Source organism: Myotis myotis, unplaced genomic scaffold, assembly GCF_014108235.1.
Source record: "Myotis myotis isolate mMyoMyo1 unplaced genomic scaffold, mMyoMyo1.p scaffold_m19_p_3, whole genome shotgun sequence".
In the NCBI taxonomy this organism is placed as follows: domain Eukaryota; kingdom Metazoa; phylum Chordata; class Mammalia; order Chiroptera; family Vespertilionidae; genus Myotis; species Myotis myotis.
In genome coordinates, this window is record NW_023416335.1 from 176607834 (window position 1) to 177184549 (window position 576716).

General features: G+C 38.5%; 2 protein-coding genes and 3 pseudogenes across 7 annotated transcripts; 3 read left to right on the plus strand and 2 right to left on the minus strand.

Annotated features, from left to right (window-relative positions):
* Window positions 1-109082: 109082 nt before the first annotated feature.
* LOC118652322 lies at window positions 109083-109228 on the plus strand (annotated as a pseudogene).
* A 21464-nt stretch (window positions 109229-130692) lies between these two features.
* CCDC91 (coiled-coil domain containing 91) lies at window positions 130693-411222 on the minus strand. 6 transcript variants are annotated; one of them, XM_036299629.1, is made up of 13 exons: window positions 411088-411222; window positions 354677-354719; window positions 352447-352525; window positions 318053-318213; window positions 316496-316699; window positions 315462-315566; window positions 267223-267300; window positions 239955-240062; window positions 210741-210833; window positions 210585-210653; window positions 206667-206843; window positions 179959-180072; window positions 130693-131733 (listed from the first exon to the last, which is right to left on the minus strand). In XM_036299629.1, exons 2-13 carry the CDS (start codon window positions 354704-354706, stop codon window positions 131623-131625), a joined length of 1329 nt encoding a protein of 442 aa, XP_036155522.1. In that variant the 5' UTR covers window positions 354707-354719; window positions 411088-411222; the 3' UTR covers window positions 130693-131622. The 6 variants fall into 6 exon arrangements, with proteins under 6 accessions (XP_036155522.1, XP_036155523.1, XP_036155524.1 ...); XM_036299630.1 differs by lacking the exon at window positions 411088-411222 and adding an exon at window positions 410298-410380; XM_036299631.1 differs by lacking the exon at window positions 411088-411222 and adding an exon at window positions 356818-356841.
* LOC118650701 lies at window positions 355555-359206 on the plus strand (annotated as a pseudogene).
* On the plus strand, window positions 381339-411144 carry LOC118650702 (pre-mRNA-processing factor 6-like). The gene is given in 5 exon segments (XM_036299019.1): window positions 381339-381568; window positions 396687-396885; window positions 397736-398507; window positions 398510-399100; window positions 410498-411144. Coding segments are annotated over 5 exon segments (2439 nt in total).
* A 69733-nt stretch (window positions 411223-480955) lies between the features above and the next one.
* Window positions 480956-481864, minus strand: LOC118649634 (annotated as a pseudogene).
* Between the last annotated feature and the right edge of the window lie 94852 nt (window positions 481865-576716).

Genomic DNA, 576716 nt, shown 5'->3' on the forward strand with positions numbered 1-576716 from the left:
AGTAACTTAAATAAAGGAAGACTGTAAGACTAAAGGCAAAAGAAAGTATGCACAAACACTGTGCTTTAGTTGGTAAAGTTGTTTCTACTGGGAGTAAGAGCTAGGAATTCTGAAACCACTCTACACATATATGAAAACTGAACAATTATAAAATAGAGGATGAATGATAAGAGACAGATTTCAAGAACAGTGCAAACAATACTGGATCACTTTTTACATCTGTAGGACAAGATACCATTTTGGTGGTATATTATCCAAGCCTGATGGGAAATAAATGGGACACTCACACAGGGTGGTTGAGCAGAGTTTAATGGACAGACTTTCTCCAGGGGTGATATCAGGTATAAAGAAAAGAATATGAGGAGAAATACTAGGAGGCCAGCAACCTCAGGAGGCCTCTAGGCCTGAAAGGGCAAGGGAATTGCAGATAGAGCTGTGGCGGATAGCCAAGGCTGTAGAAGAAGGCTATCAACAGAAATAGTGCTGTCAACCCCTGGCCTGGACGAGAGTTCGTTCAAGGGAAAATATTCCAGAATCCTCCTACCCTCTGACCTCTTGCCAATGGCTCTCATTGGCCAAATGCAAGTGAAAGTCTAACAGTAAGAAAGGATTCCAGCTGATGAATTCCAGCTATGTCCATCTCCCGGGCCCAGAGAAAAGTGAAAAAGAGTAGAATGCAATCTTACGGAGCAAGTGGAGAAAACCAAGCACATTGGGTGGCTAAGTATAGAAAATTTAGCTGAACATATGAAAGACCAATTTCATTCATTTTATAATTTTTCTCAACTACATATTCCCATTTATCTCTGTGTCTTGAAAAACAAAAGCTTTGTACGGAGGTATTTTTGTGTTGAATTGTCATAGCATAGAAGACACAATGCCTAAATAGTTATTCTATGATGGTGTGATGTGGGATATTAAAGGAACCTCCTATTTGCCCCAAGTTTCCACTCACAGATTCTGAGTTTCAATCCCATGAGGTTTTAATAAAAAGACAAATACTTCTCATGACCCTGACAAACAAAACTCAATCTGATCCTTTATAAAAAGATTCAAAACCTATTTGAACTTTTTATTAGCCATAAGGGTCTGGCCAAGCCTCCATTTCTCACCACTACTACCACCCTCCCTTGTTAGAGTGGGATAGAGGGAGTGAAACTCTTTAAATTGATCTCTTTTGATAAATACCAAAGACCTTGATCAGGTTTCTAATACATCCAAATTGGCCCACATGTCTCAGCTTAGTCTCAAAAGAGTTGAAGTCAAATTTGCTCAGCATTTAAAAATGAATAACCACTTGTTTTTAAGCAAAGTTGTTTTTGTTTCAGTCAATTGCCCTTTAAGCTCTAAACTCTAAGGAGAGTTCGGATTTCAAAAGTAAAAATTATTCTGTCTATAGTATGCAAGACTTCTAATTCTCCTCTACCAGTTTGCCTAGACTTTCATTCTCTCCTTGCCCTTATGGAGAAAAAAAAAAAAGAGGCGGGGAGGAAGAGCTGAAAATATACCTCTTAATTATATAGGGTAAACTCCATCTCTTGTCACTTGAAATCTATAATTGCCTAATAAACACTTACATTTTCATATTTGTATTTACCTGCTTGTTTCATTTTTTTTAACCAACCAAATAGATGAGGGCAACAGTCACTGTGCATTCAAGCAGATGGGTGTATCATTATACTCCAAAGAATGCTTTCTCCCAAAGACAGAATTTTGCTGCTGCCTATTCTCACAATCCAAAGAAATTAAAGGCATTTGGCCTTCAAATGTTCACTGCCTCTCCATCATCTTTATTGAATTTGACTGTTCACTCAAGAAACACATATCAAACTAGCCTATTTACATGAAGCACATTAGAGTAACAATCAGTCTGCATCAGGCCGCTCAGAGAATTGAAGGAGAAAAAAATAAAGAAGTCAACAAGTTTACTCAAACTTTTGTGGAAAGTGTAATATTTGAGAATAATTATAAGGCAATGTGGTGACCTGTGAAGAACACTGAACTCCATTTAAGGTGATCTCAACTCCAGCTCTCCACTGTGCCATCAAGAAGCAGTGGAACCAGAGGCAACCTACTTAACTTCTAAGATCTTTAATTTCCTCATGTATAAAAAAGATTATGTGTATGAAAATACTTTATGTAGTATATATATGAACATGGTATAGAACAAATTCCACGGAATATGTAATCAAGCCAACATAAGATGATTCTTAAAAAGAACAATAGTCCAGAATAGCATTATAAGGCATAAGGAGTTCTTTGGATCTGCTCCCCAGAAAAACAACCATAAACTGGTGAAAATTATAAAAATAATGATTTAAAGTCTCTGAAAACTGTACTAAGGGTGTTCAGCAAAGGGAGAAACATTTATTCAAGACATTTAATTCACTCTTGGTAAAGCAGGGAGAGTCTGGCATTTCAGCCACAACCTGCCCTCTCCCTCACCCTCAACATCATAGAAGTTCAACTCCAGTTGGATGCAATCAAGAGCAATCCCTCCATCACCACACCTTTTGGTCTAGAGCTATGGTTTCTCTTCAGGAGAAGCAAACAGCCAGTATGTCTTCTTAGTCCTTGCTCTATGTTTCAGAAGCTCTATATCAAGCAGGTGCAGCAGAGAGGTGCACTTCCAATATGCATTCTTGGCTAGATACTTAGCCTTTCTGAGCCTGTTTCTCCACCTATAAATGAGGTTAGTAACAGCATACCTTAAAGGTTTTTTATGATAATTAGGTAAGGTAATGCATATGACGCAGGTAAGGCAGTACTTGGCTCATTATCAAAAGTGTGCAGCAAATGATATTTCATTTGTTTGGTTAGGACTTCCATAACAAAGTACCACAGACTAGGTGGATTAAACAACAGAAATGTATTGTCTCGCAGTTCTGAAGGCCAGAAGTCCAAGATCAAGCTGTTGGCAGAACTGATTCCTTCTGAGGGGTATAAGGAAGAATGTTCCTTAGCCTTCTCCTTGGCTTGCAAATGGCTATTGTCTCTCTGTCTTCACACTATCTTCCTTCTGTGCCTATTTCTGAGCCCAAATTCCCCTTTTTATAAGGATACCAGCCATACTGGATAAGGGCTTATCCTAATGACCTCACTTCAACTTTACCACTGTAAAGAGCCTTCCTCCAAATAAGGTCACATTGTGAGGTATGGGGCTTAAGACTCCAATAGATGAATTTTGCAGGGACACAGTTCAACCCATAACATGCACCTTTCATTATTATTCTCTCTAAATATTCCCATGAAATAGAGGAAATCATTGTTTTAAGTTAGGTCAACACAAGGCCAATGCGGTAGGGAAAAAGAATATGGAGATCTGAGACTTCATAGAGCAATTCCCTGCCTAACTCTCTCATCATCTCCCCTCTGTCCACAAAACATTCTGCTTGGGACACCACAAAACCAAGGAAGGCCACTGTTGATGAGAGTCCCTGCCCAGTGCAGATCTCAGGGCACTTCTCTTGAGTCATCTCGGTAAAGGCTGGCCCTAATTCTATTTGTACATGGCTCAACCTCAAACACCAGCTATAGATGAGTACTTTAATTCAGACTGTTGAGTGGCATTTGTGGTCATCCTCCCCTGGGAAAACCTGAAACTTCAGTTTCTGGCAAACAGACAGCTATGAGTGCGTCTTTACTGAAAAGGTTTCCTTAGCAAGAGAGAGTGAGTTCTTTCAGAAGAGAAAGATCATTTAAAAAAATCTAGGCAATATTAATATGTAAAGAAGATTCAAGATATATGCCATACCATTTGTTTAAGAATATGTCTCTCTATTGTGGCAGCCTTTTAACCACAAAATCATAGAGAATTAAGTATTTTTCCTGTGACAATGTACTCATCTACTATGAGAAGAAAATGGCAAACCCTGGTGATATTGATAATAAACTCTCTCCTTTTCCATAAATGATCTGAGAAATCTAGGGCAAAAACTGCAAATGAATGCAATGAATTCAGACAGACTTAAATTTCAGATCTGCCCCGGTGGCCAACATATGAGCTGTCTGTATTGAGGGCGAGCCTTTTTTGCTTCTTTTTTTTGGCAAGAATACTGACTGTTGGATTGTTTTCCTTGCATATTTTTAATACCTGAACGAGCTCATATAGAATATCTTTAAACAGATAAGCATTTATCTTCAAAGAAAGAAGTACTCACTTGACTAAAAAAGTAGGGGATTGTTTAACTCTCAACTCTCCCAGTTGTTAGTAAAGATTATGAAGATTTTCTTTATCCTGTTTTCATTTCTTTGGCAGAATAAAGCAATGTATGAAAACCTCTCCCAAACTGGGCCTCTCAGTGTGAGTGCTCCTGAAATCTGGCTTGCTGCATGGACACCAAACTACAAAATCAGTTTTCCGATTAGCCTACCTCTTACATGTTATACAGATACAGGGAGAGAATGGCTGGAAAGAATGCAGACTTTGACAGATGGGCTCAGGTCTGAAGCTAACATCATAAATTCTCAGCTGCACCCTTTGGCAAATTATTTAACCTGTCTGAGCCTTTTCCTTCATTTCTAAAGTGGTGTTTGGGGAAATGGAAACAACTGTGAATCCCTAAGAGCAAATGCTACAGTGGAAAAGGAGAGAAAATTCTATTCCTAAGGAGAGACAGCTAGAGAGTAGGTGAGTTGGTACTTTGCTCTCAGAGGGAAATTTTGTGCAAAAGCCAAAGGGTGGGCCTTGGAACAAGAGAGAAGGAAATGACCATTTACTTGCATTGCTATTTCCTGGAGAGCATCACAGGCCCACTCACATAACAGAGCCCATTTGATTCTTACATTAACCCCAGGACAAGATATCACCATCCCCTTTGCACAGAGGCTAAGTGAAGTTAAGTAAATTATCCAAAGCCACAGAACTTATAAGATGTGGAGCCAGAAATTAAAATCGTGTCTGTCTGACTCCAAAAACTGTGGTTTTCTGTAACCCTAGACTGCATTAAATAATAATAGCAATAACCACAATCCTGTTCCTGCAGAGTCCAAAGGGAAGTTGGATGTATGTCCCTAGGTCAGTCTTCGTTAGCATAGAAACTGTCACCTCCCCAGCTTCTGCCTGAATGCATGTCTTGTTATTGCCTGCTGCCAGATGCTGGTAACACTGTGCTTTTCCATCTTCCCAGATGGACCCTTGCCCTCTCCAATCTCCTATCTGGACTTTCAAGTCTCTGTTTTGCCTTCACGACCTGATCATTTCTATTTGGCCTTTCACATGGCCAACCGAGTCCTGCTTCAGACAAGGTATCCATGGAAAAGTGAGAGAGTGAAGAAAATACTTTGATCCAGAGAAAGCATTCTTCATTCTGCTCACTATATCCTCCTAGAGACCTCAGTTTTTTTCAGCAGCTCTTCCATGAGCACCAAGTTAGGAATCAATCTACAAGTTCCCACATCCTACCTGCCTATCCCTATCACAGCCCTTTGCAAACCCTGTTAGATCCCGCTAATTAATGTGCCTGTCTCCCTCACCAGATTATGAGTGCTTGAGAAAAATTAATCTATACACCTTACTCATCAGTTCCCCAGCACTTAATATGGCGTTCCACACACAGTAAGCACTCAATCAGTACTTGTTGAATAAAGTAGATACCACAGGACATTGAATGATCCAGTAGACAGTTATACAATTAAGCTTGAGAAACATTATAATTATATTAGTACATTATGGCTTATTCCCACAGATCCTTGGTGTGGTAACAAGTGAAGTTATTTAAGACAGCTTTTGGTGATTACATTTAAAATAGTTTAAAGATAATAATCTAAATGTGAAGAGTATTTTGTAAATGACAACACAAGTTAGAAAACAGACAATTTGTTGCCATCTTATTTCCTTCCCATCTTCTATCTAGAGCTTTCTATCACTGCCTTGGATGTTCTTCAAGTAATAGATGCAACATCATCCAAAGTTGATTCAAACTTATCTGAACCTTTTGGGGCTAGAAATTAGGTGGGAACTGTTTTCTTCATGAGATTTCTAGTGCTTTTTGGCTTTCAATGGCTGGAAATATAACAAGAATAGCTTTTCTTGCGGTATTTTGGTTTCTATTCCCAACCAAAATCAGGAAGTGCAGAGATGCACAAAAATTAAAATAAAGGGGAAAAAGTTAACTCAACTTTTTGAACCTTAAACAAGATTCGGGTTCAATTTCAGTTTAAGACAAAGGTTCAGCTAAGATCTTGTTTTATCCAAACCACTTGGCCCTTTCATTGAAAGAACTGGTAAACTCATATATGGGATTTTTTTTCCTCCCTAATGTATGGATAAAGGGAATTGCTGTTTTGTAGAATGACTATGTCAACAAAATATTCTGTTATTGTCATTATAATGATAGAACTCCATAGGGCAGTGACTGTGGTGAAGGCAGAGAACCTAACAAGTGCATTTTATTTCTCAGAACTCATTTTTGTTTTGTGATATATATATAATAGATTGTGACCCCAACAAGATGTGTTTTGTACATCCTGAGTTTTTCACTTCTTTGTTTGGGAACAGCAAGATAAAAAGAGGTTACTCTATTATAATGCCTATTTAGAATGAAAAGTTGGCTTCTGAATTATCTGATTGGTTAGTGAATCAATCAGGAAGACTGAGAATTCTTGCCTAGATAGTCAAGGAAGGATAAACGAGGTTTAAAAAGCAACTAATCAAACTGATAGGAGAGTGAATGTTCAATTCCTTGAAATCATATTTTATTTTTTGAGATGCTGATATTTTAATGAGCAACAAATCCTATCCATATACAGCCCAGAACAGTAAGAATTTATGAATTAAAAAAACACACAACTAAGTTTTCTATAAACTGAGTGGATAAAAATGAGAAGATGAGATTTAAACACTCAGAGATAATTGGTATCCTGAGAAGAGTCTCCAGGTTAGATTTATTAGTTGTTCTATTACTGGAGAACTTGACTACAGAAACTTATTTGCCTGATAAGTTCCAAAGGAAATAAGTGGAACTTTTTTTCTCCTAGAACAGTGTCTACATTAAGAAAGAAGTTGGCCAAACAAGCCAAGGCAGTCAATTCACTTAAAGAACATCCATCAAACCAGGTGGTTGGTAGTAAATGCTCATGTTTCAACTTGTTGCATTGGTGTTATTTAGACGCTACCATAATCAAGTGTCTACACAGAATAAAGTTTTAATGAATTTGAGATCTGAATCTTCATTGAGCTTTAGTACTCCTGCAAAAGGATGCTACTAAGAACAATTGCCCTAATTACTCAATGAACATTCATAGCCTCTTAGTACAATTGCCTACCAAGATGATTTTGTTTTTATATTTCTGATATTTTGACCTTGGTCATAGCTCCAAAACATTAAGTGACAGATATTTAATGTATGTTTTGGTATTAGTACCTTGTGTTATGTGGCTTTGAGTAAGGGATCTCTACACATGTTATTTAGTACAACATGAAAATAAACTTTGAAATATTATATTTTTCAGGCCAATATACAAAGATGTTTGATTGGATAGATATAGAAGTTGCTTTATCAAATATCATCAACATTTTCAGAGTATTTGCAGAAAAAGTTAGTGATGTTTTGAGAAAATTTTTATGATTCAACTAGAGGCCCAATGCATGAAATTCATGCAAGAGTATACCGCCCTTCCCCCGGCTGCTGGCACCAGCTTCTCTCTGGCACCGGAACCCGGGCTTCCTTTGCAGCCCCAGCTTCATCCAGAAGGTCGTCTAGAAGGTCATCCAGAAGGATGTCCGGAAGGCATTCCAGTCTAATTAACATATTACCCTTTTATTATTATAAATATGTTCATAATATTTCAACAATCTTTGAAGTGCTATAACATTGTAAAATTAATTATTAGCATCTATTTTCTCCTATTTGAATATACTATAATAATCTACCCAATCCAGTTGGAGAAAACACAACAGTGCCATATTACAAAATAAAAAGTGAAATAATTTTCTAGGGGAAAAAATGTTGGTATTGGTAAACAAGAGAAATCAGCCAGTTTTCTCAAGTTATCACACAAAGATAAAGGTCTAAGTATGAGTTGGGGTTGACTCAAAAATATATGTTATATTTTACTATATCTAATGCAGAGAGAATACCAGGTAAGAAGAGGAAGTTCCCAAGGATATCTGAGCAGTGGACAAGTTGGGTGCATACTCTTCATTTCTTAATGGCCCAGGTGTTCTGTACAGCTATGGCTTTGAACTCACTTTACATTTCTCTGACACTGTGTGGAAATGGAAATTAGACCTTTTGTAGAACTTCCTTAAGTGCCAGGTTAAAAGATGCCAGATTTTTCAAGGAAAGTGGATTTCCCTTGTGTGTTCTGGCTTATAAAGCCTGTCTCTTTCATTTAAGGAATAAAATTATCGTACCTTCTAAAGAGCAGAATAAGCCAAATTCAACAATTCAAAGTCTTGTTTTTCTGTGAATGATCTTGGCCAGTCCCTTGAGAAAGGGAGTTGGGTGGGGAATATAAATGTATAAAGAAGGAGCATAAAAATTGGCTCATAGTACTAAAGTAAGCATTTCTTCTGTCCACTATCTGCCTGTACTGTTTTCTAAAAAGTTGATTCGAGATACAAAGTGCTGGCAGGAGTAACAGAATCTTAGATGTCTCTTTATTCAGAATGGAAAATAGATAGGAAACAATCAAGGGAATTTCCCCACCCAAGTATATCTCAAAACTAACTGGAGACAACCCCTTAGCAGTGAAGAACATTTGAGTCTCCTAAAGAATCAACTTCTTTGGGAGACCTAGAAATAACATTGTGCAGTTATATTGGTGACTTTGTGATATTGATATCTTCTTTCTTAGGGTAAGGCAAATCGAAAGTCCCTACCCATAAAAATCAGCCACACAGTAGCAACTTGTTATGCTTCACATTGTAGCTGTTCTGAGTCATCTTATCATTCATGTATGTATACATATTTTTGTACAGATTTTTGTTATCAGAATCAATTGACAGTAATCTTTAAACAATTACCTGCCTTTACCAGGAATATGGCAAAGTGTAAGACGTTAATAAAGATAGAAATGTTAGAATTATATAAAACCAAATAAGACATCAAATTTGAAATAAAGAGCCTTTTAATATGTAGTTTATCTTCTGCCAGGTGAAATCTACACTGAGTGGCCAGATTATTATGACCGGCCAGATTATTATGACCACCCCATCAGTACTTCATTGACACTTCCAAAAATACTGAATATTGAAAACTTCCTAAGCAAATACTCTTAAGGTTTTATTATTATTATTATTTGCATAACTAATTCACTTCATTGTACTGATGGGGTATCTTCCTTGAAGATAAAGACTGCATCATAAATTTCTATTTGATGGACCAGTGTCTGTCTTCACAGGCTACATACTGAAAATGTATTTGGTGAAAAGAATTTAACCCTATTTTCATATTTAATTGTTATAGATCACTGTTCTCAAAGTGTAGTCTGGCCCCTCTGAGGCTCCCAAGACCTTTTCAGAAGTCTACATGGTAAAAAACAATTTTCATGGTAATCCTAAGGCATGATGTACCTTTTCATTGGGTTGACATTTACAAACAAAATGACATGTTGCAAAGACCATGGTGGATGAAACTGCTAGTGCCTTAGCATGAGTTAAAGCAATGACACCAAAACGTGCTAGTAGTTGTGGTGCTCACCTTTACACAATGGCAATTAAATAATCAAACAAGTCAAAGCCAGTTTCACTGAAGAATGTCACTGATTAAACAGTAAATGTTTTTAATTTTTGAAATCTCAACGCCTCAGACTATAGTTTTCAAGTTTCCCCAAAATGATCGCCCCACACTTGAAAACTTCAATATGCTGTGAAGGAAAGCCTTGAGGGGCATGAATGCACCAAGGAGCACAGGGTTATAGGTCACTGGCAGGCTGGAACCACTCCCCTCTGCTGCACCTACACCTGGTTGCCTCCACCTTCCCTGGGCCCCCTCCACTGGTTCTCTGTGCATATAGGAGGGAATAAAGTGTCTACTATGATCATGAAGAGGAAATATATGGATCCTGTTTTCATACCTCAAACTTGTACTTACTCTAAATCAATATGTAGTTTTAGAGATTTTAGTTAAAATAACTCACAGCCTTAGTTGTTGGCAATGCTCGTACATACCTGGGAAATGCTGTCTGAGAGCCAAATGCTGAAAAAATCACAGCACATTTCAGGCCCACTCTGTTTCATATGGCACCAGCAACAAATACGGTGGGAAAGCATTTTCAAAGATCCCAGATTCTCTTAAGGGCTCCAAGTCTAATTACCATGCTAGCGGGAAGGCCTAGAAATACTTATAAATATTAATTCATGACATCGTAATTTCAGCTAGTTATAGTATAATTACACAAGACCTTTTGTTTCTGTACCTGGCAAATGAACGTGCTAACTGCTACAAAAAGGGTGGGGCAAAAGTAGGTTTACAGTTGTGAGTATGTGAAACAGAGTTTATATTCTTATGTTATTATTTATTAGTTATTATATATTTTTTCATATAAACATATATCGGTGAGCAATGGGGTGTGTTGTGTGGTGTAATAAAAAAGCATTCCCTTTGCATTTCTTCTTCTTTTTATTTTTTTTAAAACACAACTCTTGGCCAAGGAGTCATCTTTCTGAACTACAGCAGGAGCCTATACATAATCTAATATTCCTTCCCCATTTTCCACTTCTCTCTGAGTGCTCAAAGTCATCAAACCCGCAGAGAAGCTTGCTGCCCAACTCCAGCATCACTGTTTGCTACTAGGACCATTGAGCATTTTTATTCACCATAATCCCAAAGCAGTACAGAGGGAAAGGCAAGAGTCAACCAGCTATGAGCAACAGGCCACTATGACTCCCAGAAATCACTCTTCAATAGACAGATAGAAGTCAGTGGAATTGTTTTTTGATTATTGGCTGAAATAGGGTTATCAGTCTCATGCCCCTCTCTCTGAAGACAGTTCATGGCATCTTGGGAAAAATAAATTAGAATGGAAATGGAAACCTGGTCCTGCCTTTGGGCACAGGTAAGGCGTTCCTCTTCTTCAGGGAACATTGCACAGTGGGGGATGACACTTAGGACAGGGATTTAGATAAACGTGGGGCCAAATTCTAGCTGCATGAGCTAGAGAAATATATTCAACCTCTCTGAAGTTCAGTGTTCTCCTCTGTAAATTGAGAATTGAGGTATTTTCTCCAGGGAGTTGCTGTGAGGGTTAAATGGGTGAATGGGAAGTTATCCCTCTTTTCAGGTGTTCCCTGCCAGCTCTGTGAACACACCCCACAGGCGCATTACATTACCTGACAGCTCCTTCCGCCACACCTGACATACTGCCCTGTCAGGGGAATCATAAAATAAGATTTCAATAATAGTTGATGCCACGAGTATTTCTGTGTTTTTAGTATAAGAAATCATCCCACTCGGTTTTAACTTAATCAGACAAATAGTTACTGAAGACCTACCAGGTGTGAGGTACAGAGCTTAAGCTCAATGAGAAAAACAATCAATGAGAAAACAAGTGCTTGTTCTTTAGAAACATGCAAGAGGGAGTAGTGCTCAGCATGCACACACACCACAGTTACATGTGGTGGGATGAGGAACTGCCTCCAGAAACATGTGGTGTTAAAGGAGTCATGGCTCCTCTAATTTCATCTTTGTGCAACTCTTCAACCATGACTACCTTTGAAGAGTTTCTATCTGCGGTGATCACACATATAAGAGTGAGGGCTCTTGGTGACTTTATAAATATTTTATAAAACACTTCATTCAAAGGGAGGCTCTGTAGTTGATAAATATGATAGAATCCCACCTCATTGTTAGCACGCAGCACATGTGTGGCAAGCCTGAGTTAGAATGTTAATACACATTAACACAATGCTATAGACCTTTATCCTTTCCTGGAGTCAAAACAGTTTGTCTTCCCTTGAATGTAGAGGGAAAAAGTTGGTAAATCTATATTGCTCCATAAACAGTACAGCACAAAGTCTGTTGCAATTCTGTGCAATTTTCTGTAATCATGTATACTTAAGTGAAATTTACATTATCATTACGAGCTGCACTATGGAAATGATTCTTATAGCCTACAGCTATTAGAACCACTCCGGTGCCAGCACCAAGTTGTCAGCACCAGAGGAAGCAATTTCATCGGGTTTCTTTTTACATGGACACACGGCTCCTATTAGCGCTTATGCCTCCTATTTTGTTTTTATTCCCCCCGACTCATGCAGTTGGCCTCTTTGGGTGGAAATGAAAACATTTTCAAGAATGAAAAGTTTCAGCTTGTAGCTAAAAATATCCCCAATCATCAGCAGGGGAGGCAATTCCTCAGCCACTTGCAACAAAGATGACCTCTTTGCCAGGCTTGGCCTACAGCAGGAGGTGTCTACTCATGAGCTCCTTTTACTTGGGCTCAAAATAAACAGCCAGTTCCTCTGGCTGGCCTCCCTCCTTGAATGGAGGCAGGGAACATTCTGTATAAGGAAAACTTTCCCCATCAAACTAGGGGCCAATTCTAACCAAGTCAAGTGAAGCATCTGCTGTATGTTAGACAGCAGTTTTTAATTGCAGGTGCCCAAGTGGACCAATTTAGTGTTTTTCAACCCTGAGGACTCAGCACATTTAGGGTATTCACATTACAAAGGTAGTACATCATGCTATTTTCTAAAAACTAAAATCAAAGACTTTTTTTCCCCACATAAGCCTCTACCTTGAATACACATCTCTCCCAAGGTTGCAGGAATACATTACCTTATTATAAGGCACCAAGTAAGCATAAACTATCAAAATGAATGCCAAGTCCAGGGAAGCTCATACTTAAAATTCCCGTCCATTTTTAAGACAGACGATGAAACTTACACACTGAACCAGCACTCTGAAAAATTGAAACCACATGGTGTCCTTACCCCAGGTAGCATTATGTATTATGAGAAGGAAGCATGCCAAATTTGCTTTTACAAATAGAGAAATTGAGGCAAAACACCATAAGGAGCTGGTAGAAATTTTAGAATTATGACCCATAGATCTCTCTTCTCAATGTCTTTAAGCTGGTAGCTTAATTGACTTCCCAGAGTAGAGGTACAAAGTGCAGAGAATTTTAAGAAATGTTTTTAGATGCTCAAAACTTTAACTTAAGTTTTTATAAATCAATTGGATATCTACTTTGACTCCCCATTGCGCCTGGTGTTAGGAAATGTAATCTTTAGCAATTCCAGCTAAATTCAGTAATATAAGATTTATCATTGGTAAATTCAAATTTTCCCCTGTGACTCCTCCCTAGTATGGTACCCAAGTCCTGGTATATTCCAGTTGTGCTGATGGAGTTCAGGTCAGGCCAGGAGAGATATCCATCATCTTCTGATATAGACATTATTGAATCTAGTTGCTCAATATTACTCTTTCTCCATTTTTGCATCCAGTGAGATGTCTGAATTTCCATCCACTGAGAGTGTTTTCTTATCCTGACCATGAGACTGCCATGTTTTCCAATTCTCAGCATCACATCTTAACATTAACCATGGTAAAATATTTGGCTATGCCACATCTTTGGGGGAGTGGATACCTAAGTTCTATCCCCCTTATACACACCATGCAGCTGTTTCACTTCTCTCCCATGCCATGATGGAGCAGGGAGCTTGAGAGTTTGCCCACACTCGACTCCTGGAGGCTACTTTGGGCAGAGGGGAGGGCATAAGAGAATGAAAGCCTAGTTCAGAGATGTGCATAAGGAGCTTATTATATTTCTTTCTGTCCAGATCTTCTTCCCCTCATCAAAACTTAAGGATTTGGGGGTTAATATATTTATTAATTTCAGAGAGGAAAGGAGAGGGAGAGAGAGATAAAAAGATCAATGATGAGAGAGAATCATTGATTGGACGCCTCCTGCACACCCCACACTGGGGATCAAGCCTGCAACCCAGCATATACCCTGATCAGAAATCAAACCATGACCTCCTGGTTCCTACATCGATGCTCAACTACTAAGCCAAGCTGGCCGAGCAAAACTTAAGGATCTTGATCTAAGCTGAGGGGCTGAGAATACACATTCTCAGATATTTTAATTAATACTTCATAACATTGCCTTACCACAGTTAAAAGAGGTCTAAGGTCATTAAATAAAAAAAAAAACAAACAAATACTTTCTCACTTTTCTCAAAGAACTAATATGATAAAACTCTACAGAAAAGTAAGGAGATGAGAACACTGGACTGAAAATTATAGATTTAAGAATTTAGAAACTATTATTTTTATTTAAAAGACATCCTCTATAGTTTCCTAGTTTTTTCTTTTCTTTCTTTCTTTTCTTTTTCTTTTCTTTCCTTTATTTTCTTCTTTACTTCCCTCCTTTTTTTTCTTTTTGAACAGATGATATTAAAAATAGGTATTATATTTGTACAGTGACTGGCCTAGATGTCGTTCTACAATCTCACAACTCTTGACTTATCTGAGCTTTCTCATGATGGCACATCACAAACTGTCTCTCTCCCCTCTATTCTGGACATTATTCTCATTTGCTTTTCCTGTACCTCATTTTCCCTTTATCCTATCCCACGACTCCACAATATTTTCACTTCATAAAACATGATAATTATTTGACACTGATGGATAAGTGGATGGTTTGTGGTCCCAGGCACTCTGAGTGGGAGGACTGATATCCTAGACCAGTGGTCGGCAAACTGCGGCCCCTTGAGTGTGGCTCTTCCACAAAATACCATATGTGGGCGCACATGTACAGTGTGATTGAAACTTCATGGCCACACTCAAGGGGCCAAAGAGCCGCATGTGGCTCGCGAGACGCAGTTTGCCGACCACTGTCCTAGACATACCTCATACATTTTGTAGAACACATCTGAACCTCAGTACACTAATTAGAAATATTTGATCTAAGCAAATCCTCTCTACTCATCAAAACCTTACTCTTCTCATATGTCACCCATGTAGGCACTTATCTACACTAATAAAAGAGAAACATGGTAATTGGCGTACGACCGCTACCCTTTTCATTGGCTAATCAGCGAGATATGCAAATTAACTGTCAGCCAAGATGGCGGCCGGCAGCCAGGCAGCTTGAAACTAACATGAGGCTTGGTTGCTTCAGTGATAGAGGAAACCAACGTTCCCCGCCTGTGGCTGCAGGCCTCTGAGCTGGCAGTTTGAAACATTGTAACAAATACCGCCGGACTTCAGCCAGCAGATTTGCAACATTGTAAGCAAAGGCCAGAAACCTACTTTCAGGAGCAAAGGCCTAAGAGCTGGAGCCAAGCCTCAAGCTAAAGCTGGCCCAGAATAAACATAACAAAAAGGAAAAAAGGAGAGTTTGGGAGTTCAGTCACCCCCAGCCTGAAAACAGCCCTCAGCCCCTCTCCCAGACTGGCCAGGCACCCCAGTGGGGACCCCCACCCTGATCCAGGACACCCTTCAGGGCAAACCAGCCAGCCCCACCCATGCACCAGGCCTCTATTCTATATAGTAAAAGGGTAATATGCTTCCCGGCACCAGGATCAGCATGACAGGGGGCAGCACCCAAACCCCCTGATCGCCCTGCAGCTCTGTGTGTGACAGGGTGCAGCACCCCAACCCCCCCCCCCCCGGGCCCTGCTCTGTGTATGACGGGGTAGAGCCATAACCTCCCCATCAGCCCTGCCCTGAGTGTGACAGTGGCGGCGCCCCAACCCCCTGATCGGCCCTGCTCTGTGGGTGATAGAGGGTGGCGCACCAACCCCCCCCCGCCCCCCCCCGGGCCCTGCTCTGTGTGTGACGGGGTAGAGCCATAACCTCCCCATCAGCCCTGCCCTGAGTGTGACAGTGGCAGTGCCCCAATCCCCTGATTGGCCCTGCTCTGTGGGTGACAGGGGACGGGGCCCCAACTCCCCTATCGGACCTACTCTGTGAGTGACAGGAGGGAGCTCCCCAACCCCCTGATGGGCCCTGCTCTGTGCATGACAGGGTACGGAGCCCCAACCCCCCTGATGGGCCCTGCTCTGTGTGTGACAGGGGGCAGTGCCCCAACCCCCGGATTGGCCCTGCTCTGTGCGTGACAGGTGGTCGCGCCACAACCTCCCCATCGACCCTGCCTTGAGTGTGACAGGGGACGGTGCCCCAACCCCCCAATCGGCCCTGCTCTGAGCCCAACCAGGGGCTGCACCTAGGGATTGGGCCTGCCCTCTGCCACCCAGGAGCAGGCCTAAGCCAGCAGGTCATTATCTCCCGAGGGGTCCCAGACTGCTAGAGGGCACAGGCCGGGCTGCGGGACCCCCCCCCCCTTCCCCCCGAGTGCACAAATTTTTGTGCACCGGGCCTCTAGTCAATAATGTTAGCCTATATGATCTCTTAAGAAGCACTTCAAGAATACCACTTAGCAATAAAAAGGGATCAACCACCAACACATGTAACAATGTGGACAAATCCCAGATGCACTGTGCTAAGTCAAAGAAGCCAGACACAAAAGGCTGCAGAGTCTATGATTCCACTCATATGTCATTAGAGAAAAGGCAAAACCTAAGCAACACGAGTTAGATTGGTGTTGCCAAGGACTGGAAGTTCTATCAGTATTGCCTCACATGTTTTTCTTTTTTTCTTTCTTTTTTTTTTCTTTCTTTGTTTCTTTGTTTCTTCCTTCCTTCCTTCCTTCCTTCCTTCCTTCCTTCCTTCCTTCCTTCCTTCCTTCTTTCTTTCTTTCTTTCTTTCTTTCTTTCTTTCTTTCTTTCTTTCTTTCTTTCTTTCTTTCTTTCTTTCTTTCTTTCTTTCTTTCTCTTCTTTCTATTTAAACCCCATGAGAGAGAAATATCATAATTATATAATCTCTGTACTTCAAAGGTGTGAAATCTAGTTAAAGAGATAAAGATAATATGTAATGCAATAATGATTACTATAACTATACAACCATAAACTTAGTTGCTAAATTACAGGGGGAAAAGATCAGTGAGGGCTGCCATAATCACTTAAGTTTTTATAGAGAGAGGATCATACTGATCAAACTTTTCACTCGTTAATACAACATTCAACCACAGAAATTGATACCTAAAATAGTAATTTGATTATTTTTCTTTTTTTGAGGGTAAGATTAACATACATCTTTTTATTGGGGTGACGTTAGTTAAGATGATCATATTGGCTTCCAGTGTACACTTCTATGATACAGTGGGGCCTTGACTTACGAGTTTAATTTGTTCTGTGACGAAGCTTGTAACTCAAATTACTTGTATGTCAAATCTTAAAGTGAACGAGTGAGATATGTGATGCTGGGCTGATGTTGTGGCATTCACTGTGACGTTCGCTGTGCCAACTAGCAGTGTGGTATCTGAAGCTGGCTCGTAACCCGAATTTTAGCTCGCAACTCAAAGCAAAAAATCGGCCGAGAGACGGCTCATATCTCGAAAAACTTGTTAGTCAGGACACTCATAAGTCAAGGCCCCACTGTATATGATCTATATATTGCATTGTGTGCCCACCATCCACAGACAAATCACCTTCCATCACCCCTTTGCCTTTAACTACCCCATTACCTCTGGTAAACACCATATTGTTGTCTGTGTCTGAATTTCAGTTTTATAGCATACATATGAGTGAAATCATATGGTTCTTACGTTTTTCTGACTAACTTACCTCGCTTAGCATAATATTCTCAAGGTCCATCCATATTGCAAATGGCAGTATTTAATCTTTTCTTAAGGCTGAATAGTATTCCATAGTATATATGTACCACATCTCCTTTATACAATCCTCCATCAATGGACACTTTGATTGTCTCTACATCTTGGCCACTATGTATAATGTTGAAATGAACCCAGGGATACATATATCTTAGCAAGTAAATGTTTTTGAGTTTTTTGGGTCGATTCCTAGAAGAGGAATTGCTGATTCATATGGTAACTATATTCTTTATTTTTTACCAGAACATTCCCATCAGCAATGGATGGGTTCCTTTTTTCTACAACTTTTCCAACACTTGTTATGACCTGTCTTATTGATAATAGCCATTCTAGCAGGTTTGTGATAGTATCTCATAGTAACTATTATTTGCATTTCCCTAATAGCTAGTGAAATTGAACATCCTATATAATTAAATTCTAATATGCAAATTGACCGAACAGCAGAATGACCGGTTGCTATGATGCACACTGACCATCGGGGAGCAGATGCTCAATGCAGGAGCTGCCCTCTGATGGTCAGTGTGCTCCCAAAGGGGGAGTGCTGCTCAGCCAGAAGTCTGACTCACAGCTGATAAGTACAGCGGCAGTGGCGGGAGCCTCTCCCGCCTCCACTACAGCAGGCAATAAGGAGCAAGGGGTCCTGGACCGTAAGAGGGCTGTCTCACTGCCGGCTTAGGCCCTTGGGGGGATCGGGCCTAAGCCGGCAGATGGATATCTCCCAAGGGGTCCCAGACTGTGAGAGGGCACAGGCCGGGTTGAGGGATGCCCTCCCACTCCACTCCAGTGCATGAATTTCATGCACTGGGCCTCTAGTCTTTTCTTATATCAGTTGGTCATTTGTATGTATTCTTGGGAGAGGTGTCTGTACAGGTCTTCTGCCCATTTTTTTAATGGATTGTTTCTTTGGTGTTGAGTTGTAGGCGCTCTTCATATATTTTGGATATTAACTCTTCTCTCATTTGGTTCACTGACTTTTGTTATGTTGGTGGTTTCTTCTGTGTGCAGAAGTGTTTAAGTTTAATATAGTTCCATTTATTTTTATTTTGTTATCCCTTCCCTTGCCATTGTGGTCAAATTCATGAAATGTTCTCTAAGACCAAGGTCCATAAGTTTAGTACCTATGTTTTATTCTATGTAATTTATTGTTTCAGATCTTACATTTAAGTCCTTGTTGCATTTTGAATTGATTTTTGTAAATGAGGACAACCTGTAATCTAGTTTCATTCTTTTGCATGTGACTTTCTAATTTCCTCATCACCATTAAGTGGAGAGGCTTTCTTTTCTCCATTGTGTGTTTTTGGCCTCTTTGTCAGTTAGTAGTGGCATATACAGTTAAGATTTGCATTATGATTAACTCTATATCCTCTTCTTGCTAAATATCAGTTCATTCCTAATAACATTTCTTCTTTTGAAATCGACTTTGCATTCATTAATATAGCCATTCAAGCTCTCTCTAGATTATATTTTTCATGAGATATCTTGTCTTTTCCTTAATGTTTAACCTATTCTGTGCCTTTCTATAAAGTATATCTTTTGTAGACAGCACTTTAGTCAGGTTTTTATTTTTTATCTAATCTGACAATTTTTGTCTTTTTTGTGGTATGTTATATATAACAGTATATTGGTTTCAGGTGTATAAGAGACACTTAATTGAAGTGTTTGAATCATTTACATTTTATTAATCATTAATAATGTTGGATTTGAGTACATCATAGTGTAGCTATTTGTTTTCTCTGCCCCATCTTCTCTGTTTCCTTTTATCTACGATCTTGCTTTGCTTGGATTTAATTACATTTTTAAAAGATTTTATCTTATCTTTATATTGGTTTATTAGCTATACTAGAGGCTTGGTGCATGAATTCGTGCATGGGTGGGGTCCCTCAGGGTGACCTGCAGGGATTTGGCCAAAACATGCAGTCCAACACCACCTGCAACCCAACACCACCTGCAGCTCCTACCTGATGCTCCCACTCATCCCAGCCCCACTGTGCCTGCCATGGGCTTGTGCCCAATCAGTCCCTATCAGGAAAGTCTCGCTCCACCACAGCAGCACTCACCAGCCATGAGCCCTGCATCTGACGCCCTCCTGAGGGGAGTGGCCTGTGGGATTGGGACAAAACTGGCTCTCTGACAACCTCTGAGGGGTCCCAGATTGTGAGAGGGCACAGGCCAAGTTGAGGGACCCCACCGGTGCATGATTGGGGCCAGGGAGGGACTGCTGGAGGGTCCCTCCCATGGTCCAGCCCATCTGCTCAGTCCCAATCAGCCAGACCCCAGCAGCAAGCTAATCTACCAGTCAGAGCGTCTGCCCCCTGGTGATCAGAATATGTCATAGCAAGAGGTTGAGCAGCCTTAATATATCATTAGCATATTATGCTTTGATTGGTTGAAAATCAACTGGTCACCAGATGGCAGGCAGGACACGGCATATTGGGCTTTTATTATATAGGATATTGTCATTCATTTGGTTGGTTTGTTGGTTTTGGTGGTGCAGTTAGATTTAAAATATACATCTTTAATTTATCAGAGTCTAATTTTAAATAATATTGTACCTCTTTACAGACAGTATAAGAGTCTTACAATACTGTATCTTCATTTCCTCATCCTGGCTATTATACTATTGTTGTCATACTTTTTTACTTCTACATATGCTACTAATTCCATAATACATTAATCCTTTTGCTTTAAACATTCAAATATCCTTTAAGTAAACTTTAAGTAAAAAGTATTATTTTTACCCACATATCTATCATTTCTGGCACTATTTATTCTTATGCTCATATGCCAAGTCCATGTGAGCATAAGAATAAACTACCAGAATAAACTACCAAAAACTTTACCACAAGCAAGCTGGAAAGGCCCCAACTAACACCCCAACTAACAGGCATTTTTTCTTTCATGCAAGCTCAGGTTAGTACTCAGCAACAGACCGGAGAAGTCCCACCTGTACATATAGGAGCTCTCTTTCTCTTCCTGTGCAGCTCCCTTCTCTCCAATTCTCTTCCCCACAGATTAACTGACTTGGTCTCTACAGATTCTATAATCTGTCTCTTCCATTGAAAAGGATCATCAAGCTCTGTGTAGGTTCCCCATCTGTAGGTTTCCCAACTTGGAGGGTGTTTTGGAATGAGATTAACATTTAAATTGGTGAGTTTTTCCCTAGCCAGATAATTCATCTGGTTGGATTATTGTCCTGATGAGCCAGGTTGCAGGTTCAGTCTTCTGTCGGGGCACACACAAAAGGCAACCAATGAATGTGTGGAAGAGTGGAACAACAAATTGATCTCTCTGTGTCTATCTCTCTCTTTAAAAAAAATCAACCTAAAAATGTTTAAATTAATAAATTGGTGGGCTTTGTGTAAAGCAGATTGCTCTCCATAATGTAGGTGGACCTCATCTGATCAGTTGAATGACTAACCTCCCCAAGCAAGAGGGATTTCTCTTGGAGAGTGAGTGCCTTCAGATTTCATCTTCACCATCATCTCTCCTGGGTCACCTGCCAGCCTTTGTACTGGAACTGGAACATCAGCTCTCCTGGGTCTTAAGCCTTCAGGTACACACTATAGATTTTGAACTTTCCAGCCTCCCATAGTTGCATGAGCCAATTCCTTATAAATCTCTTTCCATTTATATACACATCCCATTGGTTTTGTTTCTCTAAGGAATTTTACTAATATATTGCCTTTACCCTGGAACCTGTAAGCTATTTCTATTTTCTTACATGTCACAGTTACCACCAGTTGTCTCATATCTGAAAATCCTTCTTTCATATGTATATATTCACCAGTTTTTTATTTGTGTAAAGTAGGCCAGTTAACTCAGTCGCTGTTACTCTATCCTCACTGGTAATATAATCTTCTTGCATTTTTTAAACCCCATTCATCACTCATAGATTCTCAGGATGATCCTAGTTGGAATTTGAGAAATTAATCCTATCACTTGATATTATAAATTAGAACTAAAGCCTATTCATTTATTTTATTAAGCCAACAATAATTTATTGAGCACATTTTAAGGACTTGATATAGACAGATAATATACTGGAAATTAATAGGTTGGTCTTTCTAATGAGGGAGCAAGCAAATCAACAGATAATTCTGATATGATATTGATATATACTGAGAAGGTACAGGTCCATTGATTATTTTTTTTTGCCAATTGTTGGGATTTATGAGGTCAATACAAAGCATCTTTTACCACCCCAAGTTCAGACAAAATTAATAGAAAGAAGTAGAAATGTCTGTGAAGGTAAATAAGATAATCTACTGAATGTGCTAAACTCACAGTGCCTAGCATATAATTGCTCAATACACATTAATCAATAGTAATAAAACAGTGGTATTAATTGAGCAAGACAACAGAGATTTCTTGATTTCTGATCAACAAAGTAGAATAAGTATAACTCCGTTGCCTTTCTCAGTTTGTTGAGAAGATCAAATAAAATGTTCATAAAAGAGCTATATGGATATAAGATATCCACATTAGATCATATTTTTAGGCTCCCACTGCTCTTCATTTTCTGATGACCCTAATAAAGTTGTAGGAAGCTAAATGTATTAGGCGTGAGGTAAGTGTTTCATAGGCTAAGAGGCTTCTCTGAGCCCATCTGCAAAGCTGCTGACAGTCTTTTAATTGGTGAGGGCTGTGCCTCTTAAGGAGGCTGTCATCATTTCTTTCCCTAAACTGGGTGTGGGTGGGGGGGAACCAGAGTTGAGAGGCAGCCTCTCTGGGTGGGCTGTCTGCTGCTGCTCAGGTTGGTGCTGCTGTTATTTCTTAAATAATCATCTTTTCAGCTGTTGTATGACCTTGACCTCTCTTGCATTCATTGATCTCTATTGCAGATTATACAGTTATTATACTATACTAGTAGCCCGGTGCACGAAATTCATGCACATTGAAAGGGAATTAATTAGAGTAACATAATTTGGACTCACTATCTAATATCAATAATATGTGAGCATGAGGCAGTCTGCGTTTCTGAAATTCAATGACATGAATTTTAGCTATTACTTTGCCAAATAAATGGAATTTACAGATATCATTTAAAAGAGCATTCAGCTTCATATTAAAAACTCTGGTTACCAAGTCAGGCCTGTTTTCAACTTTTTGCCAGCATTGTAAATTGTTGGTAATATCTGCCCATTTGGGGTTGCATGTCACGGTTATGAATAAAGGCTTGCCATACCTTGTTACAATTGCCATAGCATCCTGATATTGCTGCTGCATATTTCTGGGACGACCCTCACAAGATGATGGAAGTATTATCATTTTACCAATTGGCACATTGTCCTTTTCAGATCTAGATTTGAGATAACCTATCACACCACTATATTTTTCAACTCTTAACTTAGATTGGTTTGCTTTGATGAAATTTATCCGATTGGCCTCCATTTTTTAATATGAATCCATGATAAACTGTTAATTTTTCTGCATTTAAAATAGGATTTAACATGTCCTGCAGAGAGATTAAATCCATAATACTGCATTCGTGTGACTGGTGTCCTTACATTTTGTCTAGTATTATTGTTGATTACACTGTTGTCTCTGAGTCTTAATGCAATATCTGTTCCCCAGCCTTTTTCACCATGTGGAAAAAGAATAGGATGTGTCATTGCATCTAATATAGGAAACAAGATATTGATTTGTTTCATTTTAGTGGCATTTGGATTATTGGAATCTGGTTTATGAATGAGCAAGTCCCTTTCAAAAGGAGGTTCTCCATCTTCATTTCTGAATATAACAGCAATCTCGGTTACACGGGGAGAATTATATCTACCTGGGTCACTGTTACGATCGTATTTAATCGCCATTGTTACCTCTTGGGAGCAATACCTTTTGCTGCTGCTCCAGATTGGGCTTCGTTTTCTACCTTATGTAGCATCTTGTACGATTTTGTTAATTTATTTATGTCATGCATGAGGTTGTTGATGTTGATCATGAGTCTTTCTGAGCAGCCCTGGTTTACTGGCATTGCTAATCTTTTTATTGTAGCTTCGGCTGTATCCAAAACAGAGAGTGGAGCAAAGTTCTGAGAAACACCATCCGAAGGATGTAAAGTTCCAGTGTGGTGATAAACTTGTCCGTGTATTCTAAAACAGTATGGCCCATATCCTGATGGTGATGCAATATTTGCACCCATGGAAACAAACGCAAAAGAACTATTTATGGAACAAATATTTTCCATTAAATTTTTACTGTCAGACTCTTCATTTGTCATTAATCATTTTAAATATGCCGGGTAATCTGGAAAATGTATATCATTTGGACAGACTTTCCCTTTGCTGCAACATCGAGTAAATTTCCCATTGGATGGTTTTTCATCAGAGAAGTTTAGTAATAGGCAAAATTCACATCGAACAGTCATTCCACCACAACTATGTTTGAGGATTGCATCCTCATGTACTCCATTTTTGCTGAGAAGGCAGTTCCTACTGGTATTGGTAGTACTTGTTGATGACTGTTCTCTAGACATATTCTGTCGTCGCCACCGCCTTCTTTCAACTTCAAAGGCACATTGGTTTTTAGACATTTTCTGTAGATAACGCCAGTGTTTTTCGGCATCAGAGCAACATTTTTCCAGTAGCTGGTGTTCAGATACATCCTGTCACAGGTGCCGCCTTCTTTCAAGATCAGACGTACACTGCTCTGCAGACACTTTCTGTCTATAACACCGGCATCTTTTGGCTGCAGAGCTATGTTGTATCAGCAGTTGTTTCTTAGACATAGTCCCACCTCTCTACTGTCACGGTATGAGATGCAGATGAATGAGAGTCCTGGCTATCAGACCGCTGAGAGCTGTCTGACCAATGGCTGATTCTGGCTGATTCTGTGAGGGTGGGACTTTCTCCTCCCTGCTATCAGTTTCCACAGCTGTGATGAGGAAGCTGGGGTGACAGAGGGAGCTGCGCCCTCCAAGCCACCCTCTCTCTCACTCTGCTCTATGTCCAGCAGTCTCCTGCTCTTCCAAGTCCTCCAAACCTCCCTCTCTCTGCCAGAAAGGTCCCAGGAGTCCGCAGGCATGGCTAGGCACAGGCAGCCATGCCTCCCCGACCAGCAAAAGTCCTGAAAGCCCATGGGTGTGGCTACAGCTTCGCCTCCCAGGGCTGGTGAAGGTCTTGGGAGGCCGCAGCCACAGCCGCCGTCACCTCCTGGGGCACCTGACAGCTGCATATGCAAATTAATTGCCATCTTTGTCGGGTTAATTTGCATAGTCACTCTGATGGGCTTGTGGGAGTGGCTTGAGCATAGCAGAGGGACAGTTAATTTGCATGCTTCTCTTTTATTATATAGGACTAGGGCCCAGTGCACAAATTTGTGCACCTTGAAAGGAACTGTGGGCCAAGAGGCTATGGTGGGCACAGGCGTGGATCTAGGCCCATCCTCTGTGCCCCTGTCTGGCCTCTCCTGCCATGGCCCCCGGGTCACTTGTCTGATGGCAGCCCCACTCTGGCTGCCGCCGCTTCTACACACTGACAGCGCTGGTCCTGCTTCATTCAGCTAACAGTGTGGAGCAATTGGGGCCAGTGCCAGTAGCGAGTGCAAGAAGGGCCAGCACTGGCAGCAGGTGTGAGCACCTGGCAGAGCAGGACCGTGGCACATGGGAGAAAAGAATTTTCAGTAACCATCAGAGGCTCGCCTTGATGACAGCAACTGGTGCCCTACCTTGGTCTGGTGCCCCTGGTCACCTGCTCCACCATCCCACCACAGCCAACACCTGCCATGCTCCACGCACACCCCCTGGTGGTCAGCACACATCATAGAGACCGATTGTTCAGTTATTCGTTTGTTCAATTGTTCCACCATTCAGTCTATTTGCATATTAGGATTTTATATATATAGATTAGTTGCAAATATTAATAGTCAAATAATTCTGAGAGCAGGAAACAAATTTAAAAGCACAACTTCCCAAATTATGTATATATATTAAGAGCAAAGCACATTTATTATAAGTGTGTGGAAAGAAAAAGAGCATTATTTCAGTATAGTGAATTGCTTGATAAAATTTGCACTCTTAAAACAATTGTGACCTGAGATTATAACTTAGAAGATATTGAAAATTGATTAGTCCTTTGAGAATGATTCCTCTCAACATGAATCATCCCAATCTGAGTGACCTTATTTACTTACAATTAACCATTCCTGCTTATGGTGACACTCCTGACATAGCCACACAATGTCCTCAGTTGTAAATAGTAGAACCAGCGAAAGGGAAGATGCATAAGAGAAATTTCAGACACAATAGCCATTCATCAACTCCAAGTAGCTTCAAGTGCCTGCTTTAATCAAGGCTTTCCTAGTTGGCAGTTTCCAAATCCCACACCACATTATTCTAAGAGAAAAATACACACAGATCAGAGTGACCACTAGTCCCAGTTCACCTGGAATTGAGATGTTTCCCAGAATGCAAAGCTCTTTGTACTAAAAGTGGGACAGTTCCAAGAAAATTGATATGGTTGATACCTCTAGCACAGGTGTTGCTGGGTAGGGTATATTGGAAAGATATTTGGGTATCTGTGAAGTTCAAGAGCAGGAAATACAGACTGGCTTCTTAAGAATCAAGAACAAGAAACAGGATATCCATCAGGAGTTACACAGCCATTCTTTCTTTCCCTGTCTTATCTGTATACTAGTGGCCCAGTGCACAAATTTCATGCATGGGGGGGTCCCTCAGCCAGGCCTGCACCCTCTCCAATCTGGGACCCCTCAGGGGATGTCCGACTGCAACAGGGATCGGGCCTAAACTGGCAGTTGGACATCCCTCTTGCAATCCGGAACTGCTGGATCCTAACCACTCACCTGCCTGCCTGCCTGATTGCCCCTAACCAATCTGCCTGCTGGCCTTCTTGCCCCCAACTGCTCCCCCCCCCCGCCGGCCTTCTCGCCTCCAACTGCCCTCCCCAGCTGGCCTCATGGTCCCCAACTGCCCTCTCCAGCCCACCTCATGGCCCCCAACTGCCCTCCCCAGCCAGCCTGATCACCCCCAGCTGCCCTCCCTGGCCGATCTCCCAGTCTAATTAGCATATTACCCTTTTATTAGTATAGACTCTAGTTCTCTCTGTGAATATATATTGTGTTCTCCCTTTCCCACCTTCCAACCCTCCCCCCCACCCCAGATTAGGTCATATTTTTACCCTTAATAAGAAGGTATAGGATATAACTTTGTGGAATTTAAGGGTCCATATCCTTATAAATATTATCTTCATGGATTTCAAGCAAGAGTAAGTTCTAATGTGTTTCTAGGAATGTTGTTCCAATGACTAGAATCCTAAAATCCTCATATTGTCTCAGAATTCATAGAGCACAATATGAAATCGTTCCTCAATTATCATATTGTTTATTAATTAAATAGTTGAGAAAAGGCTACATAAGATTATGGTAGTAACTTTTTCCTGATCAGTGAATTTTTAAGTGTCCTTAAGTGGAAACACTTTTGTCTTCTCAGAGCATATTCTAACCCTTTATTACAGTTCTCTTTAATATTTTAAACATTAGACTAGACTCAGCCTAGAACAATTATTTTATTAATTGGAACATTTATCTTAAAAACATTAGCCTCAAATCTCACCATTTGGGCTAAACCTGTAGATATTTCAAAGACATGTCTCAAGAATTTGTTTGCATATCTGAAATTCTCACTATGAGAAGGATTCTCTAAGTGGTTAGTTGAGTTTAATTAAAACATGGTGTGTTCAGTATTAGTAAAGTTACCCTCAAAATTACAAACAGAACAAACCAATTTATTAGCTCATTGCGTGCTAGCTACTGCTCTAAGGCAATTAAGTAATTCAAATTTCAATTTTCTGTAATGAGCTATTAGCAGAACCACAAAATTTTTTTTCATCCTATATAATAAAGAGCTAATATGCTAATGCTCATGACGCCCTCACACCATGATGACTGTTCAGCAGGAGGCTACGTGCGAAGCGGAGCCTCCGTGTTGCATTGCTCCAGAGATGGGGTGGAAGCAGGGAGGCGTCCGGGAGGAGGCGGGACCATCCCGTGGTGGGGAGGGCAGGAGTGAGAGCCTGTAGCGCCCCCCTCAGCAGTCCTTCACCACCCACCGCTTGCACTCAGCACACCCATCACCCACCTGACGGGAAGGAGCGCAGCATGCGTGCTGCCAGGAAGCAGCGCTCAAAACTCTGCAGCAGGCGCGAGGCTTCCATGCTCTCCTCTGGCACCATGATGGGGCTGAGGTGCTGTGTTGTTCCAGAGATGGGGCGGAAGCAGGGAGGCACTTGGAGGAGGCAGGACCAGCCCAAGTGGACTTGTGTGACCGAGGGTGGGGCTTGACGCAGCCAGAGAAGGCTGGAGGGGTCAGGGGGCAGGGCCAGGTGCACCGAGCTCTGGGTGGAGAGGTTAGGGTGTCAAGGCGGGGCAGTGGGTGGGTGGGTGGGGCCATGCAATTTCACACGCTGGGCTTCTAGTTAAGTTATAATTGAACATATTCCTCTACCATTGTTTTACAAAGTAACAACACTTTAACCAGTTAACTTGGTGAATTCTAAATAGATTTTATTCATTGATTGGATGAAATTGTTAAGTTTCCCCTAAAAGTTTAATGATTTTGTCCTGAAGAATCTGAAGTGCTTTATTACCTATAACATTTTTATTAATTCCTATTTTTTCTTATAATATTCCTTCACTGATTTGAGTACTGACCCTTTTCCACTGATTATATCTTAAAATTTTCCTACAAATTACTTGTTGGACTAACTCAGCTCACATATAGATTATTATAGCACTACCCTCCTAATATAGTGCTTATTTTATACATGTTCCATATTTATTACATTACTACCAATGCACAGTTTAAAAAGTCCAATGGTTCTCTGTGCCTTATGAAAACAAGCAAAGAGTAGTCTCCTTTTCCCACCCCTGCTCACCCACAAAAACCACTTAAATTCTTTTAGCTGTTCCTTTACATTTATATGCTTAAGGATATATAGCATGATAATACTATTATTTCTTAATTTTTTTAAAGAAATTTTTGTTTTACTTTGAATTCCTATTGTGGAACATAAGCATTTAGAAGTCTTAAATCTTGCTTTCTACCTCATTCTCCACACAAATCTTGTCCTCCCTTGTATTTATTCAGTGTAGATATGATTTGTGGTCCAATCAATATGTCAGATAGTTTTATGAAGATTATGTAAATATTATATTGAGATGAGCCATGTACCTGTGAAATACTCTCTCTCTCTCTCTCTCTCTCTCTCTCTCTCTCTCTCTCTCTCTCTCTATATATATATATATATATATATATATATATATATATATATTTCTTATCCTGAAATTGGGAGTTAATAGTTGCCTAGGATTATTCTTTATTCATTTTTTTAACCTCTCCTACCTACCTATGTTGGATTGTTCTGTTAATTTGGCAAATCTGGGTCTTGTTTTCCAGAATTTATTTTTCCACATTGTTCCAGGTTAGAGTCAGCTAAAAGAGAAACTTGTGCAGGATCTTAAATGTGGAGATGAAGCACTGAGAACTAGTTTTCAAAGGTCCTTTTATGGACAGAATTATGACAGACAAACAGAGGTGCCTGGTAGGTTCAGGTTGGGTTTGCTTTCTTCTGCTCCTCATCCAGTTCTTCTTTTAGATTGCTGGATCTTCTGACCAATAGTGACGTCAGGCCCACCATCACATGAGTTATCTACACAGAATAACTTCCCTTAGACCTCTCCACAACCTCCCTTCTTAAGGACCCACTTTACTGGTTGGATGTACTTGGTTTCTCAGATTTTCCTACAAGCTCCAACTTGCCCACCTGTACCATGATTTAGGAGGGCTGGCTATTCACTTAATTCTCTGATTCTTCTATTGACCCTTCTAGACCTAACATTCCCAGATTGTCCTACAATGTGTTGGCTTAATTCCAATACAATAATGCACCACATAATGGTGTTTCAGTCAACAGACCACATATACCACAGTGGTCTCATCCTATCTAATAATAGAGAAACATGGTAATTAACTGTAACTTCGCTACCCTTCCCATTGGCTAATCAGCAAGATATGCAAATTAACTGCCAACCAAGATGGCAGCCGGCAGCCAGGCAGCTGAAGCGAACAGGAGGCTTGCTTGCTCCAGTGAAGGAGGAAGCCAAGGTTCCCCGCCTGCCACTTCTGGGCTCTGAGCTTGCACTCTAAGAAACAATGTTGCAATTACAGAAGCTAAACAAACCCCAGATACCTGCTTTCAGCCATCAGAGCTGAAGCTGCAACAGTGTTTCAGTTATAGAAGTTAAACAAAGCCCAGATACCTGCTTTCAGCAGCCGAGGTCTCAGAGCTGGAGCCGAGTCTCAGAGCTAAAGCCAGCTCTCAGCTCCAGTGACAGCCATAGAAGGTAAATAAATCCCAGAATTAAAAAAGAAAAGAAAAAAAGGAGAGGTTGGGAGCTTCAGTCACCCGCCAGCCTGAAAACGGCCCTCAGCCCCTCACCCAGACTGGCCAGGCACCCCAGTGGGGACCCCCACCCTGAAGGGGGTGTGACCAGCTGCAAACAGCCATCAGCCCCTCACCCAGGCTGGCCAGGCACCCAAGCGGGACCCCCATCCTGATCCGGGACACCCTTCAGGGCAAACCAGCCGGCCCTCACCCGCGCACCAGGCCTCTACCCTATATAGTAAAAGGGTAATATGCAAACTGACCCTAACAGCAGAAGGACTGGGAATGACTGGTCATTATTATACACACTGACCACCAGTGGGCAGACACTCAATGCAGGAGCTGCCCCCTGGTGGTCAGGGCATTCTCACATGGGAGGAGCTCTGCTCAGCCACAAGCCAGGCTGACGGCTGCCAGTATAGTGGTGGTGGTGGGAGCCTCTCCTGCCTCCTCAGCAGCACTAAGGATGTCCAACTGCAGTTTAGACCTGCTCCCCGCTGGCAAGTGGACATCCCCTGAGGGCTGCCAGGCTGCCAGAGAAATGTCTGATTGCCATCTTAGGCCCAATCCCCCCGGGGAGTGGGCCTAAGCCTGCAGGTGGTTATCCCCTGAGGGGTCCCAGACTGCAAGAGGGCACAGGCCGGGCTGAGGGACCTCCCCTCCCCCGCGAGTGCACAAATTTTTGTGCACCGGGCCTCTAGTCCTATCTAATAAAAGAGTAATATGGAAATTAGTCATCACTCCACAACAAAGATGGCGGTGCCCACAGCCAATAAGGAGGAATATGCAAATTGCTGTCACTCCTTGACAAAGATGGTGGTGGCTGGGCCGGGATGCTTGCAGCCGACACAGGCGTTCTGCCCCAAACCGCCGGCAGAGGGCCTCTGGGCCTGCTTGGTCACTGCTGCCCTGGGGCAGAGGAGCAGAGACACAAGCCTTCAAGGGGGCCCGGCACCCAGCAGCCCCAGGCCCAGCAGCCACGGTGACGCTGGGGCCGCTGGGGTTGGATGAGCAGATACACAGCAGGGGGGCCCAGCACACAGCAGCCCCAAGCCCCATGGTGGCATTGGGGCCACTGGGGGCCGGAGGAGCAGAGACACAGCCCATGGGGGGCCCGGCACCCAGCAACCCCAAGCTCCATAGCTACAGCGGCACTGGGGCCACTGGGGCTGCAGCGGAGACACAGACCCACAGGAAACCTGTGGAAAGGGAGATAAACTATCATAACTTTATCTCCCTTTCCACAAGATGAGAAAACTGACCCTGATTTATTTAGTGATATCGCCCACACCTTTCTACAAGCACAGGGTATGTTATGACCACTCCCAGGAAGGTCTGGTCAGAATACTGTCTCCAGGGAATAACGCTACTGTAGCAAATCATTTAAGAGAGGAAACAAGCTTTTGTTGGGTTTATTCTGAAGGTCAGAGAACATGCCACCCCAACATATGCTGTGTTGTTATATTGATGAACTTGAGCTGCAGATGCTTGAAAAACAGCAAATGCAAGGAGAGGCTTTCACTGAAGTCTCCTGATCTGTCTAAAATTGGACCCCCCAAAAGGAGCTTAAATGTCATAGGTCCCCTTGATGGGAAAAATGTCATCAACCAGCGAAGACTGACTCCTGTCACAGGACAGGAGACTAGAAGTTGACATCACACCCAAACTTTGTTACAAACTATCTCCCTACACCCCCATTCATCTTTCCTAAAAATCATTTACCTCTAAGAGGCCTACATCTCCCATCCCCTTATCCCTAGGAAGAAGGCATTTAAATCTGGGTTCTAAGCCACCTTAAAGAGTTATTCATTTTTCCCTGGGATCTCCCACATATACACGAGGTACACATGTTAATGAACTTCTGTTTTTCTCTCGGTAATCTGTCTTTCATTACAAGGGCCTCCACTGAGAACTCAGAAGGGTAGAGGAAAACTATTTTTCCTCCTCCATAATTCTATCTCAGGAAATCAAGTCCCGGGCTGAAGAGTGAGGTTGACTCAAGTGCCAAGCAGTCCAGGCTGAGGGGAGGGAAACTTCTAGGGGGAAATCAATGATATTGGCATCAAATTAGAACAGAGGGCACACCCATGGTTGCTGGTGGGAGTTTAAAGTGGTTCAACATTTTTGGAGGATAATTTGGCAAAATCGATAGAAATGTTCAAGGTACATCCAAGAGTCTTCTAGGAATCTCATTTGCTGAGATACAGCATGAGTGCATAAGCCCTGGTCAGAACCCAGGATGCTACTGCGGACTCCCCTTCCATGATAGGAAAACCTGCTAACAACCTGCATTTTTAGGATTAGGTGGCATCTATACTAATTAAAGGGTAATATGCAAATTAGACTGAACATCTTCCAGACAACCTTCCAGACGTCCTTCCAGACAAAGCCATGGTGGCAGGGTTGAGGCAGAGGCAGTTAGAGGTGATCAGGCAGGCAGGGGAGAGCAGTTAGGGGGATCAGGCTGGCAAGCAGGTGAGCGGTTAGGAGCCAGCAGTCCCGAGGGGTCCCAGATTGGAGAGGGTGCAGGTCAGGCTGAGGGACCCCTGCTCCTGTGCAAGAATTTTGTGCACCGGGCCTCTAGTAAGATTATAATGGAGCTGAAAAATTCCCATTCCCTAGTGACATCATAGCTGTTGTAAGGTCATAGTGCAACTCACATGTTTGTGGGGATGCTGGTGTAAACAAATCTACTGCTCTGCTAGTCATTTATTTTATTATTTTTTTAAAATATATTTTCTTGATTTTTCACAGAGAGGAAGGGAGAGAGACAGAGAGTCAGAAACATCGATGAGAGAGAAACATCGACCAGCCGCCTCCTGCACATCCCCCACCGGGGATGTGCCCGCAACCCAGGTACATGCCCCTGACCGGAATCGAACCTGGGACCTTCCAGTCTGCAGGCCGACGCTCTATCCACTGAGCCAAACCGGTTTCGGCTCTGCTAGTCATTTAAAAGCATATATGATACTTTTTCCTTAGTGATTCCCTTTTGGATCCCTCTGTCTTTATCTATGTGGACCAGTCACATAGAAGTTCTGATGTACTTATATCTGGAATTCCCCTTCACCTTTATCCTGGGAATTCCCTTCATGTCTCATGGATAATGAGGTTTTCTGTTCCTAGATTCCATATTTCTCTGTCTTGATTTGGACCTTTGTCTTGTTGAAGCAATATCTGGAGTAGTTTCCTGGGAAAGATGCATGATGATACAAATATTCTCATACCTGCATCCATTCTACATATTTTAAATCAGACTTTGTTTTTCATCTCCATGACTTTTTGTTCTATTTTTGATGAAATCTCCTCAAATTTATGTTTCAAACTTCATTTTTTTTTCTCTTTTGTGCTTTAACTTTCTAATATTTGTTGTTCCCTAAATGTTGGTCTTGTATGGTCCCCTACTCCTATGTTTTTAGTGTAATAACTATTATTTTCAATATGAAAACATTAAATTTAAAAACTGTTCTGCTTCATGAACTGTGCCCTTTCTTCTGCTAGTTTCTTTTTGTTTCTGTTGTGTTGGAATAAAGCACCAAGAAGTTGAGTGGATGCTCCAGGCATATGAACAGAGCATATCTGTAAGTAAGGTTCCCTGTATGGTAACTGGGCAGGGATAGCATTTTGTGACTTTCCTTTTGTTTATTGGTTGTTCTGTTGTTGTTGTTTTTTAATTTGCTTTGTTGTCAGAGACTCATATATAGATTTGATATATCAGATTTATATTCTGAGTGATTTCACTTATTTCAGGGAATATTTACTCATTTTCTTATTGATGAGTGCCTCCGAATCTCTTTCAAAAACTTCAGATACTAGTCAATAAAAAAGCCATATTTCACTTGTATGTTCTACTCAAGATAAAACAGATAATTTGTTATGTTGTTGGGGAAAAATTAATTGGAATGTAAGCAACACAGGAAATAAAAATATCTGAAAAGAAAAAGATGTAAATAAAAATACTGAACCTTGACTGAGAACATAAACAAAATAGTACTTTTTTAAAGGAAAAAATGACTCTTCTCTCATTTAATAATTCCATTAAAATGTAATATTGTAAAAAAGGCCTCAGAATCCATATTTCTGAAAATCAACAGAATCTGTGTGTTCTGACCCAGATATTATGACAGAGTTCCTTTGCATATTTAATTTTTTATTTTGAACTTGTAAAAAGCTAACTTTTCATTTCTGGTTGGGATTAAAGTCTAGAAATCTCCTTTAAGAGAAAGAGTTTATGAAATTCAGTGTTTGTAGAAAACTCCAAAATGACATGTTCTTTTGTGGGTTTAGTTTATAATTAGCAACAGTGGCAATAGCTAATAATAATAATTTTATTTCTTTCTAAAAATTACTCTTTATTAGCACTGCTTGAAATTTTACATATACTATTTTATATTTTCCAGATGTCTTAGGTAATCCTTATTAATTTTTTATGTAGTGAATACTTAATGAACACTGTGTGCCAGACAAAGTCCTAGGCACTGGGTTTACACAATGAGCAAAATACAATCTCCTCCTCATCCTTGAGGCCCTTACAATTTGATAAAAGAGACATTCAAGTTCAAAGCCATCACAATTTGTTTCACTACATTATGATACATGCTAAAATACAGGCTGATTAAAGGGTCCTTATAGTGCATGAATGGGGAAACACAAGTCTTGGGGTAAAAAACGCTGGTCAGAGAAAATTGAAATCAAAGGAAGTAGACAAATCTAAAGGATGAAAGAAGGGGATCAGCAAAGCTGCCCTAGATAGATGAAACAGCCTTGCAGAGCCACAATGCTGAGAGGGATCACTAATGTTTGGAGAACTAATTGGTTCTAGTAAAATGTAGAAGGTGGTGGTGATGACGTGGCTTAGAAGATAAGCTAAAGACACATACGAAGCCTCTTATAAATCAACTGAAGGATTTGGGTGTTTTGAGCAGGGAAATAACTTGATCAGATTTGGGGTTTTTTAATATGTATATTTTATTTGTTTTTTACAGAGAGGAAGGGAGAAGGATAGAGAGTTTGAAAGATCGATGAGAGAGAAACATCAATCAGCTGCCTCCTGCACACCCCATACTGGGGATGTGCCCACAAACAAGGTGCATGCCCTTGACCGGAATGGAACCTGGGACCCTTGAGTCCGCAGGCCAACGCTCTATCCACTGAGCCAAACTGGCTAGGGCAGATTTGGGTTTTTTATTATTCTGGAGGCAGGATTGAAGGTGAATCAGACTAGAGGCAGGGAGAGCAGTTAGATGATAACTGCAAAAATCTAGGGGAGACAAGATGATGACCTAAATTAATTTAATATCAGTGAGAATGGTGAAAAGTAGCCTTCACCTAGAGTAAGAAAGATGATTAGAACTTGGTGATTGATTTGATATAGAGAGTGGATTGTTCAAAGAAGCAAAGGCTGACAAGAAAGCTCTGGCCTTTGCATCTGGGGAAGTGGGGAAGAAGAAATAATGAGCAAACTTAAATATCTATGGGACATCTGAGTGTAAGTGTCCAAGTCAGCATTTGGTCGTGCTGGTATCAAAATCAGAAAGTGATCCATACTACAGAAATCATTTGGGAACCTTTAGTAACCACATAGTAATTAAAGTTGCAGAAGTAGAGAGTATCACCTAGAGAGAACAAATAGAGTTGAGAAGAGAACAATTGTGTGAAATAGATTGTTGTTATACATGTGACAAAGTTCATTCCACAGAAGAGAACACCATCAGAGACAAACTTTGGCCTAGAGCAATTAGCAAACTATCCAGTTCAGAATTTATATATCCTGCATTTCTGACCCATTGATTCATTCACAGGAAGGGCTGATGTTAACAACTGCAAGTCAACAAATCTGAGAGAATCTCTTTCAAGACAAATTCAGGGGAAAAAAACCCTTCCCAAAACATATGAGAAAACTCTTAAAAACAGCTTTGCCACAGCTTGGAGTAGCATTTCTTAACTGAGAGATAAAGAGAATATTTCATATTAATAAAATCATTTGTTCATCAGGTGCCAAGAGAATGCTCATGTATATAAAGATTGAGAGCACAGCAAAGAAATAAAGTTTAAGGAATAACATAATCTGTCAATTGTTGTACAAAGTATTTTTGAGGTGTTTGTCCTGCTCTCAAATGGAGATTTCAGCAAAGATTGGGAAATCTGAGTTGGATTTCTGTAGGTCAGGGGTCAGAAACGTCTGGCTCCTGGGCTGTATAAGGCCCTCAGAATCACTTGGTCTGGCCCTGCCAAGGCGTGAGGGTGAGCTATAAATGTTTAATCAAACATAGCAGGCTAATTTTTAAGTTCATAATTTTGTATGACCCACAGTTAGTGTTATAAATATCCAAATGGCCCTTGACAGAAAAAAAGTTCTCCACCCCGGCTGTAGGGAAATCAATGCCAGAAATGTAGATTGGGAAGTCATCAGTGTTAAAAATGATTGTAAAGAAAGTTAGAAAAAGATGAACTTACCATAGAACCTGAACAGGAAGACATGGTCTGTGCAGTCCACATCATTCATCAGGATAGATGTTTTTAGTCTCTTTTAAAGGTTGAGTCAAGACAAAAAAAAAATGTAGGTAACTGGCTCAATAAATAATAAATGGTGAAAGATGAGGTTGAACCCCATGTTCCTGCCTATAAATTTTGTTATTTCCACCTACAGTAATAAATAATAAATCTTATAATATAGTTTGGTAAACTATAGACCATGTGAGCAACTAAAATGCAGAAACAACTGTAATAGAAATGCTCAATTGGTCAGTTGGTATTTCTATGACTTTCATTCAACTGTTATTTTATAAAACCACACCAAAAAAAAAAAAAAAAAAAAAGTAAGAACAAAAAGAAAAGAAAAAGGAAATCCAATTTCTAGAAACCTTTAGGTTGAATCCATTTCAACAAAAAGAAAATTGTCTCTTTGGAAAGAGAAAGCTCAGAGACACACAAGTTGGGGCTCATTATCAAGAAAAATGATCTCTAAATCATGTCTTTCATTATGAAGAGGGAAGTTCCATGAAGACAAACATTTCAGAAATGCAGCCAGCGGCATTTAAGCATTTTTTTTAGCAGTTGAAATTTTATTATAACAAACTAAAGAGTTCCATTCAATTCAATATCATGAGTGTTCTTGTATGTATTTAGATCTAAAATAAAAATAAGAAGTTTAAAAAATTAGAAAGATAGAGCCAAAATATTCACTATTTGGAAACAATGTAAATAAAATGGGCAGTAAATTTTGTCATATTAACCATTATAATTTATTTTTTTAATATGCTTATTTATTCATTTATATCAGAGAGAGGAAGGGAGAGGTAGAAAGAGATAGAAACATCGATGAGAGAGAAACATTGATTGGCTGCCTCCTGCAGGCCTCCTACTTGGGGTCAAGCAGGCAATGCAGGCATGTGCCCTGATGAGAATGGAACTGGTGGCCTCCTAGTGCATACTGGTAGGTGCTCAACACTGAGTCCACACTTGCAAGGCCAATATAATTCTTATTGGCTATTGCTAATATATAAGTTGATTTATTTTTGTAAGCTAATAACCTTGCTAAACCCTTTTAGTTAGTTTTTCAGTTAATTCTCATGGGTCTTCTAAGCTTAATCTCACATATAATCAGAATTATACAAATTCAAACAATAATGTGGGATGTTTTACCATTAAATTAGCAAACTTTAACAAGTTTGATAATATCAAATGTTGGCAAGAATTTGTATCATCTGTTGAGAGAAACTAAAGCTCCAAGAAATAGAATTATGAAATTTGTTAAGGATTTGCTAGGCATTATGGGTGAGAGAGTAAATCAGGATAGCCACTCAGGAAGGCAAATTAACAATTCAGTAGTATCTACTGAAAGCCAGATGAGCATGCCTTATGATTCAGAAACTACACTTGTTTGTTCCTTTGCTGGATAAAAACTCTCAATGTGTACCTAAGGCGATCTGTATAAAGATGTTAATTTCAGCATTGTTGACACTCGTGTAAAATCAAAACAATGTAAGTGTCCATTTTATGGGAGTATTTAATTAAATTTTGATCTTTTGCTCTGCATTGATCATTTAAAAATGCCATGGACCTAAATGTATTAGCATTTATATAAGTCTAAGTACATTATTGAGAGTTAGAAAGTGAGGTGGAGGCCACACTTCTACTCCTGCCTGCAAGCACTGACACAGTATTTGCTTCTCTGCCCAGTGCCCAGTCATCAGCCTTCATGGACCTAAGAAGAAGGGCATGGGCCGTCCGATGTGCTGGCGTGAACCATGGTTGCAGCAGTGAAGTCCTAGAGCAACAGTTGTGGCAGCAGTTTCCTGATACCCCAGTTCATTAATCACGGCAGAGGTAACAGCCCCTTGGCAGGGAAATAGTGCACTATTCTGGGAGTCCTTCCTAGAAGCCGAGCCTAAAAACTGCTTTTCTAGACTATCTAATTATTTTGGAAGCATCCAGTTTCCTGTATTATATCCTTTTTTTTCCCCCCTGAAACTAGCTAGAGAGATTTCTGTTATTTGAAAATAAACCTTGGAAGATGCAGTATTTGGTACCAAAACTGGCTGTGGGCAGATTTTTAAGGTTGAGTATCTGAGATTTTTATGTCTCTGCTGGTTAGTTTTGAGCAGTGACAATCTGGATAGCATTTAATGACAGGATATTGATAATCTAAGGAAACAGTATTACCTGTGTTCACCTGGAATAAAATACCAGCTGAAGGGGTGGTGTTGGCAGATTAAGAGGTGACTGCCTTTGCATAATACATATGGCAGGTGAAAGACAAGGATTGTGGGAGGGGTGGAAGCTTCCACAAATCCAAGAGAACATTTTTTTAAAAAAAATTACAGAATTAGGGTTTTTAGTCCTAAGTCCAGAGAATGAGAAGAGAATTAGGAAGTTTAATATGACTGTCCTGACAAATCCTTCCCTAATGGCCATAGGGCTGATGTCAAAACTCAGAGGCAGAGACAAACCTTGAAATACCTCAGCTACAATGAAATTTTAATTCTCTACCTCAGTCAAGCTCTCATTTGAAGACTGTGAAAGTTAGGACATTAAGAACAAATGAAACCCTGATGAGCAGAATTACAAAATTTTATCAGATATGGGAGACAGAGAGTATGTCCCATCCCTAAGTCTTAGCTCTGCCTAATGAAATGGATCCTTCCCAGCTAGAAGACACCTACTGATCTCCCTGGAGACAGTTACTCCTAAGGGAATGTAGCTTCTCTCAGAGCCTAATCTCCCTGCCTATCACAGCCTCCACACCCAAACTGAGAGTCAGATGCTAGCATTCCTCACAGGACCAATTTGAAAGTCAAAGGCGGGGTAAGAGGGTGGGAGGAGAGGTGGAAGCAGTCAGGCTGTAAAGGAAATGTAAGGATTTGCTCATTTATATCAGAAGGAAAACTGAAGAATATGTGCAGAAATGTCTAAGGATTTAGAGGAAGAGTGGAAATATACAATTTTGTTTCTGGCTGAATGTATCAGAACATACACATGAGATTCTCAAATCCATGGCCTAACTGAAGAAGCCAGGAGTGTCTCTGTTTGTACGGGTGATTTATCAAAACCTAGCCTTCAATGGAAAATATATGCTTTACATGTTACAGCATTTATTCTCAATGATCGTATAAGGTATCAACCAGATAAGACTTTACTATTATCCAGAAAGAATACACTAATTCTACTGAGGTTTTTTACCCACAGCACACCTTCCTATAGAAACACTATATTACAGACATTAGTAAAAGCAAATAATGCTGTTTTACCTCCCAAGTAAAGTCACCTAAATGAAAGTAAACAAACAACAAAAAGGAAAACAATAATGAGAAAGGCTTCTAATGGAAGCAAAAATAATTTAAAGGGGAACAAATATGAAGAATAGAGGCCAAGCCTGACTGGCATGGCTCAGTGGTTGAGCATTGACCTATGAACCAGGAGGCCATGATTGGGATTCCTGGTAAGGGCACATGCCCAGGTTGCGGGCTCGATCCCCAGTGTGGGGCATGCAGGAGGCAGCCGATCAATGGTTCTCTCTCATCATTGATGTTTCTATCTCTCCCTTCTTCTCCCTTCCTCTCTGAAATCAATAAAAAACATATTTTTTAAAAAATGATAGGAGCCCAAATCATAGGAAGATATAAATAGGATAATAAAGGTAAAACACATGAACAAAAAGCATTCTTAAATGCACTTTCCTTTAAAATAATAATGTGAATGAACTAATAATAATAATAATGATAATGCAGCTGTATAAAGTAGAAACTCAGTCATTAGGCAGGAAAATGATAGGACAATGCCCCTCACCCTTTCTTTTTGAAAGTAAATTTGGGTTTGCTATTTGTTAGAATTAAAAAATCATAGACTTATTAGAATAGGAAAGGATCTCAAAGGTTATCTAACCAAACCCACTTTTGATTTGATAGTTTATACGCCAAAGTGTTATATAAAGAGCTTTCTAATTTGTTTTTACTAACCTGCTTTCATGTACTATCAAATAATGTGTGTGCTGCTCAGGGAATTCTCAGACTGAAGCAAATCAGTACCATATAATCCTGGTCTTTGTGTCAGAGTCAAAATAACTAATGATATTTTTCAGATTAGGAATTGTGATGAGATGGATGTCATAAGTTTAAGATAAAGAGATGATCTTGTCTTGATGTTGGGAGGAATAGCAACCTAGAAATATGCTTCCTAGAGAATGTGGAGAATGGTATAAAATGTCTAAGAAAAAGCAGACATTTCATGGTTATGAAGACGTTTGAACTATAGGCATTTCAGAGAAAGGAAGAACCATTTATTTTGGCCAAGGAATAAATTGGCCAATTGTTCAAATCAGTGTCTGCTAACTTAGCCATATTGGTTTTTACTGGTTTCTCAACAAAACAGATTCCAGATTAATTTTGACATGTTTATTATGTCTGGTAATGGAAGATTAATCAAGAAGATGTCACTTTTTTTCTTAAGACTGCTCATTTTGTTTAAATACCAGCTGGCATTTAGCATTACCTTATCACTCTCATCTTTCACTCTCTAGATCATGTCTCATTTCCACATAGTTTATGGTTCAATTAATTATAACTAACACATTGTCTGAAAACTGTTTCATGAAAATATGATTATATGGTGTCATAAAAAATTCTCTAAATTTGTCAAGAATATATTATTTAGCTGAAGAAATCCTGTATTTAGATACAAAGTCATGATTATTGTAAAACCATGATTAATGTAAATCATCAAATTGGACTCAGTCTTTCTCATAAAGATGTCAATCAAAAGACAAGATGATTAAAGAATAGTTTTGACCTCAAATGCAGAATAATGAGAAAGATGGGTGGTTGCACTGAGTAATGTATATTTTGGATCTATGTGTCCTTCTTGTCTAAAAATATGGAATAAATATGCATTTGGAAAATTTTCTGAAGAAAAATAGATTTCGAAAATTATAATATATACTATTAAAATTATGTTAAAATTTATATGAAAAGGATAGTTTTTGAAAACTGACTCAAAAAGACAGATTAAACCCAGTAAGACAAAAACATTTAAAGAAAATAAGTCACCTTATCCCAAAGGAATCAGAACCAAATAACTTCAGAGATGACTTTGACCAAACTTTCAAGAAATGAGAAATTACCATATGCAGATTTATTTCAAAAAATAGAAACATTGGAAAAGCTATTTTTATTTTATAAAATTAAAATAAACTTTATGCCAAAGTCAGATAATTTCAGTTCAAGAAAAGAAAGTTATAGGCCAATTCATTTATGAATATAGATGTGAAGATATTGAATAGAATACTAAAGAACTGATTTTGGCAGTGCAAAAAAATACATTTAAACCAAGTGGGGTTTATCCCAGGAATCCTATATAATAAAGAAATAATATGCAAATTGACCATCACTCCAACACACAAGATGGCAGCCCCATGTGGACTCAAGATGGCTGCCACAAGATGGCCTGCAGGGGAGGGCAGTTGTGGGTGATCAGGTCAGCTGGGGAGGGCAGTTTGGGGGGGATCAGGCCTGCAGGTGAGGACAGTTAGGGGCAACCAGGCCGGCAGGGGAGGGCAGTTAGGGCTGGTGGGATCTGGTCTAAACGGGTAGTCAGACATCCCTCGAGGGGTCCCAGATTGGAGAGGGTGCAGGCTGGTCTGAGGAACATCCCCCACCCCTTGTGCATGAATTTCATGCACCAGGCCTCTAGTATCTTATAAACTTTTTTTTAAGACAAACCACACAGTAGAGAATGAGCAAAGAATATGTACAAGCAGGTTACAAAAGAGAAAATCTAAATGACCAATAAACCTGTGCACGAAACTGTGGCCAACTAACTTGTTGAATTATAAAGAGAAAAATATCTCTGAACCTTCACAGGTCTTGACAACATCTCAATAGCTAATAAAACAAGCACTCGAAAATATCACTAAAGGTATAAAAGATTTGAAGAAAACAGTTAACCTACTTGACTTAAATACAGAACATGACATTCAACAACTGAACAAATAAATACAGAAAGTAGATGTTATTTTAAAGCTTATTGGGTGCACTAGCCATTTTGGCTCAGTGGATAGGGCATCAGCCTGAGGACTAAAGGGTCCTGGGTCCCATTCTGGTCAAGGACAAGTACCTGGCCCTGGTTGGGGCACGTGCAAAAGGCAACCAATTAATATGTCTCTTTCATCAATATTTCTGTCTCCCCACCCCCTCCATTCCACTCTCTCTAAAAACAAACAAACAAACAAGTAAATAAAGTTGTTTAAAAATAAAGTTTATTTAGGGCCTTTAAGCAGGTTTCAACAAATTTCAATCTCAACACATTTCAAAGGATTGAAATTGTAAAGTGTGTGTTCTCTGATTAATATGCAATTAAATTGAAATGGTTGAAAATTAGGAACATGCTTCTAAATAACCCACATATTTAAAAAGAAATCACAAGGCAAATTAAAAACTATATAGAACTGAATGATAACAAAACCACAGCATATTCATATTTGTGGGATACAGCAAAAATAATGCTTTCAGTACCAATGTCAGAAAAGAAGAAAGATTTAAAATCAATGATCTATACTTCTAATTCTAGAATTTAGGAAAGGGGAAGCAAATTAAATTCAAAGAAAGTAGAGGATAAAAGTAATAAAAATAAGTGGTGAAATCAATAAAATAGAAAAATTAACAAAACCCTGGCTTTGGTTCTTGGAACACATAAGTAGCACTGGTTAACACAGCAAGAGAGAGGGAAGACAAATGACTAATATGAGGGATAAAAGGCATCCCAACAGGTTTCATCCACATAAAAAGGATAAGAGGATGTTATAAACAGCTTTATGCCAGTAAACTTGACAACATAAATACAGTGCACAATTTCTTGAAAAATACAATTTACCAAAGTCACCCAGAAAAAAAAATAGAACATCTGTACAGTTCTAAATATATTAAATAAATCATATCAATTATTTTTAAAAAGCTCATAAAAACTCCAAGGGCAGATAATTTCACTGGTGCTTTCTTCTTACTAAAGAGATAATAATACTAATCTTACATAAATTCTTCCAAAGAATAGAAAATTTCTTAACAACTCCCAACTCACCTTATGACCCAGCAAAAACCCTGAAACAAAAACCTGAAAAGAACTTACAAGAAATAAAAATATGAGCTAATATTTCTTATTAAAACAATATTTCATATTATTTATATAAAAAGGATAATACATAAAACTAAGTGAGATTGATCTGAAAATTAACCAGTGTATTTCACCTCATAAGTGAACAAGGAAAATAAACCACATGATCACTTCAATGAATACAGAAAATACATTTGATAAAATTCAAAATCCATTTATTATGTAAAAGAAAAATGCTCAATATGTTAGAAATAGCCAGGAATTTCTTTAACCTGATAAAAGGTATCTGTGAAATAAAATCTAAATAGCCAGCCTAACATGAAAAAAATACGGACCATTTTTTTCCCTCTAAGAGTAGCAAAAAAAACAAAACAAACACAAGATATCCACAACTACCAGCTCTATTCAAAATTCAACATTGAAGTTTTCAATTTAAAAACACACACACATAAGATCCAGAGACAAGGTAGCACTGATCCGATCGTCCAACCTCACTCAGAGAGAAGGCAGGGGAGGGGGGCAGTTAGATCAACCAAAGGACTTGTGTGCATGTATATTAGCATAACCGATGGACACAGATACTGGGGCAGTAGGGGCTTGCCCTCGGGGGTGGGAGTGGGGAGGGTCAATTGGGAAAAAAAGGAGACATGTAATACTTTAAATAATAAATAAAAACATAAATATTTTAAAGGAAAAGAATGAAAAATAACTAGTAAAACATTATTCAGAGGTGATAGCATTGTACATATAGAAATTTCAAAATAATTTACCAACTATTAGAAATAATTAGTGAATAAAGGAAGGTTGCTTGATATAAGGTCAATATACCCTGCTGTGTTTGCTCCAGAAAGGTAGGGCGTGAGCCCTCCCAATTAATAGGTACAATAGTGAGGCTGATGACTTTCCAGATGCCTAGAGAATTTGAAAGAAATTGTATTATTCACAAAGGAGATTCTTAGGGAGGATGTGGAGGGCACACGCAAGTTCAGGCAGGCTTGAGGGAAGTAGAGAGAGTGGGTTGGGTCGAGAGGGAGGCCAGGTTTGAATATCCCACAGGAGCAAAGGGAGGGGCTTGCTTGGGCTTCTTACCAATTCTGCCCAGATGTGAGCAGAGGGAAATAGGAAGGGAGGGCTTCTACGAAGTCAGGAGCCAACCATCAAAACGTGGAGTTAGGTTCTACGATGTAACTCAAATCAATTGGCTTTCTGTATGCCAGTATAAAAACAGCAACAAACAAACTAACAAAAAACCCTTGAAAATGAAATTTAAAAGGAAAGCTATTTATAAAAGCATAAAAGTGCATCAAACACCTAAAAAATATCTAGTGAAAAAAAAAGTTGAAAGAACTTTATACTATGAAAACTACTAGATAACTGAGGAAAATTAAAGAACGTAATACATAGAGAAATATGCGACTGTTAACTGACTGAAAGAGTCATGGTCTTTAAGATGTGGATTCTCCCTGAACCAATCTAAAGATTTAATGAAATCCTAATAAAAATTCCAGCAGGCCTATCGTGGAGACTGGCAAAACTGCTGAGGAGTATGCAGACTAAGCCTGAAGGCTGATCATAATGGAAGGTACCATTAAGCTGAAATCACCTGATGAATTCAACCTATGATGGGAAACAGTTTCCAGAGGGAACAATACTGTTGCTTGTAGATCTATAGCTTTATCTATAAACACTGCTGAAGATGTTTTCTCATGCTTGCCTCTTTTCTCTTCTTCCATGGTGCCCAATCTCCCAGGTGACTGACATATCAATACCTTTTAAAATCACTACGTAACTCTCCATAAACTCAGGGTGCAAATAAGGTCATCTTGAATTCCAACTAATAGCTCGACTTCCTCCCCCATCCCCAAACTTATTAACAAGAAAAGAGTCTTTTCTCCAAGACTCTTCCTCTTCCCATCCATTCCCAAATTGTCTAAGAACTTTGGGGCTCACGTTATGCAAATAATTCTGCTTCCGAAAGCAATGCAAAGCAGGGAGGAAACGAGAGATTTCCATCACTATTGCCTCTAGCTGCCATGTGGTGCCTTCATTCACAAGTCGCCCTGCAGTCAACATGCCCATTATAGCTGGGGAGCCATGGGAAGATTCTCCCTTGCCCCCTCTAAGCCCCCCGATCCCCACGCCCCGCGCTGCAGAAGATCCCATGAAGAGCGCTGTCTATTTAAATCTATAGCCCAGTGCTCGACTACAATTCCCCAAGCACAATCACTATGTCGGACAATTCATTTGGAGAATCTTCCAGCCTCAGACATAGGCTGTGCTAAAATCAGGCCCCTCTGTCAAATCTGTGTACCTGAAGTGAGTCTGAGTTACCCACCTAAATAAATACCTACCTAACCCCCACTGTTGACCTACTACCACCTTCCTTCACCCCCTCCTTCCATTTTCTTGAACAAAAGCAATGTTTTAAGGAAATGCCATGGAGAGTGTGAATCAGGAACCCACAGCATTAGTTAGCTTCATCTGGGAGCTGGCAGAACAGGCAAAGTATCACCCCTACCTTCTGACCTTCTGAATGAGAAACAAAAGGTAAGAACCTAAGAATCTGTGTTTCACAACATTTCAGGATGATTCTTATGCACAGTACAGTGTTACTCACACTGTTTTAAGGTGTTTTTATATCTCTGCCTCTACTGAGAACAGATGTGTCAGTGTTTTTAAACAGATTACAGCTCTCACTTGTCTAAGGAGCCATTCTGTTTCTCTCTCTTATTTAAATTAACATTCTATTTCTTTAAGTGCCTATTTCTACTCTGTATAATTCCTTAATTATGTTATTAGTAGTTGGAAGATTTGGAAAGTACAGCCATTTTCTGAAAGGAAACCCTAGCCTTAGACAACGCGTACAGACATGGATACCCAAGGGATAGTACAAGAGAAAAGTCACTTGTCACACGAGTCACCTATCGGCACTGAGTCACAGGGGTATAAGTGATGGAAGCCAAGGCTCTTGATTGGACTGCCACACTGCCTCTCTGCTATAATCCCCTGTCTTTTTTAAAATCCTCATTCTTTCTGCCATACCCTGTTCTTCTTGTCATTCCATGTGCATTCAAAACTATAAATACATTGCATAATACAATTTTCCCCTAAGGAATTCAGGAGTGCTTGATAAACCTAAAGCTGGTATTTCTACTTCTCTCCATATTCTGCTCTTGGCTTTTAGAACATAGCATTTTGGACAGCAACATGCATTTTAAAATAATTAAGGAAGGGATATAAAGATGCTCAGACTGTGAGGGTATAATATAAACAGGCCACCTATAAAACTGCAGGCTGTTAGGGATGCAGAGGGGTGAGGATGAGGAGAAGGGCACCGGAGCCCCCTTAGCTTGAACTGTAAATGCTCATGAATGGATGTTCCTACAACATTCTTGGGAATAGCCGCCTTCTCTGTGCATGGGGAAGCACATATTTCTTGAACAATGCATTCTTCTCCCTCCTCCCTTTTTTCTAATGCAATTTAGAACATGGAAAAGCCCCCAAATCCATGGCCAAATAAAGCCACTATGCATCCACATGAAGTTTAAAATGAATTACATTTTTCTGTTTAGATTACACTAATGCTTTAGTTTACAAAGCAAAAGGAAATTTTTCACAGACTTAAAAGGTTTGCCAAAATGTCCTCATTTTCCTACTTATCCCAGGTATAGAAGTCATATCAGTGGCCACTGCATTTCAGACACATCCCTAAGTGAAGCCCAGCGCCCCCACCTCCAGCCCTCATCCTCCTCTGCTCTCCACCAGAAAGCTGGTAGGCAAATTACAAAGAAGAATGTGGTCTTTTCTGACAGTTTGGCTTGGGAGCCCCGAATATAAACTCACATCCCTGCTCCCGATGAATGATTTTATTCATTTTTAGGTACGTATTTTATTTTATTCAAATATACTTTTTAAGACATGCAATACTCCAAGAGGAAGTGGAATAGGTCTCTTTCAGAAGGGAGAGACTTGCACGACAACCTCGACATGAAAAATATTAAAAATGACTCTTTCTAAATCTCCCATTGAAAACGGTATTCATTTGTGCATATTCCACCCCTAAAACATCAAGGTGTATGTGGGTGTGGGTATGTTTACAGTCGTGTGGGCCTGGTTTGTTTAGGGAGAGGTTCCACTTCACCATTGCCACCCACTCTGTCTCAAAACCCAAGGTATTCTGAGGTGCCCCTGGGTTACCTGGAAGGGAATTCACCATACTTCAGTACCAGCACGTCTCTCTTCAAAATGTGGCTCGGGAGTCACTAAAGGAAACCACACAGTGTTAAGACCAAACATTCTTGAGTAAGCCTCAGTTATGGCAAGTTCAACAGCCAGGCTGTTGAGAGAGCAGTTACCGAAATTTTCCAAATAAATAAAGCAAACAAGTTACTTCAGGAAGAAGTTCACATCCATATGATTTATAATGCTGGGAGTTGGCCCATCGAGGCAGGAGGAACCCAGTGAACCAGCAGTAAACCAGAGGCCACCCAGGCTCTCAGGGAAGCCTCCAAGGTTTTAGTTCCTGTTCAATCACCTACTGAATCCTCGCTAGGTGTTGCTCTGTTTGGGGGAGGCGATGGCGTCTTACAACATCCTGCAAGACTTACTGGCTTGAAATTTATCATTCAGCCTCTAAATGGGTTAATATTAACAGGGGAAAAAAATAGGGATCCTATTTAGAGGCTCCTGGCAGCAAGCAAATAGAGAAAAAAATACTCCTCCAAAATCAATGTTTGCTTTGCTGAGGGCCTCCTTAGGTGTACATTGGAAACAATTCTGTCTGTCTCCCGCAGTTAGGTCACCCTGCAGCCTCAGATGCCAGCCAGGAGGACTTAGCAGTCCAGAGTCAACAGGTTGCTGATGTTGAGCAGTACCAGAACCCAGGGGCAAAAGAGAATGGAAAAAGTGGCACAGCGGCTTTGATGGATGAGGATGATAAAAGATGAGAAGTACCCTGGAGAGTCCCGTCTCTCGTGACCCCCCACCCACTAACCTCAAACAGGACACCATCTTTAAGGATCATTTAAGCCATTAGGGTGAAAACTGCTGCTCTGTAACTGGCCTCCACGTCATTCTCAGGTACTTCCAAGACACACACACACACGCGCACACACACACACACACACACACACACACACACTACATACTATGTATTGTGTGTAGGAGGACATTATGCTTTGATGGAGATATTAAAACGTACTTTGAATTCTTGCCATCATGCCCATATATCTCTCTGCTTGATATATATTATACACATGTAGAATTAGACAGTAAAGCACATAGAGGGCATACATTGTATTTAATTTAATTACCCCATATATGTTCTTAGACTGAGGCCTAAACTCCTGCAAATGGACTAGGATTGAATTAATAATATTCAATTGTTCAACCTCAGTATTTCATTCAGATTATGAACTGTCTATTAAATTAAATATTTCTATAATTTACATATGTAGCTCAAAACAGCCAGTAAACTATATTGGTCTAATGCCATGATATAACTTTATAATCAGCAAATTACACTAGTGATTTATCTCCTGGTTATTGCTATCAGGGCAATAACAGACACATAGTTTTTACACTCCCAGGTAGGAGTGTTCTGTTCTGGGTTCATCATTATATAACTGATACACAGATGCCGTCTTTACACAAACTATATATAACCAAACTATAGGTCCTACCTCTAAATGGGCTAAAAAAAACAAGGATCCTATTTAGAGGCCCCTGAGAGAGAAATATTCGGTGAAACCTTCTTTGAGCATGATTAATATATGTATATATCTTTGAGAATGCCATATATATCTATATCTATCTATATATATATATCTATATACATACATGTGCATTCATACATAAGACATTGGTTATGTATTATTTTTTTCATGACATTATGATTACATGACATACAACAGGCAGGGAGAAACAACGGCTACAAAGATGGAAGAAATTATTTTTTAAAATAGAATTAATGATCATGAAGAAAAAAGTAAGATCAAATAATAAAGCTAAGAAATGGAAGCCAATCATGAGAAGGAAGTCTAAGTATCTAACAAATTTTAGAGTAGCCGAACACTCTTTAATGGCACAATATATAGGACACAAGCAAACTTGTTCAAATTAGAGTAAGAATGTGGAAAAACTAAAACAAAATACATCTCCTCAAAAGGGTATAAATAATGAAAAAGTATTTATAGATAAAAAGATTGAGAAGCAAACATTGTGACAATGTTGAATATTTCATAAATTTAATGAACTAATGATTGTGGGCCTCCTATTAAAACGTAGATTCTGCAATTTCAAAAAAAGAAAGAAAGGAAGGAAGGAAGGAAAGGAGGGAGGGAGGGAGGAGGGAGAGAGGGAGGAATGGAGGACCAGAGGGAGGGAGGTAGGGAGGGGAGGGAGGGAGGGAGGGAGGGAGGGAGGAAAGGAAAGAAAGAAAGAAAGAAAGAAAGAAAGAAAGAAAGAAAGAAAGAAAAAAGAAAGGAAAAGAAGAAGGAAGGAAGGAAGGAAGGAAGAAGGAAGGAAGGAAGGAAGGAAGGAAGGTACCGGCCGTCCTTCACTTCCTACCTTCAAGCCAGGGTGAAGTCATGTAACAAAGGAAATGAGAGCAGTCCAGATATAATTCAAGAATTCAAGCAAGTGTGTGCATGATGGGTACAATCCACAGAAGAGGGCTCAAAACAAAAAGAGAGAATAAACAGAAGGTGCAAAAGCAAAGGAGGAGATGAAAGCACATAATAACTTTCTCATATGAGACCATTTTCATTCTGTTAGAAATCTGGGTTTCATGCCCCCATGAGTTTGCCTAATTTGTCTGGAAGGCTTAGGTCTCCAACTCCAGCATCCAACCCACAGACACTGGTGATGAGTTGTGGTGAGAGAGGATCAGAGAGATAACCAAGGGTGACCCTGGAAAAGAGTGCATCCAAGAGATTCCAGAAGCACAAGCAGAAGCAGATTTTTTTTTGTAACCAAAAGTAAAGAAGCTCAACAAGTGGTCAAAGATACATTCCTGGCTTCTTGTTTAATAGGTGAATGAAACAGCATTGGGCCCCCTCAAATCTTTTGTGGTTAGTTTTGGTTGGAAAGTTGAAGTGTATGCTGTTTGTTTATCCCCTACTCATTTCCACAAATAATTTAAGTGCATAGGAAAACGATACCCACCCACTGCACTGGTATCCAAGTTAGTGAAGGACTTTTATATTTTCCTTCTATATGTTTCAGTAGTATTTGAAATTTGTACAAAGGGCATGGATTTTCCAGAGCTCTGTGCTAAAATAACTTAAGCCCCAAAAGATAGTAACATCTATTTAGACTTACTGGTGAGATGGACAGTGAAGAAATATAATCAGGGGAAAAGGCAGCCAAGTAACTCATATACAAAAACCTATACAATAGGAGATAGATACCAGGTGGGTTCACCTGAATACACGGGTGAAGCACAGAGGGTCACAGCTGAACTCCAGTCCGAGCATTCTTTTTAAAAATATATATTTTATTGATTTTTTTACAGAGAGGAAGGGGGAGGGATAGAGAGCTAGAAACATTGATGAGCGAGAAACATCGATCAGCTGCCTCCTGCACACCCCGCACTGGGGATGTGCCCGCAGCCAGCCAAGGTACATGCCCTTGACCGGAATCGAACCTGGGACCCTTTAGTCTGTAGGCTGACGCTCTATCCACTGGGCCAAACCGGTTATGGCAGTCTGAGCATTCTTGTTTAGAAACATTTCTTACCACACATCGGTCTTATCAGTTACAAGTGTATGGAAGCAGATACTGGAGGTGGGCAGATCTGATGTAAAACCCACTTCTCTACATTCTAGCCATGAATCTTGAGTAAGTGATTTGAACATTCTGAATGTTTCTTCTCCTAAAAAAAAATAGAGATACTAATACATATCTTGTAGGACCTTTGTGAGGAGCAAATTTGTGCTGATAAATAGAAAACAGGGAGAAGGGAATCAACCCATGGTAGCAATCCATGAAAAGGCCTCTTTGAAAAAGAAGGATACAATTATTAACAAGTTATGCAAGGATATAAGAAAGCATATGACTGTAAAACCCTACATTTAAGTCTGTTTGGATTCTCTAGAAATGCATTGTACAGCTTAAAGCAAGAAATGAATTGTGTGGCTGTCAGAGTACTTAGTCCTAAAGCCTGCTCGACTATGCCAACTGTGGGAACACAGGTCCTCTGCCAGGGGCTGTACCCCTGGGGACATTGGGTATTAGAAAGAGAAGACATGAGAAGTTGTCATTGGGATTTAAAAGAGGCTTTATTTTAGACTAAGTAGCCATTGCTAACAAGGAGCCATCAGATAAAACAGTTCTGCTAAGTGGCCTTACTGAGCAGCTGCAGTAAACAGGAGCCTTGCTGTACAGTAGCAAACATGAGCCAGCACAAAGTAGCCGCTCCCTAACTGGCCAGTCACACATCTTTCTATCAACTTAGACCAAAGAGGCTTTTTGCCAAATAGTGACATCAATATTTGGGTTATAGAAAGGTATGCCTGCCCAGTGCATACAGTACAATCACTGTGTCTTGCTTTACACCTGCATATGGCAACTTGGCCTTGATCATCCGGCGGACTCTGGACAGGGCCCCCGCACCCAAATTGGCCTTGAACATCAGGCAGCCTCTGATTAGGGTTCCCACAGTGACAAAAGGGGAAAAAATGAAATTATCTAATGTGGAAAAAAATGGCTAATCAGGAACCCTAATTACTCTCAAAATAAATAAATCAGGTGGGAAGGAGGGATGAGGAGCCATTCTTTTTGTCCATACGAAGAAGTCAATTTCAGCAGAGGGCGAAGAAAAGCATTTCTGAGCGTGAGAAGCTCTGAGCCATCTTATTGAGTAAGGTCACGGGTCATTCTCTAGAGAATTTTTGGAGTAGATCGACAGCTCTAGCCTTGATGGCATGCATTTTGCTGAGCTCTGTGCTAGAACATCTCAAGTCCAAAGATAGAAGTGATGCAATGGAAGGAGGGTGACTTTGAACAGCTTTGGGAGGAAATGAAGAGAGAGACCAGAGTGTAGAAGAGGAGACCACTTAAGGAATCCAAGTAGAAGGAAAGATGTCACAAAAACCAGAGGGACAGTGAAAAGGATTCAGACATGTCTCTGTCTGTTAAATTCATCTGGACACGTTAGGTAGAGGCTGGTGGACAGAGCTTTGACACGGAATTTAAGGCACAGAGTGTGAAGGCAGCGATGTCCCCAAGGGTATTTCTCGCAGGGTGACAGGGTGACCCAGTCTCTAAGGGCAGTGAATGTTGCCGTTAAGTCCGCTGCCAACCAAAAGTCCACCTTAAAAGTCCACCCTGCCATCTCCCTGCCCCCACCTCCAGGACAGAAAATTACATTTTCTTCCTTTTAGCTGTTTTTAATTGACCTCCATTCGTCCACTTAGAGAGCCCGGGGATGGCAGGGCCATAACTCAACTTGACAATCATGTGAAGCAAGGTGATGGTTTTCTCAACGCTGGAAAATCTAAGAATTTGTCTCAAACACAGAACTTAGAGTGCCTGACTCTATGAAAAAAAATGGACGTTTTTACCTAAAATAACTTCAAACTGTACATTTGCTACGTTTTATAAACACCAGAAGGGCACCACTGACACCCAAGTGAAAAATCTCCACCTTTGCCAAAATGGTTTCACATGAAAACAACTTACCTACCAAGTAAAACTTTCTGTACCCCTTGTGCCCAGGGGAGTTGGGGGCAGGAGAGCATGTGCCTACCCTGCAAAGAAGCGAAGATTTTAACCCCCAATGGGAAAGGTGCTTTTAGGTTGAAATGCGGCTGGCTTGAGCATCTCTTTTTCTCTGGGGACCCAGTAGGTACCTCCTGAATTCACTCTTAGAGCAGCCCCACATGGCGATTTGCCTGTTCTCCACTTTTTACCTGGCTCTGTATAAACATTTCCCCCTCTGCCCGCAGACAGCCGCCCACCTCTGCCTGCCTCCCTGCTTGCTGGGCTCCCCTCCCCAGGCTCGGGCTGGAGGAGTGCCTTGCAAACAACTGGTGCTTTGGGGCTCAATGTTCCTCAAGCCTGCCAGTTCTTTCAGGAGGTCGTTTACACGCTTGGCTCTGACTTCAATGAGCTACTCTGGAGCAGCCACTGAAAAGTGCTTTTGCTCCTGAAAAACATGGGGAGAGCTTTGTTGCAAATGGTGGGTGAATCCATGACCCCAAGTCTTAAAGGCAATAGCCAACCTGATAGAACCAGTGGCTGCTGGAAGGTTATTGTATTCCCCTAATGATAAGGTACTTTGAGCTCCCAGATTATATTTTGTAAATAATTTGCTATTTTCTCCAATTCATCAAACTTCTTTTGGCCTTGTCTACCTGGTCAACCTCTTGTTTGTAAATTGCCATGGTGCATTACTCTTCATGGGCCAAAAAAGACACAAAGCTAACATTTGCTCATTACATCCGCATAAGAGTGTATGAAGAAAAATGCCCCCTTGCACATACCCTTTAGAAAGACATAAATTTTGACAGGAAAAATATTTCCAGGGGAGCTCTCTGTGGTTTTTTTGTTTGTTTGTTTGTTTGTTTGTTTTTTACTCAGTTGTAAGGGCAATATTATCAAATTAGTTTGTACTGCTTCCAGCTTAATATTTTCATTTGGTTCTTTTTCCTCTTAAGTGTTCTATAAAAAGTCAATTAATAAAAAAAGGGGTTATCTTTGATTAGGGTAGTTAATGATGAGTGGCTGACTTGATGTGGGTGGGAGGTTTCACTCAGCCATTTTATTTTCTTCTCCATGGGAGAGCTAGAAAAATGGGACCATAGGAAATATCACTAAGAATGAATCTCTGGGGTAGACAGACCTTTAAAGGAAACATCACCTTTCATTGCCATCATCAATAAGCAATGCTGAAAACGTTTCTTTGTTTATATCTTATTGAACATCTAAGGGGCCCCTAAGTGCTATACAAATATTAAATGTTTCCAAAATCCCATGATGGATTATATTATAATCACCATAATATTACACCCATTTCATGAAGGGGAAGTTGAATCCATTTGAATTATAAGAAAAAGAACTTTCATTATTATTGAATTTGCTCTTGGAGTCCCACAAAAAAAGTATTTCAGAAAAGGCAGGGTTGAGAGCTGTGTTTTGGAGCCAGAATGCTTACGATAGATCTCTGGTCCTGCCTTCTTGCTAGATGAGTGAACATGTGAAAGTATTTAATTCTTTAAACTTCCATTTTCCCATCTGGAAAATGGGGATAATAATGGTACCCACTATCAAGAGTTTGTTTTAAAGATTGAGTCATTGTATGAAAACTGGTTAATTTTTATATTTCAATTACATTTTCCATTCCATATTATTCTGTGTTAGTTTCAGGTGAAAAGCATAGTGGTTAGACAATCATATACTTTAGGAAGTTGTCCCCCCATATTTCCAGTATACACCTGGCATCATACACAATTACTATAATACTAGAGGCCTGATGCACGAAATTCATGCAAGGGGCTCAGCCCTCGCAGCCGCAGCAGCTTGCCTTGGCCTGCACAGCAGCCCCAGCTTCGTCCAGAAGGTCATCCAGAAAGACATCTGGAAGGCCGCTCGCCTGTCCAGTCTAATTAGCATATTACCCTCTTATTATTATAGATTATTGACTAAATTCCTATGCTGTGCTTTATATTCCACTGACTCTTTTGTAACCATAGTAGGTGTTGTACAGTAGCAGCTGTGCTTGTTGTTATTGCTGTTATTATAGAGGCCTCTTAATGTATAAATGATAAATGAAAGGAACAATGGTGAACAGAGAAAGCACACATGAGGCTGGCATTTAGCCTCCTCAGCTCCAGTGCATTTCTGTATGTGACTGGCCAGCCAGCCTGCTGCGTGCTTCCTTGGGCAAAGAGTGTGCCCCAAATGGAAGTCACCTTTAACTCTCCCTGAGTCCCTCACTTCCCGGGCATGCTTTTCTGGTGTGCTGGAGAACATCTTTGGTCACATTCTTGCTCCTCTTAGAGCTGTCCTTCTACAAGGCCAGTGGAAAGAAAGCTTTTCCCAGTTAGAATACATCTCACTCTACCACAGTTGCTCCATCTTGGGTAGGATGAAGGAGAAAACCTGGTGGCACAATTTATTCTGTGCCTTCTGGACTGAACCTAAAAATGGAACCACATTTCTGTTTCTAAAATTTGGTCTCTGGTCCCAAATCAGGTCCTGTGCCCTTCACATCCAGTGACCTCTCCTTGTGGCCTGGAGAACTAGGGTATAAATGAACTTGGCACAAACCAAGTGGACACATTTTCACAACAAACATTTCTCTTATGTGTCCTGATGCTCTCCATCTGGCTGTAGTCTCTGAAGCATGGTCTGAAAGTCAAAACCAAATGCTCTCTAAAGCTACCTTATTGACTGCCACACTTGGCATGTCGCTTTAAGACTGTATCTACATTTGTCATCCACGTAATAGTGGATGAGTGACTTAATCTTTCTAACCTTAGTTCTCCCATTTGTGAGAAAAAAAAAAAAACACACAGATAAAGGCATCCACCTCAGTTATTGTGGGAATTAAAGAAAATAGAGCATCTTTTATATTCAGAACAATATTTTAAATGCTTAGTAAATACCTAATAAACGATAGCTACTGTGTGCATGTGATGGAGTTTGTTTGAATGAGTGTATATTTTGCATTCTCAGATCAGATTACAAAGTTGGTTAAGGCAGGATCCATATCTTCCAGCTTCTTTGTTTTCAACCAAAGTAGTTTACACTATCATCCTGTGAGGAAATAATGTCCATAGTTTCCTATTTTTTTCTACCTGGAATTAACTTTTTTAGATATTTTGGTTTTGTCTGTAATCCCTGCTCATTCTTTAATTTAGTTGTCACATTCTACAGGGGTCAATATGGTGTCCTTCAGGTTCTCTTAGTGCAGTTTTTCTTACTGTAGTTCTTGTGACAGGGTTTGAATGGTTTCAGATATTTATCTATCTATCTATCTATCTATCTATCTATATATAATTTGTGTATATAATTTGTGTGTATATATATACATATATGTATATATGTAGAGAGAGAGAGAGAGAGAGAGAGCTCTTTTGCTTTTCTTGAATTTCTTGCTACATTAGAGTGAAATACAAATATTAACCCTACCTCCTTAAAAGATTTAAAAAGTAACTTCCCCCTCCCCCACCCTAGAGTCAAGGAAGCAGGTTTTTCAATTGGTCAAGATTTGACTCAGGTTTTAAGGAATCTTCAAAACCTTTTATAAAAGATTCAAAAGATAATAGAGGGTACACAAGAAGGAAACAGGAGGGGCAGGGGGAGATTCCCCCCAAATACCAGAGGAAAGGACAAGAATTAAGGAGACAACCAGAGGATTCCTCCAGATCCCAGGAGGGTGTCCGCAGAGGCAGGGAGCTGCAGCCCAGAGAACATCTTTCTGAAGGACCACTGTGGGAGGCATTCTTAGAGGCCCCAGGAGCTCACAGGTCCCGAGTCATGGCCCACTTACCTCCCAGCAGTGACTGGAGGAAGAAGGCCCCGCCCTGAGCATTGTCTTTACTCAGGGTGAGCTTGCCCTGGCAGCAGAGAGAAGGCCTAGCTTCATGTCCTCTCTTCTTGCCAGGTCAGCAAGAGTGACTGCCCCACATGCCTCCAAAGTTCACTCAGACAGCACCTGATGATGCCACCCTTACACCCCTTCCCCACCTGCACCTCAGTCCCAGAATCCCAAGATGCCCATACACTTAAAGGGGAAAGCAGCCCGAGAGGTGGGGGACTCTCACATTTAGGAATGTGACTGAACTGAAGGGGCTAAAAACCCACTAGCAGGGACAGTGCTGAGGACACTTCTGTCATTATAATTATTGGCTTGCCATTTGTTCTCTGTCCCCTCACCCACTGACTTGCAGGCATGTAGGGGTGAGGTGAGGTAGTGAGGTGAGGCATGGGCAAGGCGATAGGCTTCCCCACTCCCACCTCTCACTCACATCTGTATATTCCCAGTTCTAGCACATTTGCAGACCCAGAGCAGGGTATTTTAGTTATGCTGTTTCGCTTTTGGGGAATAGGATCACATAAACTAACTCAAATGAAGTGCTACCAGCCTTGCAACTGTCTCCAGAGAGAATCCCTTCTTCCTGTGTCATTAGTTCCAGGTTCAAAACCCCAGGTGGACACATCTGATTGGCCGATGCCTATAGGAGCAGGTATATTGGGGTTTCTTTGCATCCCATTAAGATTTCTAGGGAGATGACGTTCCCAAGCATAGTAGTAAAGAAGTTCAGAAGGAGAGAGAGAAATAGACTGAAAGAAAGAAAGAAAGAAAGAAAGAAAGAAAGAAAGAAAGAAAGAAAGAAAGAAAGAAAGAAAGAAAGGAAGGAAGGAAGGAAGGAAGAAAGGAAGAAAGGAAGAAAGGAAGAAAGAAAGAAAGAAAGAAAGAAAGAAAGAAAGAAAGAAAGAAAGAAAGAAAGAAAGAAAGAAAGAAAGAAAGAAAGAAAGAAAGACGGAAGGGAGGGAGAGAAGGAGGGAGGGGAAAAGAAAGCCTGAGTATGCTTTGTGAAAATGGCTCCTACAAAAAAGCGATACATGAGCTAAAGAAAGAAGAAAAGATTGCATCTTGCTCCCCAAACCATAACCCAGGGAGCTCTCTCTCCCTCCAGCCCCTAGATCCTAGTGTAGTATAGGCAGGAAAGCAGGTGGTACAGTTGCTTTGCAGCCATATTCCCCAAGTGACAAACTAGCTGTCCTTGGCTTCCCTTCTGTGTCAGTTAGGATTATGTATGACTGCATAGATCAGGAAAACTCAAATAGCAGTGACCAGATAGAAGGCCATCTCCCATGTTAGTGGCAGTTTTACTAGTGTCGGCTCCTTTTCACTTGCTGCTCCACCATCCTTAGCACATTGAAGGTCCAGGAGCACCTCTCCTCATGGCCCTTGCCTTCCAATCTTTACATCCACATTTCAAGGGGGCAGGAAAGAGGTGGCCAAGCAGTTCTCATGCTCTCCTTCTCCTTTTAAGAAGGCTTCCTGACACCCCACACAACAGGAACTTATGTATCTTACTAGTCAGACTTAGTCACAGGTGCACACCTAACTGAATGGGGGGCGGGTACTGGGAAATCTAGACTTTTAGCTGGGTGAAAAGTCAAAAAGAATGGCTGGCTGGATATTAGAGTAGTTAATTTTCAGTGCACTTTAATGACCAAATGTCTGTGAAATGCAGTAACACACCTACTGGAGAATAATTCATCACTTTCAAAACCATGCATCAAGTTGTCTCAGCCAGCTCCCTGGAACAATTCATTCACTACTATCAGATTCACCAACCAGCTATAAGCTGGATTTTTAAGGCTACTGTTAGCCTTCTTCTTCTTTTTCTAGATTCTGTTTTCCCAGAACTGTAGGAGGTGACACTGTTAAGTCTGACTCTTTGCAACCCAATCAAAAGGATAAAAAAGAGTTTGTTTTAAAAAAGAAGATGAAAACTAAATTAACAAATATGAAACATGTTTATTTCATCTCATTCTCTGCCAGAATGTACATTTGCTGTGGTGTAGATAAATGGTTCTCAAACTGTGATCTCAGGGCCACTGGTGGTCCTGTATGTCCTAGGTGGTCCTGTGGCCAATTACAAATATTTCTAAATATCAGCCTCAATGTGTGTTTTAAATTTATTTTAGCTTATTTGTTGAATTTAAATCAAAATATAAGAATCAAGATTTTTAAATCTTAACCTCAGCAATGATTATTAATTTAAGAAAAGATTTCCCAAGATTTGTGTGTGTGTGTGTGTGTGTGTGTGTGGTGGTGTTGGTGGTGGTGGTAGGGTAGGTGGTCCAGTAGACTTTTGCCCAGACTTTACGTTTTACAGTTTGAAAATTGAAAGAATAGAGTCTATCCTCTTTAGCAGAGGGTGAACCATGGGGCCGTTAAACTAAAATAACCAGTTATAGAGGACTCAACAGTAGACTTTATGTCACAATTTGGGGTCTGTTATAAGAACCCATGTAGGGTCTATGGGATGATAAGTTGATAAAGTCAAAAAATGAAAAAACATATTTGAAAATAAGAAAATCCTAGGTTTATATAGGTTGGTTTTTTTTTTATTTTTTCAGAGAAACTCTATTGTTCATGACAGGTTGGTCTACTTATTAATCATTGTTTGCTTTATGTCATTTCTAATATTTCCCAACTCTATTCTAATTCCGATTAATTTAATTTCATAAGTGGATAGCAGTCCCTGATTGACACATGTATTGATGTAAGCTTGGCATATGGACTTTAAAATTGGCTACTTTTAATTCATTGTTTTATTCATTCATGGTGCTTTACTGAGCATCTACTTTGGGCTAGATGTTGTGTTAGGTACTAGAGATTCACTAGTGATATTATAGGGGACAAATTCCCATGGATCAAATTTACATTACTTGGATAAATAAAAATATGTGTCTGAACCATGGATGACCAACCTAGGTGGTAGTATTCTGAAAAGCCCTTCCTAACATAGCTTTCCTTGCCTTACTGTTTGGCTTAGACTTGGTTCCCTTAAAATCAGGTACTAATGTTTGGATGTGACTTTAGAAAGTAGCAATAAAAAGGCAGGAGTAAACTAGGGTAGGGAAGGATAAAAAAAAGTCAATGGGATGATGCGTTAGTGAATTGGCCGCCAGTATAGTTAAATGGAACTCTATTCTGTGGAATTCTCTGAAGGATCTTAATGAAATAAATATCTTCATGGCCTGCCCAGGGGAAACAATCGGAAAGCTTTTATCCATCAGTTTACATCCCACTATGGTAAAGGATGGTTCCACAGGTATGAACTTCCCTGCATTCCTGGAGTCTGCATGTACAAGTGCCAGAGGTCCATGAGTATCGCATGCATCCATGCATCAGAGAAGCCGTAGGTCAGGAAGCAGGAAGTATGCAGCAAGGATCCAGGACAAAACAGTCCAAGTTACACCTGGTGAAGTGCTTAATTTAAACTTCTCTGATTGGTAGTAAACTAGGGAGTCTATTTTCATGTTTGTTGGTTGTTTGAAAGTCTTCTTTGTGAATTACTTGTTTTACTGTAAAGTGCTTACTTTGACCTTCCCTTTTTCCTCTTAGATTGTTTATCTTTTCTTCTTGACTTATATGAGCTCTTAATATAGTCTGAGTATTAATCTCTGTTATAGGATACAGATAATTTTTCCAACTCAGTCTTGCATTTTTATGTGTTGAATACATAATTCTAAAAATGTTATGTAATTAAACCTATAGTTTTATTATATAGCTTCTGGGTTTTGTGTTTGGGAGGAAAGCCTTTTCCCCAAATTATTTTTAAAATATTGCTGCATTTTCTGAATACGTCTATAATTTGTTTTTGACATTTTACACTTGTAATCCATCTGGATTTTTAAAGTGAATGATGTGAGCTAGACGATAATCTTTTTCCCCCCAATGTATTTTTGTTGATTTCAGAGAGGAAGGGAGAGGGAGAGATAGAAACATCAATGATGAGAGAGAATCATTGATTGGCTGCCTCCTGCATGCCCAACACTGGGGATCGAGCCTGCAACCCAGGCATGATGCCCTGACTGGGAATTGAACCACAACCTCCTTGTCCATAGGTCAATGCTCAAACTCTCAACCATGCCAGCAGGGCTAGATGATGAATCTTAATATAATATTTTCCAAATAAAACCAGTTTTTTCCATAGCATTATTTCTCCAACTGATTCATAATCACTTAATACGTATAAAATATTAATTACTGATTTTTGCTCTGTTTCTGTTCCTATACCAGTACTCTCTATTCTAATTAAGCAAGATCCCATAACTGTTCTACAACTACTTGTTTTTATTAACTATTAGAGGCCTGGTGCACGAAATTCATGCACTCGGGGGAATGGGGTCCCTCAGCCCAACCTGCGCCCTCTCACAGTCCAGGAGCCCTCAGGGGATGTCTGATTGATGGCGTGGGCCTGCAGGGAGCAGGCCCAAGCCATCAGTCGGACATCCATAGCACTGCTGCGGAGGTGGGAGAGGCTCCCACCACCACTGTTGTGCTCTCCAGCCATGAGCCCAGCTTCCGGCTGAGCGGCGCTCCCCCTGTGGGAGCGCACTGACCACCATGGGGCAGCTCCCGCGTTGAGCATCTCCCCGCTGGTGGTCAGTGCACATCATAGCGACCAGTTGTTCCACTGTTTGGTCGATTTACGTATTAGCCTTTACTATATAGGATTCTTGCAAGTGTTCTCTTCCAGATAAATTTGAGAAACAATTAGTCAAGTTCTATAAAATATCAAATAGAATTTTGAAATTATATACAGTTTATAGATTACTTTGGAGTAATTTGACATCTTTACAGTATTTGCATCCAAGAGCACAGGATGTTCCTCCACTTCTTTGTCTTCTTTTATGTCCTTGGGAAAGATTTATTGTTTCTTTCATGTAGTATCGTACATTTCTCACTCCATTTATTAACGGATTACTCTTGACATCTTGTTTCCCAAGGTATAAGACAGAAATGAAGTCATTAGACCCAAGCAATTACTTCAGTTCAAATGCCCTAATTTCACTCTAATATTTAAGGTTTAGAAAATGTCTACTTATTTCTTTCTGTCTACTCAAGCAAAGCATTATCTTTCAGTTGTGACAGTTTGGAACAACCCATTGCATTTGACCTGGACATTTCCTTTCATCTCTGATCCATATATATATATATTTTCCTGCACGACTGATGACAAGGTAGTTGATCCCAATTGGCTCAATTCAAATCAACCAAATGGTTCTTGCATTCTTATGATATTTTAAATAATGGCTCCCTCTAAATATGTTGCTTATTAAATCACAGTGAAATTCTTTGTGCATAACATGATGTTACATTTATATTAAACCCTTGAGGGCAACAGTATAGTACATATTGTATCCATGGGCCTGCAGACACAATTTAAGGCCTAATCATGTATAGAAAATGAAAGATTAGGCTCCTCTTAGAAGAAGAGACATTGGCATATCTTGTTAAGATCCAACGGGTGAATTAGTAATGGTGAAACAGCCATTATGGAGCCCATTCTCATTCATCACTGTGACACTTTAACTGCTAGGTTTTCACGGAAAACAGAAATTCTAAGACTTGCTTTGAATTCCATATTATGGCACAAAATGCTTTTGAAATGTTTACAATGATTTTTATTGAGAAATAAAAATCACTCTTCTACCCTTCATATGAGTATTTGCTTCTGTGTTTTTGAAGTTCTGTAAATTGAAGTAGAATATTAAGGCTTGGTTGAACTGATACAACATCTGTGATAGCAAAAATAAAAAGTGAGAAGTTCTTAATTTTTTATAATTCCCATGCTTTTTTTTTCCCCTTTTCTCTCAATAATTAATTTATTGTTTCTTCTCATTCCTTTCATTTTTTGAATCTAAGTAATAGGAGACATATTAATTCATCTGTAGCTCATTGGAGATCAGAATAGCTCCAGATTCAAATTGGGTGGTGAAGACTTGGGGAGGGGATGGGTGGTGGGATGTAAAGGGGAAAATGGTAGCCATCTGTAATACTACGAACTATATGTATACTTGAAAAAATAAATTAGGGCTGCACAGACAGAAATGTGAGCTTTCCTGTCAGCTATGACATAACTTACCAGAGGTTCCTGTGTTCATCAATGACTTTGTTTTATAGATTGAATCCCCCTAAAAAATACATAGAAGTCCCAAACCCCAGTACCTCAGAATGTGACCTTATTTATAATCCTATATAATAAAAGCCTAATATGCTAAGTGTCCAGTCAGCTGGTCATCCATTCAACCAATGAAAGTGTAATATGCTAATTATATGCTAAGTCTGCTCAACCACTCACTATGACATGCACTGACCACCAGGGGGCAGACACTCCCACCAGTAGATTAGCTTGCTGCTGGGGTCTGGCTAATCGGGACTGAGTGAGATGGACCAGACACACCCTGGAGCCTTCCCACAGTCCTTCCCTGGCTGGCCAATCTTCTGCATCCCTCCTTGGCCCTGATCGTGCACTGGTGGGGTCCCTTGGCCTGGCCTATGCCCTCTCACAATCCAGAACCCCTTGGGGGATGTCAGAGAGCCAATTTCAGCTCAACGCAGGAGCTGTCCCTGGTGGTCATTGAGCTCATACAGGGGGAGCACCACTCAGCCAGAAGCTGGGCTCATGGCTGGAGAGCACAGAGGCAGTGGGGGGAACCTCTCCCACCTCCGTGGCAGTGCTAAGGATGTCTGACTGCCAGCTTAGCTGGGAGCGGGCCTAAGCCAGCAGTTGGACTTTCCCTGAGGGCTCCCAGACTGGGAAAGGGCGCTGGCCTGACTGAGGGAACCCTTCTCACAAGTGAAGAATTTCATGCACCAGGCCTCTATTTACATTATAAATGTAATTAGCTAAGATGAAGTCATTCTATTGTATGTTGGGCCCTAACCCTACATGACTGGTGTCCTTATTAGAAGGCCACCATGGGAAGCCACAGAGACATGAGGAGATACCCTGTGAAGATGGAGGCAGAGAGTGGAGTGATGCATCTACAAGGCAAGGAATGCCAACTATTTCCCCTGTCACCAGAAGCTAGGAGACAGGCATGGAGCTGATTCTCCCTCGGTGCTCTTAGAAGCAAATGACACTGCCATCTTGTTTTCAGACATCTAGTGTCCAGAATTATAAAAGAACAAATTTCTATTGTTTTAAGCCATCAGCTTGTGGTACTTTAATACTAATAAACCCTTCTTAAGAATGTAAATATTGGTTCTTCTCTTTAGTGTGCAAATTTGGAGCCCAAGTTTGGTTCTTCTCCAGTATATTCTAGAACCAGACATTCTGAGTGTATATTGGACTTTACAGCAGTAAGGAGCATTTAGGAATGAAAATATAAACCAACAGATGAGCTATAGGTACTCATTTTGCTATATTTATAACTTGACACATAATATTAGCTCTTATAGTTAGAATCTCCATTATCTCCCAATCCAACACCTACCTCCTGGAAAGAGCTTAGGCCTTTAGCTTTCCTCCAAGCACATCTCAGCTCCATGTTGACCTACCCTGTCCATACCTATGTGACCCACTACCTGGATTACCTAGATCTGGGCCTAGAATCCTGTGACAAGTCTCTCTCCCCTTAGGTACCATAGGGTAAACAGAAAGCCATTAGTCAGGGATCATACCTTGAATCACTTTGTACAAAACCTCACTTTTGCTGCACCTTGCCCTGTTCTCTGTCATCTTTCCTACCTGCTGACCTTCTAACTGCCTGCCTTTACCTCTATTTTTATGGTCTCTTTTATGTATATGTGTGTGCATACATATAGAGGGTGTCCCAAAAATGTATACACACACTTTGAATAATTATACTGGCAGTATTTATTAAAATGCATTTCATTTCAAAATTGAGCTATCAGCTATTAAAGTGTGTATACATTTTTGGGATATACCCTGTATATATACACTTTTTAACTTATGTAAATTTAACCTTGCCCCCACACCCCACATTCTTCTTTGGAGTCTTTTGAACAGCCTCACAGTCCTATGTGTAAGTTCACAAGGCATAACTCTTCTGGCTCACTATGAAATTGATACCTTCAAATCCCTTATATTATTCAACAAGCTTAAGATTCAAGGGAAGGGGGCAGGGGAGAGATGCTATTCCCTCTAGCACACATAGGATTGAGAAGTATCTTCGTCCCTGGAACATATAAATATTTCATGTGCAAGCGTCTCTGTGGAAAAATTATTCTATGATATATATCAACCCATGAGGCACTGTTTGATCTAACACACACGTAGCATTTTTAGTGAAGTCAGTGGAAATCGACATGGGTTCGTGATGGAAGGAATTAAACTCAGATAGGGTGAGATAATTTCACCAGATGCCACGTATTTCCCATGTAAAACTGAAAATCGTAAAATAAGAAGATTAGCAAAAGGGAAAAATAGTTGCATTATCTGACATCCTTCACTAGGAGCCGTTCGAGGATAAGCAATGACCTTTCCTGTCGGTAGAATCTTTGAGAGAAAGGAGGAGTTAGAGCATTGTTTTGAATTATTTACAGGTTGTGTTATCGAAGTGTTCCCCATCTATGACAACTCAGATTACCAGCGTTTTTGTGTTTTCTTTATTTCGAATACTTCATGGATGGAGCAAGAAACTCACCACCAGGCAACAACTATCCTGGGATGGATTTCCAGAATTTGCCTCCAGGCATAATGTAAGAAGTATATCATTGTTCAGGTAGGGTAACTGACAGGAATGGCTCCCAGCCCTGAAATGTAGTGTCTGTGCCTATTGCCGTAGGTTTCTAAAAGGAACGGGAGGCTGACCAAACGTTTACCCAAGGCTGTGTATCTAAATGACTATGCTTTAAAAAAAAAAAAAAAAAAAAAAAAAAAAAAAAACAGGCAAATGCTTCTTTTTTAAAAAAAATATTTTTTATTGATTTCAGAGAGGAAGAGAGAGGGAGAGATAGAAACATCAGTGATGAGAGAGAATCATTGATCAGTTGCCTCCTGCATGCCCCCTACTGGGGATTGGGCCCACAACCTGGGCATGTGCCCTTGACCAGGAATCAAATCCAAGACCTTTCAGTCTACAGGCCGACACTCTATCTACTGAGCCAAACCAGCTAGAGCTGACTATGCTTTCTTGATCTGCCTCTCATCTTCTCCAAACCTTCTGAACACTAAACCCTGATTTGCTGGGTGATCAATTCTAGAGCTCAAATGGGTGAAAGCATTCCTTCCTGACACACCCACTCTGCCACACACCCCTGAACTCCAGCCTCATCTGTGACAGTGGGGACTTTGCTCTCAGCTTGATTTTTTCAGCCTACTGGGTGAGACCAAGTCAATATCAACAGGAGCTTCAGGTCCTCATTTTACCTAAACTAAATGTAAAAAGGGCTGGACTCTCACCTTTCAGATAAAATCCAGCCAATTCAAATATGAAGGTGTTATTCTTGGGGGTAGGGAAGTATAACCATAATTTTACTTTATGAATACATGATAAAGTTATTTTATAAATTTAAAGATGCATTGCCCTCAGGACAATGTTCAAACTCATCAGCTAGGCCCTCCCTGCCTTCCAGCTCGACCTGACTGCTATGGCCCCTCCCACACTACTCTTCAGCCAAACTAACCCCCTGGCAGCTGACCACACCTAACTTCAGCCTTTCCTGTTCCCTCTAATGCCCATCTCAAGGCCCACTCCACCTCCTCCCCACCTTAGGGAATTCTTATTCTTCTTTGAAGGTAAGGTTTTCAGCTTTACATTCTCCAATGTCCTCCTAGAGCCACCCACAACTTGGAGGGAAGTTCACTATCTGTGTTAACTCCAAGCCCAGCCCCTGCCACGTTATAATTTTCTGTTAATTTGCCTACTTCTCCCATTAATCTGAAACCTCCTTGAAGGCAGGAACTGGATCCCAGTCACCATGGTATCCCCAGAGACAGTACATATCAATTATTATGTTTCAAATAGAAAAGCCCTTTCTCTTCCCCTCAGAGCATTCCTGCAAACTACATCATCAGACACATGTTCTCAGTATATTGTCCCAGTTGAAGAATGTTGTGACTGGCAGATGTCTGAGTCACTGTGCTTAAACCAAAAGACTTGATATAGAAGCAACAGAGGTGAGGATAATGTCAGATTTAAACAAAACAGCAACAACACAACAACAAAAAAAACCAAGAGTTTCAACTGTAATTTCATTGCCTGTTAAATGGGATTATTGTACATAATGATATTTCTTTTCCTCACAAAGGCATGGTGAAGCTAAATGAGATAACCCATAGAAAGTCCTCTATTAGCATACCTGGTACACAGTAAACAACAAATGTTAGTTTAGGGAATGATGGTATAATAGAGTCTCAGTAGTCATTTAACACAGCCTCCTCCAGCCCAAACCAGGAAGGGCCTTGGCTGAGGGTCGGGCACCAGCCACTCAGACCACCCAATGGGCTTAAGGCAGCTGGTTCTCTCCATGAACAGTCCTTGTTGTAAGAAGTCCTTGTTAGAAAGTTCTTCCAACTGAGGTGAGTCTGCACACACCAATGTACTATTCTCTCTGTGAAGTCAGATTAATTCTCTTTTTAAGTGATTTTATCTGTGTAAGTAACATAAAAACATGGTTTCTTCTTAAAAAATTTCCCCACAGCCCTTTTAGCCACACAACCCACTTACTTAATACGTGCCAATTTCCCCAAAGCTACCCTTCTGTTTCTCTCCCTTTCCCTGCCTCCTCTGTTCTAAGGCCAAATTCCCATTTCTTCCTTATGTTACAAGGTTTCTCTTATGATAGTCTCTGTCATCCTCGTGGCCTCCCTCTGACAATACAAATATAAAGAATGTTAGTTTTTTTCAATGTGTTGTCATTTCTTAGGGGTGTGAGCGAAGAAAGGGGTTCTATGGAAAGTAACCTTATAGGTGATCAGATCATAAATTCCTAACTGGGCAGGTCAAGGTAGGTAGTCACACCCCAGAAATGTAACTTTTTTAGTAAGCCCTGTCCATCGTCTTTGTGCATCTAGGTTAACACACCTTTGAGATAAGGGTGACCACCTGTAAGAGAGCACACAATTTTAACTACCCTGTAATCCAATCCTAGCCTTGCTCTCTCCCATCCTCATCTAATCTTTCTTCCCCTTCTTAATCTCAAATGCATAAAAGAAACTGCAAAACTGTCATTCTCCACAGCATCTGAGATCTTAATCCCAGAAATTGTTGTCAGTTTGGCTCAAATAAAATCTTATAAAAATTCTTTATAGGCTTGGACATTCTTATATCAACAGCCTAACCCAGGAAAAGGGAGAAATAAAATTAATGCTTAATACAACCTGGCAATATTAATCAAATCTAAAGTGCACAAATCCTTTGACCCAGCAATTCTACCCACAAACACTGGAATAATACATATCTGATATAAATAATGAAGTTGATATATTTGGGAATATTTGGGAAGGTGGTCAAGACATATTTTAAAGGGAAGAAAGCAATTTGAAGAAAATATTTTGCCTACTCCCATCTATGTTAAAATTTTAATGTAGACATAAATATTTGCTTGTATTTGAATAGAAAATGTCTAGAAAACTACAAAAAAAAAAAGTTAAGAGTTGTTACATTTGGGAGAAAGAATGAGTTAGAAGGGGTAAACTTTTCCTTTTCATTTAATATCTTTTTAGAATGTTTGAAAATTTTTAAAATTTTTATTGAATTCACTGGCATGACATTGGTTAATAAAATAATATGGGTTTCAGGTGTACAGTTCTATATATTGTATTATGTGTCCACCCTCAAGTCTCTTTCGGTCACCATTTACCCCCAATCCTTACCCTTTTTTACCTCTCCCTCTATGAGTTGTTACTGTTGTTGTTTTTGATTTTTTGTTTTTTGCTTAACCCCTTCACCTTTTTCACCCAGCCCCCCAACACCACTCCCCTCTGACAGCTGTCAGTCTGTTCTCTGTATCTATGAGTTTATTTCTGTTTTATTAGTTTATTTTGTTTACTATATTTTCATGTAAGTGAAATCATATGGTACATACTACCTAAAGCAATCTATAGATTCAAAGCAATTCCTATCAAGATACAAATGGCATATTTCACATAACCAGAGAAAATTTTCCAACAATTTATATGAAAACACAAAACACCCCAAATAGTCACAGCTAATCTTGAGAAAGAAGAACAAAATTGGAGAAATCACAAAACCTGATATCAAATTATACTACAAAGCCATAGTAATCAAAACAGCCTGGAACTAGCATAAAAGCAGACATATAAATCAACGGAACAGAACAGAGCGCTGAGAAATAAACTCATGCCTTTTGATCAATTAATATTCGACAAAAGAGGCAAAACATAAGTTGGGGAAGTTAGATTCTTGCAAAAAAACATGAAATTAGACCACCTTTTTACACCATACATAAGAATAAAGTCAAAATGTATTAAAAGCTTAAATGTAAACTCAAAACCATAAAAATCCTAGAAAAAAACAGGCAATAAAATTTCGGACATTTCTCATAGCCATATTGTTTTCTGATATGTCTCCTTGGGCAAGGGCAATAAAAGAAAAAGTAAACAAGTGGGACAACATCAAACTGAAAAGTTTTTGCACAAGACCTAAATAAACACTTCTCCAAAGAGCACATACTGATAGCCAATAGACATATGAAAAGATGCTCAAAGTCACTAATCATCCGAGAAATGCAAATTAAACCACAATGAGATATCACCTCACACCTGTCAGAATGGCCAACATCAATAAATCAACAAACAGCAAGTGTTGGCGAGGATGTAGAGAAAAAGAAACCCTCATGTACTATTGGTAGGAATGACTGTGCAGCCACTATGGAAAACAGTATGAAGTTTCCTCAAAAAATTAAAAATGAAACTGCCTTCTGACCCAGCAATTCTACTCTTGGGAATATATCTGAAGAAACCGAAAACATTGATTCAAAAGAATGTATGCACCACTATGTTTATTGCAGCATTATTTACAACAGACAAGATGTGGAAGCAGCCAAACGTCCATGGATAAAAAAGCTGTGGTACATTTACACACTGGAACGTAGCCGTAAAAAAGAAAGAAATCTTACCTTTGTGACAGCATGGATGTGTGGTAGGCAGTAAGGAGCAGAGCACAAACGGTGGGCCAGGTACGGAAGGTCACCAGGGTGGAAGCCCCAGGTGCCTACCAAAGGGCAATTGAGGCAAGACCTTGCCCACAGGGTGATCTTTCCTCCACTACCATATCACTGGTCATCGTTTTGGGCCCCCTGATCTTTCTTCCCTAGAGATAACATTTAGGCCTCAGTTGTATTTCAGTTCCGGGCCCAGAAAAGCAGCAAAACCAGACCAGTGACTCCATGACTGACATCAGGACCAGCTGCATTGGATAATGACCTGCCTGGTGCCGACCAATCAATCAGTGGAGAACTAGACCCTGAGAGGACACACCTGGAAAGCTGCTGAATATTCTATTGAGATCTTCCCCTGGTGCCTCCCCTAAAATCTCCACCCTTAAACTCTGAGGAGGGAGGATGCTGTGCACTCACCCTCCAGGGAGGAGGGCTGCACTTTCCCCCTCACTGTCCCCCCAGGCAGGTTACTATTAGCTTCCTCATCTCAAGCTCCAAGGGCCCTTCCTTTACCCCTATAAGTTGTTTCCTAAGCCCATTTCTTCTATGAATTACTTCTTCCACCTCTGTGATTTTATAAATAAATATTCTCTTATAGTTTGAGTCTTGGCTCTGAAGTCTTTCCTAGCCAGAACTCAGGTACCGAGGTTGCTGAACCCAGGTCCAGTCTGACCCCACCAGTCTAACCCTTGGTGCCTTTCCGAACGCCTACAACAGATGGATCTGGAGAGTATTATGCTAAGTGAAATAAGCCAAAGAAAGAGTGCTTGAAAATTATTTTTGCCATGAGCATGTATTAATTACATAGTTTAAATTAATTCCACTAAAAATTCCTTTCTTACTATTAAAGTGTAAGAATCGAGTGTTGCCATAGCCGGTTTGGCTCAGTGGATAGAGCATCGGCCTGTGGACTCAAGGGTCCCAGGTTCGATTCCGGTCAAGGGCATGTACCTTGGTTGCGGGCACATCCCCAGTAGGGAGTGTGCAAGAGGCAGCTGATGAATGTTTCTCTCTCATTGGTGTTTCTAACTCTCTATCCCTTTCCCTTCCTCTCTGTAAAAAAATCAATAAAATATATTTAAAAAAAAAAAGAATCGAGTGTCATTAGCAAGAGAGCATCCCCAAAAGGAGTCACTCACGCATGTTTGTGGCTTTCCATGATGCCAGGTTTATTAAGGGAGACCTCCTAATAAATGCAGGTTACACACAGAAAGAGGGAGCTTAAGCTATAGAAGCGAGCAGAGCGAGGGTCCAGAGCAAGGGAAGTCTCCGTCACTGGAGGCATCCACAGATGGAGAGGTTGGTCTGAAGCCAGGTGGCTGTGTGGCAGTACATGCCTGTGAAGTGAAAGTCCGGCAGGGCTCCCAGAAGGGCTCCAAGAGTGACCTGTCTACAGTTAAGCTCTATCATTGAATGGTCAAATCTCTGAGTTCTCATAGCCCACAAGGGTCCCACTCGTATAATCCGTGTCCGGATGGAGTTCTTACCTTAGTGTCCAGACATGTGATTTTGGGTGTTTCGGGCTGACAGTGACTCCATACTGGATTGTAAAAAGTATTTAAAAAGTCAGCTCTGCTCTTGCTCTATATAAACAAGTAAGAGATTTGAGCAAAGAGTGCATTTTCTGTAATGGCATATAATCTGATTAAATTGATGAACATTTCTAAAGGACTATCTGTCCCTTAGAAAGGGGAGGAGAAAAGTCAGCCAAAGAAGTTCCCCCAAAAAATATCAAAGAGACAACTGATTACAATGAAGATCCAGCCACAATCAAAAGGAAATGAAGCCCAGAGAGTGGCTTTAAATAGCCCACACCCATTAGTAAAGCCATCATCATCATCATCATCATCATCATCACCATAGTGATGGTATTGGTGCCGTGGATGGTAGATTTCAACTATTTGGTTCCATTAGCAAGACTTTCTCAAGTCTGAGGTAATTGCATTAGGTTATTTTCCGTTGATATCATAGAATTCAAGGATTGTAGAGCTACAGTGACCAAGAATGAAGGGTAAAAATATTAAGAAGTAAAGCATATATGCTCACTTTGGATTTGGATGAGTAAAAAATTGAACTAAGATGCCTCCAGAATGATAGCTAATGCAGCTGTCATATTCCCTTTTGTTTTGAATTAACATGTGTTTCATTTCTCCAGGCATAGTGCATGTTTCTTAAAAGAAGAGGTTACATGTGTTGAGTGTCTGCGGATAACTTACACAACTCCTCCATAATCCTTGCATTGAAGACCTCCCAGTGTTCCAGAGCTATTTTCTGCCATGGTCTGTGAAGGGTCTGATGTTTTATTCTACTGGGAAGCTAACACGTTAGCTCTTTACTGTTTCATGGATGCTGGCATAAGATATGAAATCATGAGTCAAAAACAAAGGATTTATTACTCACTGCACAGCAAGCAACATTGAATTCCGATTAGTTTGCTTTGATTCCTTGTGCTCATCCCATGGATGAGCCAGTGGCATTAGATGGGCTTCTGCACAGGCATTTTGTTGCCAGATAGTATGGGAACAATGAATGATATATGCTTTTATAGGTAAGTAAGCTTGCTCTTTGACTACAAGGAGACCCCAAGGTTGCTACTGCAGATACAACTGGAGACTGCGCTCACTACAAATAGAACTACAACACCAGACTATGAGACTGAACCCAGGGTCTTCTGAGATGGAAACCCCTGTTGCCTTTCTGCCAGTGAATCCCTTCTATGTTTTCTCCTCTCTGGCGCCCTTTTCTTGGGGCTTACATTCTCTTGGAGGAGCTCTGGTATAACTTTGGGTAGATCTTTATCTTCCTGTCTACTACACACACATTGAAGCTTGCCCTGAACATTCTGCTAGTAGAGTATCTCTAACACTAGTTCTTTTTTTTTTATTATTAATACATGATTCTCATCCCTCAGAACATAATGATCCTCCCAGTGTACTGAAAAGTAAAATCTTTGATCTATTTTAGGTGCAGAGACTTTTTTTTCAAATGACTAATGTTATTAATAACAGTAACCCCAATAATAGCTAGCACTGAATGATGCTTGCTATGCCTCAGGAACTTTTCTGTAAGCTTTAATCTTCCCAGCAGCCAAGTAATATAAGTATTATTAACATCCCCATTTACAGAAGCACTAGGATGTGAAATAATTCATAGGGACAGAATCAGCATTTACACTCAGTGAGTTGGGCTCAGGGTCTGCAAACTTACTGTTAAGCAAAATTTGCATTATATTATTTCCTCTAATTTTTTGTTATCATTTTCTCTTTTTTTAAATAAAAAGTGATAACAATAAGATTGGTGAACTTTCTGCCTTTTCCATGTGAGTCAAGTTGAAAAAGCTTCTTGAAAACACAACACTTGGTAATGTGATGTTTGCAAACAGCATAGATGTCTTAAATCTCTACCTCCCCCATGTGTGGTAGGGTTCTGGCCCATAATAGAAGCTCAGGGAAGGAAGAGGGAGGAAGGGGAAAAATGAGAAAGGAAAGGGTGGAAGAGGACAGAAAATGGGGAGAAAAGAAAGGGTGGCAGTGGGGCAGAGGAAAGAAAATGCAAGAGGAGGGGGTAAATAATCCCAATAATCTCCATGCATTACTGACAATATTTGTTGACTGATCCAGTATCAGTAATAAAATGACTAGATAAGCAATTTGGTGCTCCAGAAAAGGAAGTACTCGATGCTTGGATGCTATTTGGCCATGGTTCCAGGGCCCTTTCATTTTATTTGGATGTCACAAACTACTTTTTTCTTTATCTCTTTAGCATTTCCCCCCTTCTCTTTCTATACACTTAATTGAAAAAAATAGAAAAGAAGGTAAAAGATGATATCCTACAAGATTTCAATACCTTGGAGTCAGATCATTATGAACAAGGTCAAAGGTATACACAGCAAAACTAGCAATAGAGCCTTTCTTTATACTGTGCTTTATACCATACTACAGGCCCGTCCAGTGCATGAAAATTGTGCATGGGGGGGGGGGGGGCGGAGGGGAGAGTCCCTCAGTCCAGCCTGTGCCCTCTCACAGTCTGGGAGCCCTCAGGGGATGTCTGACTGACGGCTTAGGCCCGCTGCTCCCCAGGGACATCCTTTGCACTGCCGAGAAGGCAGGAGAGGCTCCCACCATTGCTGCTGTGCTCACCAGCTATGAGCCTGGCTCAGGGCTTCTGGCTGAGCGGCACTCCCCCTGTGGGAGTGCACTGACCACCAGTGGGCAGCTCCTGCATTGAATATCTGCTCCCTGGTGGTCAGTGTGCATCATTGCAACCGGTCATTATGCCATTCGATCAATTTGCATATTAGCCTCTTATTATATAGGCTAGCCCAAGTTTTATTACACACACTAGGAGCATAAACCAATTTTATTCTAGATATATTTTTAAAAAGCAAACAAGTCATTCTTAAAACACACACACAATGCCAGCAGCCTAACATTCATGAATAGTCCTATAATAACAAATGAATGTGGGAAGATTAAAAATAATTTTTTTGCAAGGAATCTAATTCATTCCCAGAGTTTTCAAGGCTGAGTATAAAAAGCAGTGACTACATGTTTTGTTAAAACAAAAAATTGTCAGTGTTTAGAACTATTTTCAAAAGGAAGTTTCATGTCCTAATGAACTGTTTCTTGGATTTGAATTCAGGAACTTCAATTTCTGCTCTTTCTCAAACACTGTCTGGCTGTGTGGCCTTGGGTAAATTACTTACCCTCTCTGTATTTCCTTTTTTTTTTTTAAATGGGAATTATACTTATGGTACAGAAGAGGTATTGTGTTCAGTAGTGAATTAGTAACTAGAATGAATCATTCAAATATGAACAAAGAAGTGCTATGTCTAACCTAAAACACATATTTTAAAGGAGTTGGGAACTGTTCCCCCATTAGGTAAATAAAGCAGTTCAACTCGATTCCAACTTTAAAAATTAAATTATCCTAAAAGCCATATTTCTAAAAATAACACCAGAAAATTCAAATTTACTTTTGATATTGAAACTGTCTCCCTTCTGCAGTTTCCAAATGAGGATCACCTATTTTTTAAAAAATGTTTTCATGAAACAGGATGAGAAATTACTTCAGCATCTGTGTCCACTTCTACTCTTAGCAAACCTTACTAACCTTTGGAATTCTGACTCTGATTTATTAATGATCCCACAGTAAATAGTCAAGTATGATAGAGCCTAAGAAATCTTTTACATTATCCAATGAAAACCCAACTTGGATAAGCCCATAGTGTTTTGTACATACTTTCTGATGTTATCTGCTTAGGTGTCTGTTGTTCCATTGCATTTATAATGATCAGGGTGGAGACTTTCTCTCACCCATCTTTGCACACACAACATCTATAATAATAAAAGCATAATATGCTAATTAGACCAGCCAGCCAAACAACCTTCCAGATGTCATTCCGGATGAAGCCTTGGTGGTGGGACCTGAGGCAGAGGTGGTTAGGGGTGATCAGGTGGGCAGGCAGAATGCTTAGGGGGAATCAGGCAGACAGGCAAGCAGTTAGGGGCAATCAGGCAGGCAGGCAGAGGGGTTAGGAGTGATCAGGCAGGCAGGCAGGCGAGTGGTTAGGGGCAATCAGGAAGGCAGGCAGTTAGGTGCCAGTGGTCTCAGATTACAAAAGGGTGCAGGCCAGGCTAAGGGGTCCCCCCCCCCCACACACACACACACACACACAAATTTTGTGCACTGGGCCTCTAGTCTAGGATAATGCTTACCACCTGGACATTCTTAAATAAATATTTGTTTAGCAAAACTGAATTCAGAGCAGTTAAGTTGGTTTCTTCCAGAGAAATGGATTGGAAATAAAGTTCTTGGCCCTGGCCTGTGTGGCTTGGTTGGTTGAGCATTGTCCCATGCCCCAAAAGGTTGCCAATTAGATTCCTAGTCAGGGCACATGCCTGATTTGCAGACTCGATCCCTGGTAAGGGGCATACAGGAGGCAGCTGATCAATGTTTTTCACATCAATATTTCTGTCTCTCCCTCCCCCTTCCTCTCTCTCTAAAATCAATAAAATAATCTTTTTTAAAAAATGTTCTTAAATTGACAATTTTCTAACTAATAGAACTAAGAATTACAGAGAATAACTTCAGAAGTTTCTTCTATCAAATGGCTGGATGATGAAGTATAAAGAGGCATATATAGGTGATTTAATAATTTCAATAACTTCCAGTAAGGTTCCACTACTCAGATTGTGTAAACTGAACATGATTCTTGGGGCCCATGAGGCTCCATCACCATCCTTTTTGGTTAAAAAAAAATCTCCATCTTCGCTTTAACAATGGCAAATCTGTTCAAATCAGGCAGCACAAAACCAGAAGTAGTTAGAAGCTCTCCACACACAGGAGAGAGGAGCAAGGCTTTTTATAGAGAAAACACTGAGGTGAAGCAAGGAAATGGATTGGCTGAAGCGTACGCAGCTGCCTTATTTGAGAAAGACTCTGTTTGTCAGTGGTTGCCCTAGGTTTTGATTTCTTAAGCATGAAGCATTACAGGTTTAGCTTTTGGTTTGTTTATTATGTAGGCTGCTAGGGCATTAGAACCACCTAGTCTAAATTAACTAATTATCTTCATTTTGCAGATAAAAAAACTGAGCGTTAAAGTCACACAGCTAGGAAGCTTGAGTGCCATAATTCAAACTCAGGTATATCTGCTATCACAGCAGTCCCTTCTTCACACCTTATTGTTTCTGAACATCTCTGCTCATTGTTGGCAATCTTGTCTTTCTGCAGTAAATTCAGGCCTATCTTATGTGATGCTATTGAAAATGTTTGAAAAGCCAGATGCAACATCTCTGTCATGTTCAATTCTGATGTACACCAAAATCATGCCAAAGAAATCCACATGGAAAATTCCTCTAATTCTATCTGCTTCAAAAATGATGGATCAAAGCTGTTGGCAATAGAACAGAGCTTACAGATCATTCAATTTGGCACTTCTTAAATTTTACTTGCATTAGAATCAGTTTGAGGGCTTGTTCAAACAAGACTAATGGGCCTCAGTTTCAGAGTCTCTGATTCAGTCGCTCAGGTTATGAAGCCCTAAATTTTGCATGTCTCTCAAGTTCCAGATGATGCCATTGATCTGGGACACACATGTTGAGGGCCAGTGACCTAACCTCACCTCACTTAATTTTCAGGTGAGGAAACTGAGGACTTAGGACAGTGGTTCTCAACCTTCCTAATGCCGCAACCCTTTAATACCGTTCCTCATGTTGTGGTGACCCCCAACCATAAAATTATTTTCGTTGCTACTTCATAACTAATTTTGCTACTGTTATGAATCATAATGTAAATATCTGATATGCAGGATGTCTTTTCATTGTTACAAATTGAACATAAAGCATAGTGATTAATCACAAAAACAATATGTAATTATATATGTGTTTTCTGATGGTCTTAGGCAACCCCTGTGAAAGGGTCGTTCGACCCCCAAAGGGGTCGCAACCCACAGGTTGAGAACTGCTGCCTTAGGAGATGAAGGAGGTCTTCCAAAGACACTTGACGACTAAGAAGCAGAGGCATAATATAATCTAGATTCTTACCCCCTCATTATTCAGCCTCTGAAAATAACTGACAATAAAAAAATAGCATTACCTGGAGGGAGGAAATTAATATATTGACAGTGGAAGTATAAATTGCTACAAGGCTTACACACACACACACACACACACACACACACACACACACACATCTTTGTGCAAAAATATATAAAATTTATATATATATATATATATATATATATATATATATATATATATATATAAAATATGTTTGTTAGGGAGGGTGGGAAGATTGGAGCTAAGATACAGCCTTCTTCCCCTCAGAGGCTCACAGCAATACATTTAATGTTTACAATTGGGACAGTAGGTGTCTCTACTCTCCTTCCTCTACTCTTACTTTGTTCAGGGTTAGGGGCTATCTCTTCATGCTTTCACCACCTTTCTGAGTGTTCAAGCAACTCTTTCTCTTCCAGGGAACTACAATTATTTCTTGGCTATTGTACAAGAAATGTAAGAAGGATAAATAGCCATTAATTCAACCTCCAATGGAATTGACAATGGAACATGAATTTCAGTATTTCATCTCATTCTCATGTAGGAAGGTCCTTGTCCCTCATTTTCTTCATTAGCACCTGGGCATTTTTTTTAACCTGCTCTCCAGAGATTTAAAAAAATAAACAGACATAACTTGTTCTGCTGATCTGACCCTAATTTTCTTACACTTAGAACTGTGTCTATTAACATTAATAAAAGAGTATTTGCAGCTTTTTTTCCACCAAGTTGGTGACTTTAAGTTTAGTGTAGGATGGTGGATGGAAGATTTCAGAGAAGGAGTCTGTGCAAGGGGAAGGGAGGGAAAGTGATGGGCTCTGGGGTAGAAATATGAGCACAAAAAAAGGGGGAAACAGTCTAATGAATACTTCAAAATAAACCATACTGCCAAACAAGATATATATATTCAAGAGTTTAAACGATATTGATGAATCATTTTTTTAAAAAAATGTTTTTATTGATTTCAGAGAAACGGAGAAAGAGGGGTAGAAACATCAATGATGAGAGAATCATCATTCAGCAGCCTCCTGCACACCCCCTACTGGGGATAGAGCCCACAACCTGGGCATGTGCCCTGACCTGGAATCAAAGTGTGACCTCCTACTTCGTAGGTCTATGCTCAACCTGAGTCGTTTTTAAGGACAAAAGTTTCTCACAATTCCCTTTCCCAGAGGTGAACTGTTCAACCTCTTCAATCTTATTATCACCTCCAGGGCCAGGTTTGGGTTTTGTGGAGCCTGAAAGGTGTTCACTCTATTGGATTCTTTAAAAATAAAATTATTCATACATTTCCAGGCTTTGGAAGAGGCCTGGATGAGTAAGCATCCCTGAAGTTTAAATTTTATGAGTTTTGTGCTTAACCTCTTCTAGGCAATTTCTGTAACTCCAAATAACCTCTCCTGCTTGAAAAGGTTTGGGTTGAGTTTGCCCAAGATAATCTCTGCCTCCTTTTCTCCTCTATTGAAATATGCTACTTATATTTTTAGTTCTTTGGGATCATTTTTATCTTTAGGTAATATACTGAAGCCTCTATTGCTACTTCTTCAATAAAGTTAGATATAAGATTAAGAAATTAATGTCTGAAACTTCTCTCTTTTCTCTGTCCCATCTCTGCTATCTCTGAATTTCTGTCAGCTGCACCAATACTCTAAAATATCAACCTCGACAAAACACATATTTTGATTAGTATCTATAGGTAAATCCTCTCTGTCTGTCAACAAAATGATTTTAAAGGCTGAAAATCAATAAACAACATTAATAATATTATGATTGTGCAAGTATGAATGACTGAAGAAATATGTAGTGTGATCAGAACCTGGGGAGAAAAGGTAATCCTATGACACAAAAACTGGGCTTTTAGAGGAACCTACCTCAAACATTCCATGCAAATAAATTCTCTTTTATAACATTCCATTATTTGCTCAAAATTTTGTCATTTTTAGTTTCATTTATATTGAAACCATGAATTTCTCATACAGATTTTTTTCTTAGTGTTTCTAATTATGTTTCTCTTTTTTATAGTTCCCAGGATAATAATCTTCTAATGACCACTCAGCACACTAGCTTTTTCAACATGCTGTTACAGTAAATGCTTTCTTCTTGAAGACATTATGCCTAGAATTCTCTGGCTTCCTCCTCTAATTTTGAATGATTTCTTTCTAGGTCTGTGGCCTAGTAATCATTGGAAGAATTCTTTTCATAATATTTCTCTGCGAGAGCAACTGGGTCTTGACTCTCATGCCTTTCCCTCTCGTGGATCTCCTTTTGGTTCTCCAGTAGCACATCCTCAAGGAACATCTTCTACAGAAAAAAGAAAGAAACATTTTCTTAGGCCATTCATGTTTAAATATGTCATTACGTTGTCTTTAAATTTGGCTGATAATTTAACTGAGTATAAAATTCTAAGTTTAACAATCTTCTCTCAGAACTTTGAAGACATTGCATCACTAGTTCTGACATCCAGCATTTCTGAATAAAATGTTTGATGCACATCAAATTCTTATTCCTTTCCATATTGCCTGCTTCATTTTTTTCTCACTCTGTAGATTCTCTAAATAACTTCTTCTATCATTGGTGTTTAAAGATTTCAAAAGTCTATGCACAAATACGGCTAAATATTTTTTTCCTTGGGTGTTCTATGCTACCTTTCAAGAAAATGATTCATGTCTTTCTGCAGCTCAGGAGAATTTCCTTCAAAATTTAAAAAATTATTTCCTCCCTTATGTTTTCTCTGCTCTTTGATTCTAGAATTTCTCTTAGTTACTTAATCTCCTGAATTAATCATCTATGTCTCCGAGTGTTTATACTACATTTTCTTTCCTTGTCTTTTTGTTCTGAATTCTGCTTAATTTTCATGAGACTTCTTCCAGCCATCTACTGAGAAATTTGGCAATTATACTTTTAAATTTAAGTAAATCTTTCTTTTCCTTGGATTTCCCAATTTGTTCAAAATTTCAGTATCCGGAATTATCTCTATTTTTCCCAAGGTTAATTGCTGTGTGTGTGCCTTCTCGGTCCTTCTCTGTGTGTTGCTGACTCTCCTTGGCTATCAGGTTCCCCGTTCATGTCTGGAATAAAGGACTTAGACTGGATGATATTAGTAGCTTGTGCAGACTCCCTCTAATACAGGGGTCCTCAAACTTTTTAAACAGGGGGCCAGTTCACTGTCCCTCAGACCATTGGAGGGCCGAACTATAGTTTAAAAAAAAACTATGAACAAATTCCTATGCACACTGCACATATCTTATTTTGAAGTAAAAAAAACAAAATAGGAACAAATACAATATTTGTATTTGCATGTGGCCCGCGGGCCGTTGTTTGAGGACCCCTGCTCTAATAAGACATAGTATGTGTCCTTGTCAGAACTCTCTACTGAGTGGAGGCTCGTTCTTGGGCTGTTCGCTGGTCAGGGTAAGTCTCCTGTCACCAGGAGGGAACTGGTAGAGCAGCCATCATCAGAGTGAGGAAGGATTTTTGTGGAGCAGGTACATTTCACACCCAAAGCCTGTTGATGTCCAGGAAGCTTGTGCAGCTTCCTCAGAGAATTTCTTTTGCTGTGGCCTGCGGGTAACAGTCACTGTCCACTGCTATGTCTGTGCAGAGGTGGATGAAGGAAATAGAGGATGCGTAGGCAGGCGGATCGGGTGTTCCACAGCAGACCTGCAAGTACTGCTCAGATGTATGCCCTACTTTATACTCCTACCTTTTTAAAAAAACATATTTTATTGGTTTTTTACAGAGAGGATGGGAGAGGGATAGAGAGTAAGAAACATCGATTAGAGAGAAACATCAATCAGCTGCCTGCTGCACACCTCCCACTGGGGATGTGTCCACAGCCAAGGTACATGCCCTTGCCTGGAATTGAACCTGGGACCCTTCAGTCTGCAGGCTGACGCTCCATCCACTGAGCCAAACCGGTCAGGGCGATACTCCTGCCTTTTTTATTCTCCATTACCAAGCTTGGGATTTATTGGGGTCCAGCTGGGGAACTGGATTTCACCTTCACCAATTTCTTCCCCTTTCTGGCTGAGGCATTCCACAGTCCACCTGTTTTCGATATTCCAGAAATTCATCAACATATCCTGTCTGCTGATGATTCTTATCCATTCCCTCCCAAACGGTTTTGAGTTTACTTTATTTTGTGCTGCTTTGGTGTCATTTTGTACTATTTTGTACATTTTAGGTGTCATTTCAGTGATGTTTAGAAAAATCATAAAGTAAAATCTGTCTTCAAAGGCTCATTTTGTCTACTAAAACTTTGACCTTAAGAAACAACTTTCCTCTGAAAAGAGTTAGGTCTGTACACACACACACACACACACACACACACACAGCACACATATAAAAAACTGGAATTAAATTACTCTGAAGTAGGAAGAAGGGGAAAATCGTTAAATGCTCAAAAATACTTAGCTGCTTGATTTAAATACCTTGCTTAATAATAGACACTAGTTTTATAATATTATATGAAAAGAGAAATGTGGAAAATTGTTACACTACTGGCCACTAATTATCTAAGTTGTTTGGTGAAAACTCTGGGTAATGCTTGTCATTACACAGATTTGATGAATGATTTCAAAGGCGGCAGAATATTCCAGTTGATGAATTAGAACATAGCAATGTGCTCCCGATACTTAAAATGGAGCAGCTATAACCACTTTCTCAGTTTCACCTATACGCATGGTCATGAAACATTTTGCGAGGTTTATTGCAAATATGTCTTGTAAGTGAAGTTACATGAGCAATAAAATGTAGTAGTCCTTGCTTTACTAGGCCACTCTGGACTTTACCAAAACCCTCTTTCTCTCATACAGCAGCCACTAAGTGGGGAGCCATAACTTTGTGTAATGTAATTAAATGGTAATGGACTTTTAACAATTTTTATGGGCTTATGAAATATTATTCCCCTGGATCTTTGAAAACAGCGATGCATTGGCAACTTACAATATTGAAGATTCTTTTAATTAAGCACCTGACTTTGAATGAAGAAACCCTGTAAGGAAACATTTAAACAACCAAAAATGCTTTTGTTATTTTCTTAAGTATTGTGCCATGATAGAGAAGATTGGAAAATGTCACTTATGTTTAGGTTCCTTATCTTTGTGTCATATATATATATATATATAAAGCTAATATGCAAAGTGTCCCCTCGGGAGTTTGACCGTGAGACTGGGAGTTCAATTGCTCACTATGTTGTGTGCTGACTACCTGAGGGTGGTGGGGAACATGGTGGGTGACCAATGGGGGCAGCGTGGCACTGAGGGAGTGAGGGAAGGAGGAGACGGGGAGGAAGGGAACCTGATCAGCCCTGATTGCTGGCCAGGCCTAGGGACCCTACCCGTGCACGAATTTCATGCACCTGGCCTCTAGTACTAGTAAAATATAATTGTTGGCAAGATTATCTATTCCTGCTATCCACCCCACATCCCTTTCTCTCTCACTTTTCTTTTTGGAAATTTAAAAAATAGAAACAAGAACAAAGAATTAAATGGAAAATATTGTAACTCTTTCGTTGATAATTAAAATTATTAATATTTTGCTTTATTTGCTCCCAGTTTTTCCCCCTATGAAAACATGTTTAAAGGAAGTACACTACAAATGAAAACAGAAGTCCTCTGTAACCTGTATCCCTTATTCAAGATATTCCCCATTTCTGAAATAATCACTATAAATTGGTGTATAACCTTAAAATCTTTGAAAGTTACTTTTATATATTTTTTAAAATGTATCTTTATTGTTAAAAGTATTACAGATGTTCCCCCCCATTAACTCCCTCCCAAAAAAACTGTACTACACTTACACAATGGAATACTTTTACATATTCATGTACATATCCCTTTGTATGATTTAAAAACTTTGTACATGTTTTTAAATCATACAAAAATCATATCATAATTTTCATTTGTTATGCAACTTTTATTCATTAAATATTATGTTGTTAAGATCTATCCTTATTGGTATACATAGCTATAAGTCACTTGCTTAAATAGCTACAGTACAGCCAACATTAACTTCCATTTTGGTGGATAATATATTGCTAATAACTGATATTTTTGGTTCATATATATGCCATATATATCCTTTTATTTGCCTTTTAGTGTCATTTCTTCTCAATTAGATTTCTTATCAATACCTTAGAGCTAGGTAGTTCAATATAAAAATTTTCCTTCTCTAAATAGATAAATTTATCAATTGCATTTATTGTGATTCATAATAAATTCTAACTTCCTTTCACTTTACTTTTGGTTTGTTTTTCATTTACCATGGTTTCTCTTTGTTTTTCTTTAAGTCTTTCCCCACTTCCAATCGAATGATTGTGGTTACTTGTATCCATTTTTCCATTGGCTGATTTTGAATTTGTAATTCTACTTCCTACTTTATAGTGATTACTCAGATATTTAACATGTATTATAACTTGTGTTTCCATAGAAAACTCTCATTCATTACTATTGCCATCTTCTTATACAAAACCTGCTTGTACTTCCTTCCATATTCCCTCTCTCCATCTGCTTTGTTTTTTTTCAGAAGTGTGAGTTTACTTTTGTTATCAAAAACATAAAATAAATATTGGGATTGTTACTGTCATTACTTTTCATGGTCAGTATTGGTTTCTTCCTGCTGCTTTGGATCCTGGGCTGAGGAGCAGTTTGTATTTTGTCACTGTAAATTCTTTGCGGGCTGAAGGCATCGGCACCTTCTTACTGGCCTGGCCAGTGACCAGGTACACCTACTGAGGCTGTACTGTGCAGCCAGATGTGTCCCTTTCAAAGAGTTGGATTAGAAGGACACATTTGCCCTCATATTGAAGCTCCATTCTACAATCTATATTTCGCCAGAAAATTCCATGTTGGGGATTATGCAGTGCTAATCTGGATTAATAAAATTAATATTTGTTTGTTTCATGGATAATAGATGAGTGAGGGCACAGATAGTCTATTAGGATATGATTATGAAAACTATATAATAAAGTTAAAAAGAAATCAGATGATCACAGGCACTGGAGTGATCAATATTTCTCTTTGTTGGAGAGGTCACAGACAGCTTCTCGGTGAGATAGGTTTCGATTTGGTCCTTGAGGTGTGATGGAGCATGAGCCAGGCCAGGCATTGGAGGCAGAGGAAACGGCAAATGCAAAGTCCTGGAGATGTGAAAGAGCAGGGCCAATTCACCAAGGGGTACAACATTCCACAGAGAGACTAGAGAGAAGGACATGAGAAGAGTGGCAGAAACGAGATGGGAGAAATGAGAGAAACCGGAGTTAGGTGCTGACGTCCTGGCATGTTACCTAACAAAGTCACATCCAGAGGTGCTATGTGCTGTGCCTGGGGACTACCGGCACATGGGCTCACCTTCCCTCCCGCATTCCTTGAAACTGAACTAGTCATCCCAGTTTTGCCCACTGAGCTTAGGCACAGCCTTAGAAACCTTTTCAGCAAGACGCTCTAAGGCAGCGGTTCTCAACCTGTGGGTCGCGACCCCTTTGGGGGTCGAACGACCCTTTCACAGGGGTCACCTAAGACCATCGAAAAACATATATATAATTACATATTGTTTTGTGATTAATCATTATGCTTTAATTATGTTCAATTTGTAACAATGAAATTGGGGTCACCACAACATGAGGAACTGTATTAATGGGTCGTGGCATTAGGAAGGTTGAGAACCACTGCTCTAAGGCAAGGCAATGGTTTCCTGTTAAAAAGAAAAAGCACCTCTGCCATCTCTGATGTTAACAATGAGGAGCCTCTAAAATAATTGATTCAATTTTAGAAAAACAGCTTCGATAAGGGATGGACATAAAAGTGGGGCGGGAAATGATTGGAAACCAGAAATGACGAAGGTTGGCATTCATAAGCAGGGGTGGGAATGTCCTTATACGGCCTGCAAAATCATTTGGTCTGGCCCTGCCAAAGCATTAGGGATGAGTTGATTAATTGTTTGACCAAATATAGTAGGCTAATTTTTAAGTTGATGATTTTGTATGGCCCTTGAATGATGTTATAAATATCCAAATGACCCTTGGAAGAAAAGGTTCCCCACCCCTGATATATGGTAACTGATACAGACTAGAAGAAATAAATTTGAGAACAAATTTAACAGGTGGGCTCAATCCAGATTTGGCAACAAAGAGGGGGAGAAAAGAAGAGGGAGGAACAACGAAGAGGAGGAGTAAAGAAGACGGTGAAACTCAAGGGAAAATATGAGGAGAGCTCTAAGCTTTTTGACTTGGACAACTGGGTGGGTGAGTGGCTCCTGGTTCCACATCCCCCTGGCCCACCTGTGACTTCAGCTGCAGCTGTGGTGAGTGATTCCTATGCAAGCTGCCAGCATCCCACTTCAAATACCTGCCAAGTGCCTCTGTTTTTCTGTTTCATGGCTTTGGACATTCCTAGCACAGAAATAGCTCAGAAACGTGGGAGAACTTATGATCTCAGGAGTGGGGGTAACATGAACCAAGGAGGATTCGAGTTGGTGGATAAATATCCCAGCCTACTGTCCTTTTGGGGGGACAAATCTGAGATTCCTGAGGATGTCCCATAGGATAGAACTTGAGCTGCCAATGGTCATAATCAGATCAATAGCACACCTTTCATTGGCCTCACCGCCTTTTCTGGATTTTCTCAACTCCACACTCCTACTCCTGGGAGGACCCCTCAAATAAGCTACTTGCGCCTAAGTCTTGGTGTCACACTATGCTTTGGGTCATCCAAATAAAGACTGAGATGAAAATGTCCTTATTTTGAAAGGGAGGGGGACTTTAAGAGAAAGCTGGGAGTGGAGATCTTAGAGGGGGAAATAAAGAAGTTAGTTTGGGAAAAGTTAAATGTGAAGTTCCTATAGTGATTCCAAGGAATAAGGAGCAGAGAACGGCATGTGGGAGGCTCTCAGTAAGTATGTGATGAACAGATAGTATTTGAAGTCTAGGCGGGGATGAAATCTTATGTCAAAAGCTAATTAATTCCTTCATTGACTGGCTTATTTCACTTAGCATAATGCTCTCCAGTTCCATCCATGCTGTTGCAAATGGTGAGATCATGCAAATACCACATGATCTCACTCATTTATGGATAATAAAGACCATTATAAACTTATGAACAAAAATAGATACAGAGGCAGAGCAGCCTCGAACAGACTGTCAAACTACAGCGGGAAGGCCGGGGAGGGTTGGGGGGCAGGAGGGAGGGTAAGAGATCAACCGAAGGACTTGTATGCATGCATATAAGCATAACCAATGGACATAAGACACTGGAGGGTAGGGGAGGCCAGGGGATTGTCAAGGGAGGGGAAAAAAGGAGACATATGTAATACTCTTTGTAATACTTTAAGCAATATAACAATTTTTTTTAAAAAAAAATAAAGCTAATTCATCCTGAAAACAGACCAAAGGCATGAACTAATAATCCAGGAGAGGTTTATGGAGCCTGTGCTCTGTCCACTCTCTGTACACTAATTGGAAAATTTATAGGGTTGCTAAGATGGCAAGTTTATGGGTAAAAAGAAATCATATTTTACTAGAAAATGTCATCTGTGTTGTATTTAAGTTGCTTTTTTTTTTTTCTTTGAAGACAGTTAAGCTTTAAAAAGTTAAAAATTACAGGAAATAATTTGTAGATTGATGGCATTTGTGGAAACTTTGAGAGACCAAGAGAGTGAAGGTGGGACCCACTTCCTTTCTTCCCATTCATTGACTGTCATTGGCTCACTGGGGAGAATAGTTTCTGTATGTTGTTGAGCTGATGGGAGGTATAGTTTATGAGTAAGTACCTTTATTTATAAAGCTGAGCTATAAAATACATTAGCTACATGAGGACTTGAAATACAGCTAGGGCAACTGAGAAATGTTTTATTTTAATTAATTTAAATAAAGAAGCTGAAGCATCATAAAATAATTTTCCATGAAACACTATGTTTTGGTAGGGCTATATTATACTTAATTAAAAATTCAGCATCTGAATGGATATTTCTAAGACTTAATATGATAATAAAAAAATGTAAAATGTCTCATTAATGATTTTTAACAGCTTTGTTAAGGCATAAGCGACATGCAAAGAACTGCACATATTTAAAGTACACAATTTGATGAGTTTGGACATGTGTATACCCAGGGAACCATTACCACAATCAGGGTAACAGACATGTATCACCTTCCAAAGCTGCTTTCTTTCTCCCCTTGTAGGATGTGATAAGAACACATGAGATCTAACCTCTTAACAATTTTTTAAGTTCACACTACAGTACTGTTGACTATAGGCCCTATGCTATACAGCATGTCTCTAGAACTAATTTAGTTTGCTAATTTTTATGCAGTATTTTGCAATGGGAATTCTTTGGATATGTTGGATTTAATAAAATATTACATTTAATTTTTTTTGTTTTTGTTACTTTTTAATGCAGGTATCCTATATAATAAAGAGCTAATATGTAAATGGTCATCACACCCTCACACTGTCATTACATAACTTCTCAGACACTCAACACTGGGGAGAGAGGAATGGGGACCAGCCCGGCACAAATAAGCTTGCGAGAGAGGAATGGGGACCAGTCAGGCTGCGGCCTGGGAGAGGGACAAGTCACTCACCCCAAGGTCCCAGGCGCCTGTGACTGGGACTGCAGCCCAAGAGAGGGACAAGCCACCCATCCCACTGTCCCAGGCACCAGCGGCTGGGGCTATGGCCCAGGAGAAGGACAAGCCGCCTGCCCCATGGTCCCAGGTGCCAGCACCAGTGCCTGTGGCTGTGGCCCAGGCGAAGCTGCCTACCCACAGTTCCCTGCAGCTGCAGCTGGCCCAAGTGAAGCTGGCCCAGACCCTGGGTGCCTGCAGCCGGCCAGAGGGAGGGAAGCCCAGGTCCCAGGTGCCTCTGCGACCAGCCAGAGGAGGGAATCCTGGGTCCTGGGTGTTGGGCAAGGCAGAGGCGGTTAGGGATGATCAGGCCAGCAGGGGAGCAGTTAGGGGCGATCAGGCAGGCAGGCAGAGGTGGTTAGGGGTGATCAGGCAGGCAGGCAGGTGAGTGGTTAGAAGCAGCGGTCCCAGATTGCAAGAGGCAATCCCCCAAGGGGTCCTGGATTGGAGAGGGTGCAGGCTAAGCTGAGGGACCCTCCCCCTGGTGCATGAATTTCATGCACCGGGACTCTAGTTAAAAAATAAAATTATATATATATATGGCTAATCAACATTTTATGCTATTGACAACATGGGTGGAAAGTGCACTGAAAGCATAAGCCTCAAATTCTCTGGTTAATGAAGGCCTCTTGTGGGAAGGATTGTGAATGGGGCATCCTTCAGCAGGCTCCAGTTGGCCTCATGCCTCTTGTGTATCTACTACTACTATTAATATCCCTTACCACATTGGGGACAGGGTGGGGGGAAAGGCACAATTCCTATAACAAAAGAAAAGTATTCTAGGGCTTAGTTTTTTAATGTTTTAAGTTTTGACCCAGACTTTGACTCTTTAATATACTTGTCAGTTTGTTTGTTTTATTGAGGTCCAGAGCACTGGATTTCCTTTCAAAATGGCAGGAAGAGGCTGAGGGTGGGACCTGAGAAGGAAACAAAACAAAACAAAAACCCTTGGCCCTGCTGAGAAATGAGTGAGGAGGGTGTGGCTGGAACTGAACTGGCACCTACTCCTAGAGCCCAGGGACATGGGATCAGGTGGAGGACAGCCCGGGGTGGAGGCCTAGATAATTGGTGAGAGGAGGAGGCTAAGCCAGGGGAGCAAATGTTGTTCTGGAGACGGGGTCCAAGAGAGATGATGAGGCCAAAAGCAGCTGGGGCCAGGGGCTCACAACAGAGGCAGGGACCTCGGAGATTGGTGAAGGTCTCATAGATGAGCTGCTAGAGAAAACAAGGGTGGGGGGCAAGCCAGATGGAGAGTGAGGAAGATGGAGGCAGGGGCGGAGTCAGAGGTGCCCTCCCACAGTCCTCATCATTCTTGCAGGTGGAGGGATTGCTTCATTGCAAAGCCCGCATCTGGGACACTCCAACAGCCAGGCTGCTGACAAACATTTTATTTCCTTGGCCCTGCCATTTAAAGCAAGATCAGTTGGATTCTCTTCAAATTGATTGGTATTATTCAGGGATTTGTTTTGCTTTGTTTTGTTTTGTTTTGGCTCCTATACATATATCACACAAAATCTACCTTAATTGTTTGTTCTGTGCTCTACTAGCCTCCAATTACCTTACCCTTTTCTCTATTGCCCATGCCCAGCACCGTTACTAGCTATGAGCAGGTAGCAGGAGTGGTGAGCCATGGAGGTGGACTTAAATGAGAAAACAATGCCACTCGCCGATATGTCAATCCCAGCACTTTTTTAAAAAAGTTCCCACAAATTCCTTTTTGGAAGCACAAACACATATTACCATATTCACATGTGTACACGTATGAAAATCCAGTGTGTGAAATAACACCTCCATTTGGGTGTCGGTCTAGGCGAGGGGCCCTACTTTTAGGAGGGGCGGGGGAGGCTGTTTGCAAGAGCTATTCTTTGCAGCGGGATTGTTCACTAACTCGATGAAGCTAAAACCCTCCCAAAGAAGTGAACTGTCCTCACGGAAATAGCTGAGAGAAACACACCAAAGTTTCTTGGCGTGATGCAGCCAGGCAGGCTGCAATAGATTAGCTCTGCCCTTAACAAGTTTCACTGGGCCGATGAGAGATGTTATGGAAACATATCAAGGGAAAGAGGACTCCAGCCTCAGCTGGCCAGCACACCATACAGTAATCACTGCAATGAAAATACTGAACCAGCACCAAGACTCACAGAGGGGCTTATTATAAGAATTTAATATACAGTATTATGGAGAATCTAAATTGCTCTTGTAATGGGATATGGAGCCTTGCTCTTCTCAGCCCCTGGTTCAAATTTGGATTCAGTCCATTTAAACTAAAATTAGTTGCCATTTGAGATCATTTGAAGGCCTTGGCAAAACAAGTTGGTCATCTCAGCTACCAGGAGACCTGACGACCTCACACACAGGGGCTGCTCCTCAAAAGTAAAAAACATCCCAACGGATGCACGTTGCCACGTTATAGCTTTACTTTCAAAGCAGAGCTAGAAGTCCCCCTCGTGTATTCTAAGGATGCCCCCAACCTGTGACCAGAAGGGCCCTCATTCATCTCCGGAGAGTCAAGATTGCAGAGGTTAAAAAAAAAAAGAACTCTTCTAAGGTAAGTTTAATTCTTCAACCAGACTTCTTTTAAGAAAGCAACATGATGGTTGTTAAGTGTAAGCTACTGTAGATGTCAGGACATTCTTTCTCAGGGACCAAGTCTGCACTGTTTTCAAGGGCAGTAAGGAATTCCTGAGAAGGCATCACCCAGACCTACGTGCTTTCATTAATACCTACTCACCCTGGATCCTGTTTATCCAACTTTAACCAAATGGCTGAGTTTGTGAGGCAACAAGAACAAAATTAAGCCAGCAAAGGCTTGCTTTCTATCTTCCTCTGTGAAGAAGCTAGTCTCCTCCCAGCTACATGCCACACCTTAGTTTCAAAGATGGTTAGGAAATAAGAGGTTATCAGAAAAGTGCCTGTGAGCATCATGGTGCCTCTTTCCCTTGATATGTTTCCATGACATCTCTGTGAGCATCATGGTGCCAGAGGGGACAGTGGTTTAAGGGACACTGAGGTCCTTTGAGCACCACTGTTAGGTCCACAGTCCACTACCAGCTCCAATCATTGATTCAGACTCTCTCCTGCATGGCCTCAGTCAGAAGAATGGAGTTGCAGGTAGAGCTGGAGAAAAGGCTGATGTCCCTAAAGTTTGTGGGCTTCCCCCAGCCACCCTCCTGGGTTTTCCTGCACTCACTGCCACCATCTGGATTCTTTCTTGTAACTCTAGCTCCACAGCATATCTTCTGTGCACTAGTTACAAATCTAGATTGATACATGCTTTTCAGGATTGTGCAGCCTGACCATTGCATACAGATGAGCAGTCACACTTTCTGTATTCCTTCAGGAGTCTGGGTTACTTGTCAATCTTCTTAACCCAGACTCCTTAAAACTGGGTAAGAGAAGACTTGAAAGCACCTTTACCTAAACAAGTAGCCATTTCGTGGGCAGAGCCACAAAGATTGTTAATTGAGGGACACCATGAAAGGCATTCTTACACACCAGAGAGGAGGAATGGTACAGTTCTCCATCTGGCCTTTGGGATCTTCCTTCACACACCAATCACACACCAATCAGAAATGAAATTCATACATAAAATAAACTATAGTTATTCATTGATCCAAAAAGTCTATAGTGTCCTAACATAATGGAGTAATATAAAGAATGCAATTCACATTTTAGAAAGGATTGCAATGCACCTCTATGCTCCATCTTCATGACTGAGACAGCTCTGAATGTAACCTGATAGAGTTGTATTTTATTGGCAGTATTGGCACCAGTGGCATGCTTTTATGAAATTGTGGACAGCGCTTGTTAAGTTCTGAGTAAAACAAATCGTAGTCTTCACATTAGGTGCATTCCTTGAACATTCCGTTTATGTTCAAACTGGGCAAAAGATACTTCCTGTGTATCTACAAAACAGAGTGAGAGTCTAGGCTCAGGTCGTTTACTTTTAAAGGAAATAAAGGGGAAAAAATAAAGTATTTCACCTTTGTGATTGTTACAAATCAAGTACGATGCCAGATAATTCCTTGTATTGAGGGGAATGGGGGTACAAGGCAAAACAACCAGCCACCTTGCTTGCTGATACCCAAAAAGCCAGTAGCTTCTTTCCGGCATTGTAACAACCCAAAATGTCCCCACCACTTTCCAAACTACCCTTGCCAAGAACCACGGAGCAAGCTAAAATGTCAATCTAGGGATTTGGTTCCTGGTGAGGCTGTGGTGTGTTCCCCCATAATTTACTGTAAATTCTATTTCAATGTCTATTTCACACCCACTAAATTATAAGTTCTGAGGGAGCCAAGGCTATGCCTTTCCTGATCACCACTGCATCTCTTGACAAGGAGTAAGCATGCAATAAACAGTCTTTGAATGAATCAATGTGAACATGAATGAACGGATGAGTACTCTAGAGTCATCAGACCTGCATCCATTTATAAGCACAGTCTAAGTCTATATGCCAACACTTAAGAAACTTGCCTAGAAAGATTTTACAGGTGTCCTTGAACAACACAGGTTTGAACTGTGCAGGTCCACTTCTACATAGAACCTGCCCCCCCCGCCCCTGCCCCAGTAAATACAGTTGGCCCTTCATATTCACAGGTTTCCTATCTGTGGATTCAATCAACCATGGATCAAAAATAGTATTTCTTTTGCATTCCCAACTGTGGTTTCCCAATAACAGATTCACAAATGTGGATAGAAAATACTGTTTTCGATCCATGGTTGGTTGAATTCACGGATGCAAAGGGATGACTGTAGTTAAGTTTTAAGGAGTCAAAAGTTATCTACAGCAAAAAATATGTGTGGGGTTCAGCACCCCTAACTCCCATGTTATTCAAGAGTCAGGTGTACTTTAGGATATTTACTTACATTAGGTTTAAATGTAAGAAATCCCATGGCACCTCATATGGACCTAACAGCACTCTGAGCTCAGTATCTGAAGTGTCAGGGGCATTTGTTCCATCAGGACAATGGCACTTTGCCCCAGAGAACCAATATTTAGAGGAAGCAAAGAAGGATGGCCTCAGAGAGCTAATCTCCCACTTCGCCTGCCTTGTTCCTTGCTTTGAGGCTGCATTCAGCTCTCTGTCTGGAGTCCAGCAGTGGCATCTCAGGGACGATCTCGTGTCACGGTTACCATGTGGATCCCCACTTAGTTGGACTGGCAGTCAGGAAGTAGGTTCTCATCCCAGTTTTTGTCATTAACTAGCCGTGTGACCTTAGTTACTTCACTTCGCTAAGTCTCTGTGTCCTTGTTTATAAAATGAAAGGATGGCACTCAAAGTTTCCGACTGTTCTTTCCAGCTCTAACATCTAACATTTCCGTGATATCTCATAACTGGAATCAACAAAGACAGGTAGGCCCAAAGTTATGAAAAAGCTAGAACATGGTTCAAACAAACAAGCAATAAAAAGGCAATGGTTGGCAACCGAGCTTTGCCCAGTTAAGTCACAGAATATCTTTGGAGCTTAATGTAGGGCAAAGAAGAAACACATGTGTGTAGAGATTGCATGGTTTCCATAAAATGAATTTACCTAATTTCACTCTCCATCAGAAAGAGTTTTACATTTCCTTTTGCATTAATTAGTTGGCAGGTCTGTTGCATGATGCATTCTTATTTGCCTTTACTTTCAATGTTCAAAGTAGGCCTTAATAGCAGGTCCTAAACTGTTCAAGACAGGTTCCATATCATAACAGTGGCTGCTACTTATGGGAAATAAGAATCCAGGTATCTCAATGCTTATAACAGAAAATAAATAATTCTCTCCCTTGCAGGATCTTTAAAATGCTGGGTTTCAATTTAAAGATCAAATCCTGTAAATTCTTATTCAGGCCTAAGCACATATAAGATTAATACTGAGATTTTAAAGAGCTATAATTTGAGGTTCTAAGATCATCTTATGGTTAGCCCATGAAATCGGGAAATTGCTTTTTCTGGAAGAAAAGGAATTGAAATGCATTTATGTGGCTACAGGATTTTATTTGAACAGTAGTCAGCCTCCTGCCAGGGTTGCTTTCAGAAGGGTTATCACCTGCATTGAGGCACAGTGACTGCTGGTTTACAATTCTCATTCTATCGAGAGCTAGTGGGATACAGAAGCATCTCAATGCTGTACTTAGGTACCAGGCTATGCCCACTCCTTGTAGCATCTCCAGGGGTCTACTGATCAACTTTTCTCCCAGGTGCTAAGGAATACTGAAGCAGTGTGAGAACTATATGTGCATGGCAGGGAGGGAAGTCTAGCATGCATTAAAATAGCATGAACCGCATGAGGATCAGTCTTACTTTTTGTACTAAAACAATAAAGAAAAGAGTTGGCCTGTGTTGTTCAGTGATTAGAGTGTCGTTCCATGCACCAAAGTGTCACAGGTTTGATTCTGGTCAGGGCACATACACAGATTGCAGGTTTGATACCCATTCAGGGCACATGTATGAGACAACCAACAGATGTTTCTCTCTCATATCAATGTTTCTATCTCTCTCACTTCCTCTCCTTTCCTCTCTAGAATCAATGAAAAACATATCCTCGGGTGAGGATTGAAAAAAAAAAAAAAGAGTGGTGATTATTCAGCACTCTGTATCCACCTGCCATAGGTTCTAGAGTAAGCAAATGGTGGATAATTGTATTCGAAGCTTTATCCTTCTTCAGTGATTTGAAATTTGGCATGAGAGGGAGAGATACAATAGTGTGTGCGTGTGTGTGTGTGTGTGTGTGTGTGTGTGTGTGTGTGTGTGTCCAGGCAAGGCCCACACTTATGGATAGTCACCACTCATCTCCAAACTCCGAGAGCATGATACCAAACTGTGAATACTTTAATATGGAACAACATAGGAACTTCCTGGGTGCTATTTAAAAGACTCATGCTAGTCCTGGTCAGATAGCTCAGTTGGCTGGAGTATTGTCCCCTACACCAAAAGGCTGTGAGCTCAATTCCCGGTCAGGGCACATACCTAGGTTGCAGGTCCCATACCTAGGTAGAGCACATGTGGGAGACAATCAATTGATGTCTCTCTCCCACATCTATATTTTCCTCTTTCTCTCTCCCCCTTCCTCTCTCCCTAAAATCAGTAAAAACATATCCTCTGGTGAGGATTTAAATAAATAAATAAATAAATAACCCAGGCTACATTCTTCTTCACCTTTATTATACCCACTGATTGTCAGACACTTGGGCCACTTCCGCGCTAGGTTATAAGTGCTAGAGGAGGAAGACATTGTAGAAATCATATGGCATGTGAATCAATAGGCCTATCTTCCAAATCCTCAAAAAAATGGAATGAACTGTTGGCCAAGGCTGCTAAAAGGCCAAAGAAACAGCCTTGTCTCTCCCTCCATTAAAGTCTTTAAAAGCTTAACATAGTTTTCATTTTCAGCATTAAGTCAAATCTAAAAGTCTTTCCCCTCCCCCCAAGTCTTTCCTCCCCCCTCCTTGAATCGGCTGCTCTAGGAGCATCTTCCCTGCTATTATTAGCGGATAATTGCTTAACATTTTCTAGAGGTGATTAACCTGCCTTTAAAATGAAAGAAATCCCTAAATTGGGCAATCTGATGAAAGCCATGCTTTCATGTAATTTAGTCCCATCACCCAATACCAACCATCAGGTACATCAATTTCCAACTCAAAGGAAGTGCTGAAGAATAAGCAGTGACAATATTTGAAAGAAAAAACTCAAGGTCATAACACTGTCAATCTCAATTGTTTTCAGAACAGCGTTCCCCAAGGGGCAGCCTGATTGCAAGAAGCCAGTGGTTCTGTTCTAACTCCAGTGACCTTGAGAGGGCATCTGTCAGAGGGAGTCCTGTCCAGTTGACAGCAGTGGTGTAGGTTTTGTGTGAGTACCTGAGACTTTGGAAGCTCCCCAAGGACTTACAATTCTGTGTTAAATTTTAAATTTTCTTAATGTTTTTAGTAAAATGAATCTGTTGTATTGCAAAGAGCTCTGATACTCTACAGCAGGGGTCCTCAAACTTTTTAAACAGGGGGCCAGTTCACTGTCCCTCAGACCGTTGGAGGGCCGGACTATAGTTTAAAAGAAAAACTATGAACAAATTCCTATGCACACTGCACATACCTTATTTTGAAGTAAAAAAACAAAACGGGAACAAATACAATATTTGTAATTGCATGTGGCCCGCGGGCCGTAGTTTGAGGACCCCTGCACAGAGTCTGTCCATCCCTGCCAGCATTTGTAGGCATGCCTATTTTGTAATTAACTGGGTAAGATTCTCCTTTAAGATTATATGTTTGGGGTTTGTGAGATCACACAGACATGTTTGTCCCCTGTCTCCACCTAAGGCTGTGCCCCCAACTGATCTCAGACTGGTGGATATCAGCATTTTCCTCTCGCTCGAAGAACGATTTCCAAGATGGAGACTAAACAACATCCCCTGGTATCTCATTCCAAAGGTTGGAAAAGTTCTGTGCCAGCAAACCACTTTGTGGTTGCATTAGACGCTCTCTGTCGCCCTGCGGTTAACTGGAAGTCAGTTTACCGCAGAGCTTTTATCACCCAGCAGCTGCATTTAGCTTTCTGGGTGACCATGGCTCACACCCCAAACCAGAGGAAGGCCCTCAGGGGCTCTTTAAGGACCATTCAGAAATCCTCAGAGATGCAGGGGGTCAATGCCAGATCTACAGAAACATAGTTTGAAGGGGAAAAAAAAGGAAGAAAAAGGCGTGATGATCACTTTGGCGCCCTCTAGGGGCAGCACTTTGCCATCTTGTAGATTGTGAAATAGTACATTTGGGGAATTTCATGTCAGTATAGAGACAAACATCTTGTTAGTGATTTCCTCAGATGGCTTACCAGTACCCTGTCCTACATTCTTTTTGTTGATTATTTTACATGACCACAGGATCCCTTTTCTCATGGAAACTTCATCATAAAATCCTGTACCCAAGTGGGGGAAAACCAACAACAACAAAATTAAAGCCAGAGATTTTGATTGTGTCTATCAGTTCTGTTTATTTTGATGCAAGCACCAAAGGCAACTGTTCAGCTATCCTTTTTAAATGTTTCCCATTCACAAACATGTGATTGGAGCTGGTTTTAGCTCCCTATAACAAATAGGGCAACTCTGGTATGATGCATAATATTTAAGAGCATGGTGTTTAGAGTCTGACTGACTATAATTCCCAGACCACTACTTACTGTCTTTGGGTAAGTTACTGTCTCTGTGCCTCAATTTCTTCAAGTATAAAATGGGTCAAAAAGAATACCTTCCTCATAAGATTGCCAGGAGGATTAAGTAAAATAATGCCCATAAAGCAAGTCATCATCCTTCACAGGTATCCAGAGTTTCAAGGTGTGTGAGGCAAGAGAGTGGAGGAGGTTCAGGAGTCACATAAGAGAAACACCCACCTCATAGAGTGGTTGAAGGCCTTAAGTTAGTTAATAAAGGCAAAACACTGGAATAATGCTAAGCACCTAGTAAACACTTGAAATGGTTTGCGGTTGTTGTTTTTCTTGTTGCTATCTTCATCGCACAGTTGAGCAAACTAAAACGTACAGAGGTTCAATCATTTGCTTAGGAAATAGACAATTAGTAGGCAGCGGGATGAGGAATCCATCTCACTCCATGGCCCATGCTCTCTACCATTACACTCTCTATGCATAGTAACTGTTACTGCTAGCATTATTTTGACAGGAAAGACACGTTTCAGGCAGGCTTGCTACCTTCACCTGACTAAGGAGAAGTTCCTAATTCATCAGCCTGCAAAGTATGCACTGTAGCATGAGCCTTCTTATACTGAGACAAACACTGAAAATTTAACCACCCATTATCTGGTCTTCTGGTGGCACAGGGCTGACATCCTCAGCTGTTTTAGAGTAAGGAGCAAAAATCTGAGTAGGTCGGGGAGAGGGGAGACAATTGATAGATATGTGAAGAAGGGGTGTTCTGAGGAGAGTAGGAAAGTGTTCTTTGGGAGTCTTGCTGTCCAGGTAAACTGAGTCAAGTGCCTGATAAACTGACCTTTCTCTAGAAAAGGCCCCCAGCCACTTCACTTTCTGACTGATAGATCAGGAATGTCTAGCATAGAGGATGCTGCCTAGTTCTCTGAGTAGTGTCCTGGGATTTTCATAATTCCTACTGAACCTGGATAGAGACGGTCATCAGCATGTTCCTAAGGCTGTCCTAATAAATGTGCTTGCTCTACGGTTTTCTTCAGCTATCTTGCCAGCATATTACCAGCTCTGCTATCTAAGTTGTGAAACCTCAAGGATTTCCCATTGATTTTCACTTCCAAAAACAGATTTCCAGTGGGGCACTTATCACCGGATTTTTACCGTCGGTGTAAAGTCTCCTGCTAGTCAGCTTACTGTCTACAACTGCTGAGGCTGTGGAAACTCAAGTCTGAGGTCTCTAATTTTCCCTGAGGGCAGAAAGCTGAGCAAAGATAGTTTGTTGTTTTAGGGAAGACAATCACTCCTTAGACATTTTCTAACTATTGAGCAGGGGGAAACATGTACTGGAAAATACTGAGTTTTCCTGATGTTGAGATTTTTTTAAAAGGTATTTTTAAAAGGTGCTTTGCTCAGGGGTGTAGCCAAGGCATATGCCTACCTCTGAGTTCAATTGGCCATGAGACTTCCTAGAACATTTTTCCATCTTTTAGTTAGGTGGAGATAAGTGCTATTGGGAAAAAAAAAAAAAAGCAAAGAATTAGGGAATGCTGAGCATGTACCCAGGTCTTGTTTTCTATAGCATGGTCAAAGAAAGCTTCCACAGGTAGGTGGCATTTGACCAGGTACCTGAAGGAAGCGAGGGTTCTCTGAGAGTTGTTGAAGTAAAATTTTCAAAAATTCAAAAGGTGACTGTCACATAAATAAAAACTGAACATACATCGAAGATGTATTCTACCCAATAATCAATAAGGCAATCAATAAGATGTGAAGACTGTTTTGAAGAGCATTTGAGGACCCAGTATTCATGAGAAGTTTAATAACAGGGTTAGGCTAAGAAAGAGTGTTGGATTAGAGACAAAATTGGCTAATCTCCTGCACAGCAATAAACTAAATTCTTTGGGGTTATCCTTTCTACGGACATAAAATTGTTTGGATCTCTCCTGGGGGGTTGTATAAATTAACAAATAACTTCACTAATCTTGGACTTTTGATTGATAGTAAACAGAGAGTCAAAAAAGTACTTTGCCTTAAATAATTCTGTGTGAGTCTATTAAACAATGAACCCACAGGACATTGACAGGACACACTGCTCATAGATCTTTTCTTTATGTTCAAGTTTTCCTTTTTTTTTTTTTTTTTTTTTTTTACTGAGCCATGAATATATCTCCAAGAAGAACATTGCAGGCAGAGAGACTGTGGGTAAATTGGCCCATTTCCCTCCATTCATCACTCCAATAGCTAAGGAATGCCCTTCCCACACACTCACACACACACCTGGCCTTATGATGCAGTTGGGTGCAAGTAAATAGCTGGGGGTTATCTAGAGAACTTGGAAGGTTTCTATGGGAGGAGAATGGGAATTGAGGTTGGAATTTGTGAGTGATGGAGAGGCTTAAAAAGATATTAGAGAATGGTGAATATGAAAAATAGTAAAATAGGGGAAGAATGGAGTTATAAAACATTTCCCTCTTTTTCTATGGCATAAAAATGTACTTCCCCTACCCCAGCCCTACCTCTATCTCCAGAGAGGCTGATAAATATATGAATTAGTTATAATTACATTTTGGTTGCTTGTTGGACTGTGCTCTATATGAGATAAAATCATGTTGCATGACCTCGTTCTGTCTCTGAAATAATTCCATGCATTAGGGTGTTTCAGCAAGAAACACTCTCAGTGGATGCTGAGGAGAAGAGGGAATCGGAAAGTTTCCCACTTGGGAGAAAAAGTGTGCCTCACCCTCCTCCCACAAAAGGAGAACCAACCCTCCTTTTGCCCCTCTTCCCTTCCTTCTCCCCTCTCCAGCCAAACTAACCTCTCTTCCAAATTTCCTCCTCCTCCCACACTGTTCTATAAACCTCCCATGCCCTCATGATGTCTTAACTACCTCTCAGGAAACCAAGGATCCCCAGACTTTTCACTTGGCCAACTAGGTGTTGATGCCATAACCAACAGAGGTCCCAAAGGATGAGGAACAGGTATGGGTGTAAGAGAGGATGTTTCCAGAGTGTAATTTATAGGCCCTCTAGGACATCCAAGTAGAACTGTTGAGTAGGCAACTTCCCTTTTCTTCTATCACATATACTGAGGGATGAAGTTAAGACAAAACAGACACCAGACAAGAATCAGATGGAAGAGGAAGACAGCGGCACCAACAGACATCCCTTATCCCAGCCAAGAATAATATGTGGAGGGAGGTGGGGAGGTTTGGGGAGTAAGAAGATTTGTGACCCCAACCTCCCTGCTTTACTAAAGAGGCCCTGGCTCCCAAACATTTTCTTCACACTACCTGAAAGTCTACCGATTAGAGATACATTTGAGTTAATATTCAAATATCCCAAAATGATTAAGAAGAGATCATCATCCTTCCATCCCGTTCTGTAAATTGGTTAAATTTGTTTCCTTCCTTGCTTTATCTAGTTTTTTGAGAGGTGGAAGAGAACCTCACCTTTGGGACCCTAGATTATGAGGACAAGCACACAGTTGATTGGGATAAACAGTAATTGAAAAGAAAAGGGTGCTGACCATTTTTGTTCTTGTCTCAACCCAGAGTGATGATGCCAAAGGAAGGCCAGGCCAATGATGCAAACCGTGCACCTGAGCCCTGTCCTTGGGCATTAGCTCCAGGGTTTCCAACACTGCAGACCAGTGTTCTCTTAGCAGCCGTGGGCAAACTACGGCCCGCAGGCCGGATCCAGCCCGTTTGGCTGTTCTATCTGGCCCGCGGAGCCGAAAGAGCGGAGGGTTCTCTTGCTCTCCCCTCTGCTCCTTCACCAGCAGCAGGGTTAAGATGTATTAGTTCACACAAACACTCCATCCATGCTTTTGTTCCGGCCCTCGGGTCCAGTTTAAGAACCCATTGTGGCCCTCAAGTCAAAAAGTTTGCCCACCCCTGGTCTAGAGTCTCTGGCTATCAGCTCTGAGTTAGTCCTAGATGTTGGTAAAAACAATACAATGCCCAAGTATGTCCCCTTATTTATCCTGGGGGCATTTTCAAATGGCACCAAGAAGCATTCTGGTCTCTCTCCTGTCTTCAAGGTCAAGAATTTGAGTCCCAGTTGCTGAGAAAGGCCAGACTTCTCCTAGGAAGGGAATATCTTTGTTAGAGAAGTCTGTGCCGAATTATTTTGTCTGTTAACAGCACAACCAGAAGATAACAAGGACTATTTGACAAAGACTAGCATTGACAAATGGTACACATTTTTGGACTCATTTCAAAGTACAAACTCCTATATCATTTCATTTTCTAAAGCTCTGAATAACTTATTAGACAATTTAATTGCCTGTATTTGGGATAGGGAATTCCTAAAATGCTGAGTATAATATTTGGATTTAAAGAAAAAGACACCATAATAGAGGCCATTGTTCAAGTAAGTAGACACAGGTTCGTGTATTTCAAACTTTGGATAAAATATAAAGAAGATCATTGAGTTCTAATTTGAAAGAATTTCACTGAAAGATTCAGAAAACAGTTCACTGTGAGACTATGAGACAGAATTATAATATTTACTGGACAATTGTTTGCTATGAAGCATTTATTTTATATCACTTTTAACAAGACGGAACTGTCAAACTGTTTAAAATTCCATTGGAAAAATTTGGATTAATACTAAAGTGTTTACTCTTTTATCCTCGCCTGTATATTGAATTACTCATGGAAGACAATGGAAAGAATCTGAGAAATGCTAGTTTTAGCAACAACTCAGGCTGCATTTCAGAAATATTATAGACTATGTAAATGAAGGTGACTTTTGGACATGTATTAACATAGCTGCAATACTACTGGTGCGATGTAAGACACAAGAAATGAAAAATTCCAGCACTATCAACAGAAATGATCCTTTGGAAGATGATGGTACCAGTTAAACATCCTCCCCATCTAATGACCATGCTTACATTGGAAAAAGAAAATCACGTTCATCTGGTTGTGCTAAATGCCATTGTTAACTCCAGTGGCTGTGATTCATAACCTGTGCCACAATATACAACCTTTTAAAGTCATTCTGGAACTATGGAATTATTACCTATGAAGATAGTGTATATATATCCTAGATCACTCACTGAATGTACATCCATGTAAAAACCGTTTAGAACAGGGGTCCTCAAACTACGGCCCGCGGGCCACATGCAAATACAAATATTGTATTTGTTCCCATTTTGTTTTTTTACTTCAAAATAAGATATGTGCAGTGTGCATAGGAATTTGTTCATAGTTTTTTTTTAAACTATAGTCCGGCCCTCCAACGGTCTGAGGGACAGTGAACTGGCCCCCTGTTTAAAAAGTTTGAGGACCCCTGGTTTAGAACAAGGACTAATTTGTCTTGGTATTACAATCACTTTGGCTAATCCCTTCACCTTCTTTCATCCAGTCCCTTCCTCCCCTTCCCACCCCCCCTCCACCCCCGCCCTGCCATCTCCCGGACAGTTGTCAGGCCCTTCCATGTATCCATTCCTCTGTTTCTATTTTGTCCATCAGTTTATTTTGTTTGTTAGATTACACATATAAGTAAGATCATATGGTATTTGTATTTCTCTGACTGATTTATTTCACTTAGCATAATAATCTACAGGCCCAGCCATGCTGTCACAAAAGGTTATTCACCCTAATACTCAATGGCATTTCCACCTTCCTCCCCTTAATGCAGTGGTTCTCAACCTGTGGGTCGCGACCCCTTTGGGGGTCGAATGACCCTTTCACAGGGGTCGCCTAAGACCACCAGAAAACACATATATAATTACATATTGTTTTTGTGATTAATCACTATGTTTTAATTATGTTCAATTTGTAACAATGAAAATACATCCTGCATATCAGATATTTACATTACGATTCATAACAGTAGCAAAATTACAGTTATGAAGTAGCAACGAAAATAATTTTATGGTTGGGGGTCACCACAACATGAGGAACTGTATTAAAGGGTTGCGGCATTAGGAAGGTTGAGAACCACTGCCTTAATGTTTGAGTTCCAGAGGCACAGATCACCTGCAATGATGCACTGTTCTTAGCTGCATGAGGATCACCTGGGGAGCTTGTAGCCACCTCCTTTGTTTACAACTCCGAAGTTTCTGACTCAGTACAGCTGGAGTGGGACAGAGAATGCATTCTAACAAGTTCCACATGATGCTGATGCTGCTTTCCCAGGGATCCCACTCTGAGAACCACTGCAGTAAAGGATTCTGGGTAGGAGGAACTAAACGCAACTTTAGGAAGAAATGTTTATACAGTGGGTCCTTGACTTACGAGTTTAATTCATTCTGTGACGGAGCTCGTAACTCAAATTACTCGTATGTCAAATCAAAAAGTGAACGAGTGAGACAGGTGATGCTGGGCTGATGTTGTGGCGTTCACTGTGATGTTTGCTGCGCCAACTAGCGGTGGGGTATCTGAAGCTGGCTGGTAACCCGAATTTTAGCTCAAAGCAAAAAATCGGCCGAGAGATGGCTCGTATCTCGAAAAACTCGTTAGTCGGGACACTCGTAAGTCAAGGCCCCACTGTATGTGGGTCAAGCTGGTCTTGTGCAAAATGAAAGGAAGTCTAAGCTTCCCCTAAAGGTTCAGCCCCTGCACACAGAACCCTCTGCCTCCTGTTTTTCCAACTTTGCTACCTCCATTTCTCAAAAGTGCTTGCAGATCTCATTATCTTCATTTACCCTAAAATAGATTAATCCTGGCAGTAATTCTTCTTAGGGACCTTCCAGTATTAACATGGACCAAAACTTTATACCCAATAAATGAAATTCAAACATAAAAAGGCATTAATTTGAAATGGGGAAAACATTGTTGTATTTCTACTCTATCGCCTACATTACCCCAGAATGATCAAAAGCTGCATCTGTTCATGCTACGTTTTTACTCAAAGTCATCAGTGACTATCCTTTTCCTACAGGCAAATTCTAAATATTTAGAAAGACTTCCAGGCCTTTCAATATAGGCCCCTACTTATTTCTTAAACCTCATCAGCCACCTCTCCCTCCCTCCACTTAAAACACTACAATTTTGAACTATTTCAAACTCTCAGAAAATGTTCTATTCTCAACATCAGCTACATAGTTTTAGGGACCCAATAAAATATTTAAAAATGCAGGGCCCTTTGATGAAAATTTATTAAAGAATTTCAAGTTAACAACAGTAGAGCATTCATCCAAAGGAGGGGCTCCTTAGCGTGGGCCCTGCGTGACTAGCCACAGCCCACAGTGTGGCCCTGACTGTTCTAAGACAGTAACCCCAAATACCTTGGCACTTGTCTTGAGGCAACACAAAGAAACCAGTCAACATTTTTTAATTTTCTTTTGTTCTGAATTAGTATTGTTATATTTGTTGAACTTCAAATGCAAGGAAGCACTTGAGTCTCACCATGCAGTTGTTCATTTTCCAGGGAAACTCTTGCATAGCCAAAGAGCACAACATTTCACTTTGACCCGGGCACCACTGCTATAGATTCTCCTTCCAGGGCAAGGTACTCTTCCCTCTCCCTGAAATGCCATTTACCTGTTTCTTATCTGATAAACTCCCACTCAACCACTGGCTGCTCAGTCCAGGCTCCTTCTCTGCTGGGAGGCCTTTCCCCACATCCCAGGGTTCCCCTCGGCACAGGGCCACTCCTGTACTTTAGTGACTAGTTTACCATGTCTTAATCTTGTTTGCATGAATATTTTATTCACTAGACTCTAAGCTATTCCAGGGCATCTATACGCTTTGGTCTTTTTATCAGCAGAATCTAGCACAGTGCCTGGTCTAAAGGAAGGACTAAAACATGCTTGTTAACTAAATGGATGGGTAGTCATACATTCTAACATTTTCCACTAAATCAAAAAGAGTTTCTTATAAGAAAAACATTTCTCAAGCCAAGAGGTAGCTTAACTGTGATTCAGTCTTCTGAAGTTACTAGGTGAGATTGTAAATGAATCTCTAGTGTGCACAAAGATAGGACACTCTGGGGGCAGAACTGCACTTCGTAGTCTCAAAAATCTAATCAAAGTGCACTTGACCTCACCCTCCAGAGATGTGTTCAGTCCTGCTCAGTGGAGGAATCTAACACTTAGGGGAGTTCGAGAAATTCATCCAGAAGGCCTTTCCTAGACTGGTTTCATATGGGAACTTTTATTTTAATTCAAATATCAGAAACTGTTTGAAGTCTACAGTCGGTTTTCCAGGGCCAATGATCTAGTCTATGGTTGATTTAGTCCTTTGTGTCTCTCCCTCCTTCATGACTTCTGGCTCTTCTAATGCTGCTTTATCATGGGTGGGCGGGGAAATACCTTATAAGCTGAAATTCAAACTAATAGAGTCTGCTTTTTGTAAACTTGTGGTTTATCTATTAATTTCATCTACCCAAGCTGTCTTCATCCTGGCTAGCACATAAAATTTGAGCATTGGCAGGATATCATATTTACTTAGGTATTTTTCTCCAACTTGCATATACTGTTTGGTCACATTTTGAGAGAGAATCCAAGTACAATCTTTGCATGTACCTTATCCTTGGAACTATCTAGGAGGGAAGCAATGTCTGGTTGTGTTTTTCTGGCCAGGCCATGGAGAAAGGAGAGCTAGTTATTCCCGATGTTTTCACTAAATTGCTGCTTCTCTGTCTTTTTCTCTTCACTTTTGTTTTCTTCTCTCTTGAAGCTGGGGGCTCTCACTCCCTCAAGGTGCCTTGAGCCCTGTGGACATCACTAATGATCTGGGACAAAGGGTGGCCAGGTCCATGTCTGAATCTTAACAGGCAAAAAAATCCTCAACATGTTAGATCCATCTTCAGGCAGGTACATTTGCCCACCTGCTCTCGAAGCCAGTCCTGGGCTGCCTAAACCAAGCCACTACTTGTTGAGTAGCAGGAAACACATGAGAAAGTCTGAATTGAACCAGAAACTTGTCTCAATGGCAAGGCAACTGGATCCATCTCTTGGTTAATAGTTTAACCTATTAAGGTAGATTCCTTATTTCTTCCTTCACTCTGAACGTTTAGCAGCTGTGCATTCCCAAATCCAAGTCCCATTTGTGTAGATACTTGATTTATTTAGGAGTCTTAACATTTACTTCTGGACTCTCAGGATTGGGAGGGAGTTTGACAGGTTATGTATACAGGCTGTCCCCATCTTACACCTGAGCCCACTTCACCACTGCCATGCCTCGGGTGTGCATTTTTTCCTAAACACTACCAGGGATGGGAAATTAACTGCTGCCCAAGGCCGTTGACTTAATTCTTGAGTAGCTCCATTAGAAATAGCTCCTTTTCACAAACCAAATGTCTGCTAAAGTCAACATGCCCTTTCAGATTTAAATGAAATTGTTTTGAATTCTCATGCTTTATGAGGTTAGCCATGCAACAACTGTTCCAAGCCCTCTGTTAATTTTTGACACGTGGGCAGGAGGTTGTTTATAATTGTCCTGGCCACCTCAGAGTAAGGCCAAATCACTCCATTTATGGATCCTCACTTTCCTATGCTTATTCTCCCTTCTTTGTCACCTGTCCCTCCACACCACACAGTCCTCTTCTTCCTGTCGGGATAGCCACTGAGCCTGTCTCAAACACAAGGTTGTGTAAGTGTGTGGGGCGTAATGTTATAGAAAAATTGGGATACTTGCTGGAGTTTACAGTGCAGAAACCAAACAAATTATAATTAAACATTAGACATTCCTATTCTTCAAAGCCTCTCAGCCACCTCACCCGCAGGGACCTCACTCCCTGGTCACTTTTCTGTAGCTGCCACCTCCACCATGGTGCTTGGCCCTTCTCTTTCAACTCCCCAATTCTGTCTACTTTTTTTGCTTATATCCCAAATTCCAGTTAACTTTTTCTCTAGACAAATTTGGTTTTGCCTTTTACTAGACCTTGACCTTAGGACCTAGCATCCCACACTCACAGAAGTTTATCAATGTTGTCCTGAAGATAGTCCACTGCCTGAGAGTCCTGTGCCAGATGTTACCATCCCCATGGAACCACATAAAGCCCAGCTCTGACTCCCATTGCTTCTATCCAGTTCATTGCAACTTGCTCTCTCTTGCTCTGGAGTCACTGACAGAAAGGATACAGATCTACTCCTCATGAGGACTGTGACACCGGTCAGTCTACCTTCTGAGACCATGTTCGTCAGCTCTGAAATGGTGATAATGATACTACCTGAAGGATATGTGTAAGAACTTGATTGAATAATACACAGTATCTAGCACATAGTAGGCCCTCAGCATGTTATTTTCTTTAGTTAAAATAAAATTGAGAGCAGGCTTGAAATCTTCAAAGCAGACAAAACCATTTAAGCCATGAAAGCAAAATGAAATCTAGCTTATTACTTGCAATAGGCACAAGTACAACTTCACTTAGGTTGCTTCTTGTAAATGCCTCTGATAATGATAAAAGAAGCTTAAGTCATCTTCTTTAAATGGTAGAAGATAATCACTTTCAACCAATCCCCTGCCTTCTGGAAATCCATGTTGAAATAACCAATCATTGTAAAGGTTAAACAACTTCCTCACTTTATAAGCCATCTTGTAAAATCATGCCTCTGAGCTTCATTCCGCTTTTTGTTTGAAGTATCCCTGTTCGAGAACATTTTGTCTCTCACTTAACAAAACATTGACATTAAGTGCAGCACTCTAAATTTTCCTTAACACATTCTTCTCCCCCTGCCCCCTCCCACCCCCAGCCTCAGTCTTCAGCACTATTGTGACTGAAGCTTCCCCAGCCTGGTTGGATCTGCTTGCATTGACCTCTGACCCCTCCTATTTGATACCTGGTTCTCCTGGGCATTGAAGCTGGTCCCTGCTTTTGTCTCCAGCTTTCACTACTCTATGCTCCTGAAGTCTGGAACCACTCAGTGTTGCCAGACTTACTCTTGCTCATGTCTGGAGTCTTGCAATGCTATTCTCTACCTTTTTGCATGAGCAGCTTCTATTCAGCTCTCACTCAAACACCACCCTCTCTTCCAGAAAGCCACCCCTGATCTCTCCAGACAGAGTTGAATGTCACCACTGTCTGCTTCTTTAGTGCCCTATGATTATCCACATGGCATCCCCCATCACACTGTTCTGCTATACCTGGTGACTGGGCTACGCCACAGACTGTAAGCTTTCTGAGGCAGGGAGATAATCATTAAAGTTTTATCGTAGGCAATAGCATGTAGCAACCCTTCGAGCATGTTTGCAGTTGGGTACATGCACACTGCCTCGCCTTCATGTTGGGGACTCTCAGTCCTGACACTACAGACAATAAGCACCACATTTTAATTGCTTAAAAACAATTTTCCTTCTCCCTTGCCATCACCCCCTCCCAAGCACATACACATTACCAAGGAATGCATTTCTCTGAGCAATAATTACTGAAGAATGAGAAAATATAAGAGCTCTATTTTACTTACCTTTGATAAAGGAATTGCGTAACTTGGGTGAGATCTCTAGAGTTTTGTAAGTGCAGGTAAAGAACAATAAACTGCAAAAAAATCTGGCGAACAAGAATCAGATGCTATAGTTAAGTGGCATTTGACAATTGATAGACAACTGTGGAAAGAGGAGACCACATTTAAAGAAACTTCTTGTGTAAAAGACAAATTTCTGAACACAAAAGTGATGAGCCCACCCATGGCAGGCACTGGCCCAAAAGGCTGCCACAGAAACACTGTGGTGCATGGGCCCTGACCCCCTCTGCTGGGCCTCAGGGATAAGTTTGGCTACAGACATCAAAAAAAAAAAAAAAAAAAAAGTGATGAGGGCTTTTACATTCATGCACACAATGTGATATGTTATCTTTGTTGTATTCTCAGTTTAAAAGTGCTTGAATTTTCAGAAAGAAAATAAATTTCTCTTCTTGCCCCTCCCTTTGTTTGCCCATATGATTCCAGCTAACTTGGAAAGAGATGATTGGCATTAAGTTATGGATTATAGATATGACTGAGCTGTCTTACCTCTGTAGTTCTTAGATCAAGACCAGAAATTTCCAAATGGCATTAGAGCTGCTGAGATCACTTTGAAGATGCAGAAGAGCAGAGATAACTGAGGGAAATGCTGACGGTCACACCTCCTTTCTGGCATCTCACAAGTAGACCCTCAATTCCTCTGAAAAGACAATCATCAGAGAAATCATGATAGCTCTCACAACCCAAATCTCACTCACATACAATATTTAAAAATTTTAGATGAACAGATAAAATAGCGTGGAACACATCCTCTGTTTTGGTGCTAAACAATGTTGTATTAAATATATCAATTTTCAATCATAAGCCTTTAAATGCAAAATGCTAGTAATCAAGTTAGTACTAAGGGAGGATGATTATTTTTATGATTTATTGACCTACCATATAGGTTATATGAATCCCAAACTAACTCAGCCTCTGATGAGGTTGGAGTCCCAAGAAGGAGGTTAACATCTGCTCCTCCAGGCATGTGGTCCAGGATGCACATTTGGTTCAGACTTGGGCATTCCATTGGCGGGGAGAAAGCCCTATGATTTCATATCGGAGAGGAATTCTAAGAGAAAGAATCATATTTGAGCTGCTTGAAGGGCCTTCTCTATAAGCAGTTTCAGGCAAATTATTTGTCTTTTGAGTCTCAGATTCTCATTGCACAATGGGTTTAACAATGGATACTGGTATTCATTAGTAAACAGGTCTGGCTATTGTAACAAAAGTCAAAATAATTGTGGCTTCAAAGAGGCAGGAGTTTATTTCTCTCTCATGACACAATCTGAACATCGCCAGTGCAGAGCCCAGAGGGCAACTTGACAGTTTGAGGCCATTCTGCTCCTATTCTGTTTTGCATCTTCAACACTCAGCTTTCATCTCAGAGCTAAACTCTCTCTTTCCAACTGTTGCCTTCACATCCACATTCCAGCCAGTGGGAAAGGAGATGAAGAAGGGGAGGGCATACTCCTACCTTTTTAAGGGCATGAACTGCAAGTTGTTTATATCTCTTGTGCTCACATCCCATTGGCAAGCCTGGAGTCACGTGGCCACACTAATCTGTAAGACAAACTAGAAGAAGGGGTCTTTAGCTGGGATGTCATGCACCCTGTCAAAATCCAAGACTTAACTTGCTAACAAAGAGAGGGAGAATACATACTCAAGGTCAGCTAGCAATGACCCATAGGATTGTTTATAATCTTCTAAAATAATATGTAGAACACTTGACACAAAGTCAATGTTCAATTGGGATAGCTAACCATGTTTTTATTGTAATAAGCAAACATTTCAATCAGTCCATTTGATTTTGTTCTTGATAAGGAGATTTAAAAAAAAGGGTGTGTGTAACTCTACATAGGGACTCACAAAGTGGGTCGGATTAAGCAGGAGTGAGTTTTGGTGATAGAGTAACTCACTGCCTTGGCCTACTCCTCCTTCTTCATTTTAGGTTGTAAATCCTTCATCATGGGCCCGGGCTCACCCACTTCCTACAGACTATCAGTCATCTGACAGTTCTATGTTCAGAATCTGGGGTGTCTTGGGTAAATCCAAATTGCTTCCCTCCTTTAATGCCTGATTCATTCTTTCAGTTCATGCACCTGAGCTCCTGTTGCCTTTCTTCCCATTCTTCATTTGTCCAACCATACCTCATAATCAAGCCTACTCAACACATTACACAGGGATTGTTACCTACAACCCTGTGTGCACTGCTATACCATTAACATTTCCTTTAATGCAGAGATTCCCCTACCCCACCTCAAGGAAAGAACACGGAAGAGAAGGAGGAGAGAAAGAAAGGGGAGGGGAGGGGTGAAATGAGGAGAGGAGAGAGAATCAGAAACTGAGTCTGTAGGAAACTATGAGAGAGAGAGAGAGAGAGAGAGAGAGAGAGAGAGAGAGAGAGAGGTATCCAGATAGAAACCAAGATAACAAGAACACATTATGGCCCTGGTATTCTACAGTAATAAGTGGTCACGTGGCAGTGCTCCATAAACTTCAGATCACAAATATAGGAAAACATAGGACCAGTCTTACTATACTGGGGGGGAAGGATTGTGGGTGGTAGGAAGGGGGAGGAGGCTGATTCATGCATCATCACTTGCTCAGATGATTCTCACATTTAGCAGGATAGCTAAAGAAGTACATACCCACAAAGCTGAGTGAAAAATTGCTGGGCCACCTGGCAAAGTAACTTTCTAATATATTTCAACTGAGAACATTTCTAATTAATCTGTGGAGGGGTCCCTGGTGGATGTGTAAAAGAATAACATTTTACAATAGGTGTCTTTGGCTTTCTCTGTCAATTTACAATAGAACAGGACTCAAGGGGAGAAATCCCATATACTAGCAGATGAAGCAAGAACCCAGCTAACTCGACATGAGAGCTTCAAGGGCTCTTAGTGGCCACTCAAACATGATGCTTTATAGTTGAGAAAGCTATGGACCTGCCTACCCTGGGTGGTCAGATTGGGGCTCAGTCCAGTGAACTTCATCAGGGACTCTCTGACATCAGAGGAATCTGTTATTCTGAAAAGAAAATATCTCTTGTGGGAACTCTTTAATATGTTCTTAAAACTGTTTTTATAAAAAAGGACAAGACTTAAGATGGTGAAATAAATTCCAAGTATATAAATATCTAACTGTTGTATCATGGCCACATTCCTGAGGAGTTTGCCGAGTGACAAAATGACTTCAAACAAATGCTTGGTTGGGGCTGCACATTTTCTAAGTGGCTTTAGGGGAACTGTTGATTGAAGAATTCAGGAGATGGGTGAGCTAAATCAGCTGGGAATGAGGAACATCCTGTGCTTAATGAATGGAACAGAGAACGAGATACAGAAAACAGCCCTTCGTATCTGAGTGAAACAATCCGGACCCACTGGATGGAAGAGATGCCCCTTTAAATGAAGAGCTGCTCTGTTTGACTCAGGACACACTGGCAGGGGTCAGGGTGCAGGAGGGCGGGAGAGCAGCAGGCAGACCTTCCCATCAGCAACTAAAACAGGCGGGAGCTGGCAGGTGGGTGGGGGCTTTGCAGGCAGAAAGTTAGGTGAAAAGTGCACTGCACAAGGATTCCGAGGACCTGGGTTCCAGTCCCAGCTCTGCCACCTGGGCTTGTCCCATCCCCTCTCTGATGGGCTTCGGTTTCCTCCTCTATAAGGGAGAGGGTTGTGCTACACCTTCGCCAGCTCCAAAATCCTCTTTCCCAGGGATCACTACTCAAATGCCTACAGCAGTGGTTTCCAGTCAAAGCAGTGTGGCCTCCCAGGGGACACTTGGCAACGCCACACTGGCTGTCACAAGGAGGAGAAGGTGCTACTGGCATCGGGTACATAATGGACAGGGATACTACTTAACATCTAAAAATACACCGGACAGCCCCAACAACAAAGGATTATCTGTACCCAAATGTCAACAGTGCCAAGGTTGAAAAACACTGAGAGAACAATACAATCATGCACTCATTTCAGCCAATTATCATCTTGATTCTGAACATCTTGATTTTTATGTAAAATATCCACAATTTAAAATATAGCAACAGGTCAATTTTTTTACCAAATAAAACAGGTGGCCAAATAAAACACGGCTTTGGGACAACTCCTGTCTGCAGGCTGTGAATTTGTGAAATTTTATTTAGCCACATACTGTTAAGTAACTAGTATAGTTCAGCGGTTCTCAGCCTGTGGATCGTGACCCCTTTGGCAGTCGAACGACTCTTTCACAGGGGTCACCTAAGACCATCCTGCATATCAGATATTTATATTACGATTCATAACAGTAGCAACATTACAGTTATGAAGTAGCAACGAAAATAATTTTATGGTTGGGTCACAACATGAGGAACTGTATTGAAAGGGCCAGAAGGTTGAGAACCACTGGTTTAGCTGAAAGCGCAGTCTTTCATCTGTATCGGTTATCTGAGCCAGAGCTAAGCAGAGCAAGTTTCATCCACGTGTGTGCTCACACATGTGTGTGATAGAGTGGAAGAATGCTAGATGTGGTGTCCTGAGACATTGCACCTGTGTAACTTTGGGGTAGGAATTAGTAAAATTTCCAAATAGCAGGGTCCCCACTTTGTAGGAGCATAGCAATATCCTTGCTGTCTACTGCTCAAAATTGTTACAAAATAGTAGTATCTTGGCACTGAAAAGAAGTTTAGAAATCACCTAATACATGATTATACCCTTAAAAGTGCTATGACTTTGCCCTTGAACTCAGTCAGTAAGAGGAACGGGGCTTAAAAGCCAGGTGTTGTACTCCCTGTCCTGAGTCCTCTAAAGAGAGCGAGAGGAAGGAAGGTGGTATGGGGAGAGCGCCAGATGTGTCTCCCTGACACACACTCTTCCAGATGTTGGCCACCAACACTCGGTCTTCCAGATGTGCCTGAGCAGCACCAGATGCAATACAAGGACTAAATGAGAAGGGATGGGAAAGCATGCTGGTGCCTGTAAACTCTTAACCTGTGCCCCAAATGTAAGGTTGGTGTTGATATTAATTTTTTTCTGATGTATGACCATAGGCAGCTTTCTGGCTAATGGCTATGTAAATGCCTGATGTTGGCCAGAGGGAGGTCAGAACCAGAGAGTGTGATGGCTCAGCAGACACAACCACTCCTAGAAAAATGGTGCATAGATCAGTTTCACCAGTGTGGCTGCTGAAAGGCCCTGCTGCTACAATGCCTAAGGACAGAAAGTGAGGGAAGTTGCCATTATGCATTCATAAGAGCTGATGGCATCAGAAAATAAATCTCCAAGGCTAACCCTGGTTTATAGGCATCAAAAACTCTGCCCACCTCGATGCCTTTCCTGAGCACCTGGATGCTTCCCTGACTCAGCTTTGCTCTCTTACCACCACCTGTTGGCATCTTGCCCTGTGCCCTCTGCTTATCTAAGAGCCTCCTCTCTCTCTCCCTCCTTCTCTCTCTCTCCTGAACCCCCGGACTGCTTAGAGACTTTGCCCTAATGCAGAACGTGTCCTTGTTAATGCCGGCTCTCCTGGGTGTGGCCAGGCAGGGTCTGAGCCCACATTAGGCTCTGATGAGGACATGCCAACTGCTACCTTGCTGTCTGGCTTCATGCTCTTAGAGTCAGTCATCTTTCCTTAGCATGCTCTTTAGGGTTACATGGGAAATGCCCAGATTTTTGCATGAGCATTCAGAGATTTTTCTTTCCTTAAATGTCATGCTTGCTTAGTGCTAAAATGTCTCCGAAGTCCACTGTGAACATCATTACCTGTTGTGCTGTCTGTGCAGCAGGTGAGATGGAACCTGCTGCTGCTGCAGCTGTTGCCGTGGGCTCAACACAACAGGTTGCACACTCTTTAGTGCAATGATGGAGGTTTCAGTTACTTACAGGATGTAATTAGAAATGCATATTTACCTTAGAACCAGTTTGGTGTGCTTACTCTTCTATTAGGAAGACACTGTGCTTTCTGGAACGTGTGTACTTCCCTTTCTTTAAAGCCCCTTACCTCCCTATAGGCTTTCCAGACAATATCTTTACCTTCTGGTTTTCCTTTACTCATAATATAAAAAATAAAATAAGCATACTATGATATTGTTATGCTTACATTAATATATTATTAATCTAGTAATAAGATCAATATATTGATTATTATATTACTGTTATTATCACAAAGGGAGTGGGAGGAAACTTTGGGAGGTGGTAGATATGTTTATGGCCTTGAAAGTGGTGATGGTTTCATGGGTATATACCTATCCCCGAATTCATCCAGTTGTATATATTAAATATGTACAGCTTTTTACATACCAATCATATCTCAAAGTAGTTTTTAAAAAAGACAGAAACAGCCTCAATAGGAGTGGGCCCATCATATGTTCAACTATCAGACCTTGACCGTGTCCTGTTCTATGAACCCTTTGAAGAGGCGACAGGGACACACCAGGGAGGAGAGGAAGTGCAATAAGCGGTGATTTAGTAACAGAGATAAACTTAAATTCCCTCTCGCCTTTCCCAAATGTACCACAGGGAGGTGACTCTGAATGGGACAAAACCCTGACCTCTGGTTATGTATGGGAAAGTCACAATTGCCTTCATAACACAATTATGTTGTCTTTGCATATTAGAGAAAGAGCCCCTCTATTTCATCTGCATTTTTAAAAAGAAACTAACATCCATGCTAACCATTGGCCACGTAAGGGATGCTCAGTGATTGTTTTTCCTTTTTCGGTGATTCTTTAATCACAGCGTATTACAGAGCTGCTTCCTTTTCCTAAATTGTTTCTATAAATAACTTACAGAGTTGTGCAACATGCAGATGACACATGGAAATCAGAATCACGGCTTTTATGGAGACCACGTATTTTGCCTGTAAATTGCCTCCAAATGTCTTGGAAAAGACTCTTGCTTTATATGCTTTCAACCAAAAGGAGCTACCTGAGGGCCCTTACAGCTACTATTCAGTGGAGCCTGTTTCTGTGCTCCTCCATCCCACCTTTTGGATGGGACTATGTCAGCTGGTGTCCCTTCTGAAGGAAAAATCCCACCGGATTGCAGGAGAACTTAGAATTCTTGATAAAAAGATAAGACAGTACCAAAGGCAACTGTTAGGATCAAATCTGGAGCATTCTAAAAGTCATCGTAATTAAAACACAGCAGTTTGTAATTATCCTAAAGGGGAAAAAAATTATACGTAAGGCTCAAAAACACTAATGTGGTTACCCAAGGCCCTGCCACATTACTTCAAATTGACTTGGACAGATATGATATCCCCAGATGGACTGAACTCTAGTTGGAAGGCTTAAAACAAAAGAAAATGCAGTATAATTAGGTGGAAAAAGTAGTGGGTTTGGAGTCACTGGTGTATGGTCGGCCTGCCATTGACTAACCAATTGACCTTTGGCAGTTCATGGAACTTCTCGGTGACTCAAATTTTGAAACTGAAAAACAGGATACTACCACTTAACCTTGGGCTGAAAGAATGTGTGTGAAGGTTATTTCTGTTTCCAAATGCTGCCCTCCACACCCCTCTACCTGCCTCTGTTTCTCCTCTCTCACACAGTGAGAGACAACCTCCGGCCTAACTTCTCCACCAGCCACCTGCTTCATTTTAAATTTTACATTGAAATTCTTCTTTAGCATAAGCTCCTAACTTACAAATGTTTACGTTTTCAAATATTTCCTAAAGTCAGCATTCAACACATTTTTAAATTAAGCCATTAGTATATTCAGGTTCAGTATTTCTTTAAATTACACTTCAAATTCAGGAAAGGGGTATTCCTCCATCACCCCTCTGCTCTTTGGTTGCATTGCACTCCTTGACTCCTATTAGCAAATCTTTATTCACTGGTCAGATTCTTGGTGCAAGGGAAGTAGTCAAGCATGAAGGGGCTGATGGAAGTATTCCTCTGACAGAGCCAGTCACCTCTGTGATGGTTGCAGTGGTTCTCAACCTTCTGGCCCTTTAACACAGTTCCTCATGTTGTGACCCAACCATAAAATTATTTTCGTTGCTGCTTCATAACTGTAATGTTGCTACTGTTATGAATTGCAATGTAAATATCTGATATGCAGGATGGTCTTTGGCGACCTCTGTGAAAGGGTTCGACCGCCAAAGGGGTTGCCACCCACAGGTTGAGAACTGCTGGTTTAGAAACATTCCCCCAACTTCCCGGGACAATGATTGTAATTATGATTCAGGAGGAGTTATCCGACTTGGCTGTGTATGAGTCACCCAGGAAATCAGTTTAAAATGAAGAGTTCTGGTCTTCTGCAGAAGATTCTGATCTGAAAAGTTTAGGCAGCACACGGGATTCCTGCAGCTTTAACAAGCACCAGGGATTTGGAGGCAGGCGGCCCGTAGGTATCCCTCCTGAAATTCTACTGGAGATTATTTCAGCAATTTCAAGAGTGATCTGGAGCTCTGAATCCTTGTGGTTTAAAAGGAATATTTTATAAAGAGACATATTAGCCAAAGAATTTTTATATTAAAAACTGTGATGACAGCACTAACAGGTTTGGCTCGGTGGATAGAGCAGTGGCCTGCGGACTGAAGGGTCCCAGGTTCGATTCCAGTCAAGGGCATGTACCTTGATGCACATCGCCAGTAGGAGGTGTGCAGGAGGCAGCTGATTGATGTTTCTCTCTATCCCGCTCCCTTCCTCTCTGTAAAAAATCAATAAAACATATTTTAAAACAAAACAAACAAACGAAAAAACTGTGATGACATATGTATCAAAGCCCAGACTTGAGTTTGGATGTTAATTTGTTCACTTGTGTGTCTAGAGAGTTAATCTTACTTTCAGAATATGTAGCATCATAATAGCAGAAGCCACTCCAAGGAGGTACTGTAAAAATGAAATGCATGTAAAAAAGACAAACAACAACACAACTTAGTCATGAAAAGTAGGAGAGAAACATTAATAATTACCTCTTTAACACTGATAATTTCAAAACTAGATTGTTCAACTAAATGAAACTAAGTTGAGGCCAGATTTCCCACAGATTCCTTTCCCATTATAGTGTTCCCACCCACATGCAGCATGAGGCATGTGTTTGTCAGCACTCAATGGCACACCTAGGCCAGAGGCAAGCCAAGGTGTAACCATGAAACAGTGATGATTGAATAGCAGTTATCTGGCATTAACAGTAATTCAATAAAATCTGCATTTGATTTAGTACAAAGAGTTGCTACTAAGTATAAATACAATGTAACAGCAAAAAAATTTTTTTCTTATTGTCCTAATTCATTTCACACAACCCTGACCCATTCTGCAAAAGAAATAAAATAAAATTACTGCCCGACCAGCATGGCTCAGTGGTTGAGATTGACCTATGAACCAGGAGATAAGATTCGATTCCCACTTGGGACACATGCCCAGGTAGCCGGTTTGATTCCCCAGTGAGGGGCGTGCAGGAGGCAGCCAATCAATGATTCTCTCTCGTCATTGATGTTTCTGTCTCTCTCTCCCTCTCACCCTTCCTCTCTGAAGTCAATGAAAAAATATATTTTTAAAAAGAAAATTACTAGTTGCAGGTGGACTGGAGGAGAATTTTGTGATTTTCCTGTTATCTGGAAGTCATTTTTTATTGTGTCAAGTTGACTACAACTGCACTGATTATTACTGTATTCTGTCTATATTTTGGAATTTAGTGAAAGACCAGCTAAAGAACGTGGTGCCTTCTAAAATCTTTCTCTCCTCCTATCCCTTCAAATGTGTGTGTGTGTGTGTGTGTGTGTGTGTGTGTGTGTGTGTGTATATATATATATATATATATATATAACATTCGTACAGACCGAATGCATAATAATGCATAACATATACACATAATGTGTGTGCGCATGTGTCTGTGTGTGAGCATGCACCATTTTCAGTTAAATTTTTTGGTAAGAGAAAATGTTTTCAGTAAATTTCCCCAACACTGAATGGCTCAACATAACCTGGGAAGTACTTTTATAGCAATCTGAAGGCACATGTTTTATTCTCATCTTTGTATCTCAGGGATCCTGTGTGGTGCCCACAAACATTGGACACTAAACAATAGCCATTGCTATGGATGTGATTCTTTTTGGACTAGTAAGGTTTAGGTAGGTCTCAGTGAGTTTCTCAAAGAAGTGATAGTGCAAACAGGCCAGGTTTTCTCCCAAGTTTTGTTTTATCTTGTCTGGTTATATTAAGATAGATCAGATTACGCTGCAGTAGTAGAAAACTCCCAGATCTCAGTGACTTACACCCCAGAAAGGTTTCTTTCTCATTCAACTACAACCATCTGTGGAGATCCTCGAAGCCGACCATCCTTCACGTGGTCGGTCACTCGGTGATGTAGGCTGTTTCCATCTTTTCTCCGGTCTCAACACAGAGACTCCTCTACTCTCACCAGCAGGGGAAGAGAGTTTGGGCTGGTGGGTCTGGCAGCATAATCAAATGTTTGTCTTGGAACCACACATCACTCTGATCAAAAGCCATTAGTACTGGTAGCTCTGCTCCACCTAATTATAATCCCTCCTACAGAGCAGAGCTGGATAGAATAAGTCCAGAAGTCTCTACCATAGAGTTCAATGATTTTCAAGGAAATAAGCAACAGAGTGGTAAGCTTAACAGGGGGAGAATAATTAAAAATCTTGATGTATTGATTGATTTGTTTATGAAGAAACTATGTAGTCATATACAGTGGGGCCTTGACTTATGAGTTTAATTCGTTCCGTGACGGAGCTTGTAACTCAAATTACTCGTATGTCAAATCAACAGTGAACGAGTGAGACACATGATGCTGGGCTGATGTTGTGGCGTTCACTGTGACGTTCGTTGTGCCGACTAGCGGTGGGATATCTGAAGCTGGCTCGTAACCCGAATTTTAGCTCACAACTCAAAGCAAAATATCGGCCGAGAGATGGCTCGTATCTCGAAAAACTTGTTAGTTGGGACACTCGTAAGTCAAGGCCCCACTGTACAAAATTAACAGATCTTAGATTCTGGCTGTAAAGAATTCTGAAGTTTTAATACATTAAAAAATCTAATTGGTCTGGCAGGCGTGGCTCAATGGTTGAGCGTCTACCTATGAACCACAGATTTGATTTTCAGTCACATGCATGCCTGGGTTGCAGGCTCCATCCCCAATAGGGGGCATGTAGGAGGCAGCCAATCAATGATTCTCTCTCATCATTGAAGTTTCTATCTGTCTCTCCCTCTCCCATCCTCTCTGAAATTCAATAAAAATATATATTTAAAAAAATCTAACTAAAACTAACTTTAAAATTAATGTGAATTTACTTTACATGCTGCGTGTCTAATATTTTAAAGCAATCTATCTTTCCTTTGTCAATGTATAGCTGAATAAACAGTTCTAAATAATAATAATAGAAACTGATGACATAAAGCCCAATCAGAAGCTGATTAAAATGCTTTGTTCTAAAATAGATCCAGAAACATGGAAGCATGAGCAGACTGAGGAATCTCAGAGGGAAGGGGCAGGGAGAGTGGGTGGGAAGAGATTAACCAAAGAATTTATATGCATATATGCATAACCCATGGACACAGACAATAGGGTGGTGAAGGCCTGGGGTGGGTGGCCGGTGTAAGCTAGAAAGGGACAATGGGGAAAAAAGGAGACATCTGTTAACACTTTCAACAGTAAAGATAAAATAAAATAAAATAAGATGCATTGTTCTGAGGTAAATTTTATTCTGTCACTAAATATGTGCTATCAATCATTGGGAGTTTGATTAAAGAGATTTCTCCTTCCTTTGATCATGTGCACTTTTTTTCTTAGGGACTCCTTAGAAAAATCCAATATAATGTAATTATTTAAATTCATGCTAGGCCAAAGCTTGAAGTATTGTGCAGTATAGTTATAGTTTCTGGCCATCCCAAAATCTCTTTAAAAGTGTTGCTAGAATTGAGTTGATTCTCTGAGAATTCTTTAAAATAAATTTTCTCTGGCACTTTTTCAACACTGGATCACAGCTGGATTTAAAAATTGACCAATTTCAAGCCTGACATATAAAACTGACACCAAGAATTTAGAACTAACTTGCTAATGTAATTGATGATATTCAGCTTCCTCCTCACAGAAGTGTGAGTAAACTTACTGGTCCAGCCATTGGAGTTGGCTGGGGAGCCATGAACAAGAAGAAAAATCTGTATGAATTTATAAGAAATGGAAGCCAAGCTTCACTTTAATTTTTGTGTGAAAGAGTCTTTAATCATATAATTAATTTTCTTGTTTGGATGTCTTTTAGCTATGGGAGAGCTCAAACGCAGTGCCTTTTGGATGTGCTGGACTAGGTGAAGCCTGAATTCCCCTCCAAACCTAGGATTTGATGTGTAGACAGAGCATGCAATTTTGCAATCAGCCGAGCCAGAAGAGGATTTAATATTACATTCAGAACTGTACTCAAACTGTCAAAAAATGTTCAATAAAATAACATTGCAAATCATACTCAGCTAAACTAGCTGGCAAAGGCAGTATGACAAAGCAGAGAAATAAAGCATATGGGACATAGTGTTATTTACATGTTTTCAGAGCTTACGCCCTGGGTGGCTCCCTGTTTACAAGGCACCAGTTTCCACCCTTCCCCTCTGCTTTAGTTTGATACAAGGCCAAGTCCTTCATCTGACTTCATATGACTGTGGTCTAGCTCAGATTAGCATTTGTCACCACTCTTCACAGCAGTCAGGAATGCAGCTGACTGGGGTGGTGGGGGTGGTGGTGGGGAGGCGGGTAGAGAAAGTGGGGAGACCAGAAGGAGGAGATTAAGGGACCGAGTCTGTTCAAAGCAAACATACCTGAGACAATCACAACAGTGAAATATGGAGGCTGCTCACAATTGAACATTTTAGACAAAAGATGAAGGGAAAAGCATTTTAGAATTCTCAAAATAGTTACTGCCATGGGGGAGGAAGGAGTCATTCAGCAATGCACCCTCTCTGAAGATGTTTTACACAATTTGAGCCTCTTACTTAGAAACTAATGGGACAGCTGGCCAAAAGATGACAGGTCACAAATGCTTTTCAAACAAATGAAGACATGGTTTAATGGAAGAGAACTGGGCTGGAGATACAAATGTGGTGGTCTTTAGCACATGGGCGTACATAAAGTCATGAAGTTAGATGAGAATATAGAGAAAGAATAAAAAAATGAGGACACCAGCCCTGTTGCATTGAAGGTTAACGCCTATGTAACACTACCTTTTTAGTAATATAGAATTTTTCGGCTTCCCTGGTAGACTACTTAATATGTACAATAGAGAATATACATCTCAAATTCAAAGGAATAGCGATAAAACACATTTCTGAACAGAAAATTTTCATGTGGGGAATGTAACAAAAGTTTTATGTTAGGTAGAATCACTGTGACACTGAAAGAACTGCATTCATATAAAAGTGAAGACATCTTACTCTTCAGTGACTATAGCTGGATTGCTTGGAACCTACAGAGCAGAGTTTTCTAAACAATCTGATTTGATATTTCTACCTGGTTTACCTCATCTATACTAATAAAAAGGTAATATGCTAATTAGACTGGGAGACCTTCCGGACAAAGCCATGGTGGCAGGGCCAAGGCAGAGGCGGTTAGGAGCGATCAAGTCAGCGGTCGGTGGGGGTGGGGGGTGGGGGTTGGAGGCAAGCAGGCCAGCAGGGATGGCAGTTGGGGGCAAGCAGGCTGGCAGGTGGGGGCAGTTGGAGATGAGCAGGCCAGCAGGGGCGACAGTTGAGGGCCAGCAGGGGGGTAATTGGGGGTGATCAGGCTGGCAGGGGGGCATTGGGGGCGAGCAGGCTGGCTGGGGGTGGCAGTTGGGGGCGAGCAGGCCAGTCGGGGGGGGGGGGACAGTTAGGGGCAGGCAGGTTGGCAGGGGGCAGTTGGGGGTGATCAGGGTGGCAGGCAGAGTGGTTAGGGGCGATCAGGTAGGCTGGCAGGTGAGCAGTTAGGAGCCAATGGTCCCAGATTGTGAGAGGGATATACGAGGGTCCCAGATTGGAGAGGGTGCAGGCCGGGCTAAGGGACACCCCCCCCACATGTGTATGAATTTTGTGCACTGTGCCACTAGTTTTATATAACTGCTACCAAAATGCCAGCTTTGATTTGATACAAAGAAGAAAAGTCTTTACCATGCTTTATGAGGAAATTATAAGAAAAATAAATTGTGTTGATTATCTTTATCTAAAAGGCCATGAACATAAAAACATATTTGCCTATAAAATTATAACAGAATTTTAAGAATAGCTCACTGATTCACTACCTGAAATATTACTGAGTCACTGTTTAATTTTTTTTTTAATCCTTACCTGAGGATATGATTTTTTAATTGATTTTTTTAGAGATAAAGGGAGAGAGGGAGGTAGGAGGGAGAGAGAGAGAGAGAGAGAGAGAGAGAGAGAGAGAGAGAGAGAGAGAGAAAAGAAACATCAATTGGTTGCCTCCCGTATGCATGTGCCGTGATCTGGGATCAAACCTGCAACCTTTTGGTGTAGGGGATACTCCATCAAACTGAGCCACCTGGCCAGGGATGTTTAAAATATTTATAGTTTAAATTAAACATTTACATTTTGGAAGTTCTGGAAAGCAGAAAAATAAAGATAAAGAACACTACAGGAAAAAAATACGTTTCTAAAGGTAGTGCTTTCAACGATGTGGAGAGGTTACTAACATTTTCAGAAAAGAATGCCTACACAGAAGAGCAAGAGCTCAACATTCATTACGTATACTTTTGCCACAAGGAATTTTCTATAATCTGTTTCAGTATCAGAGCTGTGTTGGTCTTCTGTGGCTTCAGTTTTTCCTTTTGAAATCAGCTCCCAGACTTCTGAGAACTGAATGTTTGCCAGAACTGAGTCAAATTTTCCTACCTTTTGAATTAGTCTATTTCTTGATTTCTGTGTGTATTCCAAAAATACAAGACTAGTTTACATCGAAATTGGGAGACTATCAGATACTCCTTGGCATCCTTTATCACCAGAGCTCTCACATGACATTGCTCTGGACATTCCCTGATCCGGACACTCCCAAACACCTCTCCTCTCTTCACCCACAACTCCCACAGGATCACCCACTCTGATCACAAAACCATATGCATACAATCTCTCCAAATTTTCTTCTTTCCTCCTTGTAATAACTAAACCTGATGAACCAGGACCAGTGAATTTAACATATACCCTGTGGGAAACCGCCTATTGTCTTCACTGGCAGAGAAGTGTAAACAGAGCACCCGGAAGGCTGGTGACCTTTGAAGCCCTAGCAAAGGTCAGAGCTGTGCACCACCTCTGTTAATCCAGATAATGGTAGCTGAAGCAACTTCCCCACCTTTAATCATGTAAATCCTTATTGATAAGATAGTCTGTGTGTTACCGGAACATCCCTGCCTAAGGGCTATACTATGGGTGGATCCCAAACCAAATAAAAGGTTGGTGGCCTGAGCACCAGTGGAAGTCCTTCCTCTTGAGTTGGACTTACCCGCCTGGCCCCCCAATATTTCCAAATTATCTCTTGTCTCTTCTCTTTCATTTGTGTGCGGCTCCTCTTCCAGATCCTGAACCCTGAACCACGCGGGATGTGGAGGGAAACATTTACCACAATACCCTAAAGACCACTCTGTGGGATATTTCTTACTCTATGGCAGGGGTCCTCAAACTTTTTAAACAGGGGGCCAGTTAACTGTCCCTCAGACCGTTGGAGGGCCGGACTATAGTTTTAAAAAAACTATGAACAAATTCCTATGCACACTGCACATATCTTATTTTGAAGTAAAAAAACAAAACGGAAACAAATACAATATTTGTATTTGCATGTGGCCCGCGGGACATAGTTTGAGGACCCCTGCTCTATGGATAGGTACCTCTTGGCACCCTAAGAAATTATTTCATACATAATTTTTCCATGTTTTCATACGTTCACTCTTTAGAGGATCTTATAATTTGGGTAGCACATTTCTATCAATTTAGTAGCATCCTAGTAGCTACGATTTACTGATTTAGTTATTCTAGTAGCTTTCTGAAATGTGAAGTTCATTTCAATGTCCAGATGTTTTATTGATTCATAGAAGGCCAGTTACTGTTTTATGAGAGTTCTTTTATGAAAATACTATTTAATTGAGTTCTTAGAGGATCTCAGTTAGAAACACAGCAGTCTTAGCTATTTCTTTAAATTAGTAGTCAGAACTATTAGCTGGAGATTAGTTGGGTTATAAAGAGGTGCAATGATTGCTTAATTCAATTATTTATAAACTCACAGTTATATACTAAGTCCGCACCACCGGCTAGATACAGTAAACTGCCTTTGGGATACAAGAATCAAACCAAATGCGGGCTCTTCCTTCAAGAGGAGATAGATCTAAACAAGAACACATATTATTAATTATAAACGATAATTAACACAAGATATTAAATTCCATAAGTACTCCATAGAAAAAACCTAGTATGTAATCCCTGGGGAAGGGGGAGAGGTAATATAAAGGCAAGTAACTTGCTGAGAATGGATACTTCAGGGAAAAAGAAAACAGAACTAGATAAGAGCAAAGAAAATTTTACCCACTATTTTTCTTCTATTTACATGTACCCATGATTTATGCCCACATAGTCCCTGCATTATGGCAGCCTGCGTGTAGGCAATGTGTTTGTTTCTCAATTAAATAAAGGGCACAGTTTTTGTTTTGCCTGGATTGTAAAGTTCTGGAAGTCAGTCACAGCTGTAAATCCTCATATCTTGTTTCTACCCACTCACTATGATGCTGGCGGTGATGCCTACAAGTAAGTGCAGATTCAGAACACGCTGGCTTTCTGCTTCCTTAGTAGAGTCTTTGGAAACACAGTGGTTTAACTGGTTTGTAAACAGAAGACTCTGGCTAAGTGCTTTGATCCAACTCTCCTATTTCTCTTGGAGTTTTATGTTTTCCAGGTCCTTATATGTTTTTTTCCCAAATTCAGATTTTATTCTTTGCAAATAATATCTTTGTAATTCAGTGAATGAATAACTACTGTTTTTTAATTATTTAAAACATAGATAGCATTTCCTGATTCCATTCAGTTTAACTGTCATATTTTTTAAAAAGCTATAATTATAGATACTTGACTCGTGCAGAATAACACCAATCATAAGGACATTGTTCTGGTTTTGATTTCAAAGCAATCTTGAGCAAGACTCCTTTGAATTGGAACATGAGTCAGCATTTAGCAAAGCTGAGTTTAAACCTATACTCCAGATTCTAAGTGACAGAGAACTTCAAAGTAGGGCACTGTTTGTTCATAGTTTTAGGTATCTGTGATTTACTTGGCTTTGTTAGACAATAGGAGCTTTGGTTCTGTTATATTTTTAACATTCCTTAAAATAAGTCAGAGTGTTCCCATTTTGGATGTGGATTAGTATGGCGGAGGAAGTGAAGCACTTACAAGAGCTGAGTATCCAGGGATTACGTGTGCTCTGTGCTGGATTGCCTTGGTTAATATTTTTTTGGTTGCATGTAATAGAAACTGGCTCTGGCGAGCTTAAGGGGAAAAAGTAAATGGTGCTGGCATATTAGAAGAATATTTGGTTATCTCATAGAATCCAAGACTCAGGAAAGACAGGGATCAAGAGACTTCTGACCTCAGAGTTCCTGTCTGTCTCCCTAGGGGAAAGTAGTTGGAGTGTCTTAGCCTATGACAGGAGGCCCAGTTGGGATCAGACCTTCATCTGCGGATTAGTCAATCAAGGTCAGAGGGGCAGAATTATACTGTTTAGCCAGTTGTTTGTGGGCTACCACACCTGTACTTTGTGGGCAATTCCCAGAGAAAGGGGGAATTACTGTGAACTGGTAGCCACACCAGCGAGGTCTACCATGTGGGGTATTTTACAGGCTTAATTTAATTTGCGCAAAAAGCCTATAAAAGTCACTATTTCCACCTCACAAATGAGAAAATTGAGATGCAAAATGGTTAGGCAACGTGTCCAATGTTCCACAATTAGCATGTGGCAGACCTAGAATTCCAACTAAGCTTCGAAGGGGGAGGGGAATATTCTTCTCTTAAAGGATTCATGTGATAAAAGACTATCTGAGATAGAAACTTTGAGATATTTTCTCATGGAGAAAATGTTAGGTATCTCCAGAGTACTAGAAAGAGTGAAACTGAGTGTTGAAAGCTCTGGGGTTGAATCCCAGCTCCACCCTGCCATCATGGGCAAGTAAACATCTAATCCTATCCACTCATAAATGCTGAAATATCATCTACTTCACAAGGCTATTTTAACTTCACAGGGTTGTTGAGACAACATGTGAAAATACCTGGCACAAAGCAGAAACTCATTTTTTGGTGGGGGAAAGAACTTTTCTATAAATGAATCCTTAAGTATGCTACCAAAACCGAGTCACAATTTGAGATTGGCTTTCTCACTCAAAAAACTGAATGGCTATCCTACTCTCACCTTTCAAGATGACACCTTCTTCACCTAAACATAACAGTAGGAAATGCTACAGACAAAAGTTAAGGAAATCATACAATAGGCAAAGAAAATTTTACATTCAAAACATTTGACTACTTTGCTTTAAGACTTTGAGCTCACATTGCAGGAAAAAAACTCTTACTTCCGGTCATAGCATATACTTAATCACCCAATTCTCTTAGTAAATACTACCGGAGGCGGTAGGATAACCAGAGCAAAAGGTGACTTCAGTTCTGAATGTGGTAATCTCTGAACATCATTAGCTAATTTGGTTTGGAACGATTAATGTATTCAAACATTCTAAGCCCAGATGATAATTCTCAGTTACCTTTAAGAGCAGCTCTGTGGGAAAGCAAGCACCACAACACCCGAGAGTTTATTATTGTGCACGGTGGGTGTTCTGCACATACTCAGAGACTGATTGGTATTAATTTGTTCCAAATTACTTCAGACAACAATTAGTCTATGTCAACAGTGAAGTTGGGAGCTTAAATGAAAGAAGAAAAAAAATCTTTCTGTGGTGGTAGGGATGAAAGAGAGGTGTGGACTATTATATTCTCTTGATGTTTCCATTATCTCTGGATCTTAGTCTCCCTGGATCTTAGCTTGTGACCTTTGATGCTGCTTCATTTTCATATGAATCATATCTGAGTTAAGTTGTAAAATACCCTATCATTTTAAATTTGATGACAAATGGTCAAGTGGTTTTAAATATGACCATAACATTGTTATTGTTCCAAAATTAAACGCCTCTTCCATATTTTTTAAATATATATTTTTATTGATTTCAGAGATGGAAGAAGAGGGAGAGATAGAAACATCAATGATGAGAAAGAACCATTGATTGGCTGCTTCCTGCATGCCCTAATTGAGTGAGCAATGTAGGCATGTGCCCTGACCGAGAATCGAACTGTGATCTTCTGATTCATAGGTTGCTGCTCAACCACTGAGCCATGCCAGCCAGGTGCCTCTCCTATTTTTTCTATGCTGCAATTCAAGTCAGTGGCCTGCTTGCCTTAATTCCTCATTTAAATTTGTAAGAGGAAACTAGTTATTCACATTTAAAGATTTTTAGTAAATATTGTAAATATTTAGGGCAAGCATGTCAAACTCAAAGGCTAACATGGGCCAAATAAACAAGGTTTAAGTTTATGTGGGCCACAAAAAAAAGCTTCAATTTTCATAGAAATGCAAGTTTATTTCGATAGAGACATGCTGAACACAAAGGGCTGAAATAAATGAGTAATTGTTAATGTTATAGTTATGATTGTATTAGTATGTAGTGACCCCCGTATTTCAATATTAAGTTGTAACCCTGTGTGAGACCCCCAAGACCTGAATATACTTTCCTAAATGAGTGAACGCCCAGAACTTGTACCCTAGACCAGCGGTCGGCAAACTGCGGCTCGCAAGCCACATGCCGCTCTTTGGCCCCTTGAGTGTGGCTCTTCCACAAAATACCACGTGCAGGCGCACATGTACAGTGCCATTGAAACTTCGTGGCCCTGCTCAGAAGTCAGTTTTCGGCCTGGGTGAGTCTATTTTGAAGAAGTGGTGTTAGAAGAAGTGGGGGGTGTCGGTCGGTCGGGCGTCGGGAGACAGGGCGCAGGCGGGCCGAGGGATACGCAGCGCGGGGGAGGCGCAAACGATTCATGTACGAGTTGAGTGAGCCAGTCAGCCAGCAGTCTCATGGTGCAGTGGTTAGTGCTAGTCGCGTCCGCAAATCACGCGCGGGTGACAAAAGTAAAGTTTATTAAGTTAATTTTAGGGAATGTTGTGGAGTGAAAGAAGATGTAGTGTGAGGATTGAGAAAGGTATGTTGAGATGGTTTGGACATATAGAGAGGATGAACGAAAGGAGATAGACAAAACAAGTATACAAGACGAGTGTGGATGGAAGAGTTGGAAGGGGTCGACCTCAGCGAATGTACCTCAATCAGATTGAGGACGTTTTTAGCAAAGGCCAGCTTAGGAGTACCCTAATTAAGTCAATAACAATGTACCTACCTATATAGTTTAAGTTTAAAAAATCTGGCTCTCAAAAGAAATTTCAATCGTTGTACTGTTGATATTTGGCTCTTTTGACTAATGAGTTTGCCGACCACTGCCCTAGACCATATCGCACCAGTACAGCACACCACAGCCGCAGCCACCAATAAGGACCATCGTGTTTACTCGACCACATACAAACCCCGGACTTTTGACACACAGTGTCTCCTGCCCCAAGAGAGGAGGACTCCGCATAGCTCTGTGAGAGGACCCCGAGACTCTCCGCCAAGACCAAGCCGCTGCTGCTCCCATCTTCATCCTTGTCGGTGTGCATCGCCCGGTGGCTGCGCTGGTGCTAGGATCCACTAGGAACCGGTAATAAACCCCTGTGTGATTGTATACTAATGTCTGTCTCTGTGCGTTGATGTTTATGACTTGGCTTGGTTGCCTTAGGCCTTAAAGACCCAAGGGGAACGCCATTATCGCTGACCCTCGGACACCTGCGCTTGCGCCGACCAGGCTAAGGCAGAATAAGTAATTAATAGAATTTGGGGTCAACTGGGACAGTTAACATACAATAACAGAACATTTTAATAAAAATTAATATTTTTTCTTGAACATTAACTTACCAGACACTGAATAACTGCACAAATTAATAAGAGTAAGACAAATAAACCTACTTTTCTTGTTCTCTGAAAGCGAAATATTTCCTGTTGCGCACACCAAACAAGTCAGTACAAGACTAATGACGTAGCAATCGGCTGCTAAAATATTCCCTGCTGGTATTAGTGGAGAGAAATGGTGCGCCTGCGTGTAAGGCGCATAAGGGAAATGAATGCAACATGATTATAGTAATCAGTCATTAGCGAACATTGTAGTTATTAATAATTATGTAACAGGATATTATAAAAATTAAGTTAGGAAATTTTTATTAAAACGTTTCTTACATACTGTTATATTGGCTGGGCCACAAAAATATTTGTGTGTTTGACATGCTTGATTTAGACAGTGGTTCTCAACCTTCTGGCCCTTTAAATACACAAAAATATTCGTGTGTTTGACATGCTTGATTTAGACAGTGGTTCTCAACCTTCTGGCCCTCTCATGTTGTGACCCAACCATAAAATTATTTTCGTTGCTACTTCGTATCTGTAATGTTGCTACTGTTATGAATCATAATGTAAATATCTGATATGCAGGATGGTCTTAGGCAACCCCTGTGAAAGGGTCGTTCGACCGCCAAAGGGGTCACGACCCACAGGTTGAGAACCGCTGATTTAGGGTGTATGTTAAAAAATCATCATCCATGGATATATAAGTTTGAGTAAGGATTTTTTTTTTAAAGGAAGAAAGAATTAACTTAAAAAAGAAAGGCTAAAAAATGACCAAATAAGTTTCTGAAGTTCTTTTTATTACACTGATGAGTCCCATAAAAGTACAAAGCCCACAAAAGTAGAAGCATTTCAAAAACAAGACAAAATGTTTGCATAATTTTAATGACAACATTGAGTTTTGATGTTAAAAAAAAAAACCTCATGATTCTGCATTGAAGCACACTGCTCATGAATTAAGTACATTCTGAAATTCTGGGAAAGAATTTCATATCTCTTATTTGAGCCTGACTTCATGTAAATGGTTATGTTACATTCCTTTTCTAGAGATTAAGTTCATGATATGATTCATTTAAAAATGAATTTATTGATTCACAGTGACTTTGAAGAAACAGGAACTAAGCATATGTCATACACATACCCCTTTAAGTGGTACATTAGATCAAAGTGGAATTAATATAATAATCTTTAGTGTTTTCAATTGTTACCAACAAAAATAGATCCCACTACAGAAAAGAAGTGTGGTAATGTCAGACGGAGATGTTGAAATCTATGCTTTTTTATCCTTAAAATCAAATAAATGCATGATTACATTCTAGAATCATATCAAGAGTCACTGTCAAGCAATCAGTAAAGATATTTACTGCTTCTGCCAAATACAATATAACAGGCCAGAGGCTATAAATTTTACCTAATTAACTTTTGGTAATGTGGAAATTTTCAATGTTTTTTAAGTCACATTACACATTCTGTTGCTGCTGCTGCTGCTACTACTACTAAAATAATAGTAAACATAAAGGAGTAAATAAAAGAAAATAAATTAGATCTCTTGATCATTCTAAGTATTGTTTTGGTTTATCCTTGAAGTGGAAATCAGTTACCAAGGTTTGGAAAGAAAACAAAAGCATCTTTGTAATTCACTGCATGTATTATTTGAGAGGTCTAATGATTTATCCATTGCCAGTGTGGGTTAGCTTGTCATGTCCTCTTTACTCAATGTCAACCGGTTCCGTAGCTATCAAAGCACTTAGCTGTTTCTGAGCACAGGAGAGGAACAGTTCCAAACTGGACAGGCTCCTTTGGCGGATGACTTGATCAAGCTGTCATTTTTTTTTTTTTAAAGAGAGAGAGAGACAGAAAAAAATACACTTAGTTGGGGGATAAAGAATGTTATGTCATTGAAGGCCACTTGAAAAACCTTTTCAGATGGTGACTTAGAAAATCAAGTAGTGCTTTAAACTCAGAGACAATGTAGTAACTATTTCTGGGCTATTATCTAAGATGAGAAGATAAATCATTACAATTTCATAGTTGATGTTATTCAGTTTTTGAAGAAATACCATAAGTTCAATCAGAATGATTTAAAAATATATAAAATAGTATAAAATTCCAGTTCTTAAGGAATATACAGATCAAACATCCACAAAGATCACTCAAAACACAAAAGAAATATACAGTAGAGAAAAGCAGCATAGTTGCATCATGTATAGGGTTTAATGGGGCAAAGAATAAGGGAGCAATAAACAATTTTCTGAAATTAGAGAAAGTTCTTGGAAAAGGTGTACTTTAAGATTGTTGAAACTTATTTGACTTGTTCTTCCTGCTGAGTTAGAGGTTTTTTCATTAGGATTTTTTAAATGTTTCAATAAAAGTTAATATAGTAAGTAAGAGGTTAATAATGAGTCATCCTACATAATAAAAGGGTAAAATGCAAATTGACCCTAATGGCAGAACGACCAGTCACTATGACGTGCAGTGACTACCATGGGGCAGACACTCAACACAGGAGCTGACCCCTAGTAGTCAGTGCGCTTCCACAGGGGGAGTGCCACTCAGCCAGAAGCTGGCTCATGGCTGGCCAGTGCAGTGGCAGTGGCAGGAGCCTCTCTTGCCTCCGTGGCAGAGCTAAGCCGTTAGTTGGACATCCCCCGAGGGCTCCTGGGCTGCCAGAGGGATGTCTGACTGCCAGCTTAAGCCCGATACCCCCGGGGAGTAGGCCTAAGCTGGCAGGTAGACATCCCCTGAGGGGTTCTGGACTGTGAGAGGGTGCAGGCAGGGCTGAGGGACCCCCGAGTGCATGAATTTTCATGAACTGGGCCTCCAATATATAATAAAGAACTTTCAGAATGTTAAGGATTACTGAATACATCAAGGAAACTTTCTAACTCTTCTTCCCTAAAAAATTTGTTCATGGTGTAAAAATTACTATTAACAACACAATGAAGGGACTCAAAAGAAAGCCAAATAAATTCCATTTCACAATATATACTTGTGATTTTTATGCAAAAGTTAAAATATCCTTCATACAAATTCTTGCCAACATAAAAGACAAATCCAAACAAAAATTCTGTATTAAATTACATTTCTATATTAAAAAATATTAAAAAATGACTGAAAAAAACCAGAAGATTAAAATTTTGAATTATCCTAAGAATTAATATAAAAGAATATTATATGTAGTAAATGCTCATGTAAAATGATTGAACACTCCTAATATTCCCTTAAATGTTAATATTTTGAAAATTTAATATATTTACAGAAATAGGATTCGTGCTTATCCCTTTTCATGATTTTATTTCCTTTTCCTCTGAAATGATACCATTTGGGGAATATACACATTCTGCTTACAAGTGTCTATTAAACAAGCCAGTTCTTTGCATTATAATTCCCAGGTAAATGGAGATCTTGCCTGTCTTGCTGACTAGTGTACTCCAGCATCTAGAAAAGGCATGTTAGACACATAAAATATCTGCCGTGATTGAATCAATCAATACATATTTAAGCCTAATAGAGTAAGGCAATCTACTATGAAATGATAGATGCACTTTTAATCCTTAAAGTGAAACATGCTTGACCTAATCTAAAAGATAGGTAGAAATTAAAGTCTTAAAATTTTTATTTTAATATATGTAAAACAGATTGAAATCTAAATATTTGCAGTTTCAAAAATTATTTTGTACTTGGTCCAAATTCAAATAATAGAGAAGACTGTACCAACAACATCTACTTCCAGTCCACATCCAGTGGTTCCTGTCTACTTTTGGATGTTTTCACACATTTAAGTCTGTTTTTTTAAAACACATGGTCCAGATCTTATAATCGTAACTATGGGAAGAATCATACAATCAGTTAGTTTTATTGTCATTACTGGAAATTTTTCCTATCTCATTCTTAAGAAATTGCTTGACTATCTTCCATGATTTATTTAACTATATTACCACTGACAGACATGTATTTATTTCAATTTTGTCTTGTTTTTAGAGCACTAAAGAAATTTACAACCTGAGTACACTCCCTTCAGAAGATGGTCAAGCATTTGTCTTGGACAGATTCTAAATATGTGGAATTTCTAGGTCATAAGATTTGCATATTTTAAACTGTGATAGATATTTCTAAATTGTTTTTCAGAATGAGGGTACCAATTAATCAGCCCCATCTACGATGTATAAGAGGACCACTTTGCTCTGTTTTCTTCTTTTAAATGCTGGCATAGTTTTTCATTATATATTTATAATTTTACATATATATATATGAATAAAATGAATGTTATTATTTACTTTTAAGTTATTTTATTAATAGACTTTGGATTGTTCCTAATATTTTGCTATTATAGTTAATGCTATACTAAATACCCTTCAACACCGACTTCTGTATATTTATGCTAGCATATCTTGTAGAGGTTGTTTGAGCCAAAGAATATGTCACCTGCAACATTACCTCTATTATAAATCAGGTTTCCAAATCAGAATGAATATGTCTTCGGGCTCCCTATTCAGTTCCCATAGACCAGTGGTTGGCAAACTGCAGCTCGCGAGCCACATGCGGCTCTTTGACCCCTTGAGTGTGGCTCTTCTACAAAATACCATGTGCGGGCGCACATGTACAGTGCGATTGAAACTTCGTGGCCCATGTGCAGAAGTCGGTATTTTGTGGAAGACCCACACCTAAGGGGCCAAAGAGCCTCATGTGGCTCGCGAGCCACAGTTTGCCAACCACTGCCATAGACAATTCACCTACCCCTACAGAAATATATTACTGCACTTTATAATAAATTTTAATATGTCACATCTTAACAACCATACTGACAACCATACCATCAAATATTTCAGATGAATGGAAATTAGTGAACACTTATAATAAAGCATAAAATCCAAGCAAAGTTCAGAAGCAGATTCTTTGGAGAAACTTTTCTCCTTTGGGAGAATATGGCACAGACTCACAATGTGTATGGACCTAGCATTCAACCTGTGATTGTTGCTAAGTAACAATAATCATCTGGATTTATGCATTCAGCATGAATCTGTGATTTTTAAAAATGCAAAAACATGTATAAGGACAAAAAGTTTAAAAGATTTTTATTTAAACATACCAAGCGCTTTTCTCTTGCTTGTGTTAGGGGTCAACCTAACTTAGGACATACTGGTTTTGGGTTAGGCAGCTGCAAGGCTCACTTCACTTCTCTCAACATGCTTCCCTGAAATGTCTGATGGCAAGAATCCACTTAATAAAGAGGAACTCAACCCTTTGAGAAGCAATAAGGTGACACTGGGACTCTGTGACGAGTAAGACAAATTGGGCCATCACAGTGCTGAGCTTCTGATAAGTTGGGTCCTTCCTGGGCACAGTAGGGAAGACTGTCTGTGAGGGGGACACTTGAGACCTTTCTCTTAAACGGTGAATTCCTCTCCCTGAAACAAGTACATCAAACTGATGTTCTTGGCGAATTACTGAATTTCAACAGTTTCTGTTTTATTAGGCATGACCTTATTATCCTTTATTGAGGCAAGAAGAATTTCAGCAAAATATTCAATTCCTTTTGCCCCTCCAAAAGTGGGGCTTAGTTCTGCATTTGTGGCTTTCATTTCAAAGTGAATCAAAGATTTGTATTCTGTGACTTCACATTGGCAGTATCATGCGGAGAGTAGTGGTGGCAAACATTTTTGGGTATGGGTTTACAATCTCGTCTTAATAGTGTAGCTCTAACTGCTTTGTTTTCCCTTCCATTTTCTGTTGCTTCAGCTGCTCTTCAGCTCTTTCAGATACCTGGGGGGAAAAAACTTGGAAATTCTAAAGTCCCTCAAATGGACACTGGAGCTTTATAAATCTTTTTCTCCCCTCTTTATCATCTCTTCAGTTTTCCGGTATCCTGCTGAAAACAATTTGGACGCATACAACTTGCTAAAAGTTAATATTTATAAGCTTAGAGAAAAAAAAAGCACACAAATTCCCAATTATTCCCTATCTTAGATTTATCTTTTCATCAGTATTTCATGTCACAGCAAAAGAAAAAGAAAAACAAAATATCTCTAGACCTTTGCTTTTATTCCCTCATCACCAAAACACAATATGATAGGTGGTAAATTTATACTGATCTAAAGAGCAAAATACAAAATCAATTGTAAATATATAGGACTTATTTTAATGGGACTGTTTATAACACTGTTTACATCCCAAAAAATCTGAAACATTGTTTTTGACTATATATATCTTATTATATGTTATATATACATTTGTAGTACTAATTGTGATTTCAATATCTTTTGGGCATCTACAAAGTACAACAAAATATGTGAAAATATTAGGTTTACCTTTATCAAACTTACTTTTACAACCTATCCTTCTGAAATTTTAAACATGATTAAAAAGTGATATAATTTTTCAAAGAAGCTAGAATGGCTATTTGGCAAATCCATGATAGAAACTGACTCATAAACAAATGTTATCAGCTTAGTAATAATACGTTTTATGGATTCACTAACAAGCTCTTTCATGGGCATTGAAGAAAGGTCAAATATCATGATCCAGAACTATGACTATTTAGACAAATTTTCCAGTTAACGTCATCCTATTGAGTAAAAAAGGATTGTTTACCTTTTGATAAGAAATAAAATAATTCTTCAGTCTCTTATTTATTATAACTGCTATCCTTTGAACATTGCTATTTGGATATGAATGCCTCTTTTTTTCTGACTTTAACATCCTCCCACAAAGGAATACACTCAAGCTGTTGTTTCATTTACATGCTTGATACTGAGACAATCAATTAGTCAATTAGTCAACCAGTTGATCATAACAAAGTCAAGACTGCCACTATTTCTGTATTATTGTTCTGAGGCATGGGCAAAAAAAGTATGTCACAATGTCTTTGTCCTTAAAGCTTTATACTATTTTTTGAGAGATACATATACAACAATTAAAGAACAATTAGGTGCTGACATGTATAGTAATGACTGAGTCCATGAAAGATCAGAGAATGGGGGAGTTCATGGTGGGAGAGGATAGCAGAGAAAACGTCACAAAAGTGGAACCTGAGCCCTGACCAGTTTGGCTCAGTGGCTAGAGCGTTGGCCTGTGGACTGAAGAGTACCAGGTTTGATTCCGGTCAAGGGCATGTACCTTGGTTGCGGGCACATCCCCAGTAGTGGTGTGCAGGAGGCAGCTGATGGATGTTTCTCTCTCATGGATGTTTCTAACTCTCTATCCCTCTCCATCCCTCTCCGTAAAAAATCAATAAAATATATATTTTTTTAAAAAAGTGGAACCTGAACAGACACTTAGAGTATCAAGAGCATTTCCTTGGACAAAGAGGAGCAACATATGGAAGAAATCCTAGGAAAGCAGATTAGCAAGAACAGACACACAGATACGGAGGAAGGAGACATTATTTAGAGACACTGAGGATGGAGGCTTGAGTAATGGAGAAAGTCTGCTAAGAATATTCATATAGCCAGCTGATGTGGCTCAGTGGTTGAGCATCAAACTATGAATCAGGAAGTCATGGTTCAATTCCTGGTCAGGGCACATGCCCAGGTTGCAGGCTTGATTCCCAGTGGGGGATATGTAGGAGGCAGCCTATCTCTCTCATCATTGATGTTTCTATCTCTCTCTCCCTCTCCCTTCCTCTCTGAAACTATTAAAAACATTAAAGAATATTCAGACATTCTTTCATGTTCCCATTTATTCAATATTTATTTAGTACCTTTTATGTGCCAGGCACTGTTTTAGGCACTAGAAGTATAGTGGTGAATAAGGCAATCTCTGCTTTTATATAATTTATATTTTAGATTGAGGACACAAGTTAATAGAGATCAGCACTATAAAAAATAAAAAAGTAGGGAAAGGATTTGACAGAGACTAAGGGTCTATCTGTTGGGGAGGATGATTAGAGAAGACCACTGGAGACGGTCATAATGATGAGACCTGAATGAAGTGAGGGAGGAAAGGCACGATGCAGAGACATCAGGAAAGACAATTTCAAGGTAGATGAAACTGCAAGAGAAAAGTCCAAAATGTGGGTCAGACTTGGGCTGACTGATTATTGGCAATAAATAAGAGAATGGAGCAAAATGAGCAAGGAGGGAACTGATGGGAGAGAGGATCGGAGAAGTGGATGGAGGCCAGAGCATGTAGGGCACTGCAGGTCATGGGAAGAGTTCCAGCAACTCATGTTTGACAACTGTCACACTTATTACTGGGAAAAGCAGACTGTAGGAGCACATGAGTAGAAGAAGAAAACCCAGTGAGAAGACTTTTGGTCTGGGAAAGATGTAACCTTAATCAAACTGCTGGCAGTGGAGGCTAACAGCAGGTCAGATTTGGACATATTTTGAGATAGGACCAATTTAGATTGCTGATGGCTTAAAAGTGTAGATGAGAAGAGAAATGAAGGTGATTCTTAGAATGAGATATGATGAACTGGAGCTAGAGTGAGTTGGCTAGAGGAAAATTAGAGTTTTGTTCTGAACATGGTTAGTTTGCCCAATTCTAATAAACTAGAGGCCCAATGCATGAAATTCGTGCAAGGGACTTGGCCCTCGCAGCCTCGGCTGGCCCTTGCAGCCCCAGCTTCATCTGGAAGGTTGTCTGGAAGGATGTCCAAAGGCTGTTTGGCTGTTTGGTCTAATTAGCATATTAGCTCTTTATTATATAGGATACATAGGATATGTCAGAGAGATTGGATTATAAGAACCTGCAATTCAGTGGATTGATCAGGGCTAGATACAAATTTGGAAATCATCTGCATATAGATGGCATAGGTGAGATTACCTAGGGAATGAATGTGGATAAAAGAGAAAAGGTCAGAAGACTAAGCCTGGAGGCACTCTTATACACGATCTAGCAAAGGAACATGGGATATGAGGTTTGACAGGCAATTATTGTAATGACTGACTTATGTCCCACATAAGGATATCTTCAAGTTCTAACCTTTGAACTTATGAATGTGACCTTATTTGGAAACAGGGTCTCTAAAGATGTAATTTCAGATGAGTTCATCATATGGATTAGGGTGGCCTATAAATCCAATCATTGGTATCTTCATAAAAAGAGACCCAGAAACACAGACACAGGAAGAACACCATATAAGGAAGGAGGCAGAAATTGGAGCGATGTGTCTGTAAACCAAGGAATGCAGAGAGAATTTCCAGCAACACCAGACACTGGAGAGAGGCATGGAACAGATGTGCCCAGAGCCTTCAGAGAGCATAGCCCTGCCAACACCTTGATTTTGGACTTCTAGCCTCGAGAACTATGAGAGAATGAATTTCTGTGTTTTAAGCCATCCATTTTGTGGTACTTTGTTACAGCAGCCCTGGGAAATGACTAACAATAATTTTTCCAGATTGTTGAGGTCCTTATTTATATACCAGAGTAGTGTTTTCCACAATGTGAAAAACACCACTTCTATGCAGAAGGTGTTTTGTTTAAAATAAATACCTAAAAGGTTTTTTAGTCAAATAAGTTTGAGAAATGCAGGATTAAAAAGTTTCTTTTCCACCCGGCTGGTGCTGCTCAGTGGTTGAGCATTGACCTATGAACCAGGAGGTCACGGTTTGATTCCCGGTCAGGGCACATGCCCAGGTTGCAGGCTTGATCCCCAATAGGGGGCATGCAGGAGATAGCCAATCAATGATTCTCATCATTGACATTTCTACCTCTCTATCCCTGTCCTTCCTCTCTGAAATAAATAAAAAAAAATTATATATATGATTTATTTTCCATAGAACTTCCCAGACCTTTTGTGCTAAGAAGCACTGTGGATTACCAAAATGGCTATACAGTACAGGTAATGTCTGTCAGACTTTAAACCTTGGAGTCATGTGTGCACATGTATGTATAGTATACTTTGGAAAATGCCCCACAAATCAATTTCTCTTGACAACTCCTCTAGATGGGAAACAAATTGTTAATGCTGGGAGAAGACCACACTGCCTTTTATAACAAGTAATCATGAGGCTGTAATGGAAGGGACTTTGAGACTGCTTAGGCAAACATCTACATTCTACAGTTGTGGCAAGTGGATGCTACCAGTGGTTAAGAGGCTGACTTCACAAATCCAGTATGTCCTCCTACATTAAAAAATATATACATACTCCTTTAACATGTATTAACTTAAGTTTATCTTTGTTTAAGAAACCCTACTATGTATTATGGCCTCACTAAGGTTTTGACAATGGAAAGATAAGATATCCCAGGAGGACCAGCAGTATGACCAGAAAGGTGAGATATGACTACCCTTACTCTTGCTGTAGACATGAAGCAAGTGGATTATGAATTGATTTTAAAACTTAATATACAAATATAATTGTAATGGCCTGTTTCATTGTATGAAATCACCATATGAAGGACTGATAAACATTAAGAAGAGCAAGTCATTTTTGAGGGCTGATTATTTTTATTATAACATTTAAACATATTCCCTCTAAATACCACCATCTTTACTTTTCTCCTGTATCCTCAAATTATGCTTCTCATCATTTCAGCCTCAGAAAATTTAGACTTATCTATAACATTACTGGTTGTATTAATGGATATTCTATAATATCTATTTTATTACTGGTACACTAACCATAAAGAGTTTCTCTTTTAAAATAGTCTTGTCTTTATGTTTTTCAGATAAATAAATTTGACTGCAAGAGGGATATATTACATATAAAACTGAAGTTTAGCCATGAAATCCCCTCATTGGGAATATAACTATGCCATACCTGTAAATCATGTTGAAGGAGACTTTGAACCAACTCAGGATAATAGTATTACATGAAATACATGTTTAGAATGACTCCGACTATAAGATTCAGGTAGGGCAGTGGTTTGAACTAATGTGGTGCCAGTTGCCTCAACCCTGAACTTCAGAAAATACAGGCCTAACCGCTTTACCAGAATATGTATAGGCCATCATTCACATGCCATAAAGACTTTCAATCCAGAGTTCACATATCCTGTTCTCTTTGAGAATACTTTTCAACTCAAAAGTATATTTCAAGTCTATCTGACTATATAGTTAAAAAATGTCAAAATATAAAGAAGCTGTGTAACTTTCTAGCATGCACAAGATGAATTACAGATGCTCTTTTGGAGTAAATGAAAAATGGGCATAAAGAATCTTAAATCCTATTGGCCACAACTTAAAAACCGTGTTATTTTTTTTTCCTTGTTTTTTTTTTGTTTGTTTGTTTTAACATGTCTTAGGGTAAGTAAATTCTCTGGTTTTGAATCATCTAAAATAAATTCTACATTTTTGGGCAGTTCTTCCATTTTATTCCAAACTACCACAGAATCCACTGGGAAATGGGAATATGAATTTTTGCTCTTAACTAAATTATCTGGGCAGAATAAAGCAATATGTATTCCAGACTCCAATGTGCAGACACACCACCTTGGATACAATCTTATTCGATATTACAAGTTAAGCAACAGCAGTTGGCCAGGAAAGGATTCACCGTAGTACTGAGTCAAGATTTTACTTGTTTGATAGCAGGCACTACTCTTTCTAGTATAAACTTCCATATGTGAAGTTTAATGAATGTGAAAAGAAAATAATACTGTTAACAACTGCTTTACTCCTAATTCAGACAATTTCCAAAGAAAATCTAAAAATTCTAAAACACTTAAAAAAAAAGCTTTAGATAGAGGAAACTTTTAGAAAAAAAGTAAATTCAGATGAAACTATATTATAGTTGCACAGAAATCCTGCCTTCGTGCTAGGATCCAAGGGTTATACTTACCTACTAATACATTCCTACTTACTAAGTGTACCAGTTAATAATTCAGATTTTTTTTCAATAGATGGAGTTACACATATGTTGATATATATGCGATTTGCTATGTATGCTATTTTGTTGTATTGACAACAAGCTTCAAAACTTCATATGTCAAATTTGCTGAAGGTGTTAACACCATAGATACTTTTACACTTAAAAATGTCGAATTTCATGCCAAAAAAAGAGCATTTGCGGGAAGTTTTAATTCTTTACTTTATTTTGAATAAAAGTGCTGCTGAAAGTTATCGTATACTTCAGGAAGCTTACGATGAATATGCTCCATCTCAAGATACTTGTGAACTCTGGTTTAAACACTTTAAAAGTGATGATTTGATGTGAAGACAAAGAAAGTCCAGGTCAACCGCAAAAGTTTGAAGACCAACAATTACCGGCATTATTGGATAAAGATGCATGTCAAACTCAAAAACAACTTGCAGAAAGATTAAACGTTGCTCAGCAAACAATTTCTGATCTTTTATAAACAATGGGAAAGATTTTAAAGGAAGGAAAATGGGTACCACATAAACTGAACGAAAGACAAATGGAAAACCGGTAAGTCATCAGTAAAATGTTGCGTCAACAGCACGAAAGAAAGTCTTTTTTGCATGGAATTGTGACTGGCAATGAAAAGTGGATTTATTTTGAGAATCCCAAATGCACAAAATCATAGGTTGATCCCAGTCAACCATCAACATTGACTGCAAGGCCAAATCGCTTCGGAAAGAAGATAATGCTCTGCTTTTGGTGGGATCAGGAAGGTGTGGTGTATTATGAGCTTCTAAAACCAGGTGAAACCATTAATACTGATCGCTACGGACAATAAATAATCAATTTGAATCAAGCTTTGATTGTGAAACAATCAGAATGTGCCAGAAGACATGGCAAAGTACTTTTGCTTCATGATAACGCACCATCACCCACTTCAAAACCAGTTAAAGGCACGTTAAAAGATCTTGCCTGGGAAGTATTAACCCACCCGCCGTATTCACCAGATCTTGCTCCTTCAGATTACCTCTTGTTCCGATCAGTGGCACACGCACTTTCTAGCAGCACTTTAAAACGTACGAAGAAGTAGAAAATTGGGTCTCTGAATGGTTTGCCTCAAAACAAGAAAAGTTCTATTGGGACGGTATCCACAAATTACCTGAAAGATGGGGGAAATGTGTAGCTAGCGATGGACATTACTTTGAATAAAGCACTTCTGATGTTTCTCTTGAAATTACTGTGTTTTATTTGATTACAAAATCCGCCATTATTAACTGGTACACCTAGTACTTTCGAGAGTTCAATCAGAAGTAAAGAATTTATTTCAAATATAAGATGCATTGACTGTGGCAAGGGGACTGATTTTAATATGACATTATACATGAAAATTTTAAGACAATTTGTTACAGGCTCCCAAACCATGAACAATCTTTTTGTATGTTATTTTTTTGAGATCTTGTTTAGTGCAAATATTGCAATATGTAGAATGGTCTTTCACAAATTAAATTAACATAAAGATCCCAAACAAATAGTATTAATAATCTGTTCACATAATAAACTGTTGTATTTTTATCAATTTTATTTTTGAAGATTTTAGCAATTCTTTTGTGCCCATCTAAGGAATGATATCTGAAAATTACCATCTACCTCCCCCTTTGGTTTTGACCTTTAGTGATATAAATATTATCTTATTCTGGAGTAGAAGAAAAACTTATATGACCTCTTGGATTCTTCTTGTGCTATCTTAAAATTCTCAGATATATTTTTTCCTTGTAAGTTTCAATTTACAAAAACAGGCAAGGGAGACTGTCCACACGGCTTACTCTTGCACTCTCTGCACACATATATAGTGAAGCTGATTTACAGAGCACAATGAATAATCCTGTACTGCTGGGTTAAATCTGGTCTTTTCTTGTTTTGAACAGTGTTACTAATTCTTGATTGGCTGTGTTTGCTACCTCCAAAGCATAGGTGAACCTCCTTATGTGTTGTATTAGTTATCTATTACTGCGTAACAAATCACCCCAAACCTAGTGGTTTAAAAAACATACAAATATTTATCATCTCAGTGTTTGTAGGTCAGGAAACTGGGTGCTGCTTAATTGAGTGCCTCTGGCTCATTGTGTTTCCCGAGGGGTTGCAATCAAGTTGTTGGCTGCGATGTTGTCAACTCAAAGTTCAATTGGGGAAGAATCTGCTTCCAAGTTCACTCAGGGGTTGTTGATGGGCCTCAAGATGTTCACTTCTGACAGAGCTCGTGGAAGCTGCTCTGCAAGGTACCTAATAATATGGCAGCTGACTTCAATTCCCCCAAAGCAAGCAATCAGAGTGAGAAAGAGCAGGCGCACACCAAGAGAGTGAATGAACACCCAACACAAAGCCACAACCCTTTAGTAACCCATGTCACTCAGTCCAGCCCTAGCTCAAGGGAGGAAATTATATCCATGCAGGGCATCATTGGGAAACATCTACTATGTACTATCTCATTTTTAGTCTCTCAATACTCTATGAATGAGGCCACTGAGACTTAAGAGATGTCATAACTTGCCCAAGTGGCAGGGTCAGGATTCAAGTCCAGGTGTGCACGACTCCAAACCTATTCACTAAACCACATTACTACACTGCCTTCTCAGATAAGAACTTCAGTTATGGCTGGGGGCCTTGGCACAATATCTGTTTTGCTATAAATATGTAGGGGTTTCTTACATTTATACACTAGTACAAAAACCTGTCCAGATGCCAAAAGCCCTGTAGATACAGTCAATGAAGCATGTAATTATCTTCTCTTCCTAAAAAGTAGGTTCAGGAAAGTTTCTGTTATATTAACATACAAATGGTTCCCTGAAATGCAACAGAAGCATTTAAAGAAAAACTGGCATGTTAAATACATCATTCCTTAAAGCAGTGGTTCTCAACCTTCCTAATGCTGCGATCCTTTAATACAGTTTCTCACGTTGTGGTGACCCCTAACCATAAAATTATTTTCGTTGCTACTTCATAACTGTAATTTTGCTATTCTTATGAATCGTAATGTAAATATCTGATATGCAGGATGTATTTTCATTGTTACAAATTGAACATAATTAAAGCATAGTGATTAATCACAAAAACAATATGTAATTATATATGTGTTTTTTGACGGTCTCAGGCGACTCCTGTGAAAGGGTCGTTGACCCCCAAAGGGGTTGCGACCCACAGGTTGGCGACCCACAGGTTGAGAACCGCTGCCTTAAAGAATCTATAAACATCAGTGGCTGTATATAAAAACAATAGGCTACTTTCTTTAAGGTCCATACGAAAAATGGGGAAACATTCATAAAGGCAATGTGTGGTGCAGATCTCACCTTGTGGTACCTCTGAAGCTTAGACAATCATTGCTTGCTTACCTTCACAGTTCCACTGCTGACAGAACTGGCTAAGTTCACCAGTGTGAGCTGCACCACAGCTGGGATGCATACCTGATTCCCATTAGGAAATCCTCAGGAGCCAAAATTGAACCAATGGAACAAAGCACCATTTACTCAAATGAAAGTTAGTGTGACTACCGTTTTTCCTCTTCATTTTAAATAAACACAGTTGCTCCTCCTCATCACTCAGGATTTTATGGTGTGTGCTTGATTATGGAAGCCTTATAAAAAATACCATCTGTCTGGCACATTTTAAAACAGATTTATCCTACCAAGGGAACCAAATGGGAAACACCCTGTCAGCCTTCTAAAATTCACTGCTGCCTACCAGCTGGATCAGGAAAGTCAGAAAATCCTAACCTTCTTCCTTCTTGTAGGAATAAAGGAGGTGTGCTTTCAATTAAGAAAGCTAAATGTGGCTATTATTGCCTAAAAATGGAAATAGCATCTACTCAAATAAAGAGACTAAAAAATAATTAACAATAAACACCTGTCAAACAGAGGACATAAGAAGTCAGGGATTATGGCAAAGCCCTAGAGTTCTCTCCCCAATAGCCATCCTTCATTTCTTATCAATAAAACTCCAGCTTAGTTTTAGAAGCAGTGTGAACATGCTCAAGCCATCATTCCTAAGACTCCCTTGCAGCTAGGGGCAGCTCAAGAGATGTGAATGAAATTACTGGGTAGGATCTCCAAGAGAGCTCCTTAAAAGTGAGATGGACATCACTCCTAAATTCTTTTTTCCTTTTTTTGCATATTTCATTCTTCCTTTTCCCTCTTTCACATATGTGTTTAGTGGAGCTCTAACTGCCATCCTGTAGCCTTAATGATGTGAGCGAGTGCTAAAGACAGAAAAAGTGCAAAGACAGAGGATCCTGAATCCGTTATGACCTTGTTAAGCTTCCAAACGAGCTCTCCACTGTTTACCTTTGGGCTTGCTTATGCCATTGCTATTTCTAGTTTCTCTTACTAAGAGGCCAATGTAAATCCCAGTGATAAAGGTACAAATTTTATACTGTGAATATCTACTAATACACAGAAACCAAAATTTACTTTTTAGAGTATAAGCTCAAGAACTTGAGAATAAGCTCAGAATGTTAAGTGAATGAGATAAAAAATCCAGGCAAGTTGAAAATTTTAATTTTAATTTGGCTGAAAAAAACAAACCTAATGGAATACAAGCTCCTGTAATAGCTTACGAGTATAAGAATGGTAAATGATAAAAATAAAATGATCAGAATGATCAGATTATGCTGATCACATGAATGTGTGAGTATGCAGGCTATACTGGCAAGTGCTTACTTTTTCCCTCTGCTACATGGAGTATTTGCATTCACAAACTAGCAGACTTAAAAAGAAAAAATGCTTTAAAAAACTCCATATAATTGGGATGGATTTCAAATTGTAGCAATGAATTTTACCTAAGCAGACATGTTAGTTTGCGAGTATGGAAAGAAATAAAAAGTTCTTAAACAAAAATTATAAATATTATTTATAAAATATGATACCTGGGAAACTCCAATCTGAATTTCAGATTAACTTTGATAAGCAGACATGACTTTATGGCATGTGTATATTTATATTGAATCTCCACCGGTTTCACACTCAATAAATGATGCTCATTTCCCATTCACCATGATTTTTAACAATACTAGTATATATACTTTAAGCTGCCATAAATCACTTGTCAAAAAAGAGGTATTTTAACTAATAAATATTTCAATGCAGAGTGGGTAGAACCAAAATATTTTGAGCAAGATAGGAAAACTCATCTCAACAATAAAATAACAGCATTGATAGCTAACACTGAAAGTGAACTTTTTATACATTAGGAAATACTGTGACCACTTTACATGTGCTAAACCATTTAATTCTTATAACAATCCTATGTGAAGTAGGCCTTATTATTTTTTAATTTATTGATTTTAGAGAGAGGAAGGGAGAGAGAGAAAGAGGGAAAAAGTACTGCTGCTCCACTTATTTATGCATCCACTGATTACTTTTTGTATGTGCCCTGACTGGAGATAGAAGCTGCTCTAATTAACTGAGCTAATTACAGGCCAAGGCGATGTAGGCACTATTTTTATATCCAGGAACAAATGAACAAAATGTGGCCCAAAGAGTTTAAAGTACTTTCCTGTGTACATATCTAGTAAATAACAAAGTTTAGTTTTCATCCTGGAAATATGATTAAAAAACCCACACTCCTAATCATATACTATACTCTTTCACTAATATAAAATTTTTACCTGTGGCATGCTAAAATGTTAATGTTGAAAGGCTTTTCCATAAAATGGAAATATCTAGTAATATTAAACAAGAAAGGGCAAACCAGGTTTCTCTTCATTTCTTTTAAAATTTGTGGAAATTTGCCAAGCAGAATTGGTTGCATTTTGGGTAGAAATTTCATAAATTGATAGTGCACAGGCCAGAGACATTTCTGATCCTGGTATAAAAGCTATTAAATAACTTTTGTTTCTATTTCAGTTGCTCACTTTCTTTGTCAAGTAAGGAACACTGACCTACTGTATTTGCTTTTTGGGGATCCACACAATTCCTAGGGAATTGATTGTTTTTATCAATTGATTAAAATCCCCATTTAAAATTCTCCTTTCTCATCTATATTTCTAAGTAAGAAAGGTTCAGAAGAAAATCTAGCAAAGTTACTCTAAATGTTTTATGTAACCAATCTAGAGATTATAAAATGCATTGGCTGGTTCTTTGGGTAACCGAAGAATTTATATGCATATATGCATAACTCATGGGGACACAGACAATAGTGTGATGAAGGCTTGGGTAAGGGTGGAGATGTAGTAGATGGGGTTAGTGGGGGGGGGACATCTGTTATACTTTCAACAATAAAGACAAATAAAAAATAAGATGCATTGGAACTAGGAAGTAAGAAGAATGAAGGTTGGAGGTAATTTTTTTCAAAAAAGAAAACAGTAGTTATCCATAAGTGTACAGTTGAGATGCCCCTGAAATACCATATGTAGTAGCAACACTGGCCCATTACATCTGCTCTTTCTCTTCTGCACAGCACCTGAGGACCCAATTCATCAAGGCACAAATGCGCCAATGCATAAACACCTTTTTTTCTTGTGTTTTAATGTAAACAAATGACATTATACAAGGGAGTGGAAGGATCAAGTAATCTAAATGATGTGTGGTAAATCAAATACAAACTATATATATTTTCTGGTTGATATATTTTGCTGCACCTTTGGCAATGGGTTGTGGGAGCAGTTCCTCCAGCTGGTGTAGGGCCTTGCAGAGGCAGTTCAGGCCAGGTCTCTGTAGCCAGGAGCCAGATTGGACTGAGCCCCAGCGCCTCCTATGGAAAATGGCACAGGACCGGCCATTTTTGCCTGTGATTACCAATAAGATAATCATAACAAAAATAAAAACTCTCTGTTCTAACAATTCTTTAGGTTTTCCTGCTGGAGCAGAAGTATGCAAAGCTGCTGAAGTACATAAGCAGAGTTTTGTCTCAGCCTTAAACAGTACTGTCCCACTTTCCTTTGATAATTTGCTCAATTCAGCCAATGAAAACTATTATATAGAAATTCCATAGGTATGACCTATCCAAATGACTTACCACCTCATTTACTTTATAGGTATTACTACACTTGAATGAAAAACTAAGATAATTTGCCCAGCTGGTGTGGCTCACTGCTTGAGTGTTGACCCATGAACCAAGAGGTCCCAGTTCAATTACTGGTCTGGGCACATGCTCAGGTTGCAGGCTCAATTCTCAGTAGGGGGCATGCAGGAGGCATGTCTCTGTCTCATCAAAATTTCTCTCTCTCCATCTTTCTCTCTTTCTCTCTCTCTAAAATCATAAAAACATTGAGAGAAAAAAAAGAGGCAGCCTCTCTTCACCTGTAGTCAATTTTGCCAGATGGCTCAAGATTCTAGTTAAAAAACAACACCACACACACATAATAAAAACAAAAATACACACAATAAAAACAAAAACTAAGACAGTTTGTTGATGTATATCTAGATTTCTCCTAATAAAAAACACTATGGACTTTAAAGTCTTCAGGAATATCAATATATTGATGCTGAATATAACTATATGCATTAAAAATCTGTGGAATGTAAGTAGACCAAACTAAAACTAGAATCATGTTCTCTGAACACTTGGCTACATGTGGGCCTCCCCATGTGGGCCCTCCACATAGGCTAGCTTGAATTTCATCACAGGATGGTGGATAGATTCCACAAGTGGGTTTCAAGAAAGAAAAAAAGATAGGAGGAAGCCTTACTGCCTTTTATGATCTGGCTTCAAAGTCACACAGTGTCATATCCATCACATTCTATCTGTTGAGACAGTCACAAAGTTTAGCCCCAGATTCAAGGGGAGGGGGAACAGACTGCTTATTGACAGGGAATGGCTAGAAAATGTTGGACTGGACACACTACTGTGGCCATTTTTGGAAAATACAACCTGCCATAGGTCCTAATTAGATATTATTTCTTAGCAATCTCAATCTCCTGAGGATGTTAATCCTATCTCTGGTTCAGATAACTGTGGCAACAAGTCACACCCTTACTTCTAAATTCACCTAAATTACAAGAGGTAATATGGGTCTCTTAATTGTAGTCAGGAAGAATGACTTCAATCTTTATAGGACTCAGACGTAGGAAAACTCAAGGTTGAGAAATAACATATATGGAAGGATTAGCAAATGATGATGAAGACAATATATTTCAGGGACAAATTATTTTCCATATTAGTCTTATTTTCAGCAAACCGCTTGCAATTGGACCTGCTTTACTTTTTAAAAAGGTAAAACTTCCTTATAAATGCATCACTCTGTGTCTCCATGAAAAATATGCCCTTGCCTACACATAACATTTCTGTCCCCACTGTCTCAGGGTGCCTTCCTCAGCCAGTAGAGAACAAGGAGAGACCGGGAGCATGCACTCATTTTACCTACTGACTTTACATAAATCCCATTCTTAATCCTGTGTGTTTATATTGCTCTGAGAGTTGAGCAGTATAAAAACTTTCCTAAAGCCTCAATGTAAATGTTTCCCTAATCCTATTAAAGCCACAAAACAGACCCAGATGAATGCACAGGAAAGTGAGCTGAAGAACTCTCCCTGACCCTGATACCATTGTCAGTCTTGGCATTGGCTTCATGGGTCAGCCTTTCCCTCTGAGCATGGCATGGCTCAAATGGGAACCCATCACTCCTGCCTAGTCAAACCTCTGGAGAGGATTTGGAATATAACATTTAAAGAATAAGGGTTGAAATACTGGACATATAAAAGAAATAAAACAACAGAGCAGTCTATTTAAATTGCTTTTCTTTTTTTAAAGCTAAGACATAACATATCATATATTTAAAAAAAGAAGTATAAAACAGGAAGCAAAATTTCTCCCATCCCACCTCCCAAAGACAATCACCTTTGTCTTTCGCTATTTAAATATATTTTGTAATGCAAAATACACAAAGAGATACATAATAAAATGTACTTATATACACAGGATAATATGATTCAGAATATTTTGCAATTATATCAACAAATGCCGATAAATATTATTCTTCTTAATGGATGAACAGTATTCCACTGTAACTTAATTCATTTAACTAGTCCCCTATTGGTGGCCATTAAGGTTGTTTCTAATCTTGAAGATATAAAAACTAAAACTCTGCTGTGTGAACATGTGCCACAGAATACCAAAAACAAAACTTCAAATCTGATAAGAATTTACTGTTCAACTTTCTGTAGTTGCTTAAAGGGCTGTGGAAAGGGACTCAAGGGTTGTTTAAAGATGTACACATATAAGATGATACTCTTTCATAAAACAGAAGAGTCAGTTAAAATGTGTTGGTAGTAACTTTTAGTGCTTGGCCTCTCAATGAGACCTTGGGAATAATATAAGCACCCGTCCGTATTCAGATCTCGAGCCTACCCACCACACTCCTGTTTTCACTTCAGCCTGCAATGGAGGCCTCCCATCAGAGGCCAAACTAAACACGTGGGAGCAAAATTACAATGACCTCCTTTCTGTTTGTTTGTTTTAAGTAACGTAAAAAAATACGACATGAAGTAAAACAAAGAAAAATTAGGATGTGGGAATACCTCTTAATAGAAAAAATCTTCCAAAGCTTTTTTTTCCCCTTCATACATTTATTCAGAATAGGTAAGAAACTGCCAGTGTAGATTAGCATGGCCTTTGAAGCAGAGAAGAAGAAAGGGGAGATATGAAATCTCTCATAGATATTAGTGAAAACCCCTTCATATAAAATGACCCAAATGCATGGGCAATGGCAGAACAAAGATTCATTCAGATTCACTTTCCACATCTCCATGTCTTGCTAAGTTTGCATGACTGACTAATGGGCATTCTAGTAAAACCTCAACAGATTGATTGCTGTTGTTGTTTTTAATCATGAACTTTTTCATGTAGTTAAACCCAGTCTCACTCTATTTTAAGAATAAAATAATGGTCTGTCCCTGAAGGCTTTCATATGAAACATGTCAAAGCACATTAATGATGATGTAAAAAGCACTTTGACATGTTTAGCATGAAATACTTCAGTGTTAGAAGACTATTCTTAAAATGCCAGATTGTTCTCCAAGGCATAAAGAAGTCTGCGGACTTATTAAAAGAACATGCTAACATCTCAATTAGTCTTTACAATATATGTTCCTATTGCAGGAGAGGGGTTCCTTTCGGGGGAGAGCAGTGATTGGAATGAGGCCCGGGGAGAGGGTGGTCTCGCATGTTGGAAATAGTCTGCTTGACCTCAGTGCTGGCAACCCAGGTGTGCTTCCTTTGTGAAAATTTATTGAGTGGTATTCTTAGCATTTATGTTAAACTAAAATAAAAATTTTAATAAAGGAAAGCAGCTTAGTAGAAACAGCTTCATGTATTACAGTTAATTTCTCTTTGATATTTAAAAGATATTAATGGGATATTACTGATACTCAGCACATGGTAATAAAAAAGTGTTTCTACACTGATGAAGTGACAGCTAGTTTTACATTACTGTGAATGCCACTATTACGCATTTTCTAAATATAAATATTTTCTTAATACTTGAGAGAGTGATGCAATCAACGGTCAACTTATATGCTTTTCTTATTTTCATGTGCATCAGCATAGCTGGCACTATAAAAGGACATATGCAATTTCCTCTAAATAATGAAAGTGAAGATTTATTAAGCACTTCTCATGTGGTTTACATACCCACTACCATCAAATAATGAACCAGTATCTTTCCTGCTGAGAAGCATCATTCTAAGGTGGCACACTATGTATACGTAGTAACATTAGCTATTATTTGCACAAAATTTCCCTTCCTTTATAGTTTGCATGACCTTTCACTTACTCAAACACAGTTGAGGGGAAATGGTCTGAACAATACTGCTATCTTAAAATCCTGCCTACTTCTCCAGTGCATCTCTGTGAGGGAATTATGGAGGACACAGAGCTGGGAGAAGCTCTGCTAACAAAGTTTTGAATATCTTTTAATTTTATAACATAGCTGGGATTTGACAAAGATAAGCACAGAAGAAAGGGGAAAGGCAATACAAGAAACCTTTCTGCACTTCAACATAATCAGCCCTTCTCTAAATTACATTTATTTCCCAACCAATAACCCTTCTGCAGTACCTATTCCCTTCCTTATACTAGTACAATTTGGCACTTATTGATTCATTGATTACTTCATGTTTTAACAAGCAGTCCCATTAATTTATAAACTTAGGAGAATGGGGGTCATGCTTTAGATCCCAGGGATCAGCAAACTATTTTTTATACAGAAAACATTTAAGTCTTTTGGGGCCATACTCAACTCTGTTCTTACAGCATGTGACCAGCTACAGATAATATTTAAACAAATGGCTGTAGCTGTGTTCCAATAAAACTTTCTTTTAAAAGCAGGCTGGATTTGGCCCCTTAGTCATGTTTGACGAATCCTGCTTTATCCCACAATAGCTTTTTATAGTGCTGGAAAGACATCTTGCTGGACAGAGTCAATGGCACTGGAAAAGGAAATTCAGGAAATGGGAGAGAAGTGCATTAATTCTGAGTTCTCCAAGAGAATATACCCATATTTCCTCTGCTTCTAACCTGAAAAGTACCTTTTCATCTCTTAAGTCATAATCTAGAGCTACAGAGAATATTCTTTCTACTGACTTACAGAGTTTTCTCATATTAGGAAAAGAAAAAAACCCTGACAAGAAATTCAACTTCATAGGGAAGCATAAAACTGGTGCTCAGTGTGGTATCTTCTTTCTTGCAGGTAGAAAACAGACATTTGTAGACACGGTAGAAAAATACACTGGAAAAAAGAACCCATTCGTAAAAGAATGTATAGAAACCCAAATATGGGTGGTCCAACCAGGCAAAAGTGGTTGGCAGTGGGATTTAAAAAATAAGATTAACACAAGATGTTAAGTACTGAAATCCATCTAGTCACAAACATGTGTCTTTTTAATGACATTCAGAGCCATTTCCATAAAATGAAAGAACAGAGGTTATTTTATTTCATTGCAAACATTATGGAAAATCCTAGAGTACCCTAGAACTAGGAACCTTTTATTATTTTCTCATGGCTGAAAATCATATTCATCTGCCAGTGACAAGTCATGCTAATGGTTATGGTGGAGACAGAAGCCTTCTAGCATAAGATGACAGCCAGAGACCACACCAAGACATTTTATTTTTCAACATAAAACTAACATGTGAGATGCAGACACAGTGCAGGGGGTCCTTCATAAAACAACACAACAAAGTAAGCACAGCTTTTTCTCAGACTCTACTAAATAAAACAACTATTTCAGTAAGAGATCAGCCCCAGGCTCAGTCCTTGCTGTGACCTCCACTCTCATTTATTCAGCGACTATTTATTGAATGCCTACAAAGTAGCAGGCACAGGTGTATGTATTGGAAATACACAGCTTTTTCTCTTTTAAGGCATGTCATTTTCTTTGGAAGAAACAGACAACAATCACTTAAAACACTAAATAAAATAATTTTAGTTAAAGATTGTTTTAGGAAAAACAATCAGGCATTGGTAACAAAGCAAGGCAAAAAAGGTAGGAAAGGTTAGAGTGATTTTAGCTAACATGAACAGGAATAGCCTTTCTGAAGAGGTAATTTTTGGGAAACTTTTGGAAGATTTCAATTATGGTAATGCGATGATCTGATTTATGCTTTGAGAAGCATATCACTGACTGCTGATGGAAAATGCACTGTAGTAGGGGGAGGGGGGACAAGAGTGGAAACAAGTAGTCCTGACAAGGATGATGGTGGCTTGATCTTGTGATATAAGAATGAGACAGTGGAAGGCACATTTGGTCTGCTGACAGACAATGCTGACATGGGCTAGACAGGATGTAATGGGGAGATGATGATAAATTGATCAATTCAGTATTATTATGGAGTACAATAGTTTTTCTTGCTGTAAGACTAGTATGTGTATTATAGAAAAAGGATGACTTCTAGGATTTTGGTTTGAGGAACTGGTGCTATTTATTGTGGTAGGAAAGACTTCTAAAAGAGAAAAGCTGGCAAGAGGACATTAGATGAGATGCTATGATGGCTCTTGGAAGCATACAGGAAGCAATGGCCTTCATAATGTGAGGTAGAGATGCCATTCCTGCTATGGCAGACAGTAGAAGTCCTATTACAGGGCATACCACCCAAAAGCTGCAGGCCTAATAGAGGGAATGGTTTATTGAAGGTACAGCTGAGATTCCACCTTGGAGATGATATCCTGTAATCCATTCACTAGGACATAGAATATGCCCTAAATCAACAACCATTATATGGAGCTATGATCCCAAGAAGTAGAATTCATAGTTCCAGGAAAGGTGGCAGTAAGAGTAGCCCTACTCCTATCTAATAAAAGAGAAACATGGTAATTAGCGTACGACTGCTACCCTTCCCATTGGCTAATCAGGGCGATATGCAAATTAACTGCCAGCCAAGATGGCGACCGGCAGCCAGGCAGCTGATGCAAACAGGGAGGCTTGCTTGCTTTAAAAGTGATGGAGGAAGCCAAGCTTCCCGCCTGCCTTGCCGGCCTCTCAGCTGCACTCTAAGCAACATTGTAACAAATATAGAAGCTAAACAAAACCAGCAGGACCGCAACATTGTTTCAAATACAGAAGGTAAACAAAGGCCAGAAAACTGCTTTCAGCAGCGGAGGTCTCATAGCTGGAGGCTAGAGCTAAAGCTGGCCCAGAATTAAAAAAAAAAAGGAAAAAAGGACAGGTTGGGAGCTTCAGTCACCCGACAGCCTGAAAACGGCCCTCAGCCCCTCACCCAGGGTGGCCAGGCACCCCAGTGGGAACCCCCACCCTAAAGGGGGCATGACCAGCTGCAAACAGCCATCATCCCCTCACCCAGGCTGGCCAGGCACCCAAGCGGAACCCCCACCCTGATCCAGGACACCCTTCAGGGCAAACCAGCCGGCACCCACCGGTGCACCAGGCTTCTATCCTATATAGTAAAAGGGTAATATGCCTCCCAGCACCGGGATCAGCAGAGCAGTGAGGCCTCCCAGCACCAGGATCAGCGTGACAGGGGGCAGCGCCCAAACGCCCTGATCGCCCTGCGGCTCTGTGTGTGACAGGGTGCAGCGCCCCAACCCCCTGATCGGCCCTGCTCTGTGTGTGACAGGGGGGAGGTCCCCAACCCCCGATCGCCTTGCGGCTCTGTGTGTGACAGGGGGGAGGTCCCCAACCCCCGATCGCCTTGCGGCTCTGTGTGTGACAGGGTGCGGCGCCCCAACCCACCCCCCATCGGCCCTGCCCTGAGTGTGACAGTGGCGGTGCCCCAACCCCCTGATGCGCCCTGCTCTGTGAGTGACAGCGGGAAGCTCCTCAACCCCCTGATCGGCCCTGCTCTGTGCGTGACAGGGGGGAGCTCCCCAACCCTCTGATGGGCCCTGCTCTGTGCGTGATAGGGGGCAGCGCCCCAACTCCCCAATCGGCCCTGCTCTGAGCCCGACCAGGGGCTGCACCTAGGGATTGGGCCTGCCCTCTGCCACCGGGGAGCAGGCCTAAGCCAGCAGGTCGTTATCTCCCGAGGGGTCCCAGACTGCGAGAGGGCACAGGCTGGGCTGAGAGACCCCTCTCCCCCCCGAGTGCACAAATTTTTGTGCACCGGGCCTCTAGTTCTTAATAACTGACTTGAAGAACCTGCACTTCCCAATCCTGCAAACTCTGGGCTTTAGACATCCTGATTCCGGATATAGTGATGTTCTACCAAAGGACACAGCATAAGTCCCATTAAACTGTAAGTTATTACTGTCACCTGGTCACTTCAGGCTCCTTATGCCAAGCACTGTAGGCAAAGGAAGAAGAGAGGGGTAACTGATCCTGATCCAGAAGAGGAGATGGCATTGTTAAATTACAGGTAAAGGCAAAACTATGTTTGACATTCAGGTGATCCAATATGGGCATTTCTTGGAACTCTCTTGCCTAATTTTGACTGTGAATAGATAAGTTCAGCAGCATAGTCTGAAAAACCATGGCAACAGAAACCTTAGAGGTCTTATGTATGCAGGTCTGGGTTATCTTGTCAGGTAAACTCCTACAATAGCAGAGTCCATCCAAGAGTAAGAGGAATTCAGAAAAAGGAGCATGCCTTTAACACCCTTTCAATAAAATCCCCTTTTCTAAACTTAAACTGACCCAGTTTCTACTACTTGTAACCAAAAAATTCATTAGCTATATCTCATTAGCTATATCAGCCGCAATCAACTAATCTATTTGATTAAATTATGTGCAAATAAGATATAGTGACCTCTCTGCTTTCAGAAATATTTTTAATCATTCATTTGTCTTTTGGTTTTAGCCCTAATGCATATCCACACACAGTGAAATCTACATAGGAACTGAAGATTGTTTATCTAAAAGAAAATTCTCCTGTGGAGCAAAGGTGCTGCTTAAGCAGCCATCTCTGTTTGCTCTCTGTTGGAGCAGCTCTTGGGAGACTTCAAGAAATACAAGGCAAATAAGAAGAAATGGAATGTCTGATTGATGTCTGATTGCCTGGACCCACAATTCTATAGGCTCACCTGAGATCTTAAATAAGAATCTTGCAGACACCGAGGCTTTCATTATTTTTGGCTTTGCTTCTGGGTCTTGGATGTGGCTGCTCTTGGGGTATAGCTATGGGTCAGACTCTGTGTGGTAAGTCTGAATCTGCCATTCCTGGCATCAGAGTTGAAGGCAAGGAGTGGAGCAGTAGTATAACTGCTTGTTTCTTAAACAAGGAAAAAAATGAATCATCACTGGCTTTTGCTTTACAGATGTTTTGACCCACTTCATTTTTTACTGTGGGGAGGTAGAATGGCAATTTTCTGAGTTACTTTAGTATTCACTACCTAGAATAACTCTTTGAAGGCCATGGACTATTACACTCTGTCAATGGCATTCCAGTGCAGGGCACAACATAAGTTCTTTCCCACCACTTGAAATACAAAATTCAGTGTTCCATTAGTTTTCCCACAGTCCTGGTTAAAGGATCCCTCAGGCAAACAGGAACAATTCTTTGAGCAGAAATTTTGAAAAACTAAATACATACTTACGAAGGTCAAAGACTCTTGTTGAATAATATGCCAAATACCAGATTGTTGTTAAAAAATATTAGGAGAAAAGAAGTCCATTAGCAGACACTACTATGGGTAACAGTTCTCATATTCAGTATGACTAAGCAGCTTTAACTAGTTACAATGTGCTTAGTTTAGGTTGTTCTATGTCACCATTACCCCTGTCATTTTACAGTAAGTTTCTAAAACTGAAATGGCAACTCCAACATAATCTTACAGATTAATTTATAGCTATAGAGAAGTTGTTCTTCTGTGAAACTGCACTTAGGTCAGTCATCTGCCAGACAGTGCATTTTTCCCTGATCTATAAGTGAGTGAAACATATGCACAGGAATCTTTTAAGTCACATAAGCATTTCAATGTGTATAATTTAATAATTGGTTCAAAACTTTCCTGAAAAAAAAAATACAGGGAATGGAAATATTTAGTTATTATATAATTTATCCTTTTTCCTAGGAAATATTTTACCTTCTGGTGGTAAGGAGGCAACTGATTCATGGTGATCTTTTGACTATTCTTTCTTCTTAGTTGTGTGCCCTCTTTTTAAGCCTACTAGTTAGCAATTCTACATTTTGTGAGAAGTATAGGACTCTGGTGAAAGATTTCATAATATTATGGATTATGCTGTACTGAACCCATAACAGAATTCATCAAAGAACTCTTTAATTATCAAAATGACATTTTGACTTCATGTCTTATAACACTTTATTCATAATAAACATTTCAAGTATCATAAATTATTTCAGTAGTTGCTGTTTAAATCACAACCTAATTTTGTAATTTGCAGCCTAGTTCAAAGCATGCTGTGACATTTAGAACACACTAATTTGAACCCTGGAAGCAGAGTAAATGTTCCTCCATGTGTAGCTGCACCTGCTAATTCATTCATTTCCCATGGGGAAGAGAAGAATGTGGTATTCCAGTGATTTCCACTATTTCCCACATAAAATCCACTAGCCCTATCTCACCAGAGACAAGCTGAGTGCTAACTACTTTTATTAAAGTATAGGATTTTAAGCATTTCTCATTTTATAAGACTGACATTTTTCAATTCAAACACAATTGAGCTAACATACTCACTGCCTTACATATTTTATTATTTTTGAGAATTTTCTTTTCCCTTAGTTTAAATCAGAGACTGATGTATTATACCTAGAAAACTATCAGATGGGATTATACTTTAAAAAATATGATTCTTTGAAATAATGCTGGTATCAATCTTTTATACAGATTGTCCCTCCATCACAATGCTGTTGACAAACTCCATCCAGGTCGGGAGACTAACTCTTCCCTGGATATACCGTGTCTGTCATGTAGACTTGTTGGACATAAAGGCAAACTTGCCACAGTGCCTTATCCTTGATGATAAACTAAGGTCTATAAATAATGGGAGAAGTGCGAAGAAGTCTATAATTGACAGATGGACTACTGAGTTTTTTAAATGCAGGGATCTATGTATTTCTGCCTTTGTTTAAGAAAACTGGAGAGAAGAATGACAAGTTCTTTCAGCTAATTCACAGATGACAAATAAAACAATTAAAATACTTCCCTAAAGTAATTAAGGCAATTTATATATTTAAAAGTAGTTGAATTAATACAAACGTCATTCTAGGGGCCTTAGTCTCTACCTTCTACACAGACAAGTAGCATCCACTCTGGTTATGAACAGTGTTGATCTCTCTGGTGACTTGATGCTTTGTTTCTTCCTTCGCTTTTTTACTTTTCAAATCTGAACCATTCCTATCAGCCAGAAGTGTATTCAGTTCTGGGTAACAGAAATCTGACAAGCAGTGGCTTAAACAAGCATTTATTATTTAATGCACTGGGCTCTGGGGGAAGTAGCCCAGAGCTGGTAAGCACTCCAGGAGCCAGAGCATTTTCCTACATGGGTATCTTTAGTGCGCGCGCGCGCACACACACACACACACACACACACACACACACACACACTGCACTTTTAACTTTGGCCATAAGATGATTGTTGCACCTTCAGGCATCAGTCTATGTTCAAGATAAGAAAGAAGAGAAAGGACAGGAAAATATACTTGCCAAAGGACTGTCTCCCTTTGAACCAGGAAAACAACTTTTTAAGAAGCCTCATTCAATATACTCCCTTTGGCATCTCAGTGGCTAGAGCTAAGGCTGGTTGCAGGGAGGAGTTGTGTGTTGGTAACTGTGTACAGTGCTGCTTTTAATAATTCTGGGTTCTAGGGAAGGGCAGAAGACGAGACTTTATATTATGTAGGTGTCTAGCACTGTGTGTCATGATTCTTCAACGCTAGAAGAAGAACTCTGGTCTATACATAGTCTTTCCTGTTACCGTTCAGTCTCTCTTGGTGTTCCATTCTCTAAATGCTCAGAGAGGTGATAAGCTGAGTCATGTATTATAATAATTATGTACTATCTTACAAAATAAAAATATATATTTAGACTCTTCACCCAAAAGTCCTTAAAAATGAGGGTTGCATTTTATATTACTTCCATATCATATAAATATATGGATGACTGACTAGTGAATTTACTCATGGATTACATGTCTAACCTGCTCTTTAGAGAAATACGAGCCTCTCATTGCTGCTTTCAACATTATTTTATTCTTGATTATCCCCTAAGCAATCTAGTTATCCTCTTAATTGCTTTAAGTCTTATTGGCTCTCTACTGTATTCTCTAAGCTTATACTTTCCTATCAATTTTACAACAATAAAACAACACAAATGAAATAAATATTGTCTTGTATTATATCAAAGGTCTTAGGGAATGAGGTATATATTAAAGTAACTTTATATCTAGTATTGAAACAACTAAGGTACAAATCAATTATGACAACTCGATTTTTTCTTTCAAACATGTCTTCCAACTAAAGGAAGTGGGAAAGCAGGCTGAATAATTATAATCTTTAAAAAGACAGTGAAACTTTCTCATGTGAAAGTAAACATGTAAAAGTACTCCCCTCTCTCTACTGTCTCTTTAAAAAAATGTTTACCTGTGCTTTTTCTTAGACATAAGTATGAAGAAAATCATTCGCTTAAATAGAAACTTTGTACTCCAAAGAAATATTTATTTATTAATTTATAAATATTGTATTTTATACTAATACTAGAAGCCCAGCGCGCAAAATCACGCAGCCCTACCCATCTGTACATGCCTCCTGGTGAGTCCGGTCTTGGTCATTCCGCATTACAGCCTGATGACCACAGGCCTTTTATGATATAGATGATATACATATTATGAAATATGAACTTTTTAAGAAGGTAGACTAATGCAATTGAATAATGCTACATCACATTTCAAAATCTTGATTTAGTACTGTGGAGAGCAGCTACAGCATTTGGACAGGTTCAAGCCCCAGACTAATGAGAGGGCACGATCCTCTCGTGGCAAAGCCACGTGCAAATCCCAGCACAATTATAGCTAAAGGCTCTAGTTTTGTAAGCTTGACTGAGCCTGTGGTCCCAGGGGGCTAAGTGATATGGGCTGTGGGAGGTGTAGCAAGTAAACAAAGCTTGATCAGGTACATGTAATTCAGTAGATTCGAAACCCATGAGAACGTTGTAAACATCTAGACCACACCCTCACTTTGCCTCGTGGAATCTGGTTATAAAATAAAGACTCGGCTTGCAGGCCATGCACTCTCTCTCTAATCAGAGGGCAGCATTCCACCTAGCCCCAGCTTTATTCTCTTGTCTGTCTTCTTTAATCCTTTACCACCCTTCCTCAGGTTCACCCATGGCTGTGCTGGCACGGCACATAGTACTTCATAATAGAGCAATTTGGCTCTCTATGTAGTTTAACATTTCACTTTAATGGCTCTCATAGCTGAAGAAATTTACCTGAAAATAATATGTAGGTCAATCAGAAACTGCGTACATTTAACTGTATTTATTAAATCGTGATTCTCATTTTTCAATTTCATCCACAGATTAAGTTTAGTAAATTTGTAAAAACACTGAATTGAATATTATATGACACTCTAAACCTGTGAAAAGAGTAGTATTTTACTGTTACGACTGGTGTTTTCAGGAGGTGAGAGAAGAAATGGGGGGCCAATAATGTGGGGCACCACAGCCCACTGCAATGACTCCGGCTTTCACGCTGAGCAAGGTGGAACCATTCAAGGCTTCTAGCAGAAGACTGGTATAATATGGCTTAAATCACAAAAAATGACTTTGTGCGAACTCACTTTTTTGGTTGATTTTTCTTTGTTAAATGGCATTTAAATATATAAAATAAATATCAAATATATAAATCTTTGTTTTACCATGGTTGCAAATATCAAAAAATTTCTATATGTGACACGGCACCAGAGTTAAGTTAGGGTTTTTCAAAATGCTGACACGCCGAGCTCAAAAGGTTCGCCATCACTGACTAGGAGGACACTTGTGCTGAAGTCTAGACCCGTGGTCGGCAAACTTTGGCTCCTTGAGTGTGGCTCTTCCTAAGTACCCTAATTAAGTTATTAACAATGTACTTACCTATATAGTTTAAGTTTAAAAAATGTGGCTCTCAAAAGAAATTTCAATCATTGTACTGTTGATATTTGGCTCTGTTGAATAATGAACTTGCTGACCACTGGTCTAGACAAAAGATGATAGTGGCTTGGAGAGTGGTTACAGAAATCACAGTGGTCAGAATGTGGATATGTTTAAAAGATACACTTTCCTATGTGTTGGATACACAGAGAGACAGATAATTCTTGAAGTTTTAGCTTAGACATCATTATACTGAGATGGGTTTTGTGACCTCTGGGGACTTCCTTAGGTCCTCATTTCATGTGCTCCTACAGCACCCTGTCCCATGTCTCCTAGCACTGTCATAGGTGTGGCAATTCCTATTGTTTTCCCCATATCCTTAATAGGCTATAAGCCTTGAAGGTAAGGATGATGGCTACCTTGCTTATAGTATATAATTAGGAGTATATAAGTATTCAATAAGCATTTGTTAATGAATGAATAGGATAAGAAAAATTTATCCCTCAGAACTCAGTACTCTTTTGGCAATAAAAATATTGGGAAATATTTTCTTGGTAAGATTTTACAAAATCTTCTTTGTTATTTTCAACAGTGCTGCATTATCAATTCTATAAAATATTTCATAATCACATATTTTATTATGAACCACTATATTTACTTATAGTATATTCTTCAGCCAGTGATGATATAGAACTTGGATGACTATGTTAATGACATCAAATTTTTTTCATAGCCTAGAGAATGAAAAAAAATTCTAAGAACCTAAAGTATATATGAGAATTGGTATGTCTAGTTTTGTCTGAAATGTGAGATTGGTCAGACCATATACTATCAGACACTAATAGGTTTAGAGTAAAAATAAAACAATTATAGCTTCAGAGATGTTGGTGGGGAACATTCCTGGGTTGACTATTGATAATGCAGTTCAAATCCCTATGGAACAGATCTATTTGGACAATCTTTTGTTAAGTTTTTGCTTGGTTTTATATAGTATATACATGCTCTGAGACAGAGTTCTTTAAAAAAAATATGTTTTATTGATTTTAGGGAGGGAGAGGTATAGAGAGATAGATGAGAGAGAAACATCAATTGGCTGCCTCCTGCACACCCCCTACTGGGGATGGAGCCCACAACCTGGGTATGTGCCCTGACCAGGAATTGAACCACTGATCTCTTGGTTCATGGGTTGATGCTCAATCACTAACCAACACTGGCCAGGCAAGACAAAGTTCTTGAAACAGAGCTTTAAAAGCCCAAAGCAAATGAGTAGCATGGATTTTCAAGTCTTAAAACGTAGCAATGTTATCTATAAATGAATTTAGCTCTTCACCAGACTCTTTGTACTTGCCATGTATAAACCTAACAGAAAAGGACTAATCCTATCTAATAAAAGAGAAACATGGTAATTAGCCATATGGCCGCTACTCTTTCCATTGGCTAATCAGGGCGATATGCAAATTAACTGCCAGCCAAGATGGCGGCCGACAGCCAGGCAGCTTGAATCTAACATGAGGCTTGCTTGCTTCAGTGACAGAGGACTCCAACGTTCCCCGCCTGCCGCTGCTGGCCTCTGAGCTTGCAGTTTGAAACATTGTTACAAATACAGAAGCTAAACAAAACCCCAGAAACCTGCTTTCAGTGAGCCGGGATCTCAGAGCTGGAGTTGATACAGTGTCTTGATTATAGAACCCAAACAAACCAGATACCTGCTTTCAGCAACAGAGGCCTCAGAGCTGGAGCCAGAGCTTAAGCTGGCCCAGAATAAAAAAAGAAAAAGGAAAAAAAGGAGCAGTTGGGAGCTTCAGTCACCTGCCAGCCTGAAAACAGCCCTCAGCCCCTCACCCAGACTGGCAGGCACCCCAGTGGGGACCCCCACCCTGAAGGGTGTGTGACCAGCTGCAAACAGCCATCATCCCCTCACCCAGGCTGGCCAGGCACCCCAGTGGGGACCCCCACCCTGATCCCGGACACCCTTCAGGGCAAACCAGCCAGCCCCCACCCGTGCACCAGGCCTCTATCCTATATAGTAAAAGGGTAATATGCCTCCCAGCACTGGGATCAGCAGAGCCGCGAGGCCTCCCAGCACCGGGATCAGCGGAGCTGAGAGGCCTTCCGGCACCGGGATCAGCGTGACAGGGGGCAGCGCCCAAACCCCCTGATCGCCCTGCGGCTCTGTGTTTGACAGGGGAAGGCGCCCCAACCCCCTGATCAGCCCTGCTCTGTTCCTGATGGGGGGAGCTCCCCAATCCCCTGATCGCCCTGTGGCTCTGTGTGTGACAGGGTGTGGCGCCCCAACCCGCCCCCCCTGCCATGGGCCCTGCTCTGTGTGTGACAGGGTAGAGCCATAACCTCTCCATCGGCCCTGCCCTGAGTGTGACAGTGGCGGCGCCCCAACCCCCTGATTGGCCCTGCTCTGTGCGTGACGGGGGTGGCGCTGCAACCTCCCCATTGACCCTGCCTTGAGTGTGACAGAGGGCAGTGCCCCAACCCCCCAATTGGCCTTACCCTGAGCGTGACTGAGGGTGGCATCACAACCTCCCGATCCGCCCTTCTCCTCTGTGCATGACAGGGGCTGGCATCCCAACTCCCCAATCGGCCCTGCTCTGAGCCCAACCAGGGGCTGCACCTAGGGATTGGGCATGCCCTCTGCCACCCGGCAGCAGGCCTAAGCCAGCAGGTCATTATCTCCCGAGGGGTCCCAGACTGCGAGAGGGCACAGGCTGGGCTGAGGCATCTCCCCTCCACCCCGAGTGCACAAATTTTTGTGCACCGGGCCTCTAGTATTTAATAATCAAAACTACTGTGGGTAGAAATCTTGAGGCAAAGAATATAATGTATCTAAAGTGAGCAGAACCTTATAATACATTGGGTGTCATATATTCCATGTAAAAATGCATTACCTTTAATATTCTGTACTATTTACAAGGAATTAAATGTATACTTAGCCAATGGTGTCTAGTTCTTAAGATGTTTCTCAGGATGGTTTTACCTTGGTGAGTTCACTACATATAAGGATTGGTTTTCAGCTGTGCAGGTATCAATCCCAGGTTTGCCAAAATACTAAGCATAGATCTTTCCCTCAAGAGAAGACTTGGAGTAACTCAAGTTCACAAAACTGACTATAAAAACTCCCTAGGTTGTAAACAAGTCACAGACAGAAAGTTGCTTAATGAGCATGGGATCTCAGAAAATGGATTAGATTATATAACTGTTTAATGACATTCCTTCATTCCTGAAACAAATTTTATTGAACCTGTGCTATGTGCCAGGATTATTCTAGATACTGAAAATAGAGTAGTGAACAAAACAGAAAAGGTCCTTTCTGTGTCAGAGCTTATATATTAGTGGAGACAGACAGCATGGACTTTTGCCTTACTTCCCGATTTATCCCTATTAGTAGAGTACCACCTAACACACATTAGGTATTTGATAATATTTGTTGATTGATTGAAAATGTAACAAACTATTAACATAGTTTCAGATAACGATAAGTGTTAAGAAAAAATAAAACAGAGTAGTAATATGCTAAAGTAAGGGTGTAGGAGATAGGGTAGCTAACTTAGATTGGGTGGTATGGTGGAGTAAATTATTGTTCAGCAACTACTCATCCATTCTTTCTCCCTATTTCCAAGAAAGGAATAGACTTTTCCACTCTATTGACATTACATTTGACCGTGCAACATGCTGGCTTCATGGTGGGTGGAATGTACCTCTCTGCCTTTTGACCTTGGGTTGGCCATGAGACTTGCTTTGGCTGACAGATGTCAGAGACATGACACAATCAGAAACTGGCAAGTGTTTACATGCTTGGGTTTTCTCTCTTCTGCTTCTCCCACTAAAGTGAGAAGAACATACCCTAGGTAGCCTATCATAGATTCCTTCTGAGGTATAGAAACTGTTCAAGTGGCTTAATTTCTTTCACTAAATTCAAGGACTTAAAATTCTTGAATGCCATGCTACTTTCACTATCTCATGACTACTGATGTGGGAGTTTTAAATATAAAGAAATCTGAGTGGACAAGTTGCATTTGGTGAGAGAGGTGAAAGGAAAATATTTTTACTATGAAAGTATACAATAAAAAAGGTAGATGAAAACTTTTTTTATTAACATGATTTTTCAGTAATTTAAGCACTAAAATAAACTAAGAGCAGAAGGAGAGCTTGTTTGTTTAGTCCAGTGGCTAAACTCCATCCCAGACAAGATATTTTCATTTTCAGCACATGATATATAAGAAAAGGAAAATGTGAACCACAGGAATGGAATAAATATTGAGGACAAAAGCAAAGTGCTGAATATGTTATAGTCACACTAAATTTTAAGTGAATAAGTATACTAAACTATAAAGGAAAAACTAAACAACAAAGGTATTTTATATGCCAAATATCTTCACAGATGAATAAAAATCAGACATTAAAATTCTTGTAAAATGGCAAAGAAACTATGATAAATATGTTCCTGATATAAGGTAACAATCACATCATACATGTACAAATATGAAAATATGAAAAATCATGGTGACAAGAAAGTCATTAATTATTTAATGATTCAATCCCAATGTACACTGAATGCTAGATACAGAATTTATCTTAAAATACTGTACTTCAAATCACATGGTTAGAAAGTCATCTACATTAGAAACTTCATTTGAAAAAGACTCAAATGGGTTGGAGAGATCTAATGTTGAAACTTACTGATATAACAATGTACTAGACCAGTGGTCAGCAAACCACGGCTCGCGAGCCACATGCAGCTCTTTGGCCCCTTGAGTGTGGCTCTTCCACAAAATACCACGTGCGGGAGCGCACGTACAGTGCGATTGAAACTTCGTGGCCCATGCGCAGAAGTCGGTTTTCAGCCTGGGCGAGTCTATTTTGAAGAAGTGGCGTTAGAAGATGTGGGGGGTAGACATATAGAGAGGGTGAACGAAAGGAGATAGACAAAACAAGCATACAAGACTAATGTGGATGGGAGAGTTGGAAGGGGTCGACATCAACGAACATACCTCAATCAGAATGAGGACGTTTTTAGCAAAGGCCAGCTTAGGAGTACCCTAATTAAGTTAATAACAATGTACCTACCTATATAGTTTAAGTTTAAAAAATTTGGCTCTCAAAAGAAATTTCAATCCTCGTACTGTTGATTTGGCTCTGTTGACTAATGAGTTTGCCGACCACTGTTCTAGACTAACAACCAGGTTTTAAGCAACGGTAATCTTCGTAACAACCCAAAATCTCAAAGGAAGACAGAAGTGAAAAGGACCAGTGAAAACAGTCATAAGGACTGAAGCCTCTTCTTTTACAGACTCCGAACATATATGACTTAATTTGATAAACAGTACTTTGCTATCTAGTTTTTCAATGTTTTCTTCAGTCTTACACTTGGAATCAGAGTTGCAAAAACAGCAGATGCTATGGATAACAGGGTGAATAGTAAGAAAAAGGAGAGGAGGGTAGAAGAAACAGACCCACTTATAAGAGTGTGAAATATAGAGAACAAAGAGGGTGCCAAGGACACAAAAGACAACTAAAATTTAATTTAGGCAAATTCAGTAGAAAAACAGGTATTGAAGCTCTTTTTTCTTTGCTAACCTTTGTGGCCATAATTCTATAAAAACTAGTGCTACATCCAATGTACATAAGATATCCCTGAATTATTAGGGGCAAACTGATATTGACTCACAACAATTTAATAACTAAAACACAAGTACTTTAAAAAATATATTAATATATACCTTCTAAAATTATCTATTTTTAGCATGCATACATGGAAACAAAACCTTACCTACCCAAAATATTGCATGTCATTTAAATAGTGTCACATAATTTAGGCATAACTGCACAAACCTCAGATTATTTGTAAAATAATGAAATAGTGGTGTCCAAATGGCAAAATTTCTGCAAGATGACACATGAACCTGGTGGTTGCTAAAACCCCGCGTTAGTAAGAATGAAACTCATCTAGTTTAACTTCAAAGGTATTTTTTTTAGAATTAGCCAAGAGACCAAAAAGCTGGAAAAATATTTCTACAGTAACCATAGCAACTAGGAAAAAATTCTCAAAGTATGTAGTGGCCATTTGTAACATTCTCTAATTTTTGATACCCTTTCTAGGTTTGATGAATGTCTAGCCTTATGAGGTAAGACTTCCCTAGGTAAAACCCAGAACACAGAGTTACCTAGCCTGCTCTACTCCCAAGGATCCACTAATCAGTCAACGAATCAGAAGTAAGCAATTAGAGGAAGGAGGCTCTCTACAGCATCCGTTTTCTTCATAAGGATGAGAAGCATTCGACTGTTGGCATCACAGTGTTAAGCAGAGGGTTCTCATAAAGCTTGATGGGAATGTTGCAGCAAAGGGAGACGTAGCTTTAAGCAAGTTTTGAGGTGTAGTTTTTGGTATTGTTTCTGGAAGCTTAACCTTGATCCTAGTTCTCCAAGTCTCAACAATTTGGTCAACTACTCAATTTATTTTTAATGAACATTTCTGCTGCACAACTAACCAGAGGCATCTTTGCTGCTTAAGGGAAGAACCTTGGTGGATATTAAATGGCTGCTAGAAGTTGCTGAAAGCAATATAACCTTAGGAAAATCAGAGAGATCTCTGATTAGTTATCAGATTCTGTAAAGGCTGATTATCCCTTTTCTAAAAAAATAAAAGGTATAATCTAGCAGCCCATTATATGTAGTAACAAAGTAAAGATTATTAACTCTAGTCTCCTGAAATGAAGTGACCAAAGAAGGCAAGCAATGTAGACAACAATGTGAAGAATTCAAAGACAACATTAGTTGCTTCTAATTGCACAGGGCATCTTTAGAACAATGAAATGCTCACAATCCTAAATTCTCACTTTGAGGCAAGAACCACACAGTCAAGAGCTGCTCCCTAACATGTTCCCTGGGAGGGAAAAGCCAGCATCAGTGAACAACACTGTCCACCTTCTGTAGGCCAGGAGTGCTCATGGGTAATGCTGTTTCAATGTAGATAATGGGATGCTGAGGTGGCAGAGTCAGGTAGCAGCACTTATATGCACGAGGCAGGAGGAAATGGTTACTGTTATTGCAAGCAGAACTAAGCTGTAATCAAAATTCTTTGACCTGCAGTGACCATTGGCTTTGGCTACTTGATCAGATGATCCGTATGGACCAAACATATAGGCAGGCAAATTCTCCAATGTAGTAAAGCTGTAAGGTTTAGGTTTGAAAACTGGAGGCCTGACTTGAGCCATTGCAACAAAAATTTGAAATGTCTTTTCCAATTACTAGTCATAAGTCAATTCAGAGACCCAGAGTTGTTGTTTTTTATGAGTGAAGGAAAGAATGCAAGTCCTTGTGATGACATCATAGGTATCAACTGTAAACCATCAACTTCGCCTTCCTCACAAGGTAACTGTACTGGAGAAAGGGAAATTCTGGGTCTTTTGGGCACTGTTGTGTAACTAACACTAAAACTGGGAATCTAGAATACCACTGTGGACTAGTGATCAGAAAAGATGCCTGTGGGAATCAAATGATGAATGGAGTTTAACCGAATCTGCCTCATATGCAGCCCAATAGGGCCCTAAACACACAGCTGGCACTGGAGAAGGAGAATAGATGGCTGGAGAATTAATCAGACAGTGATGTCAAACACAGCTGCGGTTGCAGAGGTACATTCTTTACTAGTGCTCTTAGCACCAGGTGTATGACTATTAATCTGGAAAAAGCTTTTTTCTCTTCTATCCCAGAGATGGAGAACACCTATAACAACTGTTTTCATGACAGGCAGAACAAGAAACTGTTTTATCCCAGGGTTATATAAATTATTTGGTTCTGAACAACAGTGTATTTCACAAAGACCATTACTGTCTCACCATCACACAGGACAACTACATGGAAGACATATGTCGCCAGGACCTGGAAAGCAGGAAGTAATAAGTACTCAAGATTTTTTTTGTAAAGAAAAGGTACATAAAACATATTTATGAGTCCCGTGTGAGTGCAAGAAGGTGTGAGATACATCACATGAACATTTTAGAACTACTCCTTAGTGAAGTTCTGAGGGTCCAGTAATCCTGAGCATGGCTACAAAGTTAAAGGTAACTTTCTGCACTTGTACCTCCTGCAGCTAGGAAAGAAGCAATAGTGCTCTGTGGACCTTTTTGAAGGTAACATGTATCACCTTAGCAATCCTGTTTTGATCTACTTATGAAGTGCTCTTTAAGCCTCTAGCTGTGAGTGAAACCCAGAGTTAAAAAAAGAGGCTTCCTAGTTAGTCCAGGCTACGGGTCATCTACCTGGTCTTTGTGACCAACAGATTCAATTGGTGTTAGAACTATTGTATTGATAACTTATCAGGATGCGCATGCATGTCAAACTTGCAGCTGGCGGGATGCGAGTTTGACACGCTTGCGGTGTTGTCTGTGGTAGTTGTGATAGAGGAATTGCAGCAGAGATCTCTAAGGTTTAGTAACAAAGTCATCAGACAGGAAATTTTGGTCCCTTTGAAAAGCAACATTTATCCCACTAAGTGCTATTAGAGTTTGTATATTTGACTGTAAAACAAATGTGACCTGTCTAAAAAGAACTTGGTTTTAGCTGATTCACCTGACTTTTAAATATATTTTTATTGATCTCAGAGAGGCAGGGAGAGGGAGAGAGAGAGATAGAAACAATCAATGATGAGAGAAAATCATTGATAGGCTGCCTCCTGCACACCCCACATTGGGGACTGAGCCCACAGCCTAGGCATGCGCCCCACCAGGAATCGAACTGTGACCTCCTGGTTCACAGGTCAATGCTCAACCACTGAGCCACGCTGACTAGGCTCACCGGACTTTTAAATCAGGCATGCTCGGTAGCAAGCTATATTAAGTGACTGCGACATATGTGAAGTGAGACACAAGAAGGTTCTGACAGCAGATGTTGCAGGATCAGATCACTCACTAGTACACACTCTGTAGTTGGATGCCACAAGAGACTTCAGGCCAGTCACTCTGTAAGCATGTTTTGTTTTATAAAGATAGTTAAAGTGTTTTATTACTATTTTTGTTGATGTTATTGTTATTATGTTTAAGAATGGAAGAAGGGTGTACTTAAGCCTTTAAGTATTAGCAAAAGGTGTATATTGTTGAATCGCCATGTATGGCAGTATACATTTCTCATATTTTCTTCTTTTGGCACTTTTTGAAAACTCTTAACCCATCAGGGGGATTACTCATTGCAAGCTAGCATGTGAGGGTTTTCTTAGCTTCTTTTGTGCTTAGTAGGTAGGCATGTGATCAAAGTTCTCCCAATCAGGGTTTCCCCAAATTTGAAGAGTGAAACTCATGTGGGACTGTCTTTGCTGGTGAGGGTGGTGGCAGTGACTTTGGCCTTTGGGAGAAGCAGAAGTTGTGAGATGGAGTGACAGACAGGTGACAGGAGTGGGGAAGTAGAAACAACCACAGTTTTCTTTAGTGGTTGGTGGGGAAGCAGCAGCAATGAGGTTTCCTCATCAGGTTTATTCTATGTCATGATTTGGGTTTTGCTTCTAGAAGCTGAGCTTCAAAGCCTGTTTCTCCCATATAAATAACTCCCCTTTCTGTTTAACCAGTCAGAGTCAGCTCGTTACTTAAAATTAGAATTTCAATCTGAATTTAAAAACAAAATCTACAGTTTTCAAAGACCAACAATCTGTCAAATATTTTAGGATCTTAATATGAGGTTAAGCAGAAATTCTCTGATAAAGGGATGCAATGATAAAAATTAGTACTTGGGGGAAAACCGATGTGAATATTGAAACCTTACGCATAAAACCGAGGATTATGAAATCTCAATTGAACCAATCAATGATGACAGCAATGAATGAAAAATTGCTAGGAAATTAATATAGGAGGTTAAATATCTTTAAAAAGAGAAAGAACAAGAAGAGATGTACACTGCTACATCAATTCCAGAGAAGGAAAAGAAGTGCTGGCAAAATTGGTCTTGAATACCCATTTTTTAAACAATATTCCTTGTTTAAAAAAATAAATATAGTCTAACAATTTAGTCAAAGTCTGACAATTTAGTAAAAGACTAAGTCAGACATGTGACTCACCCATAAGCTAGTGGATTTCATTTAAAAACAGTGTGGTGATAATAAATGATGTATCTTCTTCCTCTGTTACAGGCGAGAGTTCACATATATTAAATAATTGGCCTTCCTTTAAAGAGTGAGCAAGACAGGGGCACAGAGAGGTCATGGTGGTGCATATGAATCAGCACTGAACAGAATGCCAATAAGGTTTTCTCTGTTTTCACATGAGAAGAAAAATACCGCATCTCTTAGAAAATGATTTTTTTTCATGCTGTTTCCAAGACGCTATTAGTTACAAACCAAATTGTTATTTTTTCAAAGGAAAGATCTGATTGCTGAGGAGATATATATGATGAAAAACAACTATACAATAAATCAAAGAGATCAAATTTAAAAACTACCAAGCGTCTTTTAGTAATAATACCATCTCCTTTCTATTGAAAGATATTTTGATAATAGAACAAAATAAAAGTCATTTCAAGAGTTTCATTGAAAAAGCACAAATGTCAAACAACTAATTTCTTAACTGTTTATATATTTGAAAAGTAAGTAAAAAAATGGGGAGCAACAGATATTCATAAGTATTCAGGATAGTTTAAAAGAATATTAACCAATTATGCAGTAAGCCTACCATCCTACAGACATAATTTCTATAGTCCAATTATTTAAAGTATGTAAGAGAAAGTTTTATTTATAAATGTTTTATAAGAAATTTTGATAGATATTAGTGCAAAGCCTGAATTGTTATTTTTTAATTATTGCATATTTCTTACAAATGACAATTATTTCTTCTTTCTACCTAACAGACAGTATTAAGAACAGAGACTCACTAAAGTTAAGTGTCAGACTGGGGTCATACTGTTTAACTCTATGCTAAAATAGAATAAAATTAATTTTAAAATACTTCTGAAAACCAACATAACTTCAAACTTAACAAAAAGAAAGGTTTTCAACAGAAAATTTTGGGATTATGATTCAATCTTCTTAATTTGCTATGTACAAAACTTGTTTGTAATAATGACTTGTGTATTTAGATATATTTTAAAGGACAAAATAATTCTGACATGTTATTTTTTTAAATTCAAGTAACTGTAGAACTGATCAGAAACTAGAGTTCATTTTGGCCAAATATTGCCTATTAATAAATAGTTTGAGTTGTAAACACTCAAGAATATTGTGACAATATTGGATTAAATGAGTCCTTTTACAATTAAGAAATTCTGATAATGCTTTGACCATAAGACCTTTCAAGTAAAAGTGGTAATTACATATCATTCCTCTCTAAAGATCTAAATTAAAAGGATCCTCTAAAATGAAGATTATTTTCCTGGAGGTGATTTTGAAAACACAGGCCATCATTCAGGTTCTTAAGAGGAAAAATAATAATCTTTTATTACATTTGGACGAGATTTTATTTTTTAGGAATCACTGCTTGGCTGTGAGTTGTTGCTGCTTGCTGAATGTTATTCACACTTCCTCTCTCATAGGAAGCTCATGTATAACAGTCTAAACTTGTGGGATGGATTGAAACACTTCATTCTAATCCAAGGGCCATAGGTCATTATGAACCACAAATTCTTCCTCCCTAGGGAAGTGTCAAGGGATGTGGTCTTAACCCATATCGTATGTTTTTTCCCTACAATCTCCTTCAGTCTAAAATAAAGTTTATGGCACTAATGACTAGATTTAATATATTATAATGCCCTATCTGGCAATTAGTATCAAGAGAGAAATCTTTTATAGAATAGCATCTAAGGAATTTCAATTGTCTCCTTGTAATGAGGCATACTAAAAAAAAAATATTTTAAAGGGCTGTGGGCCCAATGGTCTCTCTCAACTACTTATTCTGCTATCACAGCATGAAACCAGCCAAAGAATAATGCATAAATGAATGGATGTGGCTATTTCAATCAAACTTTATTTATAAAAAATAAGCAGCAAGCCATATTTGACCCATGTGTTATCGTTTATTACCTTATCTAGATGCTATAATATTCAAGGGAGTATGAAACCAAAAGAACTACACTTGCAGGAACCTATGTGATTCTCAGACAAATTAAATATATTTTAAAATCTTTATAGATTTTTGTGTTTAACTTTTCTTCTGTATTGTACAAATTATATTCTAAATTCATTAAGGAATTGTGCATTTTCCATTAAGTGATATGGAAAACTTATGAGAGTAGAAGCTGCAAAATATTAGCTTTTTAATTTCATACTAAATTTGTGTATTCAATGTAATTTTTTTCCCCTGGATAAAAGATAAGGTTTTACAGAGGGATTTTTAAAAACCTATCATTTAGAATACTTATAAGAAAGGAACTTTTATAACTGAAATTGATCCATTATTAATTTGAATTATTTTTTTGGTTGATCATTTAAGAAGTTCTTGATACATGCTTTGATTAGATACTAATTTTTGGTTATTATTTGATTTAGACTAACAGTACAAGTACTATGTATTCAACTTACTAAAAAAACTTAGGATGCAATTTCAGTGTAAATTATAATTCAATTAATTAATTAATATACAGGTAGCTACTTTGATCTCTCCAAAATATGTAGACCCAATGAATAGTGTGTATTTGTAAAGATCGGCGACACCCCTATTTCTTTGATAGAAAAAACTGGTAAATGGCATTTAAAAGTAAAACATTTTTTCAATACAATTCTAATTTTAACTCTAATACAATCTTAATTCTAATTCTAAGTGTAATTTGAATATTCACAAGGAGGGTAACTGATTAAAAACTTGTTAATTGTGCTCTTGCCGGTGTTTCTCAGTGGTTAGGGTGTCAGCCCACAGACAGAAGGGTCTCTGGTTCGAATACCGGTCAAGGGCAGGTACCTGGTTGCAGGTTCAATCACTGGCCCTGGTTGGGGAGCATGCAGGGGAAGGCAACCAATTGATGTATCTCTGTCACACTGATGTTTCTCTTTCTTTCTCCCTCCTTCCCTCCCTTCCTTCCACTCTCTCTAAAAAAAAAAAAAAAAAAAAAAAAAAAAAAAAATCAATAGAAAAAATTCCCTTGGGTGAGGATTAAAACAAAACAAAGAAACTTTTTGATTGCTAATAAACAGAAAAAGGTATGTTATCCTTTATGATTATCTGTGATTCCACTGCATATGGAAGGGTAAAATGTAATTTATTTGAAAAGTTAGGCATTTTTGTTCATTATTTTTTTTTTATCTATTTATTTTTATTTATTTTATTTATTTTTTTAAATATATTTTACTGATTTTTTACAGAGAGGAAGGGAGAGAGATAGAGAGAGTTAGAAACATCGATGAGAGAGAAACATCGATCAGCTGCCTCCTGCACTTCTCCTATTGGGGATGTGCCCGCAACCCAGGTACATGCCCTTGACTGGAATCGAACCTGGGACCTTTCAGTCCGCAGGTCGACGCTCTACCCACTGAGCCAAACCGGTTTCGGCTCATTATTTTTTATCTATTAAAAGTGAAAGACTGAAGGAAAAATGCAGGAAAAAAAGAGTCTTCATTTCAGTCTTTTAGAGAACTTGTTAAGGGTAAGATGATGTCAAAGGCAAGAATGTTAAGGACAAAAGACATGTAAAGACAGGAACTAACACAACATTAGATTTCTTCCTTCAAAGATCTCTGAAAACTTCAAGAGGAGATTACTGCACAGACTGGAATGTAGGGCCAGTTGGAATCATGGTCTATAGGGCTGTTGATGTGTCTAATGTTGAAAATCTCAAGTTGGCTCTTTAGTTAAAAAAACTGGAGAGAAGAGAGGAAAATTTTTGTTCTGGAAAAGTTCTCTGATGCAAAGAGAAATCCATTTTACAAAGGAAGAACTAGAGATGAGCTGCCTTAGTTTAGTAGTTTAGAAAGAGATAAGGGGATTATGCATTTGATAAAAAAACAAAACAAAACATTTGTTTCTTCTAAATATTATTTTATATGCTTTGAAATGTCTTATTTTTTGTGAAAAATTTCCAAACCCCCAAATTAATTTGAAACACAGAAATCAAGAATATATAGGTCTTAAATATATATTTGTAAAGTCTAGTAATTATTTGGTGCTTTCATCAGGTATTTTATCCCGTTTTCTTTTTTAGTTGTTATTATTAATCCTCACCCAAGGATATTTATTTCCTCTACTGCGTTTTTTAGAGAGAGTGGAACAGAAGGGGAGAGACATGGAGAAAGAGACACATCGATTGGTTGCCTCCCACACACACCCTGACCAGGACCCTTCCACCGGAATTTGTTCTGTTATATAATCTTTTGTCTAAAAGCAAAGCTCAAATAAGGACTGGCCGTAAATTATTCAAAGAAAAATGATGAAAAGGGTACATCTTGATCCCAAATAAACTGTTGAGAATATATATGGAAAGAAGAGTTTTCTGAGAATATATCACTTCCTGAGATGTTTTATACAAACCTCATGGTAACCATACTTAAAAAAACAAAAACAAGCCATCTAGAACAGAGACATAAAACATTAAAAAAAAGAAAAAAACTGAGGAAAAACATCATAGAAAACCACCAAACTAAAATGACAGACAAAAATAAAGGAAAATGAAACAATGGAGATACAGAATAATCAGAAAACAAAAGATAAAATGGCAGTAGTAAATCTTCCTGTACCAATAATTACCCTACATGTAAATGGTTAGAACTCACAATACAATAGCATAAAGTGCTTGAATAGTTTATAAAACAATACCCAACTATATGCTGCCTTCAAGAGACACATTTCAGGTTTAAAGACAAACAGGCTTAAAGTGAATGGGTTAAAGATGATCCTCCAAGCATATGTTAGCCAAATGAAAGTGGGCACAAACATTCTTATCAAAGACAAAATAGACAACAAGCCAAAAAAAGGTAACAAAAGACCAATATGGATATTATATAATGATAAAGGTGACAATCCATCAGGAAGACATATTCATTAATACAATGCACCCAACATAGAAGCATCGAAATATATATAAAGCAACTATTAAAAGACCTCAAGGGAGGAATTGACAGCAACACAATAATAAGAGGGGACTTTAATAGCATTTACATCATCCAGACAAAGTATAAAAGGAAACCTCAACCTTAAATGACAAATTAAACCAAATGAACTTAATAGATATAAACAGAAAATTCTATTCAAAAAGCATCAGAATATACAATTTTCCCAAATGCACACAGAACATTCTCAAGGAAAGGCCATATGCTAAAATAAAACAAGTTTCAATAAATTTAAGAAGACTGAAATCATATCAAGTATCTTTTCCAATGACAATGGTCTGAAAATACAATCAACTACAAAAAGAGAACTGGAAAAATCACAAGTAGATGGAGATTAACAATATGCTACTGAAAAACAATTGGTTCAAGGAAGAAATCAAAGGAAATAAATAAAATGGAGACTAAAATATGATAGAAAAAATAAATAAAAGAGCTTGTGTTTTGAAAAGATAAATAGACAACCTTTAGCTAGACTCACTAAGAAAAAAAAGAGAGAAAGCTCAAATAAATAAAAATTAGAAACAATAGTTACAACAGATATTACAGAAATATAAAGGATCACAGCTGACTTCTATAAACAGCTATAAGCCTTCAAATGAGAAAACTTAGAGAACATAGATAAATTCTTAGAATCATACAACCTTCCTACACTGAATCATGAAGAAATAGAAAATATGAATAGAACAATCACTAGAGTAAGAAGATTAAAACAGTAATAAAAAAATTTCCCAGAAAACAAAAGTCCAGAACCAGACTGCTTGATTGGTGAATTCTACTAAGCAATCAAAGAAGATTTAATACCAATCCTTCTCAACTATTCCAAAAAATTGAAGAGAAGGGAATGCTTCCTTATTCATTTTATGTGGTCAACATTACCCTGATAACAAAGCCAGAAAAAGACAAAACATAAGAAAAATTACAAGACAATATTTCAGATGAACATATGAGATGGGCAAAAGTAGGCTTACAGTTATAACACAAATAAATAATACAATTACAGACCCACACGAATACAGACAACTGATTTCCAGCAAAGGATCTAATAACATACAATGAAGAGAGGAAAGTATTTTCAAAGAATGGTGTTGGGAAAACTGAATAGCCACATGCTAAAAAATGAAATTAAACCACTATCTTACATCATAAATAATAAAAATATATTAAAAACTTTTCTTCTATGTATTTCATAGAAGAAAACATGGGTGATAAGCTCCTTGACATCAGTCTTAGTGTGTTATTTGTAGATTTGACTCCAACAGCAAGGGAAACATAAGCAAAAATAAACAAATGGGACTACATCAAAATAAGAAGCAAAGGAAAGCATCAGCAAAATGATAGGCAACCTAGTGAATGGGAAAATATATTTGAAAATTGTACATCTGAAAAGGGGTTAATATACAAACTATACAAAGAATTCATACAACTCAACAACAAAACAAACAATCCAATTGAAAAATGGGTACAAAATCTGAATGTAACAGACACATGAAAAGATGTTCAACATCACTAATACTAGGGAAATGCAAACCAAAACCACAATTAGATATCCTCTCACACCTGTAAGAATTACTCTCATTAAAGACAGGAAATAAAAAGTGTTGGAGAAGATGTGAGAAAAAGGAAACCCTCATACACTGTTGGTAGTAATGTAAATTAGTACAGCCACTATGGAAAACACTATGAAGATTCCTCAAAAGAGTAAGAAAAGAACTACCATATGATCCAAGTATTCTGTTTCTGGGGAAAAAATCCACTAATTCAAAAAGATGTATGCACCCCTATGATACCTGCAGCACTATTTATAATAACCAAGATACAGAAACAATCTAAGTGTCCACTGATGAGCTAATAGATAAAAAAGTAATAGTCATAACTGACTGTTGAGAATAATACAGGTTTGAACTGCTTGCGTCCACTTGTACACTGATCTTTCTCAGTCAATACTATAAATGAATTTTCTTTTATGATTTTCCTAATAACATTTTATTTTCTCTTGCTTAATTTATTGTAAGAATATAGTATATAATTACATATAACATACACAATGTGTTTGACTGACTATTTAGGTAATCAGTAAGGCTTCCAGTCAACAATAGAATTTTAGTAGTTAGGTTTTAGGGAGTCAGAAGTTATACACAAATTTTTGTGCAGAATGTTAAGTGACCCTGACCCCACCACTGTTCAAAGGTCAACTAGTATACACAATGGAATACTACTGAGCCATAATAAAGTCTTGCGATTTGCATCAACACAGATGGACCTTGAAGGTACTATGCTAAGTAAAATAAATCAGATAAATTCAAATACCATATGATTTCACTTATGTAGAATGAGAAAAGTAAAAGAAAATAAAACAAAGACAAATAGAGAGGCAGACAACAGATTGGTGGTTCCTAGCGGGAAAGAGGGGTGGAGGAGGGTGAAATGGATAAAGGGGGTCATATTTATGGTCATGGATGGAAATTAGACTTTTGGTAGTAAACTCGTAGTATATAGACATATTGAATTATAATATCTCACACCTAAAATTTATATAATGTTATAAACCAATGTTACTTTAAAAATAATCTAAAACTACCATCTTTACTCATGTGTAAAGTTAAAATGGTGGCAAGAAATTATTGTATTGCTTTTTTGTTGACAGATGGGATTTATGTCTATAGATATAACTATTAGAATATATATTGTATCAGAAAATAATCATAGATAGATATTCCAAATTACATGGCAAAGGACATTTTAAATATGTATAGATGCTCCTGCTTCTGTTTATGGAAGCACAAATCAGAACCCTTCAGGAGAAACTTACCCTTTTCTGTTCTTTTATGTACTCAATCAGTTCATCTCGTGTTCTTTTTACTGCCTCTTCCACAGCCTTTGCACTGCGCTTTTGCTCTTCTATTATTGCAGCCTTAACAGTTTCCTGTTTGTGGGAGGAGGAAAACAAGTCATGTAAGTATGCACTATGACAAAATTTGTGTCCATTTTATACCAACTAAAAATCCTCTTCAATGGTTTGAGCTCATTCTGTGCAAAATGTGTCTTTAAATAGGACTAGGAACTGACAAAATATTTTGAGATCTGTTAGAGATTCCACAGAATGCACTTTTCTAAACTGAGTGAAAGGGAAAGCAATGGAATGAGCCATTTATTGCAGGGAGCGCCTGACAGACTCCAATGGCTTCCTTACCAACCTTTCATTTGATGTTTACATGATTGATTGCCTTCCTGTACTTTGCACTATCCACATAAGACTTCCAACTTGTGTTTATTCTTCCAAGAACACCCTAATGCTCTAGCTGTTTTATTCACGTTTAATTTTCCCATCGTACAATAATCAAGTGTGGTCTGGGCGGTAAGATTTACAGCTCGTTTGGTTCTCCTGCCAGGTTAAGATGTTGAGAGCTGGACACCATGAATAAGAGGTAAAAATTCCACCCTCTGTGCTAATATTTGAAATGAGAAATCTAGGGAGAAAATTGTACACCCCGTTTTACTGAAATAATAATCAGGTACCCACCAGATTTCAGAATTTCAGACAAGGAGAAAAAGGGCTAAAATTTTGAAAAAGAAATATAATACTTCTCAAACAGTGGTAATATTTCCTGCTAAAATATTGTTTCATGACTGGATAAATGTCACAAAACAAACTTCCTTAAGTTCTATTTATCTATATAGGTAGCATCCTTTTTAAAAAAATATTTTTATTGATTTTTCACAGAGAAGAAGGGAGAGGGACAGAGAGCTAGAAACATCGCTGAGAGAGATCGATCAGCTGCCTCCTGTACACCCCCTACTGGGGATGTGACCGAAACCCAGGTACATGCCCTTGACCAGAATCGAGCCTGGGACCCTTCAGTCCGCAGGTCGATGCTCTATCCACTGAGCCAAAACGGTTCGGCCTTTTTTTTTTCTTTTGGACAGGCAATCAATGACAAAATGTCTTGAAATTTCTCAGTAACATTTCCTTCATTTTGTAGCTTTTCCAATTAATTTTAGACGTGTATATATAACTCAGAAAATATAAAATATTAACAATTTCCTATTCTGAATATATTTACTGTAGAAAATTTGCAAGTATAGAAAAATATGAATACAAAACAACACACATATACACCTCATAGTTGGAGAGCAAACTGTAAATACTATTTTCTACAGTTAAAACTGGCATTTTTCAGTTAAAATAGATTTGAATATTTTTAAACCAGTATATATTCTTTTATAATATGATGTATATTCCATACAGGGATATATAACTTATTTCACCAATTGTTACTCATGGATATTTTGGTTGTTTTTTTAATAGAATAAATCAGTGATGAGCATTCATATATGTATCTTTGTGATGCATGTTATATATTTTCTTAAGATCACTTCAAGAAGTAAAATCATTTTGGCTACAGAATATAATAGCTGTCATAGCTTTTGACATTTTGTTTAATTTTTCCCCCTGAAAATGGCTTTTTTATATCCTTGGTTACATTTAGGTTTACCAGATTTTGAGGAAGAATGACATCTAATTTCATTCTGCATTTTAAAAAGATTATCATGTGATACTCAACATTTTCATAGCAATACTGGCAATATATACATTATCTCTTATCATTTCCTTGATCCTGTCTTCTTCCCACTTTTAATATTGCTATCACCTTCATTTTGCTGATTTCTTTCCTAAATTCAGTAAAAAAATCTGAAAATCCCTCTAATGGTGACTTTAAAAATTAGTATTTTATTTTCAACATCCTTTAGTTCCACTGGTAAAATGATAAAACAGTCAGCTGCTTCCATAATTTTTAAAAGGTTGCAAAACTACAGTAATTTTTAAAAGAAATAAATGAGGACAAGTAAGATTACTTAAAAGCATCTACAATTAAAATTTCTGAGTTTTATAGTTGATAATTTGGAACTTAAAAATTTTCAGATTTTTATAAGGCAAATAATATTTCATATATTAATAAGGCCCTTGAAAAACATCACATTAATACTTCTGAAATGAATATTCACACTATGTGGATAAATTAAAAATATAAATAACTTCACACCAGTTCAGGTTTTTGCCAATAACTGAGTTACAAAAATCCTTAGTTTTCAGAACGTTTAGAATTTTAGAACTGCAGGTAAGGATTGTAGACTTGGATTATCTATATATATAAAACCCTAATATGCAAATAGACTGAATGGCGGAACAACCGAACAACTGGTCACTATGACATGTGCTGACCACCAGGGGTTGCACACAGAACATGGTGGTCATTGGCCGTGGTGAGATGGTGGAGCAGGTGAGCAGGGGTGCAAGACCTAGGCGGGGTGCCGGTTGCTGTCATCGGGGCGAGCCTCTAGTGGTTACTGAAAATTGTTTGCTCCCATGCACCACAGTCCTGCCCGGTGCTTAAACCTGCTGCTGGTGCCAGCCCTGCTTGCACCTGCTGCTGGCACTGGAGCCACTGCTCGCACCCGCTGCCAGCGCCCAGCGCCAGCTCCAGTCACTTGCCACCATCAGCAGGTGTGAGCAGCGGCTGCTGGCCCTGATCGCCCCTCAGGGCTTCTCCACCTCCCCATACTCCTGAGGGGAGATCAGGGCCAACAGGTGCAGCTCACACCCGCTGATGGTGCCAGCTCTGCTTGCACCCCCTGCTGGCATCAACCCCACTCCCTCCGCACCATCAGCGGGTGTGAGTGGAGCAGGTGTCATCAGCGTGTGGGAGCAGCGGCAGCGGGAGTGGGGCTGCCAGCAGACAAGGGACCAGGGGCTGCAGCAGGAGGTGCTGGGTGGGGGTGTGGAGGATGGGCCGAGACCCACCCCTGTGCCCACCACAGCCTCGTGGCCCACAATTCCTTTCAAGGTGCATGAATTCGTGCACTGGGCCCCTAGTTTGAAAATAAAAGATCTGTCCTCCATTAAATGTCAATCAGAATTTCTATCTAGCAAGGGTTATCTCGATAAAATTGACCAGAATTCTTTGACTGTAAGCAAATGCTCGATTTATTTTTTATCTTATTTATTTATTTTTAAATATATATTTTTATTGATTTCAGAGATGAAGGGAGAGGGAGAGAGATATAGAAACATCAATGATGAGAGACAATGATCGATTGGTTCTCTCCTGCACATCCCCTACTGGGGATCGAACCCACAACCCAGGCATATGCCCTTGACCAGAATTGAATCCAGGACACTTCAGTCCACAGGCCGATGCTCAATCCACTGGGCCAAACCAGCTAGGGCAGCAAATGCTCAATTAAAATAAAAAGAATACATCCAGAAAAAATATGAAGTATCTAATATATTCTTCAAACTGACATTTTTGGGGTGTGTTAGAGTTTCTGCTACATGTTCATCTGTCACATTTTTTAGATCTTCCTCTCCTAATTTCTGAGCTGACAACCATTTACAAAGAAAGTTTTTCTTGATTCTCTTCTCTCAAATGGGTGTTAGGTGAGAGTCAAGTTTTTGCAATCCGTCCTTAAAGAGTACTTGTCAATAAACAAATTCCTTTAAATACTAGAGGCCTGGGGTACGGCATTCGTGCACTGGGGGGTGGGAGGTCCCTCTGCCCAGCCTGTACCCTCTCAAAGTCTGGGACCCCTCAGGCAATGTCCACCTAAGCTGGCAGTCAGACATCCCTCTCGCAGTCTGGGGCTCTCGCAGTCCGGGACCCCTCGCTCCTTACCGCCCACCTGCAGTGGAGGTGGGGAAGGCTCCCGCCACCACCACTGTGCTCTCCAGCCCTAAGCCCAGCTTCTGGCTGAGCAGGGCTCCCCCTTTGGGTGTGCACTGATCACCAGGGGGCAGTTCCTGCATTGAGCGTCTGCCCCCTGGTGGTCAGTGTGCATCATAGCGACCAGTCATTCTGCTGTTCAGTCGATTTGCATATTAGGGTTTTATTATGTAGGATGATACAAAAGGAAAGTTTAAGTCTTCCATTTTCTTTTTTTAAAATATGTTTTAATTGATTTTTAGAGAGAGGAAGGGAAAGGGAGAGAGAGAAACATCAATGTGAGATCTGCTGTCTACTGCATGTCCCTTACTAGGCACCTAAACCACAATGTAGGCATGTGGAATTGAACCAGCAACCTTTCGGTGCACGGGACAACACCCATCCAACTGAGCCACACTGGCCAAGGCTGGAAAAGCCTTCCATTTTCTAAACCAAATCAAATTCTGGATTGGAGATAAAACTTTTGTGCACATTTATACAAGTGCTGTGAATATCTGCCTGCATGCTTTACTGAATTCCATGAATAAACTATATTTTCCCAATGAGTCATAATTAGTCCAAAATAAAATATACCTCATAAGGAATGAAGATTTGACACAATGAGCATATTCAAATAAGCAATTTTGCAAAACTATATTCCAGCTTATTTTAGTAATGGCCACACCATTGGTATATTGGAACATGGAATATTCTCTAAGGAAAGGTTTCTCAACCTCAGCACTATTGACAATTCTTTATTTGGGCTGGAGATGGGATGCCTTGTGCTAAACAGCATATTTGGCATTTACTCATGAGATCACCACCAGTTGAGAAGCACTGCTCTAAAGTAGTTTGGGGGGAAAAACAACCATTTGCATATATCTTATGGTTTATTTGTTAAAATGTTTAGTTACATTTCTAAACATATACTAAAATTTTTATCTAAAAATATATGTAAGAAATCATATAGTGGGAGGTAATCAACCAAAGACCTTATCTATAATAAAAGCACGGGTCAGCTGGACATCTTTCTGGACATCCTTCTGGACGAAGCCGGGGCTGCCAGGGCCAAGGCAAGCCACTGTGGCTGTGAGGGCCGAGCCCCTTGCACGAATTTCATGCATCGATGCATCGGGCCTCTAGTATGTATATATGCATAATCCATGGACACAGATAATAGAGTGGTAAAGGCCTGGGGTAGGGGGTGGGGCGGGCCAGAGGGAGGTCAATGAGGGGAAAAAGGGGATATATGTAATACTTTCAACTATAAAGATTTATTGAAAAAAGAAAATATTAAAAATTATTATATAGCTAGTTTTAAGTATGGAAAAGAGTTTTACATACTAATTTTTTAAAAAGTGAATGACTGGAATCAGTTTCTATACTGTTACAATTAAACAAGTCATGATAAATGTCATTTAGGGCTAAATGCTTATGTGATATCTGTACAAGATTTCTTAATTTCTCTTTATTGCTTAAAGTATAGTTAGGCTTTAGTAACCATTAAATCTACCATGCATTTCAGTAACCACATGATCCTGAACAAATAAATGATCGGTGGTTATTTGTTTTTATCTGTATAATTTAGTTAAGGATTGTAAACACAAATTATTTATAGACCAAATCTCAGCAATCAACTCAATTCTGGTTTGTAAACTATAATCCATTGTAGGCTGTAATCCATTTTCTGGGACAACTGTGTACTTTAGTAATTTTTTGTTTCTATACACAGTATTCTTATTATCTAATTGTGTATTATATAAAAAGTTTCACATAGTTGTGAAAATGCACCTTAGAAAATGAGTATTGGAATTACAAGTAGTCTAACTGTGTTATACAGTTCCTGTGCATCAAGTTAAAAAGAGAAGTAAGACTTCCATGCCTACACAAATTTATGAGCTCAAATTACAGTTCCATCAGTGCTTTTCAGATACTGATGCAAATATAAAATGTCCATATTTCAAAATCCATTTACTGTGCAACTGAAACACTTTCCTCTAACCTTTAATTGGAATTAATTGGCACTGTAATTATATGCTAAAAGGAACATATTAATAGAACCTAATTCTAAAAATGCTTGTCAAATGATGAATATGCTCAATTAAAGTCATGCTCATTGACTGATATCAAAATTTGGCAATACCTATCTTAAAAGACATATTAAAAGATGAAATATGTAGAATCTCATTCATATCAGCATTAATAAATGAGTATTTGCAACCATTTGTCTTAGTTAACTGACTTTCTATTTTTTTAAAATCTTTATTGTTGAGAGTATTACAGATGTCCTCCTTTTTTCTGCCCCATTATCCCCCCTTTCCTGGTTCCCACCCCACCCCAGGCCTTCACCACCCTATTGTCTGTGTCCATAGGTAATTCATATCTATATATATAAAAGCCTAAGCAACTTTCCGACTGGTAGCTATGATGAACAATGACCACGAGGGGGCAGATGCTCAAGACACAGGCATGGAAACATGGAATAGATTGATGAATCTCAGAGGGAAGTGGGGAGGACGGGAAGAGATTAACCAAAGATCTTATATGCATACTAGCGGCCCAGTGCACGGATTCATGCATTAGTGGGGTCCATCGGCCTGGCCTGCGGGGATTGGGCCGAAACCGGTCCTGAATATGGATTCGTGCACCAGTGGGGTCCCTCGGACTGGCCTGTAGGGATTGGGCTGAAACCGGCTCTCTGACATCCGAGGGGTCACAGGCCAGCCTGAGCAACCCCACCGGTGCACGAATCCGTGCACCAGGCCTCTAGTATACATATAAGATCTTTGGTTAATCTCTTCCCACGCCCGCCTCCCTTTCCCTCTGAGATTTGTCAGTCTATTCCATGTTTCTATGCTGCTGATTCTATTTTATTCACTAGTTTATTTTGCTCATTAGATTTCTTGTTCATTTGTTTTAATAGATATATATTGATTATCATTTTATTATTTATATTTTTTCTTTTTCTTCTTCTTCCTCTTCTTAAAGAATATCTTTCAACATTGCACGTAATACTGGTTTGGTGGTGATGAACTCCTTTAGCTTTTTGTTGTCTGTGAAGCTATTTATCTGACCTTCAATTCTAAATGATAGCTTTGCTGGTTAGACTAATATTGGTTGTTTTCCCCAAATACAAGGTGACTGGTTGGAGGTCCTTGCTATTCATCACTTTGAGTATTTCTTGCCACTCCCTTCTGGCCTGCAAAGTTTCTATTGAGAAATCAGCTGACAGTCGTATGGGTGTTCCCTTGTAGGTAACTGCTTTTGCTGCTTTTAAGATTCTCTCTCTGTCTTCAATCCTTGGCATTTTAATTACGATGTGTCTTGGTGTGGGACTCTTTGGGTTCCACTTGTTTGAGACTCTGCACTTCCTGGACCTATAAGTCTATTTCTTTCACTCAAGGATCTTAATGAGAGCTGGGGTTGATTTGGCTACTATTACTAGAATGGAATCAGACAGTATAGCCTGTTTGTCCTTCCTGTGGTCTCCCGTTCTCCAGCAGACTAGCTCAGGATTTTTCACATAGTTGCTGGACAGAGTTGCAAAAGAGCAAAAGAACGTAAGGTCTCTTAAGATTTGGGTTCAGAAATGATACAGTGTTACTAAAGCCACATTATATTGGCCTGAGCAAATGTGTGCTATCAATTGATTTCCAAATTCTAATTGTCTAAATATGTACTCAATATTTTCAAAGATATCAGAAATTATATTATGTTTATCCTCTTGGAGATGTATCTCCAAACTGGATTTGTTGTTCTCCAGCTGTTATATAGCTGTCTATTTTGGGATCTCCCTCATGCATACTTCTGGGTATTCACTATACCTCTCTCAAATACTCTCTCCATTTTTCTAAATACCGTGGGATTCTTCTTTTTTGGCTTACTCCTTTGTTTTGATAAAGAACCTCTCTCCATATTTCTAAGAAAAGGCACATGGGAAGTAAAGTTTTAATATCTCCTTTGTCTGAAAAATGCCTTTATTCTACTCTCTCATTTGATTTATTCGGTTAAGTGTGGATTTCCAACTTGGAAATTTCTGCAGTTTTAAGTTGAGTTCTGACTACATTCTGATTTCCTTATCACTTGCGTAACCTTTTCTTCTATGAGAACATTTATGTATTTAGCCCTCTTTCTCAAAATATTCTTGACAAACCTAGTTGTAGTCCTATCTAGAAATTCGTATCTTATAATCCTGAAGCTCATGTCCTTCAATTCTGGGAGATTTTACTTTAATAGTAGTAATCATAATAGTAATAATGATTATAAATTATTTCTGCATTCCATTTAGTTCCCCAAATCCTATTATTCAGTTAATCAACCACCTGAGTTGAGTGCCTACTTTTCTGATCTTTACACTCATGTTTTCCATTTCTTTGTATTTTTACAGCCTTTTCTCTGGAAGACTTCTATAACTTTATCTTCTGATTATTGTTTTAGTTTTTAACTTTCTACCATATTTTAAATTTCTAATGTTTTCATTTGACTTAAAAATAGCACTCTTTTCCTGTTTCATAGATGTAAAATCTTCTCTTACCTCTGAGGAAATTAATGATAACTTTTTTAATGTTTCATGTCTCGACATCATCTGTTTTATTCTGCTTTTCATGAGAACGTGACTGTTCTACTTGACTACTTGCTCTTGGTTACAGAGTAGAGCCCGAAAGTGCTGAGTAACATCTCTGTGCTTGCAGCTGTGGTTTATGGACTGTGATCTGAACAGCAGAGTAATATGGCTGGGTTGTTTCCTCGGGGCAATTTTGATACCAATATGTTTAGGTCTCTTTTCTTGAGTGGCCTAGATTCCTCAGAAAAGAATCTTCCAATTTCCTGTCTGGTTGTCAGCACTCTGAGAACTGGGATGGGGAAAATAGCTAAGGTTCTCAAAAATCAGCATAAAACTTTTCACTTTGCTCTCATCCCAACCCCATTTCATTATAGCACCTTTGCCTTCAACTGTGCCTAATGGTCCCTGGTTCAGATATTCTGCATTTTATTTTTGTTCCCAGATAATCTCAATATTCTGCCAGGATTGGAAAAAATGAGTGGAGATCTAACCACTTATTAAACAGATGTTTAAACTTTCCTTCCATTTGAAGCTTCATCTTCATTCTCACTTCCAGAGATATCTGGTGCCACAAACTAGGAAGCCCTTGGAGTTTGTACAATGTATATTGATATTCTCAATTGTCTCTAGTTCTAGCTTAGGCTTCCATTTCAGATTTTTATTTCAGTGGGGTTTTAGAAGGGAGTAGGTAAAAATGAGTATTTTATCTACTCTTTTTAACTAGATACGTTTCAGAAAAAGTAAATCAAACATTATTTGGAAACAATTTTATATTTACAGAACACTTGCAAAGATAGTATAAGAGTTCTCAGATACCTTTAATCTAGCTTCCCCTAATATTATCATACTAGAGGCCCGATGCACGAAGATTCGTGCAAGAATAGGCCTTCCTTCCCCGGGCTGCTGGACTGCCTTTGTTCTGGCCTGGAGCTGCCTTTCCACCTTCGCTCCGGCCAGAGCCACATTCCACCTGTCACCTTGTCACATCAATTTGCATATTCCCTCCTTATTGGCTGTGGGTGCTGCCATATTTGTCATGAAGTTATGGACAATTTGCATATTCCATCTTTATTAGATAGGATAATATTAAAGTGACTACAGATTTTATTTGTATTTCACAAAGTTTTCCCTAATATAGTTTTTTCTGTTCCAGGATTAATCTAGGGTAAAACATAGTACTCAGACATTATATCTCATTAGTCTTCTCTAATCTGTGACAGTTTTTCAGTCTTTCCTTATTATGATACTGATACTTACAAAGAGTGCTTTTCAGGTTTTTGAAGGAATTTGGATTTATCTCTCTTTCCCCCTTGTAATTAGACTGGAGTATGGATTTTGGCAAAGAATCCTAAAAATGAAGCAGGCTTCTCACTGTATCATATGAGGTGGTAAGTGGCATTAAACATAATTTATCACAGGAGATGCTAACCTTGGTCATTTTGTTAAAATGGTGTCTGCCAGATTTTTCTAGTGTAAAATTAACATAGTTTCCATTTCTACAATACATTAATTTGAAACTAGGTCCAGCAAATACTCAAGGGGAGGTAAATTAAGTTCCATCTACTGGAGAGGGGGTATTTACATTTATTTTTTATAGAGGCATGAATGTTTTTAAACTTCAGATACAATTTATTCTACAGCTACAGAACTATTCAGCATTTCTAATTCTTCTTGCATCAATTTTGAAATTTATGTTTTTCTTGGAAGTTTTTCATTTCATCTAAGCTTTACAATTGATTGGTATTATTATCAATACTGCTTATGTAAGTTTAAAATTTGTATAGCATCTATATTAGGTCCCTTTAGTCATTCCTCTAATACAGTGGTTCTCAACCTTCCTAATTCTGCGACCCTTTAATACAGTTCCTCATGTTGTGGTGACCCCCAACCATAAAATTATTTTCGTTGCTACTTCATAACTGTCATTTTGCTACTTTTATGAATCGTAATGTAAATTTCTGATATGCAGGATGTATTTTTATTGTTTGCGACCCACAGGTTGAGAACCACTGCTCTAATAGTATTAATAACATCCCTCTTTCTTCACCAATCTTGTCAAAGATTTGTGAATTTTATGTGTTTTAGAAAACAAAGTAAAGTATTTTGAAACTTTCCAATCTATGTCATGAATATCTTTTTTTCTTTTTTCTAATTTTTATCCTAGCTTTTTTTTTAATAATTAAATCTTTATTGTTCAGATTATTACATTTGTTCCTGTTTTTTCCCCCCATAACTCCCCTCCTCCCAGTTCCCGCCCCACCCTCCGTCCTCACTCCCCACCCACTGTCCTCATCCATAGGTGCACGATTTTTGTCCAGTCACTTCCCGCATCTCCCACACCCCTTTCCCCCCCAAGAATAGTCAGTCCATTCCCTTTCTATGTCCCTGATTCTATTATAATCAATCACCAGTTCATTCTGTTCATCAATTTATTCACTTGTTGATAGATGTATGTTTGTTGTTCATAATTTGTATCTTTACCTTTTTCTTCTTTTTCCTCTTCTTAAAGGATACCTTTCAGCATTTCATATAATACTGGTTTGGTGGTGGTGAACTCCTTTAGCTTTTCCTTATCTGTGAAGCTCTTTATCTGACCTTCAGTTCTGAATGATAGCTTTGCTGGATAAAGTAATCTTGGTTGTAGGTTCTTGGTATTCATCACTTTGAATATTTCTTGCCATTCCCTTCTGGCCTGCAAAGTTTCTGTTGAGAAATCAGCTGACAGTCGTATGGGTATTCCCTTGTAGGTAACTGAGTTTCTTTCTCTTGCTGCTTTTAAGATTCTCTCTTTGTCTTTTGCTCTTGGCATTTTAATTATGATGTGTCTTGGTGTGGTCCTCTTTGGATTCCTTTTGTTTGGGGTTCTCTGCGCTTCCTGGACCTGTAAGTCTATTTCTTTCACCAGGTGGGGGAAGTTTTCTGTCATTATTTCTTCAAATAGGTTTTCAATGTCTTGCTCTCTCTCATCTTCTGGCACCCCTATAATTCTGATGTTGGTACGCTTGAAGCTGTCCCAGAGGCTCCTTACACTATCTTCGTATTTTCGGATTCTTTTTTCATTTTGCTTTTCCGGTTGGGTGTTTTTTGCTTCTTCGCATTTCAAATCTTTGACTTGATTCTTGCGCTCCTCTGGTCTGCTGTCTGGAGTCTGTATTATATTCTTTATTTCAGTCAGTGTATGCTTAATTTCTAGTTGGTTCTTTATCACAACATCGAGGGTCTCATTATATTTCTTGAGGATCTCACTACATTTATCGGCAGTTTTTAGACAATTATTGAAAGACCTTAAAAGTGTGGTTTTGAGGTCTATATCTTCCATTTCTGACATGTGCGTCCTGTTTCTTTGTCTCAGCATTTTTTTATGCTTTCTTGGTGCACCCCCTAGTGGTCTTTGTGCGCAATCTTGTTGTAGTTAAGCTTTGAATTGTTGTAGGTAATACTAGAGGGGATTTGAGCTCCAGGCCAAGTGGCTGTGAGAATCAGCTGTGTCTGCAGTGGGAGAGCTTCTGTGCTGGATCTCTAGGGCGGTGCTAATCTAGCATTTGCCTGAGGCTATTCGGCAAATGGCTCTGCGCAGGGCTTGGGCGGGGCGGGTCCCTGGGGATCTACAGGGCGAGCGGAGCAAGCAGTTATGGCTGCTCTCAGTTCTGTCCCCAGGGGCTCTGCCTCACTGAGTCCCAGCAACCGCTGCAAACCTCAGAGAGAAAGCTGCCTTCGATTTCCGACCGAAGCCAGACAGTCCCGCTTCTCCCGTTTGAGTCTGGGTCCCTAGAGACTCGCCCGGATCTAGAGCTCAGAGTCTGAAACTCCCTCCCGATTGAAAACAACAACCGCGCCCTCCGCTGTCAGCCTGCTCCGCGAGCATTCCACACCTCAGTATTTCACTTCAGCACTGCGCCTCCTCTGAGTCTGGGTATGATATTCTCTTTCCTCCTAGTTGTAGAATTTCCACTCAGCCAGCCTTCCTGTGGTTCTGGATGATGTTCATTCTGTCTTTAGTTGTTTTTTGAAGTGGTTGTTCGAGGCAGCAATCTCTGGTGTTAACCTATGCTGCCATCTATGTTCCTCCTCTAGTGTCTTTATTGGTGTATTATCTTTCTAATGTAATGCTGGATCTGATTTGCTAGGATTTTGTTAAGGGTTTTAGCATCTATGTTCATCAGAGATATTGGCCTGTAATTTTACTTCTTTGTAGCATCTTTATCTGGTTTTGGGATTAGGGTAATGCTGGCTTCATAGAATGAGCTTGGAAGTGTTCCCTTCTCTTGAATTTTTTGCAATAGTGTGAGGAGGATAAGTTTTAGTTCCTCTTTGAATGTTTGGTAGAACTCCCCTGTAAAGCCGTCTGGCCTCGTGCTTTTGTTTGCTTAAAGTTTTTTGATTACTGATTCATTTTCCCCTGTAGTTACTGGCCTATTCAGATTTTTTTTTATTCTTCCTGATTGAGTTTTGGAAGGTTGTCTTTTTCTAGAAATATGTCTATTTCTTCTAGGTTGACCAGTTTGTTGAAATAGAGTTGTTCATAGTTTTTTGTTTGTTTGATCCTTTGTATTTTTGTGAGGTCTGTTGTTATTTTGCCTCTTTCATTTCTGACTTTGTTAATTTTGTTCCTCTTTTGGCTTTTTGGTGAGTGTGGCTAGAGGTTCATCAATCTTGTTTAGCCTGTCAACGAACCAACTCTTGGTTTGACTGATCTTTTGTAATTTTTTTTTTGGTCTCTATGTCATTTATTTCCCCTCTGATCTTTATTATTTCCTTCATTCCTGTTCATTCTGGGCTTTTCTTGTTGCTGTTTTTCTAATTATTTCTGTTGTAGAGTTAGATAATTTATTACCAGTTTTTCTTCTTTTTGGAGGTAGTCCTGTAATGCTATGAACTTCCTTCTCAGGACTGGTTTCACTATGTCCCATAGGTTTTGCATTGTTTTGTTTTCATTATCATTTGTTTCCAGGATGTTTTTTTTCTTCTTTGATCTCTTTAGAAACCTAATCATTGTTTAATAATAACATGCTACTTAGCATACATGTGTTTGAATTTGATTGTTTTTATTGTAGTTTATTTCTAATATTATGCCATTGTGATCTGAGCAGAGGCTTGATCGAATTTTAATCTTAATGAATTTGAAGAGACTTTGCCTGTTTCCAAACATGTGGTCTATCTTTGAAAATGTCCCATATGCACTTGAGAAGAATGTACATTCTGTAGCTTTGGGGTGAAATGTTCTGGGGATGTTGATTAAGTCCATCTGATCTAGTGAGTCATTTAGGATTGCTGTTTCTTTGCTGATTTTTTTTGTCTAGCGTATCCAGTGATGTCAATGGGGTATTAAAATCCCCTACTATGATTGTATTGCTGTTGATCTCTCCCTTGATATCTTCCATCAGTTTTTTTATGTATTTGGGTGCTCCTGCATTGGGTGTATATATGTTTACCAGAGTTGTATCCTCTTGTATCGATCCCTTTAGTATTACAAAGTGGCCTTCCTTATCTCATTACGACCTTAACTTTGAGGTCTATTTTATCAGATGTAAGTGTTGTTACCTCACCTTTATTTCATTTCCATTTGCCTGGAAAATATTTTTCCATCCCTCCATTTTCAGTCTGTATGAGTCCCTTGTTATGAGGTAGGTCTCTTGTAGACAGCATATATATGGTTCATGTTTTCTTATCCATTCAGCCACTCTATGTCTTTTGATTGGTGCATTTAGTCCATTTACTTTTAAGGTTATTATTATTTTTTTTAAAATATATATTTTACAGAGAGGAAGGAAGAGGGATAGAGAGTTAGAAACATCAATGAGAGAGAAACATCGATCAGCTGCCTCCTGCACACCCCCAACTGGGGATGTGCCTGCAATCAAGGTACATGCCCTTGACCGGAATTGAACCTGGGGCCCTTCAGTCCGCAGGCTGACGCTGTATCCACTGAGCCAAACCGATCAGGGATCAAGGTTATTATTGATAGGTACTTGTTTGTAGTCATTTTTATTCTTTATGCCTGTGTTCCTGTTTCCCTTTCTATACTTCTTTTTACACCAGTCCCTTTAGCATTTCTTGCATTGCTGGCTTGGTAGTGATAAACTCCCTTGGGCTTTTATTGTCTGTAAAACTCCTGATTTCCCCTTCAATTTTCAATGATTGCCTTAATGGATAATTCTTAGATTCAGTCCCTTGCTTTGCATCACTTTCTATACTTCATTCCATTCCCTTCTGCCCTGATGTGTTTCTGTTGAGAAATCTTTTGATAATTTAATGGGAGATCCTTTGTAGGTAACTCTTTGTCTCTCTCTTGCAGCCTTTAAGATTCTTTGTTGTTAATATTTTCCATTGTAATTATGACATGTATTGGTGTGGGTCTTTTTGGGTTCATCTTGTTTGGTATTCTGTACTTGTATGACTTTTTTCTTCCCCATATCAGGGAAGTTTTCTATCATTATTTCTTCAAATAGATTTTCTAATCCTTGCTCCTCTCCTTGTCCTTCTGGCACCCCTGTTATATGTATGTTACTTCATTTCATATTGTCCCAAAGATCCCTTAGGCTCTCCTACTACTTTTTAATTTTTTTCTCCAATTGCTGTTTAGATTGGGTGTGTTTTTCTGCCGTATCTTCTAACTCACTAATTCGGTCCTCCGCTTATTTCAGTCTACTGTTGAAACCTTCCATTGTGTTTTTTATTATAGCTGTATCATTTTTATTTCCTCTTGATTCTCAGATATGTTGATTGTCTCATCCATCTGGCTTATGAACTGTATGACCCTTAATCTGAATTCTTTTTCTGATATATTGCATGCTTCTGTTTCATTTAGTTCCTTTTCTGGGGCTTGCACCCTTTCCTTAGGGGGTTGTTTCTTTGTCTCCCCATTTTAGCTGTCTCTTTCTTGCTCTGGGCACCCTGCTTGGGGTTTCAGAGGCTGAAGTCCAGAGGCTAGTTCTTCCTTGAGTCTCATGCCTTTATTGTCTTTGCTCTGAGTTGTATCTCCTTCTCCCATGGATCTGGTCCCTCAGTTGTCTGCTTCAGATGTTCAGGGTGGTGGAAGCGCATGCACAGTCCCTTTGCTGTGTTACTCCTTGTGAGCACCCAGAGCCTCTGGCATTCAATTCACTGTGTGGCCCTAGAACCTGTGCCAGGGTGGCACCTTAGGTCCCTCGGGCGGCACACTTCCAACACGGTCCTGTGGCCCCTGGCTGGGCAAACTAGCTTGTTCTGGGTTACCCCGGCAGCACTCTCCTTCGGCCTGGAGTGAGGTGTGTGCTGGGTTGCTCCAGGTAGCCCCTGCAGGACTGTCGCAGGGGCTGGAGAGAAGTGGGTGCGGGTTGCTCTGGGTCACACAGTCAGAGCTCTCCTGAAGTCTGAGTGGGGTATGTGCTGGGTTACTCCAGGTTGCCCCAGCAGCAAGTCCCTGGGCTCGGGGTGGAGTGGACACAGGTTGGTCTGGGTCACACAGTCCTCACTTTTTTGCAGCCCACAGTCAGGTGTACACTGGGTTACTCCAGTTTGCCCCTTCTCAGTGTGGAGCGGGGGCGGGTTGCCCTGGGCCACTCAGTCAGCGCTCTCCTGTTGCCCAGAGTGAGGTCCGCATTGGGGTGCTCTGGATAGCCCCAGAAGGACCATATGGGGGCCGGGGTGGAGCAGGCATGGGTTGCTCTGGGTCGCACAGTCAGAGCTACCCTATGGCCTTGAGTGAGGTGTGCACTGGGTTGCTCTGGGTCACTCCTCCCGGGCCTGGGTGAGGCAGGCATGGGTTGCTTCGGGTCACCCCAGCAGGGCTGTCCAGGGGGATGGGGTGGAGTGGGCACCAGTTGCTCTGGGTATCACAGTCCCTGCTCTCCTATAGCCCAGAGTGAGGTGTGCTCTGGGTTGCTGTGGGTCGCCCCAGCAGCAGGTCCCAGAGCTTGGTGTGGAGCGAGTGCCGGGTGGCACTGAGTCAGGGTAGCAGCACAATTCTGGGGTCCAGGGTGGAGGTGGGCACAGGGTTTCCCCTGGCTTGCACTCACTGTGGGGTATTGGAGCTGGATCCTAGGATGCTGGGTCAAAGCGGGCTGGTGGCGGAGGCCTGGTGCAGGAGCTCACTCTGGTGGTGCATGCTCCCTGCAGACATCTGGGAGCCTGCCAGGAGGTACTGCACCCCTCACTGCTGGGACATGATGGTGGTTCCACGTGGGTTATGGCTGGAAAACGGCATTCTCTATGAGTTCTCTACCCTTCCTTATTGAAAATTGTCTCCTCAGTAGTGTCTAATTTGTTAATTCAGGGTAGATGTTCTCCAATTTAGTTGTTTTTCTGGCCTAGCCTTAGGAGGAGGTGCATGACACTGCTGCCTATTTGGCCTTCATTTTCTGAGCTACACAGTTTAAATAACTATTTTATTAATGATGTAATTATTTTTTCTTTGTGTTTAGCTTTAAAAAATTTTTGTACATAGTGAAATGCACAAACCTTAAGTGTATGACTCAATGGATTATATACACTATACAGATGAGGAAAAAGCCCATTTATACGCCTCAGGAACTTTCCTAATGCTTCTCCCCATCACAAATAACTACTATTGTGATCTGTATCACCATAGATTATTTTGTCTGTTCTTAAAGGTCATAAACATTGAATCACAATGTTTTTGAGATTCATCCATATTGTACAGTGTATCATTACTTTGTATTTTTATTTTGGTGTAGTGTTCCTTGTATGAATATACTGTAACTTATTCATCCATTCCACTATTAATAGTATTTGGAATGTTTCCATTTGGGATTATGATGAATACAGCACTTTTTATCATTCTATTATACATCATTTAGTAGATGTAAGCATTCACTTTTGTTGAGTGTACAAGCATACCTCTTTTTATTGGGCTTCACTTTATTGCACTTCATAGATATTGCATTTTCATGAACATTGAGGCAAGACCCTCCCCCAGCAAAAACAATTAATGTTTACTGAAGGCTCAGCTGATGGTTAATATTTTTTAGCAGTAAAGTATTTTTAAATTAAGGTATGTACACTGTTTTTAGCCATAGTGCTATTATATACTTAATAGACTATAATATAGCATAAATATAACTTTTATGTGCACTAGAAAGCCCAAAAATGTGCCTCACTTTATTGCAATATTTGTTTTGTTGTCATAGTCTGAAACTGAATTTGCGACATCTGCAACGTATACAATTATACACATAATTGTCGAAATGGGGGTATCAGAATATACGTGTGTTGAGCCAATTAGTAGATACTGCCATACACTTAAAAAAAATGGGTAGGCAAATTTACACTTCCTTCAAGAATGTAGGAGAGGTCCAGTTGCTCCACAACATCATCATCCACATTAAGTATTGTCAGTCCCTTGAATCAAACTCATATCCAGGGAAAAGCTATACTGGTAACTAACTTTGGCTTTAATTCACACTTCCTGGAAGAATAATGATATGAGCACCTTTTCACATGCTTATTGGCCATTTTTACATATTCTTTTGTATGTTGCTCATACTTTAGGTTTTTTTTATGAAGAGTAAAGCCCTTTGGGGTTCTCAAATGAAAGCCCTTGATTTACTAAAGCCCTTCCACCTTAGCTTCCAACTTTATTTCCCCCAAAGTGTCTGGTCAGCTCTTTAGCTTCCCAAATGTTTTTCTTGTTGTTGTTGTTGATGGATTTTAAGAGCCTTCCCTCTGCATCTGCTACTTTAGATTTGGCCTCTAACTTGTGGGGTGGGCGTATATCTGAACAGTCACTTGTGTAGTTCTAGAATTTGTTCTGAAAGTCTGCTTCTTGGTAGGCCTAAACTTCTGCCTCATCAACTTTCTAAAACTGATGTTTTCTACTTAAACTTTAATCCTACACGGGGCCAAATAGAAGATGCTTTTTAAAGCCTGATTGTAAAGTTCACCTTGAACATTTCCATTTTTCCAGTCTCAAAGTTCCTCCAATTCTATCTGCATTTGTTGCTCTATAATGCTTTCATAAAGCTGTTTTATATACATGGTACAGCTTTTATAGGTTTGTGTGTGTGTGAGTGTGTGTGTGTGTGTGTGTGTGTGTGTGTGTGTGAAAGGATTAGTCTTACATAAGTTATGTTGTGATGGCTAGAATAATAAGTTCTATTTATTAAGTTTTAAATTCCAATATTATATCTTTCATTTCTAGAAATTAACTTTGGTCTTCTTAAAAATTTAGCTGGTTATGTTTTCACAGCCTCTGTATTCTTCCTTACTTACAAAGATATACTTATAAATTAAAGATATTTTCCCCTTTAAAGAAGTTCTACAAATATAATTTTTATTTTCTATATAATGATACATTTGTTCCTCTTATCATTCAACATATTTTACTCTCCTCTCATATGATACATTATTGTGGATAGGCACAATGATATCATTACACAAAGGATTCAGTAAAAATATGTAGTAGTATGGTAAAACAACTTGCATTGAAACTTGTAAAACACAGATATGAATGTATCTATGGAATATAATGACCTTCAACCACATCTGTGTGAAGTAATGTATACAATTATAAAGCTGATAAACCAAAGGAAGTCCGAAAGTACTTAAATATTCTGCTTTCCATAAATATAGTGTAAATAGAATGAATATTTGTTACTTGACAGTTTGGTAAAATGTGTTTATTTTTGTTTACTCACTATTACTTAGAACAGGATCACACTGAAAATTATCAATTATTTATTGTTTGTCCCAGATATAAGGTTGTATAAATTCTGTCAGTCACTAAAATTTCATGCCTCAGACACGTTTGATTTCAAATACTGTTTCCAGTCACTATGTTCAGACTTTTCTCCTCCAAAATGTTTGTCTTTTCTTCGCCATTTTAACTTCCATCACTTAGGCTAAGCTGCTCATTTTTTGCATGCCAAGTATTCTAGCAAGTTCCAAGGAGTATTTTTAACTTCAGACTCGTCGCATTTAAGGCTGCCAAGGTAATCTTCCATAAAAGATATTGAGCCCTTGTCACTTATGCCAGTGAAGTCTGCAGTGGCATTTTATTTTTGCTAGCAATAAACCTGAGTTTGACTATATAACTTCAAGGTTCTCATAGTCTGTTCAAGCACATAAATTCCATCTTTGTTCTATATTACTTTCCTAAGAGACATTTTCAATTTCTGTAAAATTGATATCCACCACCCACTGTGCATTCCTCCTTTGTGTTTTCAATGCTTCAACCAGATGTGCTTTGTCATATCTCATTCTGCCTCACACTAGGACAATTTATGGATCTGACATATTTCCTAGTCTATTATAAGATCCTGAAGACAGCAGCAAAGTCTCATTCATGTTTGTAATCTCTGGGGAAGCTACCATTTTGTCATGCAAATAGTGAGTATTCAATATGGAGTTCCCTGAACATGCCATGCTCTCTCTTAGAATGATTTCCCTCATCCTTTACTTCTGATAACCGAGCCTTCTCCTTCTCCTGCACAATGGAGTTTGAGCATCACCAGCCCTACAAGCCTTCCCTGAAATGTTCCCGACCTTCCACATCTCCTCACAGTGTGTGTGGGTGGATCTACTATTGTTTGTATCTGCTCACAGAGCACCTTACATTCTATCTCTAAAAGCATTCCATAACTCAGATTTAACAACCTCTTTAACTGTCCATCTTACCAGATTGAGATCCCTTTTAAGTCAGGGATTATATTTATCACAGCTCATATTCCTTATGACTAGGACTCTAGCATAGTAACTGCTATTGAGTGTACATATATAATTTATCTTCAGTGAATGAGTGATTTGTTTCCCCAATTCAAGGGAAATCTATTTAAGGGTAAGGACTGTATCTTACGTTTCTTGTGTCACCCAGAAAACCTGATAAAGTGGGTACACACTAGGTTAAAACTCCCCAAACTTTCTCAGTTCATGGCTCCATTGCTGCCTGAGTAATGTTTTATGATGGCCTGTAAGCCAAAACAAATACCTAATTTTCCCATTTATTAATTGGATCATAATGTAGCAGCTATTTATGATATACAAAAATTGAAAGAAAAAGACTTTTATTTAATCCTCAACCACTTACTTATTCATGAATTTATCTACATCCGACATTGCACAACTTCTTAAATCTTGGCATAAAACTGGACAATAACAATCTTATTTCCTGTTCCACAATGACATTTGCATGGTATTTGCTCTTTATCACAACAATCCCTAGACCAAACCCTAATTCACTATGATATAAGAAAAAGCAAAATAAGACAAATTAGTATGGACAAGATAGTAGTTTACCTGGTTTCCATGAGATCTCAAGTATTCCTGTGTTGCCCTCTAATATTAAAATACCTACAGCACCTCTGAGAGTTCACTGCAGCATCACAGGGCACCTTAATGCAGGTTGGAAACCACAGCCTTAGGTAATCACAGTGATCATCCATTCACTCATGGTTTAGTGTGCATGACACTATACTGGGTGTTAAAATTACAAAGTGATTAAAAAGGTAGTAATAATAACGGATCAACAACAGCAGCGGGCATCTCAGCAACAACACATCCTATGTTCCAGGAATTATACTAAGTAAGTTAAATAAAGTTATGCCAGATTATAAGCTTGTTAATGATACTTACAATTAAAGATTCTGTCAACTAACAGAGATCTGTGTGAAAGACACAGTACATTTAAGCAAAATATAAAGAATATTAAAAATATATACATAAGCAATAATGTTTGGTGTTTAAAGCTAACAAAATAGTTATGTGTATTCTTAGTTAATTCTCAGAATCATTTTGAGAGGCAGGCATACTCTGAGGTTTAAAGCAGTCAAGCTATTTAACTAATGTTATATGTTTTAAAAGTGGCAATATTTTAAATGTATTTTAAAGTGATTTTATAGTAATTATTCCTGAAAGAGAATGTTCAGCAATTAAATTATAACAATGGTAGATTTTTAGAATGTTAGTAACTGAGGGTATATCTGTGGAGGTTGATGTTGCCATGTACCGATAATGACAGGAACAGGGATACTTAAAGTGAAAAAAATGACAGCAGAAATTATATCCTCTACACATACATTCTTCAGTCTCCCACCTGATCCATTTTTCACAATCCTGTATAGAAATGATATACTTTTTGCTAGAGAACTTGTGATTTGATAGCTTCATATAGCACTGAGTTAACATTTTTCACCTGCGTTTTCTAATCTGTCCCTTTTCATCCAAACCACATGGCTAAGAAGTAAAAAGTATCACTTTGGGAAGAGGAATCGATGCTGGGGAGGCACCATTAAATGTCTAAAATAGCCCCGTCCTGATTTGGAAAAGCCTCTCTGGAAACATGGTGTGCGGAGGCGACCATGCTCTCCCACGGGACCAGTGCCAGGCAGGGCACCACTTCACTGCGACCTGGAAGGACCGCCGGGACTCATGTAGCCACTAGGACCTCAGAGTCACCCATACCAGCTGTTCAAAGTAAAGATGCGTCTGAAGCTGGTAGATTACTTTCTACGTATTTCATTAAGAAACAATAATAATCATGTCAGTTTGGCACCCAATAAAAAATACTTTTTTATAAAGGGATCATAACACAGAACACTATTTTTGCACACCCAACTTTTGTTGAAATGTTCCATTTCAAAGCAACCAAAACTCTACAAGAGTCAAACTGTATTGTTACAGATCAAGTCTATTTTTAAAAGATTAATCTGTCTCAATAAAACAGTGCTGATCTCACACCATTTTATAATCTATTGTGGTTTGTTCAAGACTCAGTTCCTTCTTTTAAGGTGCCGATAATCTAGTGGAAGAGACACAAAGCAGATCCTTTAAATATAATATGGCTGGGCAGTGATACGATATATACTGAATACCAAAGAAGAAAGAACAGGTACTTTAATCTGAGAAGCGGAATATAAATTTTCTGGATTAAAAATTGCTAAATTATTAAATAAGAGTGGGTTTTTCAAGTTAGGAAAGACATGTCATCCTAGGCTGAAGGAACAGTATGACTAAAAGCCCAACAACCTGAAACAGCATGGTATTGTGCCCGCAGTGTGGTACTAAAAGCATGAAGTGTGAAACGGTGGCAGAAGATGAGCTGGAGTGGTGGGACCAGGCCACTGAAAGATTTATATCTCATCCTCTGAAAGATGTACAGGTCATGCTATGTAGCTTGAATGTTATCCTATCGGCTACAGGGCAGCACTGGAGAGTTTAAAGTAGGAAAACAACATTCTTTTTTTTTTTTTATTCTAAATTGAAAGAGGACAAAATTGGAAGCAAAGAAGTCAATGTAGGAGGCCAAGGTAAGCAATAAGAACCACAATTAAGAACATGGTAGCTGGTAGGAAGGAAGTGTATATGTTTAAGAATTATTTATCAAGTAAAATGGGGAGGTTTTAATGTTTAAAAAGGCATGAGAATGGGGATGAGAGAGAGAGAGAGTCTAGGAGAAATTCTAGTTCTCTGGGCTGGATAACTTGGCAGACAATGTCTCATCTTATGAAATGAGAAATTTAACAAAAGGACAAAGTCTCAAGAGATGAAAAGGTAAGTTGATGTACTATTTGCTCTCTTGTCCCTAGATAGAATACTTTTGGTAATTAAAATGTAATTATGATTTTTCCTATAATTAACTAGGTTACTATAAAAATTTCATAAATACAAATTTAAAACAAACCAATGAATCAAAACTAAGAAGTCAATACAGAAAAATTATTTCAGTGTTGTGAAACTATCTGGCCTGCTAAGCTAAAACAGAAATGCTGTTTCCTTTATAAAAAGAAGGGCCAGGTAGCAATACTAAATTTCTTAAAGAAAATATAACCACTGATTGTAATGTCTGTGGCTTTGGGGGAAAACATAACCCAAAATTACAGTGGCTGTGCTTATAAACTATTATGAAGAGCATTCAACGTCAGAAATAGTTTGTCTTGTATGCACTGGCGTCCTTTTATAGGACTTTTCTAGAACAGCAAAATTAATTACTCTCTTCTTTTTGTCCATGTTGGTGTCAATAACAAGTGTACTTTCCTTTCTTTAACAAAGATTTTCAAGGCACACAGAATTAATCTAATATGATAATCATGTAAGTCAGAATCAAACGTTCTACTTGATATCTCAGAGAAAACATAAAAATCTATAATCAACACTATGACTTAGTCTTACTTTATGACCAAAGTTAGACAAAATCATCTTTCAAATAAATTCGAAGCTATATGTGACACATCCTTAAGTATTGCATTTTCTGTCATAGTTTAATGTTTATCTCATCAGTTAAGCACACTATCAAGATAGAGGGGCTGTTTTATTTTCCTTACTTTCTCAGGAGTAATTTTGCTTGCTTAAGTTTACACTGATTGCTTTTTGCTTTGCCATATTCTATCCTTTCCTAATTTCTAGTGTGACTTGGTGGCTTAAGATGCAAGTTGCTACTAATTACAAGGTTTACTTCCAGAATTCTTTTTATTAAAGAAACATCTGAGTGCTGTGAAGTGACTTAAAGCTTAGAATTCAAAAACAAGAGCTTCCAGGCTTTTCTAAATCAGCCCCTTCATTCAGTCTGCAGCAGTTTGGCGTTTCCTGGACAGTAGTAGCTCTTCAGGATGTATGGCTCCCAACTAGCTGCCCAAGAACTAGAGGTCATGATGAATATTGGCCTCTGTAACTAGACAGGAGGTGGGCACACGGTGGCAGAAGCTACTGTTTACGCTGGTGACACTGAGCCTCCTAGAAAAGGCGCATGAAGCCCTGGCCTCTCAATCTTGGACAATAGTGTGATACAGAAAGCACCAATAACATTAATACTTTCACAGTTTCATCTGAAATACTGCATCTGTTAGTGTGAGAGACTACCTCCACTATTATACAGTTAATCTCAAATGGCCACATTTTTTCTAGATAGAAGATGGCCACATTCCATAAAAAAATTTCATGTAGAGGTCTGACCAGAAATTATTTTTCTTTTTATTTGTCTTTACATACCATTTCCTCAATCCCAAATTTTAATCTCCAGCCCTAACAAATCACCTGAACTCCAGAACCATATTTTACCTGCCTACTCAACATTTCCTCATTCTAGGATTAATAGGGACCTCTAATTTAATATGAACAAATTGGATTTTTTTGTGCCCAAGAAACTCGACCCTTCTTCACCATAGTAAATGAAGTCACCTTTTCAGATCACCACTTATCCAATAATTTATTCTGGTAGGCATTTGTTTTTAAAAAACAGCTTTATGAAATATTATTTGCATGTAATAAAATTCATCACTATGAAATAGATATTTTGATAAGTTTTGTCAAAAATCACCAAAACAATTATAATTAAATAGTTTCCATCACCTTCAAAGTTTCCCCCACCCTTCCCAGGCAACAACTGATTTCTTTCCCCTCAAATTAGTTTTGTCTTCTCCAGAATTTCATATAAACAGAATCATGTAGCATGCAAATTTTTTTGAGTCAGGCTTCTTTCTTAACTTCCTTATCTAAACAAGTCTCCTATCCCCCATTCTCAGATAAACACATAATCCTGATTTTTTTCTTCACAACTTATATCACTATACGGTATTACCTTATTTATTAGTGGGTTTTTTACTTGAATATAAGCTCCAGGAGTGCCTACGGACCTTGTCTATCTTGTTAGATGCTATACACCAAAATCTTCCAACAATTGTCAACGGTGCCAACACATGGTAGATGCTTAATAAATATTACTCAGTGAATAAAGAAATTAAAATAACCCATTCAAGTTTTTGCTATTGAAATTATACATGAAAGGATCAGTAAGCTGAATTCATGCTTTATTCTAAGATGAGAGCATTGGGAGGGAGAATAGCGAAGTGGCGGGCTGCACGGCCTCTGGAGTGAGGCTGCCTGATTTTGGATCCAAACTGTTGCCTTTTCCAAAGTCATTATAGCCTCGAGCAAGTTACATAATCTTCCTACGCTTTAATTTCCGATCCTGTAAAAATAGTTTCTGCCTCATAAGGTGGTTGTGAGAATTAAATGAGATCAAACATGTAAAACAATTAGAAAGTGCCTGGTACTTAGAAATAAATTAATGAGAGCTAACACTGTTACAATTATTGTCAGCCCTACCACCACCAGCACCAGCACTACAGCTACAATTTTCTTAGTATTTTTCTATAGCCAAAACTGAAGAACAAATTCCATAAAAATAGCTTTGTAGCAAACAGCCTGAAATATTTGTCTAGAATAAAGCCAAGTAAATGAAACTTGAACATGAAGGGCTATTATTACTTTCTTTATTGATATAAGTGATGATAACTTTCTGTCAATTTTTGTAATGTCTAATATTCCAGGTATTTTCCTGAAAGGAGTAACAAGGATGTGAACAATGAGACTGACAGTTAAAATCCTCAAAGGTATGAACAAGTTCAAGAGGCAGGATTTCAGAATCCCATCACTAGTAGTCCCTGGGTAAAGTATATTTACAGATTTTATCTCTGGTCCTGCAATTTAGTTAATTGGCATTATTTAATTAATGGGATTTTTACAAAGCAATTTGTAATACTTTATTCCTTTTTTAAATTTGCTTTTCTAGGGAATGAATGCAATCAATGGATGAAGGATGTCTATAAATGTCCATAAATTGGTGATTCCCTAAAAAGTCAATATTAAAATGTTAATGCAGTGGTTCCCATACTTGGGAGTTGATATGAATTTTCTTCCTATCGAAGGTGTTCCTCTAGAAAAAAATCATATATAGACAAAAATCTAAGAATATACATATTGTGATTTGTTCTATAATAAGCATACTCTTTATGATAATCAACCTGTCTAACTTCTCACCTACCTATTTATTAAAACTTTAAATTTTTTTAACTATATTTTTATTGATTTCAGAGAGGAAGGGTGAGGGAGAGAGAGATAGAAACATCAATGATGAGAGTCATTGATTGCCTGCTTCCTGCATGCCCCACACTGGGGATTGAGCCCACAACCTGAGTATGTGCCCTTGACTGGAACCAATCCTGGAACCCTTCAGTCCACAGGCCAACACTCTATACACTGAGCCAAACAAGCTAGGGCTAAAATTACATTTTTAATGTAGTTGCAATGACTAAAGATAAATTTGGATTGTGGTTTTTTTTTAAAGTAGAATAAAAAGTCAAGGTTAAAAGTATAAGGAGATAAAAAATATAGTTATATTAAGAATTACTTGTTTACCAAAGGCAAAATTATTATTAATACTGATATGTCCACTAAGTTGATTTCAAGTAAGATAAAATAATACTAAGAATACTGCATTTTGAGAAAAATAAGAAAAAATATTCACAAAGAATTAATTTTACTAACCTGACTAATTTTTCTTTGTTCTTGTATAGCTTTTTGAATTGCCTGAGATACTTCTTCTTGATCTTTTGCATGCTCAGTCTTCCATAATTCCCTTTCCTCAGCATGGACTTTTTCCAAAGTTTTTCTTTCTTCTTCTATGGCTTTTAAAACTACATCCTTCATTGCTTCTTTCTCAAGCTTCAAAACAAACAATGACCAAAACAAAAAGAATTGAAAGGATGACTGCACAATATTTCTTTGAATAAGACAAACTTGGATTAACCTAAAAAACACTCAACTTCATTTTGATTCCACATGGTTTAGTTCTGACACTGTTGTTTTTATGCATATTTAATAATTTCTGAAAAATAAAATCAATTATTTGTTTTGTACAAATAATAAACTTATTTCCTTGGCATTTCTAAATGCCAAAGAAACCAAGCCTTAGCTTAAAGGGCAGTGGTTAAACTATTTAGTCTTAGGATCTTTTTACATTCTTAAAATTTATTACAGACTTCAAAGAGCTTTTGTTTTTGTTGGTTATACATATTAAGATTTACCACATTAGAAATTTAAACCAAGACAAAATTAAAATATGTATTGATTAATTTAAAACAAATGACATTAAATGCATTGCATACTAACAAACACTATATTTTATAAAAAAATAACTATATTTTCTAAAATTAAAAAGTGAAAGGAATGTATGTAAACCTCCTTAATATCTGACTTAATAGAAGGTATCTAGATTCTAATATCTTCTTCTGTATGGATCTATAATGATATTATTTGGTTGAAGTATATTAAAAAGAAGAAACCCAATCTCACACACATAGGTAGTAGAGAAGGGAGAAATATTTAGTAGCCAGGTCAGATCACTGTAGATATTCTTGATGATTCCACAATTAAGTAGTAGTTCTTAAAAGTTAGTTGCAGCAAAGAAAATCAAATCATGTCAAATTTTTGTACTCTTACATTACAATCCTTTCTAGAACTTTGAATGAATCCGTTATCTATGCATGGTTTTAAAGATACTTTTTACTTGGGAAACATTGAATGAATGAGTTATGCATCTCCTCCAGATGTTGACAAATTTCATTAAATCATACCTTAAAAAGTCACATTTGTTAATCCCATTGTCAATTTCATCAGAAAAGTTTTAGGTATTAGAAAGCAGATAGAAATTTTCCAAAATTCTAATATTTGCTCCAAAGCTTGAATTTTATCATTAGCAATAAAAACTCTTAGTTTTTTTCTTAATGTGCTGGGCTCACTCCACCTTTTCAGAGTAAATGTCTGCCAAAAAGCAATGTAACTGTAACACTAGTTACTCAGTAAAATGCAGTCCACCCTCCAACAATGCCTACACTTCAGCTACAACACAAACAACTACACATGAATTTTCCTCAAGAAAACCATCCTACTTTTATGCAGTAAAGCCCAGGGACTTCCTACCCTAGTCCCTGTTGCTTCCAGTTCATGACCATTTTGACAAAAGTTATGGAAGTTGACCGTTACCATTTTCTGACCTTCTATTTTACTCCACTATTCTCTTAAACAACTCTTACTATGCTCACCAGTATCTTCCATGTTGTTTAATCCAAATGATATTTTTTGTTTTAATCCTTATTTTTGTTGACTTCAAAGCAACATTTTACACAGTTGCTTATTTCTATTTTCTTGAAGCTCTCTCTTTTCTTGGTTTGCACGACAGCATGAAGTTTATATTTCCCCTATTAATCTGGCTGAGTCTTTTTAGTTTTTTGTAACTTCTTCCTTTCTCTGGATTTTAAATTTTGTTGTTCTTTCAGGGCTCAGACTTTAGACTACCTTTATGTTACACTCTCCAGAGAAGTGATTATATATGACAGTAATTTCCATGGCTACCATTACCATCTATCTACTGAAAAACAAAACCATTATTAGTATCTTTAGGTCACTCCTTTCTCCTGAGTTATAAATGTCAGGTAGAGTTAGTCATCTACTTGACTTTTGTCATCTGAATATATCACAGGCACTTTAAACTCCATACCAAAGAAATAGTATTATTTTCCATGTTGCTGTTGAATCAATATTCAGAGAGTTTACAGCTTGCTCACCTCTTATATCATCCAGACAAAACATGTAAGTTGATTCCACCTTCGACTTCTAGAATTTTCCTTTCTAAGCTACTACTACTACTCTATTTCTGCCATTCACTATATCTACACAGACTTCTGATGCACTCAATCATTTCTCTGCTTCTAGCCTTTGTTGTCTCCAATTTCCCAAAAGTTCATGTCAATTACCATTATGTCACACCAATATTAAAAATGTCCATGTGTCTACTCTTACCTATGGAATAAAATTCAAACTTAAAATTCCAAATGCAAGCCTTCCTTCAACTCCTTTCAAAGTGATTTATTTGTTAAAAACTCCTATGACATGGAAATACTGTTTATACACTCATAATAATTTAATGCATTACTCCTTGTCTTATTGGTAAATGAATATTTTTTCTGTCCTGATGTAAGTTCTTTAAGAAAAAGAGAAAATTATAGTCACCCTTGAACTTCCATCTTGGCATAGTTATCCTATATAATAAAAGCCTAATATGCTAAGTGTCCGGTTGTCTATTCAACCAATCAACATGTAATATGCTAATGATATGCTAAGGCCGCTCAACTGCTTGCTATGACATGCACTGACCACCAAGGGGCAGACAGTCGACTGGTGGACCAGTCGCTATGACATGCACTGACCACCAGGGGGTAAATGCTTCGATTGGTAGGTTAGCTTGCTGCTGGGGTCCAGCCATTCGGGACTGAGCCAGACAGGCCAGACATGCCCTGGAGCCCTTCCAAGGTCCCTCCCTGCCTGGCCAAACTCCTGTGTCCCTCCCCAGCTCCGATCGTGCACCAGTGGGGTCCCTCGGCTTAGCCTGCACTCTCTCGCAATCCGGGACCCCTTGGGGGATGTCAGAGAGCCGGTATTGGGCCAATCCCGCTCAACGCAGGAGCTTCCCCGTGGTTGTCAGTGCACTACCGCAGGGGGAGTGCTGCCCAGCCAGAAGCCGGGCTCACAGCTGGCGAGCACAGCAGCAGTGGTGGGAGCTTCTCCCACCTTCATGGCAGCCCTAAGGATATCCAACTTCCGGCTTAGGCCCGCTCCCCATGGGGAGTCGGCAGTTAGACATCCCCCAAGGGCTCCCAGACTGTGAGAGGGCACAGACTGGGCTGAGGGACACCCCCCCCCCCACCCCCGAGTGCATGAATTTCGTGCACCGGGCCTCTAGTTTACATATAAGAGACATTTGTTTAGTAAATTTAAATGCAAATCTCAAAAGTCAGTATTATATATGTATTTGAAGGTATATATATTTTATATCTATGAATCATTACTGAGATTAGCTATTTCAAAATTGGCTTTAAAAATCACATATCTTGCTAAATAATTAAATACATATATACACATATAAATACACACTCACATATATTACTTGTATGATACCCACTAAATACCAAGTGGAAATCAGTGTCCACTGATTTTTACAATTTTTTTTTTAAATTCTTTTAACAATTAATTACTAATCTAAATGGAAAGCATTTCAGCATCATCATAATATTGTATAATGTGAATTTAATAAGAATATGAGTGTAGTATCCTAGCATGAAAGGAAAAATAAGAAAGAAAAACAATCATTTTTGTTTTTCTGGAATAAAATATTTTACAAAAGTAGATTAGTTGTACCACTAATTAACTGTTTTTTAATTCCACTTACCAAAATACACCATTATTACAGATGTGTTTATACCAGGCAAATAAGTGATAAATACAATTTTCATATGAGAATAAAAATTTCAAATCTAGGCTTTGATGTGGAGGTAAACATAACAACAAACAGAACAAATACAATTTATTGGAATTAGACTATATAATAAACTTCTCAGGTGGAAATACCTTTGCAGCAGATACTAATGAGTCTTTATTTCTTTGTCTTTCTTCCTCCAAACATTTTTCCAATATTTCCTATAAATGATAAAACAAAGACTAAATGTATTATTTGCAGTAACAGAGCACATTCTTTTCCCACTCTGAGCAAAGTTAAAGCATTACCTTCTGTTCTTGAGATTGCTGTACCAAAGCTTCCTTTATTTTTTCTTTTAACAGATCCTTCTCTGTATCTAGCATTTCAAGGAGCCTCTGATGCTACAAGGAAAGATAAATGGATTATGATTATACTCTGAAATCTATAATCTCTGAACAAGGAAGACAGCTGGTGGAATTCATTTGCCCAAAATATTGTATTTAACTACAGATTCAAAAGATGAATCTAGGGAAACAGTACTAGTGAAAAAAACACTAGTGAAAAAAACACTCAGAAGCATCAGCCAGTAATAATAAACTAAGCACTTAGATTTTGAATGGAGTTTTCTTATGGGGAAACACAACAAAAGAAAATATATTCCTATTCTCACGGATTTCTCTTTCATTTACAAAGGGCAAATAATATATTTTCTCAGATTTATAATGCTATTTATATAGAAGTTTCATTTAAATAGAAATTAATTCTGATACCCAATATTTAAAACCAGATCTATGTCTTTCAAAATAGTTCTGATTTAAAACTGGTAACCTCTACTCTATTTTGTCTCTATGAATTGGACTATTCTAGATATTTCATATACATAAAATCAAACAGTAGTTGTCCTTTGTAACTGGCTTATTTCACGTAGCGTACTGTTTTCAAGATTCATCCAAGTTGTAGTATGTATCTAAAGATCATTCCTTTTTATGGTTAAATAACATTCTATTATATGTATATGCCACATTTATCTGTTCATCTGCTGATGGACACTTGGTTTGTTTCCACCTTTTGGTGATCGTGAATAATACCACTGTGAACATTCACATACAAATATCTACTGGAATCCCTGTTTTCAATTCTTTGGATATAAATCTAGGAATAGGACTGCTGCGTCATATAATAACTCTGGTTAACCTTTTGAGAAACCACCAAACTGTTTTCTATAGCTGCTGCACCATTTTACATTCCCATGAACAATGTGAAAGAGCTCCAAATCTCTCTCTATCCTCTACAATATTTGTTACTTTTTTGCTTTTTAAAAAATAGTCATTTTAGTAGTTGTGAAACTGTATTTCATTATGGTTTTATTTCCCTAATGATTAAGCAAGTTAAACATCTTTATAAATGCTAACTTCTACTTCTGACACTAACTACTACTACTCCATTAAACTATTACTAGTATTATCTTCACAAAAAGAAAAATGATTAGAGCTCTTTTTGCGGCCTTAAAAAAGAACTATAGTAGAAAGTGCACTGGATTTGAGGTTTGTTCACAGTCTGAGATTCTGCCAGAAGTAGGGATGCCTTTCCTCTCTGGGCTAGAGATTATTTTAGTTATTTTACCAAAATAAACTAGAAATTATTAAGTATTAAGAGAGAGCTTGGTCCCCAAAATTTCAGCCTCCCCTCATTCTATCTAAAATAAATTATGGAGCTATTTGAAAATTGGCTATATTACTTCTTCCTTTTGCGTCAATATAGAATTCCTTAATGGTCCAAAACGTCCAGCACCTGGAAATGGTTCACGTGATTTGTGAAAGTATGAGGGATGGATGGTGAATACATTTTTTGTACCTTATTAACTGATCATTCCAAGGTAGGGATGTTCAGAACTGCTTTTGTTACATAGAGGCTGAAATTGAACCAGTGGCAACATCCAACCATAAGACTCTCTTTCAAATATTTATAATATTTAAACAAAGAGAGACTTTCAACAAGATTTGCAGGACATAGACTTATAGCATTTTAAAAATCATTATAACAATTAATTGAAATCTATACAAATACATCTCATTCAAGAACAGTGAGAAGTTTGCTACATTTTACTTATCCAAAATATTCTACTGATTGCTTCTTAAATTATATTGTAATTTTAGAAATTTTTTTAGCTAATGAAAAAACAAATGCAAACTATAAAGTTCTATTAATCTTAAAGAGTACTTAATGCAAGGGTGTCAAGGACAGTCCTTTGAAATTTAGCCTAAAACAAAAGGCACTCAGAAATAGGTTATTCCGTTTTCCCCCTTTGCAAGAAATTATTCCAAATGAAAAATGTTTGATGCAAACTCAAATATAAATATAGAGGTTCTGTGGTTTTTACTGATTCCTGTAAAAAAAAAAGAAATATAAAAAAGCTCTTTTTTTCCTGGAATATGATTCACAAGAGATATTGTAAACAGATTTAATCACAATCACACATGCACAGTTTTTTGTCTATTAGATTTTAGATAAGCAGTCATGGAAGCTCATGCTCAGTTATACAGTTATCCATGTATCACGGGCCCACAAACTTCACTTTACTTTGTATGTGGGGTGTGTGTGTAGTACATAGTCTGTAATGCAAACTCAAGAAGCATCTTCTCATACCTTCTATAAATCACAAACATTGAACAAGATCAAGCGATTTGGCAGGATAGTCTTAAAGCACATGCTCAGACATGCCTCCATTTAATACGATTTGAAAGAGGCTACATAAATTTAATAAACATCCTAACATAAAGTAAGTCACAGATATTTCACCCATTCATGGGCCAACATGAATTATTATTTGGAAAGAAAACCTAAAAAAGATAAACTATAAGATTAAATGTACTTGAAGCATTTACCACAAGCCCAATAATATCAATAAACTTTTTAAAGTGAATAAAATAAAACTATAATATAAGCTACACTAGATTTACTTCACCCAAATAGATATATTTATAATAGGCAAGAGAAAATGTAAGCAAATTAGTCACCCTTTTCAAATAGGCATTTGACTTAAGGGAATGATATAAAGGAATGAAACAAAATTGGGAGACACATCAGCTTTATTGAAAAGGCAGGGCTAGTTTATACTTCCATAATGAGATTTCCGTATTTGTATTATGTATATTTTAGTAAATGCCAAAGATATGTCACAATCCTGAACTTAAGCAGAAGAGTATTTCTGCTTCAATCATTTTCAAGGGAAATAGCTTTTAAAAATGCAACTCAATTCTGCTATTCCGTTTGCCTAAGCACAATGCAGTAAATGTGTTTCAACATAACAGTATCCTTCAAAAGGTATTTGAAATGGGTACTTGAAATAAATGACCCATGTATATAAGATAATCCCTTTAGCAAGAAGGAAAAAAAGAGACAGAGTTGTGCACTTCACGAAAAATGTAACATAATAGTGTAGTACTTTTCAGAAAATAATTTTTAAAATAATATATTTTTTTATTGATTTCAGAGAGGAAGGGAGAGAGAGAGTGATACGAACATCAATGATGAGAGAGAACCACTGAATCCACACCAGGAACTGAGTCCACAACGTGGGCAGGCACCCTACCAGGCATCGAACCATGACCTTCTAGTTCATTGATTGACGTTCAACCACTGCGCCACGCCAGCCAGGCAATAATTTGATGCTATGCTTAACTGTTATAAAAATGTTCCTGGTCCCTGCTTCCTATTCCTAAGAATTTATCATCAGAAAACACTATATAGAAAGCCCTCTATTTTTCATGCTGGTGGATCTCATAACCTTCACTTTCAAACTTTACACAATAATATTCCTATATCAGTTAGCATAAAACATTTTTCTAAAATCAGTTGACAAAAAAATATTCTAATTTATTGCAGGGTAAGGATCTGGTAGATAAGAAATCAGTTTTAGGAGCAAAACTTTTACTGTTTATATTGTTTCTTATGTTAGAAACACAGTTGTCCATAGATATATATATATATAAAAGTACTGATGCAAGTGATAGGAGACATGGGTGTGATAAAATGAATGCAATTATAAGATAGAAATAATTAAACTTGTTGAATGGATTATCACAATAACTGGATACTCACTGAACCAAGGACAGTCTATCTAAGGCCTATAATACTGAAGTAACTTAACTGAAGGGTCTAACAACAAAGGTAAGGTATAATTACTCACGTCTAATTTTAGCTGCTTAGGAAATGAAAACACAAATTATGTGTGTTTATTAATTAGTGTTAGCATATTTTCAAAAAAGCATGAAGTACAAAGGTAGGGGGCTGGATATAATTTAAAAGAATAAAACATCATTATGAAGATGTATACAGCAACATTCCTTATAAAAATGCAAAACCCCAAACATTTTAAATGTCCAAAAAGGGGGTACAGTACAATAAACTATGCTGTATCAACTAAAAGAAGTATCATGTTGTCATTAAAATAAATATAAAAATATGCATCAATATAGAATTATGTTTATAAAATAAAATTACTTGAAGACATTAAATTATTTAAAGCCATCATCATTAATGTAACTATATATACTATTGCAAGTATAAATACATATATGTATAACCATGCATATTATAAGCATATATAATGTTACATATATCTGAATTAATATTGAAAGGGATCACAAAAATAACAATGCTTTATTAGGTAACTGGTGGGTGGAATACTCTTTTTTAAATTTAATAATGTTTTTATAAAAATGCAAAAGTAAAAGTATAGAACAATTTCACTGAAAATGGCAGTAAGAGTATCAGGATTGATCTACAGTGGAAAAAAAAGTAAACAGGATAAACACTTGCTTAAAATACTTTAAAATAACTGAATAATTAAACATACATTTTTTTTTGTCCACATTCTAGGGAAAAAAATTAAATTGTTAAAATTAAGAATGTCCCACAAACAATTTACTCTTTTTGGCTAAATATTATAAGTACAGGGAAACACAGGCACAGGGGAAAATTAGGATTATTTTCCTGGGAAAAATATAAATATATTTTCTCAAATCTCATCTATTGGCCTATCGTATTAAATAAGCCATTTGGAACCCAAGACTTTCCATTAACTCTAACATACCCTTTTAAAATCTAACTTATCTTTGAACTCATTTCACCATATTATGGCTAACTTATTCTCTTCTATATTTCTTTGCTATGCCACAATGTCCATATTTCTTTAGATATTTAATAGATTCTTCCTATCAAAAATATTTTATGGATCAAAGAAGACTGAATAAAAGCTATGTATTTTTCATATAGAACCTTTAATAAGCTAGTGAACATTTTCAAGCCCTAGATAGGAACAGAGTATACATGGCTTCTTTAAAGTGTTTCATTATCATGTTTTTCCACAGAAACACCTTTTTAGATTTTAACTCTGAGCTGTGGTTTGAGAAGTGGTGCTTTAAACCATTATTATCTTTACTGGCTGTTTATTTATGAACTGATTTTAGCAATTTTAAATTAATTATGAATGTAATTAATATAAGCTCACTAAAACATTTCTATAATGTTTATATTTTCATAAACAAAGGGGGATAAATAAAAATGAATTTTATACTTTTCTGGTTACATGACAGGTATATCATGGAAAACCCAGCATAAAAATGTTGGATGGAAAAAAACAAAACAGCTCTTTAAATATTGCTGAGCTGGCAAGAAAGTTAAATAAATAGACAAAAATGATGAAAAGCACAAATTCCTAGAGGTAAGCAAGCTTTGCATCCAGTAACTGTCCTTAGGAGATCTGAAGAATGCTGAAATATTGGAGTTTTGATTTTTATGGACCATGCTTGCAAAAAGAAATCAAACTCTAGGGGCTGAAAAAGAAGTTAGTTAGGAGACTCTTGCATAAAACTAAAATGACTGAAAGGCAACACCCTAAGTGGGTGAATGAGAAAAATACCTACCCAGCAAAGAGAATCTAAAAGGGAACTTGTTAAACTAGGTTTTTGTTTTGAGTTTGGAATGGAGGAGTAGGGGGGTTTCCTGACAATTCATAATCACATGCTGCTACCTCTTTTGCAGGTTTGGGGCCAAAATTCCCATAAACTATGCTTTTCAAGAACTGAAGGACTATCAGAAGCAAAACAATTCTTTTGTGGAAGAATAGACCTTAAACCCAAGCACCAAAGACGATCACAATTAAAATTCCAATGAGGGTGATTTCAAAAACATAAAACAAAATATCTGAGGAAACAAGTTACTATCACTGTAGAAAGGCAGGTGTGCAGAAACAGCCCTTAAAAAAAGCAGACACTAGAACAACTCATACAGTGTATTTGCAGAAAGTACATTTAACAAATTTGTAAAGTGTCAAAAGTATGAGTAAGAGAAAAGACATTATAAAAATAAACGTATATTTGTCAAATAAAATGTGGTAATAAAATGTATATTAATTGAAAATTGAGGCTCCATGTTTGACTTAAACTTCAATTTAGACAAAATAAAAAAAACTATTAACAGAAAGACAGATCTGAAGTGATTATACAAAATGCAGAACACAAAGAATTTAAGAATATGCTACAGAAGAATGAGAAATCATTAAGATGATTTGACATATTAAATTAAGAGTTCTGGAGAAAAATAACAGAGAGAATGAGGTAGAGGTAATTTTCCAAAATGAAGAAACACATATATACTCAGATTTAAAGCCCAATACATAATAAAGAATTAAAAAACACACCAAATAATATTATGGTGAAATAGCATAACTCAATGCCAAAAGAGATTATATGTCATCAATCATAGAGAAAAGATTGATACTTATAAAAATTGTAATTAGTATTAACCCAGAATTATATATATAGTAAAACTACCTGAGGAATAAATCTATTTTAGTAAAAGCAAAAATCAAGAGTTTACCTACAACACACCTTCACTAAAAAACTATTCGTGCCATCCAATAGCACTTTCAATTTTACCTCATTAGATACAGAAAAAGCATTTGACAAAATTCAACACTGTTTCATGATTAAAAACTCAACAACTTGGCTATAAAAAGTATGTATTTCAACACAATAATGGCCATATATGACAAGCCAACTGCTAATATCATATCCAAAGGTGAAATGTTGAAAACTTTTCCTCTAAGATCATGAACAAGACAAAGGTGCCAAAGCTCTCCATTTGTATTTAAAATAGTACTAGAAGATCTCTAGCCAGAGCAATTAGGCAAGAGCAAGAAACAAAGTCACCCAAATTGTAAATGAAGAAGAACAATTATTAGTGTTTTCAGATAAACATAGAAAATTCCAAAGACTCCATTCAAAAACTGTTAGAATAAATGAATTCAATAAACTTTCAGAGTATAAAACAAACATACAAGAATTAGTTGTGCTTCTATACACTAACAAGGAACAAAAGAGAAATAAAGAAAATAATCCCAATTACAACAGCATAAAATATTTAAGAATGAATTTAAACAAGATAATGAAAGAATTGTATACTAAAAACTATAAGGCACTGATGAAAGAAATGAAAGACAGAAATAAATGGAAAGATACCCTGTGTTCGTGGGTTCAATTAATATTTTTAAAATGTTCATAGTACCCAAAACCAGCAAAAGATTCAATGTAATCCCTATAAAAGTTTCAAAAACATTTTTCATAAAAATAGAAGAAACAATACAAAAACTCATATGAAACCACAGAAGACCCTGAACAGTCAAAACAATACTAAGAAAAAAGAACAAAAGTGGAAGTATCACACTTTATAATTTCAACAACAGTAGGGTACTGGTATATAAATGGGTACACAGGCCCATGGAAGGAAGTTAAGAGCCCCAAAATAAATCCATTCAACTAATAAGCATATATAAATACGTTCAACATCCTATGTCATTAGAAAATCACAAATTAAAACAACAAAATACCAATAACACCTATTAGAATGATAAAAATCAAAAACAGATACCAAATGGTAGTGAGGATGTGGAGCAATAGGGTCTCTCATTCATTGATGGTGGAAATGAAATGAAAATTAATACAGACACTTTAGAAAACAGTTTGGCAGGTTTTTGTTTTTTTTCTTTTCTTTCTTTTTTTTAAAAATAAAACTACATATACTCTTAACCATTTCATCTAGCAAAATAGTTCTTGGTATTTACACAAAAACCTAGGTCCACACAAAAACTGGCACACAGATATTTATAGCAGCTTTATTCACAATTGCCAAAACATGGAAACAAACAAGGTGTTTACAGTTAGTGAATGTATAAATTGTGGTATATTCAGACAATAAAGTATATGCTAAAAGGAAATGCATTATCAAACCATGAAAAGACATGGAGGAAATCTAAGTGCATATAGCTAAGTGGAAAAAGTCAATCTGAAAAGGTTACATACTGTATGATTCCAACCATATGACATTCTGGAAAAGGTAAAACTGTGGAGACAATAAAATGAGTAGTGTTTGCTAGGGCTAGGCTGGAAAAAGCTATGAATGGGTGGAACACAGGATTTTGAGGACAATGAAAACATGCTGAATGACACTACAATGGTGGATATACACCATTATACATGTGTCTAGACCCACAGAATGAACAACACCAAGAGTAAAACCAAATGTAAATTTTAGACTTTTGATGATAATGATGTTACAGTATAGGTACTTCTGTGGTGTGGGATGTTGATGGTGAGGGAAGTTTGCATGTGTGTGGTGGGGGCTATATGGAGACTGTACTTTCTGCTTAATTTTGCTGTGAATCTAAAGTTGCTCCAAATAATAAAGTTTAAAATTAAAAAAGATCATCAGGCCAAATTAACAACAAAAATTCAGTTATATGTTGTTTATAGTAATTGTATCTAAACCCAGAAATACTGATAATTAATCAAGGGTAAAAGCTTTGGGCAAATTCTAACCAAGATAAAACTTAGTGATATTAATATCAACAACAGATTTAGGCAAAGGCATTCTTAGAATTAAGACATCACAGAAAAATGATACCAGGAAGATAAACATAGATTTGTATGCACTTAATAACATAGCCTCATGATATATGAAGCAAAATGGACAGAACTGCAAAGGAAAACTAACAAGTTCCTTTATCTGAGTACCAAAAAATCAGTAAATTAAAATTGGAACATAACTCATAGGTTTGATTAATGGATATATAAGTAACACTACACCAATAGTGGAATAAACAATGCTTACAAGCATGTATGTGGATTTAAAAGGAGCCACATACTAAATCTGACAAACTAAGGAGAGGCCTGCATGGCAGCTTTACAAATTCAGAGACCAAAAGTAACCACATAGGATGGTCTAAACATAAAAGTTTCTAACTAAAAGCAGCTCATGGTGGGTAGTCACATCCTAGGCCTGTGGCTTCCTTGATAAAGGTGAATCTTTACCTTAAGTGAGTTTGTCTATTGTCTTTTTGCATCTAAGATAATACACCTTTGGAACAGGGGTCCTCAAACTTTATAAACAGGGGGCCAGTTCACTGTCTCTCAGACTGTTGGAGGGCCGGACTATAGTTAAAAAAAAACTTTGAACAAATTCCTATGCACACTGCACATATCTGATTTTGAAGTAAAAAAACAAAACGGGAACAAATACAATATTTGTATTTGCATGTGGCCTGCGGGCCATAGTTTGAGGACCCCTGCTTTGGAATGTCAACCTACTTTTCCAGATCCCTCAGGGCAGAACAGCCCATCAGAGCAGGATACCACAGAGCACCCTCATTGTCACACAGTTTCCCACATACCATTTCTATGTGCCTGACAGGTTAATTATTAACATCCTGCACCTACCAATTTAAAAGAAGTACTTGCGTGTCACTCCATTTCACTTTTTATCCAACCCCAGAGATTTCCATGCTTTGCTCTCTCCTGTCTCATTTATCTATCACCAATAGATTTCATATAATCTTCCTAACATCTCCTCCTTCATTCTAATGTATAAAATAAGCTGCAAAATTGCATTCTCCAGAGCATTTTCTAAATCTGTTGAGATTTTACTTCCCGAATACTGTCATTAATTTGGCTCAAATAAACTTATAAAAATTCTCTAGGTTTGGACATTTCTTTCATCAACATATGGAACATTTATGAAATTTTCCAAATTTGTTGGTCATTTTTACAATGAAAGATTCAGTGAAATTTAAATATTATTCTCTGACCACAATGTAATAATTAGGAATCAATATTTAACAGAGATTGAAAAATGTCATACTTAGAATCTTAAACATTCTAAAGATAATTTTACACTGAATTAGATACACATTTGTCACAGTCAACTACAGGACTGAGCAACTAAAAGGAGTTTTTAGGAGTAAAATAGGCAGGTTTAAGGAGTTCTAGAAATAAAGGGGGGTCCATGGGGAAAGGCTGCATAGCTGGGGGGCTGGGAGCTGCCAAAAGGCATATATTCACAGAATAAAGGGAGAGGAAGACACTCATTCACAGAATAAAGGGAGAGAAAGACACCCATTCACAGAATAAAGAGATAGGAAGACAGAAGATAAAGGGAAAGCCAAGAGAGTAGAAAAACAAAAGGGAGAAAGAGGAAAACAGATTTTCACAGGGAATAGAGAAATTCTACCACAAAAGGGAGAGAAAAGGAGGGGGACATCCCTGGGGTCTGAGCTCTGAAGCCACTACAGTGACCAATCAGAGGGGATTATCAGGACACAAAGAACTGCAGCCTTTATAAACCATAGGAAAGAGGCTCTAAGTGGACTGCCTCTTTAGAACACCCTCTCCTACATGGGAGTCTGTGCTTGTTTCCCAATAAAGTTCCACCTTTTCCTATGCCACCTTTTGTCTGTGGCTTCATTCTTCAAATCCACCTGAACAAGGACCTGGGAAATCACCTTTGCATCCTGCCCAGAAGAAAACCACGCATTTCAGTTTAATTTCCGTGTTTGACAACTATAGGACATTCCCGGCATGGGCAGAGCATTCCTCTTCACAGAGAAACAAGTAGAGTATGAAATAAGTTTGACCACAACACATAAGTATGTACTTCATTACAGAGGAATGAAATATCTATCCAATAATGGAGTTTATTATCCCTTAACTAGTAATTTTTGATGATATTTCATGTAGAAAAATTTAATTAAATCTATATACAACTTTTTAAAGTTTCTTTTCAATATATACACAATTTCTTTATAGGAAATTTAATAAAATGTCTACTTTTTCTAAATAATCCTATCTAATAACCGACAAACATGGTAATTGACCATACCTTCGCTACACCTCCCATTGGCTAAGCAGCTCGATATGCAAATTAACCACAACAAAGATGGTGGCTAATTTGCATATGTAGGCACCAAGCAACGGAGCAAAGCCGGCTGGCCCCGGGCAGGAGCAGTGAGCGAAGGCCGGTGTGGCGAGTGATGAGCTAAGAGGGAAGCCTGCTGTGCCAGCCTCGCCCCCGGGGCCCGAGTGGCGAGCGAAGAGTGAAGGCCTGGGTTCTGGGCGCCAGAGGAAAACTGGTGCCAGCAGCCAGGGGAAGGGGCCCCCAAGGGGCCCCAGACTGCGAGAGGGCACAGGCCGGGCTGAGGGATCCACCCGAGTGCACAATTTTTTGTGCACCGGGCCTCTAGTCCTATATAATAGAAGGCTAATATGCAAATCGACTGAATGGCGGTATGACTGGTCACTGTGACATGCACTGACCACCAGGGGACAGACGCTCAATGCAGGAGCTGCCCCCTGGTGGTCAGTGCGCTCCCACAGGAGGCGTGCTGCTCAGCCAGAAGCACTGAGCCAGGCTCACAGCTGGCGAGTTCAGCGGTGGTGGCAGGAGCCTTTCCCGCCTCCGTGGTAGTGCTAAGCCATCAGTTGGACATCCCCCGAGGGCTCCCGGACTGCAAGAGGGAGCAAGCTGGGCTTTGGGACCTCCCCTCCCCCGAGTGCACGAATTTCATGCACAGGGCCTCTAGCATTTTATATAAATGTATATAATGTTAAAAATCAGATTCCTGCCCTGACCAGTTTGGCTCAATGGATGGAGCATCAGCCTGTGGACTCTAGGGTCCCAGGTTCGATTCCAGTCAAGGGCATGTACCTTGGTTGCAGGCACATATCCAGTGGGGGGTGTGCGGGAGGCAGCTGATCGATGTTTCTCTCTTATCAATGTTTCTAACTCTCTATCCCTCTCCCTTCCTCTCTGTAAGAAGTCAATAAAGTATATTTTTAAAAAAATCAGATTCTTATTTGAAGCTATAAGCTTCTTTAGAGAAGTAAAAAAAAATACCTGCTTTTACAAATTATATAAGAATGTGTAGAGAATGATATGGACAAAGTAGAATATATCCTAGATATTTAGAGTACTGCTTTCATTAATTGCATTAAGCATGTCAAAACACTCTCCTTTTCTCTGTTTTAAAATCATCAATTTGTCTTTTTGCTATGCCCTGGCCTTGATAAAAATCGCAAAACAAAGCTGAGTATTTAACATTGTTTTTTAATCACATTATTTTCCATAATAAAAATAGGTACTGTAATTTAAGATCTAAAAAATACATGCCTATAAATTATTAAACAATTAACTTTTATAATAGTTTTTCCTGAATTAACTTACTAAGACACCTATTTAAATCTAATACTCTTAAACTTCTGGCAAAATGTACCATATACAATGAAATTATTCAATATCACAAAAGTAAAACAAAACAAAGTTTTCACTCAAAATTTCTATATGATATATCTTAAAAATACATGTACAGATTGACTACAAAAAGACATTAGGAATTTGGGGGGAATGATGAAATGATTCTTAAATATTGATTTCGGTGGTAGCTGTAAAACTAAGTGTCAAAATTCAAAAAGTGGTACACTTAAAATGGGCGGTTTTTACTGTATATGATTTATGCTTCAATAAACTTGAAAAAAAATACACATATACTATTAGTAAGTTATTTTTGAACTTAGATTCAATTTAAGTTTATGATCTTATGGATATTAGTGTTCAAGAGAAGTCCTTCCAGTTATAATTGCCCAAAGATATCTTTTCTAAAAAAGAGTATTGGATTAATATCTGACTCTGATAACAGCAAGCAACTGTCTTTCTCTGAACTATGGTAAAAGAAAAAAAAAAAAGGTAGTGGTCACCTAAATACTGTACACAAATATTATTGGGAAACTAATTAAATAACTCTCCTAAGTGCAACCTGACCAATGCTTTAACAAGGTTACAGTTTGAACCACACTAATCATCTGGTTTGCAAGATTTCCTGCTGGACATCAACACTAACCACTCGTTAGACCCAAAACCACCTTGGGAAATAGCTGTGGCTAAGATTTACACAGACCAGTAATGGACTAAATTACTGGTTCAGTTGAAAAACAGGTCATAAGCATATATAACATGACAGAAATTGAAAAGTCAATAAAAAGAATTATGTATCAGACTCCCAGCCCCACTCCTCAAAATTTAGCTGAGAGTTTTAAGACTGAAGTTGTAGGAAGTCTTAAGTCTAACAATTTTTTCACATAAACCTTATAATTATCATGAAATGCAGATTTGGTGAATAACACCTTAGAAAAGATGACCACATTTTTAATATCTTTTAGATAGGAAATAAAGTAATCCCATCAAATACCTTTAACATATTTTCTTCAAAGATTATACATTAATCTAGAAGAGAACAATGTAGAAAAAAGCCTCTTTTTCCTATGCAAGATTAACATATTCCTTAGCTAAAAAGGATAATTTCTTCAAGCAGAATATATTATTTTCTACAGTCACATAAAATAGCTATTTTAAAATACAACACATTCCATTCTCCCCCCCCCCCCCAATAAACTATATTTCTATGAGGTATATGAGGGTAACACAGTAAACATAGGTAAATGACGAGTAAGCATATTATATAATTAAAAACGTAATATTAAGTACTAACATAAATAAAAGATAGGATAATTAACAAAAAATCAAAAGAATATTCATAAGGGTTTAGTTCTGATCAGTTTGTTTATAAAAGGGACCAATAGTTTTCAAATTCTGTTCTGCAGAGAACTAGACATCCCCATCCCCATTTCAACTAGAGTCACTATGTCTTTATTGGTCTTATTTGTAAGGAAAGTTTTCAATAGACACTTTTAATCTAAGGAAAGTTTTGATGGATAAATTTGTAAAGTAGATAATAAAACCATATAGTTACACTTTTATTTTCAGCTTTGACATGTAAAAATCTTGCAATATCACTCCAATTCTTAAAACAAGTAAAAAGCTGAATAAACTAAGATCAATGATGTGCCTTAGATCCATCAAAGAACTCTCACAGGGCCAACTGCCACCCCAAAATCTACCAAGATAGGAAAATCCAGTGAGACACAACCAAGATCTTCCTCCCAGAACAGAAGCTGCTGGAAACATAAACTGGTAGGAACACTTACATGATAAATTTGAAGAATCACTGAAGACTGAATGAGAGTAAGTATGAGAGGAAGAACTCATGGGGGTTGATGTCATAGGGTCCCCACACTCTTATGAGTTTTCTCCCCAGAAATCTGATCAGGATCTCAATGTGAAGAGCCAAGAAATTTCCCCTCTTAGTTCTGGCAAAGGGAGTAGAAAATATAACCACTGTGAATTATGCTCAGAGCATTCTCCATAACAAAGGCCTATTCTTTAAGTAAAAAGACTTTAATAAAGCCTTATAAAACCTTCCACCTCTAGGAAAGGCATTACCAAGATTCTAGCTCCCTCTAGTCATCTTGTGTCTTATAAAGTGGGGGAGGGTGTGTGTGTGCTAACAAATACTTGTAAAGGACTGAACCCACTAAAAGACGAATATTTATATCATATGAGAATAGGATGCTTCCCTTCCCCAATGCCTTACTTGCATAACAGTGGATAATAGCTGACAGCTGTAAGGTGCAGACTCGATCTAAGGAGGAATTCTTAGGGAAGCCAAAGACAACAAGGGAGATAAGAACAAGGACCATTGGACCTTTAGGAATCTGAATCCTGTGGCAACTTACAACAGAAAACATTAAATACAGCGGCTCAATCCTGACAAAATCACAGAACTTTCCACTAAAAGTCTACCACAATTTCTATTACAAAAAAATATGTTCATATTTTTGAGGTATAATTGACATATGACATTAGTTTCAGGTAATGTAATGAATCAATATTTGTATATACTGTAAAATTATCACAATAAATATAGTTAACATGTCATCACACATAGTTACAAAATCATCTTTTAGCAAAAAAATTATAAGGCATACTAAATAAATGTCTCAAGGAACAAAAAAAAGCATCAGAACCCATTTCAGATATGACAAAGATTTTGAAATATAAGACTGGAAATTTAAAATAAAAATGATTAATATGTTGAAGAATCTAATGGAAAAAGAAGATAACATTCAATAGTAGATGATTAATATATAGATGGTAACTCTAAGAAAGAATCAAAAGGAAATGCTAGAAATCAAAACAGCAAGGAAGAATGCCTTTGATGGGTTCATCAGTGGAGTCAACCTAAGCAAGGAAAAAATCATGAGCATGAAAATAGGCCAATAAAAACTTCCTAACCAAGCATGTCAAACTCATGGCCTACAGGCTGCATGTGGCCCACAACGAATATTTTGCAGCCCAGTCAATATAACCGTTTGTAAGGAACATTTTAATAAAAATTTCATAACTTAATTTTTACAATATCCTGTTATACATAATTAATAATTAACTACAAGTTCGCTAATGACTGATTACTATAATCCTGTTGCATTCATTTCCCTTACCACAGGCACGTCATTTCTCTCCACTAATACTAGCAGTGAATATTTTAGCAGATGACTGCCACGTCATTGGTCTTATATTGACTTGTTTGGTGTGCGTAACAGGAAATATTTCACTTTTGGAGAACAAGAAAAATAGGTTTATTTGCATTATGCTTATTAATTTATGGTTATTCCGTGTCTGGTAAGTTAATGTTAAAGAAAAAATATTAATTTTTATTAAAATATTCTATTATTTTATGTTAACAGTTACTCATTTATTTTAGCCCTTTGTATTATTCAGCATGTCTCTATCGAAATAAACCTATGTTTCTATGAAAATTGAAGCTTTTGTTTTTTGCAGCCCACATAAACATAAACCTTGTTTATTTAGCCCAGGGGTCCTCAAACTACGGCCCGCGGGCCACATGCAAATACAAATATTGTATTTGTTCCCGTTTTGTTTTTTTACTTCAAAATAAGATATGTGCAGTGTGCATAGGAATTTGTTCATAGTTTTTTTTAAACTATAGTCCAGCCCTCCAACGGTCTGAGGGACAGTGAACTGGCCCCCTGTTTAAAAAGTTTGAGGACCCCTGATTTGGCCCATGTTAGCCTTTGAGTTCGACCTGCTTGCCCTAGACTGAAGTGCAAAGAGAAACAAAAACAAAGAGGAAAACAAAACAAAATCACAGAGCAGAACAACAAAAACTGTGAGATAATTTAAAAAGGAATAATGTGTGTAATATTTGAAGTGATAATAGATATATTTGAATAATAAGAATTAATATGATATATTTAAAGTAATAACGGGAAATTTTCTAAAATTAATAACAAACATCAAACCACAGATCCAGGAAGCACAGGAAAAAAAAACAAGCAAGTTAAATATTTAAAAACCTACACTTATGTATTGTATTCAAATAACGTATCAATGAAAAAGTGGAAATCTGAAAAAAAGCCAGAGCAAAAAAACAAAAACTTGTAAATAAAACGTATATGAGGAAAACCATCAAGATTACAGTAGACTTCTCTTCAGAAACTATGCAAGTTAAAAAGTGGAGTGAAATATTCAAAATGTTAAAAGAAAAAAAAATCAAGAAGAGCAGAGATATGTCATACTATAAGGGCAGTGGGCAGTGTAAGGGGGGTGTGGGTGATTGTAGAGACAGTGTAAGGACAGCTTAACCCAGCCCCGGCAGTGACAGGCTGCTTGCTTATCTATAATCAGTCTAGCCCTCGCTTGCTGCACTGTGCAGACCCACATCTGGAACAGTAAGTTTGCAGAGGCTTTGAACCAAAACCAAGTCCCCAGGTATTAACAGCTAATGTCAGCTAGGGGACTTTCCATAACCTACTTTGCAGCAAAATAGCTTTTAGAAAACCCCATACAAAGACCCAGAAGCAAGAAACAGAATCTGGGGACGTATAAAACTGGGTTTAGGAGAATAGAGGCTGCTCAGTTTTGGGTACTGACCCCCTGAGTCAGCAGCGCTGCTTTTGGAATAAAGGTGAATTTCTGTATCTCCTGAGTGCTTGAAGGTCTGTTTTCCCATCTTTGGTTACTCTGCCATAACAATACCACATAAGATATACCACACTGTAATAAACAGGAATACAAATAGTATGGTACTTATATAAGAACAAACAGATAAATTAATGCAACAGAATAGAGAGCTCAGAGATAGCCCCATGTAATATATGAGAACTTAATATAGGATAAAGAGGCATCGCAAAACAATGTGTAAAGGGTACATTGTTTATTAGTTCAGTGGTTCTCAAACTGCTGCATACATCAGAATCAGCTGGAGTACTGAGATTGATGGGCCCAAGAGCAGAGTTTCTGATTAAGTAGTCTGGGATGGTGCTAGAGACTTGCATTTCTAACAAGCTCCAGAGTAATGCTGTTATTGAAGCTTCCGGTCCAGAAACAATACTCTGAAAACACCACCTTAGTGCTGTCAGGAACTCAGCTGAACTGGAGAGAGCAAGCTTGCAGGTGTGGGAGTTGCTGATTAAGCAACAATGAGGGAAAATGAAAGTAAGAGAGAAGTCTTTAATCACTTATGAGCAAGTGATTAAAACTTGGGAAGCACTGATTCCTCCCTATTCCATTTTCCCCACAGAACTGTGCACAGGTGCAGGTCATATGAAGTAGCACAGAAGTGAGAGTCATCTTACTACTGTTGGAATCCTGACCAACAGTCTCTGACAGTTTTATGGACCCTAGGGTGGGGGTTGAAAAAGGTAGTCTGGAGGAGGAGTGTGAAAGTACTGAATACTGAGTCAGAGTGGGGAAAAGTATCTTTAAGGTTTCTCCCTCCTACTCCCAGTAAGGAGGCCTAAGCAGAAGCACCTCAAGAAGACCGCTGTCCAAAGTTTCAGATAAAAAGAAATGGGAATGAAGACCCCTGAGTTAGGAATGCAGCTATGCAAAGAGCATGGCCAGCCACTGGGGCCTGAGTACTTGAATGCAATCCATTGATTGTGTACCACCTCTAGTTTGGGAAGAGTGTTTTTTCCCCTGAGGCTTGACAGGTAAAGCCTTGGTAATTCCCTGAAAAATCACACACAGGTTTTTAACCAGAAACTGGACTGAAACATATGCTACTAGGAAAAGTGGCTCATTTTAGGGAAGAACATACAAGTGGACACTGGGTCTTTATCTAATACTAGAGGCCTGGTGCACAAAATTTGTGAACTTGTGGGGGGGTCCCCCAGTCTGACCTGTGCCCTCGCACAGTGCGAGCGCCGCACGATCGATCGCACTAAAGTGGTAGGCCCCACCCACCCATCCAGGGCTCCTCAATGGATTGCCCCAAAGAGGTAGGCCAGAGCCGGCGGTTCTGCCTCTGCGTCACACATGCAGTCAAGCCTCCGCCCATCTGTGTGCACACACAGCCTCCTGGTGATTGCTTGTTGTAGTGTGAGGGCATCACGGCGTGAGGGCATGACGACCGCATAGGCTTTTATTAATAGGATTATATGCAAAGTTAGACTCTATAGGGAAAAAAACGTGAAATATACAGTTAGTAGAAAAAAAGTATGCAGATAAGCCTTTGCCTGTAAGAATGGTAAAGGAATTCTTTTTTTTTTTTTTTTTAAATATATTTTATTGATTTTTTACAGAGAGGAAGTGAGAGAGATAGAGAGTTAGAAACATCGATGAGAGAGAAACATCAATCAGCTACCTCCTGCACATCTCCTACTGGGGATGTGCCCGCAACCCAGGTACATGCCCTGGAACGGAATCGAACCCAGACCCTTCAGTCCGCAGGCCGACGCTCTATCCACTAAGTCAAACCGGTTTCGGCGGTAAAGGAATTCTTAAAGTACAAACCACAAGGCAAAAATTATAAATTGGATTATATTGGAATTAGGGATTTATTAATTTTTTTAGCAATAAACATTAATGACGAAGTTCATACTCCATTTACAGATAAAAGATATTCATTTTATCTAAAACCCTTTAGGGATTAATATTTAAATTTACAAAGAACTACTGGCAAAAAATATAGATCAACCTCAATTTTAAAAAAGACTAATGAATAGGCAATTAATTGAAAAGGTAATCCTATAAATTAACAAATTTATTATAAGAAATGCAAATTAAGAATGATGTATCAATTATTAAAAGAGTAAAAATTAAAAGCTGGATAATGCCAGGTTTGGGGGATGTAGGAATCTATATATTGCTGGTAGGACTGTAATCTGTCACCACCATCCTGGAGAACAAATCGGCAATATTTACATACATGCATGGCCTATCACACAGCATTTACACTCTTGTATGGAGATGATGATCAACAACTGATGGACAAATGGATGGACAAACATTTTTTTTCTTGCACTTAACTATAAGAACACATAAAAGTTATTGGGTTGGTTAAAGAGTTAAGAGACAACCTAGAGCTCCACAATGAGAGAGTGGATAGAGAAAATATGGAGGCTACAACTTTGAAAAATGAATTAGATTTACATAGTAACAGAAAGGTGCTAAATCATGGGAAATCATGTACATATTCCAACAGTTTTGAATTTTAAAAGCACAATGTATAGTGGTGGATTTTAGAAGCATAGACCTTAGTGGACAAAAGTAGGAAACAGAATGAGTTCTAATATAATGCCATTTTTGCAAAATAAAAATATATACATACAAAATAATAGCACATAGATTGCAAAATAAAGGCACATATTAAAATGGTTCCCCCAATGAAAGGGAAGACAGTATGAAAACTGGAGGATAAGGACAAAAATTTAATGTATGTGTACATACACACACACACACACACGAGACCCAATAGGATAATATGCCATGAACTAATGAACCGGGGAGTATGATTAACTCCCTTTACTTGAGGTTAAGTCAGAAAAAGATTACAATTATCATGATAAAGTAAAAGACAATATTACTGACAACTAACCCAAGAGGGAGAAGTATAAGCGGGAACAAAAACCACATTTTGCAAAACACAGTTGAGTCACAAAATAAATAAACTGTGTTGGACTTACCCATGATGTGCATAAAAGACTATCGGAGGTTAAATCTTTATCAATACTTCACTCAGACCCATATATTTTAAGCTAAGGGCACAGAAAGAAACTAATCTAACAGTAATTCTAGACAAACTCACGTGTTCTAAAGATCACACAGACTGTTCCAGTCAACTTTTTAAATAAATTCTTACAAATCTCTGCAAGACCATTCCATTACTAATTCTAGCCCCCCAAATCCTGTAATATTCTTCCCTACTTGCCCTTTTAAGATATTCATAGTTCCCTTGGTGTATATTATCCCTTGTGCAGCAACCTTATAAACCAAACTTTGTTAGACTACAGGTGGGTTTCTGGTAGCCTTTGATTTATGGGCTTTAATAGCGCTGCATTATGGGGTACACAGAGGAGCTGCCCTGGAACAGCTGGAGGCTGCTGCCACTATAAAGCCCTTCCATTTACTCCAGGTCCCTTTTTCTTTCTCTCTGAGGAGAGCTGACAGAATTACTATTTTGGGAACAACTATACACTCTTCGTATAGCTTTGTTCTAGGTAGTCTAATCTATTTGTTTCATTCCAGCAATATCTAAAGTGAAATGTATTAAATGAGTTAATACAGTAAAATGCTTAGAGCATGCACCTATAATATCATGTGAATGCTTTTTTAGACATACTACTTATAGTAAATCTGGTAATTTCATAATCTGAACTTCAGTCCTCACTTTACTTATCTATTTATTTCCTCTTTTACTGCCATTCATACATACAAGAGTTATAGGCTCTATAATAATTGTTAAGTCACAACAGGAATAAATGGAGAACTCGTAAGTACCCATAAAAACATTTTTGAGATACCTAATAGGTCAACATTTTTGTTGTTGTTAATCCTCACCCGGGGACATTTTTTCCATTGCTTTTTAGAGTGTGTAAGGAAGGGTGGGACGGGGAGAGAAAGAGAAAGATCTATGTGAGAGAGGCACATGGATTGGTTGCCTCCTGCACATGTCCCGACCAGGGCCTGTGATCAAACCTGCAGCCCAGGTATGTGCCCTTGCCTGGGAATCGAACTTGTGACCCCTCAGTGTGGGGGCACTCTAACCATTGAACACACTGGCCAGGGTGCATCACCATTTCTTGAAACAGACCTTGAAAGTAATGCAAATGATGAGAACTTATTTTTTTCAAATGATAAAAATTTAAATGCAGAATATTTCAGAGTTCGATTTGGTTAATCCTTGTGACCAATGAAATAATGCTGAATTTTGAGTATACAATAAAACTATTTTCATCTAACACCATCTTCTTATTCATGAGCTTTAATTGTAAGATACCAAAAATAATAAATAGCTGTCCAATCTAAATTATTAAATTGCTCATGTGATAGATAAGCTATTAAATATAAAGATCTTCCTCATGCCTCCTTTTCATCAAAATTGTTATCATTTAAAACAGAACATAAGTTATTTTAAACATCTCAAAGCAGCCCCAGTGGCTCAGTGGTTGACTGTCGACCATGAACCAAGAGGTCACTGGTTTGATTCCAGGTCAGGGCACATGCCTGTGTTGCAGGCTTGATCCCCAGTAGGGGGCATGCGGGAGGCAGCCAATCATCGATGTTTATCTCCATCCCTTATCCCTATTCCTCTCGCTAATATCAATAAAAAACATATTTTAAAAAATCTCAGAGTAAAAAAAAAGAAATTTAGTGGGTAGATAGGTTTTCTATAATAAGCAGTTATTTTACTACTAAAATACTAAATTCATGCACTGAGGGGGGCGAGTCCCTCAGCCTAGTCTGCCCCCTCTCACAGTCTGGCAACCCTCAGGGGATGCCCTACTTGCCTCTGCAGGAGGCAACCAGGCTGATCAGGGGAAGGTGCCACACCCATCACCCCACTGCAGCTGCCAAGGTGTTTTCATCAACACGGACTCCAGACCCTTCACCACGAAAAAATGACAACTTTCTCTAGGCATTTTCAAGATATCTCTTTCATAGGATATGACATTTCTTTCTTTATTTCTTTTTTTATTTCTTTCTTTCTTTCTTTATTTTTTTCTTTCTTTCTTCTTTCTTTCTTTCTTTCTTTCTTTCTTTCTTTCTTTCTTTCTCTCTCTTTCTTTCTTTCTCTCTTTCTTCCTTTCTTCCTTTCTTCCTTTCTTCCTTTCTTCCTTTCTTCCTTTCTTCCTTTCTTTCCTTCCTTTCTTTCTTTCTTTCTTTCTTTCTTTCTTTCTTTCTTTCTCTCTCTCTCTCTCTCTCTCTCTCTCTCTCTCTCTCTCTCTCTCTCTCTCTCTCTCTCTCTTTCTTTTTCTTTCTTTCTTTCTTTCTTTCTTTTTATCCCCACATGAGGATATTTTCCCATTGATTTTTAGAGAGCGTGGAAGAGAGAGGGAAAGACAGAGAGAAACATCAATGTGAGAGGCACACTTCTATTGGTTGCCTCCTGCATGAGCCCTGATGTGGGCCCCAGCCAGAGAGGAGCCTGCAACCTAGGTACATGCCCTTGATCAGAACTGAACTGGGCCTCGGGGCTGAGACTGGGGGCCCGCTCCCCTGCGTGTTGTTCTCTCTGGCTCCAGGGCCGGGCACGGGCCGCCCTGTCTGTTGTTCTCTCAGGCTCTGGGCCCGTGCCAGGCCCCTCCTCCTGAGCTGGTCATGACTGTTAAGGTGTTCTGGCCTAATTTGCATATTACCTCTTTATATATATTATTTTTGCAATCTACTTTCAATACTCTATCTTCTATAAGTTAATAAAAAGTATTTCATAAGAAATTTTTTCTACCCAAGGAATTAATTTTATCTGGAGTGATATTTTTAAAAAAATATTAATCTTTCTGAAGAAAAATACCTAAGATATTGGTTTATAGAAATAAAATCATGCTTTTAAAAAAAATTGTCAATGTAAAGGTAGAAATTTTTTTAAAAAATATTCCCTTTAAGGATTGAAGTAAACAGCCTAACATTAAATAAAATATTTTATCATGTCCCTAAGTATAGTAAAAAGTCTTTATGTATATAGACAAATGAGGAAATTCTAAGGCAAGAATGGTAATGTCAGCTATACTCATGCCCATGTCTATCTGGATCTCCATTCAGCAAATGCCCAGGTAATGCAAATTAAAATCAATGTTTAGAATCACAAAATCTTGGGACCAGAACTTAAAGAATACTTAATCTGACCACTCAGCCAATGCTTAGAGCCCCTGCACAAATTATCCACTTAATGACTGTCATTGTTGTGACAAGGTTATTCCAGAGAAAAGTAATGTGCTACCTTGAGAAAACACTAATCACTATCCCTTTATACGTTAAATCATATGAAATAGAAATTATTTTAGGTAAAAATGGTCTAATATTGCTAATTTCATATCAATCTATACTAATAAAAGGGTAATATGCTAATTAGGGTAGACGTCTTCTGGATGTCCATCCGGGCAAAGCCACAGTGGCTGCGAGTCCTGGAGCTCAGGCAGTCGTGTGCCCCAGTGGCTGTGAGGCTCAGGCATCGCACCTGCCACGGTCGGCAGTGGCAACAGCAATGGGGTGATGGGGGCAGCGCCTTCCCTCTGATCAGCCTGGTCGCCTCCTGCAGAGGGAGGCCAGATTGTGGCTTAGGCCCGCTCCCCGGGTGGGAGCGGGCCTAAGTCATCAGTAGGACATCCCCTGAGGGCTGATGGACCCCCATTCCCCCCCAGTGCACGAATTTTCATGCACCGAGCTTCTAGTGTAATATAGTTAGGTGAACCCTAATACATCTTTGCGTTTTTGTGTTGAGTTAAAAAGTTTCTCTCTGCTTTCAATACACTGACCCTAGAATGATCCAAAATAAGTCAATTATTTTTTCATATAACACACTTCAAAATAGGTAACTTAATTCAAGTAGTGCCTTTAATTGTTCTTCATACTATATGTTTTTATGTCCCTTCAACTCTATATTCACTGTCCTTTAAATATGTTCCAATTTGAAAATAATCTTTAAAAAAAATGACACCTAGTACTAAAAGGAACTATGTGATATAAGTTCAAAAAGAGTGGGACTCCACTGTTTCTCCTCACCTCCCAATGCCCGTCCCCCCGCCCCCCCCCCCCCGCCCCTTTGGAAAGTTGATTTCAATTATATTAAAGTAAAATTATATTAGTTTTTAAAACCTGCTTTTAAAACTTACTAAATAAAACCCCTAAATGTGAAATATATGTTATATGGCTAGGTTGGGATCCTAATCCTCCACTGATGCTTAAGTTTTAAGTATAAATGCTAATATTTATTGCTTTTGAATTTCACTTTGGATACAGCCCAACTATGCCAGTCTCCAAAAAATGTTTTGAATACCATTTCATGCCATACACAAATGTGAAAAAATGCTTTCCTTATTCTCCCCCAAATCATTAATAACATTACTGAGCAGAATAGGGAAGAAGATAGTACCCTGTGGCATTTCACTACAGACAATTCCACAACTTGACATTACTCCATATACTTATATATGTGGTGTGGCCACTTACGTAGTCAATTATTTATCTAATGCCCTTTCCCTCATATGTATGTTTCACACTTTTGTTCCCAGTGATCTTGTGAGAGACTTCATGTATTAAAGTTTAGATAATCTTTAACTGACTGACTAGCCTAGCAAATCTCTCCCCCAAAAGGGTAATTTTAGCTGGACAATATTTTCTTAGCCAATCAATTTTGGTTCCAGAAGTTACCAGTCTTCTTTAGCAATCCATCTGGAATCAGGCCCGAGACCATCATTACAATCACCAGTTTGTGAAACATTCTTTTTGAAAGTTAGGAGTACTTTTCTATTTCCACTCTCAGGTACTTAGCTCATTTTTTTTTTAAATACCTCAAAAGATCATAGGCCATGTTTCACCATATTCATTTGTAAGCTCCTTGATCAAAATTTGCCTGGACAGGCAATCATGCAGATGTTATTGGCCGGTTGGTGCACAGTAGCAATCTTTTCACTACTCTAGGGCTTCTGTTCTCTTTGAACATGTCCTCTGTCAAAAAGAGTAATCTTTGTACTGAGGGAGAGCAGTGACAGGGAAAAAGCAAAATAACGGAATTAGAAAACACAGAAAAGTTACATGGGAATTAGGAAGTTCTAATTTCTCCTTATCATTACAAATTTTTCCTGAAGAATTGAGTAGGACTGTTCTTTCTGTGGCTTTCTTCTTAATGTAAACATCACATGTTATTTTAAATGGGGATAACAATCTGTCTATTCTCTCAGAGAATATATTCAAGAGAAATAGCAAGTAACCTCATTATTTTCTGTTTAGTAGATTTCAATGTAAAATTTCACTGCTTTATTCACTCTCTTAAATTTACTAAATATGGAGAATAAAGAAAAGTGAAGTATGTGGTAAGAGAGAAAAATAATTTTATGGCTAGCCACAACCTGCCAACATATCACTATATACCTTTGGGGCAATAATTAGCAGGTAGTAAAAGGTGTTTTTCCTCTCAGATAAATAGTCTCAAGGCACACTTTTTCTGCCTATTTTATGAAAATGAGACATAAGTGATCCAGATGGTATATTAAGAATGGATTAGAATAAGAACACTACAATTCTTCTACAAGTAATAAAATTAGTGTTGTTATTGTTTTATAACAATTACATATAAAGTTAAGTAAAACAAAAAGAGTAATATTTATCATTAATTCTTGTAAAATTTGGATTTTGATACCTACCCTTTTACTTATTATCCCTATAATAGTATGAAAAAAATTACCAAAACACTGATGTGCTGCACCAGCACGGCCAAGGGGGTGAACCTGGGGGGGCGGGCAGTGAAGGATCATAAAAGATAGACAAGAGAATAAAGCTGGGGCTAAGTGGGATTCTGCCCTCTAACCAAAGGGTCACAGCTTTGATTCCCACTCACTGGTATGTACCAGTGAACTGGGTTTCAGGTTCAATCCCGCCGGAGAGAGGCAACCAATCAATGTGTGTCTCACACATGGATATTCTCTCTCTCTCTCTCTCTCTCTCTCTCTCTCTCTCTCTCTCTCTCTCTCCCTCTCCCTCTCCTTCCCCCCCCCCCCCTTCCCTTCTCTCTGCCCCTTCCTCTCTCTTTAAATATCAATGGGAAAAATACCCTCAGGCAAGGATTAACAAAACAACAACAAAAGATGATTCACAAGAAATGTATTACAGGCACTAGAAAAAGTTCAGAAAATTAGGGACCTGGAGGCACAGCCATCTTCCCAACCTCAATCTGTAAAACAAACAACTGAGAAGGCCTTTGAGGAACAAAGACCAACGAAGTTCAGCCTTGCAGCAAGTATTAAAGCAAAGTTTATGTTAGTCATACTCACTGCTAAAGATTAATCGATTAAGGTGTCTCCAATCAAAGAACCAATAAAGCTGTGACTATCCTATATAATAAAACCCCAGTGACCGAAACAGCGGAACAACCAGAACAACTAGAGACCAGAACGACCCCGCCCCCCAGCGAGTGGTTAGGGGCGATGAGACAGGCAGGCAGAGGTGGTTAGGGGCAATCAAGCAGGCAGGCAAGTGGTTAGGGGCGATGAGGCAGGCAGAGAAGGTTAGGAGTGATCAGGCAGGAAGGTGAGTGGTTAGGGGCAATTAGGTAGGCAGGCAGAGTGGTTAGGGATGATCAGGCAGGCAGGCGAGCAGTTAGGGGCGATCAGGTAGGCAGGCAGAGGCAGTTAGGGGCGATCAGGCAGGCAGGCGAAGTGGTTTGGGGTGATAAGGCAGGCAGGCGAGAAGTTAGGAGCCTGTGATCCCAGATTGCGAGAGGGATGTCTGACTGCCGGTTTTGGCCGAATCCTGCAGGGACCCCTGTGGGATTGGGCCTAAACAGGCAGTCAGACACCCCCTGAAAGTCCGGGATTGTGAGAGGGTACAGGCCGGGCTGAGGGACCCCCAACCCCATGCACAAATTTCATACACTGGGCCTCTAGTATTATATATATATATATATATATATATATATATATATATATATATATATATATATATATTTTCATTTGGACCAAATGGTTTGAGAAAAAGAGGTTATTGGGATTTCTTTAAACCAGGTTTTGTAAATTAAGTTATTTTTAACCAGAAAGAGACAGACGCACAGATAGACAAGAATGAGGAGGAAAGCATTTAAACACATTAAATATAGGAAGGAGGTCTCTGAAACAACTGTGAGTTTGATTTGCCTTCGCTAAATGAAACCAATTGTAATCAAACAGATAAGAAGCTAAAATAACCATTGCCCTGAATTGTGACTATTTACTACTTAAAATGATCATGGCTCCCAATTTTCTATAGACAGAAAGCATATTGAAAAATGGTATAATTGCCAATACTAAATTAGATATAGCCAACAAAGATACTAAAAAATTTAAAACATACAAGAGCATAAAATACAATGGACTAGAGATCCTGCCCTAAACCCTAAAAAAAATCATGGTAAATCAGAGAGCAGTCCTATCCCCATTGCAGAGATTCTTATTTAATCTGTTCACTGAAATGTTAGAACTGCTACATGTTAATAGCTATACATCTCTGATTCTTAATATTTGCTACTGAGAGTAATTAAATGCCTTACCTTTGTCTCACTACTCTATACTAGATTTGTTGTAGGTTAACAACATATATTTTGGTTGCTAGTTCTTCAGTTCAAAAAGAACTACATATCTGGACCAGATAATATGGAAACTGCAGCACATCATTCCCCATCTACCACTCAGAAATCCTGGACTTTTTCAGCTTGAGGCATTGGCTGGATAGAACTTTCATATTTTCACCCTCAGGAAGAGGATAAGCATATTTGCCTGTGAGATGGAGACTGAATATTTGGTGACCAAAAGAGCAGACTGTGGTATATTAGTGCTGTTTATCATATACTTCCTGTTCTTTCCCTTCAAGGTTCATGGTAGGATTTCACTACCTGGCCCATTATGATTGTGAAATAAATTGGGAATAGAAGTGTCATTTCCAGTGCAGAACACTGAATTACTGGTAGTAAATCTGACTGGGCTTGTTTTCACTCTGCAACAATAACAGGTAATGTTTTACATAGGAAGGATAATATCAAGGCTATTTCCTAGGGTTAGGACAACATGAGACCAAGCTTCAAGATAATTCTCAGTGTATGTGTAGCATGAGTAAGGTATAGATCTTGTTATCTGAAGCCAGAGAGTTTGGGGCATAACCTAGCCAGTGGTGGGCAAACTGCGGCTCGTGAGCCACATGCGGCTCTTTGGCCCCTTGAGTGTGGCTCTTCCTAAGCCTTAGGAGTACTCTAAGTTAACAACAATGTACCTACCTATATAGTTTGAGTTTAAAACATTTGGCTCTCAAAAGAAATTTCAATCGTTGTACTGTTGATATTTGTCTCTGTTGATTAATGAGTTTGCCGACCACTGAGTCCTGGCTAATACATACCTTATGCTGTTTTCCAGTTCTATGACCTTAATTTTTCTCGGATTTTTCTGTTAAATTATTAAGTCATAGAAACTTCATTCCTGAGAAACCTAGCATTTCACCACCCAAAAGAGTACAACTATTAGATCAAATTATAAAATTCCCTGTGTATTTCCTTTTCTAAATCATTTATTAAAATGACATTGAATAATATTTAACAGGATTGACCTCTACTTTGGGGATGCAGTGGCATATTTATAAATCTCCATTTAAATTTACTACCTAATTCTGTTTTCCTAATTCTTAGTATATTTTCTTCCCATGATACAAAATAGGTCCTTTAAATAAAGTTTATTTTATTTTCACCTACCAAGTTTTGTTATTCAAAAGTATTGTTGAGAATTTCTTGCATTATTATTTATAGTATGACACATCCATTAATGTTTGATTGATTAATATAAATCAGCTAATAGAGTCTTTAATGCCTTCTAAGACATTAAATCAAGGAAGAAAAAAAGTGGAAAAATTCAAATAGAAACCAATGTCTTTATGCAACAAAAGGTAACTCAAGCATAAATAGTTTTAAAAATGCACATATTATTTATAAATCTTATACCACTAAAAATCATTACACATTCCCTAACACATTTAAATCAGCTATTTGCTTCTCTTATTTGATAAATAATATTATGACCCAGAAAGTAACATAAGAATTATCATTAATTTGAGAAAGTCGCATATATTTTAGTCCTTTAGCCCTATTTTTAGTCCATCATAAAAATCCCCTAACTTTAATACTGAGTTTACATAAACATATTCTTTTGCTCCAAAATACACCAAGGAAAGTAAATGGTTCAAAACTAAATAGTTATAAAGTTCTCCGGCGAGGAGAGGCAGAAGAAACGTATAAATAAGTAATGGATGTGCAATTTTATTACCTGAGTATTCAACAACTCCTCACACTTGTGTGCTTGTTTCTCAATTGCAGAAATGTACTGTTTTTCAATAGCTTCTACTTGTTGCTTAACTGAAGACTGTAGCAGTGCCTAAAAATAAACAAAAAAAGTAATTTGGATCAGAGACAAAACTTGGACTCTACTGTTGGCATGAGAATTTTTTTGACAGTTGCACATATCTGAAATATGATCCACTTCTGCATTAGAAAATTCACATTTGTGAGTATTGAAGCACAATCATATATAACACTACTTTAAGCTTTTGGATTTAAGTTTTCCTATTACCAAGACTACAGTTTTTTTGGCCAGATGTTCCTTCCACACACCTCTCCTTAAAAAGGCCAAGTCATAGAAGATGATAAAGAGAGTGAGTAGTTCTGTTAAATATAAATTCAGTTTAGTGAAGACCACACAGGATGAGGAGCGTATGAAAGCTGCTGAAAAAAAAGAAGAAGAAAAAAAAAGAAACCCCAGACATATTTCACTGGCTGACAAAACTCTACATCCTCTCGGCACACTGTACTATCCCATGGGCCAAGCATGATCTTCAAGACCACAAGTCAAGTAAAAGCAGATGGAAAGTCTGAGCAATTTCAAACATAAAAGAACAGCCCCCCAGGAAGTTCACATCCTTAATGTGAAAAGGTATAAGTCAATGTGTGGAAGTCAGTCGGAATGTCAGGGCAGTTTTCGTAAAAAGTAATAAAACCTGGGAGACTGGACAAACTTAAGTGGGTAGTGTAAATGCTGGAACCTCAATCAAAGACCTGCTGTTGTAAGAGAAGCAAAATCAGCATTTGAAGGCGTTCCACCCACTCACTTCCTTATTAGAGATGCTTAGAATATTATCATATTTTCCCTTCCTTTTTTTAAAGCATTATATGTTATATTAAACATGTTCCCAATATTATCTTACATGCTATTTATAAATCCCAAATCATTCTAAAATATGCATTCAACCATATATGTAAGAACTCTTAAGCAAATATTCTATTTTTGAAGGTCTATCTGGATAATAAACTACTCATAATCAAAATAGTAAGTTGAAACAGACACATGTCTTATAGAAAACAGACGTTTGGCACAGTTGCCAAAAAAAAAAAAAAAAAGCCAAATCTCTTAAATAATATCTGTTATGAAAATAAGATTTACGTGGTTGAAAACAATATGCATCAAGAAGCTAAATAAATATGCATGCATTTAAATAACATTAAGATAAAATACTTTTTGAACCTCTGGATAAGCCTCAAATTTTCAGATAATTAATTTTCACTTGCAAATGTTAGACTGTCTGATGATGCTACCACTCCTATAATTCAATAGTCACCACTCTGAAGCTGCAGAATTAGTAGTAAATTTAGTAAAGGAAATAGAGCTCTGAATGAGGTTTAATCAAAATACAAAGAACTGCTGCCCTAGCCAGTTTGGCACAGTTGGATAGAGCATCAGCCTGAGGAATGAAGGGTCCTGGGGGATCCATTCCGGTCAAGGGCACATACCTTGATTTCAAGCTAGATCTCTGGCCCTGGTCATAGAGCTTGTGGGAGACAACCAATCGATGTGTTTCTCTCACATCAATGTTTCTCTCTCTGTCTCTACCTCTCCCTGCCACTCTCCTACTCTCTCTAAAAATCAACTGAAAAAAATATATATCCTGAGTGAGGATTAACAACTATATATATACTAGAGGCCCGATGCATGAAATTCGTGAAAAAGTACACCTTCCTTCCCCCAGCTGCCGACACTGGCTTCCCTCTGGCACCCAGTTCCCGGGCTTCCCTCGAGCACCCAAGACCCAGGCTTCCCTCCCTCCACCCAATGGCAGGACCCTGGAACCCGGGCTTCACTCACAACCTCAGCTACATCCGGAAGGATGTCCAGAAGGATGTCTGGACTAATTAGCATATTACTTTATTATTATTATTATAGATATATCTATAATAATAAAAGGTTAATATGCTAATTAGACTGCACATCTTCCAGATGTCCATCCAGACAAAGCCACAGAGGCTGCAAGGGCCCAGGGGCGCAGGAGAGGCGGGGCAGCGTGGGAGAGGTATGGTGGCACAGGAGACACCTGGTGGCATGGGAGAGGTGCGGCGGTGCGGCCTCTTTTGCAGAGGCCACAGGAGAGGTGGTGCGGGAGAGGCAGCGGCGTGGGAGAGGTCTTGGTGCAGGCCGGTCCAGTGCTGTGGCCCCTTCCACAGAGGCAGTGGGAGAGGGGCCTGTGTGGTCCCAGTCCCAGTGCAGCCCCTTACGCAGAGGCAGCAACAGAGGCAGCAACAGAGGCAGTGGCGCGGGCCCACTCCTGGCACCATGCCTCTGCAGAGGCTGGACGGGGTGTGACCTGCTGTGCCTCAACCTCCCACAGCCACTTCCCCAGCTGGCCTGGCCCTAGATTGTCCCCCACCTACCAGTGGGCAGGGGTGGGGCCAGCGCTAAGAAGCAAGGGCTAAGGGCTGAGGGTCGGAAGCTGAGACGACCAGCATTGGCAGCAGCAGCGGGGTGATGGGGGCGGCGCCTTCACATGATTAGCCCAGTCGTCTTCTGCAGAGGGAGACCAGACTGCAGCTTAGCTGTCAGTAGGACATACCCTGAGGGCTCCTGACTGAGAGAGGGGGCAGGATGGGCTGAGAAACTCCCCCCGTGCATGAATTTTAGTGCACTGAGCCTCTAGCCCTACTTTATAAAGAGGGAATATGCTAATTGACCCTCACACTGTTGCAAAGATGGTGGCGCCCACAGACAATAAGGAGGGAATATGCTAATTAATTGCCCCACCCTCAAAAATGGCAGCGCCCAGAGCCAATAAGGAGGGAATATGCTAATTGACTGCCACATCCTCAAAGATGGTGGGGCGGGCCCGGCTTCTCCGTATGCCTGCCTCCAGAGACTCCCAGTCCTCTCAGCCCCGCAGCTGCCCAGGGCCTGCCCAAGGTGCAGGCAAGCCTAGATGGCAGCTGCCCAGCCTCCCAGGGTCGCCCGAGGCTCAGGTAACTAGGGCTGGCTGAGGCTTGTGCTGCCAGCAGTGACAGCAGCAGAGGTGTGATGGGGTGTCGCCTTCTCCTGATCGCTGGGTCACTTCCTGCCCCTGAGGGCTCCCAGACTGTGAGAGGGGGCAGGCCGGGCTGAGGGACCCCCCCTCCAGTGCATGAATTTTCATGCACCGTGCCTCTAATCCTATACTAATAAAAGATAAACATGCAAATTGACTGTACTTTTGCTATGCCTTAAGGCATGCCCACCAGCCAATCAGAGCAACTATATGCAAATTAACCCAACCAAGATGGTGGACGGCAGCCATGGAGCTGGAGCGAGCAGGAGGCTTGCTTGCTCCAGTGGTGGAGGAAGCCAAGGTTCCCGCCTGCCATGGCCCAGTTCTGAGCTCCACTGAAAGCAACAAAATTTCAATTATAGAAAGTAAACAAACCCCAGATACCTGCTTTCAGCCAGCCGTGGCCACAGAGCTGGAGCGAGCAGGAGTGGTTGCCCCTGGTGATGGAGGAAGCCAAGCTTTCCACAGGCCTCCGCTAAAGGCAACTAAGTTTCAATTATAGAAGGTAAATAAATCCCAGAATAAAAAAAAGAAAAAAGAAAAAAAGGAGAGGCTGGGAGCTTACATCACCAGGGTGTTGGCCAGCCTGAAAACGGCCCTCAGCCCCTCACCCAGACTGGCCAGGCACCCCAGTGGGGACCCCAAAAGGGGGTGTGGCCAGCCTGAAAACAGCCATCAGCCCCTCACCCAGGCTGGCCAAACCTCCATGGGTTGAGGGTCCCCACTGGGGTGGACATCCTCCAAGGGGTCTCACACTGCAAGAGGGCATAGACCGAGCTGAGGGACAGCCCCGAGTGCACAAATTTTTGTGCACTGGGCCTCTAGTATATATATGAAAGAACTGCTTTACCCTTTCAGTATATGTCCTTTAAAGATGCCATAATAATTAATTTATATAAGGCACCAAAATGTAACCTCTTAAACTGTGACTAAGTAATGCAAAGCTGCAATTTACATTTGGCAAAATATACTATATGTTGGACTTCAGAATATTTAAAGAACAGTATAGTTAGAGACAATTTCCTTGGGTACAGTCACTGCATCTTTTATATAGAGAAAAATGACAGTCTTTTTGTGGACTTGGGATATGACAATTGTTTTAGCTTAATGGTAAGAACTGTTTGCACTTCCCTATTTGATATGGTTCCAAATACTACCACATTTTAAATACCCAATTGTAATTTTTAGTAGATTATATCCTTTGGGGGTACAGGTAAGTTCATGAAATAAAATATTTTCTCATTGTATTTAAGAAACACAATTGAATATTATATTTTTTCCCTCTAGTGATTGATGTATACACCATATAATCATTTTCTTTCAAACTTAAAAGAGGCAAGCACTATAGGATAACAAGCCAACTAAGAGCCAAAACTGTGGTTATGGGCCATGGAGAAAAGCTATACATAAGTAACCAGCCTTTCCTATAGTTCAAACCTCCTGTTTTAGTCCCATTCAGTTATTTAAATCCAACCATCTACAAAAGAGACATAAAGGCAGGTCCTGGGAACATGAATATTACAAAAATATATGTTCTTACTGAATTATTTCTTTTGTTAAAGAGAAACAATCTCTAGAGAACCAAACACTATAGGTATATGCAAGGTGTGTATCAGAGAAAGAAAATATGCCCAAAGCCTGCTTATAAGGTTCACTGTTACACACTGAGAACATTAAACAGATAAGAGTAGCTTGACTAAGAGTGGAGGCAAATAGTAATGCAAGAAGGTACAAAGGGGCAGGTAGCAGATATCAAAAGAATTGTGTGCCATAACAAGGTCATTTAAAAATGTGTCCTATATTATTCAACAGTGGGATTATTAGTGCCATACTCTAAAAAGTATCCTCACAACTAGAATATTAACCATTTTGGACATACAGTACACATCTGGTACTAGCCACCTGCTTTTATGGCTTGAGATATCCTATATAATAAAAAGCTAATATACAAAAAGACCGAATGGCAGAACAACTGGAACAACCGAACAACTGGTCGCTATGATGTGCGCTGACCACCAGGGGGCGTGTGCGGAACATGGCAGGCATTGGCCTCAGTGGGATGGTGGAGTAGGTGAGCGGGGGTGCCAGAACAAGGTGGGGTGCCAGTCGCTGTCATCGGGGAAAGCCTCTGGTAGTTACTTAAAATTCTTTGCTCCCACACACTGCGGTCCAGCCCAGCACTCACACCTGCTGCCAGCGCCGGTCCCGCTTGCACCCGCAACCGGGGCTGGAGCCGCCACTCGCACCACTGCCGGCACCCAGCACCAGTCCCAATCACTTGGCAGCAGGTGTGAGCAGTGGCTGCCGACCCCAATCGCCCCTGAGGGCTTCTCTACCTATACCTGCTCCTGAGGGGCTATCAGGGCAGCAACTGCCACTCACACCCACTGACGGAGCCAGCCCCGCTCACACCCGCTGCTGGCACCAGCCCCAATCGCTCCGTACCATCAGGGGGTGCGAGTGGGGCTGGTGCTGTCAGTGCATGGGAGCAGCGGCAGTGGGAGTAGGACTGCCAGCAGAGAAGGGCCCAAAAGCCGTGGCAGGAGGGCCGGGCAGGGACACGGAGGATGGGCCAAGACCTACCCCTGTGCCCACCGCATCCTTGCGGCCCACAGTTCCTTTCAAGGTGCACAAACTCATGCACTGGGCCCCTAGTCATTATATAATTGGATATTTATTTTCCAATGTAAAACACCATAATAATCACCTTTAAATTTCTCATATATTGTAAATATAAAATAAATGTTAATCTTAACATTTCCCTGCAATTTACTAACTTTTTGTCTGTCATTTCTCTACAGATATCAAAGATACAAGGAAGCCTTTCCATGGGCTTATACAAGAATATAGAAAGATATATCAAATAATTTTTTTCCTCTACATGATATTTTAAAACTATTTTAAACATACATAAAGCATTGAAACTCACAATGTGTAAAACCAAGTAAAACAAAGATGTATTCAAACATTGTATAATGAAAGAAAATGCTGCCAAATGCAGGGAATGTCTTATTAATTTTCAACATATTTAGGTTTTAGCCAGAGTTCTTTCAGAGATTTTTCTGTATCATCCCAGGGAATTTAATTTACTGAGGAAACTGAGGAAAGCTATTTAGCATATTTCTTTAACAATAATTTTACAGATGTGAACAAGATTGTAGGTTCCTTTAGTATAGGAACTATATATTACTCATTTTATTTATCACACACAATTTCTTATAGAGTTCCTTGCACACAGTAGTAGTAGACACACGCAATAGCTATTTAGTAATTAATGATTCCTGTATTAAGATTAGTATTTTTTAAAAATCACAGTATGAATGGTACCAATATTCATTGAAAAGTTCACTAAGCTTCAAATTATAACTGCCAAGTTCAGTTACCAAATTTGTTGCTGAGTGTATTTAATCTCTACCAAGGATTTCAACATTTTATGTTGTTATTTTAGACTGGAAATGTCCATTCTTTCTACTCTACAGGATAAATTTTGAGTAAATAGAGTGTGTGAAGGACTACAAACTCCTTGGAAGGGAAAATATGTCATAAATTCTACAATTATTAGATTCACAGAAAACAGATATTAGGTCAAACACCACCCAAAACCAATACATGACGGAATTTAAATGAGTAGAGAAGTAGAGCCACAGCAGACTACTGCAACCTAAACTACACCCCATGTCCCAACAAATAGTTTTTTTCTTGACCTTGAGAGTATCATGCTAAGTGAAGTCAGTCAAGTGGAAAAGGACAAGACCATATTATTTTATTCATATGTGGGATATAAAATAGAAAGTAACAAATGAACAAATTAAACTCATAGACACAGATAACAGTATGGTGGTTAGGATGAAGAGGGTAAAGGGGGTCAAATATATGGTGATGGAAGGAGACGAGACTTTGGGTGGTGAGCAGATAATGCAATATGTAAATGATGTATTATAGAATTGTACACCTAAAACCTATATAATTTTATTACCCAACTAGAGGCTCGGTGCATGAAATTCATGCAAATTTGGTAACTGAACTTGGCAGTTATAATTTGAAGCTTAGTGAACTAAGCTGCCTTGGCCAGCCCCCGCAGCCTCGGTTTCATGCAGAAGGTTGTCCAGACCATAGTTTGGCTGTTTGGTCTAATTAGCATATTAGCTCTTTATTATATAGGATGTCACCCCAATTAATTCAATTTAAAAGTAAATATAAGTATAGTGTAAAAGGACTAGAAAGTATAATTCTCTAAGGCAGTTATTTTCAAATGATGTGCCACAAGAATTATTAAAACATGTTATACTACATCTCTTTTATCTGCTTCTCTACTGATGGGCACCTGGGCTATTTACAGATCTTGGCCATTATAAATAACACTGTTATAAACATATGGGTGCATATATTCTTTCTGACTGATGTTTTGGGATTCTTAGGATATATTCCCAGAAATGGGATCACTGGGTCAAAAGGCATTTTGGGGATGCATAAATTCTTTCTAATTGGTGTTTCAGGAAGTGGGATACTAGGTCAAAGGGCAGTCCAAATTTAATTTTTTTGCAGAAAGTCCATACTAGTTTCCAGTGGCTCTACAGTCTGCATTCCCACCAGCAGTGTACTAAGGTTCCCTTTTCTCCACAGCCTCACCCATACTTGATTTTTTATTTACTAATGGTAGTCATTCCGGCAGGTGTGAGGTGATACCTCACACAATGGAGTACTATGTAGCTGTAAAAAAGAAGGAACTCTTACCCTTTGAGACAGCATGGATGGAACTGGAGATTAGTATTATTATTTTTTAATATGTTATTATTGATTTTAGAGTGAGAGGAAGACAGAGGGAGAGATAGAAATGTCAATGAGAGAGAAACATCATCAATTAGCTGCCTCTTACACACCCCCTACTGGGGATTGAGCCCACAACCCAGGCATGTGCCCTGACTGGGAATCGAACCAGTGACCTCTTAGTGCATGGGCCAAGGCTCAACCACTGAACCACACTGGCCAGGCTGAAACCGAAAATTATTAAGCAAAATAAGACAATCAGAGAAAGACAAATACCATATGATCTCCCTTATATGTGGAGTCTAATGAACAAAATAAATTGATAACCAAAACAGGGCCAGAGGCATGGATACATGGAACAAACAGACCTCAGAGGGGAGGAGGGAGGGAGGACTGGAAGAGATTAGCCAAGAATGTATGTGCATATATGCACAGCCCATGGACACAGATAAGAATGTGGTGAAGGTTGGGGGGGGAGCCTGAGTGGAGGAGGGAAAAGGGGGAAATGGAGGACATCTGTAATAGTGTCAACAATAAAAAAAATTTTAAAAAACCACCACCCATACTTGAGTACTTAGTCAGGGGTACTGTCTGGCCTGTTTTCCCTTATATTGGCAAATAAAAAAAATGACAACAGCCAATATAACAACAGCTGTCTGGTGTGAATAAATCAAAATTACACCTAATGATTGGTAAAAAATATTTTTTTGTGTGTGTGACACAGAATTACAGTAATTAGTTTATATGTGCCATGAGATGAAAAAGGTTAAAAATCGCTGCTCTAGAGGGGAAAGATTTCAATCCAGACTTAAGGCTTTCATTTACTTAAAACTGTTTCCAAAGTCAAGTTCAAGTTCCTGGCCACCTGTTACCCAGGCTGGCAAAACTAAGGCAACATTCAGACCCTGTAAATTCAACCCTTGGGGAGAATGAAGGTACATGTTTCTCTAGACCAAATTTCAGATATCTGAGGAGGTATGGTAATGGATTTGGCCATATTTCTTTTTAGAAAACAACAAAGACATTATGACCAAAAATTATGGAAAAATGAATTCAAAAAAGATTTCTCCCTTCCTTTTTCCTTAATTTAAAAAAGAAAAAGTAACAAGGTCATGTTGAGGCTGCTGAAAAACGACCCTGTTACAGATCTCAAGCATCTGGATTTGCAGTGACCCCCAGGTTGTTCTATGTATTTGAGTTACAGTGCAGAGGTACTATACAAGTCAAAAAAGAAAAATGTTAAATTATGGGTGTAGATCTAAACATGGAAATCCAATACAGTCTAGCCATGCTATAAAGTGTTTTGGAGGCTCTGAAAGCCAAAGAAAATCCTCAGAACTGAGGGAATCATTCCCGTTGGCCTTGTTGTTAAGGGATTCTAGTAACATAAGAGTTGTTACCTCAAACACCACAAAAGTCTCCCAGTGAAAATTTCTTTTGTGCCATGGACAACACATTAAAATTAAGAAGTTTCTAAAATTAAGTACAGCACAAAGCCTCTGCATGTCTGCCTTCCAGATACTTTAAACTTCTGAAAAGCTGCCATATGGATATGCCTCTCCCTCAGATGCCACAATATTGTTCCTTGTGACTTGAGTAAGAGTGGCAGTTTCATTGAGAGAGAGAGAGAGAGAGAGAGAGAGAGAGAGAGAGAGAGAGAGAGAGAGAGAGAGAGAGCGCTAAAACAATCTTTACACTTTCATAGGGTTAAATGAAACACCTGGTTTTTAAACATTAAAGATGCTTGCATCTCATTTTCAGAAATATCAGAGACCATGGAAAAAGAGAAGCCCATCAGGATGTCAGAAATATTTGGCCTGCATACACATGCATTAACATTCCAAGGAGGCAATATAATTTGTTGAATAGAGCCCTGAATCACGCTTTGAGGGACCTGGTGCTTACTTAAAACTCCTCCTCTGTTTATACGTGTTTGATCAAGGCATTGCTTCTCTATGTCTCACATTCTTTATCTAGTCAAAGAGAATAAAAGAGTTTCTTCACTGCCAATGATGAAGGAATAAAGGACTTCTGTGAAATTATAAGTTATTTTAAAATGAAACTCATGTTGATTTTTTAGCTAAATTCCTCACTTGTTCATGACAAATGAAACTCATCTAAGTTAGGATTAACATCTTTTAAATTACTAGATTTAAGACCATTAAAGTGAAGAATTTTCCTCCAAATTAAGCAAGATCCATTAGTCAAATAGGGATCAAGAAGATTAGAAGGAAAATTTTTTTCATACTGAAAAGCAATTAACATTGAGAAAATTTAGTTTCATTTAAATCAATTTTTTAGAAGACAATTGAGAAAGTTTAAACTTTCTTCTTTTTTTTTAATGATAAAGAGAATAACATTGTGAACTTAGATGATAATGTAAGATACTTCAACTGGTTTCTTTTCCAGATAAATATTAACCATAAAATCCACTGGGGGTTGGGCACCAATTAGAAGTGCCATCACCTGGATTGGAGCAGGTGCCAGAGGTCCCTGCAGTGCTGGCTCTAGCAGGGTTGTGTGGGGTTAGGCAGAAGCCCCCGGGGGAGGGACAACACCATGAGAGTGGCTCAGAGGACTTGTTGATATACTAGCTGGTATGGAAGTATTTGACTAGTATAAGACGGCACAAAGTGGCGCTTCTGACTGAATAGTAGCCCACATTATGTTGTTACAGTGGAATAATTACCAAGAACATTTAGTCATGTGAATATCCTGCTAAACATCAAAACAAGATAACCTTTGAACTTTTGCTTTTGATTACATGGACTAAATCACACTGTATCTGGATTATAGATATAATTCTTTTCTCATTGCTATAAAGCGATTTGACAATCAATGCACTGAAAATTGGACACGTGATAACTTTAAGTAACTTATCTCACCTCTGGAAAAGATAAAGCCTGGGGACTCATACCCAGACAGCAATGGGAGAAAAATTTATTTGCAATTCATACTTGCATGTCTTTTGAATTATGTACTGAATATACATTACCCTGTCAAAATTAAGGTATTCTGAAAACATTACAGAAAATCATTCTATTCTCTCATAATTTATCCTTAGTATAAAATTTATATTCTCATATATCAAGATTCCCCAAATCTGAATAACTAGATCTTAAGGATAAAATCAAAACCAGCCTTCTATTTTGATACTGGGTTATACACTAAATAGAAAATGCTATCTTCCCAAATGTTGCTGGTTCTTACATCTCTGCTTTCCTTTTTCAGAATCTGTGTTTTATAGTTGAGAGAAAATAATAAAGTTAACCATTCCACTTTTATATCATTTCAAACAGGCAAAAAAAATTAAAAACTTAAAAGTAGTTTTTGCATACATAACTTTTCTGCCTTAAGAACTATGGTATGTATCCTTTCACTAAATGGAAAATTGGTGGCCAATAAAAAAATGAATGCTGGTTCGGCTCGGTGGATAAAACATCGATCAGCCTGCGGACTGAAGGGTCCTGGGTTCGATTCCGGTCAAGGGCACATGCCTGGGTTTCAGGCTCAATCCCCAGTAGGGGGTGTGCAGGAGGCAGCCATTCAATGATTCTCTCTCATCATTGATGTTTCTATCTCTCTCTCCCCATCTCCTTTCCTTTCTAAAATCAATAAAAATATTTTTAAAAAATGAATAAAAATATATCTGTAACACACACTAAAGTTTTTTTCCCCCTAAAGTCTAATTATGAAACACATAAGATTATTTCAGGCAATATCTAAAACTAAAAATGCCTGAATCCAGATAGACCCTCATGACAATTCAATTCATTAAGATTGAGATCCACATACTTGATCTATTACATTAACTACAATAGTTACAGAAATGACATTCTTTATAGCTACTACTAATCACTCTTCTAGCATTATTATTAGAGGTAAAAACCTGTTGAATAAGTTTAGATAAAAAGAAGATCTGAAAAAACTTTCAACCCCAACAGAACAGGTCAAACCTCATTCTGGTCAATATGGAGAGACAGTATTATTAAGAATAAAGATATTTATGTTAGAAATGACTGAATTTGTATGATAATAAGAAGAAAGCTATAATTAATAATAATTTCTAAGTGGGACAGAGCTGCTATTGATAAAATTTCCAAGTTTGATCAAAATTAATCACAAAAAAGAACCCATAACATTTAAAGAGCATTTCACAAGATAAGCAAAAAATAACACGTCTTAAGGAACTAATAACTAAATAAACCCTAATCACTTAATATTTCTTTATCAATGAAGGGATTTTTCAAGGTCTGTTCTGAAACAGAAATTTGAAATTTATATCCTCAATACAGAATAAAGACTTGCCCTTCACTCCTTTAATTATCAGGTTGATGATCCAGTCACAATATAAAGGCAAGTCTTAAATCTATATTAGAACAAGTTTTCTTGCAAGGTTTCCAAAGCCTTTTGGTTTAGGCCCAGCTAGAAAAACCACAAGAATAGCCTTGCATGCAAAATTCTGGCTAAGCCCAGGAAACTCAGAGCATACAAGAACTATTCTCAACTACCAAACCTTTCTCAGTCCTCTGCTGAGGTTAAGTTTGGTGGGAGGGACAAGATTGGACAAGCCAAGTCGTTATTTCCAAACCAATCACTAGTATCTAGCATGCAGTTAGGCCAAACTCTATTGGCAACAGTAAGTATCTTTATTTGTCCAGGAAAAATCTGATCATACGATAAAAGCTGGAATTTATGAGAATCCTTTTTCAATCAAATAACTAAAACTATAAATTAATTTCATACTTTTGGATGAACAAAATACTGAAATTCAAACTAAAAGATATATGACAAGTTTCAAATATCTTAATTTTTACTTCTTCCACCCTTTGCACAAAAAAAGTTAGCAATCTCTAATCAAGGGGAAATATAAAGAGAAGAGAAAACAAAGTTGTTTCCCCCTCCTTGGAGTAGAACTTCATACAATGCAAGTAACTCTACACCCTGGGAAAAATTGGTCTCTTAAATGCAATATGTTCTCCCTTATATAATAGTACAAACAATTCAAGAGTTCAAATAAAACACTAGCAAGTGGCTGCTTTTGAAAAATGGAATAGAACAGGCATGTGATACTCCAAGCTGGCATTTAACATAAGGTGCACTGCTAAAATTCAAAGTAATCCTTACCAAAGCTATTTAAGGCATACTTAACCTTTACAGAAAATGCACAGAGGACCATGACACTCAAAAAAATCAAGGTTGGGTAACATGGGAAATGAACATATCAATAACTTAATCAAGATAATTTCAGAACAACTTAAGTTTATGTAGCAATTTCACATCATTTTTCATGACAAGTAGCAGAAAATTTACATGCCTAAAAACACTAATTTATCAGATTCAATATTTTGATACTTAATAGAAAAAGATAAAATATTAATATTAAAAATTATTATTATAAAATGTACTAAGACTTTAGAAAAAAAAAATCTGCCATCCTTTACTTTATCATTAAAACAGTCAAGTATTTATAAGCACTATTCATGTAACTAGCACTCCTTGGTGTTTGGCATCTAGGTTTCCATACACAAAGTTAAAGATCATCAATTCATTCCAGCTTCAGAAGCAAAGAATATAAGAGAGAAATCAGTGTGTATGTCTATGTTTAGTTTAGCATAGAAATTTAGCATAGAAATCTTGAGAAGTGTAAATATATGTATGAATGGATGATGTTTGTAAATATACTCCACTTGGCCAAAATCATGTACACAAAGGGTAAGAAAAGAAAGCTCTAAGAGTGTGAGAAGAGGGTATACACCTTAAATCATTATAGTTATAAATTATTTGGTGTTTGCATATAAATAAACCAAATTGCGTTTTCTTCTTTTGCCTTTTCAGGCTATTTTTCTAACTAATCACCATTTTTGCTAATCTGTCAACTGTCAAAATTCAATTATGTTATAATACTTCTCCTATCTGCTATGATTTGAAAAATGTATAAATCTCTTAAGTTTAAACAACAAAAACTTATGGAGCTTGATCTTAGAGCAGATTTTATGCATTTGATCCCCAAAGGCAAGGGAAGTAAAAGCAAAAATAAATGAATGATACTATATCAAACTAAAAAGCTTCTGCACAGCAAAAGAAAATGCCAACAAAACAAAAAGGCAACCAACCAAATGGGAGAGGATATTTGCAAACAACAGCTCTGAGTAGGGGTTAATATCCAAAATATATAAAGAACTCATACAACTCAACACCAAACAAACAATCCAATTAAAAATTAAGCAGAGGGCCTGAACAGACACTTCACCCAAGGAGATGTAAATGGCCACCAGTTATATGAAAAGACTAGAGGCCCGATGCACAAGATCTGTGCACTGGTGGAGGGATCCCTCAACCAGGCCTGCGCCCTCTGGCAGTCTGGGACCCCTCGTGGGATGTCTGGCTGCTGGCTTAGGCCCATTTCCCATGGTGCTCACCAGCCTTGAGCCCGGCTTCTGGCTGAGCAGTGCTCCGCCTGTGGGAGCACACTGACCACCAGCGGCAGCTCCTGCATTGAGCATCTGACCCCTTATGGTCAGTGCGTGTCATAGTGACCAGTCGTTCCACCGTTCGGTCTGTTTGCATATTATGCTTTTATTATATAGGATGCTCAATTTCACTATCTATTAGGGAAATGTAAATCAAAACTATGAGACACTACCTCATACTTGTTAGATGGTTATAATTAACAAGATAAGTAATAACAACTGTTGGAGAGGAGGTGGGGGAAAACGAACCCTCTTTGACTGCTGATGGGAATGTAAACTGGTAAAACCACTGTGAAAAACAGTATGGCAGTTCCTCAAAAAATTAAGAATAGAGCTACCCTATGACCCAGCAACTTCTCTTCTGGTTTCTACCTGAAAATTTTGAAAACGTTTATTCTCAAAAATATATGCACCCTAATGTTCATTGCAGCATTATTCACAGTGGCCAAGACATGGAAACAATCAGTGTTCTGAGATAGAGGACTGAATAAAGAAAATGTGGAACATATAGGGTGTCCCCTAAAAAATATATACGCACTTTAAATGATTATAAAGTCATTGTTTAACAGTTTATTTTCAAAATTTAAAAGAATCTACAGAAATTAGTAAATTTTTTTGTCAATGCCTGTTTTCAAACTGATGACCGTTCTGGTCCAGGCACTGCTGAAAACAGAAAGCAATGAAATGGCAAACATCAAGAATCATTTCATTTTTTATTTGGGTGCCCTCAATACGTCAACTGTTGCCAGTTTTGTACTGTAAACTTTATATTTTATGCATCCCCATAAAAAAGTCTAGTGGATAAATTTTCTTGTTTAAAGCTTAGACTGGCTTCACCCATTATTTCAAATCAGTTAAACCTGAAAAAGAGTAAAAATTAAGTGAGGTATCAGCTGTTTAAATGTGTATACACACATGATGGGTTGTGGGCTCGATCCCCAATATGGGGCGAGCAGGAGGCAGCCAATCAATGATTCTCTCTCATCATTGATGTCTCTCTCTCTCCCTTTCTGAAATCAATAAAAAAAGTATACTTAAAAAATATGTATACATTTTTGGGACACTCTTTGAATAATTACAAAGGCAGATTTTGTACTTCAACTGTGTTTTCAAACTTTCAGCAGCATTTTAGAATGAATGTCCTTTATTCAAAGCTTAGTCTGGCTGAAAAGAAAGAAACACCAATTGAGTTGTCAGTTGCTAAAAGTGTTTATACAGCCCTAGACGGTTTGGCTCAGTGGATGGAGCATTGGCCTATGGACTGAGAGATCCTGGGTTCGATTCCGGTCAAGGGCATGTACCTTGGTTGAGGGCACATCCCCAGTAGGGGGTGTGCAGGAGGCAGCTGATCGACGTTTCTCTCTCATGGATGTTTCTAACTCTCTATCCCTCTCCCTTCCTCTCTGTAAAAAAATCAATAAAATATATTTTTTAAAAAATAAAAAATAAAAATAAAAGTGTTTGTACATGTTTTGGGGACAACCCTATATATGTAAAGGAATAATACAAAGCAATAAGAAATGAAATACTGACATTAGTGACAACATGGATGGACCTTAAGAATATTATGCTAAGTGAAATAAGTCAATCTGAAAAAGCTAAGAACCATATAGTCTCACTCATATGTGGGATATAAAACTGAAGTTCATAGACAACAGTATGTTGATTATCAGAGGACAGAGGGGTGGGGGATTGTAAAGGGAGCCTAATATATGTGAATGGAAAGCAATCTGACTTTGAGTGGTGGGCACACAATGCAATAGACAAAGCATCATCATAGAAATATATGCTTGAAGCCAACCTACTCATTAACCAATGTACCCCAATAAACTTAATTTAAAAAAAGTCTAATTCAATTTTAAAACTAAACAAGTTGAGCCAGAACAAAGAAAATATCTTGCAAGTGTAACTTCAGGATGAAATTAAAAACTTTATATAGAAAGAGTTTCAAAAGGGAAAGCTCTTTCATTATCTAACTGATCTACCTTAAGCAAACACTGCATTAAAAAAAAAAAAAAAAAAAGGAAGGACAGAAGGAAGGAAGGAAGAAAGAGGGAGGAGTTTGTTGTCATTGCCTTGGAAAAAGAGTCTGTATATAGTAGAACAAAAATGTTAACCAAAAAATATGTTCAAACCTTATTTGTGTCAAATTAGATTTTTTAATTAAGTAGGCTCAAAGTAAGAAAATAAAAACAACATGTTGAGCTTAATTTCTTGAGTACTTTCAACACACTGTTACAGCACATTAGCAAAAGTTTCAGCTTTGAACTTTAACACAGTGTCAACTAATACTTCCTTTGGAAAATTCTACCCCAAAATTATGAGGATTAAAAAAAAAGTCATTTTAAGGAAGTGTCAGCATCTAAAATGGCTTTACCTCAAACACATACAATGTGCAGGGGTGGGAAAAAGTAGTTTTGAAGTTGTAATCTATATATATAAAAGCCTAAGCGACCGAACGACCGGTCAACTGGTCGCTATGATGCACACTGACCACCAGGGGGCAAGCGCTCAATGCAGGAGCTGCCCCCTGGTGGTCAGTATGTTCCCATAGCAGGAGCGCTGCTCAGCTAACCGACGGGCGCCAGACACAGGGCTCACACTGGCTGCCGCAGCCCAGAGACCGCAGCGGAGTGGTAGCAAGCCTGCCAAGTAGTGGTGGTGGCAGGTACAGCGGGGCCGGGATGAGCAGGAGTGGCAGGCAGGAGCATCAGGCAGTATTGGACTGCCGGTTTCGGCCCGATCCCCGCAGGCTACGCCGAGGGACCCCACTAGTGCACGAATCCATGCACTGGGCCTCTAGTATGATAATAAATAAATAATAATACAAGAATAAACTGAGTATTTCATGTACTCACAACTGTAAACCTACATTTGCCAAACTATGAATTAATCTAACTGATGTGTATAGACATAATTCTAAAAAGAAAAACAAGAAGCAATATATTACACCTATCTTAGCAAATATGCCTATATTTTTTTCCATGTATGACTTTCTTTAATTATCCCTCTGTGCCATTATACCAATTCACCATTATAATTAACTTTTTCTTACTGGGATCACTTATCCCATATTAAAGAAAGGAGTAAGTCGTATTTAAAAATCTTAGGTGGAGAGTGATTGGGTAGGTGAGAAGAGATTAACCAAAGAACTTTTATGCATATATGCCTAACCTATGGACACAGACAGTAGTGTGTTGAAGGTCTGGAGCTGGGGGGTGGGTGTGGGCTAGAAGGGGTCAACGGGGAATAAAAGGGGACATCTGTAATATTTCCAACAATAAAGATTTTATAAAAAATCATAATGCAGCCCGGCCAGCATTGCTCAGTGGTTGAGCGTCGACTTATGAACTGGGAAGTCATCTTTCAATTCCTGGTCAAGGCATATGCCTGGATTTTGGGCTCAATCCCCAGTGTGGGGAATGCATGAGGCAGCTCTCTCATCATCGATGTTTTTCTCTCTCTTTCCCTCTCCCTTCCTCTCTCTGAAATCAATAAAAATATATTTTTAAAAAATCTTAATGCCGGATAAATGTCTCAGTCAATTAAGTTCTGTTAGAGTATCTCTCACTTTTCTTGTCTGGAAAAATTTCCCAGTGATTTCAATGAGAAACTTACATGTATGCGTGTGCATGCATCCAGTCACATGCACACACACACAACTTTGACATGTTTGATATTAGGTGATACAACTGGGAAAATATGACAAGGAAATATAGGCAGAATATATTCATAGACAAATAAATATGAAAGGAAATTACAGTAATGGTTAACAACCCCTTAGGAGTAACAGAATGACTTCTAGAATTTTAAAGAAAATACAACCAGCTAGATCACTCCTATATCAACTGATTTAGAATTTTCAAAGAAGATACCTGCCTTATCATATGCATCTTTAAAGACAACACAAGTAATTTCTTATACACTGCAAAAGATGAGTGAGAAGCAAGGGGTTAAAATATGCTTATCTATGACAACTGTTGAGGGAATATTAAACAAACAAGTATCACACTAATACGACTAGTTACAGTCCTTAAAAAAATATTCACATCATGGATTGTAATCTTCAATAGTGAAAACTACAGGCATAAAGAACAGTGAAGTCTGATCCAGTGTATATACTGGACAATGACACTTGCAAGAAAAAATGCCCAATTAAACAAGTAAAGGAGAATTCTTATGTTACTCGTAATAAACAATCTTAGATGTGGCATGCTCCTATGGAAAGCTTTCCAAGATCTACATTTACTTTACTGTTGTTAATTATCAGGATAAAAGATTTTTTAAAATCATGACATAAAAGAGAAAAAATAAATAAACAAAATTAAGTAAACATTATGGGCAAAGTTGGCATACATAGCACATTAGGTTAGTTTTAGCTTTGTTTTCGTCTGTACTTTAACAGAATTTCACATGTCCTTTTCATCAATGTGGAGCAAGCTATTTATTTTCTAAAAGAACAAAAGAATACTGTCTTTTTAAGGGGAGTTCAGGGCTGGGGGCCACAATCTCTTTCACTTCAGTGAATATTTCCAAATATCGAAACAAGAATCCACACTGTATGAATGTAGTAAACTAATTATAAATCAGCTATAATATATTGACAAGGCATTGAAACCGGGATGCTAGAAAATTGGTATGTTAAGTATAAAAAACGATAACTACTATAGCTAATACTTATTAATGGCATTATTATTAACCATGCAATATTCATTACATGGATCCTCGCAACACTCCTATAAATAGGTTATATGGTTTATTCTCTAATTTACATATAAGGAAACTGAAATTCATATATAAGAAACTGCCCAAGGTCACACTGTTAGCAAGTACTTGATCCAGGTCTGTCTGACTTCAAAATAATCAATCATCTCTACTAACAGAAGTCCTTCACAGAATAGGATTTATAAGTTATTGTATATCATTATTAAATGTAGAAAAAGATAATAAATAATGATAGGACAAAAAAATTTGGCATTTAAAGTTGTTCAAATATGGGTTAGGTTTCAGATTTTTAAAAAAATATATTTTTATTGATTTCAGAGAAGAAGGGAGAGGGAGAGAGAGATAGAAACATCAATGATGAAAGAATCATTGATTGGCTGTGTACTGCACGCCCTACACTGGGGATCAAGCCTGTGTGTATATTGAATATATATTCCACTGGACCAAGGACTTGTCTACTTTGTTCAGTGTTTTATCTACAATAGTCCCTGGCATAAAAACAATGCCAATTCTTGAACTAAGGAATGACATGCAAAGAGAATATACACACTCCTGATGTTCTCATAGAAGGTATATTTTGGGGTTTTTTTTGAGTTACCTAATGATTAATGAATCATTCATAAAAATGCTTATATATTTTAACAAAATAAAACTTCAAAAGATAATAAGAAAAGTAAATTGCTGTCTTAAAGAGAGAGAAGTATAATAAAATAATTTCCACATGAACTTCTCATGCTTGAATTTAGAATTGAAAAAAACATCCCTATTTTTCTTATTTTATAATGGGACACAAATCCACACTTAAATTACAGACATATAATCTACCAGAAAAACATTACCTATTTTTCTTATTTGAATTACATTATTTTTTTCTCCATACTACTATGAAGTTGATGATCAGTGTGTTTTTAGATCACCAGGATTATAAAATTTTATGTGACGATTAACATATTAGATGTTATTCCTCCTTAGAGTATTATAATATAATTAGTGCCCTAGTGCACGGATTCGTGCACATTGAAAGGAAATTAATTAGAAGGTGGCCAGCAGGGTGGGACTGTGCAAGACGGGCTGGACATGCTCTGGAGCCAGCCTACCACAGTCCCTACCTGGCTGGCCTCACCTCTGGCAGGTGGGGTCCCTCAGCCTGGTCTGCGGGGATCTGGCCAAAACTGGCTCTCAACATCCCCTGAGGGGTCCTGGAGTGCGAAAGGGTACTCTGCAATGTTGCCATTGTACAGGGTGTGGAACGCAAACCCAACTGTGCAATAAACCAGATTTGAGGCCGACAGTGCTCCAGCAACAACATAACCCATGGCCAAAGATGGAATCAAGCTCCCTCCTCTCTGGTTCCGGGGTGCGTCACCTGAGAACCACCGCTGCCAAGTCACTGAAGTTCGGCAGCTCCTGCAGTGAGCATCTGCCCCTTGGTGGTCAGTGCACGTCATACCTACAGGCCGGTCTGACGGTCGCATAGCTTTTTATATATAGATAGATAGACTGTACCAAATGTAAAGCTTATCACTAAATCAATATGTAAAGCTATATAAAATGTATTTACACCAAAGTTGCTTGCTATAAAAGAATTCATCTATTTTGCATGTTAACTGACGGCAAGCATAATATGACAAATAAAATATAACTCTGGAGGCTATCTGGTTTAATTCGTAATCTTTTTCAGCAAATCATAATACTTAATGCCTGATACTTTTAAATCCTCTATATTTAAATGAGTGACAAATAATGATACTAGACAAAGAAGAGATAAAATGAGTAACTCACAACAAAATTTCTTTAAAATACAATTTGCAAAATATATTTACAAAGTTTTAACATATGATTTTAAGCTCATTAACTGGGAGTACTGAAAGTAATACACAATAAAAATGTTTTCAACAAAGGAAATATATGAAGCTAGAACCAAAAAAAGATTTAATATATGTATTAATTATTGAGCTGTTCAGAAACATACATATAAGTACAATGTAAATACTTTCAAAACATTCAATTTAAAATTCATAAATAAAAGACAAAATATAAATTCAACCAAGAATATATCACTTGATACTCCAGGAGAATTATGTAAATTCCAGTATTTAATAATTCCCATTAGCCTTAGTGAGAAAAATGGCTTAAAAAATAGATCCTATACTTTTCCCCAAATCAATAACTAAAGCTGGCTTATATTAGCAGAACCAAAAAGTCACAACATCACAAAAAAAGCCAATAATCACCGCTGTAAAAACCAGACATTTTTTAACGACCTTCTCAACAGAGGCACCAGTTTCTATATTGGGCATAGTTGAAAAACATGCTCATTCATGTCCCAAGACCTATCTATCAGACTCCTTTCTGGAGAGGAAAGCTTTCCACTTAAAGTGATTTTAGATCTTCTTTTTCTACTTTTACCCAAATGACTTGTTATAGGAATCTTTTACACGTTAAATTACCAACCAACTAAAATGACATTAACTTCTATCAAGTCTATGGATAAAGTTAACCAACAAAATATTTCTATATTCCATATATAGTCAAAGGATTTTTAGAAAACATTTAGTGTAAACCAAACCTAAATTCCTATCTATACAGGTATAGTTAAACCAATTATATCTATGTACTGTGGAATACTATAGAACAGTGAAAAAAATAAACTAAGTATATATAAACTAATATGAAAAATATCTCTAAGTTATACTGAGTAAATAACAAAAAATCTCCAAAAAAAGACTGAGAAGAAAAATATTTTCATAAAATCAAATCAAAATTACATAGCATAATATGTGTGTGTGTGTGTGTGTGTGTGTTTGTGTGTGTATATATATACATACTAGAGGCCTGGTGCACGAATTCATGCATGGGTGGGGTCCAGCCGGCTCGCTCCGATCGGGGCCAATCAAGCCAGACTGGCCAGGGGGAGGGGCTGTGGGTGGTTGGCCAGACGGCCCTGCACCCTGGTCAAACTCCCGGTCAAACTTCTGGTCGAACTCCCAGTTGAGGGGACACTTTACTTATTAGCCTTTTATAATATATATATATATATACACACACACACACACTAGAGGCCCGGTGCACAAAAATTTGTGCACTCGGGGGGGAGGGGGGGGTCCCTCAGCCCGGCCTGTGCCCTCTCGCAGTCTGGGACCCCTTGGGAGATAATGACCTGCTGGCTTAGGCTTGCTCCCAGGTGGCAGAAGGCAGGCCCAATCCCTAGGTGCATCCCCTGGTCGGGCTCAGAGCAGGGCCAATTGGGGAGTTGGGGCGCCGCCCCCTGTCATGCACAGAGCAGGGCGGATTGGGAGGTTGCGATGCCACCCTCAGTCACGCTCAGGATAGGGCCGATTGGGGGGTTGGGGCACCACCCCCTGTCACACTCAAGGCAGAGACGATGGGGAGGTTGTGGTGCCACCTCTTGTCACGCACAGAGCAGGGCCAATCAGGGGTTTGGGGCGCTGCCCCCTGTCACGCACAGAGCAGGGCCTATCAGGGGGTTGGGGAGCTCCCCCCAGTCACTCACAGAGTAGGGCCGATAGGGGAGTTGGCGCACCACCCCATCACACACAGAGCAGGGCAGATCAGGGGGTTGGGGCACCGCCCTCTATCACCCACAGAGCAGAGCCGATCAGGGGGTTGGGGCGCCGCCACTGTCACACTCAGGGCAGGGTCGATGGGGAGGTTATGGCTCTACCTCATCACACACAGAGCAGGGCCCGTGGGGTGAGGGGGTTGGGGCACCATAAACTGTCACACACAGAGCCGCAGGGTGATCAGGGGGTTGGGGAACTCCCCCCTATCAGGCACAGAGCAGGGCTTATCAGGGGGTTGGGGCGCCTTCACCTGTCACGAACAGAGCTGGGCCAATAAGGAGGTTGTGGCCCCGCCCCGTGTCACACACAGAGCCGCAGGGCGAACAGGGGGTTTGGGCGCTGCCCCCTGTCACACTGATCCCGGTGCCGGGAAGCCTCTTAGCTCCGCTGATCCCAGTGCTGGGAGGCATATTACCCTTTTACTATATAGAATAGAGGCCTGGTGCATGGATGGGGGCTGGCTGGTTTGCCCTGAAGGGTGTCCTGGATCAGGGTGGGGGTCCCCACTGGGGTGCCTGGCTAGCCTGGATGAGGGGATGATGGCTGTTTGCAGCTGGTCACACACCCTTCAGGGTGGGGGTCCCCACTGGGGTGCCTGGCCAGTCTGGGTGAGGGGCTGAGGGCTGTTTTCAGGTGGGACTGAAGCTCCCAACTGCTTCTTTTTTTCTTTTCTTTTTTTTTATTCTGGCCAGCTTTAGCTCTGAGGCTCCAGCTCTTAGGCCTCTGCTCCTGAAAGCAGGTATCTGGTTTGTTTCGGTTCTATAATCTAAACTCTGTATCAACTCCAGCTCTGAGATCCCAGCTCGCTGAAAGCTGGTTTCTGGGGTTTTGTTTAGCGTCTATATTTGTTACAATGTTTGAAACTGCAGGCTCAGAGGCCAGCAAGGCGGGCGGGGAACGTTGGAGTCCTCTGTCACTGAAGCAAGCAAGCCTCATGTTAGTTTTAAGCTGCCTGGCTGCCGGCCGCCATCTTGGCTTGCAGTTAATTTGCATATCTTGCTGATTAGCCAATGGGAAGGGTAGCGGTCGTATGCCAATTACCATGTTTCTCTTTTATTAGATGGATATATATATATATATATATATATATATATATATAAATAAAAATATATACACACACACACACACACACACACACATACACACACTAGTGGCCCAATGCACGCAATTTGTGCACATTAAGAGGCAATTAATTAGAAGAAATATTTTAATATTGCTATTTCCCCTTTCTGTATAATAGAAGTGTCAGAGATGAAAGAAAATTAATAAAATGTATATAAAAATCTCCCTCCTGTCAGAGTTTGGGGCATGCCGGGCCCAGAGTCAAGTCCCCGCGAACCCGCATGCGCCTTGAAATCGTGCAAGACCCAGACCCAGCTGGTCCCACCCCCATCAAGCCCCATATGGCGGGAGGCACAACCTTAGCCCCCCTGGTCCAGGCACTGGTGCAGGGGGGCTTGGCCTCAGGTCCCCCGGCCCGGCCTCAGGTTCCCCAGCCACAACACCAGGTCATGGGGTGCAGCTTCAGGTCCCCAATCAAGCTCCACAGGTTGGGGGGTGCAGCCTCAGGTCCCCCGTCAAGCCCTGCCAGGCAGTGGATGCAGCCTCAGGTTTCCCGGCCTAGCGCCAGGCAGGGGGCGTGGCCTCAGGTCCCCTGGACGGCGTCAGGTCCCCCGGCCCTGGCATGAGGGTGCAACGACCATTTGCTTGTTAGCTCTTTATTATATAGTACTAGAGGCCCAGTACACAAAATTCGTGCACTCAAGAGGGGGGTGGTCCCTCAGCCCGGACTGCACCCTCTCGTAGTCTGGGAGCCATCAGTCAGACATCCTTAGCGCTGCTGCGGAGGCGGGAGAGGCTCCCACCACAGCTGCTGTGCTGGCCAGCCATGAGCATGGCTTCTGGCTGAGCGGCACTCCCCCTGTGGGAGCACACTGACCATCAGGGGACAGCTCCTGCATTGAGCATCTGCCCCCTAGTGGTCAGTGTGTGTTATAGCGGTCGGTCGTTCTGCTGTTCAGTCGATTTGCATATTATCCTTTTATTATATAGGATAATGTATTATTATGGGCAAGGCCTCTAATTCAATTTTTTTTAGGTAGTTAAAGGGAAGGGCAGAATTTTCACTTGAGCCTGAAGCTAAAATTGTCCTTAACTCAAAAATCTGCATACCAGTGAGACACATCTTGGTGAGGCTCATTCTGAACCCTCACACTGTCCTATTGTGTGTATAAGTATTGGGAACCATCTTATCTCTTTAGTGAAAGGAACCTTTTGTTATGTTTCAATGGCTAACTTTATCTCATGAGTTGTGTTTGGCTTCAAGCTTGTATCCAGTATTCATGCAGCAACTTCAGCTCTTCTGTTCAATATTTACCTGGCATATCTTTTATTTTATTTTCTCTAAATCTTTCTAGTTTTTTATGTATTAGATAGGAATAGCCTATGGCCACAGACAATAGTCTGGCAAAGGCCTGGAAGGGGTGGGTGCAGGGTGGAGGAGATCAATGGGGGGGAAAAAAACTAAAACAAAGGGACATCTGTAATACTTTCAATAATAAAGATACATTTTAAATAAAGGAAAATATCTTAGCTGAAAAGAGTTTCATGTGAAATAATATAAGTAATTTCTCTACACAGTACTTTATATTCTCAAGTCCTCAAAAAGAGATATTAATTGACCCTATGTTCACTTAATGTTAATTGACCGTATGTTCATTGAATGCAGGACTGACTTCCACCATGCCGACCCAGCACTGACTGCTACGGGGGCTGCGATCAGACCCTGCTTTTCTCTCCCAGCCTCTGTCTGGGCCTGACTGCAGCCCCCTTGGCAGTCAGTGCTGGGTCACTGAGGCTCCCGCAGCATGGCAGTCAGTGCTGGGCCTGACTTCTGGTGTTTGGTTGAGCCTTAGGTCATTTTGGACATTATGGACCCTGGCTCTTTATATATATATACTAGAGGCCCGGTGCACAAAAATTTGTGTACCTGGTGGGGTCCCTCAGCCCGGTCTATGCCCTCTTGCAGTCTGGGACCCCTCAGAGGATGTCCACCTGCTGGCTTAGGCCCGCTCCCTGGGGGGATTGGGCCTAAGCTGGCAGTCAGACATCCCTCTGGTAGCCCGGCAGCCCTCGGGGGATGTCCACTTACCAGCAGGGAGCAGACTTAAGCAGCAGTCGGACATCCTTAGTGCTGCTGAGGAGGCGGGAGAGGCTCCCACCACCACTGCTGTGCTGGCAGCCATCAGCCTGGCTTGTGGCTGAGCAGAGCTCTCCCTGTGGGAGCACACTGACCACCAGGGGACAGCTCCTGCATTGAGCGTCTGCCTCCTGGTTGTCAGTGTGTGTCATATGGAGCAGTCATTCCCAGTCATTCTGCTGTTAGGGTCAATTTGCATATTACCCTTTTATTATATAGGATAGATATCGAGGGGGGGGGGAGAAATCGCCCCTCTAGAAGTATGCACATCAAACAACTAATAGTGATTATATCTGGGAGAATTATTTAAATGTGATTTCAACAAGAATGTATTCCTCATTTGCTTTAGGGGAAAAAATATTTTTGTCATTAAATATTATTTGCTTCAAATGATTAAGCTTATACAGGCATAAAAGCAAAAGAATTATACTGTGTATATCACTGATGTTGACATTTATCATAATTTCTGTCATTACTTAAATATATTGAAATCTATTTATTTAAGAAAAGAAAAATATGTAACACTATTTTTCAGGCTTATATTATACCTTCTTTTTCATTCTTTTTTTAAAATATATTTTATTGATTTTTTACAGAGAGGAAGGGAGAGGGATAGAGAGTTAGAAACATCGATCAGCTGCCTCCTGCACATCTCCTACTGGGGATATGCCCGCAACCCAGGTACATGCCCTTGACCGGAATCAAACCTGGGACCTTTCAGTCCGCAGGCCGACGCTCTATCCACTGAGCCAAACCGGTTTCGGCTATATTATACCTTCTTTTTCTATAAGAAGTGGAACCATAATGTATTCCAGTATTTAATTCTATAGTATTATTTTTGAACCTCCCTCTGCCAATCCTATATTCTCAAATATTCTGCAACTTCTCAAATGCAGAACAACATCTGTATTACCAAGTATGCTTTCAATGGACAATTCATTGATCACTTGAAAATAATTCTATACAAAATAAGACTACACTAGAATTCTATAATCTGTGTAGAATATGTCTGTTATAATTTTTTTTTTTACTAAAATTTGTCAAAGTTTAAAAGAATAAAGAGTACTGGCCAGTGTTTCTTGATGGTTAGAGTGCAGGCCCATGAACCGAAGTGTTGTGGGTCTGATTCCCAGTCAAGGACACATACCTGGTCCAGGCCTAGAGGGAGGCAAATAATCTATGTCTCTCTCTCTGTGTCTGTGCCTGTGCCTGTGCCTGCGCCTGTGCCTGTGCCTGTGCCTGTGCCTGTGTCTGTGTCTGTGTCTGTGTCTATGTCTGTGTCTCTCTCTCTCCTCCTTTTTTCCCCTTTCTCCACCTTCCTACCCTCCGTCTCCCTTCCACTCTCTCTAAAAATCAATAGAAAAATATCCTCCGGTGAGGATTAACAAAAAAATAATAATAATTTGGAAAAGAAAAGAATAAAGAAAATAGACTCTCAATCCTCTACCTTATATTCATCCACAATAATGCTGAGGGCTTCATGACCAGCTTTCCTCATGTCTTCCAATTCTTGTTTATGTTTTTCCTGAAAAAAAAAAAAGTAAACCATGAAATGTTCTTTTGTTTACAAATAATAAAACCATTGACTTTTGCATCCATGAATAATTGAGTGGTTTCTGAAAACACAATGTTGTAGGTGAAAAGCTTTTTTTTTTTTTTAAGTTTTGTTTAAAAGCATTCAGATTTTCTTTCCTTGAGTATCATAATTATATTATTTTTTGGTATGTTTTTGAAAGTCTGACATGGATCTAATTTTCTCTACCTTATAATTAAGTTGATTATATAATTTATGTTCCTCATTATGTCACCTTTGAGAGTAAAAGGGGTTAATTACACTGGAATAATGGACATAAATATTACTGACTGTCCTGGGCAAATGAAAAAGCAAAGTCATTGAATTTCTAGATTTCTGAGATGTTCTTTAAAGCCAATAGAATATGTCTCATAATTGACTGTCTGGGTCTATTTTCCCAGGTACTCACATGCACTTCTAAATTATAAGGGTCCTAGCCATTTATTGTAAGTTTACTGAATTTTATTTTTGATACTTCAAATCTTTGATTTTCTTTTTCAGGGACAACATTTATCTACATACTGGATCAGTTTTCCTTGTTTTTTTTTGTAATTATTCCTTCCTCTCAAATCCTTCCTCCATTATTTGATATTTTTTCAGTTTCCCTTTTGCCATGCTTTTTCTTTCTTTCTATAGTATTGTTGCTATCAACAATTCAGTTCTATCAGTTTGTGTTCTAGAATTCATGTAAACTGTAAACTATCTTTTTGTTGAAGATGTTTATGGATTATTTCTTTAACTATCTTGGTCTAATATTATATGAGATTCTGAGAATATTCCCAAAATAATGCAGCCTCAGTTGCTGCCATCATCATGCCACATCAACCCCTTCCTTCCTTAAAAGACTCTTTACTTGGTTCTCCTCCTATCTACTCAGTCTGTTCTATTGGCTTCTTTTCATTGCCCCAACTTCACAATATAGAAGTTCCCTGGTGAAAAGACTTCTTCCTAACTTGTCCAACCTCTAATTAATCCTAATATTAATTCTATTACCTTGAATATTATCTTTGTATAACTTCTTATTTTATATCTCCAACCCTGCCATGGCTGATTCCCAGATTTATATAACTGCCTAGTAAGGCCTTCATATGGATGTGTGAAAGGAATGTCAAAGTTAATATGTCCAATGTCAAACTTTTTATTTTCCTCTATCAAACTTCCAATTGCTCACACCAAAAAAATCATGAAATCATTTTTAGTTTCTCTCATTTTCCCTCACAATCCACTTGCAATACTTCAGAAAATCCTATTAACTTGATATTCATTTTTATTTCTTTAATAAACTCTTAAATATTACAAGTGTGCTAAGTACTGTTCTAAACCCTTTACAAAATTGATTCATTTCTTTTACTTACTTAAACCTCCTATCATTCCCATCTCATGATCCAGAATGTGAGCACTTGTCAGTATCTCCACTGCTACTTCTTGTCCACACCACAGTAATTTCTCAATAGGACTGTAATAACATCCTTGCCTCAAAAACAACCACCAAAACAATCCTTTAAAAACTTTAAGGCAATCATAAAATATGTAAGATGTAACCTCTATGAGGGCAGGAATTGTTCACTGCTATATCCATAGCAACTAAAATAGTACCTGGCACAATGTGTGTGCTCAATGAATATCCGAATAATGAAACATATACATCTGATCAAAATTCCCAACTAGCTTCCATATGGTAGTGCAAATAAATTCTATAATCTTTCCTATAGGCCAAAGCTATACCACTCTCCTTCTAAGTCCCTCCATCTGTTGTCATTGTTTTTCCTCAAATCATTATAAGTACATTCCTGCTCTAATGTTATTGAACTTGTTATTTGCTATGTTTGATATACACTTTGCCCCAGCTATCACACTCATTTCCTTTAAATACTGCTCAAAAATCATAATAGAGAGAAGTTCCCTGACCCACCCTACATAAAATAGCACACACTCATCATTATCTACTAATCATGCTTTATTTTTATTGTTAATCCTCACCTGAGGGTATTTTTCCATTGATTTTTAGAGAGGGAGGGAGGGGGAGATAGACAAGAGAGAGAGAAAGAGAGAGAGATATACACCGATATGAGACACATTGAGTGGTTGCCTCCTACATGCACCCTGAATGCCTGACTGGGCCAGGGATTGAACCTGCAACTCAGGTATCTGCCCTTGACCTGGAATCAAATCCATGATCCTTCAGTGTACAGGCCAATGCTCTAAACACCTAGCAACACCAGCCAGGGCCATGGTTTATTTTTATTCACAGCACCTATCAATTGTCCATTACCTATCTTCCCTTGTTATATTGGGAAAAACAATGATGGTAATCTCTAACACTATGCTACTTAAAAAAGTGAGGAAAAGACAGACACTAGAGAGATTTCAATTTCTGAGATTAAGTTCAATTTGGGAAGATGAAATTTTACTTCCATTAAATATATGTACCTCAAATGGTGCCTTATATGTCAGCCTTATATGCCTTATAATGTCAGCTCAATTAAAAAGAACCGCATAAAAAAGTTGTGAGGCCAAAAATATTTGGGAAGTGAGAAAGGTGTTTCATTCTTTATCAAAGAGACGGTTATTTAACATCATAATAAAAATGTTAGAAGTGTATTTAAAACCTAGTCTTCAAAAAGGAGGCTAGTTCACATACACATTTGTTGAGTCAATAAGTGAAATTATGGTCAATGTACTTTATATTAATCCATATAAATTAACAAATATTTTATACATTTTTAATCTGTTAATAGAGGGAGTAAGATTAAAACATTTTAAAAAACCCTTCCAATGTTTCTAATGCTATTCTATGAAATAGTATGCTAAAACTAGAACAATTAATTCCCCTTTGCTTACTTCAAAATTACTGGCAGTACTCATATAACCACATTGTAACACACCAGACTGCCCAGTTACTGCACCCCCCACCATAAAAAACAAAAAACAAAAACAAAAAAAACCTCACAGGAATAACCAAATAATTATCCACAGCCTGAAATTTTTATTTCAAGAATATAGAACCAAACATTTCAACCTATCTTCAAAGTAGTCAAAACAAAATTTGACCACAATGATAGCTTTCTTTTAAAATGTCAAACCCAAACTATCATTAGAAAGGGAAGATTCAGAAAATGTTCTCACCTTAAATAAAATGACATACTTTTTAAACAAGAAGAGACTTTAAAGTAAGCTATTCCAACATATTTATTTTATAAATGAAGAAATTCATGCCTAGGGAGGTCAAGAAGATTGTTCAAGGTCACTGAGTTCAATAGGGCCATCAGAAGCCTGAATCACATAACCTGATAGCCCAATGTTTATTAAGAAATATCCAGTCAAAGACTGAACTATTTGAGTATACTCCCAACTCATCAAAGCAGATCCATTTTCTATGTAAAATTCATTAATAGATAGAATCACATGTCATGCCATATCTTCTGATGAAATTAAGATACAAATTGGTCACTCTTAGATAAAACTTGAAATAATAATTTATCAATTCATTACTGTCAACCAGAAAGTTTGGTCTGATAAAAATAATGTAAAATAAGGTGCTTCTTAAAGATTATCAGAAGCACAGTCCAACCAATTATCCACCACCCCCTCTCCAATACCAATTCCTTGCCAAACTTACTAAACACACCCAGGTCTAATACCCTAATATGCCTAACATAATTGACATTAAAAATATTTGTTAAATACATATGTAAATAAGAATCATATGATTAAAAATATAGATACTTCACAGGAAAAAAAAATTAGCAAAATTTTTAAAGTAGGCATCATTTGATGATAAAACTCAATTCAGATATTTAAATCAAGAATGATACACAAAAATATTTTAAAGCCCATTTATGACACAAACTGATAAATATTTCTCAGTTTACATTATATTATTGTTGGTCATTGCTAACAACAGAACCCACACTAATTACTCCTAATAAATTAATCCATACATAGTAATAGGATCCTCTGCTACATAAATGGTTAAAAGCCAACATTTAATTTAGGTATTTGGAATTAATTACTACAGCACTTAAAATATAAAAGAGAGAAGAAATGAAAGAGGGAAGAAGGGAGGGAACTCGAAACATTAATCAACCATTATATTCCACCTATTAGAAAGCAGCTACTTCTCACTTTCTAAATTCTTTGGCTAAGGCACATCTATAATTAAACTGAACATAATTAGAACATAATTAGTTACTATTGTCTGATTGAGAAAGGTTTTCCAATACAGGCTTCGCCACCACTCTCTCTGAAGTCACAAGATTATATCCCTTTCACAACAACTAATCAACTATATTGGATAAGGCAGCACAAACACCTCCAGATATTCCAAAAGGCAATCTGCAGGGCAAGAAATCAAAATAAAGATAGCAGGAAAACATCTAACCAATGCACTGAAAGGTTCTAACTGTGAAATGGTATAAAATCCCCCCACCAAGATCTAAAGAATCAAATGCACCAAAGTGGCCTAATTGTAAATGTCAAAAAAGCACAAAAATTAGATTATCCTGTATGTACCTACTTTGTCAAAACAACAAAACACCACCTCTCCATCACATTTGACAGCTGCAACAAGCCTAGCTGGTTTATAAAAGAGAGTACCTTTCACTGTCATGACAATTATGAAACAAGAAGTCTTTTCCACTGAATAAATGTTTAATCTTTACCTCCTAGTTCTATGTGATTTCTCAGTCTCTCTGTACAATTGGTAACAAATAACAGCACATGACAGAATCCTTCAAAATCTTCAAGCCAATTTCACAGACTAAGTCAAATATTTAAGCAAATATAAAATGAGAGAAAAAAAAATGACACAAGCATGTAAAAATCAGTCTAAAGGTATAAAGTAATATTGCATATGGAAATAAAGCATTTTTGCCATAGTAAATACTAAAACAGAGACCCATAAGTCTGCTCCTTCAGTTTAATATTTCCATGATCTTTCAATGAATTAATTTTGATCTCTGGCCCTATTCCATTAATGGCTGCCTTAATACACGGCATGGATTTCATCAGCACATAGACTCCAAAAGCATCAGCTTTACTGAATCTTCTCAACCAAAAACAAGATAACCAAACAAACTCCTGGATGTTTCCTAACAGATAAAATCATAAAGGAATGGAGAGAACTCCGTAATTTGTTCACACCAGCAAAGAAGTAACTGATTTTGTTGCTATAAAAAAACTCAGATATGACAATATCACATCTGACTAAACTAAAACCTTATGAATATGAATTAGTAGTTAACAAATGAAAAACAAGTAAGCAGGTCACATGTAATTCATCACTCTGAAAATGAAAACAGCTATTTAAGTCAGTGGTTCTCAACCTTGGCTGCACATTAGAATCACCTGGGAATCTTTTTAAAATCCTGATTTCTGGGCCTCATCCTCCGGAAATTCTGTTTCTTTGTTATGGGGTGGGGCCACAACATTAGTAACAAAGAAACAGAATTTCCGGAGGATGAGGCCCAGAAATCAGGATTTTAAAAAGATTACCAGGTGATTCTAATGTGCAGCCAAGGTTGAGAACCACTGATTTAAGTAACTATCAACACAAGATATGTTTACAACAGTGCCATTTTTTTGTAATTATCGTTTCTCCATTAGCAAATTATCTCCTCTCCCAACTACAACCTGTTACAGAATAAAGGGCAATCCAGCACAGCCTGAGGATATGGCCTTTTGTGTAATCCTGACCAAAATCTTGGCTAATGTGTTGATTGGATTGGACCTGTTCCAACTGCTACTTCAATGTCACCTTATTATTTGTTCCAATAGAAAAGGCAGACACTTCACTCTGGGCCAGATTTAAAAGAAATTACTATGTATCTTTAACTTTGTTGAAGTCTTCAAAGGCCAACTGCCTTGAGAGGTAGATGCTCAAAACTAACTCAAGCCAAGCCGGGGGCGGGGGGTGGGGGGGTAATCAAAGGAGAAAATGAGGAAAAAGTAAAGAAATAAGGGAGGGAGGAAGAAAGTAGAACTGGGGGTCAAGAAGAAAAAAAGAGAAGAGCAGACAGTTTGCAATTATAAAAAGGGCTGCAGTTATTTGTATCAGGATAATTACAAAAAGTCATTCCTACCTTGAGGTTCACTACTTTGAGAGTATCAAGGAACAATTTCCAGCCTGCTAATGTTAAACAATAGACTTATGCCTTATAAATACAGTAAATATACCTATCTCCATCAATAAAGATGTATACCTCTCAAAAATTCCAATAATTTCTTATGACTTTTTCCATTTTAAGCCTCTCTCCTAAATTTGATTGTATTTTATCTCTGATAACAGAAAGGGATATTCTAATAACATAGCTTCTCAAAATATTTAATACTTTGATCAAAAAAAGAAAAATGGCTTAATAATAAAAATCTCCTTTTAGTTTTGGTCACTTGTCAGTTGAATTGCAACCCCCCCCCCCCAAAAAAAAAAAAAGATATGTTCAAATCCTAATCCCAGGTACCTAATCCCTAATCCTAATCCATGGTATCTATAAAGGTAATCTTATTTGGAAATATGGTCTTTTCATATGTAATTAATTATTACAAAATAAGATCATCTGTTCTAAGATTACTTTCCTTATACAAAAAGGAGAATGAGCCTGGCCAGAGTCACTCAGTGGTTGAGCTCTGACCAGGAGATCACAATTTGATTCCCAGTCAGGGCAAATGCCTGGGTTGTGGGCTCAATTCCCAGTAGGGGGTTGCAGGAGGCAGCCAATAGATTTCTCTTTCATTGACGTTACTATATCTCCTTCTCTTTCCTCTCTCTCTAAAATCAATAAAAACATTTTTAAAAATTCAGTATGAAATAAAAATGTGACACCCTTGCTCAAAAATTAACAATTTCAAGATGGCAACAGCAGACCATTAAAACAAGCATCAGTGCCTTATAATCACAGAGTCCTGTGCAAATACACAAATTGTGTGCCCATGAAGCCAGGCCTGCCTTAAGATACAGGTAATGAGAAAGTGTTGACAATCAACAATCTTATCAGAAAACCCTACAGTAAAGCCTCCCCTACACCTTGCCTCACTTACCAGCAGAGCTTCCAATCAAGCTTTTTTGCCCTACTCCTAAAAAAAGAGATAGCTATGGATAACCAGGCATTTAAACAAAGCCTCTAAATCAGCGGTTCTCAACCTGTGGGTCGCAACCCCTCTGGGGGTCAAAGGACCCTTTCACAGGGGTCGCCTAAGACCATCGGAAAACACATATATAATTACATATTGTTTTTGTGATTAATCACTATGCTTTAATTATGTTCAATTTGTGACAATGAAAATACATCCTGCATATCAGATATTTACATTATGATTCATAACAGTAGCAAAATTACAGTTATGAAGCAGCAACAAAAATAATTTTATGGTTGGGTCACCACAACATGAGGAACTGTATTAAAGGGTCACAGCATTAGGAAGGTTGAGAACCACTGCTCTAAATGAAAAACAAAGGCCAGAATACAATAGTAGAAAAGAAAAAAGCTTCTTGGAATAAGTCCATTATAGGACTAGAGGCCTGGTGCATGAATTTGTGCATGGGGAGGTGGAGGGTCCCCCAATCCAGGATGACTGGCTCCTAACCACTGGCCTGCCTGATTGCCTCATAGCCCCTAACCACTCTGCCTGCCTGACTGATCACCCCTAACCACCTCTGCCTTGGCCCCCGCCACCGCGGCTTAGTCCAGAATGACGTCCAGAAGGTTGTTTGGCTGTCTGGTCTAATGAACATATTATGCTTTTATTATTACAGATAAAATTAATAATAACATAAACATACTCAAATAAAAGCTCTTGAGAATGCAAAACACAATAACACATATGAAAACAATCCATAGAAGCTTTGGAAAATAAAGCAAAAAATATCAAACAGAAATTTTTAATAGGAGGGGGAATAAAGAAATAAAAAATAGATACAATAAGACAAACAACCCAGTGGATCCAGGATCCAAATAATAGGTGTTACAGAGGGTAGATAATAGGTGCTATCATTATCCAATTAATAGGGAAGTAATTCACCAAAAATAGCTCAAGAAATTTTCCACATCTAAACATTATACACTGAAGGGATGCTTGGAGTTCCAACAATTGGTCAAATGTAGGCCCGAGGACTGTGTCTTCAGTACCACTGCATATTTAAAAGGGCTTCCAGTGAAAATACAACTATATCATACTCACAGCTTAATGTTTACAGTATTGCTTGGCTTGCAGGACTTAAGAAAAATTACTGTAGACTATCCCACCCCCCAAACAAGAAAGAAAGAAAGAAAGAAACTGAACTGAAACCTAATTTTTAAATGGGAAACATTTCTAAAATTATCAGAACAAAGGTCATTACATAGACTTTTCTATCAGAAAAGCAAATATTACTTGGTCCTGGGGTGGCACCAAATAAAAATGACTAGTGATTAGACAACTACACAATAGAAATCCTAAAAGTATACCAGTATAGTGCCAGGACAGTTAATACTCCTAGGTCCCCAAAAAAGAAAGCACAAAACACCAGTGTGAGACAGAATTCTCAATTAAGGCCCAATAATTCAATTAATTAAGATTAAACATATATGAGTTCACAACAAAAATTAAAAAAAAACTGCATGGAAAAAAATCATGATTAGTAAGGATATAGATAATACAACAGTCACTTAAGATAAAAAGTTTTCAAGAAGGGAAAATAATTCACAATATATTATGATTCAGGTGTCAATGGTATTTAATATAACCTTTATAATGTACACAACTGAATGCTGATCTAATGAAATCTATTATGTAACTACTAGAGGCCTGGTGCATGGATTCATGCACTTTTAAAGAAAATTAATTAGAAGGTGGCTGGCAGGGTGGGGCGGGGAGGGACTGGGTGAGACAGGCCGGACACACCCTGGAGCCAACCTCCCACAGCCCCTCCCTGGCTGGTCACACCTGGGGTGGCACTGGGGCTCGAAGGGAGTCTGCGGAATGAGTGAGGTCGCTCCAGCAGGTGGGGTCACTCGGCCTGGCCTGCAGGGATCGGGCCAAAACAGGCAGTCCGATATCCCCTGAGGGGTCCTACAGTGTGAGAGGGCACTCTGCAAAGAAGCTGTCACTCGGCAGCTCCTATATTGAGCGTCTACCTCCTGGTGGTCAGTGCGTGTTATAGCTACCAGCCAGTCGGCTGGTCACGTAGCCTTTTATATATATAGATACTAGGAGAATGAAGGGACTCTAAGTGTGACTAGAGGTATAAAAAATTTTTAATCTGAAAAATCAAGAAGTAGTAATATTTTATGTATGTTATTAAAAAATATGGGATAGCCCTAACCGGTTTGGCTCAGTGGATAGAGCGTCAGCCTGTGGACTCAAGGGTCCTAAGCTCAATTACGGTCAAGGGCATGTACCTTGGTTGCGGGCACATCCCCAGCAGGGAGTGTGCAGGAGGCAGCTGATCAATGTTTCTCTCTCATCGATGTTTCTAACTCTCTATCTCTCTCCCTTCCTCTCTGTAAAAAAATCAATAAAATATATTAAAAATATATGGGATACATATTAATTTAAGTAGTTGAAAGTTGTTGCTTTTGAAGGCTCTAAAAAATGGCAGAAGCAGGGAAAGGATGAGTGAATACTGTTTTCCATAACAAGCCATTTAGCATTTAGAACTATATGACTCTTTAAACTATGTTAATATATAATTTTAATGAAAAATTTTAAATGAAAACATTGCTTGTAGCTTTGATATTATACTCTGCAGTAATTGTTGATAATGAATGAATAAAAATATCATAAAACCTTAGACTTTCCATATTAGTTACAGTGTCTAAATGCTTAAGAATATATGTACAAGATTACTGAAATAAAAGGTCAGAAACCACTGACCTCTTCATCATGGGGAACTTGTTAAATAAATGGTAATACATCAATTTAATTGGTTATTAAGAAACTCTTACTATACTGACATGGAATAATCTAAGCTATGTTCTTAAATGAAATCACATGAAACCTTTATTTTTAAAAAATGAAAAAATGAATATATGTGTATGTATATGTGTGTATATGTATATATAGTTATGTGTGTATATATATGTGAACACATATATAGACACATATGTACACACATACACACACTGTACATGTGTAAGTACCCCAAATATCTTCAGAAGAATATGTAAGAAACTGCTCATATTGGCTGACACCAGGAAAGAACAGTGGGTAGCAGATATTGTCAAAGGATACTTTTTGCTTTATATATCCTTTTGCACTTTTTAAAATGTTGAACTATATATATTGCTATTACAAAAAAATGAACTTTTAAAATAATAAAATGCGAAGTATCATAGATATCTAACAACAAATAAATGACTAATGATACGATTTCTGATGCCAAAGCTGAGGACTAAGAGTTGACATTTTGAGGGAGGAAACAATAATTCTACCTTCCCTGCAACTCTATATTGGCAGGTGCCTTCTCTGCTTATTGGCATCTGGTAGGCATTAGGCAAACCAAATATACAAACAAATATTTACTAAATATTTACTGAGAGAGAAAACAGTGAGTCTAGAAGAAAGGCCTCATTCAAATACCAATAACTAACTTTGAATTTTCTCATCTATAAAAAAAGAAATGGTAACCTTACAGGATTATTGTGAGAATTAAGTAAACATGCTCATAGCATAGTGACTTGCACATAGTAGTCAGTAAGTAAATATCAGTTTCCTTCTCCTGTCTCATCCCTTAACTTTTGATAAAAACTGGGAGGAAGATAAATCAAAGAGATTTTATGTTAAACTTCCTCTCTCACAGCGAAGACTATATGCACTGATAAGGTTTGACATTAAATACAAATAAGCATATTACACATACAAAAGAAATATCTTTTCAAGTGAAGGAAGAAAATATTCATAGAAATAAAGAGAAAGCCTATACATATAAGGATATTTCTTCTGTTCTCTATTCATGACTGGAAAGATGATATCTTTCCTAATACATATTCATTTATTGGAGTTCAAAAGTGCCAAAAGGACAAAGAGAAACAGGCAAATATATCTGCTGGCACAACCACCATTAAAATTCATTTACTGCCCTAACCGGTTTTGCTCAATGGATGGAGCATCGGCCTGTGGACTCAAGGTTCCCAGGTTCGATTCCGGCCAAGGGCATGTACCTTGGTTGCGGGCACATCCCCAGTAGGGAGTGTGCAGGAGGCAGATGATTGATGTTTCTCTCTCATTGATGTTTCTGACTCCCTATCCCTCTCCCTTCCTCTCTGTAAAAAAATCAATAAGATATATTTTTAAAAATTCATTTTATTAAATAAATATAGTCACATAATGATTAGTATGTGATTTTATTAACGCCAAGTTAGATATATTCTTTTAAAATTTGCAAAAGTTCCTTGACTTAATTTCTACATTTCTTACTATAACTTTGATTTCTTCCTGCCATTATACTCCCAAAATTTCACACTGACCTTTATTCCTTTTGTCAAAATAACTACTGTTTCCAAAGTATAAGAACAATGATTATTTTAGATATTGGAATTTAAAATACTAGAAGAAATTGTGACTTACAAAATATAACTTACATTGTTCAGATGCTAAATTATTCATGGCTGGCAAAAGCAGCCAGCGAGGACCAAAACATTACCTGAGCATAGAAAAGTCATGACAATTTTTCTGACATTAATATTAGAATAATGTATACTATTTGTCAAGAAACAGAGGCATCAGCTTTGACAGGGTTATAAAATCCTCAACACATAAAAATGTGAACTAACACATATTTCCAGAGTTGTTGTTTGATAAAATGAGAAAAAAAATAATCTGATAAATACTTGCTATAGTACAGAAATTGCCCTAGTAGTGAATTATTTTGTTTCATAAATACAAACCTAAAAATATTATAATGATGAAAAAGACATACTCCTTCTCCCTGCTCTCTATTTTATTAAGGATGAAACTTTAGGTGATGATACCAAGAAACTATACTGTTGGGAAATACTCTTCTGTAAGCTCATTGTTCTACCTAAGAGAAAACTCAGTAACTCTTTTGGCCTCTTGCCCCACCCACCCAATTCCTCCCTCCCGTCTTTCACACAGAGGTGAGATTCGTATAATCCTTGAGTTGGTAAGAAAATGTGCAACATTTGTGACTTAGCACCCATACTCCCTCCCTCAATCTCTTTCCTTCAATCTCTCCCTTTCACCTCCATATAAAGATATCTATATATATAAAAGCCTACATGATTAAACAACCAGAATAACCGGTTGACCAGTTGCTATGACACGCACTGGCCACCAGGGGCAGACATTCAAAGCAGGAGCTGCCTCCTGCTAGTCAGTGCACTCCCACAGCCAACCTCCTGTGGCCAGCCAACCTCCCATGGCCCCTCCTCCGTGGCCGGCCAACCTCCTGCAGCCCCTCCCCCTGGCTCCGATGGGGACTGGGCAAGATAGCCCCAATCGGCCCTGATTGCTTGCCAAGCCGAGGAACCCCACCTGTGTACGAATTCGTGCACTGGGCCTCTAGTATTTATATATTTATGTATGTATGTGTGCATGTACTGGTATATAGGCATAGTCATCCACAAACAAATGCATATGTCATATATGTTTTATATTATATATGAGAAATTAATAAGGATATTAATGAGGAGATATAAATGTATATTATAAATATATACACTGAGTGGCCAGATTATTATGACCACCTGAGGTTTGTAGGCAAATTAGCTATAATTTCACGCTGAAGTTACTAGAGCGCCAGACCATTATAAATAGGGAAGCAGGTTGTTTACCACGATAGAAGTGATTTTTTTCTGAAGATATGGGTAAACAACGCGATTTAACAGCCTTCGAATGTGGGAGATATATATATATATATATTGAGTGGCCAAATTATTATGACCACCTGACGTTTGTAGGCAAATTAGCCATACACTGCATCGTGTGGGATATGGAAGCTGAAGGCCTGTTAGAACACCTTTGCTGTTTGCAGTTACCAAGATAAAACGTCTCCAGTTCACACAGGAATACAAGGATTGGACAGTCGAGCATTGGAAAAAAGTCATGTGGTCTGATGGATCACATTTCCAGTTGCATCATGCAGATGGCAGAGTGGGAATTTGGTAGAAACAGCATGAAAGTATGCACCCCACATGCATAAGTACAACCCTTCAAGCTGGTGGGGGCAGTGTTATTGTTTGGGGCATGTTTTCCTGGCATGATTTGGGCCCTTTAATTTGTGTGGAACAATGTCTGAATAGCACAATATACCTAAATATCGTTGCTAATCAAGTTCATCCTATCATGTTGATGGCGAATTCCAATGAAGATGGCTTCTTCCAACAAGACAATGCGCCATGCCATGGTGCTTGGATTGTGCAGAAGTGGTTTCAAGAACATGAGGGAGACTTTACCTTGCTTAGGTGGCCCCCACAATCACCAGATCTCAATCCAATTGAGCATTTGTGGGATGAAGTTAAAAGAGCCATCAGGCAGCTGGTTCCACAACCATCAAATCTCACAGAACTGGACAGTGCTAATCATCATCGAATCTCATAGAACTGGACAGTGCTATTCATCAGACATGATGTCAGATTCCTCATATCATCTTTCAACATCTCGTGGAGTCAACGCCAAGAAGAACCGCCGTGGTATTGAAGACAAAAGGTGGCCCAACGAAATATTGATAGGGTGGTCATAATAATCTGGCCACTCATAATAATATATATATCCCAAGTTCAAAGGCTGTTAAATCGCATTGTTTATCCATATCTTCAGAAAAAAAATCACTTCTACTGTCGTAGTAAACAACCTGCTTCCCTATTTATAATGGTCTGGCCCTCTAGCAATTTCAGCGCGAAATTATAGCTAATTTGCCTACAAATATCAGGTGGTCATAATAATCCGGCCACTCAGTGTATACACACACACACACACATACATACATACATACATCCATACATATATTATTTACTGGAGGCCTGGCCCAATGCATGAAAATTCGGGCAAGAATAGGCCTTCCTTCCCTCAGCTGCTGGTACCGGCTTCCCTCTGGCACCCACGGCCTGGGCTGCTTCCCTTCTCTGGCTGCGAGCAGGCACCCAGGACCCGGGCTGGCTTCCCTCTGGCCCCAGTTTCGTCAGGAAGGATGTCCGAAATGACATCGGAAGATGTCCGGTCTAATTAGCATATTACCCTTTTATTATTATAGACTGTATATATGTGTGTGTATCCCCTTCTATCTGTATCACTCTCAATTTCTCTCTCTAAAGTGACTTCAGGAAAAATTCATTTTCTACTCTTCAATGCCTTAAATTTGCAGAGCAAGGTTCCTAAATGGAAGTCTAAGGTAGTACAGCAAAACACACAAAAATAGGCAAATAAATCCATTAAATTCAGACATGTAATATTAATAATCCTGTCTTTCCACAAACCTAAGCCTATTACTTCACACCTTCTCTTTATTGTCAAACCCCCAGTATCTCCTCAACCCTCCTTACTCAGTTCTCATAAAATGGAAGCTGACATATTCCTATTATTACATGTACTAACTAGTCTATCTGTATCTGTACCTATGCATAGTCTTCCCTAATCTATACTAGAGACCTGGTGCACAAAAATTTGTGCACTTGGGGGGGGTCCCTCAGCCTGGCCTGTGCCCTCTCACAGTCTGGGACCACTTGGGGGATGACCACCTGCTGGTTTAGGCCTGCTCCCTAGGGAATTGGGCCTAAGCTGGCAGTCAGACATCACTCTGGCAGCCCAGGAGCCCTCAGGGGATGTCCACTTGCCAGCGAGGACCAGGCCTAAGCTGCAATCGGACATCCTTAGTGCTGCTGAGGCAGGAGAGGCTCCTACCACCACCGCTGTACTGGCAGCCATCTGTCTGGCTTGTGGCTGAGCAGAGCTCCCCCTGTAGGAGTGCACTGACCACCAGGGGGCAGCTCCTGCATTGAGCGTCTGCCCCCCTCATGGTCAGTGTGTGTCATAGCGACCAGTCATTCTCTGTCTTTCTGCTGGTAGGGTCAGTTTGCATATTACCCTTTTATTATATAGGATAGAGGCCAGGTGCATGGGTGGGGGCCCGCTGGTTTGCCCTGAAGGGTGTCCCAGATCAGAGTGGGGGTCCCGCTGGGGTGCTTGGCCAGCCTGGGTGAGGGTCTGATGTCTGTTTGCAGGCTTGTCACACCCCCTTCAGGGTGGGGGTCCCCACTGGGGTGCCTAGCCAGCCTGGGTGAGGGGCTGATGGCTGTTTTCAGGCTGGCCACACCTCCTTTAGGGTGGGAGGTGGGGTCCTCACTGGGGTGCCTGGCCAGTCTGGGTGAGGGGCTGAGGGCCGTTTTCAGGCTGGCCAAGCCCCCCAGTGATGGAAGCTCCCAGCCTCTCCTGTTTTTCTTTTTATTCTGGGGTTTATCTTCTATAATTGAAACTTTGTTGCCTTCAGTGGAGCTCAGAGCTGGCCTGAAAGCTTTGCTTCCTCCATCACTGGAGAAACCAAGCCTCCTGCTCGCTTCAGCTCCGTGGCTGCCTGCCACCATTTTGGTTGGGTTAATTTGCATATAGTCACTCTGATTGGCTGGTGGGCATGGCTTAAGGCATAGCGAAGGTATGGTCAATTTGCATGTTTGTCTTTTATTAGTGTAGTTATATAAAAGGTTAATATGCTAAGTGTCTGACCATCCTACTGGTCGCTATGATGCGCACTGACCACCAGGGGGCAGATGCTCACCACAGGAGCTGCCATGATGTGCACTGGCCATTTACAGAGAAAGGCACCGTGACCTGGCACTGACAAAGCAACACTTGGCTTCCCCCAAGTGGGACACAGACCCTGCCACCACCCAGAATGACAGCCCACCAAATCGCAGCTGATGCTGCCGAGACACCATGGCACAAGATGCGGCACACAGCCCGGAAATGGTGGCTGTGGGTGCTGGGTAATGACGTCACGTAGCAACGCCCAGCTTTCCTCTCCTTACTGCCTAGCCTCCTTGTAATTTCTTCAATCCAGGAACATGACTTTTGCTTTATAGCCAGGTGAAAACATTTTACACTTTAACCAAATGTCTGTGAAGCATTTTCCTGTGCCTCATCTCTTGATCCTCACAGGAGTCTTGGGATAGTTAGATAGAAGACTCAGTGGAATCCTTTTTTTTTTTCATTAGCTGGAAAATGGAGATTTAGAAAGCTTAGAAACTTGACCTGAATGAAAAGAAGTAAGAAATGTTGGATCTTGGAAATGACTTCAGGTTTTCCCACTGCATAGAATATAGTCAAACACTGCTGCAGTTAAACATTTTACCCTTTGTTCTCCCTGCATGATCTATAATATTAATCTGCTTCATGTTTATATTTACTGCTGTGTTGCTGACAATTACCTGAAAGAGAAGTTAGGGTGCTTCACTGGGCTGCAAAAAGTGTAGCTAAATCAGAAAGCAGGTCTAATATATATATATATATAAAAGGCTAAGTTAATTCATGCATACGCGTTACATATAAAGCTCTTGCTGGCTCCAATAGCACATGTGTGTTTCGAAGTGTTATTGTCAATTGTGAATTTGGTTGACACTTCTATTAGTGAGAAAAGGCGAATAGCAATATTAAAATACTTCTAATTAATTTCTTTTCAATGTGCACGAATTCATGCACCGGGCCACTAGTGTTATTATAAAAGAACTGAAGATAACAGTTCTATCTGAAGATAATACTTCTACCTATCTACTAGAATGTATCAAGTTACATGGCAAAGAGGATTTAAGATAGCAAATGGAAGTAACAATGCTAATCTGCAGGCTTTAAAATAGGGAGATTATCCTGGTGAGTCTAACCAAGAAACCTTGAAGGTGAAAGACGGTGGCAGAAAAGTCTCTGTTGGAGTGATGCAATAGGAGAAAGCCACAACCAGCCATTTCTGGCTCTGAAGATTGGAAGAGGGCCAAGAGCCACAAGGAATGCTGGCTGTTACAACAGCAATAGAAATCAAATTCACGGAGTGTTCCTGCGACCCTTTCAAAAATTCATACTCAAAACTATTTTCATAAAAATACTAAGATGTTATTTGTTTTTCTCACTCTCATTCTCTCATGCATCTGAATATACAGTGGGTTTTTCCAGAGGAGGTAGGTCCTATGATATCACCAAAGACTAAATAAACAAAGAGATATGAGAATGAGAATCTAGCTGTCTTCCATGAAGCCAGAGTAGAGAATTGAAAAAATATAAAACAATGCTATTCTCACTAAATTTGTTTTTGTTTTGGAAAATACACTTATGTTTTCATTAAAAATGTTATTTAACATGTAAAAGGCTTATTATTATTTCTTAAATGAGTTAGTAAATACTTTTAAAATTTGTTTTATATTCTAATATGGTAAATATCAATAGAGATAGCCTAATCTAAAACTCTTTGAGACCCACAATAATTATTACAAGTATAAAATAGTCCTAAACACAAAAATGTTTAAGACCTACTGATATAGAGCTTTGTAAACGCCAAATGTAGCTCTAAGTAGTATGTGTATGCATGTGTGTATATATACAGTAAGTGAATCTTCACAATAATCCTGACAGATAAGTACAATGTTTATCTTGGTTTTACAGATAATAAAAGTCAAGTTTATTACAAGCAAGCAACATGTCCAAAGTCACACTAAACAGCTGAGATAGGATTCAAACCTCACCAGTCTGTGGTTGAACACAGCCTTCCCATTGTCCATATTTCTTTATTGACTCTTACTCTGAAGGTGATTTCATCTAGTTGCATGTTTAAATACTCCAGCCCCAAGTCTCTAACTCCAGACTTCTGGATGACTAAAAGTCATCCCAAATTTAACCTTGCCCAAACTGAACTAACTGATATCTTCTCCTCCTCAAAGAGTTACTCACCTCAGATTTCCTATGTCAGCAAATGGGAATTGTTCCAACTTCTCAGATCAAAGCTCTGAAGGGCTCTCTTTCATGCTTCACATTAGTGTATCAGAAATCCCAGTGAGCTATGCCTTAGAAATATACCAGAATCCAACCACTTACCACCTCCATTTGCTACTATCCTAATGCAAGCCTCTTTGGGACACAGTAATAACCTCCTGCTGGTCTTCCTCTAACTACATAGTATATTTTCCCCAAAGCAGAAAAACTGATTTAAAAAAAACAAGGACCAGTCACTCTTTTGCTCAATATAGCTTCCCATGTCAACCAGAGTAAAATCCACAATCTTTACCTTAACCTAGAAGGCCTTATATAATCCAGCCCCATGGTATCTCTCTAATTTACCTGATTATCTCGTCCTTGCTTTTTCTAAGAACACATCAAATACAACTTTACCTCTTTATACTGTTTCCTCTACCTGCCCACCCTCCCCAGTACGCTCCCAAGATCCTTAAGGCCTATACCTTTCTTTCCAAAGGTTTCTTGTCCGAGGGGCTTTCCATTATCACCCTATCATATCCTATCATTTTCAGCTCCTTCATCTTAAGTCATTTTTCTTTTGCACTTATCATGGCCTGAAAAAGTACAAATATATATTTTTGTTCCTTGGTGATACCCCCACTAAAAGATAAACTCTATAAATTCAGGACTTTGTCTCTTGGGTCCAGAACTTTCTCCCCTAACAATGTATAATGAATTGGCACTCATTACTTATTAATCACTCATTTAGTGATTAACTAGGAAAAATATTTACAATAAAAATAATGCCCATAAAATGTTATCTATAGAAGTTTATAAGAAATATTGCAATCCTTTGTGTAGCGGTACCACAGGGTTGTTTTTTTTGTTTGTTTTTTTAAGATATATCTTATTGATGTTTTTACAGAGAGGAAGGGAGAGGGATAGAGAGTTAGAAACATCGATGAGAGAGAAACATTGATCAGCTGCCACTTGCACAACCCCTACTGGGGATGTGCCCGCAACCGAGGTACATGCCCTTGACTGGAATCAAACCCGGGACCCTTCAGTCCGCAGGCCGACGCTCTATCCACTGAGCCAAACTGATCAGGGCTGTACCACAATTTTTTAACCCACTCATCTGCTGATGGGCAATTAAGTTGTTTCCAAATCTTAGCTATTGTAAATTGTGCTGCTATGAACATAGGGGTGGGTGCATATGTCCTTTCTGATTGGTGTTTCTGATTTCTTGGGATATAGTCCTAGAAGTGGGATTATTGGGTCAAATGGGAGTTGCATTTTTAACTTTTTGAGGAAACTCCATACTGTCTTCCACAGTGGCTTCACCAGTCTGCATTCCCACCAGCAGTGCACAAGGGTTCCTTTTTCTCCACAACCTCACCAGCACTTGTCATTTGTTGATTTGTTGATAGCCATTCTGACAGGTGTGAGATGGTATCTCATTGTTGTTTTGATTTGCATCTCTCAGATGATTAGTGACTTTGAGCATGTTTTCATATGTCTCTAGGCCTTCTGTATCTCCTCTTTCGAAAAGTGTCTATTTAGGTCCTTTGCCCATTTTTCATTGGATTGTTTATCTTCCTTTTGTTGTATGTGTTCCCTGTAAATTTTGGAGATTAAACCCTTTTCGGAGATAACATTGGCAAATATGTTCTCCCATGCAGTGGGCTTTCTTGTTGTTTTGTTGATGGTTTCTTTTGCTGTGCAGAAGCTTTTTATTTTGGCGTAGTACCATTTGTTTATTTTCTCCTTCATCTCCATTGCCCTAAGAGCTGTGTTGGTAAAGATATAGCTACAACATGTGTCTGCTATTTTGCTGCCTATGGAGTCTTGTAGAATTTTTATGGTTTCCCATCTTATATTTAAGTCCTTTAGCCATTTTGAGTTTGTTTTTGTGTATGATGTAAGTTGTTGATCTAATTTCATTTTTTTGCCATGTATCTGACCAAATTTCCCAACACCATTTATTGAAGAGACTGCCTGGACTCCATTGTATGCTCTTGCATGCTTTGTCAAATATTAACTGAGAATAATGGTTTGGGTCAATTTCTGGGTTCTCTGTTCTGTTCCATTGGTCTATATGTCTGTTCTTGTGCCAGTACCAGGCCGTTTTGAGAACCATGGCTTGGTAATATAGCTTGATATCTGGTATTGTGATCCCTCCAACTTTGTTCTTCTTTCTCAGGACTGCTGTGGCTATTCGGGGTCTTTTTTATTCCAGATAAATACCACATGACCTCACTCGTATGTGGAATATAATGAGCAACATAATCTGATGAACAAAAATAGATCCAGAGACAAATGGCAGGGGAGGTGGGGTTAGAGAGCAACCAAAGGACTTGTATGAATGTATATTAGCATAACCAATGGAGACAGATACTGGGGCAGTGGGGACTTGCCCGGGGTGGGAATGGCTGGGGGGTGGGGAGGGCCGTCAATCAGGGAAAAAGGAGACATAAGTAAATCTTTAGACAATAAATTAAAAAAAATATTGCAATCCTAAAAGGAAATTATTATATAAAGTATGGAACTAGGTAATTAGTACAAACAAACAAAAAGCACCTGATGAAAATATGTTCAAGTCCAACACAATAAATAATTTTTTAAAATTCAAATTTAAAGTAGACATTATTTTATACATTGCAAACAACAAGACTCTTTAAATGTAATGTTGAACAATAAGGCAAGTATGAGACAAGCACTTACTTGGCTCAAACATTCATGACACCAATTTAACTATGTTTATATTTTCATTCTCTAATCCAGTAATCTCTCTTCTAATAATTAACACACACACACACACAAAAAAAAAAAAAAAATCAAGGCAGCCTTTTCTACATAAAGATCTCTACATTTAGAGATAACATGATTTTAAAATAGTAAAAGAAAATAATAGTAGCAATCTAGATATACAACAATAAGGAGATGATTTTGAAAATTATGCTTTCTTCCTAATAGAATATTACGGAGTTATACTTGTAAATAATTTATTAGAATATGAAAAATGTCTAAGTTACCTTAGATGGATAACAGCATACAAATATTATTCATTTCACCACATTCAAAATAATCATTAAAAACATATAAAATGCATGTTATTGTTTGGTAGAAATATTATAATTTTGTAATTGTTGGCATAAAAATACTTATCTCCAAGAAACAGTGATTAAATTCAAAATTATGCCATAAATCGAAAGAACTCTAGTAAAATTAATAATTTCAAATTGGGGACAATTGACCTAGTAAAGCTACTTGATACTGAAGCTTTAATAAACACTCAGTTACTTGAACCAACTATTATGCTGGATAAGTATTTTGCATACTATCCAGATAAAATACCACACATTAAAACAAAGATTTCCCTACAGAAGGAATTAAATAAATACATTAAAAATGGAAAATATTTTCTTCACTTAATGGTAACTCTTTTTAAAAATGAAAAATTACATGCAATGATCCAAATAAATATAAAAGTTAGAATAGTTATCAAACTGTTGTTCTTAAAAATATTTCCCACAAGGTATTCTGGCAAGGGCTATTTTTCTTCTTCTTTAAGGTGATAAAACAATGTATTACCTATGGTAATAAAAGCATAAGCAATGACAGACCTTCCTGTTCTCCTGTCTACTTTATGTTTGTAATCATTCCCAAAATGCCTGTTCAATTTTCTAAGAATAAAAAATATCATGCATACCAGAAAAACTATTTTTTAGGATTTGAACAAAACTCTTCAAACTTTTGAAAATATATTAGTCACCAATGGACTTAGCCTACCCTGCCAAATATTAGCCTAAAAACAAAATTTTAAAGTTGAGTTATTAAGTCCTTTACAAGTTTTTTTTAAAGAGATAATGTAACCACAACTACAAAAATCACCACATTCTAACCACTGCTAAAATGTCCACTGTGTGTAATAATACACAGTATAAACCTTGTCTGGTCCAATAGGACTTAAGAAACACTTTCAAAAAAAATCTCATTTAGCAGTTAATAATATGGACATGTCCCAATTTTCCAATAATTATTTTTCTGATTAGTATATCTATGAATCAGATTCTCTTCCTGCCCTGACATAAATTACTAATCATTTTCTGCTCACAGGCTAACCAGACTAGACGAGGATAAAATATTCCAACCAATTCCACTCTGGGAGTATCCCGTTCTTTTGAATTAGGGCCCTAGTGACTGGGAGTTGCCTGTTTAGTTTTTTCCATTTATTACTAAGAAATTAGATAAAACGATCTATTTGTATTTCTTTGAGGAGAAGAGTTAGGTAAGAAATAAAACAGAAGAGCTGGTTTTTTATAATCTACCACTCAAGGTAGCTCTAACATTATTCTAATAATAAATCGAAAATCATATCTGAAAAAACTTAAAACCTATGCAAATATATCTGCTGTAGATGAGATGAAGAAAAACACTGCCATATTTTTCTCTTGGTTTTCTTGTAGAGACAAATGGTCCTAACTCCTCTACAGATCATAACTGTCCACACGTCAGCAATACTCTCCACATGTCAACAAAAAAACTGGTGCTCATAAATTGGTGCCTACATCGAACACCTGGTGACAGAGTTAATATAATCTCTAAAAACAAAGAAACACATAAAGAAAAAAGAAATGAAGATGAGAAGATGTTTGCCATATGTTGGGGTTTTATTTTAAATGCTCAAACTATTTAAATAAAATACTTCTAAAATTAAATGATGAACAAAATAGTAATATTTGGCATCTCTCTAAGTAAATAAGTACAGTAAAAATTCACCTCCAATCCCAATGTAGTAAAAAGAGCACATATGGTCAGGTCAACCCAGTTTTATATCCGAGGGCTGTAACATACTATGTAACCTAGGAAAAGCAATTTACTATTTCTATCACTTTCTTCACCAGTACAATGGGATTAATAATGCCAATCACACTGTCTTGCAGTGGAAATTAGGTGAAAGAAACTATATTGAGTGACTGGTGTAGTACTTGGTGTTTGGTAGACAATCATATACTGAAGTGAAGAGGTACCTTATATGAAAATTGGGTTATAGTCAGAATACATGGAGAATATTGTATGCCATAAGTCACTCCTGCAAATTGCTTGGAAAATTACACATAGCAGACCAACATACTGTATCTCCTCTCTTTACCCAATATTGCTAGCTTCCTTAACACCAGGAATAAATCACTCTATTTCTGGGTAATTACCGGATGAACTAATTGACTTGCATTAGGGGTCATGTTTTATAGGAGAAAAAATTTAAACATTAGAAGCACACATTTTACAGTGTAATGACAACCAGTATAACAGAGACACTGTGGCCGTAACCGGTTTGGCTCAGTGGATAGAGCGTCGGCCTGCGGACTGAGGGGTCCCAGGTTCGATTCAGGTCAAGGGCATGTACCTTGGTTGAGGGCACGTACCTTGGTTGAGGGCACATCCCCAGTCGGGGGTGTGCAGGAGGCAGCTGATCGATGTTTCTCTCTCATCGATGTTTCTAACTCTCTATCCCTCTACCTTCCTCTCTGTAAAAAATCAATAAAATATATTTAAAAAAAAAAAAAAAAAAAAGAGAGAGACACTGTGATAGCCTAGTCCCGTGGTCGGCAAACTTCGGCTCGAGAGCCACATGCGGCTCTTTGGGCCTTTGAGTGTGGGTCTTCCTAAGCCTTAGGAGTACCCTAATTAAGTTAATAACAATGTACCTACCTATATAGTTTAAGTTTTAAAAATTTGGCTCTCAAAAGAAATTTCAATCGTTGTACTGTTGATATTTGGCTCTGTTGACTAATGAGTTTGCCGACCACTGGCCTAGTCTGAGGATACAGCACAGCTATACCTTCCATTTCACACTGTAGGACATATGTTAATTGTGTTTGTCAATTAGAGAGAGTATTGTTATTGCTATGTTTGTTTGTTCACTTTAGGGACCATGTGTTTTTGCTTTTGCCAGTACATAAAGTAAAATTTCCTATAAGCTAAATATATATGATGCCACACCATTGCTTTCCTTACATTATTAGGCAAACTGGAAAAACATTTTTTCAAGTAAAAAAAAATAAAACAAATGCATGACACAAATTTGTGCTCCAGAATTTATTTATGTAAAGAAGGATGTCCCCAAAGCCTAATATAGAAGCCACTTACCTTCATCAAGCTCTTCTACCAAAGCTAGTTATCTTGTTTCTAAGTCTTCAGCAGATTAAAAGGGGCAAGGGAAAGGGAATATTATATGGAGGAACAGAGAAGAAATAAAAATTGATGATTTTATGCCAACTGATCCCTTTACAGAAAATAAACTACACCATCAAGAAAATAATGAGCTCATGCTTATGTGCTTTAAAAATTGCTTTAAATTAAACCTGTTTTCCTTTTGAAATATCATTATTTTAATTTACTTGAGGCAATCAAGCTAGGTAAAGAACAATAGAAATATGCCAACAAACTGACACCCATACTAAATGTGGAAAAGCAATTATCCCATACGGAAGAAAACTTGCTGGATACCTTTAGCACCTCACATTCCTTATGCTGAGTTTTGACAAAATAAAGCTAGTAAACAATTCCGCACATTTAAGACTTTAAGACACACACACACACACACACACACACACACAAAGACACTGCCAGAAGTTATTTCAATTCCAATAAAGTATAGAAACAATTCAAAATAATCACCAGGAAGTTGCGTTTGTGGTATAGTGGTGAGCATAGCTGCCTTCCAAAATAATCACCAGGTATATATTTTTAAAGGTAATAAACTAAGTAATTACAGAAAAGGTGTTCTACAGAAATGTTACTACAATAAACAGGAAAACATTTTGGAAAATTTATAAGTCATATTACAACTTAAAAAAGCAACTATACATATGAAAATACAGTCTATATGCTCTGAGGTAAGAAAAGGCTGTACAAAAAATGATTCCAGTGATTCCTAAATTTAGAGGCAATAAAGAATAGATTTTAAAATGTAAAAAATAAAATAATAAAATATTTTATTCAAAATTCCTTGAAGAATATCTCCAGAAATACAAAAAGAGTTGAAAGTGAAAAGCAAATGATTAGACATCGATAGAGCCACACACACACTAGAGGCCCAGTGCATGAAATTCATGCACTCGGGGGGTGGGGGTGGTCCCTCCAGCCCAGATTGCAAGAGGGCGCAGGCCAGGCCAAAGGACCCCACCGGTGCATGATCAAGGCTGGGGAAGGACACGGGAGGTTGGCCAGCCAGAGAGGGACTGCGGGAGGGCTCCATGATGTGTCTGGTTTGTCTCACTCAGTCCAGATCGGCTGGACCCCAGCAGCAAGCTAACCTGGTGGTCACACGTCATAGCAAGTGGTTGAGCGGCCTTAGCATAACATTAGCATATTATTTTGATTGGTTGAATGGATGACCGGACACTTAGCATATTAGGCTTTTATTTTATAGAATGGAGAGACAGAGTGGGGGGGAGAAAATGAAGAAATTTGAGAACTTTTCTGAACTGAAAAACTCAGCTTAAAAGGGGCCACCAAAGGGAGGTCCCTTTTCCAACATTAAAGAAACAACAAAGGGAAAACAAGTCTGAAAATATAAAAATCTAAATTAAGTCTATTGCAGTCACCGTCTCAATTGTTCATATCTCCCAGAATCCATGCTCTTTTGGTAGTGACTTTTAATGCTGACTCTGGACACGGTCATGAGTTTTACTTGGGTCAATGGGTTGTGAGCAAACATGATGCAGGCAGAAGCTCAAAAACTGCTTGCACACTAGAGCTTGCCCTTTTGATGTTCTTGGAACCCTTCCCAGCCACCACAGAACACATTTGAACTATCCTACTAGATAATGAGAGACATGTGGCCTATTTACCCTGTCACCCTAGCCAATAGCCAGCCAACCAATACACATGTAAATGAGGCCAATCTAGATGTGCCTGCCCCCAGCCTATCCAATCAACTGACTGCAGATATGTGAGAGAGCCCAGCTAAAATCAGCTGAATCTGGCCTAGATTAGCAGAACCAGCTGACCCGCATGCTCATGAACAGCAATAAATGTTACTGTTTCAATCTACTGGTTTTGAGGTAATGTTATTCACAATACCAAATTGACACACGTATATATAAACAAAATTAGTAACAAGATGGCAAATAAATTATACCATACTAGAGGCCCAGTGCACAAAAATTTGTGCACTCGGGGGGGAGGGGGAGGTCCCTCAGCCCGGCCTGTGCCCTCTCACAGTCTGGGACCCCTCGGGAGATTACAACCTGCTGGCTTAGGCCTGCTCCCGGGTGGCAGAGGGCAGGCCCAATCCCTAGGTGCAGCCCCTGGTCGGGCTCAGAGCAGAGCCGATTGGGGAGTTGGGGCACCGCCCCATCATGCACAGAGCAGGGCAGATTGGGAGGTTGTGATGCCACTCTCAGTCACGCTCAGGGTAGGGCCAATTGTGGGGTTGGGGCACCATTCCCTGTCACACTCAAGGCAGGGTCGATGGGGAGGTTGCGTTGCCACCCCCTGTCACGCACAGAGCAGGGCCAATTGGGGGGTTGGGGCGCTGCCCCCGTCACACACAGTGCAGAGCCCATCAGGGGGTTGGGGCACCGCATTCTATCACCCACAGAGCAGGGCCGATCAGGGGGTTGGGGTGCCGCCACTCTCACACTCAGGGCAGGGCCGATGGGGAGGTTATGGCTCTACCCCGTCACACACAGAGCAGGGCCCGTGGGGGGAGGGGGTTTGGGAGCTCCCCCCTATCAGGCACAGAGCAGGGCTGCTCAGGGGGTTGGGGCCCCGCCCCGTCACACACAGAGCTGCAGGGCGATCAGGGGGTTTGGGCGCTGCCCCCTGTCACGCTGATCCCAGTGCTGGGAGGCATATTACCCTTTTACTATATAGGATAGAGGCCTGGTGCATGGGTGGGGCCGGCTGGTTTGCCCTGAAGGGTGTCCTGGGTCAAGGTGGGGGTCCCCACTGGGGTGCCTGGCCAGTCTGGGTGAGGGGATGAGGGCTGTTTTCAGGCTGGGAGTGACTGAAGTTCCCAACCGCTCCTTTTTTCCTTTTTTTTTTTTATTCTGGGCCAGCTTTACCTTGAGGCTTGGCTCCAGCTCTTAGGCCTCCTGGCGGCTGAAAGTAGGTTTCGGGCCTTTGCTTACAATGTTGCGAATCTGCTGGCTGAAGTACGGCGGTATTTGTCAAAATGTTTCTTAAACTGCCCGCTCAGAGGCCTGCAGCCGCAGGCGGGGAACGTTGGTTTCCTCCGTCACTGAGGCAAGCAAGCCTCATGTTAGTTTCAAGCTGCCTGGCTGCCGGCCGCCATCTTGGCTGACAGTTAATTTGCATATCTCACTGATTAGCCAATGAAAAGGGTAGCGGTCATACACCAATTACCATGTTTCTCTTTTATTAGTGTAGATTATCTTCCTCTCCTAATAACTAATGAGATTTGTTTTCAAATAGTATAGTTTGGTTTAAAGAATTAGCAGAACAGCAACACTGGAGCAACACAAAGAAGCATATAATGGCACTGCCCTCACCACTATTCACCTAAACCCCACTGGGCAGGGGAGGTAGGGGTGGGGGGTTCCTGAGAATTCTCACAATATTCTCAAACATTAATACAGCCAAATCTTTATTAACTTTCACAAGATAACAAAAGACATTTTATAGAACACATTTTTTGAATGAAAAATTGAAACAATCTAAACAAGGATATTTTCATTATTAATTTAGTCCTAAGAAAGGTAATATACAGGAATACAAAAGTAGTATTTTTAAATCATTATTAAAAAGAAATATTCTGCCGAAACCGGTTTGGCTCAGTGGATAGAGCGTCGGCCTGCGGACTGAAGGGTCCCAGGTTTGATTCCGGTCAGGGGCACGTGCCTGGGTTGCGGGCACGTCCCCGGTGGGGGATGTGCAGGAGGCGGCTGGTCGATGTTTCTCTCTCATCGATGTTTCTGACTATCTCTCTCCCTTCCTCTCTGTAAAAAATCAATAAAATATATTTAAAAAAAAAAAAAGAAATATTCTAAAAAATTCAAGATAAAATTCACCATACGTTTAGGTCTTATTTCCCTTTAATTGTTAAGGAGGTTCTCTTCTGATTCCCCTCCATGTTATTAATGTCTTTCTTAAAATATAAACTGTAAAAACTAGAAAAGTCATTTTTCAAATGCTCAAGAGATGTTAAGTATATCTTAACTCAAGGTAATGTATCATCATCTTACAATCTGTAATTTTTATTTACTGATTATTTTTGTCATTCCTGGAGGAATAAGTTTCATCTGATTTGACTATACTTTTTCAATATTTTATTTACAATATCTGAACAGTTTAATTATACATCTTGTATGTGTAATTTTCAAATAAGCATAAACTAATCACAATGAATCTTTTCTGAATAAAGGATACAAATTTATATACATTTTTACAAACTGTAATGAAACATTCAATTACATTAAGTGTTTTCTCATTATGAAAGAAATAATTCCTTTAAGGAAGGATTGGAGCTTAAAGTGTGGCCCCCTCCTAAAAGAATTATTAAACTCTACCTCTATCTTATAAAAATTATCACATATTTTATCTCCAATTTTAAATTTTAATAATAGGTACCATCTCTTATACATTTTTAAATCCTTCATAACTCATCCCTAAAACAAAACAAGAACTCAGTTGGTAAGAATTTTCTTCTCAAGAAATCTGTTCCCAAAGAGACACATTTCAAAGGGCAGAGTTTATAATAATGATCTTTAAAGGCACTATACCAATGAAAACTTTTAACTTCTGATTTAATAGAATGAACATTTGATTCTACTTTTTACCTCTCTTATGCTTACTAAATATGTGTCTCAGGGCAAATATAATTGCACAAAAACAGTGAAATGTCACCTAGCTCAGGGTAAAGAACTGTGGCACACTAAGTAATCTTTCCAAAAATAGACTAATGTGTTATGACTATCATCCTCATAAAGTTCCAGGCTTCAAAAGAAGGGGAAAATATATTTCAAGATCTGTTGCATTTCCACAGTGTTTTAAAAATGATTTTGCAAAAAGTCTTATGACAAAAACTACAAGACCATCACTATTGTCATAGAATGCCATGCTTCTGCTTCTCTTTTGTACTGTGATCACAGTCCAAGCTGACTTTTTCCTCACATGAACCTCTGTTACGAGGACGCTGTGTTGGCTGCAAATAACCCGTCCACAATGTTCATCCTGGAGATTACTGACAACTCAAAAACCACAAGCACAGAGTTCAGATAGTACTTAAGCTTGCCTTTGGATTTAGAAAGTAGTATTAGCCCATAGTTCATCAGTTTTTATATGACCAAGGTGAAATAAATAGAAGGAGAAACCTACGAATGACTGTCTTTGATTCAGAGTACTTCCTGATCTTTTTAAATAAATTTAAAAACCATCAGATCACAGCTTTGACAGATGCCTTTGAGCTGGATACTTAGTTCAAAACACAAAAAAATAAATTGTAATCTGGAAACATGAGCTTTTTGTGCTGAAATAAAAAAATAAAAAAGAATGGACTAAAATCAATTTTTGTATCCTTAGTAGTGATGACTAATATTCTCTTTTCAAGACTCCCCTAAGATTTTGTTTTTGTTTTAAAAGATAAAATTTTGAAGCACAGGAAGTGGTAGTAGCTAAATACCTATAACCCATCAGAGTGTAATAAGCTTCACAAAAGCAATAACCTTGGCTGTCTTATTCACCAGTCCAGCTGCAACAAATACTGTGTGTCCATCAAGGCAATCAATTCAACTTTTTTAGTAAGTAACTCAATATTAGGCTAATGTTCTTAATAATGCCTGGTAATTTATATTGTCTATATATACTTTCTATAACTGTCATCTGACCACTAACTACTGATTCAGCTACTGTGCAATTAAAAAGTGAGCCATCTCATTTATATGTGGAATCTAATGAACAAAATAAACTGATGAACAAAATAGGACCACAGACATGGAAGCATGGAGCAGACTGACAGATCTCAGAAGGGAGGAGGATTGGGTTGGAAAAGATTAACAATAATGGAATAAGGGACTGAGAGGGAAGTGGGGGCGTGGGAGGGGGCAAAGGGGAGAAAATGGGGACCATCTGCAGTAAGGTCAACAACAACAAAAAAGTGCACCAAATATATATGAATTCATTGATATAAAATAAAATGTAATAAATTTAGGTATGTGCAATGAGGTTTACAGAACATGAAAAAACAGTTTAGCTTATGGACTGTATCTTTGGGTTTTAAATTCTGCATGTCCACATTTGTGCCAGGGATGCAAAAGGAAGAATTTAGTCGGAATGAAATAAATGCCATGATACTATAAACAAGTACTCTAAAATGAATAAAAAGAGAGTCAACCAAAGGACAGAGACTATAAAATCCAACGCAAACACCTTGCTTTAGTAATACTTTCATAAAAATTATTGGCCCTTGAAGTCAAACACTAAACTGAATCATTATTTGCATAACAGAGAACTGATTCACAATTTAGCTTGCTTTCTTCAGTATTATTTCAGGAAGAACTCTTTATTTTCCATTCAAAAACATATGTAGAGTCCAGGTATGAAAAATACATTTTTGTTTTTTTAAAAAGACCAATTTTTGAGGTTAGTGGAAAGTAAATGGATATAATTTTTCCCAAACACCATTATTTATCATTTCTTTTCCATTGTCTGAAGCTTATCATTTGCCTCTACCATCAAGACATGAACTAAAAGAGAATTACCTCTTTTAAGCATCTATTTTCAATAAAATTATCCTATAGCTGAATGGCCTAAAGAGGAAGATAAAGAACATACTTCTTATGGAATTTCATTTATAAACAAAAAGGTGAGTAAAACACACCCAACAATTTAACATCTGTGTACTTCATATTTAACACCTTCACACACAAAAACAATAATAACAACTCTTATTAGTTATTGGAATATGTGATGCCTCTCCCATTAAATGAACAACAGAACATCATATGGGTAGAGGAAATGATATTATCCTCTCATTACATCTTTTGCTCACTATAACTATACTGCTCCTAAGCACAAGCTCTTCACCCAAATCCTAAGGCCTCATTACTACAACGTCTACTCAACTTCTTCACAACTTCCACCAAGGAAGTAGTAAGCTTCTCTTTACAAATTATGATGTTGCTCTTTCTGTTTCATACAATTAGTAATCTGAGAATAAAACCTATAGCTCAATTTTAATAAATGTTTAGAAATAACTATGTATAGATATTCCTGATTTTTCTCTTGGCTTAATAGTCATTTTATTCATTTCTAATCTATATATTCTCTAATCCTGATTTTTTTCAAGTTAACAGTTTTCTACTTATAATTTTCTATGTTTAAAATCAAAAGAGACACACAAAACTTTTATAAAAATAAATGAGTTGCAAATAATTAAATGTAAAAACTACAGTAAAAAGATTTTGCTCACAGAAAACAGAAGCCAAAGCTACAAATAGCTGAAATAGAGAATTTGAATTGTAATTCAGTCTTTCTCTAGATAATAATGTAAGGTAGATGGAAGCATCTTTAAGATTCTTTGAAAGGTTCATAGCAATAGAAACATCAATTAAATTAGGGATGCCTTTGAAAGGCATAAAAATGTAAAAGTACAATTACAGGGTTTAAATTAGCAGAGTTTCTCTATATTATCAAAGATATATGATAAAGGGCATCCTTTGAATGCTACATACAATAACATCTATTTCATTTATCAGCTCTCATTTCTTTAAAAAGAACTGTCTGTGAAATTTTCTATAAATACATGGAAATTTAAAATTGTCTCATAAAATGGCATTAAAAATCATCAAAACATTAAATCTGCTAAAGGTCTACAAAAGATGTATTAAATAAGAATTTTCTGAAATAGTACATCAAATCTAATCTTACTTAAAGAACTCATCCTTGTTTGAGTCACAGCCATGCCTCACAATTGTAGAACAATAAAAATGGACTTTTGAGTTTTACTGCTAAGCAGATGCAAGCATCATGTTTGTAATGGCACAGAGAGAAAAATGAGAGAGCTACTGGAGAGAAAATACAGGCTCCCACAACAATAGTTTATATAAAAAGAGCTTAAAGGAAGAGTATGGTGAGGCATGTTTGAGTCACCCATAAAGTACAAGAATGTTACTACTGCTGACCAGGTTTCATTTGCAAAGAAAAATATACATACTATGAAATGACAATAGATCTTCTATCTTGTAGAACATGAAGTCTATTGTTTCAGTACTTCTTACTGTAACATCCTCTTTAATCACAATTTCATTATATCTATACATTTTTTAAAACTAAAATTGAGCATACTTTCAAATAAAGCAATTTTCCTACCTAAAAGTCAAAGTTATTAAGCCCTTCCAATTACCTACCCACCTCTACTTTAGGTGACTTCATCTCCTCCTAATTTCCCTCTCATTCATTCTGCTACAACCACACTAGTCTTGTAGGTTTCTACTTCAGAGCATTTTCATTGGCTATTCTTTAAACCTAAAATCTTCTCCTCCTCCCCATCTTCAAGTCTCTGCTCAAAATTCAACTTCTAAATCTCTTAAATCCTTAGTGCTTTTTCCCTCAGCGATGCCCTTATCCCAGCCTAGAGAGCAGTCATTTTTCACTTGGATTATCCCAGTGGTTGGCAAACCGGGCTCGTGAGCCACATGCGGCTTTTTGGCCCCTTGAGTATGGCTCTTCCACAAAATACCACGTGCGGGTGCGCACGTACAGGGAACGTTGTGGAGTGAAAGGAGATGTAGTGTCAGTGTTGAGGATTGAGAAAGGTATGTTGAGATGGTTTGGACATATAGAGAGGATGAACGAAAGGAGATAGACGAAACAAGTATACAAGACGAGTGTAGATGGGAGAGTTGGAAGGGGTCGACCTCAGTGAACGTACCTCAATCAGACTGAGGACGTTTTTAGCAAAGGCCAGCTTAGGAGTACCCTAATTAAGTTAGTAACAATGTACCTACCTATATAGTTTAAGTTTAAAAAATTTGGCTCTCAAAAGAAATTTCAATCATTGTACTGTTGATATTTGGTTCTGTTGACTAATGAGTTTGCCGACCACTGGATTATTCCATGCTGTTTCACTTTGCTCCAATTCAATATCCATGCTGACCCAGAATAATTATTCAGATCTGATCATTTTTATCCTCTGTGTTAAAATTCTCCAGCGGCTATCTATTTTTCTTAGGATTAAGGCCAACATTTCAAAATGTCTTACAAAGTCTCATTTTCCTTACTTGTAAAATAGGAGTAGTAATTATGATACTTCCTCTTTGGATTATTGTGAAGATAAATTGAGTTCATATTCTGAAGTATTGAAGAACAATGCCTGGCAGCCAACACTGTTATTTTTATTACTTGTTTAATTTAGTTATCTTAACTTTTTATCAAACTGTAAGGACCATGAGGTTTGAGATGATGTTTGTCTTTCTTTGGTATTCTGTTGTGTTCAGCACAGGATATAGTAATATAGGGTGTCCCAAAACTCACGCAAGATTTGAATTTTGCGTGAGCATTAACAACAACAACAAAAAATAAAAGCCTAATTTTACTTGGTTTATTGAATCAGATTCTAATATCTGTTGCCCTTTGATTTCAATCCCTTCGATTTGATAAGCATTACCAAGTACCAATTATGGCCCAGGAGCAAAGACAATGAAGACCAATGAAGACCACGGCTTTGCGTATGTGCCAGCAAAGCTGTGGAGGCCATTTACCCAATGTGCTATTCTATACATAACCCTATACTGTATACATTATGAATCAATAAAAAATTTACAATTTTTTAATTATAAGCCTGTGTTTTCTATCAAAATTACTTCTTGCGTGAATTTTGGGACACCCTATATATTAAGTGCATAATACATAGCCATGTTATATAAGAGTGAATGAATGTCACCTGGAAGCATGATAATGAAGCATTCAAAAACTTTTCAGCACACAAGAAACTGTACTATTTGTTATAAAGTACTAGAAGAATGAATGTTCATAGTATCCTGCGGTGCTGAGAAAAGGACCAATTGCACTAAGTTGCTTCAGTTGTAAGATAGCAGTTCTGATTTAATGATTAAATACAAGTAGAGATTATGTAGCCACTTCTGACAGTCCTTTACCCCAACAATTTTATATCCCATTGCCATTATTATTAGGTTAATAATAGGATAAGTAAAACAATATTTTAGGAAGCATTCCTTTAAAAAAAGATATATGATACAAAGTTTATGAATTAAAGCCTAAATAATTTCTCAAAGTTGAAAGGCAAGCCATCTTGGATTCCTTACTCTTCCTCACTCTCAACATTTACATTTCTACATATCTGCCTATATATCTTTCAATATGTCTCCTTCCTTCCCATCTTTATTTATAATTTTCCACTTCATTAAGACCCCCATCATGTTTTTCTTGTACTAATTAATGCATCTGGATCCAATTCCCTCATCTCCATCAGACTCATACTTACCAACTGCATGATGCAAGTATGCTCAGTGTTACTTCATTACACAACACTTTTTGACAGCTTCCCTCAACATTTTCAGTCAGATTCAGCTACTAAAATGCCTCCATCTCACATCCTATGCTAATATACCAAACCAGAAACCTTCACTACTAAAACTTTAGTACTAGTGACTTTCCAAACAGGTCATGCTATTTCATAACGGCAGGACTTTACACATATTGATCCTGCTATAAGACTCTTTTCCCCAGTTGACTACCTGAGAAAAATCTGTTCACATGCTGAGTATAAATTCTAATGACTTTTCCTTCTCTGTGATCTTCCATACTTTGTACACTATCTCCATTCTAAATTTCATCAGACTGTATGGCAATTGTTTACGTTTAGTCTTTCATTCATTCCTCCAATGAAATTATATGTTTCTATCTCCATTGTATGACATAGCTTCTGGGAGAGTACATGTATTTTAGTTTGTTGCCCTAAATTTAGGAACAGAATTAATAGCAAGTTTAGGTGCTAAAGAGCTTTCCACCCTCCAGACTGAAAGGTGGAGAATGATTACAGGAAATTTGATTCTTAATAAGGAATGCATACAGATCTGAAACAAACAAAAACTCTTTAAAATTTTTTAGGAACAAGGTAGTAATAAATGTTCATGAGCTATAAGAGGAAAACTATAAAACTCAATTGAGGAATATTTATAGAGTGTGGAATAAATGAAGAAAAACATCTACTAAATAGAAAGATTAAATATGGGGAATAATGACAATTTTCTATATTTAAATCTAATAATTTAACAAAATTTCTATCAAGATCCCAATAGGGTTTTCTATCTAAATTTAAAGTGTTTAATGTTTTTAAAATTTAGTTGGAAGATTAGCCGATTAAATATCTAAATATTCTTTCTCTTCCCAGCCTCCTTCCCTTCCACTCTTTCTGAAAACATTGGAAAAAAACATCCTCAGGTGAGGATTAACAACACAAAAAAAGAGGAAGGGAGAACTGAGTTCTTCTAAGCAACTATTATATGTTTATACACAGGTATTCCTTAAGTCACGTCTTTCCACATTAAATGTTTCTACCTCAGAAAAATCCAATATAAAAATCCATCAAGTATACACAAAACATACGACCCTGGGAGCCACCTAACCCTGTCCCAAACTTTCTCATATTTGAGGCCTTGGGTGTGTCTTCTCCTTCAACATTCATTTCTGGCTACTTTGAGTGCAAATACAGACTTTCTCCTTTACTTTATACTCAACTGGCTGCTTGAGACAAAGGTTCCATTACTTACCTACCATATAAAGTGCATGAATTTTAGAAGAATTTGCTTCAAATCAGTCTTTTCATTTACTGCTGAGGTCTGTGGCTTTGTTCTAGAATGGTTGAGGTCAGAGTTTGACCTCAGATAAGTAGGGAAATACAGTAAATACATCCCTTGAGATTGTAAACTAGAGTATTCAAAAATAACAGGTTTCCTCACCACTGGAAGAGAGTAAGGCTTAGCCACATTATATGTTCATGTTTTCCTATTTTTTTGGCAATACCATTATGCACACACAAAAATCTATCAATAAGCACTTCTCAAAACGTTTACTGGGTGCAAAATAATATATGTGCATTCTAAGAATTCTCCTTGGGTAATTAACAATTTAGAAAAGAAGATAAAATGCCAACCCCAAAAGTGATAAATATACTTACAAACATCATAATAGCACCCAGAATAGCTGTAAATAAACATTAAAATTATATTTGACCGAATTATATGCTTCTGAAAAGACAATTTTAAAGTTATTTAAATTTATAAGAAAAGTGCAAAATCAAACTCAATGCCATAGAATAAGTATCATAATCTTAGCATTTCTGAAATATGTTCACATAAACCTTTGCATTAGTATAAGTAACAAGTGATCATGCACTATCTCATTTTTAAAGAAATTATGGCTATGAAATTAGCCTTGGATCACTTGCAATTAAAAATAAGTAAAAATGTTAAGACGAAGTGAATATACAGAAATATTCACTTATTGCAAGAGAGAGGAAAAACATTCTCACAATGGCCCATTAGCCTATAGAATTGAAGATGGTATTCTTCTAATGACTTCAAAGTAGTTCAATGGCAGTTTTGACAAATGAAAGAACTTGATTTTCTGACATACTAGAACAATAATTTTAAAAATCAAATAATGTCTTCAAAATAAACCAGTACAAAATCCAACTACACACACACACACACACACACACACACACACACACACATTTTAAATCCGCACCCGAGGATATTTTCCCATTGATTTTTAGAGAGAGTGGGAGAGGGAAAGACAGAAATATCCATGTGAGATAAACACATCAACTGGTTGCCTTCTGCATGAGCCCCCACCAGGGCTTGAGCCAGGAAGGGACCTGCAACCGAGGTACCTGCCCTTGACTGGAATGGAACCCAGGACCCTTAAGTCTGCAGGCCAATGATCTATCCACTGAGCCAAACTGGCTAGGGCTATACCTATATTTTTTCAGTTCTCAAAAATACCCCCAATATTTGGCATTTTTTTGTGAGGAAAAGGTCAAATTTCTCATTACTAATGTTATTTAATAACAAAATATCCAATTTTTGAAGTATGCAATTTCGCCCAACAGGTATGGTTGAGCAAAGGCCTATGAACCAGAAGTCCATGGTTCAATTACCTATCCGGGCACATGACCATGTTTCAGGCTTGATCCCCAGTACGGGAGATGCAGGATGCAGCTGATCAATGATTCTCTCTCATCATTGTTTCTATCTCTCTCTCCCTCTCCCTTCCTCTCTGAAATCAATAAAAATAAGTATTATTTTTTAATTTATCTGTTTAAAAAATAAAAATAAAGTATGCGTTTTCCCTGTTGGTTAGAAAAATACTAAAGAAATGTCTTGCTTCTTTTAAAAAACTGCCTATTTGAATGTTAAAATTGGAAGAGTGCTTTCTTAAAATGTTTCTAATTTGGTCATTGTTTAAACTGTATCCAACAAACTGACATTTTTATAAACAATAGTTTAAGCTGTTTTCATTTTGTAAAATATATAATTTTTATTTTCTAAAAATAATCTTTTTTTTTTTTTTTAAGTTTCTAACCGCCAAGTTAAGGAAATGTTGCTAACCATTAAGTAAGGGAATATGATGGTGAATAAGGAGAAATAGTATTAAACTAAAGTGTTTCTTCTCAACATAATATTTTTGGGAGGGTAAGGGGAACGACTTAGGTCCTTATTAGAAACATCAATCTTGGTGTGACACATATCTGCAGATACAGGTAAAAAGGTACAAATACGAGTTATATGTTATAAGACAAAGAATTAAATGAGAAGGAGCCCTATAGATGTGCTTATAAATACATTCCCCCTCAAATTAGTTTAAAAATTGTTCTTCACCTTCACTTAAGAAAATGGGATAAAGCATGTGAAATTCAATGACTCTCAGCTAAATGTAATATAATTGACTCTCTACAAAATTGAAGATGAAAACAAAAATAAAGCAGTATTTTTCCCAAGTAGTCCTTTTATTTTCCAGACATTTTCTTCTTCATTTCAACAATTATCATAGGCACTTACAAATACCAAATAATAGTATACAAAAATAAATAAAACATGTTCTTTTCCCTCAAATTTTATTAAACAATATTAAGACCTCCAACTCCTTATAATGCACTACTAATTCAGAAAGAGGTAATATCCTGAGGGAAAGCACATATTTAACCCTTACTATCTCAGATTATTCTCTTTAATATATATCTACTGAAATATGGTACCTATCTGCTTTGTTTAACAATGGACAGGTTACTTTGATTTTCTAAATTGTATAAGTCATCCCATTCGATTGCATGCCTTATCGATTGAATGACTATTCCATTGATTGTTATCATACTGGTCTTAGAGAGCACATTCTTCTGTACCTGGGAAACAGGACAGCACAATTACCCTAAATTATTTTAGTGGCCACAGGTGGTGCGTTCCAGCTACCTCAGTGGTCCCGAGACCAGGACAGCACAATTACTCTAAATTGTCCTGACAACTCAGTGGTCGGGAGACCCAAGGGTTCTAGATAATGTGTTTCTATCAACTCAGTGATCCGGAGACCCAAAACTGTAATTTAGATAACATGCCTAAGTTTAACCCAGGTTACCCAAGGGCTCTAGATAATGTATTTCTGTCAATTCAGTGACCCCGAGAACCGAAACTGTAATTAACATGCTTAATTCTGCTTCTGTAACCTGCTTTTTTGCGAGACAGGTGCCTCATTCCAAACCCTGAGATGTAATCAATACCTGTGTGATTTTTTTGCCTATATAATCCTGGAACTGTGACTAAATGGTTGCTATGAGATTTGGGAATGGCCCCTCATATCCCAGATTGCAATAAATGTGACTCTTTAATTCGACTTCTTGAGGTGTCCTTCTGTGATTCACGGGGTACATTACAACACTACATATCTCTATCTCTATCTCTATCTCTATCTCTATCTCTCTCTCTCTCTATCTCTATCTCTATCTCTATCTCTATCTCTATCTCTATCTCTATCTCTATCTCTATCTCTATCTCTATCTCTATCTCTATCTCTATCTCTATGCCTAGCGACAGTTACGACCAAACGACCAAGCAACCGAACAACAGGTCACTATGATGCGCAATGACCACCAGGAGGCAGACACTCAATGCAGGAGCTGCTCCCTGATGGCCAATGCGCTCCCACAGCCAACCTCCGGTGGCCAACCAGCCTCCCACGGTCCCTCCCCTCAGCAGGCCAACTTCCCATGGTCCCCCTCCCAAACCCTCCCCTCACGAATTCATGCACCGGGCCTCTAGTAATAAATAACAGTGAGAGGATACTGGGACTATGGCAGAGGTGGCGTGATAGTCTTCTGATCTCTCAAAGTTCCCTCATCAAAAATATACAGAACACATAAAAAAATGGAACCAACAACTCACGGTCAATATACATTACAAAAAAAAAAAAAGAAATTTCAAACTCTACATTTATACTGCAAAGTCCGCTAAAAAATATTAGGAGAGTAGTGACAAAGGAGATTAAAGAAAAATATAAATCATAATTAGAATAGATGTGAGAAATTTCAGAAAATAATTACAACAGAATAAATCATTTCAGAAATGATGACTAAACTAAAAAGAACATGATGATCAAATAAACTAATTGAAAGTACCTAAGAGAAATATAATAAAAAAGTGAAACAGGTTTTATATAAAAAAATGAAGAGATGAAAAGGATCCAAGAGTAAAGGCAAATATAGAATATAAAGATTAACACACATTGAATAAGAGACACCAAAAAGAAAAAAAAAATCATAGTAAGGAAATAAAACAAGTATTAAAATTAGAATTTAACAAACACTTCTTGTAATTTAAAAAAAAGGAATTAAAACTATATACATTAAAGAACACATTGTAAGTCTAGGGAAATCAACACTGAATGACCGATATCAGAACATATTCTAATAAAAAAAATATTTTAAAGAACAAACAACTGGAAGAAGAACTAGATTAAAACTACTCACTGACAGCAATACTTCATAATAGAAGAAAATGGAATAACATACTCCAATATCAAGAAAAGGAAAAATAATAAGGAATCTCTTAATGAACCGCTATGAAAAGGCCTCCAAGAAATAGTCTTAAATAAGGAAGGGGAGAGGTGGGGAAATTTAAAGAAAATAAATAATAGAAGTGTATTTATTTAATACACTACCATCTGTATAGAAAAGAGGAGAGGGGAGGGAAGAAGGAAAGGAGGGAGAGAGGGGAGGAAGTTATAGTTGGTTTTTGTATGCATTATAAAAGACTGTAGAAGCATAAAAATAAACTAACAGGGAGTAGGTGGATTACTGCATAAGATAAGGAGTAGGCTTTCATTATACATCGTTTTCTTGCTTTGTAGTTTAAATTACTTGTAAACATTACTTAACTGGTGTGGGAAGTACTTGGGCATTTTAAAACACACTCTTCTAAAGCTTTCCCTGGAGATTCTAATGTGAGCCAGATTGAGGACTACCGCTTTAAAATTTAAAGGGCATCAGATCATTGAAGCAAAACAGGTAAAATGAAGAGATCAGTGAAAACTATTACATAAAACTACTACAAAATTTAAAAATGTATTACGTTGACCTAGTCTTATTTAACAAATGTACAACTGACATATTAAGTAAAATACCCTCAAAATGTTGTTTTTTTTAATATAAAGAATTCTACTAGTTTGTTTTGAATAAACGTTAGAATATATAAAAGTGTTATTTCAATGTTTATTGTTCTAATACAGTTTGATAAAGAGGTTTTCCAAATATTAGTATTTAAACTGAATTTGGTAATGAAAATTCATTTTGGAATAAGAAAAAAAAAAAAAGACTTATTTCTCACCAAACTCCCCCCCATAATGACTCCTTAACGGGTTGTGAAGAAGATGGGTATCCTAACAACTGAAATTTATCCATGTCCCATTATCTAATCAAATCTAAAATATCCTATATAATAAAAGCCTAATATGCTAAGTGTCCAGTGGTCTGGTCATCAGTTCAACCAATCAAAGCATAACATGCTAATGATATGCTAAGGCCCCTCAACTGCTCGCTATGACGTGCACTGACCACCAAGGGGCAGACAGTCGACCAGTTGCTATGACATTCACTGACCACCAGGGGGTAGATGCTCCAACTGGTAGGTTAGCTTGCTGCTGGGGTCCAGCCGATCAGGACTGAGCTAGATGGGCTGGACATGCCCTGGAGTCCTCCAGCGATCCCTCCCCAGCTGGCCAACTTCCCACATCCCTCTCCGGCCCTGATCATGCACCAGTAGAGTCCTTCAGGCTGGCCTGCACCCTTTTCCAATCTAGGACCTCTCAGGGGGGCACATTGTCTATCAGGTAGTTCCATCTATAAATTAAAGGGTAAGCAACCACTATAGTGGAACGACCAGAATGACCAGTCACCATGATGTGCACTGACCACCAGGGGGCAGACGCTCAATGCAGGAGCTGTCCCCTCATGGCCAGTGTGCTCCTACAGGGGGAGTGCCACTCAGCCAGAAGCCGGGCTCATGGCTGGTGAGCACAGTGGTGGTGGCGGAACCTCTCTCGCTTCCATGGCAGTGCTAAGGAGCAGCAAGCCGAGCAGTAAGGAGCGAGCAGGCAGGCAGTAAGGAGCAAGGGGTCCCAGACTGTGAGAGGGTGCAGGCTGGGGTGAGGGCCTTCCCAGCCCCCCCCCCCCCAGCCAGTGCACGAATTTCGTGCACCAGGCCTCTAGTATTATTAAATGAAAGGCATATGAGACCAACCAAAACATAAGATCCTTATTTTCCTTTAATTGTTTTCTCTCCTTCAGAATGTTAATCATTCTTAAAGATAGCTGAATAAACAAATATGATGCCTTCAAGCTATTCTTAATTTATATTTCCTTCAGCTTTATCTACTTCTAAAAAAGACTGCAACTGTACTTTGAGTTACCCATGTAGAACTGGTTAATTTCTATTAAGCAGTAGCCTCTGGCTGAGGGACCAATGTGCAACACTTGACCAGTATTCCTTTGAAATAGTACACAAACATATTGAAAATAGTATCTACTCATATTTAAGTAATGTTACCAGTGAAACCAACAACAGAACATGGGCAGTCATCTGAAACAGTGCAACTCCATTTATGAAATCAATTTAAGATCCTCTGAAACACCACATTTTCACATAACTTTTTAAAAATAAAATTCTCAAACAGTAAATCAAACTACTATAACCAGGAGACATTTCAATAGGAGATGGCATTTGGAAGAATTGCCCAGTCTTTAAATATTCATACAGAAAATTCCAAATGCTGGCTATAGGTACCCATACTGACAACTATCAGAGATGACCGTTTAATAATGAGCTGTGACGTTAACTGAATTTTTAAAAATGTGGTAACATTATGAGATGTGCATTTTAATAAGCTGCCAAGTTTCTTCAGAGCTCATCACAGGTGAGATGGGTGAGAAAGAAGACAAAAGAGTTTGGTATCCAAGTTGTACTAAGATGAGTTCTCTATTCAGGTTTTATGAAGAGCCCTTTAAATAGCTGCCTCTAACAAATACAAATGACGCACTTTTCTTCCTCCAGTTAGCTCACACACCCTGGACAGAACAGGAAAGGAGACGTGTGCACACCCCCATTGTACTGCAGAGCTCACAGTATTCGTTATTTCCTTCTGCTATGGGCACATTCACAAACCTCCACCTATCCTGCTAATTAGACCATATCATAAAACAACACTGTCAGAAATCACTGTAATAGTTCATGTTGTTTTAAGAAAAAGTTTGTTTAAAGGTTTTACAAACATTCCATTTATTAATTACTCTTTCTCTGGTCAGACTAAAATCTTGACAAAGGCACACCCAAAACTAGCCTAAGTAAAGGTAGATGAATTTATAAAATTAAAAATTCAAGCCCTATATTTTGATAACACATGAAAAATCTTGTGGTGGTGAATAGGTATAAATTTTGTTTTCCTTTATTGTCCACACTTCACATAATATATTCTTATAAATATATAAGTATACAAATAGTTTAAGAAAAGAGGCTTCTCAGTTAATTTAGTCTTGTCAATATGATCTTTTCATATTCCTAAATGTTTTGCTTTATTTAGGATACCACAGAGGGGCAGGCACCAATATATTATCCTTGTCATCATAAATAGCAAAAACTTTTTTCTATTTTATTAAGTTCCACAAATATTTGGAAGACCTGTATGTTACATACTCCTTAATATAAAAAATATGTACATCTACACAATGGAATACTACACTACGGTAAAAAAGAAGGCGTTCTTGCCATTTGCAACAGCATGAATGGAACTGGAGAGCACTATGCTAAGCGAAATAAGCCAGTTAGAGAAAGATAAATATCACATGATCTCACTCATTTATGGAATATAATGAACAACATAAACTGATGAACAAAAATAGATCCAGAGACAGAGAAGCATCGATCAGACCATCAAACCTCAGAGGGAAGGTAGGGGAGGGTGGGGGTAAGGGGGAGAGATCAACCAAAGGACTTGTATGCATGCATATAAGCCTAACCAATGGACACAGACACCAGGGGGGTGAGGGCATGAGTGGTGGGGTGGGGGGCAATGGGGGGATAAGGACACTTATGTAATACCTTAATCAACAACAACAACAAAATATGGATTGCCATACTCTACAGAAGAAATAAATGATAAATATATTTACTTTCAAGTATCTGAGGAATGATGGGCAAATCACTAATTCAAGCAAGAAATTTAATATATATTCACTATTTAAAAGCTCACTTTTGCTAATATTTCATCCTATATATAAATTTAACATACAATGGCCTCCTTTGACACTCATGTATTTAATCACATCTTTCCCTAAGAAATTATTAGATAGAACTTGTACCAATTTGGGGGGGATCAGGGGGAAGGCTATATCCACAGAAAAAAAATGGATTATAGAAAGAAGGTCAAATAGTAAAGCCCAAGATTTTCTAAATTCTTGTTGAATCAATTTAAATATTTTTATTGAAAATATATTTCCAGAAAGACTAACACACATATCATGTGTACACAAACTAGGTAAATACAATACAGATTGAGATTTATAGATTATCTCCCAATTTATCTGCATTTTTATTTACTTCCTATAGCTACAATGACTCCATGAATTAATTTTTCAAACTGTGTTCCTTTAAAAAAAATTACTCAAAATACTTGCTTTAAAATTCTATCTAAAGATTGAAATTAATTTTCTGCTGTGGATACAAAAAAAAGGTTATTTAAATTTTTAAATATTCTTTGCTATTCCATTTCCAGAGTAAGGTGAAGTAGATGCACTCCTCCCTATGTTTATCAAGAAGTACAGCTAAAAGGCCTGGACAGTATAGTTAAAACAAATTTAAGAAGATTCCAGAAGGTGGTGGAAAGGCAGACCACCGAGGGACCTGAGGACCCAAGGAATGACATAGTGATAAGTTCTATGAGTTTTCTTTTAGCCTCAGAAAATGGGATGGCCAGCAACCATGAAATGCCAGTGAGCACTAACAAAAACAGCCCCAAGAAATGCCATCCCTCTCCACCCAAAGGACCATGAAAGAGGGAGAACAGAAAACTTTTAGATAAGAAGCCAGGCCCAATGGTTAAAAAAAATAAATTAAAAAAAAAAAATGAGCTCACTTCCAGCTCTGAGAGCAAAGGCCAGAGTGCTGAGCACAGACCTCCCCCTCACCCAGCTATAAAGTGCTGCCCTGGCTGTCCCGGAGGGGGTAACTAAGAAAACGTTATGGTTTGGAGGAGTTTTGAAGACTTGCATCCCCACCCACGGGTAAGGAGACTCCATCTTCCCCTCTTTTCCTGTGTCAGAAGAAGCTGAGTGGCGAACCAGAACTCTTACAACCACTCAGAAGTAGCAAGGCCACCTGGCTCCATGGTGCTAGTACAAGCACATGGGAACTGCTACCAGGTACCTCTCCTCCTCCAGGCCAGGGTGGTATCAGCTAAAGTCTACATGGGGCCTGACATTATACTTTCTCTCTGGAGTAAGGGCATCCCTTCTGCCCAGGGTGTCAAAGGCGGCTGAGTGGGAAACTTGCAATTTCACCCCAACAACTGACATTAACAAAGTAGCCTCCACCTTTCCCCAATCTGTGTGGTGTCATTTAAACAAGATAGAAGGTGTCACACAAAACACCCCAAATGTGTAGGATATAATTAAAAATCACTCATCATACCACAACAAACATTGAACACTAGCTTCACTTTTTGCCTTTTTTAAAAAAAAAAATAAAATCCTTTGGAAAACAGGTACTAATGTAGATCTTTCATAAAAGCAAAGTGACATAAAGCGTACTTTTCAAAAACCAGAGGTTACCTGTGCCAGCTAAACAGCATGCTTGCCTTTAAGTTCAATTGAGCTATGAGACCTCCTAGTACATTTTCTATCACTTAGCCAAGGTGATAAGTTCATTTATTCTTTTAATCACATGGTATAAAAAGGGAGAGAGGCCAAAGTAAAAGTGCTGAAAAAAAAAGTATCTGAAAAAGGTTTCTTTGGATAAGAAAGAGCTTCTTAAACCGAATGTTAGTTTTGAAGACTCAAGTTGTAACTCTTAAACTATCACTATTAAAGTAAAAGTAGAAAGACAACGATAATGCCCCTTGGCATTTATTTAAGTCTTTACTGTGAAAAACTCAAGTACTGTATGGCCCCAGATGATTTCTCAGGTATGTTATTATTCCCATTAACAGACTGAAAAACTAAATTTTCAAAGGTATATGTCACACTACAGGGCCCAGAATAAGTTACTCAACATAGACAGAAGAAACACTAAGTTCTGTCAGTATTAGGTACTGAGGCTTCTAATAAGCACCTTAATTCCAAGTATGGGGCTGGTGAATGTGACCTTACACAATGTGATGAGCCCTTGGAGAACAGGGTGCACAATATTAGTGCACACTCATTCAAGAATATTGAGCCCCGTTATACCCACATTACATGCCAGGTATTGCTCTAGGTACTAGAAAGGAAAGCTCCTAATCTCATGGAGTTTACACTTTGGTGGGGGGAAAACAAAAAAATAAACACATAAAAATAAAATAACAGGTGGAGGTAAGTGCTATGAGGGGCAAAAAAGCAAAGAAAGGGGGCTAGGGCATGCTGAACATGTACACAGTTCTCATTTTATAAAGCATGGTCCAAGGAAGCCTCCACAAGAGCACGCATCTGAAGGTTCACTGAGACTTACTAAAATACAATTTTCAAAGACTTAAAATGTGACTCATATAAATATCAACTGAACTTACATCCCAGATTTATTCTACTCACTTATTAAGACTCAATAAATCAGAAGTTAAGACGGGTTCAAAGTGCATCTGAAGATATATATATATAGCTATAGATATTTATTTATATATTTACATTATTTAAATAACGGGTTGTTAAACAGGAAAGAGTGCTAGGTTAGAGACAAAACTGGTGATTGTCCCATGGGGTTATCTTTTTGAACAAACAGGCATTGCCTCTGGGGAAGAAACATAATTAGCATGTAATATCAATAAACCATGAATCAAATAAAGTACATTCTCCTAAATAATCCTTGGGCAGGTCTATTAAACAACGTCCCCCTAGACATCGAAAAAACACACTGCTCAGCCTTTTCCTTATTTTCATGTTTTACATAATTTTTAACAGAGCCATGTAGATATCTGGAGGGAAGGCATTCCAGGCAGAGAGACTGTGACTAAATCATAAACCATTTCCCTCCACTCACCACTCCAACAGCCAAGGAATGCCCTCCCAGACAGGCTCACACATTCACCTGGACTTTATTACCAAGCCTGCTGTAAGTAAATAGCTGGGGGTAAACTGGAAAAGTTGGAGAAGCCAAAAGATTTACACAGGAAGGAGAATGAGAATTAAGTCTGGGAAATGATTTGACTTAAATTTTAAAAAGCACTACTCTATCTGCTGAAATAAAGATTCATTAAGGAGAAGAGCAAGAGCAGAAGCTAGAAGACCACTTAGGAGACTATTAAAATGATCTAGGCAGCCCTGACCGGTTTGGCTCAGTGGATAGAGCGTCGGCCTGCGGACTGAAAGGTCCCAGGTTCGATTCCGGTCAAGGGCATGTACCTTGGTTGCGGGCACATCCCCAGTAGGGGGTGTGCAGGAGGCAGCTGGTTGATGTTTCTCTCTCATGGATGTTTCTAACTCTCTATCCCTCTCCCTTCCTCTCTGTAAAAAATCAATAAAATATATTTTTAAAAAAATGATCTAGGCAAATAAACAAGCTGGTCAGATGGAAAAGTGTTATGGAGGAAAAAAGCATCATATGGGAGGGTTGGTAGGGGATGTCAGCATTGTCTGGAAAGGTCTCATGGAGACCTGAATGGTATAAAAAAGAAAATTAAGAGATAGAGGGATATAAGGATAAAGCAAAATGAGGAGAAAGAGGCAGGGAAAAGACAGGGAGAAAGGATAAAGAGGAGTATAGGGCCTTGCAAACCATTTTAAGGACTCGCTTGACTTACTTTGAGTGAGATGAGAAGCCACTAAAGATTTCAGAGCAGAAAAATAACAAAATCAACTTAAGTATTGAACAGATCACAGTGGCTGCAAGGTGGAGAATAGCCCATAATTAGGCAATGACAGAAGCATAAAGATTGGTTAGAAATAAGGAAGGCCTAGAATAGGTTGGTAGCAGTGAACATAATGATAAATCGTGGAAACCTGGATATTTTGAAGGTAAAGCCAACAGGTTTCCCTGAAGGAACAGACATGAGTAAGTACAAAAAAAAAGGATAAATGCCGTTTTCAGACTTAGGGAATGGAAAGAGAGCACTGCCATTTACTGAGATGGGGAAGAACAGAAAAAAAAACAAGTTTATTAAGGAAACTTGAGGAGGCAACGAGGAGGCATTGATTACAATATATAAAAAAGATTAAATATCTCAGTTCAGAGGTTACAGGATTCTAAACTCTTTTAAAATATAATCACAAATAAGAAAAATCAGAATGTCCAAATTCCAAATTTTATCCATCAGAAACAGAGTATTTTTCACCAAACTGTGTCTCAAACAACTAACCCTCACAGATTCACATTTTTTAAAATTACATTTATGATTAATTTCATCCATGTTGGTGAATATTTTACATACTGACTGATTGTTCATTCATAAAATATTTATTCAGCACTATTTGAAATCACATTACATGCTTTATCAAAAGGTTACACATTAAATTGTAAGCACAGGCGGTTTACCTGAAGTTCTTTGTATCTATCTTGAAAAGAAATGGCCTCTTGCTCTTTTTCTTTAAGGAAATCTTTTTCCAAGACACTATGCTTTTCTATCAATGATTCCACATCCTAAAGGAGAAATCCAGGCACAAATTATGTCATGGCATGAAATATATTTCATTATTTCAATGAACATAGCAGAAAATGTTTGGTAAGGAAAAAACCCACAGGAAGTATGATTTAAAGTTTAACAATATTATAGATTGTATGCTTCACTCTTATTTCCAGACCAATACCAAACATTGCTATAACACCAAAATTATTCATGCTAATAAATGAATAAAAGCACCTAAGTCAATTATAATCAACACAGTCTATATCTACATACACTTTCATAAATTTGCTAAGGCCCTTTTATAGATATTTTAAGGAAAGAGAAATGAGAACATAAATAAATAATTTACTAAAATAGCTGCATATGTAAGTACTCTTGTCAAATATCCCATGATCCCTGACTTTATACAGCAGTGGTTTTCAACCTGTGGGTCGCGACCCTTTCACAGGGGTCGCCTAAGACCATCCTGCATATCAGATATTTACATTACAATTCATAACAGTAGCAACATTACAGTTATGCAGTAGCAATGAAAATAATTTTATGGTTGGGTCACAACATGAGGAACTGTATTTAAAGGGCCAGAAGGTTGAGAACCACTGTTATATAGGAACAAGACAATGTTACAAACCTTCTAAACTATGTAAGAAACACAATACTACCTACTTTCAAGATAAATAAAAATAAACCAGAAAAAAAGCATTATTTAAAGAAAACAAACATCTAGTAAAAGATGATCATATATTTAAAAGTACACATTTAAGACCAGAAATTTCTTATCAAAGAATTCTAAATGATAAACTCAAATGACTGGTTTAAACCTACAGCCAAGAAAAGACAGTCAGTGTCTTCTTCCCCTGATGAGTTTTTAATCAAACATAGGGATTTTATCAAATTTCCAGAATGTATAATTTAAATAGTTTTTAGGGAAATGTAAATATACCTTTTTAATTCTCTGTTTTTCTTCCTCAGAAACTTTGAGCTTAATCTCCAAACTTGAAATTTTCTGCTGAAGCTGTATGTTTGATACATTGGCTACAGGATCCTCAGAATCATCCACAAGAGCAATTGTTCCATTACTTTTCTCATCAGTTAAACCCAATGGAAAAAGTGAGATATCCAGATCAGTGTGTGTTGATTGCTGAATCTAAACCACATTAAAAAAAAATATACAAGAGGGAAAAGTTTACACTGTACCAATAATGAAAACATCCAAAGGGCACCAGAAACCACATTTGGAAATGAAGTTGTAGCAAGGGTTCCGAAATTATTTCACCCTTTAAGTAAATCAACAGAAGACCTCAAACTATTACAACAACCTGATCTTTGCAGTAAGACACAAAATTTCCTCTAAACTTTAGAGTTCAAAGCATTTATTATTTTGCAAGCAAAGCACTAAAAACTTAAAACTTTTTCGTATGTCTGAAAGTGTATAATTAAGAAGAGGCATATCTGCTATCAGTTCTTAAATTTACACACACCAGAATTTGCTTATATTTTAAATTGTAAATCAGAATTTGAAATATATGTGTGTGTGTGTGTGTGTGTGTGTATAGATATATATATATATAAAAGCCTAAGCGACCAACCAACCGAAAAACTGAACAACGAAACGACAGGTCACTATGACATGTACTGGCTACCAGGGGGCAGACACTCAAAGAAGGGGATCAGTGTGCTCCCACAGTGGGAGCACCACTCAGCTGACAGAGGGGCACCAAACACAGGGCTCACAGCTAGCGAGCACCAGGCAAGCGCCACTGTGGCGGCACAAGCCTCTCCTGATCAGGACTGACTCAATGAGAGCCTGTGGCAGGCGCAGCGGGGCAGGCATGCACAGGAGCTGTAGGCAGGAGCGGCAGGCAGCATTGCACTGCTGGTTTTGGCCTGATCCCCATAGGCCACACTGAGGGACCCCACTGGTGCACAAATCCGTGCACCGGGACTCTAGTTTATTAATAACCTCTAATCAATCATCACTTCCTAGTAAAGATACCAGATAATTTGAGATTGTGTATAGCACCTGGAAAATTTGGATTAAATTCAGCATCTAGCTGCTAGCACAATGCCTGAGTCAACAAATATTTGAATGAATAAACTCTAAGACTGCAATCTTTTAAAATGTTACTATAAAATTGAAAAGAACACTCTAATACCTGAAAACATACAATTAGCGTCCTGAAAACAGAAATGATTATTCTTTATTTGTAATTATTTTCCCTTTTGAAGTTCAAGATTTGAAATAAACGAAGTCAATTTTAATAACAGGACACTCAAACCATATTTTGGTAACTAAGGTTACTTAAATACCTTGCAATTGTTCCCCAAAACAAACATATTATTCAGAATTCTAGATATTGCCTCAAAGTTAGAGTGTCTACAGAAATATTTTTCAGAAAGTTAAGAAAAGGAATCAGAAAATCTTTAAAAGTTAATTCAATCAGTATACAATTTTTTTTTAAAGCATGCAGATTTCCTATAAAGATAGGCTTGTCCTTACCTGTGCTTTAGGAACAGTTTGACTGACAATGGTGGTGTCTGCATGTGTAATCTCTGGTGATGAAATGATGGGCTCAGAAGAGAGGCAGCCAATGGTGGGAGAAGAGTGGTCATGGTCTAGTATAATCGCAGGAGAAGCTGGAGAAAGATGGACTCCAGAGACTGAAGGAAAACAAACAAAAAGATGATTGAAGAGAAAATAACGAACAGGTTGAAGGGAAGAAAAGAGAGTACAGAGAGGGAAAGGGAAGTAAAAGCAAAATGACTGAAAATGAGAATTCTATAACTATTCCTAAAGGGCCATTACCTGAAATCTAAAACTAGTGTTTCTAAATTTAACATGGTATTTCCACATGAGACTCAGGCAAACAAGATAATAATGTCTTAGTGTTTACATATAACATATTATCATTAGAAGTGCATTTCTAACTCAGAGAAAGTATTCAAACATATTACCTAACTATCAAGTTAGTTCAGAAAGAGCTCTAGCATACTTACTAGTGCCAGGCACAGGCACTCACTAGGCACTGAGAAGACAGCAGTGAGCAAGACAAGTCAGGCATCCATGAACTCAATGGCCTGATGACCCATATCCAAGTCAAATCAATTATTACAATACAGTCAGCAAAGGGGAAGAATAATTACTTTAAAATAATTACTCCAACTGTCTCAGTGTTAATTTCTTTTTCAACAACAATAGATTTTTCATATTGAAGTCAGTCAGTATGCCAACTTGTTTTTAAAGAAAAACAATGTTGAAATACAATTCTGTAATTAATTTCCCAACAAAACATTATTAGATTGTGATTAGATTTCAAATACAAAGGTCACAAAGGGAAAGCCAATTGCCAAGCATGAAATAAAACAAAAATATTGATGAGGGCAAAATAAACAGGTTATATATATTAATTTATTTTCATAGTAATATTACAATTTTGACAAAGGAAATAATGATATTAAAAAATTACATATCAATCAATGGGACACATTTATAGCAGTGTTTAGAATTCTTTCTAAAAATTCAAACACATGTATTTATACTATGCATTTTAAAGTTTAAGAAGAGTAAATTATTTTTAGAAGTAATCTATTTATATGTTCTGAATTTCTAAATTATAAAGACCTTTATTCCACATTGGCATTAGTGGCAACGTCAGCGAAGTTCTACCATAAATTCTGGAAGACAGCTCACAATGGAAATTGCATTTTTGCCTGAAGAAAAATATTTATAAGGTTAATAGGTATTAATAAACTAAACAATTTATCAATTTCTGATTGGTATCCTACAGCTATCATTTAGTTATCTTAGATATACTTTTACTTCATAGCAATTGTGTTTATAAAATAGTATGTGCCATACGTGAGAGGCATTCTAGCTTCTCACATAACGCATTTCTGTATTTAATGAAATACAGAAAACTAGAATTTCAACTCATATTTTTACTTGATATATCTGTCTCAGAAATGACTTTTTTCTAATCTTCATTATTCCATATGCTAAGATTTCTCTAAAATGTCAAAATAGAATTTCTAATTCTAAATTATAATTTATGAAATAAGTATTATAGCATAGTAGAGTGAATACAGCCCTGGTATTAAGACCATAGATTCTGGAACCTAATTGCCATGCCAGGTATAAAGCAATAAGCAAGTTTACTTCTCTCAGTTTCCTTATCTATAAAATTGGCAAAGATTTGCCAATCCTATATAATAAAGAGCTAACATGCTAATTAGAGTGGACTGCAGAAGGACCATCCAGAAAGACCAGTGGGTGGGGCCGCGGGGCCACGAGGCAGCCGGGCAGCAAGGGCTGAGGAAGCCGGGGCTGCGAGGGCCAAGCCCCTTGCATGAATTTCATGCATCGGGCCCCTAGTGAGGTATAAATTGACTAAATATGTATAGGTTTTATTATTGTGCTTATATTATTTTCATTATTATTTCAAAGATTAAAATTTGTTAGACAAGTATGTTTAATTCTGGGCATAAAAGTGACTATGATCCTGGATTCAAGAAACTCTTAAAAATATCATTCTGATCTAATACCTGAATATTTTTAAATCTCTATGTTTTTATATTTATAGCTAAAATCTGAGACAAGATTTCATGCTAATAAAAGTTAAATTCTCAATCCATAACATCATATGAGGAAAACAAGTAGGGAAAGTGGTAGAATAAAGAAAAGGAGGAAGAGAGGGAGGACACAAAGAAAACAGATAAATACAGGGAAGGGAAAAGGAAAGAGAGAGAGGAAAGTAGGAAGAGGGCAAGAGAGGCATCCTCAATTCAACCTCACACTTTCCACTAGCTACTGCCACCTATCACACTTTACCTTCATACCCAAATGTTTTATCTCCAAATGATTCCTGCCTCAATTGTCTTCTCACCTAACCCTCATCACTCCACAATTAAGATATTAATTTTCCTTTCAATTACTATTAAATCAAATGAACGCTCTTATCTTTCTTTAGTTCTTCAGAGCACTAATACTAATGACCCTCCTTTACCTTGAAAGTTCCCTTGGCACCTGTGAACCACTTTATCCTAGACTTCCTCCTAACATTTTGACTAATTTTTTTTGTTCCCTCTCAACCTTAAGATTCAGTTTTTTTCATGTTCTGATCTCAATATTCACATTATTCTGACCACTTTCAAAACTCATTATTTAAATTTTCACCTATAAGCTCCACTCTGCAGAGGTCCAGATCCATATATTCACCTAACTACCAGACAGTTCCATGTAGCTACCTAGTAGGTACATCAAACTTACCCATCATCTTACAGAAACTTGCTTTGTTTCACGCTCCCCATTTTAGCTAATAGTATCTCGATGAACTATTTGTCCAAGCCAGAAATGATACTACTAAGGGCTGACTTTATTCCAGTCACACTGTGCTACTAACAGTTACTGATTATGCCATACTGTTAAATACCTCTGTGACCTCACAATATTACTGCTTAAGTAAAAGCCATAGCTACAGAGTCAGAAATGGAATTTAATTTCAATAATAACAACTTACTTGTTACATAGCCTTGGGAAAATACGAATCGATATAAACCACTGATTCAGTATTCTGAAAATGGGGAAATATGTACCTCAAAATGACATTACACAGCTTGAATTAGGTAACATAAATAAGCTGCTTGGCTATACCAGATTGGTACATGGTAAATATTCAATAAAAGGAAACTGTCATTAAATTTCTTTGATCATTTGACAACATTCAAAAAAAAGCCTTTTTAGGACTCTCTTCACCTACTCCATTACCCACCCAACCACAAAATTTTAATTCCCCCGTCAAAATATTACAATTTTGACAAAGGAAATAATGATATTAAAACATTACATATCAATCTATGGGACACATTTATAGCAGTGTTTAGAAAAGTATTTATAGACTAGAACACATCAATTTTAAAAAACGAATTAATTCCCAACTCATGAACTAAATAGAAACAAAAAGGAAAAGAAAGCACAATACAAACAATAAAGATAATACAAATCTAAGTAAACTTAAAAAGTAGATCTAATTAATAAAAAATTCTGAATGTCTAAAAAAGTAAACAAAATAGTAGGTAACTGATTAACAATAAAAGAACAAAAGTACAAATATACAAATTAAATGACAAATGGAACATAATAATTACAACAGAAGAAGTCTTTAAATCATAAAACTCCTCTACAGAATTCTCAGTAAATACATTTTAAATTCTATTTTTCAAAATGTGTAATACATGACCACAGAAATATAGTTTATAAAAGCTGATTCGATTAGAGCTAAAAAAAATTAACCCTAGCTGGTTTGGCTCAATGAATAGAGCGTCAGCCTGCGGACTGAAGGGTCCCAGGTTCAATTCTGGCCAAGGGCAGATGCCTGGGTTGCAGGCTCGATCTCCAGTAGGGGACGTGCAGGAGGCAGCCAATCAATGATTCTCTCTCATCACTGATGTTTCTATCTCTCTCCCCCTCTCCCTTCCTCTCTAAAATAATAAAATATGTTTTATTAATAAATAAATATAAAATAAAAATAATTAATGCTCTAAAATTGGTCCAAAGCATTAAAAATAAAGAAAACTTCCTTAGCTTACATAACAGTAACATAACATTAATAGCTAAGCCTGATAAAGACAGTACAAAAACAGAATAATTAGAGATTATTAGAGTATCACACAAAAATAATGAGGCAAAAGTTCTAAATCAAATGTTAGTAAAGAAAGTCCTACACCATACTGAGAACATGTTTTGAATGAACAAGTGAGATTTGTTCCAGGAAAGGATAGTTCATTATTAGGGAATTCATTAATACAACACATCATACTGATAGGCTTAAATAGAAAATGATGTTTTATCTCTAAGACTGAAAATACTTTTAGTAAAAATGAACACTCAAGAAAATAGGAATTGATGGATACTTTCTTGACATAATAAATATAGACCCTAGTCCTAAGTCAGCATGTTAATTAATGAGAAAAAAAAAGATCAAATTAGATTAATTCCTCTACGGTCAAAAACAAGACAAGGATGGATGTCTACTATCTCCATACCATTTAACATTGCACTAAAGGCATAAGCTAATGCAATTAGGCAAGATAAATTAAATAAATGTGTAAAAATAGAAGAAGAAAAATTATCTCATGTTCCTACTAAAGTCAAACCGTAAACACAATCAGTAAAGAAGAAAGATATAAACTTCATGAATAGAAATGAATAGCATTCATATGTAAAAATAATAGGGGATTTAATGTTAAAGAAAATACTACTTTCTATAGCCACAAAAAAGATAAAATATTGAGGAATAAATTTAGCAAGAAGCATGAGGAAAACTTTAAAACACTTCTAAAAGACTCAAAGGTATACCTGAACAAAGGTAAAGATATCCCTTGTAATTAGTTAGGGAACTAAGTATCATAAAGATGTCAATCCTCCCTTAGTTATTTTACTTTATTTTTAATTTTTAAAATTATTGTTGAGAGTATTAAAGATGCACACTTCCCCCCCCCCAATACCCTCTTCCACCCAGTTCCCAACCCACCCCAAGCCTTCACCACCCTATTGTCTGTGTTCATAGGTAATGCATATATGCATATAAATTCTTTTGTTAATCCCTTCCTGCCCCACCCTCCTCCCTTCCCTCTGAGATTCATCAGTCTGTTCCATATTTCCATGCCTCTGGTTCTATTTTATTCATCAATTTCTGTTGTTGTTGTTCATTAGATTCCTTGTTCGTTTTTGATTTTTAGTTTCAATTGTTGATAGATATGTATTTATTGCCATTTTATTGTTCATATTTTTTCTCCTCCTCCTCTTCCTCCTCCTTCTTCTCCTTCTTCTTTTTCTTCTTCTTCTGATTCATCTGCTGCTGCTGCTTCTTTTTGTTACTCACTGCTTTCTCTTGCTGCTTTTAAGATTCTCTCTTTGTCTTTAACTTTTGGCATTTTAATTATGTGTCTTGGTGTGGGCCTCTTTGGGTTCTTCTTGTTTGGGAATCTGTGCTTCCTGGACTTGTAAGTCTAATCCTCTCACTCAAGGATCTTAATGAGAGTTTCATGGGTATTAATGAGACTTTCAAGGATCTTAGTGAGATTTTCAAAGACATGAAAAAGGACCAGTCAGAAATTAATCATACACTAACTGAAATAAAGAATAATTTATAGGGGTTCAACAGTAGAGTAGAGGATTTCAAGAATCAAATCAATGATTTGGAATATGAGGGATAAAAAAACAACCAATCAGAAGAGCAATCCAAAAATATGAAGATAGTGTAAAGAGCCTCTGGGACAACTTCAAGCACACAAACATTCGCATTGTAGGGGTGCCAAAAGGAAAAGAGAAAGAGCAAGACTACTGAAAACTTATTTGAAGAAATAATGACAGAAAAAAATCCCTTAATTAATTTATAGACCTAATATAAATCCAATAATAGTATCAATAAGCTTTTTTTTATAATGGAACTAGACAAATGGACATTAAACATCATATGGAAGAAGTAAAAATACAAAAAAGACAGGAAAAAACAAAAAAAAAATATAAGGAGGGTACTAGACCCTCTTATTAAAATATACTAATTTAAAAACTATACTAAAACATACTACGTACCTTATTAATATAATACTGCATTGAATTACATAAAAACATAAGATGCACCCTTTATAATTTAAACAGTTTGGTGCAGCAATTAATAGACTAGAAAGTCCAGAAATAGACCCATGTCAGTGTGAAACTTTAGTATATGGTAGGAGTGGCATTTCAAGTAACTGAGATAAAGATGGGCTTGTTTATAAAAAGTGCCAGGACAACTGATTAGTCATTTGAAAAAAGATGAGATAAAAAAATAAATAAATAAACTCCAAATCGATCAGAAATCAAAACAATTTTTAAAAGAACAGGGGAAATATGAGTGAGTTCCTCTTTACCTTGGGTGTAAAAACAAAAAAAAACAAAAAGAGGAGCTTTTTAACTATGACTTGATTCCAAGTACAAAAAAAAAGATGTATACATTTGACTCTAGGACAAGTAACAATGTTTTCTTCCAAAAAATATCTTAAATAGAATCAAGAAAAAACTGACAAATTAAGAAAAAAGATATGTGTAATTCATATCACAGGTAACGGCTAATATTCCTAAATAATAAAAAGAACATTTAAAACTTGGGGATGGGGGGGGAGGGAGGGCGCGGATTGCAAAAGAACAGCCTATAGAATAATGGGCACAAAAATGTAAACAGTTAATTCACTAAAAAAGAAAATCTACAAATAGGCCTTACATCTGTAAAAAGATGCAGATGTGCCTTACCTGGTTTGGCTCAGTGGATAGAGCGTCAGCCTGCAGACTGAAGGGTCCCAGGTTCGATTCTGGTCAAGGGCACATGCCTAGGTTGCAGGCTTGATCCCCAGTAGGGGATGTGCAGGAGGCAGCCAATCAATGATTCTCTCTTATCACTGATGTTTCTATCTCTCTTTCCCTCTTCTTTCCTCTCTGAAATCAAAAAGTTAAAAAATAAAAAGATACAGATGCATGCATCTACTCATTTGTCATAAAGGAAACACAGAAAAGATAAAACTAATGAGACAGATAGGTGGAATAAAATGAACAGGCAGAAGGAATGAATATTGAGAAATATCTCTTCACTGAATAGTTGTTTTAAAAATGGTTCTGAGTTTTAGAACCATGTCAATGTTTCACATACTCAATAAAATAAACCAGCAGGGAAAGAGGGGAGTTAAATCCTAAAATACAAAGAGCAACAAGTGAATTAAACCATATTTCAAATGAATAACTTAAGCACAATTACAAGTGTGGGGGCAGGAGGGTAGGATGTGTGGAACTAATGTTAAGTTACTTTCGGACACAATATTTTAGACTGCATGGCCTCAGTATAAGAAAAAAAAGAATGTTAAATAAACATTGAAACAGAAAGAGGAAGAAGAAAATAAGGAAGAGGGGGAAAAAGAATAAAAATAAAGCAAATGTAAAATGTTAACATCTGAAGAAAATGAATAAAGAGTATATAAAATTATTTGTTCATTTCTTGCAGCTTTTTGGTAAGTTAAAATAAAAAATATCAGAGGAAAGAGGTAAAAGGGAAAATATATAACAGACAAGAGTTTCAGAAATTACTCATAAGGGGAAAAACCTGATATCAACAAAAGTCTTTCCCATGCAAAGTGCTAAAGAAACACTTGGTATTACTAAAAACGTGTATAAGAATACTCCTAGAAGTACTCTTCAAATAGTAAATAAGTGACAATAGCCAAAATGCCCACAGTCCAATAGTTAAATGAGCAGTGGCATACATTAGAATAGCTTTTAGTCAGGAACTACAGGTTCCTGCATAAATATGCAACAACATGGATGAGTCTTAGAAACATACATTAAAGCCCAGCTGGCATGGCTCAGTGGTTGAGCATTGACCTATGAACCAGGAGGTCTTGGTTCAATTCCCAGTCAGAGCACATGCCCGAGTTGCAGGCTTGATCCCCAGTAGGGGACATGAAGGAGGCAGTCGATCAATGATTCGCTCTCATCATTGATGTTTCTCTCCTCTCTCCCTCTCCCTTCCTCTCTGAAATCAATAAAAATATTTTTTTAAAAAAAGAAACATAAATTTGTGTAAAAAGTAAATTGCAGGAGAGTTCACACAGTATTAACCCATTTTATAAGTCACATAAACAAGCCAAACTCTTTAGAGATATATGTACATATACAAAAAATGATTTTTACAAAAGCAGGGAAATAATAAATATTTAGGACAGTGGTTTCTTCTGGGGAGAAAGCAAGAGGGAAATGACAGAAGGGAAGTACTAGAATTGATAATGTTATATTTCTTAAGTTAAATGGTAGATTCACAAGTGTAATTTTGAAATATAATGAAGAGACAATAATTACACATGCTTAAAAAAATAATGCTGAAGACTTCTTGTTTAATGCCCTTACTGGTTGTAGTGCCATGTTGGGCCATGTTTTCTCACAGATCAAAACTTGCTCTGGATAAATAAGTTAGAAAAAAAAAAACTAATAGGGACCAATAAATTTACTCAAAGAAATGATGCTTTTGTGAGAAGACGTCAAGAATCAATACTAGCTGGCAAACAAGATTTGGAGTTACAAGCCTTTCTGACATCCTGCTTATCACATCAATTCTTATTTCAGACATAAGGAATGCTGAACCTAAAATGACTATAATTTATTTACATGTGCTTTCAACTTATGAATAATTAGTGGGATTTTCAGAAATTTGTTTGACTTGATAATATAAATGATTACTAAATATATCATAATCCACATCCTATTTTTAAAATAAAATGAAAAAACAAATGAGTAGTGCTATGAAATAAAAGAAAAAATAAAAACGTATCACCATCTACATGAAAACAAGATTTTTTCCAGTTATTATCTAAGTTTTTAATTATGCTGGAATATACACATCTTCACTGAATTTTAGGTGACTGTCTAATAACAAAAACTCACCCTCAAAATATCAACATCAGTAAATATTGTCCACATATATAGACCCAAAATATTAATAATTTTTATTGTATACATGTTTGTGTGTTTTTGTAATCCTCATTTGAGGACATGCTTGGAGAGAGAGAGAGAGAGAGAGAAACATCTATGTGAGAGAGAAACATGGACAGTCTGACCCAGGAATTGAACCTACAATGCAGGTATGTGCTCTGACTGGGAAAGGAACCAGCGTACCTTCAGAGTACAGGACAAAGCTGAGGACAAAGCTCAACCAACTGAGCTACTCCAGTCAGGCAACTGTATACATGTTTTACATATGTTTTTGTAATATATAGGGAAATTTAAGCTTAATAACAGAAAAGTACAAATTCCAATATGTAAAATATAATTATCTCTTCATCTAACCAAGAAGATACAATTTAAAGTTTCAGACTTCTATAGTATTCTTTGATCTATTAAAATTTGACAGCTGTCAGTTTTCATGCTCAAAATCTTTAAACTAAGAAGATCAAATGTACCCAACAGGAATAAACTCAGTCAAAAATTTTTTAAGAAGTAGAAATTTACAAATTTGTATCTTTGGAAATCTTATTTGTTTGCTGGATTTTAAGTCTTAAGCAAGAGTACAGAGACAGTGTGCTTCATTTCAAATGAAAATTCCTTGATTTCCTAACACTTGGATACAAGGTCAGTATACACTCCTTTACAACTATAATGCTAATCTAAAGTGCAATTAATGGCAGTTTTCCATCTTTAACATTATAATGGTAATTCAAGTTCATTGGGTGTATCATTTTTCATTGATGGACCTCTTGTAAAACACAAACAGCCCACTACGTCAGAACACCAGACAAGCAAAGGACACTAAGTTTCCAAATAGTATGCAATTTTTTTTCCAGTAATTCTGCTTGTGGTCAACTCTGTTTTGTTTCCATAAGAATAACACTTAAAAAGTCTAAACTAGAAACAGGTGTAAACACCCATGCATTTAACTATACACAAAGAAATCTGTTTATCCCTGTTAATGGTTAAGTAATTCAAGAAGATAACACCAATAAAATGATAATAATTTTTACAACTTTTTACTTAGAAAATATTTTTGGTCTTTAATTTTCATTCAAACACTTTCTTACCCAATCCCTGCCTCTCTTTTTCAGAATTCTCCCATCTCATAGGTTCATTAGAGGTTGGTGATTATCTTTCAGAATATTCCATCTTACTCAAATCCTCTGTTACCTTAATTTACTGGTATACTCAGGTCATTACATGAACCCACCTTTACTATTCAATACTCATTCATTTTTAAAAATAACTTATTGACTGAAATCACACATTTATGGAAAACAAAGAATATGAATGAATTTTGGAGGGTCCAAATAGCATATCTAAAATTTAAAAGAAGATTTTTAACTCAATACAACATGATGAGATACTTAAGGGAAAAGATGCTTGTACTCTTTCAGGACTCCTTTAACTGTTCATTCATTAAAAATACAATTGCAGAGTAACAACATATTCGAGACACTATGCAATGAATGATACAACACAATTCCTTAGAAAATTTGCCCTAATAATATCATACTGGTATTGCAAACAAAGTATTTAGTAGTTAGATATTATGAAAAGACCTGTTATTGTTAGTAGGGTTGATATTACTATTGGGACACCCCAAATATCAAATGATTAAAATAAAATACCAGTGGATTTGCAGGAAATAAGCATTTAATAAGCCAATCTTCTCTTGAGGATGTATTTAAACACTTAATAGAAATTATTTTAAAAATTAAATACTTAAAATATAACATAAAAATACATTACTGCTCCTCAAATAAAAGGTAAAATTTGATTCTCATAGAGATATAAAGTGAATATATGGGAAAGATGTATTTTTTCTATTCATACAATAAGGGAACCAGGCAAAAGTTATACCAGTTCAAGGAAAAGTCAAATTAGATCTAATTTATTGGGAGTAGAGCAATGTTGAAATAAATTGCAAATGGAAGTGAAACATTTTTCCAAAGGGGAGAAGAAAGTTAATCAATATTGTACTAGACACCACAGAAGTTATATGTCTACCTACAACACATACATAAGAGCTCAGAGATAATGCACAGAGCCAGAAGGAGATAACTCTGAAACTTGTGCTGAATGTAGACAGTGCATAGTTTTCATTAAAAAACTATTTCAGCTACGAATAGCTCAAATTATTTAAGCTAAAAAAAAAAAAAAAAAAGGAGAAAGAACTGTCATTGACTGAGTGTAACTTTGTACCAGGCATTATGCAAAATGTGTTTGTGTGCCAAATTATTTGATCCTTACAATAACAACCATTTTCCAAATAAAGAACCTATTGCTTTAGGTTTAGTTATTATGTTCATAATGTCACAGCTAGAAGATTGCCAAGTCATGATCAAAATCCATATCCATTTGACTACAAAGCTCACACTCCCTACTCCACAATGATTAAAAATACAAGTTAACACACTGGCTGGTGTGGCTCAGTGGCTGAGTATCGACCTATGAAGCAGGAGGTCATAGTTCCATTCCCAGTCAGGGCACATCCTGGGTTCCAGGCTCAATCCTCAGGAGGGAGTATGCAGGAGGTAGCCAATCAATGATTCTCATCATTGATGTTACTATCTCTCCCTCTCACTTCCACTCTGAAATCACTAAAAATATATGTAAAAAATGTCATTATATAAAAAAAAAAAAAGAAACACAAGTTAACTGCATTATTTTCTGTGTTCATGGGTCATGCATGTATGCATATAAGTTCTTCGGTTGAACTCTTCTGAAGGCCAGGAAGAAGGTGGGAGTGAGGAGGAGAGGGTCAATGGGGGAAGAAGAAGGGAGTGGGGGGAATCTGTAATACTTTCAACAATAATGATAAATTTTAAACAAAATAAAAATTTAAAAACACAAAAAATCAGAGTTTTGTGTTTGTTTGGCTGTGTGTGTGTGTGTTTTCTAGTATATAAACAAACAATTAAAAATGTAAATCAAAGAAACAAAATATAGACCACTTAATAATAAAAGCATAAAGAAAAGGAAGATGAAAATTTAAAAAGAATTTAATAAAACTAAATTTCTCAATGAAATCCATATATAAATGATACCAACCACTAAAGTTACCGGTTATTAAAACTTAAAAAGAAATAAAAGCATGCCTAACTAGCATACATACAATAATTTAACAATGCCAATTAAAAGACTAAAGTAAAACCAACAGTCCTCAAATAAATTACTATATTCTACTACCAACTGAAAGCAAAACTAATTAAGGAATCAAAATTAGTTGAAAATCTACTTCTGCCCTTCCAGTGAAACAAATGGCAAAGGAAATAATCATAATGTGTGAATATTAGCAAAATGCAACTCACAATTACTTCTTTCATCTTGTTTAAATCTTCAATATAAAGCTTACCACAATTTCCATTCTCTTTAAGCTACAAAGATTATTTCCTATTCTCTCTTCTGTGTGTGCTAATCTTTCTTCAATTGCTGTTTTCTTCTCTTATTCTACTATTCTTACTATTTTCTTTCTATCTGTCCGAGCCACTCTTGCTATAAAGTTTTTATAAAGTATATTAAAACTTTTGACTTAATTACTACGTTTCTTGAACTTAAAATATCTTCTTTTTCTATTATCTAAATCATAAAATAGAAACATCAAAAAAAATGTTTTACAGCAACATACTGACAGGTATTAGTAGATTACAATGTAAGTCTCATTTGCCAGAAGCCGACTCACCCTATCAAAATGAAATAAAAAGCCCCATAATAATTTTCAGAGTTTACACAAGTATCATTGTATACAAATGGTACTGTTCAAGTTAGAGCCTTCAGGGTATTTTGCCCACATTTATGTCTGAAGCATCTACCAAGAATGTCAAACTTGTGGCCAGTGGGCCTCATGCCTTGTTTATTTAATACTATAGACCCGGTGCATGAAAATTTGTGCACTGGGGCGGGGGGGACGCGGTTCCCCTCAGCCTGGCCTGTGCCCTGTCACAGTCCAGGCAACCTCAGGGGATATCCGACTGAGGGCTTAGGCCTTCTCCCCCCCCACCCCCCAGGAGGCGACCAGTGGGCTGATCAGGGGAAGGTGCTGGCTGGCGAGCGGCCGATCGCTCCTCTGCCACCACTCGCCCATCGCCGTCTCCTCCCTATGCCTGCTGGAACGCGCCTTGGCTGGCCTGGCACCGCCTGCTCACCAGCCCCGCTCCCCCACTGACCAGCCGTTCCACCATTTGGTCAATTTACATATTATACTTTTATTATATTAATAATAAAATATATTTTATTATATTAAATACAGTACTATATTTAAGTATTCCTATCAAAGTTAACCAGCATCTACATACTATATATATGTAACCATCTATGTGGCTGTTTTTTGTTGTTAATCCTCTCCTGAGGATATTTATTCCAGGGATGGAACATGCAAGCCAGGTACATGCCCTTGACTGGGAATCGACCCCAAGACACTTGAGTGCACAGACCAATGCTCTAACCACTTAGCTACAACAGCCAGGGTAATCTATGTGGCTTTTATAAACTACTAGAGGCCCGGTGCACGAAATTCATGCACAGGAGGGTAGGTCCCTCAGCCTGGCCTGCACCCTCTCCAATCTGGGATTCCCAAGGGATGTCTGACTGCCTCTTGCAATCCGGGACTGCTGCCTCCTAACCGCTTGTCTGCCTGCCTGCCTGTTCACCCCTAACCCCTCTGCCTGCCTGCCTGATCGCTCCTAACTGCTCCCCTACCAGCCTGATCACCCCTAACTGCTTTTGCCCTGCCCCACACCCGGGACCCAGGATTCCCTCCTCCGGTTGGCCACAGGCACCCAGGATCCAGGTCAGCTTCATCCAGGCTAGCTGCAGTCACAGGGGACCATGGGTGGGTGGCTTTGCCTGGGCCACAGCCACAGGCCCCTGGGACCACAGGGCGGGCGGCTTGTCCCTCTCCCGGGCTGTAGACTGTCTGGTCCCCATTCCTCTCTCGCGAGCTTATTTGTGCCTGGCTGGTCCCCATTCCTATCTCATGAGCTCATTTGTGCCTGACTGATCTCCATTTCTCTCTCCCCAGTGTTGAGTGTCTGAGCCGTTATGGCGTGAGGGCGTGATAACCATTTTCATATTAGCTCTTTATTACACAGGAGGATAATCATAAGAGTTTTCAACACTAGGAGGCCATCTTTTTATCAATATGATAAAAATACTATTCTTTAAAAAACTAAGCATACCATCATATTCTTAAAATTAGATCTCTAAGTACATCTAACAACAAACAAAAATGGGGACTCAAAAGCAAAATTTGAGCAAACTACATGTTATAAAACTCTAAATTCTGCTGGACATCATTATATCCTCTTTGCCAACAATTTAAAAGAGCTATTAGCCACCTAGTAGCCAGCAGCAGCTGTTAGACAACTAAACTCTTAGAATTACCTCCAAAAAATTTTATATACCCAAATCCCAAAGTATGTAGTTTAAAGTTCTCTTACCATTATATTTATTAAAATTAATGAACCATGTGGTTAAAATAAATGGAAAATTGTGTATACAACCTGCAGATCTCAAAGTAAAAATAAAATAGGGGGATATCCTTTGTCTAAGGAATGTTTGTCAGAAAAGAGTGCAGTGAAATGCTAAAATCGTATTTTTTTTAAAGCATAAAAGACTAAAACAAGCAAAAATAATACAAAATTTAATAAATAATACCAATGCTGTAAAACCCTAAACTTTTTAAAAACGAATTCATGACTGAAGCTTTATAAACTGCTCATTTAAGGGAAATCATGTGAAGTTTAAAATATTCAGTATTTAACTCACCAAAAAAAAGAGTGACAATTAACTGCAATATAATCCTACATCTATAATTGACAACAACAAAAACCCACACACAGTTGGCTTATATTGCCTTGATTAATACTCATTTTATTGATTATAAAGGTATAATTTAGAAAAGAAAAACAACTCTGTGATCAGAGGTGCATCAATAACTTAAATGGATACAGGGTGTCGCAAAATCATGTATACATACTTTAACAGCTGATTGCTCAACTGATGTTTCTTTCTTTTCAGCCAGACTAAGCTTTGAACAAAGGAAATTCATCCTGAAATGCTACTGGAAGTTTGAAAATGCAGTTGAAGTACAAACACTGCCTTTGTAATTATTCAAAGAGTGTCTACATTTTTTCAAGGGGACACAGGATACCCCAAAGAAATGTATACACACTTTAACAGCTGATAACTCAATTTTCACTGCCTTCAGGTTTAGCTGATTTGAGATAATGGGTGAAACCATGCTAAGCTTTGAACAAAGAAAATCTATCCACTAGACTTTTTTTATGGGGATACATAAAAGATAAAGTGTATGGTACAAAACCAGCAATAGTTGATAAATTAAGGGCACACAAATACTGAACGAAAGGATTCTTGATGTTTGCCATTCCATTGCTTTGAGTTATTAGTGGTGCTTGGACCAAAATGGTCATCAGTTAGGAAATAGGCATTGACAAAAAAAATTACTAATTTTTGTAGATTCTTTTAAATTTTAAAAATGAACTGTATGTTAATAAACACAGACTTTATAATCATTCAAAGTATATATACATTTTTGGGACACTCTATATTTACTCTTCTCACTGTACCCTTTAAGGTAACTGAAGCCATTCCTCACAGGAAGGCATAGAAGAGCAAGGAAAAACTGAACTTTAATAACTAGAAACACATCCCAGATCTACTCTTAGAATTCAGTCTTTCAGTACAGTCACTGGGCCTTGATGTCCTCATTTAGAAAACAAACAAAATAACACTATTTTACTCAAAAATTTTTTAGGAATATGACTGGGAACTGTTTTAAAAACAAAGTTATTAGAAAAAAAATCATCACATAAGTGATCAAAACATACAGATATGAAGTCTCCTAAATAAGAGAAAATTATTTCAAAGATAGAAAGCCGGAAATATAAAATCTTAATTTATCTTGTTAACATATTTAATGAAATGATGCAAATAATCAGAAAAAAAGATTGGTTAATCTGCCACCATAAACTTAAAAAGAAAGTTTAGACAAATATTGGCAGAGTCTGTCTATGTATTATCCAGGGAAAAGGACACTTAAGCCAACATTTTAAATATTACAATCCTCTTGGCAAAACAATCTCTATAATGTAAAAGGAACATGCATTCTCAACATAATGTCATTAAACTCAATTTACTTAACTCTCTTTATTCTAATCCCATGTTCACCACACACGTTTTGATCATAAGGTGGTTTACCATGTGTTCTGCCTATGGGGAGAGAATGGTCTCTGAGTATTCCATTCTCTGGCAGAGAATTTTCTCATTGTAAGTTAATAAGTTAACATTGTTTTTATATTTACATTTAAAATTCACAAACTGAGTTTGTCTCTGAGATGAATATGTTCTCAATATATTGACAAAATTAGATTACTGAGTCTGCAAGGGCAGTTCCCAACCTTGAACAGAGGCAAATTTAACAAGAAAATAACTGCCCATCGCTAAGGCCTCTTTGGAGAAAATGTGCCAAACTTCTCACCCGGTTACAACATCCCAGTGTCTGTAACCAAAGCAGTAGATAGAAAAAATTTTACATTTTACAGTTAATGAGATCTAAAAATTTCATGTTTGTTACCTTTATTTTCCTGCTAAACAGTTACAGATTAAGACTAAATGGACCTTTCCTGATTTCCTAATAGCAGTTCTTTCCATCCACTCTCCATAATCATAATATAATGCTATTTGGGGGAATATTCCATAAAACTTTTCAAATTCTTGGAAACAGAGATTAAAAATTGTTGCTTCTTTAGAGGCTATTTACAGGAGGGGATAGTTAATATATGCTATTTCACAAGGAGTAGTGCAAAGACCAGGCAAAAGGGAAAAAAAAAGAACACACCATTTTGGAGTAAATAGCCTACTTCTTTAATCCTCATTGCTAACCATGAATAAAATTGTGCTACTTTAATCCCAGGACACACACAATTCATAAAAACTAAGTAAAGCCTGGCCATGTTTATGGAGATGAAAAAGGACAGGCTGACAATTACTATGACTATAGATAGACATTAAATACAAAAAGGTATAATAATCACAAAAGGTGATAGAAGGAAGTGTTAGAAAGTCCAGAAAAACTAATTTATATCAGACATACATCCTCAAAAGCTATCTGAGTACACTAATTTTTTCATCAAGAAAACAAAGTTTATTAATACTATAACAAATATGTGCCGCGAAAATACTACCCTAAAATTTGAGTGAAATGTTTGTCTCAACATAAGTTTTTTGCCACAAAAAAAGTTTGAGAAACTTCTGTTGGCCAATTTAGAATTATAAACAGTGATGACCTATGTATTAAAGGCATCACTGTAGTAGCTGTGTTAAGAATAGATTGCTGTGGGGAAGAGTAGAATAGATGAGATATATTCAGTATGTTTTCTTTTTTTAAATTCTTTATTGTTTAAAGTATTACATATAGTATTACATATGTCTCGGAGCCACTCAGGGAGGTCAAGGCAGAGTGCAGATAGGACCTGGGTACATGCATTTATTAGGGTCCCTGGGTGAAGTGCTTTGGGGTTCCTGGGCTAAGGCTGGATTAACCACTTCAAACCAAAAGAGCAGGGTTTTGTTCAGCTCCACAGGGTTCTCATGTAAGGGGCACAGGAGAGGAAGGTTCTGAGAGGCAGACTGTTGATCACCAATGCTGTTGGAGAGGTCATAACTGCACAAGAGCCAGAGAAAAAATTATTCAAGTTCAAATGTTCCACAGTCCCTGTGTGTATTTTTCAAGAGGAGCATTATATTGATTTTCCTTAAGCTAGTAAGTTAGAATGATAGTTAAAGTTTCTGGGAAACCCCAAACGAAGAGAAACAGAGTATATAACTTTGAAACTGATAGATCATATGAAAAGAAAAGAAGAAAATCAATTTAAAAAAAGGTAAAAACAAAAAAGGAAAACATAAAATGGCAGTATAAATAGAAAGGCAAAATTATGATGGTGTAAAAAAGAACCATATATGTATGTCAGCAATTACATTAAAATATAAATGGACTAAGTATTCCAATTTAAAAACAGAATAGTCACAGAATCTAGCTTTATGCTCCCTTCATATGTATAGGAAGGAGTTGCAAAAATTTTAATTGAAAGATATATTTTCAGAGATAGTAGGAACCTTCTAAATATGATAATTTAAGATAAAAATGTATATATAACAAGTAAGAGATAACTAAAATATGAAAAATAACTTTACTCAGAATATTTATAGTGAATAAGACAAAGCTGTATGTACTACTACTATTAGGTTGGTAATTTTTTTCTACCTGTGATAATTTCCATTATCCTTTCAGTACAAAACAGTCTTTAAAATTGCAAATTAAATCTAATTATTGTGATTTAAGGATCACTGTAGTATAATCATGCTATTTACCATAGAAGTTGCAACATATAAAAGAATGGAAGTTGTAGATAATTTTACTAATCTTACCATAAGATTATTCTGAGTTGCTTCTAACTTTACAACTTGATTACAGAATATCACCTTCATCTTATTGCCACTTTTGTTTTATATTTTAAATTTAAAATGTATATATGGCACATTTTTGTTTTATGAAAATTAGTGTTTGTTTACTGGTAAAGTTATGTCTCTCTAGGGCAGCGGTTCTCAACTTGTGGGTCGCGACCCCTTTGGGGGTTGAATGACCCTTTCACAGGGGTCGCCTAATACCATCATAAAACACATATATAATTACATATTGTTTTTGTGATTAATCACTATGCTTTAATTATGTTCAATGTGTAACAATGAAATTGGGGGTCACCACAACATGAGGAACTGTATTAAAGGGTCGTGGCATTAGGAAGGTTGAGAACCACTGCTCTAGGGTACAATAAACTCTTTTTGTTGTAGATAGGGTGGGGACACTTTAGAGCCACATTTTGATTAGTAGTCAAGCTACATGTTATTGATTCAATTGTTTGTTTCTAGGATTACTATTGTAAATAGATTTAAGTCTAGCTGCTTTAGATTCTTATAATCTACAGATCTCCCAATATTTCCACATATTAGACATTCAGAATCAACATGCCCAACATAATTGATGTTGGGTTAATTTTCTGGCTGTCTTCCCTTGGAAACATGATGAAATAGAATGTCATTCTTGTTACCAGGCAACATTGATTATGTATAAAATATGATCCTGATAAATAAATTTTGTCCTGTCTAGGTGCTCTGAAAATGAGGTATGTATACTTGTTTGGAAGTCAGAGTTTGGGACTTTCCTAGATCTGTTAATTCTTATAACTGAACGTGTTTGTTTTGAGACCTGGTAGCTTTGCCTATAAGATTGTTTCAGAAGATAATGACTCTTGTGGAGCATATGGCTAGCTTCTAAGCCAAGATGGGCTTCACCCTCACCTCTGAAGACTATCTACTTGCACATGAGTTGTGACTTGGATTGAGGTCAGAAACTAGCCCCTTTATTGTTGCGAGGACTTTCTTTTGAAAGAGAAAATTTTGACATTGCTTGTATGCTGTGTGTCTATCCTATGTTTTGTAAGTGAATCTGATGCTCCTTATGGTCTTGGGTAGTTTAAAAGAGTTCAAGTGTCTAGTTGGAAATGAAAGACCTTCTTGTAGGCTTTGCAAAATCCAGATCTGATCTCTTCCTTTTCTGCTCCTGCCCTTTTCCACCAGCAGCCTTCCCCATCTTAGTTGTTGGTGTCTTCATTCTTCCATTCACTTAATACCATTGGAGTCATCCTTGATCTCCTTTTCTCCTCTTACATGCTACATCCAATCTGCCAGGAAATCTTGTTACCTGTCCTTTCAAAATATATGCAGTATTTTGTCATTTCTTAAAACAGCCACTTTTACCATCCTGGTTTGACTCATATCATTTCTTGACTAGATTACTAAAAATCCATACTAAAGGAATTAAACATAAAACAGGAAACCATAAAAATCTTAGAAGAATCCATAGGCAGCAAAATATCAGACATATGTCATAGCAATGTCTTTACCTATACAGCTCCTAGGACAATGGAAACTAAGGAGAAAATAAGCAAATGGGACTACATCAAAATAAAAAGTTCTGCAAAGCAAAAGAAACCATCAACAGAACAATAAGAAAGCCCACTGCATGGCATGGGAGGACATATTTGCCAAAGTTATATCTGATAAGGGCCTAATCTCCTCAATTTACAGGGAACTCATACATCTTAACAAAAGGAAGATAAACAATCAAATCAAAAAATGGGCAAAGGACTTAAATTGACACTTTTTGAAAGTGGACATACAGAAGGTCACGTGACATATGAAAACATGTTCAAAGTCACTAATCATCTGAGAGATGCAAATCAAAACAACAGTAAGATACCATCTCACACCTGTCAGAATGACTATCATCAACAAATAGACAAACGACAAGTGCTGGCGAGGATGTGGAGAAAAAGGAACCCTTGTGCACTGCTAGTGGGAATGCAGACTGGTGCAGCCACTATGGAAAACACTATGGAGTTTCCTCAAAAACTTTTATGTCAGACAAACTTTCAATAGGATTAAGATTTAGTAAAAACTTAATTATTTATTCATAGTTCTAAAATATGTCCCCAAACATCTTCCTGTTCTAATTTCTATGTGCTTTAGGTAGTCTCTGTGTTGTTTATCCTGAAATTACTTGGCCATTTTAAATGTACAGTTATCTAAAATAATCCCTCTGAAGGTCCACCACAATGAGTTATCACCTCACACCTGTCAAAATGGTTATCATCAATAAACTATCAAACAACAAGTGTTGGCAAGGATGTGAAGAAAAGGGAACCCTCCTGCACTGCTGGTGAAATTTTAAATTAGTGCCGCTGTGGAAAAAAAGTATGGAGATTCCTCAGAAAATTAAAAATAGAGCTACTATAAATCAAATAATTCCACCTCTGGGTACTTATTGAAGAAAACAAAATACTATATAGAAAACTTTTATGCACCCTATGTTCACTGCAGCATTACCAGTAATAGCCAAGATATGAAAGCAACCTAGATGTCCATCAATAAATAAATGGATAAAGATGATGTGGTGTGTGTATATATAGATATACACACATGTGTATATATAGATAGATATAGATATAGATATAGATATAGATATAGATATAGATATAGAATATTACTTAGGAATAAAAAAGAATACATTTTTATTGATTTAAAGAGGAAGAGGGAGAGATAGAAACATCAATGATGAGAGAGAACCACTGACTGGCTGCCTTCTGCACACCTCTATGAGGTATTGAGCCCACTACCTGCACATGTGCCCTGACCAAGAATCAAATCATGACCTACTGGTTCACAGATTGACACTCAACCACTGAGCATACTGGCCGGGCTAAAACCTTGCCATTTGTGACAACATGGATGAAACTAGAGGGTTTAATGCTAAATGAAATCAGTCAGAGAAAGACAAATACCATATGATTTCACTTATATGTGAAATTTAAAAAACCAAATGAATGAATAAACAAAACAAAATCCTATATAATAAAACCCTGATATGCAAATTGACCAAACAGCAGAAAGACCGGTCGCTATGACATCAACTGACCACCAGGGGGCATATGCTCAATGCAGGAGCTTCCCCCTGGTGGTCAGTGTGCTCCCACAGGGAGAGGGACACTCAGCAAGAGCTGGGCTCACAGCTGGCAAGCACAGCAGCAGTGGCAGGAGCCTCTCCCACCTCCACAGCAGAGCTAAGGATATCTGACTGATGACTTAGCTGTGAGTGGACATAAGCCGTCAGTTGGACATCCCCCGAGGGCTCCGGGACTGCAAGAGAGCACAGGCCGGGCTGAGGGACCCCCCTGAGTGCACGAATCTTGTGCACCAGGCCTCTAGTAAATGCATAAACAAAACAGAAATAGACCTACAGATATAGCTTTTGGTTGCCAAAAGGGCAGGGGTTTGGGCAATGGAAATTTAAAATAAAAAAGGAATTCTATGACTCCAAACAGAGGCTGACCTTCTAGACTTCACAGATTCCAACACTAGGACTGAATTATAGAACAGTTTATCAATTGATACTTCATACTAAACTCTTAAAGATAATGTGAGGATAGTGTATATGTTCATGAGATTCTTTCATGTTATGTGTAGTTACAGTTTGTTCATTTTCCAAGTGTACAGTGTTCTATTATATAAATATACCCCAAATATTAAACTTTCTACTTTTCATAGACATTTGGGTTACTTCTAGTTTGGAGTTATACATACAACATTGCAATAAACATTATTTTATAGATTAAAAATACAATGTGACAACTAAAGAGCATTTGAACCTTTCATGCTACCACTAATTTGCCCATGGTCAGCTAAAGAATACTTTATTTTCAATGTACTTATAAAATTACCATCATCTTCAATGTAGCCAACATTGCCTTAGGTGTGATCATATAAATATAAACTCTGACATTATTTAGAGTTAGAGAAGATGTTTGTCCTATAATTATAATAGTAAAAACAGTAAGTGAGGGAGAAACCAAGATGGCGGCATAGGTAAACACCGGAAATTGCTGCCTCGCACAACCACTTCAAAAATACAACTAAAAGACAAAACAGACATCGTCCAGAACCACAGGAAGGCTGGCTGAGTGGAAATTCTACAACTAGAAGGAAAGAGAAAAGCATGCTGAAACTCAGAGGAGGTGCGGAAGTAAAGTGCAGAGATACGGAGGCGCACGTGGAAAGGGCTGGCAACTGAGGACACGGTTGTCTTTTTCAATCAGGAGGGAGTCTCAAGCTCCCAATGGTTCTGAACTCCAGTTCTGGGTAAGTCTCTGGGGACCCAGACTCATACGGGGATAAAATGGACTGTCTGGCATTGATTGGAACTCCAGAGCGGCTTTCTCTCAGAAGTGCTTGCAGCGATTACTGGGACACTGAGACCCAGGTCCTCTTAGGGTAGGACTGAGGATCAGCCATAGCTGTTTGCTCCGCCCTGTTGATTCCCTGAGACCCCGCCCCACCCAAGCTGTGCGCAGAGGCTTTTGCATATGAATGCCCTGGCCCTTTGCAATCTGAAAATTACCTACAAACTGCAGCTGGGTCAGAGAGACCCAGAACTTCCAAAAGAAGGCCCAAGACTCCACAGCAGCCTGCATTGCTTCACAGCTGGGTCTCACCTGGGCACCTCCAAACTCCAAACAAAGAAGAGGAATCTGCAAATCTCTCTGTACTTCCTGCTGGATAGCCTCAGGCAGAGGCTAAATTAGCACCTCCTTACAGATCCAAGAGCCAGTGTACCCAGTGGTCAGAGTGGGACCATCCAAATTATAACTCCTCAGATCCATAAGGGACACACTCAGGGGGCAGACTCAGTGAGCACCAAAGCCCTATTGAAGCAAGTCTTGCCCCATAAGGGTGTCTCCAGCATAGAAGTTCTCCCACCATAACCACAGCTTATTCTCACAGCCAATTGGCCTGGAAGTCAATTCTTCCAAGTGATACCAACTACAATCAAGGCTTAACTATAACAAGACTGTGCACACAGCCCACAGAGGGATGTACCAAGAGTGTCCACCTCAAGTAATTGGGGAGGCTGAGCCACTGGGCCCTATAGGACACCTAGCACACAAAGCCACTCTACCAACACAGGGAAGCAGCCAAAATGTGGAGACAAAGAAACAGGACACAAATGACAGAAATGGAGGAAAACAAACTACTGGATATAGAGTTCAAAACCACGGGTATAAGGTTTTTCAAGAATTTTCTAGAAACCACCAATAAATTTAGTGAGATCCTCCATAAATCTAGTGAGACCCTCGAGGATATGATAAAGGGACAACTAGAAATTAAGCATACACTGACTGAAATAAAAAATATTATGCAGAGATCCAACAGCAGACTACAGGATCGCAAGAATCAAGTCAACGATTTGAAATATGAAGAAGCAAAAAACGCCCAACTGGAAAAGCAAAATGAAAAAAGAATCCAAAAAAATATAGTGTAAGGAGCCTCTGGGACAACTTCATGCATACCAATATCTGAATTATCGGGGTGCCAGAAGAAAAGAGAGAGCAAGATATTGAAAACCTATTTGAAGAAATAATGACAGAAAACTTCCCCCACCTGGTGAAAGAAATAGACTTACAAGTCCAGGAAGCGCAGAGAACCCCAAACAAAAGGAATCCAAAGAGGATCACACCAAGACACATCATCATTAAAATGCCAAGAGCAAAAGACAAAGAGAGAATCTTAAAAGCAGCAAGAGAAAAAAAGACAGTTACCTACAAGGGCGCACCCATACGACTGTCAGCTGATTTCTCAACAGAAACTTTGCAGGCCAGAAGGGAGTGGCAAGAAATATTCAAAGTGATGAATGCCAAGAGCCTACAACCAAGATTACTTTATCCAGCAAAGCTATCATTCCGAAGTGAAGGTCAGATAAAGAGCTTGACAGATAAAGAAAAGCTAAAGGAGTTCATCACCACCAAACCAGTATTATATGAAATGCTGAAAGGTATCTTTAAGAAGAGGAAGAAGAAGAAAAAGGTAAAGATACAAATTATGAACAACAAATACACATCTATCAACAAGTGAATCTAAAATTCAAGTGAATAAATAATCTGATGAACAGAATAAACTGGTCATTATAATAGAATCAGGGGCATAGAAAGGGAGTGGACTGACTATTCTTGGGTGGGATAGGGGTGTGGGGGATTTTTGACTAGACAAAAATCGTGCACCTATGGATGAGGACAGTGGGAGGGGGTGAGGGCGGAGGGTGGGGTGGGAACTGGGTGGAGGGGAGCTATGGGGGGAAAAAAGAGGAACAACTGTAATAATATGAACAATAAAGATTTAATTTTTTAAAAAAACTGTGGTACATCTACACCGTGGGATACTACGCTGCTGTAAAAAACAACGAACTCTTAGGATTTGCAACAGCATGGATGAACATGGAGAGCATTATGCTAAGCAAAATAAGCCAGTCAGAGAAAGATAAATATCACATGATCTCATTCATTTGTGGATTTTAATGAACAACATAAACTGATAAACAAAAAATAGAGCCAGAGACATAGAAGCATCGAACAGACTGTCAAACTTCAGAGGGAAGGCAGGGGACAGTTGGGGGGAGGTGGGTAAGAGAGCAACCAAAGGACTTACATGCATGCATATAAGCATAACCAATGGACACAGACACTATGGGGGTGAGGGCATGTGTTGGGGGTGGGGGTGAGGGTGGCCGGGTAGAAGTCAATGGGGAAAAAAGGAGACATATGTAATACTTTAAACAATAAAGAATATAAAAAGACTGTATCATAAAATACTGCAAAAAAATAAGTTTCAACAGTAACTGATAAATAAAATATTTAAAAAAAACAAGTTTCTCTTCAGTATTATAATTCTTCACATTAATATTTGTGTTCTATATGTATAATTATGCTTTTAGAGCAAATGTAATATATTAGGTTAGGACTGTGACAGTTGGACCATGCAGTTAAAATCAGGTACCATGATTCACCTACTGGAAGCTATTCATATTAGACACTCATTAATGAAGATAGGAACTGAAATATATTACTGAGAATCAACGTAAAGACCAATACTTACATATACACTAATAACTCACAGCTTTATAGAAGCTATCACCTTAACTTTAAAAAACTGGCTCCAACTGAAACCAGTTTGGCTCTGTGGATAGAGCGTCGGCTTGCGGACCGAAGGGTCCCAGGTTCGATTCCGGTCAAGGCCATGTACCTGGGTTGCGGGCACATCCTCAGTAGGAGATGTGCAGGAGGCAGCTGATCGATGTTTCTCTCTCATCGATGTTTCTAACTCTCTATCTCTCTCCCTTCCTCTCTGTAAAAAATCAATGAAATATATTTAAAAAAAAAAAAAAAACTGGCTCCAAGTAAAACAAAGGTGAGTTAGTAACCTGGGAGTTAAAATAAAACAAACAAACAAAAAGACAAGGTAGCAAAAAGAAGCTATCTGCCATTCAAATAATTGGTGCAAAAATATTACAAAATTATTTCACTACAGTGGAAATCCACTTTAAGTCCTGGCAAAATGTCTAATATAGACACAAAATAGATGTGATGGAAAAATTTTAAACAGTATAGTATATGCTGCCTATTATAATACAGGTATGTAAATATATAGTGTCGCCTTAAATTTCTACCTCAAATATAGATTAAAGTAAAATTCAATTAATGTTAACTATTCCTATTTTTCAGATTAATCTGAAAAAAAATAACAAGTTTTTCTCAAACAAAAAAATGTGGACTCAGGTTCTGAACTCTTGTAGATGTGTAACATAGATTCGACTGGAAAAACAGGGTTAGCAAGGAGAGTAATGGGATATTAATAAAATGACCGATTTGTTGTCCTAGGTTTTCCTGGCCAGGAGAACGGAGAATGGAAAAACTGAACCATGAAATCAAAAAGGCATCTGTTTTCCAGGTTTCTCTCTGCCAATGTCTTGAGAAAAATGTTTGAACTTTCCTGTTGGCTTTGTATGCAAATAGCTCCAGATGCAAAGTGAACCACATCTAAGTTATTTGATTCAACATCTGCTGGTCCAATTCCCATTATTCCTTCTAAAGGGTCGGCTTGTGACAGACAGTTTAGTTTGCCTTGTGTATAAGCCGTTTTGAATAAGCTAATTTGGATTAAAGTATCTATCTGGACCACTTCTTTTTCCCTTTGATGGTCAATGCATTCTAATGTGGTCTGTGTAGTGCTACAAGGAACTTAGAAACATATTGGAAAGGACAGTATTCAAGGTTTTGCCTCCCACCTCGCTTTCTAGACAATTTATATTTATACAGTTAAAAGTAAAAAGTGAACAATCATTTGCCTCTAAAACAGCACCACCCACATTGTACACGATGGTAACAGGGCAAAACTTTCTGGCCTCATATTTTTTTCATGCAAAGATTTGAAGCTAAAGTTATTGATAAAAGTGCTTGCCAACATTAACAATAAATTTTGTGAAACAATCCTGTAATTTATAATGATAATTTTCATATGGCATCACTGAAAATGGAATGGGGTCCACATCACATAGCACTTAGTGTCTGAAACACAGTATACTTTAAAAACAGAATAATGAATGAATTTGTGAATAAATGAATAAATACTCTAAAATTAATTTAAATAAATCCCAAGGATTCAGAAACATTGGGTCTGCTGCAACCAGAAAAGAATCAAAAGCATACTGAAACTAAACTAATTGTGTAATGCTCCTAGAATCTGAAAGGTCAAGTAATGATAAACTCCTTCCTTCCAGAGGGTATGGTAGGAAAGAGAACTTGTATTGGAAGGCAAAAGTGGAAAAAAAGGAAGAAATCATAACAGCTGTCTACCTATGTATGTCTACATTCTGTATATATTTGCATTTATATATACATACACATGTGTTGTATCAGAAGATAGACATTCATTTTGAAGTTAGTTTCCTAAAAAGGATAGCTTTAACAGTCTTAGGAAAATTTATAATAAAAGATAGAAAATTATTTAAAAATGATGTAAAAAGAAATTTCTTAGCAAAAAATAAAAATCTTTCTTACAAAAAGTATAGTCCCATGAGGTCTCAACTCAAAAACTTACTGATATAAATGCTATGCAAAACCTGAAATAATTTTCCTTTAAAAAATGTTTAGAAAAATAAACAGAAAGAGAGGCAAAATATATAGATACTAATATTATTGCTTTTAGACCCCAATACTTTGAATTAAACTTTAGTCTAACCTCTACTATCTTATACTATTCCTAGGTGACACACAGTAGGACCAGGAAAGATACTAAACACACACACACACACACACACACACACAGAAAAAGAAAAAAAAAAACAACCAGGAAAACAGCTATTCTCTTTTATTTAGACTCTGTGACAACTCTTGTTAATAATTATTTCCAGTTCAGTTGTCTAAATTGGGAATGACCATGAAAGGTAACTGAGACCTAGAAAAAAATAGCTTCTTAGCCATCTTTGAGTAATTCTTTAAGCTTTCCAAATTATATTTCTTAAGTAACATTTAGGTTTGCCTTTCTCTAACTTGTGACTGAAAGACTACTTGCCTCCAAAGAATTTAAAATAATAAAAAAAATTACTTTAAAGTAAATTTGTTTTATTAACAATAAAGAAAAACTACTGCCCTAACCGGTTTGGCTCAGTGGATAGAGCGTCGGCCTGCGGACTGAAGGGTCCCAGGTTTGATTCCGGTCAGAGGCATGTGCCTTGGTTGTGGGCACATCCCTAGTAGGAGGTGTGCAGGAGGTGGCTGATCGATGTTTCTCTCTCATCGATGTTTCTAGCTCTCTATCCCTCTCCCTTCCTCTCTGTAAAAAATCAATAAAATATATTTAAAAAATAAAAATAAAAAATAAAGAAAAACTACTGTGCATTGTTTATGAACAAGGCACAAAGCTAGGTACTTAGGATTCAAAAAGATTCAAAACATAGTTTTTGCCCTCTAAGGCATGTAGAAATGGGAGACATACTGATAACATGTCAGCTATGGGTTTGTCATAGATGGCCTTTATTATTTTGAAGTGTCATTACTTTATTCTCACTTTACTGATAGTTTTTGTCATAAATGGGTGCTGGATTTTGTCAAATGCTTTTTCTGCATCTATTGATGTGATCATATTATTTTGTTGTTGTTAATCCTCAGCCTAGGATATTTTTTCCATTGATATTTAGAAAGAGTGGAAGGGAGGGGGAGAGACAGAGAGAGAAACATCAGCTGAGAGAGAGACACACTGACTAGCTGCCTCCTGCATGTACCCCGACCAGGGCCAGGGATCGAGCCTGAGTACCCTTGACCACAATGGAATCCGTGACCCTTCAGTCAGTGGGCCTATGCTTTAACCACTAAGCAAAACTGGCCAGGGTTGACCATATGATATTTATCCTTCATTTTTCATGTGGTGCATCACATTAATTGATTTGAGGATATTGTAGCAACCTTGCATCCCAGAAATAAATCTCATTTGATCACAATGTATAATCTTTTTCAAGGGTTGTTGAATTTGGTTTCCTAATATTTTGAGAATTTTTTTTCTTTTCAAAGAACCAGCTCATTGGTCATTTGTATTGTTATTTAGACTCTATTTCATTTATTCTGCTCTAATTCTTATTATTTTCTTCCTTCTATTCTCTTTAGGCTTTGCTTGTTCTTTTTCTAGTTTCTTTAGGTATAAAGGTAAGATTATTTACTTGATATTTTCCTTGTTTCTTGAGGTAGGCCTACATTGCTACAAATTTCCCTCTTAAGACTGCTTTTGCTGTATACCACTGATTTAGGGTTGTGTTTTCATTTTCAATTGTTTCAAGGTATCTTTTAATTTCTTCATCGATCTCATGTTAACCCATCACTGTTTAGTGGCATGATATTAAATGTCCATGTGCTTGTGTGTTTCTCATTTTTTTTCTTGTAATTGATTTCTAGTGTCATACCGTTATGGTCAGAGAAGATGCTTGATATGATTTCAATCCTCTTAAATTTACTGAGACTTATTTTGTGGCATAACTTGTAGTATATCCTGAAAAATGCTCCATGTGCACTTGAAAAGAATGTATATTCTGATATTTTGGGGTGAAATGCTTTGAAATATCAATTAAATCCATCTGGTCTACAGTGTGATTTGAGGCCACTGTTTCCTTGTTGATTTTGTCTGGAAGATCTATCCATTGATGCCAATGTGGTGATAAAAGTACCTTACTATGATTATATTACTGCTGATCTCTCCCATTATGTCCATTAATATTTGCTTTATATATTTAGGTGCTCCTATTATGAGTGCAGAAATGCTTACAAGGCTTACATCCTTTTGTTTGGAATGATCACATTATCATTATGTAATGTCCTTCATTGTCTCTTATTACAGCCTTTGTATTAAAGTCCATTTTGTCTGATAGAAGTATTGCTACACCAGAATTTGTGTGTATGATTAGTGGTATGTATGTATGGTCATTTTTTTTTTACATATTTATGCACCCCACTTTTTTTCTTCTTAAAAAAAATCCCTTTAACATTTCCTGTAATACTGATTTGGTGGTGATAAATGCTATTACCATTTATTTATTTATTTGCTTACTTACTTACTATTTTGGTCTGGAAAGCTCTTTATTTCTCCTTCAATTTTAAATGATAGCCTTGTTGGGTAGAGTAATCTTGTTTGTAGGTCCTTGTTTTCACCACTTTGAATATTTCATGCTAATCTCTTTTGGCCTGAAATGTTTCTTTTAAGAAATTAGCTGAAAGTCTTACTGGAACTCCCTTATAGTTAACTATTTTTCTCTTGTTCCTTTTAAGATCCTCACTTTGTCTTTAAACCACTGCCATTTTAGTTATGATGCATCTTGGTGTGGGCCTCTTTGGGTTTACTTGTTTGGGACTCTCTGCACTTCCTGGACATGTGTGTGTGTTTTTCCTTCACCAGGTTAGGGAAGTTTTCAGTCATTATTTCTTCAAATAATTCTTGATACCTTGCTCTCTCTCTTCTTTTTCTGGTATTCCTATTATGCTTGATATTGTCCCAGAGATCTCTTAAACAATCCTCATTATTTTAATTCTTTTAAAATTAGGTGCTTTTTGCTACCTTGTATTTCAATTTGCTGATTCAAGCCTCTGCTTCATCTAATCTGCTAATTCCTTCTAGTGTATGCTACACTTCAAATATTATAGTCTTCATTTCTGACTAGTTATTTTTTGTGGTTTCTATGTTCTTTTTATGCTGTTGAAGTTCTAAGTTCCTAGAGCATTCTTATAACTATTATTTTGAACTCTGTCTCCGGTAGATTGCCTCCATTTAGTTTAGTTCTTTTTCTGTGAATTTCTCCTGTTTTTCATTTAGGACATATTTCTTTGTCCCCCATTTTGGCTAGCTCTCTGTGTTTCTTCTGTATATTAAGTACAGAAGGCCTGTTATGACTCCTAGTCTTGGTAAGGTGGCCTTATGTAGTAGGTGTCCTGTAGGCTCAGTGATGCAGTCTCCCTGATCACTTAAGCATAATGGTATCAAACTAGAAATCAATTACAAGAAAATATCCCTTGTGGGGGTTAGGTAAGCCCACCTATTATAGTTTAGTCTTGATTACTGTTGGCCCATCTGTGGTGGGGTTGACCCTTATGTTGCCTATGAGGATTGACCTCAAACAACCACAGTGTACAAGCTGCTGTGCAGGGAGGTTACCCCCAAACATGAATTCTCCCTAGCAGGTTCTGATGTCTGCTGAGATCTCCCTTTGGGTGGGCCACTTATGCAGCTAATCAGGTCATGCTCTGATGAAGTCTCAAACCAGCCACTTGGTATGTTGATTCTCAGGTCTCTTGGGAGAGACTCCAGTGCAGGTCAATGTCAGATACTGCCCATGAGTGGCCCTGGGGTATACCTGTTAGGAGCCACAAAGCAATCCATGGATGTTGGCTGCCTGTTTTGGGCCTGGGTGAGTGTGGGAAGGAACAAGATGTATACCAAGGCCAGTGTACACCATTAGTGAGCCTGAGGCAGATTAGCAAAAGGCCCAAGGCACCCCAAGATCTGGCTCCACCTGACAGCTGCCTATTTGACTCAGCCATTAACAATCCCACATCAGTACACAATTGGCATGAGGCAGGTTTGAGGTCACAAGTTAGGGGCAAGTATTGTTCACCAGGTTGATACAGATTCAAACTCAGTGAAAGTACTGTGTCTGTGCACACTCAGCAAAAACCTCAGAGTACACCAAGGCCAGCCACCACCCAACTTGGGCCTGTAGACCTTTGTGGTGGAGCATGGTTTTGGGGAGTCATCAGGGTGAGGCCAATAGAGTTCATCAAGATAAAACAGATTAAGATTTGGCTGTGTGGAGGCAGGGCTCTGCACAGAAACAGTGGCACTAGTTGGGGCATGCAGGATTAAAAAAATGACACTTGCCCCAGAATCACACACCTTGATTTCTTCCTGTACATTTCTGTAACCCCCTGAATCTGCCTGGACCTATTTGAGAGCCTTCCAAAAATGACTACAGCAAGCCCATCCTGCTCGCAGCTAGCTGATTTCTCCACAGGACACAAGCTTGGCAAGGCAGGAACACAGGGAGTTTAGGAGTTGGGGCCAGTGGATCTCCCCAGGCCAATACCATATGCAGTGGAGTGCTGATCCAGGAATAATGGCATCTGTAGGTGGTGTGGGAGAGAGACTCAGCATAAGGACAATGATGGCTATTTCTTCAGCTCTCTCCCCAAAGCCACACAACCAATCTCTCCCTGTAACACTCTAGTCTCCTCTGAGCTACTGTACCTTCACCAGAGTCCCAGATAAGTGCCCACAAAGGCAATTTGTGTGCTGGCCCTTTAAGAAGCTGCCTGGGTTCCTAGAACACTCCCATCTCTCCTTTGCGAACAGAATCCCCATTGGTTTTCACAGTCAGATGCTACTTGGGATCCTCTTCCTGACTCTGATGATCTGGGTAGGGGAGCCTGGCATGAAGTGGAGACTCCTCACTACTCAGTGGGGTGCTCTGCAGCTGAGACATCCCTCCAGATTCTCAACCACTGTACATGGGTGCAGGGCAAGCCCTTTTCATGTCCCTGTCTTTCTTATTAGTCTCGATGTGGCTTCTTCTGTATGCCCTTAGTTATAAGACTTGTTCATCTAGTCTTCAGTTGGTTATTCAGGTGGACTGTTCTATAATTTAGTAGTAATCTCAATTTGATGCTGGGAGGAGGTGAGTGTAATTTCCACTTACTCTACCACCATCATGGATCCAATAGAATGATATGTTATGTTTTTTAAAAAACTTTTATTATTGATTTAAGAGAGAGGAAGGGAGATGGAAGGATAGATAGAAACAACAATGATGAGAGAGAATCATCAATTGGCTGTTTCCTGCATGCCCCCGACTGGGGATCAAGCCTAAAACCTGGCTTTTTGTGCCTTGGCCGGGAATCAAACCATGACCTTCTGGTTCATAGTCAATGCTCAATCACTGAACCCTACCAGCAAAGCTAGAATGATATTTTAAAAACACAAAGTAGTTCACCCATGCTCATAACAGAATTATTTAAATAGTCAAAGGAAGCAAGAGTCCACCAACAAGATGAATGGATAAAAAAATGTGTACTATACATATAGTGTAGTATTATTCAAGCTTATAAAGGGGGGAGGGGGGGATTCTGACACATGCAACAATACGAATGAACCTTGAGGACATTACGCTAAGTGACATAAATCAGCCACAAAAAGACAAATACTATATGATTCTAGTTATATAAGATATGTAGGATAGTCATATTCACAGAGATAGAAAGTAGAATGGTAGCTGCCAGGGACTGAGAGAAAGAGAATATAAGTAGTTATTGTTTCATTACTATAGTTTCAGTTTTCCAAGATAAAACAGTTCTACAGATTGGTTGAACAACAATGTGAGTATGTTAACAATAGTGAACTGTACACTTAAAATAGTTAATATGATAAATTTTACATTACATGTATTTCACCACAGTAAAAAGAAGTCTTTAATTAATGAACTAGATAACTTAAGAAAATTATTTGCACCTTACCTTCCTAAAACTAGGATAAATTAGGAAATGTAAGTAGTAATTTAATTTCATTTAATGCTCATGATATTATTTTTTTTTCTTTTTTTTTATATTTTATTGATTTTTTACAGAGAGGAAGGGAGAGAGATAGAGTCAGAAACATCGATGAGAGAGAAACATCGATCAGCTGCCTCCTGCACATCTCCCACTGGGGATGTGCCCGCAACCCAGGTACATGCCCTTGACCGGAATCAAACCCGGGACCTTTCAGTCCACAGGCCGACGCTCTATCCACTGAGCCAAACCGGTTTCGGCGATATTATTTTTTTTAATCATGTCTCAGGCCACCACTGCAGCAATTCATAATTTGTTATGAAAAAACCTAGATTAAGTCTGGGTCATTCCAATTTCAGACCACAGAAGGCCAAGTGCAAAGGTAGAAAGAAGTTTCCAAAGAAAAGGCAAAAATCCTATATAATAAAACCCTAATATGCAAATCAACCGAATGGCAGAACGACCAGTCACTATGACGCACACTGACCACCAGGGAGCAGACGCTCAATGCAAGAGCTGCTCCCTGGTGGTCAGTGTGCTCCTTCAGGGGGAGCGCCACTCAGCCAGAAGCTGGGCTCATGGCTGACAAGCGCAGCGGCAATGGCAGGAGCCTCTCCTGCCTCCGCAGTAGCGCTAAGGACCTCTCAAGGGATGTCCTATTGCTGGGGAGCGGGCCTAAGCCAGCAGTCAGACATCCCCCAAGGCGTCCCAGCCTGCGAGAGAACACAGGCCAGGCTGAGGGACTTTCCCCAATTCACAAATGCTGTGCCCCGGGCCTCCAGTATAAATAAGAAAAAAAAATTCTGAGTTATTGTATACTAATACCTGTAGGAAAAGCAGCCCAAGGAATAGCAGGAGATGTAGTTTGGGTTTCACCACTTCCACCATCAAAAATCTCTGCAGCCTAGAAAACAAAGGCAAAATTACTTTAGAATGCCTGGAAAATAGAAGTGCTATTTAAGCAATCAAGCTTCCTGGTTCTACAAGCATAGTCTCTGTAATGTACCACTCATCTTCAAATTCCCTCTGAACACTCAATTGCTTTTCAGTCTTTATTACTACCAGCCCCCAATACTCACTACCCCCAGTACTCATGTTCTATTATCTTTAAGCAAAAATTTTCCTTACTTACTCAAATATATCTCCTGGCAATAAATCTTTTATTTTATATATCCTTAATCACATTTCCACTTGTGAACTTCATATCTATGTACTTTAAGCTAATTTACCACATTTATCATGTACGTAAGAAAAACAGGTAATTTTTCTTTAAAAGTCTAGAGACCAAATCCTTTTCATTAACACAAGAGCTAATTAGAAATCCATCTAAAGAAATAGAATTCATCTATATTTTTTTTAATAATCTACCAGCTGGACATGCTTATTCAACATTTAGAGAAGTCCTAAAGCTGGCATTTTAAATTAACAAGCCCTCCTATTAAACAGTTGTAAAACTATGGGACAATTACTAAAATGTTAAGGTATGTGTAAGAGTACAGCATTTTCTGTTTTAAGTGTCCAGGTCACAGTAAAATTATTACTGAAAAAAGAACCATAATGTCAGTTCAGATTCTTCATTGAGTTCTCAGCGAAAGAGAAGTCAACTAGGAAAATCTACCACAGGAGACACATGGTGTAGAATTACTACTCTCTACAAACTACGAAAAATGACCATGGTTTATATGACAAGGACAGAGACCTTCCATATTTCTACAACAGGATGTGGTAAGAAAGTACCCTAATAACCACAATTAAATTGGAATGGTTGGCTAAAATTGTACCTATATAATATTGAAAGTAATAGATCCACTGACTATAACACTGAAGTGTAAATTTTACTATAAGGAGCACCATCAAATCAATTTTTTTCTAATATAATAAGTCAAGCATGGTCTAAAGGAGACTATACTAAATTTTAACTTTCAAATAACTGACAACTTCTAAACAATAAACTAATATTATATCTAAAACATATATTTTCCTTAAAATAGAATAAATTTTAACAAAATTTTAAATGTTTCATTTTGTAACATAAGTAAGATTCAATCACCTAACAAAACCCAAAATATTATAGAAAACATACAAATGTGCTAAACAAAAAAATACTTTTAGATGAAATGAGGAAAATAGGTATGTTCATATTCTAAATATTTTCATATTCTAAATATTTTCATATTGACAGAAAATGATCCTCATCTAAAAATTTCATACCATTCTTACATGATATTCAGAACATTGAATATAGACTTAATATATTATATTTCCTGTTAATGTCATTAATTACATTCTCTATTTTTAACAATCTAATTCTACCAAATTCCAAACTAGGTGAAAGTCTTACTTAAAAAAAAGAAAAATCACAGAGCTCACTTGATGGTAGTTCCAGGACTTGAGCTCAGGCATCCTGCCTCTTAATCCAGAGATTTTCCTGCAAGACTATACTGGCTCCATAAAAATAACTGGGTTACAAAATATTTCAATAAAATGAACACTCACTGAAAAGGATTAAGGAAAAGACAGTGCTTCTTCAGCTAACAATTTCCACTTACAAAATACTAAGTCAAACCTGAAGGAATACTCAAACATAAACATACTAATTAGTTGTATAAGCCACCAAAAGGCTATGTAGATAATAGTCCAAATTAACTCATTACAGGTGTAAACATGCAAATATGTGACCGATCTTCAAGGCTCATCTCTCATCTCACAAGTATTTCCTAACTGACATGTATCACAACAAAATCATCTGCTGACAATTTTTAAAACCCCTTCTCTAGTGTTTCTACTAGTAGCACTTAATTATCTTAATTTAAACCATTCCTATGGGCATGACCAAATGTTCAATAATAATAAATCAGTTTAACTTTCAGAGGGGCTATATTTTTATTTGCCTTGATTTCATTTTTTATTCTAAAGTTACATTCAAAATGATCAAGAAAAAGATCATGAATGCCAATGATAAATAATACATTTTCAAAACAGTAAATACTCCACTGTAATCTCACAAAATTAAAACAATTACGTAAGCAAAATTAAGGTAAATAATAGCACATACCTCAAAACCACCAAAATCATCATCATCCATTGTTCAAGTGCACCTGAAAATAACAGAAGACATTGAAACAAGCCCACACACAGTCAATTATGTCAAAACACTCTCTGACTTAAAGGTATATACAGTTTGATTTGTAAATTAAGACTATTTTATTTGGGTTAAAAAAAAAAAAACTTCTTTAACTATGTGTGCATGCATTTTTAACTTAAAAAGACTAGACCTTTTTTTTTGCAAAATTAGTCTTTCTGGCAAAATTAGTAATTTCTGTGACTTTTTCAGCAACCATGTATTTTGCCATTTTACATTGAGATGCCAGGAGTGGAAAAATATTCTTTTACATTTTAATTTGCTTTTCCCAAATTGGCGCTAGGACTCAATTCAATAATGCTTCCTGCTTTTTGCATCTATTCCTCAGTTGTCTGGCAACATCAGCACAAACTCTAGCTAAGAACAGGACTGTGGTGAATTTTTGGAAATCTGTCCCCCACCACAAAGGTTCTTCCCTTGGTTTCATGGCCGAGGTTGATTTAGATTTTCAAAATTGATCAGCATTTTTGAGCTGTGGCCACAACTTCTGGAGCATTTTGATATGTGTATTTTTAGCTGAAACTGCTTTGCACTTTTGGAAAAATGTGGAGCAAGTTACTAGGCTGATCAAGATAAATCAAGTCATGTATTCATGGGAGACCAGGGAAGAGAAAAACACAAGGGAATATTCAGAATTCCACTCTCCTTTATCCTTAAGGAATGTAAGAGGACAATCAGTAGGATAACACATTTTATTTTATCTTAAGTGTATATAAGTAAAAACAGAAGGAGAAAACATGAGTACTTGGACTTTAAAAAAAGAAATAAAAGAAGCTTTTATCTAACAAATCATGAAAGAACTAAAAGTTCTAGAAAGGTAAAACAAGTAATAGGTGGTATACATTAAAATGAAAAAACAAATTTACATTAAATTGTGAATCAGCAGCTGCAAGTGATACTCTGGCCAACGATAACGTGTTTCCTTTTCTATATTTCAAAAGTGAACATATCCACATATATGTATACACATTTAACAGCTGATAGCTCAATTGATGTTTCTTTCTTTACAGATTTAACACCTTGGAATTAATAATTATTCAAAGTGTGTATACATTTTTGGAACATTCTAGTTTCCTTGAGTCAATAAGACAAGATGGATTTATTACAAAAAAATATATTCTCCAATTATTAAAAAAATAGCTAAAACTAAGCAGTAATTAATTCTAAATGCATTTTCTAAGATATTTTGCTCTGAGTGATGAGGCTGTTGTCTATATAAACATGGTTATCTATATCTATGCTTTGCCTTCTAACTGAAATATTAATATTAATGCATTCAAAAATAAAATACAGTAAAAAATAAACAGTAAAAAAATCTCAAGGATTGTTTTGTTTTAATAAGCAAAAAAATTATTTTCATAGAAACTCAGAGGTAACGGCACTAAAAAAATGTATGTAGACAAAAATACATTATATAAAGAAAGAACATTAAATTAACCAAAATATGATACCAGTATTGTCACCATTACCCACATTTTAACAACCTGATGAAAATATTTTTAAAGATGTACTTTTCCAAAAATCAAAACTAAGAAAGTCATCCACATACTGCACTTAAAAAATATAAACCAGACTTTCAAAACTTTTGATGGTGGTTAGTTTGCAATGGAATTCACATTAATTTTGTGTTGCAAGCGAATAGAAATCTGTATGTGATTACATTTTTTCATGAAGAAATTATGAAAGTGGAGCGATATGGATACAGAGAATTAACCAAGTCAAACTATAAACACCAAGTTTGTCTTTTCCACATGTATCCCACAAGTCTCAGGAGACAATTAAAAAATATTTTTAGCATCTATGAACACTGTACCCAAATAATATGGTTTCAAAAGAATGGAATTTTTAGAGTAATGCTTCTATGTGTTTTCATAAGTCATATCCCAATAAATTATTTGTAAGATGCCAGAAAATTTAAAAACAAAAACAAATACCTATGCCTAACAATCATTTCTGCTTCGTTTGCCTGTGGTAATGAACCAAATACCATCAGTTTCCTAAGTACTGATTTAGCTCTATGAAAGAACATATTAGTGACCACTGATGTTCCATACCTCAGCAACTTCTACATGTTAAAATGCAGATGATATTCTTCCTCTACTTTGTTCTCAAAGAAATATTAATACACTTTAAAAGACAAATGGGTCATGAGTTTCTTAAAAATACAGTACCGGAAAAATAAACATTATTTTAAAGCAATAACCTTTCTCTGAATAATTTCGTTTCAAACCCTAAAATAGTTTCCTGCAGAATATTTAAAAGATCAGGAGGAAAAAAAATTACAGCACTGATTTGTAAAAATCAATTTTACAAAATACACACACACAAACTTAGTTTCTAAATGGAAAATTACAAGTATGGACTTCTTTATGAATTTAGTCTCTCTAATACATTAAAACATTATTTTATCTAAAGTGCATTTATAAACTTTTTGGAATATTTCTAGGCACTTAACATTATATCTCATTACTATATAAATATAATATAGCAATACCAAATATATATGTCATCTAAATTATAGAATCATGAGCCTGATTAAAAATTGATAGATCATGTAGTTCTTTCTTCTCTATCTAGGAAATAAGAGATATTATATTTTGTTATGATTAGGTATCTACATTGAAAGATTTCATAATATCCAAGTTTAATAATTATCATACTTCTTTATATCTGAACTTAATCTCTTTGCTGCACTGTTGTATTAATTCCTTCTTTTACTATTCTCAGTATTTAATACATTGCTAATATTTTGCAAGAACAAGATATATACAACACTTAATGTAACAAATTTTTATTGGGCAAATCTGAAGAACACTCAAGGCCCTCAAGTAGTTATGGTCAGGTGTCGGGGGAAGGGCAGAGTGTAAGAAAAGTATGCAAACACAAATAATATGAGATATAAAAGAGCCATAAAAAAGAAGAAAATATATCCAAGGTGGAAGGATAGATTTTCCTAAGGTGATATATCTAATTGGAGCATCATTAAATGCTTCAGGTGGGAACATTTGAGATCTATTTCAATAGACCTAATGGAAAATTTTAAATGGCACATTAAGAACATGCAATTTCTTCAAGTCTCTTGTCAAAAGTCTTTTCTTAAAATATAGCAAAGAATAGTTTCTGATTGTTTGCTTCCTCATAACACAGGGTCAAAGAGAATGGGCAATAAGAAAACTGCAAAATTTGAAAGTAACTACAAGGAAGTTGAATCTTAAACTACCAGTGAGAAAATGAGAATTACATCTATATTATAGAATCCACAAAAAGCTCCAGAATGGGGGCACTGAAAGCTGGGTAATGGTGAGATTCAAAATAACAGTCGCAGACAAATCCAAGATTCCCTCTCAGAATCTGTGCAACTAGGAACTTACAGCTCCTCATCCCTGCAAAAGATTAAACATGTATTCTCTGGACTGGAAGATACCGAGACAGGTATTTTCTTGCAACAGAAGTAGATGACATGTGCTTCAACTATGCAAAGAAAAATGTGGAATAGAATAACTTATCTGATCTTATAAAAGCTGTAAAAGTACCACAGAAGATGCTTCTGATGGATGCTCTTAAAGAAGAATCTGAGACAACCTATGACTTTTGTCTGTGCGATCCTCCTCTTGCCAATCAGATGGAAGCCCAGGGAGTAAACTCTTGAAATCCTTGAAGACCTCCATCTAGTTCAGTAAATATAGGAGGTATCACAGAGATCATGGCAGAGGAGGCGAATTAGAGTTTGTTAAAAGGATCATCCATGACAATATACAACTTAAAAAAAGACTGTGGTGGTATAGCTATATGCTGGGAAAGAAATGCAGCCTTGCTCCCATGAAGGAAGAACTTCAAATACAAGGGGTTCCTAAAGTCACCTACACTAAATGCTGTCAAGGTCGGACGATGAGATGGGCCTTAGCTTGGAGGTTTTATGATGATGTAACAGTACCATCACCAACAAGTAAGCGAAGAAAATCAGAGAAGCCAAGGAAACCCATCACATTCGTAGTGCTGGAGTCTGTGATGGAAGAATTATCCCTCAAACCATCACTTTTGGGCTCTGAGACCGTGGGAGAAGGCAAAGTAGTTGTGATGACATGGATTGAAAAAATTCTCACTTATCTAAAGGTCCAGCATAAATGAGTTCTGTACGGAAAAGTGGAAGTTAGCCTTTTCCTAACAGCCACAGAAAACTCCTGGTTTCATTTCAGGAGAAACAAAAGAGAACAAGTGAGATAATTGAGAGAAGTTCCTGAAGACATCATCCAAGCCTTGGAAGAAAAAAAATGCACCCCCTAAATCTGGCAGTAGCCAAGATTTGGCCAAGGGCCCCCGGGTGTCCTGTGTGACCCTGCTCTACAGGAAGGCAAGTCAGCCACTGTTGAGGGCCATGGCGCAATCCAGGATTTGCTTTCCCAGGAAGGAAACCCAGAACCCATCTATATAATAAAAACCTAAGCGACTGTTATGGCAGAACAACCAGAACAACCCATCACTTTGATGGGCACTGACCACTAGGGGGCAGACACTCAACGCAGGAGCTTCCCCCTGGCGGTCAGTGTGCTCCCACAGGGGAAGCGCTGCTCAGCCAGAAGCCAGGTTCACCACTGGCGAGCACAGCGGCAATGGCAGGAGCCTCTACTGCCTCCACAGCAAAGCTAAGCAGAGCAGCAAGCAGAGCAGAGCAGCAAGGAGCAGCGAGCAGGCAGGCGGTGAGGAGTGGTAAATAGCAGCACTATTTACAATAGCTAAGATTTGGAAACAGCCTAAGTGCCCATCAGCACACGGATGGATTAAAAAACTGCGGTACATCTACACAATGGACTACGCTGCTGTAAAAAAGAAGGAATTCTTATCATTTACAACAGCATGGATGGACATGGAGAGCATTATGCTAAGCGAAATAAGCCAGTTGGAGAAAGATAAATATCACATGACCTCACTCATATGTGGAATATAGTGAACAACATAAACCGATGAACAAAAATAGATCCAGAGACAGAGAAGCATCCAACTGTCAAACCTCAGAGGGAAGGCGGGGGGGAGGGGGGGGGCGCGGGGACTGGGTGGGAGTTAGAGATCAACCAAAGGATTTGTATGCATGAATATAAGCATTACCAATCACTAGTGGGGTGAGGGCATGTGCTAGGGGGTGGGAGTGGCCGGAGAGAGGTCAATGGAGAAAAAAAATAATATTGTAATAGCTATGTATGAGCTGGGGAGAGGAGTACTTGAAATATTAGGGGAAGTACTCTGTAAAGTATATGATTATCTAACCACTATGTTGTGCACCTGAAACTAATACAGAATAATACTGAATGTGAAGTATAATGGGGAAAAAAGATGGAAAATTATGTTATATGTTTTCATCATCATCATCCTAATAAAAGAAATTAAAATATCTGCATAAAAAAGGGGGTTGTGGTGCCTATCAAAGTTTTGGGCTTTGGGGAGTGTTTAATAAATGCTTGAGTGGATATATTTGCCACTTTAATAAAGGAGTCAGATCATTAAAAGTTAAAAAAGAAAAAAATGATAACTGCAGAAATGAAAAACTGCAGGGTGAAAAATAAAGCTGAAGAAATTTCATTTAAAAAGAAGTATAAAAGAAAAAAATAGAAAATCAGAGTAAAAGCCTAACAAATGTACAAGATCCAGTCCAGAATATGCAATATCTAATTACTAAGAATTCTATAAAGACAGAACAGAGAAAACAAATGGGAAGAAATCATCAACAAAATAATTCAAAGAAACTTTTCAAACACCAAAGGATATGATTTTCAGATGTAATAGTCCCATAAGTGTCCAAGAAAACAGAAAAAAAAAACACATTATGGCACACTAGGGACAAAAGAAACATCCTACAAACTTCTAGGAAGATAAAATAAGTTTAATTTAAAGGATAAAATATATATGGCAATAGATTTCACAACATCACTGGAAGGCGAAATGCAAAGGAGAAATGTTTTTAAAATTGTGCGGGGAAATTATTTACAGCACAGAATTAGATAATCAGCCAAACCTACAAATAATTCAATGAAAAATAAAACCATAATCATATCTGTAAACTCTCAAAAAATTATTTCCCAAATACACTTTCTTAAAAAGCTATGGAGTAACCCAAAGGAATAAGACAAGAAGACATGGGATTAGGAAAGAGATCTAATTGAAGTGGGGGGAAAAGGGGGAGGGGGGAGGATTCTTCCAAAATAATGGTGAAGTGAGCTCCCAAGATAAAATCTATGTAACAAGAATCATGAGCAACCAGTCTGCGCTGGAACATATCAGGAAGCTCCTGGGAGATATATTCAAGCAAATGAAATTGATAGACTTTCTCATGTGTTTTACCATCATGAGGGTAATTTTAAATAACTTAGGCTTGAATTCGTGATTACAAAATTAACCAAATGAAAACAAGAGAAAATACTATGATAGACAGAAAAAGTACACATTATATATTGTATTTCTCAGCTGTGAGTAGTATTTAAATAGCCATAATAATGTAAACAATAAATAACTAATTGTACCAAAATTATAACCATTTGGGGAAGGTAAGACAACAATGAAGTATGTAATATGAGATACAGGGGGTGGTGTATAGTCTGATCTTCCACATTTGCAAGCTGAGAGGTATGAAAAAGAAACATCAATAAGTAGCATAATTTCACTCATTTGTGGAATATAATAAACAACATAAAATGATGAATAAAAACAGATCTAAAGATAGAGAAGTATCAATCAGACCGTCAAACCTCAGAGGGAAGGTAGAGGAGGGTGGGGATAAGGAAGAGAGATCAACCAAAGGACTTGTATGCATGCATATAAGCCTAACCAATGGACACAGACACCAGGGGGGTGAGGGCATGAGTGGGGGTGGGGGGGCAATGGGGAGATAAGGACACATATGTAATACCTTAATCAATAAAGAAATTTTTTTTTAATTTAAAAAAATAAAAACTGTGGTACATCTACACAATATAATACTATGCTGCTATAAAAAAGAATAAATTATTTCCATTTACAACAGCATGGATGGAACTGGAGAGCATTATGCTAAGCAAAATAAGCCAGTCAGAGAAAAATAAATATCACATGATCTCACTCATTTGTGGAATATAATAAACAACATAAACTGAGGAACCAAAATAGAACCAGAGTCATAGAAGCATCAAACAGACTATCCAACCTATGAGAGAAGGCGGGGGGGGGGTGGGGGGGGTGGGGAGGGGAGTGTGAGGGGATAAGAGATCAACCAAAGGACTTGTATGCATGCCTATGAGCAAAACCAATGGACACAAAAGGGTGGGGATGGTGAGAGGGAGGGGGAGAGTACATGCTGGGGGGTAGGGTTGGCCAGGGAGAGGTCAATGCGGGAAAAAGGAGACTTATGTAATACTTTAAACAATAAAAAATTTAAATTTTAAAAAAGACATAAAAGAACATAAGATTGAAGAAATACTAGAGTCTGTTTCTCTATTTACTTCCTTCCAAAAGAAAAATAATTATAATAACAACAACAACAAGATCAAGACATCCATACGTTGTCTTTTGGGTGAGATTAATATATAGAAGTCAGCATGCACGCACAGTACAAGCTCTTTGGATTCCTCACTGGGAACTTTGTGCCCACAAACAATATATTATACCGCTAGTCCATCTCCCACAAGAGAAGCTCACTAGAGAAAAACTTCATTTTCTTAGAATGAAGACGTGTTTTAGCCTGTGACCAGATGGGTAAATTTAATTCAGACGAGAACTTGTGGGAGACTTCTTTTCAGCCTCAATCCAAGCCACATTTATGTTAAACTTTTAACAATAGAGCCACTTTCCTGCTTTCTATGACTCTTGATTCTGTATCTCAATTGACAACCGATAATAGCTCCCTACAAGATCCACCAACACTATCCAATTACCTGTCTTCAGCTAGGAACTATCAGAGAATTCACTATAAAATTCATGTTTCCCATTTTCAACTAGATTCACAGTGCCGCCTACCACACATCTACTTTTTCTCTAAAATCTCTTTCTCTCATCCTACAAAAACTATTTCAAAGATTCTCAACTATCCCCAGACTTCCAACCTTTCTATTGTTTTCAGTAATCGATGTGTATTACCAAGAGTCTTGCTAAACTGAGAAAACAGAAGGCATTTTAAGAGAATTCCAATAACATCTTACTACCAAAATTATAGTTACCAGCATCTGTACCCAGCTATTCCACTTTATTCCACTTACAAAGAAACAGGGATCCCTTCACCTACTTAAAGCTAATTTCTCCATCTGTACTCTCAGAGACTTGGCTCTCTGATTTGTTCCCTCTCGTAAATATTCAACTTCTCCCACTTATTTGGTTCCTGCCTGTTAACAATGAAACACACTCCAGGTCCTACACCTTTAAAAATGAAACAAAACAAAAACAAAAGCAAAACTGTCCTCCACTTCACATTCTTCTCCAACCACAACCCTCTCCTTTTCACAACTCAACATCATAAATGTTCTATTCTTATAGCCCATGCCTGCAACCAATTACCTCCTTTTCACTAAATGCAAAAAGACAATTTCAATTCCTTGTCTCATTTGAACACTAACAGCATTTGACCAGTCTTTCCTTCTCAAAACATTCCCCCTGTGGTTTGCAAGACAACCATAGTTTTTCCCCTTTCTGCCTACTTTTCTGACTGCTTCTTTACAATCTCCCTTGCAGGTTCTTCTACCTACTCTTTAAATTTTGGCATCCCTAAGCGCTTCAACCTAGCCCTTCTTTTTATCTCACTTCAAATACACTCACTGGACTACCTCATTCACTCCTTTGGATTCATTTAAAATATACACTAAGGAATCTCTAGTTCAGATCCATCTCTTGAGCTCCAGATCCATATACCCAACAGGGAAATGAATACTTTCTATTTAAAACTAACAGGCGCCTCAAATTCAATACAACCAAAAATGAATTCAAGATATCTCCCATGAGCCTCAAATTTACTCTTCCTCCAGGATTCCTTCGCTCAGCCATTGGTGCTACCATCTACAACACAGTTTGGCAAAGACAAAAACCTGGAGTCATCATTTTCTCCTCCTACTCCCTCTCACTCCATATATTTTATCACTAAATCCTGTGTCTTCAATTCTTCTAGACACCATCTATTCCACTCAATGCCCAATACCTTCACCCTATTAAGGCTACCATTATGTTTCACCTGGTTTATTTATAGAATCGGTCTCCAAAATAGTTTTGTTTCCAGTTTGCTCCTTTCTACTCCACTCTCCACTGTGCTACCCAAGTGATCCCTTCTAAATACTCATCTAGTTAAAACCTTTCATTGGCTCCTCATCATCTTAAGGATTAAGTCAAAATTCTAAACATGGCCGAAACCGGTTTGGCTCAGTGGATAGAGCGTCGGCCTGTGGACTGAAAGGTCCCAGGTTCGATTCCGGTCAAGGGCATGTACCTGGGTTGCGGGCACATCCCCGGTGGGGGATGTGCAGGAGGCGGCTGGTCGATGTTTCTCTCTCATCGATGTTTCTGACTCTCTATCTCTCTCCCTTCCTCTCTGTAAAAAATCAATAAAATATATTTAAAAAAAAAAAAATTCTAAACATGAATTTATGAACCTTTGTTACATAACTGTTGCTACCATCCTCATCTTTAGCACACCCATATCTTGCAGTCATATAAGAATTTGCATCTACAACATGTGACTGTGGCAAAAGCACCACATCTCCATTGACTACAGTGTCCTCATATATAAGATGAACAGGTTGATTAGATGACTTTTAAGATATATATATATATATATAAAACCCTAGTATGCAAATAGACCAAACAAGTGAAACAACGAACAACCAGTTGCTATGATGTGTGCTGACCACCAGGGAGTGCGTGCGAAACATGGCGGGCGTCAGCAGAAGGTGGCAGAATATGGAACATGGCAGGCATCCATCGTGACGGGGATAGTGGAGCAGGTGAGCCAGGGTGCCAGACCAAGGCAGGGCGCCAGTCGCTGTCATCGGGGCAAGCCTCTGGTGGTTACTAAAAATTCTTTGCTTCTTCGCGCCACGGTCCCACCGGGACTTCACACCAGCTGCTGGCACTCGAGCAACCTCTCACACCCACTGCCGGCGCCCGGCACCAGCCCAGGTCCCAATTGCTCAGCGTTCTCAGCAGGTGTGAGCGGTGGCTGCCGGCCCTGATCGCACCTCAGGGCTTATCCACCTCCCCCTGCTCCTGAGGGACGATCGGGTCCAGCAGCTGCCTCTCGCACCCGCTGCCAGCAACGGCCCCATTCGCACCTGCTGCTGCCACCAGAACCACCATTTACACCCACAGCTGGTGCTGGATCCACTGCTCACACTCGCTGCTAGCGTCCAGCACTGGTCCCAATCACTTGGCGCTGGCAGTGGGTGTGAGTGGCAGCTGCTGGCCCTGATCACTGCTCAGGGCTTCTCCACCTCCTCCTGTTCCTGAGGGGTGATCAGAGCAGCAGTTGCCACTCACACCTGCTGCTGACACCAGCCCCAATTGATCCGTACTGTCAGTGGGTACAAGTGGGGCCAGCGCCATCAGTGTGTGGGAGCGGTGCCAGGGGAGCGGGATTGCCAGCAGACAGGGACCGGGGGGCCGGGGCGGGAAGGACCGGGTACGGATGCAGAGGATGGCCCAAGACCCGCCCCTGTGCCCACCTGCAGCCTCGTGGCCCACAGTTACTTTCAAGGTGTACGAATCGTGCACTGGGCCCCTAGTTACATGATAATATCCTTTCAATATATTATTCTACGACTAAAATCACATGCCTTTCTTCTTCACAAAGAAGTTTCTAAATACCTTCCATTCTAAAAATGTTATTTTGAGATAACAGTATGAGCATTCTTTAATCCATCTGCAATGCAGAAACTAAATGTCACCTTTTAATCTTCACTTTATACCATAGCCAAGTATGTCACTAATCCTGTATTGTGATTCAGATTTCCATCACTATTTCTGGAAAATTACTGGAAACATTTCTGGTCATTCTGCTCTCCAATCCATTCATCATACTGAATAACTCTGTATAGAGCAATGAAATTTTAAACTCTAAAACTATCACCATGTCAATCTCAACTCCAAATCTTTCAAAAAAAATAACGACAAATTCGTGCCTCTATGGGACATGAGCTTTGGAGCTTCACATGTAAGCAAAATGAACATGGCAACAAAGTTGTGAATTGTATTGGCACTAATGATTAAAAGTAAAAATTTGTTCTGTAAAAAGCCTATAATTATTATCACAATATTAAGTCACTCTATACAACAATAAAGAAAAGTATTACAGAACAACACAGTAAAATCATTGTTGACAACATTAAGTGTGGATGATCACAAATTTTATGTTCTCTCTAAATAAGGAAGTGTTTGTTATCTTTCATAGTTTTATATGTTCTCGTCTGTATTCTTTTTTTAAAAAAATATATTTTTACTAGAGGCCCAGTGCACTAATTTGTGCATGGGTGGGGTTGGGCCAGCTGACCAGGAGGGAGGGGCCGCAGGTGGTTGCCAGCCAGCCCGCCGCAATGGGGTGGAGAAGGGCCAATTAGGTGTGGGGCCAGCGGGGGATGAGAAATGGGCAGTTGGCCAGCTAGCTCCGCCCTCAATTGGGGTAGGGGAGGCCAATTGAAGGCTGGGCCGACCATGGGGTAGGGCCACAGGCAGTTGGCCAGCCAGCCCCACCCCTTGTCAAACTCCCAGTCGAACTCCCAGTTGAGGAGACAATGTGCACATTAGCCTTTTATTATATAAGATTGATTTCATAGAGGAAGGGAGAGGGAGAGAGAAACACCAATGATAAGAGAGAATCATTGACTGGCTGCCTCCTGCACACCCCTCACTGAGATTAGAGCCCACAACCCGGGCAGTGCCCTGACCGGGAATTGAACCGTGACTTCCTGGTTCATTAGTCGACACTCAATCACTGAACCACACCAGCCCAGCAAATTCTTTTCTATTTATAGTGAAGTCTCATTTATCTAGACCAGTGGTTCTCAACCTTCCTAATGCCGCAACCCTTTAATACAGTTCCTCATGTTGTGGTGACCCCCAACCATAAAATTATTTTCGTTGCTACTTCATAACTGTAATTTTGCTAGTGTTATGACTCGTAATGTAAATATCTGATATGCAGGATGTATTTTCATTGTTACAAATTGAACATAATTAAAGCATAGTGATTAATCACAAAAACAATATGTAATTATATATGTGTTTTCTTATGGTCTTAGGTAACCCCTGTGAAAGGGTCGTTCGACCTCCAAAGGGATCGCAACCCACAGGTTGAGAACCGCTGATCTAGACAGATGTATTTAATAATCTAATTTACCTAGAACATGGCTATTCTGACAAAATAACCACAAAACTCTTTGGGGTAGACAAAAATGAAATTATGAACTCAATGTCTCAGTGTTCAAATACTTTAATTGTAGATAACTTTAAACCCTTCTTGAAAATGTGTTTACTCTTCTGTTAAATATGATTGGTGGTCCCTAGTACCTCTCTGACTTCATCTATACTACTCCTGACTCCCTTTGCTCTACCTACATAGCAGCCCTACCAATTACACAAAGTATTTCTGTGTAAATGTAATTTCTGTGTAAATGATAATATTTTAATGTTTTCTTTTAAATTACATTTTCTAATTGTCTATTGTTATTGTACAACAATGTAATCCACTTCTGTATATTAATCTTACATGCATGTTTTTTACTGTTGTTGTTTTTTTTAAATAAAATTAGCATACAGAAATCCACCACCCAACCTAAAATTAAAGATTCTAACAGTAAATTATACATAACCTGTCCCTGTATCTCCTTAGATTTACAATCCTGAATTTATTTTTCATCATTACCTTGCTTTCAAATTAATGAAGTTTCATTTCATTTACATCTACTATCAAAAAGCATATTATTTTTATTTTACTACTTTTAAAGGATATTCATGACACATAAATTTGAGGGACTTAAAGTTTCAAATAAAATTACATTGCTAATATTATTTTAGCTACCATTCATTCTTTTGACTTCTATAATGTAACAGTTTATTCAGTCATTTTTGTGTCAATAGACATTTGGGTAGTTTACAATATTTTGTTATTGAGAACAAAGCCACTATGAACATTCTTCAACACATCTACTTTTGCATATACACAAAATTTCTCTTGGTTATATGCCTACAAGTAAATCACTGGGTTGAAAAGTTTGTGTATGTTTAGTTTCACAGGATAATAAAAAAGTATTTCTCAAAATGGTTGCACACAAACTGTACATGCAGAAGTAACACAAAAAAGTACTGTGAATCCTCACCTTGCCAATACTGGTTTTAAGTGGTATCTCACTGTGTACTTAACTTGATTTTTCCAATCATTAACAAAATTGAAATCTATCCTATAGATTATTAATCATATATGGTTCCTTTTTTATGAAACACTTATTTATATCTTTCATTATTTGCTTACTCTTTCGTCTGTACTTTTTGATTCCCCACAGTCCTGCCCCTGCTGTGCGCACCACCATCTTGTAACAGTGTTATGGCATGAGGGTCAATTTGCATATTGGGCACAGGGGTCCTGACAGAAGCCATGAGTAGCAGTCACCGGCCCCGCGCCCACTGCACACCACCATCTTGTGATGGCATTGTGGTGTGAGGGTCAATTTGCATATTACCTCTTTATTATATAGGATGATAATATTTTAATGTTTTCTTTTAAATTACATTTTCTAGTTGTCTATTGTTATTGTACAACAATGTAATCCACTCCTGTATATTAACCTTACATGCATTCATCTTTGCTAAACTCATATTTAATAATTCATCTATGATCTTTTTATTTTATATATAACTAGTGGCCCGGTGCACAAAAATTTGTGCACTCGGGGGGCATCCCTCAGCCCAGCCTGCCCCCTCTAACAGTCTGGGAGCCCTCACAGGATGTCCTACTGATGTCCCTGTGGGGAGTGTGCCTAAGCCACAGTCTGGCCTCCCTCTGTGGAAGGCAACCGGTCGATCAGGTATATAGATACTTTCTGAAGGCAGCACAGACTCCTTCCTTATTTCTTTCCTCTGTGGTTGGAGAATAGGGTACTAAAAGGTGGAGACAGAACTGTGGCCGGGCCTGAGGCTCTTGTAGGCAGCAGAAAGGAGAGGGCTGGGGAAAGTCTAGACATGGTTTTCTTCAATTGTCCTCCCTTCCTCGGGGCCCCTCACTCTGTTCTTTCCTTGTCATGGTGGACAGGAATGGCCCAGCGATGGTGGAGTTCAGCCCCCTCACTTCTCAGCTGAACATACAACTGCCTCACATTCCAAGTGGAGCTGTTTTCAAGTGGCTAAAGTGTTGGCAATTCATGCCTCCTGGCCTTTCCCCTCTGGGGCTTCCTCCATGGGTCAGTTGCAAACTTCACCGAGACACCAAAGCTACTCTGCCCTGGTACTTCTGCACCGGCCCCTGCACTCTTCCTTGAGGTCTCTGAGTCCACAGTCTGAGCTCAGGGAGGTCACCTAGAGCCCATTGCCCCAGACAGGTGGGGCAAGGGGGCTAGCTTGAAGAGCTGGAGGAAGATGGCAGAGTAAGAGTTGGTATGAACCGGTGCCTGCTTAGCCAGACTTCCTAAGCTCTGCACTGGGCTCAGGCTGGGCCCCTTCCCCATCCCAGGAGGATCCCAGTTGAGGTCCCCTCCCTGCACCCAGCGCTCTCCTCCCTGTTCTACCACTGGGGGAAGGGAGCAGCTCACCTGCTCTGGACCCTGCCAACCTGGCAGGCTAAGGCACAGGTGGTGCAGCCTAGGGTGCTGGTGGCTGCGAGCCTTCTCCCCCTCCCTGAAGCATGGGGCGGGGTTGCAGCAGCTCACAGCCACCCCTGGGAACCATGCATGGAGAAACCACTCTCCACTGAGCCACCATCCACCTGAGACCTGTGGGGGTTGGGGTGGCCTCAACAGGCTCCCACTGGCCCCACTGAAGCCAGACTCGGCTTGGCTGGCCACCCCCTGCACATGCCCCATGGGCCTCATCGCCCTCATGAATCGCTGTGGTCCGGCCGTCCCATCCCAGGAAGTGGCCATCCTGATCACCATGGCTCACTCCCCGGTGCAGTTGGGCCTGCCCAGCAAGCATGTAGGTAGGAGCTGGGCCTCTGAGGGGAAGGAGGAGGCATGCCGGGCCAGGGCAGAAGTGGGGAACTTGGCGGTGTAAACACAGCCCACCCCCACCTTGTGCCGGCTCCTCGTGCTGCATTCCCAAACCCCTGGGTGCCCCTGCCCAGAACTGTGCTCTCGGACCTGGGGTGGGGGTGAGGGACCTGGAGCACCATCCTGAAGGCAGACCTTGCTGGCTTGGAATCACAATGGTCAATCAGGGAGGGATGCGGGATGCAAAATTCCGCCTCTCTCTCTAAATATCTCTCTCTCTCTCTCTCTCTCTCTCTCTCTCTCTCGTGGGCCCCATGTCTCCAGTGGGCGGGCGAGGGCTCCAGCGAGGTAATGGGCACTGCTTGCCTTGCCCCAACCCCTGCACACCCCCGGATCGCATTGGGACATGTCTCCGGTGGGCAGGCGAGGGCTCCGGCGAGGCGATCCGCACTGCTTGCCTTCGCCCCAGCCCACGCGCATTGGCACATGTCTCCGGTGGGCAAGCGAGGGCTCTGGCGAGGCAATGGGCACCGCTTGCCTTGGCCCAACCCCCACACACCCCCAGATCGCATTGAGATGTGTCTCCGATGGGCAGGCGAGGGCTCCGGCGAGGCATCTGCACCACTTGCATTTGCCCCCACCCCGCCCACCCCCGGATGGCATTGGGACATGTCTCCAGTGGGCAGGCGAGGGCTCCAGCAAGGTGATCTGCACCGCTTGCCTTCACCCCAGCCCCCGCCCACCCCTGGATCACACACAGGAGTGGGCCCCCTGTCTCTGGTAGGCGGGCTAAGCGATGGGCACTGCTTGCCTTGGCCCCAGCCCCCACCTGCCCTCGGATCACACACAGGGGTGGGCCCTGTGTCTCTGGTGGACGGGGGAGGGCTCCGGTGCAGTGATCAGCACCGCTTGCTTTGAACCCAGCCCCCGCCAGCCCGGATGGCACAGGGGGGCCTGGATGGCAGCTTGCGCTGTCCTACCCTGCCTTCAGTATGCAAATTAGCCACCATCTTTGTTAGCGGTTAACCGCCATCTTAGTTGGCAGTTAATTTGCATATTGCCCTGATTAGTCAATGGGAAGGGTAGCGGATGTACGGCTAATTACCATGTTTCTCTTTTATTAGATAGGATCATATTGCCTCCAGACAACAATAGTTGTAGTTCTCCCATTCCAGTTCTTATACCTCTAATTCCTTTTTCTTATCTTAAAGCACTGGATATGTTCTCCAATTCAATGCTAAGTCATAAAATGCAATGCACTTCTGCCTTGTGCTCTTGTATTGCTTGCACTTGGAACCTAGCTGCCATGATGTGAGATTTGCCAAACCAGTCCACTTGGAAAGAACAAATGGAGAAGCCACATGTAAGTTTTCTGATACCTGAGTTCACAGGCAACAGGTGCAATCAAATCACCAGATTAATGAATGACGATACTTTCAGATGATTCCATTCCAGAATTATCAAGTTACCTCCAGTGTTCAAGTCATCCCACTGTGGCATTAGAAAGGGTAGCGCAGTAAAAACCATCCTATTCTGCACTATCCAAGTTCCTGACCCTCAGAATCCACAAGCATAACAAAATAATTGCTTTATGATATTAAATTTGGGATGATTTATTATGTAGAAATAATAATTATAATGAATGATAACAACCATGCCTAAATTATTCCTGTTTTCTTAAAGGGGGGTGCTTTTAATATTTCCCCATTTACAAAGATGTCTGCTGATGACTGATTATTGATCTGGGGGGAAGGAGGGGAGGTTTAATAATCCCAACAGACTAAAAAACTTCTCCCTTTTCCTAATTTACTAAGCATTCTTATCATGAATTTACATTATCAAATACTTTTCTGTGGCTACAGAAATTATATTATTTCTTTTTTAATCTCTTAATGTCATCATTTATATTTATAGGTCAGATAATAGTAAACCATCCTTGCATATCTGAAATAAACCCAACTTGGCAATAGTGTCTGTCTTATTTTACAATGTTGGTTTCAATTTGCTAGTATTTTGTTCGAGAATTCTACATCTACATTCATGAGTGAAATACAATTGTAATTTTCATTTTTTTAATGCCTTTATCTGGTTTAGGTATCGGGGTTATGCAGGCTTTCAGAACTAGCTGGGAAAATATCCTTATCTTTCTACTAAATAAAAGAGAATGCATCAGATTGGAATAATTTGTTTCGTAAAATTTTGGTAGAAACTTGCCTACCATATCATCTGAACTTATTGGTTTCTTTGGGGTAAGATTCAATTTCTTATAATTATAGGATGATTCAGACTTTTAATTTCTTCCCCAGTTTTTGTAAGTAATATTTTTCTAAGAATATGTCTATTTCTAAGTTTTAAAAAGATAGTTGGCATAGAGGTGCCAACAGTATTGTCATTATTTTTGTGGCAAAATAAATATAATATAAATTATCGCCTTAACCTTTTTAACTGTACAATTTAGTGATATTAACAATACCCATATTGTTTTGCAATCAACATAATATTGTCTAATATATTCCATCAACACAACAATTTTACCATTTTCCTATTATTAAACATTAAAGCTTAGCCAATATATGCCCTATTATATAGCTAATAGCACAATGACTTCTTTATACAGAATGATTAGTTCAGTTTGAACTGCTTGATGAAGTCTGTTGAATCACTTTCTAAAGGAGCTACACCAATTAACACCACTACATCCAATTTTTTAAAAAATATTTTACATAAATAAATACAATCAATGTATGATTTTAACTTTAAAGCATAAGTATGATCATAAAACTGCTGTTTTTAATGCAGTCTTTTCTTTTCCTTTGTGGACATGGTTTTCTACATCACATACCCTATCCTTCCTCCTACCACATGACAGATTCACCCATCTGTCCACCCAGGCGGTCCAACATAATGAACTAATATGTATCTAGCTTGTATTTCTTTCCTCATATAATTATACATATGCAAATATGTATTCTCATATACATGTCTTTTATATAACTAGAGTCCCCGTGCATGGATTCGTGCACCGGTGGGGTCCCTCGGCCTGGCCTGCGGGAATCAGTGGACCTCTACGACACCACAGCCCGGCCTTATCCGCCAGCTTGTAGTGCACCAGCCCACTGTCCGCGTCAATCCCACACAGCATGAAGTAGTGTGTGAAGCGGCTGGGAAGGAGCCCAGCCCGGCTGGGTGCTGTGCCACTCCTACTCATCCCAGCCCCGTTGTGCCTGCCACCACCACAGCTCGGACAGGTGTCTGCTGCAGCTGCACTCGCCAGTCATCAGCCTGACATCTGGTGCCTGTCAGCTGAGTGGCGCTCCTGCCGTGGGAGCGCACTGACCACCAGAGGGCAGCTCCTGCATTGAGTGCCTGCCCCTTGGTCAGTGCGCATCATAGCTACCAGCCGGTTGTCTGGTCGCTCAGGCATTTTGTATATAAAGATGGTATTGTCACAGCATGTTTTTATTTTTAAGTATAGTATGTCACACACCTTTCTCATCTTATTTTTTCTCACATAAAAATACTAAGTGGAAATTCCTCCTGGAGTACTTATGTGTATCTGAATCATTCCTTTTAATAGCAAGATTCTATCCTGTAGATACATAATAAAAACATTTATTCAACCATTTGTCTATTGATAAACACCTATTTTGCTTCTAGTTTTTTGCCACCCATGTATGGCAAATATTAATAGATATTGCCAGATCATCTTCCAAAAAGGTTCCATTAATCCACATTTCTACCGGAAAATTATTAAAATAACTTTTTCCCTTAGGTCCCTGCCAGCAAACGATTATTGTTAGTCCTTTTCTCTTTTCCTGTTTTTTTTTTCTTTTATTTTTATTTTCATGAAGGGCAGGGGCTGAAGGAGGCAGTTTGATGGATATAGTTACATTATGCTGTATATTACTTTGTTATTTTAATTTATATTCCTCTATCAGTGAGTTTGAACATCTTGTTACTGGCCATTTGGACTTGTTTTTATACATCCTTAACTCATTTTCCTATATTGCTGTCTGCTTCCTTTTTTGTCAATACCTAGTTATTTCATATAACAGATATCAACTTTGTCCTTCCTCTGCATTGCAAATATTTTTTTTTACCAAACCCACTATTTGTATGGCATGCTTTTTTCATTCAAAAGTTAAGTTTCATACAGACAAATATATTTTTCTTTCTTTATAGTTTGCAATTTGCACTAGTGGTGAAGGTCTCCCTCACCCCCAAGAATGCACAAGTATTCTCATATATTTAGTGCAGAACTTTTATTGTAAGTCTTTCCATGTGGAATTTATTTGTGTATGTTGTGTAAGATAGGAATCCAATTTTATTTCTCTCAAAATGGATAGCCAGATGTGCCAGAACTATTTATTAAATAATCCACCCTCATTCTCCTGAATTGAATTTTCATATATAACATTCTTGTATGTATAGAGATCTATTTTAAGATCCTTTACTTTGTTCCCCTGATTTATTTCAATTCAAAGTTTTTCAAGACTGTTTATCAAATATCCATCTCTTGGCCATGATCATATTCCCAGCACCAAGCCCAGAGGCTCATTATTTGCTGAATGAATCTTATTAAACAAATTAAGTATCTTTTTATTTGTAGCCATTTGATAATAGCATCCAGTCTATTTTCTTCCTAGGTGTTATGTCTTGCTTCTACTTTTATTCCAGACATGCAGAATATAAATATCTCATAATTAAACAAGTAATAATAAAGTGATTCTGCTTGGGCTCTAATAAGAAATTGCTTTTGTTTCCTATAGTTCATTAACCCTGTTGAATTCCTAGAGTACAACTGAGTATTTTCTGTAAGATTAGTGGAGTTGCACCATCATGTTACTATATAAGTTTTGCCCACAAATTTTATTTATATGTAATACCAAAGTTATTTATTAGTTAACATTTAAAGGAAATAACTGAATATTATTAAATCCAGTCTATTTAGAGTATGTGACTAGTTCTATTCTAAACTATTTGAACTAAAACCAATATATTTAAGAAAATGGCTTAGTATAAGATGAAGCCTACTAAGTACAAATTTAATATATTATTTACATATAGCAAAACTAATATGGACTTTAAGACATTAAAAAATAACAATTAGATATCCAAACAAAAACCTGCAGAAGAATATTTGAGGAAGCTTTATTCATAATCCTAAAAATAAAACTGGAAGTAACCAAGAATGTCTTCAATATGGGAAAGAATAAACAAACTCTGGTACACCCATGTAATGGAATACTTTTCAACAATAAAAAGAAATGAGCTAGCAAGCCACAAAAAAGACAACGATGAATCTTAAATGCACAGTACTAAGTGAATGAAGCCAGTCTAAAAAGGCTACATACTGTATGCTTACAATTACACAAAAATAAGAAAGGCAAAACTAGAGAGATGGTAAATAGATCAGTGGTTATGGGGGTTTAAGAGTGGGGAGTGTTGAGTAGGTGAAGCACAGGGAATTTTCTTACAGAAGTGATTGATATATGACACAATGCATTTGTCAAAACCCACAGAACTTTGTAACACACAATGAACTTTACTGCATGCAAAATTTTTTAAAAATTATTTAGAAAGTTGAGGGACCCCATAATAGAATGCAGAATGTAACAAAATAATCTCATGATTACAAATGTATGAAACAATCTCAATGAGGTGTGTTATGGGAGAAAGGCGCTAAGTAAGTAACTTTGGAAATGCGTGGCCTGTAACACTAAAGACAAAAGGAATCCTATAAAATAAAAGACAAATATGCAAATCAACCAAACAGCGGAAATACTGGTCTCTGTGACACACAGTGACCATCAGGGAGCAGACAGTCAATGCAGGAGCTGCTCCCTGGTGGTCAGTGAGCTCCCACAGGGGGAGCCCGCTCAGCCAGAAACCGGGCTCATGGCTGGCAAGCACAGCAGCAGTAGCAGGAGCCTCTCCCACCTCCGCAGCAGGACATGCCCCGAGGGCTCCTGGACTACTAGAGGGCACAGGATGGCTGAAGGACCCCCGCCCCTGCAAGTGCACAAATTTTGTACACTGAGCCTCTAGTGGTACATAAGCACTGTACTCTAGTATCAATTATGAAACCACTATATACGTATACACTGAAACTGAACTATTAAGTAAATGGATGGCAGATGGTGAGAGCCAGATTTCTCACTGTTGAAGAGGAGGTTTCAAGTAAGCAAGGGGAGGCAAGAAAGATGCTTACAGTAATGGATTAGAGTTGACCATGTCAAAAGGAAGTCATGTTTAGTTTAATATTGATACATATGGTTACATAAAAAATATTTTCAGATATGTATATATAACCACATGTATTTTCTTTCTCTGTCAGATGAGAAAGTCTATAAGCATCCACACTCCAATAGCAATGAGAGCATCTAGTACCCAAATCTTAGTTTCTGCTATCATTTTCCAATAAAAGAAACAAAATCTCTTTGGGAAAATGGCTGATTTTAGAACTTTGACAGACAGCATAGAGATGAGCCTGAAGAATCTTGTAGTGCAGGGGTCCTCAAAACTACGGCCCGTGGGCCACATGCAAATACAAATATTATATTTGTTCCCGTTTTGTTTTTTTACTTCAAAATAAGATATGTGCAGTGTGCATAGGAATTTGTTCATAGTTTTTTTTTTTTAAACTATAGTCCGGCCCTCCAACGGTCTGAGGGACAGTGAACTGGCCCCCTGTTTAAAAAGCTTGAGGACCCCTGTTGTAGTGTCATAAAGGAAGCACTAAAATAAACATACACATAGCACACCACAAAATGATGAGGATAACTCAAAGTAAGTCAACTGGAAAACCTCCCATTGACCAAAGCTCAAACAATTTGAGTAATAAAATAAAGTAATATTAAATTATAACTCGAAGTACAAAATAAACATCCATGAGTCCATACTGATCAAAATAAATGCTTAATATATAAATAATGAAGAATAAATAAATCTTCCATACTAAAAAATTTCAAATAATTTATTTAGTTATTCCATCCTCAGAAAGAGTAAAACTCCCCATTCTTTAAAGAACAGTATAGAAAGAAGGGGAAGATTAACATTTTATAGTGGAGAAATCTGACAAACACTACTTCATCCAGATGATCAAGGTGCAATATCAATAATGGTAAGTCAGATAGACAGTGTGTACACTTAATGTGATGTGATGAAAATGGCAATTTACTTCTGTAGTCTTCCTCCCAAAAACTGTAATTCCTGTATAATCATGAGAAAATATCAGACAAATCCCAACTGAAGGATGATCTACAAAATACCTGACCTATATTCCTCAAAATTATCAAGGTCATAAAAACAAACAAGGTTTTAGAAATCATCACAGCGAAGAAGGGACTAAAGAGACATGACCACTAAATGTAATGTAGTATCATGGATACTATTCTAGAATAGAAAAAGAACACCAACCCTAAACAGTTTGGCTCAGTGGATAGAGCGTCGGCCTGGGGACTGAAGGGTCCCAGGTTCAATTCTGGTCAAGGGCACGTGCTTTGGTTGTGTGCACATCCCCAGTAGGGAGTGTGCAGGAGGCAGCTGATCAATGTTTGTCTCTCATCAATGATTCTAACTCTCTAATCCCCTCCCTTCCTCTCTGTAAAAAAAAACCAATGAAATATATTTTAAAAAAGAAAAAGAACACTAAGTAAAATAGATGCTGAGAAAGCATTAGACAAAATCCAACACACATTTTTGATAAAAACTTTCAGCAAAGTGAAAAGAGATAATATAGCTCAACATAGTAAAGGCCATATATAACAACTATAGCCAACATCATACTCAATGCGCGAAAACTAAAAGCATTTCCCTTAAGATCAGGAGCAAGACAGGAATATCCACTTTCACTACTCTTATTTAACATAGTGCTGGAAGTCCTACCCGCAACAGTCAGACAAGAAGAAAAAATAAAAGGCATCCAAATCGGAAAGGAGGAAGTAAAACTGTCATTACCACAGATGACATGATAGTGTACATAGAAAATCTTAATGATTCCACACAAAAAATTGTTAGATTAAACGAATTTGGCAAAGTAGTGGGATATACAAATAACATCCAGAAATTGATGGCATTTTTATACACCAATAATATCATTTTATGACTAACGCCCCCAGCCAAAATTTTTAAATAAATTTAACAATTATTAGGCCAAACTGAGTTGGATAAAAGAGCTTGTATTATAAGCTGTTTTTAAAAGTGTATTATAAATTAAGAAATAAAGGAGGAAGAAAATGGCGGAGGTTTAGACAGACGTGTCGGTGCCTTGTCCCGGAGCAGATAAGGGCGGGCAGCTGAAACGGGTAGCATACACCCCGAATAAGCAGAGGAGATTCAGCTGAGAGACAGTCTGCAGCCAGGAAAGACAGAGAAATCCTAGATAAAGGGAACGGTTAGAGGCTGAGGCTGAAACCTCTCCAGGTGCGGCGGCACAGCCACGGAGACCGTGCCATCTTGGGTGACTCTCACCGGCATCCAGAGACCAGCTACTAACCCGGCAACAACGGCTCTCAAGCAGCGCGACTACGTGAACTCAGAGGAACCCTGCTTTTCCCCACAGAAAGCAGATCCAAGCAACAGCGGCCTCCTGATCTCCACACGCTCTGTCTGAGGAACAGCTGCTGTGTGTGAAGCCTCCCTCCACCAGCCAGAAGAGCCACAACAGCTGTGAACAGCACCCATCAGAAGACCCGCTACCAACAGAGGAGCAACTGCTACCACAACCGCCCAAGGAGCAACCACAGCCCGAGGAGCCACTGCCACCTAGGGAGCAGCCACTGAACGACTCAATATCTATATACGTCAGTGAGATCAAACATGGGTAGACAAAGAAATCCCCAAAGGAAAGAAAAGGAGGACTCACCAGAAAAGCAGCTAAGTGATACAGAGGCATACAACATGACAGAAAAAGAATTCAGAATAAGGGTCCTAGAGTGCATACACCGGATGGAGGAAAAAATCGACAACTTATCCAAGAAGCAAGAAGAAACAGATGAAAAAATCAACAACTTAAGTAAGACCCAAGAAGAAATGAAGTGTGATATAGCTGCAATAAAGAACACCATTGAAAGTATCAACAGCAGACTAGGAGAAGCAGAAGACCGAATTAGTGAATTAGAAGACAGGGAAGCAAAACACACCCAAACTGTACTTCAGTTGGAGAAAAAAATTAAAAGACAGGAGGAGAGCCTAAGGGAGCTTTGGGACAACATGAAACGAAACAACATACGAATAATAGGGGTGCCAGAACAACAGAAAGAGGAACAAGGATTAGAAAACCTATTGGAAGAAATAATATCAGAAAACTTCCCTGAGGTGGGGAAGAAAAAAGTCACACAAGCCCAGAGAGTCCCAAGCAAGGTGAACCCGAAAAGACCCACACCGAGACACATCATAATTACCATGGCAAATATTCAGGACAAAGAGAGAATCTTACAGGCTGCAAGAGAGAGACGGAAAGTTACATACAAGGGATCTCCCATTAGATTATCAAATGATTTCTCAACAGAAACACATCAGGCCAGAAAAGAATGGACGGAAATTTACAAAGTGATGCAAAGCAAAGGACTGAATCCAAGAATACTCTATCCAGCAAGGCTATCATTCAAAATTGAAGGGGAAATAAGAAGCTTCACAGACAAAAAAAGGCTAAGGAAGTTTATCACCACCAAGCCAGCAATGCAAGAAATGCTAAAGGGACTGGTGTAAAAAGAAGAAATAAAAATCCCAGAAAGAAAACAGCCACACACAAAAAAAGAAATGGCTACAAACAAGTACCTTTCAATAATAACTTTAAATGTAAACGGGCTAAATGCTCCAACCAAAAGATATCAAGTGGCTGAATGGATAAAAAATCATGACCCATACATTTGCTGTCTACAAGAGACCCACCTCATTAGAAAGGACTCACACAGACTGAAAGTGAAGGGATGGAAAAATATCTTTCAGGCTAATGGAAAAGAAAAGAAAGCTGGGGTAGCAATACTTATATCGGACAAAATAGACCTCAAAGTGAAGGCCATAACAAGAGATACGGAAGGCCACTTCATAATACTAAAGGGATCAATACAACAAGAAGATATAACCCTGATAAACATATATGCACCCAATGCAGGAGCACCCAAATACATAAAAAATCTCCTGGAAGATATCAAAGGAGAGATCGACAACAATACAATCATAGTAGGGGCCTTTAATACACCACTGTCATCACTGGATAAATCCTCTAGACAAACAATCAGCAAAGAAACAGCAATCCTAAATGACTCACTAGATCAGATGGACTTAATTGACATCTTCAGAACACTTCACCCCACAGCCACGGAATATACATTCTTCTCAAGTGCTCATAGGACAGATTCAAAAATAGACCACATATTGGGTCACAAACAAAGTCTCCCCAAATTCAAGAAGATTGAAATTATACCAAGCATCTTCTCAGACCATGATGGCATAATATTAGAAATAAACTACAATAAAAACAACCCGAAATACTCGAACACTTGGAAGCTGAAAAGCATGTTATTAAATATTGATTGGGTTACCAATGAGATCAAAGAAGAAATTAAAAACATCCTGGAAACTAATGACAATGAAAACACAACAATCCAAAACCTATGGGACACAATGAAAGCAGTCCTGAGAGGGAAGTTTATAGCTCTACAGGCCTATCTCAAAAAACAAGAAAAAATGGTAGTAAATCATCTAACTCTACAACTCAAAGAATTAGAAAGAGAGCAACAAAGAAACCCCAGAGTGAGCAGAAGGAAGGAGATAATAAAGATTAAAGCAGAAATAAATGACATAGAGACCAAAATAATAATACAGAAAATCAATGAAACCAAGAGCTGGTTCTTCGAAAGGATAAACAAGATTGACAAACCTCTAGCCATGCTCACCAAGAAGCAAAGAGAGAGGACCCAAATAAACAAAATCAGAAACAATAGGGGCGAAATAACAACAGACCCCACAGAAATACAAATGATTGTTAAAAAATACTATGGACAGCTCTACTCCAACAAACTAGACAACCTGGAAGAAATGGACAAATTCCTAGAAAAATACAACATTCCAAAACTCAATCAGGAAGAATCTATAAATTAAGAAATAACAATGAAGTTTCAGTTTTAAAAGATGAAAAGAGTTCTGTGGATGAAAGATGGTTATGGTAACACAACAATGCCACTGAACTGTACATTTAAAATGGTAAAGACGGTAAATTTTATGTAATGTCTCTAAAGTTGAATAAATACTTTACAATAATAATCCAAAAAATCAAAAATATTACATTGAGTAAAGTAAGCCAGTCACAAAGAGTACACATCTATACTAATAAAAGGATAATATGCAAATTGGTTGGGACGCCGTCACAGTAACGACCAATCAGTAGGCTGCGTGTGCAGGTGTGGGTGGGGGGAACTTGCAGCGTTGGGGATGCGATGGCGGCTGCCGCTGGCCCAGGGCTGACCCTGGGCAAGTGGCAGTGGGGACAGGGGCAGGGGAGGTGGGCCCAGCAGAGTGCAGCCTGTACTCCCCACATGGCAGTGGTGGAGGCTGTGAGCACTCCCAATGGTCGCTGCCGCTTGTCCAGAAGGACCACAGGTTCCTTCTGCCAAGTGGAAGCAGAGCCTCTCTGCCAGGAAACCTCTGCACCAGCAGTGAAAGACAGGTGAGCGAGGGAAAGCCCAGCAGCGAAGGCAGGTGGGGATAAGTCTGAGCTCCAGGGCTAAGAGCTCCCGGCCCAGCCATGCTCCACCTTGGCCTCTGGCACTGCAGGTCAGGGGTTCTGAGAAAGGCAGCTCCTTCCTGCAGCTCCTCAAACTCCCAGGCCATCTCCATCGCCCCTTAAAGCCCCTCGGGTCAGGGTCAGGAATCAGTGGAGGCCTCCAGGTATCTGGGCAACCAATGTAGGGAATTTCCTCTAGCAGCCGGACCCATTGACCCAGGGCCGGAGGGAGACTTGCACTCTCCCCCTGCAGTCAGGAGAACCCTGGAAGACGTGGTCTGCCCATCACCAGATGAGCACACCCGATTGGTTAAGCACTGGGAAGCTCGCAGCCGATGGCCACTGCCACTTGCCCAGGGCCAGCCTGGGGCTCTGGCAAGCCACTGATGACTGCTGCCACTACGAGGGCCCAAGGCTCATGCAATGAGGGCCGGGTGAGGCTCAGGCAAGCCGCAGTGGCTATGATGGCTGAGGCTCAGGCAGCCTCACAGCTGGTAGTGGCAGTATCAGAGGCGTGATGGGGGCATCGCCTTCCCCTGATCACAGGGTAAAGGCCAGAGGCAGCAGCAGCAAGGGAGTGATGGAGGTGGTGCCTTCCCCTGATCAGCTGGTTGCCTCCCGCAGAGGGAGGCCAGACTGCGGCTTAGGCCCGCTCCCCAGAGAGAGCGGGCCTAAGACATCAGTAGGACATCCCCTGAGGGCTTCCAGACTGTGAGAAGGGGAAGACCAGGCTGAGGGACCCCCCACCAGTGCACAAATTTCATGCACCAGGCCTCTAATTTATTATATAATTCCAATTATATGAAGCTCAAGAACAGGTAAAACTAATTAATCTATGTAATAGATGTCAGAAAAGTGGATCAGGGGACAGGGTAGAGTGGTATTAGAGAGAGAGAAATTAAGAACTTTCTGAGGAAATGGAAGTTTTATATTTTGATTGGAGTATAGTTACACAGTTATATATTTGTCAGAACTCAACAAATTATACATCTCCAACCTGTACATTTCACAATTTTCAAAATTCACACTAACTTTTAATGGGGGGAGGTAAATAAATTAGTCTACAAATTAATTCATGAGCATTATTCCCTAAAACAAAATTATTTTTTTTTTTAAATTATTTTTTAACCATCAGAATTACTACATAGCACAGCTTATTGAAAGGTAAGTTGCTAGTTGGCAACAGAACAAGGACATGCTACAATTTCTCACTAGTCAGTCAAAAGGGTTTTAAAGGTGAATATAATATAACTATTCTTGATCACTTAAACAAAAATAACAAGGTATCTAGAAAGACTACAAGACATAGTTTTCCTCTGGTTAGCACTGTTTTCCATTTACCTAATTCCTCCCCTCTAATTCAAGTCAACTAAATTCAACAAACCCATTATACTTACTCTGTATATGTTATTACGTGAGGAACTGAGTATAACAAAATACAAAGATGAATGTTACCTTTAACCTACAGGCATTTATAATCTAACTAGAGGCCGATGCATGAAATTCGTACAAGGGGCTCAGCCCTCACAGCCCCAGGCTTCGTCCAGGTCATCTAGAAAGTCGTTTAGCGGTCCCAGTCTAATTAGCATATTACACTTTTATTATTATAGACTAGAGGCTCGTTGCAGGAAGATTCCTGCAAGAATAGGGCTTCCAGTGGCTGGAGCGAAGCAGAGAAGGGAGCGAAACCTGCTGAGGCGGGCTTCGCTCCCACTCCCAGCCGCTGCGGCTGGGTTTCCCCTCCCGTTCCCAGCCGCTCCGGCTGGATTTCCCCTCCCGCTCCCAGCCGCTCCTGCTGGGTTTCCCCTCCCGCCTCCTGCCTCTGAAGTCTTGGCTTCGTTCCTGTCTCCGCCGCCTCTACTTTGCTCCCTTCTGTAGCGCTTCACTTCCATTTTGTCTTCAGTCTTCACTCCCAGCCGGTATATAAAAATTAACCTCCATCTTTGTTGGCGGTTAATTTGCATATGGTGCTGATTAGCCAATGGGGGGCATATCAAAGGTACGGTCAATTACCATGTTTGTCTATTATTAGATAGGATAGATGGCATTACACCAATAGGTAATATAGCTAGCTACAAGAAAAGATTTAGCAGGACCTGCCATATTCAATGTGCAATTAAGACCAATATTTTGAAAGGTGAAATTTTTTAAGTAAGGCTAAAGAAAAATAAGTGGCTCATGCTTGAGGCTTATTCCCCACTCTTCCCTTTTTATTACCAGTACAGGAAAATTCCATAAATATCTATGTGTTTCCAAGAAATATAAGAATGAGAATACAAAGGGTTGCCTGTAGTTTTATAAATAAAAGATAGAAAATTCATGTTTATAATTCTATGTGTGAGTAAATAAAAGGTTCCACCATATTTCTAATAAAAGGTATTCACTATGATTCAAACTATTGACCATCAATGTTCCTGGCAATGTATGGAAAATCACAGATTCCGGACTTTTCTGGAGTGAATTATTCTGCTTTAAAATCTGAAACTTTAAAATTAGAATTATGAAGTGACAGAAAACATCACAATCTGAATTCTACTTACACAAAACCACATGGCTTTCAATGCCAAGTTCTGAATTTACAGCTGGGAAAATCACTGAAGAAAATCATTGAAGATAGCTGAGTCTGGATCAGATTCACTTAACATAAAACCAAATGTAAACCTCAAATTACATGTGACATCTCCAACCAGTCATATAAATAAGAATAATTCAAGCTTAAAGACAATAAATTCACCTAGACCTTTCTAAATTTGGCCACCCTAATCGTACTACATTGTTCCTTTCCTAAAATTTTCAAATAAATTAGAAGAAAGGAAGAAAACAAACACATCTTTATTTAAGTACAATTAAAAAATCTAAAATCAGTCAAATCTTCTGGGAAAAGTTCTTTAAACAAATCAAGATATATCTTGAAACACCTGTTATTTAAAAAAAAATAAAGGAAAAAATCAACAAGACTGGTAGGATATCAGGTCTTGGCATATTATGGAAGAGCTATTCCCCAAACAACTTGTCACAGAGTGAACAGGAACAAGCTGTACTAAGGATGTACAAAGATATTCCTTTAGCTGTTTGCTTAATCAGCTACTGATTTCCCACTAAGTTAACAAAACCAAATGTAAGTCAACAGGAGTCTGTCTGAAACTATAAAAACAGTTTACATTATTTGGCTTCAGAAGTTTGTACCCTATGGAAAGTCCATTTAAAATTTTACCTGGCACATACAAGCTAAAATATTTTGTTTGCCGTTTGAAGCCACACCAAAACCCAACCCACAGAGACAGGATTTCCAGTTTATTTCTCACAACCCACATGTACAAAACCCAAATTATAACACACAAAATCGTTATTAAAATTCTATAATAATAGTAAAGCAAAGTAGTTCTCCATAGAGCTATTTCTTGGAATTTTTTAAAGCCTCTAGTATTCATAATATACAACATTTAAACATCTAAATTATGTACTCAAACATACAAGATTCACCTTGGAACTCTAATGTAAAAGTTCTTTCTAGATTAGGAATTAAAACCTAACCTAGCTCAAACACTATCATTGAATAAATAATAGCATGGTTTCTTTAAAAAAAACATGATATCAAATACTATAATTATTGTATAGTTTATTAACAGTATAACTCATATTCAATTCTTTATGGAAATTAGCCTCATACTTCTTTATAGGCACCTATTCCATGTGACCTCAAGAATTAAGATTGTCATACATCATTACATATTACTGACTAGAGGCCCGGTGCACGACATTCATGCAACGGGGGAGCGGGGGGTCCCTCAGCCCAGCCTGCTCCCTCTCGCAGTCTGGGACCCCTCGGAGGATGTCCGCCTAAGCCAACAAGCGGACATCACTGGAGGGGAACTTAGCACTGCTGAGGAGGCAGGAGAGTCTCCCGCCAACGCCACTGCACTCACCAGCCATGAGCCCATCTTTTGGCTGAGCGGTGCTCCCCCAATGGGAGCACACTGACCACCAGGGGGCATCTCCTGTGTTGAGCATCTGCCCCCTGGTGGTCGGTGTGTCATAGTGACCGGTCATTCTGCCATTAGGTCAATTTGCATATTAGGGTTTTATTATATAGGATAAGCTACAACTGCATCAATTCAGAAACATCAAAATCTAGTACCAGATATGCCCATAACAGTGAATACCAGTATGAGTCAATATTATGTCCACACACTGCTATACAGAATTCAAACATGCAAGCCCCATTACCATATGAGAACAAAGTTTGTAATACTACCAAAAATCATAGCAAAAACATCACTCAAAAGTGCTTACTTGGAATATCTGGAAGATGAAACAATATGGGTTAAGAAAAAAGCTTTCTCAGTTATTCAAAGACATTTGGAAACCCCTTTTGTTTTCAACTTAAGAAATGCTTTCTAACATACACTGGCCAACTTCCCTGCTTTAGAAAATAAAAGTTCAGAGAGTCCCCAAATTACATATAGCCTTTACACATCAATGGCTATTCAGGGGATGGAATGGATATATTCATATGATACACTGAGGCTTCTATCTTCTCCTTTCACCCACACCACTACCATATAATGTTAAAGGAATATAGGCTATTAAAGTTTCATTTCAGAGAAGAATGAAGAGAAATTAGAAAAACTACAAAAGTGTAGCCTTGATTAAAAAGTCAATACAGATAAGAAACTATAGGCATCTCCAAATATGCTAAGACAAAATTCTTAGCTAACAAAATGCAAAGTTCTTGATCCACAGGCCTATACTAAGTGGCATCTCTACATTTTGCCAGCCCAATCAACTTTTTTTAGCCTTAAGTGTAGGCAATTAACCCAAGCTGAGCTAAGTTAACTCTGCATGAGTGGGAATATTTCAGTTGAATATTAAGAGATAAGTAAAAGCCAGTTTTTCTTTTTGACAAGAAAGATAAGCGTAATCCTGACAAAGGAGCAAGCGAGAAAGGACAGGTACAGAAAGCAAACAGTATATGGCAAACCTAAAATATAAAAAATAACTGTTGAATGATAAGGTGCCTATGGTGGCAGAATAACCATAAAAGAAGCTGCTAGATAAGTGGCTAGGAGCCAAATTATGAAGGGCCATGACTTTGAAGGAATCCAGAGAATAATACAAATAACTATCTTTTAAGCACACTGCTTTATACCACACACACCTAAACTCTTAAGACACACTACTACTTTTAATCCTCGGAAGATCTCTATCATTATATCCACACTTTTTAAGAAATTTAGGCTAGAGAGAAACCAAGTAATCTGCCCAAGATCCCAGTTAAATTAGTGTCCAGAAACTAAACTCACTGAAGGATTCTGAGAAGAGATGTGAGATAAGGAGTATGTATAATAACAAAAGCATAATATGCTAATTACACCAGACGCCCTTCCAGATGAAGCCAGGGATGCGAGGGAAGCCCAGGTCCCGGGTGCCTGCCAGAGGCCAGAGGAGGAAAGCTGGTGCCAGCAGCCAGGGGAAGGAAGGCCTACTTTTGCATGAATTTTGTGCATTGGGCCTCTAGTTTCAAATAAGTGACCTGCATTTTATAAAAATGGCTATAGGCAATGTGGATAATGGTGTGGAAGTAGAAGAGGCTAGTTTTAGAAAAGTGCTACAGACAAATATAATCCAAATGAAAGCTACTGAGGGAATACGACTAAGGGCAAGGATAACTAAAGGATTTCACTAATTTCTAGCTTAAGCAAGCACATGGAAAAGCCAGTTTGGGGAGAAGAAATGAGGCATAAAATGAAGGAGATGAAATATAAAATTATTAGTTTAAGCTTAGGCAATATAAACACATTTAGTGTGAGTTTTATTAAACAAAGACCAAATGGGAAAGGTCCAATAGGAAGTTGACCAGAAAGAGCTCTTTCTAAAAGATAGGTGGTAAGACTATAAGGTTAGGATAAACATATTTAGAAATCATCAATATACCTACAGCAATTAAAAAAATTAGGCCAAGCAAAATAAAAAATAAATATGCATGAGTTCCTACTGGTATAAACAATTAAATAAATGAATTAAATAAAACAGAGTGGGGAGAATAAATAAATTTTCTATGCAAAAGAATTCCAAATAATATATAGATACTCTACCCTCAAGGAGGTGAAACTACCCCCTCTTAAGTGTGGGTTGCATATAGTGCCTTCCTTCCAAAAAGTATAATATGGAAAGGAGGGGGGCAGAGAAAAATAACCTCAAAGCAGAAGAACCCCACAAAATCCACCTCAGCCAAAGGATCAAAGTCAATGTCAACAGTAAGTCATTTTGTTAGTATGTCCCCTTGATATGATGTGATGAAAATGTTACTTCACCTCTGAGGTCTTCCCCCCAAAAAACCATAACTCCATCCTAAAAAAGAAAAACATCAGACCAAACCCAATTAAGAGACAACAGATAAACACCTAACCAGTATTCCTCAAAATAAATGATCAAAGTCATCAAAAATGCATGAAGTTTAAAAAACTGTCACAGCCAATAGGTACATTAAGGACATAGACCACTAAATGTAATCTGATATCCTATATGAGAGTCTAAAATAAAATAAATTTTTTGAAAGTAAATAAAAGCTATGGGAATCTGAAAAAAGTGGGGACTTTATTTAACAACTAGTGGCCCGGTGCACAAAATTCATGCATGGGGAGGGGGGTTGTCCCTCAGCCCAGCCTGCACCCTCTCCTATCTGGGACCCCTTGGGGGATGTCCCTCTCGCAATCCAGGACTGCTGGCTCCTAACCACTCACCTGATTGCCCCTAACCACTCTACCCGCTGGCCTTCTCACCCCCAACTGCCCCTCCCCCTGCCGGCCTGCTAACCCCCAACTGCCCCCCCTGCCAACCTGATCACTCCCAACTGCCCCCCCTGCCGGTCTGCTTGCCCCCAACTGGCCCCCCCCGCCAGCCTGCTTGCCCCCAATTGCCCCTCCCCCCGCCAGTATGATCACTCCCAACTCTCCTCCCCTCCTGGCCTGATCACCCCTAACCACCTCTGCCTTGGCCCCGCCACCATGGCTTTGTCCAAAGGATGTCCAGAAGGTCTCCCAGAAGGTCTCCCAGCCTAATTAGCATATTACCCTTTTATTAGTATAGATTATATATAGACATTGGTATATTAATTTTAACAAATATTCCATACTAATATAAAATAATAATAATAATAATAGAAAAACTGAATGTGGGGTACTATACTATCATGAGAATTTTTTTATTACTCTAAAACTATTCTAAACAATAAAGTTCTTTTTTAAATTACGTCAAAACGTAAAATAAAGAAAACCATTACTATTCAAGGGATAGATAGAAGAAAATATCATCAGTAAACAAAACTTAGAAGAAGTTACCATAAATGTAGAAAGATAGAATGATGCCCTAGAAATCATAAAAGTGTATAAGGATGAAAATAGGTGTAATATAATAGATGTCAAGAAGATAAGGAATAAATAGAAACCACTAGATTTAGGAGGTCAGTGAAAAAATAAATGAAAAGTTCAGTGAAGCTTCAAGGATGGAAGATAAATTGCAGGGGTTTATGATGCCTTATGAGCCATAATTTTATGATTCTCTCCAGCACAAATCTCTTAAAAGATTCTCCTACTTTCAAGTCTATTGAAATTTTTCCCTCTTCCTTGAATTCAAATCAATTTAGTTGCTAAAACCTAATTCCTACTGAATATTCTTTCACAGTGTAAAGTATTAGATACATCAGATAGCATACTTTCACCCGGAAGTAACAGATAATCCCCAAAGCAAACTGGCTTAAACAGTAAGGAAATATATAACCACGATCTAATATAACAAGAAGTCAACGGCAGAGCAGGCTCTAAAAGCACTACAAATCAGAGTTTCAGAAATTCTCTGTAATTCCTTGGATGTGACCTTCTATGTGTAGCTTCTTCCACAGGCTGGAAGCATGATCAAGTTAGTTTGAGATTGTGATCTGCTCATATTTGAACCTGTCAGTAGAAAAGAAGAAAACTGCTATGTTTCACTTAGACTTACCAGAATCAATCCTTAATCTAGGAATGAGGACACTTTTCTCTGAGTCCCATGAAGGATTAAATACCTGAACAAAACAGGTTCTGTTAGAAAAGTAGATAGAAGAGTAATGCCAATAGGTAATCAACAGTAGCCAACACAGGAGTTCCTTATTTGAATGTTTTCCTAAATTGGAGAAGATTTAAAAATTATTTTAATACAATAAAGAAGAGGCGTGAACAAAATAAGGGTCAATTTCCTTCATCAAATAACGAAGTACAACCTCAGAGATGATCAGTGCTGTTTTACAGGTCGAGAGAGAAACTGTGGTATAAAATTGTAAGGTTATCCCTCAAATTTATATCACATAAATTAAATATATTTGGTATTTTAAAACCAGAACCCTATTATACGGACTTTCATGGTGAGCTGAAAGAGGCACACTGGTGTGCCGTAAGAATTTTTAAAACATGCAATACCAAACTCTTTTCCCTTAGACTGACAACAACCAACCCAATAGCCATCCGATGTGAATGAAATAAAAATTATACCTATTGTTTGTGTCAGACTGGCAAAAAATATATAATTTTTTGGTGTGCCGCACAATTTTGGTAATTAGTTTTTGTGTGCCATGAGATGAAAAAGGTTGAATATTGATGCTCTCAATTTTCATTTTGCTGGGGATGAGATGGTAAGAGATGCCAACATGGTGGAAAGGACATTGGATTTGGAGTCCGGTCACTGTGCTCCGTTACTAACTCTCCCCCTAAATTGCAGCTGGACACCTAAACCTATCTAGGTTTCAGTTCCCCTTTCTATTAAATTAGAAAGTTCGGAAAGGTAATCTTCAGGTCTTCTTTCTGATTAATTCCTAATTATAAATAATATTAATTCATGAATTAGAAGATTTAAGCAGACTTTAGAGTTGTAATTCTGGGCTAGCCAAATCCTAAAGATACCTTCTAAGACTACAAGCTGACATTTTTCCTACAAAACTTAACTTTCACAAAAAACTTCACTGTAGCCAGAAATGTAAATAGCATAATGTTATAACTTCTAAAATAACTCAACAATTTAATTCAATTTCTTTTTAAACCCAAATTCATTATTAAAAGGTTTCAGTGTACCTACAGAAGCAAACCCTTACTGTTGGACAAGGGAACGGAAAATGACAGAAACTAACCACTTTGAAATGCAATTAAAGACAAGATTTCTAACCACTAAGCCTAAATGAGGAAGAAGATGAAAACTGCTGGAATTCAAGCATCATCAGACATGGAAATTTCTACATAGAGTATAAAATAGAAGCAGGGGAAATATCCCCCAAAAGTAAAACCAGTACATTAGGCCTAGAAGAAATGAAATCTAAATGTCTCATGAACTTTTCTTAAAACTGTTTATTTACACAATATTGATAGCAATCATTTCCAAAAACAGGTTGGTGAGAGTAAGAAACAGAAGAGGACATCATTATAGTGCCCTTTTGCGAATCCCAAATTAATGGATTTTTGGCAAACCAGACACAAATCATATGGGAAGACTCTGGATAAAACCCCCCATCACTTTAGCCAACAGCATTATGATCTGGAGTTGGTTCTTCTCAAAATTATTAATAATGAAAAATACTTACACAGGATACACATGATTGCCAGGAAAAAAAAATGCACTTCTTTGAAACAGTTTTTAAAACAACAAACCACCCGCAGAAACCACATGGGCACAAAATGAAACGATTCTGGTCACTGAGCTGTGGAGCATTTAAGCGCTCCCCAAGTGAAAGACTCAGCTTAGGCTCTATTTCTGGGACAAGCAGAACATCCATGACAATACCTGATTGGAAATTACCAAGAAAACAGTGCAAACATACATCCACTGCCTGAGTTTCAAGAGAAATAATTTTCCCAAGGAGAGCCTTATAGTTTTGAGACTAATGTGTTTTAAAAGTTTCTTTTTCTCACAGTAAGACTCTAAATAAAGCTTAACACCTCTCAAAATAAAAGAAATTTCACTAAAAGTACTTAACATTATAGTATTAACGACATATAAGTTAAAACCTCCTGGAATTGTCAATTTAAAATCCAAAACTCCCCACTCTCAGTAGCAGCATCATTAATATATAAAGATACTCTATGAAATCACTTAATAATTCCCTACCGAAATAGTATTATTTCACAAGATAAGCTTCAAAAGAGGAAGTAATAAATATAAAGAAAGGAATACTACTCAAGAGACAGACAAAAGGAAAAGGGAGGAGAGGGGTGGCATATAGTTGCACTGGAACGCTAGAAGCTGAGCTGGGTACATTATAAAAAGATAAAGAGGCTACAAAAAAGAAAACCAAATGAAACCAGAGTCAAATACAGTCTAGCACACAGCATTGCCTAGGGGAAAATGCAAAAACTACATAGGTACTACATATATTAACAGAAAACTTATCTTGACCATCAGCATCACAAAAAAAATAAAAAAATAAAACACCTACCCATTAATTTAAATGAGTGGAAAAATATATATATATTTTTTTTTGCTATGGCCTATACCAGTATTATATTGTCTCTAAAACACATAAAAAGAATATAATAAAAACTCAGCAGCCTGTAAGAGCTACATGTTTAGATATATCTACACACATGCTCTTCACCACGCTTTCAATTTCCTGACACAATACCATAAAAATTGGTAATTCCTCCTCTCCCCCCACTATGGCTCTATGTAAGGTTCTGACTTTTCCCTTAGATAGGGTGGCAAAGCTCAACCTGTCAAAGCTTGCATAACCTTGAAGAACACATATAATTTCCAGAAGGAAGAGAGAAAAAAATGGAAAAAAAGATGGGCTTCCAAGAGAAAGAATTTTAATTGTGTAAGTATATCTACACTTCTTGTCCTTTAGAGATGATGTTACTGGTGCTATTTGTCACCATATGCATGGAGCCTAAAAAGACCAAAGCATTGGAGCTATCCAAATGCAACTGTAGCTATCTTGTAAACCAGCGATATTCAACCATTTTCATCTCATAAACTAATTACTAAAATTCTGTGGCACACCAAAAAATACATTATATTTTTTGCCAATCTGACAACAAAAATATAGGTACAATTTTGGTTCATTAACATCAGATAGCTATTGTTGTGTTGGCTGTTGTCATGTTTTGACAACCTAAGGGAAAAGAGATCATGCCCCTGACTAAATAGTCAGGTATCGCAAGTTTTAAAATTTCTTGCAGCACATCAGTTGAAAATCACTGCTCTATAGTTTCAATACAATGAAAAGGATAATAATATCAAGGATGGAACGCCTTGGGACTGTCACCAAGTCAGAAAGAATAAGATCTGAAGAAAAATCAGATTAGATTAATTTCAGAAAATGAATAGGAAACAGTATAATTATAATGAGGACCTCTAATTAACCAAACAGCATAAAATCCATACACCAAAATTCTTCATATTAAGGTAAAATAACTGTTTTTTTAAAAATATATTTTATTGATTTTTTACAGAGAGGAAGGGAGAGGGATAGAGAGTGAGAAACAACGATGAGAGAGAAACATCAATCTGCAACCTCCTGCACACCCCCTACTGGGGGATGTGCCCGCAACCAAGGTACATGCCCTTGACCGTAATCGAACCTGGGACCCCTCAGTCCGCAGGCCGACACTCTATCCACTGAGCCAAACCTGTTAGGGCATAACTGTGTTTTTTTTTTAATAGCTGCTGAGTACAATGATCTATTATGGATACAGAAATGAAAATGTCTAGTTTCTCAAGGTTTACTAAGAGCAGGAAGTGACGTGTATAAGAAATAGGAAACTACCATAAAACATAGTGCATATTCCAAGTATGTATTGAATTTTATGTCAAGATTTAATGACAAGAGAAGAAAGTTATAAAGTATACTTTGTGAAGTATAAAGTAGAATAAGTAAAAAACAAAGTGCTCATTTCCTAAATATCACCAATAGTTTAATCACAGATATCTTCACTACCACACTCCTACAGCATCCATAATCTTCTGCACTGTGGTTACTTCAAAGTAAAGTATGGTAAAGGATAGAGAAAACTTTAAACTACAGTATTCAGATAGCATTCTGCTTCCAATCAAAATGGAGATAGAGAGACCAGATTTAACCTCCCAACTAAAATAAATAAAAACCTGAACAAAATATATGAAACAATAGTTTTCAGATACTGGATAACAAGCAGCACAGAATTATAATTCCTGAGAGGAAGGAAACGAACAAGATAAGCATTAAAACTGCCCAATTTACAACCTGGAGTCAGTTCATAGGCCACAGCACATAGTGGAAGAACCCAAGCAAAACTCGCCTCGCACTGATTTGAGGGGAGCGAGCTAAAAGTTTGAGAGGCAGCTAATACTGGCAGCATCAGGAATTTGAGAAAGAGACTATACTGAGTGAGAATTCCAGAGATAGAAAGATTTGTTCAAGTCTGGGCTGAGAACTAACATGTACAAACATGAGAGAAAGCTACATAAGGCCAGGAAAAGAAAGACCATGTGAGTAGAGAAATAACATCTGGCACTCACACACAGTTGGTAATAGTTTGTGTACCTAACATTCAGAATGGATAACCCTTCTAATACACAGAGCATTCAGCTGAATCTTTGGAAGGGTATCTCCTTAGTAATGGGGCTAAATTAGACCTATGACAAAAGAATATTTTGGATCCACATTAACAAATCTTAAAAATACTCCTCAAAATAACCCAACTGATTCCAAGTAACATAACTGAGAAACAAAACCAAATGCAACCCTATTTGAAATAACACAAAATTCAGAAACCAACAAGCAAAAATACAAAATATATTAATCCAATCAAATTGTAAAAGGCATAAAGAAAATCAGGACAATATGACCTATAATATAATCAGGAGACTATTATTCAACAGAAACATAGAAATGAAAGAGATGATGGAATTCACAAACAAGGATATGAAAACAGCTATCATAAAGGTTTCATATGTTGAAGAAGGTAGAAAAAATAAGCATAATAATGAGAGAGATATAAGATCTGAAAAAGATTCAAATGGAACTTCCAAAAAACATCTTTAAAAAAATAAAACTAATACATAGGATAAGGTTAACAATAGATTGTTAAACACTGCAGATGAAAAAAACATGAAGTTAAAAAATTGAAATAGCAATTATTCAAAATAAATGGATGTAATTGGAGGCACAGGAAAAAAAGGAGGGGGGTGGAAAAATGTTTGAAGAAATATAATTGAAAATTGTCTAAATTTCATAAAAAATGTAAGCCCAGAGATCCAGAAATCTAAAAAACAGCCAAGTAATATAAACATAAGGAAGTTACCAATGCATATCATATGCTATTGTTGGAAATGGATAAAAAGTGTTTAAATAAGCCAGAAAAAAAGGACACATTACACGCAAAAGAAATAAAATAAGAATGAAAACAAACTACTTGTCAAAAACCATGTAAGCCAGAAAACAATGGAGAGGTATATTCAAAGAACTGAAAGGTCAAGAAAATATGGCAGCATACAATTCTTTGCCCAGAGAAAATAACTTTCAACCTGAAAAGGAAATAAAGATATTTTTCCAAACAAAAACTGAGAGTACTCTTTGCCAGCAGACCTACACTAAAAGAAATATTAAAGAAAGTTCTTCAGGGAGAAGAGAAATAAAATCAGAAAGATTTTTGGATCTGCATAAAAAAAATCAGGAGTGCCAGAAATGGTAAATATATGAATAAATATAAAAATTGTAAAGATAACTGACTACATAAAGCAAAAGTAATAACAAACATTGTGAACTTTATAGAAAATATAGAAGTAAACTAAATCATATCAGTACCACAAATGGTAAGAGAGGAAATGAAAATATAATGCTGTAAAGTTCTTACACTATATATGAAATAGAATATTATTTAAAAGTAGGCTAATAAATTCAAAATATATATAGTAAACCCTAGAACAGAGATCCTCAAACTTTTTAAACAGGGGGCCAGTTCACTGTCCCTCAGACATTCCACACATGCACACTGCGAGCCCGGGACAAGTCGGCTGCTAAGCAGGACAGGCAAAAACACCCGGCGGGCCGGATAAATGTTTTCGGCGGGCTGCATGTGGCCCGCGGGCCGTAGTTTGAGGACCCCTGCCCTAGAACAATAAAATGATTAAATAATTAGCAAAAATATACTCTTGGGAAACCAAGAGTTGGCATAAAATGAAATCATTTAAAGGGGGGGGAGGGGGGAAGGGAACCAAAAAACTTCAAACCTAACACTAAATAGGAAAAAATGGAAAACAAATAGCAAAATGATATATTTAAACCCAACCATCTTAAAAAGAACATTAAATACAGATGACCTAAACAACCAAATTAAAAAGCAGAAATAATTAGACTGAATAAGAAGGTAGGAGAAAAAAATAACCATGATGATGAGAGATGTCAAAGATATGAAAAGGATTCATTTTGACTATGAAAACAAAAAAACCATAAAAATAAAGAGCTGAAAAAGTTACACATACAAACACTAATCAAAAGAAAGCTGAAGTGACTGTATTAGTATTAGAAAAGTTAGATTTCAGATCAAACAATATTACTAGAATGAAGGAGAAATTTCATAATGATAAAGAAATCAATATATCAAGCCAACACAACAATTCTAAACATATATGCATCTATAACCATACCTAGAGATTTCAACACTCCTCTCTAAGTGATAAAATAAGTAGAAATAAAATCAGTAAATATTAGAAGACTTGATCAATATAGCAATCAACTGTGTCTAATTAATATTTCTGAAAAAATGCTACTAATAGGTGCTGATTAGGCATTTTTTCAAGTGTACACAGAACATTTAAAGATGGACAATATTCTGAGCCATTAAACAAGTCTTAAGTTTTAAAAACTTAACAAAAAGTATCTTCTCTAAGCACAGAAGAAACATATTAATAATCAATGAAAGAAATCTAGAAATTCCTTCAAAAACCTGAAAATTAACACACTTCTAAATAACCCATTATAAATCACAAGAAAATTATTGGGTATTTTGAAATAAATTTCATTGAAAATACAACATATCAGGTCCTTCCCATATGCAACTAGGCCCAGCAGAGACAGCCACAAACTGTGGATCGCTTGTAGCTTCCAACAGGTTGCCAAGGGCCAGGCAAAGAAAGCAACTGAATCTGACTTACACCACAAAACCCCCAAAAGACCTGAAACCAACCCCAAGTGGCCAGCTTCAGACAACATTGGAGCAGAGTCCAACAAGCTTCACAAACAGCTTATCCAAAGAGAAAGTGTAGCAGGCACTAAACATTACAAACGCCACATTTTTCTTCTTTATCTTTTTCGTTTCCTGTATTACTTATTTCCTATTTTTCTTTTATATTTCTTTATCTCTTTCCTTTTCTCAATCTATACTCTTTTTTCTTTTCTTAATCTTTTTCCCATTTTTCTTTTCCTAGTATTTACTTTTCTTTCTTTCCTTTGATATTCTTTTTTCCTGTATTCTTTTATTATTCTCTATTTCATTTTTCTTTTCGTATTTGTTTTGTTGTTATTTTTTTTGTTAGTGGTGGAGATTTTTTGTTTCATTTTGTTTTGTTTTGTATTGTTTTGTCAGCACCTGCACAACAGCTTGCACAATATGGTAGGAGTTATGCCTCAAGTCAGCCAGCCTAAGGGTTGATCCTACCCATGAATGGGCCAACAGCAATCAAGACCCAATTACAATAGGAAGACCCATATAAGCCACACAACAGACATTCCTAGAGCATCAAGCTCAGTAGATCAAGGAGACCACACCACTGGGTCCCACAGAACACCTACTATACTAGTATAAGGCCACACCAAGAAAACTGGGAATCATAGCATTTCTATCTAATACTTAAAAACAAACACAAAGAGACAGCTACAATTGGGATACAAATAAGGCCCAAATGAAAAACAGAAGGAATATCTACAAAAAGAGGTAAATGAAATGGAGGCAATCAATTTATCAGATATAAAGTTTAATATAATAGTTACTAGGATGCTCAAATAACTTAGTATTACAAAGAATTTAAGTGAGAACTACAACATCATGAAAAAGGACACAGAAGCCATGAATTAGAACCAGTTGAAAATGAACAATACCATGACGTGAGTAGTGGATCCAGGATGCCCAGGAGTGTGACAAGGCAGGCAGTGTGGCCACCTGCCAGGCGGTCATGCGAGCTGTGATTGGCATTGGGATCGAGGAGGAGGACCGGAAGCACACCTGGATGGAAGACGCCGACAGTTGTGTGGCCCACAATGCCCTGGAGTGTGCACGAGCCATCTATGCCTACGCGCTGCAGGTGTTCCCTAGCAAGAAGAGGGTGTGGCTGTGAGCCGCCTACTTTGAGAAGAACCATGGCACCAGGGAGTCCCTGGAAGCGCTTCTGCAGAGGGCCGTGGCCCATTGCCCCAAAGCGGAGGTGCTGTGGCTCATGGGTGCCAAGTCCAAGTGGCTGGCAGGCGATGTGCCTGCGGCAAGGAGCATCCTGGCTCTGGCCTTCCAGGCTAACGCCAACAGTGAGGAGATCTGGCTGGCGGCCGTGAAGCTGGAATCGGAGAACGAGTATGAACGGGCCCGGCAGCTGCTGGCCAAGGCTCGGAGCAGCGCACCCACTGCCCGGGTGTTCATGAAGTCTGCGAAGCTGGAATGGGTGCTGGGGAACACTGAGGCCGCCCAGGAGCTGTGCGAGGAGGGCCTGAAGCACTACGAGGACTTCCCCAAGCTGTGGATGATGAAGGGGCAGATCGAGGAGCAGGAGGAGCAGACGGACAAGGCTCGAGAGGCCTATAGCCAGGGGCTGAAGAAATGTCCCGGCTCCACAGCCCTGTGGCTTTTGCTTTCCTGGCTGGAGAAGAAGATCGGGCAGCTGACCCGAGCTCGGGCCACTTGGAAAAGTCTCGCCTGAAGAACCCAAAGAACCCCGGGCTGTGGTTGGAGTCCGTGAGGCTGGAGTACTGTGCGGGGCTAAAGAACATCACCAACACGCTCATGGCCAAGGCGCTGCAGGAGTGCCCCAGCTCCGGTGTCCTGTGGTCTGAAGCCATCTTCCTGGAGGCCAGGCCCCAGAGGAAGACCAAGAGTGTCGATGCCCTGAAGAAATGTGAGCACGACCCCCATGTGCTCCTGGCCGTGGCCAAGCTGTTCTGGAGGGAGCGGAAGATCACCAAGGCCAGGGAGTGGTTCCACCGCACCGTGAAGATCGACTCAGACCTGGGGGACGCCTGGGCCCGCTTCTACAAGTTTGAGCTGCAGCACAGCACAAAGGAGCAGCGGGAGGAGGTGAGGAGGTGCTACGAGAACCTGGAGCCACGGCACCGGGAGCTGTGGTGCGCCGTGTCCAAGGACATCGCCAACTGGCAGAGGAAGATCGGGGAGATCTTCATGCTGGTGCAGCCCCCATCAAGAACACCTTTTGGCTGGGCAGTCCCTCTGGGCCGGGTCTTGGGGCGGGTGGGCGAGTGTGCCTGCCTGCCATGTGAGAATGGGGGGAGGAGCCCAAGCAGTTTCTGCTCTGGAATTAAAGTTTTTCTAGGTAAAAAAAAGAAAAAAAAGAAAAAGAAAACATGACCCACATATATGCTGTCTACAAGAGACCAACCTTAGAACAAAAGATTCACACAAGTTGAAAGCAAAGGGATGAAAGAAAAATATTCCATGCAAATGCAAATAACAACAAAAAGTCGGGGTAATAATACTTATATCTAACAAAATAGACTTTAAAACAAAGGCCACAGTAAGAGACAAAGCTTCACTATATAATACTAAAGGGATTGATCCAACAAGAGAATATAACCCTGGTAAACATATATGTACCCAAAACAGGAGCACCTAAATATGTTAAAAAAAAAAAAAAAAAAAAAGACTCTTGGTGGACTTTAAGGGAGAGATTGACATCAACACAGTCACAGCAGGGCAATTAAACACCCCACTGTCATCACTGGATAGATCTTCCAGACAAGAAATCAAGAAGGAAACAACAACTTTAAACGACACACTAGATCAGAAACATTTAATTGATATTTACAGAATATTTCATCTCAAAGTAGCAGAATATACATTCTTCTCAAATTCACATGGAATACTCTCAAAGATAGGCCACATTAAGACATAAAATAAGTCTTAAGAAATTCAAGACGATTGAAATCACATCAAACATCTTCTTGAACCACAATGCCATGAAACCAGAAATCAACTACAATAAAAAATTTAAAAACATTCAAACACATGGAAGCTAAACATGTTATTAAACAGAGAATGGGTTACCAATGAGATCAAGGAAGAAATCAAAAATTACCTGGAAGCAAATTAAAATGAACACACAACAATCCAAAATCTATGGGACACAGTGAAATCAGTCCTGAGAGGGGATCAATTGGGTAAAAAAGGGGGATATCTATAATACTTTCAACAACAAAGACGAATTTAAAAATAAAAAAATTAAAATCTCAATAAACAATCTAACCCTACATGTTAGAGAACTATAAAAAGAAACTAGTGGCCTGGCGCATGAAATTGAGCACATTAATTAGAGGAAATATTTTAATACTGCTATTTGCCCTTTCTCTATAATAGAAGTGTCAGAGATAAAAGAAAATTAGTAAAATGTATATGAAAATCTTTCTCCTGTCAGAGTCTGGGGCACACCACAGGACCCAGAGTCAATTCCTTGTCCACCCACATGCGCCTCAAAATTGCGCAAGACCCAGACCTGGCTGCCCCCCTCCACTGGGCTAGATCCAGACCGGGCTGGTCCCACCCTTGTCAAGCCCCACCGGGCGAGGGGGTGCAGCCTCGGGTCCCATGGCCCAGCACCAGGGCGTGGGGATGTGGCTTGAGGTCCCCCTGCCTGGCACCAGGGTAGGGGGCATGGCCTGAGGACCCCCGTCAAGCCCTGCCGGGCAGGGGGCGCAGCCTGAGGTACCCCGTCAAACCCTGCTGGATGAGGGTGTGGTCTGAGGTCCCCCAGCCTGGCGTGAGGGTGAGGGGCATGGCCTGAGGTCCCCTGTCAGGCCCCATGGGGGGGGGGGGGGGGCGGCGCAGCCTCAAGTCCCTGCTGATTGCTCATTAAGGCTCCGTCCGAAAACTCGGCCTCCACTGTGGGCGCAGCCATCTTGTGTTATGGAAACCCCGCCTCTGCTGTGAACGCTGCCATTGTTGTGGTCAAGTGATGGTCAATTTGCATATTCCCTCTTTATTATATAGGATGAGTAATGGAAAGGAACTGCCCGTTTGAGACCTGGATCACATCTTCAACACTTGTCACTAGTGCTGTCTCCTCCTCTAAAATGATGGGAATAGAAAGCACATTAAGGCAAACAGTCCAGATGATGGGCACTGTTTGAAAGTAAGGCCAGAGGAAAGATTCTTAGTCAGAATGACAGTTGCTACCAAAATCAAAAGGGAGAGAGGTTGAGAATTAGAGGGAAAAGATAAGCAGTATGTAAAGTGCCTCAAGATGTATAATGCAGCTAATTTTAAAACAGGGTGTCCAAAAGATCAAACATAAGAAGAAAGAAGTGAGAACAGAGCATAAATTCACCAAATTAGAAAACCAAGGACCCTAGAATAGGAGGGGAAGGAAGTAATAGGAAAACAACAAGATAGCCTTAGATGACAAGTGAAATAGGGGATATAACTGTACCAGGCTTTAAAGCTCTCTACAGTAGGTTTAGGCTGTCTAAACTGGGGGAAGTTAGCAGCACATCCAAATTATAATCATCTTTCTGCATAGTAAATATTTGTCTTACTTAAGAAGTTTCTGTCATGCCTTTGTCCCCTTCCCAACAGCCTTATATTTTCAGATTTTTACACAACAGAATAATTACATATTGTTTTGAACAAAAAGGGCATTAACCCAGCCTGTCCAGGATTGACTTCAGCATGCCCATGCTTAACTTCTCACTATGCTATTGGTAATCTATCCCTAGAGCTCCTAGAGTCCCTTAATAATCAGGCTCAAACTTACATTTCCACCTCATATTCTGTCTCTTCTAGCCATTCTGAAAAGTTTGCCATTTTTTTCTATCTTTCTTTATTTCTTTTATTGATTTAAGAGAGATAGGAAGAGGGCAAAAGAGATAGAAACATCAACGATGAGACAGAATCATTGATCCGCTGCCTCCTGCAACACCCCCTACTGGAGATAAAGCCCGCAACCCAGGCATGTGCCCTTGACTGGAATCCAACCCGGGACCCTTCAGTCCACAGGCCAGTGTTCTATCCATTGAGCAAAACCGGCTAGTGTGCCATTCTTTTTTTACATAGAACAACAGTTCATTAATAAACACTTATATTGATTGACTGTCTTCGACTTCACAAATATAAGGAAAAAAAGTTACAAGAGACATACCTGTAACTATAAATATGATTATGTAGTCAGTTCAAAATTGTTATTTCAGAAAATTTCCTAAAAAGTTTTTGAGAGCTACATACAATTCAAATATGCACAAACTCAGTTGATGTGCAAAATACTTCTGCACTAAGATATTAAAAGTATGCAATGAATTGAGGACTTCAATATTCCTAGGCAATTTAATTTGAAACATATACATATGGAAAAATGGATGTGTTTTTATATATACATACTAGAGGCCCGGTGCACGAATTCGTGCATAGGTGGGGTTCCTTGCCTTGGCTGGCGATCCATCTCACCCTGTCCCAATCGGGGCCCATGGGCTAGGGGTTGGGGGGGTAGGGGGGGGGCGCAGTGGCAGGAGGTTGGCCGGCTGCGGGAGGTTGGCTGTAGGACCACACTGATGACCAAGGAGCAGCTCCTGCATTGAGCGTCTGCCCCCTGGTGGTCAGTGCGCATCATAGCGACCGGTCGACCAGTCCTAATGGTCGCTTAGGCTTTTACTAGTGTATATATATATATATATATATATATATATAGATATTCAAGTATGTGTCCTATTCTGTGCTAAAACCTGTTGTCACTATCACAATACTACCATCTACATCATTTTTGCATGTTCCTCGGTAATATATTCAGAACTTAATCCGGGCCATAATTTTCTTATCATGAGAGAAAGGAATATGCACTTGGATAACCTGAAGCAACGGTAGTAATATGAACAAAAGTGTAATTCTCCTAAGTGTTGGTTCCTTCACTATCATTACAATAGACTCCAATGCTTATGTTAGCTTCATGATATTCTGAAAGGCCAAAACGAATCTTTTAAAATTCAAGTAGCATTCTGTTTACATCCTTTACAAAGACTTACTCTCTCAACATTCGCATACACACCAGAAGTCATCAATAAATTCGTTTCAGTTTCATACATAAACAATAATTATATTAGCATCGCTCTGACCAACTGCCCACTTTATTTTAAGAATAGATAAGAATATTTAACTACATAAAAGAATGCTGTAGTTCATACACACACAAACATATGCCCCATCTTCTCCACATTTATAACCAATTAGTGGTGTTTTGTTTAATTGTTGTGGTTGCCTTCTCCTAAAAAGTTGAAAATTAGCTACAACTCATTACACATAAACTTCCAAAAAAATGGCACAACTTTCTTAACTAGAATAACTTAGTTCTGTGCTATTTTTGAGATACAACATATATTTTCCTTCAATTATTGAAGACATGTTAAAGTAACTGGATTATAAGAGGAAGGAGTTTTTGCTCTGCTTAGACAATTACTCTATATTTCCTAGGCCTGAGAACCAATAAAGAATTGCTATATAATACAACATCAGAGACACAGAGTAAAAAGTCTACTGAGAGTTGAGAGGGGGGAAAAAAAAGCTCAGAAATTATTCCCATGATTCCAGACCTCAGCATTGCTACACAATCACAATGGAAAGAATGTGTGGTAATTAACCAGCTTTAAATGCTGAAAATATCCAATCATTCTTTTTCCCTACAAATGTTTTATAAAAGGGGAAATCCTACAGGCTTCATGATTACTTCTTCAGTTTACTTTTTGAAAAATTAAAACAAACTAAGTACTGAGTTATGCTGTCATGGGTTTCTCCACTCTTTTTTTATTTAAGCAATACCTTATTTAAATGGTATCTACGCAGATAGGATTTCATTTTTCATATTCATTAGCATCTTAGCTTTCAACAAGGATAATGGGAACATAATCTAAAATGAGACTGTGGCAAAAATAAAAGGTTAAAGAACAACAGCTATACAGTACCTAAGTCTTATTGAATACATTTAAGCCAAAAGCTTATATTTATCATTAATCATTATAAACTGATGTTATATGTCAATATACTTTGTAATATAGATTGCTGTTTGAGTGCATCTATGACTAATCTAATTCTGTGGCCTTAGCCTTGATTTTTAGCGTTTTTACTATAAATCCCACTTATCCTAGGACTCAGCATCTTAAGCATTTTATTCTGTATCCCCCTTCTCTATAGTAATTTCTTTACAAGTTGCCTTTAGGATACTGTCAGGAATTAAACCAATGTTAAGACGACCATATACTTTTTTAAGGCTTAGAAGTCCTAAGACCTGCAGTGAGCAAGCTAGAAACTAAGGAGAATAGATGCTGTAGTGTCAGGTTGCATCTGAGAGCCTGAGAACCAGAAAACCTGGTGGTATAAGTCCCAATCCAAATACAGAAGAGCAATGCCCCGGCTCAGGCCATTAGGCAGAAGTTCCCTCTTGCTCAGCTTTTTTGTTCTATTCAGATCTTCAATTGATTGGATGAGGACCACATTAGAGAGAGCAATATGTTTTACGCAATTCACTAATTTAAACTTTAATCAGGAAACAACCTCACAGACACACTCAGAATGCAGTTTGATCAAATATATGGGCATCTCATGGCCCAGTCAAGGTGACACATAAATTTAATCAACACAAGTTCAACCCTCATCAACTGGGCACCCAAATTCATCTTCTTAAACCATACTTAAACTCCAGATGAGAACAATTAGGAGATCATAATTCTGCTTAACACGATACAACCATCCTGTGTACAACTGCAAACTTACTAACCCCTTCCCCAGAAGAGGAGGTAAAGTCCTTGAATGTTTATTCTTCTCTTTGATATCCCAGAATTTACATACTATCATGTAAATTTACTAATATTTAAAACTAAGTGCATGATATACACTTAATATGTTTTTTACATGGTAAGGGCATGAGAGAAAAGTATCATTTTAAATATGTATATAGCCATATATACATGTTATATATGCATATATATGTGTGTGTTTATATACACACACAAACACAAAAATATATTTATAACGAAATGAGGAAATACTCATGACAATAGAGTCCTTATTCCTATAACTGGTAACACAGTTATAGCTGGTATTTATAGCTACCTTCTCCCATTACCCATTTTGTATTCCTTCATTCTTCAACAAGTGCTTCAGATGGTTATGATTCTTTACCTGGTGAGGTGACCCAAACTTCATTCCTGAAGGATCTGGGTTATCAGTAATCTCCTTGAATAGTGTTGCAGTTTTCCACTGACTTTAATCAAAGGGCACAGTATTACTAAGAGATGCCCGATGGGATCTCCTGTATTTCAGACAAACTCTTCCTTATCTCCATTGTGGAATAGCAGTCCAATATCCCCTTGTAGTGAGGATCAATCACCTCAGCCAACATAATAATTCCTGTCTTTGCATGTTGATTCAGAGACATGAGAAGTCCAAAACTGATGGACAGCTGTCTTAACTGCCAAAAAATGGAATCATTGTTGTGTCTCCTATGGAAGCATTACTTCCTTTGGAATTAAGACCTCTAGCCTAGCAGAGCATAAGGTCATGGAAACAGGAACCAAAAGTTTTGCTAGCGAGTCACTGGAGGTAATAGTGAATGGTGCTGTTTCCATTTCTACCCCTTGATTCCTAGGCCTGTGAATCTTGCCTATAAGAGAAACAGCACCATATATTGAATACTAATTAAGAGCATATACAACCTTCTGGAGAACCTTGTCCCAGTCCTGCAAGGTACTGACACCTCACTGGCACTGTAACTTAATCTTCAAAAGACCATTCCACCATTCTATCACACCAGCTGCTTCAGGATGGTAGGAAACATGGTAAGACTAGTACATTCCATGAGTATGACCCCACTGCTCATTTTTTCGCTGTGAAGTGAGTTCCTTGATCAGAAGCAATGCTGTGTGGAAGGAATAAAATGGCAGTGGGTACGGCATACTGTGAGCCCACAGATGGTAGTTTTGGCAGAAGCACTGCATGTGAGGAAGACAAATTCATATCCAAAATATGTGTCTACTTCAGTAAGAACAAATAGCTGCAACTCTTCCCATGATGGTAGCAGTCCAATGTAATCAACCTGCCTCCAGGTAGCTGGCTGATGACCTGAGGGAATGGTGCCATTGAGGGATTTAGTGTTAGTCACTGCTGCTGGCAGATTAGGCATTCAGCAGTGGGCACAGCCAGGCAGGTTTTGATGAGCTGAAGTCTATGTTGCTGAGTGTTTCTGTAACCTCCATCCCTGACAGCATGGCCACGTTTTTCATGAGCCCACTGGGCATTGACAGGTATGGCTGGGGAAAGAGTCTGTCTGATACCCAGTCATCCTCTCTACTTGATTATTAAAATACTACTCTGATGCAGTTACCCTGTGGAAGCATTACTCCCTTTGGAATTAAGACCTCTTACTTTGATGAGCATTCACATGGAACACCGATATCTTCACTTTTTGTCCCATTCAGAGAGGTCTGCCTGCATACCTCTTACTCAGATGTCCTTGTCACCAATTTTCCAATCATGTTCCTCCCATATGCACTATGGGAGTCCCAGAAGAAGAGAGAGGGAAGAGGATAAAAAGAATATTTCAAAAATATTTGAAGAAATATTTGCCAAAACCTTCCCAAAGTTTACTTCCCAATGTGTACTTCCCGAAGTATGTACACACACACAACTTCAACAAATGTACTCTGGTATGTTTCTTAAAGTGAGAAACAAAGTATATGCTAATTAAAGAATCAGATCCAGCCTTATGATTACCAATTCACCACTGTGAACTATGTGCTTAATTATTTTGCTCAGATGAAAGTAACTATGATAATATCCATGGCCCTTCTATGTGAGAAGAAAAATAACCATCCAAAATTTTTATTTATATGTTATTTCACTTTGTTCAAAAGATTTTCTACTTATATATACTGGAATTATACAATAAAACAACATTTTGCAATCTGAGCAGACTCTGAGTGATCACAACACTTCTAATCAATCATATGGGAGTCATCTTTTATGTTCATTATTGTGACACTGAGAATCTGAGAATAATAATCTTGTGGCATTATTTTTTTCTCCTATTGATAACAAAAGAAGCAAGAGCAATAACACCCAGCTTTGGATATACAGAAAATCAACTCAGTATGCCAATGAAGATAACGTCTCATAAAAAAAAAAAAGGTTGCCGAAACCGGTTTGGCTCAGTGGATAGAGCGTCGGCCTGGGGACTGAAAGGTCCCAGGTTCGATTCCGGTCAAGGGCATGTACCTGGGTTGCGGGCACATCCCCAGTAGGAGATGTGCAGGAGGCAGCTGATCGATGTTTCTCTCTCATCGATGTTTCTAACTCTCTATCTCTCTCCCTTCCTCTCTGTAAAAAATCAATAAAATATATTTAAAAAAAAAAAAAGGTTCTTGCAACCAAAGGTACTATACAACTATTCTTAACATGGTAACTGAAACAAATCACATATACTAAATAAGCAAGTGACATTTAAAAAACCATTCACTTTAAGCAAAACTGGTCCTAAAAAGAAGTTAACAAAATGTCTCTTCTCATAACAGACAAGAGAAGAAACTTAAATTAACTAATGCCTCATGAAACCCAGTTATTAAACAGTTTCCCCATTCAGCAGAATAGAACACAAGTATTCATTTCAACTTGTCTTCCGATTCAGGGTGGCCCATTTAATGCCATTCAGCTTTTGCAAGCTTATTTTCCATTTTTCATACCCAATTTAGGCAAACTATAAATAAAAAGTATAAACTCTTTATAAGCTGTCTTTATTAAATTCGTAATTTAATTTAAATGATGAAATTTAAACTCATCTTTAATCACAATATTTTACTGATGTCTAAGCATGTAATTTTTTAGTAATATTCAGGTAAGCCTCTGTCTATCACCGAAGCATATTCATAGATTAAGGGATCTTGCATAATACTGCAGCCCTATCTTTAGTTCAATTGCAAAAGTTCTGAATTCCCATAAAACCAAAGCATCTTGAAATGATCATGTAGATCTTCTTTTACCACAAGATTGGACACAACATAAAAGGCAATTTGGTTGGCCTCTCCATTATCTAGGCCTACTTTTGGTAAGAGATGCACATGGTCTATGTTTGTAGGGCTGGCAAAGGGGGGAAAAAAGTCAATCTTCTCTGAACAGCAGGAAAAAGTGATTTCACACTTTATAAGAGAGTAGTTATTTCATTCATATAGTCAGTCTACTTAACTATTGTGTGTTGGACTGTACTATGTTAATACTAAAGTGGGCATACCTGTCTAAGGAAAACAGTTTTACTAGGATTATAACATGTTACACTTTAAAACAGCTAACACTATCACTGATCTTCATCTACTAAACCTGTAATTTAAAAAATGCTTCTCATTTCAAAATTAAAAAAAAAAAAAAACTGTTGTGTCCTCTGCTATTGACAGTAAATGTATCCATAATTCTTTAAGTAGGATTCTATGGCATATAGCCAACAAGACTCTTTGTACATTTATTAGGGATATGACAGGAAAGGGACAGGTTACAGGTCAAGAAGGGTCTACACCAGTGATGGCAAACCTTTTGAGCTCGGCGTGTCAGCTCGGGGCTCTCCTATGGCACAGAACCCTAACTTAACTCTGGTGCCATATCACATATAGAAATTTTTTGATATTTGCAACCATAGTAAAACAAAGACTTATATTTTTGATATTTATTTTATATATTTAAATGCCATTTAACAAAGAAAAATCAACCAAAAAAATGAGTTCGCATGTCACCTCTGACACACATGTCATAGGTTCACAATCACTGGTCTACACTAACTTAAAATTAAAAATATAAAAGGACATAAACCTGGGTAAACATTTTAGCAATAACTGATATTGTCTCATATTTATTCATTAATTTGCTTAACGATAAAATTTTGCTTAATGGTAAAGAAGTCATTTAACTATTCCAGACTCTAAATCTGTAAAATAAACTAAAGTCTAAGGAACTCTGACTTTCTGAAATTCTAGGATTCTACCTTAACATGATGCCAAAAAAAAGTCAATGATACTGACTATCGCATTTTTCTCCAAAATCTATCACAATAAATTGCCTGGGAGACAAATTCCAAGAACATCAAATGAAACAAGGAGGCAATCTTTAAAAATTTGAAGAAAATTGCATACACTAAGAGAAAAGCCACATTTCAAAGAATCAATTAAAAAAATATTATCAGAGTTACACATAAAGATTAAATGTTCATTTGAGTGGGGAAAACATATATTGATACAAAGAGTTAATGTAAAGAGAAGTGCCTTTTTAAAGTTCTCATTATTGGGACAGCAAAATGACAAAATTTGATGAGCTTTCAAGAAGCCAAAAGTCACAAGGAACAGGTTGAGCATTGTGATTATGAGCTATATTTTGGAAACAACTTACCTAAACACTCCCCTCCCAATTTACTATTGGAAAAGGTCTTGTCCACCCCAATGCACTCCCACCCCAACCTCTGCTATCAAAAGACAATAAACCTTCAAATAGCTTTTTTTATTCATAACAATCCTATATACAAATCTTACATCTACAGCTAGAGATACAAGATAAAATGTCTATTAGGCAAATTCCTATTTGTCCATTTAAGCTACAACCAGCTAAATAAATTTGTAACCAGCTTTCTTCTTTTTTTACTGTCCCCGCCCCGCCCCCAACAAAGGTGCTGTTCCCTCTGTGATGACTCTCTGCACTTTCTTTTTGCCTGGCATTAAGTATACTAAAATGATTAAAGAAAACAAAAAAACTCTCAGGTTTTGAACTGATCAATTCAATGAGATACATTTTTTATTTAATAAATGTTAAGAGATAACTTGTAACTTTCATCACTTTTGTTTTTTTTATGATTATTCCATTTGGCTTTGCTAAGTAACCAGTTCACAATAAGATATCCCTGCCCACAGAACTACCTCCTAGCCTGCCCGGAGGATACCAAACTTTGTAAATCAGGGTAATTTTCTACCACACAATTTACTGACTAGCCACACAGGTACACTCTCCCTGGCATCACAGCCCTCTCCCCGCCCTCCGTCCCCCCCCCCCCCGCCCCCAATCTCCCATTTACCTAACAGGTACAGTAAAGCCCTAACCCTAACCCTCACTGCAACAGAAACTGCAGCAGAGGGCAAATGGGATGATTAGAAGTGCGGAGCTCTCCTATGGCACAGAACAAAGATAATTTATTGTCAGCCCCTGTCACCCCAGCGAACTACATATTCTGAGTATTTGGCCTTACATTGTTGGGTGAAATGTCAGTCCATCCCAGTGACAAGATAAAATGTCAGCCCACCCCCAATCACTCCATCACGGAACATGCAAACTATTTCCAAAAGCCACCATCCGACTACCTCTCTGCTATTTAAAGAGGACGGTGGCATAAATGTCTGTCCGGTTCAGACAGGGAGGGAAGGAAAAGAGTGGGAATTCTCAAGGGGCCGCTGAGTCACCTGCAGCTGCAGCCAGCACTTTACCCTCCAGGAAATCAGGCTCTGCCCCAGCGCTCGCCAGGGAGCAAGTGAGAGTAGCTACAGCAGCAGCAACATCATCATCATCCCATCAAAAAGACACTCCGTGAGCTTTTAATAGAGCTGCCACTCCTTCAAGTGAAGCCCAAAATAGACTCTATGTCCCGAGTTCTCCTCCGCAGTGCAAAACAGGGGCAGCCGGAAGCATCATCTTTACTGCGGGGAAAGGGGGCGCACGCATGGGAACGGAGGATGCCTCGCCAATTGGCAACGTACTGCCTCCTGCCTGAACCCCGAAAAGTGCCGCTTTTATTGCAACACGTGGCTGCAGGACGGAGCAGACCTTTGGCCCCGTGGACTTGGCCAAGTCGAAGGGGAAACAGACGCCAGGAGCGCCCGGTGGAAACACGACAAGGACCAGCCCCGTTCGGTGGGAGTTTCCGTGACACCATCATCACGTGTACGTGTGCTTAGACTGTCGAAAGCGTCGGCCTCGGGAGTGTGCAGGGGCCAGGACCCGCCGGCGACGGCCAGCGCAGGTGGGCGCTCCCTGCGCGGGGAGGGGGGCGGGGCCGGCTGCCAGCCCAGCGGGCACGCCCCCCGGTCACCTCCACCTCCGGGGGCGAGGCCGGGGCGGGAGGCGGCGGCAGCCCGGCGAGCTCCCGGCCCGGTGGGGCGTTCCCTGCCCGCGCCCAGGCCGCCTCCGGGCGCACCGCCGCCTCACGCGGCCCGGGTTCCCGGACCCAGACCCAGAAGGCGAGCGTCCATTTACCTGCTCCCGCTCCCGCTCCCGCTCGCCGCCGCCGCCGCGCTGCTCAGCACGCCGTGAGGTGAGCCACCCCCCAGCACACAGACGCGCACGTGCACACCCGGGGGACGACCCCGGACCCGTCGGTGTGACCTCGGCCCCAGCCACACACGTTGGGGGAGCCCACACACCACCCGGCTTGGAACACCTCTGCCCCCGGAAGTTGATTTCCTCCAAGGCCCGCCCAACGCTGCGCGCGTCACTCACGCCAGCATGAGAGTCACGTGGTCCCAGACTGAGGCTGAGCACCAGGTACCGGGTACCGTGCTCTCAGCCCAGGCACTCGTGGCTTCAGTGGTCCGCAGGGGGTTGCTGTCTAAAAGGGGGTGATTCAGGAGCTGCTTCCTGTTAGTTAACTGCCTAAGTGGCAGGCCCTGTTTCTATGCCTAATCCATGCAAATAAAATCATCCCCAGAATGACGCCCGCGCCCATATGGGATTGTCCTTGGGAAGAGTCAGGCCTAATCTTTTCACCACCGGCAAGCAGAGCTCAATAAAAATTGCAACTGAGCTAAGTGGGTGACACGGAGTTACGTGCTCAAGAAACAGTTGACTGGACAGCTGCGCCATCTCATCTCTGAATATCTGAACTCTCAACCTAGGGGATGCACCTAAGCCAAGAGCCTCTTCAGACCAATACTATGTGACTTCAAAGCAATCTGCTCTATAATTACTTCTTGTCCTCAACTCCAGAACACAGCAATTCATACATGCCATCTCTGTTTCAGAGACTGTGTATTTTCAGCTGCTAAGCTACGCTCTTTTTTCTAAACCTCCAGGCAAATAGTTTCTCCAGGAGAAAGAGAATGACATAACTGATAAGACTTTTATTTGAAAGAAAGCATGGTTATATAGATTTATGGTCTATTTCAGATTGTCAGTAGCTGTCAGAAACAGTCAACTAGCAGGCCACTTGTGAAAGATTCTTCCATTTTGACATGGGAGGGATCTGGAGAACATTCCTTGAACCATTTTTTTTATTGAGTACATACTATATGCCAGCCCTGAGCCAGGTTGTGGCAATCCCAGAGTGAACAGTATCCACTCAAGATCTCTGCTTTCTGGAGTTTAAAGTCTATTGAGAAAGAAAGACAAGTTACTTGGGAACTTTGAACATACTAGTAAGTCTCTGGAATATTCACATTAATTGTATACCAGGCATTCTTTAACATTTTGGGGAACAGTATTTTCTCATCTTTACATAGAACAAATCTGGCCAAACCAGTAATAATCTCTGCTATGTACTGGCATATGTCAAAAAGAAATCCTATAATCCTCCAGTGGCAGGCTCAAGTGGTTAGTGAGCAGTTTCAATGTTGAACACAAATGTCACCTCTTCTATACCCCTTTTCCTTCCCACCTCCTATTTTGTGTACATAGCAAACAGATTTCTATTACAGGAAATATTCTGCTTTCTTACACATATATGTTTACCCGTCTACTAGACCACCAAGTCAAAGACCACTTCTCATTTCTATATACAGCAATCTACTTCTTATTTGTATTTGGATATCCAGTAGTCTAGCACAGTGTCTAGTGGTTAGAAGAAAGGTATACAATAAATGCTTTTAAACTGAGTACAATCACGTTTATATTATTATGTGTCCCCAATCACTTTCTGCCGGAAACTTCAGATGAGTTTCTGGGTGTTTCCACTAACATATCTACATGTTCATTTTGTCCCACCTAATCCAATATTAAGTATTATTAAACAGATTTATTATAATAGTAAAAGATAATATTTACCAAGCATTTGCTATGAGCCAGGCATTAGCACATAAATCCATTATCTAATTTGTCACTACCATAATTCTCAAAAATAAGTATATAAATATATTCACTTGTTTAGATGAGGATACAAACATAAGGGAGAGTAATTTGACCAAAGGGCAAGCAGGATTCAAAGCCAAGTCTGCCCGACAGGTTTGTTTATTCACTATAACACACTCCCTCTGCTTTTCCCATCACTTGTTTATCAGTGCATTCAAATCCTGCCAACTCCATGAAGTCTTCCTCCCCTCCCCACAATAATCTGTGCCTTTTTTTATTGAATGTACAATTCAATTGTTTTAATATAGTCACAGAGTCCTGCAACTATCACAACAATCAATTTTAGAATATTTTCATCACCCCAAAATGAAACCTTATATACTTTGTCAGCCACCCCCATTCCTCTTATCCTCTACTTCATTCCTAGGCAACCAATAATCCACTTTATATCAAGGTAGAGTTGCGTATTCTGGATATTTCATGTGAAGGGAATTATACAATACTAGTGGCCCAGTGCACAGATTCATGCACACTGAAAGGAAATTAATTAGAAGAAATATGTTAATATGGCTATTCACCCTTTCTCTATAATAGAAGTGTTAGAGATAAGAGAAAATTAGTAAAACGTATATGAAAATAATATATAAATTGATTAATAAACAATAACAACATGATATAACAATAAAGACATAATATAAAAACAAAAATGACATCAAAACAAAAACATGATATAAAAACAAAACAATGATATAAAAACAACATTGATAAAAACAATGACTAATAAATTGATTAAACTTATTCTAATATCTCCTTGTATACCACATTAAGAGTAAAAACACTTTCAGAGTGCCTGACTAATTTCTGTTGTGATGAAGTATTTACACAACTTTAACTTTAACGTCATATGCTCTTCGAACTCAAGAGAAAGCAACATATAATTGACCATGTCTGAAAATGTGTTCAGGTAGGAATATTCCTACTCTGTCCAGAGTTTGTCCTTGTGATTTATTAATAGTCATCGCAAATGCTGGCATCACGGGAAACTGTCTTCGAATTAATTTAAATGGGAGGCCAGTGTTAGACGGGGACAAATCAGTTCTTGGAATCAGAACAACCACTCCTTCCACAGATCCTGTTAATACTTCAGCTTTGATTATGTTAGGTTACAATCATTTGATAATAAATCTAGTACCATTACAAAGACCCCATTTACTATTAAGATTTCTCAGTAGCATGATGATTGCACCTACTTTCAATTTTAATTTATGACATGGCATTCCTGAAGGAGTAATACTACTAAGAAATTCGATGGGAAAATTTTCCTTTTCGGCATCATCCATTGAATCAATGGAATCATCACTCAAATAGATGTGGAAAATCTCCATTGAGTATATCCAAAATTTCTTCATTTAATTTATGAATGTGCTCATTTTTAGGACAAAGAATCACACGTTTAGATATATTTTTAATATTATCTATAGATATACAATTTTCAAAGGTAGCTTCAATAATAGATCCATTACAAATCATTTCACAGGGGATTTCAATAATATCCATTCCAAAATGAAAACTGCTATCAAGTTTTACTAACCATTCACTATAAGCAGAATCCTCTGATCTCATATTTGTTTTAAGAGACGACTGTTTGAAACATCCCTTTAAACTCATTTGTACTATGGCCAAATGCATAACATGCAGCACAACACTGAGACATTGTTGAAAATCCCTTCCGAGAAGAACTTTCCCACCAAATGCAACAAAAACAACCAAATTCACGATCGACAATGACAGATCAAAACACACACGTGCTATTGGTGCCAGCAAGAGCTTTATATGTATTGTGCATACACGAGTCAACATTTATTTTTAAATTGCCAATATGCGTCATATGTACCAGTCAGTCAGTTGGTCAGTCGGACAGACAGACGGATAGTCAGTCACTTCGCCTTTTATATATATATAGATGTATTCTTTTATAACAGCTTCTTTCACTTTGCATCATGTTTTCAAAGTTAATTGATAAATCCATCAGTTTATGGGCATTTTAGTTGTTTTCGCTTTGGGTCTTTATGAATAATGCTTCCATGGACATTAATATACAAGTTTTGTGTCAACATATGTTTTCATTTCTCTCAGATATATACTTAACAGTGGAATTGCTGAGTCATATGGTAAATCTATGTTTAACCTTTTGAGAAACTGCCAGACTATTTCTAAAGTGACTATGCAATTTTACATTCTCACCAAAGATGAATACGGGTCCTGATTTCTCCACAGTGGCTCTTCTTATTTCCTCTAGAATTGATGGCTCTTTTACTTTTCAGGGTGTGTCCATAAGCCATCTTGTCTTATTATTTACCTTTTCTGTGTTTGCATCTGCAGGTCTATTGTGCTAGTAGGTTGTAACCTTCTAAGATGAAAAACATATTTCCTACCCTCAAGAGGATCAAGTTTTGAGAAAGATATAGACGACCAAATGAAATATTAGGATGGCAATAAGAAGCAAAATCAAGATTATTCCTAAAATACGGAGGAAAAAGGCTTCACTCAATCATGTTAAACAGGAAATACTTCTCATAAAATGTAAAGCTCAACATGAGTCTTGAAGAACCAGTAGGAATTGGCCACACTAAGAAGGGACAAAAGTATGCTCCAGAAAAAGGAGCATGTATGTTTGTATATATTTCCTTGCCTATAGCTATAAAGGTAAGTATAGTGTATAAGTAAATATGTTGGAAGCAAGGTGATGGTGTGTGGGAATGTGGTGGGAGAAATAGGAAATGTATATGATAGTTTTATAAACTGCTTAGAAGTTTGAACTCTATCCCGGAAATAATGGAAAACTAATGGATTACTTAAGGTTGGAGAAGAATTACTTCAGCAGCAGTGTGGAAGATGATTTATTAGGTAGGGAAGAGGTAGCCAAGACTGGAAACATGGAGAAACCAGTTAGAAAACTAATAAAATAACAAAATGAGAACTTATGAAAGCCTGAGTTGTGGTGATAGCTATGAAATTGGCAAAGAGGATTTGAAAGGCATGCAGGCAGCAATGCTATCAGAAAGAACTGACATTGTATCCCAGGTTTCTGGTACTACTCAGAGAGGTAGGGGATTTAGAAAGCAGATAGCTCACTTGCTGATAAGAATAATGAAACACTCAAAAGATACAAACTTTCAGTTATAAAATAACTGGGGGTTAAAAAGTGGGGATGTAAAGTACAGCATGGTGACTGAAGTTAATAATACTATGTTGGATATTTGAAAGTTCCTAAGAGAATAGATCTCAAAAGTTAGAACAAACTGAGCCCAAAGTTGGCAGAAGAAAGGAAATAATGAAGATTACAACAGAAATAAATAAAATAGAGAACATAAAAACAATAGAAAAGATTAACCAAACTAAGAGTTGGTTCTTTGAAAAGATAAACAAAGAACACATGAATAAATGGAAAGGTATCCTGTGTTCATGGTTGGGAAGAATTAATATTGTTAAAATGTCAATACTAGCAAAAGCCATCTATTGATTCAGTGCAATCCCTACAAGATTCCAATGGGATTTTTTACAGAACTAGAAAAGACTCAAGATTTACATGGAACCACACAAAGAAATACTGAGAAAGAAGAACAAAGTAGGAAGTATCACACTTCCTGATTTCAAGCTATTATATAAAGTTTTAGTCATTAAAACAGTATAGTACTGACATAAAAACAAATGACTAGTGGAACAGATTAGAGAGCCCTGAAATAAAACCAAGTATATATGGTCAATTAACATTTGACAATGGAGCCAAGAATACCCAATAGGGAAAAGACAGTTTCTTCAATAAATGGTTCTGGGATAATTGAATATTCACACGTAAAATAAACTGGACCTATATCTTACACCACTCACAAAAATGAACTCAAAATGGATTAAAAACTTCCATGTAAGACCTGAAACTATGGAACTCCTAGGAGAAAACAAGAATAAAAGCTCCTTGACATGGGTTTTAGTAATGATTTTTTGGATACAACACTAACAGCACAAGCAACAAAATAAAAAAAATAAGCCTACATCAAACTAAAAAGCTTCTACACAGCAAAAGAAACCATTAATAAAGTAAAAAGGCAATCAACAAAATGGAGAAAAAATATTTGCAAACCATGTATTTGATAAGGGGTTAATATCCAAAATATATTAAGAATTCACATAACTCAATAAAAAAAACAACAACAACAAATAACCCAACTTAAAAATGGATAAAGGACCTGAATAGACATTTCTCCAAAGAAGACATCCTATCTAATAAAAGAGAAACATGCTAATTAGCCGTACAGTTGCTACCCTTCCCATTGGCTAATCAGTGAGGTACGCAAATTAACTGCCAACCAAGATGGCGGCCAGCAGCCAGGCAGCTGACGTGAACAGGGAGGCTTGCTTGCTTCAGTGACGGAGGAAGCCAAGCTTCCCCACCTGCCTTGCCGGCCTCTCAGCTGCACTCTAAGCAACATTGTAACAAATATAGAAGCTAAACAAAACCCCGGGCTTCAGCCAGCAGGACCGCAACATTGTTTCAAATACAGAAGGTAAACAAAGGCCAGAAACCTGCTTCAGCAGCGGAGGTCTCATAGCTGGAGCCAAGCCTCAGAGCTAAAGCTGGCCCAGAATAAAAAAAAAAAAGGAAAAAAGGACAGGTTGGGAGCTTCAGTCACCCGCCAGCCTGAAAACGGCCCTCAGCCCCTCACCCAGGCTGGCCAGGCACCCCAGTGGGGACCCCCACCCTAAAGGGGGTGTGACCAGATGCAAACAGCCATCATCCCCTCACCCAGGCTGGCCAGGCACCCAAGCAGGACCCCCACCCTGAAGGGGGTGTGACCAGATGCAAACAGCCATCATCCCCTCACCCAGGCTGGCCAGGAACCCAAGCGGGACCCCCACCCTGATCCAGGACACCCTTCAGGGCAAACCAGCCGGCCCCCACCCGTGCACCAGGCCTCTATCCTATATAGTAAAAGGGTAATATGCCTCCCAGAACTGGGATCAGAGGAGCAGCGAGGCCTCCTGGCACCGGGATCAGTGTGACAGGGCAGCGACCAAACCCCCTGATCGGCCCTGCTCTGTGCGTGACAGGGGGGAGCTCCCCAACCCCCTGATTGCCCTGCGGCTCTGTGTGTGACAGGGTGCGGCGCCCCAACCCCCCCGCCCCCCCATCGGCCCTGCCCTGAGTGTGACAGGGAGAAGCTCCCCAACCCCCTGATGGGCCCTGCTCTGTGCGTGACAGGGTACGGAGCCCCAACCCCCCTGATGGGCCCTGCTCTGTGCGTGACAGGGGGTGGTGCCGCAACCTCCCTATCGACCCTGCCTTGAGTGTGACAGGGGGCGGTGCCCCAACCCCCCAATTGGCCCTGCTCTGAGCCCGACCAGAGGCTGCACCTAGGGATTGGGCCTGCCCTCTGCCACCCGGGAGCAGGCCTAAGCCAGCAGGTAATTATCTCCCGAGCGGTCCCAGACTGCGAGAGGGCACAGGTCGGGCTAAGAGACCCCCTCTTCCCCCCCCCCCCCCCCGCCAAGTGCACAAATTTTTGTGCACCGGGCCTCTAGTACTGTATAAAAGGCCAACAGGTACTAGTACATGAAAAGATGCTCAACACTGATAGTCATTAGGGAAATGCAAATTAAAACCAAAATGAGATAACACCTCAAACCTGTTAGAATGACCATTGTCAAAAAGATATGAGATAAATGCTAGCTAAGGAATAAATAAGGAAGTCATGATGCATATACATACAATGGATATTATTCAGCCATTATAAAAGAGGAAATCATACCATTTGCATGTACATCGGTGGCGTTATACTAAATGAAATAAGTCAGACAGAGAAAGACAAATATTGATTATCTTATATGTGAAATCTAAAAAAAAAAATAGAGAAGAAGAAATCTGACTTGTGGTTACTAGAGACAGAGACTGAGGGGAGGGAAAATTAGAGGAAGGCAATCAAGAGGTACAAACTTTCAGTTTCAGGATGACTAAGTACTAGGATGTAATGCACAATAAGATGACTATAGCTAGCACTGCTATATGATATATATGAAAGTTGGTAAGAGAATAAATTCTAACAGTTTTTATCATAAAGAGAATTTTTTTCTTTATTGTATCTATATAAGATGGATATTAGCTGATCTATTATGATAATCATTTTACAATATAAATAAATCAAACCATTATGCTGTATGCCTTAAACTGATAGAGTAATGTATGTCAAATACTTCTCACTGAAACTGGGGGGAAAGAGTTCTTAATACAAGAAAAGAAACTGTTAACTATGTGTGGTGATGGATGTAAATTAAACTTATTGTGGCCCTAGCCCAGGGATGGGCAAACTTTTTGACTCGAGGGCCACAATGGGTTCTTAAACTGGACCGGAGGGCCGGAACAAAAAGCATGGATGGAGTGTTTGTGTGAACTAATATAAATTCAAAGTCAACATCATTACATAAAAGGGTACAGTCTTTTTTTTTTTTTTAGTTTTATTCATTTCAGACTGGCCGGATCCGGCCCGCGGGCCGTAGTTTGCCCACGGCTGCCCTAGCCGGTTTGGCTCACTAGATAGAGCATCGGCCTGTGGACTGAAGGGTCCGAAGTTCGATTCCGGTCAAGGGTATGTATCTTGGTTGCAGGCACATCCCCAGGAGGTGTACAGGAGGCAGCTGATAGATGCTTCTCTCTCATCGATGTTTCTAACTCTCTATCCCTCTCCCTTCCTCTATGTAAAAAGTCAATAAAATATATATTTTTTTAAAAAACGGCAATATTTAAAAGAAATAAAATAAAATAAACTTATTGTGTAGTTTATTTGTTGTTGCTGTCACCCACAGAAATAAGATGGATACCCACCCAAACGGTGATTCAGATCAAGATTCCTGATGCCACATATGTACCAAGAGGGTATAAGATTTGTTACTTACATAATGAAGCTTTCTAGAAAGAGCAGGTAGACTTCTCAAACAGGTCCAAATGGCTTGAGATGTGGGAGAGAGGGGTGGGAGACACTGGCCTTTGGGCATTGGAGCTAGTAGTAAAATTCCTACACAGTAGCAGGGCTTGCGTAGTTGAATTTCCCACAGCACCAAAGAAAGGATCACCCAGGCTTTCTTGTCATTTGGCCCAGATGTGGAACAAGAGAGAATGAGAGAGGGCTAGGGCTTGAAAGTTGTCAATAGCTCAACAGCAAAAATGGAGTCAGACATACAGATGGCCAATAGACAAAAGATGCTCAATGTCACTAATCATCAAAGAAAAGCAAATTAAAACCACAATGAGATATCACTTCACACCTTTCAGAATGCCTATCATCAATAAATCAAGAAACAATAAGTGGTGGTGAGGACATAGAGAAAATGGACCCTCATGCCCTGGTGGTGGGATTGCAAATTGGTGCAGGCACTATGAAGCAGTGTGTAATTACCTCAAAAAATTAAAAATAGAACTATCTTATGATCCAGCAACACCACCTCTGGGTATATATTCAAACAAATCCAAAACACTAATTTGAAACATCCCTATGTTCATTGCAGCATTACGTACAATAACCAAGATATAGAAGCAACCCAAGTGTCCAGCAAGAGATGATTAGATAAAGATGATGCATGTGTATACAATGGAATATTACTCATCCATTAAAAAAAAAAAAACACAAACAAAAAACAAACGGAATCTTGCCATTTGTGACTGCATGGGTGGACTTACAGGATATTATGCAAGTTGAAAAAGTCAGTGAGAGAAAGACAAGTACCATATGATTTCACTTATATGTGGAATCTAAAGAACAAAATAAAATAACAAAACAGAAACAGATTCATAGATACAGAGAACAAACAGGGTTGCCAGATGAGAGGGGTGTTGGGAAGCTGGGTGAAAAGGTAAAGGGATTAAGAAGTACAAATTAGTAGCTACAAAATAGTCATGTGATATAAAGCACAGTATAGGGAATATGGTAAATAATCCTAGCTAATAATGACAGGATATGCAAATTGGCCATCACTTTGCGACAAAGATGGCGGTGCCCACACCCAATAAGGAGGGAATATGCAATTGACATAACAAAGATGGTGGCAGCCGGGCCGGGGAGCACTTGCTATGAGGGGTGGAGGGGGAGGGACGGGAGCTACAGGAGGGCGGCAGGGCCAGAGTGAAGGCGAAAGGTGGCTCCGGCCTGGAGCGAAGGTGGAAGGTGGCAGCCAGAGTGAAGGCCCGGGTCCCGGATGCCAGAGGGAAGCAAGCCGGTGCCTGCAGCCAGGGGAAGGAAAGCCTATTCTTGCATGAATCTTCATGCATTGGGCCTCTAGTAATGTAATAACTGTGTGTATGGTGCCAAGTGGGTACTATAATTATCAGGGGATCACTCTGTAAATCAGGGGTCCTCAAACTACGGCCCGCAGGCCACATGCAAATACAAATATTGTATTTGTTCCCGTTTTGTTTGTTTTTTTACTTCAAAATAAGATATGTGCAGTGTGCATAGGAATTTGTTCATAGTTTTTTTTTAAACTATAGTCCGGCCCTCCAACGGTCTGAGGGACAGTAAACTGGCCCCCTGTTTAAAAAGTTTGAGGACCCCTGCTGTAAATTATGTAATTGTTTGGCCACTATGTTGTACACCTGCAACTAATATAATGTTGAATGAAAAAAAAAATTAAAGTAGAAAATGGAATTAGAGTCTTTATTATAAATGCTTGAAGTTAGTTTTGTTTTTTATTCCAACAAGCAAAACAATATATTTATATATTTAAATGCTTTAAAAATTATTGTAGTGTACACTTGCCTTTCCCACGTTTATTGCACTCTTCCCACATTGTACAAGACACACCTGAAAAGTCTGGGTGGCGTTAATCCACCCTCATCCCAAAATTAATCCAATCAAGATAGCCTAACACTAGATTTATGGTGTAACCATGATCACAAAGAAATGGCACCAATCACAGGGCTTTTGCTCCCAAATTGGCTCCCTTCCTACCCCTGGATATGAATGAGAAAACACATGGTCCTTGTTGGTAAAGGCAGTCATCGTGTGACCAAGCAAATGAAAGAAACATGGAGCTGGACGCTGCTCCATAAAAAAGGTTTATAACAGCATAAAGGCAAAAGGATGTAAAGAACAAACTGAAAGTTTTAAATAAGCACCTTTTTAGACCCTCCTTTTCCTATACTGGATGGTTCAGTTATGTGAGCCTTCAAATCAAATCAACATAGAGTTTGATTTTTCTGCTACTGAACCTCACTGGTATTAAGTTAGTTTGCATGTGTTATTGTTATACTTTACCTCAAAATACTTAGTACTCAAAATACTTATAATATCATATAAATGTGCATATGCATGTTATTTAATTTACTGGATCCCCTAAAGATCCTCAGTTGCGGTAGTCAAGAATTCACCTGTTATTTCATCAGAAAATCTGCATTCCAAAAATAACCACAAAAAAAGAGCTTCAGCTATCATTATCTTTCATTAACACCTGTGATTTTGCTAATAAATAAAATTCATGTTTGTAAACTGTCATTGATCACTGTTTGGTTTGTATAGTTTATCTTGATTCATAACTGGGCAAGAATCACTCCCTAAGTCTTTGAAAATATGAACTGCTTCTATTATTATTTCAAGAGCTAATAAACAAAAGAGGACTCAAGCCAGAAAGAGAAACAAGACAAGCCATCATGTCATCTATTTAATCATTACAATAAATTTACAAAATTAATTTACATGATCAGCTTTTAACGATGATCTCCAAATAATAACTTAAAAATGTGGTGACTATAAATAGAAAGTACATGTGTATACTTTATTTCCTTGACTTTTCATTATATCCTTAAAAATTTAACTTGTATCTGTGGAATTAAGCTTTCTAAGGATATTAAAAAGGAATGCTGGTGAGCTAGAAGGGGTCAATGGAGAAAAAGGGGGACATATGTAATACTTTCAACAATAAAGATTTTTAAAAAATAAAATAAAAAAGTTAAAAAAATTGAAGCTGGGATTTTTTTTGGGGGGAGGGGGGTTAACTCTTACACCTAAATTACATAATTCTCAATGCATAATTGAATGTCATATCTACTAATAACCTACTTTTTATGATGCATATTGAAAAATCAAAAAGTGAGCTAGGTTTTAAAAATATAGCATCTATATTAAATGATCATATTGCTTCCTTAAACATTACTCTATCACTTTTGCAGATGGAGCAAACAGTACTCTGAGCAGAAAGCCAGGCAAGAGCTTCTACAATTAAGATAAACTGAGTTTGAATTAAGCTTTTTAAAGATTCTTGGTGCACCACAAAATTAACACATCATAAGAAAACTGAATTTTGAAAAAGTGGAATTTGAGAAAATACAGTCAAACCCCAAACAACATTCTCCTGAGAGTCCACTCTTTTAAGTTGACCAGAAAAAGCAAAGTATTACATATGAACAGTGGAAGCCCCTTCTATTTATTTCTCTTTCTTTAAGTTTTGGATATTAAATGACTGTAATGATAAAGAGAATGTTGTGTTTTTGTGTCTAACTTTAACTGGACATAGCGGGAAAAAATCATCCACACATCAGAAAGAAAGTTATTCTGCCCTAGCCAGTTTGGCTCAGTGGAGAGAGCATCAGCCCACAGACTGAAGTGTCCCAGGGTTCATTTCTGTCAAGGGCACATACCTTGGTTCCAAGCTCAATCCCTGGCCCTAGTTGGGGCACGTGCAGAAGGTAACCAATTGATGTGTCTCTCTCACATCAATGTTTCTCTCTGTGTGTCTCTCCCCTCACTTCTACTCTCTCTAAAAACCATTGGGAAAGTATTCTCAGGTGAGGATTAACAATAAAAAGAGGATGGAAGGAAGGAAGGAAGGAAGGAAGGAAGGAAGGAAGGAAGGAAGGAAGGAAGGAAGGAAGGAAGGAAGGGAAAGGAGGGAGGGAGGAGGGCAGGAGGGAGAAGAAAAGAAGGAGGGAAGAAGGGAGGGAAGAAAGTTATCCTTACTGGAGACTGACTCTGCCTGCATATTATATTGCCAATGCAGGAGTAACTGGCTTACAATTTAAATTATAAATAAATAAAGACTAGTCAATTTTTGTAACTGTTTTCTAAGTTTGAGAGCATAGTCATACGTATATAAAGACAGTGTATCAAACCTGTAGGGTCTAAATCTGTTTCTGGCAATGAGACACAAACCTGCTGTTTTTTTGGGGGGGTGGAAAGTGGAATTCACTAACAGCTAAGACATTGCTTTGCCTGTTATTAATATACCTTTATCAGAATCTTTGCTTAAGATGTGTAGCTTAAACTGCAGTATCATATAATAATTTGTCTAATTTTTCTACCAAAATTTATAATGCAACAAATGTCAATGATGCATTTAAATAATAATGCCTAAAGACTGTGACAATAAAATTAGCTTTTACATTTAAAATGAAGTTATTTTTAAGTAAAATTAGGTTTATGAGATGGCCCATTTCTAGGCTTTTATGGAAATATTTATAATCAGGCTCCTGAGTAAAATATGGATTATATGAGTCCTGTTATAAGGAGTATGAAAAATGCTATGAACTTTGCTTTCCAGTAAAATGCTATGAATCCTTGATCACTGTGTGATTACCTCTTGCATAGGCAACATTTTCCTCAAGTTTATAATAGTAGCATAAAGATTTATTGTTATCAATCTATAGTGACATGAATATGCTTAACAATCACTACACACAAGGTGTATATGTCACCCAATTACATGTATTCACTAAAATACACATACGTTTGAGACTGTCAGTCACTATCTCTTTATTGAAATTGGTTCCCCATCAAAGGCAACAAAATTATTCTCTTCTGATTCTTTGGCTTTTCATACTATTCTTTATTCATCCGGTTCCTACAGGATCCAGACAAGTGAATCAAGTAGAGATATGATGGGACCCACCACCCCTGCATCTTTTAGATCCAACATCGGCAAACTTTTTCTGTAAGGAATCAGATAGTTACTATTTTCGGCTTTGCAGGCCATGTTGTCTCTGTTGCAACCAATGCATCCACGGTAAGCTAAACTTTGAACAGAACTCTATTTTTTAATTGCCTTTCATATGCTCCCACTTTAACTGGAGGTCCCGATGATGTGTTCAGTTTCCTCATAACAGTATCAACCATGGCTCAGTGTCCAACTATTTTTGAAATGTTTGGATGCACATCACCTGAGTAAATGTCCTTTAGTCTCTTCTTTGAAGGACTGTGGGAATCATAACCAGGTGTACTTGCTATGACATCACATAGACCCTTTAATTGATGGATTCTGGGTCTGAAAATTTGCTCCGTAAACTGGCCAAAGGACTGTGCCACATTTATTGTTGTGGGCACTCAGCCTCCCAGTTATCCATCCTTGATTTCTTCTGCTGGGACATGCTGAATGATTCCCTTTTCACCGCCTATCTATTTTGCCAAATTCTATTAACTTCTTCCATGACTTCTTGAGTCTTGGTTGCCAATCTCACCTTATTGGTCACTGAAATAATTGAAAACCCCTGGCTTCTGGCAGTTAAGTGCCACAACTTGGCCTCTATCATTTCAGGGTTCTAGCATCTCCTTTACTATCAATGAGTCAAGTCTGCTACTGTCATCTCTGGCCTACAGAGCACCACGAATCTATTGTTTGGTGATACTGGTGTTTCTCTAACCAGCACATTTCTTATGCCCTTAGTAAATTGTCCTCTGGGTCTTCCCATGGAACATGTTCATCTCACCATCTGCCAGCCATATTTGCATATCCATTCTAGCATGTCTTGAGTTTCTCTCTCTTCTCCATCATTCTGCCATGGCAGTCCTAGCATTTCAACTTTGCTTAACATAGTCTATCTGTCTTGGTTGGCACTTTATCATCTTTGAAATTCAGCCACTCTAACTATAAAATCTTGGTCATGGTCCTCAGCTTACTTCAGTCTCTCCCTGGCAGGAAATGAAAGCTTTTTTGTAACCAGTGATGCCCCCTTGACTTACCAGTTGGCTTTTAATTGCTTGTTGTTCACTCTGAATTGTTCATTATCCTTCTGTGCAGCATCAATAACTGCTTAGCAATAGCCATCTAATCTCATTAACTTTATTGATATCATATGCTCCATACATCTTAAATGTCTGATCCATTTGGCCACTTTACCAACAGTGAACGTCTTAACAATTAAACCACTACCTGTGGCCAGGGGAGGTGTGTGCTCCAGGTATCACCAGTGATAAAGTTTTTATTGCCAACAGGCAATGAATGACTCATACATTTGAGACTGTCAATTTCAATAAAGAGAGAGTGACTGACAGTCCCAAAATCCTATCTTATCACCTATGCCAGGAAGCAGAAGCTGAGATAGGATTTAGCATGCAAGGTGCCTCTAGGGATCAAACCTTTGATAGGAAGGGAACAGGAAGCAGGATTGGGCAGAGGGATACATTGAACAGTGATGTAGGCAGAAGAGAGTTTCAGCTGACCCAGTAGAAAGCTCTGGAACAAGCATGTCATCCAGAATCCCACATCAGATCAAAATGACCAGGCCTTTGTATTATCACTTCTCTCAGTCAGCAGAAGCAGATTACCCTGTGAAGGATACGACCTTTGGATAGACAGCTTTTTGTACCACTGCAGATCCTAAGAGCAGAGAGCTGTAGAATGATGACTGTACTTCCTGCAGGTAGGTAGGAAGTCCTGCTTGAAGGAGAATCTGATGATACATCTCTACATCTAGCACACTAAACCACTGGCAATTTTCTCCAGTGGCTGAAGCATTCTCATCTTTGTGCATTTGAACACGCTCTCTCCTCTTCCAGGCATATTCTTTCTCCTGGGAACACTCTGAAATTTCCAAGATACATAGTTGCCCATTCTCTGAAGCCTGATTACTAATTATTTATGTCATTATTATCCCCATTCTTAAGCTATAGTGTAATAATTTACTAGTTCCTTTTGCTCAACATATTGTAACCTATTTGAAGACATGGATCGTTTCATTTTTGTATTCACAACATCTAAAACAATGTCATTAATATAAGAAACATTAAGTATTCCCTAAATAAATGAGAAAATGTGTTTCTTTTTTAAAAAAAAAATTTTTTTATTGATTTCAGAGAGAAAGGGAGAGGGAAAGATAGAAACATCAATGAGGAGAGAGAATCATTGATTGACTGCCTCCTGCACGCTCCTTACTGGGGATTGAGCCCACAACCAGGGCATGTATCCTTACCGGGAACTGAACCATGACCTCCTGGTTCATAGGTCGGCGCTCAACCACTGAGCCAACCCGGCTAGGCAAAACTTGTTTCTTTTTACCCTATCTCTATATAAAAACTAGACCCCCATAAGATTTCTAAAATTACACTTTTATTCATCGTATTGCATTTTTATACAGTTTTGAATTAATGACAGACTAGGTAGTAACATTAGAATCTATGTACTCAGTTCAGACTACTTTCCCTATCCTTACATTTACATATTTATTGCCTGCTAGACATTTTCTTCTGACTCAACATATCAACATATCTCAAAGGACACACATTATTTCTATCTGCAAGCTTGCTCTTTCTTCTATATTCTGTCTCCTTGATAGTGGTACCTAATCACCCAGCTAGAATACTCAGAACCTCCTTATACTTCTTTTTCTTTCATTGTCCATGTTTACCAAATTCTGATCACTTGACTTTCTAAATAATTTCAGCTATATCTTCTCCTTTCTCCTAATATTTAGGCCCAATACAGGTACTTCAATTTTCTGGATGAATTCTTAAGTCATTTATCTATCTTCAGTTTTACTTCCTTAAAATACATGCTTTAACACTTTCCCAAATAACATTATACTAAATGGTGAGAGACTCAAAGCTTTCCTGCTAAGATCAGAAATAAGGTAAAGATGTCCCCTCTCACCACTGCTTTGTAATATGATACTGAAAGTTTTAGCTGATGTAATAAGACAAGAAAAGGAAATAAAGGTATACAGATTGGGAAGAAAGAAATAAAACTGTCTTCCTTTGCAAATGAAATGATTATCTATGAAAATCTGGATGAATCAATCAACAAAGTCCTGGAATCAATAGTGATTACAGCAAGGTTATAAGATGCAAGATCAATATACAAAAAGTTAATTGCTTTCCTATATACCAGCAATGAAAAATGGAATCTGAGATTAAAAAGTAGATGACCATTTATATTAGCACACCCAAATATGAAATATTTAGGTATAAATCTAATAGAATATGCATAAGATCTATATGAAGAGCTCTATGCAACTGATAAAAGATATCAAATAAGAACTAAGTACATGAAGAGATATTAGATGCTCATGGGTAGAAAGATTCAATATTGTCAAGATGTCAGCTCTTCCCAATTTGATCTATAGACTCAATGCAATTCCAATCAAATCAGAGGTAGTTATTTTGTAAAGAGGCAAAGGACCTAGAATAACCAACTTTGTATTAAAGGAGAAGAACAAAGTCAGAGGATAATACTACCTAATTTCAAGACTTACTATAAAGCTATAATAGAAACAGTGTAGTGTTGGTGAAAGAAGAGACAAATAGGCCAATATAACAGACTAGAGAGCTCAGAAAAAGACTCACATCAATATAGTCAACTGATCTTTGACAGAATGAAAGGCAATACATTGGAGCAAAGATAGTCTTTTGAACAAATTTTGCTGGAACAATTGGATATTCACATGCAAAAATTGAATCAGTTTCACACACACACACACACACACACACACACACACACACACACACACCACAAAAAAACTCAAAATAGATCACAGATCTAAATATAAAATGGAAAACTATAAACTTCTAGAAGATAACATAAGTGACCTCGGGTTTTGACTTTTCAGATAAAATAGCAAACACACAATTCATGAAAAATGATTGAGAATCTGGACTTCATGAAAATTAAAAACTTCTGTCCTGTGAAAGACAATGTCAAGTAAATGAGAAGACACACCAGAGTCTGGTAGAAAATACTTGCAAAAAACCCCCAACACTTCTGATAAATTACTTTTGGCCAAAATACACAAAAACTCTTAAAACTCAACAATAATAAAATGAACAACAGGAAAAGTGGGCCAGAAAACCTAACCCACACCTTACCAACGAAAATGTACAAATGGTTAATAAGCTAATGAAAAGATGTTCAACATCAGATGTCATGAGGAAATTGCAAATTAAAATATCCTTGGAAACAGAATTTTGGAGGTTAAAGACGTTTACATGTTTTTTATATAAACTTCTCTCTGAATTTAGGATCTACTTACCCACACTTAAACAACAACCCAGCAGAAACCAACGTTAAACTTCCCACATGAGGCTTTCTTATTTGAAAGTAAAATAAATTAATAATAAATGAAAAAGAGTTCACTGAGTTTGCATGTAAACAGCCTCAGAAAAATAAAAGATTGAGAGTAAAGGATTTTATTTCTAGTGTAATTTAAACTTTTAATACATAATAAAGAACATAAGGAAAATTACATTTCTATTTTAGAAGGTTAGACCCTTCTGAAGCAAGATCAGTCAAAATTTTTATTACAGTGGCCTTTTTTTTTTTTTTGCAATAGCACTCCATTAAACAACTAGAAGCCACTTATCCCATGTTTTTACAAGTCATTTTTTTCTTCGTAAATAATATTTCTATTTATTTGAAGAACACTAATTCTGGGTATCACTCCTACAAAATGTAGTTTCCCAAAGGTTACATAGAATTGAATACAGAAGCCAATAATGCCTCATTAGACACTGGGTTATTTGTATACCTCCCAGAATATGAGTTATGAACAGTTCCATGTCTATTCTGAAGCTTTAAATTATTGATTTAATAATGGATGATATTTGGTCAGGTGCCAATGGATACATGAATAACATCACCCAACAATATGGCACTTTTAATATTGTCAAAAGCTAGATACACTTGTGGTTCTTCCAAGTCAAACAGTACATCTAATGCTATTAGGTTGGTTATTTTGTTCTTGGCATTCTCTTTAAGAATGAGAAAACTCTATATTTTTATACATGAAATAAGACTTGTTAATGTGGATGTAGGAGAATTTAGCATGTCAATTACTAAGAGTCTATTTTTCCTGCAAACTGAAGAGGGTATTTTTTTACTATTGTTTTCATGCAGTGCTTGGGGGATATATGAAGATGCAGGGAAATGTCGTGGTGGAAGTAATAGTAATATATTTTTTAAGATTGGGTTAGTAAGACTCATTACAACTATTCTGTGTCCATTTTTGGCTAAATAAAGAGGAAAGTGTTACCAGCTGATGGCCGTTTGATGACCTACATGGAAAGAATTGGAACACTTAGGAGAGCACAATTGAGAGAAGTGATCACATCTCAAAATGTGACATCATTCTTTGGCACCAGCTGGCACCCTGGGCATCGAGAGTGAGTTATACTCTCAACTCTGAATTTTCCCCTCCAGATTACCTTTGTGGCTCACCAGAGGGCAGTGTGCAGTAATCGTCTCTACTGTTTCCTATATTGAATGTTTCCTATGGAAAAGCCAAGATCAAATCACCAGAGGCAGACAACAGGCAATGTGCCCCCTACATGGAATTCTTAATATTGAGAAATTAATCAATTACCACATAAGATATAATGTAAAGAGTTTTAGTAAATTCTGTTATACTTTCAACTTTATGACAGTAATTTGGGGATTACTGAATTCAATTCTCCTCTTTAGACTTACAAATGCATAATATTATCCAAAAGTGGGTAAATTGCCTTCCTTCACATATCTTACACCTGAATTTTCAAGGTTTTCAACATTACAACCAGATTAAATAATTCAGTGAATACTGGACATTGGAAGTGTGGGATATAACAAGATAAAGCACCTATAAATCCGGTTCAAAAGGAGCTTGAAATCTATCAAGTATAAATGAAAAATTAAATACATGATGAAAATTATACAAAGTGGGGGATACATGTAAGTATGGTACTGTGAGAATTAATAAGATGGATATGGATGAAGCCTTTTGGGAAGGATTCAGAATCTGAGCTGAGTCTTACAGGTGAGGCAAATTCATTTAAACATATTGAGGTTGATATAAATAAATCCTAGATAAAGGAAACATCACGGATATGAAAAGTTAAAGGACCTAGGAGCTTATGGTATGTAAAAGGTAGTAGTGGAAAATAATTCTCGAGAGCTATATTGTGAATAGGTCCTTCAGATTATTATGAGCTCCAAATACTAAACTGACAGCAGGAAGTTGTAGGAACTAAAGACCAGCATTAGCTTTGTGTACTGGCAAAAAACTAATCTGGCAGCATTATGTGGAATGGATTGTATAAGTAAAAATCCAAAGGTAGGAAGTTGAGTTAAAAGGCTATTTCAATAATTCTGTAGATTTTCAGATTGAAAATAAAAAGGCAAGCAAGAAGATCTGTAAAAGTAGAATTAGTATGAGTAAAAACTAAGTAAATGTGGGTGGAATAAAGAGAGAAAGAAATCAAAACATAGTTTGAGGTTTTTAGCTGAACTGGCAGAATGACAATTTCATTCATTGAAACATAAGACCCAGGAGAAGCAGGTTTGAGGGGAAAAAAATGTCTATGTTTACCAAAAAACAAATAGAAAATCCTATTGAATATCTTTATGGAGTTAAATAGTCCTCTTTTTTTCCAAATTAATTCAGATGAATTTAGGGGACTTATTAGTCGTGATGCCACCAAAAGTCTACTAAAACAACAAATTTTTGTTTATTAAAATGTCTCAAAATCTTTAAATGTGAAAATCTAATAGGAGTTTATTATGTACTCAAAATTAAGACTTGAATTACATCATCATGTTAAATGGAACTGCGAGGTGTTAAAGTTTATTGATGTTAAAAATTTAAGAATATCCTATTTTTACAAATGGTGAGTTTCTGATTAGTAGAAAGGAAAGAATTGCAACTTTTCACTGATGCAATGATGTTCTATGCATTTTTTCTTTCTAATAGGAAAATATGATAGAATATTTAAAAGAATCCATAATAATCTTAGTGAAAAACTAAATATAACTTCCTTTAATATTTTTAAACACCTTTTAGGAATTAACTGAAAAAAGTCTGTAATAGAGTCCCATTTGCTCAAACACATTGTAATATTTTTCCTGAAATTGGTTGACAGTTATAAAACCCAGAGACCAAGCTGTGAAAGAAACTTTTCCAGTTGAGACATCTGCTTTTATAGCAAATTTTTCAATCAATCATATTGGAAGTTTTAGAGTTGCCTTGAGTTCATCTGTTAATTTTTCAGCTCAAATTAAATAATGACCTCATTAGTGGCATAGATTTGTTTCTTGGCCACTAAAAATAGGTAGTAGTAAATTTTCCACACTAAATTGAATTCTATAACATTATCTTTCACTCTTGATCCTTCAAATACCTGTGAATCAGATAGCTCTTATCCATACTTATGGACCCAATAGCTTTATCTTTTTTCCTGTATAAACCACAAAAGAGTCTCCTACATGTTAATTATGTCCTCTTCACTCTGACCACACATCTATAGAATTATTCAGAACATGATATTTCATAGTGTCTATCTTGTCAACTTAAAACTTCCAGGTTTTATGCTGCTTTTAACAGCACTTTCTTAGTCATTTAGACATGCTACGGTGCAATAGAAGTCCTCTGGAATTTAACACCATCAGGCCTTCAAGTGCATTTTCCAGAAATTGACACTACCACATTGTATTGTGATTGCTCCTTCTCTTGTTTATATACCCTTACTGGAAAGTAAGCCACCTAAGAGGAAGGACGGTGTCTTGTTTAAGCAGTCCTCTGAGAGCACCAACTTCTTAGAAAACAAGGAAGGAATGAAAGAGTCAGCTAGTGCCAAGATTTCTGGCAGTGGGAAAGGTCACAATATTGGCTGGTATTCTGCTAAGGGGAGAAAAGGGAGGTTCCCATGAAATGAAACTATTGTTATTATCCAAGGATCAGAAAGCATAGAGAATTAAAAATCTCTGGTCTTCCTTTTCATAGGTATAATTCCAATATAGCTTTATTTGTGTATGTATATCACTAATTAATTGTGGTACAATACACATAAAATTTACCATCATAATCACTTTTAAGTGTACAGTTCAGTGACATTAATGAATTCACATTGTTGTGCAACTACCACTATCATTCATGTTCAGAAATCTTTTCAACTTGCAAAACTGAAATTCTGTACCTGTTGAACAATAAGTCTCTATTTCCACCCATCCCAGCACCTAGAACCACCATTCTACTTGCTATCTTTATGAATTTGACTATTACAAGCAACTCATATTAAGTGGAATCAAAAAATCTGGTTTTTTTGTGACTGGTTTATTTACTTAGCATAATGTCTTCAAGATTTATCCCTGATTTGGCACATGTCAGAATTTCCTTCATTTGTTTTTAAGTTAACTTCATATGAGATGTATGATTTGCAAATACATCTCCCATCTATGAATTACCTTTTCACTCTGTTGGTCATGTCCATCAGTGCATAGTTTTTATGTACTTCAATTTATGTATTTTTTTTCTTTTATTGCCTTTTGCTTTCAAAATCATTGCCACATCCAATGTCATACAGTCTTCCTTCTATGTTTTCTTCTAAAGGTTTTATAGTTCTAAGTCTTAACATTTAGGTTTTTGATACATTTTGAGTTCATTTTTTTCATATGATCTACAATAATAAAAGTGTAATATGCTAATTAGACCAGACAGCCAAATGACCTTCTGGATGTCCTTCCAGATGACCTTCCAGACGAAGCTGGGCTGCAAGGACAGAGGCAGCCTCCATGGCAGGGCTGAGCCCCTTGCATGAATTTCATGCATCGGGCTTCTAGTATAAGATAAGGGCCCAAGTTAACTCTTTTGTGTGTGTGTCTTTCCAGTTATCACAACACTATTTGTTGAAGAGTGTTCTTTTCCATTAAATGGTCTTGGCATCCTTGTCAGAATCATTTGACCTTATGTGCAACGCTTTAGTTCTGGGCTCTTTAGTCTATTCCCTTGGTCTATATATCTGTCTTTATGCCAGGAGCACACTGTTTTGATTGCTGTAGCCTTTAAGTAAGTTTTTAAATCAGGAAGTGTGAGACATCCAACTTTGTTCTCCCTTTTCAGGATTGCTTTGGCTGCTCAGGGTCCTTTGAGATTCTATATAAATTTTAGGGGAATTATTCTAATTCAACAAAAAATTTGCTTGGATTTTGATAGAATTTTGATTGAATCAGACCTATATTTCACTTTTAGTAGTTTTTGACATAACAATATTAAAACTCCTAATCTCCAATACTGTATATCTTTAAAGCTGAAAACAAGGGTCATTTCTATAAAGCCCATTTATTAGATAAAAGGTATTGTGAACATTTTATTCTAGGTAATTATGATGTTAAATTCTAAGCAATCAATGAGGGAGTGAGGTATACAGTTGTTTGTCTATTTAAAAAAATTGAAGCACAGCCAGTGGAATTGACTGGTGTGGTGGAGAAGACAACAAAAAAAAATTTAAAAAACAGTTTTGCTCTTATTAAATTCCTATGTGTATTAGGTTTTGTTTATGCATTTTAAATTCTATTCTCATTTATTTATATTTATGGTGATATGACACCATATCATATTTTTATTATTATAAATTTATATTTTGCTTTAACATTTGGTAGATGAGTTATGTACACACTATTCTTTTTTCAGAAATAGTTTAACTAATCTTACTCATGATTTTTAAAGAAAGTATTAGCTTGGAAGTTTTGTTACCCCAAAGTTTTAAACTCAGCTAAGTTGTTCTTTACATATTACGTCAACATAAAGACATTCTCATATATGCAGGGACTTAGAAAGTATACCACCCAAATATCCTTAATGAACAAATTTTAAAGATATGTCCCTGTCCAATGTAAAATGCATCAAAACAAACAATCAAAGATAAAGGAAACAATAGAAGAAAGGAGATATTGATAGTAAAAAGAATTGAGAGGAGTACCAAGGGCAGTTCAACATTGAATTAAATTTAAATTTGTGTTAGAATTACTGATGCAAAGCTAATGCAAATGTCAAAGCATGTTGAAGGGATATCTAATATAAAATATTTTTATTGATTTTAGAGAGAGGAAGGGGGAGAGAGAGAGAGAGAGAAAGAGAGAGAGAGAGAGAGAGAGAGAGAGAGACATAGATTGGTTGCCCCTGACCGAACGGGCAACTGAGGAGATAGAAGAAGAGGGCTAAGTAATCAGGGACAGTACTTGGGGGGAGGAAATAGAACCTGGAAACCCAGCTGGGTGGGAAAGAAGGACACTGGGGGAGACGTGAGCTTAAAATGTATGGATTTCGCTAAGACAAGCAGCTTGCAGATAATCAATCACAAGGTAGTGAGGCAGATAACCAATCCCAAGAATGTTTCTAAGGCAGAATTCTTTGAAAGAACCAATCAGGAGCTAGCAAAGTATATAGCTATCTCTAAACAAAGAAGCACACCCTCTTCTCTTCTCTCTCTGGCCTTCTGGGCTCCTGGCTACTCTACGAAAGGGGACCTGCTGCCCTGTGCCATGTGGGACTACACACATTTAGGTTTTTGATACATTTTTTATCTGGACGACCTTCCGGACTAATGGATTTTAATTAGCTTGGATACTGAACTTCATCCAGAAATTCTGAACACTGGCCTGTTTTTGGCTTTTCTGGAATCCCAGTGGTACCTTTTCCAGGACTGGCTTATGGGGCATGGAACTTTGGAACCTGAGACAAAGAAGCTTCACTGGTTACCCACTTTGGTCCCCCTTCCCGCTGCCCCCTGCGGCAGGGAGTCCATCTATTTCTCAATAAACTTTGCTTCCGCTGTTTTTGTCTGCAAATTCATTCATCGATTTTGGGAGAAAATGAACTCAGACCCGACCACCAAGTTTCGGTTTCACAACCTGGATATGTGCCCTGATCAGGAATTGAACCTGTCACCTTTTGGTGTATGGGATGATGTTTCAACCAACTGAGCTACACCAGACAGGGCATAGAAACTATTTTTTAAGAATAAAGGTAATTATTAATAGAATTTAAAACAATATAGCAACACAAAGGTTAAAATATTTATAGTAATTATGAGATTGGATATAAGACAATATTTTTAGTCACTGTTGGTAAAAGAATAAATCTAAATAATAATTTTATAGGATAATTGGTAACACATTCTAAAAACTTTCTAAATGCATACCTTAGGAGCCATTATTTCCACAATTATAAATTTATTCTAAGAAATATGTAGCTAACATGCAAAGATTTATATACACACATGGTCTTCATACTCATGTTTATTATAGCAAGCATATAGGTTTATCATCTCCTCTCCTGTGCCTTTGCCTCTCTATCCTCTTTATCTAATACTAATTTTATTTTCTGCAATTTTGCTTCTTTTCTTAAGACTTTTAAAAATCTCATTACACTTTTCAAGTTATTAAATCTTCTTTTTTCTAATTCAGCTACTTTGAAATGTTGTTCTTCTTTTTAGATTCCCTTCCTTTGTCTTAATTTATAGACTTGCTCTCTGATCTTTTCTCTGCTGCTTTATACAGATCTGGTTCTCTTGAATTTAAGTAGGGTATATGCACGAGATGTTACCTTCTTCAATATGGTTCTGCTTGTTAAAAATCCCTTGAATATTATGACAGGTGAATAGTAGCCTCCTATATGTTCCAATGTTGATGCTGGGAATAACCATTTTTTGCATCTCAAAAAGAAGACCTTAACAGGAGTTACACAGCTGTGCTCATGTTGTCAGGACAGCAGGAAGAGCCTTTTGAATGGTGCTGTGTACAAAGCAGTGATCGCAGTGTCATGACTCCAGCAGCAATGTGAAAAACAGGTAAGAAGGATGTACCAGAGAACGTATAGCCCATGGACACAGACAATAGTGCTGTGAAGGCCTGGGTGGGGCAGGAGCCAGATTGAGGGTAACAAAGGGGGAGAATGGGGGACACCTATAATACCCTCAACAAAAAGAAGGATGTTCATGTCTTAAGCAGGGGAACCCACTTATGAGGATATAAATATATTATAGGGGTGGTGGAATAAGAACCTAAACTATACTCATTTCAATGGAATTGAGAAGAGAGGGTAATTGGTTTTAATAACAAACATGGTGGTTTATTCATGTGGGAGTTGAAAGAAAGGCTGGAACAGTGAATTATTTAGAAATACCTACCTTGGATGACTGGGTTATGGATGGATTGCTAATTGAAATAGAAAATAAAAGAAGAAAATCAGGCTTCTGAAGTTTAGACAATAATTTCAGTTTAGAACTTACTGAGTTTGGATTTTTATATAAAACACAGGTGGAAATGCCAAGTACACAATTTACAATATGACAATGAATCTCAAGTTTTGGAGGTGGAGGTATGAGGATTTGAGCATTATCAATAGCCTACAGTTTTTTAAAAAACCTCTGAATCAGATCCCCCAGGAAGAAGTTATAGCAAGGAGGAAAGGTTGAGAATAGAAAACAGAAGTACATCAATATTTAAGGAATGATTAGAAGAAAATCTTGTGAAGGAGGCTGAGAGGGAATAATTTAATAATTAAAATTAGGAGCATGTGGTGTCACAAAAGCCAAATTAGGAGAAAAAAAATTTTTTTAACTATCCTAATTTAGAGAAAAATTTTAAAAAAAGAAATGGTCAGAGTAAAAGAGAAGAGCCATCGGAAGAGGTTAAGATTGAGGAATGGCATGAGAGGTGATGATTCTGTCTTTAGCAATCTTGCAGAGTTGGATCCTTGGATTGTTGCTTGGAGTTTACTAGAATGTTGTAGTTAAAAGAGTAATAACAAAAAGCTGAGGGCTCTAGCCAGTGTGGCTCAGTTGACTGGGCGTCCTCCTGTGCACCGGAGTGGGGGGCGGGGGGAGGGGTTGCAGGTTCGATTCCCCATCAGGGCACATGCCGGGTTGCTCTCACATCAATGTTTCTTTTTCTCTCTCCCTCCCTTTCTGTATCTCTAAAAATCAATAAAGTAAAATAAAATAAATAAAATGAAAAGCTGAGGAATCCTTGTTGAAAAGGAAAGGAAGACTTATCTTTTGTGTATGTACTAAATAGTTCCCTGTCTTTTTTTATCTTCAATTTTATATAAATGTTTACTAAAGTATAAATTCAGGAAAATGCACCAATCATAAGTGTGCAAGTCAGTGAATATTCACACAGTTAGTATACTCATGCAGCCAACACATAGATCAAGAAATTAACTGAATGTCAAACACCTGTTTCGTGTTCCCCTCTTTTCTCTACCCATCCCCCATCTCCTCCAAGCTTGACCATTATCTTAACATCTAGCACCATAGATCAGCTTTGTTGTCCCTGAACTTCTGCCTTTTAAATTAATTGCAACTAATCTAATTAATTTCTTTTTTCAGTAACTCAGGATAGTTAATTATGAGAATAAATTACAGGATAAGGTGGCAGCAGCCTTATTGGCCTCCATATCCTTAAAGCCTGGTGGAGGGCCTGAAGCATTACAGGTGCTGCTAAATTAATTGAATGAGAGAATAGATCTTCGTAAATAGTCAGCATGCTACTGAACTTTTTACTCCCCTAACTTTTATAAACTCCTCAAAGCCACTGGATTGAAATCTCACTACCATATATGTCGGGGGAGGGGGTAGAGGGGATGGGGAGACCCAATGGAGGAATATGACAAGAAAAATGATTAATCAAAGAAGTAGAACTAGTCACTTACTTATAGTTGAGAGATATTTTTTAGCATGCCCCTTCCTTCAGTATCTGTATCACTTCCTGTTCGTTATTTCTAGCTCTGCTCAACACTGCCTCTTAACAACCTTCTCCAGTTCTTGTAGTCTGTCAGTTCTGTAACTCATTAGCAAAATCCCTGACTCATTTTTCAACTTCAGGTTCTTTTATAGCTTTAATAAATGTAGTTGTGCTATTAATAGCAAGATCCTTAAAAATTAGGACTTGTTTTATTCCTTAAATCATAAAGATATACCCTAAAATCATGTAGCTCTCTCTACAACTCCAAATATTTATTTTATTATAAAATACATTTATTTGTAGTGAAAAACAGCTGAGTGGAAACTTGATTAAAAAGCAACTGTCATTGATTTCATCTGGCTCTGTTAATTGCCTGCCATTCCTTCCACATATTCTCTATTTAATTTGATATGATACTATTAAAATATTAACCTCAAGGAAACATACAGGGATTCAAAATGTTGAAGATTAAAACCGTAAGTTAAAGCTGCTTCTTTGTCCATACTCTCCACGCTTGTTTCTAACAAAAGCAAAGATTAATAGAATCCTTTCTTACACTTGGGTAGCTCTTTGAACTCACTTTTCTGGAACAATATGTCCATTATAGAAAAGTACTACAATTACTTTTATGAATGGGTATAGAGATACTTTATTTTTCCCTGTTCAGGAAAAGAATCCAAATCCTTTTTTGTAACAGCTAGGTTGTATTGTTATATCAAAAGCTCATTTGTGAACATAAGGGTCTCTGTTATCAAAAACAAAGCAAAACATTGTTATAAAGTGCTATTTTTGCTATGGTGAGCTGTAAGTAGGAAAGAGTTCAAATATAAAATATCCTATAGATTGAGGAAGAATAGACTTTTTGAGTTGTAAATATTTTATATGGAGATATACCAACTGGTAGTCCTAGGTATTCTAGAGTTTTTATTTTTCTATTTTTTAAAACATTTATTGCTTTTTTTAGAGGGGGGGGGGAGAGAGAGAGAGAGAGAGAGAGAGAGAGAGAGAGAGAGAGAAACATCGATTTGTTGTTTCACTTATTTATGCATTTATTGGTTGCTTCTTGTGTGTGCCCTGACTAGGGATTGCACCCACAACCTTGGCATATTGGGATGATGCTCTAACCAACTGAGCTACCTGGTTAAGGCCTAGAGTACTTATTTTTTAAACCCTATCTACTTTAACTTACATATAAAACAGATATAAGTGACTATTGATGAAATAAAGGGGGGAAAGGGCAGAAAAAGTACTAATTTGGTTGTACTAGAAAGCCTGGGCTCATACTACTGATTTAAAAATATATATAGCTTTAATCTTGGTAGCCAAGCCAAATATATATATATGTGTGTGTGTGTGTGTATATATATATATATATATATATATATATATATATATATCTTTATATAATAAAAAGAATTATACTAATTATAAAAAATTCTTCCCAGCATTAAACTCTATAAAATGTTAGTTATATGGATTTTCAAAATCAGATAAAGAACAAAATAATAGTTATTTCTCAAAATAGAGATTATATGAGTTTCAGAAAAATCCAGAGCATTCTGCTAGTTTAGATTGCACTATTAAAAATTACTTGTGGTACTTTCAGGGCAGATATAAACTTTAGTTTATTAATTAGGTTTTCATGTGGTTTATAAAATATCAACATTTTATAGCTTTAGACATCTTTATATTTGCAAAAATTTTCTTGAAAAGCAAAAATTCAAAGGAAAGGGGACTTAGGAAAGGAGGAAACAAGGAATTGACATTGAATAACATTAATTTTGTTGACTGTAGTATCCTTGTAGCAATTTTTTGGTTATGCTTTCCTGAAACTTATGAGGCATGAAGGTAAGAATAACTTAGAAAATTATTCTAAATGCTTTAGAATCTGTTCTAAAATAATATGAACCATAGTTTCTAATCAGTCTCCTTGTTCTCCCTTGGTCTCTTCAAATATGTTTTCTTTTAGAATACAATAATTTCAAATGTTTTTATCAACACAATACACATTTGATATTTACAACAAAATACTAGATTTTTTTTTTCTGGAAAAATAGAGACCAACATTTAATTATTCAACTGTCTTCTTTTTTTAAACGACTTTATATATTAATTTTAAAATTATTTCTGTGAGAAAAATACTTTATCCATGAATGTAGGTATAAGAGACAGCAAAGTTTTTGTTCCTTATATATAATGATTTTTTTTATTTTCTTGTGTCTTATATTTTCATTATATATTTTTCTACACTTTTCATATATTTTCTACATTTTTCACTTTCATCATATATTTTCATCATATATTTTCTACATGTTTCCCTTTCCTCACAAGCTGCTACAACAGAATCTGAGAATACAAGATTCTTAAGACCAAAACATTGCCATAGAATAAAAAATGGTACTTAGAAACTACCTAGGGTGCTGCAAACTCCTGGCAATTAATTTCAATTAAGTTATTTACAAGGTGTGCCACCACTAACTTGTGCCCAGATGTTTCAGTTGGCAAAATGTGATGGCCACCAATGTAGTCAGTTTCAGGAACAATCACTCATTGATGGAATTTTCACACTGAATTCACAGCACCTTCGTAACATTAGCACATGATGTCATCACCCTTTGCCTCATCATACCGTAAAAATGCCAATACGAGTTGCAACAAATTACTGCAGGCAATTGCTAAGTTCTAGAGATGTTGTAGTGAACACCTGGGCTGGCTTGAAATCTAGCAGCTTTCAAAGTTTCGTTACCAGATGTTTGTGGAACAACTTACACATATATAGAAAACATGCTTTTTTTTTTTCTTTTGCATGAACGATTGCTAGATCTTTGGAAGTAGTAGAAACACACGTTTCATGAAAGAAAAAAAGCGAATAAGAATTTATTAGGGAAATCTTTTTATAAAAATTAGCATGGCTAGTCTTAAACATTGTGACTTGAATTGCATAATCATGTTTGTATGCAAATATGTGTTTATATAGTAAAATACATCTTTACAAGTAAGAGGTTCAGTGATTATACCTTTCCTGGATGAAGAAAATAAGCACTTATGAAAATTTTATTAATGTTAAAATTAAAAGTCAGCTACCTAAGTGTCCGATTTTGTTTAATAATTTTGTTTAATATTTTTAGAATAATATCTAAAATAACAATAATTTTGTCTTCCTTTCCTTAAATATCCTATGTCTTCCTAGAAAAAGAAAGACTATTTAAAATTGCCTGTGTTTATTTTTGCTGTTAATTTAATATATTATTGACTTTCAGTATATTTTAGAAAAATTGTACTTTGTGTTTAGATAATATTTTTAGAAAAACTCTTTTCTATGTTATTGCAAAATATATTCTTCACCCACAATGAGAATATGAATAGGAAGAAAACCACTACTAATTTATTTTTGATGGGTCTATTTCTTAGGGGATTTTTGTTTTCAGTTTAAGGAAAGTAATGTCTTAATATTTTAGCTAACTGAAATGTGAGTCCTATTAAAATAAACAGGGCTCTCCTTTATTAAACTATTGTTTCCATTGTAATTCACTGTATTTTATATAATGGACCACATTTCCCTCCCTTGGGGCAACTGCAAGAAGTTGTTAAAACTATTAACAGCTGTCTGGTAACTCTTGGATTCTCAGTGATTTCATTTAGTTCAAAAGAAGTCTGAATTTATCCAGGTGTTAAGTATATTAAGTCCTGAGTAAAATCAAAGGAAATTCTATTAGGGATGCATTTTAGAGTTTGATGAATACATTATGTTCATAAAGGACAGAACAGCAGAAAATGTATTTCTGCTACTCACTAAATGAACAGGTACATGAATGTTAAAAACAAAACCAAAAAAATCTCCTGTCTTCCTTGGGAAGTAAGCATTTCAACACCTTTCCTGAGAAAAGATGACTACCTATCCCATGAAAACAAATGTGTGTGCTATCAGGGTATAAACTGAATGAAGTGCCAGAAACAAACACACATTAATAGTCCGTGCTGGGGTCCAACCCCAGCGGGTCCAGGGGTCCCCAAAGGTGTGGACGGAGTCGGCGAAGAAGGAATGACGCGGAGACAGCGTTCAGTTGATCAGCAGCCTAGCCAGGATCTCCAGCCAGGATCTCCAGCCAAGTTCTGGTCTGGATCTCCAGAGAGGTTCTGCTTAGGATCTCCAGCCAGGTTCTGTATCCATGTTGTCTTGCCAGGTTCTGTCTAGGTTCTCCAGCCAGGTTCAGTTACCAGGTTCTAGTCAGGTTCTCTTGCCAATTTCTGTAGTCAGGTTCAGTCCAGGATCTTTTGCCATGTTCTCTCGCTAGGTTCTGTCTCTAGGTTCTGAGGCCAGTTTCTGTCCAGGAACTTTTGCCATGTTCTCTCCAGTGAAGTTCTTCTGTCTCTAGAGAACGTTCTGTGTAGGTTCTGTGCCTAGGTTCTGTCTCTCTTGGTTCCATATTCTAAGTTCTGTGTCTTGCTGTCTTATTACATCTGTATTTATACCAGTTGACTCAATCCTATCAATCTCTATTACAAAGGTTAGGGCGTTTCTTATCTCCATTCCAGGGAGTAAAGATTATGTAGCTTAAGCATGATTGTTCGTAGTTAAAGTGATTAATTACCCACCTGGCACTTAGTTAAGAAGTTTTATTCCCTCCCTAACTCCAGGGGAAAATCCCTACCTGGGGAAACAACCTTTCTCAGAGACCTTGGTTAAAACACATAGTGTCAAGAAGGTGAGCAAACATATTAAGAACAGTATGCCATATATGCCAGGTCCCTTGAAACAGCAAGCATGGACTGGCTCCCGGCAAGTCCGGATAGTAAATTTGAAATGAAAAACCTCTCTGCAGCTTTAGCACTTAGATGATGGACACACATCACTCTTTGCACTGCCGTGAAGTTCATGGTGGTCCTGGGGTGCTGCCCTGATTGACTGGGTTTGCCTTTCCATATATGTCCGGGAATCCCTCCACATCTCCAGGGAGTCATTGCGAGCTTCCAGGCAGTGCTCGTGCAGGCGTCTCATGGGCATCTCTGGGGAGGCCAGACCAGAGACATACTGAGTCACTGTGGAGCCCACATTTTCCTATTCCTTGTTTGTTATAAGATTTGGACCCGAGGGAGCATGAAAGAATGCCATCTTAATATAGCCCCCTATGTTTTGTTAAGAAAAATGTAAATGCCTCACTGTTGCATTTTTAACCTGAAATGATCCTGAAAGTTTGTGACCCAAAGGCAAACTAACAGAGGACTTCTTAATGCCTATGTTGAAAATGAGCTGCAATTGGTTTTTAGTCCTTGGGACATTTTTACACTCCCATTAAATAAAAGAAATAATCACAAAGGAAATTAAACCACAAAGAAAATATGTTAAAACCATGTTTAGAGTCTGACCTAAATATATAAAACAAAGGAAATACATGGTTGTGGTTAGAACTTTGTCTCTAACCCATCCATTGCATTTACAGCACACAGAAACATGGTCACAATATGTCAAGATTCTTAAGCTGCATTCACTCAAAGCAACATATTTGGAAGAGTGAAAGGTCCTCTGAATTACCCCAACGTTGATTCACTTTCCAGTTTTGTAATAGTGTTGGCAAGGTCAGAATTGGTGATTTGGGATGTTTACTCATTATATCTACTCCACATGCAAAACTAATTTCCACTGATAAAAAGCTAACATCCATGGGTCTTGCAAGTCAGCCATGTCAGCATGCTGTGAAGTCCTAGCCTCCATAGGCAATCTGGTTAAAATAATTCCTATTCCAGCTCCCCTTATCCTTATATTTCCCAAAGAATGGAGTAATTAAAGGAGGTCCATACTGGCACCCCAAATGCCTTTCAGTGGTCTGACTTATTATTATATGTCAGAGGTAATAGATCACATGTATTCTCTGCACCATTTGATGACCATACGCACATATACATGAAGGCAAGCAAACAAGAACAGCACCTCTGGGTCTTTGCTTTTTACCTGGAGGGGGGCTCCTGACATTGCTCAGTCTCCAACCCAGGCTTTGCCCACTGTATGACTCTATCATTTCAAATAGAACCTTCAAGATTTTAGCCATTCCAAAAATTCAGTCCAGTTCAACGTGCAAGTAGTCATATACATATTAGATCATACGAAAAAGTAGGAGTTACTCATCAGCAATTAGTTTCTGACATTATAAAATGATGAACAAACATTTTTATTGTTACCTGAGGCATTGCAGTGTAGGTATGGTATTTACATAGTGCATTGCTCTGCAGTTTAGTATATTGGATTGCAAAGAAAACAAAAAACAAAACAAAAAGCACACAGATAAGTTCTATTTAATGTAAACCAATCGGGTAGTTAAGGATCCTCTTCATGCATGGGAGAATGGTTGAAGAAATCCACCGTAGTGGGAAGACAGGCTCTTGTCTAAGATAGCACCTTGGGTCTACTCCAAGGAGCTCATGGGAAAAGTAGAATTCTACACCCTGTTGGCATGAATCTCACAGAAATTTACAAATGTGTCTTTGGGAAGTTTGTTTTTGTTGAAACAATATTTTGATAATATCTTATATTTTCCTAATTCTTTGCACAGATTTTTTTTTAAACATATATTTTCTCGCTTAATTGCATTTCAGTTTTCCCCGCTAGGTTAAGATGAGTTGATTATTTTGGAAGTGCTCAGTACCAAAAACAACGAGGAAATTTACAACTGGAACAGAAGAAAGAAAAATTGAGTTCTTTGTTGAAGTACTTACTTATAAATGGGGCCCTCAGTGGAAGGTGCCCTTAAACAGAGCATCAGAACAAGAAGTCTAACAGTGTAACACAATGTGTCTATGTAGATGGAGGGTTAGTCTACTTAGAAAGAAGCCATTATGCTTTGTTGTGATTGTGACGTGCCTCACCAGGGTAGGCTGTAGCATCTGCGCCAAAACCTTCACTCAACAGCTGGTGAACTCCTGAGAGACAACCCACAGAGCAAGTAGCTCAGGGACAAAATTAGACTTGGGAATTTCCTGCCCCTTAATTAAATTTCAACTGCTTTGTGCAGTGACAGGGCTCCAATTAGAGCATGAGTTCAAAGAAAATCGAACGTAGTTACCTGTGGCTATATCATAAGCTTTAATGCAGTGCAGGGTTTGGACAATCTGACGTGAGCTTTCTGTATCTATCTTCACAATGACAAATTTAATTCATATAAATCATGAAGCCTGGAGGGAAAGTTTCTTTTCTTCGTTGAGTTTTTTGCTAAGTGTTCTAATCCACATATATGAATCACACATAACTATAGCTCTAGAGAAACTATTTTCCCTTTGTTCAACATGAAGTGCACTTCCGCCAAAAGCCATCCACAAAAGCTGGCCTAAGATTTTTCACACACTCCAACAAATGCAAACACTAAATAACACTGGCACGCTGTAAGCATCTCCTTTACATTTAATGTTCTCAAATAGCAATGAAGACGCTAGAAAAGAAGAGTAGTACACTCTGTAATAATCTTCGTGAGGCGCCCACATTCTCACTGTCTCCAACCTTCTCACAGCAGAATACAAAATGATTTCTTCAAGATGTCACTTAAAATTTGTTCCCCTTTCCCTCTACTTAAAGTTAGTGTGGCCCATCCATTTTAAGTTAGCATTTTCAAAAAAGATCAACTGAAACTTGAACAGGCAGAAGGAAAAATGTTTCCACTCCTACCATACTTAAAAGAAGTTGGGCATCTTTTCATATTTTTCTTATTAGCACTGTAATATGAAACATCTGTAATAATTTAGTAAATTAAGTACATTAAAACAACAAATAAAAGAAGCTGTAATGAATAAAATACAGAAGACCCCATGCGGCTGCCTGGTCTTTTCTTGACAAGCAGCGCGGTGAAGTGGCTAGAGCCCTGAGTGACTGTGCTGGCAGGAAATAAACTCACGAACAGGATTGAGAGCTGCTGTGCGCTAATATGAAAACCAGCCTTTATTTATTTCATCACCTTTGTAACAATGTTAGATTCTGCCATTTCTCTCCATTTTTTTTTTTTTTACTCTCCAAAGAGCAAAACAGTAACCTCATAACTACGTTTTCCTTTATCGTTCTTGTCTCACGCTGTTTTCTCTTACCTGTCAGATCTCTTTCGATGCCTTTCCATAGTCAGAACTACCACTTTTATCTAGACTCTTATCTTTTCCCTGGCTTTCCATGAAAAGCTCACTTTGAGTTCATATCTTTCTCTTTATCCAAAGTTTAACTAGACAGCATGAGCCACTTAACGATGACAGTCATTCTGAGAAATGCATCATTAGGCAGTTCTGCTCTTGTGCGAAGATCATAGAGTGCACTTACACAAACCAGACAGTGTAGCTGATGACACACCTAGGCTATATGCTATACCACCATCGTCTATGTGGTCCATCATTGACTGAAACATTTTCATGTGGCATATGACTGTACAGTAGCCAAGTACCTTTTCTCAAATCTCTCTCAAACACAAGAATTTAGAGTGACAGACAACTGCTTTATAAAGAAAGTCTAAATTCTTTGACCAGTACTTATAGGTCCTATGGAAACTATTCATTTTTATAATTTCACCTATAGTCTTTAGCTTTGTACAGGCCAGCTTCTATTACATCCCCATTTCATACACACATTCACAGCTCACATCTATTCGCCTTTGTACATACTGTACTCCCAAGAATGGGTGATGGTCCACTCTTTCATCATGACAATCTATATCCAGGCACTGCAAACTCAAATATCTCCAGTAGTAAGGCAGGTAACATACTCGCAGGAGTGTAAATGATGGAATGAAATGCAAAGGAGTAGTACAGAGTATGGGTAAACCGGAAAGAGCAGGTCCTATATGAAGGCACTCAGATGTAAATTGTTTTTCAAAGTAGCGACCATGTTCGCCCAATAAAACATAAGTAGAACTGACTTGGCTTGGGAGCCATCAATTTGCAATCTCTAAAATTTATACACCATTAACTTTGGTAAGATCTGTTAAAAATTTGCCTTCAGAAAAATCTCCCTGAAGGTTTCCCTTCTTTGTCCTCATTTGATATTCCTTCAGTAATTTCTTTTTTTTTTTTATTGCTGTAAGTATTACAAAGGGTATTACATATGTGTCCTTCCCCCCCGCCCCCGCCTTTGACAATCCCCTGGCCTCCCCTACCTCCTTCAGTAATTTCTATGTAGTTTGCCTTCCATTGTTGTATATTTTCTTTTTGCTGTCTATTTCACCCATATATGGAAACATTATTTTCTCAATTATATAGGACACTTATTTGGAGGGAGCAAATGTCACATGTTTTTATTCTTTTTTTCCCTCTCTTTGTACATATAAAAGCATGCTTGTTTAGCATAAACATTTATTAAGTCAATATATTGCCATGATAAGGTCTGCAAAATTGTCTCTTTAACTTACATCTAGCACTTTCTCTAATTTCTTAGAGACAAACAATTAGGAAAGTACAACCCAGCCAGTGTGGCTGAGTTGGTTGAGAGTCGACCTATGAACAAGGAGGTCATGGTTCAATTCCTAATCAGGACACATGCCCGGTTGCCGGCTCAATTCCCAGTGGGGGTCATGCAAGAGGCAGCCGATCAATGATTCTCTCTCATCCCTGATGTTTCTGTCTCTTTCTACCTCTCTCTTTTTCTCTGAAAGCAATAAAAATATATCTTAAAAATATATTTTAAACAGGGAAGGGGCTTTATGGGATTCAGAGTGATATTAAAAGAAACAAACAGATGTTTTGGTATAGCTTGATGTTAATCTGTCTACTGTCAAAGTTCAATCACATAACAATAGTGCATTGGATTGAGAATTCTCACTTTATAGCTTGGCCAAATAATTTAATATTTTGGGGAATGTTTCCCAATGTATAAAATGTTATGCTTGGTGCATGGGGTGTGGACAACATATGAGTAGCTTTTTTCACAGACACATTTAGGAATATCGGCTGAGTCCACAATGATCCCATTAACTATCCCTCCCCTGCACCCCAAACTAAAAGGATATATTTCTGGAAGCCATGCTTACACAATGTGATCCTCGTTTCTGGACTACAACTAATTGGACTATTAATGGGCATCAATCAATATCTCTCTTTCCCAGGGTTTGAAACTGTGGTGGAGAGAAAGAGATTCAGCATTTAGCATTGTTGGGAATATTTAATGTTGTAGTATATAAACTCCGGCCATGTTCTACCTTATTGCCCAGGATACAGAGGAAGCAGCATGGGAAAAATACACCAGGATGAAGCTGGGACAAGAGAGAAGTGATAGAATCTATTCCGCCTGAACTCAAGATGCACTTCCTGCTACCGGTTCCAGTCATTCTGCTTTTAGTTGTTAGCAACAAATGGCCCTAATCTTCAAGATTCCTCTCTGCCCTCAAATTCTGTGAAGATAATGCATTTAAGTTTTGTCCTCTGTATAAAAGAGGCTGCGAGTGGAAAAGCAGTTAACAGAGTAGCTCATCTTAGTGGGACTCCCAAAACTGCACAGTGAGCCAAAACTGTCTGAAAAGTTTTATTTCCCAGGATAGAAGGCAGAATTTGCCATAGTAATACATATCTTACTCTCCACCTGAGGTGATGATATAGAGTTCAGAAAAAAAAAATGAAGAAAAAAAACACTAAGAAGCTGTGAAGATTACTAAGGTAATATCTGAAAGAGGTTTTATGTTTCCCAAATATAAGAAGCATATGGATTCAAAGCATAGTGTGCATGTCATTTCTTTGTATATATGTAAGGAACCCGAGGAGAGACACGCAGGTATGTTAATACCTAATTGTCATAAAATAACCCATAACACTTTCAACTTTGTACAGAATAAATGCTTACTGGGTCGTTTTTTCAATTGATGTTTTATCTATCAAATGGACTTGAGAAAGAGAAAATTACGCAAAATACTATCGTAGGTATAACATCCTTAAGATATTGAGCTCAAACGACTTAATTTTGCTGCTTTTCCATTTCTGTATTCTAGGAATTTCTAGCTGGTGGCTTCACGTACTCTTCTGCATAAGTGAAGTAGAATCTTGTTGTAGGACAAAGGGCTATTAACATAGAGGTTGGTCTATTACACATCAGATTGTGCTCCTGGAAACATAACTATAGATAAAAGCCCAATATGAAAGAATTGTCCCCCAGAACAGATGTTTGTAGTAGCCTCCCAAATCAGAGCACCTCTCCTTTATTTTATCCTAAAATTTTTTGTTTGTTTCTTACAGAAAGAGGGGTGAGGGAGGGGAGAGGGAGAGAGAGAGAAAGAGAGAGAAAGAGAAAGAGAGAGAGAGAGAGAGAGAGAGAGAGAGAGAGAGAGAGAGAGAGAGAGAGAGAGAAGGCGGAAGAGGAGGGGAGAGGAAGAGAGAAAGAAAGCTTGTCTTGTCTAACTCTATTCATACTCAGGCTTTTTGAAAGAGTAATCCACCCTGATGTTACCGCTCCCTCCCTTCCTTTTCTCCCTTAAATCCATTACAATCTGGCTTTTCCCTCCTTCACTCCCATAACATTTTTATGACAGTCTCCAAAGACCTTGCAGCTACAAAATTTAATGAGCACTTATCAACTATTATTGTAACAGATTTTAATAGAACTCAAAATACTTATTGAATTCTATTTGAAATGCTTGCCTTTCCTAATTGATGTGGCAATTACTTTATCTTATACCTCCAATCTCTCAATCTCCTTCCCCTTTCTTTGGCTTCTTTTTCCTGCTGGAGGGCCTTTTGCACGCTGGTTTTCCTCCAAGATGTTGTCCTCGCACTTGCCTATTCTCCTCTACCAACTCTTCCATGGCAGTTGTGTCCACTCCTGTAATATCAGGTACCATGTATTTATGACTCTTGACTTTTTGTCTTTAATACAGACCCTTTTCTTGAACTTTAGATTTGTTTTTCTAGACTCCACTAGATGAATTCCAAACGCCTTAACCTTAACATGTCCCAAATTAAAAGCTCTTTTATCCTCTTTCCAATTCTGCTCCACTTAATTTCATTAGATCTAGTATCCAAGTTAGAAACTTCAAAATCACTTCTTCTTTGTTCCTCACTTGTATAATCTGTCATTAAGTTTGGTGGAGTCTATGGATATCTCTGGAATCCACTCCATGACCATTGCTTCTGTCTTGCTTCAGGCTCTCACCATTGCTTGATATTTCTGTTGCAGTAGCCTCTGACCAGATCTCCCTGTAAGCAGGCTGTCCCACCTTTCCTTCCTCTTCCATCTGTATTCTACACTGTTGCCTCTGATATCTAAAACACAAAAGTAGTAAGGGCACTTCTCAGCTTAGCACCTTTTTAAAAAATATATATATTTTTGTTGATTTCAGAGAAGAAGGGAGAGGAAGAGAGCGATAGAAACATTAATTATTAGAGAAAATCATTGATTGGCTGCCTCTTGCATGCCCTTTTCTGGGGATCGAGCCCACAACCTGGGCATGTGCGCTGCCTGGAATCACACCCTGACCTCGTTGTTCACAGATCGATGCTCAACCACTGAACCACACCAGCCGGGTTCCGCTTAACACCTATTAATGAATTCTCATCATCTAATTTTAAAAAATCAGCTCCTTTCCTTGATGAACATAAAAAGTCTCCATGACCTGTCTCCTTCCTCCCCTATTAATTTTGTCTCTCTCCTTTACTCACTTCCTATGGTTCTGCGTTCACAGTCTCCATGCAGTTTCCCAAATATGCCGATCGATTGCACACCTCCACGGTCTGAGACAGGCTGATGCATTTGCCTGGAATGTGCACCTCACATATTCTTCCCTTCTTGTGCACCTAGGAAATTCCTGCTCAGTATTTTAAAATTTCATAAACATCATCCCCATGTGCATCTTCCCACAACCACTCTCACCCGTAAGCACAGAGGTTTATGTCTCCGTTAGCATTTTTCTTCTCATTTGGTAGTTTATAGCATGAGGGCCTTCCCTAAACTCTCGAGGCCCCCGAGAAATGTCTTATTCATCTTTATTTCAGTATTTTAAACTATGCTTGGCACATAATATGTGCTCAATGAATCTTGATTGAATGACAAATAAATAAATACCCAAAATAATGGGGGGCGGTGGGCGAAAGGGAGAGGAAGAGAGGGGCTGGTTGAAAGTGTTTGGTAATACTTTTCTGTGCCATAGGATTATGTATAACAATATGCATCAATTTTCTTAAATCTCTTAAAAGCTACATTTCAGTGAGACAGAGAACTGCATAGTAAAGCAAGCGTTTGAAAACCAAGCTCCTTTATTAACAAAAGAAGTGGTTTCTTCACACAAGTATCTGAACTAAATTAGAGGACAAACTTTTGCCTGCTATTACTAACTGATGATATAAGAGCAATTAGGTCTGGCTTTCTCACTGTTAATTCTTCCACTAGAAATATTTGGAAAACAGAATCCAATCTCACAGCCTGTGGGGTCAGTTCTGCCCAGTGAACAAAGCACGGACGTGTGCGTCACCATCTACCTTGCAAAATTCTCTCACAGGCTTGCATCTACATGCACGCCTCTGATTTTATAAGATCCTCTACGTGACAATAAACACATCAACTGTGTGTCTAGACTACGAGGTCATATTCAGAAACTTATGACTTCAACAGGGGTGGAGATTGTGGGGGAACAGAGCCCAGATCGGGTGAACTTCTAAATAGAAAAGGCATGTGTGTTTTCATGCAAAAAGGGAACAAGGAAAGAAGCATGTTAACAAAAGAATGACTTGTCACAATTCTGGGAACTATTGGAACAAAGAATTATGAACTTAATCCAATAGCTGGGTGCTTGTAATGGCCGATATAGCTTTTCAGGAAGAAGATTTTCTACTAAGTCTTGGATGAGAATGCGGTGAAGAGTAACAATCGAAAGTGCAGATTAAGATCAGTTTGCAAAAGAGATTTCCATTTAAATTTATAAATGTCTTTCTTTGGACAATATGTGATTTCAGGTTGTAAAAACAGCGATAAGCTGGAAGAATATTTCTCCGAACAGAAGACAGAAATAAAAGAATTTTCCTGAGTCACAGGCCTAGCCAAAATCTTTCCCTCTTAAAGAGTTTGTATACTGTTCCCTCCTCATCCCTTACCATACCTCACTTTTAATTCTGTGTCTTTCCACTTTTTATCTGTAGAAATTGTTCACATCTTCCCTAATAATTGATCTCTTTTTTTTTGGGGGGGGAGGGGGGGAAGGTGAGGGGTAACTTTCCCAACTTTGGCACCAGGCATAAGCAGAGCCAAATTCTGCTAAACCACAAGTCAAACTTGAACAAACAAGTGCATAGAAAACAAAAAGTAGAGTAGTATTACCTTGTGCTATTTCTAAATCTTCTTAGCAAAGCTATAAAAATTGATTTCATTACTATTTCCACTTAAATCCATAGATTACCAATTGTGAATACAAATTATAAGTGGTAAGCTATCATTAATTTGTTTTCCATTAATTTGGAATTTATAATGGGAAAAATGCCTTTTTCTCAGACCCAGATTCATACAACCCAGATAGGAGCTTCTGGAAGGAGTAAAAAGAAATATTTTATGGGGTAACCTATAGTTGAATTTCCTAATGTCAAACTCAAGTGTTTAGAATTATACTCTCAAATTCTCCATTTTCTTTTAAGAACCTAGTGTTACTTTTATTTTATGCAAGAGTTTTTTCTTCAACCCGTTTGTACATGTAGTCTCCCTTCTCTTCTGGGGGTAATGAATTAATTTTTTCTTCTAAATTTCTGTTTAAAAGTTTTTATGGGAATGTTCCCATTTTAATAGGATTATCAGTATACATCAAGATTTTAGAAACAAATTTTTTGACACTTAACCATCATTTTCCAGCTGTTGATTCTTAAACTTTTTTTTTTTAGCTCCTCTAGATCACTTATGATATGCACTTGACTTTATCTAGCTTCTTGGGTGAAAACATGTAATTATGGGTTAGTACAAAAGATAGCCATTGTTCTGAATCTCTTTAGCTTGTTTTGATTGTAGTTGCATCACTTGATTTCACCAGCATTTTTCCAAGGACTTCAAGTTCCTTGTTTATTTTGTGTTTTAAAAGAAAAATGTTCCTTATTCATTAAAAAATCCAACAAATAAAAAACTCTAAACACATAAAAAGAAAAAAAAATCACCTGAATATCTTCCTTAGAAGATAACCCTAGTCCACATGCTTCCAGAAATGTTTTCTGTGCTTATATTCATACATATTATCTTCCTAAAAGGAAAATAAGATACAGCCATGATTCTCAACCTGGGAAAAGTCTGGGAGGAAGAGAGGGGTGTGGTTGGTGATTCAAACCACCGGGGAACTTTCTCAAAGTACACATGGTTCCCTACTTTACTCAAACTTGACTCCTGCAAAGAGAAATCAAATTTTTGAGGGAGCAGAGAGAAAAGTGAATTATATATCCACTTCCCAAGCCCTCCATTTGAGAATCCCTGCTATAAGGCCATTTTGTAATCTGCTTTTTTTCTTTTTCTTGTTTACTTTATGTTGTAAACATGTCTCTGTGCTAAAGACCATGTATCAACTATTCAGCCAAGTAAACATGACTACATCTTAATTTAAGTGAAAAAATCACAGAACAGAGTGTTCAATATGTTGTCATTTATGTTAATAATATATTTATAGGTACATAACACCTTTTGAAAGGACATATGTCTATCTATTAGTGGAAATTATCTCTGGAGCTTTTGAATATTGGAATATTGAGGGTATTTTCACTTTTGTATTGTTTGAGAATACAGAGAATTTTGTACAGCAGAAAAGATTGTATTTTGGGAAAAAAATGAATATAGATATAGGAAATCATTCTAATGGCTACTTAACACTGAGTGTATCAACTTTATTTGTCAAAGTAGTCCCCTTTTGCATGACGTTTCTCTTCTGAAACCATTGTAAACAACGCTGCTTTGAATAGTAATGTATTTATCTCTTAGTGCACTTCTTTATTTCTAAACAGAATTCCTAATAATAGAATGGGCAAAGAGAAGGCATCTAATTTTTGGAATCTTTTGTCAGGTTACTAATTGAAAAAAAAGACTGTATCAATTTGTTTCCACTGATGCGTATGTCCATTTTCTCACAACGTCAGCAACATGGTATAGTCTCAATTCTTTTCATCTTTGTAAATCTAATATGTAAAAAAAGTCTGCATTTTACATTTCTTTGATTACTAATGAGGGAGAATATCTATTGATACATTTATTGAGCATTTTTTTTCTTTGGTGAATTGCCTATTTAGGGCTTTTGCTCACCTTTCTATTGGGGGTGTACCTAACTTTATTATCAGTTTGTAAATGCTTCTCAGATCATAGGTAGATGAATGATCGCCATATATAATGCCAACATAAAACTTATGTGCACATTGCCATTAGTTTGTATAGGTTTTCTTTATATTATAAAGATTTATAAAGCTTATCCATTTATCTATTTGTGCTTTCCTTCTGATTGTTGGCTTCCCTCAAAATTGTAATTCAGAAATCAAACTGAATTAAAATAACACAAATTCATGAAATAATTTACCTCTGTTAATATTATAGTTTCTCATATGCATTTAAATCTTTAAACCATCTGGAAGTTATTTAGGTATTCTTGTTTTTGTTTTAAGCAAACATTATTGTGCAATACTATGACCTTCATTTCTGAATATTCAACAAAGTCCAAATGGTTATTGCACTAATACTAAAATAAATATTTTGCATTTACTATTTTTATTTGTTTAATGCTATTAAAATATAGTTTTTTAAACATCATTTCTTCTCACACCTTTTTTCTCTGCTTTTTGTTTCAGTTGTGAGCAAGGTATATTAAGTATACACATCATATATGTCTTTTTAAAAAATATGGAAGTATTACTTTATTCTGTTTTTATTTACTCTATACCACTGTAGGGATTGTCTGATTATTTCAAGAGTAATTTAAAAATCCCATAGCCTGGTTTTCCATAGTGCCTGACATATTGCAGGCCCTTGAGAATGACTTTTGGGATGGCTAGACTGACAAGACAATCAAAGTATTTATAGTATAGCAAAGAAATGGCACTATATAACCTTACAAATGATGTGATTTTTTACTGATGTTTCAACACAGGTTTGTTAACCATTCACGTATTCACTTACCCAGGATATTGAAAAGCAAGTTATTTAACACCCTGGGCTTTGCAACCGTCATTTGTCCTCGGAGACTAGTCATTTTCACTATCCTCTATAAGATGGTTTGGTGATTAACAAGATACAAATTCTGAAAGTACTGTGAACGGAAATCACTTTTTACACAAAAATATGCTGCCATATAAACCAATAGTATTGGCTGTGCATGGTCTGTTGCTGTTCTAAAAACAAAGAAAAGCATGGTAGACCATCAACATGTTTCCAAATGGTCAATAAAGGTTCGTGATTTTGATTCAGAAGTAAAAATGAATTTCCCACACAAAAATTCATGAAGACAGGTATCACCTGTCCTGCCAGACCACAGTGAGGAGGAGATGGATTGCAAGATAGGCATTTCCTGTGGGCTCAGCTGTGCCTATGATTATACGTGGTGAGTATTCATTATTCAGGGTTGATGTGTGTGGATGACACAGCCTGCACTCTGCGGCTCGTCTCCGAGGCTCCACATTACAGCCAAGCCATGATAGGAAGAACTGCATTATGTAATCATGACCTACCTCACCTTCTTACATAATGTTTCACACTCTCATGGTGCTTTGTGTGCACATGGCAATCATTCCTTATAGAGTTGCGGGAAGAACGTAAGTGCCATTACTACATGTGACTTAAAGTAACATGTGCCATATTAATTTGTCATTAGAAAAGTTCATTTACAGAAACATGGCTTGGCAAAGTTAAATATACGTGCTCCACAGTACTGCCTCCATAGCAAAATCAGTAGTAGAACTCAGGTTTATCCACCAATATTTATGTTGAAACTACTCTGCTTCTACAACTGTGGTGAATGCAAGAGTTACCTGTCTTTCCGTAAGATCATAGTCTGGCTTAGAGAGGGTGAAGACTTGAAACTCAAAATAGATGTAATTTAACAACCTAATATACCGCAAGGGGTGTCGCTCCCTCCGTGAGTAAATCAATGCACATAAGGAACCAGAAGCCGAGAGCCAAAATCAGGCACCCAGACTCACTCACCTCCTCAAATGATGGAGGAGCTTGGGCATCCTGGTTCCCTCTTGAGGGAGGGATTAAAGCTGTTTTTAACAGGTGTGCTATTGCATCTTGAGATGATGAAATTCTTTGTGGCAGAGGGTGGGGGTACCCTCGGTTAGAATGAGAACTCTATCATCCCCACACTTTTTCAGTGCCCCCTTTGGGCTGAATGGATACATTTCCAAATGCCCACTCATGGGTGGGTCCTTGCCCAGATGAGAATCACTGGACTGTGGGATATTCCAAGAATGTACTCTGTCTTGCTAGTTCATTTTAGCTGTGAAGATCCACAGGGAGTCACAGAAAGCAAAATTCCATTTGGTTAAGAGCAGTTGTGATGATCCATGCTTCTGGCTTTCAAGGCACATCATTCCATTTCTGAGACAATGTTGACTGTTTAAAAAATGCTTAAAACAAGAAGGCTAAAGCTTCTGGTCAAACACATAGATTGGACTCTTACACACCATAACCAAACCTCACAAAAATCACAATAAAAGGGTTAAAAACTCACCAGGACCAAGAAAACAGGAGAGGAGACAGCATTGGATATAAAGGATAAGCATGATCATATCACTACCTATTCAAAACCTAGCAATGTCTTGCTACCTCACTTAGAGTAAAGTCTAAGGTGCTCGCCAAGGCTATGGAATTCTGCACAAATACTGTCACCACCGGTATTTTCTGATACCACCTCTCCTTTCCTGCCGCACAGGCCTCTTAGCTGTTCCTTTTGCAAACTAAGCTAGTGCTCCTATTTCAGGTTCTTGCATTTGAATGTTTCTGTGCTTGGAGCACACTTCCCCTGGAAAATCGGCATACCCTCTTCCCTAACGTTCTTCTGACTTCAGTTCAAATACTACCTGATGGGAGAGATTTTCTCTGGACAGGCCATGTAAAATAGCAGTACTGCCACTATTACCTCTGTCACCCTAATCTATTTTTCTTCATAGCATTTGTTGCCATTAGACATATTTCATACTTTTGTTTATCTGTCTCTTCCCCTGGAACGTAAGTTTTAAGAGAGGGGCAAGATGCTGTCAAGTAACTGTCAATCAATGAATCAAGAAATGTCAGTAATATTTTTATTTCCAAAAGATGGAAAATATGTATAGGAGAGGTAACTGACTCCATAAAGAAGAGAAAGCTGAAACCTAAGGATGTGCAGGTATGATGTCAGCAGAAACCAACCAAGTCATACTGCAGAACCTAAAACATCTCAGAAACTGGAGGCACCAGAAACCTCAGCAGAAGCGGGTGGATGGTAGGATTCAAAAGTAAACTGGTGAGGATCAGTTGAAATGCCTGTAAGAGAAATCAGGTCCCTCGTATCCTCCCTAACTTCATATAACCTGGTGATTAGCTCTCTTCAAGCTCCGCAAAAGAGTAGAAGCTTAGTCCTTGAAGAATTGAAACAGATACAGAGGGAAGAAGAAATTACTCAATAAATAAACTAAGAAAGTTTCCTAGTACTGAGAGATATGTGAAGTTCTGTTTTGAGAAAGCCCCCCTCAAATTTCCTCCAAAATAAAAAAAATAATCCACATCAAAGCAGGCCAGCATGGAATATCAGAATGACCATAAAAGCTTCCAGAGAGAGACATTAAAAATAAGAAGGTTGGAAACTAATACAAAATAGTATTGAATGTAAACTGTAAATTAAAAATAAAAGTTTAAAAATAAATGAATTTATCTATAAAAATAAGAAGGTTGTAAATATTAGTAATCAAAATTGGAACAGATTTCTCAACAACAATACTAGATGCTAAAAGGCAGCTAGGAAAGAGTTCAAAATTCTGAGGGCTAAATGGTTTCCAACTTAGAATTTTAAACTCAACCAAATTATCATTCAAGTCTGAAGGTGAAGAAATTTTCATACATAAAAGGTATAATAGTAAGGATCAGGGTATTCCTTAGAATAAAAGTTACTTCTCTCTTCCCTAAAAGTACAGGTGTATGCAGCTCAGGACTGACATGGAGACCTAGGCTCCATGATGCTCTCAGGAACCCAGACCCCTCACAACACCTTGCACCATCATCCCCAGATTTGGCTCATGCTCTTATCCAAAGTGACATCCATGTTCCAGGGATGAAAAGAGTGCACTACAGCTCTCCCTCATGGGAGTTCCACAGAAGATACAACTTGGTCTTTTTGCTCCTAATCCATTCTAAAGGATTTAGTCATAGTAACCCCCTATAATTGCTCAAGAGGCTGGGAAATGTAGTATTCATTCTGGGCAAGCTTTTGCCATGTCAGGACTCAAACAATATACCTTGCTAAAACTTTCTTAGGCAGCTACTAGAATATATGTGCCATTAAAACAGGGAAGTAAACCAGAAAGGAGGTAGATGTGAGATCTAGGAAAAGGAACTCCAATGGAAGAGAGAAAGCAGGATAAAGGCAAAGGAAATCCCCAAGAGAGCAGCTATGTAGTTCACCTAAAGAGAACCTGTTTAGATAGGAGCAGAGTAGGAGAGAATGACAGGGACATTACTCGAAGGGGCGAGGGGGAGGAACTGATAAAATACATAATATGCTTGAGATTGTATTCACAGCAGTTTCATAGATAGATTTGATTTAAAAGTTGATTGTACATTAATAATAGTTACCTAGAAAACAAAGCAGAACCAAACATGGTACGGGTTACCTCTAAGAAAACACAAAACGTCCTGCAATAAAGAAAATGTAACCATAGCCTAGCATATGGCTCAGTAGTAAACAAAATGGAAAAACATAGACACTGAATATAATGTAACTCTCCTAGGAGAAGAGGCAAATGTGAAATGTGTGTGTGTGTGTGTGTGTGTGTGTGTGTGTGTGTGTGTAAAATAAAAGCAGTATTTTTATTTCCCATATTTGGAAGTTAATGAATGCATTTAAATATTGAAATATAAGGAAAGAAAGCAAGGATATAACTATAAGCATATTAGTTAGAAATGCCAGAAGAAATAGATTAAAGAGTTAAAGGATTATTTCTAAGGGTCAAGCTTTGGGGGAAGAGGGAATAGTGTAGATAGCTACTATTTTCCATCATAATTTCTGCAGTACTCTTTGAATTTTTAGATTATATTATTACAGTACTTTGATTTAAAAGGAATAGAAGAAGGTGTAGCTAAGAAAGACAAGATGAAATTAAAACACTTTGCAGATATTCTTTCCCTGCCTCTGCTTGCAATAGTTGAAGTAGAGGTTTCCAAGGTTTCATTCCTTTGTCTCAAAATGAATATAGTCCATTGGCAGAATTATTGTTATTAAATAACTAAATTTATTTGAGCACTCACTATGTGTCAGGGTTGTTTAATTTAATCCTCAAAATAGTCCAGTGAAGTAGGCAGTGTTATTACACCTACTGTACAGATGAAGAAACTACAGCTGGAGCAGCTTATTTAACTTGCCCAAAGTTACATGGGAAGTTAAAAAAAATTCAAGAAAGAATAATTCAAAAGAGCAAGTTATTTATTCACTTACATCACAGGAGTCTCTTAGTCTGACCTTTAAAAACTCCAGTAACCTCAGTGCAAATGCAATTTAGAAATTTGCAGCACTTTAAAAAAAATGTGTTTTTATTTATTTCAGAGAGAATTAGGGAGAAGGAGAGAGGGATAAAAACATCAATGATGAGAGAGAATCATTTATTGGCTGCCTCCTGCATGCTCCCTACTGGGGATCAAGTCCACAACCAGGGCATGTGTCCTGACTGGGAATCCAACTGTGACCTCCTGGCCCATGGGTTGATCCTCAACCACTGAGCCACACCAGCCGGGACAATTGGGAGCATTTTTAATCTATTCCTGATGGGACACCCAAGAAGCCTCCCACAGACAGCCTCAGGCCTGACCTGTGGCACCCAAGGTTTGGTCTCCTCTGAATCAAGTTTGACAAGAACCCTCAATGATATGTGATGTCAGTGCTTTCATGATGTAAATATCACACTGAGGCTTTGGGGCCTCATCAGTACAAGTTCAAATTTACAAGGGCTTTAGTGAAAAGTCAAATTATGCAATTATCACCTCTCTGCCATAGCTAATGAAATATACATCTAAGCGGTCAAAGGAATAGTAGAGATAGAAGAATGAGAGAAGAAAGGGAGCTATCCAGTTTGCCTTCTCAGTCTTTCTTTCCCAGCCAGCATTGAACAGCTCTAAGCTCATTTCCTTATGACCAACTTCTCCAAGCAGAATAACAAAGTGGGAAATGTTAATATTTTTAGTACCTTTCCATTCCATTCTAATTATTCTGGTCCATTTCCATGGGTTTTGGATGTCCTCACTGTGCTGACACTTTTTTCTCTCATAAAAGATGTACTTTTCCAGTGTTCCCTCCTCCATTGTTATAAGATTATAGGAAATTTACCCTGGTGATCCCATGACTTTGGCTTAACATGCCAACAAGGCTTTGAACAGGGATTTCCTGGGAACTCTATGGGCCAATAGCACCTCCCTCCTCCAGAAAGCCACTAATATATCTCCATTGAAAGAATTGACAATTTGAATCGAGAAGAGAGGGACTACTGTAGTACATACTCAAGAACAGAACACTTGAGGGAAGCATTTTGTCATTAAAAAAAAAATTGGCCTTGCTTCTAATTTAGATGACTAGATGAATTTGGTATTGTTAAAGTATAATGGTGAAGACTGAGAAAGGGACCGGCTTTTTGGAGGAAGATGAGGAGTTCTATTCTGATGAACTAGAGTTGGAAACCCACAGAACAACCAAATGGAGATGTCTGGAAGGCCTTTGTTCTGTTCAGAGCAATGTGGTAGCAGAGTCCTGGAGATACCGTTGACTCCAAACTGGGGGGACAGTGCCACGAACAGTTTCAGTCTTATTCAGGATGCGGTCCCATCGTCTGGACCTAAAAGACTGTTTTTCCAGACATCAAGGGATGAACAGAAATAGCTCAATCCTCTGTTTTAGTTTCACTGCCTCCTTCTACCCTTCAGAGCTTTCCCTTCTAATTATCCTCATCTGTTTCTGCTTTAATTGCTTTTTTGGCTCATTGTTTACCCCAGTCTGGGGCTTGCAGATAACATGCTCCTGTGCCCACAGAAGACGTTGCTGATTGGACAAGGCTCTCCTCTCATTGGGTCCAGGTGGTCAGCGATGCTTCTCTACCTAGTGTTCCCAGCAGCAGCCAACAAGCAGAGCTGGCACCAGAGATGAAGCCTACATCTCTCCATTGTCCTTGCCTAGGCTGATTCTCCAATATGGAGCCAATGGTTTGGGTTTTCTTTGAGATCTTTTTTTCCTCTCATTTTCTAAACATCCTTACACAAATTTTCATATTTCAGCTCCTCCTTGGTTACCAGCCATTATCTGGGGCTTCCAACTTCCAAACCCAGACCACAAATTGAACAAACTGGAATTATGGAAGTGTAGTGGAAAAGGCATGATCTGTGAACTCAGATGTGGGTTCAAATCCTTGCTCCATTACAGTACTTGCAAACCATGTGACTTGGAAATGTTACCTGACTTCCCTGAGCCTCCGTTTCCACAGCTGTCACATGGTGAAATGGATACCTACCTTGTAGGGTTGTTTGGAGTAGAGCTAATTTACATAAAACTTGGTACGTAGTACTTGGTCGATTACCATTTATTATTGTAACCATTCTCTACTTCATGTATTTTCTCTAGAAGACTCTAAGTTCTTTAAGAGCTAACTGTGTGTGTTTTATTTATCTCTGTATCTCTCACAATCCCTAGCAAAGTATAGGTCTTCAATATGCCTTCAATACATTCTCTTATATAAATAGATAAATTATTGATGATTTTTGCTGGGGGTGGGGGTTTGGGTAGAGATCCATTACTTTTATTTTAAAGAAACCAGGGTCTAGCACATCATGGAATGCAAGGGATTATCTTCAAAATAAAAGCAAGCATTTATTGAGTACTTACTGTATGCCAGACCCTCTTGTGAATACTTCACTTCACTCCATCCTTATAATAGCATCTCCATAAAGAGGATGCTATTATTACCCCACTAAACAAATAAATTAATTGAGGCAGGAGAAGGTGGACTATCTGTTCAAGGTCACTCGGCTAGTAAGTGGTAGCACAGAAATTCAAAATCAGACCATTTGTCTTTAAGAACCTATGTTAATTAAACCCTATGCTGTACACTTGAAGACCTTGAAAAAAATTCTGCTTCTGGCTGACCTCTACAGGTTTTTTCCCTCTCCCTTGGTATTCACTTTTGGCTGGGGTTAGGTCTACTTTGGTGAAAAAGTTAGAGAAGCTGTGCCTAAAGAAATCTAAGCACTAACATCCAAGCTCAAGCAACTTCCTATTAAGCAGACACTAATTTCTGACGTTCAAACTAGATTCAGAAAATTTTCTCAAAACAAAACCAAAAATTTACTTCAAATAAGAAAGCCACACTAGTTTGTAGAAAAACTATCATGTTCCTCGTTCCCAAGGTCTAACCGGAAAGTTGTTTATAAGCATACACTGATGTCATTCCCCATTTTCAGATTTGTTTCATACATCTGCATATGCAAACATATCCACCTTCCTATGTGTTTTTGGCATGCTGATGAGTACACCTGGAATTGTGACACAGGAGATTAAAGCAGGTAGTGGCCACAGTGGGTGGTGAAGTTGGGATGTGCAAAGAGATAAACAGAAAATGAGGTTTCATATATACCCCACACAAGCCTGCCTTTCTTTCTCTTTGCTGCTTACTTCCTGCAGGGAAGATTTCCCAGAGGAAACTATGCAAACAGGACCCTTCTCTCTTTAGCTCATCTGCACCAAAAATGCTCTTATAGTTTGCCCACATAAGCAGGTTTGGGGGAGAGGTCTTAAATAGTCCGCTCAAGCACCTCATGAATTCTTTGAGGGATAGCTACAGTTTTGATTTCTTCTCGACAGTTTTTCTTAATTTTTATCTCTTGGTTTGCTGCAGTTTTTTTTTTTTAAGTATTTGATGATTAAGCAAGGAAAAGGCCACCGATAGTAACTGAGCAGGGATTTCAAGTTCCATCTAGTGTAGAACTTAACCCCTTCAGTGGCAAACTTAAAACTTTCTACACCAGCCATAAAGATTGATGCCTAGAACTCACATCTTCGCTGACTAAGCTGTACATGAACAAGGCAAAACTCTTGTCTGGGGTGGGAGAAGTGAAGGATATCTAGAGGCAAGGCCAAGGTGAAGAGTAAATTGGTGTTAGAGTGGAAAGAGCAGACGACTGAGAATCAGAAGTAAAAACCCTTCCCCTCACCAGTCACTAAAAGACAACCTCACAAGAGAAGTTCACTTCCTCTCTTGACCTTGATTTCCTCATTAGCAAAATAATCATCATAGCTAACATTCAATGAGAACTCTCTGAAGGTATCAGGCACTGTTCTCCTCTCAACTATATTAATTCATTTCATCTTATAGTAGCACTATGAGGTTGGTACTAATACTATCTTCATTTTTTTTTAATGGAAAACTAATGGACAAAGGGATTGGATGACTTTCTAAGGGTCTCAAAGCACGAAAGTGATAGAGTCAGGGTTCTCACCCAGGCAGTATGAGTCCAGAGTCTATGATATATTTTCATATCTAAGGTCCTTTGAAATTCTCGATTTCTACTTTAAAGAGTTCTCCCTACTACCACTGCCAAAATCATTTTCAAACTCACATATCTAAAAAGGCTCACTTATATGTGAAATCTAAAGGACGAAATAAGCAAACAAACAAAATAGAAACAGGCTCATGATACAGAGAACAGACTGATGGTTCCCAGAAGGAAGGGGGTTCAGGGGTTGGGGTGAAAAAGGTGAAGGGATTAAGAAGCACAGATTTTTAGTTACAGAATAGCCACAGAGATGAAAATTACAGCAGAGGGAATATAGCCAATAATACTGTAATAACTATGCATGGGGCCAGGTAAGTACTTGAAATGTTGGGGGAACCTCTCTGTAAAGTACAAGATTGTCTGATTGTCTATGCTGTACACCTGACACTAACACAGAATAATATTGAATGTAAACTGTAACTGAAAATTTTTAAAAATAAAGTTTAAAAAACTAAAGAGTTTTGAAGGCATGCTTTATAGATTTACAAAAGAATTTGGAAAAAAATCCAACAGTTTACTAAGATTATTCATATTTGTATTTCATCGAAAAATGTTTAGTTTGCACATATAATCTATTTCCTTTGGGTGGAGCTTTCCATTTCACATAGTTATAATAGGTCAAATTGTATTATAACTCAGAAATGAGAAAATTCAACAGTAGTACTTATAGCATTGATGAAAAAAATTTAAATATTTACGTACTTTCATTTATGAGATAGAAAAATAACAACTAACATTTATTGGAAGCCTCAAATTGATCCCAACACTGTTCAGAGTACTTCATATGAACTATCTCATTTAAATATCACTAATTTGTAAAGTGATAGTCTTATGAAATATTATTCCCATTTTCCAGAGGGGTTAAACAACTTGTACACAGTCACACACTTGAGCAAAAACCTGGGGATTTAATCCAGGCCCAGTCTTGCTCCAAAGCCCTTTTACTTATTACTTAACTTCTCTATGTGGAAGGAAAGTGAAATAATGAAAGATGGGTTTTGGAGGAAGGTAAGCACTGGAGTCTGGGGAGTGATGTATTAAGTGTTTTAAAACCTGCTCAAAGGTTTAGAATGGCAAACTTAAGACATGAACAAAAACCAGTCCATAATGACTACTGCTCTTTGCCAATTTAAGCATATCATTAGCATTAAAATTAATTTTCCATTATCTATGTCATCTAGGACTTGGAAGAACACAAGGAATTCTAATTCTCAGAAGAAACTCATTTTAGTCAGTAGTTTCAGCCTTTTCCCTGACCAGACATTTTACAGAACAGCCCAGTTATTACAGTGTGTAAAATGGACTGTGATGGATGCTTGTGAGTTATTTTTTTCCCTCTCTGATTTATGCAGCAGTATATGGTGAACTCAAAGTGGATAAAAGTCTGTTTGGAGAAGGAAGGTTGGGGAGAAGCATGCCCTGTGCTTGGATACTATTTCGGATGAATAATTGATTCCTTGTAAATTAAATTGTTTGTCAAAATACCTCTACAATCTGTAATGTATGAAAGACGGGGTGAACCATTTTTTATTTTCAAATTTGTGCTGTAAAATGTGGAGAGTTGATAAGTCTGAAGGCCAGTTACAAAACACTCAGGGTAGACAAACCAAGTACATGGCAGCAAGTCCCAGAAACTCAAGAAAGGGTAGCCTTTTCTTTATCTCAAAAACCACAAGGTTTTCATTTGTTCTGAAATATTTCATATTACCCATCGCAGAAGCTTTGTTTCATGGTCACTGCAGCAGAAAAGGTCAGGGTACTCCCTGCAGAAATGTAAAGATGCAGTGCTGGAGACTGTTGGGTACCTTCTTTATAAGCACAAAGCGATGGGAAAGGATTTGATTGTGTTTTAAATCTGATGCTTCCATCAATTTCTTGCTATAAACATATGATGTGTTGTAGAAAATTAACATTTAAACACTGGGTTTGTAGACTTTTTTGTTTGTTTTATAGCCACAAAGAAAACCCACCTTTTCTTAGCTTTCAGTAGCATGAATCACAGACCTGTTATTTCCTCCTTCCCATCTACATTTTACAATTTTCAGACAAATAGCACTGTCTCCAGAAAAGCAGCAATTTCATTTCTGCCAGTTGTGTTCATTGTTCTGTTTCTACTTGACTTCCCAGAACCATATAACTAAAAGGAACACTGAGGGATCATCTGGCCCAACCACCCCATGATGGCATTTTTTACAACATGCACGTCATGGATAGATAAGAGATTCTCTATGTACTTAAATGCATCAAACAACAAATATTTAGACCTTATGCAAATCATTAAAACAACGACAGTAAGAAAACCAACATTTCATCACTGTTTTCTTATTTATGGTACGGGGGGTGATGCTACCTACCTTGCAGGGTTGATGTGTTTTGCACAGAAATCCATTAAAACCGTTCAGGACAATTAACTTGTTCTGCAGATAAGGAAACTAAAGTGAGAGAGATTAAGTGGCATTGCTGAAGTATTCTGTGTTAAACTCGTGAGGCTATGAAGTGGCAAAGTCTTGATCTCGGGTCTTTGGATCTCGAGTTTTTTCCTTCTGATCCCCTGTTGTTGGCGGTTCTTTATTTCCTGCCTCTGGTACCTTACATTGTGTAGCAGTACACAATTTACAAAGTTCTTCCACACACTTTCTTAGTTCTAGTAGGTATTCTTGTGTGTATTTCACAGATGAGGAAACCTTCACATGGAGCACATGGTTTGTCTGTGGGCATTTGGCTGGAGAGGCAGGCCAGGTCTCTCCTGATCGGAACCTGGTGTTTTCCGGTGCACCACAGCAGTGACCAGAGTTTACAGTCTCGCTTAGGAACCCACATAAACACATGTGAAACAAAGAAAACTGAGATCTTAAAATGCCACGCTACTACTTACAAGTACAATGGGAGACCAGAGTTCATCAGTGATGTTTCAAATAGTTTTCATATTGCCTCCATTCTTACCAGCTCTCTTGTCATTTTTCTCAGGCCTGCGCTATTCAATCTTTTCATGTCCCTATACCATTTTAGTCAATGTGCTTGCTTTGAACTCTTTTTGACTTGTCTATTAAATATTTCCAAGTACAAGTATTTACATTCCTTTCATCCTTAAATATGGTTGTCTTCATAAACGTTCAAATTTGCTTAGAACTATTTCTCTTTTTATTAATTTAAGAGACAAATAGCTCATTATTACGCTGGGTTTACGTGTTCATACAGATTGTTAAATACCTTCCATGTTATTCCCCAGCTTATGTGGACGTGCAGAAAGTTCTCAATGACTCAACTTGAACTGCATGCCAAATACTGTAGCTGTGAGCAATTCTCCTGTTTAATAGCAAGTCCTATGTCCTGCCTTTGCCTTTCACTGAAAATCACAACTGTGGGGATCCGGTCATAACTTGGACGCTTATTATTTCCCCAATCTTTTGGCCTAGCAGAAGGCCATGTTCATTCTCTAAGAATGTCTTGTATTACTCCTAGTGGTAAACTTAAGGCAAGTGAAAAAGTAGCTTAAGCAGCATTCAAGCTGTGGGCCGTGCTATCTGGACTCAGTGCTCAGCTGTCAAAGCAGTGTGACCATTACTTAGCTACTCTGTGCCTCGGTTTCCTTACTTGGAAAATGGGGATAATAATTATAGCTATCTCCTAGGAGTAGTGTGAGGATTGAATGAGTCAATGAACATTGAATGTTTGAACACATAGTGCTTAATACATGTCATGTACTGATATCGCATTTTTTAAAAATATATTTTTATTGATTTCAGAGAGGAAAAGATAGAAACATCAATGATGAGAGAGAATCATTGATTGGCTGCTTCCTGAACACCCATCACTGGGCATTGAGTCCACAACCCGGGTATGTGCCCTGACCGGGAATCGAACAGTGACCTCTTGGTTCAACCACTGAGCCACGCTGGCTGGTATTGCATTTTGAATTAATTAGCCGAATATGGCTGGAAAAATATAGGGAAGGTGATTTATTACATTTTAGTTAGTACACTGAACCCTCAAAATAACCTGAAAGACCAGGGTGGTTATCCTCATTTGTGATGAAGACATTGAGGTATAGAGAATAACCAATTTTCTCACATTAATATGGCTAGGAAGTGGTAGAGAAGGAAGGTAAACTCAGATCTGTGTGATTTCGTATACCAAATAATTACAGCAATAGCTGATATTTATTCAATGCTGACGTGGTGCCAGGCACAGGGCTCTTTTGTGCTTCAGAATAACCATGTAAATAAGTACTATTATGATACTCTTTTTACAGTTCAGGAAACTGAGGCTTAGTGAGTTCAAGTAATTTGAAAATTATGTCAAACTAATACTAATTCAAAATACAAATTTTTTTTCAGATAAGAGTAGTACCTCAAAATTAAGAGATTAAAATGGAGCAAACTCAGCAGCATTTTTGGCAAATAACTTCTACTTACTGGAACAAAAACATAATGGTTTTAAAAAACTCTCTGAAGGAGGATTAAATGTAAGACTACTTTAATATCTCTTTAATAATAGGTCACCTACAATTTAATACATTTCTAAATGAAGTCTGGAAGAACTGAGTCCTTCCTCTGTTAGATTACTCCATACAATGTATTTCATCAAGTCTAAGACACATTTTTTTCAAATTTTAATGTCTGAAATTAAGATTCTTATTAAGCCCTAGCCAGTTTGGCTCAGTGGATAGAGTGTCGGCCTGTGGACTGAAAGGTCCCAGGTTTGATTCTGGCACATGCCCAGGTTGCGGGCTTGATCCCCAGTAGGGGACGTGCAGGAGGCAGCCCATCAACGATCTCTCTCATCATTGATGTTTCTATCTCTCTCTTCCTCCCTGTTCTTCTCTGAAATCAATAAAATATATTTTTTAAAAAATATTCTTATTAAAATTCTAATTGGGAAAGTTTTCTCTTCTTTAGTGACAGGATAATGTGCTTCTTACCGTCCATGACTTCTTAAGACTCAGTGAAGCCTGGTATTTTATATATTCTCTATTTTGTGATCTCATTATTATAGCCTTCAAGATAGGTTTTTATTTAATAGCAAGCAAGCTCCTTACTTGGGCTTAAGTAAGGAATGAGAACTCTTACAAAAACACCTTTTTATTCATAATGCTCTGTATTTCATGTAGTTACAATAAATCACAAGCTGATACTTCATGGAAGGAAATATGTGAAGGGATTTCCCTGGACAGATTTAGGCTGATTCTATACAAGAGAAAGGGTAACCACATGAGAAAGTTGGCATGCTGGTTGAACATTTTATTTTCAAAGATTTCCCTGGCTTCATGAAGTCATAGTTCAAACATTTCCAAGCTCTTAATTTTGAATGATACTAATTACTCTCAGAATTCCCCTACTATCTTCTTTGCTTTAAATTCTTTTCCTGACACTGATAGCTTTCCAATTCCCATCCCTTGGTTTTTCTCCACGCCTTGCAGGTGACAGTTTTAAGCACTTCTCCTATCTCATTTGTGTTAAGTGAATTTTGCATTACACTAGGCTCCCCAGAGGAACATTCTTTCATTATAAAGTTCTGTCAGTGTTTTTCTTTGTTATTGTTTATGTATAATCAGGACGAAATGCATTCCTATTCCACTCTTTGCCCCTCTTCTGCAACATATCCAATTACATACAGTGCAGTTGAATGGTATATAGAGTCCTACTTCAGCTCATTGAAAAATAGATTTTCAAACACATAGAATGTACAACATAAGCAGTGAACCTAATATAATGAACTTTAGTCATTAATAATAATAATATCAATATTAGTTCATCAATTGTGACAAATGTACCCCACTAATACAAAATGTAAATAAGAGGACAAATTTTGTGTGTGTGGAGGGGGCAGTCTCTGTATTTTCTGATCAATTTTTTTGTGAATTCAAAACTGCTCTTAAAAAAATAATCCTGTTAATTTTTAAAAATCAGTTTTCCCAAATTAAGAAAGTAAGATTGCCTATGGTTTTCTGGCTTGAAAGTCAATCCCCTTAGTTACCTTCCAGAAGCAGGCTCAGACCTGGTCACTCTGGAGAACACTTTTATTTTTCCAGGAAATGACCTTGAAAAACTGAAAGAAGGAAACAAAGCTGGTGACTCAACGTACATGCTTCCCTTCCTCATTGAGCGGACGCTGACGGAGCACTTTATGGTTTTAGATTGCTTTGCAATAGCTTAATAGCTGAGCCTCACAATACTTCAGGGGGGTAGGTGGTCAGCAAATACCTTGGGTAGCAGTTTCATTTGAACAACATGATACCCAAAATAGCTAATGACGTAACCCAAGGTAGCAGTGAGTCAGGGAGTGGGGAGGAAAGGACATGGGAACATCTTCTGAATGCCTCACTCTGTCTTTGCCAGCTCAGCAGGCTGTTGGGAGTGTAATTATTTAAGGTCTGTTTGTAATCGTGTAGCTATTTGGAAGGTAAGAATGGTTGAGTCTGAGATGACAGGCCTCTGCACCCTTGTGCCTTTTGTAAGGGAAAGTTGCACAAGCTGTTCCCATGAGCCTAATACCAGAAGAGAGGAGGTGACCAGAAATGTCCATGAAAATATCATATTTTTCCATGTATAAGATGCCCCCCCACTTTTCCAAACCCAAATTAAGAAATCAATATTTTAAACATTTTGCCGGTTTTCCTCTTAAGGCCTTCTCTTTTTTTGCCATCTTAAGGAGCTGTTCTTCCTGTTTTCTCCACTGTCTGATCATACACTCAGTGGGAGGAGGTCCAAATGATCTCTCTGCAGCTCTATTTCCATGCTCTTTTGCATAGCTGATTACATTCAGTTTGAATTTTGCAGAGCAAGACAATCGCTTACTGGTATTTATCTTTTTTATTTTTTGACATCTTTATGGTCTCAGAACACTCCAGGCCATGTTGCATCTGCCCATACTCCACCTCCCCCTCCAATGATAGCATCAGCTGACATCAGTAACAATAAGGCTCGTGATTGGAGAAAACCTGCTTGACAAGGTATGGGCAGCTACACACCCGCTGGGCTCCCTCCTCGGCTGACTTCCATGCATAAGACGCCCCTCGATTTTCAGTCTAACAATTTTAGAAAAAAATAGCATCTTATACACAGAAAAATATGGTAGGTCCCTAGAGGTGAAAAACAAAGTGGAAATTGATGGGAAAACTTTCACACATTTTAAAAATGAGAGTCTTATTATCACTCTCCTCATGGTCAAAGCAAGAACAGGCAGCTGTTCCAAACATTGGCCTCCGTGATTGCTCAGTGTTTCACTCCTGCAGAAGGAAACTGATGGGGTTTTCAGGGATTCTCCTTCATACCCATAACATTTCAATTCCAGGTGTGTGTGCATTTTAGAATCTAGATTTCTAGAGGCTTTCAGAGTGAAGGGTGTTATATAAAAAGGATGTGCTAGAGGCACTCAGTGCTCTTCTACACTTGAAATCACCTACTTCTGAGAGAAGTCAGATATTAGGGAGAAAGAAGTATAGATGCGTAATTTTTGCCTGTATCACATTTGGAGGATGCCTGTTTGAATTTTTCCTAGAGCTGGTGAAACAAACTAAGAGACATTGGTCCTTAGATTAACTGTATATTGGTCTGTTGTCATAAATAAGTGTGAGTGAATTAACTAGCAAACAAATGTTGAACTTGGAGAAAAATCTACACTGAATGCTGCCAAAGGAAGTGTTTATGACTTAATAAGGCCATTAATAAAATTTATTTTTCTGGGAACTGAACAGAAAAATTTGCATGAGATTATTTTATATGAAATGATAATTGCTTTACACTCTGTCAAAGAACAATTATTTATTGAGCATGTATTATGTACATGGATGCACCTATGTGTTATAGTGTATACAAATATAATTTCTGCATAAAAATTATCAAGGTATCTATAAACTAGTAAAGTAAAATTTTTCTACATATAAAAATTATATAACCAAAGAATACCTTTATTATAGCTTTACATTGGGATTAATTAATGATGATAATTCATTTATAAGATGTATAGAACATAAAAACTTTTCAATTTTCTTCTTCTTAATTGAATGCCTTATCACAATATTGTAGCTATGTAAACTCTAAAAAAAGGAGTAATCAGCAACTAAAATCTGAAAAACCTGTAATTACCAAGATAGTCCTATGTTATTTAGTGATTAGTTTAAAAAAAATAAAACATTTGAGGGATCACTTGACACAGTTATAAATTTTGTATTTCATCTATTCAATGAAATCTAGATTATTTCAGCTTTTGTTGAAAAATTATTTTTGCTAAAAATGAAAAATCTCTACATCTTGAAGTTGGATGTTGCACGTTTTTTCTTACATGAAGGGAAGAAATGATTTTATAGGTGTTTCATAATTAACATAGCAACACTTTGGAAATTAAAGAGAAAAAAAGGAAAACAATGCCGGTGTTACTTCTCTGAGCCACATGATAGTTAAGATCAATGGTACATTAATTTTCTTTTTTTAAAAAAAATATATTTTATTGATTTTTTACCGAGAGGATGGGAAAGGGATAGAGAGTTAGAAACATCGATGAGAGAGAAACATTGATCAGCTGCCTCCTGCACACCTCCCACTGGGGATGTGCCCACAACCAAGGTACTTGCCCTTGGCCGGAATTGAACCTGGGACCCTTCAGTCCGCAGGCCGACGCTCTATCCACGGAGCCAAACCGGTCAGGGTGGTACATTAATTTTCAGTTGAAAGATAAACTAAGTGTTAGGTCAATAAACTCTATTACCACCATTTTCTAATCAAAGGGTCATTTTAATTAATTAAGAATAAACTTTATTGTAATTATTTGAAATAAGAACTTTCTAATCACAGTTTTTAAATAAGAACAGAGAAAAAAATTACTGAGCATAAGTGACTAAAAAGAGTAAACACACACAAAACAGTAATATTTTTCTCATAATAGAGACTTTTATTCCTTTAATTTATGTACTTCATTGTTAGAGTCCTTTTAAAAGAATCTCCTTTAAAGTCTCAGCGTTTTGAAAGCTACAGCAAACCAGATGCCTGAAAGCATTTCAGCCTTGTTTACTTTGGACTGTACATGATGTGTGATATCTTTTTTCCTTTTCTAATCTGAAACACAAAAAGTGCTAGAGACCCTTTTGTTATCAGTATGCATCAGAATATGAGGAAATGTTAGACATAAAACAGTTTTGGAAAAAGAATAAACAATTTCTGCCAGTCCCAACAAGCCAAGGAATTCAGAATTATAATATTTGTGATGTTATTAGTAAATTGGGAAGAACATGGGCGGCAGCGGGGTGGGGGGTGGACCCATAATCAAATGTTTGCAATACATGGAAAAGAACAAGGAGGATATTTAAAGAAATGTCATATTTTCATTGCATGTCAATATTCCAAACAAAGCTGGAAGCTTTGTGCCCAAGCCAATTGGCATTCTATCCTATCTGAATTTCTGGGGCACTTCTCAAGCTAAGAGAAATTTGATTAAGCATTAGGTTTGTTCCTTACAGTAAAAAATTCTCTCATCTGCTGTAAGTTGTCTGTGTTCATCCAATTTTCTAAGGAGAGAAATGATCGACTAAAGGTCCACTTTGTTCAATAAAGTATTAAACCCACTCTCACTATCATGGACATGGAAAAAAACAACAACACAAAACCTGACCTTTCCATGTTACTGTTTATACCCTGCGGCTTGAATTTGATTTTTCTTCATTGCTTTGAGGATGTCAAAGTATAAACTTCAAAGGTATAAAATGATTGATACATGGTATTCACAATAGGCTGTTTCAAGCAATGAATGTATGCAGTAATCCATTTTAAACATGTCTAGATAATTAAAACATCATTATTAAAGAAAACACTTAAAAATAGGGCCTCACAAAAGCTATGTGCTTCTTCTTGAATGTATTTCTTGTAAAAATTATTATTCCCTAAATATATTCAATTCCTTTATGTTTATTCCATTTTTTGCTTCAAGTCCTACCTCAATTTTTTTATTTAAATATTTTTAAAAATGTTTTGGCCTTATGTAGAAATAGCTTTTCTGTTTCAATGTTACTTTCTTACTAGTCTAATTTTATCTTAAGCATGCTTTAAAATTTAGTATGTTTATTTTGTATCTATACATTTCTTATTGACAATACCTTTTTAAAGCTCTTTCCCAAATTTCATAAGAAATAATTTATGACATATGGGAGAGATATCTCAGATTGACATTCTCTCAGAAAGGATAGAGCTTTTCATATTTCAGGAAAAAAACCTGAATTTAAACTTGGTGAAAAACGGTACTGATTTTAGGTGTTAAGGAATGGAAAAGTAATCATTTCAGTCCATTCTTTACACGAGACCATGTCAGATCTACCTGAGAAGGGCAAAGGAAGGGAAAGAGGACAGAAAACACATTCAAACGTGCATCTGAGTGTCCATGTTTTTGATTTAGTAGGCAATCCCCTCATCTAAGAATTCTCTTGAAAACATAAAACCAAAACTTATAAACCAGAGAATTAGGGAAGACGTACCACATACAGGTTTCAATAATTATGTTGAAAAACGTATCCAAAGGATCTCCACTTCTTTACAGTGAAGCGGCACTCCCTTAATGAGGAGGGATCGGGGCAGAAGCTGCTGAAGGGTAGCTGGCTGTCTGGCCCCTGATTCACAAAAATCTACCGCAGCCCTGTCTGCATCCAAACCCAAGCTCATCATCTCGCCTCGTCATGAGCTTTTACACACGCTGTGCTCTTTTAACGCTTAAATGTTTTTTAAAAACAACCAAGAAAATAAAATGCCAAGTTCATGCAACTTAAATATAAACACAACCAAATATAAACATAACGTTTATAAATTTATTTTGTTATCAAAGGTGTATTCCTTTTCTGTTGGTGTTCATTAAAAAGATCAGAAAGGTGAAGCCGACAATGAGGTTGTTTTGTTACAGCCAGTGGGTCCTCAGAGGAAGAAGGTATACCAGGGCTCACCTCCTCACCTCCTCACCTGCTCTTAACTCCTTTTCCTTTCAGAGGTGCTCTAGGGAAACAATTAGAGGCAGGATAGAGTGCTGGTGTGACAGTGTGGCCAGTGTTAGGACTGTTCTGAATGATACACTGTCACTACGGTCAGGCTATTCCCAGAAGGTAATTAACCCGAACAATCCAGATTGTGTCAGGAGACAGCAATTAGAGGTCGCTTTTGTCGCTCTGACCACACACCCAGCTGTGGAACCAGTTCATCCTTTACTGCACCAGCCATGCAGTCCTCTCTAATATTTCCTTGTTGTCTGATATGCATAGCAGAATTCCTCTGCTCTAGGATTTCTGTCCTTCCGTTATTTACAGACACTTGCAGTTTTTCTAATCATTTCAATTACAGATACTTCTCAGTCTTCCTGTCAGAGTCAAATTTATTTTTCTTCCCATTCTTCCTTTCTCCTTCCCATCCCTTTTTTCTTCCCCATCCTCTCCTCTCCTTCCTCGTTGTTTTTTTTTAATGATTGTACGGGTCTTCTAAACAAACAGAAGATAGTGTAAAAGCTTTCAGAAATCCTTTTGTTTGACTTAAAACACTTTCTTCATAGTGAATTAACTCTTTGGGTTAACTAGATTTATTTCTGGAATCAACAGGCTCTTTTATACAATTTGAAGCTAGTAGGTTTATAATCTATGAGGATTTTTTCTAAGTGACTAAAATAAAATCCAGTGAATTTGTATTTGATGGTGCTCACTTTTTATGTATTTCTCAGTGCTTTCACTGGATAATAGTGTCTGTCATATATTTTTTAAAGGACAATGTACATATCTGTTAAATTGAACATGCCTAAGACATACAGTTATAAGGATGTGAAACTAGGATTCAAATCCAGATTAGTAATAAGACTCCCAAGTCCCTGTTTTTCCTGCTAAAACACAAAGTTTTTAAGTCCTACATCAGAATGAACTAAAGAAACTAATTAAGAATCAGGCCAAATAAAATGCAAACCAAGTTTGATTTATTTGATCCTACTTAAAAAAAAATAGGTCAGTCCTACTGGCCTGAAAGTTTGTTTTGTTTTAGTTTACAACACTTTCTTAAAAACAAAACAAAAAACAAAAACTAACCCTAACTGTAGTGTGCTATAATAATGTAAAACCCCACCCAAAAAACTGTGCATGCAGAAAAGACTAAATAGAAATGAAAGAAATGCATCAACTTTAAATAAGAGTTACCTTTAAGTAAGGGCCTAGGCATCTTTTATTTATTTTTCACTTTCTACTTTTCTGTATTTTCCAACATTTCCATGGTAAGTCTGAATTATTTTTTCAAAGAAATAAATCTTCAGAAAACTTTATTGGTAGAGTAAAATTAGTGGGGGGAAATTTTTCAGCTGTTATCAGCTTACATTTTTTGCCATGAAATATTAAAAAACAACAACGACATAATGTCAGGCGATTGTGTATTATGTTTGTAAAAAAATATTTTAATCAGGGTTTAGCGAGCTAAGAAACCCCCTGCCTTGACAAGCATGCTTCCTGTTCAATAGAAGAAAAAAAAGTCTTAACTGAGTTAAGCTTTAGAGTTTAATTACTATTTGAATGAAGAATTAATACTTTAAAACCCGGTTGGGCATTAACTCATCAAGGCCTCTGACACAACTGTTTTAATAAAGCTTCTGAAGTTGATGCCACACAGTAAACAAGAGCAAAAAGAACCAACGCAGGGAATTCCCGTACTTTATGAAAGCTATAGCTTGTCTTAAGAAGTTGAGCGAATGGGAAATCTGTTCAGCTCATTTATTTTCAGACTCTAAGATTTCTGCACAGGCCTTCGCTTAAGTATCAGCCTCACCTTCCAAGTTTATTCCCAACTGAGAGGGAAATAGCCATTATAGGAAATTGTTTTATGACTTTGGTGCTTTCAGTTTAAATCATTTTAATTGAAATATATTTAAGCTGAGAACTGCAGTATTTGATTCTCTAACAAGTCGTCTTCCATAAAGATTGTTCAGTTTTTTCAAAAGAAATCTTGCAGTCATATGAAACATATGGTACACTGGGGACAATTTTATTCTATATATAAAGAATACTTTGAGCTTGGCCGGCATGGCTCAGTGGTTGAGCGTTGACCTATGAACCAGGAGGTTATGGCACATGCCCTGGTTGCGGGCTTAATCTCAGTGTGGGGTGTGCAGGAGGCAGCCGATCAATGATTCTCTCTCATCATTGATGTTTCTATCTCTCTCTCTCTCTCCCTTTTCCTTCCTCTCTGAAATCAATAAAAATGTATATATTAAAAAAAGAATATTTTGAGAAGTGTTACTTTATTCATTTATTCACCAAACATTTATTCAGATGCTGAGGATAAAAAGACAAATTATCCTCGCTTTCAAAATGCCATGAAAAAGGCTAGAAGATAGGGATTGTTTTGTAGTATTTCATTGAGAATCCAATTCTTAATTTCTTAAAGTCATCCCAGGGTAGCATTGGGTATGTGTGTGTATGTATGTACATATGTATGTATGCATGTATGTGTATATATATTTTTTGTGTGAGTGTGTGTATATGTGTATATAGAAAATACATAAGAACTCTAGCTTTGGAGCCATTAAACCTGATCTCAAGTTACAGAAGTACTATGTAACTGTTCAAATACTAATATACAACACAAATACTTCCTCCAATTATTAAATTGACAATATTTAAGAAGTTCTGGAAAAAAATAGAGTTCACTTTCTTTTCTAACATGGGGTAACTTCCAGGTAAAAGATTTATGGAAGAGTAGAAAATAAAAGTAAAATAGTAAAAATGATTTTTACACTTATTTTTTAAATATTATTTTACTTTTTAAATAAATAATAGGGTCAAGGTTGAAAAAGAATATACAGTAAGTATAAAATTATCTAATTTACTTTCCCCCCAAATACAGTGAGTACAACTGTTAGCAGTTTCTTATAAGAAATATTCTTCCAGAGTTATTTTATGCTTGTAAATGTATAAATATATAAAACAAATAATAGGATATTATGCCTTCTATTAGGTACTTTGCTTTTTTCCCTCAATACATGTTTAAAAATCTTTTGAAACCTTTCCAAGATATAGATGACATACTGCTTCATGTTACCCCACAGGTTGTGACCCTCACTGACCCTCATTGAGCCTTTCACGTTGATTCTAAGGTGATTGGGTCTCTCTGATGTAGGATCGCTCTCCACAGAGAATAATAAAAGAAGGCCACCCTTGCATCCCATTCACCACACAGCTTTATGAATGCACTAGAGGCCTGGTGCATGAAATTCATGCACTCGAGGGGGGGGGGGTGTCCCTCAGCCCAGCCTGCACCCTCTCCAATCTGGGACTCCTCGGGGATGTCCCTGGGATTGGGCCTAAACCAGCAGTTGGACATCCATCTCACAATATGGACAGCTGGCTCCCAACTGCTCACCTGCCTGCCTGATTGCCCCTAACCACTTTTGCCTGCCAGCCTGATCACCCCCTAACCACTCCCCTGCCAGTCTGATTGCCCCCAACTGCCCTCCCCTGCCAGCCCGGTCGCCCCCAACTGCCCTCCCCTGCTGGCCTGATTGCCCACAACTGCCCTCCCCTGCCGGCCATCTTGTGGTTGTGGACACTGCCATCTTTGAGGGCGTGGCAGTCAATTAGCATATTCCCTCCTTATTGGCTGTGGGCACTGCCATCTTTGCAATGGTGTGAGGGTCAGTTAGCATATTTCCTCTTTATTAGATAGGATAACAAAATGCAAGCATTTGTTTGAATTTTGTGAAACTTACAGAGATAGTTGAGGTCATTTGAATATCTCTTCTTGACTCATTATTACCTTGCCTTCTCACCATAGTCACAGACTTAACTTTTATAAGTCCCAGGCAGAATTTACATCTTCACTCAATACTTGTGTATTCAACAATGTAGTTAATACTATGTAAAGTGATAGTGTCTACTGCTTTTTAAAGATTGCCTAAAGTGCCTACTATTATACATTCAATCTGCAACTTTTTCCCCCCAATGAATCTATGCTTTTAACAGTTCATCTCAATACATGTATCTCAAGTATATTCTTTTAAAATGCTACATAGTATTCCATTATATGACTATATCACAATTTATTAATCTACTTTCCTATTGACTGATATTTCTCTTTTTAAAATTTTTTATCAGACACTATGCTACAATAAATATTTTTGCAACCATTTCCTTCCACACATGTAACATTTTCTCAGTTATATACCTAAGAGTGGAATTGCTAAATTGAAGAGCATGTACATCAACTTTACCAGATACTTCAAAATTACTCTCCAGAGTAGTAGTACCAACTCATATGTTTAATAGCAGTATATGAGAATTACTGTTGCTTCGAAGTCATGACAATTTTTGGAACTGTAATAATTTAAATTTTACTGATAAGAGATGATAGCTGTCATTTTAAAAGTTTTCCTAATTACTAGTGGATAGCATCTTTGCATTTGTTTACTAATTGCTTAGGTTACTTTTTCTTTAAATTATCTATTAATGGACTTCATTAATTCTTCTATCCAGTTTAGGAAAAAAATAAACTTCTTGGTCATTTTATGAATTATGAATATCTTTTCGCAAGTTATGGTTTATTTTTCACATTGTTTTTGTGTCCTTGCTGAACATAGAATTTCTTTAAAGAATTTATTGTGGTGTCATCAAATCTACCAATTCTTTTCTCTATTTTTTTGTGTCTTGTCTAAGAAATTTTTTCATGTCTAAATATTATGAAGATATTCCATACTTTTAAAAAAACAAACAAACAAAAAAAAAGCTGCTTTTAACATTTAGCTCTTTAATCCATCTGGAATTTATTTTTGTATATGGTGTGAGAATGGGATCCAATTTTAGTTTATTTTTTCCATATGGTTAACCAATTGTTCCAGTACCATTTATTGAATAATTCTGCCTCTCCTCATTGATTTGCAGTGCCACCTTGGTCATATTTCAAGTTTCCACATATGCAAGTATCTGTTTCTGGGCTCTCTATTATGTTCCCTTGGTTTATTTGACTCTTCCTATGCCAATACCACACTGTCTCATTTTCGATGGCTCTATAAATTCTTGATCTACTTGGTCAGGCAAACTTCCCCCTCCCCCAACTTATTCTTCTTCAAATTTATCTTGGCTGTTCTTGATTCTTTGTGCTTCCATATTAACTTTAAGATTTCCTTTTCAAGTTTCATAAAGTCTCTTGTGAATTTTGATTAGAATTTCATTAAGTTTATAGCATATTTTGGAGGGAAATTGACATCTTTATATCTCTCGAATGTGGTAGTATATGTCTACATTCAAATATTATTTGTTCTTCAAACATATTTTATTTTCCTATTGGAGGTTTTAACCATCATGCTCTGGGTTTATTATTAAGCATTTTTTTAAAGGAAAGAAAAAAAAAGACCATATTTCTTTTTTTTTTTCCCGTATAAAAAAGGATCCCAACCAATATCAAGGTAAGGAAGGGGAGAACAAGGGACATACTCCTTGGTGTAAGGAAGCAGGAGGGCAGGAGAAGGATAATCCCCAAAGGAGGGGAGAAAGGGGAATGTCATTAAGGCAGCCAGCAAGATATTCTCTGTAAAAAGTTGGAGGAAGTGTCTCCACAGCCTCAGATAAAAAGACCCAGAGCGTTTCTCCGTGGGGGGCTCTGCACTCCAGTGTTCAAAGGAAGGTAAGTGACAGCTTCTCTTCTCTTGGTTCTGTTGCAGCTACTCCATTGCTCACTCTGGGTTACCTTCTTCCTTTTGTAGATAAGAGTGCTGCAGGGCTCGGAAGGCCGAGATTCGCTTGTGTGGGTTAAAAGTCAGCATCTCCATTAGCAGCTGTGCTCCAGACTTCTTCATCTCCGGTATCACAGACTGCACTGGGCAGGGCCCTCTGTTTGGGGGAAGGCTCCTCGGGGTAGAGACACATCTCGGGGCCAAACTTCCTCTAGAGGCAGCCCAATCAGGTCAAAGATTTTGCCCAATTGGTCAGCCTCAGAGTTTCCACACAAGAGAGGCTTTCGAGGAAACATCTCTACAAAGATACAGCCAACACTCCACAAGTCCTCAGGTGTTGCGTATGTGGACTGCAGAACTTCCAGAGCATGGTACCAGAGTGCAGCAACCACAGGTGTAAGTGCATCTGGTAGCTGTAGATTCTGGAAAAGCCAAAGTCAGCCAGCTTGACTGTCCCACCACTTGTCACCAGAGTATTCTCTGGCTTCAGGTCTTGGTGAACAATGCAATTGGCATGAAGAAAACCCAGGCCTCTTAGAAACTGACGCATCAGATCCTTGATGGCCTCCACTGGCAAGCCTGGTGGGGGTGCCTTGTCCAGATACGTCCATAGGTCTTGGTCCACATGCTCAAACACCAGGGTCACTTTGGCCTCCCAGTCAGTTCGGGCGGTGGCACAGACATCCATCAACCGGACAACATTGGGATGTTCAAAAGCCTCCAGCTGCCTCAGTAAGGCCACCTCACGAACTGTGCTGATGGGAAGGCCCTCTCCAGCACCTCCTCCACTGGGTCTCTCACGCTCTTAAGGGCCACAAAGTAGCCACTGTGTGGATCACGGGCCTTGTACACCGTCCCATAGGCACCAACACCAGTCTCAGCCACTGGCTCATATCAAGGGGTAGCCATTCTCAAATCAGAGAAGACCTTCTCCCCACGCCAGGAGCTGTGGGGGTGGACCATTATCCAGGCCCAGGAGCCGGTTTCTGCGGCGCCATACACTCGAGCTCTGTCCAGAGCAGCTGGACCCTATGGGCCCAACCATTAGACCAAGTATTTTGTACATTTTGTTTTCCTAGCTGATGATTGTTGTTTTGTTGAAATGATGATAATTTTTGTATGCTAATTTGAGTCTGGTAAACCTCTGGAAGTTTCTTACTAGTTCTAGTATCTTGAAAAGCCCTTGGATTTTCTTTGTTTAAAATCACATTGTTTACAAATAAGGACAGTTGTATTGTTTCTTTTTCAAAGTTTATACCACTTAACCCTTTTCTTCTTGTATTGTATGGATGAGACCTTCAACACACTGCTGACTACAGCAGTTATAGGATTATTCTTGTCTTGCTGCTGGGAACACTTTAAAAATGTCAAATTTAAGTGCGATATCTGTAGGCTTTTCATAGCAATTCTACACTAAGGACTACTCCTTGTTTGCTGTGATGGTTAATTTTATGTGTCAACTTGGGCCACGGTGGTGCTTAGACATTCTGGTCAAATGTTATTCAAGGTTTGTCTGTGATAGTGTTTCTGGGGGAGATTAACATTTGAATAGGGAGAGGAGTAAAGCTGAATACCCTCTCTAATGGGGGTGGTCCCACTCAGTCAATTAAAGGCCAGAATAGAACAAAAGACTAACTCTCCAGTGAGCAAAGGGGAACTCTCCTACTTGACTGCCTTCAAGATGTGACACTGTTTTTTTCCTGCCTTAGTCCCAAACTGAAACATCGGTCGTTTCTGTGTCTCTGGCCCACCAACCTTCAAGCTAGAACCAATCCCTCATGGTTCTTTGGCTTTTGGACTTGGACTAGAACTACACCATTAGCTATCCTGGGTCCCTCACTTGCTGACTGTAGATCCCAGAACTTGTCAGCCTGAATGACTATGCCAGCCAATTCCTTTTAATAAAACATATCTATATATATATATACTAGAGGCCTGGTGCACAAAAATTTGTGCATTTAGGGGGTCCCTCAGCCTGTCCTATGCCCTCTTGCAGTGTGGGACCCCTTGGAGGATATTCACCCCAGTGGGGACCCTCACCCCATGGAGGTTTGGCCAGCCTGGGTGAGGGGCTGATGGCTGTTTTCAGGCTGGCCACACCTCCTTTAGGGTGGGGGGTCCCCACTGGGGTACCTGCCAGTCTGGGTGAGGGGCTGAGGGCCATTTTCAGGCTGGCCGAGCACCCTGGCGACATAAGCTCCCAGCCTCTCCTTTTTTTCATTTTTTTTCTGGGATTTATTTACCTTCTATAATTGAAACTTAGTTGCCTTTAGCGGAGGCCTGCGGAAAGCTTGGCTTCCTCCATCGCCAGGGGCAACCCACTCCTGCTCGCTCCAGCTCCGTGGCCACGGCTGGCTGAAAGCAGGTATCTGGGGTTTATTTACCTTCTATAATTGAAACTTTATTGCTTTCAGTAGAGCTCAGAGCTGGGCCGCGGCAGGCAGGGAACCTTGGCTTCCTCCATCACTGGAGCAAGCAAGCCTCCTGCTTGCTCCAGCTCTGTGGCTGCCAGCCGCCATCTTGGTTGGGTTTATTTGCATATAGTCGCTCTGATTGGCTGGTGGGCATGGCTTAAGGTGTAGCAAAGGTACAGTCAATTTGCATGTTTTTCTTTTACTAGTACAGGATAAAAGGCTAAGCGACCATGCAACTGGCCAGCAGGTATGATGTGCACTGAACACAGGAGCTGCCAAGCGACAGTAACTTTGCAGAGTGCCCTCTTGCACTCCAGGTCCCCTCGGGGGATGTTGGACTGCTGGTTTCGGCCCAATCCCCGCAGGCCAGGCCGAGGGAGCCCACCTGCCGGAGTGACCCCGCTCAGTCTGTCAATGCTGTTCAAGCCACAGTGCTACCCCATGTGTGGCCGGCCAGGGAGGGATCACGGGAGGTTGGCTCCAGGGTGTGACTGGCCCGTCTCTCCTAGTCCTGCCCCACCGGCCACCTTCTAATTAATTTCCTTTCAAGGTACATGAATCCATGCACTGAGCCTCTAGTATCTATATTAATAAAAGTGTAATATGCAAATCGACCAAACAGCAGAACTGTCCAGACCACCTTCCAGACGACCACGCTATGACATGCACTGGCGCCAGGCCAGCCAAGGTGGGTGTGATGCGGTTGGTTGGGGGGCCCTGCCATTTCCCCACAATTGCCCGCAGAAGGAGGCCCAGGCCACCCTCTATGGGGTGATCGATGGGGGGGCTCTGTGATTGATCACCCCAAAGAGGGAGGACCAGGCCACCCTCTATGGGGTGATCGATGGGGGGGGGAGGCTCTGTGACCATAGAGCCTTGACCGGGTAGGTGGGGCCTCCCTCTGCTGGGCGATCGATCGCCTCAAAGAGGGAAGCCCAGGCTACCAGGCTAAGCCTCACAGAGGGAGGCCCAGGCCACTGGCCAGCAATGCTGTGGCGGGTGTGCGTGGCAGCCCAGCAATCGCCCTGTAGAGGGAGGCCCAGGCCATCCAAGTGATCATACCCCACGCTTGTCGCCTGCAGAGGGAGGTGACTGGTGGCAGGGGAGGGGGAGGCAGTGCCGCATAGATGGCAAGCAGTGGCAGCAGTGGGGACAGGGCCAGCTGCCGGCAGCTGTGGGAAGGAAAGCTCCGATAGGCTCTGATTGCCGGCCAGGCCTAGAGACCCTACCCGAGGGGTCCCGGATTGTGAGAGGTTGCAGGCCAGGCTGAGGGACACCCCCCTCCCCCCACGTTCCCATGCACAAATTTTTTGCACTGGGTCTCTAGTATATTATATTGGCTCTCTTTCTCTGGGAAACCCTGAGCAATATATCTGCAACCAGATTTTGTCCAGGAATCAATTTAATCATTCTCACCATTGCCACTACCCTGGTACAAGGCACAAGTCATTATGTCTGGGGTACTACCATTCTTCTTAACTGGTCTTCCCCTTCGACTAGTTTTGATATCAGTTATACTTGCCCTAATACAGACTATTCTCTATACAGCAGCCAGAGAGGTAACTTAAAACAGAGATCAGATCACTCTTCTTCTGGACACTCTCCAAGGTTTTCAATCACATGTAGAATTAAATCTGAAGTCTTTATTTTGGCATACAACACTGCACATGATCTGTGTTCTAGCAATCTCTTCAATATTGCCTCCTATCTTTGGCTCAGTCCCTCAAACCCTCTTATCACTCCTTACACCTGCCCCACATACTCCTAAATGTTCCTCCTTTATCCTTAGTCCAAGAAGACTCCTACCTTGGAGCCTTTGCACTCACGGTTCTCACAGCCTGATGTGCTTGCTCACTAAAAGGTATTTGTCTCATTTCTTCACTTCATCCAGGTATCTGCTCAAAATAACACTCTTCATTAAATCCTATCACATTATCCTGCTTTGTTTTTCTTTTCTTTTAAAAAACATATTTTCATAAATTTCAAAGAGGAAGGGAGAGAGAGAGACAGAAACATCAATGATGAAAGAATCATTGATCAGCTGCCTTCTGCATGCTCCCCACTGGGGATTGAACCAGCAACCTGGGCATGTGCCCAACCAGGAATCAAACCTTGATCTCCTGTTTCACAAGCTGACACTTAACCACTGAGCCATGCTGGCCAGGCATGCTTTGGTTTTCTTAATAGCAGTTATTATATCATATTATAAAGTTTAGCTATCTGATTATTTTCTGACTCATCCTTTTGAATGTAAAATATATGAGGCAGGGAATTTTTCTGTTTACTTACCTGCTATATCCCCTTTGCCTGGGGCAATGCCTAGCATAAAGCCGATGCTAAATGAGTACTATTAATTAATAATTTGTTAGTAAATAAATGTGTCACTATTATTATTTTCCCCTACATTGATGATTTGATTATGTACCAATATGGTTAATAGATTTTTTTTCCATACTAAAACAGCTTTGCACTCCCGGAATAAGTGCTACTTGAACATGATGTGTGTGTGTTTTTATTACATTTAATACCTGATGAATTCAATTTATAACATTTTATTAAGGATTTTTACTTTTTTGTCCATATAGGAATTGCTTTGTAGTTTTCTGTTTTTTATAATGGCCTTGCCTAGTTTGAGTATCAATAGCATATTAGCCCTACAAATTGGACCAGCCAGCTTTTCTCCTTTTACTTTTGTCATAAGCAATTTATGTAAAAGAACAGATATTTGGTTTTAGAAAGTTTGTTAAAATGCACCTGGCTTAGTGTCTTTGGGGAAGGAAACTTTTATTTTTTTAATAGTTATTGATTTATTCATGTTTTCAATTTTTTCTCCAGTTAATTTTGGTAATTTATAATTTCGTAGAAAATTACCATTTTATTAAAATTTTGGCTTGATTTTGTATGTTCCTAGTACTTTTAATATCCGTACTGTGACTGTATTTGTCTTCTTTTTATTACTAATTTCATGTGCTCTTTATTTTTTTAATTATTTTTTAAAAAAATATACTTTATTGATTTTTTTACAGAGAGGAAGAGAGCGGGATAGAGAGTTAGAAACACCGAGGAGAGAGAAACATCGATCAGCTGCCTCCTGCACATCTCCTACTGGGGATGTGCCCACAACCCAGGTACATGCCCTTGACCGGAATCGAACCTGGGACCTTTCAGTCCACAGGCCGATGCTCTTTCCACTGAGCCAAACCGGTTAGGGCTATTTTTTAAATTCTTTTATCAAAGCTCCAACTTTTAGGCCTATTGACCCTTTATAGTATTTATTAATTTTCTACTTATTAATTTTTGCCCTTATCTTATTATTTCCTTAGACTATGTATATTTTTGTGTTTTTTTCTTACTTTTTAGCCTCCTGAGTTAACCCTTTGTTTTAAATCTTTATTTTAAATATATGAAAGGCTCTACTTTTGCCACCATGTACCCATTTTGCTGTATGCCTCAAATGTTATGTATAGAATTACTTTTATTGTTACTTATATTAAAATATTTTTCTAACACATGAAATGTATTTTAAAATACAAACATATGTGGGTCCTTTAAGACTACTTTTAAAATGTTGATTTCTTATTTAATGGCATTGTGGTCAGAAAAATATGGTCTATATAATATTTATTTCTTGTAATTTATTAAAATGTCCTTAGTGGTCTAACACATGGTCATTTTTTAAAAAATATATTCCATATGTACTTGAAAGAAGTGTATATTTTTATTTGGAAGGATACAGAGCTATATAAATTTCTTTATTTGACTCCTCTATATCTCTTTTTGTTTTTGTCTATGGAATATAATTTAAACTTATACTGTTAAATACGTAGAAGTTCATGATATACATTCTTCATGGATCATTACTTTGATATTATGTGATATATACCTTCATTCCTATTAATGTTTTTTCTTTTAATTTTAGCTTGTCTTATATCAGTATTAATATAGGAGCATTTGCTTAATACTTGTATAGAATATCTTTTTACCATATCTTTAATTTATAGCATTAAGAAATTATGAAACTTGCTCCAGGTCATGCAGTTAACATGCAGAAACACTAAAATTTGAACGCAGGCAATCCTATACCAACACCCACAACCTCAATTGCTAACTATGCTATCTCCTAGAATGTGCTTCCAAGTAAGCCCGTGTCTTCATGCCTCTCATTCTATTGAATTTCTTTTTCACAGAGATGTTTAACTTGTGTTTGGTACTCGATAGGTCTTTTTTATTTTTCTCATTTTGTTATTTATGCATCATCACCACACACTTCTTGATCTGTTCTATATCTTGTTTAACAGTATTCTTTGAGATGGGTCCATATCATTACACACAGAGCTGCCTCGTTACATTTAATAACTTCATACTATTTCATTGTATATGTTTCAATGTTTATTTAGTTAGTCCCATAAAGGTGGACATTTAGGATATTCCAATATCTTGCTATCTATAATAATAAAAGTGTAATATGCTAATTAGATCAGACAGCCGAACGACCTTCCGGACGTCATTCTGGACATCCTTTCGGACAAAGCTGGAATGGTGGGGCAATCAGGTGGTTAGTGGCAATCAGGCAGGCAGGCAAGTGGTTAGGGATGATCAGGCAGCAGGAGAGTGGTAGGAGCAAGCAGTCCCAGATTGTGAGAGGGATGTCTGACTGCCAGTTTAGGCCCATAGGGATCAAGCCTAAACTGGCAGCCGGACATCCCCCGAGGGATCCCAGATTGTAAGAGGGTGCAGGCCAGGCTGAGGGCCCCCCACCCCTGTGCACAAATTTCATGCACCAGGCTTCTAGTTACTAATAATACTGAAAAAGTAGGTAAGTAATTTGGAAACATGGCAAAATAAATTTCTAATAATGGAATTGCTGGGCCAAATATTATATGTACATACTAATTTATGAATAACTATTGCATAATTATTTTTCACAGAAGCTGGATAAGTTATATTCCCCCAAATAGTGTATGATAGTTTTAAATTTCCCCCCAATATCACCAATTGTATAGTTTTAAACTCTTTGATCTTTGTAAATCTGCTAAGTAAAAAAAGCTTTACACCTATTTTAATTTTTATTTTTCTCTTTTTTTTTTTTGCACTTTTAACAAATTTATGTACCTTTTACAGCTTTATTGAGACATAATTGATATATGACATGTGGAAGTTTAAGGTGTACACTGTGATCATTTGATATACATATTGTTAAATGATTACCACAATGAGGTTAGTTTACACCCATACATCACATAGTTATCTTTTATGTGTATGTGTGGTGAGAGCATGTACTATTTACTCTTAACAACTTCCAAGTATACAATACAATATTGTTAACTATAGTCACCATGCTCTACATTAGATCCCCAGAACTTATTCATCTTGTAACTGGAAGCTTTTACCTTTTGATCTACATCTGCCCATTCCTTCTATCCTCCAGCCCTGGCAACCACTAATAAACTCTGCTTTATGAGTTCAGCATATTTTAGATTGCACATATAAGTGATATCATATAGCATTTGTCTCTCTCTGACTTATTTTAGTTGGCATAATGTCCTCAAGGTTCACCCAGAGTGTCACAAATAGTAGGATTTCCTTTTTTTTTTATGGCTGAATGATATTATATATATATATATACATATGCACACAGTAGAGGCCTGGTGCATGAAATTCATGCACGGGGGCTGGGGGGTGTCCCTCAGCCAGGCCTGCACCCTGTCTAATTCAGGACCCCTTGGGGGATGTCTGACTGCTGGTTTAAACCAGCAGTCGGACATCCCTCTCACAATCCGGGACCGCTGGCTCCTAACTGCTCACCTATGTGTCTGCCTGATCAACCCAACCATTCGGCCTGCCTGCCTGATGCCCCTAACTGCTCCCCTGCCTGCCTGATTGCCCCTAACCTCTCTGCCTGCCTGCCTGATCACCCCTAACTGCCCTTCCCTGCTGGCCTGATCCCCCTAACTGCTCTCTCCTGCTGGCCTGATTGCCCCTAACTGCCCTCCCCTGCTGGCCTGATCCCCCTAACTGTTCTCCCCTGCTTGCCTGATCGCCCCTAACTGCCTCCAGAAGGACGTCCAGATGGTCGTCCATAAGATGTCCAATCTAATTAGCATATTACCCTTTTATTAGTATAGATATATATCTCACATCTTTTTTATCCATTCTTCCATCCAATGACACTTAGCCTGTTTCATGTGTTGGCTATTGTGAATAATGCTGCAATGTACATGGGAGTAGAGATATCTTTTCAATATCTTCCTTTCATTTCCTTAAGACATATACTCAGAAGTGGAATTGCTGAATCATATGTTAGTTATATTTTTAGTTTTGATTTTGAGGAACCTCCATACTGTTTTATATAGTGGCTATACCAATTTACATTCACACAACTGTGCATAAGGGCTCCCTTTTCTTTACATCTTCGCCAACACTTGGTAGCTCTTGTCTTTTTTATGACAACCATTCTAACAGGTGTGAGGTGATATCTCATTGTGGTTTTGATTTGCATTTCCCTGATGATTAGTGATGTTGGGCACCTTTTCATGTACCTGTTAGCTATTTTTTTGTCTTCTTTTGAAAAATGTCTATTCAGTTCTTCTGTCCATTTTTTTATTCAGATTGTTTTTTCATTAAATTGTATGAATTCTTTATATATTTTAGATACAAACCCCTTATAAAATACATAACTTGCAAATATTTTTTCTCATACGATGGGTTATTGTCTTTTCATTTTGTTGTTTCTTTTGCTCTCCAGAAGCTTTGTAGTTTTATGTAACCCATTTACTAATTTTTGCTTTGCTTTTGGTGTTATATCCAAAACATGTTGCCAAGAAGAGTGTCAAGAAGCATTTCCTGTATAATTTATTATAGGGGTTTTATGACTTCAGGTATTACATGTAAGTCTTTAATCCAATTCAAGTTCATTTTTATGAGTGGTATAAGATAGGAGTTCAATTTATTCTTCTGCATGTGAATAGCCACTTTTTCTCACACCATTAATTGAAGATATACCCTTTCACCCTTGAGTATTCTTGGCTTCCTTGTCAAATATTAGTTGATCTTATATGCCTGGATTTATTTCTGGGCTCTCAATTCTGTTCCATTGGTTTCTGTGTCTGTTTTTTATGCTAGTACCATAGTGTTTTGGTAGCTTTGTAACACAATTTGAAATCAGCGAATGTGATCACTCCAGCTTTGTTCTTCTTTCTCAAGATTGTTTTTCCTATTTGGGGTCTTTTGTGGTCCTACATAAATTTTCCATTTCTACTCTTATGCACGAGACTGAGCATATTTTTTTTGTGTTTAAGTATATTTGTCTTTTGTTTTCTGTTAATTGCCTGTTTGATACATTGTCAGTTTTTAAAATATTTATCTCCTAAAAAATATACTTTTATTTTTTTTAAGTTTGTATTTAACAGTTAAATGAACTCAATAAACTATCTCAGTACTTTGTTTTTTCTTAATTCAGTTCTTGGTTGACTAAAAGTTTTCCTCTAGAGAATTATTTTCCTCATTCTTGAACAAATTTAGATAGATATAAAATTCTTTATAGTTTTTCAGGTTGGTTTAACCTGAAAGTTAAAACTTCCAATAAACTTCTCTGTGGCTCCCCTTATTTATTATCTTTTTTACTAGAAACCCAAGTAATATTTTCTTTGTTTTTAATGTCCAGTAATTACTCGAATGCATTTCCATGTTCATTGTTCTAAGTCAGTTTTTCTCAGATCATGCTATGTGTGCCCTTCAATTTACATATCTGAAGCTACTTCTATTGCTATAAACTTCTCTTTAATTTTAATAAATATTTTTCTTCACAGTTTATGTTATATTCTTGGGGACAACATTATTTCTAGTTTTGGTATTCGATCTATTGCATCTTTCATATTAGTTTTTCAGGTCTACCATTTTCTCTCTAATCCTTCTAATCTCCTTTTAACTTGTCATTCTGGTTTCCCCCTTTACAATTTTGCACATCCCTTACTGTGTTCTTAGTAGAGTCTGTACTTCTTTGTGCTGCTTCCATTGTGCCCTTTATTTTAGTGATGGTTTGTTTTCTCTTCCATTTGTTTTCCGATCCAAGTTTCATTGGATTCTATTGCCTCACTCTATTTTTCCTATTCTCATGTCTATACTTAGATTCCTACTTAACAGAAACAATAACTTCTTACCATTTTTAAATTAATGGAAAAATTTGTTAAGTGTTTTTTTCTTTTTTGTTAATCCTCGCCCAAGGATATTTTTTCCATTGATTTTTAGATAGAGTGGAAGGGAGGGGAGGAGGGAAGAAGGGGAGAGAAGAAGAGAGGGAGAAAGAGAAACACTGATGTGAGAGAGACACATGATTGGTTGCCTCCCACACGTGCCTGGGCTGAGGCTAGGGATCGAACCTGCAACTCAGGTATATGCTCTTGACTGGGACCCGTCAGTGCATGGGCCAACCTCTAACCACTTAACAACACTGGCCAGGGCTTGTTCATATTTTAAACAACTCTATAGAAATATTTACCTAGTGAAGGTTTATTACCTACTATTTTTCCCCTTTTTTGTCATAATAGATTTGGATAGTTCTGACAGTTCTTTAAGAAAAACAAAACCACTCCTATTTGAATGAGGTTATTTATTCCCGAGCTAGCTATCTCCAGGGTGATTGATATGTTAGAGAGAGGCTAGGACTATATTCTGACTTTATGATACAGCTCTGTGGATATTACTGAGTCACGTCTCCCCAGCTAATCGAGATTGGTATTTCAGGGCTTCTCACAATGCATTCTTTCTCCTCTACCCTGCCTCACCAACAGATTGCTTCTGACAATATGGCTTACACTGCATTTTTATTTGCTCATTCAGTTACACCTTCTCCTTCTCTTCACCGAACCCTATCTAAGGAAGCTGTTGCTATTAGAAAACATATCTAACTATATTGTCCCAGACAAAGAAAAGATGGAATTTGCTAATCTTCAATTAGATGTGCAGCCTCTGGAGCCCTTCCTCAGCATCTTCTAATGCCCCTATTTTACTTCAAAAGATTTGGCAGCCTTCCTCTATGTCAGGGTTCAGATATAAATGTGCCTCTTAGTGTCACAGAACATGAGTTTTAGTTTGTTTGTATCTCGTTCTTCTTGTGTATTTATGTAATTTCTAAGAGGAGAGGATAAAAATATCTTCACCCATTATAGAACTGCAAATACTATATTTAAACTTTGAAGAGTTTCTATGACCAATAACTTTTAACACTCCCTTGGAATTTCTTCACTGCTTTTGTTTATAACTCTTTAGTTACACTCATTTCTTTATGACTATCTACAACTTATTTTTAAACTTTATTTTTATTGATTTCAGAGAGGAAGGGAGATAGAAACATCAATGATGAGAGAGAATCATTGATCAGCTGCCTCCTGCATGCCTCATACTGGGGATTGAGCCCACAACCCTGGCATGTGCCTGACCAGAAATTGAACCATGATCTCCTGGTTCATAGGTTGGCGCTCAACCACTGATCTATGCTGGCTGGGCCAATTTTTTTTATGCTGTTCAATTAAATTTTAGAAATTAGGGCATAATACTTACAACACATAAAAAAAACACCTGTTGCCTACAACCTCTGGCATATATTTCATTATCATGTTATTTTTCTACATTATCACTTCTAGTATAGTATTACAGTTAAGAAAAAATTATAATTGTATATTCAGTAAAAAGATCATAGTGATATTGTGAGAATATTTTTTCTATCTGATAAAAATAAAACATGATGAAATAATTTACAGATGAATTACAACTGTTCATTCCAAAATATACACATTAACATCAAGATCATTATACAAAAGCTATGCTTCTTTAAAATTGGTAAACTGATATAAAAAGGTATTATTTAGAAATGTCATGGCAATTTAAAAAAGTATGTTCATATACATTTTCATACCAAAGACTACAACTGTTAGAAGTGTCTTTTTCTTTAGTTACTTAAAGAATGCAATATATTTAGATTAATGGGAGACTTTTAAAAATAAAATGTTAGTTTATCAGTTTGGTAGGGGAAGGCCCATGTCCACAACACACTTTAGGCTATATTTTATGGAAGTATAAGGTTTTATTAAACTTCCTATTTCTGCTGGCTGCTTGCTTGGGTAGCTGTGAAAGGCCATGTGATTGTAGCAAATGCTGGATGTAAATTTATATCTTTGGCATAAAATGAAAGATAAACTTATCGAAAATCTAAAAATGCTTTTGCTTGTCTAACAATTTGATCTTAGAAGTTACTGTATACCACCTTAGAGAGGGAGAGGGACAGAATTAATGTCAACAGTCTAAATATTGCTTTGGGCTCCTGGCAAATTTTCCAGGAGAGGCAATGGGGCTGCGATTAATGTTTCCCAAGAACACTTACATATTCTCCATCACAGGCCCACCCATAATCTGGGGGCTGGAAAGAGTTGAAGGCCAGGTCCCCTGATAATTGATGATTAAAGCAAGTTGGCCCCATGAATCATAAAATCTAGACTCTAAAACTCAATAATTCAAGTTAAATTAGTAAAAGTGAGAGATTTAAGTTTATATCCAAATCTTGAAGGCAAAATAATCAACTAATGTACACAAGTATGACTTTCAACTATATGAAAGTCTCCCTGTCCTTCTATTCATGGCCTCTTTCTTTTCATCCTCAAACTTCCTAGACACTAACAAATTAGATACCCTTGTTCTCTAACAATAAGGTTGTTGCCACAGCTGCACCAGTTCTATCTGCCCCCTCTCTGATTTTGGGGGGTAGGGAGGTACTGGAAACCAGTGTGGTTTGTTTTTGTACATAGCAACTTGGCCCAGATCACAGGAAGACCACAAAAGAGTCTGATAACACATTTTAACTCAGACTGCACATGCAAAAATAAAAAATATATCCTAAAACCACTTCTTCACTCTCACTCCTGTGCTTAAAACACCAGTTGTTTTTATTGTTGCTCTTTGTGTTTCCTGCTCACATTACATGCCAATGGTGGTCAGCTGGGTGCCTGCTCCTCATCTCAGCCTCACTGGGGGACACACAGCACTGGTGACAACTGCCACGAAGAAGAGAGAAGGGGATGCACACCATGTCCCTTAAAGCTTCCATATGGAAGGGACCCATGAGACTCTCTGTCACCTGTCATCAGTAAAAGCAAGTCACATGGCTCTGCTTGGCTTTAAGTGGATAGAGATTGGAGACTAGTAGTCCATCTACCACTTTATCTTTTTTGATTTTATTATTTTTTAAAACTAGAGGACTGGTGCACGAAATTCATGCACTTGGGGGAGGGTTGCCCCTCAGCCCAGCCTGCACCCTATTCAATCTGGGACCCTTCAGACATCCCTCTCACAATCTGGGACTGCTGGCTCCTAACCGCTTACCTGTCTGCCTGCCTGATTGCCCCTAATCGCTTCTGCCTGCCACCCTGATCACCCCTAACTGCTCCCCTGCCAGCCTTATTAACACCTAACTGCTCCCCTGCCAGCCTGATTAACACCTAACTGCTCCCCTGCTGGCCTGGTTGCTCCCAACTGCCCTCCCCTGCTAGCCTGATCTTGCCCTCAACTGCCCTCCCCTGCAGGCCTGATCTCACCTCCAAATTGCCCTTCCCTGCCAGCCTGATTGTCCCTAACTGCCTAGGCCTTCCTGATCACTCCTAACTGTCCTCCCCTGCTAGCCTGATCTCACCCCCAAATTGCCCTTCCCTGCCAGCCTGATTGCCCCTAACTGCCTAGGCCTTCCTGATCACTCCTAACTGCCGTCCCCTGCCAGCCTGATCTCACCCCCAAATTGCCCTTTCCTGCCAGCCTGATTGTCCCTAACTGCTTGGCCTTCCTGATCACTCCTAACTGCCCTCCCCTGCTGGCCTGATCTCACTCCCAACTGCCCTCCCTTGCAGGCCTGATCTCGCTCCCAAATGCCCTCCTCTGCCAGCCAATTTGGTTCTGATTGGTCGGCTTCTATGCCAGTCAGCGTCAAAAGCTTCACCTCCTAGGCAGCCATTGGCTCCTTGCAATTCACCCAGATTTGGTTCTGATTGGTCAGTTTCTATGCCAGTCAGCATCTGCGGGCCTATCTCTAGACCTGATCATAGTGGCGGGGCTGATCAGCAGCCACTCTAGGCTACTGAGAGCGGTTGAATTGCTGACCTCTGGGAGAGAGAGAGAGAGAGAGAGTCTTGGCTGCTGGTGATCACCCTGCTTCTCTCTTCCAGCCTCACCAGCAGCTTCTGCAACTGGTAATCAGCCCCGCCTCTTTCTCTCTCTAAGAGGTCAGCAGTTCAGCCAGCTCACCTGCTGTGAGCAGCCTGGCATTCGGTCCAGGCTGCTGACAAGTGGGCTGAACTGCTGACCTCTGGGAGAGAGAGAGGCTTGGCTGCTGGCGAGGGAGAGAGAAGCAGGGTCTGATCACCCTGCTTCTCTATCTGGGCCTCACCAGCAGCCGCTGCTACTGTTGATCAGCCCCACATCTCTCTCTCCGAGAGGTCAGCAGTTCAGCCCGCTAGCCTGCTGCGTGCACAGCCTGGTGAATGGTCCAGCCTCCTGGTCGTTGTGGATGTGACGGACCCAGGGTTTTTATATATTAGGATCTTTATTGTTGAAAGTATATCATATGTCTCCTTTTTCCCCCCATTGACCTATTCTAGCCTGCCCTGCCCCCCTCCCCAGGCCTTCACCACCCTATTGTCTGTGTACAAATGACTATCATCAACAAATCAACAAAGGAAACATGCTGGCAGGGTTGTGGAGAAAAGGGAACCCTCATACACTGCTGGTGGGAATGCAGACTGGTACAGCCACTGTGGAAAACAGTATGGAGTTTCCTCGAAAAATTAAATATGAAACTCCCATTTGACCCAGTGATCCCACTTCTAAGAATATATCCTAAGAAATTGGGAACACCAATCAGAAAGAATATATGCACCCCTATGTTCATAGCAGCACAATTTACAATAGGTAAGATTTGGAAACAGCCCAAGTGCCCATCAGCAGATGAGTGAATAAAAAAGCTGTGGTACATTTACACAATGGAATACTACCACTTTATCTTTTTGTAACAGGTCTGGGCATTTGCTGTGTAAGAACTTATTTTTACTGACTATGTCTTACAAAACATGAAAAGCACAGCTATTTCCTTCATCCCTTAGATGACATATAAATAAGAACACCTGGATCAAGGTAAAAGGAAATCAAGGTGTAATTAAGTAATAATGAATGTCCCTCAAAATCTTATTGCTTTTAGGCTCATCCAAAAAGCAGTAAGGTGAAATGCCATCAAGACAATGTAATGGAGGCAAGTCAGGCATTCATCAAACCTTTTTAAAACAATTGATCTTCTTTCAAAATTTCACTTTATAATTATGATTGCCTGTTTTTTCCTGACCAATCATAATCAGTCTATGTATAACCAGTACCTCTATGAATTACAAGGTGGGGCAAAAGTAGGCTTATAGTTGTGTGTATGGGAAGCACAGAGTTTATTCTTGTATTATTATTTAATTATTGTATTATTTTCCATATAATCAACTGTAAACCTACTTTTGCCCCACCCTATATATTAAATCACCTCACACCTATCATCAATAAGTCAACAAACAACAAGTGTTGGTGAGAATGTGGAGAAAAGGGAATCCTAGTGCACTGTTAGTGAGAATGCAAACTGGTGCAGCCACTCTGTGGAAAACAGTATGGAATTTCCTCAAAAAATTAAAAACAAAACTACCATATGATCCAGCAATTCCACTTCTGGTATTTATCCAAATAAATCTAAAAACATTAATTTGAAAAGACATACACAACCTAATGTTCATTGTAGTGGCATTTATAATAGTCAAGATATGGAAGCAACCTAAGTATCCATCAATAGACAAATAAGTATAAAGGCAGTGTTTATTAAAATACATTTCATTTTCAAAATTGAGTTATCAGCTGTTAAAGCGTGTATACATTTTTTGGGACACCCTATATATACACAATGAAATGTTACTCAGCTACAAAAAGAATGAAATCTTGCCATTTGCAACAACATGGATGAACCTAAAGGGTATTATGCTAAGTGCACAAAATAAGACAGAAAAAGAAGACAAATACCATATTGTTTTACATAAGTAAAATCACTTATATGTGAAAACATATAATAAGTGAATGAACAAAGCAGAAACAACCTCATAGATACGGAAAACAAACTGATGGTTGCCAGATGGTCAGGGGGGTGGGGTAATGGGTGAAAAAGGAGAAGGGATTAAGATGTACAAATTGCCAGTTATAAAAACAGTCACAAGGATATATAGTACAGCATAGGGAATATAGTTTAATATTATTGCAATAAGTATGTATGGTATCAGATGAGTACTAGACTTATGGGGGTGATAATTTCATAGGTCATAGAAATGTCTAATCACTATGTTGTATACCTGAAATTAATATAATATTGTATGTCAACTGTACTTAAAACTTGTTTAAATTTAAAACATCTAAAAATGTGGTAGCTAGTTTATTTTCAGTGCATATTAATAAAATTATTTTAAGGGATTTATTGTGACCTGTCTATTTAAGAAGCATTACACCAGCCAAAGAGTTGATTGTGACACAACGCCTGCCCTTGAGGAGATGCGGATTTAGATGGAAGCAAAGGTTAGAATGGAGAAGATAAGCAGTAATTTCTCAAGGAACATATGCCAAAGCATTTCCAAAGCAAATGGGTTTTACATTTGTTGCAGTTGTTGGATTCTTCCTCAACTGAAATCTTATATGTAAGTTGAAGTTATTAGACACATAAAAGCAGAACTCTTCTGATTAAAATGTGACTGGGACGTCATGAATCTCTGCTGCTGGGCCCTATCCTAACTCCTTGCAACTCTTAAGTTTCTTCTATGAAAGCCATTGGGGGATTTGGAGCACAGCACAGAGAAAATTTAAAAAGAAAGAGAGAAGAAACTCTTCTAATCCCTACTGTATACATACATACATTTATTTCGTCCAAATAATTTAGGACAGATATATTTAATGCATACTGGCCATTGATAGGTAGTAATTTCTTGTTATATGTTTTGGAATGGCCATGCTACAGACTAGAGCAGTGGTTCTCAACCTTCCTAATGCCGTGACCCTTTAATACAGTTCCTCATGTTGTGGTGACCCCCAACCATACAATTATTTTCGTTGCTACTTCATAACTGTAATTTTGCTGCTCTTATGATTCGTAATGTAAATATCTGATATGCAGGATGTATTTTCATTGTTAAAAATTGAACATAATTAAAGCATAGTGATTAATCACAAAACAATATGTAATTATATATGTGTTTTTCAATGGTCTTAGGCGACCCCTGTGAAAGGGTCGTTCAACCCCCAAAGGGGTCGCAACCCACAGGTTGAGAACCGCTGGACTAGAGTATTAAAGTAGAAATAAATAGGGGATAGAGATGAGGTAGAAAAGTAGGATGGCAGTTGGTAAAGTTGCTTTCTCATCATATTACAGAACTAACAAATTGATAGTTGATAAACAAACCAGACGTTTCAAATCCAAACATCTCTGGATAAAATGAGAATTATTGCCAATTTTGTTCCTCAGGTTTCATCAAATGATTATGCCAACTGATGGGTACCATGGGCATTATAAAAATGTTTCCAGACATTGAAAAATTCATGTGTTTAGTGGGAGTACTATATAAATTGGGGCATTCCAGATAGATCTTAGGTTGTGATAAACATGAGATAAACTCATATTTTTAGAAGCAGACACTTGGAAATCAACTAAATTCTGAGAGATCCATTCAGTTTTACCTTACCAAAATCCATGAGGTGGGTGCCTGAGTATGAAAGCAACCTAAAGTTGTAGACATTGGAGGAGTTTTCTGGTAATTAGATGTTAAACTAAAAAAAAAAAAAAAAAAAAAAAAAAAAAGGATGAGACACACCTTTTATTTATTATGCATTCACTTTTCTTTTTTTGCCATATAAGAACATAACAAAAATGACTGAAAGTACACTTAGGATAAAGGCAGGAAAATAACTTTTTTTATTTGGATTATGGGATTCTAGAATTTTTATGACACAATTTTCAAATATATAGTTCAACGATTTAGTATCACATGATCAGGTAACTAGTGGACTTTCTCATCCATTTAATTTTGAGGACAACATCTTTAAAAAGAAGTGGGGAAGATATATGGACCGGTTATATATAATCCAGGAATAGCAAAATGAAATTAAGTTAATTAGAGGAGCAGAGCTTTCAATTGAGAAGAAAACCTATGGAAATGTAAAGAGGAAAGCATGAGTTAGAAAGGATAGTAAGATAGCTTAAATTTAAACATTGGAGATAAACACAGGTTCCCACATAAATATAACCTTGGGAGAGAACTATATAAGAATGAGAGAGTTATTGGAATTTGGTGACATAATATTATTAGCAGATGTTTCTTGTTAAGGCGATACACATTAATATTGATGTGTTGTTCCAGTTTGTTTACAGTCCTTCCAAACTACCTGAAATAGCTGCTATATAGAGAACGACTGCGTATAATTGCTTACTGCACAAGAGAGCACATCTAAGAGGGTGACATAAAAGTCATGGATTCAAATTATAATGAAATTTGTGCAAGAGTAGGCCTTCCTTCGCTATAGCCACTGGCAGACACCTGGGACCTGGGCTTCCCTCACAGCCCTGGCTTCATACGAAAGGTCATCTGGAAGGACATCTGGTCTAATTAGCATATTATGCTTTTATTATTATAGATTCCCTATTGAAGTAAAGTGTCATGAGAAAGGGGCACATTTTTTTTCTAATTTGCACAAAGGTGTTGTATGTGCTGGCAATAGACCTACTATATATATATATTAAAGAAGTGTTCATGGTTCTGTAGAATCATTTCAATTCTATCCAAGATTCTCTTTGGCCAGAAGAATAGATGAAACAATCCTCTTTTTTTTCTTATCATGCTTATAAATGCAGGCTAAAATGCTCATTAGACCTTTGTACTTTTCTGGCATCCTAAAAGATGGTTGGCATCCAAAAACTTGGGAATAAATACAAAATAATTTGCTTTACTAATAAAAGATGAGGATTTGTTAGTTGCCAATAGAAAAAGAATAATTGGATTTGGCAAAGGAAATATTATTTTCTGGAATGTTTCCTGCCTGGTACATAGCAGCTACTCAAGAAAACATTTCAGGAATAAATTAACGTCTATAGAAACAGCCATCCCTAGTATCACCCAACACCTTCGTTATTTTCAGGATCAGCCCAGAATCTAAGTATTGGCAAAATCGTATAGGATAATAATATGAATGACAATGATGATGATGAAACAGATATTATATTGTGGGACTTTACAAGATTCTAGTAACCAATCTCTACTACACCGCTGTGGCTTTCTAAAACATGTCCGTTCAATTGTATGCAGTCAGCTGTTCTTCCTATTTAGCCCAATGCATACTTTCTGACTGGATCCTCAGGCACACTTGACATTTTCATCAAGAGAAGGAAAATCATTTCACATCCAGAGGATAAGCACCATGATGGTAAAAGGTCATAAAACACTAGGAGTTGCTCTTTAGCAAGAGATTTTGAAGATAATTCCAAAGAAAACATGGGACATGGTTTGGAACAAGCTCGCGTATACTTCATCATCAGGGCTGTGGTACACAGTCTGAGGAGGCTCCAGGGGAATACAAACACCAGTGGAAAGGAGGGGTTTGCTTGCATTGGCTATAATAAATATGTTTTTACAATAAACAAATGGGTAGCCATAAGACATGCATGTCTGATGTTGAAGGAAAGCCTGTTTGCACCAAATAAATTACAGAACAGTTCAAGAGGAGGTCATTCTAGTGAAAATATTATCCCTCAACTACTGGCTGGGTTAGTGTCAGGTTAGGTTATCTTTTGTCTGAGTGCCAATTATACTCACTAAACCTGCTTAAGGGCAGTCTGTTGCAACCTGTATACACTTTGGTGCTTTCAGAAACCTTGTGTGCTTTTAATTTTGGTTACATATAAACTCTACTTATTTTTTTCCTCTTAGGATGGACTCCTCCCTGGTCTGTCTTTGAGCTTGGAAACCATCCCTCACTACCTCATGCCCCCTGCCCCTGCCCTATTCTATGTGACTGCATTCCAAATGAATGCCTGGGATGAAGGCCAGGCTGATGATGCCAATCCTGCACAAATCACAGAGCAGACACAGCTGATCCAGAGTGCATCATTTATTCAAAATCCAATCCTTAGTTCACTGGAGGTGAATGGCTTTGAAAATATAGCCAGCAAAAACAATGAAGTAAGAATCTTTTGAGGGCATTAATTTCATCAAAATTTTGGGAAATTTTCAGACATTTGTCTTTGGCTTTTTAGAACACTGAAGGAATTATATATTCTTAACTTAAAATGGGGCAACTCAGCATGGCTTCTGGTCCCTTTGTTGTCCAAGCCTCTGTACAAAAATGAACATAGAATTAACAGGGTGGATAACAGATGGACACTTCTCAGTGGTTGACAACACAGCCTTTGGAATTAGCCATTATCACTCTGGATACTACAATCTGCAAAGATTTGTAAAGAAAACAAAAACTTCAAGTTAATACTTGCTCATGAAGGATTTATTGAGCCTTCAGACATCGGAATAGGTATCTGAGAGATGTTATCTGTGGACTCTGTCTCAATTACCTTTCTGTTTCTTCCCATGATTAAGTCATTTAAAAACAAATGTCTGTAAATACTTGGTATTATTGATGTTTATAATGGTGTCTCTTTCCTGGACAATATATCCCTTTTTAATATTTTTATCTACTAGGAACAGGTGTTCCTCCTTTCTCTGCTTACAGTACATTGGTGTGATGGTGGAAAAAGTTCAGAGCTTCAAAACAAAAGGGCAGGAGTTGAGTTTCAACTCCATCACTTAAAACTGGGAAAACTATTGAAATTCTGAGCCTCAGTCTCTTCAACCATAAAATGAGTATCACAGAAATAGCCTCTTCATATAGGTTTTGGTGAGAATTGAAGATAATAATATATGAAATGAAGTAGCCAAGCCTTATATAAATATAATTTGTCATTGGGAATTGCTATTTGCCATCTAGTGAAAAGCTCATGACACCCAAGTGATGCATAATGTGAACTTTGGTACACATCCAAATTACCAGTTGGTACACATCCAAATTACCAAGTTTACAGACCCAAGAAAACAGCATCATGCCCTGGCCCCAGGGGTCAGTTAGTTGGAGCATCATCTTGTCCACCAAAGGTTGCGAATTTGATTTCAGTCAGGACACATACCTAGGTTGCAAGGTTTGATTCCTGAATGGAGTGAGTTTGGGAGGCAATTGATTGATGTTGCTCTCTCACATCAATGTTTCTCTTTCTCCTGTTCTCTCTCTCTCTCATCAGTAAACATATCCTTAGCGGAGGATTTTATAAAAATGAAGAAAGAAAGAAAAATACAGTATCATGGGCTCCACCATCATTAATCTGGTGGGGTTCACTAGGGTTGGGCCAGGGAATTCCTATTTAAAATTACACAAATAGACCAAGGTTTGAATATACAAGAATCCCCCTCTCCTTTGGGATACTTCTGTAAATACAACTTATGCATCTTTTAGATAGATTGGGCTTACAAATGGAAACTTGATTTCCAGGACAATCTGTGATGATCCATCTGCTAAAAACTCTAATGATGGGTTCTAAACCTGTAAATATAAAAATGCATAGAAATGCAATCTAGCTAGTGGTAACAATTTGAGTTAAGAGACAGTAGAAAGTTAGTATTGATTCATTAATATATCTGCCTTGTCCTCACTAATGTCAGGGGAAATATGCTAATTATACTGACCAATAATTCTATAGCATCTGTAGTTCCATCAATGGTTTTAGAACAGTATGAAAAACAAGACCAAATGGTAATCTTCAGTTTCCTTCTTATTTACTACAGATAGGCTAAATTATTAATAGTATCCTAAATCTCTCTTAATACATATTATGAGGCCTACAGTGGTTAAGACTACTTAACATGTTCTTAAAAGAATTTTGTACTGAACTTTCTGAAGTACCAAAAAAAAAAAAAAAAAAAGATCAGTTACCATTTCGTTATTTTTCATTCTCATTCACCTCTGAACTTCCTGGTTCAGTCTAAGGCCAAAGTAAAAATTGCCAAAACACCACAGGAAAGGCTGCTCTCACAGTATTTCTGGCTCACCAAAAATTTCTCGAGAAAGCCAGTTTCCATGAGATTTCAGTTCCAATTTTACAGACCCAAGAAAACTCAGGATAGTTCAGATAAAGTTCAGATAAGCAGTCAGATTTTCAGTTACTTGTGCCAGATGAACCACTAAGTCATTTGACATGTCCATATCACTGTTTTAGGACAAAAAAATCAACTACAATGTGATCCAATGTGGACAATTTTGGAGGAGTACAATACAGTGAGAAGTCACTAGAGATTAATGGATAATTTGTTCTTTTTTTTAAATGTAAAAATTTGAAATAAAACCAATGACTCTGTGGCTTATTTTAGGTATAAATGAGATTTAAATGAAGTAACCTATCAATATCAAACATTAAATAATAGCTTGTCTGAGAAAAGCTACTGTGGTAACCAACACAAGATATAAATTGTAGGGATGATATTTTGCCCACCTGTTTATCTTTCTTAACTCTCTACTTCCCCTCTTTTCTTCAAAATGGAAACAATAGTACTAATAGCACTATATGTTCCAGGAGGTATAAGGAACTAGTGATCCTAAGACCTAAAAATACTCTGAGAATCAATTTCTCCAATTGTCATGGGGTTGGACAGGGAGGAAAAAGATTATTTTAATTTTCAAATAATCATGTAAAACCTTGCCTTCGAGGCTAGAAATTATACTCTGAGGCAAGAAATAAATTGTTCAAAGGGAGAGTGATTTGACAATGAATTTACTCCCCAGGGATCGAGATCCTCTCATAAACAGACATCAAAGAAAAATGTTACATGCACATCAGTCTCATGATAATACAACCCACCAGGATGTGATGTTTGACATAGCAATGTTTTATTCTTGGATACAAAGAGAGCCAGTTATTGTAAGTGCTAGAAGAAATGACTATAGCATGGTTTCATCTATAATACCTTTTTGTGGCATGAGGCCTAAAGAGAGTGATACAGCAAAATCCTATCATTCTCAAATACAGTAATTGAGAAAAACAAAGCCATAAGAAACTGGCCATAAATGTACTCCCATTAAAAAGTTTAGTACATTTGTCATTCCACTAAAAATTTTCCCAGTCTTCTCCCCTCCCAAGAGATGTATAAGCATTAGCAAATCAAATCAGCATCTTCCTTACCCAGCATAAATCATCACTTGTTTTTAGCAAATGGGGAGAGTACCTACTTGAAAGAATGATCATGTTACTTTTGGACTTTTTAGCAATTGCGTTTGTAACTACAGAAACATATTTAAGAAAATATTTCCAGTGTAGGCAGCCATATTGAATTATTTAGGCAAGGAAAAATTAATATCTATAATTTTAAAATGCTTAGTATATTTTCTTTCCTATTATTCCACCATTATGCCACCCAACTTGAATTACTTTATTTGTCTATATTCACCACACTTAGCAAGTAATTACTGATTCATACTTTGGAAGGATAGACCTGGCTTCCAAGTATAAGAGTAAATGCCTCTTAATATTTTTAATTCTTCAATTTTTAGAAAGATAAAGCAATGGACTCTGATCATGTATTATCCCTAACAAATGGCAAACAAAAGTGTAAATAATCTGTAATTTATAGTATTACTCAAAACTTATATTTAAACTCTAACTTAATACTCATGTATTTTAAAAGGAATAAAGTACAACACAATCCAGGAAAATATACTATAATTAATATACGATAGGCCTAGCCAACTTGGCTCAGTAGATTGAGCATTGGCCTGTGGACCTAAGGGTTCCAGGTTATATTCTGGTCAAGGGCATGTAACTTGGTTGTAGGCTCCACTACAACTAGGGCCCTGGACAGGGCTTATGCAGGAGGCAACCAATTGATGTGTTTCTCTCACATTGATGATTCTGTCTTTCCCTCTCTCTTCCTCTCTCCCCAAAAATCAATGGAAAAATACCCTCAGGCAAGGATTAACAACAACAACAAAATGCCATAAATAGATCAATGAGTATGAATCTTAATATTCCAGTAAACTGGAAATCACTTGAACAATTCAGCATGGCCACCTGACTAACTCAAGCTGGGAAATAGTGTTTGACTTCTTTCGCTTCCTCTGACCACTCATTTGAGTAGACACATTACTTAGAGTAAACAATGAAATAAAGGGTAATAGAAACAAAAACACTAATTTGAAATAATATATGCACCCCTATGTTTATTGCAGCATTATTTACAATAGCCAAGATTTGGAACCAGATTGAATGTCCAACAGTAGATGAGTGGATTAAAAAAGCTGTGGTACATTTACACAATGGAATACTATTTGGCTATAAAAGAGAAGGAAATCTTACCCTTTGCAACTACATGGATGGACCTGGTGAGTATTATGCTAAGTAAAATAAGTCGGTCAGAGAAAGACAAGTATCATATGATTTCACTGATGTGTGAAATCTAATAAACTAACAAAGAATTTGACACAGACTCAAAGACACAGAGAACAGACAAACTGCAGTCAGGGAGAGGGGCGTTTAGAGGGCTGGGTGACAAATGTGAAGGGATAAAGAAAATAAAACAAAACACCTCATAGACACAGACAACAGTATGGTGGTTACCAGAGTGAATGGGAGGTAGGGGAAGATGTTAGAGGGAAAGTGGGACAAATGATGATGAAGGAGATAACTTGGGGTGATGAACATACAACATACAATGATGTATTATAGAATTGAACAGCTGAAACCCATACAATTTTATCAACCAATGTCACCCCAATAATTTTTTAAAAAAATAAAATATACATATAAATCCAGACTATAAATGTTTAAACCATTATCTTTTAATAAATATGTATTATTTATTAAATGATAGTAACTGTTAGGCACTCTCCTAGACACTGCTTCCAGAGCTAGATTCTCAGACCTAACCATTTACTCTATTATCAAATTAGGTTTTCAGTTGTTTTCAAGGCACCACCAAATTTTTGAAATATAACATGTTGAAAATTGAAATTATTTCAGCCATTATGAAAGTGACAGGTACTGCTATAAATACACTCCCCATCATTGTATGTGGAAGATTCTTTTCTTATCTATTTTTTAATCCTCACCAAAGGATATGTTCATTGATTTTTTTAAGAGTGAGAACATGAGCCCTAACTGGTTTGGCTCAGTGGATAGAGTGTCAGCCTGCAGACTAAAGGGTCCTGGGTTCGATTCCGGTCAAGGGCACATATCTTGGTTGCAGGCACATCCCCAGTAGGGGACGTGCAGGAGGCAGCTGATCAATGTTTCTCTCTCATCGATGTTTCTAACTCTCTATCCCTCTCCCTTCCTCTCTGTAAAAAAAATCAATAAAAAATATCTTTTTTAAAAAAAGTGAGAACATGAGAGAGGGAGAGAGAGAGAGAGAGAGAGAGAGAGAGAGAGAGAGAGAGAGAGAGAGAGAGAGAGAATGAGAGAAACACTGACCAGCTACCTCCCATTTAGGGATTGAACCCAACACCTAGGTATGTGCTCTAACTGCAACCATGCTGCAACCAACTGAGCAACACTGGCCAGGGTTTCTTATCTATTTTTAATTTTCTTTTGCTATAAGAAAAGAAAAAGCGAAAAGACAAATAATACAATGATTGTGGTACTGGGATAATCAATGAAGCAGATAGCCCGTGCCTTGAAGGTCAACAATAAACAAACTGGAAACAGGAACCATAAAGATGATTAAGTAGAAGATTCCCTGGGGTGCAGACCTTTGAGATGTGTAGAGTTGGTGGTCTTTGGTTGATCCTGGAGGGACAGTTATGTGAAATAATCAGGATCCTTAAAAATAGTGTCATCCTTTAAGACCATTTAAGATGTAAAGAGACCAGTTCCAAATAGATTGACTTGGCTCAAGAATAGAAGTAGCCTGGATACACAAGACACTAGGGGGTAGGGGCCTGAGGAATGTCAAGGGGGGAGGGGAAGGAGACATATGTAATACTCTTTATAATACTTCAAGAAATAAAAATTATTTAAAGAAAAATAAAAGAAGTATCCTGGATAGAAATTCTGTGAATAGACCTAAAATAATCTGTATAGTATGTAGACAAAGTCAGTGATAAGAAGAACCCTTTAAAGGCAAAAATATTGTCCAGAATTAAGAGCCCATCTAGTCTTGAACAAGTCACTCAGCCTCTTTGTGCCTCAGTTTTCTCATGTGTAAAACTATCTATCTTTCTTCATAGGATCACTGAGTGGCTGAAGACACACTAAAAATAACAAGAACTTTCCTGTGTAGCTACTGTGGTTCCAGAATGTACTTTTAGACCTATGGCTATAGAGAAGGGGCACTATAGGATTGCTCTTTAGTTTAATAAGCAACTCACCACATCTGCTATTGGATTCTTTCACAAATGTTTTCTGTATTTTTATATCAAAGTCTTATTCCTCCAAGTAAATTATAAATGGTTTTAAGAGAGAAAAAAGGCATCTTCTGTTGGAGATAAGGGTTGACAGGAGATAGCAAAGTGAAGATTCCCAGTACGGATAAGAGTAGATGAAAGCCCAGAAGAGAAATCTTTGGAGCAAGATCCAGAAATTCCTTCTGCGCCCAGTGAGCCAGAAGCTCCCACAGGCCCCTGAGAAGAAGGAGGTAAAAGTGCAGGGAATCCTGGCCCAGAGGTAACCAGCTGGGAGCTCAAGGGTAGAGAAGAGGAAGACTAAGTAAGAGCTGCAGCAGGAAGGAGCTCACCCAATCCAAATGCAGTGGGGACAGCTGGAAACTCCCTCACCACACTGGTGTGTGGAAGGTTGTCTAGTGTCCAAACTGCTCGTAAATTTAAGTTAAGGAAAGGAGCTAAAGCCTGAGTGTCCCCATCGGATGTTACAGCCAAGTGAAAGTGAAGCTGATGTGATGTTTAATGAGAAATCTGTACCGGTACACTCACATTTCGATGAGTTTTAAACTTTCTAATAGATCTTCTATGAGGTAAGCAAAAGGTTATTATACAAGTACTTCTTTTTTAAAAAAAAAAAAAATATGTTTTTATTTATTTCAGAGAGGAAGGGAGAGGGAGAGATAGAAACATCAATGATGACAGAATCATTGATTGGCTGCCTCCAATGTGGCATGCCCCAGGTATGTGCCCTGACTGAGAATTGAACCATGACCTCCTGGTCCATAGGTCGATGCTCAACCACTGAGCCACATTGGCTCAGCTGCAAGTCCTTCTTTAAAAAGTTTGATATTGTCTCTAATGAACTGAGAAGAAAAGGAATTCATTCACTTTTCTATTGAGATAATGGCAAAGAGTTGAAGGCCCCTACTGGTTGGATAATGGGATGGTGCCGGTAGCTATCTTTAAATGACACGGTGTCTACGAATCTCCAAGATTAATTTCGGAAGTAAATTCTCGGGTGGAAAGAGGCTGACCAAGCAGCTTCTATTCTTTTTCTCTGGTTTTCACTCCTCCCCTGTGAGTCTCTCCCTAAGAGTACTATTGCATTTTCAAAACATCGGATAGACTGGTGCAGAGGCAACAGAGTCCAGTGGTTCTGGACACTCCCTTCCACTAGAGCACAAAAACTATTTCAAAGGGTCCAGTGACCCAGTGGCCGATACCATGAGCTGCTGACACCAGGCTAACTGAAAAGTTAGGGCAGAGAGGTGCTGAGCCTTGTTTTAGTAAGGAGGTAGGTTGTTGCCGCTGTTATTGTCATTTTCTCATCATCCTTGTCTACAGAGACAGAAGGAAATGCTGTAGAACTGGAGAAGATAGAGATTTGGGGGAAACCTCAGGATCCTCATACACAGGGACAGCTATGACATACTACTCCTTTCTCATTTGCTGCACACAAAAGAATTACATTACTAAACTAAGTGTAGTATTTGCTTCTACACATAAGTCCAAATACAATGTTTAAACAATCTCTGAAGATATTTTGCAAATCACACTTGTCATCCATTTGACTCTTTCAGTAGTCTCTACTGCAGTTCTCACATTGGAGGCAGAATGTTTGACTGCAGTGTGCCAGGAGTGACTCACATGGCCACTCCCAAGTACAGTCCATAGGGATCTAGATTTTGTTTCTCTCAACCAGATCAAGAAGCTTCTTCAAATCAGTTCTGCCACCTTTGGAGTGGGTGGAGGCAGATGAAACAAATAGTAACACAAGTTCTAAAAATGAAAGGGCAAATAGACTAATTAAAACAGGTACTTATAAAATCTAAAAATTATGCATTTTATTTTTAATGGCAAACACGGTTGGCATTTCTATGCAGAAGGGACTGCAGCATGAATTTTATATTCATCTTGGACTACAGTGCATATGATGGGGCACCTAAAATGCGCAATTGTCCCTACTAATGATGCTCTCTGCAAGTGACACTTGCGATGTCTTGTCATGCTCACCTTGTCTCCCTAAGTTCCTAGACGGCTTTCCTTTCCTTCCACATCCCTCTGCTCAGAAGCTTCTCTGAACTTGCACAAGACATTCTCACCTCATTGTCCTGAACACTCTCTAGCATAACACCAGACACAGAGTAGGCACTTGTGTTTATACCTGGAGTGTATTTGGTTGACTCATGAGCCAGTAGTGTGATGGAGTCTGCTCATCTGGGCTCCAGAGAGCAGACTGTGCACATCTCTTCCCAACTCCATGTTCACTAACTTTGCCCCTATAGCTTGAAAATGACCACGGTGAGAGCATTTACACAATGGAAACCATCCAGTTGGTTTGAAACATTCTGAATATAAGCATTGATTGTGTCTTCTACTTCCTTTCTATTCGATCTGTCTTACCAGCTGTTTTATATTTAGCAGATAGTCTTTCATGTGAGAATTATTCTCTGAATAACTATATCTTTTTAAAAATCATTTTAAATGTATTAAAGAAAAGCAAATATTTTGTACATGCCTTTTTGTATTATTTTGTACAATTATTTCTGGATGAGACAATATTCCTCTACTTAGTTTGTGTAAACAGTAGTTATTCAAGGAAAAAGTGCTGTCCTGTTTTTTGCCAACAGTATTATTAAGCAATTAGTAAAGACTCTAAAAATGTCCTTTTTTTAAAAGGCCAGGAAATTAAATTGTCTGGTTTGTAGAATTAGAAAGTAAGTTTGTGTACTAGGAAGTTAATTCTATTGCATTAAAATTAGTTTTGGGGGGAGAGTTCTATTACTATCTGACAAAATAATTACTATTTGAACCAAACCCATAATACTTTTTTTTTCTAAAATGGGCTTTGTAATGTTCACATATGAACTTTAATTTTTCCAGGACATGCATTAGAGAGAATGTGGTCTTTTGAGGTTTAATTAACTGTTTAATGGGAAGAATGATGCCTATTACTCTTTGGAAAGGCAGTAAAGAGCTATGCTTAGGAGGAGAGACTCTAGGGCAAACTGCCAACGTTCTAGTCCCAGATAGTCCTTTTATTGTGTGTGTGACCTTAGAAAGTCACTTAAATTCTCAGTACCTTAGTTTCCTTATATGTGCAATGGGGATGATAATAGAACCTTCTTCATAGTTCATGGTGAGGATCAAATGCGTAAATACTGTATATGTAAAACACTTGGAATGATGCCTAGTACTCAATAAGGGTTTGATTATTATTTCTAAGCATAGAATCTTACAGATACTGGGTACTTAATAAACATTTCTGAATTTGATAATTACATAACTAGTTACTAGCATTGAGAAAAGGAACAAAGACTGAGTGGCTACTAAGAGCCAGAAATAGAGAAGTGAACAAGATAGGCAAGGTCCTCACCTGTTGTTAAAGTCTCTATTTTAGCATTATGCAGTTTCACCCAAAAGGTATACGTAGCTGATCTTTTTTTAAAAGAAAAAAATATGTTTTATTGATTTCAGAATGAGGAAAGGCGAGGGGAGAGATAGAAACATCAATGATGAAAGAGAATCATTGATCGGCTACCTCCTGCACGCCCTTCCTACAACCCAGGCACTGGCCCTGACATTCATAATCAAACAATGACCTCCTGGTTCATGGGTCAATTCTCAACCATTGAGCCACACTGGCTGGGCGAGGGTTCTGGTCTTTATAAGGATATCAGATATTCTGAGTGTCCTTGCGCCCACCTAAAATCAAGGAGAAACAGAAAACAGATCTTGAGGGACAGCTAATAGTCTTGGCCACATTTCATCCCTTTGACTGTGTTTACATTACTCATTTTCCATAGAGAATATGCTCATTCCCTTCCCAAGGAATCCATTTCCAAATCCCATCCTGTTCCTACATCTAGGTCAATTGTCGAGGATGCTCTGGGTGGGATCAGCCCTCCACATCAGTTCCAATGTGGTTCTTTGTGATACGGTGACCTATGAACTAGCACACAATCTTCCCATGAAGACCCAATTTAAATGAAGGAGCAGGAACAGAATAACTGAAAAACTCCCATCAGAAAAGGGAAAATAGCAAACACGGCTGTCACCAATCTATCAGAATGATCAGTAGTGTTGGAGAGGAACTATGGAAACTCCCACCCTGCCAGTAGTGTGAGTCCTGGGTCAGCCCATCTGTCAGCTGTGGCTTTAGCTCTCTGGGAGGACTTTTTTTTGGTCCATTGTCTCCCATGGCCACATCTGAAGCAGACACTGAAGAGTATACTTTCTTGGGACCACCGCAACTTCCACACTCTGCTTCTTGCTGATGTAGATTTATAGATACAGTAATTGGGTAGATTTGTCACATGTTTTGGCAAGTGGGTTTTCTGGCTTCTTTAGCAATACAATTCCTTTCTAATTATGAGAATGCCTTACTGGCCAATTGTCTATCAGTTCCATGTGTGAGCAATCACAACAAAGACTTTAATCTTTATATAGATTTTAAGACTGAGGGTTCTGGTCTTTATAAGGATATCAGTCACTTAAGATTCCCAAAGGACAGGTACATGTATAGTGGAGACTTTCCTTCACTTTTCTGCCCAACACTGACTGACAGGGGTATTAAATCATTGTCCACTCATCTGTTAAAAGAGGGCTTGTGGTTGATTCACTTAATCCCAACCACAGCATCAGCTTCTGGTGATAGGGCCACGGCCTTCTAAGCTGTCCTTAGGCTCACAAGCACATGTCATCTCTTAGCCTAAAGAGTCAAGAATTATCACTCTCTCAGTCTACCTCTTCAGCAAAGCCTGCCCCCTTCTACTAAGCCTCCAAATAAAGGACGTCCTCTCATGAGCTTGTCCACGTGACCACATGAGGGTACAGAGATCACACCCGAAATTTTAGAAAGGGGTTCTTTTATGGTTTCTTGCCCAGAAACATGTCTCCTCTGGCTCTGCCCAGCACCTAAACTCCAGGAATCAGGGAAGTAACTGACCTGGAATAAAGAAAATCACTGAATCTCTTGAGAATTTAAAGAAACAGCTTCACTTCTTTAGGTCTAGTTTCTTCATCTTTAATGTGAACAAGTTACCCCAATACAATTTAAAATTAAAAAAAGTAACCTATATGTTCATGTAGACTACTGTCACCCCAATAAAATTTAAAATAAATAAAGTGAACAAGTTGAACTAGATGAACTCCATGTCTCTATAGTTTTTATTCCATAGTTTTTATAAATGTACTAGAGGCCCGGTGCATGGTGGGGTCCCTCGGCCTGGCCTGTGGGGATCGGGTCGAAACCAGCTCTCTGACATCCCCTGAGGGTCCTGAATTGTGAGAGGGCAGTTCTTAGGTGACGCACCCTGGAATCAGGTTCCCTCCTCTCTGGTTCCTGGTGTGTCACCCGAGAAACACAACTGCCAAGTCACTGCAGCTCGGCAGCTCCTGCATTGAGCATCTGCCCCCTAGTGGTCATTGTGCTTTGTAGCTAACTGGTTGGATGATCAGACGGTCACTTAGGTATATATATATATATTAGAGGCTCGGTGCACAAAAATGTGTGCACTCGGGGGGGAGAGGGGGGGTCCCTCAGCCCGGCCTGTGACCTCTCACAGTCTGGGACCCCCTCAGGGGATGACCATCTGCTGGCTTAGGCCTGCTCCCTGGGGGTATTGGGCCTAAGATGGCAATCAGACATCCCTCAGGCAGCCCGGCAGCCCTCAGGGGATGGCCACTTGCCAGTGGGGAGGAGGCCTAAGCTGCAGTCAAGCATCCTTAGCGCTGCAGAGGAGGCGGGAGAGGCTCCCACCACCACCGCTGTACTGGCAGCCATCAGCCTGGCTTGTGGCTGAGCAGAGCTCCTCCATGTGGGAGCTCACTGACCACCAGAGGGCAGCTCCTGCATTGAGCGTGTGCCCCCTGGTGGTCAGTGTGTGTCATCGTGACCAGTCATTCCCAGTCCTTCTGCTGTTAGGGTCAGTTTGCATATTACCCTTTTATTATATAGGATAGAGGCCTGGTGCACGGGTGGGGGCCTGCTGGTTTGCCCTGAAGGGTGTCCTGGATCAGGGTTGGGGTCCCGCTTGGGTGCCTGGCCAGCCTGGATGAGGGGATCATGGCTGTTTGCAGCTGGTCACACCCCCCTTCAGGGTGCGGGTCCCTACTGGGGTGCCTGGTCAGTCTGGGTGAGGGGCTGAGGGCCGTTTTCAGGCTGGCGGGTGACTGAAGCTCCCAACCTCTCCTGTTTTTCTTTTTTTTGTTATTCTGGGATTTATTTACCTTCTATGGCTGTCACTGGAGCTGAGAGCCGGCTTTAGCTCTGAGGCTCAGCTCCAGCTCTGAGACCTCGGCTGCTGAAAGCAGCTATCTGGGTTTGTTTGGCTTCTATAATTAAAACACTGTTGCAGCTCCAGCTCTGAGGCCTGGCTGGCTGAAAGCAGGTTTCTGGGGTTTGTTTAGCTTCTATAATTTCAACATTGTTTCTTAGAGTGCAGCTCAGAGGCTGGCAGCAGCAGGTGGGGAACCTTGGCTTCCTCCATCACTGGAGCAAGCAAGCCTCCTGTTCGCTTCAGCTGCCTGGCTACCGGCCGCCATCTTGGTTGGCAGTTAATTTGCATATCTCCCTGATTAGCCAATGGGAAGCTTGTTAGAGGTACATTTAATTACCATGTTTGTCTATTATTAGATAGGACTAGAGGCCCAGTGCACAAAAATTTGTGCACTTGGGGGTGTCCCTCAGCCCGGCCTATGCCCTCTCACAGTCTGGGACCCCTCAGAGGATGTCCACCTGCTGGCTTAGGCCCGCTCCCTGGGGTATCGGGCCCAAGCTGGAAGTCAGACATACCTCAGGCAGCCTGGAAGCCCTTGGGGGATGTCCACTTGCCAGCAGGGAGCAGACCTAAGTTGCAGCCAGACATCCTTAGTGCTGCTGTGGAGGCAGGAGAGGCTTCCACCACCACCACTGTGCTGGCAGCCATCAGCCTGGCTTGTGGCTGAGCAGAGCTCCCCCTGTGGGAGTGCACTGACCACCAGGGGGCAGCTCCTGCATTGAGCATCTGCCCCCTGGTGGTCAGTGTGTGTCATAGTGACCAGTCATTCCCAGTCGTTCTACTGTTAGGGTCAAATTGCATATTACCCTTTTATTATATAGAACAGAGGTCTGGTGCATGGGTGGGGGCTGACTGGTTTGCCCTGAAGGGTGTCCTGGATCAGGGTGGGGGTTCTGCTGGGGTGCCTGGCCAGCCTGGGTGAGGGGCTGATGGCTGTTTTCAGGTTGGTGAAGTCCCTCAGTGGGGACCCTCACCCCATGGGGGTTTGGCCAGCCTGGGTGAAGGGCTTATGGCTGTTTTCAGGCTACCCAAACACCCTTCAGGGTGGGGGTCCCCACTGGGGTGCCTGGCCAGCCTGGGTGAGGGGCTGATGGCTGTTTTCAGGCTGCCCAAATCCCCTTCAGGGTGGGGGTTTCTACTGGGGTGCCTGGCCAGCCTGTGTGAGGGGCTGAGGGCTGTTTTCAGACTGACCAAGCCCCCTGGCTACCGAAACTCCCAGCTTTTCCTTTTTTTTTTTTTTATTCACTCCAGCTCCATGGCCATGGCAACTGGAAACAGGTATCTGGGGTTTATTTACCTTCTATAATTGAAACTTTGTGGCTTGAGAGAAGGCAGCAGCTGGCCAGGAAGCTTGGCTTCTTCCATCGTTGGGGCAACCAAGCCTCCTGCTTGCTCCAGCTCTGTGGCTGCCGGCCACCATCTTGGTTGGGTTAATTTGCATATAGTCACTGTGATTGGCTGGTGGGTGTGTCTTAAGGCATAGCAAAGGTACAGTCAATTTGCATGTTTGTCTATTATTACTTAAGATAGATATGAATATATACACATACATACATATATATGATATATATATATGATATATATATATATAATATATATATATATATATATATATATATATATATATATATATATATATAGTTCTGGTGTCCTTCTAATACTTATTCTATGATTAGACAGTCCCCCTTAAGATACCATGTATAAATGTTAAGAGGCTGTTTATTTCTATAAGGTATTTTGAATATGTTATGCAAATTTAGCAAGCCCTTTATAAGAGTTGTAGTACATTTTAGCAGAATTATTCTGGTTAACTTCATCATAAAATTTCAGGGGAAATTCCAGGTAGCAAAAACCCCGTGGCTTTGGAAATCAGACATAGGTTTACTTCCAAACTCTGTCATTTAAGCTGTGTAGTCTTGGTCAAGTTACTAAACATATTTAATTGTTCACATTAAGAATTCAAACACATTCTGTTGAATACTCCTTCCCTGCTTTTTAATACTATTTCAAGCAGAGTCCATAGCATTTAGGTTACTTATAGCTAAAAGAGCAATCTAATTTCACGAATTAGGACTCACTTTTTAATAAGGGATATGCATTGGATAAAGTATCACGATCTTTTCTTTCCCTCTTTAGCTATTCCCCTTCCAGGATCAGAGAAGAGGGAGAAGAGTACAGAGAAAGCCAGATAAAAGTACATATTTTAACTAACTGGCCCTGCTGTTGTGGTTTATACCAAGTGAACACTAGTGCTGACTGGCTCTCTCACGGGGTAGAGTTGTAGGTTCTTTAGGAGACTCCACAAACCATAGTTCACATGACTAATGAGCTGCCCAGGCTACCTTGACCTTGCCCATATACCTCACATCTCCCTCTATTGACAGTCCTCCCTCTAGACCAGATGTCTTAAGGTGGCCCAAGCCTACCTGGCTTGCAAGTCACCCACCTGACCCACAGGAAGCTCACACACCCTCACCACAGGAAACAATGGGAGTGCGTGCTGTGCCATTCTCTTTCTTCACCCTAACACCAGGGGCTTCTCGTAAGAATCCACTGGGGAAGAGGCAAGCATGACGCTCTCTGATCACCAGGCAGTCAGACTTCTCACAGTCCTCTCTCTGCTCCAGGGACAATGCCAGCACAGCCTACACATGCCCCAGCACAGTAAGACTGCAGGTGAGGAGGCCATCCCAGTCTCCTTTCAGGGACCTCACAATGTTTAGAGTCAATTATTTGTCTTGGAGAAATACCACAGCACTACCCACTAGATTAAAAATATATTAGTCCTGTGAATGCTTTACTTTGAAGGGTTCTTGAATTTCTAGTCTTTTCTCTGTATAAGTGGTAGGGGGTAATGGAATAAGGGCTACTCAGCCATATTTCAGTAAACCCTGCAGAAATGTATCCAGCAGCTCCTCTTTACAATGTGGGGTGCTTACCATCCAATGTTCCCAGCTCTGAGGCTTTAGCTGAAACCTGAGAAAATAGTCTCATTTGACATTCTGTTGCTAATAATAATAGTCATAGAAATAAAGCAATATTAGCTAACAGTTATAACTATGTGCCAGGCATGGTTCTAAGAATTTTAAGTTTACTAAATGTTTAACTCTCTAACAACCACATAAAGCTGTGTCTTCATTTGCAGATGCTGAGGCACGGGAAATGTAAGGAACTAAGTTAGTGCTACTAGGAAGTAGCAGACCTGGCCTTCAAAGCCAGGCAGCCTAGCGGTACAGTGTGTACCCTTGACCACTAACTATACTTTCCTGATTCTTCCTGATAAGCGGTTTGAACTTTATCTTGAGGGTGCAAAACACTTGATTTCCCCCCCACCACCTGTAAAATGATGGTAACAAAACCTACCTTACAAGCAATTTGGAAAATAAGATAATACAGATGACTCTGGAACCAGCCCTGATGCCTAATAGAAACTTCAGAATAAATGACAATAGTGATCACTATGTTCCCCTTTCTGTATGAGGTGGTTGGCACCAAGCCAGCACCAAGAAAATCCAGAACAGTCGTTCCTATAGAAATAAAAGAGCAGCCACCCCTCACCCCTAAGTCCCCTAATCAGCAGCGGAGCCATTCAGCCCCATACATGATTCCCCTGTATAACAACCAAAGGAAGAGAATTGTTTCCCAAATCAAAACACAGCCAGGCATGACCATATGCAATAGTTTGTTTCCTGTTAGGTTTTAGTCCTTTGAAAGCTGAGCCAAAGAATCAGAGACATGTTTGAGAAACTGAGACAGAGTCTAAGCTCTCTGATCCTCTTGATCAAGTTCCCAACCCAGAGTCTGGACTGGGCAGCAACTAGAGAAAGACCCTAAGTGTTATCGCCTCTGGTCGCCAAAGTATCAAAATCAGTCCAGACGAAGGGCCACGCAAAAACACGAATGTGACGTAAATCCCCTCCATAGATGGAATTGACTGAGCTTTAGAGAATTCCAGTTTCAGGCTGGTGATGCCCGTATAAACCGGATGGCTTTTAGTTTCTATAAAGCCCAGGGTATTAGGGAGAGACTTGATTACCTGTGGCTTAATCTGAATTAAAAGGCAAAGCAATTACACAAAAGCTCTCATTTACCTTTTAAGTGGGATTAGGCTCACACTAACTTTATGACACTAGGTTGCTAAAAACAAATGGCAGTTTCTCACATGCCCTAGGGAAAAAAATCGGAGGCTTATATAATTATTTCAAATTAGGAGGCATTGTGCCCAAGACAAGCAGATAGGAAGGGCCTAGAACCAAATGGACCCAGTCTTCCAACTCCAACCAGGTGACAGGAGAACAGTAGTTTCGTTTCTGTGCTTTTCCATTCACATAGGAAGGCAGTGTGGTGGCAGGGAAGAATTGGGTTTTAGTAGTCCTGTACCTGCCACTGGAAGTTTCATGTTCTTGGGGGTGGGGTTGGGGGTGAGGGAAATCATGAAATTGCTTTCTGTGTCATTTTCCTCATCTTTATAGGGGAATCTGGACTCTCAACCTCTGAGATTGCATTCTTGGGGATTTCATTAAGACGACTCATAAATAAAGGAAGAATGTAAAGGAGTTAAAGAGATGGAAAGATCACTGGGGAAGTAAGCATCTTCAATCTTTTGATAAAGACTTCCTTCCCCTTTGGAACTTGATAGCCAGGAAAGTCTCTGCCCCCCTGGGGGAATGAGCACAGGGTGTGCACAGAGCAAGTTACACTGGCAACAACTTAAATGTTTTCCCAGAACCCACGGAGAGTCAGTGCAGCCCCACTTGTGGGATGCGGCTGGTCTCTCTCGTGAATATGAATAACTTTCTCCGTGCATACACAAATGTTATACTCCCTATTTTTCTAGCATCCAGAAAAATGCAAGAACTTAAGATTGAGTCAAAAATCAAACCCAGATTAAACTAATACGTTGTAATCAAATACCTCTACCTGGGCTGATCCTGATTCTGGCGGGCCCTGGCACAGCGTTTGGCTTGCCAGGGACAGCTTACCAGGAGTGTTCTAAAAAATAAAATAACGCACTGGCTTTGCAGTACGAAAGCAGAGTCCATAAACCACAATATCTCTCTGTGAGGAAATAGACTTCCTGTCTGCTATTTTTTTATGTGCCCAATTAAGTGCAGATTTTTGGCTGCGTGAGCAACATAACTGCAACATTTTTTCCAGAAAAACCAAGAAATGAACTAAAAAAAAAAAAAAAAAAAAAAAAAAAAAAAAAAAAAAAAAAAAACTAAACAAGAAAAAGTCTTGCAAAAAGATGGTCTGATAAGTGCTGTGAGATAATATATTTTTCTCATTTCTACCTGATATCTTCTAACCTGGATATGACCAACCTCAAGCAGAGCGACTCTAGATCACATTTCGAATGTGCTGGCAACTCCCCATGCCAGAAGGATTTTCCCTGAGTAAGGTGAGTACATTTCAAGGCCTTATATGGAATAAAATAGCAGGGCACTAAGGTAGGCTGGGTGGGTTTAGCAAGTTGGGTATCTAAGCATTAAAAATCAAAGTTCACCAAGATTCTCTGATGAAAAATAGGAGCTGGATGACCTGGTTCAAAGGAAATAAACTGCTTGAAATCTAGTTGCCAAAATAAAAGTGAACCTAAACATGTGAGGTCTGAAACAGTTCCTAGATTTTAATGGGCATCCTGAGTTACACACACCTGGGCGCTTCCTGGCTTAGTTAGGCCAGAAGCAAGAATGCTAGAACCCTGTGAGGAAGACTGAGCTGGAAGACAGCGCCAGTCAAGTTACGGAGCTTCGCTGATATTCTCTCTGCTATCTCAGAGAGACCCAAAGAGCTTTAAGTGAGCTCACATACACTCCTCAGATCTGGACCACGCTCAAGTGGTTTCAACTAGGTCAATCTTTTTCCTGTAAGGAGTCATCAAAAAAGTCCCGCGGCGCCCGGGCTGGAATCAGCACCGGTTTTGAAGACGTAAACAGTTTCGGCAGCACCTAACATAAGCGTTTCTTTGTTTACCTTGCAGAAATAAAGGGCAACACCGTGTTGTAGGGAGAAACCCAAACCAGCTGGAAATAACTTTGCTCTTATGTGCGGGCCCCCGAGTCCTCCCCAAATCACCTCTTCCAGGTAAACTGATTTGATATTTTCTGAGCTTTTGGCTTCTCACCTCAGAGTTGCCAAATTTCTGAATTGACATTGGTTTCAAGATACAAGGTACATTAAAGGTTTAATTTGCTCAGTCTTTCTGGTCTGGGTTAAAAGTGAGATTTTTCTTTATGCCTCTTTGAGTTCAAGCTACTTTTTAGCCCAGTTTTAATTCAATCAAACGCCCCTAAAATTTTACTGTTGGCTTGGGCAATCTAATTAATCTCCCTTCATTTCCTCCTCTATTACAGATGTTTGGAAATGTATGCTATACCTCACTGATACTGATGGGATGATGCAAATCATATAATATAGCTTAAAATGACTTAAGAGTCTCCAGAAAAAAAAATATAGTATGAGCTTTTACATGTGTAAAGCTCAGCCCACTGGTAAATCCAAGCCATAATTATTGTTTTCAAAATAAAGATTATAAACAGGGAAGCAAAATGAAACCATGTGGCTCGGTGTAGACTGGTATGGGCATTTAATGCATTTGTAGGTTCAGTGGAAACTGTTGACTTATGAGAAAGGGGAAAACAAGATGCCCAGTGCCCCAGCTGTAGTGTCAGTAGGCAGGTCTATGTTTGTCATCAATGGTCTGTGGCAATTCGGATACTGTTATTGCATGATTATGCATACATGTGTTTTGCTCTACTTCTTGTCATTTAAGGTTTCAGTATAAGCCCTGGTTTAAAATGTAAATCGTATGGAAGGTGAAGTAAGCTTGTTAAACTTTGAATCACACCCACTCAGGAGTCTGCATGCTTTGTGAACCACTACATAGCTGCTCAAAAAGTGCCCTCCTAATGAGGCCAATTCTGCCTAATGCATATTCCAAGAATAATACTTGACCAAAATTGAATGCAATTCTCTTGTACTTGTTATAATTTTCTATGACAGAGAGCAGAGGCTAAATTCGGTGAAAGTATTGTTTTTCTTCTAAGCCTGGGTCTGCCAAATTTTTTTTTATTTCCCTTCCTCGTCACCCCAACCCCAGTCATCCTTTTTGGAATGATGTGGTGATCATAACCAACTAGGAAACTTGCTGGCATCTGCGTCGTGCCCATTTTCACCACTTTCCCTCACCCCTTCGATAGGTTTTTGGTACAGAATGGAAATATTCCCAAATGGGAGAGTCATTAACATCAGCAATGTCAAGAGCAGCCTTGAAAGGAGGCATCTGAGAGTCCATATGTACAGTGCACTTATCACGCAGACAATGTAAAAGCCATTTGAGGTCTGTAACTTCCTTTTCTACACAGAAGGAAATGTGACAGTGAATCAAATTGATACAGGAATTTGAAATATGTGTGGTCACACAAAGTTAGAGAAGATTATAAATTCAGCATTAGAAACCCAAAGAAGAAAAAATAAGCCACAGGTAGTATTCTCATATTATATTTGTTTGAGCTGTCAGGACAAAATACTAGAGAGAAATATTTTTATGACATGGAAACTAAGATCTGCTTTCCAAAATTATTTTCCACTAACTTAAAGCTATGTATCATTGTGCAAACCTAAACACTCCTACCCTTGCAGAGTCAAACATTTATCTCATGACTGGCGAGAGGATGCCCATCTCAAATGCGCACGCATGCTTGGTAGCGATGGGGTCTGTTCCCAGTAGTAATTCTCAGGGGAGCAGGACTTGCCTCCTAATATCCAGAATCATGTTGTTTTCACACATTTTCATGAAAATCCCTCATTTTCCAGAGGGAAAATGGATTCTATAACAAGGGGGGGCCTCTTGATAACTTCAGTAAGAGTGTTTGATCTTTCACTTTTTTTACTCCAAGAGCATAGTAGAGACACCAGCTCTCTTTTGTGAATTGAGGGGTGTGAGGTTGTAGAGAAGGGCGTTCTTTCAGTGGGATGGTCCACATGTCTTCGCTGGTCTTGAGTAGGTTTACCTTGAGAGCAAGGCCAACAAGACTCTAAACACACAGTACACCTCACTGAGTGTGTGTGTTTCTTTGTTTTTTAAGAAATGAGAATGGATGATAAAGTTCAGTAGAATCTATGACATGGATTTTAACCCCAAGCTCCATGCATACTCTTCCTTGCCCTTTCTATGACCCTTAGTCATATTTCTAAGAAGGTCTCCTGAAGCAACTCTTTAAATTTTAAAAACATTATTGTAACCTTAAGTAGACACAGGCATATGCTCAGCCTATTGTTATTATTAGACTTTGCTTCCCAGACCTGGAGAAGAAAGCAGGTGTCTACTCCTTCTTCTTTTGCTGTATCTTCCAATTATAGAGCTTATTGATGCCTGAACCAGGGCACAGATGACTGCTGACACCAGCCCGCCCTGGCATGTGCCCACAGAGGAAGCACTAAAGAGCTAGTGAGAGTGTGCCATGCACTAGCCAGGGCTGCTGACCCACCATACAACCTGTCCTGACACCTTGAGGAGCCTCTCTGATCTTCTCAGGATTCAGGGCACAAGCAGTACCATGGGCCAGTCGGGGCTGTGGCACCCAGGGGAGAGATGATGGTGACCGTAGCCATCAGTAGAGACCAGGGAGGAGTGGTGAAACATATCAGACTGAGAATATATTTTTAAGGCAGAGTAGAGAGGATTTGCTGATGTATTGAAACTGAGGTGAGAGAGAAAGCCAAGTATGACATGAAAACTAGAGGATTGGGATTGCCATCAACTGGGATCAGAAAAACTGGAGGTGACTTTTTTTTTCAGTGGAGACAGCTGTGCCTCAGAGAGTTGAGGTAACTTAGCCATCGTCGCACAGCAAGTACACTGCACAGCAAGGACTCAAACAAGGTTTTTAAATTCCAAACTGAATGCTTTTTCCAAGACACCGCAGCTAAGAATCACTGATGAGAATTTACTTTCTGTGGCCCACGCTAGGTCAAGATTTAAAGAAAGAACATTGAAACTCTCAGACTTAGGGAATCTGCTGTAAAGGGGGAGAAGAGTTCAATCTTAAATTAACTTGAAATCAAAAGTTCCCCCGCTTCCCTAATAAATAAAACAAAACTGAGGTGAGCCTAAGGCCAGCATGCTGATTGCATCAGAGAGGCAAAGATGAAAAGAGGAGAGAGGAAAATGGGCATGAGCCCTAAGTCAGCATGTTAAAGGGGCTGGCCTGTGAGCCTTGTATTATCAGATGTTAGTCAGGGAGGGACGTCCTTTTGCTGGCTTAGGAGAAATCTGAAATAACACATTACTTTTAGGGCCTTTGATTTTTTTTTCCTGGAGATGTTTTGTTTTGATACATCCAACAACAGCCAAAGAGAAAGCCTCAGAGTACAGACATAATAAAAACAGCCGATCCATAGTCACTAAGTATAAGTTCCACTGTCTTCGTCTTGCCCGGCCCAAATTGGCAGCTCACTCAAGCTCAGAGACATCCTGGAGGATTTAAAGAGCAAGCCTAAATGTTTTTAAAGTTCTGGTGTTGGGACGTCCTCCTTCAGTTAATGGCTTTGAGACCAGTTAAAACTCAGATGTTTCTGAGAAGGGTAATCATTTGTAATTAACCAGGAGATAACTGAGCATGTTAGAGAGGATTTACCCACAAAATCCAAATGGGGTAACATGGGAAGCTCTTGCACCGTCTGGCAGAAGGCTGGCTTCCAGCAGTTTAGAAATGAGGCTACCAGTGTCTGGCTAAAGAAACGAAGGAGGGAACTGGGTTCTACACTCACCTATTCAACCAGCCTGGGTTGTTCAGAAATAATGACATAATTATAAAAACTGAGACCTGATTGGTGGGGAGATGGTATAAATGAAACAAATTCTTCATCTTTTATCATGCGGTCAAAAGTATCATTCAAAATTGATAAATCAATAAATATGAAGTCAATCACCAGAAGAACTTAAAACAGACATTGTTTAAGGTGGTTTGGGGGGGGACATTGTGAATAAGGGGGGCTTAAGAAAGTGAGGAAAAAATACCTTGGATTCATACTCTCCGGTACTGCTTGCCTTATTCTTAAAAAAAGTCTTTATATATTTCATTTAAATTTTAAATTGAATAAATATGTTAAAATTTTATTCATTTGAACAAGGATCTGGAGGTAAATGGTGAATAAGATGTGCATGTTCCCTGTTGTCATAAAAGCTTTGGATTCAAACACCCTGAAGCAAGGAAGAGAGAGTGAAAAATTGGAGGCACATGAAAATAGAAACTCAAGTAGAATTTTGGCTTCCTTGTTGGGGGGAAACATAGATCTCTTTCCTGTGAGTGCCTCACTCCTCTGCCTTGGATTAAATGAAAAGGCAGAAAGGACATAAATGTTCCCAATTGGTAGACATTTTGAAACTACATAAAGGCAAGTTATGACTGGCTCTACCCTATTCCCTACCACCTTCCTCCCATAGGCCTTCTCTCTTTCCTGAAAAGAGCAACTGCGTTTTTCCTCAGTAGGAATTAAACCACCCACAGAAGATGTACAGAACGAGTGGGAGGCAGACACAGGAAGTCAGTTCCCTCTTCCATTTCCCTCTGGCTGCAGAACTCTGACCTGGCTGTGTACCCACTCACCACATTCCCCAACTGGGTCATAAGGAACAACATTTCTCAAAACATATTGCCAGAAGCAAAGAAGTGAATACATTTAAATATGCTACTGCTGAATCATTCACAGAACTTCAGACTGTGAATATGGAATCATTAAAACGATCAGTGTTTGATTCTGTCCTCCAAAAGCTGGGGGTGTCAGACTACCTTTGATTTAACAACTCCGGTAACTCTTCCTTCAGGTAATTGGTTTCGGTGCATCAAGACTTCCTTAGGCTGTCCTGAAGGATTCCTGAGTTGGTCAGGTTCCTAGAAAAACCTTTTCAATGGTTGTGGCCCACAGTCACTACAAACCAAGGCTAACCATCCTAATTTTGCAATTAGAACCCGGGTCTTTGCTGATAATAATGCTACTTTACATCTGCACTAAAGGTCTCCTGAATGTTTGGCTGGTTAATAAGCTATACACGTGGAAAGTGAATCTACATGAGATCAGGCAGGAGAAATTGTTGGAGAGCCACAGGATGAACAATCCCCAGTGTGTATTACAAAGAGTAGAGGGTCATGTATGTTCTGACCAGTGAGAGGAGAGAGGCCTTACTGAATACTGGGAGCATTCAATAGGGACCCAAAAGAGGCACTTCATTGTAGCAGGGTTAAACCAGCTCTAGAGAAATGGCTACTCCAGCACCCTAAAAAGAGCTTAAAGGGGAACCTAAAAAAAGATTAAGCAAGTCCATAAGTAACTTACTTGCCTACAAGAACAAAGCCCAACAAACTTAAAAAAAAAAACAGCCGCAGTGTCTGTCATCCAATTAAAAAGAAGCAGGGAAACATGACTTATCACCAAGAAAAAAATCAGTCAAGAGATGTAGAACCAGATCTGATGGGATTAGCAGACAATGGCCTCAAAACAGCTATTATAAATCTAAGGATAGAAATGGAAAATATAATATTTTTTAAATGAAACTTCTAGAGGTGAAAAAAATATAATATTTAAGTGAAAACTTTACAGGTTGAATCCTGTCTACCAGAAGGATATGTTGAAGTCCTGGTCCCCAGGACCTCAGAATGTTGTTTAGGATGGAAATAGGATCACTGCACATGTAATTAGTTAAGATGAGATCATACTGGAGTGGAACAGGTCCCTAATCCAACATGACTGGTGTTCTTTCTTATAAGAAGAGATAAGAGACATTCAGGAAGAAGATGGCTATGAGACAATAGAGGCAGATAGTGGAGGACTGCATGTACAAGACAAGGAATGCCAAGGATTGTTGGCAAACACCAGAAACTAAAAGAGACAACAAAAGATTTCCCCCAACTGGGAGCATAGATTCTTGTTGATGCCTTGATTTCAGATTTCCAGCCTCCAGAATTGTGAGAAAATAAATTTCTGTTGTTTTTAACCAATCAGTTTGTGGTACTTTGTTATGGCAATCATATAAGAAACTAATACAATTGGATCATCAGATTGCAAATGTATAATTATAATGGTAACTGTATCATATTATCAACTGGTTTAGGTAATATGTTATCTCATATGTAACATATTACCTAAACTTAAGAAGTAGAGTGGGAGAGAGGGGGAAGACCAAAAATATTAACAAAGCTTCAGTATGTGATACAATTACAAGTGATTGAATATATGTGTAGTTAACATCCCAGAAAGAGAAGAGAAAAGGGGGCAGAAAAAATATTTAGATATAATGGCCAAAATTTTCCAAAACTATAAATTCACATATCCAAGAAGCTCAACAAGCCAAACAAAATAAACACAAAGAAAACCACATCAAGACATAATCAAATCAGTGAAAACCAGTGATAAAGAGATAATGATAAAAAGCATCCAGAGCCAGAGGAAAAAGACACGTTATACGTAGAGGATCAAAGATAAGAATTTGTTTTGCCATCTCATTTAAAAAAATACAAGCCCCAGAGACAAAGGAATGATATCTCTTAAAAGAGTGCATCTCAAAAAAGAAAATAAGGCCAGACTGTATTCTGGGTCATTAATCGAGTCTCAATTTAATTAAAATTATTGAAATCCTGTGTTCTTTGATCAAAATGAAATAAATTAGAAATCAATAACAAAGAGAATAGTCCCATACTTCTAGAGAAAATGAATTTGAAATTGAAAATTCCAAGCCCAACTTATTTCAATGATGACCTCTATCAAATGTTTAAGGGCTAGGGTTACATCTTTCTCCATATTGTATGAGACCAGAATTATCTGATACCAAAACCAAAGTCATTATTAGAAAGGAAGTTAAAGTCCCATATTCCTCATGAACATAGACAAAATATTTCTTAACCAACTCTGAATATAACAAGGCAAGCCACATACTGGGAGAAAATACTTACAGTACAAATGACTTATGTCTAAAATATATTAGGAATTCTTGCAACTCAAAATAATTTTTAAATAGTTAAAAGATTAGGGAATAAATGCATTACATAAGAAGTTGGGGGGCGGGAGGGGGTGGTAAGAGATCAACCAAAGGACTTGTATGCATGCATATAACATAACCAATGGACACAAGACACTGGGGGGTAGGGGAGGCGGGGGGAATGTCAAGGGGGAGGAGAAAGGAGACATATGTAATACTCTGTAATACTTTAAGCAATAAAACAAAATTTAAAAAAAGGAAGTTATATAAATGGCTAGTAAGTACATGAAAAAATACTATCGTTAGTTATTAGGAAAATAAAAGTGAAAACCATGAAATACTGTTATATAATTACCAATGCTAAAATTAAAGACATTTGACAATAGCAAGTTTGGGCTAGAAAATTGAGGAAATGGAATTCTCATATTTTGCTGATGGAAGTGCAAAATTGTACAATCATGTTGGAAAGATGTTTAATAGTTTCTTATAAAGTTAAACATGCACTTTCAAAATATGCAAAAATTTGAAACCCAAATATTCATGAAATGCTGAGTGAATAAACAAATCGTGCTACATTTATACACTGAAATACTGCCCAGCAATAAAAAGGAACAAACTACTGATACAAGCAACAATGTAGAAGAATCCAAAAAACCTTCTAATGAGTAAAAGAAGTCAGTTAACTAAAGAGGGCATAGTGTATGATGGCATGTATGCAAAATCCTGAAACACAAAAGCTAATTTATAGTGACTGAAGGAAGATTACAGTTGCCTGCAGGAGTGTCAACTGCAAAGGTACACCAGGGAATTCTTTAGGGTGATGGAAATGTTCTAGGTCTTGATTGTGGAGGTGGTTACTCATGTGTATACATTAGTCAAAACTCACCAAACTGTACAGTAAAATGGATATATTTTATTATAAATACTTCAATAAAGTTCCTTTTTTAAAAAAAATCTGAGTGCACCATCTCAGTGAAATTTTCAGAGGTTCAAGGTGAAGAACAAGTTGCTCTCCTTGGCCCTTCTAGGCGGTCCCCCCAGGCAGTGCTTTAGGATGGGTTAGTGACTTATTTCTCTAATTCTCCAAGTCTCCCTTCTGGAAATTAACCTTTCCCAGCTTCTCTCATAATTGTGTGAAGTTTGATTCCTATAATAACTCCCTGATTTCATAACATTCATAGTTTCTCTGCTGCTGTAAATGGTTTCCTAGACAGAAACCATGTTCATGATACACATGGGAAACGAGACAATGAGCTAATCATTTTTGCTTCCAGGAATAATCATGAAAACTCACCACCATGATCCGGGGAGCCTTTAATTACCCACTCTATTAGTTTTCTGTTGCTCTGTACCATGTTACCACAAACTTAATGGCTTAAACCAATACACTTCCTTATCTCTCAGCTTCTATGGAGCAAGAGTCTAGTGCATTTTAGCTGGTTCCACTGCTCAGTCTCTTAAATCAAGGTGTCTGCTGAGACTATCATCTCATCTAAGGCTCAGAGTCCTCTTCTGAGCTCACCAGCGGTTAACGAAATTCAATTTCTGGAAGTTGTAGGACTGTGGTCCCCTCTTTCTTGCTGGCTGTCAGCCAGGGGCTGCTCTCAGATCTCAAAGGCTGCCTTTAGTTTCTGGCCATATGGCCCTCTCCCACAATATAGCAATTTGCTTCTTCAAGGTCTGCAGTTAGCATTTCTCTTGCCAGTCTCTTAGAGAGTCTTAACTAATATAACATTATCACAGGAATGACTTTCCCATTACCTTTGCAAATAATATAACCTAGTCAAGGAAGTGCCTATCCCATTATACTTACAGGTCCTGCCCACACTCAAGTATCTCAGCATTTAGTCCACCAGGAAATAACATGAAAGATACAGGCCTTGGAAGATGAATAAAATTTGGACAGATGAAAAGGAAAGGGAAAAGAATTTAAACCAGGGATGTATGTTGTAGGGCTGAGAGTAGGATGAAGTTGGCATATTAAAGCTACAAGCCAAATGAAATAGGACATTGTGCTAAAGACCATGGGAAGCAGAATTATAATTGAAGAATAGGGTCAGATCCTAAGAGTTTTTACCATTATACAAAGAAACGTGGGCTTCAACAGAAAAGCAGAAGAGAAATGGCATATGAACTTTGAGTAAGGAGAATGATATAACAAAAAGTGCATTTTATATGATAAGACAAGCGAATAAAATTCAAAAATCATTACTATAGCTAGACACTGTCTGATTCAGATGTGAGGTGGTAGACCTTCGGTTCACTGTGGGGATAAAGGAAAGGAGAAATCTGAAAGGCTGTTAGAGGAAAATCTGTTACACACTTGTTCCTTCTAGATACAGTCTTTCCCAACACACATTGTCCTTGATTTTATAGCCTGGCTTACATCCACGTTTAGCTTGATATTTAAGAAACAGTATCTGCTTATGCCACTGAGTTGGATAATTAATAATAAAAACATCTACCATTTTAGGAGTGCCATTTCATTTTCACAACAACCCCATGAGGTAGGCACTATTTTATCTGTATTGTATTAATGAGAAACAGAAGGGTAGAGAGGTTGAACAACTCCCATAGCTAGTCAGTATCAAAGTTCTAAATTCAGTTCAGGCCTTTCTCCCTCTTCACGCCATAAAATAGTACTACCTACATAAACTATTTGATTTGCCAAGCTTGTGTATGCAAAGTAGTTTAAAGACTTGTTTTACTTATGATAGCTACAATTTAATGTTTGTTTCAAGTAAGACTCTGGTCCATAGAATGCCTTCCAGAGGAGGAGCAAAAAGCATAAAGCTGTATCTAATTACTAAATTGAGATAGAAAATAATTACCCTAGTGATTTACACTTACACTATCTTAATGATAATACAGAAGTTTATGAAACAATCTCACAAAATACCAAGCACAATGCCTGGCTCATGGCAATCACTCCATAAATATCAGTTCCCCTTCCTCTTTTTCCCTCTTTTTTACTTTCTTCTATGAGCTACTCCTGTCATACAATGATAAATTAAAGCATAGGGATCAGTTTAATGTTGTTTTAAGGACTACATGCCTTTTGGGGAGAATGGCAAATACATAATTCTACCAAATTCACGTGTCCTCAAGAGGCTGCAGGAAAGGAACCATGAGAAGATTTTACATTTTTTTAGGAAAAGGAAAGAACTGACCAAGAAGAGGTCTGAGGTAACAGAAAGCTTATGGCAAAAAAAAGGGGGGAAATGCCTGGGCTCACCATCAACCCCCTTTCATGATGGCCTTAGAGTATGAACCACTCTGATGTTAGATTGACCCAGATAATTATATTGGTTCTGCATTTTGGGGTATCAAAGGACCAAAACTTGTGGTTATGCTACAGACTACACTGCCCTTTGGAAATTGACTTTTCTCCCTGAATAAACTTGACAACAGCAGTTGAGCCCCAACCACAGCTGAAGGAGACCCCTTCGCTCCCCGCTAGCTAACAAGTATAGAATTAGCCTCTGGCCACATACATTCGGGCAGGCATCAGTTCCCCAGCAAACACCCAGCACATCTGCTCCATCAATTAAAAAGCATTAGGCAAGTGAGCCATTAGAAAGTTCAGCATGATTAGTAGTTACCATGCCTTTCATAGCCACTTTTAACATCTCCATTATTTCAACTAAGAGCTCTGGTTATTATTAAAAGAAGTTTTATTAAAAGGAAGGGGGAGAAGAAGAAAAAGACATAAGCTTGCTTCTCAGACAGGTTAATACAAGCTCTCCCTGAGCTCTGTATTATTGACTTAAGGAACATTCTCAGAGGGAGAGCAAAGGAGGTCGGGTTGTATGGAAAATTTGACTCAAACCAAAAACCCAGCCAATACCACAAAATGGATTGGAGTCAAATCAGATAAATAGAAAAAGAAAAGAATACAAAATATTTTTGAATGACATTATCAAAAAGGTTAAAAAGCTTAACAAGCACCCGATTCAAGGCGCACAGAGCACAGGTTAGCTGGACCCTGACATAAGGTGCTTCTCAGTAGGGATGAAATGATGTTTCCTTTCCTATGCCCGTAGGGAATGTAGTTAAATGTTCACAAACATATACATTCTTCTTGGGTTTGGTTTCTGTAACTACCAAAAATAACGTTTGAGAAATCACCCGAACCTCCCAGTGTATTATTTATGTAACCTAGATATCTTAAAAACAAAATGTACAAGGTTTTAGTGCCAGTTAGCATGTGAAAATATTTGGCAACAATCTGTTTCTACTTCTTTGATAAACTGCATTGTCTTTTTATTATAATGGAAACGGATTAGTAGGGTTTACCAAATAAACAGCAGCTTCCTTAGAGAAATTGACCCTTGTATTTTATAAAAACCAAAAAAAAAAATCAATTCTGAATAGAATATGGGGGTCTTTGACAGACTAATGAAGGGCGACCTTCAAGGTCTGTAACCACGAAAAGATCTGGGTCAGATGAGGATTTGGGGTAGAGATACATTTTGATACTTTCTATTTTAAGCACCCGAAAATTTAGATGCTTATACACAATTTATCCAATTATTTTTTTTTTAATTTTTAGTCTGCAAAATTGTGTTCTTCCAGGATTTTTTGCCTGTGTTTTGCCTGGAAATTGTAATATTTATAATAATATATCTTGAAATGCAGAGGTGCACCCAAAGAAAAATAAAAAATATTTTTTAAAAAACTGAACCAGACACTTGCAGACTTAAAAAAAAAAAATGTTTGATTTAGTGAGTGCTTTGAGTGAGCACTCAAAGGGTGAAGGTAAGACACATTGTTTTAAATCCAAATATGTTTTTCTTATCCTTTGCTGAAACAAGGTTGGTATTTCCCAAACAAAATTTTACTATATATTGAAAAAGTAAAGGAAAGGGGAAAAGATAAAGGTGAGCCCAGTTTAGAGTCTAACTTTTGGGGGAGAAACTTAAAGCAGGTAGGAAGCAGAAGCAAGACCTTTCAAAGACACGTCAGCTCTTCTGTCTGAGGTCACATCACCTGTTTGATTTAAGACCAGAACCTGAATGACAGTATTGCTCTTTTCCAACAAAGTCCTCATGTGAATCAGCTTTTCTGTATCACTCTATGAGTAACCTGCTCTCTTGACCACTAAAGTCTGGTCTGAGCTCCTGAAATCAACACCCCGATACATTAATCCAGAAAAACCTGTAATTGATGCCAACACAGGGTTATCATTAGGTGATAAGCCTTCAACTTTATTTTCTTCCGTCATTCATAAGAAGGAAGTTCTGGCTTCCAAGATAATTAAAGGTCGGCAGATTTATAAGCAGGTTTGCTTTGCCACTTGTTCCCCCCACATGGTTTCTTTTCCATTTCTCTTCCCTTAATAACTGGCTTAACGCCTTTATATAATAAAAAGGTCAGATAGACTCCACACAAAGTACTCATAATAGCTGGCAGCCTGTCCCACTGCTATTAGCCGTGGTGTAGCTGAGCAGAAGTGTCCCGGCATGTAGGAAGAACAAAGAGACAAAGCAGCATTTCCAGGAGCGCATCAGTGAAAGGCAGAGAAAGGAAGAGGGGGACCAGGAGTCTGGGCTTGAGGGGAGACATACTGTCTAGACTCACAGCAGCACGGTTCCTTTTCAAGTAGGTGCCAGGCTTCCTTGCAGTTCCACAAGGCCCTCCTGGAGAAATGGATGCTTATGGCAGTAAAAACGTGCAGTTTTGTGGTCAGGTCTAGACACATGAAGGACAGAGTAGGACATGGCTTATCCACTCATTTCTATTTTCCAGGATTAATAGCAAGTCACTGCATCCAAGTAAAAACTATAATAACCTAGTTTTAAGGATGAATGCAAAAACCACAGTCATTTGAATGTATGGAAACATTCTATTTACCTGCAGAAATGGGTAGAACTGTAAGACATTGCTGATAATTTGACCATTTTGACCTATAAAAATGCAATTTCGTATGGTTCTTTCTATGTTTAAAAATAGAATAGTGTAAAGATTTCCTTTGGTGTGAAAATTAGTCTAATCCTGTGGCTTTCTCAGATTCGGGGTAGTTAAAAGCCAAACACTAAGTTATTCGTGTTTCTCCTTTCCCTAGAGCAGTGGTCGGCAAACTCATTAGTCAACAGAGCCAAATATCAACAATACAACAATACAACGTGGTATTTTGTGGAAAAGACACACTCAAGGGGCCAAAGGGCCGCATGTGGCTCGAGTGCTGCGGTTTGCCGACCACTGATCTAGGCACTTGGGCTGACTGGGCACTTCAAGTCTCTGCCACGTATCTGTTCCATGCCAGTAGGCTACCTCAGGAATGTCCTCATGGAGATGACAGAAACACAAGAAAGAGCAAGGCCTCTTGAGTTATAGACTTAGAAGCACCATACTTGCACTTCTGCTTCATTCTATTACCCAAAGCCAGGCACATGGTCAAGTCCAGAGACAGAGGCAAAGGACACTTCAAAGTTAAATGCCAAGGGGGTGGATGCAGTAAGGGTAAAAGATCATTCAACCCATCAGCAAGACCTATCAATTCTACCTTAGAAATACGTTCCACACCTGTCCAATACTCCTTCTATCTTATTGCTACCACCACTTCAGTTCACCATGATCTCTCTTACCTATCACCACCTGACTGCTTTGTCCAAATCTTTCTTGTCCATTCCTTCTCAAACCATTCTCATTGCAGCCACGAGAATAAACTTAAAAAGAAAACCTGCTCTGACCACTCATTTAATTAAGTCTGCCAAATGGTTTCCTACTGTTCTCAGGATAAAGGTGAAAATCCTGACTAAGGCCTGAATTGTTTTCAATTTTCAATTGAGGGGTTATTTTAAAGCAAATAGGTGAACCTGGTGAAAGGGAGAACGAGAGTGAAGAGGGGGTGTGGGAAAGAGAGGCTTTGTAATGACTTCCATGTGAGGACAGCCTGGGACCCCTTTCTGCAACCTCATCTCCTTCCATCCTTTCTTTCACTCTATGGTTGGAACACAGCATAATTCCCCAATTTATACACTACTTCAAGCCTCTGGGGTCTTACTTGGACTGCTCTGTGTCCAAGTAGAGTTCTTTATCCCTCCTTTTGGTACGAAATCCAAACCCTCTGCCTTTCTCCTCTTTTTCTACTAGGGAAAAAGATGAGAGGAGAACAGCTGTAGGTGGTTTGGCTCTGTGGATAGAGCATTGGCTTGTGGACTGAAGGTTCCGAGGTTCAATTCCAGAGAGAGAGAGAGAGAGAGAGAGAGAGAGAAAGGAGGAGGGAGGAGAGGAGGAGGAGGTAGGCCTACTCTTGCATGAATTTCATGCATTGGTATTTGCAGGGGTTGAGAAATGAATGGAAGAATCTTTACTGTCAAGCAAGGATCCCAATCCTAGTGCAGGTCTCAGGCAGTGATCAGCAAACTCATTAGTCAACAGAGCCAAATATCAACAGTACAACAATTTAAACTATATAGGAAGGGACATTGATATTAACTTAATTAGGGTACTCCTAAAAGCTGGCTTTTGCTAAAAAACGTCCTCAATCTGATTGAGGTACGTTCGCTGAGGTCGACTCCTTCCAACTCTCCCATCCACGCTTGTCTTGTATACTTGTTCCAGATAGACAAGTGTGGATGGGAGAGTTGGAAGGGGTCGACCTCAGCAAAGGTACCTCAAAACAATGTACCTCTCCCGCCCTGTGTATCCCGCAGCCTGCCTGCACCTCGTCTCCTGTCGCCTGATCGACTGACACCCCCCACTTCGTCTAATGTAATTAACCGGGAGATAACTGAGCCACTTCGTCAAAATAGACTCGCCCAGGCTGAAAACCGACTGCTGCTCATGGGCCACGAAGTTTCAATTGCACTCTATGTGCACACCCGCACGTGGTATTTTGTGGAAGAGCCACACTCAAGGGGCCAAAGAGCCGCATGTGGCTCGCTAGCCGCAGTTTGCAGACCACTGCCCTAGAGTATCTCTATCTCTTGCCCATTTTCAAGTGTTTCATAGCTATCTGGCCCCGCAGGCCAAGTTGTAGGGCAATTTAACTTAGTGTTATATCAAGGATGCAATTTCTAGTTGAGCCAGTACATTGGCACAGGAAATACTCCTTGCTCTATGGCCATATCCTGTGTATCTTGTCCTGGCCAATTTGCCGGATAAGACTAGTTCTCTTTCAAGGAAAGATTGGGGGAAAGCTACTGAGCTCTGAAAAAGGAATTACTAGTATCTTCCTGATGTTGGGACACTTGATTTATTCAGCAACATCTTCTTACTAGGAAACAGAGAAAAGAGGACAAGTCTCAGAGTCAGCTCTAAATTCTTCCCCTCTTGCTCCAAAGTCTGCTTTTTATTCTTGTATTTATGATTGATAATACTTATGGAATTGTTAGGGTGGGCTAATGAATCAACATAAGGATTGATATTGTCTGCCTGGATTTGCTCCAAACTTTTAAAAGCACACAAATATGAAATAAACCTAAATTATAATATACTGTACATTGCTGTAGGAAACTTCCTATTATCTCTAACTTTATATAGATGATTTCTCACTGTGTAAGTAGAAGACAACCCACTTAATAATTTCTGGCCCAGTGAACTTTTCCCCAACTTCAAAATAAAGTTTAGACTATATCATATCTAATGAGAATGAGTTACCAGAAAAAAAGGTCATGTTATCAATATTCTCACAATGTCAAGATCAAATCATTCTAAGCATTTTATTTTCTAATATATGCCTTCAAATGAGTTCTTTTCCATGGGAGGCCCAAGAATGACCATAAGATGCTTCTGTTCTGAGACTACATGAAGAATAGTTTTTAAGAAAAAAATAATTTCATAGTAACATTAAGGTAACATTGTCAGGGGGAAAAATTCCAAATTCTGTTTTGCGAATTGCCAAGAACTGGGGTCAAGTCTTGATGCCTCCACTGATATGCTCTGGAATTGGAAACAAGTCAATTTCCCCTCCCTCGAGGTCTTGAAATTAATGTTTTATCTGGATCACCTATGTCACAGTATTCAAGCCTTCCTAAGAATAAAATGGAATTACATGGCATCTTAGATTCCTTCCAAAGGTGGTGTCACTGTTTTTTCTCCTTAATTAGTTGATGATATTGCCAACTTTCCCCCGAGGCATCGTATTCATTCCAGCAAATTCTTATTTAGAAAGCTCACATTACAACAACCCTATACACTTTATCTGGATTGGCAAATTTAAGCCCCCCATCCACGAATTTATGTTTTATTGAAACTGATTCAGTTGAAGGAGCATATCTAAAAGTACTATAACTAAATTCCTTGAAGGCAAACTGCAAATTAAAGGCTATATAGAATCCCATTTATAAGACAAGACCTGTGTGTGTGTGTATCAATGAGTCTGTATGTGGTTGCACACAGGCAGGGAGGTAACCATGGTATGAATTAGGAATGCCCTCCATCACCAATGTGCTGACCAAGACAACTTTTTTCTAGAGGAGTATGTTCAGTGACAGGTCCAAAGGGGCTGGCGAAGGTAAAGCTCATGCCAACATAGGACTAATCATTCCATTTTTTGTCTCAGTGACAACTTGCAAAATGAGGCAGAGAAGAGTACACCTCACCCTCTGTAGGTTTGGAAGATGCATTTAACTAGATAAGATGAGCCAGTACTGCAAGAGAAAAAAACCTAGGGAATCCACTAAAAGGGTTGGCAAGTATTCTTAAAAAGAAAAAAGGTGGCTGTAGAAAGGGAAGAAGGGAATTCAGGAAGCATAAAGAGGAGAAAGGGAACATACATGTAAGCAAACATGAGAAGGAAAAAGTGATTATGGAATGAAGTTGATACAGGGAAAGATTGATGAATGAAGAAAGCTCTCCTACCTTCTCAGCCTAAAAAGTAAACATTACATTAGTCACTATATACAGGGGTTCTAAAAACTATCAACAGCTCAAATGGGCTCCTTTACTTAGTCTTTTTTTTTCCTTCACAATATGAAAAGAGAAACTCATTCTGACTTAACAGAAGATCTCACTGACACTGGTGAGTGTCTGGCTTTAGCAAGTACTTTTGCTCTTATAAGACATGAACATTATGCTAGATGAGTAATAGAGCATACTTCTAGACCTTGGAGCTCAGGAATAAACTGAGTTATTGTTGTTCTTCATTGTTTTGGTCTTGAATTCTAACTTCTCCTTCCTGAGAATGGTGGGACTGGATGCCCTATTTCAGGAAACGCCTTTAGTCTGATGCCTCTTTAATTGGAAAATACGGGTAGTGGCTTAGAGCTAACCCCTTGCAGACTAACAACCTAAACAGCATGATTTAAAAGCAAAAGAAAGTTCTAAATGACAAAAGCATCCCTTACTGATTCTACCATCATACTTTAAGGCAGTGACAGGGAGAAGTTTTTGTTGAAATAAGGCAAGAGAAAGGGAAACAAAAAAAAGCCAGTAGTTTATTATTACATTAAAACAGGTTAGTTTAGCAGTTTAGGTGGTTGTCACATGGAAGACTGCAGGGATAAGACCAGAGCAGGTTATATTTAATTGGATAGAAAGAGGGTATGGGAAGGTCCACACAGGGTTGCTACTAGAGAGGGCTGGCTGGCTGGCTGGTGGGGAGGCAGACAGGGCAGGGGTGAGAAGGGGGGTTGGTAATGGGGGTGGTAGGTTGGGTGGGGCAGTTGGAAGAGAAGCAATGAGTGACTGAATGAAAGGCAATGTTTGGTACATGGCATATGGTGTGTGTGTGTGTGTGTGTGTGTGTGTATGACAAGCATGCACATGTGTGCCCTCCCATCATGTGCAGTATGAGCAAGAATCTGCATTTGAGGGATGAGAAGGAGACAACATAGATCAAGCCCAGACAAGATGCTACTAAGTTTTAAGAGTGCTCATAAGATAAATCTCATCTTTTTATCAGCCACCACAATGCCAGTCTGTATTCTGAATAATGCTGCTTAATCCAGGTTGTTTGACAGCAAAAACTCAGAGGCATTGTCCATCATAATCTCTTTCCGAGGCTGCTTTAAATAAATGGGGTGAATACTGCTCTATCAGTAAGCCATCCTTTGTGTGAAACGGGGTCAGAGATTCACAATAAACCTCATAAATGATCAAGGCCCTGACTGAATATTTATGACTGCTGTGCTTGGATCTTTGCTACCTGTTTCTAGCATTTTCATAGATGATCTCTGTGATATAATTATTCCCATTTTACAGAAGAAGAAATTAAAGGGGAAAAGTAACTTTCTCAGCTACCCAGGAAGCTTAGGTCTTGGGTAGAAACCAGGGCTCCCTACTGAGTCCCAGTTCTCACTGAGGCCACAGGGAATGCTGAAGAGCTCTTCATTTGATTCTGAGGATCTTGATTTCACTCAAATTTCATAAAATCCAGGATAATTATTAAGCGTTTATCTCTATGTAGGATTCTCCTCTTTACTAACCTGGGAGTGGTGAGTTGAATCACATATTCCCAAGAACCAGTTGCTACAGTTACCATCGTATTTGAGAAAATACCATAGAGTGAGGGTAAGGAGTGCCAAGCACTGATCATTTGGACCCTGATGAGAAAGAGCTACCCCTTCTCCCAAGTGCCTCCAAGAAGATAAATTGCTTAAGGAGAAAACTCGTGGAAAATAAGTCAGGAGCCTTGTTTTATTCAGTGTAAAGAAATGAGAAGACTGGGAATATCTGCATGGTTACATTTACCTGATATTTAAGAATTTATTCCAATTGAATTCATATCCTAAATAATTTTGGGATGCATATCTGTCATGTCTAATAGCTGAAATCTTTCCAAATGGGCCCAATCTGTAGTTGTTAGAGAAAAATTCAAACTGATGTATACATTATACAGTACTGGGTTTTCTTGATAAACTTCTATACTTTAAGGAAAGAGATACCTTTGAACCATTGATCAATTAAAGGAAGAGAGTAAGACAATTAAGTCCAAGTATACACATGGGCCATTTTGCAGCCTGCAGTACACTGACAGGAAAAACAAACAAAGAAAACAAACAAAGAAAAATTCTCTTTCTATAAGGAGTGCAGAAAATCTGGTCACAGGATGAAGAAAAGAATGAAGTAGGAAATCAGAAAGATTGATACAGATAAGGGAGCCAAAGTCAATAGTTGAAATGTGTAGCAGAAACTTAGCAATGAGAAGAGTTAGAGAAGAGATTCTTAAACTATATCAAAGTCAAGAAATAAAAAGAAAAACTGAAAAACTATTATATAATTGAGGGAGACTATAGAGACAAGGCAATTAAGTGCCATAGATGATTTTTGACTGGGTTGTTTATGGTGGGGGAAAATATGGGAAAAGATACTTTAGAGACAATTAAAAATTGGAATATGGATAGTATAGTAGATAAAAGTTTAATATTAATGTTAATTTTTCTGAACCTGATAGCTGTATGATGGTTATATAATATGTAATTGTTCTCCAGCATTGAAATATGTAGGCATGAAGAGGTACAATGCCTCCAACTTGCTTTCAAATAAGGATAGGTATGAATAAATACATAAAATTATTTCCTTCTCTAAATATAGAGGAAAGGGATATGTATATATGTGGTACATATGAAGAGAGACACAGCAAGAAAGATAAACCAAACAGGACAAAATATAAACAACCAGTGAATCTGGATAAAGGATATTTATGAGCTCCTGGTGCTATTTCTTGCAACTTTTCTATAATTTTGAAATTATAACAAAGTAAAAAGCCAACACAGAGTAGAGGAGCTAACCAATTTCTTAAACACATAGCTCATTGTATGCTTAAACACTCCTGAATACCCTGACATCAAAGTTTTCATCCACCCATTGACAGGATATGTAGTGAGAGGAACAGGAAAGCAAAGACTCTAATGTATGCTCTTAAAGTTTCCTGTTGACTTTCAACAGCAATTGTGTACCTTGTCATCACTTGAAGTTGCCATTTCTATATCTTAAAAATCTTAAGATTCAAACAAAAACCCTTTGTTCCCAGTCCCGACAAGCTTGACTCAAGGTATTGACAGCTGCTGAGGACCACAAAACCAAGGCAACGAGGAAGGAAGCCTAGTGCTCTCCAGATGTCTATATGTATTCCAATAATTGAAGAGTCCAATTTTTTTTAGCGGGCTATTGAAGTTCTCATTCTTCAGTGGCACTGCGAGACTTCCTGATGATACTTTATGATCTCTCCTAGCAGTTCTGAAGGATTCTCCCAAGCCCTTAGGGACACGATGCTTAATTACCTTTCAAAAAGCCAATAATGGTATTTTGTGGTCATGGACAGATTACACACACAGGCACAATACACATCCTCTCACGAAAGTGAGTTTCTGAGGTTTCATGACTCACTGTCTTCTATTCATATAGGGAGCACATTATGTTTGGCTGGGACACAAAAACAGGTAGCTTAACTAGTAGCACAAGGATGTGGCCTTTGTCCATAGCCCAAAGGAGATCACCTGTTGGATCCTCAGTGGAATTTCCACTCCCGGTCCAAGTCAAAGGCATAATTAAAAAAAAGATGTTGTTGTTCTCCAGGTGTTTCTTTCAGCTGGCAAACTTCCTCCCTCTCCATTGTGTTCCCCAGGAATGGGAGGTTTGAAACTGAATGGTAGTTGGTGAGGTTGTTGCAATAAAAGTTGGATGGGAAATGGCACTCAACCTGTCAAACTGGAGATTCTTTTCTGAGGGCACTTAGCAGCTTTCATTCTTTTATTAAATAATTGTTCCTTTTTAAAAATGCTTAGATCTTCATGAGCTACCAGGCTGGATATAACTGATATGCCTGCCTCCTGCTCTGCCTTCCCAGCTCCTCCAAACTTATCCATATCTATTGGTGCTTTCAAAACCCTTTTAAAAGATACCTCTGGGAAGTCTCTACAGATGAGCTTCACTTAATCCTGTCCACTACTCTCCTTTCTATCTCCTCAAAATTTAAAGCATAGGTCCATCTTTCCTCACAAGACATGTATTCTTGAAAAGTTGAATGTAGATGTAATTTTTAAAGACTCACTATGTATTAGTCAGGTCTTGGTTGCAAGCAATGAAACACATTCTGACTTACTTAAGAAGAAAAAATATTAGAAATACATATAATTTAGAAGACACAATCAATAGGAGGGCTGGAGAACAAAAGCTTGGGGGAAAAGACCAGAATCAAGGAAGATAGGAACCATGGATCGATCCTCAGGAAAAAATCTGTGTGAGATGTCGCCACTGACACCTCCACCGTGGTCACAGCTGGACACCACTACACTAGACAAAAGCAACTGCTGTGCTGAGAATGATGTCCAAATCGTATCTGTGTCTTAGCAACACTCCCTCAAAATTTCAGAGGCCCCTGTGGGAGCAGTCAAGTGACTAAGTCTATGTCATATGCTTCACCCCTAGAAATTTCTACCCTAATGGAAAGGGGTTCAGATTCTCAAGAACAAAAACAAATGCCAACACATTTTAAAACTGCAGGAGAACCCAAATTGAGACGTTTTATTTCTAATGTATTTGCAAATTGAAAAAAATCTTAGTTTAAAACAACTGTCACCTTGATTAAAGTCTCTCATAAAGTTATATTTTTGGGACACTAGATTCATTCACTCACTCCCCCTATCTTTAGCCTTTATTCTCTTCTTTGTTCACTCTAAAAGAGAGAGAAAATTATTTCAGAACTTTGATCTTAGCTTAATAAAACATTTGTAAATTTTTGTCCATTTTTCATCATCTCAAAACAGCAGAATAAATGTATCTAATCAGAAAGGATGTTAATTGATCTCTTCTTTTGCATTTCTTTGGGAAGAGGGTGCAGGATTATCATGTTTTTTTAAGGCATCTCCTCCTCTGTCAAGTAGAAGTGGGAGCTAAAACTGTTAGCTTGTCCTTCTCCTATAATTACAGGTTCAGAAAAAATCTCAAGGAGAAATAAAAAAATAATGCATTCCATTTAAACCATTGAAGAATAGCTCCCATATATATACATAGGTAAGGTCTCAAAATACCTAGTCAAGCTTTCAAGTGCTCGTTTTCAAGTTGCTAAGTGAAGGCACAGATTTTAGGAGAAAAACAAGCCTCATTTTATGGTGCTTCACTTTATTATGCTTCACAGATACTGCATATTTTTCAAACTGAAAGTATGTGACAAACCAGTGTCTGTCAGTGCCATATTTTTCCAACAGCATTTGCTCGCTTCACATATCTATGTCACACTTTGGTAATTCTCACAATATTTCAAACTTTTTCATTATTATTAATACTGCTACTACTATTATTATTATATTTATTATGGTGACCTGTCATATTTATGCTACTATTATAATTGCTTTGGAGCACCACAACCCATGCCCAAATAAGATAATGTTGATAAATGTTGTGTGTGTTCTAACTGCTCCAGCAAGTGGTCATGCCCCATCTCTCTCCCAATTGCCTGAACCACAATGATATCAAAATTAGGCCAATTCATAACCCTACAGTGAAAGGAAGAGTCCCGCGTCTCTCACTTTAAATCAAAAGCTAGAAATTATTAGGCTTAGTGAAAAAGGCATTTCAAAAGACACGTTAGCCAAGTTGGTGAATGCAAAGGAAAAGTTCTTGAAGGAAATTAAAAACGCTACTCCAGTGAACACACAAATGATAAGAAAGTGAAATAGCTTTATTGCTGATATAGAGAAAGTTTTAAGGTCTGGATAGAAGATCAAACCAGCCACAGCCTTCTAAGTCAAAGCCTGATTCAGAGTAAGGTCCTAACTCTTCAATTCTATGAAAGCTGAGAGAGGTGAGGAAGCTGCAGAAGAAAGGTTTGAAGCTAGCAGAGGTTGGTTCGTGAGGTTTAGGGAAAGAAGCCATCTCATAACTTAAAAGTGCAAGGTAAAGCAGCAAGTCCTGATGTAGAAGCTACAGCAAGTTATCCAGAAGATCTAGCTAAGATAGTTAATGAAGGTTCTGTGCTGAACAACAGATTTTCAATGTAAAGAAAACAGCCTTATATTGGAAGAAGATACTACTTAGGACTTCTGTAGCTACAGAGAAGTCAATGCCTGGCTTCAAAGCTTCAGAGGACAGGCTGACTCTCTTGGAAGGGGCTAAAGCAGTCGGTGATGTTAAGTTGAAGCCAATGCTTATTTACCATCCCCAAAACCCTAGGGCCCTGAAGAGTCAAATCTTCTCTGCTATGCCCTGTAAATGGAACAACAAAGCCTGAAGGACAGTACATCTGTTGACAATGTGGTTTACTGAATATTTTAAGCCCACTATTGAGAACTACTGCTCAGGAAAGAGGATTCCTTTCCAAATATTTCTGCTCATTGACAATACACCTGGTCATCCAAGAGCTCTGATGAAGATGTACAATGAGATTAGTGTTTTTATCATGCCTGCTAACACAGCAGCTATTCTGAAGCCCATGGATCAAAAAAATAATTTCAACTTTCAAGAATTATTATTTAAGTAATACATTTTGTAAGGCTATAGCTGCCATAGATAATGACTCCTCTGGTGGATCTGGGCAAAGTAAATTGAAATCCTTCTGGAAAGTATATAACATTCTTGATGCCATCTAGAACACTTGTGATTCATTGGAAAAAGTCAAAATATAAACATTAATGGGAGTTTGAAAGAAGTTGATTCCAGCCCTCATGGATGATTTTAAGGGGTTCAAGACTTCAGAGGAGAAAGTAACATCTGCTATAGTGGAAATAGCAAGTGAATTAGAAGTGGAGCCTGAAGATACGACTCAATCACTGCAATCTCATGAAAAAATTTGAATGAATAAAAAGTTCTTATGGCCCTAGCTGGTTTTGCTCAGTAGATAGAGCATTGGCCTATGGACTAAAGGGTCCCAGGTTTGATTACGGTCAAGGGCATGTACCTCAATTGCAGGCTCCTCCCTAGCCATGGTTGGGGTGCATGCAGGAGGTAACCAATCGATGTGTTTCTCTCACATCAGTATTTTTCTCTGTGTTTTCCTCCCCCTTACACTTTCTCTAAAATCAGTGAAAAAATACCCTCAGATGAGGATTTTAAAAAGAGGGGGCTTCTTATGGATGAGCAAAGAAAGTTGTTTCTTGAGATGGAATCTATCCCTAGTGAAGATGTTGCAAAAATTGTTGAAATGACAATAAAGGATTTCAAACATTACAGAACTGAAGTTGAAAAAGTAGCTGCACTGTTGGAGAGAATTGACTTCAATTTCTCACATACTACAGAGAAATTATTCATGAAAGAAGACTCTATTGATAAGGCAAATTTCACAATTGTCTTACTTTAAGAAATTGCCACAGCCACCCCAACCTTCAGTAACCACCACCCTGAGCAATCAGAAGCCATCAATATCAAGGCAAGACCCTTCACCAGCAAATAGAGTATGGCTTGCTGAAGGTCAGATAATGATTAGCATTTTTTTAACAATAAAGTATTTTTTAATTAAGGTACATACATTGGTTTTTTTAGACATAATGCTATTGAACCCTTAGTAGACTACAGTATAGTGTAAACATAACTTGCAAATGCACTGGAAAACCAAAAAAAAAAATTCTTCTGACTCGCTTTATTGCAATATTCGCTTTATTGTGGTGGTCTGGAACTGAATCTGCAATATCTCTGAGATATGCCTATATCTATTTTCCAATTATCTGCCCTCCTTAAGGAGGCATCATAGACACAGTATGTCTCCCCTGTGTTCTACAACATGCTTATGGAGTCAAAGAGAACTAATATATATTGAGTGCCTATAATGCTTCAAATTTTGCCATAGATACTTCATATATATTATTGTATTTGATCCTTAGAATAATTCAAGAAAAGGAACAGTATGTTCTCTCTTCAGTTGACACTTAAACTAAAATAACCAAATTGCCCAAAGTCACATAACAGTAAATAATAAGTTAGGATTCAAATGCATTCTCCCAGAACTCCTACTCTTTTCACTCATGCCATGATGCCTTGAAACTTTACTCTCTGAAGTTATATAATTGGATATTGCATTTTATCTGGTCTCAGGTGTTTTCTCTCTAGCTTGGAATTACTATAAAATATAGCAATATTTTTCCTTTACCAGAATGGCCGGACCCTGATAACTTTGGAAGCCAGAACAATGATCACAAATGCCAATTCAGCCTAGTTGCTGAAATGATCACCCTTTTTGCATTTATGCACAAGGAATGTTGTTTTATTCTCCCTCTGCATAGGCAGATATACTATTCAGGCTCTGAAAAAAGAAAAATAGGCCATGCCTGCTAAGTGCTACATTCTATTTAAAGTCCCAGGTGAAGTGGGTAAATGTTTCCCCCTCTTTTTTACTGATTAGAAAAATGCATCCATGATATAATCAATTTAGAAAATATAACAATGTATAAGAACAAATTAAATCATCCATAATTGATGGGATGGCTTTGACTTGGTTAATATATTTAAATACAAGAAAATCATAAGACTTTAGTTCTACACAAATGTTTTCAGTATAGAGCAAAACTCAAATTCCTCTAGGCTGGCATTCAAGCCCACCAAAGCAAGAGATTGGACATGAGAGCTCATGAGAGCCTAATATTCACGCAACAACTGTTTGGTTAATTAATCTCACCTAAGTTGGTCCCTGGCAAAAGAGGCAAAATGGCAGTGTTCCTGATGAAAGGCTAACATAAATCAAGCAGCAGTGGCAATTAATTATCCTTTCTGCAGCTGAAGAGGATGCCAGGAGAAGCCAGCCCAGCCCAAAAACTGTTGCCAGAGATTCATTCATCCACTCAATAAATATTTATTGAGTGCCTACTATACGCTCGGGCCTGGCACATCTAGATGATGGGGATTTATCAGTGAGCAACACATACAAAACCCTGCTCTTAAAGGAAAACAAATGAGAAATGTTTTCAAAGGACCAACATCCTTATGTCTAAAACTTCCAAAAGAACTTCAAGTCTTTTTGTGCTTTCTAGATTTATGGCAGGACTAGAGGAACAAACCACCTCACCATCATTTGCTGAAAGGCAGTAAACTATTGTGTTAAGGTAAGGAAATTCACATTATGGAGGGAGCAGGTTCAAATTCGATTGACACTCAGATTAAAAAAATAAAAAAGGCTCCAGGTTGGAAGATAGTCTAAATCCACTGATGTCAAGTTGGTTGGTTGTTTTTTTTCCTCTTTCATCCACTTATGGACTTGGATGTCGGAGATGTGATATCCAAATAAATAGGATCATCAAAAAGTATAACTTTATTCCCCCAACAGCCTTGGAGAACACTCATTTCCATGGAGCCATTCCCAATGCCTTCCATATGTGTGGGTGTCTTCATGTATGTTTTACAATGATTTCTGGGTGTAGCAGGTTTCTCCCATTCTTTTCCAATACAACACACCTAACTTATTACATAAAGTTCTTGGTTTCAAAACATTGGAAGTCTTTTTGAAGTTAGATTTCTTTCCATGACTGCCCAACATGGACAAGTTACAAAACTTTAGTTTGGGAAAACCAATGTCACCAAATCGCACAGATGCATGTTTATAAATTATTTTGTCTCCACACCCATTAAGTTTCTATTTATTTGTTGGTTTTAGAGATTGTTTGCATCTCTCTCGGGCTCGCCCTGTTTCCAGTTAGTGAGCAGAGGCTGCAGGGTGGGACTAGATGCTCAGGTATGAAGACACTCTGTGACTAGATTGTTGAAAGGCACTGTGAGTTTTTGTCTGGTATCTACTGTCTCCAGCAGATGTATCTAGTTGCTAACAAAGGACACGGAGAATTTTCTCTTTTATTGTCTGCATCCCAGTTCCTCTCCCACACTTGTGGAATGACTGACATCATTGCTTGCAGTGGGGGGTGGAGGGGGTCATATATGGAAGGAGGATAAATAAAATGCAACCTCCTCGCCCTAGCTAGTTTGACTCAGTGGATAGAATGACCGCCTAAAGCAGTGATGGCGAACCTATGATACGTGTGTCAAAGGTGACACACGAACTCATTTTTTTGGTTAATTTTTCTTTGTTAAATGGCATTTAAATATATAAAATAAATATCAAAAATATAAATCTTTGTTTTACTATGGTTGCAAATATCAAAAAAATTCTATATGTGACACGGCACCAAAGTTAAGTTAGGGTTTTTCAAAATGCTGACACGCCGAGCTCAAAAGGTTCGCCATCACTGGCCTAAAGACTGAAGGGTCCAGGTTCAATTCCAGTCAAGGGCATGCACCTCAGTTTCAGGCTCCATCCCAGCCCTGGTTGGGGATGTGTGCAAGAGGCAACCAATCGATGTGTCTATCTCACATTGATGTTTCTCTTTCTCTTTCTCTCCTTCTCCTTTCAACTCTCTCTAAAAATCAATGGAAAAATATCCTCGGGTGAGAATTAACAACAACAAAAAAATGCAATCTGTTCCTTGCAGTACATAATCCAATGATTTGAGCAACAAAGAGAAAGAAAAGGATGCAACAAAAAAACATAATATTGAATTCTAGCATTGTCACACTAGATCAATGTTTTTGCATATGAAGATCATTTTTTAAAAATTTAAAAATTGTCATGAACACATGACCTCCTCCCCTACAAATGTGGTTATACTTTTGGTGTGAGTTATTTAGGAAAATATATGATCTGATGCTACTACTAGCTATTAAGAAATATTTAAATGAATGACTATTTTGACTATAAAAGCATACACACACACACACACACACACACACACACATTTGAAAAATAACAATGCATACATGTAGAAGATACTTTTAAGCCACAGGCTGTTTGGAACATCAGTGAATTTACATATTCCTGATAATAGCACTAGGGTTTTCATATATTGGGATCAGCCCACAAGTTGAAAAGTTCAGAGTTGAGGAAGAAACACTGTACTCCACATGATTTGGACCAGAACCAGGGCAGACATCTAGACATTGGGTTTGGCTGTGTCTGTGCCATATAGCTATGTGAACTTGGACATGTTGCTTAATTACTTTGGGCAACATTTTCTTCTTCTGTAAGTCAGTGATAATAAAATCTAATAATAACGTAACTCTTAAATCAGATCATAAATATGGAGGTAAGGTGTATAGATTAATAGGACCAAAGTTAGTCTTTCCCTTTCTATTCCTGTTACACCTACAGCTCAGCATAGCCAATATGTACTTGCTGCATAAGGCCAGAGTGAAAGACATTTACAAAAGACTCAAGCCACATGGGTTGTGACATTTATCCACCACTGGCTATGCTGAATTTAATGCTGATGACCTATTTGTGAAAGCCTTGGTGTCTATTTTCCAACTTTCCATGTTATTTCCCAAACAGAAGCTCTGCTAATCCCTAAGTCTCCTGATATGACATGCAATGTTGCTCTCCTAGGAACTGGCCTTTCCATTTTTATAATTTATATGAAGATTTGTGAGGAGTACAAATTCACAACAGAAATGAACTAAGGAAATGCCACATTTGTAGAAGAGATGGGACCACTGAAATTTTAGCATTTTGCATCTATAAATAGCACCCCTTATGTAACCCATTATCCTCAGCAAGAATCATGGGCTCAAGTCTATTTATTTGAGCTCAGTTGTTCTCATGTCATCTGGTAAGATTTAGCCATAACTGTGGCAGCTGCAGTCCAAATTACCATGCCACTCGGAACAGGCTCATGTATGCTGCTCTGTGACGACTGTATCTTTTTTCTCATAGCCAGCCTAAGAATGTGGGTCCCGTCTATGCATACAGGCATATCCCAGGAAGAGTGAGCAAGGCGGCATAGGGACAGGTAGCATCCCACAGAGCACTGCTCGGTGTGCTGCAGCTGCTCAGCCTTACCCCAAGGGCAGCCAGACATCCAGATCAAAGGGAGCTCAGAAAGAACCAAGGCACAACCCTAATTCAATACAGGAAAATTGCCATGACTGTAGTGCTTAGTTCATTCTTCTAAGACAACAACAATAAAAGAAGAAGAGAAAAAAAAAAAGACCCTAAGATCAGGCTCTGGCATCAGAAATTAGTCTGCCAAGGCGGAAGGCATACCCACTGGGGAAGGAGGCTCATTTTCCTAGATTAATCAGAGTGCTTTGAGTCTGCTTTTATTTCCAAATGTACTACTGCCAAGGTACAACATAAGCCACTTAATTCCTTCCCACAAACTAGAATTATTAGCTGTCATACAAGCTAAACAATTTTAATAAAACCCCAGGAGAAGTGAAATCCATCTAAGGTGGAAGAGTAAAACCAAGAGACAGGTAATCAGAAGTGGTTTGGAGTCATCCCAGGATGTTAATGAAAAGCAGTTCCCCCGGGTGGTTACATGTTGACACCTGTCCAATAAGTTGGTTGGTAAATCCTTTTTGTGATGGACAGAGGGCAAGGTGTAGCCACCACCATAGGAGTTGAGAGTGACGATGGCCAAAGTTCCTCTATGAAGAGACCAAAGACACAGAAGAGCTGTGACAAAGGTACATTTTTATTTTGTTTTCTACTATAGAAGTTTCCTTTTCAGGTTGGTTTTGGCCAATAATAGGACTAAAACTGCGTGAAAGAAGCAGAAACATTTGTTTTGGAGACTTTTGATCCAAAATACCTTCCTACAGTGGCTGATGTTGGGTACTCTTCCCTGCCTTCTTTAGTCACTCCTCAGAGTTAAGACAAGGTTTCAGGAGGTACATGTTAAAATGCCAGTACGGTTACCTAGGAGGATGACATCTGAACACTCATGGTCACATTGGTTTACCAGCTTGTTTGGTGTTGAATCAAGACTCTCATTCTCAAGATGAGGAAAGCCAGAGCGCTCCACAAGAACAAGAATGTTTCCAAAGTAGAAAGTATTGCTCCATGGGAAGGGAATTTCTGTGTGGAGGGCTCCAGGAGGAGCCCTCCTCCCACCCGGGAGTGGGGAAGGGGAGAGTAAAGGGTGGGGAATGGAGGGTCGGGGAGGCAGCAGACCACAAAAGGAGCAAAGAGGACTCAAGCCTCTGGAATGGACTATGTTGACTCCTCCTTTTAATCTATAACAAGAAGACAACTGAGGCTGCTGTTTTATTCTGAACTGTAAGTCTTGAGTTGCTGCCTTTCACAGTTTTCATTGTGACATTGATCACTTTGATTGGAAGCACTGCCAACTCAGACCTAAATAATTCATTTAAAAAAATTCTTAATCTAAAGGTAACATATAGATTAAACCTTTCTTTAATATTACTTTTGACTCAGAGAAATGCACTCATAATCATATAGGAAAGTTCCTGTGACTTAACTCAGATTCAGTCATTTCTAAAGCGGCATTTTCTGTATATAATGCACACTGATAAAACTGAAGGATTTAACTTGGAGGGGGGAAAGTGGTTTTAACTTGCTTTGGTTTTTAAACTGAAAAGCTGCACAATTTGTTTCTAGTTTCACATTTTTCTGTCTCTCATTTAACATCATAGAGTAAAATTAAATTAGGAAAAGACTCATATTTACTATGTTTTGGAGGATTATTTTCCTATCTGCATTGAATCTGTTTTCATTGCTATGTACCTTTCCTACCATTGATGTGTGTTTCTTTGTATACAATTTTTAAATAGAGGAACATTATAAGAGGGAATTTATGTTACTTTTCACAATTTCCAGGTGAACAAATCCATCAATATTAGATGAGGTGCCTTCCTCTTCTAGCAAGGGAGCTCTGCATTGCAGCTACATTCTTCTCCTCTGCCAAGTGGACTGTGTGGTCCCTCTCAGCTCCCCTTCTTATGAGAGATTATTGGCATTCTGTGTCTTGAGGGAAAAGCAAATATCTACAACATCATCTAATTGTGAATTCCTATTCTTACTAAGGCAAAGAAAGGGTATATGGAGAAGACAGATTCTTAAGGATTTTCTCTCTCCAAGTTTTATTGGTAATTGGAAGAGAGAGAGGTTGGGAAGAGAAAAAGAAAGAAGTGGAACTTGAAGCAGCTACCACCACTGTTGATTCCTCATCCTCAGAGTTTCTGGGTTAGGCCCTGCATAGGTGAGGCCCAAGAAGGCTTCACAGTAAGGCACAATGAAGCTCATTGCTCCATCCTTCTGTCTGGCCAGCCCTTGCCCAAGGCTCCTGATGCAAGTTTCATCCTTAGAGCCAAAGTCACTCCACTTCCTGGTAACTTTTAAAATTAGCCAATTTCACTGCCCAAATATAGCATCCAATTGTTATAGGTGTTTTTATTAATTTGCATAAAAGAGTCCAAGGGAAGGTTCTATTCTCTATACCCTTCCCTGAATTTGTTAGTCATGTTATTCTCAAAGGACTCTGCTCTTTAAAAAGATTAGTGTTTCTTGATTAGATATGAAAATAGGAAGGTGCATAATAAGACAGAACAATGAGATTGTTTCCAGTGAGTCTAGAAAAGAGTTAGTTCCTCAGAAGCTGACTAAAGTCTTTAGTGTGGGGAACAGGACTGCCATCTGATCCAAACTCCTACTCAGTGGAGTGAGAGAATCTTCTATACCTCATCCCCAACAGATGGCTAGTCTCTACTTTAATATTTTCAGTGTGTACAACACATACAACCCATGTGTTTGCAGAATGGCTCATTTTTGTTTTTCAACAGCTCCAAAGTTTAGGTTTGTGTTAACATCATCCAGTTACCTCCCTCTTTATATTTTCATTCATCTGATTGTTTCACTCCCCTACTCAAAATACTCATAATCTTCTAGTGCTTCAGAACAAACCCAATGTCTTAGCATGGCACTCTCAGAACTTTACAATCTACATCTCATTTTCTTTTCAATCAAATCTACCTCCATTCCCCCACTTCAACCATTTATTAAACAAATATATTGAACCGCTATATCTGTTGGGCACTACAGTGAATGCTGGCACTACAAAGATGAAAAAGGAGTCTCTTGAGCTTCAGAAAGCTCATAGGAGCTTTTTCCAAGTGTCCAAAGCATTAGCAACCCCAAGATGTTAACTGTTTCTCAAAGATGTAAGATCTTACACCACATGGACTGCTCTCCCTTCCTGAAATGCCCTTTCCTCCTTACTCCTGCTACATATAAACACTACCTGTTATGGGAGCCGTTCTCCAACACTAAAGTCAGATTGAAAACTTCCTTATGTGCACTCCTATAGCACTTACTTTCTAGAAAGTAAAGGCCAATACCGCATCTGTCTTCTTCACTAATTTATCTCCATTATTTGCACAGTGCCTGATGCCACGTCAGCCCTAAATAATCATTTGCTGGATAATTGATTGTGATGAAAGGATAAATGAACACATCTCTATGGTGTCACTTGCCAGAGTCTAATTTGTGTTAGCATTGAACATGTGTGTGTCTTTCTCACTAGACTATAAGTTTCTTGTCAACAGGAACCACCCTCCACTCCTTTGTGTCCTCCATCTCTAGCACACAATGAGTACTAACGCAATAGATTTGAGCTAATTCACTCAGTATATATAACATTGAATGACTGGTACATGTGCGAGACACTGTTAGGCCCATGTGTGTCTTCTTACAATATTGAGGACTTGCTCTAAGAAAGTATATAATCTAATAGAGAGGATAAGATGCTCACAAAGGTAATAATTAATATGTCAAACTGGCTTGCACCTTGTGTCATGTTCTGTTCTCAGCACTTCTCATATAATCCTTATAACAGTCTTTGTGGTAGATGCTATTATCAATTCCATAGAGGCAGAGAGAAATTAAGTAACTTTCCCAAAGTCATACATATAGTAAGTTACAGAGGCAAGATTTGAACTCAAATCACACATCTAACCACGCACATCACCTTTTTGGCAAAAGAAACACATCTCACCTTCCGCACTAAGTAGATAGTCTCCTGATACTTAGAACAGAAGTCACTATTTTGGAGATTTGGAGCAATTCTAGTTGCTAATTTTCCCAACTATATGAGGACATTCACATTGATATTTCCTATATGAATGACCTCAAGGATACTAGAGCAGATTCTAAGAAGACAAGGCATCTAAATACACCAATGGGGGAAATCTAGCTAATGTAAGCAAAGGTAAAATTCATCATAAAATATGGAATAACTCTGAGGATGAAAAGAGAAGTTGAAAACCAGATTTCAGAATTCACAGGAACCAGGGTAGCTCTTTGGCTCTAGGGAGCAGATGCTAAAGCTGTTTTTGTTAGTCCAGGGAGGATCAAACATTTGTTTGTCTGTACCAACAAGGCAGAAACCAATGAGGGTGGGGCTGTTTCCAGAACCACAGTGCATATGCTGTTACCAGAAAGAGAGAATGGTGATGATGATAATGATGATGATGAGAGGAAGGAATGCAACAATGCCCATTCAAGTACATATTGAACATAGAAGATACACATGGGCTTAAAGGTGTAGGAGTTATCAAATTCTCAGAATAAAATTGCTTAGAAATTTCTAGAATCCTGATTTAAATATAGACCAATTAATACCATATATGATAGATCCATAAAGGGATGCAGATCCTATACAAATTGGAGGAGGATCTAAAAATGTGTCTAGTTACAAGCAACCTACCATGTGCTACTTCTCATAATTGTCCCAACATGGCTGCCCAGCTGAGAGATCTTCTATAAACCATCCATTTCTATCCTGTGGGGGCAGAAGGGCTGCCAAAAAAAGGGAAGAGAGTGAGGAAGGGTATGTAAACCCACACTTTGTTCTTGTCACCCACCCAACATCCCGTCTTCTTAAAGTATCATCACCACTACCCCCGCTCTTCTTCTCCAGACCACTGTACCTTTCCACCCAGAAATAATCAAGAAAAGCTACCATGTATGTGACAGCTCAATGACCTCATTTCTTTGTGTATACAAAGTCCTACATTTAATCTCTCTTGACAAACCTTTTAAAACAAACCAGGTGGGGTCGGGGTGGGAGGAAGGGGAGTGGCGATACAGGAGAAAGGATGGGATGTGAGATGCAGAGGGACCAGGGAGCAGAGTCTTCACTGGCAATGCTGAAGGCGGAGCAGGCAGCTGACATGAGGACACAGCTCCCTCAACTAAACAACCCAATTCGTAATGCAGCTCACAGATGGGTTTTAATAACATGGCTGAGCCATCTTGTAGCTTCCTATTTTAACTAATTATTCTTGGTAAGTAAGTGCTAAGCTTTTAAAATTATTGTTTAACTTTCTTTTCCTTCTTTTTTTTTATTTTTATTTTTTGTCACCCTCCCTCTGTATTTTGGTTTCCCAGGGTAAATCCTTGCCCTAGTTACTTTTCTGGGGAAAGCTTGGCTTGCTTACTATTCTTAGCAGAAAAGTTTCTAAGAAAACATCAAAATTACTTCCTTTAGCACTCTTATTCTCTAAGTTTTCCATCAAAATAATACTACCTTAGCCTGGCCAGTGTGGCTAAGTAGTTGAGCATCAATCCCATGAACTGGGAGGTCACGGTTCAATTCCCAGTCAGGGCACATATCCAGGTTGTGGACTCGATCCCCAGAGGGGAGCATGCAGGAGACAGCTGATCTATGATTCTCTCTCATCGATGTTTCTTTCTATCCCTCTCCCTTTCTCTCTCTAGAATCAATAAAAATATATTTAAAAAATAATAATAACACTACCTTAAATAGCAAGTTCATTAAATACCCCAAGGATCTAGGATTTTAGCCCAAACAGCACTCACTGGCAGTCTTGAACTATACCTTAAAAGTCTACCAAGCTTGCCCTCCTTCCCCCAACTTATTATATGAGTGTCTTAATGGACTATTTAAAATAATTAAGTAAAACTGAATCTCCAGGAAGATATATCAAATTGTCCGGTGACATCATATACTCTTCACTACACTATCATACTGCAAAAGCAAATTAAGGAAAATGAATTTAGGAATGAAGGGAATAACAAAAGAGAGGGGCCCTGGTCAGGTGGTAGGTAGCAGTGGAGTAAAAAGAAGCAGATAAGTGAATCACTGGTGAGATTATGAGGGTTTTTAGGAAACAGCCTAGAACAAGTAGCATTCCTGGGGAATTATATCATCCTGAGGCCTTGGTTCCTAAGGTTTTCTCAGCCTTATTATTCACTCCATAGACCTTAACCTCCATCCATTCCCAGCCCCAGTTCTTGAAAGGTACCACCAAGAGCCACCCTTTTTTGCACAGCCCAGAATAAAGGATATAAAGAGAATATGTGATCCCAATACTCCAAATTCTAATGCTGAAATATCTGAAAGAGCATGAGTTTCAGAGCTTGATTCATGCTGATTCAAATCCCAACTCTCCCCATCAGAAGCTGTGTAATTTGGGGGGCACAATTGCTTCAATTTTCTCAGTGATAGGACTATAATGTTTATCTCAGTACTCTTCTGAAGACAATTTAAAGCAACAAAACAAATAATTTATACATTTACAAACTGTCCAATATGCAAAGCAAATACAGCTTATTTCATGTAACTAATCTGATACCTCACTCTGCCGGGGGTGGGGGTGAAATGAAGAGAAGTGAACAGAGCACATGTGTTAAGCGACAGTAACTTCTTGGATCTATGTCCAGCCCCTTGGATTTTACTGCTCTCCACAACAGAACGTTGGGATAAGTCCCTGGAATAGTCATTTGGGAGCTTGCTGAGGGACAGCTGGTGATCACTCCATTGGCCTGATGGAGGACCAGTGATGGCTATCTCATGTTGGGTAGACTTCTTTGCATATTTGTCTCCTTGCTGGAGTTCAGAATAGCAAGCACAATAAAATGGCCTTCCTTCTTCTGGCTTTTTTTAAGTTCATCTAAATCATTCCTCATCTTTAACATCCAAGTCTAACAACTTGCCTCCCCTCCTGTCTGTCTCTACTACTCTGCACTCCACCCTTCCTGAAGCAAGAGTGCCCCTCCCATGGCATTCTGAGCTCTCTCCAGCCCTGGCTTACAGCACCTGGAAGGCCTAACTCTTTGTAGGCATGTGGCTATGTCATGAGTGGTTAAGAAATTAAAAAACCCTTCCTCTCTGGATAAATTCTAGATTTCAAGACTATATAGTCTCGAAAATTCTATTCCAGTTGTCAAAGGCTGAATACAGACTTTTTGCATTCCTGTGGTAACAATCCTAAACCCCCTGATACAAATGGATGCCTCTGGCAAATCAGAAGTACAAATGAGAAAAGCACACCGGTAGATTTAAAAATGTATATTATCCTCATGACACTATTTCTTTTTCCATCAAGGCAGTACTTCAGTTGGTAAGGAGGGTTGCATAGCACTATACTATCAATACCACACTTGGTGTGATGGGAGTTAAACAGGGTTTTATAGGCTTGCCTAGGAGTGTAATCACCATAAATAACCTTATTTCTATGGGAAAATTTCTTGAGAATGCCTAATAACTGGCTTCCAAATGAAATTTTGGAACATAGCTGGTTTGTAAGTTGAGAATGGACAATATTCCATTTTAATACCAGAAACTTCCCCGAGTTACACAAACTGAAACCTAAGGAGGATGATTACCTTGGACTTGAAAAATTAATATTTCTAGTTTCTCTGTTTTTATAACTTACTTCCTTAGCTTCTTAGCACAAATATAATAGATCAGAGAGGCCAAATCTGAACTATAAACTCGAGGCTGTGGTGAATTAAATGTATTTGCTTTGTTCTGCAGATGTTAAACACAATTCCCACAAAATTTGAAAGGTGGAGTTAATTCAGACTTAGACGAATCTAATGAGCATCTGTTTTGATTTTTCTAACCATTGATCTGATTTTCTTTTAACTTGATACTGGTTGGTTTACACGAGTCCATGTGATAATTGCAAATAGCCAAAGGTGAAATCATTCCAGAACCCCCAAAACAGTATTTTTTCCTTAAAATGTCAAAAGATTCTTTAAAGACGTTTAACAATTTTGCATGAGTGCAGATTATGAAATGCATAAATACATGTACATTTTACTTCTACGAATGTATCTATATCCAAACACATAACTAAATAAAAATTGAGAAGTTGGATATTGCTTTCTGTGAAGGGAAGACGTTTCTTTAACAAGGATATAGAAAATCATGAAAGCTTTGTGATATCAGCTGAATCGTGTCCCCCACAAAATTCACATGATGAAATCCTAACCCCAGTACCTCAGCATGTGACAGTCTTTGAAGGTAGGGCCTTTAAAGAGATAATTAAGTTAAAATTAGATCATTAGGGTGTACCCTAGTCCAATATGACTGGTGTCCTTATAAGAAGAGGAAATTTTACACGGAAATATGTACAGAAGGAAGACCATGTCTGATGCAGGGAGAAAGAAGGCATAGATCTACAAGCCAAGGAAAGAGGCCTCACAAGAAACCAACCCTGCAAATACCTTAATCTTGGACTTCCAGCCTCCAGAATCATGAGGAAATAAATTTCTGTTGTTTAAGTCACCCAATCTGTGGCACTTTCTTATAGCCCCAGCTAATATACTCTGTAACCTAAAATTCTATCTAGAGGTATAAAATATAATTTAGATTACTTGATGGAATAGATATTTTAAACTATCTTGAGAGATTATGGATTTTCAAGATTGATTATATGGTCATATTTTGGGGTTCTACAAATGCTTAATTTGAATTTTACTTTAAATATTTCTAAATTATAATAAAAATACTCAAATATATTAGATATCAAAATTTGACCCATTTTAGGCATATATTTCATTAACTTACACTGCCATGTCATATCATCATTATATAGTTCTCAGAATGAAGCTTTTCCTACCTCAATGTGCATATATTTTAATTACCTGAAAATATCAGAAATACTGCAGGTGTGAACTTTTTTTTTAATGCAGTCCTGAATAAAATCTCTATGTTTGGTAGTAATTCTGTCATTTTAGTCCATTAAATAAAGATTAGTAAACTGTCAAAAACATTACATATTCTCATAAGAAAACCTGAAAATTAGTAGGAAGAAACATTCTGACACCATACTTAGTGATTTCTTGGTAGTTTCTTATTAAACAACTAGAGGCCTGGTGCACAAAATTCGTGCACAGGAGGGGTAGTCCCCTTGGCCCAGCCTCCACCCTCTTCAATTTGGGAGCCCTTGGGGGATGTCTAACTACTAGTTGAGGCCCAATCCTGGAGATCAGGTCTAAACTGGCAATCGAACATCCCTCTCACAATCCTGGACCGCTGGCTCCTAATCGCTCACCTGCCTGCCTGCCTGGTGGCCCCTAACTGCCCCCCCCACTGGCCTGATCACCCCTAACTGCCCCCCTTTGCCAGCCTGGTCACCCCCAACAGATCCCCTACCAGCCTAGTCACCCCTCACTGCACCCCCTGCCAGCTTGGTTGCCCCTAACTGCCCCCCCCCACCAGCCTGGTCGCCTCTTACTGCCCCCCCTGCTGGCCTGGTCACCCTCAACTGCCCCCCCTGCTGGCCTGGTTGCCCCATGCAGCCTGCTGTTCAGTCATTTGGTCATTCCTCACTAACCCCCTTGCCAGCTTGGTCACCCCATGTAGCCTGCTTGTTCAGTTGTTTGGTTGTCCCTCACTAACTCCCCTGCCAGCCTGGCCATAGGCAACCATCTTGTGAGGGCATGAGGGTTAATTTGCATATTACCTCTTTATTATATAGGATTATTTTTACATTATTAGCATATTGAGTGATACATAAACTGATAATCAAAAATAAGAAATGCATAAATTTCTGAAAGTACATATCATATATTTATTATAAAACATTCCAAAAATACAGAAAATAATAAAGAAAATAAAAATCACTCAGAAGCTTCCCTCCCTCTCCCCTACACACACAATGCAGCCCTGCATATATCCGCTTGCATAAAATGATGAGTATGTTATTTTTGTACAGAGAGGTGAGCACAGCTATGCCACATTCAATAAATGTCAGGTTAGGCCCCAGTACATCTGTTCAGTGTGTGCCTGTGTCACGGTATACATAATAATCAATTGTATAAAAAGAAGAGACTACCATGATCTATTGCATCACAGTGACATCATGTGAGAGATAGTTTAGCACATATGGTAAGCTTTCTATTTTGACTTATGTATGCATCATAAGAAAAGGAAGCAGCTGCTAGATATTTTTAGCAGTTAAATTGTGAAACAAAAATGTCCTGTGATGTCTCTTTGAAACATTTACATCAGTCTAATGAAAGAGAATCCTCAGATTGCAAGGGGGAGTTTTGGAAAATCAGATACTAATTGCAGCCCAGGATATCCTTAATATGGAAGATAATTGAATGCTGATGCAAATTTGCAGCTAAATTCTATAAGCTTCATCTCAATTTTTTTGGTTTTTAATGTACTAGAGGTATAGTCCATTACTATTCTTAACTGGCTTTATAGTAAAGAAATTTTATAAATGTAAACTTGTAAAACAATATACACTGATTAAACACTGGTTTTACCTGGCTGGTGTAGCTCAGTGGTTGAGCACTGACCTATGAACCAGGAGGTTACAGTTCAATTCATGGTCAGGGCACATGCCCGGGGTTGTGGGCTTGATCCTTAACAGGGGGCAAGCAGGAGGCAGCTGATCAATGATTCTCTTCATCACTGATGTTTCTATCTCTCCCCTCTCTTCCTCTCTGAAATCAATAGGAACATATGTTTTTTAAAACCACTGATTTTGCCCTTTATTTCAATGTAAATGGAGGAATAAATGAAGAAATTGGGATCTTTAGTCTGAATAAGAAAAATTTAAAGGGAGACATTCAAGCTGCCTTCATCTGCTGGCTGTCGTAGAAAGCAGAAGGAGGGTGAATTGCTAACTTTGCAGATGGACAAATCTCAGCACAATACAAGAAAGAACAATATAATAGATACAGAGGCAGAGCTGCCTCAAACAGATTGTCAAACTGCAGCAGGAAGGCCGGGGAGGGTTGCGGGGCAGGAGGTAGGGGGGTAAGAGATCAACTAAAGGACTTGTATGCATGCATATAAGCATAACCAGTGGACATAAGACATTGGGGGATAGGGGAGGCTAGGGGACTGTCTAGGGCGGGGGGATAAAATGGACACATATGTAATACCCTTTGTAATACTTTAAGCAATAAAAAATAAAAAAATAAAATAAAATAAATAAATAAATAAATAAATAAATAAAAAGAAAGAAAGAAAGAACAATATAAGAAAGTAAAGGGTTGCCTCTGGAACACTCAAGGACCTGGCACGGGAGGTCTTCAGGCAACCATTGGGTCTTTACGGAGTTCTGTCCCAGGGAGTCCTCTTTGGAAAGGAAAGGTTAATTTCAATTCAGAGTTCAGAATCCAAAGAGGAGCAACGCATTGAAAAGCAAGCAGGCATGTTGGCCCTCTTTAAGGGATTTTGGAGAAAAGCCTTGAATTTTCTGCACGCTTAATCATGTAAACCAGGAGATTAAAGTCACGTACAGCCAGCGTGCTCTGCTTGATACAACAGGGTTCTACAGTGCGAGCCACGTTAGGAAAGCTCTGTCCTCGTGTGGGGATAAAGTGGTGCTTGGAAACACTAAGCTGCAGGAATTGGGTTTGCAAGGTAGGGAAGAGGAGAGAAGGGATTCAAAAAATTACACCCTGAAAAGGGAAAATAGTAATTTTGAGTTGACTTACATCAGAACATTTTACAGGTTCAGGTTTATGCAACTAAAAGGAGACGCAGGGAAGCCTTGTCAATTAGGATGCTCCCAAGTCCACCCTAATATTAATGGCTTAGTGGAGCTCTTGAGTATTTACTTGGGGAAAAAGCTGAGGCTTGCCCATTGCAAACTCAGACTTACCACTGAGCTCATGTACTATAACATGCTAATTAGCAGAGCACCCTCTGAAGTCCACTTTCTGGGTGCAGTTTCTGGCCACACCTAGAGCGGGACTAGCTTTTCTCAGCATGCCAGAGACTTTTCTGATTTCAGCACAGAGAGTCCCATTTCTTGAGATGCACCCCTCCCCCCCATTCCTGAGCAAACCGGGACATTTAGTCACTCTAGCTCACGCCTGGCCAACCGAGAAGACTTGCCTAAATGCCATGGGGGCAATAAAAGTGCCTATCTCAACAGTGCTATGAGGATAGAGAAAGTAATGAATGCAAAGTCCACAGAACAGTATCTATACATGCTTATATTCAGGAAACAGGAGGGATTTTTATTATCTGTGATCAAGCTCTGCTCAGCAAGCAACGGCACCTTAGGTAACATATCATGCCAGGTATGTGCTTATTTGCTACTATTTGAAATATAGTAAATCCTTCCTTGTTTACATCATGGTCCTACCAATAGCTGAATTGCTAGCCACAAAAAAATGGACCTCTCCATTTTTATATTAATCTACTGATCACCCATATAAATATTTATATTTCTATATTAATGCATAAATCATTTAAATCCATATATTTAAATCCACATATGAGCTGCACATATTCGTACATTGTTCAAACCCACAGCTCAGAGGACTAGACTCTTCAGGAATTTCACGAAAGTGCTTTCTCCTGAGAGAACACAATGGGTCTTGGAATCACCTACACCAGCCCTGACTAGGGTTTTGGAAAAGACAGAGAAAGGAAACCAGAGGCAGAACCGATTATTCAGCTGGTGAATCAGAGCGATGATGAATCAGATCCGGCAAATGCTGACAGCAGTGAACACTAAGCAAACGGCTTGAGTGCGATGCTCATTTGTCATCATTTATATAACTCTCTGCCCTTCAACGTGAACCAAAATAAAAATGTAGAGTATAGCCAAAGTGCTCACATGCATATATAAAAGACTCCTTGTTCCTAAATATATTTAAAGCCAGTAAGCAGGTACAGCTATACAAAAAAAAAAAAAAATTAAAAAATAGGTAGAGCATAATTCTTAAGTAGTACTGGGCAAGAGCACTTTATAACCTGAAAAGTGCTCTAATCATACTTATGGTGAGAGACTGGAAGTGGGAGAGGACACACCTTGCCAACATCTTCAAGGGCAGCTCATCTGCTTTGATGTGACAGCACCTGATCCACAGCCATCAGGGCATTACTTCCACCCAACAGAAGTGGGTGGGGCGATCTCTCAGCATCCTTCCAGAAAAAAAGGGGGAGGGAGGGAGTTTTAGTAATAACCACTAAAATAAAGCAATTTTAAACGGTCAGTGAAGAGCCAAATGTGTGTGAACAGGATGACACAAAGCACATTAGCTGGTGGACTGGATCCTGCCTTTGGCCTTATAAGCAGCTGATCTGGGCCCGCAAGCATTCCTCCCACTACCAGTCCTCTGGGGTTGAGAAGTTGGCTGAGTTTATCCAGAGGTAACAGACCACATGAGCTTTGTCTACTCAGGGAATGGTTAATGTTTATTCACCCTAGAGATTGGTTTAGACAAAATAAAGCCTTAGTCAACCGGAGCCTAAATCACTACAACCTTTAATTAACATTTTTCCTTTCCATTTCACTTCAATGAGAAATGAAGTGAATCACACAAAAGTAATGTGACGTGAGGAAGTTTTATTTTTAACCAACCAAGTCTAAGGTGTAACAGGGTATTAATAAAATTATTTTCTGGCTCATCTTTTATACTTATTATCAAATAAAGAGGGTGGATTTATACTCAGAACAATGACCCTTCAGCATAGAGGGGTGTATGATATTCAGAGTGACTTCTACTAAAAAGTTTTAGATAATTTGCAGTCAAAGTGAATACTAGCCTGTTAGAATCAGAAGGAACCTTAGAGCCAGGGTTTGCTTCTCGTCCACTCTGAGCCCCTTTTGCTCTCAAGTGTGTCCAGGTTTGGGTAACAAACCATTTGTTCATCAGACTAGATCACCCACCACAGTGATCTTAAAACAATTTCAGCAGCAGAATCCTTTTTAAAAACTGAATCTTACACAGAGCTCTGATACATAGACAGGGTGACCAATTGTCACCTTATTATAAAATAACAAAAGCTCTGTTTCGCCAGTGTAAATGTAATTTTATCAACACAATGTCATAACATTCATTTATTATTAAGCCAATCAATGAAAACATTGAGATCATTGCAATACGCACACACACAAAAATAAAAAATGATATCGAGAGTAATGGTTTCATCTTACACAAGCCTCAGAGTCCAGTTTGTTGCTCAATTTGCTTTTGGTTTACTAGTGCTGAGGAAATTCTGATTCACATGAATGAACAGTGTGAATGATTGTTGTTGTTGTTATTATAATCACCCTTCTTACAAGCTCAGGATTGCTCCTAAGTAGACTGCTCCAGAAGCTTAGAAGAGGAAAAGCAAAACATGTTTGTTTTAATGTCAAATCACTGACGATGGCTAACCCATTTTATTTTATTTTATTTTTTTTTTGACAAACACAAAAGTCAGATCAGACGCATCCAACACGTAAGAAGGGCATAAGAACTCTGTGTCATAGCACATATTACAACATGACGTGATGCAGGTCCACTTGCTCAACCTCCCTGGTCTGGGACACAGAGGTGCCTGGCCCTGGCTGGCCTTGTGGTCATTTCATTGAGATTCTGGCGTGTGTGCTACGATAGTGCAGCATCTGTGCAATCCTGCACCGGGAGAACACAGGCAGGCCTGGATCTTAACAAACAGTAGCATTCTTTTCTTTCTTCTTTTATGTATTCATTGGTTGCTTTACTATCATTATTGTTGTTGTTTAAAATATTACATGTCTTCTTTTTCCCCCATTGACCTCTCCCTGGCCACTTCCCTCCCCCAAGTACATGCTCTCACCCCCCTACTGTCTGTGTCCATTGGTTATGCTTATATGCATGCATATAAGTCCTTTGGTTGATCTCTTACCCCCCATCCCTACCTTCCCTCTGAGGTTTGACGGTCTGTTTAATGCTTCTCTGTCTCTGGATCCATTTTTGTTCATCATTTTATGTTTTGATTATATTCCACAAATGAGTAAGATCATGTGATATTTATCTTTCTCTGACTGGCTTATTTCGCCAGCATAATAACACTAGCATTGTTAATCCATATTAATAGTCACAAAATCTTCCAGGAAAACTTTGTCCCAAAGTCTACACAGAATAAAAAGTGAAACAGGTCGCACAAATTAAAAGTCTGCCATTGTCTGTGTGCTGCATGTGGACAGATAGTGTATTTTTGTTGGCATGTGTTTTTAAAATATATATTTTTTTATTAATTTCAGAGAGGAAGGGAGAGGGAGAGAGAGAAAAAAAACATCAATGCTGAGAGAGAATCATTAAATTATTGATCTTCTGCCTCCTGTACATCTTCTATAGGGGATCAAGCCCGCAACCAGGGCATGTGCCCTAACCAGGAATCAACCATGACCTCCTGGTTCATAGATTGACACTCAACCACTGAGCCACACTGGCTGGGCTGCATGTTATTGTTCATAATCAAAAATACACTTTAAGATGATATTCTATTATGTATTTGCAGGACTGGGTTCCAGAAAAACCAAAAGTCACTGTGATAGGGAACCCTTCTTTGTAGAGAGTTTACTGTGTGCCAGGTTCTAAATGTGAACTCATTTAATGCTCACTACGGCCGGGTGAGACAGCCTTTATCCCCATGTTAACTAAAACGGAGGTGCTGGGATAAGTGATCTACCCAAAGTCACAAAGATCTCAAGTGACAGCCAGACTTGAGCTCAGACAGGCTGGTTCCAGAATCCGTGTTCCTAGCCACCAAAGTTAAATTACCAATCATGTCAGTTTTAAAACCTTGCTCTAGTATATTTTTTAGACCCAGAAAACCTGCTCCTTAAAAGGTAAGGGACTAGCCAAGGCCATGCAATCTGTGAAAGGCACACCTTCTCTCTACCACACCTTGGACTTCTCGGAGCTCTCTGTCTAACCAAGCTGCACAGACATTAATAGCATTACTGTGCTACCTAGCTCATGTCCCTAGTTTGGGAAGACTTTACTAGTTAGTGACTTATCCCCTTTATGACCATTTGCTCCACAGGGCACACGGCTACCCACGGGACACGCAGCCTTAATGGGCTGTTACAGAGCAAGGGCATGAGGTCCTGGTTCCTTTATAAAGAACAAAGACAGCCTCTTTCCTTGTACAGATTCTCTCAGCTATAAAGGATCTAAGGATCTGCTTACAATTACACAAATATTGCCTGTTTTGTTCCTGGCAGGCCTCTCAAACATCATAAGCAAGCCACAAAAGCCCAGAGGGTGGCCCCTTCCCTCTGAGCATTAAACAACTCTGTTAACCTCTAGAGAGCCCCAGCCACTCCCCTCTTCATCCACAGCCCAGGAGGAAGACCAACTCTCAATCTGGTGCATGTCACTGGGTTACCTGTCATATACACCCCAGAAAGAGGCTAATGGAGACTCATGGACACTTTAACATATGCATGCCATTCCCTACTTCATGTGTTACTAAAATTTGATTATAAAGTGGTTCCTTTAATTTCTAATATTTTCCAAAGAAACATTACAAATGGTGGTGAGATTCCCAAACTCTCTTCTTTCCCGAATGTATTTGACACATATGTAGCTGAAATACAATATATCTGCAAATCACAAAGAGAAAATGATACTGTGGAATGTATTGCCTTCAAAATATGGCAAGTATATTTAAGCCTATACTTTGTAAATACACTTTTAAAAATCAATACATAATTTCTGGAATGTGTTGGGACATTTGTAATTAAATAACATAGAAAACGTAATTAAAAAACTGGCCTTAGTTCTCTTTAATTCTGATGCCTGAGGATGTAATTGGAGAAGACAAGATGCTGGGTGGCACTGGTAATGATGAAGGAAACTCCTGGGCACTTTCAAGAGCTTAAGACTAGAAGGCAAGAAGGTTGGTTTTCTGTGTCAGATTTTACTCCAAAACAGAGGCTCTCCTTTGCCTGCCTTTCAGAGGCAGGTCAGTCATGAAGGTCATTTTCTGCCTCACAAGTTTCCTTCTTCGCCGTGTCTGGAGTCCTCACAGACGCTCGGTGAGGTCACTTTCTGGCCAGGGGTTAGGCAAGGTCAGCATGGCCTCACACAGACTCATCCCATGACGCTTCTGGAAGCTGGCCACCACTGATGGCTGGTCCTCTGCTCGGAGTCCCGTTCCAGGGCAAGAGGTTAGAGCACAGGCTGCGGGCTGGACCAGGGCCATCGTGCTGTCTGCAGGACCAGCTGGCCCTGGCCGTGTTGGCCCCTGCCCACTGCCTCACCCTTTAGGTAGCATCCACAGCCAGTGAATACGAATATTCCAGTTTTATATTTGCAGAATGCACAGAGGGGTGGTAAAGAATCCAGGACCCATAGAAAGCAACTATCTTTGCTCCACACAAGGAAAATAGGAGAAAATGAATGCAAATGTCATAGATAGGAGATTAAAGAACAGGTCCTAATGTTCATGACCTAAGATCCAGAGAAAATCCTCCGGTTCAGGTGCTCAGTGTGACAATCCTTCAGTTACATGTGACTTCCTGTAAGAGTCCTGCCCTGCCCTCCTGAGACAAATAAGGGGTCGTTTCAAGTTCTTACTTGGCTCCTAATCAGAGCTCCCATCACTCTGGCTCCAAATCCCAATGTGCCTGTTGTCATTCCTCACTGGACACTAGGTTAAGACCATGCACTTTGGATCCAGATGGTCTGGATTCTGATCTGCCCTTTTCTAGCTTGGGCTAGTTTCTTAACTTGCCTAACATGAGTTCCATTATCTATAAAAATGAAAGTAATACTACTACTTACCCTATAGGTTTACTGCTACTAACATGTTATTATAATTAATACTTATGTCCCTTGAGGAAAGGTGTCCTGCCTTTCAACTGTTGTATGACCAGTCCTTATCTTGCTGTCTGGTCAAGAAAGTGTTCAAAAAATATTAATAAAGTGAAGCAATGAGCAATGCTCAGCTGCAAAATGGAAGAAAGGGCCAGATATGAAATGATGAGCTTCCAATGAGGTGCTAAGAGTTAAGTTGCCCTGAAGGTTTTTTCAGAGCTTAATGCCTTCCCTGATTTTAAGAAGTGTAAGTGGTCTCAGCTATTTGCAATGTTGAAGGGCATCCTTACTCTGAGTGCCGTTTCACACACAGGCCACCATCTGCTACGAAGATAAAATGTTTGACTAATAGGTCTACTGCTTAGTATTCAGGGCTTCTCTGTCCATATAAATACAGAAATAATAGGGCATGATCACCAGCTGCTGTGGAACAATCACACAAAAGGAAGGATCCTTTTGAGAAGAGCATTGTAATAATACTATGACAGTAGCTTCCATTAATTGAGGCTATGTTGTCTACCATTTCTATGCCTAAGATTATGAAAGAAAAAACAATCCATCAACTCTACTTATCAAGGGCTAAAGATTTTGAAATATCTAGAGGGATTGCTTTCATAACTTCTAGCCATCAACATGAAATAAGATATATAAAGAACATGAGAAAAAATTAAAATTTTTGAGACTTCAGGGAAACATACAGATATTTTTTAAGTGGCCTGCACAGGGACTTTGTGGCTACCCTGCAGGAAAACTAAAACAAAGAAGATAAGAGGCTGGCTGCTAAGCATCATCTTTCCATTAGCATCCTTCCATGGTTGGTGTTGATCAACACCAGCCATGGTTACAATCACATGCACAACCAGGTGCTGTGTCATAAAAGATTAATTATAATTTGGTTAATTATAATTTGGTTTCTCTTTCCCTTCAATGCAGCAACACCTAATAATTTTTAGAAGGAACAGAAATTATATTCTCTGCTTTCCACACTCTAAAGAGGGAGCAGACAATGTTAAAGACAAATTATTAGATCAATAACTGATGCGGGTAAATTTCCCCCATTTTTTTTTATCCTTCTGCATGCACGCTGTCTCTCACTCCATCCTTCCTGTTACAAAGGTGTGGACAGACTGCTGCCAATATCCTTCTACCTTCGTGGGTGTCATGCTTTAGTAATAGCTCTTCCCCTAAGGAAAAACAACAAAAGCAACACTGTGTGGGAAGCTGATAAAGAAGAATCTTTCATATTTTCCAGAACTAAGAAAAAGTTGTTAAACACAGGGCTAAGGATTTGTTGAGCCAGATACCGTACCAAGCATTGAAAATAAAACAAAACAAAACACCCCACAAAACTTCGTAAGTAAGCTCTATCCTTCCTTGTGCTAGGCAGCCTGTGAGATTGCCCCCAACGATTTCCTCTTCCTAGTATTCACGCCTTTGTGTCATTTCCTGGCTTCTTTGAGTGTGGGCTGGACCTAATGACTCACGTCTAACAAACACAATCAATGGAAAACGATGGGCTGTGACTTCCAGTATCGGATGACCAAAAATAAACTGTCACTTGTGTCTTGGGGATCCCCTCTCACCCTCTCACTGGCTCTCTGTGAAGGAAGCTAATGACCATGTTGTGAGCCACACTATCAAGTGGCCCATGTGACAAGGAGCTGGTGTCCCTGGCCACCAGAGGATCTAACACCTGCCACAAGTCACAGAGTGAGCGTGGAGTACAGCTTCCCCAGTTAAGCCTCAACATGGCAGTGGCCCCACTGTTATCTTAAGATTAGCTTTAGGAAAAACTTTGAGGAACGAGCACCCAAAAAAGCTGCATCCAGATTCCTGATCCATTGAAACTGAAATAATAGATGTTTGTTGTTTTAGTCACCAAGTTTTGAGGGATTGGTATAAAGCAATAGATAACTTGCGGGGGAGGGGGTAGTTGTGTAAACAAAAAGTACCTAGCATATGCATTATCTCTATTGTGTGTCAGAAGCTAGATTAAATGTTTAACATGATCATCTCATTTATTTCTCACAATAACTCTAAGATACTATCATTTTCTCCATGTTACAGATGAGAAAACTGAGGCATAGAAAGATTACCTGAGTTGCTTGAGGCTACATAGCTAGTAAAGTGGAGGATCTAGCCCAGGTCTGATTTAAAAGATGTTGCTCTAAGGCCAGTGAATCTTGCCTTCTAGGCACAGGCAACAATGAAAGTATATTTAAAAACTCTAGAGCAGTGACGGCGAACCTTTTGAGCTCAGCGTGTCAGCATTTTGAAAAACCCTAACTTAACTCTGGTGCCGTGTCACATATAGAAATTTTTTTATATGTGCAACCATAGTAAAACAAAGACATATTTTTGATATTTATTTTATATATTTAAATGCCATTTAACAAAGAAAAATCAACCATAAAAATGAGTTAGTGTGTCACCTCTGACATGCGTGTCATAGGTTCGCCATCACTGCTCTAGAGGTAACCAAAGGAGAGTCAGCAATGATACTTGAAGTTTTCAGAGAAGTTTTTATATTTATTTTGGATCTACAAGGATAAGAAGCTGATCAGAACTCTAATGAAAGTCCATTACAGGCAGAAAGAACAACACGCAAAGGCATATATTTAAGGTACAAAAAAGCTCTTCAAATAAAAAAAAATTAAATTTGAGAATGTCTTATAAAATTCAAAGTTGTGGGAATTGACACTATATAAATTGATAAGGCCAAACTGCAAAGGGATTTTCTCCCATTAAACAAAACACATTTTTAATTGGGTTATTCTTTCTTTATCATTCATCTCTTAGATATAAATAATAAGATTCAAAATCATGTCAAAAAATAGAATCTAAATTTACAGACTGTGGAAAATAGACCTTGAAACTGCCCCGAATTTTTGTTTAAGGTTTTAGACTCGGACTATAATAGAGACAGTTCCAAGAAATACTGACCTTTTTCCTATAATGCTCTGTGAAAAGCAAATACTTAATGAACAGAGCTAAGTGTTTGTTGATGTGAATAATTCTGTAAATATTATCTCAGTCTCTATGATTTCATTCATCTCATATCAAGGGTGGGGCTTTGTGGTAAAAACCTATCTCAACAAGCAGCAGGTCTATTGTAACCTACTTGGGGAAAGTGTGATTTTAGGTACTAAAAAGTAAACACTAACAATGTTGATCTCTCCTGTTTTGAGACAATAATTTTGATTATAGAAAACTTAAAAACTCAAGGGATATTTTCTATGTCAAACATTGAATTTCTATATGCTCAAAGAGATCCCAAATGGTTTAGAAAATACATATAATCTTACAATTAAAAAAAATCTATCAGAAACTCTAATATTTAACAAAACAATAACTTACCCAACTTTAAAGCACAAAGCAAATAAAAGCAAAAGTAGAGAGCTTTTAAAATAAAAATAAAAATTATACTGTAAAATGAAAATAGAAAAGCAATATGTTGGGGGAGTTATTTCCAGCAATTAGGACATGAGGTTAACATGAATGAAGATCTCTCAATCCTCTAAGGAGAACATCAATATTTCAATGAGCCATAAGTTAGTCCTAAAACATCTATTATATTCAGATGCTTTATTCATTCTCTAATTTAATTTTTTTTTCAATAATCACACGAGGTTACTAATTATTATTCTAATTTTGCTGTTGGGAAAACTGTAGCTTAGCATGATTAAGTAATTTAACCAAGCTTACATCACTAATATGTGGCAAAGCCATCTTACAAACGGGACTCCAAAAATCATATCTTTTTCTGCCTTGTCCTGCCATATAAGTGAAAGCATGCAGACCATGAACAGAATCTACATCAATATTATATTATTCTCAATATAATCTAAGTAAACTAAAGTAAATCGAGGTAAATTTTAAGTATTCTACATTTTTTTTCGTTTTATGATAAAACAAATACCAATATAGTTTTGAAAATGTAGGAAAATTGGACACTATAGCAATGACATTTGATTTGACCTAGAAAGAAATCTTGCAAGCTCTATTTTTTTTTATTATTATTCTGGGTGACTGTCTGAACTTCACATTCCCTGTGAGGCCTGCCCTGGTGTCTCCTTGCCCGGGCAGCCATGCACGTTCCTTTGGACTTCAAAAACACTTCTCTCTAGATGGTGCATAGCAAGGAACTGGCACTCACACAAAAAAATGATCAATAAGTATTTGCTGACGGAATGAAGAAAGAACTCATTAAATGGAAACATTGTATACAGAGGCATTCTTTACAGTAGTAAAATATGAGAAAGAAGGTTAACAATACTAAAATAGCTAAGAAAAAGATATTAGAACAACATGATTGACTATTTACAGTCTAAAAACAGTAATATGCAGTCATTGGTGAAACCTAAGGAACATTTAGCCATTATGGGGGGTGGGGGTGGGGGGACAAAAACCTAAATACAAAATACAGTGTGATTGCTCCACTATTAAAATATGTTCGTGTAAAAACCAAAACTAGAAGTTAATCTGTTTAAAAAGTAAAAGTACATGGTTTTGTGAGGGTGGTAGGACGACATGTTCTCTAATCGTGTTTCACAATTTTCCTTAATGTGGTTATTAAATTGTTCATATTCATCTCAAAAAATTACCTAAAGTGGCTCAAAAGATTATTTGGAAGACAAGAAATTTTTTTCAAGTTATCAAAACTTCCTGTCTTGACCATTAAGAAGTTCAGAGGTGTAGTAACTTCCTTAGCCATGTGTTTCTAAAATAATTATTTCTCTCCACCTCTAAGACTATTAATAGGTAGTTCTTACCTTTTATTCTTTTGTTAAAGGCTTGAGGGGTTTATTACATCTGTGATTTTTATTATAATCTTGTTCAAATCTTTTTTGGAAGTAGAAAGATTACAAATAAATAACAATAAAGTTTACCACATAGTAAGTAAGCCATACATAATACTGAGACATTATTTGAATTAGGCCGATGCCATTAGCTGTCTAGAAAAACCACCTGAATGCTAATTAAAATTAACTCCTTTAATCTTGCAACTTCACCTTCCTTCCCTTCCCCCAGAAAACCTAACACTCTTACACTAAACTCTACTGCATAACTTACCCATGATGTCTTTTTATTTTAAAGTTGCAATAGTAGTAACTACCTCAGCACAGGATGCACTGTAAATATTAATGGCCAGCTGGACATTATCTCCATTCCCTTCCATGCCACCTCCTCCTTCCTCCCCCACAGCCCTTTTTCTCTCAGGATGTGACTTGTACTTTAATCCTCCTTGCTCCATTTTAATGCTTTGTATTTTTAGCTGCTTTGTCATTCACTAAAAGCAAGACTCACGTAACTCAGTTGTTCGTTTTATGAGCAGTTCCACTTACAGAGCCAAGTTGCTCATTTTAACACAGCTCTTGCACTCAGTTAATATGAGTGCATGTGAATTCACTCTACCTGGTTCTCTTTCAAAGTTTATTAACATCCGTTTTCATGTAGGCTTCTTTAAAAGAAATGCCACCTAAATAAAACCAGCCCGAAAACATACAGGAAGAGACATTTTTAATAGACTATCAAAAGACTGATTATCTGAATGGACTAAAGCAGATAGTCCTTGAACTCCTAGGACTATTATTATTCCTGCCGTTTACCTTCCCCATTCATCTTACCATCACTGATATGAATTGATATTGAACAGAAAATTGAAAAAAATCAGTACCACACTATGCTGTTTCATATCAAAGAAGGAATTGGAAAAGAAAAGCCCAAACAATATTTATGTAATTCAACTTGGTCCTACTGTGTAATTTGAAGATCTTTCAGGGGTTTGAAAGATTAAATATTATTTTCAGTGTGCAAAGGAAATAATTTACTTGATACCTGACAATTATGCCTTAGCAAACTCACAGGTTGACATATTTTATTTGATTTATACCAAACAGAGTCAAAGTTGAAAAGAGTTGAGAGAATATATTTTGCAAAGTAAATATAATTCTAAGCAAACCAAATCTTTTCTAAGTATTTGACAATATTTTCCTCAACTGCCTCTATTAAAGGGAGATGAATGCAGAGAAAGCCCATACATTCTACATTGTATTTCAGAACAGGGATTACATTTTTTAAAAAATATATTTCTTTATTGATTTCAGAGAGGAAGGGAGAGGGAGAGAGAGATAGAAACATCAATGATGAGAATCATCATTGATCGGCTGCCTCCTGAACAACCCTACTGGGGATTGAGCCCACAATCCAGGCATGTGCCCTTGGCCGGAATCGAACCTGGGACCCCTCAGTCCCCAGACCGATGCTCCATCCACTGAGCCAAACCGGCTAGGGCAGGGATTACATTTTTAATAGTGTTAAATAGAAAGTCTTCATACACCTTGAAAAAAAAAAGTCTTATAATCATTTCAAAAGAAACACTATTACAAAAAAATATATAGCTGAGAGAAATGCCTGTTATGGGCATGTTCTTGCTTCCAGCTGGCTGACTAACAATAGAAACACCATTTGGGATGTTCCCGTGAAATGAGCACCAACATGATTTTTCCTTAGCAATGTGCACTCACAGATGAATCAAGTCATTTTGAGAAAGCAAGTAGCAAGCAATTGTTACTACCTGTGGCATAATAACATGATTAATAGCTACATAAGCATAAATGTTAGCTCAATGAAGGCCTTAGACTACATCTGTCCTCCTACTTTATGGTATAGGTGAGAAAACATGGGTAAGAGAGGTAAAGTGGCTTGCCCAGGTTCAAATAGTGATAAGCAGTGTCAGGACTAGAATCCTAATGCAATGTTTTAGCTATAATGCGACATTGTCTTTCATTCATTCTTCCAGCTCTCAATCTACCCAGCCATCCAACCTGTAAAATAAAATTTGTTTTATTCTACAGGAATTTCTGAAGCTTAACTATATGCCAGAAGCAATGTGTGGCCTCAACGAATCATTCCCTTCTATGTGCACGCTCATATACTAGGAGTGTAATTTTGTTGTTCCTCCTATCAAGAGGTACAGTTCCCCTCCACACCCATTAAATCTACATTGACCTTGCCACTTGCTTTGACTTTATAAAAATGTGGCAGATATAACATTATACAACTTCAAAGTCTAGACCTCAATAGACCGTGCCACTTCTCTCCCCCTCTTGTTGCTCTGAGACTGCTATAGAAGGAAGCCTGGGTGAGCCATCTTAAAAATGAGAAGCCATGTGGCAGAAAACCAAGATATCCCAGCCAGAAGCCCCAGTCAACTGCCAGACATGTACATGAAGCCAAATAAGACCAGCCAATGTGCCAGCTGATTGCAAATGCATAAATGAGCTCAGCTCATACTGTGTAGCACAGAGACCAGACATCACAGATGAGCCCTGCACATGTTGTTGACCCACAGAATTATGAGAAAATAAAGAAGTGTTGTCTGTAGCCTCCAAGTTTTGGAGTGATTGGTTATGTGGCAATAAGTAACTGGTATACTATTAGAAATGCTATACTATAGAGAAAGAGATAACCAAAGAAAGAGATGAGTAAGACAGTCTTGGCCATAAAAAATGTCCTAGTAGTAAATACAAACACAGCCTAGTGAGAAATGCAAATACAAAAGACATCCTTTAAGAAATGTATTCTTAAGTTCCATGCAAGTTTTCTAAGTGAGAAATTATAAGGGGCTAAATCGAGGTATTGAATGTAAATTGAATAGGGTTTGATGACTACATAGAATGGTTGAGGAAGGAGTCTAGCATAATGTTTAGTTTAGAATGCTTGATCAGTACTGGTAACAGTAGGTTGCAGAAAGTCTGAGGAGGAGATTTAAGAAAAAGGAGAGGAAGATAAGAAGTTCAGATTTGACATGTTATCTTTGATGAAGTTCAGGCCTATATAACATCCAGGTAGAAAAGGATATATAAGCCCAAAGTTATGGAGAGCAGATTGGACTAAAGAATAACCTTAAGAATAATCTACAGCTATTAATAGTAGTTTAAGACAGGGGCAGGGCTTAAGTTGACCAGGGAGAGTGCAGCAAATAAATTAGAGGTAAGGAAGTAGAGACAGAAATCATTCCTTCAAGAAATTTTCTGGGTTCAAAAGGAGAGGCATAGTGGGACACACTAGATCAAGAGCAATTTTATTTTTTGCCTCTTCTCAATTTTTGCACGTCTTCACCTTGTCCTTCCAAAGAAAAGTTACAGAGAGCATCAGATAAACGTATACAATTTACTTTTGAATTTGAGACTGAGCATGGGTAGTTAGGTCATTCAACACGTATCATTTTTTCCCAACGACCCTCATTAGATAAGTTTTTGCAAGTCACTTATCAGATCACCAGTGGTTGAATCCCATTCTTTGTTCCTAGACATTTCTCTTCATTGAATCTTACATCTATCCCACTCCCTTTCGTATCTAGACCAATTTAGTTCTGACCATTTTCTTGGGGGATCAGTTTACTCACTGGCCCACAAGGTCCAGCCTCTGACTGAGCTCATCAGAGCATTCACAGCACAATACACTTCGTGGGGTGCCACTAAGAGAAAAAAAAAAAAGACTTATCCATGTTGGTACATCCTGAAATGGTTTCCAGAAGGCACAGTGGAAAGAGAATAGATCAGGTGGCAGAAGCATGGTGCCATATTAGGTTGTGCATTTACGAGACAGATGATCAAAAGTTCTGCAGTTGGGTCTTGGCCAAGGGTGATAGGAAGGAGAGGCACAGTGAGATAAATTGGCCTCAAGCCTTTGAATTAGGCATTGTTGGTTTTTACTTAAGGAACTTGACCTACTTTTCTTCTTTCAAATTGAAATATGTTCCAGTTTCTTGAAGAGCTATGAATCAAAACAAAGAAATCCTTGTACAGCGCTTTTCCACTTACAATGTGGTTACATTCTGATACATCCATCATAAGCTGAAAATATCGTAAGTCAAAAAATGCATTTACTACACCTAACCTATTGAAAATCATAGTTTAGCCTCGCCTAACTTAAATGTGCCTTACATTAGCTTACAGTTGTGCAAAATCATTTAATGCGTAGCCTATTTTATGATTTTCAGCATCACAAGAAAGTGTCATATCACATATCACTAGCTCAAGAAAAGATCAAAATTTAAGCCCTAGCTGGTTTGGCTCAGTGGATAGAGCATCGGCCTTCAAACTGGAGGGTCCCGGGTTTGATTCCAGTCAAAGGCACATGCACAGGTTTCAGGCTCCATCTCCAGTAGGGGGTGTGCAGGAGACAGCCGATCAATGATTCTCTCTCATCATTGATGTTTCTATCTCTATCTCCCTCTCCCTTCCTCTCTGAAATCAATAAAAATATTAAAAGTTTAAAAAAATTTTCAAAATACAGTTTCTCCTATCTTACCATCATAAAGTTAAAAAATCGTAAACCACCATAAGCCAGGAACCATCTGTAATTTGAAATGTAGCCAAGGAACCATGACAAATAACTAAAAATCAAAGTTCTCCTTCAATTTTTAATGTTGTACACCAACAAAAAAACATATATTCAGTCATTCTATCTTCTTAAATAGCATTTCTTGTTACAGTGACAAATAAGACTGCATAAACTATTGAGAAAGTAATTATCACTATTTTATTTACCCACAATACCGTATTGAAGTTTCCAAAGATCTCTGTCTCCACTGCTATACATTTTATAAAAAAGAAATGACACTGGAATGAACTCTAAGCTAGAAACTATCCCTTACAGAATTAGTAAAATAATTCGTGTTATTGCAATTGCCCTTGTCCAAAAAAATCTGCTAAGGTAAGAATTAATAGAACAGCCAAATTCTCCATCTTTTACTCAGAGGAATAAAAACTAATCCATTATGTATCCACTGCATCTCAAGGGAAGATTTGTGATATTTTTATATTTTACTGAATCACTTAAAAGTTTTGTGATGCAAATGAAAATAGTGATTTTAACTGGCAATAAAAATAATATTTCAACAATGGAAAAATCAGCTAATAATTAATTATACTAATTAGGATTAAGAAACTATGGCACTTGAACAAATATTTTAGAGTCTGGTATAAAAATCATTATTAAAGGTCGCATTTTCCCTCTAGAAGTATTAATATAAGTAATTGAACAATGGAACGTGCACTGTTGTTAAATAGGTCTCACGTATCTGCTCCTTTTCTGAGGCACAGATGAATAAAAACAC

Coding starts and splice junctions, on each gene's coding strand:
- CCDC91 (XM_036299628.1), bottom strand. CDS start 354,024: ATGCCTGAGCTCAAGTCCTGGAACTACCATCAA. Junction 267,301..315,461: donor ATAGATACAAAGAACTTCAG/GTAAACCGCCTG, acceptor TTTTTTTTTCAG/GAAAAACATAAACAAGAATT. Junction 210,654..210,740: donor AGCAATCTCAAGAACAGAAG/GTAATGCTTTAA, acceptor TATCATTTATAG/GAAATATTGGAAAAATGTTT.